Source organism: Psittacula echo (assembly GCF_963264785.1).
Source record: "Psittacula echo genome assembly, chromosome: 14".
Lineage (NCBI taxonomy): Eukaryota > Metazoa > Chordata > Aves > Psittaciformes > Psittacidae > Psittacula > Psittacula echo.
In genome coordinates, this window is record NC_137750.1 from 3,826,514 (window position 1) to 4,403,229 (window position 576,716).

General features: G+C 42.6%; 7 protein-coding genes across 9 annotated transcripts; 3 read left to right on the top strand and 4 right to left on the bottom strand.

The window, feature by feature from the left end:
- Positions 1 to 1,578: 1,578 nt before the first annotated feature.
- On the bottom strand, positions 1,579 to 10,069 carry CACNG1 (calcium voltage-gated channel auxiliary subunit gamma 1; the record flags this gene model as incomplete). The annotated part of the gene is made up of 4 exons (XM_080629542.1): positions 1,579 to 1,805; positions 2,552 to 2,689; positions 4,779 to 4,853; positions 9,829 to 10,069. The coding sequence occupies 4 exons, from the start codon at positions 10,067 to 10,069 to the stop codon at positions 1,579 to 1,581; spliced, it is 681 nt and encodes a 226-aa protein (XP_080485668.1).
- Positions 10,070 to 17,663: 7,594 nt separating this feature from the next.
- On the bottom strand, positions 17,664 to 57,552 carry CACNG4 (calcium voltage-gated channel auxiliary subunit gamma 4; the record flags this gene model as incomplete). The annotated part of the gene is made up of 4 exons (XM_080629579.1): positions 17,664 to 19,102; positions 19,933 to 20,073; positions 24,997 to 25,080; positions 57,330 to 57,552. The coding sequence occupies 4 exons, from the start codon at positions 57,550 to 57,552 to the stop codon at positions 18,564 to 18,566; spliced, it is 987 nt and encodes a 328-aa protein (XP_080485705.1). The 3' UTR covers positions 17,664 to 18,563.
- A 32,392-nt stretch (positions 57,553 to 89,944) lies between these two features.
- Positions 89,945 to 93,047, bottom strand: CACNG5 (calcium voltage-gated channel auxiliary subunit gamma 5; the record flags this gene model as incomplete). Its single annotated transcript, XM_080629091.1, has 5 exons — positions 89,945 to 90,202; positions 90,678 to 90,823; positions 91,247 to 91,387; positions 92,142 to 92,228; positions 92,840 to 93,047. 5 exons carry the CDS (start codon positions 93,045 to 93,047, stop codon positions 89,945 to 89,947), a joined length of 840 nt encoding a protein of 279 aa, XP_080485217.1.
- A 27,431-nt stretch (positions 93,048 to 120,478) lies between these two features.
- PRKCA (protein kinase C alpha) lies at positions 120,479 to 260,460 on the bottom strand (the record flags this gene model as incomplete). 2 transcript variants are annotated; one of them, XM_080629302.1, is made up of 18 exons in its annotated part: positions 120,479 to 120,643; positions 124,561 to 124,701; positions 127,135 to 127,242; positions 128,624 to 128,704; positions 134,542 to 134,680; positions 135,206 to 135,268; positions 136,866 to 136,957; positions 139,808 to 139,981; positions 140,721 to 140,864; positions 151,392 to 151,421; positions 158,654 to 158,750; positions 159,465 to 159,599; positions 159,695 to 159,851; positions 171,258 to 171,386; positions 172,114 to 172,225; positions 202,961 to 203,043; positions 256,733 to 256,764; positions 260,288 to 260,460. In XM_080629302.1, the coding sequence occupies 18 exons, from the start codon at positions 260,458 to 260,460 to the stop codon at positions 120,479 to 120,481; spliced, it is 2,055 nt and encodes a 684-aa protein (XP_080485428.1). The 2 variants fall into 2 exon arrangements, with proteins under 2 accessions (XP_080485428.1, XP_080485429.1); XM_080629303.1 differs by lacking the exon at positions 151,392 to 151,421.
- Positions 260,461 to 274,214: 13,754 nt separating this feature from the next.
- APOH (apolipoprotein H) lies at positions 274,215 to 280,756 on the top strand (the record flags this gene model as incomplete). The annotated part of the gene is made up of 8 exons (XM_080629630.1): positions 274,215 to 274,278; positions 275,437 to 275,613; positions 276,062 to 276,158; positions 277,535 to 277,611; positions 278,163 to 278,351; positions 278,909 to 279,088; positions 279,587 to 279,784; positions 280,686 to 280,756. 8 exons carry the CDS (start codon positions 274,215 to 274,217, stop codon positions 280,754 to 280,756), a joined length of 1,053 nt encoding a protein of 350 aa, XP_080485756.1.
- A 3,288-nt stretch (positions 280,757 to 284,044) lies between these two features.
- CEP112 (centrosomal protein 112) lies at positions 284,045 to 441,686 on the top strand (the record flags this gene model as incomplete). Its single annotated transcript, XM_080629631.1, has 27 exons — positions 284,045 to 284,131; positions 284,897 to 285,017; positions 285,454 to 285,644; positions 286,247 to 286,413; positions 292,408 to 292,504; positions 294,646 to 294,720; positions 303,037 to 303,084; positions 303,220 to 303,288; positions 314,323 to 314,409; positions 316,288 to 316,387; positions 317,570 to 317,688; positions 320,248 to 320,391; positions 323,110 to 323,264; positions 323,506 to 323,635; positions 324,390 to 324,482; positions 325,257 to 325,316; positions 328,522 to 328,601; positions 342,503 to 342,638; positions 345,733 to 345,840; positions 356,832 to 357,014; positions 383,987 to 384,217; positions 398,711 to 398,773; positions 402,807 to 402,956; positions 425,090 to 425,179; positions 438,554 to 438,655; positions 440,979 to 441,043; positions 441,671 to 441,686. The coding sequence occupies exons 2-27, from the start codon at positions 284,918 to 284,920 to the stop codon at positions 441,684 to 441,686; spliced, it is 2,859 nt and encodes a 952-aa protein (XP_080485757.1). The 5' UTR covers positions 284,045 to 284,131; positions 284,897 to 284,917.
- Positions 441,687 to 468,982: 27,296 nt separating this feature from the next.
- AXIN2 (axin 2) lies at positions 468,983 to 490,773 on the top strand (the record flags this gene model as incomplete). Of its 2 annotated transcripts, XM_080629678.1 has the most annotated exons (10): positions 468,983 to 469,806; positions 475,492 to 475,632; positions 480,916 to 481,018; positions 482,886 to 483,026; positions 483,238 to 483,725; positions 483,838 to 484,020; positions 484,305 to 484,523; positions 485,083 to 485,178; positions 486,438 to 486,605; positions 490,647 to 490,773. In XM_080629678.1, the coding sequence occupies 10 exons, from the start codon at positions 468,983 to 468,985 to the stop codon at positions 490,771 to 490,773; spliced, it is 2,490 nt and encodes an 829-aa protein (XP_080485804.1). The 2 variants fall into 2 exon arrangements, with proteins under 2 accessions (XP_080485804.1, XP_080485805.1); XM_080629679.1 differs by lacking the exon at positions 483,838 to 484,020.
- Positions 490,774 to 576,716: the final 85,943 nt, after the last annotated feature.

The following is a 576,716-nucleotide window of genomic DNA, read 5'->3' on the forward strand; positions in this document are numbered from 1 at the left end:
CCTTCTTTCTTGGTAGCTACCTTAAAGGATTTTACCTAAAATGTAGTTTTATGTATGTGTGCACTGAGCAAAGCATGGTAGTCTTAAAAAGCCCATTCACAAGGAGCAAATGAGAGCTCCATGCAGTAAATACCATCCCGAATTACACTGTCATTCTGGACCGAGCAGAACTTGATGGGCCGAGTGATTCATCCATCAGTCATTTTCCCCAAAAATCATGCTACTGGAAGATTATGCTTTTTATTAAAGGAAAATATCACTCTTAGTGTTCAGTACTTCCTGGCTTCGCTATCAAAGTTGAAGCAGAACAAAAACCGTATCTTGCAGGGGTTTTGTGCTTAATTCAAAAGAACGGAACTGCAGGGTGTAAATTGGTAGGAGAAAATTTTATCCCAATGCTAGGCAAAGTTTTTGGTTTGTTTTGGGGTTTTTTCATCCCATATTTTAACAGTTTAATAGAAGAGTGTAAGGATCTCCAAGTTATTCCAGAGTGGTGAGCTCACTCTTCTTTATGCCCAGGTTTATCCCACAGCTGCTAATTTGTCTGAGCAGTTCAACCAGTGACAAAAGCAGAAGAGCATCAGCAAGGAAGCTGCACTATTCTCCGGTTAGGTTTTCTTTTCTGCTGATTAGGTTTACCATAGCTGGTAATGGTATTACATCTGGTACTGTATGTGCAAAACTCAACATGGGAAAGGTACTCCAATTTCTTTTACTACAGTTTGGGGCAAGACAGAGGGATAAAAATGGTTTGTGGCTATCTTATGATGATAAGAATTTCAGTGGAGGTAGTTTTTTACTATGCCACTGCTGCACTGTGAGTAGTATCTTCACATTAGCCTTAACATAGTCCCACTTCTTCACAGTCCCAACTGTCATACCATTAAACATAAATCGTGGCCCCAAGGAGCCCACTTTTCCAGAAAGGATAAGCAATGTACCCTCCATAGCATATCAATCTCCAGCTTGTCCTGAAGACTGTCAATTGTGCTAAATTATGTATAAAATCAATGCAAGGTGCTGTCTACCAGAGATAGGTTGACATTGGCAATTTATTTCTTGGGTGCCATGGTTTAGTGTGAGGTGTCCTGCCCATGACAGGGGGTTGGAACTGGATGAGCTTAAGGTCCTTTCCAACCCAAACTATTCTATGATTCTTAGGGAGGAAGAGGAGTACGGCGTGAACAGGGAAACGGACACCCCATGGAGCTACGATTTCCCACTGTCTATTTCTGACTAAGTGAGGTGTAGAAGCCCAATATTGTTCATGGATCTACACCAAACATCATCTCCCTAAGAAAGCTGTCTTCTCTATGTCTCACACATGGATTTTCTCCCAACTGCATCAGGACAGGGATCCCCAAATGATCACAGAGCAATGCCGTTCACCCACCGCTCACCGCTCTCTTTAAAAAGGAGGGGGAAAGAAGGAAACAAAACAATAATTACATTGACCATGCCTTGGTTCAGTAATGACCTGGTTACTGGAGCCCACATTGCACAGTGAGCCCCGGATACGTTAAAAAATACAAATCTTTTCACAACGCTTTCTGTATTTTCCGATGGGTGCTGGGAGCATCAGTGCTCTGGTTCCGCATCCATGCAGGTCTCCCAGGGGTTCTGAGGGAACCGAGGCAGCGCGATCAGGAGGAGGGCAATGCCACAGATGAAAAGCAGGACGAAGGAGGCACAGGCGCAGGCGAAGGACCAGGAGTAACTGTACTCGATCCAGAGCGTCTCCTCGCTGTCGATCATCCTCTTCACGGATTGCCTCATGACTTCAACAGAGATGATGATGCAGAGACCTGAAGGAAGACAGGAGCACTGGGTTGAAGGACCAGCTGTTGGTTCTGCATCCTTCATTAACCACTTTGTCTGTCTTTTTGCCTACAGGAGCTGCAGTGAGATTCACAGGTGAGGCATTGGCTTCAGTGTTCGAAGGAGCCAATGCTGCCAACCGCTTAGAGCTCTGCTATCACCCAGGCCATCCAAGTCAGCTGGTGACTTGTTGAGTGTGATCTTTAAGGCAGGATTGGGTAGGGATAATCGGTGGTGGAGGAATAACTGCGTTCCCTAGGGAGCTTGTCCAAAGGTTGAGTAAGATTGTTACTGAGGGGACAATTTGCACCTCTGTCTTTCACTCATGGTGACATGTCAGGGTATTGCTAGCTCATGTGAAACGGCAGTCTTCACGGTTTTGGGAGCCAGCTGTGTATTTTGGGCCTGAATAGGCTGTTTCTTTGGCATGAGTCTCAATAAATGAGGTGGAATAGTGAACACCCCTCATTTCGACTGGGGCTGGCACTGAACATGCTAGAAATACCCCTTTTAAAGGTAGCTGGAACAGCTGCTCTGCTGGGTAATGCTTGTTGAGCAGGATGCTTTCAGAGCTCTTCAGCTGGAGCATCACACAGAGACCTGTAGTCTGACTGTGGCTGGGAAGAAAATGCCAGTTTCAGGGTGTTTTAGAAGTGTCTCCATCCTCCCAGGATCTAAATGTCTCTGTCATCCTATGAACCGAGTGCAAGCGTGTGAGCACCGAGCCTCCTACCTGCAAAGGTGTAGAACATGGATGCTGGCTTCAGCAGATAGTCCCTCTTCTTCCTGAAGGACAAGAGGACGCAGATTGTGCCGATGATTGCAAAGCCAACGCTGAAGATGGCAATGGCTGCAGCTGAAATGCTGTACTCTGCCAAAGCAAAACAAACACCAAACAATGCGAATGGATGCAAACTCTGAGCATGCTCCCGTCAGCTGCGGTGGCTGCAGTAGGTCTCTTTGAGGAATACATATACACAGCAAGGTGATCCTGCTGAATTAGGTTCTCCCCTCAAATAAAAGCAGGGGCAAGTATGGGCCATGTATCTGCTGAATGTGAAGGGTACAAAAACAGAGCAGGAGGAGGAATCACTTTGTGAACACTTACTGAAAGAGCAAATGGCACCACAATTGGTCTGAAGAAGCTCTGGGCTGGAGCTGGTTTAGCTGTGCTGCATAGATGTTATTGTTGAAGCCTTTCTGGACCCTGTGCTCTCCCTTCTTCCATCACCCCACACTCTGCTTTCACAGTAAATAGGCAGCCTTATGCTATTTTTACTCCGTGCCTGTACAGCAGAGCCCTAACAAGGCCCCCGCGCATGGTGCTGATGTTGTACAATGCAGGAGGACAGCTGTGTCCTCCATGGGGCTCAAAACCTGAGCTGGCAAAGCAGGCAGGAGGCCAGAGGTGAAGTGTTGGCATGGCACCTCTTCTATTTATCTTTATTTCTCCCTTAAGCCAATGATTTCCAGCTCTGTGGAACCCAGCTTCTTCAGAGCATAGGATTAAACACTCCATAAAGCATCCTGGTTTTTGCTAAGCCAGCTCAGATGTGTGCTGGACACTTCCCCCAGCTGACTTCAGTGCCTGAATGGAGGGGAAGAATTGCTAATTGAATAATTCAGGCCTTCATTTACATCTTGCATTCGTTTTCAGAGGAATTCAATATTTAACACACGCAGCCATGCGTGAGCATCACAGGCCTGGTGATATTTGCCTTTCAAGCTGTTAAAATATAGATCTCCCAGGCAAAATCATGAAGGCTTTGCCTGTTACTAATTAGCTCCCATCAAAACATAGCTATTTTTGCAGGGAGGAACAGCAGATCACTCTTTGTTCTCCCTGGTTTTCATACCACTGTTTTAGTATGATTTCTTTCATGTTTCTCTTTCCTATGTTCTGGAAGTGCCTGAAACTGTTTGTTTCCATATGAAATCTTTTGCTGGGCTTAGGCTTTTCCTTTTGCTTCAAATAAAAGGAGCTTTTCCTGATTCTTTCCCTGACATGACCAAGAAGGCATTGACTGTGTTTTTAGACCAGATGGCTGGATCTGATAATATGTAGAGCAAAAGCAGGTAGTGCCCATATATGCTCTTCTATCCACTTAAACTTCCCATTGCTTCCTGTCTTAGGAAAGCGCTCATTTAGGAAACCCAACTGCAGGGTTTTCCACCATTATAATTTCACTGCAAGAAAAGCAGATTGTTTAATAAGTGTCACGCAATCATCTGCTCGTGTACTCCACTGTCAAACACATTGTGTGGCAAACTAGATTGGAATTTGCCCTTAATGAGAGCACGAGAGAGAAGCGTGTTAGCGATGTGCTCGAAATATTGGCTTTATCAGGGACTTATTAGAAATGTGAAATTTATCCAACTTTTCCAAATCCACGCTCTGAAAGCACTGAATTGTGGGTTTGTAGGATTTCTGCTCCTTCCTTCCATTGATTGCTCTGGTTTTCACGTGGCTTCCATGTAAAATCCATCCGAACCATAAGATTCCTGAGGGTCTTCACAGAGTCTCTGTACTTCTTCTCAGGGTCAGGATGCTGTCTGGGGTATGATTTATTCGTTTAGATTTCATTAATGTTTTCTTCCTTCGATGGCGAAGGCTCAGGGATCGTGGATAATGGCTATGTTCTAACGTCATTTTGATGCTGGAAAGACTTTCTGCAGTTTTCATGCGTATTGACAGTGTTACATGTTTGTGGGACAGCTTTCAGTAAAATCACACTTACGAGTGTGAACGTACATAAAAGCTCTTCCCCTGAAGCTGGCACTTGAACTTGGTCAGAGCATTCTCCACATTTTTCCCAGCTGATGGAATGTGATAGGAATTCCTCTATTGCTTTCAGTGGGACCAGGGTTGAACCCTCATTTTGGGGACCCCTTTACCTTAGGCCTTACGTACACCTCAGCTCATACAACGTTAGGGGAATATTTTTCAGGCTCATTCTTACCTTTCTGAGTGGTTACTTCAAATATCTCTGAGCTCTGTCCTGGAGTGAAATGCTTGAAGTAGGAGCAGTTGTGTTCTGGAAGAGAAAAGGAAATGTAGTTTTGTGTAAACCTTGGATTAAACACAGTAAAACTGAATTTGCTTTTTACCGATGTATCAAACATGCAATGTTTTTAAGGTTCCCCACCCTCAGTGATACCAAGAAACTGGAGTTGGATCTGTTGTGTTCAGGAGCAGATGGGTAGCACACCAAGCCAGGCCACCAGCTCCAGCTTCAACCTCAGCATCTCAATGGGATGCAGGAGGGCCTGGTGAGGACCTGCTGCCTGGAAGCTCTGGCAGCAGCAGGGTTAGATGGTGGAGGTGCTCTCACTATTTATAACCCATTTAACTGAAGGGATGTGGAGCTGGGGGAGCAGTTGCTCGCCAGGAGGTTGGCTGGGAGGTGCAATCGCGCTGAGCGGTGCCAGCTCTGATTGCTCTATTCTGCTGAATGGGGATGGAGAGGACACAGCGCTGGCCCCAGCATCCCTCCTGCACCCCAGGCTGGGCTTCCTCAGCCTGGGAAACCGTGCCAAGGCTGCATGAAATACCCTGCAGCAAGGGCACGCATGGTGAACATCAGCATCTTTGTCCATTGAGTAACAGAGTCAGCACCAATTTCCAGGAGATGCTTTGGGGTCCTCTCCAGCATCCAGGCTGGGTCAGGCTGCACCAGTGCAGGTTGTGGGGTAAATCTGAGCCAGGTCCTGGGTGCAGGACCATGCAGGGTGTGCTACATTTTGCCTGTGGGCACTCTAGTGCGTTTTGGTGGTTATTTACAGCTTTAATTTCTAGTGGCAAGAAGATACCAGTGCATTGTATGTTACCTGGTGGGTTCTGTGCTATTTTTCTGTCATGTAAATGGCGTATGTTGGAGTTACTGATTCAAAGAGGATTTATTTTCTCTCTCCCAGGAGACAGGCAATTGCAAAGCAGCATTTTTGGGCCCGTAAGTGGAAGATTCCTTTGAGATGTTCTTATCTACTTACTTGTATAAGCTGACTTTATTTAATGTGGAGCTTCTTGCTGCAGACTAGGTTAATGTTTAGCCCTGGCATCTTCTGACCTGTTCTTTATTATCCCTGCAAACAACTGGAGGAAATACAGTTGAACTCAGACCTCTATCACTGAAACTGCAGATTCTGAGCCCTAGAGGAAGGTTGTGTGCCTCTGCCAGGGACCAAGTGGTGGCTGAGGCTGAGCATCATGTCTGGTGATCCCAGTTTGTGGATCCTTTGGCTCCTGTGCTAAAGAGGAAGGAATGGGATGAAATGGGGATCCTTTAGTATTATTTGGTTTGTCTTTTGATTAAATCTCTGAAAAGCCTGAACTCAAAGGAGGCCCCATGTGTGTTGATTGTACAAAGCCCAGGGTGAAGCCATCCAGATGCAGTGTGACTGAGGGCACAGCACAACTCTGTGTCCATTGCAAGTGAACCAAACCAGTCCCCTCTTCAGTCTGTGAAGGCTCATCAGAGGGGGACACTCTGCCCATGGTGCCCCTGCCCATGGCAGGGGGGTTGGAACTGGATGATCTTAAGGTCCTTTCCAACCCTAACTATTCTGTGATTCTATAACACACAAACCCTTCTTCTAGAGATGCAGGAAAGTGAGCTGCCTCTGTCTCATGACTTACAGCAAAGCTCTGCCAAGGCACAATCAATAGGGTTATCACAGAAGGGGGTTAGCTCTAGGGGAGGTGGTTTTATGTAAATAACATTTATTGTGGGAAAATACAATTAGATTGTTTTGGGTGAAATGATGTATTGTTTAAAGAGGATTCAGTGCTCTGCTGAGCTGGGAATACCTGTTTCAACAAGGCTGTCTGTTATTCAGGAGAACTGAGGGACTTCAATGCCTCCTTGGTGCCATCATGAATAAGATGAAAGCCCATTTGTGTCACACCACGTTTACATAATGGATAGGACTTAAAATGGGTTTTATAATGGATGAAAACTGTGTGGCAATCTTTGCTTCTCTCCACCCTTAACTGCATTATCTCTGCTAGGAGATCATCTCAGCGTGCTGATGGGAGCAGTCAGTCCGAACTCTGGTTGAACCCTGGGGGTCTGCAAGAAGGAGACCTCATGGGGGAAGAAAGGGCACAAAGGCCACGAGATGTTGGAGCCATGCAGAGTTTCAGGTGGCTGCTGTCCTCCATGAGCAGTGCAGTGACAGGTTGGGAAGGGGCTGGAGACCCTTGCGCTTGAATGTGAGTGGGGTTTGTCGCAGGCTGGATGGGTAAATCCATGTTAAAAACGTGGATTGTAATGGAGGTTTCTACCTGTGTTAAGTTTGGGAGGCAGGACCTGCTGCTGTGACTAGGAGAGGTGTTAAGGTGAGGGCTGAGTGGTGGAGAGGGCCGGACCTCAGGATCTGACCTAGCCAGCAAGCTAGGGGAAGGCCTTTGATACGCACTGAGTTACGGAGATGGTATCTCCACATGGTTTAAACTCATACCAGTTTTGCAGAGTGAATCTCTTGCATGGAGACAGCCCTGCTGAAACCCATCTGCTCAAGCACTTTTCCTCTGCAATTGCCTGAACTGAGGTTACCATGTTTACAAGGACCTATTTAACATGCCAGCAGCGCACGCAGGCTGTAGAGCATCGAATGCACCAGAGCCCGCTTTGTAGGATAGCAGCTACACCAGAGTTACTGACAGGGGTGGTGAACTTGGTTTACAACCAGTAGTAAATTGCCCTGATGCCCACCGGTCACGGTTAAAAATGTCTCAGTGTTAATCTGAATTTGCCTTGTTTTAACAGCATCTCTGCAGCGGGATGCTGAACCCTTTCCAGTTTGTCAACATCCTCAGAAGCGCGCTGTAAAACTTTAAAGCCCTGCCTAAATCACAGCCCTGCTTTGTGGTCTGCGAGCCTGGGCACCCTCCCCATTTCGCACTGTGCTGAGCTCAAACCCTAATAAATAACGTTAATTGTGCCATCCATTTCCTCCTCGGGGAGCGACTGGTGAATGGTTATTAATGCAGTGATAAATTCTTATGTTTCTTTTGCAGTCCTGGCAGTAATGCCTGGTTATGCCTCATGATTTGCAGGAAAACCAGTGCCCACATCGGCTCTTTTACTGCGTGTTGGTTCATTCACATTGTCTCGGCTGCTGCAGGTTTCACGACCCTGGTGTTCCCCTGCTGACATCTCTTCTAGGAAGTGTGAAATCATTCTAACATGAGCAGTGGGGACGCAACATCGTTTAGCAGCCTGGATCCACTGTGGCTGCACTCTCCCCTCCCCTTGCTGTGTTCCCTGCCTGAGTAAAACAGGGATTTATGTATATATTTACATATATATATATAAAAATTATATTATTATATATTATATTCATTTTTTAGATGTTATATTTTAAATGTATTCTATATAAAAAGTATAAATATATAATTATAATCTAGAAATATATATAAATGTGTTATATATATTATATGTATAATATAAATATATTATAAGTGCAAATTTTGCCCTTTGAAACCTCAGATGCCAATTACAGGATATCACCCAAATCCCCAAATATCTTTAAAACCTGGGAAACCACCTCTGCTGTGGGATGGGTGGCTCAGCCCCTTCACTGTTCCCCTGGTTATTCGCTGTGCCCAGCAGAACAGCAGCGCTGGGCTGTGATTCAATGCCTGTGCAAGCACATGCTGATGTCTGTCAAAGATAGTGGCTGCTTTTGTGCTGCCCTGCCCTGTGAATCTGGTTTTTGCAGACAGCTGGCTATTTACGAGGTTTATATTTACCCACGGTTGGGCAATTTCCCTGTTTATCCACCCATTTCTGTTTTTTTTCCCCCATTTGTGGGAGCTTTCCTCCGCACGCGAGGGAAAGACGTACAGTGACAAATGGGTTTCTAGGCACGTAAGTACCTTCGCGTGAGACATTAAGCATATGGATGACACACTCCCAAGTTTGGTTAGAGGCAGATCTGCACGCTGAGGCTGAGCTCCTCTCTTCAGAACATGCAATTTGGCCAAGGAGATAAAGAATTGCAGTGATGCAGCGAGTATACAGCAAGCCCGGGCAGTCAGGTTTTTCACAGGGAATTCTCAACTATGCCTTAACATCTATATTTCATTTCAAGCAGTGAGTCCAACATGAAGGCAATCCTGTTATTTCTGTTCTGGAAAGCATCCAGTACCTGATCAGCCTTCTAAAAAAGCAGTGGAGCTCAGCCACGGAGGCAGTGTATTAGCGCAAGCGGCGCGAATGTTGCTGACTCTGCGATCAGCAAAACCATAATGAGCTCCTTTTACCATGGGAATGGAATGGTCTTCCCGGAAAGCAGCCCTGCCAGGTCCCCCACTGCCCTCCCTATGGATAGCACTGGAAGAACCCGTGGTGATGTGTGGGACCAGCCTGCCAGCGCTGAGGTGAGGAGTTTCTCAGTGAGTTGCTGAGAAACTGCTTTGAAGCCAGCTTATGACTCTTTGTTTCTTTTGGATGCTGGCAAAGCATCCTGCAGGTCCTGCTTCCTCCCTGCCCTGAGCAATGGTTGTTATTAAAATAGCTTAAAGGCACCCTAATGCCCACCATGAACCGGCTGTTCCTTCGGGAAGTTGGATCTTTTGGATTTCCAGGTCTATATATGCATGATGGACCCATAAGTCCTGTTTCTTGCCTGCTGCCATCAGTGTCCCTGGGTGCTGCGGGACCCTTGGCTCGTGTTCAGCAGAATTTCCTCCATCCCATGGGACAATATCCCTCTGTGATTTCCACCATGTCCAATCCTCCTCCCCTTCTCCCTGCTGCACTCATCGTTCACAGAAGGCTCAAATATGGTCACAAGCAGACGTGCAAGGCAACACGACGCACACTTACAGCAAGAGTGATGACAACAAGGTGTGATTGCAGACCAACATGAAAACAGCCCCATGCCAAACTAAGTGCTGCGGGATAGGGACCCCCTTTTCCTTCTGCTATGACCTGCAACCTCCTAAGCAAAGCCTGGTGTGACCTGACGTGCTTTCTCCCATGCGTTGGTGCATTGCTCACGTACCTCCTGGCAGGCTGATTGGCCCGCAGGCCTTCTCTTTGGGGTCTTCATTGTGCATAAAAATCCTCTTTGTACAGAGCCGCCATAGCCCAAAATGAGCCGCTTCGCAGGTGGTGTTGTAGTTCTCCACTTTGGGGCTCAGCACGGCCCAGTGGTCCGTCACTACAGCTGCAAAGAGCAGCGAGATGCCCACCAGGATCACGAAGAACGTCAGCCGGACCTTCAGGGGTTTGCTCTCATCCATCCCGCTCCAGACCGGTGCTCCCAGCGGGTGATTCACGAGGTCTCCCCAAATCCCGGCTCATCCGAGCGTTGGGAAGTGTCAGCAGGGAGAGCGGGATGGCCACCGGCAGCTGCCGGGCTGTGTCAGCTGCGCAGAGAGGAGGCTATTAATGCACATAGGGAGAGCAGCGCCGGCGGAGCTCGGCTTTCTGCCCCGTCCCACCGGGATTGGTTTGGATTCCCACGAGCTGGCGGGGCGGGCGCTCGCTCCCAGTCGCTTCCAGCCGCCGCTCAAAGGCCGTAATCTCTGGACTTGCAGCATGCCCAGAAATAGGCATTAACAGGACCACTGACTTTTGAGCGAGGTTACAGAAACATCTGTGTTTATGTGAGTGCCGGGCCCGAGTTCAGGCTGATCCTGAATAGTTTAATAGCCAGGGAGCCCGCTCGCTGCACACCCGTGCCTTCAGCCTGGGACAGCCTCTGCAAGGAGCCCTGAGCTGGAGGTCCCTCCAGAGCCCAGCACTGCAGTGTAAAGGAAGTGACAAAATAAGCAAATAGCTTTATTTTCAGCTTTAATCTGAGTCCTATATTTTTATTATCACCATTATTACTATTATTATTATTAATATTTGCATTATTTTTATTTTAAATATATTTATTTTTACTAGTTTTCTTATTTTTATTATAATTTTTTTTACTAACTTGCAGTATTCTGAGTAGGTGGGGTTTTTTGTACTTGTTTTTTCGTTTATTCTTACCTTTATTTCCTAATGCAAAACCTTCACAGCACTCACTTTCCCACTGGCCAGGTCGGCCTGCAATGTCTACAGTAACTCCAGCACCCACCCAGCACATCCTTTCCTCCTTTGAGAAGTGACTTCTCTCTCCCTGAACCCAGCCTCTCTCCTTCCCTTTGGTATTTCAGCTGATCACAAAGCTAATCTGATGATAATGTCAGTGCAGAGGCCACTATGGAGGTGATGTTACAATTGCGGTGTCAAACAGAGGAGGGTTACAATACCTCAATGTTAAAGAAATGGCAGTGGAACGCTGCAAATACCATGTTATCGTGTCAAGATAATGTCAAAGCTCCTCCAGTCCTGTTTTATGAACACCCCAGTTTGATGTCAAAATTAAGGTGCAGTGGTGTTAGCTCGAATTAAAGAAGACAATCTGTGAAGCAAGGAGTTAAGATGAAAGGGGAGCGTGGGAGAATAATAGGAAATAAGGAATAAGTTAAGAAAGATTCATCCAAACCAACTGTATTGAAATAGGACTTCAAGGGGTTAACATTGCTGTGTTTGATGTGTGACAGGGTTTGATGTGGACACCCCTGGGGAGCAGGGTGATGTGTCTGGACCCAGTATAGCACCTGGTGCCCCGGTCCTGCTGGGGTTGGGAGCCGTGGGCAGGAGTGAAGGTGTGTGGTGCAAAATGGAGGGGAAAGGGACTGGGCAGGGCACCGGGGCCATGGGGCAAGGCAGGGACCAGAGATCGAGAACATGTCCGAAGGAAAGTGCTCAGAGCCTTGCGCAGGACGGTGATGTGCTGTGTTGGGGCTGGGAGAAAGATTAGAGGCTTGCATTTAAACCAGAACCAAGAGTTCTCATAAAGTGGAAAAGCCCGAAGGGAGCAGCCTTTAAACCAGAAATGGAGCGCATTAAAAATGTAACGCTTTCTCTTTTGAAGTAGCCTTGTTAAATTTCACTAGACATCAGTCGGTCTTAGGAGCTGCATCCTGACTCTGCTTCCTTGCTGCTCCGAAGTGCAGGTCCTCCGCAAGCTGAGCAGAGGAAAGCCAGTGCGTGCTTGCCAATGTGGGCACAAAGCGAGGCTCTGGTTGCTGGGGAAGCAAGTGCTAACGATCACACTTTAGACTCATTACAGCCTGCAAGCACCGCAGGGGTGGGAGCTCACCGATTCGTTTTGTTGGTGCTGGTCTTTGTGTCTCTTCCAGTGTTGGCAAGAATCGTGCTTTTTGTTCTCATTTAGGCCCTTAGATCTGGGTGAGTTCCTCGATTTCACTTCGGGTTTCCTAATAATGTCCAAGAAGCAACTGAAGTGCAATCAGAAGGTAAGAGCTCATCCTCCCCAACCCTGCAGAGCAGAGCTGGTGGTGCAAATGAGCTGTGATGAGCTTCTACCTGAGCAGCAGTGGCTTCCCCCAGGCTGAAAACTCCCATCACGGCAGTGGAGGTGAAACACTGTCCCCAGCCCAAATAAAGCGGCCTGCAGCCACCAGCCCATGGGACAGAAAGTATTGTGTGGGGTTATTGCTCCCCATGGGCTCTGCGGGGTTTGCTACATGGGCTGATGTAGCTGCATCACAGGGATGCTGCTGCCTCCTCTTTCCAGCACAGGCTCCATGTGGTTTGGGGGAATGTTGTAGGTGATTATTGCTTGTGGCCCTTGTAACTGCTGTGGTGAGAGCCAAAATGTTCCTCTGCCCATGGGTTAAGCCTCTGTCCTCAACCTGTGTCCCCAGCCTCTGTCCCTGTGTGGAGATGGAGATGCTCTCCCTGGGGCTGGTGGGCTCTGTGACTCAGGTGGGCATCTGACAAATACAGAAGCAAATCTGATTTCTAGAGGAGCAAAGGACTAAGAGAAACCCCAAAATTCTTCTGCACGTCCAGATCACGATACCTAATCCTCTAGGAATGGTTCCTGCAGCCTCCCTGTGTCAGGTGGCAAGCATTCACATCTGAAAATCAATATCACATGAAATATGAACAGGCTATTAATGAGGACCTGTTGGGAAGCAAGGAGGGGTGTAATTAGTTGCACTTTATCAGCAGTGAGAGACGCAATAATGTTGCTCTGCTGGAGAAAATGTTAAAGGAGGTGTCTCAAGACCACCTATTGTGTTATTTCTTCCCTAGCAGAGGCTCTGCTTCCCAGGATTTGCCCTTTTCTGTGTTTCTTCCAGTCCAGCCTCAGTATTCACCACAACCAGGTTAACCAAATTCTATGGTTCCCTTCTTGCAGAATGATGTTCTGCAGAAGACCCTTCCCAGGTGAGAATAACCCAGAGCAGGTTGCTCCTGATCTGTTCTCAGCTCAAAAGGGTTTACAGCAAACAGCTTGCTTCAAATGGGAGCTCCTTGGCAATGTTTGAGCTCCTGGGCCTGGACTGCTCCAGTGTGCTGAGACCACCATAACTGCAATCGGCTCTGCATAGATGATACCTCAGAGTACCACCAATGGCACCCTCCAAAGGGAGGTGATGCCATCCCTGGAGACATTCAAGGCCAGGCTGGATGTGATTCTGAGCAACCTGATCTAGTTGAAGACGTCCCTGCTCATTGCAAGGGGGTTGGAGTAGATGAACTTTGAAGGTCCCTTCCAACCCAAACTATTCTATGATTCTGAAAGCTCCCTAATCCTGAGGCTGAAATCTTGCTGCCACTGAAGGCAACAGCAAAACGTGTGTGGTTTAGTTGGTATTGTTTTCATTTGTCAATAGACTCCTATGTGCATGAAGAAGAGACACGATCCCGCACCCCTGGGCACAGCCTCTTGGCGTGCCATCCCCACAGCCCATGGAGCACCCCACCACTGCCTGCTCTGTGTCTGATCCACAGTTCTCTTCCAACACGGAGCACCGTGCCCGGCGTGCCGGTTTGGTAAGTGATCCCTTTCACTGCGGAGAAGCTGTAAGATGAGCTGCTTTGCAGACAGGTGCAGAACACTCCTCATTCCCTTTTATTTTCGGCACCTCCCATGTCTGTTAGTTTTCTCATTCCAAGGAAATGCCACATCCTCCTCGCCGGGCTATTTTACCACTTACTGGAGCCTTACATTTTGCTTCCCCCTCAAACAACATGATGCTTTGATACATCCCCATTCACAGCAAGGCAGCCACAGCTCTTGGGTCGCTATTTACCCACAGACTTGCTCAGCAATGTGGGAAAAACCTTTATTTTAGTTCAAGGGAACCAGCTTTGGGCTGGAGCTTTAAATGGCTCCTGGGGTTCACAGGCATTTGGAAAGGTGAATCCCTGCCTCCCTCCAGACATGCTGGTTGATGATATGCATGGGGAGATGCTGATAGACACAGGCAGCGTTCATCTGTAACAATAATCTGGAGGCTTAGGAACTTGGAAGATAAAGTTAAAAGAAGTATTTTAAGAAGAAATCGTGTCTGTGATAGGGATGGTTTGGAATGTCTGGGAGCAGCCAGGAGTTGCTGTACTGCTGGTTTTATGGTGGTGATCAGATAAAGGCTGTTGTGGAGCTTCAGCACACAGGGTTGAGCTTTCTTCAGGCAAAAATGGACAAGATCAGGGAGAGGAGGATGCTTGGAAGTGAATTCATGTGAAAAGGTGGAGGCAAAGCACAGGGTTAGGGCTGGCACTTCAGAAGACACTGGCTTATTTTTCTTGATGGTGGTTTGCAGTGCCTCTGGCCACTATACCATTCCCAAAACAGGCACCGAAACCAGAGTGTGTCTCATATGGGCCAAGTTTAAGCTGGAAATTAGAAGGGTTTTCTTAGTTTCTAACCCAAATACTGTGAAGGTAGCTTATCTTGGTGGTCTGCAGGACCACAAGAGTAGTTTTCTCTAATTTGATATATTGGCTTCTAATAACATTCCCAGCTGCAATCAAAATAGGTAGAAATGTGGAAACAATAAACACAGAAATCTCAGCTCAGAGAATCTGGAAGTTCAAAGTCATATACCTTTCTCCACACAAAAAAAAGAATACATTTAAAATGGTTTATTTAAAAAGTAAGGATTAAGTACATTATACATGGTTGTGATTATACCAGTAGAACTGAAACACAGTGGAAATAACACTTCAGAACTGCAGACAGAAAGGTAACCTCAAGGGACGTGGTATATTAGCCCTTGTGGATATGTGATCCATACAGAAAGAAAAGGAAATATAAAAATAGTTTACTGTTAGATGTACGGGCACATGAAGTGATTTCTCCTTTTACTCCTACTGTGTATGAGAAACTAGGAAGAGAGCTGATGATATACCTGAAACTTTGTTTCCTGGAAAATAGAGCCTGATCCCATAACATTTATTATGTAGGTCTGCTCTGACAGTAGGTACAGAATAATGCCAAAAGGCTGATTTTTGTGTTAATGATGTGATGATATCTGCAGGCCTTGTTGAGAAACAGGGGCTAATTTGTTCGATGCTGTCCAGGGAAACCAGAGAGATGTGGAAGAACAGATGATTTTTATTCTTATCTTTTTTAACTATCACTGAGTGGTTTCAAACTCTGAGCACAATCTTCTGTTCAGACAGATCAGCCATGGAGCAAGACACTGCTCATGGGCGGGAGTGATGTGACTTTTTCAGTTTCGTCAGAATCACAGTTTTCCACTGGAAAAGACTGATCTGGGGGGATTTTGTTTTTCACTGGAATTGTTCAATGAAACAACTTTATTTTTGCTTTGATTAAAATGTTATTATTAGTTAAATGATCATTAAATATTTAATTATTATTACTGAGCTGCAATTTGACATAGATCATGGGTTTTAAATCACAGCCCCCATTCTCCCACAGGGTGAAAGCTCTGGTCCCTGTTATCTCCCTGTGCCTTTGTTCCCTGTCTGTCCCATGAACATCCCATGAATACTTGCTCGCTTCATCTCCATTTTCAAAGGTGCTTTCTGGAGAAGGACTCAGACTGAAGCAGGGCATCGTTCTCAGAGAGCTGCTGAAACCAGCCTTGCTCTGGGGAGGAGCCTGTGGCAAAGAGGAACATCCCAAAACACTCGGTAAGACTCCCTTGTTGACATGGTGTAAAAATACTGCATGTGCCTCTGCAGGTCTGACCCGGGCTGTAGGGAAGCCTTGGGCTTTGGCTGGAATCAGATGGTTGGTTTTAAACACATTCACCGGAGAATGATGATTAAAAGAACAAAACCAACGCGCGAAGCAAACCTCACACTGTCAACTTCCAGTTCAATGGACATGAGCTTAGAAAAACAGCCTATATCTAACTCCTGGTTTTAAAGGGAATGGTTTTATTCTTAATTACAGTAAACACGAATGAGGACTTACTTCTAACTATTAGTTTTATTAACACAGTGGGAAACAAATAGTTCTGGGAAATTGCACTTGAAAAATACATCGACTATAATTAGATGTAAATTAATTAGCACTTAGTATGACACACTAATGAGACAGAAGGTTGGTGTTTTGTTTTCATTGCAAACTTCTACTTCTATCATAGCTAATCAAAGTATTTGAATATTACGAAGTCTCAAAAAGTAGGAAATAATTTATTGTTTGAAAGCATAAAGATTCGTGTAAAAAAAACCTTTCATCAAGAACTTTAATAATTTTAGAACTCTTTTATGTTGTCCTAGCCGAAAAGTAGGTAAAAAAGTTTTCTTGTCTGCCTCTGAATTTTTTCTTTAAAAAGCTTGTGTAACGTCTCTCTCCATCGTGTGTTGATACGGAAAGTAGCTCAACATTTTCTACTTTTCAATTGTTCCCATCCCTCCATTCACTTCAGGTCTCAGAGGTTTGAAAAAGGATCCCAGCAGAGTTTTAACCTGAATGGAAACTCTTAATAAGCAGGGATGAAGGCTCCAACCCACCTCCGCCAAAATAACCATGATACTCTGCCAGGCTGAGGGCAAGGCAGAGCTTAACAGCGACTAGGGGAAGACAGTAGTTTACAATTGAGACTTGTGTCTTGGTTCTTGCAAGGAGAGAGGCTTAAGCAGGGTTTACCTGGAGGGGAGAAGGGGTTCAACTTGCTTTTTGGATTGTTAAGGCAGCTCCTCCGGGATTTCCCTGGAGGACTTGGTTCCACTAGCTGAAAGCCTCATATCCAAAACACCACTTAGTCACTGATGCTGCGGCCATCGCAAGATGAATTAAGACTAAAGAGGTTTTAACAGTTTGGCTGAGATCTCCCACTATCAGTGAGCCGTGTTTTCCAAAATCATGACTTTTTTGTCTTGTCACCACTTCTCTAGTCTTCTGGTAGCAAAGATTTTCTGGCCAAAGACGATGGGTATATAATCTACAGGAATTAGATGCTCCTCTCTCACTGCACCTAATTCATTCAAGGGGAATTGGGCACCTCATTCTCATATGGCTTGGTCGAGCGGTCACTAAAATTAACATGAGTACTATTAAATTAAATTACCTTTGAGTCAGGCCCTCCAGCTTTGAGATTCCAAGCCTATGTGTAAAAAAATGAAAGCAGGAATTTGAAAGAAAAAGAATATTTCAGACTTTTTTAGAAACATACAGAAGCAAAGGGTACAAATTAGTTCCCCCTTAGGTGATGCATAGAGTTGTCTGTGGGCTCTCTGCACATCAGTAGATTCATCATTACAAAATAAATTAAATTAGACCAAACCATCATTTCCATCTAAAAGCAACTATACCTTGCACCATGCGGCACTTATTCATAATAAAAAGAGTTTAATAAATATCTCATAAACGGTGATTATTTTCGTTCTGGTTTAAAAAATACAAAGTTGTCATCCGTTCTGTTAACACTCAGTCCCCATCGCTGCAGGAAGTTTTGCTAGTCCGAACATATTAGCTTCTCATTTTCTCACGCACATTGCTTAGGTATCTTAGTTTCCAGTAGCGTTAGTGTTGCACTTGTGAAGCAGTAAGGAAAACAGGAATGCAGTCGCAGGGAACCGGCCACCCTGGCTCAGCTTTGCTTCTCACTCTTGCTATAAGTAGTCTATAGGGGCTCCTGACAGACAGCACTCAGCACCTTGCCAGATCAGGCACTAGGGCTAGTCAAAATGAGAATTCAAGTTTTCTAAATGTTAGGCAAGAAATGATATTTGCAAATATGCTCAAGTCCCACCTACTTTAATCCTTCCATTTTTAGGTGTTTCAGGATGCACCCACCCTCTTCTCCCCTACCTGCATTGCCCCAAGGGATGACTTACACCAGAAATGGGAGACCCCCCTTACACCCCATCAGGGAGTCTGTAATGCTCAGCATGCGGGTGCTCTGCGGTTTCAGTAGCACAGGTCAGTTTTAGAAAGTGTTGCCTTCAAAAATATTCCCTTTTTTTCTCTTTTTTTTTTTCTTTTTTTTTTTTTTTTGGAAAGAGGCAAAGCTTACGCTGTGTCAAAGGGAAGTGGCCCACTTGAGGAGCAGTTCGTATTCATCCTTGGGCTTGGTTATAAATTACATGTGCAAGTTCGTACTAAGGGATCTCAACATTAGAAAAGAAGAAGTACAACAATTTCTCTGTAATCCTTTAAAACACACTGGTGGCCAGTCCTTTGCAGTTTCTCCATGACTTTGTACACACTACAGAAGTGCAGGAACATGAACCGCCTTCATCTTGTGACACCAAGAACTGAAAGAAACGAACTCCAAATAGCTTCAATAAAAGCTATGAGCGTGTGATATCATTATGTTGGTCCAGAGGATCTCCACTTGCTACCTCAACACATGCCACAATTCGAGAGGTGAGAGGGTATTTTAACATCGCTCCTTCTCTTTCATGACCGATCCATTCTGTTTCGGTATTTCTTCAAAAAGCATGGGAAAGGAAGGTGCTTCAAACAGGCGTTGTTCTCCTGTTGACCATGTTGACATGGAGTCCTTCCTTAAACTCCTTCTGAAGGAAGTTGTGAACCTGCAGAAAACTGGCTTCTTGGTCTGCGTTGTAGCTGGCAGCAGTTGTAACCTTCAAAGGCTCTCTGGAAAGAGTGTACATGGAAATCTCATTCATAGGAATGGTGCTTGCTATCTTCATGCCAACTGGAGAAATGTCTCTAGATGGAGAAGGCTCTGTAGACCGAGAACTGGATCTGGACCTCCTCCTCCTGTACCTGTAACTTGGCATCCTGGCATAAGGAGAACTGGAAGAAGTCTTAAGGAATTCCCTCCTGGTCTTAAACCTCAGCTCTTTGTTCTTCTCAATATAAATGTTCACAGCCAGAACACCTATGGTTTCAGCCACGATGAAAGACAAGGCTCCAAAATAAAAAGACCAGCCATAGTTGTAATGGTTCTTTTTGTCCTCATCTCGCTTGTCACTCGGGTCACCTGTGTTGCTTGATATGTAGACAATGATCCCTATGATATTACTTAGTCCTAGAGACAGAAAAACATAAATCAGCGGTTATGTGCCTGGGAAGATAAAACTCAAGCCATGGTACTTTCTGGACCTGAATAGTTCAAAGAAATTTTATTACATTTATTTACTCTTCCATTTATCTCAAATTTTATTCATTCTTGAAAAACAAAGAACAGATCCACATCTGGGTCACATATGCTTGCACGAATCCCAAAATGCTCATCAGGATTTGTTCCCACCTCTTCATTGCCACCATGGAAAGAAGTAGCATATGGAAGCTCGCTAATATTGTTAGTGGGATTCTAACATTCAGGATAACAATAAGAATATGTTTTGAGCTCAGGGCTACAGCTGTTCACCTTGATCAAGATAAGTTCTCTTCCACCTTGCTGAATTTTCATCTATACGCAGCGTGCTTAATCCCAGCTTCAGGGAAAGCTATTAACAATGTGGCTGACTCTCTGCGATGTTTCTAATGTGAAAAATGGGCTCACCTATCACAGGTGAATATTTTCTGCCACCATAGGAAAGAAAAAGGCCCTGGATGTAAGAGATGCCTGATTCATCTAATGTTTAATACATTTTAAGTAGTGCAAAACCTGCTTGTTACTGAATTTAGCCTCCTTTTGCAGGAAAACTGAAAGCTTTTCTAGAATACAGTTATTCTAGAGCTCCAAAACATGATTTTGTCTTGAGAAATTTGCCCAGTGTGATGTTGTTACTGCTCCCAATCCAGAAAAGGGGTTTATATTTTATATGGCAGGGAGAGAACTGCCAACAAGCTTTTCCACAGTCCTTTTCAGTTTAAAAAGGCAGCACTTAAGGACTCAATTTAAGGGGAACATACCTGCTGCAACAAAGAGAATCCCAGCGCTGAGAATAATGTTGTTTTTGCTGTTGTAAATCCTTCCTGCTCCGACACAGAGACCTCCCAGCAACAGCAATATTGTGCTAAGGATGGGGAACACACTGGAGGCACGGACAATGCCTGGAGGGGAGATAGACAGGGGGAAAACCAAGACAGACAGTAATGATTTCAGATGCCTCCTCGAGTGCAAGTGCAGAGCTTACAAAGTCTCAAAACCTTTCGCTTTTGCTAGAATTAACACTGATTCTGCATTTCTGGGCACATTTTTGGGAGCCAAGGCCATGGGTAGGTGGCCAATGTGGCACAGACACTTTTCACTAAATAGCTTAAATCTCTTTCTCCTAGAACATCCGGAGTTACCACCATTATCAGAAGCCACCATGTACAGAGCATCTCTGACAAGGCATGAGGTAAGTGACAGCATCACGCAGGGAGCAGCAGTGAAAAATTCATGAGCTGGCTACAAACCCTACATCTGGGGATGGCTTCAGCAGACAGATCCGCTCCGTGATACATGCACAAGGTGAGCAAATTACAGCTCTTGAAGTCTGCAGCGTATGAGTTGCCAGCGAGCACAACTAATAACCCCTTTTTCTGTCATTGAGTATTGAGGCTGTTGAAACCTTTCTGATTGTTAAGGGAGAGATTTCAGCAAGTGTGTCTCGGATGTTTGTGTTTAGTTTCCTGACAGCTAAGTAGAGCCATTAAAAATTCTGTGTGCTTCAGTCCATTCACCAGAATGGGCTATAAAATCCCTGGAAAAAAGATTCAAAACACCCCTTCAAGCCAGCTTTCAAAGTCGGGTCACTACAAGGCTAAGCAGCAATCGAAAGGGAACAAAAAGGCTGGGAGAAAAATAAACAAGCACAAGAAGAGCGATGTCTCTATTGTAAAACCAAAGGGGTGAAACCTGGTAGGCGTTCCGGAAAGGCAGAGCGAGGAAATGAATTATATTGTTGTAGAGAGAGAGGATTTTGTTGAAGAACGGGAGATAAGGTGCTGAATACTGCTGTGGAAAACAGGATTGCCCCAAAGCTGGGGACAGTGGAGAGGCAAAGGCGCAGAGGGGAGTCCCATCAGGGTGAGCGGGTGCATGGGCATGGGGTCAGAGGCTGCTGTCACAGGGCTGGGTGCACGGAGAGGAGCAAACCTCCATCTGGCTGGATCTGCTGCTGTGGTGCCATTCCCAGTGTGCGCTTTCCCGGGTGCCATCCATGAGCAGTGCCCGCTTCCCAAGGAGAATCAGCCAGATGTTACGGCTGATGCTTTCTCATTTTACTTTTGATGGCCGTGGTGTTCCCAATTCAGTGAATCGCTTCCTAACGATTCCCCTGGTAACCGGTGGCAAAGCTCCCACTGACTGCAAAAGGGACAGGGCTGGGCATTTAAAGTGCTTTTGTGAATGATGCAAAACCCCTCCGGGAACCCCGGCTACGCTCCCAGCCCTCATTAGGATGGTGCAAACACAAAGCCAAAAGGACAGTCCCTGCCTGGGAAGCTTATGCCTGTATCAATCTGCAACAGTGAGAAAAGTCTGTCTCCTACCAAAACCGGCAATGTCGCTGCACGTGTCCGTTACAGACAGGGCATTTTCTAACCGGATCTAAACCCAATTCAGTCGATGCATTACTATTCAGACAGCATCTTGCAATAATTGGCAAATCCAAGCAATGAGGGTGTAAGGTTTCTAATCAAAGCCTGTTGAGTGGTGAGAGCCTGTTCGGTTGTCCTGGGTGTATTCCCACGTGTGTGGTATGAAGTAATGGTGCTTTGACCTTTGGGTCAGTTTTTAAAGTCAATTATTAGAAACAGATTCAATGTCATCTCTGTGCTGCTGGACATGAAGGCACCCCAAATCACTGTCCTGGCAAAAGGCAGCACGGCTTTAAAATCTACTGTGGCCCACGCTTTCTGGCTGTTGTTTCCTCAATTTTATGGTCATGCTATTTATAATGATTTCAATTAAATCAAAGAGCTTTCCTAAAATGCTTCAGTGATATCATCAGAAGGAACTTGCCAGACATGCCAAATATAGGGAGTGGGCTGTTCTACTTGTAGCAATAATCTCCAGAGATGATTTTTCTACAGTAGAATTAATATGAAGAGAAAGAAAATCAATATGAATTAATTTTATTCATATTTATTTGTAATTAATGAATATGAAGAGAAAGAAAACGCCCAGTGTTCTCTTCTTGTAGAGCTCTACTGTATATTTTTCCCTACAGTGTGTAGCTCTGGTATTTTAAAGGAAGCTCATAGGTACCATGTAGAATTTACATATGGCTCCTGATACTGGTAATAAAACGACAACACACCAAAACCCATTAAGGCAATCTGATTTTTGCTTTCTCCCCTGCTTTCTTTTCCCCTTGTTTACCATCCTGTCTGTTTACATCGGCTGCTCTGCACTGCTATGCCTTGTGACACCTCCTTCAGTGGAGCGCTGCAGCGTGCTGTGCTGCTCCTCCCTATGGGGCTGTGAGCCCCAGTGCTCTGCTCATGCTTTTATTCTCCTCCAAAAGGCAGGAGCCAAGCAAACAGCTTTAAAAAGGGGATTCTATAGCGTGTGGGAAAGAAGTGTAGACATGCCCTGGAAACGGAGTCCCCCTCCTGATGGCTGCGCTTTTGCACCGCAGCAGAGGCTCACACGTGCAGTGAGGATGAGTATGGCTGAAATCTCTTCTTCTGCAAAAGGAGAGGTGCATGTGCTTCATGCAATGCTGGGTTGGAGCAGCTTGGTGTCCATGGGCTGCAGAAATGCAAGAGAGGGAGGAAGCTGGAGCACATGCCTGGGGTTGGGCAATGCTGTCACCAGCCTTGGGGACTGTATGGGCTCTCTGGGCATGGCAATGGTACCCTGCTGCTTGCTGGGGCTCTGCACACACATGTGAAGGGGATTTTTTCACACACCCAGATTGGTGTGTGTTGTCACAAGGAAGGCTCAACAGGAGGGATCTTACGTGAGCTCTTTTGCACATGTTAGTGGTCACTGCGGCTGCTGCCCACTTAGTTTTGCCTGAATGCCAAAAGGCAAAATCTAAACTCCTGCTCCTACCCATACCCTGGACCAAAGTCTCCTAAAATAGGTCTTTTTTCACTGATTTCAATAGGCTTTTGAACCAGTGCTTTATTCTGCTAGCACTATGATGCCTACATTTATCTCAGGCCTCTAATGGAGTGGTCACTGTGGAGCAGGCTGAGACCTCTCATGCTGCTCTTTCAAGAGCCCCAGATGAACACGGCATTGGCACATTTGTCTAAGCCAGACAGGAACAATACGGATTACCCTCACCATGGCCCTCTGAGAAACTTGTGCCAAAAAATGGCTAAAGAACACTGTGAATCATACAGAGACAGAGATTGCAAAGGTGTTGCACAGAGGGCAGAAACAGGACGGAATGTCTCACATCTCCTTTGAAACAGGATGCAAATATCCTCATATCTTAGACAATGATTCGATCCCTATTACATGTACATATGAGCTCATCTCTTCTGGATTTAGATGCATAGCCTTTTAGTAATCTCTGAATCAACTGCATGCATTTTAAGTGGAGCTTCAGTTTTTCTTACAAGAGTTAAGCGAGGAGCCCTGTTACCTGTGCAGATGATGTGAGGATGAGCTCTTCTCTGTGGGGCTCATTTTGCAGCAGACATAAAGGGTTGGACCAACTTGTTTTTACGATCTGTACTTAGTCACTTTGGAAAACAGCTTTTAGGAACACCCGTCACAAGCACACTTACAACCAATTTACCAATCTCATGTCTTACTGCAGAGCTGTAGACTGTTTTTCCCCATTCTCCCTTCTCTCCAAATCAAGAAGGCATAATACGCTTTTATCAAGATGCTACTTAATTCCTCTTTCCTTTACAGGCCTTTTACTAATGATGTTTGCTTCTTAAAGCTGAGTTAGCATTCATTTAACATTAATTCCAAGTCTTTCTATGAAAGATAAATGCAGCTGTGCTCACACTGTGCTACCCTGCCTTCGCCTGAGCACTGAAATCATGTCACCCAAGCGCTATGATTGATCTAAATCAACAAGAGTAAAGAGCAAAAAACTCTGGGTTTTCTGGTAAAGTGTCCTTTTTGGAGATTGATATTTCTGTGTTAGTAACTAGAATTTGTTTCCCAGAAGGGAGCAGAAGGGCAGAGTGGTTCTCTAAGTGGTGTTTCAGGTAATTAATAGCAGTGTAATTGAGAAGTGTTTTGACTTGCTGGGTGTCTCAGCCATCAGCTCATTCATTGCTCCCTGAAGCTTTCCCAACGCCTTGTGAACTTTCTTGGTAAAGGGCATTGCTTTCAGCGTGGTTGGCCAGCTCAAAGGGAACAGTGAGGCTGGGCATCCTCTGGGGAGTGGGAAATCTAACTCAGACTCTGCAGGTTCCAAGACTTCCCATCAGCTGAGCGAGTGGTCATCTGGAGGAGCTGAAATGATTGCCCTTATTTCAAACACCAGGCTGGTGGTTGAAATTACTTCCATAGTAATTCCACGCACAGAGCAGCAATGGCTGGCTGTCCATGCAGGGAAGCCACAGCCCATGCTCATGCTGAGATTTTGCTGTTAACTGCAGAAATTTCAGCTTCCTTCCTACAATGCAGTAATTTCACTGCAGGGGGAGGTGGCTCAGCAGCTGCGAAGGATGAGGCTTGCATAAGGGTTGGGTTTAAGCATTAGGAAATGCTTACCCCACTCCTCAAACTGGTTTTGATACCCTAATCAGATAAATAATCCCTCTGTAAAATGCCCTTACCAGTCTGGGAATGATGGCTTTAGTTTCCATTTGGAAATTTTCCATATATTTAGAGAATGAGCACTACAATTGTAAGCATTCCATTGGTTGAAGGAAACCCTTGAAATGGGGGTCCCCGTTGTTATGGTTGTGTCAGGGGCAGTGTGAACTGGGCATACATCACCACTGCTCTGTACCACCCAGTTTTGGCCAGTCTCTTGCAGTGAATAAGACTTGCTTGGTTCCACTCTACACAATAGAAACCCAGGAACATCTCTCTGCCTTCTGTATTAGGTATTACTTTTCACTTACGGAGAAGGTATTCTGAGCTGTCATGGTCATAGTCATTGTCTTCAGGGAAATGGTTGATTCGGAAGCAATGTCCTTTGTAGATTCCTAAATGGAAAGAAAGCAAATGTAACATGTAAGGAATAGAACCAGGTCAATGCGCTTCTGCCAGCTCTGCTTTGTTCCCTTTTCCTCCCAGGTTGCGTTAGTAAATTTTTCTCCTGTAGGGTTTGTCACAAACCATCTCTCAGGCCATGATTTTTGGGCAGATTGGGCTGAAGCCTGGCTGAAGGAAGGAAGAGCCAGGATTTCTGGGCTCTTCTCTTCAGTCTGCTGCTAATATTGTTCTCTTGAGATTTGAGAACTCTCTGTGCTTTATCAGCACTGTGCTTATCTTAACAAGCACACTGAGTTTGCAAAGCTTCTTTCTGCTCCTAGAGTGACTGTCACTCTGGGTCCCTGCTCTGGGATGGTGGTCCACAGCAAAGCCAAATTCCAGTCTAGCTCCCATCACCTCTCCTTTCTCATCCCCAGTGAAGTGCCGGCTTCCCTTATCAGAACTGGCAATTGTTGAACTGTCTGAGGGCTCTTCAGTCACTCTCTCAGCTTGGAAAACAAGTCCATAAATCTCTTCCTGCTCCAATTTAAACCAGTATGTCCTTCTCAACATTGGCTCAGCTTTTAATGGCATATTTATTTATTTATTTAGTTAACTGGGAGCCTGTGCAGCAAGTCAGGTGTGAGTGTGCACTCCTGATACCTGAAGGAACAATACCAGAGATGGCTGGATGAAGCCCTCGCTCGACTGAACAAGATAAGGTTCAGCACTTTGTCCATCTGGATAAAGCTTCACATTAGTATTTTGTATTATCTTCTATCACAGTTATCCATGGCCACATCCAGTCTTAGCTGCTGATGGGTAGTTGCACTGCAAGCTGCACGGGGACCTCTCCCCAGAGAGCTTATTGCAGGAGCGAAGCCCCAAGGTGTGATTCTGCCTTGGTGCTTTCACTATTCATTAAGCAGCACTTTCATGCTCGGGAACATACATCACCCAAGATGAGTTATCCTCTGCACAGGGGTTTCGGTGCTTACAGCTCGAGCTGGCAGAAGGATTTAAAAACCTTCAGTTAATACTGCTTTAACAGAAGCACAGCTGCAGTCTGAAGGATATAAATGTGGATTTATTTCACTACCTATTACCAATGATTACAAAGATCTCAAAAGAATTACTAATCCGGAGGATTTAAATTGCACCCTGCGAGTGTCAACTGCAGGTTTGCTACTACAGTGCGTTTAATTCTTCCAGTAAAAGATGTATCTACTCTAATTGCGGTAACGGCTCAGGCTTTCTCTGCACAGCACTTCAAAGGCTGTGAACAAGAAGTAAGTGGCTCATGTCACATCTGGAAGAGACACACCTGCCCTGTCTGCCAGGCGGAGGAGAGCCCTTCAGCTGGGACTGCTCCTGCTAAGCATGTTTGTCCGTGCATCCCTGTGCCATCAGCTGGTTTGTCACTCGCTATGGCTCTCCAGCAAGGCAATCCAAAATCCAGATTTTAAAGATGCCACTGCTTATTTTTATGGCGGTTCACGCCATGAAATTATATCACTCCCAGCTTAACAGGGCCTATGAGATTGGATGGTCATTGCTTTGAGCCTCTTCATTATGGTGTACTGATTTAGAGGAAATACATTTAGAGTATGATTCTTATCCTCTTGTATTCATTAAGGAAAAAATAAATCTGAATCGTCTTCTCACCCTGATTTCCTATGAAATAGGCTTTTCAATGACTCTGTGCTTGTGTGTGTCTGGTGGGGCCATCTGTGTGTACTTCTGTGTGTACTTTATATACATACAGTCTGTATGTACTCCTCCAATAACTTTTAAGGTAGTTGGTTGTGTTTATCCACAGCTGATAAAAAAGGAGAAGTATCACAGGTAACTGAGCTCCCACAACAGGATGATACACGAAGAAGAAAGCTCTGTCCATTGAAAGCTGCTTTGTGAACTTGCACTTTCACAGCATGGACAAGGGCGACAGCCCAAATAAATGTTCTACTTCCAGAAACTCGGTTAAGAGACAAGAAGTCTGCAAGACTGAAATATTCCCTAAGCCCCTTCTGTTTGCAGCACTGATGGATTGATGGAGGGTTTTGGTCTCTGTGAAATGGCCTTACATTATTTAACTTCTGGATGAAATGGGCCTCTCAGCAGAAGTTTCTCTTATGCGGAGGCCATGAAGCCATTCCTTCCTCCACAGGACTGAAATGCATCAGCGGGACAGAATGGGCTAGTATTAGCAGTGTCTGGGCTATTCCTCTTTTATGGTTGGAGACCATCGTTTCCTGGTGGTTATATAAGCCTAGCAGAGGTGAACAAAGAGTTCAATTAGCCCCAAGCAGAAAATTCTAGATGAGCTTGAGGTTTCTCTTCTATTTCCAGTTTTTAGGAATGCTGATTAGTTGTTCTGGCCAACTTTATATAGAAATAACAAATTACGGTGAAATTTGGACCTGTACCAAAGCCTGGGAATCCAAAATATTCTTCCCAATATTTTTGCTATTGATCAGGTCATAGACACCGGCTCAGGGTCCTCTTTAGTATCTGTGGTATTTGATGCCTAATAACAGCAGCAGACTGGATACATTTTTCCATAAACTTAACAGGTATCATATAACTCTGCAGCAGCTTATTAAACTTTCAGTGAGGCTTGAAGGTGCTATCATGAACTGTGGTGATCTGAAGGCTATTGAGGGCTTTTTTAATCCATAAAGATTCAGGAACAAAGGCTTGCTGGGAAGTGTAACAGTACCTTTCTTTTTCATCATGATGGATTTCTTGAAACTTAGACTGAAGAAATATTAAAACTAACAGGGTGGAAACTATTGGAGCATGATCAGCTTTAAAAGCACAACAGCAGAGTCTGACTTGTACTTAAACACAACAAATACAACCAAACCAAAACAGATTTAGTGAAATACCTGGCTCTGTGCCCTAGCGTGTAAAGCAACACCAAAGAATAAAAGTCAGGAGATAGAAGAGGTGGAAACACCTCAATTAAATTCAGTAACAACCATTCTGCAGCATCTGCACCAGATCTGAACTCATTGAAGCTCTCCTCAAAGGCTTCACAGAGGCTGCCTCGAGGAAATGGGTAGACAGATGTGGTCACTGGGCCATGCTCACTCAGGCACACATGGGCCATTTCCCACACCAGAATGTGATATGAAGAGAGATGTTCTTTGCTTGAGTACGGGGATACAGTCCCTTATATCCTTTGGAGAGGGAGATGGAATATTTAACTTCTACTGCTGTACCCACTAGAGAGAGATAAATAAACTGCAATCACTGCCTAACAGATACTAAAATATTGAGCAGCACTTCTGGATGCCTCTTGAGAGTAAGATGTAATACCCCACTGAGATGCTGTAAGTATTACTCCTTTCTTTGAATGATTACTGATATGTTTTAATGATGCTTTTAGAAATACAAATATTATAATGCTTATTTTTTCTTATAATAATACTAATAACTTTGTTCTGAATTTTGTGCTAGGAGTTCAGGATCTGAGTTAATGATAATGAAGAGGCAAATTTCCTCTAGTGTTGCTGGTGGTGTAAGAATACTTTTCCACTGGTTGCAGCGTACATAGTTGGCATTTAAAACCTTAAAATTGTTTCTGACTTGGTCTTACTCTGTGTTGAAGGGCTTCTCCAAAAAGGTTAGTACTTTCCAAGCTCACTAAGTGTTGTTCAGATAACAGTAATTAGAGTGTGATGTATTCCAATAATGTGATAAGGGAGGGAATCGTGGTGCTTAAGTGAAGATTTAGCTTTGTTTTGGGGTTTGAGATCTCAAAGTGCAAAGAGTTTTCAACAGTAAATCAAAGTAGTGATCCCAAATTCTGATGACATACTGCCACCTCCTTGCTCTTTCTCAAATAATCCTTCAATAATCTTGCCTGTACCATTGCAGAATGGCTCACTGGGGTTTTATTGTTTGATGACTGACGGTTAATGCTGTAGGATGCAAGTGCTTATTAACTTTGTTTGTGGCCATGTGTTACATGATCACGTTGTTGTTGGCCATACCATCAGCTATGTCTTTGAAACAGCCATTTCCCATGGTTAATATTTATCAATGACAACATTCCCTGATGCCCTGGAAGTGTTTGCACAAATCAGCTCTGGAAGATAGAGCCTTTCAATGTCTGACAATATTTGTCAAGGCAGGCTGTACTTCTGTTTTCTCCCTCCCTTATCCTGAAACCTATATACAACAAGATCTTTCCATAACATTAGTGTTGTGTTCTGATTTAAAATAGGTTTCCACCATGCAAGAAGGTAGCAGCTTTGCAGCAGAGGACCTTGTCTGCAGGGTACTTCTGTCAATAGCAATTTTTGCCTCCTTGCTCTGAGCATGAGCTTACGGGAGGCGATATCTGATAGCAGTGGGAGACACATGAGGATACATGGGTCAAGCTGCTGCCTCTTTATCCATCAACAGCTTCTACAGAGCTGTTGCTGGATTAACTATTTCATCTTCCAACCCTCTCACCTGCCCTTGGTAGTGAATCTATGCAGTAAAACATCAGGTTCAGAACTTGGTTGAGAAACGTTTCTTGTTTTCTCCTGAGACATTTGTAACCTCCTTGGATCAAACTCTCCCCTGCCAACACGCCACGTTCTTGCAATTCTTGAGCAGCTATAGATACTTAGTGAGCACACGTGCACACTATTAATAGAGTTAAGCAGAGTTTTCTCCTGACAGGGGTTATACTGATGGAATGAGGGCTACAAATGTTAGCTGCAGAAGTGGTTGCATGGCTACAACAATTACCTGCAGGCAGGTAAATACACCCCGTAACTGTCCAACCTAACATCCCACTAACCAGTGGATTTCTTTCTGGCAAATGTGGGCCTTCTGGGATGGTTCAAAGATGTGGAATGAAATGATTTTCAAGGTCATTTGACAGGAAGTGCTTGTAAATACAGGGAATGCAAGTTGTAAGGAGCTGACTGTATATTAAGAATAAGGCAATTAGTAAGGATCCATTGGAAATTTGGGCTCAATGGTTCTGCTTCTTGCATCTATCCTGTGATCAAATGCTGTGCTTCAGCTCCAGAGCCAACCGTCAGCCTGATCTACTGCAACAACACTTGAATATCTGAATGTTTAAATGACAAGTTTTCTGACTCTATCAGCACAGAGAAGGCTGCCTGACAGATAACATTGCAGACAGCGAGAAAAACGTGATGCGCAGAGTGGGGCTGTTGTAACAGGAGTTGCCTGAACACGGTGTCCATCCAAGCATGCTGTGTGAGACTGGGTTTCCTGAGTGGCATGGCTTTGCACTTCCCTCAGACAACAGTGGAGAACCTCTATTTATAGTGAGTGAGTGTCAGCACTGGACTCTGCCAGGGGAGAAAAGAGACAGTTATGTATTTTTTCTATAGGAAAGTTTCTTTGCTGACAAGTCCTGAAATCCTCTGCCGCGTGATTTGAGCAATAGTGAGCAAAGGAGATCAGACATGCCAAAATATGTTCCCCTCTGCACAATTTATAGCACGGAGTCTATCTGTGCACTGTGTTCATTTCTTTGATTTCCCACTGGCACAACTGCCCTGTCTCACTGCATTGACACACAACAGTGAATGCAGCTGCCCAGTTAACTTTCTTTTCTCTTCATTCCTCTCATCATAAAATCACTCTTGAAGAGGAATAAGCGATGCACCTCCTTTTGCATTCAGAACCTACTGTTCTAGAACAGTACTGCTCAGAACCTACAGTGGTGCTGCTGCTCAAACAGGTACTATTGTGGTCCTGAGCTCTCCATTCAGGAAACAAGGAACAGCATTGGATGTTTTTCTGTTTCTTGGCACTTAGGTGTTAAATTGTCCCAAGTTTGATTATTTGTCTCCCGCTGTTTGCTGAGAGTTTCACAAGCCTGTCCTTAAGTTACTTGAATGAGCACAGATCCTGTGAGCCTCTGCCAGAGGATGTTTAATGCTGTCATTATAAAAGAAATCATGAAGTATTGATGTAGGTCGTGTGCAAAACACATCCCATGTGAATTTGCCACCCCACATTGCTGCTGTAACGCTGCCTTCATCACCATGGAGGATGGAGCCAGCAGAGAAAGAAGCTTTGGGAAGTTAAACACACATTTATTGGGTGTCTGCCTTTGAGAAAAGTTTGGCTGTTGTGAGAGTCTTGCGAAGCTGGGAACGTTAAAGCATAGGTTTTTGAGACAGATGCTATCTGACACCCTGAGTCCTGCCAGGCCAGGAATTATTTGTCCATATGACAAATATATGTCCATATGATGTATTTTTGTTTCATCCTGAAGGTGAGTTTGATGAGCACTGAAGTACCAGGAGTTATTGTTGTGCTTTTGTCAGGGTAGGTCTTGTTTTCAGAAAATGCTTAGGATCTAAAAGAATCAGAAGTCCATTCCCATAACTGTGGGCTAGCACAGTACCATAAACCAGCTGACCATCACGAGCTTCCATGCGTGCCATGGCTGGGCTAAATCAAATGCAGCTCAGCTGAGTCTTTAAAAGGGATTTATCCTGAACCTTAACCATGTTTCTCTATGGGTGTTGAGACAGTGGAACAATAATCTTTTATTTTTCTTCATTAAAGTCCTTTCTTTCTTTCTGTCTTTCATCAGAATTCATGTTTCTCATTGTAGGGAGCTGAACTGCATACTTAAGGGCCAGATTCTGATTTCAGTGCAGTGGGCTCAAATCTGTCTCCCCTAGTAACAGTGATAGCAGAATCTGGTCTTGTTCCTTTGTTAGCCCCCTTCTACTTCCCAGGCAAAAAAGAAAATGCTTTTAAAATGTTGAAATGTATGAAATTTGCCCCACTTTCTTCCTTAGGAGCTGTCATCTCTAACAAACCCTTTGGGTTCTTCTTTTGATCTATTTTCAATTGTCTGGTGGGCAAAGCAAAACTCCTCCTCAAATCTCTGATTTTCTTAACTTCTGCTGTGACATGAATTTCCCCCTTTTCCAGTCCTCCCCTTCCGCTGCCTACAGACCCTCCGCTGCTCAGAGCTTTCCACCCATGCCCTTGGTGCCACATGAATGACTACCAGTTGCTTTTGCTGTCTGCTCCATCTTGCTCCTCTTTAAGGTTTTTAAATACAAAGCACGTTCCTGGTGTGTTTCACACCTCACAAGGGCTCAGATTGCCCTGGTGGCAGCGATGCTGGAGGAGACAGGCACCGAAGCAGCTTGCAGCTGCTTCTGCCCATGCACTTGCAAATGAGCTGGCATTGGCAGGGGATCATTTCTGCTCTCATCCTGCCCTTTATTCTTAGCACTTGCCATTCCCCTCACCCCTGCCAAAAGCACGTTTTCTCTATGAACAGGTCTCAGTTTATCTTGTCATTTGACATGCTAGTCCCACCATTAACCTCACTTCAATTCTCTTACCTTCATATAGTACTTAATGCTCCCTCCTTTCTCCCTTCTATGAGAGAAGATACTGTCTTATACCACCACTTTCAAGTATTTAGGATGTTATGATCTGCTTTCCCCAACTTGCCAGCACTGTGGCAGTGTCTGATCTGATTGCCTTCTGCTGTCTGCAGCCTCTCCTTGGTGCTCTTCTACAAAGCCCTCTCTGTTGGAAGCAGAGGCAGTTCACAGCTTCTCCTCTCACCATATCCCCGCAGAATGAAGGTTGCGTTGCTCTATTCCTTGCATAGCTTCCTTCTACGGTGGTCTCAAACTGCAGTGGAGCTCACGCGCTGCATTGCAGAGGAGCCATCTCCACTGACCTGAGTGCCAATTTCACAGCCATAAATAGCGACTGCCAAGGTTCCCACTTGGGCATTTTGACCTTCATGTCATAAACCACCCTATTCTCTTCTAACAGTCTTGAGTTTCCTGTGACCCAGATGTGGTGCCTTAGCTGATCTTCCTCCAGGTACCAATGGATGCTCACCGTTACCCAAAGCTAGCCACAGAGGATGAGATGTATCTCCCTTAGGTGGTGAAGAAGTCTGCTGTTGGGTGGTGAGTTCTAGTTTTGGCTTGAACAGTTTTACTCTGAGCAATATTATTTTGGCATGCTGCAATCCAGGATGTAACACCTGAATGCTATTTTGTACAGCTTGGTAAAGCATCTCCAGCTTCTGGATCACCTACACCAGAAGGCACCCAGGGAAACGCCTACAGAGGCTCAGTCAGTTCTAATTCACGTGGGTATATACAGCCTTTACAGCAACCTTCTCTTTTCAGCTGGGCAAATATCATCAAAGATGTTGTACATTTGTATTTCTGTGTAAGAAATGAACACATGCAGAAAAGATGCTTTGCCAAAGATGAATTTAAAATTCTATGACAGCCTTTTGTTCCATTATAAGGTTTTATATGAGACCTTGAGTGATGTTAGAAAATCCATGGCAGCAAAACTCATTTACTGAAGATTCACCTCACCTGCACATCTGGGAGCTAATAAAACACATCACAGTGTCTGGCTGCTGTCCTTTGAATTCTCTTTAGTCATTACAAAACTGCTGCCAGAAGTACTAAGTGTCCTTGTGCTACCACAGTGAATACCAATAGTACTGGGGAAACGCGGGACAGCAGTGAAGTGGGTAAGAGTTGATTGTATGTTAAATATTGTTTTGAGCTACTTAATTTCCATTTTTTTCTAAAGTTCCTCTCATAAATCAGCATTTTGACCATAGAAGTAGTGACTGAGGTTTATTCAGCAATGCTCCTATCACTTTCCCAGCTGCTTTCCTTAGCCAAACGACAGATAAAGTCCCATGCTGCATTATTCCACTGTTCAGGCATCCCCAGTAGCCCCTCCATGTATTGCTGACAGTCTTTCTATTGCCATCTGCAATTTGCTCTTTAGTAACGATGTCCTCTTGTGCTGCTGTTTGGATGGCAAAATGGGGGAAATTTATGGGGGGGTCTGTGGCTTCTTTTAGTCTTTTTTTTGTTCCTCCTTTGTATGGAACTTATTGAGGGAATGACTTTGTGTTTTCTAGGAAGAAACACTCTCATACTTCCAGTTGTGATGTTCAGTTTGCATTTTGTTAATCATCTGCACGGGGAGATAGGTGCAATTCCTCAACCTGGGTACGACATGATGGAGGGGGGGAGCAATGATGGTGATGCTGCTTGAGGAACATTTTAAAGTCAGAGAGAAGTTAGCCCTGCCATGGCAAGCATTCCCATGCCTGGCTCAGTCCCAAGAAGCCGTCAACATTCCTCGTTGTCATGGGGTTGCTAACTCACTTCTCTGTGTCTGCTTTCCTACCTACCACCACGGCCCACGCTTGCTGTGTTCTGCCTTCACACCTCATCTCGTCCTGCGTCTCATGCTGCAGTCCTTTATCCCAGCAGCCCAGAAGTTTGTCTCACCACTCATTTCCATACTTTGCTCTGCTGCTGCTCTGCCAAAGCTGTTCCTGAGTGGGTGATATCATTGTTTTCATCCTTTGAAAATGAATTCGGAGCTTGGATAGAAACCTCCATTGGAGTTATGTAGTTGTCTTTTCTACCTTAGCTAAAACTGGTCTAACACCTGAGGAGTTGGTGTTGGCTTCTTCACCCATCAGAGCTTTTAACTGAAACTTGCTCTCCAATGATTTTCTAGCTCTTTCATACATTCTGGTCTAAAATGCCTTAAATTAAAGAGGTACTTTAGTACCAAGCAGTGCTTTTGGCACAATGTGTTAGACTAACTTTTTATTCGCAACTCTAAATACACAGTGGCCATCATCACTCCAACGCCCCACAGAGCAGTACGAAATAAGCTGTGGTGGCATGTGTGCTAGCCAGGATTCAGGTATATCTTGATTTGGACCAAAATCCACCTTTTCTTCCCCCCAGTATTCTTGACCCTGACATTCACTGGTACAAAGACTGCTCATTCAAGCAGATTGCTGCCAGTCCATCAATCATTATGAGAGGGCTGAAACGCCAAATTGTACCGGATGCAATTTGGAGAACAGACAGTCATTTTGTCTGATGAAGCGTTCGTATGCTGCAAAATGACAAATTATGTTTATTTTCACATTGTCACACTGTGCTTTTTTTCCTGTGTTGGCACAATTGGAATCAAGTTTTCCTTCAGGGATAGCTTGGGTTTTATCCATATGGTTTCCCTTACTTCAGTAAGTCATCAGTTCTCCCTCATTAACATCGTGATCAACCAGGGCTTGATGGTTTCACCTCTTACAGTCACAGCATGTCTATAAAGCCTGTATCATGGCTCATCACTACCTGGGAGAGGAAATGTAAGGAAATGGACATTCACATCTCGTCAAAGTCCCCACTGACTTTATCATTTGAGACAGTCATGGTCACGTTTGGGGAATGAATGCTGCTCTTGAGCTAGATGAAATGTACCCAGTACAACACGTGCTGCTTTGTCCCCTGTATCTTCTGCCACTTCAACTTTCATACATGTGCAGCCTTGAGCTCGTACCTTCTCAGTCTTAATTTCTACTTTTCAACCCTCTTAAATTGCCATTTTTTGAGGTTCCTGAAGCATCATTTCACACCAGGCAAGGTTTGCCGTTGTCATACAGCAGCCTAAAATTTAAGAAACAACTCTCCAGAACGAGGACCTGAGTAATCCTCAAGGACGTCTGGGGTAACATGCACAGGATGGCCCTGGTGTCTTCTGCAATGCAAAAACCCCTCCAGAACAAGTCAGTGGAAAAACAGTTCATATTATTGATGCTCCTTGTGAGAGCTCTTGGTGTAGCTGAAGCAAGGCATCACATAATTACCTCTCTGCATAAAACAAATTACTGTCTGCTCTCATAGCAGCAAAGATCTCTAACCCGACATCTAAAACTGAACTCTTTCTTTACAAACCTCCTTTTGGCTCATTCACGCACCACAAAGTTTTTAGGACCTTGCTAGTTAACTGCTTAGGAACATTTGGACACTCCTGGAATATTGTAATGATTCCGTATCTCTTTAATCCGTGGTGATTCATCTTAAGGTGATGGCAGTTAGAGAAATAGTTGGATATTGAAGAAGCAACTGGGAAATTTCACTCCATAAATCATTTTAATTGAAGGGAATGCTTGCAATATGTCTATCTTCGTAATGCTGTGACCTTGAGTGGGATCTGCATTCATTTTGGAGCATGTCTTCCTCGTTTCCATGCCAGCTTGTTGAGTTATACATAGAAGCTAAACCTCTAGAGATTGATCATGCACAATCAGTGATGTGGGACTGAAACAAGGCAGATGACAATGGGGAATCTAAAGGTTAGGAGAAAGGGGTGTAACTGCCAAACACTGCTGATGGCTGGAATTGGGAAACGCAAGGCAAAGGTTTCAAAAATCATCTGGGTGATGTATTAGTGGAAAAGACATTTCACTAGGGCTGATGTCTAACCTTGGAAACACATGACAGAGCTGCTGGTTACAAAGAATAGGTTCTAGTGTAAAAAATAAAGGAAAGGAACAAATGTATTTTGCAGCTGAAATGTATCCTGGAAGAAAATACAACAGAAATATGAAGGCCTTTAGCTTGAATCCGAGTTATTAGAGGAGGAGAAGATGAGAAGGTGGGCAGTGGGTGGCCGGAGGCAAGGAGAGGGCTTAGGAGGAGAGCAGCAGCTTGGCAGATTGGTGGTGCCTGTGGAGACATGGACCAGATGGCGACCTGGGTCCTCCCTGAGCAGCTCTGCCTGCATCCACAGCCCTGCCCAGCCGAAGAGTCGGTGTCTGTGCTGCTGACAGAAGGCGAGGGGATGCACAGAGCCACTGCCTGATGAAAATAAAGAGCCTGAAACTTATGATTCCCAGGACTGATTTAAATGACTACAGGTAACAAATGACCTAATACATCAAAATGGGATGCCAACTAAACAGATCTCTTTGTATGAACACATGCAGAAGAGATTTCTTTTGGCTCCTGAACTTGAAACATTCTATTTCCTAATGCAAACTGAGCAGTGACAAATAAAAATGAGACTGCAAACGCAGCATGACCTCTTTAAGCTTTAATTATTCATTAGAACTGTTTTCTTCTCTGCTGAGATTCAGAGCAACACATTCAAGCAGGTTCCTCTCAGGTTTATGGAAGATGTAACTTTCTTGTTATACCATCTAATAAATACAACTAAGCACAATGGCCCAACAATATCTGTAGAAACAGGATTTGGGAAAATGTGTTTAATGAATCCGAATTGCTTCAATCTAGTCAGTCTTGCAAAGCAAAGCAGATCATGCAAAATAACAATGCACTAAAGCACGGATGCATTAATATTTTATCATGGAGTTTACTTTCAGTATTTCAGAACTGCATTTTACTGTGAAATGTCTCTACCTGCATGGGGGAAGGATAATGGTGGCGATAGCTTTGAGCAGTCCAATCTCAGATCTCAGAATTGGATTTAAGTGTGTCTTAGAGTCCCAGCCCTTAGTAGCATCAGGCGCCTCTGCCTTTGTAATGGTTACAAATGCTTATTGCTTTTTGTTGTCCTAGGATGACATGGAAATGTCTGTGAAGATTTACAGCTGGGAGAAGAAAACCAATACATTTTCATCCTGCTGGGAAGACTGGACAAAATGCAGGAGCCCCCAGGCCATTGACTCCCTCACAGCCCTCCCTCATCAGTCCTTCATCCTTCCCCCTGCCCTTGTATAACAGCATCTCGGGGACCATATTTCCTCCCAAGCTCTGAAAGCAGGACAGGACCTGAGTTTGTCACCACCTCCTGAAAGGTGTGCAGCTCGGGAGGCAGGCAGCGGCTCCGACCGCCTGGGAATGGTGCCATGCACAGGGGGAGATTTACGGCTCCTTTCCCCTTCAGACACTTCATCTGGTGCGATGCAGAGCTGACAGCTCCTCATTTCCAGGTATTGCAAACTCCTCTTCCTCCACAGGAGCCTGTATGGGCTGTCTGGGGTCCCGCAAGCTGAGTGCCCCCTAAGACAGCATCCCTGCAATGGTCCTGGCAGACAGGCACTGGCAGCCGAAGGGCAGCTTTCCAAAACCCGCTTCTCCTAGCAGGGCCACGCTCTGGTACTTACTCAATCTTTACGACTCAGTGATATGCTGCCAATGTATTTTTGCCAAGGAGACAAAAATACGTCTCTTCTTCCTACTCCCTCAGCCTATGAAAAAACTCAGTTGTGCGCAAAGAGACTCTGTCTGTATACATGTGTATATTTAGGGGAGGGGAAAATAGAGGTTTTGTTCATTTATCTTCCAGCTGAAAGTCTGCCTTGTAGCCAGGGAAGCACTGTTTTCACCATGTATAAATTTGGGCAGAAAAGCCTTACTTTGTGCTCAGCAGAAATGGCAGTGTGTGCAGTGGGAATTGGGAGCAACTCCTTTAACTGCTCCAGGTCCCAGGTTCTCCTTTCTAGGATGGAGGCACGGTGGCTTATACATAATTTGGGGATTTATGGGTCAAAAAGCTATATATTAGCAAAGTCGCCTAATAATGTATGAAGAAGAGAGACATCGTCTTTCTAAGGTGGGGAGCTCTCTGCTTAGGAAGTGCTTCAATTCCCCCAAGGGCCAGAGAGACTTTAGGTATGTCACAAGTTAACTTACTTAACTTTTAATTAAGCAAGACACAGCCCACACAGCCATGGTTTGGGATTCTAGCTATGCTCTCTGAATGGTCTGGGTACTTTAAAAGCACATGGCACAAAGAGGAGGGTTTGGAGGCTTTTTCTAACCTTCACGGCAACTTTGCAAACTACACGCTCCAAAAAGGTGCAATTCTTTTTCCTCCTTCCCCTCTGTTTTCCCCCAGACCTTGCATGACTTCAAGGCATCAAATGTTAATGAAAGTTTGCCAGGCTTCAAGGGCTGTGAAATGGAAGTTAAAACTCCTGCACCATAGGATGGCTCTAAAAATACTCAATCATGTCGAAGTATCAGCGGCTCCAGCAGCTCTCCTGCACACAGCGCTGCTGATGCATCAGGGCTTTCTCCTCTAAATAAGCTCTTGAGAAAGTTTGCATAGTGACTACAAATCACTTATGCTCTATAGACTGGATTCACCAGGTTATGTGCCAGCAAATGCCTACTGGAAAGTGAGTATCTGCCTTGTCATTTAACTCTTAATGGTGCTGCAAGGGAAGCGCCAGCATCCGAGGGAGATGCAGCGATGCATACCTGCTCTGCTCTGCCTCCATCCAGGGACTCATAAATGTGCTGTCTATCCCTCAGGATGAGCACAGCCTGAAACACCAGCCCTGTGGGTTTGCAAAGCTGTCTGATGCCGGCCTGCTCACCATTAGTGTCCAGCTCCTGAGTTCTGCTCTTCAGTGTCATTTCTTGTCCAGGGTGCTGGGGTTGGTAGGCTGAGCTTCTACTTTTTAGGAACTGCAGTACCTAAACCCCTTTGCAGATCTCCTCCTAAGTGCTCTTGAGTAGGAGAGCTGTACCCTCACGAGACATGGATGCTTTTCTGCAGCAGCTCCACATGCCTCAGGCGATCTTAGCTGATGTGTCCTGCTAACCAGCAATACTCTATATGCCAGGTGTGCCTTCACTGCCTTCCGAGGGGCTCCAGCAGAGAGATTATCATTCCCTTGTACTATTAAAGTGGTTTTTGCTGGATTTTCTTCTTTCCTGACAGCACTCTCATGAGTGGGAACCCAGGAGCTCGTTTTCCCACACCACCAACCCCTTCTTCTTCTCCAAGAAGCACAACATACTTTCCTCCCGTGAAGCAAATGAGGAGCTTGAACACAATGATTTGCATCGTGACTTTGAGCACAATGTTGAATACGGTGCCTAAGCCCTTCCCATCACAGGTGAAGCCACAGGAGGCTGTGACTCAGCTACACTCTGAGTCATGCAGCATGATGCTCCCCTGCTCTCGGGGGACAGCACTTCCCCATTAGCCTCTACAGGCAACGAACTCCGGCTGTCTCTCACTGGTTCAGACCTTACTGAGATGCTTGGACCCCGATCTCTGGCCGTTCCCTGCTGATCTGTATCAGGGGAGGGACAAAGAGCATGCTCCCAACCCACAGTGTTGGGGGGTATTTATTTATATGCATATATATATATATATATATACACTCAAGGAGGGGTACTTGGTTCAGGTGTGTGCAGGACATTTTGCATTCCCAGGCATGGGTAGGCTGCCTGGCCATGCTCCAGCCCTGTGTGAGCACATTGCAAGTCAGGCTCAAACTGCTATTTTTGAGCAAGTCACTAGAAATAATTCATGTATGTGCAAGTTAAAATTCTGCTTAAAAATCACTCCCTGCCTCAGAAGCTTAAAACCTGGGAGATCTACAGCAGCGGGTATTGAATTTCATTTTACCATGTTCTTTCCAGCTGTTACGGTAAGCTTAGATCCTCGTCCTGCACTTCTTCACTCTAAGGGTCTTTTCTCATGCAAATAGCTTCAATGCCAACACTGACAGGACCAGCCATATATGTAAGTGTTGTGAAGAATCTGCCCCTTTACCTGGACCAGATGAAAAGTCCTGCACCAACCACTGAGCTGCATGATATTTCTGACGCGAAAGTTCAGGTAATAAACCTTCTTCTTTTAAGGATTTCAAAATCCATTTCTGAATATTGAGTTAATTTATTTGGTGGTATGACCTGAGGTTTTGGAGAGCTGGAAGGTGCAGGTTTGTGTGTGTGTGAACTGTGCGAGCAACAGCACAAAAGGAAAATGCTTTTTCATCCATATGAGCTTCCGTAAATTGTATTCTATTCTTAGGAGAGTAAGCATAACATTAAAAAGAAAATCTAATCATTTAAACCTTGCAGGAAGAGAGGCAGGAGTGAAGGGAACCTCTGAAATGATAAATGTCTGAATTTATTCCACTGCCACTGCTGGCTTTTAAATTAGTTTTATTTTTCTTTCATTTCTTGCTGTTGACAAGTTGGGTTGCATTGCTGTACAGGTCTAATGTCTACAGATAAGGAGTCTTGAAGGTCAAACACTTTATTCTTAGTTATTCTTGTATAAGGTAATCTTGTGTTGGTGACAGTGTGATCTCATGTCGCCATGGGTACCTGAATCACGCCTGTCTAACAGCAACATTCTTCATTCCTATCCCCTCCCATTAAGTTCTTATATAGGAAAAAAAGAGCCACCTACAAGAAAAGCTTTATGTGTGATGCAAATGATGGACCGAAGGAAACACTTTGCTTTAAGAAAGCTCACTGAGCCAGCGGTCTCTCATACTGCACCCATGCACAGTTGAGGTGATGAACTGGTTTGTATTTGACTGTGACCAGTACAAATTTTGCCATAAATGCTCCAAAACACAGACTGAGTGGAATGTGTTATTAGTGTTCATTATAATGCCCACATGTAGACATCAAAACTGCCGACATTCAGATGAGTAACTGTCCCCATAGTGGATGTGTGGCAAACTAGATCCGCATAAGGAAACTGGAAGATTGCTGAAATCCAGATTGCAGGGGAGAAGTCAGACCAGCATCTGCCCACAGCTGATCATAGCAGCGACATGGCAGGGAAGCACAGAAACGTGGTGAAATGAAGGTACGTGAAAAAAGGACAACCTTAATTACGCCTTCCCATGTTCCTGCAGGTTCAGTTCAGCGCTCTAATACCTGCGGGATGCAGCTTTCCTTGACAGTTCTGTAACATCTAAAGGAAAGAAAGGAAAATGAAGAGGAAGCAAAACGTATGGGCCTTGATCGTGACAGGGCTGCAGCTCTTTGAACGTCAGCTTTTCTCCCTGCTACAGCATGAAAGTTTTTGGTCTCTGCTAAACTGCACTTTGAGTCAACGTGGATGGATCATGTACATGAAAGACCAGCAACAAGAGTTTCTAGAGGCTGACAGCATGGCTGTGGATCAAGACTTCTGCCTTTTACTTTATTGATGGGAGGGACAGAAGTCTAAATTTGGGTCTTTGTGCTGAATGTCTTTATGCAATCTTTTTTTAAGGGGAAAAAACCCCATACAACAAGAACAAAAAAGAGCACTTTCCAGGAAGAGAAATCAGTCATTTTTCTTGGTAGCAGGATTTCTGACTTCAGTAGTATGCAGAAGTCAGGTAAATCAGAAACCTCAGCTGGAAGGTTTGGACCTGCAGGTTCTGGCAATGGGATAATACAGTGGAAATCAAATAAACCAGCTTGTACATACCACCTTGCTGTGAATTAGGACTGTCCCTGCGTTTCAGCGTTGTACAATCAATATTCAGGATAAGATCCTTTCTTTTACGTGCTCAGGGGGCTCAATTCAACCCTGGAATAAATGGGCAGCTAACAATGGGCCAAACTCAGCTTGGATGCTGCTGTAGTTAATTAAGAAGAGTAGCATCAGGGATAATTTGGCAAGGAGTGTTTAAGTGACTGCCTTGGGAGGCAGGGAAGAAAAACCCTTGCTTAGCTCACTGCATCCAGCTCTTCAAATGCAAATTAACCTGTCAACATCTGCATGCAGCCACACAGGACAGCTGCAAAAAGGAGCTCCCAGCACCCAGAAGAAGGGCTGGAAATGTTTGGTTCCAAACAGCTATTTTCCAAACTAATTTCTAGTAAATAAGAATACATTTAAAGCGGTAAACTGAGCATCTGCTACATGAAACGAATGGAGGACAGCATGTGAAAAGAAACATATGTCAAGCATGCACTTCAGATGCATTGACTACTTGCCTCCAAAACAGAGTGAATTTAAACATATTTGCAGCAAACACTGAGAAAAAAATTGCCTTTGCAACCCAAAGAAGAGGCTCAAATAACAGCATAATTTAAGCCTGACCATACCTTGCCTTTCCCGCAGAGGAAGAGAGCAGTTCATTGTATTTCAGCTGCTGCCTGGCTTCTTTTAGCGAGGAATACATCAGGAATGCCAAGTTCAGGCAGCATTTGTTTGGAGAGAAAAATGTTCCTTTAACAGTACATTTAAAAACCCAATTAAACCAAGTTACTGCTGGAACCAAACCGTACCAGATTTGGTTCATTGGAGGGAAGATACAAAAATACCCCCGTGCTTCTTACAAACTACCGTATCTGCCAGCATAAGACGGTGACATCCTTCCCGGACTGATTCAGCAATGTGTACAGCAGGAACTGAGCTCCGCTGCTGCAAGGGGATGCTTGTGACTCAATCTCTTTCTTCAATACACTGCAACTCAGGGAAATTGCATGTCAGTATTTTGTTGAGCCCATTATCCTCAGACAAAATCTCTACTGACTTAGCTGAAGCCCTTACTTACAAAACAAGTACAGGATAAGGCTGCTTCAGCAAGCAAAAGAAGGTGAGGTTGGATTTCAGCTCTGAAGGATGCAACTCTTCTTTGCGAAGCAGCGTGCAGGAATATTTTGCTCTTGTTTTCAGTATAACAGAGCACAGAACAAGCTCTGATGTCTCTTTTTGTTTGTCAGAATAATCTCCCTATGAAGCCTGGGACACGTGTGCTGCCTGTCAATCCACTGAGGCTTTTGCTAACTTTTTGGTTATGCAGCTGTGATCTCATGGTGCAGCCTTCTCCTATGGTCCCCTTAGGAGAGAGGGAAACCAGAATGGAAATAAGCCATGAGCAGCTTCTGCAGAAATCATTTTACTATGACAATGCGGTACAATTAAACAAGACTCGTAAATCCCACTGTTATGAAAAGCCATGGCTTGTGCCAACACTTTTACTCATCTGAGTTTTCATATTGGATCAGGGCTGAGGAGATAGTAGAGATCCTTGACTCAGTTAACAGCACTGAGCTTTGCACTGTTCACCTTGGCGTACCGTAGCATCGTGCTAAGTAACATGAAATGGGAAGATAAAAGAGAAAAGCCTCTGGAAAAGCCAGAAACCTGCCTGACACAGCTGTGGTTCCCAGAACAGAGACATCGCATCCTGCCCCCTCACAGCACCTTCACCTCCTTGCTCAGGTTTGCTTCAGTACCTTTTTCCCCCTGATCCCGGGAGCGATGGCTATGGAAAGGAAGAACTGTCATTGTAACAGCAGTGAACTGGCACAGCCCAGCAGCAGAGATAGGGTTTTAATCCCCTTGGCTTGCAGAGCAGCACAGTGTGCTATTGAGTGCGTGTCCACCATGGCAACAGCAGTGGTGCTCCAAGAATTCAATTTCCATGGTGCCCCTGGCCCTTGCCTTGACATCTTCATTGTTCCACAGCAAAATAAATAAATAAAAATCCAAGGGTACTGTAAAAGCAGTGCAAAATATGGAACGCTATAGAACAGGGTTATTTAATGGTTAATTTAGAAAGGAACACGGCATTAAAAACGTATGAAGGTGGCTACATATTGATGCTGTATACATATTTAAAGGGATGCCTCTCGTAAGGGCAGAGTTCCAAGCTACACCTAAAGTAACGTGTGTAAAGGAAAATTAAAAGTATATTTCACCATTTGGACTTGTTTAATCTGCCTCCAAAAGGCTTTTTCAGCCCAGCTCCTAAACATTAGTATGGGAAAGGATATCAGAAAAAACTCCTCAGTTGTGGTGTAATTCTACCAAAGTCAGCAGAGTTAAACTGAGGATGATTTTTCTGGCCTTTTTAAATAGTGTAATTTTCTCCATGGGTAGTTATTAAATGTTATTGAGAGTGATTGCTGCTGCCATTGGACAGGCTTTCTGGAGAGGTCACTCTGTCCCATCTGAATAGCACCAGTGAAAAACCAGAAGGTTTGTAGTTTTTACAACTTGAAGAGTCCCTGGGGGCTCCCGCTACACCACACATCACTGCCTGACCCAAAGCTAAGAGCACATATCTATGCTGAGTTGAGATATCCTGGCTTGACATCCACTCCTACATCACAAGAATTCTGCCTGTAGAAATTGCTTAAAATATTGGGAGAGGGCATTGCAAAAGATATCCATGTGGACATTTGGTCCTATCTCTGTCAGAGAGGACGTATTCCTCAAGTACACTTTCTGAGGCTCAACTGCTCAATGTTGACATTTTGGGGCTGGTGAGGGTTTGTATCCCTTTCACCAGCCATCCTAAGCACTGGCTGAGAAGGGCATTCCCTATCTAAAAGAAGAAGAACTTAAAATAAGGATAAGATTAAAATAATGACTTCAAATAAAAATCAGATTGGGCTCTGACTCCTGCAGCCTTATAAGCACATGGACCAATTTGAAGGGTGCAAAAATGACCAACCAAGCGCCCACTGCATGTCCTCAAGACATGATGGACATCTTCAGGCTGAATAAGTCCTAGACTAAAAGGTTCCTGTATCTTTTGGCATTGGCAAGATTTGTGTGTGGGAAGGTACCGTTGCTGTCAGCAGCTCTCAAAAGGCGCCTTAAGGATCTGGATCCCAAGTGGATGGCATCGCCCATCGCATGCAGCGCTAAGCCAGTGCCCAAACTGCATAGATGGGTAGCAGCCAAGATATAGCAGCACAGCATTGACCTTCCTGCATGTTGACATAGACAGGTCCCCACTTAGCACACACATATCCAGAATTGCTCTTTCAAGGCACCTGGGTTTAATCACTGCCTCCACAAGGAACGCAGCTGCCCGGCCAGGGACCCTGCCCTGTCTTGCAGAAATCAGAACCTCAATTCTTAGGCAATGCAGCATCAAACTTCAAGTGGATCAGGCATAAATCAAGATAAATCTTGGCTTAAATGGGGGCCAAACCCAAAGAATTATTTATCCTTTTTACAAAAAGCCTAACGAGAAAGGCTCTTGGGATGAAAACAGGAACACGAGACCTCATAATTCTCCCACTGGTGAAATTAAAATGCAAAATAGTATCTCTAAACAAAATTATGAAGCTCTGTTCCTTGAGATAGTTAAAAATTAAATGAGCAAAGCATATACCTGAGGATCCATTCTTACCCTTGTAGGACTTTGGGCTAGATAGTAGGTATTTGCTGCCTCTCACGGCTACAATGCTGAGCTCCCGGAAAGGATTTGTCTGTGCAATACAGTGAAGCTCAGCAATAATTACCCATTGTGCTATGTGATGAGGCATCCTTTTGGTTCTTCAGTAACCCATGCACCTGGACTTTAACTAAAAACCAAATAATATGCACAGAAAACATTTTTATGTAAGAGGAGGTGAACATCACTAAAAATCAGAGAGCCTTTGTATGGCATGCCAAACTGCTGAAGCGAAAAAATGTCTTCAGTGAAAGGGCTCAGATGTGAGCATGTTTCAGTGCACAGCTCCAGGAAAAACTCTGATAATAAATGTGAGCTTGTTATCGTTGCTTTTCAGTGGGAAGTAAAGCCGGAAGCAGGGTCATGCTGGCTAATTGAAGCTTACATTTTCATTCAAGCACTGCATTTTAATTATAAACTGGTGACACAAGTGTCACTTAGTTCTTACCCTGTTTTAAGTGTGCATACATATAAAGAAATATTTTCAGTTATTAATTTATTCTTGTGCTCGTACTCATTATCCTACATTATGTCTACCAGGCACGTGCCTAATGACATGTTTGATACGCGCTAATTCTCATGCCTCTTTTAATACAGGGCTTACACACACATTTTAGGCTGAACACCGTGCCAGCTGGCCACCAAAACAGGTACACAATTAAATGCTATAAAATCAGCATTAGGAACTGCGTACCCATATTCTGGCCAGCTGCAACCACTTGCTCAGCCCTCCCAGGGCAAAGTGGTCATGCCAGAAAAAGGGATAACCTGTGAGAGTGGCTGCATCCAGCACTGATGCTTCGAGGTGCCAACAGCAAGGTTCTGGCTGTCTGGGTCTGGCCCTGATCCTGAACCACTTGCCCTTCATCCAGCTTGAGAGTGCTCCTCTGATGCTGCAAAGTTGAGCGTGTTGGCTCTTTGTGTGGTTGAAGCCATGGGTAAGACTTAGAATTCAGGTGGACAATTTCTGGCCTGTTTTTCCTTCTCTATAGGGTTTTGTTGCTGTGTCCAAAGACTGTGGCCAACTAGAATGCTGCCATTTATAAACAGGAATTACAATAAAATGAGGAAAAATGTCATTGGGAATCAACTACTGAGAGACACAAAGTATGTTATTAAAAATCAGACCAGGAGTACAAGCAAAACCAAGGCGAATATCCCTAGAAATCAAGTTGTGAGGGCAAACCTCTTTCAAAGCCATCAGACAGAATGGGATAGCTATGTTTTTCCCCTCTTAATTTTCTACCAAACTATAAAGAGGATCCTATTTTAATAGCACTACCATAGCGGGACATTGCAAATGAATTCTTTGAATGGCTATAATTAGAAGTGATACTGTGAATACAGCCCTAGCATTATTCCTAAATACTGCACATTTTTTTCCAGGTCTTGCAACTTTAAGGATCCCAAAGCATCTCCAAAACTGTCTGCATTTGCCAGTGCTAAAGGCAAGGGCAAGGGTACAGCAAAACATGCCGAGCAAAGGAGAAATGCTTACCAACCTCTGCAGCAAACCTTCTGTCTACTGAGGACAGCCACAGGATGTTAAATCTCATGATTAGCAGATAGTCTTGGGTAAATATTTTTGGAAAACATCTAAGTAACTTAAAAAATAAAATCTTGTTGACTCCCAATGCAACGTTCAAAGACAAAACTTCACTGGAAATATGAGTTCATAAGTCACAGCCTTTGAAACAGCCACTTGTCATCTTAGAGCATCTTTTGTCAACAGACAAAAATGTGTTTTTGCAGCAGGCAGAGCTGGGGGGACGTGGACCAGCTCTGATCCAAATGCAGGGTGGGCAGATCCAAGCAGCGCGAAGCCTGAGCCAAGAAACTCAGCCTCTTGCCAGGTTTATTGGCTCAGGTTCAGCACATGCATAAATACAGAGGGGCTTTTTGGATTGAGGCCATCTGCATCCTACTGGTCCATCAGGAAGAAGTTGGTCTGTCTGCAAAGAGCACACTGGTGAACCCAAAATTGCTGTAATGGCAAATAACTGATGCTCTGCTGCCTGCTGGCAGGAGGGTGAGGATAAGCACCCAACTGGTTACGGTTAGCAACTGTCGGTTTAAGAAGCCATTTCCAAACAGTTACTTAACTTCCTGATTTATTAATTGATATTTTACCATGTCTAGGATAGCTCTGCTTGGTACTGATGTTTTCCAACAGTTCCTCAAATAAAACCTGATTGAAATTGTTAACAATGTTGCTGAGATTTAATTGTACAGAACAAACCACTGCCAGCCAGGTATATGTCAGGTGGCAGAGTGGGATCATGGGACAGTAAACTGAGGAGGAAACAGATGAAGAGTCTGGGGCTCTCCCTCTGCAACCCACCCTGGAAACTGAGTTCCCAAAGTTTTGGCAGTTCATAATTGCTAACAAATAACCTACCCACCATCAGCAGAAGTGTATCTGCAGAGTAACAATGCACTCTGGACTATTTACTCCACTGTCTCAAGTAACTGAGCTCTGTTCAGTGACTCTGAGGGCTTTGACCCTGTTCAAGATCCATGTAGATAAAAATGCGATGCAACATAATGCAACTTGCTGCTTCATCAGCTTGCTAAAAACAAACACACACGCAAAGAAACCAACTCCGGCCAGTTTTGCATTAAAATGTATGCAAGTATTCAAAGGAGAACTGCTATGGTTTACCTGAGTTTAGAAGATCCATCAGACAAACATGATTACAGCCCACTATTGCCATTAGTGAGTCAGATACAAAGGAATATTACTAACTTTCATATCTGGCTACCTTTGAAAACTCAGTCTAAATAGTCACAAGGTATTCCAGCATTAAGAGCTTGCTATTCCATTTGCTTGCAGGCAGCTGAATGCTGGGAGCTGACCTTTAAAGAAAACAACCCAACAGCATGACAGTTCTTACAACAAAATTAGCCCGTGTCTTGCTAATAGGCATCACTGATGCTCAGTGAGCCATGAGCTAGGTGTGCACAGCTCTAAGATAGGTGTATGCAATAAGTTCTATTCTAGATTTGATTATATCTAGGCAATGTAGCTTCGGCAAGATCCTATTTCAAGTCATAATTGCAACATGCCATGGTTCCTTTTTAATGCCTTGCAGCAACAGCAGATAAACTATGCCTGTGGGATGCAAGTAAAACAATAACAATCCTAACATTATTGAAAGCTATATATTTGGACAGGAGAAAATAATCAGTCATCCATATTCTACACAAAATTGAATTATTTGAAATGTATAAATGGGAGAAAATTGATATGAAACCTCCAGTAAAGAATTGGCAGTGACTTAAAAATGCTTATTAACTGAATCTGAAAAAACACCCCTGGCAGCTAAACAAGGGTGGTAATTCCTCACTGAACTGGGTACCTCTCCCACTCAAACAGGGGATGCTCATTGCTTCTCAGTATCTTTGAAATGTTTGGCATTATGAAGCTAATGGGACTGGCTAAATGAGAAGCATTCAAAGGGCATAACTAAGTGGCACAATTCCAAAACAGCAATTAAAAGGCGGAATGCTTGAAAAAGAACAATAAAAGAGGTTAATTAGTATCAGGGCCTGGCAATCTGCACAGGAAATACTGTAATTCCATAATGTGCTCTCCTTTCATCTGTCCCTCTGTATCATGACCATGTTTATAATCTAGCATTCCTTCACATATAACATTTGCAAGAAAATTGAAGAAGAACTTGTAGTGCTACTTGTAATTGAAGCAGGAGCCTGGATAAACCCATGGGAAACAAAGTAAAACAGATAGAGAAAAGAGAACCCAAACTTCATCCCTTTTGACAAGTATATTCATTGGTAGGAGGGCATGGAGATGCTCAAGAGTTAAGAAAAGAAATTAGAAATCTTAAATTTCTCCCTGAGGCAGTATCTACCGGTTTTCTAAAGGAAGACTCTTGCATGGTCATTGAGAAGCTAATATAGAAGGTATCTTTTTAGCAGAAGGCAGGTTACAACATTTCAGCAAGGAACGGCCAAAAGAGAATGAGAGCAAAGATGTTAAGGCCACAGGATGCCACAAGAAGGAGCAGAAGGAGGGGCTGGACTATCTGCTAGGCTAAATCAAGAACTGCTTCAACACTTTTACTGCATCTGACCTGCAGCATGCAACAACTGGCAAAAATGCTCCTGGATTTGAAGGGAAATCTCGCTAAAGTCTGTCTAGGCTGGGCCATCCATCCTGCAGGCAGCTTGCCCTGAGGCTTGCTATTTTGAGGTATCAGAGAGGCTACTTATCATCAATATTATAATAAATTCCAATGCAGAGAAAGCCACCATCTCAAAGGTTGATGTGGTCCCCAGCTCCTCTCTGTACCCCTCAAAACAGCCAAAACAACCACTCTGAAAGAAAAAATACGAGCCAAAGCCCAGGAGAGAGCCACCTTCCACTGTAACATTTTGAAGGTAAAATGAACTGATGTACTTCAGGGGTGGAGGAAAATAACTAAAAGAAACAACTATCCAGGAATAGAAGAGAGAGGACGAAATATACTGTAATTTAACTGAGCAAAATGTATGAAGTGAGAGGCTTAGGTCAAGGCAGAAAACAGCGAGAAGCCCTGCACAGCACTGACAACATCCTTTTGTTCTGAAGTCATAAATGTGTATCAGCCTCTCAGACATATGGGCAGTTGTGTATTTATCCTGTTTATTTTACTGCTCCTGTGCATCCTGCCTTGCCATCTGTTGGTACGAATTTGGATGCTGAACCGTAAGTCTGTGACATAATAAATACCAGTAAACAGAAATTGAAAATGAAGATAAGCACAAAGTAATGTTTGGAAGCAGGACCAGTTTTTCAGTTTGGAAGTATGATTTATTTCCCGAGATGAGTCTTGGCTCAGAAAACAAGGACCAGCAGGAAAAGGTCCAATTGAAGGGACAGATCTACAATTCGTCCTCTTACATTGGCTTCATATTGGCATAACTCCACCACCTTCCTAGAAAGCATTTAAATTTATGTAGGTGGAGAATCAGACCTAATCCTGTTCCTCAAGGAACACATGCTGAAACACAAAATATTGCATGTATAAAACATAAGTTGCACGCAAAATGCTTCAAACCCAGTTAATGTTCCTGCACCTTCCCTGAGCTGGGCAGCCCTATTGCCGTGTCCCAGTTTCTTTGCATCTTCTTTTCCCTTTTATTACTAGTATGAGAGGAAAGTGGGTGGGAAGGAAGCACAGTTCTCCCTTCTACTCAGGGGCAGAAAGAGGAAGTAAATGGCCCCAAATAAGGCAAGAAACCTAGCTAAGCCCAGATCCACAAGCCCATCCATCCTCCTACTCCCTCACCATTCCCAGTTTGGGGATATAGAAATTACTGCTCAGCTCTTTGACACACAAACCACACAGACACCAACTAAATACCTGGGTGCTGAGCGGTATTAATAACAGACTTCATATTACACTCAGTACCTAAGTGCTCTTACCTTCCCGAAAGAGAAAAAATGAGATGAAAGCACTGGCCTCCCCACCTCATATTCTTTCTTTTGTTTGTCTGTAAAGATACACAGTGGTACAGAACAGAGATATAGGATATATTCCCCTTCCCCTCAGCTTTTTAAGGTGATTCATGTGTTTGCACTTGGCAAGACTGACCAAAGCTACAGGTCAACCACAGCACAATCTGGGCTGAAGTAACTCAGAGTGACCCAGGCAATGGGACAGGATTCACCAGGGAAATAATGACTGTGTTGAAATTTTACAGGAGCAAAAAATATACATATTTGCCTGTTTTATCAGTTCACACTGGTGAGGGTTAGCAGAGCTGCCAGAAAGCAGGGCAAGCCCTGATGAGGCACAATGGCCATGAGCTCCTGCCAGTATCTAAGAAGAGTAATAAAGCCCATGGCAGAAGGTCAGTTAAAGGTAATGGCTGTTGGAAGAAGCCCAAAGACTACATTACATTACATTGCAAAGGTTCCCCATGAACCCCAAAATGACTTACTATGGCTCAGGCAGATATTACCACAAATGCCATCTGTCAACCACCTACAATATGCAGTATAATTATACAGAATAAAAACATAACTATAGCACAACACAGCAGCAGGTATTCCGTTTGTACAACCCAACGCCTCCCTGACCCTTCACAAAACATTTCTGAAACCTAGGTAGGATTATTCTCCACATTACATCTTGCACAGATGAAGAAACTTTACAGCTAGATTACAAATGTGCTCTCATTGGTTTACAGCCTTCGGGGAGTATCGCTAATGCACAGAAAGTCTTCAGGTTCTAAGTTTTGCACTGGGATATCTGACATGCCGAAAGCCACGAAGAACAAACCAAAACCTTCGTGTAGCCTGATAGCTCCCTACTGGCTATATAGTAGATCAAGTTCAAGAAAGCAAATTAATTCATTAAAGCAACATATATTCAGTCAATTAGCTTCAGATCCCTGTTTCACAGAGCATCTCAGGAAGAATGGATGTTTTGTTATATCAATACAGTCATCTGAGAACCTCTGTAGCAAATGTTCAAAGAGGTGCATTTAGGAGATCTGTGCTTTTTTTGTTCAAGAACAGATAAAGCCTCAGCCCATCTTCTGCTGACAGTTCCTCCAGCACAAAATTCCTTAGTATTTTAAAATGTTATCCTATGGACAGTGTTTTAAAGGGGTTAACTTTGCACCCCTAAAGATTGCTCCAAATTCAGACACTCTCTCTCTAGCAAATGGAATGCTCTTTCAAAAACTCAACCTAAAAAGGCTGTCAAAAATCACTCCATCAATTGCTGGCAAAACTGCAATGCTTCAAACACTGCTTCAAAGGTGACGTTAGAGCTCTAAGAATTCCTTTTAAAAACAGTGAGCAAAGCACAGGCAATCTTTCAACAGCACGTGTTTTACCAAGGAAACGGAGAAGGTATGAGTAGGATGTACGGAAAGACAGAATGAAAACATGGGCTGAATCTCAGAAAAGTCTCTTTCTAACATGTTTATATTTGTTTTGAAAGATTCGTGGATGCAAATTCACTCTTCAGGACCTATAATACATGTAAAAAATACATACAGATTGTTCTAGAAATAGGCTACAGCATACACAGGGTAAGTTTTTCAATGCATATACACCCACTTGTGCATTCTCCATTTGCAGCTACTTTCTTTCATAATGAAAGACTCACATGCCTACAAAGACTGAGAAGACCAACCAACCACCTCTAAATATGCCTGTGGATATACCCTCCAAGTCAGGTCATGTCTGATGTTAAAGTGATACAACATTTACTCTTTGACAAATAAAACTTTGGCAATTACACGTGAATATAAAGTCTGCATTGTGCTTAGTTCATTACAAACAGCAGTGGTGCTAGGACTTCATAACTTTGCTGTGAGAATACTAAAGAATATTCGTTCTGTTTGGAAAAGCCATGAATTTGCAGTATTGATGGGCAGCAGCCTTCCTTTATTTGCTTGCCTCAAACATTTGTATAAGCATTTTTATTTTGTTTTCCAGAGTATCCATGGAAGCAGCGCATGCGTGTGCTGCAGTTCCCACATCCGTGCGCATTCATCCAAGCTGGAAGACTCGCAAATAATTGTGCAAATGTGCATTTGTGCAAGTTTTCAAGTCATAAATGATTTACTTGCTTCTTCCTCCCGATTATAAATGTTCCAATCACCCAGTCAGGAAGGACATGAGGATTAAATAACCAGTTGCACCACTTGAAAAGTAAATGGCAAACAGGGAATACTAAAAGCAGGAGACACAATGGCTTCAAAGAGATTCATATGCTGAAGTGTTTAATAAAATACTCTTTGAATAAATTTAAATTTAAATTACAAGTACATTACTTGATTTGGTATCTTGATGTCACGAGCACAGCTCCCTGTTGTGAGCTGTCCTATTAACTTCAGCACGATTGTCCACCAAGATAAGCAGTTTCAGTGGATAAAGTGGTGTTTTTTAAATCTTTTTATTTCTTCTAGGCAAATATTTAACAGCACATCCTCCTTGTAAGACTGTGCAAGGCTTACATAGTCTTGCTGCACATTTACCATAGGAATAGGGGCTGCTGGAAAATTATGGTGGTTTAAGCTCCCTTTCATGGGTTAGCTTAACCACAAAAAGATTATTCATAAAATACACAGCACCATAGCACAAGTGTGTACACAGGCCAGAACAGCAGCCATTGAAATGGAGCTTCTATTATTAACTTGTGGGTTGGGATGGAGATTTCAGGTGTGGACAGCCGCATGGGACTTCATCAGAAACTTCTTACTCCAGCGACAGCTTAACTGTAGCTGTCAAAACTGCAGTTATCACAGATGCCGTGTCCCCAGAAAACCAGAAACCGGCTTTGCCAGGGAGCCCCTGGGCCATTTTACTGCAGAAGCTCAGACGAATCGCATCCACTTCTGCTATGCTCACGTTCACACAGTTATTTTAAACGGTTTCCTACTTAAGGCAATTACCTTGGATCAAAATCTTAAAACTCCATGCAGAAATACTGCTATTATTTAAAATCCACTCAATGAGCCTCCTACCTCCACCTCTGACAAACACACTAAGAGAACAAAATTGGGATTATATAGGCAAGAGCTTGACTGATATATCATTAATGCTACTTCTTGAGTGACTAAGCTCCATAGTAGTATCGCCTACTAGTACTGAAACATGATTTCATCCCCAAGACAACTGCAGCTCCAAACAAAGATAATAGGCTGGATCCCTAAACTGTTTCTCTCCAGTTATCATTATGATGTTGATTTGCTGTAAAATGTTGTCTCAAAGAAGAAAACCAGGAAAACATCGAGGAACACCTAACAATTTGATTAGAAGATTATTCTTTTCCATTGTGTTTCAACAATTCTGTTTAAAATCTTGAAACTGGGAATAGAGGTAATTGTTCAAAACCCAGCTTAGAGGTTGTTTTATGGATATAGTTGAGAAACATATCAATGGAAAATTTCAATTGACCTGAATTTACTTGGTGAAATGCTTTATTCATGTCAAAAGCAACTTGGGAGGCCATTGAAGGTATTTTCAGCTTTGCACATTGGTGTCTTTGATTTGTCTTTCGAGATGAGTCAGCTGGTGCTTAAAACCATTAAAAGAAATTAAGCTGTTTTTTATAATTATTAGTTCAAAACACAGAAAGAGTTCTAAAAACAGGTTTGAGGCCAGACCTTTTCATCACATACAAAAATCTATACCTGAAATTATCTCCTTGCTGTGCATCTCCTCAGAGTTGCAGCTGTGATGCTGATTTTATTAAAGACCCATCCACTCTGAACGAGTGATGCTCTGAAGCAGTCAAGGGGGTGTTGTTTCAAACCAGCTTCTAGTTTTATTATTTTATGGAACAAAGGAACCTTTCCACGTGGAAATCAAAGTCCCACGATCTGATTTAAAACATGAATAATGTAACGCGTCTATAGATTTTATCTTACAAAGGCAGAACATACCGAAAATGTAGGAGAGAATATCTGTGAACAGATGACAGCTTTCTCAAATTGTCCATTCTTAGCACATATTTGACAACTTTAAAATTTGTAACTTTGTAATTGCATTATGAGCATTTGAATTTTGAGCAGAACAGCTCAACTGCCGGTGGATAGATGGGGCCCGTGAAATGCTTTTTTCTCCCCTGAGTTGATGAGGATTCGAGGTTCACTTGCACACAACTGCTGTGTGTAATTTTCCAGCAAACACCCTTGGAAATAAAACATGCCCAGGAAGGTAGAGGCACTGCCCCAGGGATGCAATGGGACCACAGACCAGCCAGCGTTACCGGCACTGGTTGCAATGCTGCCCATTTCCCTGACTTCTTTCTTTTGAATAAAGTTTTGACTTAAGCTAAAATCAAGGCAAAAATTCCAGCAGTTTCAGTCAAAGCTGCACTTCATTTCTATGAATGAGATTCCTGGAAGACCATACAGAGATCCTGACTTCGGGAAACCCAGGGATTTCTCCTGAAGATGACAGCCTAGCAGAGCAACTCCCATAAGATGCAAAAAAACCCTTACTTTCCATGGAAAAGGAATACTGAAGACACTAGAACAAGCTCAGAGAAGATGACAAGATTTGGTTCAAGCAGAAGATGCTCAGCATCTCTCAAGAAAACTCAGGAGCTCTCAGATGCAAGCTCTTATTTTCCAGGTGTCACGATAGCCCACGCTGAGAGTTAGATTTCCTTTAGGAGTCATAAAGCCAAGCATTATTATTACCCATAAATCTTTACATTTCAATAATGCTTTTTCTCTTTATTGTCTAAAAATATTTTCTTGTCCTACAGCTATTCTACATATGCATCCTATCACTAGGTAGCAAAGCTGGCAGTTTAAGAGGAAAATTACATTACACTATAGCCTTTAATTGTTAGGAAAAGGAGAAGATGAGAACAGACGTGAGGATGAGGTGCTTCTACCACACCACAGCCTTTCCTGGGGAGAAAAACCACCTCTGAACACAGCTGCTAGACTGAACTATAGCTGGGCTCATCTGGGCTGAGCTGTCAGTCAGAATAAACCACAAAACCAGGCTTATAAAGTTCATGTGTGCTAAGTTGTGCTGATGGAATTGGGCGCACTGCAGCCGCTATGCCAAGCGCATTACTGTGGGAAGAAAGACTCCGGCGTACCCTCTACCCCCATGAGCCACAGAGCAGCTCAGCAAAAGTCAACAGCTTTCCTTCACTCTCTCCCTTTCATCCAGCATCACCGAGGCTCTGGAAGATGTTCACACAGAGGAAACAGACCCAGTAGGTGCGGGGGTTCAGAGCCTCGTGGCCCTGGTCCCACTGCCAGCGCCAGCCCACAGCATGTGTCCCTTTCCGTGGGACGTGCCTATTTCTCACAGTCAGAGCTCCGTGCACATGGCTGACAGATGTTTTTTCCCATCTGGGCTTCCCGATCTGCTGTGCCAAACCCTCGGAACACCCATGTGTTTCTTTGTCCCAGCAGTTACGCGCCGCACCTTCGCTACAACTCCATTTTCAGAAAGGAAGCCCCATGTTTGGCCTCTGCAGGGAGTGGGGTGTCCTGCTACCCATCTCAGACACTAAAACACATACCCTTCTCTTTGTTAATCTTATTCAGCCTGACCCTTGCGCTGTACTAAGTAACCGCGAGTCCACACCAAAGCACTTGAACAGTAGCAACATCATCTTCAACCAGGTTCTCGGTACGTCTATCTGAGGGTAGACGGGGAGGAACTTGGGTTTCCACTGTCCCGCCCGAGAGCTGTGGCCAAGCCCCAGAGTCCCTGAGGCCAAAACCCTGGAGGGTCCCCGGCCCCGAAGCCTGTAAGGCTCTGATGCACCCCAGAGCCCCAAACCCGCCAGGACTCCCTCAAAGCCCTGCAGCCCCGTGGGGGCCGCGAAGCGAGGTCTCTCCCTTGGGCAGTGCTCCCCCGGGCAGAGCTCCGCATCCCGCCGCCCGGTTCCCATGGCAATCTCGGAGATGCCGGTTGCCACGGTAACGCCATCCTCCTCCTCGGCCGTGTCCGAGGCAGCGGCGCGGCTCCGGCTCTGCCCGGCGGCTCCGGGCGCGCAGCCGGTCCCCCCGGGAAGTTGCTCCCCCCTTAACCCTCGGTACCTTCGAGGCAGCAGATCCTCCAGAGCCCCGAGTGCGTGAGATCGCCCCTCGCCCGCCGCGGCGGCCCCTGCGCCTCGTCCGTCGTGATGTTGGTGCCGTTGCAGATGTGAGCGCTGGAGTAGAGCCAGTAATCGGTGCCGATGGCGATGGCCATGAGGCTGAAGGCGGCGAAGGCTCCCACCGTGGTCAGCAGCATCTGGACGCCACGGTCACACCACACCATGGTGCTTCATAGTCCCCGCACGGGCGCGGGGGGCCGCACGACACCGCCCGGCAGCCGCCGCCGCCGCCCGCGGGAGGCAGCCGAGTCACGGGGCGGGGGGCGGAGGCGGCGGCGGGGGCAGAGCGGGGCGGGGGGGAACCGCTCTCCGCCGCCGCGGGGCCGGGCTCCGCCGCCAGCCGCGCCCCGCCCCGCCCCGGGAGGGTGGGAGCGAGGAAGGGGCCGCCCCGCCGCGGAGCACCGGGAGCGGGGAGATGCGCTCGACCCCGCGGTGCTGGGAGAGCCCCGACCCGCGGCCCCGAGCATCGCTTTGTTGTGCGGACCCGGCGCGCTCTGCCGGCGGCCGGACCGCGGTGCCCCGTCTGAAGTGGGAAGTTGGAAGGGGATGGAGGTGCGAGCGGTGCCGGCTCCGCACCCCGCGCACGGCAGAACGTGCCTGGAGATCAGAAAGGTGCTGCCCAGCTGAGGGTGCAAATTTGCTGGCTGTCGGGTCCGCACATCTGCCCCCGCCCTGGGAATCACAGCACGGATGGTGCCAAAAACAGGGCACAAAGTGCCGCAGTCCCAAGGAGGGTGCCTGGGTTGTGGGGAGCCACGGGCAGAGCAAACGGGTGGGTATGTTAGCCATGATCTCCTCCTGCAGCCCCACGCAGCGCAAGGAGGTGGTAGGCAAGTATTTGGGCTGCTGGTTTCCTCCTGTTTGGAAGGGGATGGAGAGAATTCGGCAATTTTCTATTGGAAAACCAAAGGGAGAAATATCCACACCATTTTTTATCATGTTACTCTGCTTCCCACCCCTGACTCTCATCACTGCGAGTTGACAAGTCTGTCCTGCCTCCACCTCATCCAAGTGACAAGCCAGATGAATGGGAAGCCTTCCTGATCAGCTAATGCATTTGTGTGGAGGGAGCGTGGCAGCACACCAGCTTTATGTATATGAATTAGGGAGTGGGAGGACAAGAGCTACAAACCTCGAGAAATACAGCGCTCTTCCCGAGCAGTGCGTGGATGGCTGCAGGTGCTTGTGTGACTCCGCTGCTCAGCATTCCAACGCAGAGATGCTTTTCAGCTGCTTCTCCTTGCCATAAAAACTGGGAAGGCAAAAAGCAAAATGCAGATTAAAAGCTGGTCTTTATTTCACAGAGACCTCAGCAAATTGCTCAGACGTGAAGCCTGTAAGCACAAAAGAGCTGTATATGAGGTGCTTGGTTTAAGCATGTCAATTATGCTTTTCAGCTGTAGTTTGTAGGGCTATCAGTGCCTTTGCAAAATCACCTTCTAAATGAATGGCTCCATTAGGGATGGAAGAATGAAGTCAGGTAAACTCAAAAGCAGGGCTAAGCCTCGTTCAGAAAAACTGGATCGAGCATTTAAGTTTAATGAGGTTCAACAAACTTCTCCTTTAAAATATATGTTTGTACCTCTGGGCTTTGGGGGTTTGGACAGAGTGGGAAAATGAGATACTGAAACAGCGGGAGAGAAGCTATTTCCATAGCTTCTTAAACCCATCGAGCCTTAATTAATATTATTTATTTGTATTACTGCATTGCCTGAGAGAGCTGCTCCTGGCTGCTTCTCCATAGCAAGTAGCAGGGGAAGGGCTGTCATGGGGCAGGACTCCAACATGGCACAGAAATATCCTTCTCAGGTGCTCCCAGTCCAGGCGTGCAGCAAGAAGCAGGATGAATGGTCTGGTGGGTTCCCAGCAGCCTCTGCCAGCAGAAAACAGACACACTGCTTCCATGGGCTCCAAGCCACCAGCCCTGCAGCAACCCTCCCACGTAGTGCTATTGATTGTGCAAGGTAACAGGACATTCACGGAATTCATTAATACAAATCTCTGCTCCTCATCCTCCCCTTGCATTTTGCAAAGAAAGTGCCTGTTTCTACTGCCTTGTGAGAAGTAACTCAGGTTCCTAAAGGGTTACAGAGCAGCATCCAAGGCAGACAATCATTCTCTGCCCAAGCTGTCTTTTTCAGTTTAGAATTTTTCTCTGTTCTTTTGAAATGCATGAAGCAGATCGTGGGAGAGCTAATATTATATTCCACTACTGAAAGCTGGAGTATTTTACATTGATGTCTGGCTTTAGTGATTTTCTAAGGATTTTGAATTCATTAAATCCAACCATTGAATAATCTCCATTTGTGGTAAAAGGAAGGCAAAAATGCTTGAACTCCTCAGTAGCAAAAAACTCATGTAGTCTTTTCTTAAATGCAAAAGCTATCTGACCTGCTATACGTAGTAGACGTTGGCCATCATGCAACTTTTGATTTGCAGACTTTGCTTATGATACAGCCTTATAACCCACTGTTGAATGCAGCAGAAGAGCAGCCTTGGTGGGGTGTTTTGCACTGCAGTGGCATCCTCTGCCCTCAATCAGAATTAAAGACCCAATTGTTCCAAGCTCAGACCAGAGACAAAAGCTCATGACAATGACAAGAGAAAGCCCCACAGCTTCCCCCTCTGATTAAGCCTCAGAGGACACCATGCAAGAGCAAGTGTCCAAACTCAGCAATACTTTTTACATTGGAGAAACAGAAACTTGAAGCAGAATTGTTTTGATTCCTTGATGTCAACGTTCAAAGCTTTAAATGAAATCCCGTGCCTGATCATTTTATTTCTGAACTAAATAACAGTTACTTTGGAGATGAAACTTGAGCTTTAACCGAATTCAGCAAGAGCTGTCACTAATAAAATCCTGCCCCAGAGACACCACTGATAGCTGAAAAACTCAAGATGTTACCATTTAGCACTACTACTTCTGCTGCCAAGTGTCAAACACATTGAAACACATAGACTAATCTGTTAAAGTCAATTTTTCTTTTTTTAATCTATCATCTAGAAAAAAAGCACGAGAATTTCACCAAGAGAAACTTTCTGGGAGTTGCTCAAGAAAAACTCAAGAGAGTGCTTTCTCAGAATGAAAACAATCACTTCAATTAAATAGCCCTTTTGATACAGATACAGTCTAACCATAGCCAAGCCTGGAACTGATACTTCATCTTCCCTTGTCCTTTCTCAGCTTTTAGCTTCATGCATGTGAGAATGAAGTTTAGCATCTAGGAATGTCCTAAAGCTATAAGAACATCTATATAATTAACTATTATCTCCTGTGGGTCTTAATATCTTTCCTATTGATTTCAATGCTAATATTAGTAAAAAAATCCTTAACAATTAAAATTATAATTATAAAAAATTATAATATAAAATAAAAATAAAAAGTATAATATAAAATTATAATTAAAAATTATCTATGTATGAAGAACAGGAGAAAGGCCTCATACATTTTGTACAGTGTCAGATAATCTCCTTTTATACACAGGGCAATGGTGGGATTCGATTCAAGTCACCAGATCAGCAGCAGAGCTTCACAAGCACAAAGATCTCCAGCCTGAACAAAGAACCTTGCAAGAATATGGGATGTGGCAGGAGGTATCAGGTATGTCACAAGTATATGTAAGAGGAATAATATTGAAGTTGTTCATGGAACTATGCTTTCATACACCTTGGATCAGATCTTGCAGAGCAGTGTGACACCTACTGAACTACGCTAGGAGACCTTTGCAGAGATGGATCCAAACGACTTGCCAAGCTCATAAGTTCTATAGCAAAACAAAGGCTGAATTCACTTCTGAGGGCTGATACAGTACCTGACCTACTGATCCCTTCTATTGTCATTCATCATATGTTGGAATGGCATGGCATCTTTCACCTCTGGGGACCCCACACCCTGTGGGAGGGTCGTCTTCTTCCAGCAAGAAGAAGTCACCATCACATTTCAGAGAGTTAAATCTAAAAAAGGGTGAACTTGAATTTTGTTTGAGGAGTTATGAGGCTGAATTTATTCTTTAGTCCTATAACAGGTCATCTGAAGTCAACATGAATAGTTTCAGGTTGTCCCTGAGAGCTGAGGAAATGGTCATCTTAAAGGAAAAATATTGTCGCTCTCTTGCCACTTGGTGGACAGCAGCTTGGCCTCGATTCTATTATTCCTTTTAATGTATTAAATATTCTTTGGCTTAGTCATGGGAAGCGAAGCAACACAACTGCTTTCTAATAAATAAAATGTGCTCAGAAGCAACTCTGAAGCTTTCCAGATAACCGCATTTGGAGTTTGTCAGGAAGCCAGATGCTGCTATTGGAAAAGTAGCTGCTATGGTTTGTCATCTGAGCCTAGAAATTGATACTCAAGAATGATATGATGAGACAGACTCGATGACAGCAATGCTCTTTCTATAAATAATTTGAAGACAACTTTTTTTCATTAAAAAAAGAAATCTCTTTTGCTAGAGACTTGCACAGCAAACCAGAAAATTAATAAGGATAGGCCTGCTGTGTCTGAATAAGGCCATCACAAACCCACGATATACACAATTTATAGCAGCTCCTCACATATTTTACACTACATAGGCTGCATTTTTCCCATAATACCAATAGTTATGAAGCTCATTATCTTTTTGACAAGGGAGAAATGGAATATTATTCCTTTACTTGCTTGATCATATCAAATGTCAAAGCAAATTATAAATGCTGGTCCTTCAAATACTCATCCCTCCTGGTAAGATATTAAATATCAATAGTGTTCACATTCAGCTACAGGATGAACTAATATTGTACACATCTCCCAGATCTAAAGTTCACTGTGCCTGTTATCTGCTTTCATCTCTCAAGTCCTACCTCTTGTCCATGTCCTAACACTTGGGAAATTCATTGCAGTGGTAAATACCACCTTAAAGATTATCTGAAATATGCATTACCTCTGTAAGCGGTGGTTACCCGTGAGTTTAAAGTGTTAAAAAGGGAGTGGGAGAAAGAATGAGGGGTTAATAGTACTAAGCCTTGATTTTGCATAGTGTTTCAAAGATTTAGAGAGGTAATGTTGTGATGAGATGATACTTGTAGCACAAAAGACCTGCTTTATCTTTCTTTATCTTTATCTTTCTCATAGAGGAGTAACAGATGGGCTGACTGAGAATGCATCCAGACAAGGCACTACTGGAATGAGCTGTGTTCATTCTCAGGGCAGCATCGAGAGGGAAATGCAAATTCTCTGTGGGAATACAGTACAACAATGGGGGAAAAGAGGAAAAAAAAATGCCTGTAGGTTTTCCCATTCCAACCTTTATCAGTCAGTTCTAAGAAACAATTATGCACCTGTAAACAGCCCAGCAACAGGCTATTTGTGCTGTACAGACACACACACATGCAGCTACTCCACGCGGACTTCAGACAGACTAAAGATGAAATAGGGAGCTGGATGTCACTGTGATGGATTGCACTTGAGGGCTCTGAAGCCCACATGTGCTTGTGTGCATCCTGCTGATCACTGCCAGGACTCCTGAGCACCAGCTCCTAACTGCTCCACAAAGCAGCATTAATCTCTCTAATATCCTTTAAAAAACCACCAAAACCCAGAACACAATCCTCTTTCAAACAAATATTCCCTCCCAGACCTAAGGGAGAAGGTGCTGTAGCAGAGCAGCACAGTGATGCTCGCTGAAGTCACATGAAGTGTAAAACGAGGCAACCTGTAGGGGAGCTCATTGCTTCTGAAACATTGCATCACCCACACATCCGGAGGATGGAGGAGAATTACCCACAGCCGGAGAAATGGAAATTGCTTGCTGCACTCCGACTGCACTTTAACCTGAAAAGAAGGGTTTCAATGGGGACGTCTTAGGAAGTGAGTGAGCAAAACAGGTTTTTAGGATAAGTCTTAAATACTTAATCATGATAACTAGCCACACGGAATTTATCTCCTAAGCTGCTAAAGTAAATTCCTCAGATCTGGCTGAATCATTTTGAGCTGATAATGTAGCATTCAAGTAGGAAGGCTGCTGCCCAGTGAAGGGATTTTTCTCATTAGAATTTCAGCTGATTATTCACCAGCAAGTTGGTCTTTTGGGAGCACACCCTGGCAGCTCCCTTGGAAAAGTTTCATAAGCACTCAGTCTGCTAAGGAAGGAAATTGAAAGGTAAAATTAAAGCAAGCCTTTACTTCTGATAGGTCGGTGACAGAACAAGCAGCCAAAACAAGGTTTATCTCATCTTCCCTATGCTCTGGTTCTTTTATTTCTACACAAGAGACCAGGAAATCCTTTTAGATCAGCCTCCTGAGATGGTAAATCCTGAAGTCTCTGGTGCTGAGCCCAAGTCACCAAAAACATGCTCTTGATCACGTTTGTAATGCTTAATGGGTCTGAAGAGTTGGTTTTCCATAGAATCATGCTTGGGAGATGGATCTTGAAGCAGATAATCAAAGCTTTACTGGGAGCCTACTAACTCCACTGAGATTATTTAAACTGAGAAGCTTAAACCTGTTTCTGTTAAGATTTCTCATTTCATTGCTTTTTTCCACTTTCAATGCAACCAGTTTTTCAGACAAAGATCAGCAAGCAAGGGAAGATGGTAGGTGAGAAACAGGGAAACCCAAGGTGGAGATCTGCCAAGAGGAGCAGAACTTTAAACCTACTCCCGATTCATAAGCTGGTTTTAGGTGGAATAAATGCTGGAAGTGTCCATGCACCTCTTCCTTATTTAGCAACTGTACATGGAATGGCAGCAACCCCTTTCCACAGACTATTATATGATAGCAGCAATGATGAGGAGAGTAAGAAAAGCTGTGGTAGTAACATCAAAACATCCTGACACAGTGTTTTAAATGAGTTGTAAATAAGGCCAGCAGAATGCCATAAAACCTTGCCATATACAGTGCACTGCAGCTGTAATTTGTGCTATCTCTTTGAAAGCTACACCAGTGTCTCGATGAAGTATTCTGTTTGGGCTGAGCAAATGGTAAATGGTGTATTTATTGATTTTTATCTCTCTTCACACCTCAGATGCTGCCTGTCTGCTCAAGGCCAGGTCACTGCACGCTTACTTATTCAGCAAACACCTACTCCATGGCTGAACCATAAGCTCTTTGGGGAAAAGACAGTATCTTTACTCAGCCTAAGGTACCAAGGGTTTCCTTTCCTTCCCTTCTTCTCCCAAAGAGACCTGCAGGTCATTTTGTAAGAGGTGTTTTGCTAACACAGTCAATCTACTGCAAGTATGAACCAAATCAAAGGCAATGCAAAAGGAAAAAACTCCACTCCCTTACACTTGAAACTGTCAAAAAATAAGTCAGAACCTTCGGAAGAGTAAGATCACCAACCAACACAACCCTTCTGCTCCCGTGAGACCACGCTTGGAGAGCTGTGTGCAGTTCTGGTGTCCTCAACATAAGAAAGACATGGAGCCCCTGGAGCAAGTCCAGAGGGGGTCATGAGGATGATGAGGGGCTGGAGCACCTCCCATATGGAGATAGGCTCAGAAAGCTGGGGCTGTTCAACCTGGAGAAGAGAAGGCTGCGTGGAGACCTCATAGCAGCCTTCCAGTGTCTGAAAGGGGCTACAAGGATGCTGGAGAGGGACTCAGTCTGGGAAGTGCAAGTAGCTAGAATTTACCTGAGGAGCAGCAGAGAGCCATCCCCATGGTGGAGTGGGCAAAACCACATGCTTCCAGGCCCTGAGATCCCCATTTGGTTTCCTCTTCATGGATATACACAAGAGCAATGCCACCACAACTCACGGCACTGTGTTGGGGCCACACTGACACAACACTGCTCTTAGAGAGCATTCAGGAAACAGGAGGCTCTGCCCAAGACAGCACAATGTCTCATCTGCTCAAAAGAAAACCAGCTTTTGGAGAAAGATGTGAAATTGCAGCAGCCAGAGTTGTGAAAAGCCTTGACAAAATATTTAACATGGAGAAAAAGAGAGCGCTTGCCAATTGCTAAAGCCTTCCTAATTCAGGTTATTAGATGGTTACTGCCACTACTATTAAAGAGACACTGTTTTCTGAGTGATCTATGCGAAGAAGGGCTGGAACACACCTACAGGTTTTCCATGTTCTTTTAGCTTTGCTAGTAGAGAAAGAAATTTCCTCTCCTATGAGACTCAAATGAATAACTATTCAATTTGGTTAACAAATAGGTAATGTGTGATTTTGTGCTATATCCAATGAATATATGCCTAGAAAATTCAATAGATAAATCTCTAGGTTTTAGGCTCATCACATGTATATTGAGGCATCCAGATTTTTTTAATCTATCATGGAGAAACTGTTAAAGAATGAGGATGAGGTTGCAAAAACCCTGAAAGGCATTAGCTTTCGACTGGGCTCCGCAAGACAATAGTATTATCTGAGCAATTCTACTACAATTTACGCACTAGAATGAAAAATAACAACAGCTATTCTGGTTGAAATAACCTCTTTTCTCATAGCAGAGACCCATTACAAGGTCAACATCTACTGTCAAACCTCATGATTAGGCTCATTAAAACTTTCCTATTGAATTTGCTTTCAAATGAGAGTTATTTTTGTTCATGTTCTTACATGGGGAACTTGAATATCCAAAATATGAACATCAGATCCTTCCCCATCCTAAGCCCCCTCTGGTCTTTTTATTGCACTATTCAGGTGAACGATTCCAGCAAAAATGTTTTTGCCTTTCTACTGGAAGTTTTACATTTGTCACAGGAAAGCATTGCAATAAGATCTCTATTAATATAATGGTTTCTAGGTAGCAAGTAAAAAACCACCAAACCCACAGCTTCTCTATGGAAAAACCTGGCAGATGTTTGCTTTCTACCCATAACTGTAATGCCTCTATAAAAAGGAGCATTCCAGTCTTACAAGCGTTAAAATGGAAAATAAATAGAAGTGGTGAATATGGCACACCGAAGACTACATGCGAGGGACCAGAAATTCAAATCCCCTCTCAGAAGGGACATTGCAGGGGTAATGAGAAGATGCAGAAGCTTTTCAATCTCCAGAATCAGTCCCTCATGGAACATCACCGAGGCAGACAAACCAAACAGGGCAGCATGGGCGGAAAGGATTACTTAATGAGTATCGGCTGGTGCGAGACACCGACAGACGCCCCAGCCTGCAGCCTTGCAAAGGAAAGTGCCAGAAGCTATTCCCACTTGCAATAAATCAGCTATGTATCAGGGATGTTCTTTTTGTTTAGACAAACCACAACATTTTATTTACAGTTCTTTGCATGTTTGCAGCCCTGTGGACGTGGAAAAGGGTGTAAGGAGTTCCCGGATGGCAGCTGTGGTGCTATGAGATGCTGGAGAGTGCTGTGCAGTACCCACCTTGTCAGAGGGTCTTAAATACAGCAAATAGAAGATTCACCTCATGGGTTTTCAGTAATGAATTAGAACAAGCGGTCCAACACCATTCTCCCAAGATGATATTTTAAAATGAGATGAAATACTGCACACATGCTGGGCTGGGGATGCACAGGCTTTTGCCATACTGAAAGAGCATCCTGGTGCCAGGTGGGGCAGCAGTTGCCACATGGCATGGGACAGGTTGTGGGGACCATAGGGACTCCCTCCCTCCTGAGATGGGCAGGAGCCTAAAGACAGAAGATGTGGTTGCTAAACGTCTAAGCAAATCTGACCAATTATTGTATAGGTATCTGCCTTGCTGAGAATAAGAGAGCAGCTGGGTCCAGGCTGCACGCACACACTCCTATCTTCTCCAGGCTTGTAGCCTGCAGGGTACCTTTTTTCCTTCCCCTCTTTTGTAGCATAGCCAGCTTTTGTTCCCACAATCCCAACCCAGGGCTGAAGAAGAAACAAAGTTGGAGAGGAAAGGTGAAGTGGATTCTACTCAATTGCTAAAAGCTTGGAGTAATCTGCACTGTTGTAATTCCAGCAGCTGAGATAACTAGCCAGAAATATACATTTAATATTTCATTTTTCCTGCCTTTTTTCCCCTCCAAGACATTTTTTCCTCAGTGGGGGAGAGTGCTAACAATGACTTCAATTGCAGAATGAAGTTTAAAGCCCAGAGCTTTCCAATTCCGCTTATTCCTTTAAGCTATTCCAATCCCCTTTATGTTCTTTCTGCATACACACATCTGTCTTCTTCAAAGCCTTAACCATCTCTGACACACCTGACCTTTCCATCCAAGCGCAATGGTGAGATGCAAAGAAAAAACTCTTTACCTACAGCAAGTAACTCTTTGTTTTGCCAGTCCCACGCCTGAAAACGTTGCTGCTGCAGGAAGTAAAACAGTGAGCAACCTTTCCTTCACTTTCGAAAATGGGAACTGTCATCTCTTTGAGAGAAATAAGAGCTTATCTTTATGCTGTCAGACATGACTTAGTTATTAGAGTCGTCGTAAGAAAACGCTACGAGAAGAATTAGGACAGTTGGTGCAGAAATGTCAAGAGTTCAGAAATTAATTTGACAAGATCTGGGAGATCTCGGATGTGAAGCTTTCTGTGACAGTTGTTTTGTAAATACTGGAAACCGTTAAAATAAAAATCAGGTAAAACTAGTCTCCATATTCAATTAATAGATGTTACACCCATTCAACAGCCATTACTCTGATTAGGCCCATTCAATACATGCCAATAAATACAATTTAATCTATTCAGGCACATGGAGTTTATCCATTTTTAACTAAAATAGCTGATAAACTTACTCTTTTAGGCAATACTACTATATTTTTGGCTGGAGTTTATATAAACATCCCTCTCCTCCACTTAGTGAATAAGATCAAACATCGCCATATGATAGAGCACATGCAGCTCTGCTTTTGAAGGTTTTAGAATGATTTCTGTATGAAAACTTATGTCCAAAGATGAAAAGAATTTAGGCTAAGAGGAATTATGGCTAATAGATTCTGACCTCAACAGGCTATAATGCAGACTGGCTTTGCACTCAAGTAATATTTGCATCAAGCCCATACCACATAGCTGTGCTCAACCATACCAATTCATCATTTAAAGAAGCCACTACATCCATTAGTAAATTGTTTCAATAGTTAATTATTAGCAGTATAAAAAGGATGTGATTATCCCCAGCCCAAGTCTCAAGGGGCACTGTCAGCACATGGATTATACTACCGCAACTCCCATCCAAAGTCATCAGCTTAATGAAACATGAGAAACATTTTCGAAACCAAAGATGCTTTCTCTTGTCAGCCAACAGCTGGATATTGGAGCTGCCAGTCTAGGCTTAGGCAGAGGATAAACAGGGCTCAAACATGAAACACGGCCCTGCTACTGCACACCCAGGCAGTCCACATGGCCACCATCATGTGGTAGCTGGGCAGGAGCTGGCACAAGCCCTCCTTCATTTGCCTCTTGTTTCCCAGCGTTACTCTGCCACAAGGTCAGTCTTCTTGGCTGAGGATGGGGAAGCTGCACATCCCCAGGGGTCAGTGCCAATTGGTGTGTGGTTGCTAAGCAAGTTCATCAATGCCAATTAATCCTGGAGGTGACATCTGCACGTGAGCATGGCCAGGAGGTGCACGTGCTGCAGCTGGAGGACGTGATTAATTGCCATAGCTTCAGCAGCTAAGGTGGCCGGTGCTTCCATCAGCGCTGCAAATGGCAGTGGGAAGTCACCAAGCCAGCTTGTTGCTGCCAGAGACAGACTTGCACAGTCATCTTCAAGGGGGGGAATATGAGCTAAATTTAAGGAACACTGCTCAGTATAGAAAGTGGTTTTGTTTGACAGAACAAAAAAAATATCATAAATCAGTTGTTTCCAGTATTTGCTGCAATTCCTCTAACTGATGATTTGTCTTAGCACTGGGGTTGGCTGGGAAGAGCAGCTTTTGCCAGTAAAACTTCTGAAGAAACTCCAATAATTTAATTAAATTCCCTCCCCAAATTGTTTTCTGATGCAAAGACATGAAAAATGATGAGCTGAATTTCCAGTTCATTTTGTTCTTTGATAGTTAAACAATGCTTCTTTTTTCAACTGGCATTTTGTCCCTCTGCACCCTCTGTTGTTCCCACCACCATTTTCTTCCACCTCTTACCCAGGTAAGCTTCACGTTTGGGCTGCTTGGCAGAAAACTGGGGCCTCTGGGGCCAGCAGTCACCTCTGCTCAGGTGGCCAAAGGGGAAACGTGCATCTCTCCAGTAGCATCCCAGCGGAGAAGTGATGCACAGCAACCTCCATCACCAAAAAATCAAGGAGCCTTACCCTGCATGTTCATGCTGAGGGCACAGGACCAATATCTGTAACTAAGTGGAAGGCCAGTAAAATGATCTAAGAAAGAAAATATAGAAAGAAGAGAAAAGACAATTACTTTTTTTTACATTAGTGTGATGGGTTCTTTTGCAAAGGTTTTTCCCAACCATTAAAAAAAGGAAAGCCCAAACCCCCTACCAGTGTGATTTGTTCTGGGGGCAGGATAGGACAACATCAAATCCCACAAGCAATTTGCAGTGCTCTCTTACAAAGCACAGCCTGGCAATCTTAGCTCCCCGCCTCACTTAAAACAGCATCTCTGTTCCTGGATAACCCCCAAACCCATAGCGATTAATGAATACAAAAACAACGGGTTGTTGTTTTACTTCCCATTCCCAACACTCACTCTGCATTAGGCTCCATCATTTCACAACTCACTTGATTTAACACAATGTGGCAGAATGCACCCTGATCCAGAAGTGAACCCTGATGCAATGCAGAATGGATGCCTTGGACTGAAACCGCTCCTTCTTTGCCTTTCCTACCTTTGATCCACATTTTCTGCTTGTGACAGGCTGTTAAACAAACATCAGTGACAAGGCTTGGTATGCATTTGTTTTTCTGCAGCTTGCTTTCTTTTTGTTCAGCATTTCAAGCCGAGCGCCTTGTTGACAAATTATACAAACCCCGTTACTGATTAATGCTTTTAGCCTGGTGTCCTCTCCTCTCTTTACTCCCCAGTGCCGGTTCTACACATTAGCCTGGGTAACATTCAAAGATAATGGTTTTGTTTATTTGTTTGGGGGAGTAGCAGCAATCAGACAGGCAAATCCCACTGCTTACCAAAGCTGCAATTCTGCTTTCAAATGTAGCCCGCTCCGAGGGAAGCTGGAGAAGCATGCACCGCGTTCGCTCAAGGCGAAACCTCACTTTTCTTCTTTCACTCTTAATTTCTTTCTCCTTTCCACAAAAGGACATGTCTCTCAGCACCCAAGGCTTTTGGCAGGCTTTACACACCTAGAGGCAGGGTTTCTGCAGACTCTTGGTTTGTTCCGTTGCTTTTCAAAGCCCACCCTTGTTGCACGCTGCAATAAATTGAAAATGAGAACTCATTCTTGGTAATACACATCACCCCCAGCACATGCCTTTGGTCAGGATCGCACGTATGTGTGCACACGGACCTATTTCAGTGTCTGAAGAAACATTTCATGAATGTTTTCAAAAGTGGTCATTGACTTTGGGTACCTTGATTTCCAACACAGCTGAAGAAGAAGAGTGTTTGAAGGTTGGGTGCTTAGCATCTTTGCAAGCGGGAGACCCATAAATCCTATACCCATAGAAATCAGATAAGTTAATTCCCTGCTAGTCCTCTGTGGAAGAAAGCCCATTTGATTAACACTAACTGCAGGCAGAGGTAGCACGGCTTGAACACATTAACATGACTGCAAAAGGGAGTGAGCAACGGGTAAGCTTAATTCAGCCTCTTTTCTGCTTTCAGAGATGTAAAGCCTTGCTGAACAGCCGTGACCATGCAGCATGTTAACTGAGGAGACATGAGACACAGTTGGCAACACACATTAGCATCTTCCGCTCTGATAATTAGTTTAGTGAGAAATTATTGCATTATCTGTTCAGTTTCACTAGAGACCAATTGCAGTCTTAAAGAAAAAGGAAAGCTCACATTAGGTGCTTTTAATAAGACAATAAACTCTATAGCATTTCCAAACAAGATTTAAAACCCATTCAGCATGTGAGTAATTAGCACAAGTCAGGTTGGAGGCCAAATGCATTATTTAGTAATGGAATTAAATTTGCTTTGAAAGAAAGAAGCCCATTAAAATCCACAAAAACGCCTAAGTGTCAAGGCAAGGTATTTAAACCATACTGCAGCAGAACCAGTTGTAGCATAGTAACAATGCACTGGGATGCAGTTCAGGTTATAGCAAATAGGTACCCAATCTTGTGGTCAGTGATGGAGAGTTTGCTCCAGCTATGCAGGGAGAAATAATCCTACCAGAGCCATATTGCACAGCAGGTGTTCATCTCACAGATGGGTTGAAATCAATTATCAGCACTGACTGCTGTGCCATTGGGCAACAAGTCTGAGATCCTCCACATTACCCTCAGGTTGCCCATATCTGCATCCCAAAGAGCCACTGGAGACAGTTTTCCAGGTACAGAAAGTCCTTCCCATCTTTTTTTTTCCAGGAACATGAGACAAAGCTGCATTTTCTTCCATGCTGTATTTTTAATTCCTTCTTGTAGCATGGGCAAATATACTGATCAGTGCAAAGGATTCAGAAGGAATAGACTATGCTTAGCAACCTCCAGCAAAGCGAGCAGAATGCATTTGACAAAACTTGTGCTCTATAATGAAATTCCTACAAAGCATTTGGTACTTAAACTAGGACAAATTATGCTGTAAGAAGTAGAATATGTAAACGTGGCAAGAAGCTTCATTTTAAATTCTGGCTTCAGAGGGGTTACTTCCAGTTGACAGCAGTGTAAATGAGACCAGAATAAGACCCATGCCCACCAGCAGGAAGGCAAAGCGAGTATTGTATAAGAAAATATTGAAACACCTCTTAACCAGGTCCATGTGTAGGGCTTACTGAGCAAGGAGGTGGATTGTTTGCATCTCTGCCATGAGTACATTCAGACCATCTCTTATATGACAGCTTAAGAAGCAACAACAATTTCTGGAGCCAGACTACCAGCTCAAACATGCTAGTGACTTGCCAGCTCATCCCTGTGGTAATTCCAGAAGCCCAGCGATGCATGTACCACACATCCACAGTACTAACAGGACCATGATGATTTCCATAATAGTCAGCCAGCAGTGACTAATGGAAAACAAGAAAGAGAAGCAAGAAACATGGCAGCTCCCTTGACCCAGAGACTGGTGGCTCTGAGAAGAAGAAAGGATTGCTGCTGACCTCTGGTGTAAGAGTATGAGGTTTCTGAGTCTTGGTGCAGACCCCTCAGCTCTGGGGCTTCTCCCATAATCATACCTCTCCAGGTACCTTCTTGAGGCTCACACTTTCATTGCAAATCAGCAGCAGAACTGGGAATTAGTAGAGATTCCTGCCTCTATTCAGTGGGGCTTACATATTAGCACTTGCTGCAGTGATTTGTGCTTCCAGGATTTGTTCATATTCCTGCCTCCCTGGGGTAGCTGTCTACTTTCAGAACCGATTTCCCTGATGGAGCAGGGATATCCACATCTTGCTTTTCTTCCCGTTGGCTTTCCCTCCCTGTAGAGAGCAGGTGAAGGGACTAGGTGTTACATAGAGCAGAGTAGAGCCATACACCTTGATCCCAGTGGGATCGCTGCCTCCACCAAACACACAAAATGCAGAATGACTCTGGCCTGATACATAATTCAAGCAGCCCAAAGAGCTCAGGCTGTCAGTGTCTTTACTTGCAGCCTCCAGTCAATCTTTTTTACCTCTCCTTCAATTGTGCCAATGGATAACCCAGCACTGCCTGGGACTCCATTCACTATAACCCTTGCCAGACCAAACCCTGGGCAGGGCTGCAGAAATAGGTTTGTGTGTCCATTGCAAGCCCAGCACAAACAGCTTTTGCTCCAAGTTCGCAGCTACACCTGTACACGTGGATCTCTCATTGCAAGGTCTGAATAAAGCTTAAGCACACAACAGCCTGGCAGTCCTGAAAAGAGTCAATGATCTAAGGAAAATGGGTTTATAGGTGATGTAGAGCTCTCACAGTTTCACTGTGAAGCTGCTGAGCCTCTTAACATCTTCAAAACCTATTTTCTCCTCTGGTGTGGCTGTGTTTCAAAAGGTGGCTGTTTCCTAGATGGCAGCTTTGAAAGGTTTAAGACTCCAGGAGAGCTGTGGCATTAGCAAAGGTCCTGCACAACCACTTGTAAAATCAGGAGATTCAGCTTTCATTAGTGCATTCATCCTCCTTTTAGCTGATTGCCCGTGTTTCTGAGCTGGCCACTGCCGGGAGGAGCCATCCCACCAGTGGTGCTGAACTCCATAGGCAGCTTTCATGCTCCAGGTTTTCCATCTTGACCCTTCAGACAACTTCTCCAAAGGCAACATCATCTCAGGGACCTTCTACTAATAATGTCAAGCTGGCAGCTGCTGGACAAGGCAGTGCATGGTGAGATGGGGAGGTCAACACATCCCAGCCAGCACTCCTTTGACTCAGGTCAAAGCCTCATCTTCCATCTCCCTTCTATTCCTGAGAAAAGCTCAGAGATCTGCCCAAGTTGGGGTGGCAAAGCTTCAAGTTTTGGACTAGAAGTCGTTCATTATGGCCTTAAAAGCATTCCACCAGCCTGGCTTTTCTAGCAGCTAACCTTTTAACAAGGGCCTTGGAAATGTGACAAAAGCAACACGTGGCCTGAAAAGCAGCTTTGCATCAAGAACTCACGCACCAAGCAAGAGCCCTTTTCCTGGCAGTTGTTGTAATGAGTTCAGCCACTGCATAGCTAATGACTGTCACACACTGAAACCCAACCAGAATACTTGGCTGGAGAGAAGATGAGACATTCCCATCATCATTGTTATTAAAACAGAGACCTGTGAAGGATTACTTGTATATTAGGGCAAACTTCAATGGAAATTGGCCATTACTTGCCTCATTAGTATTTGAGGTGTGTTTGAATGCATTATGGCAAAAATATATTGCTTGGAAACAAATTCAGGTGGAAGTCAAAAAAACCCCACAAAACAAATTTCCTTCAGTGATGAACACACAGCACATGAAGCCATCCTGAGATTCAGCCCAATAGCATCAAAGATGAAGAATCCTGATGTTCTACTTATTTATAAGGCAAAATTATCTATTCATTTAGGAAAAAGCAATCATGCTCAGTTAGACACACCAGACAAGCATATGAAAAGAAAACTGGCTTTGAAGCTGCTCCTGATGGCAAGCCTAGACAGCTCGAGAAGAAAACTCCGCAAGCCAGGCTGTTTTATTATATTTTAAAGTATACATTAGGAAGTCAATTAAAGAAATGGTGTGAATTGCCAATTTTTTGTTGCATAACATTTTTGAATCCTTAAGAGAACATTAATGCAATTCAGCTCATTTTGCCGGTACCCACGCACCTCAGTGGAAAACAATTCCCAGCTCAAGGTGTTCCTTATAAATTGGACATCAGCTGTGCTGTTCATCTCTAGATGGAGCATGGCCCACCAGTTTTCCAAAGATTCAGGGTAGGAAAGTTATCTTCCATCTGCAAGGTTTGAACTACAGTAACTGCTCTAACATGGGCAGGGAGCACTTGTTACTTACCTCCACAATGCAAAGGCTGAGGGGACTTTGCTGAAGCTAAGGAATTAGTTTCTTGGGACATCCATTTTTTACCACCACTTCTCGTTAAAGCTGCTATTAATGGGTGATGAGAAACAGCAAGCTATAGCCTAATGACTAGGTGAAAACTGCAAATCTCCCCTTTAACATAAGCTTTGCTGCAGTGGAAGATGGATAGAGGAATTAGCAGCATGGTTTATCCCCTCAGGAGTTTACCACCTGATTGCAGCAGTCTCTAGTTGAAGGTTGGAGGAACTCATTAGTATTTTTAATCAAGGTATTCCTCAGCAGGACCATTATTATTTTCACTGGACCATCTCCCTCACCCTGATCCTGCTTAGGGGGCAACACCTTCGATTTTCACCCTCACCTCCCATTTTCACCCTCACATGTATACGTATCAGAAGAGCTTTTATTTTGTGAAGACAGGAACATTAAAAATCACCCTCAAAGCTAACAGACAGAAGCTTTCATTTTGCATAAAGCCCTTTACATCATCAAACACTCTTCCTTCCATTGGGCCCAATACACAGTCCAGCACAGAGAGGTCCTCAGCTACCCAAACAAGCCTGGACCTTGCAGCAGCTGAGACCACGAGACACAGGGTTGCTACCTCAGTTTAAGTTCTTATTTTCTAGGCAGGAAGCTGCTCTGTGGAGGTTCAACCTGCAGCCCCAGCAGGCTCTACAGCACCACTGGGCACAGCAAGAGACCTCTGCTGATGCCTACCTAAGAAAGTCAGGTTTCAGACTGGGATAACTCAGTTGAAACACAGCAATAACGGGTAAGCAGAGAGACCACTTACCTGAGCTCCTCCACCCAGCAAGGCTGGGCTGCTGCAGCTCTACCTGAGCAGAAACCTTCACAGGTGCCTCATTGATCACCGCAGACCTTTTATAGCCCCCCAGTCCCACCTCCCCAGCACACATTAAAGGGGCCAAAACCCACTGGAGCCTGCAAGTAAACTCAGCAGCACAGGGGATCAGCAGAGGTGAGGCCAGCCCATAGCAGGGATAAGCTCAGAGCTGGGAGGATGCAGCAGGCTGAGGCACCCGCCTGTGCTGCCTTTGCTTTGCCTTTTCCTCACTAATGAGACCCACTGCTGCGGGTGCCCCGAGCACAGCCTGCGGCAACCTATGGGGACAAAGCTCTCCATAGGGAAGTGGTGTCTTTTCTTCTGCACTGGGAAAAATTGCTGTCCTGCACACATGCATTGCAAGAAACCCTAAACCCCCAAAAGTAGTTTCCTTCTGCCTGCATTGGAATGCTGCCTCTCGCATGGACTGTGTCAGGATTAGTTCCATCACTGTTCTCACATGTGTATTAGGTGCTGGCTATATGAGCATCTTACAAAAAACCAGCAATCACTGAGAAAAATATCTTAAATTGAAAGGGTTTACTATCCTATTTTCTCAGTAGTTTGCTATGCCTGTAGCTTAAACACTAAAAACTAACAAACAGACTATATATATATATATATATTACAATAAAAATTCACAGCATTTAACAAACACAAGGCTGTTTCCAAGCTTAGCAAGCACATCTATGGGTAAAGTGCAATTTTCCCAGCAGTGCCATAACAGATCCTGTGGCAAGCACCCATAAACCCAAGAGCTCATCCCTCACTGCAGGGCTCAGGGTGTATGCAGCACTGCCATGCCTGCACCGAGAAATTAAATGCCATTAAACTTCGGAGTAATAGCACAGCTACTTGTGCCAGGCACTCAGAGCAACCTCGTCTGCCACCTTCTGTTCCTGAATGGATATAACTTTCATGGAAGAATATATTCCTGTTTTCCTTTGGGCAGGCCTGGTAGGTAGGGAATCAGGGAGAGGAGTTTGTGCAATTAGGGGCTCATTTCTGGCTCCCGCACTCCCAGCACAGGAGCCTGGGGTGCAGCCCAGCACATGGATATGGAAAGCAGAAAAAGCACTTGCACTTCAAGGCTAATTTACAAACAGAAGGAGACAGATAAATGATGGGTGCCAGCGTCGTGGCTTCTAGCACGAGAGGCATTTCCCCCAGGTACCTTTGATGGTGATAGGAATTTCCTTCCAGAGAAAGCCCAGGCTGGGTTTGCACTATGGCAATGCAAAATGACAGCTGGACGTGGCTGCATGGCTAGAAACTCAGCTGCCTTTAGCCATATTGATGAATCACAATGTTTGCTTCCTGATGGACTTACTTAACCAGGCAGGAATAGCCTCAGGTACCCAGGAAAGCTGCGCTACGTTTGTCACTGGGACGTGAGCCGCAGCCTGGAGAGCTGCTCCACATGGCTCCATGTGCCTTCCCAGGAAGGCAAAACCCAAAGTGGCATTTTCTCTGTCCCCAGACTTGTGGCTGAAGGGATAAATGAGAAAAATCAAGAACAATGACAGCCCAACAATGGCAGCGAATTGGGTTGACACTCTCTATGCTTCTCAATTACTCTGTACAACTGCTAATTGGAATAGTTCCTTTCTGAGGCACAGTCAGCACAAATCTTAAAACCCGAGATGGTTTTTCTTTCTCTGCAAGCCATCTGTCATGCTAATGTATCTTATTGCTGAGAGTTGATGCTTGGTTTGTCTTCCTTTAGCACCATTACAAAGACCGAGTGCTATGTCTCTCCTGTATGGATGATGGTCTCTGTACAGAAAAGAGCAGCTTTCCCCATAGCCCAAGACCTGTGTGCTGCACAGGGGTTATTAATACTAAGGGAACTGGGTGCTATCCTGCACCAGGAGCCTATACACCTCAGAGTTGCTCTGAAGATGAGTTACAAATAAGAGCATCAACTGATGCTTCTCTTTCCTGGAGATTGATTCATCCCGATACCTATGACTGCATCTCAAAGTGTATTTAATGATTCATTCCCTTGAATAATGCAAGCTGATATTGAAGAGGTCTTCAGCTTCCTGAGATAGGCTCTTTTAATAACAAAAACCATTTTCATTTGTTTTCTCTTCAAAATAATAACAGGAAAACCCCAGGGGGATTCTTGGTCTCACGCATCCTCAGCTTCTAAGGAATAGTTTGAGTGCTCTCCTCTCAGTGAGCTGCTGGTAGATGTGGGAGGATGCACTCATCTGCCCTTGAACATGATGGACATTTTCTGTCTCATCTTCCCTCCTTTGAATCAGGTCATTTCCCTTCATTCCCCCTGTCCCAGGCTGTCCATGTTTAAACAGAAGCAACTCACCTTTAGCTGCCCAGTGTTGCAGCCTGGCTGATGCAAGGCAGCTTTTATTAGGGCAGTATTTACTGAGGGGTCAATTCTGTCCACACCGAGGCATTCAATTCTTATCAGCAAAAATCCATGTGTGATGTGTAGCTGTATCCCCGAGGTAGTTGCAGAGGCCATGCAAATCAAATCTCAGCTGTCAGAAATCACACCAAAGAGGTGTTTATTGACACATCTCTTTTGCCAGATTAAAACCTGCTCCATTACTAGGTGATAAAGTGCTTGTCCTGGAGCTATGGACCTAGAGGAGGGCAGGATATGGCAAGCTCTTTCACCTTTGGGGCATTTGCTCCCATTCTGCTTTCCCATATCCAACAGTGCAAACATTGAGTATCCTCAATGTCTAAACAAAGGCAGGAGTGTGATAACTTCTTGAATATCACAAAACCAGCATTTCTTCAGAGCAGACAGTGCAGGTACACTGAAGCCTTCAGGAATCACGTGTGACAGCATCTGGCATCTGGAGCCTGACATCAGTGTGTCAGCCTGGGTTTGCTTCCAGACCCGGTCCTCAGAGACACCGAGGGGTGGAAAACACAGCACAAAATCCATTATTCAGCCCCAAGATGCCCTCCACGGTGAGTGGGACAGAAGGGAAGTTGCTGATACCACACATGCAGTGGGTTATCAGGCTTGCAGGAAAGCTTTTACCTGGGTATTCGCTGCTATGCTTTGCTGCTGCTTTCCAGAAAGCTTTGATTCCTCTTTTCTGGCCCTGCCAGCACAGCACTGGTGCTGTCCCTTTCCTCCTACTCCTCTATGCTGGTTTAAATGGCTCCTTTGCGTCTGCACTTTCTGCTTCCTTTTTCCACACTCTTGTTTGGCTTTGTCTGCTCAGAGATCAGAAGGGACCTTAAAGCTCATCCGGTTCCAGCCCCTGCCGTGGGCAGGGACACCTTTCACTAGAGCAGGATGCTCCAAGCCCCGTCCAAGCTGGCCTTGAGATCCTACAGATGGGGATCACGCTGGCACCATCCGTGATCCAACCTTCACTTGGACTTTGCCTTTTCAGTTATGTTAATTCCTTTCTGCTCTCAAACAATATTTTCCATTCATATTTTTTCAGCTGAGCCTACCCCGGCCTTTGATGATTTTTCTTAATATTAAAAATACGTTTGCTCTGGCAAAATCCTAATAGTTTATGAGAACTACATCAGAACGAGGACTTCGGAAAAGGAAAACGCTTTGTGCAGAAGACTTTGACAGCATCACCGCTGTCCTCTAGATGCTTTCTAGAGGAGCATCACTCCTCTCCGGGAGGAGTTTCAGCTGCTTTTTCGACAGCCTCAGTTCACAGGAGCTAACAGCGGGGCTCGGTGTCGCTGAGGAGCCTTTACAGCATCGCTGGAGACGGAAAACGCAGTTCCTGGGATTCGCTGCCAGCCTTCCCAGGCTGCTGTTTCACCAGAGGAGCAGGAGAGGGCGTGCGCAGCCAGCGGCGGGGCCAGACCCCAGGGAGCCCCTTTCTCCTAGGGAAGGGAGGAAGGTTGGAAACTCTCTGTAACAGCGCTTCAGCATCCCAAGGCTGAGCAGTTCAGGGTGGAAACTGCTCCACACCCTCGGTCTGCAATATTCTCAACTCAAAACCCCCAAACCACTCCCCTTCTCCCCAAAATAACTCACCCAAAAAAACCCCAAACCAAACAAAAACCACCCCCTCCCAAACCCAACAAACAGATGAAAGTGTTCAGAAACCCAGTTTAGATCCTCTGGTTTTCAGTGTTTCAGTCTCTGGGATTAACAATAAACTTTACAACCTGTTGTATTTTTCATGAAGGACAAATGGGCGAGGATTCTCCTGTGGCTGTTATTTAATGTATTTCGTCATTCTCAGTCCCTGCCTGGACCAAATGCAAGCACTGGAGCTGGAAATGTTATTCATACCGGTGCCAGGCTGTCTGCTGTTGAGCCTTTTCCCTCTCGTCCCAGCTCTGAGTTGGGCGATTGGCATCCAGGTACCGTGATGCAGTTTCCAAGGGAAAAAACAAATGTAATGAATTTTTGGTGCAGCTGGGCAGGGAGCACAGGATCATGCTGAAACCCTGCTTTGTGCACAGCGCCCAGCTGCTGGCAAGCCCACAGGCAGTGAGATGCATTGAGCAGGGGCAGGCAGGAGACTGTGAGCCCTGAAACCAGAGGAAAGGCTGGTTTTATCCCAGTTTTCACTCCTGCACAGAACCTGCCTGGAGAAAGAAATCCTTTGTGATGTTAGGGGAGGGAGGCCCCAGTGGCTGTTCAGCGATGCTGAGTGCTGTCACACAGCACCACGATAACCCCACTACAGATGACTCAGTGAGCGCTACCCATCACCATTTGGAGCTGCTGAGCTCCTGCAGCTGCGGACGTGAGCACACACACAACCACCGCTGTGGGACTGATCTCCTTGCTGTAGCTACTGGGGAACCATCCTGTCTTAAATATTTCAATCCATGTGGCTTCCCCCAGCCTTGTTATTGAAGATCCCTCACGTCCCTCCAGATGAGCACTTGAGCTGGCCTAGGTCTGATGCTGGCTGTCAGGAGTGTGACCTGCTGCCGAGGCAGTCTGAGGGCTGGGGAGCTCTCTGCTTCCATTTGGATCATGAATATTTGATGCAATGAGCGCTGCAGCTGGGATGCCGCAGAAGCTGCTGATCTTCCCAAGCCGGCTGCTGAGCCTCACTGTGTGCCCAGGACATGGTGAGCAGCCCAAGAGCCTTACTGCCAGCACTGCAGCAGTGCCAAAGCTGAGACCAGGAGCTTCTCTTTAACAGTTGCAAGTTGTGGTTGAATCCTGGCCTGTTCCAGCTTTCTCCAGACCTCCAGGCCTTCTGTGAAGACCCCCATGGGAAGAGTCCTCTTGTGTCCAGCGTCTTCTGTGTTGTGACCCATGGCCTCTGGTGTTTTAAATAGGTGGTGCTTTGCCTCAATTTCATTATGAATAGTGAAAATTGTTACCTTGGGAGTATGAGATAGGAACCATACTTCCTAAGGGTTTCTTACCTTCCACCCTTCCCATGGGTTACCCCACTGATGGAAAGCCATTGCCCCTAGGGTGAGATGTGAGGATGCCCTTCAACACATACGAGTGCTATGAGCAGACAGAGAGAGGTGCCCGCTCCTTCTAAATCCTGAGGAAGAATTTGGAGATGCAGAATGAAATGGCTTTAAATGAAACAGGCTGAAAGAGCTGGGGATGGGAAAACCTCCTCAGCAAGAAGCCCACAATGTCACAGATTAGAGATCAGCCAGAAGGTCATATAGGACAGTTATAGGGTTGGCAGATGGAAACATGATTTGGATTAGCAGCTTCACCTTCAAACATCTCAGTCTGAAGGTCTCTCAGCCTGACTAGGACAGTGAAAGACAAAGTTACACATCATTTATGTGCCAATCTTTTAATTGATTTGCCTAAACAGGCCCTGACCATTCCAAGTTTTAATTGTTCCTCTGAGCTAAATGAAACCTGGTTTATTTTCAAGCATCTTTCCTGACATCTTAAGAACCCGAACAAACAAAACCCAAAGACCCTCAAGCAAATAGGACAGGTTGCCAGATCTATTTTCACAGTGCTTTAAATTACATTTTAATCTTCCTAACCTCTTGTTTCCTATGCAGCTTCAGCACGGAGCAGGAAGACAGTTGTCCCTTGCAGGCTGGAAAAGAATGCTGTGCATGGAAAGGACAATTCTACCCCTAACACAACGAGATATAACCAACTGAACGTCCCAGCTGAATGGCATGACCTGGAATAAGGACAGACCTGGTTAAAGAGAGGAAATAGAGTTTATTCCTACCCGTTAATGACCCACTGATGCCTATAGAGGAGGTGCTGGTCAGATCCCACCTTCGGTGCAGCTTAGGCTGGGTTTGGTGCTGTGAAACCCTCCTTGCACACTCCTCTTCAGGAGCTTAAGCATCACCTTCCAACCTTCCTTCTTAAACAAAGGCCAGCTGGACCTAATCCTATATTTCATCCCTTCTATTACAAATGAAGCACGAGAAAAACAGGAAAATGCAGTAGAAAACCCAATTTTTCCTAGCTCTCTTTTTTTTCCTTCTGTCTGTTTCAAGCTCCTCATTTTTTGGTGGTGCTGGTCCCTAAGGCAGCCCTGACATCCCTCTTAGCAGCAGTTTCTATAAGCAGCTCCAGTTTCGGTTGCAGTGGTAACACACAGCCCCGCAGTGGGGAGGGAGCATCCTGCGAAGAGGAGCTCAATGCTCATCACCATGCAGTGTGAACCAAACATTAAACCTCCAGAAAACCACATTATTAACTATCTGTATGCATACTAAAGGCAAATCGTTTCCTCCAAAGTTCCCAAAGAACCAACGTGCCAATCAAGAATACAGTTTCTCTTTTATAAGTAGGGAAACTGAGCCAGCCAAACTGCGATAGCCGCAGGCTGCGGTCCCACACAAGCAGTGGGTCACTGTGCAGGGTGGTACCTCTCAGCCCCATCAGAAACTGCTCTGATTTACCCCCCAAAAACCAGTCTGGACCAGATGAAAGCCTGGATATTGCTGATTAACACATTCGCACATGCTTTAGGTACACACCAGGAGAGCAGCTAATGGTTTTGCCATTGTACTTCAACACCTCCCCTTGTGCAAGTGATTCCCACCTTGCTCAAGAGCCTTTGGAGAAGGATAATTGGTAGCATAGGCTTGGGAAAATTCAGATATACCAGAGCTGATGGCGGGGGGCAGGAAAGAAAAAGCCCCCAGGAGTGTGGAGGTGGCAGCGTCATAATCTTAGGCTGTCATTGGTTTAATGTTATTAAATAACTTCTTGAAATAGCAGCCATAATTATTCCTATATGGAGCTCAATCTGGAGAGCTGTAAGCATTTTCTTTCACTCCTTTCTTGCTTCACTCTGCTTTCCAGCTCCCAGGCCAACGGCATGGGGCTCTGTGCCCATGGCAGAGGAGCGATGGACCTGGCTGTCCACAGCCAGGCATCAGCCCTAACCCAGTTTCACCAGACTCAGCTCTGTCAACATGAACATGGTCTTTGTTGCATTTTTAATTGTAAAAGTGAATTTACATGAATAAAACACGGCTCAGTTGGGGATATGACCTACTTTTCATGGGATGATAAACCAATAGTAGCTTTGTCTTTTGATTCCATTTATTTCAGCTGTTCTAAGTTAGACAGAGTTGCTGAAGCAGATCAATAGGAAATCCACAACGCTTTTTTCTGTAAATAATCACATTCTGATTGAAGTGATGGGGAGCTGCTACATTTCTATGATGAAGCCTTTAACCTTCAGATCAGTAGAACAGTTTTGGCAGTACATAATTTATGTGGAAATAAATAATTTGATGGGGATTTTACATGTACATGTTCTGCACTAGAGAAACCTTCTCTGTTTATTTAAATTATGAATAATAATACTAAATAATATATAATCCTACTGTCCTGGACAAACATGGATCATTCCAAAGTTCATTAAGCGCAGCAGGAAATGGGGATGCTCTCTCAAGAAACAGATCCGGTAATTCCTGCTAAAATAAATCACAGTTTGGTTTTCAAGGGTGAATAAGAGCTTTTACTCAGATATTTGAACTTGTCTAGTATGAAGCAAGGCAGCTTTCAAAGATGTATTATTTCCATGCAAGATGTTGGCTGAGCGCTGCAGCCTTGGTAATTGCCAGGGATGCCTCACTTATCCCCTCACTTCAGCAGCCTTTGATGAGCTGAGTTGGAGACAGATTAAACCAGCATTAAGGCCCACACAGCACTCAGTTATGCTAAATCTAAATACCATAGATTTACTTATGAAATACAGAGAAATGAGCAGGGTCTGACCTGCGCTGACATGACAGCACGCTGAGACTTGAGACACCGCTGCTCCTTGTCATGTGCATGACACTGACAGCGTCCCCTGGCTTCAGAAACATCCCCACGGAGATGAAATCACCTCCAGAGCAGCTGAGTGACATTTCGGTACTTACCCAAATTAGCTGTTATTAATTAAATAACACCTTTCAGTGTCTCAGCAGCTTTCCCCCTGAAGCTGCAGTGGGAAGCTGGTGTGTGTCAAGATGCCAGGCAGACGTGAGAACCTCGGGGTTAGATTTTTATGGACATGCACCTCATTAAAGGTGTTAGCACGATAGGAAAATAAGAAATGTATGCTTATGTCTCTTTACCATCTCTTTTGTGCCTTCCAGCTCCTCTATCACAGAAACCCACTACCAGGTCCTTTTAAACATCCCCACAAAGACAGACCTGGTTCAGCAGAGCTTCACTTCCCCTTATTTTGGCTCTGGTTTGGATCCTGCTGGGGTCTAAGAGATTCCAACATCTGCCTACACACTTTGTTGATTAGAAACGGAGAGCTGAATCTCAGGTCTGATTTGTCACCCACACATTTACAGGTGCTGGGTGGTAGCTGGGGCTTGTAGTGACAGGGACCTTGTTCCAAAATGAGCAGTTTAAATGGAACCCAAACGTGCTGGCTCTCGCAGCCCTGTAGCAAACTGAGCTGCATCACTGGGAATGGAGAGAGGGGTGGGGCTTGGGGATTTCTGCAATGGTTTGATTGAAAATGCCAGACACCGCCTGAAGAAAACCATGGTACAAACTGCTCAGGGCTTGAAAACATCCAGGTAGAGCCAATGTATTCCTCAAACACAGCCCTTGGGACAGGAGTCTGCAAACACAGAGGAGTGGGACTAAACTTTTGGTTGAAATACTGCTTTTCTGGGTTGTAAATTGTAATAATAATAATGATAATAATAATAATAATAAAGAATCTTTCCCCCACTAAGTTTGCTAGAACACTGAATTGACCAGACTCAGAGGAGAAGAGATGTGAAAATGGGAGGGATGTTGGCACAGTGATGCTACACACTTACCACAGCTGCCATGGTGATGGGCACCAGGCTACAACACAGCAAGGCTGACAGTGTCATCTCCTCTTCATCCATCTCTATTTCCACTAGAATCATCTGTGACACAAGCCAGTGTGACTGACTGCCTACAAGCCCTTCGTGCCTCACCCGCAGGTACATGAGGGCACATCAGTGTATTCAGCACCAGAGTGCCCATAACCAAAATCAATGTGATGACCTGGGCACCCGTTTTGCTAATCCCACATTTTGAAGCCATGTGAAGGGCCTGGTGATGGATAGTCCCACACTATCCAGAGCCACCTCTCCTTTCCTTTCAAGTGTTACATCTGAGGGCCTGGTTTGCAATTAAAGATACACAGGGTAATTGCTGCAGCCATCACCTACTCATTATAACTGCCACAAGCCAGCATCCAAGGTATATAAAACCTTACAAGAAGATAAAGCAAAGAGGCAGCTCTTCCCTTTCTGTAATCTTCTGTATCCATGGGAACAGCAATTTGATATCTACATAGCAATGACAGACAGAAACCCTGCAGTGCATGAAGGACAGGTCAGCCAAGGACCCTCATCATGGCAGGGGCATGTGGGGTGACACACACTGGAGTGCTGTGGACACCCTGCTCCCCCTGCAAGGAGCCACAGCTTTAATGTGTGCAGAATAACCATGGTGCAGCCTATTTGCAGAGAAAATTTAAAGACAAAATGTGGTTCTTAGGGAGAAAGAGCTGGCAAAGCAACCTGGCCCATGCAGCAAGGGGTGCTGCAGCAGGGTGAAGGTGACCCCTAAAAAAGGCCTTAAAATTGGGCAAGAAAAGTGAGGAGGGAAAATGCTGTTTTTTCTAGTTAGGTTTGAAAATTGGCCTTTAGTGGTGGTGAAAAAGAATTGGAAGTAAATAAATAAATCTCATAAAGAAGGAACAAGAAGAGAATAAATATCTCTCAGCTACTTCTCATTAGTGAAAGAGTGTTTACTTGGGTGAACATTTTGTCTTCTCACGCAGCATCCCCACCATGGGCATGCCAGTTCTGCACAGCTAACAAGCTACCAGCAGGTAGGAATAAGGCTGTTTAATTTCTTAGCACACCTTGAATAGCCCATGGGGCTCACTCACATTTGGGAAAATGAATACACAACCCTGACAAATAGTATTAATAATGCAGCACAAGGACTTGCAAGCAGAGCACTGTGTACGAGAAATCCCCAAACTGCACACACTGTTCCTGAGTCAGTTCTTTACGCTGTGATACGTGGCTGAAACCCTTCCTTACAAAATGCCTTTGAGTCTTGCCTGCTCAAAGCTGATGAAAGGGCACAGGTCCTCAGTCCTGTGTCCACGAGAAGCAACACTAAGCTTCATATGGTGCAGTCCCAGCTGTAGGGATGTGCTCTCCCCCTGCCCTCCTGTGCTCCCTGTCATCCTCCTGGCAGAACCAGGTTGTCCCAGAACATCTGCCCAAACCTCAACTCACCACAGCAGCAGCTTCACCAGCAGCCAAAACAGCTCATCAATGCTCTTGTTCTGCATCCCTGCAGGGAATAAGATTTTTATATATATATATATGTGTATATGTATATATATATGATTTATATATATCAAGTGATACTTTTTCTCCAGTGCAAGAAAGTACTTTGGAGCTACAAGCTGCTCCAGCAACAACTGAGAGAAAATATGACCCAGGGCAGCCTTATTATACCTAGCTACTTAATTACTGATCATGATTGGTCTCTAATGAATCTAATGCATCCATACCTCATGATTCAATTAAGGGTTTCAGGACAATCCTAACTAATGAGCAAATGGAGCCTATTCCCACCAGGGTCCCATCACACCTAGGGCCATGGGAATGACAAGGTGTAAGGAAAGCACATCCTGGGGATGGGAGGGAGATGCTGGAAGAGAGGAGCTTTCATATCCTGGCACTTACAGACCACAGAATGCTTCCCTGGGCTTACAGAAAGAGAATTTGATTTAAAAAGCCCCAACCACACGGGGCTGGGGGGGGAGGCTGGCTCCCAAGTGAGTCCCAAGAAGGTCTCAGAATGCTGTCTTCCCAACCAGTGTGGGCTGGTGGCTCACTTACCTCCCATGTGCAGCTTCTTCAGTTACCATCCATCTGTCCTGGTGCTGGGAAACCTATATGGCACCCGGGCTGCAGGATGGATGTTTGCGCTGGGTGGGAGGCTGATGGCAGGGACAGAAAAAGCTTCATCCTGCTGCAATCCTGAGCAGTGAACTGTGCATGGCTCAGGCAGCGCCAGGTTTTTGTTTAAGTCTTAATCCCAGTAATTTGCTCTAACTCTATGGTTCAAGCAGGCGCAGTCACATGCACAAAGAGCCTGGCACCAATTAGTCGTTCATGCAAAGCAAGAGGATTTTGCTTTTAAGCACAACCTATTTTCTGGGAAGTGTCAGATGAGCAATTACCTTCCTACGGATCCATGAGCAGCTTGACTCGGCCCGGTGGGTGAATGTAAGGACTCCAATTTAATTGCTACTTTATCCTCAAACTCTACTTTTTATTTATTGCAATCCAAGCAACAGGCTCAGAAAGAACATAGCAGGAGGCCAGCACTGAGAGGGGTGGGAGACGGGCCAAAGGAGGCAACAGGGAGGTTATTCAAGGGGAGAAGGATGTGGCACAACCTGTGTGAAACCGCAGCAGATGACTACAAGAGGTGTTTAAATAATGAGTAGGGGTCCTAAGGGGGTATTCATTTATTTACTGAGCATTTATTGCTGTAGAGAACATCAGCCACAGTGATGCTCAGGGAAGAAGGACCTCACAGTGTGGCTGGGCTCTGCAGCTTACCCCACTACCTCCCTTACACCACATTCATGTATCCACTCCTCAGAGGCTCTGGAGAAGTTACTCCACAGTCAATGAAGGTGTGATACTTGCAATTAGAGGCCCATAACCATCCATGCTGAGAGCTGATGTCATGCTATAGCACTGTTAGAGGGACAGCAACACCACTGTTGCCTGTGCTTGATAAAGCACCACATTTTCCTGCCCCAAACCAGCACTTACTGAATGAAAAGCAAACGTTTATTTTGACAGTTCTCTGTTGGCAGTCCTGTTCTTACGAAGAATGCAAAGGCAATTGTTCCTGAGCCACCAGAAACCGCTAACATCAAGCCCAACAAACTATATTGGGCTCTGGGAAATGCAAGATCATCACCTGTGAACTTCAGGTCTTTCTTGGAGCCCAATTCATACCAAACTTAGAGATCCCAGTGGAAAACTCATGATTAATCTGGCTGGGGCAAATAGATGAGGAGCAACAAGCTTTGCTGCTGGATGATGTGCCTGGGCTGTGCTTTACTGCTTGAACCTTCCCAGCAGAGAACCTGTTTCATTCGTAAGCACTTACAAACTGGGTTTTAAAATGAGAACACAGAAGCTTGAATGCAATAGGAAAACTAAGGGTAAATACAACTAGGTCTACAAGAAGATGCCCTGTTGTTTAAACTTAACAAATTAGGAGTCAGTGACGCTAAATATGCATTACTTGTTTATCTGAAGCAACTGGAGGGGAAATAATCCTCTTAAAGAGTTGGCTGGATATATGCCTGCAGTGAGGTCCCATGGGATGGGTGTCAGAGTCGATGCAAAGAGTGGTGTTGTGCCAGGGCTTGGACCCTCCTTTGGAGTAGCTTATAAATATTAAATATGAAACATTAAATATTAACAAAGAGGTGCAGTGCTTATTACACAGTGTGCCACAAATGAGGTTAAAAGTGTGTATATTCTATTTGTTTTAATTACAGTGAGATGAAACAAGCTCAAATATACCGAGAATCCCCAAAGGAGGGTTTTCTTTTTCAGAAATGCTTAAAAGAACAAGAATAGAAATAAAGTTGGGACGAAGCTCTTTCTCCTGCAGGTGACAAGCTTATGGCTTGCACAGGAGCACACAAGGGAGCCCAGCCTTTTCCTTCCCTGCCCTTCGTTTTCAATCAGTGATGCTCTCACTCTGCCAGCTATCTGAGACCAAAACGTCAAGGCATCATATGAAATTTACAACTTAAAACCTCAAAATAAGGTTTATACACAGACAGAAAAAGTGGCTAAAATACCATTTTCTTGCCAAAATGAAATATAAGCCAACTACTTTGCACTACTAGTGCCATTAATTTCAGATACATCACTTTACACTGGTTTGGGATCTCTTTCATCAAAATAACTTGCACTTTTGGCTGTAATTTCTCCTAAATCCTCTGCTGCTAATGTTTCCTGTGGGAAGGTTTTCAGTAGTTCTTCGCTCACTGAAATTCTCCCAGTTGCTCTTCAGACCTCCAGACTATGGGATAGTGGAAGAAATGTGGGTGCCTGAGCCACCCCAGGAGCCTGAACACCCTAAGGCTGTAGTGCCTCCAGTCTAACATGGGATATTTAAGCAACAGGTTGCAAGTGGCCATAGAGAAATGACAGCCTGCTCGTGTCAAAGCCTGCTGAGGTATAGTTGGCTATTTCCCATTACAGCCTGGTTAAAAGTGGTGTCTGGCAATGAGAGATTTAATCAGCGAATACTGAATCAATACAAAATCTATATTTTTCTAATGATGGCTATTTCTTGGAGATTTACACCAATCTTTGATGCTTGCTAGCACTTAGGCCACTGAATCTAGAATAAACGATACGGTCAAATGCACAAACTTGTGTCGCTTACCTAAACCAAAAAATAACACTTTTTTCCCCCCTTTAGCTCTACTCTATTTCCTTTTTCTGCTTGAGTCCAGCACTGGATTTATCCCGCGGGCAGAGCTGCTGTTTGCTCAGCAGGATGAGCTGAAGGAAAAGGACTTTGGAAAGATTTTAGTTATGCAGGGAAGAATTAAAACAGAAAAAAAAGCCACAAAACCAAGGGAAAATATCCCAGTTCTCTGGGTTTCCTGGTTGGTTATATAACCAATCTCCTTGGTTATATTTACACTCCTATAAATAAAGAATTGCTCTGAAAGTGTGGCCTAAAAACCAATGACAAACGGAGTCAGCGACCATCGGCGCTTGGGTGGGAGCAGGCGCAGGGCTGGTGGGGCTCAGCACGGGGACGAGGACATCTGGTCATAGTCGGGGCACTTGAGCAGAGCAGGGTAGCTACTGTTCATCTGCAGGGAGGCCTCACTGGAGATATCCGAAGGGCTCCGTCCCCGTGCCCATGCGTCCGGATGCAAGAACTGCCCCGAGTAGTCAGAGCAGTTGCTCAGACGGGGACGGTAGAAGCTGGGGTGAGGTCTGTAGATGTCCTCGGCCATGTATCGCTTCATGAAGAGGTAAACGGACATCACCCCGGCGCTCTGCAGGGATAGACAGACACGGCCTGATGCTCACAGCTGCCTCCCTCACCACCACCAAAACAGGACAAGAATACAAACTGTTCTTTTTTGCACTGCTGACAGTGCACAAGGGCTCCTAAAAACAGTCCCTTCACTGCCCTGTGCCTCACATCCACACAACCACATCTCCTCCTCCTCTGCATTTCATCCTTGGCATCAAATGGTGATCCAATGCCCCATCAGTGCTCCAGGCTTGGAGTCTGACCCTGCTGTACATCTCCTGCCAATATATCTGTATAGTATTTTATATATATAATAATATATATAATGATAATATTACACATAATATATAATACTACTATATATTACCCTTCTGCCTGCACATCCTATCCTTAAACCCTGTCTGAGTCCTCTTTTTGCTAACAGCCTCAGTGCTCCCTTGTCCTAAGAACAGGATATACTGTTTTTTCACAGGAATGTGAGGGCTGCTACATACCTCTGTGAGAAGGAAGGAGATGGCAGAGAAGGCAAATGACCACCCGTATTTGTAATTGAAGAACGTGTCTGAGTCCTTGGTCCTGTTCAGCATCTCGTCGTTAATGCTGGATATGTAGAGGACCAGCCCCACCACCAAGGACAGACCTGAGGAGGAACCAAGGAGAAGGACAGTGGGAAACGCTTCAGGGATAAAGCTGCTGAAGAAATGCCTTCCTTTAAGACCTGACTTGTGGGTGAAAGTGTGAAACTCATAGAGAAGTTTCAGGCCTCTCCTGATGTGAGACTGATGTGCCATGAGAGGCCTCCTCTCCCCCAGCACCTCCTTCTGCATGAGTGCTGGGTGCTTTTCCTTGCACCTCCTCACCCCTGCCTCAAATGAGTTTTAAACCAAGTGATTGCCCACCCTGCAAAGCTCAACCAGGCTGCAGGGCTGAGCCAGGAGCCCCTGTGGGTGATGACTCCAATGAGGAGCCACCACAGTATGTTAGGAGAGCACCAGCACCTATGAAAGCAAACGTGCTCCATGCTCAAGGGTTTTCAGGATTAAACTGGGACAGAAAAACTCACCTGAGAGGATGAAGAATATCCCCGAGACAAAGGCGAGGATGGTCCTGTGAGGCCGAATGTGGCCAATGTTGCTCAGGATGAAGCCAATGAACATGAAGAAGAGGCTGACCAGAGGGAAGGGGGTGGCAGAACGGATCATCTCTGGTGGGAGAGGAGCAGAGCAAAGGGAGAATGGATCAATCCTCCCCACACTGTGAGAAACGGGCTTGGCTGGTGAGGTGGCTCCACCCCTCCTGTTCTCTGACCACCCTGCATCCTTCCTTGCTCTTGGTTAATGTGAGTGCCTCTGCGCTGCTCCCTGGCCCCTGGCAGGGCTTCCCCTCTTTGCTGATGAGCTGAGTAAAGAGGTGACTCTGGCTGCTGTGGGAATGACTGCTAATGTTGGCATTTCAGAGGGTTTGTGTGAAGCCTTACATAGGAAAAAGCCATCAGAACCTGCATTCTTCTCTAGCTTTGCTGTAAAGCTGTTTGCTGAACACTTTTATCTACTAAATAAGAAATGACCACAAAATTCATTGTGAGAGCCGTGACACCCCATCCTTAATTCATCCAACTGTGTAATGTGTGAAATTGACTGCTACAGAATAAGTACAGCTGCAAATTACAGAGACTTATAAAGCCAAACACTTCCATAAACATCAGTCCTGAATAGCCAGTGACAGGAAATTGTACAGCTTAGAGCCTCTGTGAGCATCCTCCCATTAGAAAGTGATGTTCCCAAAAGCTTGGAAACATATTGGGTGATTCATGTAGTTAAAAATGTAATTGCATCCTTGCATGGTAGCACTGCCAAGGAAGTAGGAGCTTGTTCAGCAAGGACACAGAGGATTTCTTGAGGAGATCCCTAGCAACCCTTTGCGGGATGCAACGGATAAGACCCCACTGAACCACTTACTCAGGACATTGACTGTGGACTCAGACGTCAGCTGGATGTTCATGGGCATGATGTATTCAATAGTGAAGCACCGGCCATGCTCTTCACCTGCAGCAACACAGACCATAACTACAGACATCTCTTAACTAGCATCTCTCTTGTGCAGAAGGACTCCTCTTGTACGCAAAACCATGCCAAGGCAGAGGGTTTAAGGTCACACCAGGGGTGTTATCAGAGCTTTTCACTCCCCCAGCTTTTCCAAAGCAGCCATTGAAACTTCATGACATTTCAGGTTGGTCACTTTGAGATTCCCATCCCCTTGGACTTTATTCAGCTCCTGCAGCCAAGTCACTTCATCCAGCTTGGCATGGACGGAGGGAACGGTCCAGCTGACCTGAATCTAAATTTTACAGGGAAAAAGAGGAAAGTTTTGAGCTGCTGCCTGAGGCACTGTGGCATGGAGAGGGATGGCAGTGGGGTCTGGCACGGCAGCAGCAAACTCACCCAAAGCCTTTTTGCAAAGGCACATTTATCCATCTGACTATTAAAGCTGGGCACAGGGCAATGGTGTTACTTGCCAAAGGTTGTGCCTGAGCTTGGAAACAAAGGTGGGCAAAGCCTCCAAAAATCCTGGTTTTTCCCATCCCTTTCCCACAGTATGACCCTGACAGACACCAAACATCACCTTACTGAGGGATGCTTTTGGGAGGAGACCATACCTGCCAGGAAGCAGACCCTCCAGAGCCCCGAGTGCAGTGACAGCTTGATTTCGGCAGTCTGGTTTTGGGGCTGGACGATGCCCTCCTCCAGGTAGAGCCAGTAGTCAGTGCTGACGGAGATGCCCAGGAGGCCAAGGCCACAGACAGCAAACACACTGCTGAGCAGCGTCAGCGCCTTCCTGCTGCAGGCACTCATCCCCAACAGCATAGGGGGCCGAGGCAGCGGCTGCTGGGAGCGGGGATGCAGCCTTCAGCACGAAGCCGTCTACAGCTTTTGGGGGGATGGATGTGCCAAAGCTTTGCCCTCTGCCCTCCGCTCTTATATAGGTCGAGCTGAAAGAAGCCATTAAAACAATCACAGTGAACCCTGACAGATGGAGAGTTTGAACTAAATCCCACCCGACTGCTGCCCCATGCTGGCCCAGGGCTTGTGAATGTGCTCAGTGCTGGATGCCAGCACTGGGAGGGAACAACGTCAGAATAGCTGTCCAGGAGCAGCTCATCGGCTCCCATTTTATTTGCTGCAGGTGAATTCCTGCTGCTCTGGCCAAACCTGGTGCTTGCCTCCCCAAGGATGTAGCCAAACCACAGCATCTGCCATCCTTACAGCCTTGTCCATGAAGGGCGGCAGCATGAGCTCTATCCCTTCGGCACAGGAGCCTGTTGAGACTCATGGACCCATTAATGGGTCAACAAAGATGCTTTCAGCTGCTGGACCAAAACCACCTCCAGTGCAGCTCCAGCCACCAGCAACATTGCCATTTTACCTCTTCCAGTGTAGATTTACCCACTGGGGGATCAAGATCCCTGCTTTGCAAAAACCATACTACATCTATGCATACTGAATGACACCATCAAACACCTCAGAGCAGAGCAGCATGATGTAATCTTGCCTTTTGCTTTTTACTGTGCTTGCGGATCAGTGCTGATGTCGGCTGAAAGCACAGACTGAATTGGTCCAAACTCAGCTTGTGCTTCAAGGGGAGGCAGGGAAACAGAGCCAGAGAGCTGCAGGCAGGCCCTGGGCAAACATTGAAGGAGGAGGCAAAAACTTCCCTCATCCCCATGTTGCTTATGGATGGAATCTTCTTATTTTGTTTCCTTCTATTTTTTGCAAATGTGTGGAGTTTCGCAGTTCTCAGGGTGCCTTGCAGGCTGACAAAACATCACCAGAAACCAGAGCTCCTGATGCAGCAGAGAAAAAGCGCAATTCATATGGGGGGGAAAAAGCCACAGAAATGAAAGACCAGAGGAATAAGAGCAAGAAGGGAAATATACATGAGTGACGGTCTTCTGGGGAGTGGGAAAGAGGCAGATAGCACTATTGACTGCTGCTATAAAAGCAGTATGAATCACAGACAAGTGCAGTGTAATGTGTATTTTCCAAGGCACATTTTGCTGTTGTTTGGCAACGCAAACAATATGGGAAAAAATCAAAAATAATCCAGCTAGATGACAAAATCTGCCCAATTTAACACAGCAGCAGCGGGATGCATCTCCCTGGGGCTCCCTTTGAAACTGCACAAGCTTTGTTTGTGCTGCTTGAAGTTTCAAGGGACAATAAACGGGAGGGAGCTGCGCAGCACAGCTGCATCCCACTGCCTGGGAAGAAGGGCAGCATCCTCCTAAACACATATCTCATTTGAAACACCTATTCCCAAAACAGTGATGGACAAGCAATAGAGCCGGCACAGGTAGGTCATGTATCTCCCCAGGTGTCAGGTTTTGAACCCGCACAGGAATAACTCCACCATGCCTGTATTCACAGCTGGTGCTTGCTGTAGCAGCACATGTTGGTGAACAGGCTCTTTGGAAGAGGACCTCGTTGCTGTTATCACAGCAAAGGTGGTTGGGTTTAGCGATTAAATCCGATGTGGCTGCTTACAGGGCTGGAAGACCACAACTTGCTGTTCTGACACGTCCGGGCAGGCGAGCAGACCAGAGGAGGGCTTTTTTCTTGCACCTCTGATACGAACATATTAATCCTTACTTGCTTCCCATGACTTTCAGAGATGCGGAAAGTCCCTACAGCTTGCACTTTTACACTCAGAAGCCTCCAAAGACAGTGTTCCGCCATAGTTCACTTGTGATTAATAAGAGCAGACAAGGCTGATAGTTATTTCTTGCTGCTGAATGGCTGCTCTCCTGGGAGCTCTCTGCTCTTGCAGTGCTCATCCCCAGCACATCTATAGCACAGTGAACAGCACCAAGCTCCTGACAGCCCGCTCCTGGGCTGATCCTGCAGCAAGTTTCATAACAAGACTGATATGAAGGAAACTTGTAGCTACCATAGACTCCAAATAAGTGCATTTACTGAACAGATGCAATACCCAAAGCCCATCTGCACCTCCAGCTTGCTGCTCCAGGCAGCAATAAGACAGAAAAGCAGCTAATGCTGCTGGAAGAGTTGCAAACTCTTGTGTAAAGAGAAAAAGGGGGAGAGAGACTTTTATTATCACATCCTATCCCGAGTCCAAAGCAGACAAGTACATCTTGGTTGGAAGCAGATGTACTTGCACCCTCAAGCACTGCAGTAGCTCTGATAATTCTCTTCCACACGAAACTGAGGATTTGGCTTTTCCTACGTTCACATTGAGATGTTTCCCAGAAGGTACCAATCTACAGGAAGAGGAACGCTGTCGCTTACAGGCAGCCCAAGCAAATGCTCCAGCTCACAGTACTGCAAGCTTTCCACCTTTGGCTTTGCTAAAAAGCCTCATTTTTAATGTTCTCATTTAATGCTTCCCTCAGCTCAAGAAAAGCAGGATGTGTTCCCAGGAGGAGCATCTCCCTGCTAGGGATGTGAGGAGTGAGATCTATAGAGGAGATGTTCAGGTTTGTTTTCCCTGAGGAATTAGGAGGCAGCAGCTAAAGAAGAAACTGGACGCTATGGGGGAGAGAAGCACATCCTGCAAAGGTAGCCTTGCATCTTGGTTGCCTGAGGACAACCTTGTCAAGGGGAGAGACTAGCACAGAGCTATAGACATTAGGACACCACTGTACTCCTTCAGTAGATGAGAATATGCCATTTCCATCTGTTTATAGATCCCATTTGCTCCAGCAATATAAGCAGGCAAAGCACAGATCATCTGGCTCACCCCTTCTTCTCCCTAACTCAGTCAGAGCTGTATTTTCTAGTTGCTGCCTCAAAATGAGCAGTGGTTACTACAGGGAGTCTCATCCCTCTTGGCAGTTTGGTGCCAAAATGGTAAAAGGAGCTGGAATCTATTCTTGGCTCGTGTATCATCAACAACCATCCTCCCTGCACATTTCTCCTTAATGAGGAGCCAAAAATCAAAGTAGGGAGTATATGGAGGTCTAGATAAAGCCATTTGGAGGGAGATAGCTAAGTATTGCCTATGATTTCTTACCCATCAACACCAGACACTGAAAAATATACCCATTTAACATCATTTACATTGGCCATTGGGGTGATGGCAGCAGCAGGGAGAGGGGTTGGGAGTCAGAGTCACGCCTCTCAATTGCCTCATTTCTTTTCTCTCTCACACTTCAATTTCCATGTAATCACGAATGCATTAGAGACTGATCCCTATTCCTGCCTTGCTGGCACATAAAACTGAGCCGATCTGGTGGGGGACAGGAGGCAGGGATGGTGCAGAGCAGCCGCTTGGATCAAACCTTCCCCATGTCCAGTGCTTGGAGAATTAGCGGGGCTCCCAAGAGAAATAGTTTTCAAGGACACCAGCAGGAGCTGGCTTGATTTTCAGCAGGGATTTAATCCCCAGTAACCTTTACCAGCTGTGTTCTGCTTCCTACAGCTGAAAAGGTGATGCTGGTCGGCTTCCAACAGTAGCTGTACTTTAAATGAAGTGAATATAGCCCCAAAGATTTCCAAGAAATAGGACCTTATAACAGCTCCAGCTCCTTCAATCACACTGTGCCTTCTGGTAGTAGTCCAGGGAACAATACAGGCAGTCTGCAATGTAATCTGCAGTCCTCGTAATGAATTTCTTGTTGTCCTGGAGCCACAGCTTCTGATGGAAACTGCACACAGCCCATGCAGGACTGACACTTTCAGAAAATGAAATGAAATTGGTGGTGTTCCTGAGGCAGTTCACCCAGATCAGGAGTGAGCTGAAGTCCTTACCTAGTGCTCCACAGCCACAGAAACGAAATACTATCCTGGTCCAGATTTCTGAGCCCACTGCTCTATGGCATAACACCAAGCACAAGCCACCACTCTGGGCTATGTGGATGAGCTGAGAAAAATAGATATATCATTGGTCTGGACAGGGTGGGTTGTATCAATAAATCACTACTTCGCATTCAGCAGAAAACAGCAGTCCCTCCTGCCCTGGGTAAAGGTAGAAGGAGCAGGGCCAAGCCAGGCCAAAGAGGCAGTGATTGATTTTTATGTGGCTACAGCATCTTTTCCAATTTCCTGACATTTGTGAAGAGGGGAAGCACTGCCAAGGTTACTGGAGCAGACGGGAGGGAAGGTTTTGTTTGTGGAGGGGTGCTGGTATCCAGGACAAGCCTGGCAACCTGCATTTGTGAAAGCCTGATCCCTGCCAAAGGCAGAGAGAAATCAGAGGTCAAGCCATGGACCTGGAGCAGTGCGAGAAACTGAGCAGAAGATAAAGGAGAGGGAATGAAGCCTGGTGGAAGAGGGGGTAGGAAACCCACTGAGTGAGCGATCGATACGCCAAGAGCATCAGGGACATGGGTAAGAGCTGGCAAATGCAGGAGAGCAAGAGCTGTGATGGAGCTGAGCTGAAAGGACCAGCTCCTACTAAGCTGCAACAAGAAAACTGGGCTGGCTAAAAATAAAGGGCCTTCAAGCAGCACGATCCCTTCCTCAGGACACAACACAGGCCGCAGCCGTGGGCATAAATAAATAGGTCGAGAGCAGTTCTTTCAGAACTAAACTTCCCCGAGCTGGTAGGGCTCATGCAGCAGGACCATGCTGGGGGCTGGCTGAGGCCACTGCCACATTGTCACCCCCTTTAGACAGCACAACATCACCGTGGCTCCCTCATGGGCAAACCCAGAAAAGCCTAATCTGGCCATTAATACCCCCAGTGGAGTAGAAAGGTGGTTGTGAAAGGACTGAGCTTACGGAGCACCCAAAGGTTGCAATCACTTAGGTCCTAAACCAGCATGTGCAAGATGCAGGCTGCATCCTGCTGACTTGATGCTGTCAGTTTACAGAGGGGGTTTTATCAACGTGAGGAGCATGTAGTAAGGTGACTTTGGCCACAGCTAAGTGTATGCAGCTCATCAGAGAGGAGGAAGAGGAGGAGATGGTGCGTGCAGTGCCTGCTGCTCCATCTGAAAACCCAGGAGAAGCAGCTCCACAAGCCTGACCTGGAAAACTTGGTGATTGGGAAAGGGTTCTGGAGTTACTGCGTGGGAAGCAACAGTCTCTCCTGAAGCTTGGAAAAGGTGTACTGCAGGTAGGAGAGAAGCACAAGACTGTTCTGCTTCCATAAACCAGCTGAAGGAGAGCAGGGATGGCTGCAGAGAAAAGCAGTATCTCATGTGCTGGTCCACTTAAAGGGAAATGGTTGAAGGGGATGTGGGATGCTGGTCCATAGGGTTCTCAAGAGCACTGTCCTGGGCTGCTGGCACCCGCCATCTCACGTGGCACATAGGAAGACAGAAATGTACAAGGCAGCTTTATGGAGCTGCATTAGTGTCATATAGAAACATCAGCTCAATTTCTGAGAGAGAAATCATGTATTGGTAAAATTAAGTAGAGAAATAAATCTTTTTGATGTGGAGGAGGTTTAGCCTGATATTATGAAATGAAGCAGTCCATCTCATGAGTGTTTGAATGGCACTAGTAACTGTGACTGAGCCATAAGCTTCAAAAGGATCAATACTGGACTTGAAAGCTTTCCCTTGCACTGCCATTACAGTGGGGTAGAAACAGCAGCATTGACTCCATCGAGCATGCAGGGCTCACAGGCTCTCCAGAGAGGGTTTAAAACAAACCCAGAAGGCTGGTTATGAGTTATTTACACTTAGACTGAGCCACAGCAATGATAAACCTATTGAGTTTTTGCTTGTCATCAGACATAAGGAACACCTGAAAAACAATAGGAAGAAACTCTGTGTGACAGCTACCCGCTGTAATGCTCACCACTCATTTCATGGGATTACTTGGCATTTTTCTCTTATAACTGACTTCCATAATTTTTCTGAGAAACTCCCCTTTTCCCTAGCACTTTCCATACTTCATTTCTTGTCCAAGTTATCTTTTTATGCTCGGTCAAAAATCCTTTCATGGCAGTGCAAGAGTGAAGGAAATGCTACATAGAAAGTACCATATTTTACTGCTCACCCCACTGCCTGCTTAGTGAGCCCTCAAGGCTGACCCTCAGCTGCTCTTCCCTCTCCTTTAACCACACACCAGCCTTTTTGCTGTGGACCGCTTAAAACCTGCCCTTTTAGCCTAGGTCTGGTTTGCAAAGGAGGTTGTTACTGGTTAACTGAGCCCACCTTCAGCTCAGTTCAATATTAAATGATATCCCCAAGGTCAAAGCAGCAGCAATTGAGGTTTATTTCCCCACCCCAGCCCTGGAACCAGACACTTTCCCAAATAGGCCATCTCTGCTGTGCCCGTGCCGAGGCGATGGCTCTGCTCCAGCTCGCTCACGCTAATGGCTTTGAATGATGCCAGTAACATTCAGCAAATCAACTGAGCAGCCCCCTGGTCCCAGCTCACACGCTGCTGGCACAGCCCGTGTGTGTACAGCCAGTGCTTGCTCACAGGGGCTCTCTGCATCCACAAATATCCCTTCCCAAACCTTTTATGGAGCACATCCCATGCGCGCGTCTCCTTTCTCCTTGGTGTTGAAGGCTCTTACCTTGCCTAACCCCAGCTGAAGCAACGCTTTGGCAAGCAGAAAACCTGCGACACTGGTTGTGAAGATGGGAAGCTCAGGCTCCGGAGGGTCCTGGATGGATGCTTCGGCTGCAGGAAGGCTCTAGGAGCAGCTGGGAGCAGTGTGGCTTTAGCGGTGGGCAGAGAAGAGCTCCTGGACCATAGCACAGGGCACAGCCTTGGCTCTCCTTCTCCAGTTGACTCACAGGAGGGCTGCGCGCCGTGGGGACACAATGACAAGGGTACAGCGGTCAGGTCTCTGCATCCATGTGCCAGCAGCTCCTACCCTGTGGTTTTGTAGGAGAGCATTACACAAAGTGTATTTCTCAAGAGGGAAATGGGAGCTAAATCTTGCCCACGCACCCAAGTCCAGTTCTCTAGATCTGAACTATATATATGTACATTCAAGGTTTACACCGGTAACAATAGCTGAGCCCTTCCCAACGCCCTCTCACCTTCCGCCGATCAAAGCTAACGTACAATATTCCCCTACTTGCAGTGTGTCAGAGTGCTTGCAGTCAGGGACATGACTCAAACTGCTGATTTCAATACCCTACAAAGAGCTGTAAAAGCAGAATAAAAGGGGGATATCTGGAGCTGCAAAGCAAAACAGCTGGGGACTTGGCTATAAAAGCTGCAGAAATCTCCTGCTGTGTGCTGCGGAGAGCAGTACTTGCCCATTAATCTCTGCATGCTGCACATTACAAGTTGTATTTTATATCCTAAACATATAAAATCCAGTAACCCAACGATCCAGTGACCCTCTTCTGGCTTCGGTGCAGTGCTTCCCTCTGCTCAACTTGGCTGGCACAGAGGAAGCCTGAGCAAACCCAGCAACAGGGAGGAGTGAAGGCAATGTAACCCTCAGCTGCAGGCATCTGCTTCGCACGGGACCAAGACTGGGCTGGTCTAGTGGAATATTAGATCTTTAACAGTTGGTTCTTGTTCACTTCAACATTTAAGATGCCAGCAAGTCCTGCAATGACCTTGTATATTATAAAGAGGAGAATAAGCTTCTTCCTTGCACAACAATAGCTTTTCTGTATGTCTTCCAGCAGCAAGGCAGGTCACAGCATGACTGAAGATCTCGGGCACCTTTTCCTTGAGACACTGATGCTGTTTGAAAACAGGGTGGGTATGAACACAACCCACAAATGCAGTGCAAGCCTTGCAGGAGCTGTGTGTTTTGAACACCAGCGCATGCGGTCTCTGTGGGCTATAAACTCCTACTGCTACAGAAGGTCTAAGAAAACCCCATTCCCAGCCCAGGTTCCAGGAGGTGAGGCTGCTCCGCAGAGTGTGGCCAACACCCCCGTTTCCTTATTTCCCCTTACCCATCAGTGTATGACAGCCTGAGCTAAATTAAGCATGCTGGGAGCCAAAAAATAGCATCAAGAGCTAATTAAAACTCTTCCACCTCCCCCGTGTCAGCAGTGGGGAGAAGCGAGCCGCAGGTACGCGTGCCATGGAGGCAGGGCAGCCCGCCACGGCTCATCCCTGCCTGCTGCAGCTCTTCTCACCAGCGCTGGCAGCTGGAGCGCTTTTATGAGCACTTTCAGTGTGATAAATGAGGGAAAGCAAGAAATCCCCCGAGCGCCGCCGGCATCTCTGAGCAATGAAGGCTGCAAAGCAGCACGCTGGGGAGGTTGCACGTGGCTGCCAAGACCTCTGTCCCTTTGGTGTGATTAAACATGATTGCTAGCATGAAGCAGAAGCCTTGTTAGACAGGAGACGTGCTTAGGAACCAGCTTTACTACAGAGCCTCTGAGTACCAAAACAATGGCATAAATAAAGTGGAGAAGGGCTGTATCGCCCACATGTCAGGCAAACATCTTAATAACCCAAGTGCCATTGGTGACTGTCATTAAGCCCTGTTACCAAACACAATGGCAGCTCCATCCAGCTTTGCTTGAGCAGTTTGGGACACAGCTCCTCAGATAGCAGAGGTCATCAGACAAAAGCTACCCAGGTCTGATGCTGAGCAGCCACAGAAGTTTTGCCCCATCTTCATGTAGGAAAGGTCTTTACCTTGTGTAACGTGCTGGGTTCAGTAGTCAGGAATATTGAAGTACATAATAAGCATTTTCACATCATGACAGATATGAAACTTTCTATCATCGCCCAGATTTTAGCAAGACCCATTGCTAATTCCAGGGTTTAACAGTAAATGTCTCAGCAGGCAGGGCAGGAAAAGCCACGCAGGACATGGAACATCCTGAGCCAGGCAGAGGCAGCATGAACCGATCAGAGGAGCACAGCTCAGCAGCACAGCCACATCCTCGGTAAGGCTGTAGGAACAGGCAGGGAATAGACTCAGTCTCACTCAGTCTCCATCCTTCCCCCAGGCCAGCACCTATTACCAGGTGAAACTTGGCCTGGCTGGGATACCTGGTCTTCACCAACACCCCTCTCCTATACACACTGTTCCTTGGTATCACCATGTGCTTGCATCTGCAGTATCCCCCCAGCAGTACCTCTCCTGCCACCTATATAATGACCTGATACTTTCTTCTTCATGTGGTCCAGAAGATATTTTACAGTAAGAACTGTAAACCATTTGACAGACATGATGCTAATGTTGCTTTCCTCTCCATACATCTTTTCCTGTACCTTGTACAGAAAAGGGCAGCTTTGTCCCGATTTGCCTGTAGTCACCTTTTCCGTGTTTCAGGAGAGATGTGCTGCTTCCCAAGCAGCAACTCAAGTGTCAGCAGGATTTAACACAACTTCCCAAATTCCTCAGTTTCCTAGCTTGGGTTTGCTGTGTTGCCTCTGACCATCTGCATCCTCCAGGGTCTCCCAGCAGCATGCAGGAGAGGACCCTTTTCTATTGAATACAAGTCAGTGCAGCTCTGAGCATCCTCCCAAGAGACACAAGGGAAGCTGGGGACGGCAACAGAAGAAAGCAGAACCCCAGCTTGGATCAGGTGTTTTGGGAATGTCACAGGCAAAGCTTTCAGTTCCTGTAGACAGCAATGACTTTCACTCAGGTAAGAGGCATGGTGGTAGAATACGAAGGCAGAGCAGTTGCCAGTCCCACACAGCTTCATCCAGATCCTACCACAGTCCTGGGAAGGGCTCTTGGATAACAGGCTTCCAGCTGTGAGACAAGCAGGATGTTCATGGTCCATCCTTCCAATGGAGGATGCTCCGGGGTTTCCCATCTGCCTTGTGCCAGCACCTGCTGCAGGATCCCCATTGGCACCTCTCATCTGCTCCAGTGTCTGACTTGAGCATCACCTCAGGTAAGTACTTTGCAAATAGTTCAATGTTTTTCTTCTGTGATACCTTGCATCTCAGTCCCCAAAATGCTAACCGTTACAAACAAACAGCTCTCCTTTCATTTGGGACATGGCACCCAGGGAGTCCTGACAGAGGAAGGACTGGAAACCTTCCTATCTGCACACATCTAAGCAATGGTTGGAATGTCTCACCTAGGCTTGGCATTATGGTATCAACCTCTGCGGCTGGATTTTTAATAACCAAATGTGTACAGAATCACTCCTCCTGTCTACACCCAACTTTCTGACTGCTGCAAATGCTGAGGTTTCTCCATACCCTGCTCACAGCTCCGCTATCCCCCTGTCCTGCAGGCTGGAGAACATCGGGGGGCACAGATACCTATCAAGGACCTCTCTGTAATCGCACACTAGAGCCACCTCTACCAAACACACCCCTCTGAGCAAGCAGAGCTATTCCTAGCCAGAGCTGTGCAGAGAAAAGGAGCATCTATTGTAACCAAGTGTTTAATGTCTCGTGGGAAGACAGGGCCATGGGGCTGCCCATTTGCAGGGCTTTGAGGGTGAGCGAAGTCCTGCCCAGGCAGACCTGAGCCTCTGCTCCCTGTGGATGTCACCCAGCAGCACTGGATGGGCACCGAGGGGGAAAATGGATTATCTGCAAGTTCTCTTGGGTCAGTGGATGCCATCTGCTGTGCTGCTCAAACAGCCCCTCGGTGCAGCCCTCAGCACCGCTCTAACGAGTTTTCTCACTGATGAGCAGTGATATCTCCCTCATAATAAAGGAAAAACTGCAACTCCCATCTTCCAAAGGGACCAGACATAAACTCCACTCAGCTGTAACAGCCCATTTTCTGAGCCTGATGATGCATTAGTGTCGTCCTGTGACAAATTCCATTCTCCTAGTAAATATTTTCCTACAAATGTTAGAAGTTTGTGGCTAAAAAGAATAAACTGGTATGACTTTGATTCCCAATCCTCTTTCTAGAACACACCTGAAGCTCAACCCCCCTTTAATTTCAATCAGATTAAGGCTCCCAGATAACTTTTGACCTAGACTCCATCACCCAGTTATTTTCAAGATGCCATCTTAAACCCCATCTGACTTACAGAAGCCTCCCAGTGCTGTACCCTCGCATAGCTCGTAGCTTACAGATACTGCTGAAGCCTCCACAGGCTTGTGCATTATTTCCCTTTAGAATTTTATATTCTCTTCCCTCTCCATAAATGAAGCTGAAGCTGCAAATGCTGCGGTATGGATGCTGCCAGGTGGGGATTCATTCAGCTCAATGAATATATTCAACAGCTACAGCAATCCAGCAAGGGATTGGAGCAATAAACACACAGAAGCATTTCTGTCCCCTAGATGCCATGTGGGGCAGCCGCAGGGCTGCTGAGGGGAAGGCATGATGGCAGCGGGATGGGCTGCAGAGAGCCCTTTGGCTTTTTACATGGGTCAGGATGTGACAGAACGAAAGGGTGTCCATGAAATCCAGCAGCAGTTGAGCCTCTGATAGAAGGGAGCCCAAATACACTTGTGAAACCAAAGGGCAGCAGTGATGGAAACACGGGAATGCTCCTTCTGCCCAGGTCACATCACCAGTCCTGCTGCTACTGCACAGAACTCAGTGGAAATGCTCCCTTTGTGCTGAAATGCTCCTTTTCAGTGTTCCTGCTGGAGCAGTGCTGTTTTCAGTGAGTGCAATGCCCTTGCTGCGCTTCCCAAAGGCTCACCTGCACCACGCGGGGCACCTACCAGCTCCGGTGGGGCCTCCTCCTCGTTACTGTCTCCCCTGTGTGGGTTCAGGGGGTGCAAGGGACACGATGGGGATGGCAATGCTGCAGGTCAGAGTCCTCTCTGGTCACCACCAAGGAGCCTCCTGCTGCTTTGCTTGGGAGACCCAACCTAAGAGCTGCAAAAACATCACCTGTCAGAGGCTGATGAAGTTTTACAACATGCCAAGCAATAAATCAACAGCCGAAGGATGTGTCAGAAGCCCTCCCTGCTCACAGCCGTGGTAGTGAAGTACCACATTTCCCATTTCACCACCTTTCATGGGATATGAACAGTGTGTGGAGAAGTGCAGACAGGCTCCACGTCTGTGTTCGCCTGGTCTTATGGTAACACATGAACCAGCTGGTTTGGGTTATTTTCTTCTCTACTTTACTTCACTTAACAACCAGGTCAGGTTTTTCTTAGATGGCCTCACTTGGATTCACACTCCCCTCTCCAAGGGATTTGCAACAGTGAAAAGCACTGGTAGCCCCTGACTTCCAGCAGATTTTACATTCCCTGTGTTGGATGGGAGGCTTGGAGCAAGCTGCTCTAGCGGAAGGTGTCCCTGCCCGTGGCAGAGGGTTGGAACTGGATGAGCTTTAAGGTCCCTTCCAACCCAAACCAGTCTCTATGAAAATACACTTCCTTTCCGAGGCTCAACGTGCCAAAGTCACCGGTGAGGAGAGGGATGCTCACAGCGCCCAAGCGATGGCCTCTGTGTCCGAGCAGCCTGGTGGAGGAAAACCCCTGGGTATAAAACCGGCTCCCGGCGCTCTAAGGTCCGCCCGGAAGGACTCGGGGCTCCGGCAAACCCCGGCTCCCAGTGCCCGGGCGGTGCCGATGGAGCGGGGCCGGAGCAGCCGGGCAGGTACCGAAAACGGCTTCTCCACGGCCACACGGGCACCGGTACCCGGGTCCTGCCCGTGCGCTGGGCACTGCGACCGGCTCCGCGCATCGAAGCCTGAGCGGCTGCTGCTGCCCGGGGCGGTGCCCGCTCTCCCCGGGCGCTACCGAGGGCAGGGCGGGCTCCAGCTCCAAGGGGGAATATGGAACATGTATAAATGGATCCGTTGATCCCTCAGCCCGTGCCCCTCCGAGCCCGGCGGCACCCCCCAGACATCCCTCCCCGCTTTAAACTTCCAGTGCTTCACATCCAATTCGGGATCCCCCCTCTCCGAAGCCGCATCCCAGGCAGTGCCCCCCCGGTCCCGGGAGCAGCCCGGCCCCGACACGAGAAGCGGCACCCGTCTCCCCCCCGCACCGCTCGGTCCCCGGCACCCACCGGCCCCGCGGGCGCTGCTCCGGCGGCGGGACGCGGCCGTCGGCCTCGGGGATGCTCCGCGCCGCGGCGGGGAGGGGAGGGCATCACATGGCGCCGGCGGGGACAGCCCACCTCTCCCTCTCTCCATGCCCCTTTCCCTCCCTCCATCCCTCCTTCCCTTTCTCCGTCCTCCCCTTCTTCCCTCCCCTTCCTTCCCCCCCTTTTTCTCCATCCATCCCTCCTACCTCCCTCTCGCTTATCTTTATCCCTCCTTTCCCCATTCCTCCCTCCCCTTCCACCCTTTTCCCTTTATTCTCCCGCTTTCCCTCTATTCTGTGCTCTTCTCCTCTAATCCCTCCCTTTCCTTCATCCGTCCCCAGTCCCTCAGCTGTAGCTGGTGGCTCCAGTTCACCACGGGGCAGGGGTAGGAGCCAGCACTGTCCCTCTGTACATCCTGCCTTCCAAGCACCCCCCACAGCCCCTCTGCACCCCCTAACCTGGAAAACCATGGTCTCCTCTGGGGTGGCAGCGCTGAGTGTGTGATGCACCCTGGGACACAACACATCTGGGAGCTGGGGAAAGGAAAACCGGCTCTGAGCACCGGGTTAAACACATTCACAGCTAAGGACAGAGCAGAGAATGGGGAGGGCTGAGGGCAGCAAGCCCATATGCTGAAGAAAGCCAGCTTGGCAGGGCTGAGACCAGGGCAGGGAGAAAGCCAGGGCTAAAGGAGAGGGACACAGGGGCAGATGCTGTGGGCTCTGGAAGCCACATTCAGAACGAGTGATTCAGCCAAAACACACAGAATATTAGCAGCAGAGCCAAGAACAAGCAGACAGCTCTATCAGTGTGTCCAGCAACGGGACACTTCACTGGATACAGCGGGAAGGACAAGGGAAGGGTCACACACCATGCGGGTAACTCCTGATACGTGAGCTGCCAGTCCCAGCGGCGGGGCCAAGGGCAGCTCACAGCACCATTGCAGTGCCAGAAGCTCAGATTTGTGCAGTGATTTCTGCAGTGAGAGCTTATTCTGTGCAAGGGCTTTGCATGTGCCAGGGTGGCTCCTGCAGTGGGGAGCTGGGCAGTAGCAGCAGTGGGGCAGCTCTAAGGGAAGGCACCTCTGACATCTCCCAGCAGGAAAGCAACAGAAGCAATCGGTTAATTACAAATCTGATAAATTCAGTTTCTAATAAGCACTTGGGGCACCAATTCCCAGTGCTGTGGCTAAAACGTGCTGCATCTCTGCTGGAGGCATCCTCCGTTAGCAAAACATGACTATCCTAGGTGGAATAACTCAAAGTAAAGTGAGATATGAGATGCAGAGGAGGTGTCGGTTGGATGGCTTGTTTGAAGTCAGTGGAGCCATGTGCTCTGGCTTGTTGAGCTCTGTCTTGATTGATAGAGATAATGGAAAACGATGCAGATGCAAGATTTGATTTCCCCAACGAGAACACAGTGGAGCCCCCAGTGAGATGCAGGCTAGTGGAAACCTGCCTCCCAGTAGGGCCCCAACTGGCAGCCAGGGCATAGTGGTTATTTGATTTGAGAGACTGCACCTCCACGTATGTTCTTTTGCTCAAAATTACAGCAGTACTGAAGTTACAGCGAATTCAGCATGTTTTCCTGGGCTCATCTCTCGGTCCCCTAAGGAAGAACTGGCTGGCCTTGCAAAGATGCGTCTTTCAGCAAATCCTTCCTTGCAGCTGGAGCTCTCAAAACAATCCCCAAAGGTATTTAGTACCTCTCATTCACATTTGAGGAAGAACAGAAGGCAGCAAATCCATCAGGGGATGGACAGTAAGGAGAGCGCGGGGATTTGGTCAGCAGAATGGATTCTGCACTGGAAAATGGAGGGCAAAGAGGTGATGCCCTCTGGTACCCCAGCCCCACGCAGCCCCAGGGAGGAGGCTGCTTCCCTGTGATGGAGCTAATCAGGAGGGAATTACCAATAAAGTCAAGCTACGAGAGGCAGGCTAGACCTGGATGTTCATCATGTTCTGTCAGGGTACATTATTTAATACAGTAATTGGCTGCTCCATCACTTTTCTTTGCTCTATATATTGTTATAAATATATATATATATATATATATATTGTTAAAAAAACCCCAGCAAAACAAAGCAGACCTTCATTTCCTCCAGCCAGGCAATCTGCTGTATTAGCTGCTTGGGCCCTGCGCAGGGTTATTTGAATACAGCATGAATAAAGGCTGCAGCTCATACAGCCAGTGACATAATTAACCATTACAGTGTGAGAGGCCCCCAGCAGCCATGCATATAATCAATTAGAAATACACATTTTGGGCTTCAGTCTCCCCCCTCTTTGCTTCTGTGCAAATGTGCTTGGGCTAAAACACTCAGATGGATTTTCCATTGCTGTTTGTCTCACACAGCAACTTCTGCCATGGCCAAGCACAAGCATGATGCCAGCACTAACACCAGGAGTCTCCCACCAGCATGGCAGGGCCAGGCTGCTGAAGGATACCAGTGATGCCTCCCAGAACTGCAGGAACACAGCTGAGTTTTCCTACCTCATTAGCAGCTATCCATAATTCCTTCCCCATAACACCTACCTGCTACTAACAGCAAAAGACAGTGAATGTGAAATGGAAACCCCTTCTCCTGGCCAGGAGCTTGCTGTGGCTGTTCCAGGCAGGACAATTAACACTTAGCATCTTCTTAGCATCCTCCAAAACTTGAGGAAGAGCTTTGTCACATCCTGCAACAGCTTTTTTGATTGATGTGATACCATCCTATGCTGCATCTCCAAAGCAGCATCACTTCAACCACCCCGCTTTTCACTGTTTCCTGCCTTGCTCTCTCCTCCCCAAGAGGGAGGATCCCTCACCGCAGCTACATGTGAGGCCAGTGAAGCTGAGTGGGACCTTTTCCTCACAGGGTGTTATTCAGTTGTGCCAGCAGGGCTGAGCTTCACCCTTGTGCTGGTGGAGCTGCCTTGAATACCATGTCCAAAACTAGCATGGGTGCATGAAGGTCTAGAGATGCCTGATCAGGCAGCTTTATGATGCACCCAAGGTCAAATCTTATTAAACAAGAGGGATCTGAGCTTCATTAATGGCCCAGACCAGATGCAATCCTTTACAGCAGCTCTCTCTGGCTGTCAGCACTGCTGCGGGGTGTTGACAGCCCATCTCCTCCCAGCCACAAGAGTTTAATTCCTGCAGGTGGCATCTGCAGGGAACCTTTTCCCTGGCCTTCTCCCTTCCCACAGAAGGCACTCAGGACATTACACAATAGAGGGCCTGGTCCTGCCATCCTGGGCTAGACACTGATAGAACCCCTCAGGTTTGCCTCTCAGCCCACTCCCTCCAATTTACACTGAGTTATTCAGACACCAAATCTGCCCAGCAAACCGGCTGGGATGAGGTGCCTACAGGCAGCCACCCCTCAAGCCCACGTGTGGCTCTGGTCTGGCATCAGACAACAGCTATCAACCAACTTTACCTGTACACCTGGCTGTAAAGAAGCATTTTGGACACAGGAAGGGAAAAGCTGCACCAGGCAGAGATTGCAGTGTTTGCCCAGGGAAAGAGGAGAGCAGGTAGATGCAGTGATTCGGCGATGTGATGCTGAAGCTGCTGTGGCTTGTGTGGGAGGTGACGGCTGCTCCATGCCAGCTGCCTTGGTGCTTGCTATTTTTGTCATTTCGTGGGCAGCACGGCTGGAGGGAGGCTTGGGCAGACACTGGAGCACTGCAGAGATGCACAGCAGCCTTGGTGCGAGGCTTGGGGGAACCCACCGCTACCCCGCTGCCATCCCCGTGCAGCTTCCCAAGGTTGGGAACCACTTGTTGGAGACTTCTGAGATTTTCTCTTTCCATGAGAGGGTTTTTGTAGGACAGAGATCACACTGACAGCTAAACTGGCACCAGCAGCCTGGGTTTGGGATCCACAGCAGCAGCACCCATGGCTGCTGCGCAGGTGGGATGCAGCGTTAGGATGGGCAGCTCTAAGCAGGTCTGGTTACAAGGCAGGAGTCAGCATACCCTCATCCAATGCCTGCTTCTTATCTCAGCAGCAACATCATTATTTCCTTAGCTTTCAAACAGCGAAAGTAGGAAAAGAGGGAAAACTCCTGGCACCAAAGAACACCAGGGATTGGTTTTCATATCCTGCTGGCACCATGACTAAATGAAAGGAATTAACCCCTGTGGGCTGCTGCAGCTGAAGCTCCGTTTGCGGTTTCTCCTGCACATCCCTACTCCTGGAGCTGCTGCCTGGGAGGAAGCACAAGGAGAGGTGCAGCTTTATTTTTATCTCCGCACCCACATGCTGTGTGAAAGCCTGAAGAGCAGCGCAGAGCCTTTCGCAGCCAGCATCCCCGAGAGGCTCTGCCTCAGGGGTAACAACGGCGCACGTGTGAGCCAAGCTATACACCTGATCCAAGAAGTAATACCTTCTGTAATCATATGGGTCCAAATGGAGATAATCAAAGCTTAGGATGTGCCAGTTGAGGAGCTTCACCTTGGCAGCTTGGCCGGCAGCATCCTTCAGCCCCTGCGGTGGCCTGGGTCAGCAGGCAGCTTTGAAAGGGCATTAAGTGCCCACATCCCACCACTTCATCCTGCAAGAGGACAGTGCCCTTCAATGAGACAAGCTAGAAGAGATGTGGCAGTAAGTTTGCTCTCACTGCTGGTGTTTTGTTAACTCTCTGCTGAAGGAGTGGATGTCCCAGTAATACAGCCCCTTTTGTGAGTAGTCTCTGGGACTGGGACCCATCTGGGTTCCCCATCAGCTGGAAAACAGGCTGCTTACAGGATGAGGGACGGCTCTGGCCACAGCAATCGAATTGAAATGGTCATCTTTGGGAAGCAGTTTAGATGACATTGATTATTAAAGCCTCATAACACTTGTATTAAGGGTAATAATTTTCCATGTGATTTATAGAGCACTGAAATTCATTACCAATCTCTTAATAATGTTATGGTCAACCAGGCACAAGAATGCTAAATGGCTTATCCCAAAAGGACCAGGAACTGATCCAGATAGCTTTGGGATGCTCTCATCCCTGGCTTGTGCTCTTCCCCTCCTTCTGGAACTTGCACTCATTGCTGGTTCCTTGTATAACCATTTTTGATGGATTTGTCCCAAAATCACACCTAAGCAGTGTCTGAGACATGGTTACACTTGTAGGAGAAGTAAAAGAATCCTGTTAAAAGAAGAGTGTTTCTGGAGGTGTCACTGAAAGTGTTGAAGCTTTAATGAAGTTTTATATGGATTATTGCGGAGTGTTTTATAAGGATTAGGAAGTCTCCCTGTTATGGGCAGTTCCATCAAGCTCTCTGAATAGAGGAGCAGGGTAAGGGGTGATGGATCAAAGGCTCATCTCTGAAAACCAGACTTTGCTGGGCAAACCCAGCAGCTGAAATGCTGCTACAAACAACTGAGTGTCCCAATCCCCTGAGCATCCCCACTCCCCTGGGGGTTTGTAATACACAGCCCTGGAGCTCGCAAGAGCCAAAGGGCTGGGGTGGGGAAAAGCTAATGGGAATGAGGATAAAACCATTGATTTTGGTAGAAACAAGGAGCTTTCCAAGCACTTCTGTGTACTGCAAACTCCTCTGAGCATTGCAAACCGCTCTGAGCAGCTCTGGCTTGGCCTCATGACAAGGTGTCAGAGGTGCATTAACTTTCCTTCAACTACTGCAGGGAACATCAGAGGGTGCACACAGCCTCCCGAAACCCAGCTCCTTTCAAAAACAGTCGAAACAGGAAATTTGCAGTAACCCAAATACTGGTAACTACAGCATGTGCCTCTCATGCTCCTGAGGGGCAGTGTCAGGCCCTTCATTGCATCTGCTGCGACATCCAGGCACATGGGCAACAAACTTCATATAACGTTAAAAGCCCCATCACTAGCAAATGGCCAGACTGCTGTTACCTTACGGAAGCAGCTGAACTCTTGTTCGCAGCTGAGTCCTTGTGCTATGGGGAGGGTCTGAGCCCTCCAAGGAACAGGAAATTCATTCCCAGCACATGAATCACAGCACAGAGCAAAGAGATGGGTGATTTCTGCCAGCATGGTTGGGTGAGAATAAGATCTAAAACACCTCTAAGCAAACTGCCAATGCAGGGTTGTTTTTTTTCTCACCCAGGTATTGTGCTTTGAATTGCTTCTGGAAAGTTTTCCTCTCCTTCATTACACTGTGCGATGACATCTCCTGAGGTAGGATGTTGGGTGCTGACTCAGGGACCAGTAATGAACACTGGAAGTGGCAGCTGGTGTCTGACACTGTCACCCTGGCAGTAAATGCGACAAGTCCTCTGGGAAGGCGACAGCACTGACTCATTCCCCATGAGATCTGCCTCACTTCGTGCTCCTCCTTTGGGAAAAGCAGGAAAAGAAAGCAAAAAAGAAACCCTTCCAGGTAACTCCATGGGTGCAGACTTGCCACTGACTGTTCTCCTGGGTTTTTTCAGCCCAGCAGCGAGAGTTGCCTTTGCCAAAGCAGGTGAGATTGTAATTACCTTGTGGTAATTAATGCAGTCATCAATTTAGCTGCCCTAGCAGTTCTCAGAGGAGATGGTTGCATTTGTGGCTCAGGAACCAGCTCTGTAAAGATGTTCTGATACTTGTAAGTCAAACACCCAAATCTCTAAAGAGAATCTGGGGCTGGGAAAGGCAGCCATGAGCAACTGCTGCGATTTATCTAGAGCTGGGAGCAGATCTGATGGAGGCTGTCATGTATGGGATGTGGTTGGCATGGAGAGATTCCTAAGTCCACCCTGAAGGGCACAACTAGGAATGAAATCCCACCCAGCTCCTGTCTGGACAGCCAAAGTGATGGGAGATGCAGGTCTAGCAGTACTGAGTGCCAAGGAACCCTTTCCTCTTGCCCTGGATGCAGCGACTCTGGCAATGATGCTTTAACTCCTGCTCTGCAGGAAACTCTCAAGGCCTGAGAGGAGACGTGTTTATGGCTTCAGGAGTAGCTGAGCACATTAGATGAAGGCTGAGCAGCATGCAGCAGCCTGGAAACACTGTCTCTGTGAAAAAAGGAAATGAATTTCAACCATTCCTTTGGGCAAACTCAGCCAGGCTTTTCTGCAAATTAAGCTAACCCAATTAATGCATTAGCATGGGATTCAATACATCTGAGATCAGGCAGAAAAAGAAGTCGTTTATCAAGTTGTCACAATATTTGTACATTGTCAGCCTGAATAAGGCAAGTGCTTGGACCGGGGGTGAGTACAGCTGGTGGGGCTGGGAGATGGTGATCCCTTCCTCCAGGAGTGTTAAAACAAGCATTTCATGGCAAAAGTGGGCCTCTGGGCATCCTTAATCACATTAAAACTAAGCCCTCTCCCCAGGAAGTGGCGGAGGGTGGAAGGAACCACCTTGGGCTCACACACACAGGGATGTGGAAAAGAGAAGTTTGAGGTTTCTCAGGGTCTAACTGCTCAGAAGGAGGGCGCATCCCTCCTCCATCACATCGCACATCAAGCTTTGAATCAGATCCTCCGGCCTCAGACCTCGCTTCATCCTAGGGCTGTGTTTCCCTGTGGCATCCACACCCAAAGCAGCTCAATGCTTCTAATAGAGCCCAGCAAACAGGTTAGCCAGGGGCCTGCTGGCCCAAAGAGCTGCTGCTCACCTCTCAGCGCGCAGAAATCCTCTCACAGACACATCTAACCCCAAGTAAAGCCTCTTCTTCCTCTTGTTAACAGGAATTAACAAAGAACCCAGGTTAAAATTCTGTGTATGGATGGAGAATCCAGGTCTGGGTCTGGCCGACCTCTGCGGCTGATCCCACCGTAATCTGTGCATCCTCTGGGCTCCGTGGGGTCCATTTCGAAATGGTATTCCATAAAGGCAGCCCAAACTCTCACAAAAGTAATGATCAGTATTTTTATTCATACACAACTGGCTTTGAAACTACAGTTAATATTTAACAAAAGCATTTCATGCAAACGAGGATTGAAGATATAGCGAACTGAGTAACACCCCGATGCTGTGATTTATACATCGGTCTTGCCCACTGCACTTCCAATGACAGTGATTTTTTAATTACTTTTTGAAAAATGAATGGCCTCTCCAAATCTTCTGGTAGAATCTTGCAGATAAATGATAAGAAATAAAGCTCTCCTCTTTACAGCACAAAATCCGGGTCTGAAAATAACACTAAAAACCATGAATGAGTCCAAGGTGGGATTACTCCTTGTTTAAAAAGGTAGTATTACAGTAACATACAAGCATTTTAAAGGTTTCAGGTGAGTTCTGTGTACTAAACCAAATGTGTGGGAAATGCATGCTTTTAAAAGATACAAAGAGCTATTTCATTGAAATTATTTTCCTTACATTCATTTTAATAGCACAGGAGAGGATAAATGAAAGGCTTTGTGGGGAACTGTCACAGCTTAAATTGGTATTATTACTGCAAGATTGGTTTTTGTCTGCTTTAAGTCAGCAAGTCAGCCCAGTGTGCAAACTCTACTGACTTCTATGGGATGTGAAGCCCAAACGTCTGTGCTCTGCTGAACAACACCGGGCACAAACACTTCCTTAATAGTTTTACTGAATTGGGGTTTATAAGCTCCAGTGTACTGAGCATCGTGTACTCAATGCACTGAGTATGCAGCGAGCTCCAAGCATGTAGTGATTCCACTACAGGGTGCCCTGGAGGGCCAAGACAGGAGCACACAAACCTCCGGGAGGATGAAGCCATCGGCAGTTACTGGTTCAAACAGAAGGGAAATAAATAAATATAATAGATTTCAAATAGTCAGAATCATGGAATGGTTTGGGCTGAAGGGAACTTAAAGCTCATCCAGTTCCAAGTCCCTGCCACGGGCAGCGACACCTTCCACTAGATCAGGTTGTCCCAAGCCCTGTCCAACCTGGCCTTGAACTAGTCCTTAGGAAAAGGTTTATAAAGATCAGAAACATAATTTTCCTTTCTATTAACATATTTCTGTCACCAACTTAGAAGTATAAAATGAATGTAATGTCAGCTTTAGACTTTCCAATGTATCCCATAGTGAGCAATGAGCTTCAACGGAAGCAGGCTGGGGCTGGTTATCAGTGCTGTTGCTCCTCTTACTGCACATCACCGTTTAAAATTATTAATAGACTCCTGATTTTATATCTTTTTTTGGTCAATTGACACTAACGGAAGAAAAAACATTGCTTTTAGGGCAGTTTTCTTTTGAATTTGAATTATGGTGTCACACACAAGCAAAAGAAAAGCATGAAGATACACAACACACGGACTCATTAATATATCAATGTAATCAACCTCTCATGGATGGCCCAGCTGCATGAAGAACATCACTTCTCCTTCAATAGGAGTCAGTATAAACATTACCAGAAAACTGCTGTGCTGCCTTTATTCACCCATAGGGAATCTCACCCTCCAAGAATCAGCTCTGCTAAGACTTCCATCTACATGGAATTTGTCAATTGCACATAGAAATCTCAGTAGCTGGAAAAGAGGCGAATACTGCTGACCCATACCATCAGCAAGCATCACCTCCCACCGCACCCTGACTCCGGTTAACGAAAGCTGGACTCCAGGTTCCCTTAAGAAAGGTACCAGACTGGCTTTTATTTCTTTTCAAACGTTTTCAGCTGAATTACTAAAGTTCTATAAAAAAGTAGAAATAGCATGGTATATCCAGCAATACCACGGGAATAAGCTGATTAAATATTAAAAATTATAATAATACTTACACAACTCTTTTCAGGTTAAAAGTGTATTAGAAACATTACCTAAGAAGTCCTCACAACTCCCTGTGAGATATGTAAGTATTATTATCCCCATTTTACAGATGAGGTAACTGAGGCAGAGAGGTTAATAACTTGCCCTCTCTCTTAGTTTTCTTAGGAACAGAGGGCTGTAGTGCATGATGATTATTCATTATAAGGCTATTTAATTACCAGTCATTACTGGCACAGTTACTGGCTGACAGGAAATCACATATACTTATGGAGTCAGTTCTTTAATTCTTTCAGTGAACTATTTCAGACCCCATTTAAAAGCGTGGAGCTGAGTAAAAAGGTGCTTTAGCTTCTCTGCTTTTCTACTTGGCAATATAGTGCACAGAGGTACCCTCGCCTAGAGCTGACACCCACGTTTGCGAAAAGACAAAACCTATGTACAGTAATTTATGGTACTGACCAAAAGAACTGAAAATCACATTAGATGTTTCCAGAAGTTACATGGCAGGCCCAAAAGCTCACTGTAAACTCAATGCTGTAAATATGTTTCTACTCATATCAAAGCTTTATTATTGGACTACTATTTCCAGTGATGTGTTTTGCTTAATAAGGAAGGTCTTCCCCCTCTGCTTAATTGCATGTGTCTGCTGTGGCATCTAACTGGGATTGCATCTGGATGCACTGGCTGAGAAAAGAGACTTTGAAATTGTACCACTCCATCCCAGTCCCTGAGTATGCCACCCTCCCATCTAGAAGGCAAGTTCCTCTCTCGCTTTACCTTACTAATTTTACAGCATTATTCAAACAAATTCACCCCAAAAGACAGGATGAATATTAAAGGCCAACAGCATAACATGAGTTTCTTTCTTTCTAAACAGCTGATTTCCAGAAAAACTTTCTTCAGTGTGTAAAAGGAAATCCAATGGTATTTCTGGAAAGAATAAAGGATCAGAAAGCTAAATTGCACTTCTCCTCTGAACTGGATTAAGGGGAAGTATTTTGTTATGGGAATGTGCTCTCTCCTCCTCATCTATGCGCAATCCTTGCTAAGAGCACCGAGACTGGCTGGTGACAAAGTGGCTGTGCTGGAAACCCAGCACCCTGCTCAATTGACTCAAAGGTGGATAAGAACATCCAGATCCTTGAATAATGAAGAAATTTACCTAGGAGACAGTTAAATTCTATTTAATCGTTGAAAACAGCTTGGGAGTTTACATTGCAGACCTGTGCTTCCCCCCATCAGCAATGGGGCTGCTTCGGAGCCCCTTGGGATTCAAGTGCATGTGGGATGGAAACACAGCTCCCAAAACTTCCGCCCCAGCTTGAGTGTATTGTAATTCTCAATTTGACTTGCAACGTGTGTTTTCAGATTATGGTTGCTATTGAACACAAGTGAAAGAAAAGCAGTTCTAATGCCTCTCCCCTTGTTGATGCCTGTTCTCTAGAAATCCAAATCTCGCGAAGAACATTATATAAACAAGATCTGTATTTAAAAAGATATGAAAAGGCTGGGTGGATACTTCAGTTTTACTTGCCATTATAAATTCCTGGATGGTAAGAAAGCCACCTGGAGTTCTCATTAAAGATTCCAAGCATTAGCATTCACGAGTGAGGGCATAAGGCAGAGCAGTGAGGAGGAGTACAAATACTCAATCCCTGTTTAATAAAACCCTGTCTTGTTCCTGCAGGAGCCCTGAGTTCACAGTACCTTTCATAAGCATCACAGAAACCTACGGAACGTGACATGAGCCGTTGCAGGGACTTGAAGTCACAATAATAAACAGTAATTCCTGCTTCTACATCAGGAAAATGGGGAACAAATGCCCAAGAAATTGGTTCTGAGAAGTAGCCAAAAAATGAGCAGCTCTGTTCAGACACTGGACCACCTCTTTAATGCCATGTTCTGGTGCGACCAGCACCGACCATCACAGCTGTGCCAGAAACATCTACCACAATGGGGCTTTCCCTGTACAATGCATATTTCACTAGGAAAACCAGAACTGTTTGGGAATGTCTACCCATGCGAATGTCTATCCTGCTTGCTTCTAGCATAGTTCAGTTCTGCCCCTGCAATGCTTTTCCTCCTTCCCAAACCTGGGTGCTGGCATTTCTCCCAGTATTTTCCTTTTTCTTAAGGTCTTTTTCACTTCACATTCTTAAACCACACCTAATGCCGCCTCTCGGCAGACTGACTTTCTTGAGAGCCCCTTCTTCATTCACATCTGAGCCTCAGTAATCTGTTGCATCTATTATCTTCTACAGCTTGATGCTTCTGTATCTTCTAAGCTACAGCAGACTAATAATATTCAGAAAAACATAAATAGCCATGAATGCAGCATTAGTCCACATGCTTTATGGTGAGTACCATATATAACACACAAAGAGGAAAATGAACTCCCAGACCTGGCTGATTACTTCTTTGACACAGAATGGTTTAAAAATTTGACTCCTAAAACGTTTTGAAAATGGTAAGTTCTGTTTATTTAGGCAACAACCTGAGTTCTTGTTAGTTGGTCAATGCCCCTCATTAGCCGTGTGTTTTCCCACGCCTTGGAATGGTTTGGTTCACTCATTAAAGCCTGCTGCTCACTCTTACCCAGGGAGATGCTCCTTGCTTCAAGTTGGGGCTGCAAAAGGACCATGACCAGGCAGAAGTGAGACTCCTGGAGTGTTGTGAATCATGTGTCCTAGGCACCAAGAATACAGCTTCCGAGCGTGCCCCAGGAGCAGAAACACATCAGTGACCATTCAAATCCAGTTGTGTTTCACACACAAACTGTCCCACTCCACCACGGGTCACCCCCGTTAGTCAAACCCATCCACTTGGATACCAATTTGCAGGATTGGATCGCTCTAACAGAATCTTTGGCACAGGTTCCATGTTTTATTGTCATAAAAGATGATTAGAAAGTAGATTCTCCTCCCACCCACCCCCAGTTACATGTTCTAGTATAAATTTAAGTCTTTTATGGCAAATATCTTACTTTTTGAATATGTTTACATGCTGGAAAAACTGTAATCAGTCTGCATGCAGCAACAGAGACATCATGCTTCTGGCATCGTCATGCACATCTGACAGACAAAAAGTGCCTATGGCTGCTAACAGGAACAAGGCAGAAGGGAGAAAAAAAGAAGGAAAATGCACCGACTACTATTTTACATGCTGTAACAAAACCAAAATATGCACAAAAAGTATTCACTGATATCTGAATTAATATCTTCTGGTGAGTTGTAAGAAGATCTATCAAAATTTTTCATCTAAGTGATAAGAGAGGAGAAGATTGCATTAATTACAGTGTTCATCATTGCAAATAAAGTCGATTTCCTTCCCTGTAAGTGATAAGCAGACATAAAATGAAAGCCTAATTGAACCTTGTATAAAACCTGCAGGTAGCCATTATAGTTTAAACGTATTTCTACTTTTAAAAAAAGAGATTATTCCCTAAGCCATTAAGAATATCCAAAACCTAAAGTAAAAATCAAAACAACAGCAATAAAACATTTAGCTAAATCTAAATGATGTCATTCAGAACAAGAAGGTTCACAAATAAAGCACAATTTGTTTTATAAAATCTTTATAATACTCTTTATGCTGGATACGATTATGTCAATATTATAGAGCTGCTTATTATTAACCCTTATTATTAAGAGTTATTACTAAACATGCAAAATACATTGCATGAAGCGTATGTAAAATGTATTAAATTCCATTCTATCAATAAAACAAGTTTTAGGTGCTTCTTTTTTCAGGCTTTATTATTCAACAGCCCAAAGTTTCCTGAATTAAAACTGATTATTTTTATACCTCACTTAATTTTCATGAGTTACTCTGAAGAAATCAGGAAGTCACTTGGGGCTGTATGTGTTGTAAATTTAGGATATGTAACGCTTTCTTCCATTTACTGCCCTATACTGCAGACTACAAATAAACACAAGTAAATAAGTAAATAAACAAGTTTTCTTTTACATTCCAGGTTAACAAATCTCATAGTAAAATACTGGTATTAGAACCGGTTAGCAGTAAACTTGAGGAGTAAATTAAATTAACTGAACAAACAATGGCACCCTGGATCACAGAATAATCTCATGGAGATTAAAATTCACAGAAATATTATTAAAATTATTACTATTATTATCATTATTAAAGACAAAAAAATCACCCTTGAGTTTATCACATGCTACTTAGCAAAGATCCTAGAGATCTGGCCACCGCTGAAGTGTGTTTAAACCTGGAGTTGCTTATAGGATCATAGCCACAAAGGTCTAATTTGATTTTATTCCCCCCCCCCCCCCAACTTGTTTTTGTCCTATTTTCGTAACAACTGCTTTCAATATTTCCTTTGCAATGCCTCTCCCTCTCAGTGATGCCTCCATTCCAGCCTCTTGTGCTGCCCATCTCCCTGAAGTCACCAGCAGGAGCGGTTCCTCGGGAATCAGTGCGTTTGTCTCCCAGCATCTGTACAGAAGGACTCGCGGCGGTTTTATTCTTTCAGACCACATGTTAGATGAATTCTAACACAGCAGAGTGGAAAAGGGAGCAAAAGGACAGTGGGAAGTTACAAAAAGATCAAACGTACCAAAAACTGGGTAAGTTTTGCCAAGTCAGTGGTGCCTTCTAGAAGGGTAAGTGGGCACCGCACACTGATTTATCTCCCGTTAAGACAACACCGCCGTTGCAAAGCCCAAATCCTGAATTAGTGGCCTTTCCCCCCCATCTTACACTTTCTAACCCTACAATTTCCAGGCCCAAATGGAATCAAACAAGGCAAAAGCCTAAACGTTGTAGGGTTAGAGATCATTCCCTGCTGTGGGATTTGTTCCCGTTCTGCTGTTTCATGCTACATTTTGTAAAAGGGGGTGTATGAACTGGGGGTTGACATAAGAGAACCCTTCAAAATCTGTTTGGTCTATGTTAGCAATGACCAGCTGATCCGGAGGCGTTAACACCGGCTGTCCTCGGGTGAAGAACTTGTCAAAGTTTTCGGCACCTTTGCCACACTGCAGAAAAACAAACAGAAAGAGGAAAACGGCTGAAAAAGCATCAGCAATGTATCAGCAGTTCCAGCTTTTTGTGCGTTTTTGAGGACACACGTAAGACTTTCCCTTGTTTCTCCTATGCAGCTAACAGAAAATCTTCTTTTCAGCTATTTTAACAAAAAATCCCAGGTAAACAGAGAAGTTTTTAACAGACAAATTCTGATGAAAAACAGAGTCTGAGAAGTTCCCATCTAAAAGAATGAGGTGACGAGGTAAAGAGGGTTAAATATTCAGAATTACTGGGATATGAAAGGAGAAAGAAAGTATTTTTATGGACATGTATTGGCAAGAGATACTTTATCTGTTAAGTCTTTTCATTCTTCTTAAAGCCTTTACAATGCAGAATTAAATTTTCCTCTTAGTCTCTGTTTCCTTCACAATCTGCAGAAAGCTAAATGTAATTCATCCATATGCTCTGGTTCTCCATTTTACAGCATATAAGCTGATAAATTCATAAACAACAGCAGAGCTTCAGTCGTGGGGACTGCAGGAGGGAGCTGGGGCAGGGAGCGCATCCTGGGATCCTCATCCCAAAATGTGCTATCACAGGTTTCCTGTTTTTTTTGCCTAAGAGAAGAGACACATCATCTCATGAAGCCCAGCTGAGAAGGCGGTTATATATAGCTACACATGAACACAACCCATTCAGAACAGAACACAAAAGAAACCAGGTTTGTAGAAAGGATAGTTTTGAATAATGCAGAGAACACTTGAAAGGCAGGGCAGTATCATTAGAAGCAAGTTAAAAAGGATGAAGGTGGGACCAGAACAAAATTAGCTTGGGTGCAAGAAAAGAATGCATATCTGGGAAAGACTAGGCATTGAATATTGTGGAGAGGTCTAAAGGAAACCGGTAAATCTGTTCATCTCAAAACTATCTACTGTAACAGATATTCAAGCAAAATGTGGTTGTATGATAAAGCACTGAACGTTTCTTCCTGTTGTCCCTGACTCTTCCCTCTCTATCCATCCCTACTGTATATCTATATGTGGATTTAGAGGACATAACATCACACTATTAACTTCAGCCTTAAAGGATAACTTGGAAAGGGTAGAATACCGTTCATAAATAGACCAATATTAAACATTGATTTTTCTGAACTAATGCAACATAGATAAATCTGTGTATTTATAGGAGAAACCAACTCAAGAGGGGTCCATTAAGGGAATTCAAGGGTGAGATGTTTGGCTGTCTAAAAAATAGCTCAGTCACAGTTTGCAGTCTTCTTGCAAAGCACCTGGCACATCCTGGACTGGCACATGCCCTCTGATCTGAGCTGCAAAGAACTTTTGCTGCCTGAGGCACAAGCTGGTTTATACTTCAGATGAAAAAATGCATGCTCAGGTACTGGACGGCAGTGCTCACAGGAGGACACTTGTTCAGTCTTGGAAGGACACAAGCAGAGGGACACTTCAAGAGGTTAAAGGCTAAAAGTAGTCTGCTTTTCCACCCAGGATTCTCACTCACCGAGTAACCTGGTGCTCACTGAAGCCAATGCATTTTGGTACAGAATCTCCGAAGAACAAGAATGGACAGAGCTCAACTTTGACAAGAGCAAATCTCTGCATCAGTGGAATGAAAGTCAATGTATCCCCACACTAACTGTCAAATTTATTTAGAGGCAGTACAGTCAACTCAGAGCAGCAAAGAAGTGCTATTTATACAGGGAAGACTTTATGCTAAGAAGATGTTCTAAAGATACACATCACCCTGCTATAAAATAATGCTTTTTTGTCTTTCATTTTTCTTTTTTCCTTTTCTTTTTTCAGCAAGTGGAAGGTATTCAAACAAACTGCATATTGAAATCAAAATCCCTGACTCCATTAGGTCTCTCACTATTGCTTACATTAGTAGAGGCTAAGAAATAACTCATATGAAATTTGGGTATTTTTTTCTGTATGCAAATATAATAATTTATCAATTATAGTATAAAAATTATATTTTCAATATAATTTACCAATATTAATAATTTTGCATCTTCAATTACGTATCTGTGTTCACATTAAAGATCAGCACTGTGTTAATGCAGTATTAAAGCTGAAAATAAAACTGAAAATAGGGACTCCTACAACTCCTAAACTTACAAACACAAGTAAAATGTCCTTGCCAAATAATCAGTCTATGTCTATAGCCTGTGAAATGTCAGTCTGGAAGGGAACACATTATTTAAACTGACCAACTGCTGACCCAAAATCTGCCGCTCTGTGTTTGAATGGGAACCATTCCTGTGTGCAAAAGCAGCAGGATTATTCCTGCAGCAATGTGCTTCCTAAAGAAGATGCACCTACAAACAAACCCTATAAATACATCCATTATCTTCAAACAGATTAAGGGTTGTGTGATTTTTTGCTTTCTAGAATCAGTATCCATCCCTGGAGGTATTTAAAAGACATGTAGATGTGGCACTGAGGGACACGGTTTAGCGGTGGACTTGGCAGTGCCAAGTTAATGAATGATTCTGTGATTCTAATGCAAATAGAATCAGCAACCACAATAAAAAAGTTATACACAGGGTATGTAAAGATCAGACTTGGATTTCAAGTTCTTTTCATCTGGGAAAGTTAGGCTCTACGTGAGTATGCCTTGGTGTATTTAATAGCAGCCTGTATAAACAAATCAGGTCATGATAACTAGGGAGTTAGAGCACAGCTGCTCTAAACAGGAGCCAGGATCTGCCACAAAGTGTGCTATGATGGAAGCAGACCATACTTCAAGATTTTAGGACCTTCATGCTGGTGTTACTTTTAACTTGAAGGAGGCTCTATGGACTCAGCTCCTGAGCTAATAAAACTTAGAGATGTGAAGGTAGATTTCCTTTACGATTATCTTTGACTCAAGAAGCATGCAATGAATATCTTCCATAAAACGTGCTTTCAAGAGGTGCAGCTCCCCTTCGACAGAGAGCCCTGGGGACCGGCTGGGCAGGCTTGGCAGCACCACACGTCTTCTTTACCTATTTACACCCTTCCCTGTGTGCAAAACCCACAGCGTATGAAAAAGGTGTTTTCCCTGGCACAAACCACTCTTCTCAGCATGCAGCTGTCCTGGTGATGTGGAAAAATCATTTGTAGGTGAATGTATTCTTGTGATACCACACCAGGTGTCTGTATTGGTATATGTACAGAGCAACGGCCCTCTGCCTGCAGTGCTACAGCCAGCTACACATCTCAGTTGAAACAAGGAAAGTGCTGGAGAAGAAAGAGTCAATGTTAGGGCAAAACAGTTTACAGCTGTTCCTGGATGTTTGTACTCTAGCGTTCAATGCTTTTCTTTGCCTGTCAATACAGCCCACAGTGCCCATGAAAGAAATCCTGTATCAACAAATACAGATCTTCAAATTCTATTATGCAAACAGTTCTCATGGTAAGGCCATCTTTCATTTGTTTGGATTTCTAAAATACTCCTGCAGATACATATGTGCAAACCATGTAACAATGCCAATAATAAATCAGGGATCATTCTTGCAAACTCAGATGTCACTCTAGGATGGGGAATCCCAACCCCACGTGCTGTGTACCCCAGTAGTTCAGATATCTTTAATCACTAACTTCATATGTTGTTCAGAGGAGTCAGTTGGGAGCTGCCTTTATTACAGTGGCTGATGTGAATATGCCAATTTTCCCTGTTTTAACTTCTCATGTAGCATGTCCGGACTCAAACCACTGAGAGACTTTATCGCAAGGAACACAGTACACCGGGTTATACCACCGAGTGCCAAAACACGAGCAGATTTTCAGACTGGTCTGCCATAATCAAATTGCCTTATTTTAGCAGTGTCCCAGATCGGCAGTACCATCAAGCCGACATTAATCTCACCCCGCGGGAAGGCATGACTGCAGACACTGTTAGCGAGGGAAGTACTTGGCATCTCACTCACCACTTTAGGTTTGAAAGGTGGCTGAATCTCTCTGTTTTCCAGTTTTTCCCAGTCGATTCTTCTGAAGAAAGCATGTTCCCTGATGTCTCTTTCACCTTCAAGGCCACAGCCAAGGCGTTTTGCCGGGTGTTTAGTCATTAGCTATTAGGAAGAAAACACCAAGTGATTAAACTCAACACACGAATGAACGTGAGATGGGCTTTCCCCAGACTGCAGTGCTCTTGCTCGTCTCCTGAAGATCCAAGTTCCTGATAAAGTTGTTTTGAAAAGCTAATATTCATATTTTGAAGATTACTTTTCTTGTTTGGTCACTGGAGGCAGCACATCAGCAGGAAAATGAAGGCCTGCACTTGAGCAGAGGTTGCTGCTGGAGGTGTGGGGGGCAGGCAGTGCCTGGGGCACATTGCCATCTGGTTCGTTCACAACTCACTCCTGAATTTCCCCTTTGGTCTTCCAGTTCAGTCTTATAAATCTTCAGAACAGCTCCTGCCCTACCTCAACAATCAATTAAACTCAATAAATGCCAACATACTAAAGCTGTACAAAGTACAACTCCCCCTGCTTCATTTTTCTGGGCTTGTTCAAGACATCTCATTACAGAGCCTACAGTTTCTTGGCACTCAGCTGACAATATCTAATCTGCGTTTCCTCCCTTGCATCCTTAATGACATCTTGGTCAATACTATACTCAGTTGCACAGATAAGCAGACATGGGGAAAAAAAAAACAAACAAAAAGCCACCAGCTTTGCGTGCTTGGAAACAATAATGTGCTCCCTTCATTAACAAGCTCCTCAAAATCTTTTCAACGGATATGAACATGAGGAATTGAGCAAGGCAGCCTTCACTTCTCAGTTTCAGTATTGTGGGGACTGTTTGAAGCTCCTTTAGAAATTCTATATGATTGATACATTGCTGGGAGTGATACCTCAACATATCTTTTTAAAACCTCAGCTGTTCTGCTTTAGCCTCCCTCCAAATGTTGAGTTGATCAGAGTCCAATTTTGAACCTAAAATAAAAGTAACTCTAAGCAGACTTTGGGAATTCGGCTGTGCACTGGGCTGGGAATCACATCCTTCTGCAAGCTTCCCATTTCTGTAACCTTTTCTAAACCCCTTAACAGTAGGTGACAGAAGAAAATGTGAAAAGTGGTTCCAGGAGTTCCATTTTTTGCCAAAGTTACTGCGTTTACCAAACCCAACCAACTGAATCAGTGGAATGGATGTCAAGCTGACAATTCAGCTTCAAGAGCACAGCGAGCACATTTGCCTTGCCCAGTGGTGCACGGTCCCAGGATTGCTGAGCTACTGCTGACTACAAGGTTCAGAAGCTTTCTCATATTGACTTGCTAGATCAGGCATAATGCTTACTGAAATCTGGGATTAATTTGTTAGTTTAATACAGATGATGAACATATTAATATCACAGAGACTTGACCTTAAACCTAGGAGGCAATGCAATTTTAGCTTTCTGACCTCCCTAGCAGAACAGCAGCAGGCAGGAGAGCTGAAAACAGGGTAATTAGATCAAGTTCAAACTATGCTGTCTGAATATATGATTTTCATGGGAAGGCATCAATATGCATGTACTTTACAAAAATACCATGTTTCGTTTCTATTGGCCAGCACATCTACACTGGGATGGATTCCACAAGTAGAATGGTTTTTCCTTTTCCTTTGTTTTTCTAAACAGCTTTTCTATTCCTTGATGATTTTTCCTTAAGGGATTAATATCCAGCTCATGTACAATGCTTCATAAATGGTTGTAAAGGAAAGGAAGAAAGTAAATACCAAATTAACTGGCACTAAGTGCGGTGGTATTTTATCAGTGTAAATAAGACATCAGAGAATGCTTTATAGAGGGTGGTTTGAAAAAGCCACTGACAGTACTACAGGGAATCACATGGAGCCAAAGGAAAGTCAAATGAATTCTTCTTTTCCCTGAGCTCATCCGCTGAAGTAAAAAAAAAACCAAAATCCCAAAGCAAATTAAATTACCTAAGACTTTAAGATCAATTTTAGGCCACACAGGTTACCACTGGGTCAGGATTTCCCCATGGTGGGTCAGGATTTCCCCAGGGTTTTGTTGCATTTACACTGAAGACTTTCACATAAGCTCACCTTTACTTACATTTAAAAATTATTCTTATTAACTCTTTAGCTCTGCTGCTGCCATTGGGCACACTGGGCCGAAGACTCGCTGGACTATCTGGTATTCATCCAAGCTTGGATCTCACTGGCAAAACCGGGCTTGTGCTGCAGAGGGCTGAGAGGTGAGGTGGGTGGAGATATTCCAGCTTTGGATTTGGTTTATAAATTCTGCTTTGGATTTGGATTTTGGATTTGGCACCTACTGGTCCTGACATTTGCTCTTACCATAAAAAAGCTGCAACACAGGAAGAGCTCAATACTCACCAGTGACACCAAGCGACTGGCGCTTCATGACAATTTAGCTCAGCACTGCCTGACAGAAGTTGCACTTAAAAATCAGCAGTGCCTTATCAAAGCCAGGCAAATTTAGTTATTCACAAGGATTGCCAAAAAGGAACTGAAAGATAAAAAAGCATCTATCTCACCCCCTTGCAGATGGAGACAGCTTCTTTGGACAGTGACTTTGGATAGGAAACATTGTGCTCCATTATGGACTGGAAAAGCTCATCTTCATCTTCTCCATCAAATGGAGGCTGTTGAAAAAAAATCACAGCAAGTTATTTCCTTTTATTAATAATCCTCCACTTTTTACAAAACGGCATGACAATCCTGGGGCCACACTGGGTCAAACAAGGGTGCATCCAGCCTAGCAACCTGCCTCCTGTCAATCACAGATGCCCAAAGAGATCAGCACACAGCAGTGGTCCTTACCCAGGAATACACACCAAACTCCCCGCTATCTGCAGCTGGGGTATCTTCTGACCCAGAAGTGTTTATCAGTCTCAGGTAGAAATTGAGGAGGAAAGTTCATTTCTGCCCCCACACAGCAGCCAGGTTAATGAAATGTGTGCAGGATTATCTGTGCGTTCATCTTTGATCAGTTTTTAAAGCTATTGTGCACTGAACAGTCAAAATACTTTAAAAGGGTGAAGTCTGGAGACTAACTTTTAATTACCTTGATCCATTCCCCACTTGATTCCAGTTATGCTCCAGTCTGTTTCATAAAACATGCTCTGCTTTTGCGAAAGGGAAACTAATCACAAGAAAGGGCTGCATTTTATGTTTAAATATAGGTGCTGAAGAAAGTGCCCATGGGGGAGAGACCAGGAGCAAGACTCAGCTAATGGTAAATCTCATTTTCTGAAAAGCATTCAGATGCCTAATATTTGCAGTGCGGACTGTAAATGTTAACAACCACAACTGCTACACTTTAGAAACTTTAAAAATGCCAACTGGAATTTAGCAGAGAAACTATTAAAGGCACTTGTTAAAAATGTATGTTTTAAGCTTAGGAAATGCATGCCTCTAGCTAACACCCATTGAAAGCCAACTGCAGAAATGTTTTCCAACTCAAGACTAATAGAATCCTTAAAGTTGGTAGTTATCTGCCATTTACTGCTGTACAGTGTTGCTTTTCTACTTGAGTGACTCAGAGAGCAGCATCTCATTAACTGTGCAGAATAAGGGGTCTGTAGTTGAGCACATTTCAAGTAGCGAGACCCCTACTTTACCACTATTACATACAATACAAAACTGTATTATTGTGACTTAACTGCAATGCAGAGCATGTACACACTCTCATAATGTTTCCCTGTGGTTTCAAACTACTAAATGGCATTTCTTCAATTTGACACGCATTTTTCTGCTCAAGTGTCTCCCATTCAATTTTGAAGATGGCTATTTATAACATTATTACAGTACAAAGAAGCCGTATTCAAAGGCAGTGCTTGATTATGTGGGTGCAATGTAAAACGCTTAAAGCATAAATACATCCTCAGTTCAGTCAGTCAAGAGTAGAAGGATAATGTACGAAATGCCCCAGTCCTGTCCTCTAATGGTCTAGGCTTTTAGGGAGCCTTGAAAGAGAGCAGCCGCAGGAAGAAGTCACAGTGAGCATGGGAGGATAACTCTTACCTGGCCAGCCAACATCTCATAGAGCAGCACTCCATATGCCCACCAATCCACAGACTTCCCATAGGGCTGGTAAGCAATAATCTGTATTATCACAAAAACAAACCAAAGAAAAACCCCTATGTTAACCAACACCCAGTGACATATTAGATAGAGACGTGCAGAGACAAACATATTTCCTTCAAAGGGCCCAGAACACCAATCCTGACATCCTCACTCCGGGTAATCACTGGTTTCAGTCGGAGTTGGATTGTTCTGTAAATCCACCCGCACGTTTTGGTGCTCTGATATCCTGGGAAATGTGGCTCTTGGGAGACCCTGAGATGTGCACTTGAAGGCAAAGGAGGAAGTATAGCAGCACGGTATAGGAGACAAGGCAAAAGTATTATCCATCCATTAGTGTCACAGCTTGAAATCAGGAGACTCACTTAACTTACAGGCTATCAATAATTAAGCCCTTCTTTTCAATATTCATATTTTTGTTCTGCTGTAAAAGGGATCCAAATTTAAGAAAAGAGCAAAGCCCTGAAGAGCTCAGTTACATTTTCCCAAGTTGCATGATTAAAATACTCAGTACAAAGCTAGATACCAGCAACACCAAAAAGAAAGGGGTTTCTGCTGTTCAGCCTAATGGAACTATCAAGTATTTTGCATCCTCTGGGTTCACATCTGCCTCAAATTGAAGCACAAATTGACTTCTGACACACTGAAAAGCTGCGAGTGCCAAGAGCACGCAGGTCCCCTCATGTCATTGTCTTCAGAAGTGAGTGTTGATTTATTTAAGAGATGCACTGGGCATGCTAGAGAGGAGTTCTGAGGTGCAGATTTCTCTTAGCTCTCTTTCTAAACCACTGTGAAGGGATACTGTGAATCATGAAGAGATGCAGGATGTCCTGACCACTGTCCATCCACAATGGACACGGCAGTATCACAGCCTCCAACCCCAGCACCACTGCTCCTCTAGAGTAAGCAGAGGACTGAGGCAGTTGTGACTGCAGATGGGCTTGCATTTATTTCCCTGTTTACATGCTTTTTTATTCTTTATGAAACGAATTGCTAAGACACACATCACATATCCTAGACTTTTTAGTTGTCTGCAAGAGAAGTTAAACTGGCAAGTTCTATAGTTTCTCAGGAAAACAGTGAGTCACCAGTTCAATAAAGCAGGACTGCCGGGCTACTAAATAAAATTACAGTCTCTGGGAGAATATATGTTCTTCCTGGGGAAAACAGCAGCACATGAATTAAAAATTACTGCTATGTTTCTAAGCAAAGCATTTCAAAATCAATTGTACTTTGAAATACATTACACAACCAGAGGTAATAACAAGATTCCCGGGTGGAAGGTCCTACATAAAGGCAATCTTTATTACTTGTCTTTTGGCAGTAATATGGGCTTTAAAATATATATTTGGGACATTCATTTAATATTATTGTGGTTCACATACTTGGTTACTCTCCCTTCAATTTCTATCACCAGTAAGTTCCCAGAGGCCAGCTGGAATCAGTGGTGCTTCTTGAAGGACCAAATACTTTCAAAATCTTATCCAGAAAAAAGACTGGTCTTTATACCCAGAAAATGATAAACCCCATTTTATCCTCAGCCCTTCTCTGACAATCTCTCCAAGCTTTACGGAAATGAGCATTTTATCAAATAAAAGGGATATTTTTCAGAAGGTCATTAATTTATCAAGGCAGAACATTTTGTACCATAAGTGCACTTGGGGAAAGTGGTTTTGATAGGAACAGTTTATTTCAATCAGCAAATGAGAAAAAGATGGACCCACAGCAGTGAGAAAGAAAATGCTGCTACATCACCACAGTTCCCAAGCCAACAGTCGGGTCTGTGCAGGAGCAGTCTGCTCCTCTTCCTACTGTGACAGAGTTTGATGGGATTATTGAGGAGAGGAAATCTTTTAAATATGGCAACACAATGTCGTAACATTGAAGATGTGACAAAGCATGGACTCGGTGTTTGTTTATCCAGCAAGAGGTGAGTCAAGATTAGGCTGTTCTCTGAATAGCATTGTCATCAGCAAATGTAATCTGACCTAATTAAATCTGCCTGTGCGAGAGAATATCAAGCAGAATCATTGAGAGAGACAGAATCAACATGAAAAAGCTCCTACATTTAACCTAACATATGTTCAGAGTCACTAAAATTTGTGTCCTATTTGATGCCACATGTCAACATCAGCTGAAGCATCTAACAAACAGACCAGTGCCTCCTCTGAGCTGGCACACACTTCCCTCGCCTGAACCAGCTGCATGATGAAAGAGTGGGATTGAGAAATAAATACGGACATCAAGGCTGGAAAGGTGCCACTGCAAATGCAATGAAGACAGTTTTGTCACTGAACCTACTGCGGTAGGAAAAGGTGGTACTGTCCATGTCTGCTGCTGTGCACTGGAAGTCTCTTTCCTCTAATCCTAATCAAACACACCCAATTTGAATCACCAGCTTTGTCCTGGCAAGGATATGACACAAGTGAAACACACAAAAGCCATCTGCCATGTTCATTCACCAACCTGCATGTCGTGCATGGGAACTGGTGCTTATTCATAATACTGGGAGCTATTCAAAGTGTTAATTGGAAATGTAAATGAGAGGAAAGAACGCTCACTTCAAGGAAGGAGTTACATGTGGGAGGAAGTAGAGGAGTTTTCAGTACACAGTCAAACATGCACTGGTACAAAGTCAGCAAATTCTAAATGTCACATTTGCAGTAGTTCCCTTCTCCTCATCCAGAAATCATCACGTATTACCTCCCAGCTGCTGCACTCAGAGCCATCACTGGCTTTGCAGCAGCTGCCAAAAGAATCCTATCTTCATGGAATAACTTTGAGACCTGTTAGAACAAATAGGGGTACATGAACATGACCTCCGGTCTCAGCGCAGTGTGCAGAGCAGACCCAGAGCAGTGAGGGAGTTCAGTTGTCTAGAAATGGAGGAGTGGGAAGTTGACAGGATGCTTCCCCTCCTTCTCCATCATTAATTTAAATTACTGCCTTTTTCACCTCCTTTTCCATGTCACACGTCCCACTTTACCTATCTATTAAAGAGCTCTGCCTTCCCAGGATCTGTGGATTTGAGAGCTCAGGAGGAATTGCTTTCATGAAGCCAAACTGGCAGAGGAATGAGGACTGCTTTTTTCCTTTTTATTTTCTGTTTTTCCTCCAAGGAAGGCACAGTTAAGAGCAGGACACAGAGATTAATACCAGCAATTTGTAGGAATGTTTAGATCAATGCAGCTTGCAGCTGGTAGCCAGTTGGGATGAAAAGATTATATCCCAGAGGCAAGAGAATGCCTTGTGTGAACACACCTAATGTCTACTGGGGAAGTTAAAACTCAGTTATTAAAAGAATAAATATTACTAGCACAAGAAACAGTCAAAGGTATGCTCCCCAAACCTTTGTAATACCTATCAGCCTCCCAGCATCCTGGCAAATGCAAGTCAGAGCTTAAGACTTTGGGGCTATGAGATGGAGGAGAAGGGAAACTGGGGTTTTAATTTAAGTTCTTTGTAAAGTCAAAATCAGTGCCCCAGCTGCTGCAGAGATGCTGATGGTTCAGCGCCACACCACAGGCTGTGCTGGCAGAGTCCCTTCCAGCTAATCCTTTTGGCATCCATCTCCTTCTGTCTCTCTTGACTGGTCAAGGAAATACAGAGACTTAATTGATTTCACAGCTATTTTATCACTCCAACCATAAATATTTCAGTTCAGCACGTCAATAAAGAAATAACCACTTTCGGCCTGACAGAAGTGGTCAGACCTGGGATTCCTGCACAGTTTAACGTCTGCACATCTCTCGAATTGCATAGCGTAACAAAACGAATATTAATTCCAGTGTGCCGCACAGATAAGTACCAACAAATGCAAACTTCCCCAGTCATTAAAAAGGAAAATATTATTTTACAGTACTTCAAAGTGTGCAAGTCCACTTTGCTGAATGCAACACCACATTCCTCTGCTTTTCTGTCTGGAGACTGTACATGTGAAGCCAGCTGAGATGCCCCTGTATGGTCCTTCCAGCCACGCTGTCTCTGAACTGTGTCTGTGTATAATTCATATAGAGGCAGCATGAGCTCCTCCAGTCCCTACCGCTGCCACATTATTTCCCAGATACTAATGAAAAGAGCTAATTCTGTACCTCTGAGTGCAACACACTCACAGGACAAGTCTACTTTAGATACCTTCACTGGTTCATTTAGATTTAGCTCATTTATCTCCACTCAGCAGGGAATGGTACCGTGCAAATGCCTCCTCATTATAACCTATTATAAATTTAAGCCCATGGAAACATGCTGAAGTGCTCCTGCAAGCAACACATGAACTCTACTTTTACCACAGACCTAGTTAGCAATTTGTCAGGCACAATAATGTGTTCAGAAATGAAAGAATATCAGCCAACTAAAGAAAAAGAAGTCTATCTGTTTGTAACGTAATAGAAAGACTGATTTCCTCCCAGTTAGTGAATGTTTTGGTCAAAGGTTTATTTCTTTATATGATATTTCCCAACAAAGTGAAATAAATCATTCCAACGCTGACCCATATTGAGCATTTTGGCACAGACAACACATTCTTTGGTATTATCTGGCACAAGACTATTGCCACAGAAAGGACACTTTTTAATTTGTAATATTGGCTTCATTTCTGTTTTGACAGGCGAAAATGAAATAAATGAAATACTGCTTTGGTTGTTCTGATATCCTTATGCAAGCAACAGCAATTTGGGAGAAACGAGGTTTTAGAATACATAATATTTCACTCTGAAAAGCGTAAATAAGCAAGTGGAAAAAACCAAACTATTTTTCATCCCGGTTTCACAGAAATGACAAAATTCACCTTAGATACTAATTTACTTGTCTGTGTATAAATCTTCCATATTCCAACAAACATTCAATTACAGCCAGAAATGTTCCAGCCAGAGCTGCCTCTTGCCCAGCACTCAGTGAAAAAACTGAGTATCTTGGATGAGGATCCAGCCTCTTGCACTGAATTTGCAGCCAAACAAATCAAGACTCTTGAAAGCTCAGTATGGCCAAACACCAGATTTCAATATTCATATATTTGAATCATTTCCAAATCACCACATGTGCTTGTTTTTAATGTTTTATACCTAAACTATTAAAACACAAATCATATCCAGACTCAAAATCTTAACCCTAAGCTCATATTGATCACAGCGCTTGAAATGAGAACTGCGCTTCTCACCATCAGATTTTCACTTCGGACCCATTTCAGTTATGTTCAGGTTTGAATGTGATTTTTAGCGGCTTGAATGCAGCACAAGGATCACCAAGTCACACAAAACTCAAGGCAAATTATGGATTTCTTATGTCAACTCCATTCAAGCCCTGATTTATCTTCTAGCTTTGTTCAGGCTTTCAATGACCGGAGCCTTCCTGAGATCAAGAGCACTAACTCATGATACCTGTGTACCATTTGTAAGACATGGACTGGAAAAGACAAACTAATTTTGCAGGGAGGTCAGTAAAGGCTTCAAGACCTCATGAGTCCCCCTCCCAAAAATGAACAAATAGTTTGTGATGTCCTGAAAATGCCAAACAACCCTTTAAATGAGGGATTTGGGCAGCTGTAGGGAAAAATACATTAAAGAAGCTGTGTTTGCTCCCAATAAAATGTGTGCTGACCTCATCAACAACCTCAGCAACAAAATCTGAAGCTCTGATTTAACAAAAAGTCAGATTTTCAATCAATTAGGTATTTTTTAGAACAGTGAAGTCTTATTGATAATATTAATTCACAAAGTTATTCGATATACCTGCAGAAGTAGAAATGGTACCAGCCACAGAGTGTCCAGAGTTACAGCAACCCGAACTTGGTGGTGTGAAATGCATGTAGGGACAATTTTCATCTGAGAAACTAAAAGGGTCTTGAAATGGTGAATATTTACCTCTGGTGCAATGTAGTCTGGAGTGCCACAGAAGGTCCTGGTTGTTACTCCATCTAACATATGTTCTTTGCACATTCCAAAATCAGCAATTTTAATGTGTCCTTCTGAATCCAACATCACATTATCTAATTTCAGATCTCTATGAAGAATCACAGTAATTTAATGTTAATGTTTAGGATCAACTAGGGCCAACTTATCTGCTTCTGAGTCTAGGTGAGGAACATGTGAGGATCTTCTGAGGGGTGGAGGGAACAGGGGTGCACATGCACAGCAGTCTACAGCCTGGAGGGAGCAGGGCACTGCACTGCACACACATAAGAATGACCATAAGCCCTGAAAATGGAAAATCAATGAAGAGATGGCTGTGTATGACCACGAGCACACTCACACTGAGACTTCTGAGGGTGTGAAACTGTTCAACATCACACATGTTGACACAACATCATGCACAACATAATGTTTTTCATTTTCAAGAGTTTTCATTTGCGTTGGGCAGAGCACAGATGTTGGAAAAGCTCAGGTCAAGCAGTAACACAACAAAAAGAACACTGCAGTGATTCCTTCTTATAAAAAAGGCTTTAAAAATGCACTGAAATGTTAAAGAAACTGATCCTTTCTGTTCAGAAATTCAGCTCGGAAATGATTTATGTCAGATTATACTCACCTATAAATAATCCCTCTGTTATGGAGAAAGAATAACCCAATTGAGATCTCAGCTGCATAGAACCTGTATGAAAAAACCCAACAGATTTCTTATTGCCTCATGATTTCCTTCAGGCAAAATATTCTGGAAATGCATCATGGTCAAGAATGATGGTATAATAGCATATAAAGTATGTAATATACATGCGGTATAGATCTAAAGTATAAAAATACATATTGCAGGCGGATGACATAAAAAATACTTCAATTTGACTTTAACAGAAACATTTTGAGTATTTGATGATAAAATAATGTAGAATTTAGAAAAAAGTATGAAAATATCTCCCCAGACCACAAGAAAATGGTGCAGGAGCACAGCATTTTACTGCTTTGATCTAACTGCCTGCAAAGGTCATCTTTAATCACATATCAAGGCTGAATGCAGGATGCTGCTCAATTTACATCGCAATTCATATGCCCTGAAATAATCTGCAGAAATGGTATTCCTTTATACAGGCTGTTAATAGATTAATTACATAAAGCTAATTAAACTGATTACCATATGAACTATAATTGCTGAATGCAGTTAAAAGATATGTAACATTGATGGATGTTTGAAGCCAGTTGCTGTGGAACCGTGCAAATTATATGCAAGAGGATTATTTAAAGATGAGATTAATTTTTAGGCTAGCATAAGGGAAAGGGAAGCTCAGCTCAAACACTTATCAGAGGTGTTTGTGAACGCGTGTGCTGGAAGATGCTCCACAGGCATAAGCTGTCATAAAGTACCATTAGCTTTCAATGGGTGTTGGCAAGTTACATTAGTTGGGAGTCAAGGAGGATCTGACACCTTCTAGTTTTTATTCAGCAAGTTGTGAAATCTTGTTCTCTATCTCAGATACTTATATTTAGAAGGCCTCTCATTTAAAGAAGCACAGATTACTTAAATCAAAATGAGAAATTATTTCAGCTTAATTCTTGAAACAGTTGGTCACACTTGACTTTAAAGTTTCACTGATAAATGATTTATGAAACACTAATAAATGATGATGAGATGATAGAAGCATGACTAAAATGGTACTGATGGATGTATTCACATCTGATATGCTACAGATCATTATCAGTTGCTCACTGATAAGCCAAATGTACAATTACCTAAAACGGATCATGTCTATAAACAACTTCTAATCATTTATTAGCTCCTCACAAAACTCCTTCCATAATAACATCACAGATATTCTCACAAGCTATACATTGAATTTATCTTGTATAAACTATGATTTATACTGAAGTCCTGAGTCTATTTGTATTGCCTTTCCCTGTAACATTAATTCAGTCTGAAATGTTCTAATCACTTCATTTTTATATTCGCCTTTAAAAACAACACCAGCATAACAAGTAACATCTTTAATTTCCTGATGCCTTGTTTAAATTCTTGTCACTTTTAAAGCAGGCATCGCATGCCTTTGCTCGTGCTCTATTTTTCAATAGAAAGGCACAGCTAACCTTGGTCTATGTGTGCAATTTTTAACATAAACTTCAGCTTTTGGGCCTAAAAAACACAATCCAAAAAGGCCAACCTTGACTTCATACTGAACCTGGAAGGCAGAAGAAACCTAATCCTCTTACAGTGTAGAATTAAGATGATGACACGATTTAAATATATAAACATGAACACTCACACTGCTTGTGGCTCCTTAAATTTTCCTACTTGCTGAATGTGATACATGAGATCACCACCATTCACATACTCCATAACAAAATAGAGACGGTCCTAGGATAAAGTATTAAAGATGCACATAAATACATTACAGAAAATATTAGATATGCATTAATCAGCAAAAAAAAAGTCACTAATATGTCATTCTAACGCTTTATATGATTATTAGGACTGGTTGTACATTCTGGCAAACTTGATAGGTCAGGAAATGGAAGCGGAATGTCTTGTAAAACCAGCAAGAGTATATGGACTGATGAGATCTGTCTTGCTTTGCCAATTTCAGAGATGTACTTTTACATAATACTAGTCTACAGTGGTTCCCATAACTACTCACATGCAGCTCTGTATGAAAAATCTGACTCTCTAAAAATAAATAGATATATAAAAAAAATTAAGGATGGTTGAAAATTCTTGCTTCGAGGCCATTTCTAATCCATCCTAATAAGTTTTCCTTTTGAAGATGGGAGGTATTCAAATATACTTCTTTTATGATTAAAAAGAGGCAAGAAGAAAGTTGTGTAGGGTTTACAGAAGTATCTGGAACCTGTACAAGTGACTCTTATATTAATCTCTTGCAGGCACATATTTCAGCTAGAGGAATATGGCAGTAAAGTATTGAGGAGGGAGACTTTTCTTGCACAGGGAGAGCTTTTAAAGGCTGTATCCAGGTATCTCAAATCAAACACAACCATAACGTATTTGAGTGCACTTCAGTCATATTTTCCCCCAGTGACCTTCAGACAGTAAGATTTCAAGCAGCAGGTCTATTCACCAGCTTTCAGAGGACTAAAACTGAGCTTTTCCAAGTGACTTTGTGAGATTACATTGTTTACAAACATGTGTGATTTAGAGTGGGTGATTCTGACCACCTAACGTTACCCTCTGCAGTTATACCATGATCCTGACAGCAGATGAGATACATTAACAGTCTTCCTCCCACTTATGGAAGACAGATTGTTGGCTTCCTCTCATTTCCCTTCAGCTATTTTGGACAGAATCACTATCCTGAAGTATTTGTAGGAAAGTCTGGATCCAATATTCTGATGGGAAAGAGATTCATTAGTAAGAAGCTTTAGTTCAATCTCTTCCCTTCATTAATTGAAAGTCTCCCATCATCCAGTAACTGGGATTTCAGATGATTAACATACATTTCAAAACTGTGATTTCCTAAGCTGGGTCCAACAGACAAGCCACAGGCAAAGTGTTTCATTGGCTAGATCTGATGGATAAAATGCAGATTTTTGTATGAACTGTGTTATTGCTAAATAGGAGCCTGCATCTACAAGCACTAACCAAAATTATCAATTGTCCTATGACCACAGTTTATGCCTTTTCCTTCACACACAATTTCTCATTTTTACAGCTAATATTAAGCCTCCAGAATATTTCATAACACCAAGTGCGAACTACTCAATGGTTTGGAAAACATGAAGTACATTAGGCAAAGGTGTTAATGATTATGTAGGCCTTATGCAGCCCCACTGCTCTTGTACATGGAAGGCAAAAAATGATACTGTCAATACTAAAACCCCAATTTTTTTCCTCCATTCCCCTTGGCCAGAAAACACCAGACATTTATACTTTTAAGATTTAACGTTTCAAATACAGTTGCTCAAAAGAAAAATGCGACCAAACAAAAGTGATTTTTTCATTTACTGATGCAAATAATAGTAGCTTTTTGGCTACTAATAAGGTTATATATAGAACTAGAGGGAGATATATATAGGTCTATTTCTGACTAGGACTTCTTAGAAGTATCTTCATACTGTAAGTAGAGGCAGGAAAAATAGAAGCAAGCAAGAATTACCAAGTGCAATAGTTCCCACATTCATGTTTTATTGTGATTAATTATGTCTGCAAATCTGCTGCATTCAGGCCATTTTCTGCTCAGAGATTTGTAGACATTAAAGAGAGTTTGAAAATGCCTCTAACAACACAGACAATTATGCTATGAAATGGTGACGGGATGACGTGGCTTGCTTGTGGAACATTACAATGTTATTAATCCAAACTAACTGTCTGTTGCTTTTCCATTTGCTTTTAGATTAAAAACCATCAACAATGTAAGAGGTAAAAGATAAGGAATATTCAAGTGGAAAAACAACATGTGTCCTTCCATCACCCCATCAAGTGACAGCACAGCCCTGAGGCACCAGTTCAACGCCACTGTCATAAGATGGCTACAAGTGAGACAAGAAGAGCCTCGATTTCTTGTGAATAAAGACTTCTATGCAGTCTGGAACATTTGCAGCCAGTTCTCTAGTGGTGGGGTGTGTATCCATGCCCACACCGGAAATCAAAAGCACACTAAATGCCAACTCTCTACCACGCAGCTTTCCATGTCATCCAACAGACCGGCATGGTGCTGCTGGACCCTCACATCCATCCTGCAGTCTGTCCCTGGGAGATGTTTTGCAGTGTGGTGGGGCAATGTCTACTTCAAATATTCATAAAGAAGGAAGGAAAAAACCCCAGTGTTTTCCCTCTGTGCTCATGTGCCTGAAAACTAAATTAAATCCATCAACACTGATTCATGACTATCACCTCATGATATAAAAACAACCACTGAGACTTTTCAAGTTATATCCTCTGATCTTTAGAAGCATTTAGGAACCTTTGGGAATCTGGGCTTAAGGCTCTGCCTTAGCAAAACACACATTATTAACTTATGAATTGTCACACTGGTCTGCTTGAATTACTGTACGAAGAGAAGTAATTAAACCCAGGTTTTGTATTTAACACACAAAGTGTAACTACATGCAGTACCCTCTTTCTTCACCAAATTCTATGTAGAGAATCTATGATATATAGGTTGGATGATAATAAATGTTACTGAACTGATAAAATCTATGGTCACATAGTATGGAAAACATCAGGGTTGCAAGACGGACAGAGCTCACGTACAACTGTTTGGAAACAAGAGTGAAGCTGTGTCAGGAACAGTGGTTTGTCTTGCAACGCCAGGACTCGCTTTTCAACCATTGTACATTCAACATCATCATCCTGAATCACCACATCTTTTTTCAGTATTTTGATTGCATAGAGCTCCTCTGTCCCCTTCCTGTCTGCCAGCATCACCTGCACAAAGAGAGGCAAAAGGGTGAAAATCTTCCCAAGGAGGGAAGGTGACTTATATGCCCAAAGATTTGTATAGACAGCAATCCAGCGTTTCCTTTCACTGGTTTAGTCTAACTTGATCAAAACTCCAAAAATACCATCATTACTCACCCACTGCAATGAGCTGTACCAGTCATTTCAGACAAAGCCTGTGCCAAACCCCTTTGGTTAATCGCAGGCACATTGCCAAAGGGCTGATAAAATGTGAAGTCCCTGGGGATTTCTTTGGTAAAGAGCACTTTATCACAGAAGTGCTTGTTCAAATAGAGAGGAAAACCAGCAGCCCTTTCTCTGGACTACCAGATTTCAAATACATATATGCTATTCCTGGTTTTCCCCCACTCTTCAGCCTTACCAATGTTGATGACTTCCAGAAGTGGCAGTGACCTAGGTGGTAAAGCCAGAAAAGTAGACTTGATTTCATTGAAACTGCCAAGGAGTGAGGATCTAAAAGGATGTTTCTCACATCCTGCCCAACAGTCTGAGTTCTTTTATTTTTATACTGCCAATCATAACTGAAGCCTGCTAGTCCTTAAGGAATCACCCTTTTCCATGTTAAAAAATCCTCCCTCAAAAACGCACATCCTTTTGGCTCTGGATTTTGCTTCTTACAGATCTATAAATTCATCCTTCCTCAAGGACAAAAAGGAAAAAAAGGAGAAGAATGTGATTGGAAGGGTTATCGAGAATTCATTCCTACCTTCCCAAAGCTCCCCTTTCCAAGAACCATGAGAAAGTTGAAGTCTGTCAGCTTCACCCTGTCCAGATTGTTGGATGGCACACTTGAGATCCTGTCTTCTGTTGGAGTAATGACTTTGTTACCAGCTGGCCCAAGTTTGGCTTTCTGAAGAACATACACACACATACACACACAAAAACAGGAAAGTAAGAAGAGCAGCCAGTTTCCTCGGCAGAACAGGTCACCGGGTGAAGGTCAGAACTGAAGATCACTGTATCTGAGGTGGCATTCCCAGGAGAAAGGCTGCATAACAAAAGCTACACAGACACAACCTCAAAGACTCATTCCAACAATACTTTTGACATCACTGAATGAAGTGGGAAACTGTGTTCATGTATAACCAGATAAAGGCAGAGATACTTATCTGGTTAGAAGAGCAAAACCAAAGCAAAAACCAAAGCCAAAGGAAAAAAGAAATCACTCATTTTCATGCCGAACGCAGCCTTATCTGGTGTTTTTGTTTGGAAATACAAAAAATGCTTTTCAAAAATGTCATGCTACGATCTACAGAGGGTATTTTAGGATATAAACAGACTCTGCAAGACATTCTCTTTTAAAATGTAATTCTTCACATCACTGCATAGCAAGAGTTAGGAAATCTTTGACATGCATTAAAAAAATTACCTACATTAGAAAAAAAACCACACATGAGAATTAATGCAGATGAACATGGCCACTTTCAAACCAGCAACACAATCAACTTTGATTTTCAATCAAGTGTTGATCTGGAAAAGGGAGGAAGGGAAATATTACAGACAAAGGCTCTGCCTCAGCAACAGAGTCTGGTTTGTGGAAGGTTACAGCAGTCTCAGTATTTCATATGAGACACCATATCATTGTTCAAGTAAATTGCATTTCAAATCTCAAAGTCAATAGAAGAGGAAAAAGTAAGACTCACCAAAAGCCAATGCAGGCTACAACATAATATCCCTCTTTTTCTCAAAACAATCCCATATACCAGCAGAAGTAAAGCCTTTGGGATAGAAGCATTTTCTCCCCATCTATCTAGTGTGTCTGGTAAATCACTTTTAATATGGTCAATTTACTTTGTGCCATTGATATATGCTCCACGTTTAAGGAGTGCTACTTCCCTCACTGCAGAAGTACAGTATTTGCATATTATCACTATTTTACAGACAAAAAACTCACAGAAATCAAAGTTTATTCAAAGTCATGCAATAAATCATCTTAGAAGCCTGGCCTGGCGTATACCTTTGGCAGCCTCGCTGGAAACTGGAAGATACCAACTTTCCCTTCCACAGACAAGTTTAAAACCATTAAGACTGAAAGGGGAGACTCGATCCATGGACTCCAGTACTTTGCTACTGCAGGCAGTAATACCAAGTAATCCTCTGACAGAACAACCACATGTCACTTGAAAAGCATATTCAAATTGGATGATTCTTCCTTCAACTTTATAAATGCAGAAAGTCTGATACCTGCGATATGAATTTTGGCAATTGTGATCTCTCTTTTTTAAATTGCAATACAGCTTGAAATGAGGAATTTCTTCCATCACCATTATTACTTGCTTGCATGAAAACAGCACAGAAAAAGAAGGAAAACGCCAATATCCTTTATTTGTACAAGATGAAGACATAGTTTAAAGAAAGAGTTTTGCTGGCCATGCCCTTGTGATGCTGTCACATAAGGGATCTCAGAAAAAAGATCCTGCTCCTCAGACAGAAGAAGCAATTTCAATATCCATCTTTTCACTGAAGAACTGAGCTCCAAATCGGGCAATGAATGGAAAAGACCAGCTTTATTTCTTATACTTTAAACCCACTGGGCAGGTTGTTGCCAGCTTGGTCAAAAAATGTGTAATTCAGAACAACATTATTATTAAATTATCAGACCCTTATCAAAGGTCCATATTTCCCTTCAGCCAGGACACTGCTCATGAGCGTGCTGAGAAAAGTTCTTCACATTTAGATGTGAATTCCTGTAACTGCTTTCTGGCTAAAGGTCCTACTGAAAGTATAGTGGGAATTTCAACACTGGCAAGCATGTAACAGGAGGATACAATACAATACAGGATACAATAATGATCCAAATCAAAGCATTTCATAGATGATGCATTAAGAGCTTCCTAAAACACTACAGCAACGTGTTTCAATTATGACTTAGCTTCAGGCATATCACTCTGTCATCTTCTTAGTACTATTTAAAAGAATTTACAGAGCTACTGGAGCAAAATTAGGCTACAGGCATTGAAATAAAGTTAGATAAACATAGGGAAGCCATTACAGATGCTACCTGTGCCACCAAGTCTGTGAGGGGGCAGAAATAAACCCTGAAAGATCTATTACTTATTACCTGTCTTTGAGAATTAGCTGCTGTGTAGATTCCATGTTATTCAACTCACCCTGAAGCACAACCCTAAACCAAAACATCTCTTATGAGCTTCATGGAAGTTTCTATACTCAGCAGAGATGTCACAACTCATCAGTAATAACTGACATTGATGGATATAAGGAAAGCCTTTAACCTTGCCCTTCATTACAGAACTTAATGCAGAATATGAGGCAAGACAAAAGTATGCCAGAAACTCAGCTAATGATGTCTGGTTATGACTAAAGGATCAGGAAAATGTCTTCAAGTATTAAACTTGCTTTACATTAAACCCAGCAAATCTACAACATTTTCTTTACAGAAAACCTACAAAGTGAATGAAAGTTGTGCCTTATACACGCTATACACAGGGTGTTGACTTGCAAACTTTCTTCATACAGAGAAATGTTAATCTCGTCCTATGACCTGCCTGGGAAATAACTTGCTGAGCAGATATTTCCCTCAGGTTTTTGAACACCTCAATAATATCTCTCAACATGGACACTGTCTTTTCACATAAAAAACAACTTAGGTATTTCAGGTACTTCAAAACTACTATTAAAATACAGCCAGGGAGAGGAGCACAAGAAAAATACATATAATAGACAAACATTCCATTACTGATGCATTTTAATTCACATAAATTACATGTAAAAGCACACACCATTACATTTACTGTCACCTCTGCATCCACGACTGCTCATGACGAAGACCTTTGCTGTTTATTAGAAAGCAAAAGAATCTATTTGAGGCTTATGCTCTGTTAAGGCTAACTTAAGCACTAAAAACAGGGCAGATCATGGATAGAAGTGATTTCCAGAGCTCCTGGGAATGCTGTTTCACCAACATGACCAATCACAGAGGGATAAGGAGACCCAGGGGATATTCCAGTTTCTGTGGATCCACAGCCAGCTGCAGTACATGTGTATTCTCATAAGGTCAAGAACAGGAAATGTTTTAACATGCTCTCAGTGAGCTGTACCATGAGTTTGTATCTGATATGCTTTGGATAATGCAGAGAGAAAATGCCATGCAACCAACACACTCTTCCAGATTCCTGGAGCAAAACCAGTCCTGCAGCTACAGAAGGGACGTAAATGCAAACGATTCATAAAAGCGTACTGGAAAAGAGCAATGATATTTTGCCTCTTGTACCATGACTGAAGTTGAAAATAGCAGAATCCTACTTGAATCCACCTTCACTTTTTACGGATATCAAAACTTGCTGATGTTGAAGATGGCATTCCAGGCCCTGGATTAATTTTCCAATTCCAACTGTTTGGTTTAATATACTTGAGAAACCCACAACATTATTACACTGAAGCCAGCTTGCAGCAAACCAACCAGGAAAACTGTATGTTAAAGATAAATTAGCTTGCATGGTAGCAGCAGAGTTAATCTAAGAAGAAAACAAGACATGCACATCATCTTACTTCCGCTGGTATGGACGCACCTTATCCCGGCCAGTTCGTTTACCCTGGAACCACAGGTGAGACACACTTTACATATTAAGCCCAAGTTCACCCCTCCACGGAGTGTTACAAAGGTACAGTGTGTTATGCTGCAGTCTCTCATTTGCTATGTGCTTTTTGGAAATGATACTTCAGGTTGTGCAGTAAAACTGTTTTTTTACTGCACATTTAATTCAAGTGCAGTGATTTTTCTACATACGAGAAGGAAAAAAAGTCTTCTCCAAGACCTAATGAGAAGTGTGGTGCAAAGAAGCAAAAGAAGTGATTTAGGGAATAGTAATTTACTATTGCATCAAATTTTCAACTGCAAATTCTCACTGAGTCTCTTCAAAACTTTCTTTCTGATGTTTTACTGTGAAAACAACCTAACAGGGCAAAACAATAAATCTGCACTTTGGCTCCTCTGCCTTCTGGTTATTATCTCTAGTTCAGAAACTCAAGATTCCAGAATAAAGGACTGAATTGGTCATTTTTCCCATATAAATAAATAAAATTTGTGATGAATTTAAAAACCAGCCTACCCAATCCACATCCCTACTTTCAGTCTTTTTAGGGCAATGAGCTACATATCATAGTGTTAGTGCTTTAACACCCTGTATCGCTCCCCTTCATTATTCCTTATCTCTTGCAGCCAGCTCACTAACACTGGATTTGTTCCCATACGGAAAACCAACGCGGGGTTCAAACAGCCCAGACCTGCTGCCACACACCAGCACCCTCCAAACAGCTCCAGAAAGGAGAAACCCTCATTATTTCCCATGGAAAAATATTTCAGCCAACAAAAGGCCGGGAATCCGCGGTTCACCAAAGGATGCACTTCTCGGTTGTCAAGGCAACTCGCTCTTTGCAAGCCCAAGATGCCCAACGGGGAGATCTCTGGTAACAAATTCTCCAGAGGAGGAAGTGATAAAGAGAAAACATTTAACAACGCGGCTGACTTGCCATCCCGTGTGTGGAGGTACACACACATACAGCACACACAACTTCTACATGGGAACAGCCACATTTCATCCTTACCGATTCACTCCACTGACACCTACTGGGAAAAGAAACGGAAAGCTTTGCTCCCGGCAGCGGAGCCTCTCGGAGACTCACAGCTCTGCTCTGCATCGCACATCAGTATCCCCTCCCCTTCTCTATAGCAGACTCCACCTAGCACTGGCTGCTCTGCCATTCAGCTGTAAATAGCAAATGAAGGATGCGACAACAGGGCAGCACTGGCTTCAGTCTCCATTCCAAACAAATCACAGTTTTGATAGTGTGAGGGTCAGCAGCCTAAGGCCTGACTGGGCAGGTTTTATCTGGGGTCCCAAGATCTGTGTCCCCTTGCCACAATTTAACCAATTCCTCTCCAAAACTGACAAAATCACAGCCTCTCACACTGCAACAAGTTCTCACCAGTTCTTTAATAGACTCCAACACGCTCTTCAGATGTTACTGGCTGATAGAAGAACCCATCTCACAGTAGCCCACATTGCTCCCAACGTTTCTATTCCTAATTCTTATATTAACCCAAAACCGTAACAAAGCTGCAGGCAACACCGTGTACCACCTGAAGAAATGGCAAAATTGGTGCTGAGAAGGAAGGAAAGAGCAGTGTGAACAGCAACATTCCAGTTTCACTACTACAGCCCAGGAGGCTTCGGCTGCAAGTATGAAACCAATGCTCGGTTATGTCTGTCACTACCCGGACTCTACAGCAGAAGCATCACAGCAGCTCAGACCTCAGGTGGACTGTAGATACTGTCACTGCCAGAACTGGCAAAACTCATACCAAGGATGTAAAAAGGAGAAACTGAAATAATTTACCCAAGTCTCAAGCAAGGATGAAAAGCCCTATTCAGGTTTCCAGTCATGAAAGCTCACTGGGGATTTTGATCAACACATCGAGCTATCAGCAAGCCTTTAATAAAGTAAATAAATGCAATAAATTACAAGTCAAATCTGGAGGAAAAAACCTCCCATTCACCAAATGCTCTCCATCATAGTGGCAGCTTGTTTCTTAGATTATTGCATTTTCAATTCCATGTAATTATGGATGCTATGAAGGACTATCAATTTCCTAGTTTATACAACTTAATTATCAGGATGCTGAGAATTTGAAATGAGAAAGCCCATTTCTAAGCCCCAGCAAGATCTAATACTTCACTAGACTGAGTTTTAAGCTTACTACCATAACCTAATGCAAGCTTATAATTCATTAGTGGAGAGTTTTGTAGTCATGGAAACAACAGAAAAGAGAAAGTCAGAGCCTAAGCTCTGGATGATTTAGCAGCCCATCAGCTCGAATGAGGGTGGGGACGGCACAAGCGCTACACCTTGCTCCAGCCTGAGCTGATGTCATTGCTGTTACAAGTCAACAGGGGGAATGAACTTCCTTGGCCATTTTAGCTTTTTCAGTGCAAAACATGTGCTGAGCAATCTGGGGAGATACTTTTGCACCAAATTTCCCATGAAACAGAACAAAAGATGCAGTCTTGGACTCTTCCGCTTCTTTCCTTGGCTTAACAAATGCGCATAAAGAAGACAGCAACATGTGGCTTGTCCCATCCTGCTGTGCACTCTTACCGATTCTTATTTGCTCCCAAATTAACTAATGAACTCAATTACAGGAACCTATTGCACTCAATGTATCCACACATATTTACCTGTATAGAAAGGAGCATGCTTGGATTAGACTGGAGCAGACTGGAATGCCTACACTCAACATTGCGATATAGCAAGACGGACCAGTGCTGGAGTGATGCGCTGGACCACAGGCATTACTGAGGATTCACAAGGTTTACACAGATCATTTTTCAGCCATGTATTCCTTGGTGAAATTACATCCTAGCAAGACTTCCTTGCAGCAAGAAGAACACTGAATATAGGCAAATGAGCAGAATGCTGTTTATATGCACTCATTTACCATTTATTTTCATGACAGCCATGTCACTATGGTGAACTGTGACATAATGCAATATATAAAAATGGAAATGCTTTTTTTACTTCAAAAGCTAAAGTAGTTATTGAAAAAGTAGCTATGAAAAGAGTTCTGATCATTCTCATTGCTAGTAAAAAGGCATAGAGGCAAACAGGATGTTTCACAAAAATATAAACGGGGAGGGTGATAACACTCTACCTGGTAAGTTAAATATGGACTATTTTATGTCTTTAATTTATTTTTTCCTCATTTCCTCTCCTCCTCCCCTTGAACTTGTGCCATATTTACCCTTTTGGTTAATAACAGTAAATTCATGTAAAGGATTTGCTTGAAAAAATTAATTGTGCCATATAAAAACAGGATTAGAAATGCCTTTCTGCAGAAACCATGTGGAAGAACACAGGAAACCCACTCCTGAAGCCCACTCTTGTGCTGAACTGCTTTGCTCATCACATAGGAACGATGAGATCAGAGTGCTCCTGAATTAATTTGGGTTACAGATAACAGAAGTGGTGTGTCAAACAAAGAGTCCTGGGCAATTAGGAAAACAGAGTCATGCTTCCTAATCCTAGCAGGAGCTGGGTACTTGGATCCCATGCCCCTATTAACACCCTGCAGGCTCACAAAACTGATGAGCTTGTTCTACTCAGTGACTCACAGATTTCCACTGAGGTCCATTACCTGCAGATAGCGTATAAAGATGAGCATGACGGAGGCAGAAAGACAGGGAATCATGGAATTCCTACGGCACCTAAAAGTAGAGAGGCAGTGCTCGCCTGTACAGCAGCAAATTACTAAGTACTTTGATTCGTGGAAAAATCATCAGTTTCAGTTAAAAATCTTGAGTAAAGTATGAGAATGCTGCATTTTACCCAAATAGCAGTTTAATTTAACGGGTTTGTGTCTTTCTAAATATATACCTACAATCACTTTGCATGATTTCATTTCTTTATGGACTATTGCTTGCCAGCCTCTTGCTCTGGGAGCTATTCCACGTTCTTTACCGACCCCGTGTGGTTTCTTGCTCCAAGCAGAAATTACTTTCTCAAGCTCAACATGACGTTCAATGGGAGTTCACTTACGATAAAGGCAGTAAGAGACTCCTAAAGGACAATAGTTCAATATGCCATTCAGAGCTGCTTATTCTGGGGGGTTATAACCTCATTCCCTATTCATCTTTTTGTTAAATTTTATTTACTTATGTTGCTGTATAGAAGTTAAAACTGTACTTGAATAGATGATTTCTAAGTGATGCCCAAATCTGCCAGGCTCAAGACGAAGGTAACTATATCTCCTAGAAAAGGTAGACAATGAAGACAAATGACTATGGAAAAGAGTAATACGAAAAGGGATTTATCTACCTTAAGAATAGGATTTTCGGAGGATACTGCCCTGGACAGTGGATGTCTGGCTGTGAGCAGTGAAATGCAGAGAGGGAAGAGCTTCCAGGTTCCCATTTGGCACTGTCAACATGTTTAATCTGTTTAATAATCCTGTGGCCACCTGAGTCTACTTTGTTTTCTGTTTTTATTGCCGAACACGCCATCCCCTCCAACAGAGCAGTGTCTAACGAGATGAAATGTAATTAAAGAGGCTGCCGAGGAATAATATTCAAGAATTCTTTCAGAAATATCCTGCGGTAGCAGTAATAAAAACCCCAGACAACAAATAGGATGCTGCAACAGCAAATCCCTAAGTGACAAAAAGAGAATTGCTTTTATATATGCTCCTTCATTCTTTAATTATGCTAATTACTGGGAAGTTTCAGTAATACAAAAACCTGGAGTGTAGAATTTGCTTTTAAGCACAAAATTCACTTCTATATAGCTAAAAAGAGTAAAAATCTGATATAAAATAATCATTACTGACTTCAGTTCTACCTGAACTTAGTGCAAATCTCTGCCACTGAACACCACAGCCATGAGACGCTGCAGACCAGGACTGACTTTAAAACCTTAGGATTCTGTATCCAATGAAATTATTTGGCACACACAAGCACACACACAAAGATGAAGGTGTTTTCTGCATGATGTTAAGAAAATAATCTGATTCAATATACACTTTGCTGGTGGAACAAAAGCAGCAGAAATGCGTGATGCTTCCCAGTGTCTGGTAATTCCATAAACAAGCATTGCTGCTTTTGGACCTCGTTCACAGCATTCTTACATTTGCCGTGATATTATAAAATCATGTTTGTACATTTAATGGCTTCTAGCTCCAAAGTCTTACATTATCCTCAGGAACACAGCCTGCCTCCTTCCACAGCTCCTGCTGCTTCCTTTCAATTCCAATCTTGGGAACACAACCTCCCCAGATGTCCCACATAAACTGATTACTTACAAAATTATTTCCATAGGCATGCTAACGTCAGTGGTGATTCGCCTGCAGAATGCAGCATGCAGTGATGCTTCTGAGCTCAGGTTAGTGATGCTAAGTCACTGCCAGCAGCAAGCAGAACAGCGATTTGTAATAATGTAAAGACAGACAATAAAGAAGAAGCATTTTATCCCATAGAAGTCTCCTCTTCACATCAGAACAACTTCCTAGCAACACTTCTTTGGTGACAACACAAACTGACCAAGGATCCTGGCAGTTGTATCAGTGCACTTCAAGGTCTGGATTTTACAACAGTGATTAACACCATGTTAGACGTAACTTCACATTTATCCCAGAGGTCTTATTTCAAGGTAGATTTGCTCTGGTTTAAAATACATTTACACAGAGAAACTTGTAACTTCCCTGCATTAAACAAGTTTCATCAATGAAACCACCATGTGATTTTACTTTCAAGTAAGAAGAGGTGTAAAGCATTGAGGGAGGGCAGTCCTCTTCTGTACAGGCTTTTCTGAGATAAAGATACCAGATAAAGAGTCAAGGTTAAGAAAAAATGAGTTACTGATTGCATGGCAAATGATTACTGCATTAGGAAATACTTGGTAATGACAAATACTCTTTGTTTTTCTGGTTCAGCATTAAAGCATTTGGTAAAATCATGCATTAATGATATCAGCAACTCTTCAATAACAAATGTGTCTTGTAAATTAAGTATTTTAAGCTTTGAGCTATAAGATGCCAACTGCTTCAGGTCAACTTAAATTGCAAAACCAGTACTTGAAGACGATAATGGGTTCAATTATTGTCAGATTCTTGAAACAGTTTACACCACAGAACTTCGAATTACATTTAAATTGTAACTAACCAATGTTTGAAACTGAAAGCATGATTTGTGTCAGTAACCTTTTTGCCTTAATAAAGCAAGAGGATTTGTTAGAGATACATGCAACAAAAAGTTCACACATGTATGTTCTCGATGCTGATGTGGGTCTTTTACGGCACTAATTCAGTGATGTGGTGATTAGTGAAAGAAGTAAAATGGGAAGTAAGCAGGTGAATTGGTATTTCAGGTATCAGAGTAACTGTGCATATGGGTTATATGATATAGTATACTCCAACTAAGATATCGCAATATATGTAGTATATTATGTAGTATATTATATCATAAAACATGCATGCTGTATTATGTAAATTTATCTATTTAAATATACAGTGAACATGAGCATTATCTGATTTGTGGAAGCTAAAGTTCCATGAGTGTCTTTGAAATTAAAGATGCACCATTTTCCATTTTCCATGAGAAGGTGGCATTCATTTAACTAATTCCTTCAGAAGGAAAGGCATCTGCTGAGGTTTGAGTAAGAAAAATTTGGATCCAGGGAGTACTTTATGCCAAATCATAAAAGATGCATATTTCAATTTTTTATCCCTTAGAAGAGCTTAAAACTGGGGAAATAACAAGTGCATCCTTAAAATGAGGTGAGAATGAAAGTGAATTTAATAAACTTCAAACACTGGTAAAGAGGATTGTGTGGAGAGGAAGGTGTGGGAGAACACCAAGGAGAAAACTACCTTGAAGAAGTGGATATTTACATGACAGTCCTGGAAGAGACAGGAAAGGGAGAAACACTGCTTGGTTAGTAAAGGGCTTGCAAAGCAAAACAGCAACAATTAGTAGCAGAAGTAAGCAAAATCAAAGCAGCGAGAATACAGAAATGGACACGTCTGCTACACAGAAAAATCACAGAAAAGAAACTATGGTGTTAATACCCTGCCAGTACAGAGCATGATGCAGCACAGTGGTCTGCACGCAGCTGCTCTTCAGTGTGAGCCTTAGTCGTGTACATACATACGCTTCATGCATGGAACACCCTGCAAGGTGTTAAACCACTGCAATGCATACAGCTACATGTATGTACAGATGTGTGCAGTCTGGGCTCTTCACAACTAATGAGCGCTGCAGAAGGGTGACAGCACAAAAGTTAGGTTTGATTATTTTTGGCCTTGTTTTGAGATGCACATTTAACCTTTATGTATGGGATAAAGAAATCCCTGCTGTCAATACGATTTTCTACATTCTTCACCTTAAATCACAACATACAGGCTGAGAAAAGCCTTACAGAAATCACAAGCTGATGCAAACTGAGACCAGAGATGTATGTCATCTGGTTAGGAAATTTCAAGTTCTCTAGTTTCAGATATGATGAGTCAATGGGAAACCTCCAGATAAGTGCATATGGGAATTCCCCGAGCCAAACTATAGCATAGAACAGATGGAGTCATCTAACAGCATCTCTATACTGCTGCAAAGTAGTCTCTAATGATTAAATATGCACGATTTAAAAATAGGAATGAGTGCCATGGCCAAAAAAAGCAGCTCTTCTTTTTCTATCTCTATATACATAATGAGTGTGCATTGATGTGCCAGTGATATTTTGGCTGGTCATGATTTCAGTGCAGCTTAGTGCCTGTTTCCTGAAAAGTAAACTTAATCCTTTTGTTTACAACCTGAAGTGTCAGCAATGTTAATTCTCTTTTCCATGTCACCTTTGCTGAACTGCCTGAAGTTACAGTGATTGCTTCCCAATGGGAATGTTATTGGTTACATATGGACAAAAACATCGCCAGCCTTCAAAGACTTAAAAGAAATGTCTTTCACAGCCCTTGCTAAGACTTTAGACAGAGACCTGAAGAACTTCACTCACACATTAACAAAATCACCAGCTCCTCTACAGGACTGAGTGAAAATACCATATTTAATCAGAAAACTCACTGGGCTCTTCAGAAGCTACTGCAAGAGTCCCTAGAGTCTTCTGCCAAAGCCCTGGCTATGGACCTGCAGCACTTTCACCCAGCCTCCAGCTCAGAACTGAAACTGCTCTAGGATGTCGTAGACATTGATTAAAGGAAGAAAACATCCTTCTGACCTATAACTGTTGTGAATTACCAGAAAAATGCCAGATGAATGAGGAAGTGCTGGCCTTCTCCTTTCTAACAAAGCCGCCAAAAACTGTTTTAAAAGAAATAACACCAAAGGGAGTGTTAAAGATTTAAGAAATGCAGCACCTGCACAGAAACAAACTGAAATGATGCACAGATGTTCAAATGAAAGAGGTTTCTTTAGTGTTAGACTCTAACATTGAAAGTCATCATAAAGCCTTAATTGTGCCTTGAAATCTGTGGCAATTTTCCAGTATCATTTAACACTGGTTGTACTGCCACAAAGAGGGGCCTGATGGTGTAAATACACGTTAGCTTCCTATGCAACAAACTGAGATAGGCTTTATATACAGACTGAGATAAGCTACTTCTTCATGTCTGCACAAGGATTAACACACAAGGTTGGTCGAACAAAATGCTGCCCTGCTTCTGGAAGAGTTTATGGCACATCAGAAGTGGAAATATCTACAGCTCCTGTGTCACTGGAGAAGTTACAGGCATTTATAACTAAGCCTGATGCCCAAGCACGTTACCCCTGTTCTTCTATTTACAATATTAAGGCATTTTAGAAGACATTTTCTTTAGGATCATTATAATAGTTCTGTTTAGAAGCACTGAGATGTCAACCAAATGTCACCACTGACTGTACACTTCCAATTATCAGATGTATCTACCCTGTTAGGATCTCTGTTCCTTCTCTTGTTATGTTTTGATCTGTTTAGTCTGCAGAAGGAAAGTACAGGTCTAGCTTCTGTACAGCTTTCATCAGTGATTTCACTGCACAAAGCCTCTGAAAGCATAACCTGAAAACAGCCAAAGCAAGACTGCGGGGTGTCCAGAAGCACTGCAAAGCTGGGGCAGCAAAATTATCCCATCAGGCAACTGGACAATAATCATAGAATCACAGAATGGTTTGTGTTGGAAAGGACCTTAAAGCTCATCCAATTCCAACCCCTGCCACGGGCAGGGACACCTTCCACTAGAGCAGGTTGCTCCAAGCCCCTGTGTCCAACCTGGCCTTGAACACTGCCAGGGATGGGGCAGCCACAGCTTCTCTGGGCACACTGTGCCAGCGCCTCAGCACCCTCACAGGGAAGAGCTTCTGCCTAATAATAAATAAGAGCTGCTCCTGGATGGTTTATCCAGTAGCTGAATCAATCCCAGAAAGGGGAGACTGGAAATACAGTGTACAAGCAGTATGGCCACTTTCCCTGGATACCCTGCCTGGCCTTCCTATCACACACAGGTTCATAGATCTGGCCCACGATGGCAACTAATAGATGGAAATGGTACCCGATTTTACTAACACTCACTGGTAATTATTTTGCAGAAAACATACTCATCAGAATAATGTCATTGTATTGTGAAGGGATTTCATTGTTATTCATTTAATTAAATGGAATGGTACAAACCTAATTGCCAGGAAAAGCCACCTGCATTTTACATCTCAGCTGGAATCCTAGTCAAGCTAGCAGCCGCAGCTGTAGGTGCGGATGGACGTCCCCAAGAAGCACATCCTGAGGCCCACCAGAATGGTCCCATACGGATCCCCACAGTGGGGACAGCAGTTTGAGCTCTCCCACAGGAACTAAGGGAACGATTTTGTTCTACTGAAACCCACACAGAGAGCTACAGTAAAGGAAATAATTAGAGCAAAGGAGAATGCCTGACATCTTTAGAGTATGTACCAGGAGAACCATTATGCATCTTCCCCATGGAATGCCTTAAGATTATATGAGCACTAACTTATTCCCTCATAACAACGTGCTTGGGTCACTTTAATTACTAAAGCTGACTGAGGCGATTCAGATTGCTCCCATCACTTAATATACCTTGTACTTGGCAAATGTATCCATATGTAAGAATTACAGCTACTCTGCTCTTTTTCTAAGTAAAAAAATCATTGTTATGGACCACAACAGCTGCTTTATTTTTAATAGCATTTTCCATGATGGTGATGAGGAAAGAAGGGGACAGACAGAATAATTAACCAGCCTACTTTTAAACCAGCGTTATTCTATTATTATTCTAAGGTGCTATTTAAGTACCAAGAAGTGCTTTGCTAAGCAGCAAATTACAGGAAACGGGGCTTGGCAAACTAAAAAAAACCTTTTTACAACAGAAGTTTCAGAATTTGCACATTTTCCCAAATAAAATAATGGAATAATGCTTTAAATGGCAAAAATTACTGCTCAAATCAGAGCCAGGTGTGAAAACTACAACAAGGTTGCATTATGTCAATATTCTGCTTTTTTGACCAGTAAAATACTATAAGAAGTATAAAACAAATAGTAGATACTGTGGTTAAAAGATGTGCTGGTTTGAGTCCACGGAGCCACCTGGGAATGTTGGGAGTTCCCATGGCAACCTCAGCATGGACAATTATGGAGCAGCTACAATTATTCTGAATATGCCTGTTGAGAGCAGAGTTTCGTTTTGAGATGGCCACAAATAATGCCATTCTGGAGAGAAAATTCACACCCAAAGGTTGAAACCAAATGAAAAACAGCGACAGATTTTATCCTGCCTCCACTTCCTACAGGAGTATATTTTTATCTCTAACTATTAATAATGGTGCATCATCTATAAATCACTGAAGGCAGATTTGATCGCACTGCTAAATGAGCAGATAATTGATTTGTAGGGCAAGATCCAGAAAATAGATTCATTACAATTTGCTGTAGAGAAAACACTGCACTGCACCTACACATAATGTAACTTCATTTCTATACAGCAGACAACTTCGTATGATAATACATAACAGAGTATATAAAAATCTACTTAGTGAGGTCTCTGTGTGATTCCGTTAATGAAACCACCGTCCCACTTAGTCCTCCTCTTTCTTTTCCAAATTCGGTCCCATTTGTCAGCTAGGATCTCTATCTACTGGGTGCAAGTCAGGTGTTAACTCTTCATCTGGTTTGGAACTGTCGGAATGAGCCATGAGAAAACTTCTCATCACAAATCGTTTTTACTGTTCAATTACAAATGTAATGAAGAGAATGTTTCAATCTCTCATTTATTTCTTATTTATAATCCTGTATAGTTATTTGATGGTAGATTTACACAGAATAAATGACTTAAAGCATCTGTGCCAGAAGGTCCAGTCAGTAAAGGAGCATATCAATGAGATTTGTGTGACTAAAAAGCACATTTAAATAAGATGTCTGGGTTGTTAAAGTGGAGCGAGAGGGATGCAATAGGATTGTGTAAACAGCCTGAAATCAGTGAGAGCTTGAGGGCAAATCTTAAAGATGTCTATTGAACTGCAGACACAGGCAGATACTTTAAATTTGATTTAAATGAGAGGTAGCTCCTAAGAGCTCTTGGAGAGCTACTAAGTAAGTTCCTAAACTTGAGTCACAAGGGCAAAGTCAGTTTTCAGAATGCCTTACGTTTATCTATTTTAAGACCAGAAACTGGTTTCAGAAATTTCACAGCCTGCCCAGGGCAGTGGTTGTGTCACCATCCCTGGGGGGATTTAAAAGAAGTGTAGATGTGGTGCTTAGGGACATGGCTTAGTGGTGGACTTGGCAGTGCTGGGTTAGCGGCTGGACTCTTAAAGGTCTTTACAAACTTAAACAATTCCATGATTAAATCACAAATAGCAGCCTGTTTCTCAGCAGTATCTACTTGTTCCTTAGTACAGGGTACCTAAAATAAAATGACTATTTAAGCCAAGATATATATGATAAGAAAAATAGTGTAAGAGATGATCAGTCAGCACCACTTATGTGCCATACCAGAATAGCTAATAAGTTAAATACCACCATTCAGACATCTGTGATGATTATTTTTACAAGCTATAACAGTAATCCCCCTCGAAACCAAATATGAACATTACTCGGAAGTGCTGCTTCGCCCTCTTCCTTCTTACAGTGGTAAATGTTGAGAGTATGCGGCAGAACCTAAACCCTTTACCATGTAACACTGCATTATACTAGCCTCGGTCTAGTTATAATCGCGTATTTTGTTTGGCTACCAGTATTCCCATAAATCATCACTAAGTTTTAGAACTGTTCATTATGCAACTCTAAATGATACTGCTGGAGACACTGTGTTCACAGAAAACCTATTCCCTTTCCTTGATTAATTCAGACCATTAAAATAGCACCAACGAGGGTACCTGCAGGAGAGGGAAAGCTTCAAATACACAGTGCTGAACTAATTAGACTTTGAGACAGACTAATTATTTCTGGGGCAGAGCTGACCCCATGTGAAGCTGCCATTTCTGGGACCCAGTCCGGTAGCTTTACACACTGTAACCTCTCATGATTTCTACTTCACTTCATTGCAGGACATGGATAAACCCTGACTGTTTATTCTGCAACCACAGTATTTAGAGTAGGCTTAAGAAAATAACCTAAAAGATTGTAAATTCAATATGCAAACATACTGCATATAATAGCTGACATTTTCAAATAGACAATTTTAGTGATTTGTCTTTGTGCTGTGTCTGTCCTGAGAAAAAACTGATTTCTATACTTATATCACCAACATATACATATCCACCCAATTCCAGGCTCTGTATATTGCACAGAGACATGGAAGAGGTGAAAAGAATTACTTTTGAAGCTATTGCTTTTTTGGGAGGCTAAAAAGTAAATATGATCTTGAATAGAAAATGACCTAGTGCAGCAAAATAAAATCACACTGGTCAGATCACAATTGTAAAGAAAAGAAAATGGAATGGAGATTCAAATACTTCTCAAATGTGTAACAAAAATCATAGTTCATGCTGCAGACAAAAATATGGTAGCTGATCCAAATATGTTCAGAAGAAATTGATGCACCTTTTCTTTTTCTTTCTTGAAAGTTGAACATGTGCCGTTTTTCCTCACTTTCTTGGGTTAACCCATCTTTATAATAACAATGTAGAATTCTGCCTGATGGTGAACATAAGAAATTGCCATTTCAGGTTGAAAGGTACAGGCGTGTCTGTTTATGCACAACAGGTACATTAATTGCTTTCTGGATAAACAATTATACCAGAGTTGTAAATGTTCAACCAGAAAAAAGGAAACAATAGTGTAGATCGGAAGACTTCAAATTCAATGCTGTGTATGCAGCTGCAAAGAGCAGTCAAGTCAGTGGAGCTGAATCCAGTACAGCCATTAGCAACACACGTTGCTTCCCAAACCCTACCTTCCCTGTTGCTGGTCTTAATGGCCAGCAAATGTTTTGCTGTAACATTGGCTATAGCTGCCAGAAGAGGCAGAGTTGCTGGCTAAGTCTGTTCATTAAGAAGCAATTCCTTTGCATGGCACAGTGAGACCATGCTTGTGACTACCAACCACTCCAATCTGCACCACAGGAGGCAGGAAGACTGCAGGAAGTATAGCCTTTCTCCAGTGTTTCTTTTCTGTACATAACCAGCAATACTTCCAACCCTTCAAAACTCCATACCCACATAAAAGCTGTCAGAATCTCACCTCTACAAAGGTTTGGAGGCTCCGAATAATCAGTAATTAACACTGTAAATATTTTCTTTAGAAGAAAAAGCATTTAGTGTGAAACGCTCTAAGTATTAAAATACCGTTGTTTCTGATAGTTTAATTTGTCAACTAACAGAGATAAGAGTGATAAGGGCTGGCAGATTTTGCAGCAAGGATTAAAAGACATTGAAATTATTACATATACTTGACAAAAGGGATTTTCAAATACCAACTTTACAAGAGTCAGGGGAGAGAAGCCGAACTGTCAGAAAAAATGATACAACTACTGAACGGCACCATGTGGTCCAATCTCCAAGAAACCCAAAGGCACATAGTGCTGCCATAGGCAACAGAAACAGCAGCACTCTAAAATGTGTCTTGTAATACATGGGGTTTTTTGGTAATAAAGTGCAAAATGTATGTAATATATAGTTGCACCCATTTGTGTTTAATCCTCACCTCAAACTTCTGCCGAAGCTCTGCGTTTCCATCTTCATCGGCATCTGGAATCGGAACATTATAATATTCACCTTCTTCTTGATTCAGCAGCTTGTACCTGTGGAACATTTAAGAAAACAACAGTGACTGCACAGTTTAAGCGCTGTTAGATTTAACATGGGATTTAATTGTATTGAGTGTGGTTTGCATCAATGTCACACATATGTGAAGAACTGCTTTGAAAGATCTAAAGCAAACTCAGAAACAGAAGATATTTAGCCTAACGCTAGAACTTTAATCCAAAACTATCTGCCAAGGCAGTTTAATGGACAAGGAAATTCCACCATCCTGGGGTATGACGGGAGACATCAACCTTGAAGAACCTTTGTCTCCAGTGCTTCCATAGCTGTAGACAATTGACAAAAGGTACTTTTTGAGACAATGTGATGAGTTCTATCCCTAGTTTACACTTGTTAGGAAATAAGATGGCACTTTACAAAATCAGTTCCCATGTACTTTGAATTTGCAGAGCTATATATAACATGATACACTTTGTAATGAATATATCATATTCATGATAAAAATAAAAGTCTTATCACAAAACCATGTACACAGAACTGAGTGTACAGCAGAAGCTTCATGAACATCATCAAAGAAAAGCATTCCTTTTCTTATCCTCCTTTGTTATAAATAATCTGTTTCTTAGGTTTAGTTGCATTTTCAGTGAATTCATAGCCTGAAATACAGCGAAAAACTCCAAACCAGATTGATTATATTGAAGAAAAATACTGGAATGTGTTATATTCTCTCTTCTCTTTTCAGAAACTCTTACCATCCACTGGCCGGCATTTTCATCAGCTCTGACACTCCAAATGAAAGGGATCCCATGAAATCATTTCTGGTTGTTCGATCCCAGTCCCAGACCTCTACTGATAACCGTCGATCTTTGTCTGTAGGTTTTAATTTACTAAAACGGACACAAATAGAGGAATTTTCAATGCAACACTGAAATAAAAGAATCAATCCATACACAGGTACTTCATTAAAAGGCGTTAGACTTACAATGTGAATGATTCATTCCAGTCTGGATTCAGAGTAGAACGGATGGTTTTTGTTTTTTGTTTACTTTCATTCTTAGGATCTGGGATGAGCTTCAGTTTAACATAAGGATCTGAAAGTCCATTTGGATCCATGGGAATTAAGTTTTTTGCTTCTCGCACTGTCAACATAAAACATAGCTGATTTGTATAGGACTACAAATCAACATAAAGAAAGCAGTTATATGTCAAACCAGTTACTGAAACATGCTGGAAAATAAAACAAGCAAGACATGAAACCCATTTGTCAGACTTGGCATGGAAGAAGCTACTTGCTGTAAAATAAGGCAGCACTTAGCGTTATTTATAAGAACGGTAGAGAGAAATGACGGGAGAGAAGAGCAATTCACAAACAAGAAGCACCTTTCAGGCAGCTCTTTTCCTGCAATGGAATGATTAAATGCCCAAATCCATCACTATAAATTTTTAAGTGCAGCTCTTTGTTCTTTTATTTCCTCATCATTCTTAGGTTATTAAAATACAGGACTATCAGCCACATACTATAAAGGTGATATAGCCAGATTATAATAGATTTCAGAAGACTGCTTATTTGCTACAATCCTTCCTTGGAAGGTATCTAACACTAAACGCCCCTCAGATTCCCGGTTTGTTCATTGTCAGATGGAATCACTGTAAGCATTTTATCATGACAGCAACCAAAGTAAAAGTGCAGAGAAGACAAGTTTAAATTCAGCTTCACAAAAAATGCTAATGTAGCTTCTATTTTTGCAATGTCAAAAGAAGGCATGAAGTGAGTTAATATATCTCTTGTTGCTACTGATCCCCAAAGAGAGACAAGAATAGTCAGCAATCTGCAAGGGGTACCATTCCCTGCAAAGCCACATCCCTGGAACAAGGCAGGAATGATGGGTTACAAAATGGCTCTTACTGGGGGCTTGGCAGCTTTTGGGTTTCAGCCTGGCTGGAGCTCCTGCAGCACTTGTGAGGTTCATTAAGCCGCTCAAGAGTCACTGAAGGGGAGTGAAGTATTCCAATGGATGAGCAAAGACAGCACTGCCATCTCCCTCCTGTAGAGGACCAGCATAACACCCACATAACATTTGTACTACAATAAGGTTTTATTCTGCATTAAGAGCATTGAGCCATCAGCTCCTGCTGAACTTCAGCAGAAGAGGTGAGTTTTCCTCATGCTGTGCAAACCCCATCCCACTCTGTTGTGCTGTGAGGAACTGCAGTGGTTGAGTTGGGATGGGGAATTCAGTGCTCACAATAGGGCATCTCAAAACCTACAGGGAGCGGAAATCCCCTGGGCTTGTTTTGGGCAGAAAACAGCTTTCATTCAGGAATTCTTTTGTGAGATTCATAGTTTAAGATTAGAATAGTCCATGGAAGGAAAATAACAAGAAGCTTTGAGGGTGACATGGTTCCTAGGGTATGAAGGAAGATCAGCATTTAGGAGTCACTAAACTTCTACTGTGTCCTCAGCTACCGCTTTCACAGAGTCAACCTCAGGAGGGCTTTTTAAATTTACCCACTTAGCTGAAGAGATCTGAAAGGAAATTTAGGAAAGATCAACCCTTAAGTTACCTAATAGCTCTTGATGGAAAACACTTCCTACAAAAGGTTGAGCCTTAGAGTCACCTAAGAACTCAGAGCAGATCTTCAGCAAAAGATAGCTATGGTTTGCTCGAGGCTCTCTCCTTCTTTTCCCCAGACTTAAATAGCATTTCATATTATGAATGAAAATTACAGACCTTTCCAGGATTTCAACCTGTTATTTCCCAGAATGGAGACTGAACGGCATCCAAGCAACACAGATATTTTATAAAGTCTCATTTTCTCTCATTATTTATAGAGTAAGAGGAGGATACTCTAATGACGAGTAAACCAGCTGAAGTATGTCTTTTCAAAGTCCTTTGTTCTTCCTTTAGAAATAAAGGCAGGGCTGTGGTGGACTGACAACTGTGTGCTACTGAAACAGGAACAGATGGACAACGCATGCACAGCACAGGACAGGTATATATTCACTCGCTGATGTAAGTAGCTCTAGGCTGACAGACTCCTTTTACATGATGGAAAGAGTGTTTCAGCATTGGTAAAGACTGTGTTCTTTCAAATGACATAACTGCTAAGTAATGATTTAGTGCAAATCTACTACTTAGCTGTTGTGTCATTTGATCCAAGCTGTAGAGGGAAAAAACTGGGGGAAAACAACAGCCACTGCCACAGAAAATTAGTAATTTCCAAGCAGTCCAACCTGCTCCATTTAATGAGAGAGGAGCAGATGTGATGGAACAAGCTGGAAGAGAGAAATACCAGATATAACTGGTACCTTATATCCAAAATGGCTGTAGAACGCAGGTAGAGTACAGGAATGCAGGCTACTTATTTGGAACACGCTAGTTTATTTGTCAAGATAATTCTCATGCAGAACAGACACCTTGATGTAGATTAATTATTGAAATTAGATCCTGTCTGGAAAGGAATCACATTAACTTGAACCAACAGTTGATAGTGATTAAGTTTTGTTTCTTAAATCTGTGTTTTTAAAAGGAGGCAGAAAATGTGTATGGGCTAAAATCTGAAGATAAAATGTATTTCTCTTCACTATGCTACTCATGTAATTGTACCAGAAAAAATACACCGTGATTTAAAAGAACAAACCAGAAACATGCATTTTTCTTGCAGTGTTTCATCTGTAGTTTCCCACAATCCCTGTACGAAGCTGACGGTGCTTTGCAATTGGGGAAATGATAGCTTTCAGTCCAAAGAAATTGCCTCCACTCTCATTTTACTCTGAGTTTGCCTTTTGAGGGTCTCTGCATGCAGAGGTCAGCTGGAAAACCTCTTCTGTTCTCAATCCATGCAAAAGAAACCTTCATCCAATATTAAAATTAAGCACACTGAAAGGGATTGTCAAATACTTTTGAGCAATAACATCAAGATTGAATAACTTGCTTCAGCTGAATATTTACAGTCCCAAAGGGACTAAGAACCGTAAGTGAGTGAAGGATGAAGTGACAGCTTTCAATGCAAATTGCTTGCTCTCTCATCTTATATGTGGTTTTATTTTGGGTTTTGGGGGGTTTTTTGTCGTCTTGTACATAGCACTTGGGACTGCACTGCCGGGTTTGGCACATGAACTATGCTTCAAAATCCACCTTTTCATTTTTATTCTCTATTATTATTTCTATACTGTAGTTTGGCATAAGTAAGGAGCAGAACGCTCTACGCGTTCTCCAGCTTCCCAGGAATACACACTAATAAGTTTTGCATTAAAATTCCTTGAACAAAATCGCTTAACACGGTGCCCTCAGGGTTAAATTTTACCTGGAGATGCTCAGTGTGAAACCGAGCAGTTCTGAGAAACTGGCTGGGTGGATGCAGAGCCCTTCTTGAGGCTGTGCTATGGATGGCTCCTGGAGAAAGCCAGTCCTGATTAGCCTTGATCCGTGCCCAGAAACCAGCCCTGACAGCAGGAGGAGGTGGCAGCATGTGTAAGACTACTTCTTCTTTTCACAGCAAGCACATAAAAGGAAAAAAGCCCTCCAAATACCAGAAAAGAAGTTCAGAAATGAACTGGGAAGGAAAGAAGCAACATCTACTAAATACAGGCTGCCAAAGAAGTCATTATCTCACTCCTTGTTTTAAACTATCTGGCCCATTTGCACTTTTGTCTGCATAATTAGTACCCTTAGACATCTTTCTTCAACTGACTTAGCACTTCTTTTCTTGAGGAAACAGCATGATGATACTTGTGCTAAAGAGTGCTTATCAAGAATTAGCATCTAAGTGGTCCACCTCTTTAAGAGCACCCTATTTTTAACAGGATAGGTCAGGTTTCTGCAAGAGGATTGAGGAGAAGAGATTTCCCCTCCCCACCAAAGGCACTACCTCTTGTGTGTGGTTGAAACAGAAAAAGTGAAATGAGAAATAAAGCAATTTATAAAGTGAAATAAAAATAACACCAAGAAAATACATCAACTGACTGTGGCTGGATTCTGCAACAGCTGTTATGATGGCAAGCAATCTCATACTGCTCTATAATTACCAGTTAATTAAACTCAACACTGTGATAGAGATGTCACTCTAATTTGCAGATGGCTGAAGTGAGATACAGTTCAGCATCACTTGGAGTGTAACTTGGGTGAAACTTAAACTACTACTTGACAGTTTTCTGTCACAACTATTAAGTTATAACTATCCATGACTTCTGTACTGAGCAAAGTAGCTGGTGCAAGATACATTTCCCAACATTTTATTCAGATTAGACTCTTAAGAGGGACTGAGAGAAAGCACTCAGATGAAAACACATACAAGAGGTGTGTATGTTGAAGTTTCTAACAAACCCAGCATTGCCCAGGTTTTCCTTCTGAAAACCAGAAATATTTGTCAACTTGTCATAGAGAAAAAATGTGCCATTTTCCTCCTAATGGCTAAAGAAGACAACATCATAACGGTGATTCAGCACAAAATGTAGAATATTTGATGACTGGCCTATGGCTGTTCTTATATATGTGCTACTTATATCCAGCAGTATCCATCCAGAAGCCATGCCTAAAACTGGGACGCCCACTTTTCCAGGAATAGTCTAAAGCCATAAGCAAATACAGAGCTGGTTCTTAGGCATTCATACTTTAAATAAATATCTAAATAAGACAGAGTGGGCTGGTAGAGAACAACTGACATTTTATGTAAAGCGAAGAAATTCAGGCAGCATTTTGAGGAGCTCAGAGAGCAGATGACAAACCCAGAACTTCTTTCATGAGATCTTACAGGTTGCAAGTTGTGAGCCCCATGCAGTTACGGATTTATAACTTCTTGTGATAACAGCAAACAGATTTAGTCATGGGAATGAATAAATAAATGCTATTGTCCTTATAACAAAGCTGAATTATCAACAGCATGAGTTTATTCAGTTCCTTTTCAAGTGAGTCACAGCTACCTTTTTCCTGAATTCCCAAATGTTGACAATAAACCAGTTTACTAATCACAGCAACCATTTCTTGCCAATCTTTAACTCCCTGCAGGCAACTTAGATGAGCAGAAATCTCTCAATCACACATGAATAGCTGCTTTTAAAAGATGATTCAAGTCTCAAATGGTCTCTCTGGCAAACTATCCAGCAAAATGAAAGAAATGGAGACGGCTGTTAGTTCCAGTACATCCTGGAGTTCCTGCCTTCCCACAATAAAGCATTAGTAAAATTATTCCATAATTCTTATTACTTCCGTAAGTACTTTGATACAGATTCCAGTGACCTGCCCACTGTTTGGATTACTTAGGTGGATAACAGTATTCCCAACCAAGGAACTTTCTGCCCAGTACATCACCACACTCCCCTTACACACAGTTTAAAAGATTCACCTGTTACAGAAAATACTTATTCTTCCAATCTGTGTACTTGTACTCTCTCCATGCAAAATCCAAAGCTGCCTCCAAAACTGCTCATCTTTCACTGAAGATTTATCATAAGATTTTATCAAGGTGATCTGATTTTATTCAGACTGAATGCTTGCTTGCTGGAGCTGGTTGTGACTCTTGTACAACGGCTCCAAAACAGATCCTGCTTTTCAGGCAATGTCCAATTCCTACACAGTTCTCATCACTAAGAGACCTTTCAGAGATGAGACTCCTCTGTTCCATAACTACTCCCCTAGCAGCTAAAACGCCTTTTAATATCGCTTCTGAGACCAGCACCTAATGAATGTAGAGGACTGGAACTCCTGCCCTTCACAGGTGATTTACACACACGAGTAGACAATTAATTTCCTTCCTAGAACAAGATGAGAAATGAACCAATGTTACAGGATCCTTCACTCCCCTGTATTTATTCAGATTCCTACTAACAAAATAACGTACCGTCATCTCTAATGGTACTTAATAAGTACTTGGTGTCTGCAAAAGGCTCTCAGGCTTTGATTTCAACTGGAAATCCCATAGAAGCAACTCTATTCTACAAGATTACATTTATAAGAATTACCACCATAAAAAAAAATGTACCACTGGGTAGGCGAGGTACTTAATAAAACATAAGCCTTAACACAAGATACATCTAATCATCTGGAAAGGGATTTGGACTATTAAATTGTAACTCTTATCTGTTTATACTCCTACATAAGTATGTAGCATTTCAGTTAAATTTGTTATATGCATGCAGATGGCCATTTCTGAAACGCTAATCTTGCTTTTAAATGCTACGGACTGCCTATTTCTTTATGGTAAATTAAATTTAATGAATGAAACGGGAAGATTTTAGCTGCTGCTGGGCTTGGCATTTGTAAAAGGCAAAGCTCTTTCTGTAATGAATGCAGCGACCCTGCAGGTTCTGGGAATGCCAGAAAAGAGATCAGATATTGGTGAGATAAAACATGAGATTTGTGCTTTTCAGATGTTAAAAATGCCTCCCCCATGCAAGTCATTATTTGGGATCACTTTATAGGTATTTGGTACTAAAAGATGGTCAGACAGCCAGAATATTCATCTATGTTCCCTTTTAAAGTTGTGGGTATTATGAAATTAATGCTAACAAAGACAGACTAATACTGACCTAGACAATCATAAGCGGAATTACGTCTCTCTGTGTGTGTGTGGTGAGGGATCCTTTAAGGAAACAATTTTTACAAGCATCTAGAAATGTGCCCAAATTCCCCTCAAGTTTGTTTGGGCAGAGGCTCTTCACCCTGCTGCCCGCAGTGACCAGAGTGACAAGACATGAACGTGCAGTGCCATAGGGTGGCTCAGCAGCCAGACAGTCATAAATGATGTGAAAAACGTACGGAGAGGAGTAGAAAACTCCCAGGGAGATGATTGTTGGAGAGCCTGTTCGGTGCTCCCAACCTCTGCCGAGGTCGCTGCCAGGTTTCCTCTTCTTTTAAATAACAGAAGCATCAGTGGAGAATAAAACCAGATCTTCTGTGTTCTTCCAGCTAGGAAAAATACACTTTGAAAACCCTGACAACTCTGGGCTGTGTATATATGTATTTTAATAACATTTATGTAACAGCAGGGTGCATTAGCTGACAGCGAGTCACTAACACCCTGCCTCTAAACCAGTGCCTGTGTCGGGAGGCCAGTTCCTTAGTGTCAGCTCCTGCCAAATCCAACTCCCAGCAGCTCACAGGTCACAGTTTAGGATCCCATCAAGTGGCGGATGGGGTTATTCTCTCACAAAGGTTACTGTTTACTCGCTAAAAAAAGAGAAATCAAAACTGTGATTCAGCCACCTGCCAACTCATTGGAAGAGCTCTAAATTATCAGACGGGTCCAGAAGTAAATGGAAGAGTGACAAAACTTCCACTGCACATCAGGAGGAAGAAAATTCAGTGCAAAAGCATAGATTAAAAATAGCCAAAACTCCTTTACTTTGCCTAAAAGCAAAATCCCCAACTCAGTCCAACCCATGAAAGGGTCACGAATTCAGTGATTTCAGAAAAAAGCAATTCAGGAGTGTTCCTATAAAAAGAGAACTACCATGTTGATTTACTGCAAGTGCAACGAATTATTAATATTCACTGTAACTCTCAAGCTAGTAGCTATAAAATAAACCTCTGCTATTTAAGAACTGCAACACAAATGAGCACTGAATGAGGCATACTGACTAGCCCTGGAATGATGAAGTTTGGCAAAGTGTGCCCATGCAAAATTCCTACTTGTTTGTGAAAAGCATTGCAGTCTCTAACACTCACACAGAAAAGACTGAATGTCTACCTTCAAGCACCCAGATGCGGTATTTGCCCTCGTAAACTGGAAATCATTATGTTTTCACATAGGACTGAATCATTCCCACTATTAGATCAATTCAAATCTTACCAAAATACTTGGTTATTTCAGATCATCTGACTGAACCACTGGCCAGCTCCATTCGGCAGTGCTCCGCTTTGATTTTCCCCTAGTATTCACTAGGAAAATACTCAGTCCTATTTACAATATTTTATCAGTAAACCACTCAGTTTTACTCTGTGTGTGTGTGTGTATTGTGGCCTTTTTGGAAACAAAAGCTGCCACAAAACCCTCAAAGCAATTATGCAGAAGTAAAACCAAATTATGATAGATTAAACAGTGTCCCCTAAATGAGCACATCTTGCAGGCGGTGTTAAGGGTGCAGCATCATTGATGTGTGCCCTGGCTGGGACTGGGATGGTTGAGTTGCCCATCAAAGTGATTTGCAAGACGCCAACCAGAATGGCAGGTCTCCATTTAGCAGCACAAATGTTTTGCATGCAATCAAGGCTGGCTAGGATCGAATCAGCAGGAGCTAATTAACAACCAAAACAGGATGCAGAGCAGAGATATTAAGGAATTCAGCTGAAGGATTTCAACACCTACAGAGTAATTCCTTTGATAAAGATTCAGGCAAAGGCTCAAACTAAACAGCCAATCATCGATTATTTTTCCTGCTGTTCATAAACCTCCTGGGTGTTTAATTCACCTCCTTTCCTAAAGCTAAATGCAGTGGTGTTGTGCTTGGCCGCTCAGGGAACTGCCTATTCTAGCAAAGGTTTTATCAATAAATATGGTAGAAGCAGTGCCATACTAGGAGAAAAGGAGTTCAAATGTTTTGCACAGGAATATGTCCATGAACTACCTGACAACTACTAATTTTCTTTGCTGTTAAACATGCACAAAAGGTATCCAAAACTTCACCCTGTGTGGGTTTAGTCTGTATATATATTTTTTATTGGAGAAGAAGGATCTGCCTTTCAGGGTAACTGTCATTCTTACTTAAAGGTGTTTTCTGAAAGCTTGGAAATGCTGGCAAGCCTCAAGCAAAAGAACTTAAGAGCACTGTAATTGTTATATACACAATAAGGTTACAGTAAATGGTTTTTCTTGTTGTCCAGAAACCTACCTCACTGTAGGATGGAAATGTTTTATTTATAAACACTGAAGTAACAACATTTGCCAAGTCTGGCTGCACCAAAAAGAGCTACAGGAGGAAACCTAGAAAATACCTGTAACAATTTTACCACATTCACATAGAATCATAGAACAGTTTGGGTTGGAAAGGACCTTAAGATCATCCAGTTCCAACCCCCCTGCCATGGGCAGGGACACCTCACACTAAACCATGTCACCCAAGGCTCTGTCCAACCTGGCCTTGAACACCGCCAGGGATGGAGCATTCACAACTTCCCTGGGCAACCCATTCCAGTGCCTCACCACCCTCACAGGAAAGAATTTCTTCCTTAGATCCAATCTAAACTTCCCCTGTTTAAGTTTGAACCCGTTACCCCTTGTCCTGTCACTACAGTCCCTGATGAAGAGTCCCTCCCCAGCATCCTTGTAGGCCCCTTCAGATACTGGAAGCTGCTCTGAGGTCTCCATGCAGCCTTCTCTTCTCCAGGCTGAACAGCCCCAACTTTCTCAGCCTATCTTCATACAGGAGGTGCTCCAGTCCCCTGATCATCCTCGTGGCCTCCTCTGGACTTGTTCCAACAGTTCCATGTCCTTTTTATGTTGAGGACACCAGAACTGCACACAATGCTCCAAGTGAGGCCTCACGAGAGCAGAGTAGAGGGGCAGGATCACCTCCTTCGACCTGCTGGTCACGCTCCTCTTGATGACAAGATCTTCTCTACTAAAACTGTGAACTGAAAGAATACCTGTTTGTGCAATTGCTTTATAGTGCTTTGGTACCACACACTTGTGATGAACATTTTTGCCCCTAAAACGATTATAAACCTGCAGAATCAGAAAATAACTATGTGTTATTTGTCAGATTATGTGCATTAAGGCAGAAAGTTTAAGCCATATTTAAGAACCTTGCTGCAAAGCAGCCTAAAATAATGCAGACACTAAATTTAGTAACTTGGATGAGTTTCGAATTAGTATCTCTCTCATGGTACAATTACTTTTAGAATCTGCATCAGCATCTATGAAATGCCTCGCTACTTCGAGAAACCACCTTTCTGTTAGTGACAGTACCTTGGACAACTTTACCCCTCCTACATCAACAGGAAGCTATCAGAAAAGTTAAGCTACAATTAGGTCTCCCTTGGGATCCACTCTGATCCTTTCTAACTATTGTATTTCTACATTTCACAAGGTCTGGCAGGAGAACGTGGAGCTGTTTGGATTTAGAGACAACTAAGCCATGGATGAATACAGTGACAGGAGTGTGCTAGTTCTGCGAGCTGGGAGAATTCACTGTGATGGTCTGATTTCCTTTCTGCTGGCTACAAGGGGTATGGTTTCTATTGAGACTCATTCCCCACAAAAGAAACGCAGGAGTGGTGCCCTGCTCTTGTTTCAGTGTGGACACTGAATTCAGTCTCTTGCAGTACCAGTTTTGCAGACGTGTCAATGTCCTTGTAGATTTGTTGCCTTCAGTGCTGGTCACACACTAACCAGCACACTCTCTTGAGGTAAAAGCTTTTGATGATTTGTGTTTTATGAGCATCTTTCTAGTCCATTTCCTACATGCGATCACACTTATTTTGGTTCTAGTTACTACAGCACGTATTTTATATTGCGTTAAAATTTTGAGCCATAATAAAATCAGGTTTTTCCTTTAGAATTTAATTTGTTTGGCAGACTTAGCGCTACACTTATAAAAAAAATAACAATGAAGATTTTGTTGTTATTCCCTCCCTTATTTAACTTCTGTCCATCCTAATTCCTGCCCTGTGGCCTCCCTTTGAGTAAATACACTGCACTGTGACTGGCAAAGAAAATTGCTTGCATTATGTGTGTCCAACAGAAAGGCAAAATCAATAATAAAGTTCACTCCCAACTTTACATTTCAGGTATCAGATACATCCATTAGAAGCTGACCCCAGCTGAACAAGAAGGCACACACAGAACAAATGTAACGTGCTGTAAATACAAATTCTCATGCAAGCCCTGAGCAATAAACTCCACTTTGTGATACAGAACAAGGAAGTCCTGTTGGAGTTAAACAACATTTTACATGTCTATTTAGGGGGAGAGAACAATCCTTCATCTCACAAAATACACTTCCCAGAGTTTTCTTCTGGAACTCCAGAGCTGGAATGGGTCACTGGGATGTGCACAACCAAAGCTCACTCCTAAATCCTAGGAGAAATGAACTGCCACCCTCTCTATCCTCCCCTCTCTCCCTCCTTCCCATCTGGGTAACCTTCACCTTACAGAACATGATGATTTCTTTCTTATTTCATAACTCACTGGCAGTAATATTTGGGATTGAATCCAAGTCGCTTTTGTTTATTAAATACTCTGAAATGCAGGAAACAACTCCTCAGCTGATGAAAGTCCAGAGTACTTCTGAAGATGATGGCTGACTTCCTGAACAGCTACAGCTATGCTACTGGGCTGCTCTCTACATGAAAACTGACATCACAGTTACTTTCTAATGAATATTCCTAGGTTTTTAAAGCTATTGCTACAGCTTCCATTTGTCTGTTTCTCTTTGTGAACACCAGTTCATAGCCTCTTGATTCAAGGACACGTCGAATGAAATCCTCACGCTTCTGAAGGGAAATACTCCATCACTGGCTTTACAGTCACAAAGATGCGACAAAGGTGCATAAGCCCACATTGTGTATTACACACTTAAAAATCTGCAACATTCCAAAGTAAGTTACCTGTTACTTCCAGTTTGTCACCATTGACTTCAGCTTTCAGATAAATCCTTCCTCGTTTCTCTGTGTGATCCATGCCACAGAGGCTTGGGACGTTTATTACACATTGCTTATGAACGTTCATATCACAGGCTGTGGATACAAAAGCGGTTCGGACAGTCATGAGAAGCTAATAATATGACTACACTGCAAACACTGAGCGAAGAGGAAGTTAAGATGACAGTGCTTAACTGTTGGCAAGACTTTCAGGTTACAGCTGTGCATTTTCAACTGAACGACATGGCTAGTTTGCATCTTAGGTTTTGTAGACAGTGAATGAAACAGAGAATTACATAATCTACTTCAGAAAACTCAAGGTATCATTAATGAACTGCAAGGGAAACAAGTGAAAACGGAGTAAAGATTTGCTGGGAATATGGTAAAGAAAGCGGAGCACTAGTGCCAGCATTAGCAATGATGGGAATTAGGTTTAAATTGATTATTTGATTTTTCTAGCAGGAGACTTCCAAGAAGAACAAAATACAAGTGAAATATTGGACCTCGGCTACCAACTGAACTGAAATTTCAGTCTTCAACAGCACGTTCGCCCCAACCAGTCTAAAAAGAGGCTATCTCAAAACTGGAACGGCAAAGGCTCTTCAGCCACATCAAACTGAATACACCGTGTTCTCAGTAAGAGAGGTGATTTTCATCAATATATTATTACAGTACTGAAATACCCACTTGAAATGTAACATTACTATAAATAGCTGACATTTGAAATGGTATTTTCCACAGAAAAGAGCTAAGAAGCTGTTACCCAGTGTTTCCACTTACTTTCTAAAGCACCCTTTTGGTAACACAGAAAATCTTCACTTACTGTCACATTTCATCCCTTGGTGCAGAAGCCCATAAAGCAGTGACCCACAATGGTCACAGAAGGTCGGGCTCCCATAGGTGTGGATCTTAAATTTGTGCTTGCTTCTGGGATCCTGTAGGGAAAAAACAGAAAGAGATCCCTTGGCTTTGGTGTTGTAAGAAAGACTATGTCAGAACTATACCAGAGAACACAGGCTTGTTCCTGCGATTCATCTCCACTAAAACTCCCCCATTTACCGACTGGACATTCTGATATTCATCACCATTCTGATATGATGACACCAATTGTACCAGGAGAGGAGGGAGGTAACTGCCAAGGGGCTAATCAGAAATACAGTCAAACGGCTGTAAAATCAGGACCTTGAAGATGGGACCAATCTGAAATGTTGCAATTTATAATCTATATTATTGTAAATGAAAGTGAACAAATTCTAACTTGGCAACTAGTAAATATCTTACAGACTGCTATTCCCATCTGAGTTTTGAAGAGAGCAACTTAAAGTGAGGACATTTTAAGGCCACCAGCAGCTTGGAAATGGTTTCTAATTTAGGACCAGTGAAAGGGAATACACCCAAATCACTTATATGTACCACGTGTCCAAACACATCCGTTTTTTCTCTAGCAATAGAGGTCCCCTTTGGAAAGCTAAAAACATTTATATAAAAGGAAGAAATCACATCTTCAAGATTTTCACCCATGGCAGGCTCATTTCACATATACACAGCCACAGAATTTCACATACACCACATTCCCACAGCCTGTTCCCAACACTTGGAGATGCTCAGTGCACAAACACATGGTGCAACAGCTCTGTCCTCCTGGGCACATCACCTGCACTTTGGTATCCAGTATGACCGATTCCGGCCCCAACTCTATTTTAGTCCAAGCTCTCACTGCACAATCTCACTCAGAAGTTGGGAAGAGCAGTAAGTTTTCTTCATTAGACTATAAGTATTCTTTGTGTGTATTTTCTTGGTAATGATTCTAAGGTTTATGATGAATCTATGACCATTGGTTTTCACTGCACAGTCAGAAATTAGATATACAGTATCGAGGAGAACAAGTAAAGACTTTACATTAAGAATTCAATTTAAGACTATTTCACTAGTACTGTTGGTTATGCAGCTTGAGATATGACATGCAAACTAATAACAACCATATTTATTTTGTAAACACAGTTAACCTAAATGGAATGACATTCAATGCTCAGGAGAACATCTGTTTCATTATTTATTAAAGATACAGCTAATGGGTCTTGTGGTGCAGGTCATGGGAATATTGCTTTGCTGAAGGATTATCTGATGGATTGCCTCGAACTATATGCTTTCTAAACAAATCAGAACCCATTTTCAAAGTTAATTCTTCCTTATATTGTTTTATTTAGAAGACATAAGGGGACTTGTTGCCTTATAAATACAGACACTTAACCAGTATTTGGTGAGCACATCTGCTGCTGAGAAGGACAAACCCCGGCTTCTAAGAGTGATACTGAATAAACAGATTTTGAAAGTTGTGTTTAACATCTGACATAAGCGGTATTTATAAGTATAAAGTAATGACATAGAGGGGAAAGAACATAGAGGGGAAATTATTATAATGAATGTCTACTAAATACATGGAACCTGTATATTATACTGAAATTGTATCAAGCACTCCCAGATAATTCCATTTCAATCAATGGAATATACATGGTAATTAAGTTAAGCAGGGGTGTGTCTGTGGCTTAAAAATGTTGTGACATGTAAGGACAGCTCTACTGCACTCACTACAAAACAGCGAGCAACGGCCCATGTACTCCTGCACTTAGCTCTATGTAACCACAAAACACCAGGAAGAACATTATTCTAAAGCAATGAAGTAAAAGCAGGCACGTGAAGAAATAAATCCTATTTTCTGCTTCAATTCTATGCATTTCTTTGCTTTTGGTAAATTGAAGCACACCAACTATTGTTATTTTGCAAGCAAGTCTGAGAACATACAGAGAAAGATCGGTATACATCCATCAGAGATGTTAAAACCTTTTCACCTTACTCCCTATATTAACACGGGCTATTCACACACTCAGACCTACCCCTGAACCTATAGGTTACACTTTAAGTAACTATATTACTAATAATTACTACATTGCCAGTACTAATTACCTGTATTATTAACAGCAATTAAGTTATTAGCTGTTAATGCAGTTTTAATACTTTCCAGTGTTAAATACGCAATAAGTGACTTACACAGATTATTGAGGAAATAGCTTTGACGTTAGTATTTTTCAGCTAGAGGTAAACTCCTAGGTTAGAGGTAATCTCTTGTAAATTTTCTTCATATATCCCCTTTTAATCAATGTAAACTTTCAATAGTTCCCTCAGCATTACTGGCAGTCACATTTCATAGTAAACACAGGGAGCCAAGCCAGGATATGACAGATGAACTGCCAAATAGTGGCTGCTATTTGCAAGAGAACTGAACTTTGCACTAAACTTGGCATAGATTAATTGTGAAACTCTAAAGGGAAAACCCACTTCTGTTTCCAAAATCCATCAAAATCATGAAGGGAGAAGTGGCAATGGGAAAGCAATGGGGAAGCACTTGTTAAGTGATGAATGATATGTTCTACTTAAATGCATGCTATTTTCATCCTAAAATGTGAATTCTTTGCTATTATTAAGACAACCCCCCATTTTTGTGCGTACAACTGAAGGCAATATAACATTAAATGGGAAAGGAGCAAATCAGTATCATAGACATTTAAATATTTGCCTTTGAAAACCCTTTAAATCGGCAGAAATCTAGACAGTGCTCTGCAATTCGCCTGCAGTACAACAGAGTTTTCAAAGCCTGTAATGACATGCATGGGTGCAGCACCCCTATAAAGATGAATAGTAAATAGTCTTCTAAACCCCATCAGCTCTGGAAAAATCAAAATATTAGTCATTAGTCTCAAAGCTGAGACATGCTCATGTAGAAAGAAGCGGCCACAGAATCGCATGGACCAGATCTGTGTTGCACAGACTTGTGCTATGTGGACCTATAGAAAGAACACTGAAAATGGAGCAGAAAGCTTTAAAACATAAATAAGTGTGTTTGCAGAAGTGACTGGCCCAGTTAATCAGCTCTGCACCTATTAAAAGAGGTTCAGATTAGCTCCAGAGCCTGGCCAGGCGATGGGCAGGAATCCTGCCGCACTCCGGCAGAGGGAAGCAGAAGAACACAGAGGCATCTCACCAGACCCACACGTTTGTCACTTCGTGCCCTGCCATCCAACTCCATCTTGACCCCTGCAGCAGCAGTGCCACCACCCCTGCTTGTTTTCTTTGTTTAGCTAAAATGAATCCATTTCCTTTATTGAGCAGCAACAGAAAGCACCCCCCTGTGAGAAATCATTCCATCATTTTTCTGGCTCAAAGACGGGGGTGTTCAGTAATTGAAAGCGCATGGTTAACCATCAGCACACGTCAAACTGTGCTTTAACACGCTACAGAACAGCTTATGAGTGTTATATTGCTGAATTGCTTCTAAGAGCTCCCTTTTGATTATAATTTTATTCCTCTTGATAGCAACATTGAACTGGCTATAATTTTGCAGGCATTAAATCATCACATTGCTTTGAAGTATAACGTATCCAAAACCCCACTTTCTGTGAGGTTGCATCAGTGGAGATTTGATATACAAAGCAGCATCATATTATGACTTGTTAAAGTCCCATCAATAGTGCGCGACTTGACAGTACCAATAACTGTCACCAGACCCATGTAGCTAAGACCAAATCCTCTGAAACTGTACAGATCTTGTCTTTAATTCAACATCTTCTGGGTGACACAGCCAGAATTGGTGGGGTTTTCAGAAGGGATTTAAATCAACATTGCAAAGCTGATCTGTCAGTGCCAGAGCCCGTGCAAATGATAAAGGTAGGGGAAATAATGACTGTTTTCAGTCATTAATACAACACACATACACTAACAAGGCATTAGGCAGAATATAAGATTGATTTTCTTATTTAACTGCCTATAGTTAGTGAAAGGTGTTTGGGTTTTTTTTCATTTCTGAGCTATTTTGGGGGTCATTAAGAAGCAGAAAATGCAGAAGTGTGAGGGTAAAAATATGCTGGGAGAAACAGAAAATTCTATTTTCCATTACAAAAATAACTCCAAGGAGCTCTGCAGCAGATGACCTGGAAGGTCCAAAGGTTGCACCAGGGCTTACAACAACAAAGAATGATCTTGTGTAAATAAATGCAAATACATCCAGTTTTCCATTTCCTACCTCCATGACAGAACCACAGGATTGTTCTTCATCCCCAACCAAATGCTTACAAATACATTTATTTACCAGTTGAAAAGGTGTAAAGGAGAAATAAAGTGAAAACATCCCAAATTCCTTCACTTAGCAGAAAGAAAAAAGTAATTTCTGGCATAAATTGTGGTACGAACTTTGAATTTCTACTGAAAACAGAAAGAGAGACAACATCTTAAATATATGCAAAAACCATATACAAATTGTTATAAGAGATATGAGATCAACATCCCTCTTTACTAACAGAACAGCTCTGGAAGACTGGCAGGTCTGTTTGCCTCGCGTTAATACACAACCACCTTTAGAATTTCCTACTGTGATGGAAACACTGAATCCTGCATCTTTCTTAGTCCCCCTTCAAATGTCTTTAAAGCATGGATTGTGAGGAGCACTGCTCTAGCAGATCTATGAAACCACTGCAATTTGTACCACATGTATTTTCCTTAGAACAGCTTTAATTTCTCCAAGTGAATACCAAGTTAATAAAACACAGTTAAGAACCTAGCATGTTTTTCTCTGTATGAAGCCAAACCCCACGTTCAACCCACGCTGTCCTCAGGCAAACTTCCATTTCATTTATCAAAGTCTTCAGATTCCACTTCAGACTTTAGCTTTTCTAAACACCTTCCAAACAGTAACTACGATATCTAAGACCCCATGCAGATACCGTCTGTCTGAGCAACTTTCTTCACTTTGCTATTTATTTTCCTATAGAGATAACAAAAATTGGTTGGTAATGTGCATCTTCATTTGAGAAAGCAGCTTCAACCCCCAGGAACCAGATGTTTCTAATGGAAATAACTTCCAGGGCTTAAACTATGGCTTCTATAAGCCCAGAAGTAAGAAACAGCAAAAAGTCATTGTTTAACTGGTCACCAGCTTTGTTCTTCCCTGACTGAATGAGGCTGCATACATGGGAAAGGGAAAGCAAAGAGAATCTGAGACTCTTGGGAATGACTAAGATCATATCACTTTTTATTACAAAATGTACAAATGCTTAAAGTTTGTTTGATGTTTCCTGTCCCGCAGCTGCCAGCGTAGGGAACTTTTATTGCTTTTAGTAAAGCACAATAAAAGGTAAGACTTCTACTGCCTGAGGAATCAAAAACACTCCAGAAGGGCTGGGGCTGGCAGGACCTCTGGAGACCAGCGAGCCCAATGCCTGGCTTAAAGCAGGGCCAACTACTGATGAGCTGCGCTCTGCAGTGACTCATGGGGTTACTCCTCTCCGTCCCAAGACTCCGTTGAGCTCCAAATGTACCTGCCAAGCACTCCAAAAGCCTTCTACATGTTGACATATAGGTGCTAAAAGTGCCTTCCTGCAATTAAGGAGAGGAATGACACAACCCGGCTTTATCACTTGGTGAGAAGTTATAGACTGACTCTTTCCAGGATTCCCACCCTCCAGGCAGGATTTGGAGTTTGACTGTCTGGAGTGACTCTGAGGAACAACTCAGAGAAAGCATTCACCCCACCAGCATCTGCAGGATGGGAAACCACAGGCACATCTTAACATATCAGTAGCTGTTAAGAGTTAAGAGAATGCCACAGAGCTGCATTCAACTCTACAGTAACAAAAGAAGTGGTGAGATAAGAAAACAAAGACTAAGCAAAAATACAGGTAATGAAATGTATGTAAACTAGTCTCTAAGACTGTACAAGGATGCAATGGAGAAGAGACAGGCTCTTTTCATAGTGGATTTCAGTGGTCAGGAGAGCCCTGAGCTGCTGCACAGACACCACAGAGCGCAGCGCTGGGCTGCTTCAGACTCATGCAAGCATAGCGGAAAGCAGCAGCAGAACAGCAAGTTCCAAACACAGCCAATTCATCTGTGGGTTCAAGGGCTGGAACTGCATTCTAAAATGAAGACTGATTCTCCAGTTCTGTAAAAGAAAAGTCCTTCATGACAGTAAATGACACCCCAGCCAAAAGCAACAACAACAATAATCCGTTTTCCCATCGCTGGTACTAAGACCACTTTTATTCTTTATTACTCTGAAGAGAAATAAGAAAGTACACAGACAGAAAAAAATCATGTTTAATATTGACACTTATCAATGAACAGTTTCCTTCTCTATGCTTCTACTGAAGGGGACAACTTGACCACAGCTCACAAATGATTCCAAGGCAGAGTTTTCAGCCCCCTCCCGGAATTCACACTGAATTATCAGTTTTACCTAAACAAAACAGGCGGTCACTGAATCAACTGATTCTCATTGCTGCCTTTTGTTCATGTTCTTGTATAGAAGAGCACTGATTCGAGCTGGCAAATGGAGAAAGGTCTGCATGACTGTAAGAACAGTTAAGTTCCAAAGGGACTCGCTGTTTACCAGCTATTTTTTCTTCATTGTTTTTTAATGAAGAAACTGCAGTGTGATTACAGAAAGTGCATAAAGGAAAGATCCTGTCGGAAACTGATTCATGACTAGGAAAAAATGGAGCAAGATTCTGTTTCAGATACAACTCAACATGATGTTACAGTGAATGAATCATTTCAATGAAGACTGGATCCAGCGATCTGGATTCAAAAGGAGTACTAGAAAGACAGAGGCACAGCTTAAAACCCCCTCAAGTATTAGTTTTATTATTTAGACATTTATTGATTTGGAAGATAGACACTTTACAATGCAGAGTATCCTTTACACCTAGAATACATTTTACAATATATAGTTTAACATTGATCAAATGGAAGTAATTTAAACAAATTCCTGTTGTATAAAAGAGTTTTGCTATTTCCTGATAGGTACAATATGCTGAATTGTAAAGTTACACCGCAGTTTCTGTGCCTTCCAATGGAGCTGAAATGTGGCTGGGTGTAGTGCATCATGAACGTGATAGGGGACTTACCACCACTAGGTAATGTTGCCACTGCGCTACATGACATCAGGTTGCACAATGATTATTTTACATTAATATATTTGTGCATAATAAGATGATAGAATTAAATCTGCTTTCCTATTACCCTCAGCTGAAGCTTACACTATCGCTTCACTCATTAAAAAAAGAAGATGAAATGAGATGAAAGCTGAAAACAAATCTCACCTAAAATGCCCTGGCTTTGCTGTAAAAGCAGGAGAAGGGTACATATTTATCCACGAATACAGGGAAAAATGGCAACGAAAAAAAACCCTTTCAGAAGCTATGGCAGCCGTAAGTCAAGTTCACTGTTAGCATGGTAAGAATTAAGGAAGCATCTTCATGACCCCAAACTTCTTGGCGCTGACAACCGCAAAACCAAAACAAACTCAAGATTTTATTTGGAAAGCCAAACGTGCCCGCAGTTAGTTCTGGCTAACGTGGTTTGAATGAAGGTCTTCGCAACTATTAAGTGACAGATCTGAGCACAGAAAGATAAGTTGATTTGCAAATGTCTCAGAGTAAAGTAGCGGCGGCACTGGGAGCGTAGGTGATGAATGCAGCTTGGAAGCTACTATTCTTGCCTCTAAGCTTCTTCAATATGTGAGGCCCCGGATAATAACTGGTTTCCATTTCCCACTCCTCCTCACATTGCAGAACTCTGCTTTCCCCTCTAAAATGGTGAATGCTACCAGAAGAACCCACTAATTCATGGATGCACACCTTGCACGGTGGCACCAAACCCTTACCCTTATTTACATGGCACCTTGCCTCCTTCTCACCTCCCACTGCTGCATCTGTATGCTTCAGTCTACTTCTAAGTAAAGACATTTGTATGTCTGGATGTACTGCTACCAAACGGAAAATGTAACATCCATATACATCAACATATGCTTCAAAATCTAAGGCCAACCCTACTAACTTCGGTACAGATTTGTTCGACACCAAGAACGGCAGGAGGGTGTTTCCTGAATGGTGAAAAAGAAATCCAAGGAGAAGTTTGTCTGTCCTGGGTTATTACACATCCTAGAGCTGCATCTCTATCTTCACCTTCAGGTTAAGTACTGGCACAGTAAAAGATTCCTCTTGTATGCTCTCTGTCATCCTCTGGAAGAGTTTTCTGTATTCACTATAGAGTTTAAGAGGGATTTAATTGAAATGCTAACATCTGTGTGTCCCTCTCATCCCAGACCCCAAAATCACCAACGCAAAACCAGTTCACACACAGAATACTGCAATCCAGGGCAGTATTCTACGTGCATCTATAAACCTATGGAATATCACTCCAAGAAAGATCATAGAATAGAACCATAGAACAGTTAGGGTTGGAAAAGACCTTAAGATCATCTAGTTCCAACCCCCCTGCCATGGGCAGGGACACCTCACACTAAACCATGTCACCCAAGGCTTCATCCAACCTGGCCTTGAACACTGCCAGGGATGGAGCATTCACAACCTCCTTGGGTAACCCATTCCAGACAGCACAATGAAGCTCAACAGCTGTGGAAAGGCACATACATACAGGAACAAAATCAGAGTCGCAAAGAAGCCTTGCAGCCATGACAAAAGGCACAGTGCAAGAAGTGTACATTTCTCATCGTTTTATTCAGTTCCTTATGCCACAGCTCAAGAGCTCACTTAAATGCCAGGCCAATGGTATACTTGCATTTCTGTAAGTTACAAAGAAGAACCTTTTGTTCCTTTTCTTAACACCTACATTTAAAAAAATCACATACATACTACAAACATATTAATATATTATGCTGCCCATTACAAAATCGGGTATCTGCTTAATTTGCTATAATGCGGGTTGGAACTAGATGATCTTAAGGTCCTTTTCCAAACCTAACTATTCTATGATTCTATGGCAAAACTGTGCTGACGGTGCACAAAACCAGAAAAAGTGATTTTTGAAAAGTCAGAGAAGTTTTGGGTTCAGAATCAGTCAGAATTTCATCACTCAGCAGCTCCCTTGTGCAAGAACTTGCGGGGTGTCCTCCTGCTCCTCATTTGACAACTTTATTAGAGACAGACACGAATCTGAAACACCCAAGCAAATTGTCTTCAAAGTTCCTCACTGAATAATTCATTTTTGCCTGGTATTTTATACAGTGGTTAACCACACACAAAAAAAGAAAGGCAGGCAGGAAGGCAAAAGATGCATAATTTAAACATTCCCTTTCGTTTTTGTTCTCCATCTCAGCTCTGTCTTTCCAGAAGTATGGAAGCTCGTACCTATAAACCAGGCTGTCATTGCAAAACATGGGCAGGGTTTTGTTCTCCAGAGACAAAAATTCCATGAATGGCTGTAGGTATAAATTCTATTAACAACTGAAGGATTTGATTGAATTATGTTTATCTCAAAATCTACACCTCAAGGTGAAGAACGCTGCCTTCAAGAAATCACAGCCAGGATCATATCACAGTAGATACTAATTCACAGAGTCATTGAATGGTCTTTTACATTTACACATAACCCCTGAAACACAATTTATGCCTTGAACAGATGTTTTTCCATATGCCTATATAACCCTTCCATAAAGTAATAACTTTCTATAATAACTATAAAGTAATTCAGACACATTAAATTTTGCAGACCGAGGAATATAGAGACACTGGACTCAGTATTTATAGGGTATTTGGTATCTTTTCTATAGTGAAGTATCTTCTCTTTTGGAAAAGTTACCAATCCTACTCCTCCAAGCAAAGGAAAAACCCCTATAAATAGGCAGCTAAGACTGAATGTGCAAAATGCTCTGACAATAGCTTTTGTGCTCAAATCCTGACCTTACAACGGCAGAGATCACAGCCAAGCTGTCTGATCCATACCACTTTTCCATGGTTGTAATTCATTAGCTGATCAAAAATTCAGAAAACAATAGTGAAACTCAAAGAGAAAGTTAGTGGCACACAATAAACCCCTGAAAGAATGCCAGGCTTTTAGCACTGCCTCCTGATCCTCCAACATTTGGCAGTGCTATTTGTGATTTAAAATGAGAACTACTTGGAGAGAAGGGTGCTTCATTGTGACCACAGCTGAGAGCACGCTTAGGTTAAAAATAAGAACTGACATAAATTCTCTGTCCCTTGGGGAGAATTTGAGCCTTTTGAGGTTTCCTAATCAAAGAATCTGAACGCAGTAAGGACTGTGGGAATCGCAGGAGAAGGGTGAGCTCCAGTGCTCGAAGCCCTGAAAGGAGAATTTCCTCACGGCTGCCACCTCCGCTTTGTCCTAAGGCTGAATGAGTCTCAGCTGCTTTGCAGCATCAGGAAAAGTCCTTACAACACTTAGCAATGGATAATAATAAAATCCATAAATATTTAATATCTGCCAATTAACTCTGCACTGTTCAAATCAAGGAAAAAACACAGAAAGCCCTGACTAAACCCTTCAGTACTATTGCAACACCATCTCCTTGCTAGGTATTTTGAGAATGCCCACCCTGAGACCATTCCATGCACACAAGTTTCAGTAACAAGCAGTTTTCCTTCTCCTTCTTTAATGAGTTTTTTTCCCAAGGCTGTTGATGGCAAAGGAGCTTCCCAGATTACACTGAAGGCTCTTCATTTGGAAGAAAGCCTGCACAGAAGTGTTCTGCTGGCAGAGCACTTCCAACGAAGGGAAGATGAATTCAGACTCCTACTTTTTATTTCTCCAGAATCACTTGTGGGCAAGAACATTCCTTAGTAAAGCCTCCGACTATGAAGATTTCATAGCCATAGAAAGCATTGCTGTCAATACCTGTAATAGACAATGGGAACGCCTGTAAATATTATGTCCTCCTTGTAACTGGTAAATAAACTAACAAACCAAGGCCAAACTTTCAAACAAGCCTACTCTAGGGCACTGATTGTAAGAGTTCTTGAGTTTACAGGTCTCTTCTGCATACATTCCTCTTCCCTCCTTCCTTTGGCATGAAAGCTCCCAGACAGTATAAATTAACGGTATCCTACATGTTGCTAGGCAGGTTCATCCTCTTGAGTAATACTAGCTCCATTTTATACAGAAAATGTGTATCTGAGAATAACAGACAAAAAAGAAAGAGCAAAAAAGAAATAAATAGGGTTTTGCTCATTCTCTTAACAAAGGAATAAAATTTGTACCATTTTGGCTCTATCCTGGTTTTACAAAATGCAGTCAAAATCACGTACTGGCTCTCCCTGCAATGATTACACTGTAATTAATGTGCCACCATGAGGCAAGTCAGGCTGGATCCTTGTCTGCTCGCTGCATCATGTACCACTTAGCCACAGTCTTTAGCCAGGAGCTTTGCAGACTGAGACTGCTAGGGGGGAAATGGAACAATTGGAAAGATCTCCAGTTGTATTCGCAAAAGGTATCACAGTGCTATGTTTAGTCAGGGATTACGAAACAGGCATCTATGAAAACTGCTTGCATGGCAGCAGAATTAGTGCATTTTTCCTCATCGGCAAGTAATGTAATGTTCATAAAGAAAAGAAACTAGTCTTCCTCTGTAATCCCAGTACACATATTAACATAGGCTTTTACTAACACAGGCTGGTAGCTAAGCCTTTGTAAGGCTGCAACAAAAGCCATCATAAAAATTAATCCCAGGAACAAATGGAATTGCACAATATTAATCCTGCTGAAAGATGTGATATGATAAACATGCTGAGGGCTGACACGAGGTGCAAAGAAAGGAAGGAAAAATATATCTCTGAAACCCAGTTTTGCCGGCACTGGTCAAGTGATGGGCCTGTAGAATCACACTAAAATTAATGTTGTCAGTGAGATGCACGTCTTTCCTCTGTTGAGTTCATCTTGGCAATGATTTAGGCATTTGTAGCCGATCAAGAAGAAGCTGAAGAAAATTCAAGGTGTTTTTTTACTTGGAGATAAAACAAAACATGAAATTTAGGAAGAAAAATCCTTCCATAATGGACTACCCCAAGTGCAAAACGTGGAACAACTTAATTGCAAACCAGATATTTATAAATTGGCAGCCAGAAATTACATTACAGCTCCTTAAGAAATCACAGAAAACCTCTCCTCACCATGAAATGCAACAAAGCCAAGACGACAATAACTGATGTCCTCCAGATGAACTTTCGCATTTAAAAGAAAACAAATGGTTTCAGATAATGCTTTTACAATGTCCATAAGCTAAGTTATTAGATGGCAATATAATGCAATTAGCATGAAGTTCCTTAATACGAAAACAAATGCCTCTGCTACACTTTACACTGAGGATTTCAGATGGAAAAAAGATGGAAAAACCATCTTTTGTACTCTGCTCTTCATTGGGCCTTTGATTTTGATAGAAAGCAATTCAGATTTACACTAAGTGCTTTATCTGCAGGAAATCTGTAAACTTCATCAAGTGGAGGGGACAGAATGTATGAAGATATAGGAAAAAGGCTCATATGGCTCCTAAAATCCTAATCTGATTTACAGCACTTCCATCGAATTCATGGAGCAGTTGTGCAAATAAAAAGCACATAGCACAAAAATATATTGCACTTTTTCGGACAAAATAAACATCTTAACTTCTTCCCCATATTCTAGACATTGACGTTAAGACAAGATCCTAACTGAGTGCTAATGCTACTTATATTTTAGTTAGAACACTTTACACTGCCCTTTTATGAGATCAATGCCCAGCTATGATGCCTCGTAACAGTGTGTTGCAATGGGCAATGATGAAGCTATGCCTTAACACTCTCCCCCCATCAACATGCAGCACTGCAATAGGCTTCAACTTAACATTGAACAACTTGCCCCTGGTTACCATGAGCAAGGTGAAATACTCCACAAAAAACCCCAGAGCTGATTATGACTGACTGAATCCAGCACAGAAATCCACAAAAATGCATTATTTAAGAAAAAAAAAAAAGAATTGAAACCCAGAAATATGTCAATTAGAAAAATAAAATCAAATTAGACTTGAAGTAAAATAAAACATGGTTACAAGATAAAAACCTGCAATAATAATGTGTTAAATATTTACAAAATCCTATGATCCTCCCTAAAGTCTCTTAAAATATATGTCTCTATTATCCACTGTTACTGTCACTCCCAAATTCACCCAACGGCTTTAAACTCACGCACTCCTTGCCCAGAGTTTCTGCCACTACCTGTGTGCCCGGCTCGTCAATCACAGTATTAAAGATTGGCACCTCTCTACTTACATTCATCACTTCTCCATTTTCCTGCAGCGCTTAGCATCATTAATTTATCAAGTCTCATTCCGCTCAACTCCCACGGCTCCTTTAAGCATGACAGAGCAAGGTCTTGCTGTATTATTTGTATTTTTTCCATGGCTCATGTCAGGCACAACAAATGAGGCTGCTCTGCAGGAGCAGCACAGCGCTAAAAGGAAAGCTTTTAGCACAGCTTCATACAAATTTAAGCACCCAGAGCAGAAACACAGCTCTATGCTGCATTCGTGTTCTTCCTTACAATGTAGCAGCACCCAAAACAACCAGACCCTTCTCATCCCTGTATTAGATGATCTATTTGTAAAGTTATATTCAAGTATTTAGTGATTTTTATTATCAGAGCAATAATATTTTGCTAAATAGGTTTTTTTGAGATTGAGTAAATTTTGAGCCTGTCGACCAGGTGATGCTCCAAAATCTGTTGTCCTACAGAAAGCAGCACAACTCAGTTCAGCACAATTCAGTTAACTCATTAGCTAATGCCAGACATGGTGCAAACCTTTCTTAGTGTCGTCTGGGCAGCTTCAGAGGTTGCAATAAACCTGGTTTTTGACATGCCACATCTGATTCTCTGAGCACAAGCTTTACCAGCAGTGCCAGGAGTTTGTTTAGGGTTTTTCAAGTAACTGCTGTTCTAGAACCCCCAAAATAAATTTAATAAATGCAAAACCAATGGTTTCCCACTTTGTTTTCCTAATAAATTACAAATTTCATTTGAAAGGCACTGAACTACTGTCCAGAGATTTTATGATATGCAATTGGCAGTCCTGTCCATCAGCAAACTACTAAATACCTACAACTAAGAGAAAGAGAAGAGAAAGAATCACAAGTTTGATCAAGTATGACATTGACCTGTGCAACTAAGCCCATTGAGCTACTGATTTCATAGACTAAATACAGATACTAGATTTTCTCTTCTCTCATTATTACTTTTTGTATTATACTGCTTTTTATATAACACAGAACAAACAACTGAAGTCTCACCCAACAAATCACTGCAACAGCAGCAATTCTCAAGTGCTCCAACAGTAAGATTCAAGCAGTATGCCCAATTGTGAGATATTAACTTGAAGTCCAACAGCCCTGCACTTACTTTTTCCCATTATATACGACCTGGCTACGTTGCTTGCACTTCATCTTCTGGCCAGTGTTTCAGATGTCTCACATTCATCTGTGCTCCTGGCCTATGGACGGTGACAGACTAGTCAAGTATGGATTTAAAACCGCATGAGTGACTTTATCCAATCATTTAGCCTATCATTTTTCCTTTACTACCAGCTACTCTGTCAATATATGTACCACGTCTCATTTCTGCTCTAGATGCAGCCCAACCTTCTTGCTGGCCTGAACATTTATACTTTCTTTTTCAGGGTGCCAATGAATAATAGGTTTCAGACCCAACATGCGCTATCAATACAGATACGTTCTTGTGTCTCCTAAAATGTGAAACATTGCAGGACTGGGTTTTCTTTTTCAAACAATGTCAGGACCCAATCTAATGTATTTATTTGATAGCCTAAATTGGGAAGAGTTTAGAAAGCAGGCTACCTACTGAGCCAGTAACTCATGCAAAGCTCTGATTTCACAGTACAGAGAATAAGCAATCCACGTCCTGTAAAATTATTACCCCCCTGAAGCACAGAGCGAAATACATAAAGTGAATATACCGTGTATTCAGTGAGACATATATTTGTGCACTCCTACTCCTCTAGGACATGTTGTGCTGATTCCCAGAAAAAGCTTCTTTCCCAAAACAAACAGTAGGTAAAAATGACATAACCTCAGGTCCCCGTTGGATTAAAAGACACTGTGCTTGGCATAAAGCTCCAACTTCCACCCTGCAGTTTATAGCAGAAGCCCCCATCTATGCCCTACTTGCACCCATCCATCAGTGACCCAGCCAGCCACCAGACCTCAGTGAAGGAGACACCAGCTTTGCCCTGGGGTCTCCACCAGTGCCATCATCCAACATGCAGAAGAGATCTGAACCAGAAGATGAGGAAGACTGCTTTATGCCCAGCTACTTGCTTTTCTTTGAGATTCACTCAAGTCTTCCCTGAAAAAATTTACATATCATTAATTTAATACAAATAATAGTTTATTTTCAGCCTGCTCCAAGACTGTACTAAGTAAGTATTAAAAACAACAGCATAACATTCTCCCGTCTGTCTAAGCAAAGACACTGCAAATCAGGTACTTTGTAAACCAAAGCCTTCTCTGTTAAATAAAGAAATGTTGGATGCACAGACTGAAGTAATGCCTGAAATATTAATACTGGATGTCTCTTAAGATTACATGTTTAAAACCCTCCTCTCCAGAGGATAATGTATACAATTATAACTCTCTTTACACAAACTGCATGTTAAAAAATGAACAATAACAAAAGCCATGGATGAAAAACACTACAGGAAAGTATTAATTATGCTGGTGTTAATGAACAAGAAACGTTAAATGTTAAATCTTTACCCTAAAGCTTTCTATACCTCTCCTTAATTAAACATGTGTTTGTGTTCAGATATTACCGGTTCCGTTATCATGCCCACAGCATCATGAAGTTAAGAGCTTAGAATAAGAAGTTAATCCAGTAAAATGGTAATTTATTTTTGTAATAAATAAATTATTCTGAAAGAATTCTGTAATTATTTATAATATAAATTATAAATTATTTTGTAATAAATCAATCAATCAATCCCCTGCAGGTTAAAACTGCAGTATCCAATTAAAAACCTAACTCTTCCTTCAAAAAGGGGGTATCTGTATGGAGTCACTGGATGCATTAGAACTGTTAGAGAAAATAGGTGACAAAGGAATAAAGAACAGAAATCAGAGGCAGTAAAATTAAAGCACAAAACCTGGAGATGTCATATTAATGGAACACTCTGAAGAATGGCTTGGGAAGAGCCATTTCTTGAGCTCCTTATACTGTGTGACGGTGGATATGCAATACATCCAAGGAATGCACTGGGCTTGGATCAGGCTCCTGTGTGCAAAGACCAACATTAGATCAGGCAACTACCATTTCTAGTGCACACTGAGCCAGCAGCAGAGCCTGACACAATGATGAGCCTGCAAGTGAACGTTCCATGGATCTTGTGTGACTCCAGGCATATCTCAAAACGATTTCCACTGGTTTTAATGTTTGGAAACAACCTTAACGTACAAAGACTGAGATGCCTGTTATAAATCTAAGAACGGAGCAGTGATTGTGCCAAGCACAAAGAACAAGGTAGAAAACACCCCCACCACCAACCTCCCAATCTCTAAAAACTGTGCTTTAACCAGTGGGAAAAAGAAACTTCTCCTTGAACAAATGGGTGCCACACAAACATGAAATCAGTATGCTGACAATGAGATATTCCCATTGTTGGGGCCTCATGAATCCTGAAGCACAGACATCTGCTTCCCGATCTCTGGGGTTTTGAAGTATTTTTAAACTCTGAACAAAGAACACTTAGTACCACATACTTCCAGTTTCACAGCTGGGTTATTTTAAGTAGGCAAAAAAACCTCATTGGGATATAACTTTCTTATTTTGAAATATTTTAGCTTGAAGTTATTAATCTGTCCCTTGAGAATTCAGAACATCTTAGAACAGTGGTTTTAAATATTCAATATCTGTCGAAGATGCAATCTTCTCACACGGCCTTAAAATAAATGCCTGAAATATCGCACTGTAATAACCCAAATGGAGCTCTTGTTAAAGGAGGGATTCAGTTTCTTGATTACAAAACTCTCCATCTCCAATTCCCTCCCCTCTAAAAGGAAAAATGCCATCCCCATAAACATTTCCTGAAGATGAGAAGCACGTACCATGTATTTTCACAGTGCTTTGGGAAGGCAGAGAGCCACAGACATGCACGCTCTGCAACATGGGGGGTGTGGGATGTATGTAAGGTCAGGAGAACGGGAATTCTGTCCAGTTCACCCCATGATCCAGGCAGCACTCATCTTCCCTGCAGCTAATTATCAATCTGTAAGATCCCTGAGTTAAGATGCCCTTACCCTGCAGAGACACCGAGATGGTTGTGGAGTGCCTGAAGGCTTGTGAGAGGTGCTGTAAGAACACAGAGTGTCAGGCTGACACCCACTCCTCGCTGCGCTGCAGCAGAGCAGGCACACGGTGAAGAGCATCAGGGATGCCTCAGCACAAAATCAGACAACTGAATTCCTAACTGGTGGGGAAACCATCAGGAGGAAGAAGCCATCAGATGAATTAACCCATGGAACGTGCGTTAAGTCACAAAGATTCCAAAGTGTGGTGGGATGGACAAAGTGTCCTGACAAGCAATATACAATTTCCTTATGAAATCAACCTAAAAACTGGGAAAGGATCTGGTGGCAGTAAGAAGCGTGCAGCAAGCTCAGCAGAATCTGTGCTAATATTAAAAGCCTGCTTTCGCATTTGCTACTGTTTCATTACTGACTCGATGATTGTTTCTAGGTTCTTAATGAATTCAAACGCAATTTACTCCCAGTAACATCCAGCTTTAGTAAATTTTCATCTTACATATTGACAATGAAATTAGATTTCCCTCTTTAGTGCAGGATGACGAATTTTGTGGCTAAATCTCGAACTTCAAGTCCAAGCGCTAACAGTAACCCCGGCAGCCTTCCCTGAATGACACAAACAGCCAGCAAGATCAGTTTGCTTGTGACACAGAACAACAGAGAAGACAAAAAGTCATTTTTCTTTTCTGCAAAATAGTAAGATTTCTTTTAAAATGTCATTAAATAAGTTTTAAGGAAAATCGTGGAATCCTATTGCAGAGTCACAGCATCTCAAGATGCATGCACAGAGGATATTCTGGATGCAGCAGGCTTATGCAAGGTCAGGGCAGTGAAATATCCCAAATGAAAACCCAACACAATTAAAGAAGCACAGTTACGAAGCACTTTAGCTTCAAACATGCTGTTAATGAACTGTTTGCTTGAGACAGAGTGTTTTAAGTCTGCTGGACAGTTATTTACAACAGATTAATCTGTAGAGTAAAAACTGGTTCTGTATTTCATTGCCTTTTCCACTTTTACCTCACTCTCCAGCAAAATCTAAGAATCCATTCTCATTGATAAGACCTGTAGCACGCTGCTGAGTTCACCAGTTCTCACTCTTTCAAGGGCAGCTCCAAATGAAATCTAACGGCCACAAAGAAAATCTTAAAGGATGGCAAGACAAAATGATTTTATCATCTCAAGGAAAGGTGGGCAACTGCTCAACACTTCTGCCAGCCAGTTAATGAAGACACTCTGGCAGCATCTTCTGCAGAGACTACTTCCAGCAAGAAATGAAACACCATCTGCACGCATAGAGAAGGGAAAAACAGTGGCTTTGTATTAAAAATGAGTTTCTGATCAGCTGTCCAATATGAGAGGAGACTCAGGGCTCGATAAAGGAATAGAAGGCTAAATTTTTTGTGTCAAAAATGTGATTAATTAATTAATTAAAGATAGCAAACAAACACTGAACTTAAGAAATATACCACTACCAGGCAAGTGGTAGTTTAGTTACCCTTTAATAATAGCAGAATCAAAAATCATAGTTTACCTTATTATAGAGAAAGCAACTATTGCATCTGACTGCCATTGTCATATGACTTGTAAGGTCATAACTTACAAACCTATCAGCAGTTCATATTCTTTACTGATTGTATCTCTTGCTATCTATTCAAGAATAGATGCCCAAAAACCTCTTAAATAGGGCTGAAACTTCAGATATCACCTGAAGCACAGATTTAATGGAATAATTCAATGCTATTAATTATCATTAGAAAAGTTACATAGGAAATGCAAAAACGCTGAAAGATTTTTCATGTCTCCTCATTGTAAGAATTAAGCATGGAACATCTGCCAAGTCATCACACATGAACCAATGCAGCTGGTTCTGTTAGCTAAGTAAAATACTGTATCTATACTAAGAGCACCCCTGCTTATTGTCTGTAGACAACTGGTCCTTTCACACCTGGTACAAGAGACCCTCACTTCCCCAAAGAGCTCTGCAGAAAACCTCCTGAGCATCAGGAAAACATCAGCAGCAGAGAAGATGATCAGGAACTTAGTGCAAACCATGCCAAAAATTCCAGCTCCAATAATGACACCTGAGGATGGGATCTGAGTTGAAAACCACGACAAACTTCCCAGGGGTTTACTCTTGACTTTTAAGTTTCTGTTGTAAGTGGAAAGAGACACATTTTCATCTGATTTTAGTAAAGCAGATTGGCATCTTTTCCTAACTTTTGTCAAGCAGGCAGCAAATGTCTCAAGAAATAAGTTGTCTTAAAGGGACTGTACAGACTAATAACATGCTTTGAAGAGTATTAAGGAGGTCAATCTGCCCAATTCATTTTAATTGAACTAGACACAGATGGTATATGATTTCATTTAATTAGGCTGCAGATAAAGAACATCTCCACATAAGGCATGCCAGTCAAGGATAAATCATTGAATAGCAGCATATACTTGAAAACACTTAAGGCCAAAAAGCTTGCTGCATAACTGAGGACATTGATGCAGTATTGCTTTCCATCAAAGGATCAACAGAAAGAAAATGGAAAATCCCATCAGAAACAGTAAGAAAAAACTACAGAAGGCAATATATAAATGTCTAGTAAATTAAGAAAAGAGAGCATTTTGAGAAAACCATATTTATTACAAAAGTAATGCTAGTTCTTTCATTATAGAGACGTAATACAATAAGGCATAGTGCTCTACCATAAACTATAGTTACAATTAAATAGATTATTCTACCCATCCATTAAGCAGATCTAGTTATGGAATATCATTAGCAAGGACTGAATTCCATTTTTTTCTTTGTTTTTTGATTACTACCTATTAGTTTTCTTCCTTTACTGACAGACTTCACTTTTAAGTTGTTATCTTTTAAGGCAGAATAGCCTTAACAGACTGGCCGTACTTGGATGATTTTGCACAAGGCTGGGGCTATTGCAGAAGAATGCTTTTCCTGGTCTATTTTTCTACATTATTATTCTAGCAAGATTTTGGAACCAACAGTTTTCCTCTCCGTGGCCTTATTTATAGCTCACCTCTTTTTATCACAATGAATAAAATGCATAGAAAAGCTGCAAGGCTTACAAAAAAAGATGGAGGTGACAGTGTAAACGCTATTTCAGGCAAAATACATGGTGTTTATGGGCACATTTACTTCCACAAACTCTGCAGAAGCTGCACAGCCCATCATCGTGACCCTGCACACGGAGAGAGAGACATCCACCTGCAGAAGAAATGCCTCCTGACATTTGAGTCTCCTAGAACAGGAGGACTGCAGGAGTACACCATATAATACCTATGGCATCATTCCTTATTCCATTCTCTACTAAACAGATTCTGCATTTTTTATCTGATTTTATGGGCATCATTCAACATCATTATAATGGCAGCAGAGTGTGTTTATTCCACCATCACTAAAGCCAAAGGTATTTCTGCCTGGGAGTTTGTAGATGCGCTGAACCCCTCCATATAATCAACATTTGCCGCGGCTCTCTGAAGGGAGCAGGGGCAAGGCAGTACACTTTGTGTCGCTTTAGCTTTTATTATAGTTGTAATCTTACACAGTCTTTATTTTTCTGTTAAAGAAACAGTTTAAATACCAAGTTCGTAAATCAAGCACAGTTCATTAAGCACTGAAAAGACTCCCACTGACTTGAATGCAGATTCTGTGCTAAAGTTAGAAATGCCCAGAAACCCACTGTTTCTGAGACCTTTTCCTGAATTTGTCTTCACCATCACAATTTCCAAAGCAGCATTTTGCATTCAGCACATTTTACAGAACTCAACTGTTTGCCCATTCAATTCATTTAAGCTCTCGCTTATGTAGAGAGTTCTTCCTTGAAAAATAAGTGGTTTCTTAAACCCAGTATGCTGAGCCAGTACTACCTGCAGGCCTGAGGGTTTTCTTTCCATCCGGATATCACTGTGATGCTTTTTAAACATGCAAGTACCACAAATACTTTATGATATATGGTGATAACATTTATGCACAAAGAGCCACACAACTGCCTAAAAAAGGCCACTGCAAACAGCATGTATCTGATTATTTTAAACAGATTATTTTAACACACTCACACGCTCCCAGGTTAGGTGTCATGATTTATTAGCCTAATTTTCAAGGCATCAAGTGCCTACTTGCAGCTCCAGTTGACTCTGCTGGTGAACACAGGCAGTAATGAACATGTAGAATGAACACTATCTGTGTCTACATGTCAGACATGTGTCCATGGATGAGGAATTTAATATCCTCTTTAGAGAAGGGCAAATCTTGCCAAAGGCCTTAATTAAAATTAAAACCTAAAAATCTCCTGTTAAACACATATCCAACAATGTGTTCTCAGAAGACAAACATCTTCTACTTATTAAGGAGGACCTTGATTTTTAAATGTGATCATTTTGAACCACAACTTCAGGAAATGTTTAATTTTTGGAAGTCTGTATTGATTAAGATGCATTGGTCTTTTATTGCAGTGACTAACAACCCAAATTCTTGGAGTGATTCCCAACAGTATTGGCAAAACAAGCAGTAATGAACCTGAGAGACTGGACTGCAGCGACAGGAGCAGATAGATTAAAAAAACAGAATGCAGTGCGGTGACAGCTAACGGGAGAAAACCCCATAATGGCACTTTTTTCATCATTTATTTTAGAATTACTTGAAAATAAACTTTTATTATAATAGCCATTTCTGGACTATTATGTCAGTGATTTAATCTAGATATACACCGTATCTCCTCACCAAGGTGCCTGGAGTAGTTCAGGTGCATGTTGTGGCGCAGCAGCAGTCTCCTCATTTGACCCAAGGGCTTTATTGTTACCAAATATAAAGCACTAGGAAACACTTTGATTTGATTTGAGCTTACAAGATCAGTAAACAGCTGCACCTCCACATAGAGGAGCAAAGGATTAGGCTACAATGGTAGGGTAGAACATTTTCTACTCCTCCCATTATACAATGTGCTTCAAGCAAATAATAATAATAATAATGATAAAAAAGGATGTGTATTTCTCTTAATTCTACCTCTGTGTAGCCTGCTTCTAAATTAAGCACATTAAATATAAACCCATTTGTGTTTGATTGAAGTCTTTCATATTGTTTATTGCACCCCCCTTTCTGCAGGAATACTGAACAAAGTCTGTTGATTGCACAGTGCTTTCTCTTCTCATGAATGGTCCAATCACACTCTTGGCACATGAAGCTACAAGTAACAGATGTTAAACAAAACTCTGAGGGATTATACATTTCCCATAAAAGTTACAGGCCTGCTTTCATTTCTACTGTTGGGTTTTTCAATATCCTTCTCTCTCTTTGCTTCTGCTTCTCCAAAAGCATGTTCCTTCTTCTTGCACCCTTTAGAGCCTAGAATCATTTGGGAGCTATCAACAGAGAATGTTCAATTCCCTTATTCTAATTGCCACTATTAATCCAGAGTACTGACTTCATTAAGATTTAGAATCAAACAGATAGAACAAACAGAACAAGATCAACATGACAAAATCAATAACCAACTTGATAACAACTAATAAAGGCCCTGGTTATTAAAATTCTTATTTAATTAAATAAAATAAAAAGCTTTTTAATATTGTAAAAAAAAAAAAAAAAAAAAGTTATTCATGTGTATTGAGGAATAGGATTTTAGGTTTCAGATTCAATACAACATGGCTCATCTACTTGTAAGTGGGTCAATCTGTAGGTACTAATACAGACCTTGGGAAATAAAAGTGGATTTTGACTAAGGAAGGATTTCATAAAGCTATTTGTAAGAAGAGATAGCCAGGTCTTCTTCCTGTTGCATGTAGGTTTATAGGGCTCAAATTGTCTTTAACAAAATGCAAAGAATTTTCTCGGGAAGAAAACTGTAATTTGGGATAATCCCAGTTTGCAGACCAAAGACCAATCATTTCCCACCTCATGATAACGTTCATTAAAGAGAATTAAAACCCTCAGATTCAAAAGATGCTTTTTAAAGAGGGCTTACACAAAAATCACTTTATAAATTATACTGCTTCTGATAAGTTTAGATTTAATGTCTGTGAAGTTAACAATTTGCTATTACTCTACTACTTGTCCAGTGCAATAGGGTCTAACCTAAATAGCTACTATAATAAGTAGGTTTCAAAAAACTCCGAGTTTGGGGCTATATGCATTTTATACGCATTTTATAACTATTTTTATAGAGGGTTTTATCTCCTTTCTGGTCCATTCTTTGCTGGTCTGATGCTCCTGTTGCCATAGAAACAGACCTGAAGGGAGCTTTGTTACGGATCACAATGGTTTTCCCAACACAGAGACATTTCTTTCATACCTTAGTTCAGCAGGTACCTTCTCGGGGGGACAGAAAGAAGAAAGGATAAATCAATCAGTGACTCTTCTCTCTATTAAGTTCTCATTAATGGAATTTATTACATGCTCTTGCTTACAGTTTATGAGCTCTGCCTACGATCACTGGTACTTTAAGGATTAAGTTTCATTAATTACATGGGCCACGCTACGGCTTATTTATTTGCAAAGGAATAATGGAAATCAAATTACAAAAGGAATCCCGATTGCTGTGATGTTACTGCCACAGAAGCATCATGATTTATTTTTTCAGGGCAGGTTTAAGATCTGTGTGCATCCAGTTTCATCAGGTTGTTATAAAAAATCCTAATGTAAAAATGAGAACATATTTGGTGACAATAATATCATCTAATAAGCGTGCCCTGAGATCACTGGATGTTTCATGATAAATCCAATCTTTTCCAAAAGCTGAAGCAATGTCTATGAACTATTTGGATCCCTTAAGAGCATCACCCCAACAACAGCAAGTATTAAGAGGAAACAAACAAGATAACAAAAGCATGTCCAAGAATGAAACCAAACTGTTCCTGTTTAATTAAAGCTACCCAGATGCTTTACCAGGACCAGATAAATGGAACACAAATGGAAAAGGATGACGGCTGCTCTCCTGCCAGACACGATGCGTCTCAAACCTCCCCTCCCTGCTCTTCCTCTCTCTGTCATCTCCCTTTTCCAGGGTCAAAACACCTTGATAAAAGAAACTTGTTCTCTCCTGCAAAGCACAAGTTGTTCTTTTCCCCCCAGCGCCATGGGTGGTTTCCCGGAGTTGGTTGTTTTATATTAAGAAACTGAGGCCGTAGCAGTTTCAGTTGGCCCCAATCAGCACCGTTCTGCCAGCACCCCAAGGAAATAGCTACCAATAACTTACAAAGATGGGTATGCTCTCTGGTGACACATGCGAGAATTATTTGTGGCATATGGGATCTACAGTGCTTTTCAAAAGCAGCCCACTCGTTTTATTCCAAATTGAGATTTCATCTAATTTTGGTGTAAGAGCTGCCACCTCAAAAACCAGCCCGTGCTAAGAGCATGTGGCATTCTGCAAGGTTTTCTCAGTGGTCTGTGTATGTTCCCTTGGGCTACTAAGTTCAGTGTGCCACAATTAGGCTTTTTCTTAAAGAACCCCCACATGATTGTGGGGATGGTACCTGCTAGAAATGCCCATGGTACATTTGACACGTGACATCTCATGCACAAAGAAAGTCTTAAGCACTCTTCCCCCTTAGACCCCAATATCATGTCATCATATTTATAAAGAGTAAATATAAGATGACAGGGAAATAATCAAATTCAACTCAAAGTGCAGAGCTAACAATTGGAAGATAAGGAATAACGTCAACTTCCATTTGGGGAATTACAGAAAGTTTTGATTGTGAAACCAGCACCCAGCAGATTGCTTCATCAGTTGTAGTTACAGCCACTAAAATGCAACCCTACCAACAAGATTGCTTTCTACTATAGGGAATAACTTTGCCTTTATAATATCACTGCCTAATTGTTCTCCAATGCTAACGTATGAAAATCACTGATATTTTTAGAGCCATCATTTATATATATTTCCTAACTCTCTCAGCAGTACTGCCTCTGTTTAGCTATTAGCTCTTACAAGGCTATATGTGTTATACTGTATATTGCACAGCAAAAGCATAGAAACTGAAAATATAAATTCTAGTTTTTATGACGCAGTTATTCTGCATTGTTCCGGATTGGGAAAATAACGCTATTCTTTATAAATAAAAAGCTTTGAAAAGCTATGGACTTTCAAAGCTCACAGACAAGAATAAAAACTAGTTAAACTACATGCCCTGTGTGTCTCAGGTCCAAGCTCCATGAGCTGGAAGATGAAAGGGCTGCAATGGAAGACCTCCGTAGATGTGCCACTGGAGTCACACGCTGTGTGTAGGCAGTCACCCGTCACATATTTCCTACAAGGGGGGGTGTATAAGAGAGGATTCACACAGCTCTTGGCAATACTGCAGTAAAATTATTCCATGTATCTTCTGCAGATGGACAAACTACGAGAGTCAATGCCGGGATTGCGCCGTAGGCAGAGGGAAGGAGTAGGAATTATAAATGGTGATAAAAGTTTGTGAGCCTGCTCCTTTGCAATTTAATTCTGCTTCTTGAGTATCATTCGCTCCGGCTCAAAAGCTGTTTTAGTTGCCACAGAAGTAGCCTGAGCTTTAATTTAGGAAATAGAAGGTACATCTCAGTAAATGATAAAACAAGTTCCAGTACATGAACAGCCTTCAAGCAGACGCTGCTTCCAACTACTTAAGCGAAGGCATTCAGCTGAGCAGTGCAATGAACACCTCTGTACAGCCAGCTAAGAGCAATTAAAACCTGTCTCTGGAGGGCACTGAACAGTTGATCAGTGCATAAGCTGTGCCTGGGTACCAAGTGGTGGTAAAACTCCCACAGGCAGGTGAGCAGCAAAGCTGTGACACGGGCAGTGCCTGCCAACGGGTGATGAACATAAGGTGGAGAGGGTGACATATGGCTGGATTTTATGGTTTGAGATGGGTGGGGAAAATAGCACTTGGATTCTGAAGTATCCGGTAACAGGAGAGGAATGTCAAGGGCCAGAAGATGCTGCTGCAGTTTAAGAGCAATTGAGGGGGGAAACTGAGGCACGTCCTCCCTACCAGACACATGAACCTTCTTCAGATGCCAGCTGAATACGAGCAGAATATCTACTCAATATATACAGAGCCCTTTGTGGCAGATTTCCTTCTGTAATTCTCTCTCTTCCATTAGAAAGAGCCTTACCTCAGGACTGATTCTGTTCAAAGTGAAATTTCACTGTCAATATACTCAACTGCCCACATTGCCTACCGAGCCATTACAGCTGTGCACAGCACCATTTAAGAACTATTTAAAGAAATTATAAAAGTTGTAAAAGCTATTTTTTTCCCCCTGTAGTTAATTTTTAGGGCTTTGAGGTCAAAACCATAAGCATGAAACCTTTATTTCTCCATAAACTACTCTGGACACTCTGCAGAGATACAAAAGTCTGGGTAATAAAAATATCCTTGCTGTTCTGAAATACATGTTTTAAAGTACTGCATCGACTGTGATCTTGTTCATTTTGGGAACCTAGGACTAGGCTTTTGGGAAGAGGGAGTTGTAATATAGTAAGGAATAGAGTATTTTGACAAAAGTATGCTTGCATTGTGATGGTTTTATATTAAGAATATTATCTATCGTCCCCATCTAATAATGCCCATTGTAAACACAGCCAGTGTGATTAATGATCTAATTAGAAAACAGACACACAAACACATTGAGTTGGTATCTCCATTTTTAAATTGAGGGGGCTCTATATTTTCTTTGTTTAGGGTAGACAATGAAAAACGAATGCATTTATTGCATCAGAGCTGTTTAAGGATCGCTTCAAGGAACCCATACAGCTTGTATGAATTCAAGCAAGCATTTATTGCTAATCTGGCAAGCAGTAAACTGTATCTTGCCAGATCTTCCTGCCGTTGTGTATCTTCTGTGAGGAAGTGAGAAGGGTTTTATTTTAATGAAAAAGAAGATACTTCTAGGACGAGACTGCCTGTTATCCAAAATTCAGTTTAGCAATAATATCCCCCCCCCCTTGGTGGTTCACAGTTGAACTTGATCTTAAGGTTCTTCCTAATCTCAATGATTCTATGATTCTATAATACGTATACATAAGATACATCTGTATCTTCTCAATTGATTCTCTTCTAGGTGCTTAAATACTAAGAACTCACTGCAATTTTGAGCAGCAAGGCCAGATTTAACCTCCCTGGACTGTACAGTCACTTCCTCTCATTTAGGTTCTTTTCACTTTTTAAATCAATGGTGATTTTTTCTTTAATTCTATGTGATACGGAATTGGGACCATTTTAACAAATCACATGCAGTTTGAAACACTTCCTGGTCACTACAGTCCATTAACTCTCAATTTTAAAGTATCCTTTCTGAAAGAAACCTGACAAGCTACTCCTTACCATTGAACACATCTTAACAAAGCAGCAGCCAATTTCTGAGGTTGCTCTTAGATTTTTATAGTAATTTCCTCAAGTTTTAAAGTATTTAATCAATGACTTAAAACAGTTTTTTATGAACACCAAGAAATCTCCCAAAAGCAAGCAGCTAAATTAGAGATGACGCTTTGTGCAACTTAAGAGTGTAACAGCAGCAGGAGCTGTTAAATTGTACTCAATAGCATCACCATAAAAGAGTTGGCCATGAAGAGAAGATGAAAAAATCTCTACTCAAACTACAGAGAGACATCAGATAGCAGCAAAATAACACCCTGCCAAGTATAAAGGAAACATAAAGTTTTCTGGTTGTGTGAATCCGTATTTCATCTGAAACAGGATATTGTTCCCCAGACACCATCATTTCAGTGCTAGTCAAGGACGACCACTTTATTTGCAAGTATTATTTTCCTTTTGGCACAAACACAGACCTTTCAACCTCGTATTGCAGCTAATCTGAATAAAGCAAAAACCAAGGTGATTTTAAGCTTTTGTCTCTTTTACACTCACATTTATTAAGGCATTTAATTTTGAAGGAATAAAAATAACAGATTCCCTTTTTACAGCAATAGAACACTGCAGCAAATAAAAATGTTACACGAGGAGACAATACGTGTACACCACTATTTTTAGCATGATACAGACCACAGGACTTCTATACAACTGAGTAGTCAGTTTATTAAACACTTGATATATAGGAACGCCTAGAGAATAAGAAAAGGTCTGTGGTTAGCAGAGCCTGAAACCCCTTTTCTTTCCTGAATTTATATATCTAGTGTATTTATATCTAGTGTATGTTCCTGCGCAGTTATATATCTAGAAGTTAAAAACCAACTTTTGTTATAGATGTTAAAGATATTTAGAGTCTACTGAAGCTGTCAGTGGAGCCCCCCTTTCTGCAGGAGATTGCTGCAGCTAGAAAGCGAGTTTTGAAAGTCAGTGATACAAATCTCTCTGTTCACAATTTGAAGTAGCTCAAATCTCTCTTTCGAAAGAGCATTATTTTAAGGACATACTTTGACCTTGCCCTTCAGCCACAACCACAGCTTTAGCTTTCATGGAAACCAGAATGAAATGTCTAAATATTAAGGTTTTTAAGGGTTTTTTCGCCTTCCCAACCGAATAATAGCCCCACCATAGAGACCTGCCGTGCCCCGGGGCAGGCAGTGTCAGTGCCAGACTATCACGCCTCAAGACACATCTATAAATAAGTCCTTGCCATCGTGTCCCAGATACCTCCGACCTCAGCAGGGAGGACTGGGAACATTCACCTGCAAGAGCTGCCTGCAGGAACGCCTCCCTTAGCTGTGAAAGGCAGTTTGGCTTCCAAGTGGGAAATGCTTTGTCTATTGTTCTGCAGTCTAACCTTGACCATCGCCCATTGCATGGCATCTATCTGACTGCCAGACTTCGGATTCTCCTTAGTAAATACAACAAATTTAAGTGATAACTATTCTAAAGGTGTATTTGTAAGGATTGACTCGTTTATGCTAAACGTGCAGTGCATGCTAATTTAGAATTTTTATAACATGCAATAAATATAACACACAATTATAATTTATGATTATTACTCTGGGAATTTTCATTTTATTAATGACAGTATTACTCTTAAAATTAATGGAAAGGTTACATCAGGCAAAGGCACTGGAGAATGTGAGTATGCAAATTAATTGTGCACCTGCATGAAATAATTTAGAAGAGGACTTTATTATATTTAAAAATCTGCTAAATATTATGATAACCTTTTTTAGCACACTGCATTTCAGAACAAAGCTTCCAGTAACTCAAATAGGGATAAGTTACTGAATTGTGAAAGGGTAGACATTACAGTCCAACATTTCAATGAATTAAAGTATAACATTCTAAAATCCTCTTCGTGCAACAGGACTCACTAATGTAGCAAATTTTAATAAACCATATTTATTTTCTGCTTGCTTTTAATCCTCAAAGTGGTTTTGAGATACTGCCTCTGTGTAAATATTGAGAATGATCATTTGGTAACCCAAATACCAAAAGAAGGCATTAGAATGATTTATTTACTCACCAAGGCCCCGAAAAATAAATCATGAAATGCATTCAGCAATATTAAGGACTATTAACAACCTGCCACACAACACATTCGAGAGCCATGAATTGATTCTCGATAAAATTAAATGGTCTCATTCATAAATGTTCGTTCTCATTTATGAATTTTAGGAAAAAACCCTAAAGAAGTCACTTTTCAAATGAAAAATAATCAAGAACACTTTCAAAAGTCAAACCATCCATAATAGGTGCAGAAGACCTATTCGTGTGTCACCACTACAGGTGTCAATCAGCAATGACAACTGTATTTAAATGTAAAAACAAGACGACTTTTTAACATCCCAAATTTTCCAAAACCCCTTTTGGCTTCTGCCCATGTATTGTTCATTGATCTTACGGCTGGCATATTAAAACAATTCATGAGGAGCTCATTAAAACCTAGCAAGAAAAGTCTTCTGGTGCATTTCGTCAGAGGAGATAATAGCCTACAATCTAGGGCATGAATATGTTGTAAGAAACAAAACAGAGCCATTCAGACAAAGAACTCTTGGAATGCATTGTTCCCATAAGCAGATGTTAAATTACTTCACTGTAAAGCAGTGAAGTATATATAAACCCCAAATGAATGTTATTTTTATGTGAACAAACAAGATTAGTTTATTATTTCAGCAGGGTGACACAATTCTAGCACATGTGTCTCACCATGTAAGCAGATGTGCTCAAAGTAAAAACGTTGTTGACCAAAAATGCTATGGGTATGTAGAAGTATTGACAGAGCAAGATAGACTGAGTGTATCCTGACTGGAATACGAGCTCAAGCATCACTGTAATTGCTTCAAAAACCTATCTCAGGTAAGTCACTTGGATCACGATCAAACTGTTATCTCATTGGAGCTATAGATCAGTGTGCGCAAATGGCAAGGACCAGGGTCAACTCTGAAGATGCACCTTGAGATAACATGGATACAAAGAGTATCAACAAGCTCTTTATGATAGATATTTGTAGTCCAAGTGGTTTTTAAAAGTTCTGAAGTGAATATTTATCATAAAGAGCCTACTGATAGTGCCTACAATTAATTCTTACAGTTAGGTGCAAACAACATAAAACTATGTGCAAACCAACATATTAAATGTTAATGTACTTACATCAGTATCAGGTCCCTTGTCAGCCCCAGGACAAGAAAAGGTAACAAACTCATGGCATCTCTTGTGAACCACAAAGCAGCAAACTAGTAAGAAAAGGGAAACCAACAATTAGAATGGCATATGTTATTTTTTTTCCTATTGTAACAAATACAACCACAGTGGAAATAAAACTTGCAGTCAAATATTTCACCTGTAAGTCAGTGAAAGAAAGCAGAGCCTAATATTAAATAAAGACACACAAGAAAGGCAGACATCAAGTAAACAATATAATTAAAGATGGACGTTAGAAAAATCAAAAGGCTCTACACAACAATGAATATTTAAGAGAGCCCATAGTGTTAAAATACAGTGTGGGATGAACAACTCCATAAAGCCATGTTTCCTGAGTCTAAATCCATATCTGTAACAAGAACTGCCAAAGTGCATGCAGGCAAGAGCAGGAGACATAAATAAGGAACGAAACCCATGCTTGGGTATGGGATGTGTTCACCAGTATGCCTTGGTGAAGAGGTCTATGACATCCAATGTCTTTACTACTTAATTACTTCTGTGAGAAAGCAAAGTCTGGAGACTTTTGTAGAGAACAAAGTGTTCTCATATCACAGAATAGCAGGAGATAATGGGTAAAGAAAATGAGCTCCCGATTACAATATGACTCCCATTTAACATTTATGATCTGAAAGAAATTTTTCTTTCTGAGATAAGGAAAGCTTCTTTTGATTTCATTATCTCATGTGAGCAAGGCTATAGGCTGTCACACAACACAGGTCATGCGTGTCCCCCCAAACCACATAAGAACAATTTGGTTGCTCTTGAGTGTGCTTACTTCCAGAAGCAGGGGGTTTTGCTTTTCACCCTCACTGCAGGTTATTTTTAATATTAAGCTAGTTCAGCTATTCCAGAATTGCTCCACGTTTTAACAAAATGGAACAACTTGGATTTGAGACTGTGCAAACCTTGAAACAAACACACACCAGCAAGCAATGAGTCAGGAGATGAGAATGACATGATTCAAAAGTAATTCACTATTTCTTTACATACAATACATTCCCCAAAGACTTCAAATTTTGCATTTCCAATACATAAAAATACACTATTTCAAAGGATGCTTCTAAAGAATAAAATAGATTTCATTCGAATGGCACTTGCAAACACTGCATTTCCTCAACTTCAGTGGAAACCAAATTAAATTATCTCAGTTTTTCCAAACAACTCATTTCCTGAGCATCTTCAACAGTTCTTTTCTCCCACTTAATATGTATACAAATTTCTTTCACCTAATCAAGAGAGCCGAGAAAGATGTTATCAAGTGCAGCTTCATGTCATTGCAGCACACAATGATGACTCCTCCGTAATGCCAGACTGGCCTCATTTACATCCTTAAGTCAGCCGTCTGGCTTTAAAGAAGTCTAATCACCCTCGTGTCTTTCTCCAGCTGTTTTTCATCCTCATCCCAAGCAGCAATTGTTTCCAACAGTTCTATTTCTGACACGGCATATGCTAATTCTTTGGGCAAATGGAACAAAATGGGCTTTGCTCTACTGATTCCAGATAAGCTCTGCTGCCTTCACATGAGCCAGAGCTCTGGCTCAATGTATGCTGCCCACTTGGTTGTCTAGTTTGTTCATCAATCTCAACCCCAATGAATCCTACAATTATCATTTCCATGGTTTGTTTCTACCAACTGGAAGATCACTAAGTGGCAATTACTATTAATACTACTTGCAGCTGAAAAACGTTTCACTTCCAAATTGTATTTTCGGTTCCAAACCTTCCACTCTTGAAGACAAAAGCCTGAATAAATCACATGCAAAAAAAATAATATCCTCATTACATCCTTCAGGAAACAAAAAAGTTAACTCGTTACTTTTGTAGGCAGTGATCATGGACTGCAAATGACAACGTATGCAAAAGATCTTAGAAACACTTTTGGGAAGTTGTAGGACGGAGCTGCTTTACCAATGCCTGCCTTTCAAATTAGGATCTTAGACTGGCTACTCCAGCTCTGCCTTTATTCAGCAAGAGTCTGGGTTACAAGAACTCCACATTTTTGGGCATCTATTTTGGGCAGTATTTATGAAATAGCATAGTCACATCCCACCTCTGAGCTGACAGCCTCACACAGCCTGTTAAAAAATGCATTTAGCTAGAGAAAATGTCAACCTTGTTTTCAATCTGATATATTCTAAGTGTCAGGATAGATACGTAGGAAAACCAGCGCCACTCTTTGGTACCGCCTCAGACAATGGTTATGAACTTTAGCTCCATGAAAACAATGCTAATCACACTACAATAGAAACTCCAGTTCAGCTGCCAAAACACATAGACCAGACAGCATTTGTCCTTTGGGACTTGGAGCTACACCACAAAAAAGTCATTAAGGTTTCAGTTATCAGTACTGACTACTGAACTTCTAAAAAGTCAGCCAATAGACTGACTGTTGTGTGCACATCGACATGGGCAGTTTCAATTCTTTTGCCTTTATTTCCTATTTCTACCTGTAATGGGTTAACTCTCTCCAAAGAACTTGTTTCTTTAGTGAGCAATTCAAAAGCATCAGACCTATCTCACCTTTTGAGAATACCCAAATAGATTGAACAAAAATAAACAATGGAATGAGCACCTCCCATGGAAGCATAAATCTGCAGGGAAAAGAATAAGGGTGAACTAAAATCTGTTGTTAGCACTCATCATTTGCATGCATAAAATTTAACACCCAAATTCTCATTTTGAAATTCAGCCATTAGAATGCATTTCAGCATTAGTTTTAAAGTTTTCTTACTTTCACAAGGCAATACCAAGCTAGAAAATTCACGTAAAAAATTCTTAATCCATAGAAATGCAAATAAAATGTTATCTGCTTAAAATAAAACACCATTTTTTTCAGGAATAGAGATGAAAAATAACCCCTCACTTGTTACTTGTTTTGAAAAGATGTTAATAGCTTCACATCACTTACTGCAGCTGTTAAGAAGTCACATTATGTTCACCACCTTCTTGTAATGAAAGTTATTACTCTGCTTTGCAGAGACTGCCAGGGAATTTGTTGCTTTACATTTTAACAAGAGAAGTAGAAGTGAGCTGGCGCACATTATACATAGTAGCTCGAGAGCAAGTGGTATCTTGAGGCTGACAGGTACGATGAAAAAGAAAATTATTGAGGTATTTTCATGTTTTGACAGTGTGATTTTGATCTGTGGTATACAGAATATAGTTGCAGACATCCATCCTTTCCAGCTCTGGGCTTGCTAGAGACAAATAATCTCTCAGCAGCCCAGGGAGGGGGCATGAGGTGGAAGGGAGAGAACAAAACAGGCCTTGTGTTGCAAAACCAGAGTAGCTGCTAGCTCTCCACCAGCATGCTGATCCCTTGCCCTCCATCCTCCCAGCAATGCTGCAGAGAGCAGAGAATGCTAAAGGGGTAACATGAAAACAAGGAAGAATGTGGTATAGAGAACTCAGTGCATTCTCAAAGCGAACAAGCAGGAGATGCACTACATGATAGCTGGGATTTATGATATGTAATGGGAGGGTAATTCATTCTATCCAACACTTCTCTGTGCATGCAAAATACTGAGAAAAACATGTTAACAATATATATACTGTCATCAGTCAGAGTTACGAGGTACTGCTGTAAATTTCCAACTGTCTTCTCAATTGTGATGTGCGAAGGTTATCACGATATATATTGTTGGGGGAGAGTTACCTGCTCAAAAAGACTGTTAGTTGTAGCTTTCAGATACGACACGAGACTGATGAGAGAAAGGAAATATTACAATAATAAATAACAGAAGCAATCTTCTCTATTAGATGATCTATAAAGGAGAAAAGCCATTGTGGAGCCCCAGTCACCCACCCACACATCCTTTAGGCATATGTCTGAAGAGCTCCACTACCACAAACATTCCAAAGTGCAGTGGCAAAGCCATCAAGTCAAAAGTCACAGACTTTATAATTTGGAGTTATTAGAAAAGTCCAATAGATACTTTAAAAAAACTAAATATCATTTTTATACTCCCACTGCTGGGAGGGAAACAGCAGGTCAGATGAGCTCTTCCAAACAGACATGAATATTGCTACCACACTACCTATTTATTCAAGTAAAATGAATTAAGCCGCAAACCTAAAGGGCAAAGGGGATTCATTTCTAAGAGTCAAACTGAACTGCCAGTTATTTGCTATAGAGAAATTAGTGAGGTTTTTCCAAGTCATCTTTGAGTTGTTTTTCAATAGGCAAGGGTATTCTCCCAATTTTAATGATGAATTTATAAAACTTTAACTACCATAAAAAGGTATTAGCTTCCTATTTAAACAAACCTTAAAGCTGTGGCTCCACTGTTTACGATACTAGTAGTTCCCAACAACAACAGCTATACATATCCTTGCCTACATCATTTGTTTCTAGTATTGTTTCTTCCCAAGGAAGCAGTAGAAGCAGTCTGGTTGGCCACAAGAGGGAAATAACTCTTGTGTACACTCAATATTTGTCATTGGGTTTTGAGTAAGAATTGATTCTGAACTGGACTAAGGAGTTACAACGTAAGTATAACACACATGAAAATCACTGTCTGCCATTACCCTCAGAGTACACTGGGGAACTTCAAGGGCCTCTACAGTAGCTTGGAGCACTGCGTAATTTTATGTTGCTGTTCCACATACTTTGCATTTCCAGTGAGGCCACAGAATTTCCCCAAGGGGCCCATATTACTGCCTGCCTTGTGTCTTCTGCACAACACCAAGCACTGAATGAATTTGGCACATGGCATGCATTAGTTCATTCTAAGATTAAATACAGCAATTACATTAAACGGAAATAGGGTACTACTTCAAAATAGACAAATCACTTAAATACCAACTACATTTGTTATTTAAATAAGCATTACTGTTTAAATAAATTTACTAGGAATAGATTAAACTCAGGAACTGGAAATATTTTCAGAGCAAGAAGAGTAGCAATTAAGAAACAGGATTTAGTAAAACTTGTCTTTCTCCTTTTCTGAATAGGATTATAACCTGCAAGGAAATAATGGAAATCCCTTTCAAGGCTATAGATTCTAAACCAAACACAAGTCAGAAGGAGCACTACCTTTGACTGCTATCGGCATACTGAATCCACAGGGAATTCTGTTAGAATTCCATTTCTCTAACTTTTTCAACATATATAATTTATAACACATCAGCTAGTTTTTCTGCCAGGGTTTCACCCCATCTAGAAGAGAGTGCTATCTCAAGAGAGTGCCCAGGCTAACACTTACAACTGCTATATGCTATCTTTCCACTTGGCATTTACAACTCTTCTCACTGAAACAGCCTGCAGCACATTCAGAAACAGCCTGTTCCAGGATAACATAGTTAATAAGAAACTGTCTCTCCCCATCACCTTAACCTGTTACTAAGCTGCTTAAAGCTCTTTTGTAACAGCATGAGGCCACACAGCACCTTCATGGCACTCATCTGCATAGTGCTACACGCTGCTTGCTCCATGGGTTATCTTTATTTCCCTTGCTGTTTCTGCAAAACTCAAACTGCCTGCTCAAAGCAGCATCAAACACCTACCCTGAAGTCAAAGTACAGAGACTACATGAAATCAATACTGATAAATTAGAACTGATTCCTCCTTCTAAGCACCAAGTCTAGCACTCAATAATTGGTTTGTGTATCCTCATCCATCTGACCTTGCTGCACAGGTTGTCAATTCTGACAAGTTCAATGGGGGGGGGACGGGACGGACACAAGTAAGATCTCTACTATGTATTTTTAAAAGAGAAAGCAATGGTTAACTGCAACATCATCTTCTTTGTGTGAAAGGATTACACAGATCGTCTGGACAGTCTTAACTACTCAGGTCATTAACTCCTTTACACTAAGCATAAAGCAGATGGATGTTGCCAGTAAGCTGGCTTTGCCAGAGCTACAACAGCGTGCAAATACAGCCTGTATGCCTGGCAGAGAACACACAGATATTTTCATCTACCCAAACAACTTTGGCAGACCTGGTAGTTCTGTGGGATAAAATTATACCTATATACCTGCAGCGAATGTCACACAGTGTCAAACAGGCTGCATTTAGTAAAATAACCAACACATTCAGGTTTGTCTGAATTTATTTTGTCAGATATTATGTGTCTGATATTTATGTATCTGACATATATTCAGATACATACCCCATTTGGCATTTCTGTCTTCCATTACAGGGAAAAGAAGGTTCACAGTACTGGTTTTTCTCCTCGAACTGTAGTGCAATGCTTGCAAAACTGAGGAACAGCTTCAAAGTACTGAAGTATTTAATGAAATATGAAACATTCAACACTATCTACTTGTTAATTACACACTTTTTAAAAGACAGAGATCACCATTTCTATGCAAAGTCCTTGCTAAAATTCCACAAGCTATTAATCTCTCTGCTTTGAGGTGTCCCATTTTACAAATGAATAATAACCCAGAAGTCATCTGTCAAAACCAGTGCTGGAACAGCTATTTCAAGAACTTGTAACAGCAAAAGAGATGACCCACAAGCAGCCTTTTTACATCGCTTCTGGAGGTTGAATTCTCTTTAGTTTAAAAATCTGCTGATTTTAACATGTTCTATGCCAGCAACAAAGACACTCCGGGTGTCTGCTGTAACCTGCTTTGGAGCTGTGTACAAGCATATCAGCAAGGAACAGCACAGCTCTGTCAATTAAAGACCTGCCACAATATGAAAGCCCACAGATGGTTCTTGTGAGCACTGAACATTAGTTCTTGATTTTCCAACTAATTCTGCAGTGACCCTAATTGCAGAACTGGGATGTCTTAAACGAAGCTGCTGCCTCCAGTTTGGTGTATTACCTACTGCAGAAAGAAAGGGCCAAGAGAGGCAGCACCGAGGAGCAGCACAGGCTGTACACATTTAAGACTAGGAAACAATGGGATGCAAGATGAAACCCGTCTCGAGAATGCAGCTGTTGGATTTTGTTTTCTAATACAGCTGGAATCCTGGATGCCAGCGGAAAACAGAGCTTTTGGAAAATCACAGTGACTGCCTCTACCGATGCTACAAGACATGAGCATCACATCTAGCATGGAAAAAGAACGAGGTCCTCAATGAGTAAACCTCCTCCAACACTAAGAGCAATTCACAATGGCTTTGCTTTTACAAGCCCAGCTGCCATCCCAAGCCACATTCTTCCCATTCTGCCTCTTAACCACCAAGCCCAGGGCTGGCTTGAGGGAGCGCTGGCTCTGGAAGCTGCTGTGGGCAGAGCTGCTCCTCGCTGCCAACCAAGCTGAAAACTTGATTGTTCAGTCACGAGGTGCCTAATGCACCAAAGACAAACGTCTGGGAGATTTATGTGATTCCTTACTCTTTCATCTTGCATTAAATCACCTCCATGGCCGATTTAACCCAGCCTGCACCATGCTCCACAGCAAGCATGGAAACCTGATGGAATACAGAAGGCATGCTCATACAGCTGCAAGGTTTTACCATTTTAGAAACAGCTTAGAATATTTTGGTACTAATGTTATAGCTTGTTTTGCTCCGCACTGTACTTCATAATTTAATGATACCAAGCTAGTGAGGGCTGTAAACCAAAACATTTCCTTCCTTCAGTGCGATTTGTATGGACACAATAAATACAACAAGTGAAATGCCAGATCTGAATGCCAAGAGCTGCACATTAGGTATTTTAGTATATTTTGGATTTAAGTCTGGGCTTTCAGTTGTGTTTGAGAAACCTTACACATACTAATGCAACTAATGAGCCTTATTTGCCAGTAAACTCAATCCACGCACTAATTCCACTGTTGCCAAAAGACAGTGTTTATTTTCTTCATGATGGGAAGAAGTGAGGCCAGGATGACACTGAACAAGCTGTCTGAAATACGAACAGAGCCATATCCCAAGTACTAAACTGCAAGAAATAAGCCTCCTATGCTATCTGTTCGGATACAACCCTGGTAAGAGAATCGTTTCACAGTTGCTAATACAACAGGGACAATCACATAATTCTGCATTTACTTACATATGCAAAAGTCACTAAAATGATGATAGAATTCTTTGATACGAACTTTCACACAATCATGATTCCCAATGTGTTTTGCAACTCTTATCTGATTACGTACCTCTTATTAAAGGGCCACCTGCTAGAAACTTCAGTATCACTTTCCTGAGCTCATCACTCACTGAAAGCATAGTTTCTTCCCAAAGTAACTGCAAGTTCCCAGGAAGAAAAACATCAAACAAAAACCAAAGCTCTGCACTACATCCCTAATTAGTTAGAAATTTATTGCCCATGTAAGACAATACACACAGAGAAGCCAAGAGGCAGAAGACGGTTTTTATCTGCAGTATGTTAGAAGGGTACATTGCTTACTCATAACAGGCAGATTAATTTCTAAGGTTTGGCAGATATCAAAATTACATGGTTGAGTGAATAACACAAGTTATAGTAATTCATTCCAAATAGCAAAAGTGGCATTTATAGGAAATACCTGCGGACTCAGAAGTAGGCAGTATGTACATAGCTAAATATGAGACCATGGAAACATGTCATTTAATTACAAATGAGTTATTTACATTTGCAGTACGACATTTAAAGAAGAAAATAGCTGAAACAAAGAAGTAGTTGAGATGGGAGATTTGCAGCAAGAAAACCAGTACGGCAAGAGGCAGTGCAATGTGTCACCATACAGTCACTGCAACTTTTAAAAGTGTGTTTTGAGCATGAATTCAGGAAGATTTAACTAATTGTACCCTCACCAGTCTACTAATTCAGCACCAGGCTTTCACATACAGCCCTTCTTAGCTTACCCATCTTGGTTCCTAGTGCTTTGCCAGCTCAAACATTTTCACTCCCAGGGAAACACCGCATCAGCACGCAGCGCTGACATAGTGATGATTTCCTAAGTCACGGTTAAGTGACGACTTTAATTTGACATATGGCACATTGCTGTCAAAACCACTGGCCCCATCCACTTGCTTCTATGTCTTAACATTTATGCAGTCAATTTTTTTTGGCAAGGCTGGGTTTTAGCTGGACCAATTCCCCGAGCTAGCTCAATGCACAGAGCATGAAAGTTCATAAAGCACAAAAATAGAACTACAAGACCACCACAGTAGCCTAGATTCAAGCTGGATTTATACTAGATAAAGCAGACGGGATAACAACCTATATGAATGTTAAAATGCAATCCATCTAGCATAGTTAAGTCAAAGAACTGAGATTTCTTCAGTTTATCTAGGTGGCTGACAAAGACTTCAACTCATTTTTCAAGTATAGACAACATTCCTAGACTTTAATCTTTATCTCAAAATGCTCCCCAAAATTTAACCTACGTGTGAGTTCTAAGTTCTTAGAATAATTGCTATTCTTGTTGTTAAGTCATATAGAACCTGGACTCTGAAAGTAGCATACAAGCATTTTCCACTGTATGGTCATGACAGATTTGTGCGGTTTTCCCTGGCTCCCTGAAGCAGCAATAGAAGCAGTATTTCTTACTTTCTGTCAGACAGAATGAGTCGTATTCTCATGATGTGGAAAGATAAACACTATTTCCTATCCCATATATTTACTAAAAGCAATACATTAGCTCAAGTGAAAAAATGAGGCAGGGCTGTCAGTGATGTGTTAGCTGAGATTCATCCCAGAATGTTGCTTACAACAGGCCAAGAATTTTCAAGCAGCAATAAGGGAGTGGAATTCAGTAACCCATGACTCAACCCCCCCAGAAAAGCCCTCAGAGACTGCAACTCATTCCTACTCGCCATGGAACATGCATAAAGGGTCTGCAGTCCAGAAGTGAAGCAAATTAATTTCTGTCATTGCTGTCTTTTCAGCCTATTTTTATTCGAGGCTTCACTGTAGGCCATGTTAGCACTTCAGAAGAGATCATAAAGGCCAATGGAAAGAATTAAAGCATTCTGTAATTGCACATCAAATCTATAACTTGTTATGGCAAACAACCACCAAGATTTGAGCTTTCAGTTGACAGGCTTTAAAAGCACAGATTAATAGGTAAAATAAGAAATCTCTTTTTCATGTGTGTTAAAAAATAATACAGCCTTTATGAATATTCCTTGAGAAGAAACCGCTGAAACCACTTTCTTTTGAGCTTTAAAGTTTTTCTGACATAAATAATAACTATTTTCCCTCCCTAACTGTCCCCCTTCTCATACACAGCACAACAAAGCAATTCAGCATTTTTATAATAAGCATTTAACATCATCAGAAACCAGGCTTTTACAAAGTGTGCGCAATGTGCTTATGGCTACCTGGGATGCTGTCTTATTCCAAATCGAGTAGAAGTACAGGTGATCTATCCATTCTAAAAGACAATCTACTGCTAGAGGCGTAGTATAGATCACCCCACCAGGGATATGGATGAGTTAAAACAGACTTATTTTTTCCCCAGGAAGCATTAAGTATAGGCCAGAAATACAATTTATATTATTAATATATTAAATAATATTAATCTGCATAACTGTAACACTCCCAGCACTCCGGCGAGTCAGAGGTGTAGGGGGAAAAGGTAGAAACCCCAACCAACAAGAACCAGACACTCGGTTTGGCATCCAGCCCCAAAGGGACATCTGGGAGCAGTTTGTCACTAGATACATAATGGCTGAAGCACAGATCTGCATTCACTGGGCAGCACGGCAGTTGGTTGACAGTCAGGTTCCTCATTTCCAAACCACACTGGCACAAGAATGGAACCCCATGCATCTATGCCTACAAGCAAAACACAAACGATCAGAGCAAGGAGTGCCACTGAGTGGTTTCCATAAGCCTGTATAGAGATAAGACATAGATACCAAAACCAAAGCACTTCAACAGGACAAGACTTCTTTGTGTGCTATGATGCCCATACAGTGATGATGCAAAAGGTAAGAGCTGAGAACTGGTGACAACACCTCAAGCTTTATTGAGCAGAGTGCATGATCCAGAAAGCCTGTGGCAAGCCACCTCACTTAGTTTCCCCAGTGCTACAATCTATGTTTATGCATCTCTTGCTTCCCAAGTCGCACAATTCAGACATTCAATATTGCCTGCAAGTTCTAATGGATCAACGTCTGCACTTGGCAATGTTTCTCCTTAGGCCTCAGTTTAGTAACAAAAGTTAATCCATAGCTAGGTTGAAGGAAGAAAAAAGCCACTTTTTCCCTTGCAAGATTTGGATTTAAGTCCTTACAATCAATAGGCTGAATAACGCCCTTTTTATATAATGCAGCTCATTCATTGCATCTCACCCACACTCCTTAAATGCTGTTTAATATTTCTGACTGTGAATATTCCATTATTTCAGCCAAAAATAGTCTTTATTTTCAATCATTATATGCCTTGTAATGCTGCACACTGCAGTGTGCTTAAATCCTTCACGAGTTGAGTAAAATAATGCAGTAAAACCGTATGAAAGCAAGTGATTTCTATAAAACTGCATGTTCTCTCTGTAAACAATGTGAAACTATTACAGACGTGAACGCAAAATAACACATCCCAGTGGATTCCAATTGGTATGCAAAGAGATGAGTTCTACATGAGTTACATTGAAGTGTTGTAATACATGTAGAACTAATTTCAGGCTCCAAAGGCTGAAAAAGTGCATCCCACGTACAGAATAGTATCATACATCAACAAACTCTTACATAAGGAATCAAACTTCCATTAGTGCCTGGATGCAACAAGAACTTTCAGTGTGGCAGGAACTTTGCTTTAAAGCTGTCATAATTAATCTGCAAATAGGTCAATCATCAATTCAGTTAAAATGGGACTAAATTGTGTCTTAGGCAAATGGCCAGGGTTGGCCACAAAACACCCCAGCCATAGATTGTTTCTTTGCGAAATGAGTTTTTCCACTAGTCTGAGTAAAAACATCCCTCCAAATTGGAGGGCAAACCTACAACAACTACAGTCTACAGTTTCAGTGCAGCAGGAATCCTCTTGTGACACAGGCTGGCTGTGCTTGATGGGAAGGAAACAAGCTAAACAACCTCAACCTGTCAAATACTTTACGAGAGAAAGGAATATTAGTCTGTAGTTTCCTATCTGCTTCATATAAGCTTAAACCAGCATCACTGCTTAAAGAAACACTTCTGTTACCTGCCTCTCTCCCCAGCTGATTATTCCTGACCTGGATCAGACCCTTCTTTTTACTGGTGGTTGTAGCTGAGTGGGCACATAGGGATTCAGTCAAGGATCCTCTCCTTGGCACATTACTGGTGCTTATATGCTGAAGCAGTGAAAAGCCCTTGGATGGGCTGGTGCACAGACAATCAGTCAGGCAACTGCATGAACTGCATCTCTAGGGCAGGACCGGACTGCTTGCAACTTGGAGCAGCGTACCTGGGTTGTGGAACGGCATCATAGTCATCACTGAGCAAGGCTTAGCATCTTCACAACAGAGATCAGGCAGGAAAACTCCGGTTTTGGGTTTTGTCCGCTATCCCCAGCCATCCACGACTCCTTTATTTTAACATCACATATCTCTAAAGCCAAAGATTGTTCTTCAAAATACTAATTGTTAAATTCTAGGAAAAATATTACAGAGGCTGCAGAGTTACATTGGATGTGATTGGTGAGAATTTCTGCAGCTGGGAAGCCAATGGATGTATTTGTTCTGAAACTCACTGACTGGATAAAACTCACTATGAACAGCTTATGAAAGTGACTCAGAATTTGGAACAAATTGAGGATGAGTAACAAAAAAAAAAGGGGAAGAGAAAAAGATGTGTTCTATCATTGCAAAAATGTGCAGGGCTGACAATGTGCATGGAGGCTGCTGAAGACAGGGCCTCAGGTTCTTTATTTCGGTGCCTTTGTATTTGTTTCCTTCCCTGTGCTGCCTTAAGAGTGCAACTGTAGAATTAAAAGGGGGTTTTAAGGTTTTCTTCTTGGACATACTTCTGCTAAGCAACAGCTAACACTATTACTACTGAAAATAGTAATACCGGGTATTACTATGATCAGGAAGTCCTAGCTAATTTCCCTGCTACATAATGGAACCTCATTCTTATCACAGAACTTCCATACTTCTATAAACCATCTTCCTTTTACAAAATACAATTTCAACTGCTTTAAGCTTTTGTAGAAAAGCCACAAAAATTGTAAACTTTTCTGTTACACTACTTCTACACTGGTATTTCATTCATCTTTATTTGTGAGATAGAACAAAGATGGTATTTAAGTCTTAAAAGTACACAAAGGTTGAGGGTTTAATTTGGATTTTACATCCATTCACAGAGACATTAACACAGTGCGTCTATGAACAAATGCAAGGGGTTTCACGAGTTCAATTGTGCTAATTAGTCATATTTCAGATTTAAATGACTCTCTGCTCGAAAGAAAAAGATTAGGGCTTTGCTTCTTGCTCTATTACCCAACTGGCATTTAAGTCAATCTGCTGAAAGTGTATCTGCTTCAATGGAAGCTCAAAATAACCCATTAAAGGAATATGCAAATCTCTGAGCTTTTATTCCTTTTTTTCCTAATACTTTAATCTAATAAGAACATACTACACTACTAAGAAATTCTGGCTAAATCTGTTACTCAGCCCCTTTTTAGTTCTTTCGTAATTCCACTTGTGTTGTCATGAATAAGACAAAACTAAGCTATTTTCCTGGCAAGATGTTTAGAACAACTTCAAGTTCTTAAGCATTCAGAATGTTTAACAGGGTAAGGAAAGCCTTTCCACAGGACAAGGCACATGCTCAATTGATACTTCAATACAGATGAGAACATGGCCAACAACAGAAAAACCACCACTGCATGGACCTGAGATGCCCCTATATTAGAAGGCTGCCATAGTAAGATACTATCCCCCAAATCCTAACAGGAAAGCTGGATTGCCTTTCAGCCATACTGCTAAACACAGCTGCATCATGAAACTCATTTAGTGTTGTTATTAATAGATTTGATAAATATAAAACATGTTGAACATGAGGAATATGGAAGAATATTGATTAGACCAACAGCCTGCTGAGGAAAGACATTGCCTGCCGTGGTTTTGCTCCCTTTGGAAGAGACAGTGCATCACCGAACCCCATAGAGAGGCAAAACAGGAGGCTGGTATCTACTGATTAGTGACAAATAAGGTACTGTGAATTCACTAGAACAGTTGATAATGAAAAAATGCTTTTCATGGAAAGCGCTAGACCTACACCTTCTAAAAAACCCTCTACGCGGATCAGAATACTGGCTCTTTACATGTAACAGTATTCAGTCATTCAATGTAAATGGAAATGAAACCAAATAAACATAGACTGTTGCAAAGTAACTTTCTAACAGTCTGTGTTTGACATCAACCAGCTCATTTTATTTGGAGTAAGAGGCAACCGAAACCTGACAAACTTCCATTATACTCGTGGTGTTTTGACAGCAGCTGGCACATGCTGTTCTGATTTACAGGGATGCACGTTTGAGCTTTTGTACAACAGAAATGGCTCTGCCATGCTTTATGTTGGCCTCTTCATTTCAAGATGTTACATGTGAGGCTTTGTTAAACAGGTTTAAAAATGGCCTATAGTAAAAGAAGAAAGAAATGAAACCCCATGTCTTTTTTAATGTGGAAAATTATTCCTACTTCAGGGTATCTATTTGATTTCATACAAGAATTACTGAAACCTCAGGATACTCAAAGGAAACTCTCCTTTCAGGCATACTTTGTCCATTTAAATTCTACTTCCAGTAATGCGCTACACGTTTATCATTCTGTTAGAGAGGAATTTACACTAAAGTCTATTTTGCTTTAAGAGGAAAACACATCTATGTACAGATGATGGCTTCTTGTGCCTAGTGCTTACATTCGTGTTAATATATCCATGTTAATGCCCCCCTTGGCTTCCTCCAATCCCGGAGTCAGCAGAGCTCTCCGACCTGTTAAGCTAATGGCCACTGTTGTTAAAACAGAAATCCAGGTCTTCACTTTTGCTGAGTAACACTTGACTTGGTTTCTCTCATTTCCAGCTGACTTTTCTTTGTCAATAAAACTGTTACCCCTCTTCCTGACTGAAGCAGGATGATTCACCCAGTTACAGTAGGAGGGGGGTTGTGTTGGGTTTACCGATGATTACAGATTTATAAATGAACACCAGTGGGATTTATCTCATCCACATGTTTAGACATTTACAGGGATCAGATCTGTTTGAGATCATTGCTTTATAATCAATCACGGGAAGCAGGCATTTCTTTCTTTTAAAAGAAGTGCTTTATCACAATCTGATGTAAATTGCCCACATCATGTGGAAAGGTCCCCTATTAGAAACAATGGATACCACTCTTAACAATGCTTTAGTTTGAGATTAATCACATCTGAGGAGAGCCCATTTCTCTCCATAGGCTATGAAGGGATTCAAGACGTGTTTAAAATTTACGTTGGCATTTAAATGTGAACGGATTAAACTCATCCTATATGTTGGCTAAAGCAAAATAAGGTTTAAATTAATAGGATAATCTGTGTGTGCATTGTGCTTAGAGCCAACTCCTGTAGAAGCTGATGCATCTGCCTCGTTTGGCCAAGCACACTGCCTCAAATAATGAGAATTCCCTGTGCTAGTGAGACCAAAAGAGAACTAATGCATTGCCTCCTGCCTTCTGATTTCCATTAGCAGGACACTTACTGAAGATTTCTTTCCTAGGGATTTCAGGTTAAAAACTGTTTTATCTTCATTCTGGTTTCTAAGTGCTACCCTCCTTCTACCTAGTGAGTGCTTAGGCATTTGATCATGTCAACTTTTCTATCTCATTCCACATACAGAAAGTGCAGCAGAAAGCTCATTTAGGCCCAAGCAGCATGTGCGTAAGGACAGTCAAACCTGTCCCCTATAAATAGAGCACATTGACTTTCATCATTTTCAGTTCATTCCTTCCCTTTTTGGACCAATTTCTGGACATATTATGCAAGCTGGAAGAATAGATGATAATTCCCTGGTGGCTATTAGTGTGTCTAGACTCATTCATTGACCTAGATGATGTCTTAATTGCATCTTTTCTATCTGATGGGGAAAATACACTCTAACTTTTCCTGACTGCAACCTTTGTCATTAAGTTTTCTAACTGAAATCACCAAATTTAATGAAAAGCAGTTATACTCCATGTTCTCTGAAATTGAGTTATGCGGAACACTTAATATGATCCACAGGAAACCTCTGTCCATTTAAATGTCTGTTTTCAGGACTTCAGATTTTTTGGCTCTTGGCTAGTAGACAAGGCAGTGGTGCTACCTCTGAATCTTACCACCTTTTACAACATACGAGGTTAGACTGAATAAGACAAAAAGCTGAATTGACACATATGCTTTTATCAGCACATTGTCATGTTATGGAAAGAAACCATTTCCAGATGTGCTCAACTTTACAAACTGCTCATAAACTTAGAGGTTTCCAAACCAGGCTGTACCCTCACACCACACTCTGCATAGCAATGACAAGATGAGAACAAAATAAAGCTAGAGGCTGCGGTGTAACTTCTGCTATCATTTTTCAAGTGGAGAATTAACATACTTTCCCTTTGCACAGCTCACCAAATGCCCAAGTGCAGCCACTACACAAATTACCAATGCCGCTTTTAGGTTAACTGGTAAATAATTGGAATCTCTAGGTGCAAATCCATGTGCATGTAACAGGTCTTTGTTTGCAGCAAGAAACCTGTCCCTCAAATGAAGCCACGCACTGGGTAGATGCACCATTTCATGATTTAAGATTAGAAGAGCCTAAGAAGCTTTTGGACTGGATGCTGCATCCAATTGACTCTGCTGCGTCAGTGAGCACTAAAAGCCAAAAAGTATTAGTAGATTTAGCAGACTTAAGCGAGGATGCATTTCCTTGATTACTTCCTGCTAATGAAATTTCGTTTTAATCATTTAAACTATTAATGTATCATTTGTATCAAGAACATAATAAAGAGCTATAATGTGCACTGTGTATCAGGTGCTACTTACAGGATACTTTCACGTCTATGGAATTGCCAGTTTGAATAATAGGGTTTTGTACAAAAGCAATCAGTTTCTGATGTTAACCTCTTTGTTCCCAATCCTTTCTCTGTGTAATACGCAACAGGAACAATAATTGGAAACTGCTTTTAAATAGTCTCCCAGGTTTCCAAACTCACGTAAAGCATGAGGACTTTACCATCGCAAAGTCTGGGCAACAGTGGGAAGAAGTACCCTGCGTCATCCAGGATGGACAGCCAGCTCACCTCAATTTAAGGCATAGGAATCCACAGGGGTAAGTTCTCTCCCTTTGTGCTTCCTTTGTAGGAGCAAAGCGCCTTCACTGCCAAAATATTCTTTAGACCTTTGATCCAGCAATGGCATTTTAGGACTTTATGGGCCCGTTCTAGCATATACACGCACACAGATGACGCAATAAAACAACATCCCAAAGCTGTATTATAATAAAAACTGCTTTGTAAAAGGATTTTTTTTCTTCCTTTACTTAATACCTTAACACCCTTTTCCATTCTTTCAACGCCTATTTTTATTCTGCTCAAAACATGACTGTCTTCAGGGACAACATGCTCATTGAAAGCATGAATGTTTCATTCATGGCCTCTGACAGCCCCAAAAGAGAATTTTACTGCAGAATATATAATTGTGTATTTTCCTCCACCCGAGTCCCATCATGAATAACACTCTTTCACACTAGTTTAAGTGATTTCCTGGAAAAATACGATGACTGCAATCCTTTGGCTCTTCATGTTTGTGGTTTTTCCCCTTACCATGTGCTCAAAAAATGTATTCAATGCTAAGGCAGCAAATCTTTTCTTGGTGCGCCTGATCACACTCCTTTCATATCAGTGTATCCAAAGGGATTATACCAGAGCAGGTTCTATATCTATATCTATATCTATATCTATATCTATATCTATATCTATATCTATATCTATTGTTCAGGTAATTTGCTTATCTGTTGAACAGCAGCCGGCTTCCTAAACTGGATACAGAAATGGGTTAGGGATAAACTCTGAACTTAATTTTCTGCCTTAATAATTTAGTCTTAAGAATGTTCCAGGGGAAATCTACACAAACTAAAAGGCTGTAACTGAAACACAAAACGACTTCCTTGTGGTCTCTGAAGGAGTTGGTGCGGCTCATTTTAATGTGCCAGTCTGAATCTTGTCACGCAATACAAGAACGGCTTCTGCTGACAGCTGTACCCTGCCATGGAGCTCTCTGGATGCAGTTTTCATCCACTTTAGTTGAATGCCAGGCAGCAGGAAGTTTGTAGGCAGTAAATGTTACATCCAGATTCTAGGTGCTAGATAGTAAAGGAGTTTTCGAGGGATTCTTGGTTCGGGTCTAACAACCTAAATGCTAAAATACTTCTTTTAAAGTATCTTAACAGCACAATTTTAATGGTAGGTGTTGTGAAGAAATGTATGAAAAACAAAAAAAAATCCTGCATTTTTGCAAAATAAAGTTATAATGAATGATTAATTTTGTCCCCTTTTAACTAGTCTCCAATTTCCACTATAGATTGCTAAATGCACATTGATCATAAGCATGGTACCGTATTTTTCCCAGTGACAAATTTGCTCTAAACATCATTCTAAAGAATCATAGAATCATAGAACAGCTTGGGTTGGAAAGGACCTTAAAGATCATCCAGTTCCAACCCCCTGCCATGGGCAGGGACACCTCACACTAAACCATGGCACCCAAGGCCTCATCCAGCCTGGCCTTGAACACCGCCAGGGATGGAGCATTCAAGAAGTTGCATCACAAACATGAAATGTTTAAAAGTTTCAACAGTTCAATAAGAAAAGGACCTACAAAGAGACCAAAATAACTTCAGGATTTTTTTACGGTGTGATGTCATTCAGCAGTGGGGAGAACAGGCTGAAATGACCGGAGATTTCTCCCCTTTCACTAATACATAAAACGCTTCAGTGATTCATAGGGAACAGTCATTACAAGTTCTACTGAAGGACATTTTAAAGCATTTCCTTACTTCTGGTCACAAAGTCACGGCTTCGCAGAGGCAGTTACTAAAGTATTTCTAAAACCTAAGTGAATTTTGTTAGCTCAGGGGATGAAACCACTGTCATCTCTCCAAATTGTGATTGTCCGTAGCATTGGCAATAGGGGAAAAAAACCCATATAGCTTAACATTTACTCCAGTGCAGAAGACCATGCAGGCAGGTTTCATTTTAAAACAACAAAGAAGCATTTGAAGCAATGGACTTGAAGCAATGGACGTGTCTGCTGAGTCGAGCAGACAGACTCCAGTGGGATGCCATTTTCATTATTAGTTCAGTGCAATATCCCAACTTGCTGAGACAGCTACAACCAGAGAAGACAAACCAAAGCTTCTTGCATTGGAAACTCCTTACGTGAGAACTGCCTTGATGCAAACTGAATGAGTTCAATCAAAATTCTGTCTCATTTTCTTTAGCAATTCAGAGTTTCAAATGTATACTAAGACCACAACAACCTTATGCACAGTATAATACTTTAGAGAAGTAACATTCAAATATACTGAAATATGGACAAATGGACAGAATAGACACATTCACTATGCTTTTAAAAATAATTACTGACAATAATGCCCAAGTGATGGTCATGTCTCATTTTTAAAATGAGCTAGTATTGGTAGAACGCAGCGTGTGCCAGCTCCAGGATAGAGCCTATGCACCATAATAGCTCTCCACATTTTCTCTTTAGCTTTTGACATCCTATGCCCTTTCTTTACTCTTCATGTATTTTACTAAATGTAGGCTGATGTCTGCCAGAACCAGCCTCTAATACATTTTGTAATCTGTTGAATTATAGCACTTGAGTGCTGTGTGGCAAGAAGAAGGACAGTTTCTTTCTGACAGTTGCAGAAAAGCCTGTGTGAGCCTGAAGACGGAGTTAAAATTGGAATCAAACTAATGCAGCTGTTTCTGAAATATGCAACATGGGACAAATATTTAAATTCTTGCTGCAAACTTCTCTAGCTTGGCCTTAAGAAGTTAAACACATATTTGGGGATCAGATTAGCTTAATTCAGGGAAAATCAGGACACGTAAAAAACCATAGTATTATAACATCTGCAAGTTTCCCAAACTACAGTTAGTAGCACAGTAACTTGAAAATGGCTTTAAAAAATAAATCTTAAAATCTTTGGTCCTTACTGGAAATGTGCATTGAAGAATCAATGTATAATTCCAACGGCTTGTTACTGAGTTAGAGCAGCTCACTTCAAGTCTCATAGTTTTGAGGTTTTGCCTTTCTGTGGGCCCTTGTTTTCTTACTGGTTTTGCATTTAGAGATTAATGTTAGAATCAAAGGCCCTTAGAAGTTGCTAGGTGACTGAGCTGGAAAAGTCTAACCAAATAAGAAAAGCCCTTCTTGAAGATGAACGGAAAAGGGAAGCAAACGCTATTTGTTCACCTCACTGCTGCCTCAACCTGAATAAAGGGACCTTCAAACTAAATCAAAGCATTTATTCAAAACATAAATACCTTCTTTCTTTCTTGTCTGGCACAGCCCTTGAACAACCTCATTGAACAGCAAAACACAGCATTAATGAGCTTGAGAACTTACACCTATGTACATTTGCTTCTTATAAAAAGAAAAGTCTAAAATTACATTATTCTGGAGAGCTGTTATGTTGCTGTTACCCTTCCACAGATGTGAGCTCAAGCATACTATTTTTGACATGTTTGGACATTTGCCTTTAATATCCTTATTCAGGCTAAACCGGGTTATTAGGGAAATCAAGACAGTTGCAGAATAGAAACATGAACAGCAAAATAGGGAGCAATACATGAAACTAGTAATTTAAGAAAGAATCCCACTTGAAGAATATTAATGTTGCTCCTGGGCAGGGCATACCCTATGTGCTGCTGTCCTCAACTTCTGTTAGAAGACTCATCGGGACACAGAAGAAGGACCAAAAGGACTAAGACCATCTCCAGAACCGTTTATGAGGTGAAGCACAAACCGTGTCACATATTCTTGGCATGTTTGCAGAATGCTTTTAACCAACAGTTTCAAAGAGAACTTGGATGTCTCACACTAAAAATTACTTTGAGCTGCAGGAAGACCTCGGACACTTTTTGTTCTTAAAAACTGAACATTTCTAAAGCATTGGACATCAAAATGTCACTTTTACATTTTTCAGTTACCGACCTTGATTTCAACCAAAAATGAGGTTCAGACAATTCTTACGCTAGAACTTGAAACTCCAGTCTGAAACAGTATTAGGTAGTTTCCCCACAACAATATGTGTCAAATGTTTGTGAGGTTTAACCTTTCTTCCTGAACTGCTTTTGTTGTCATGCCATCCTTTGTTTCCAAGGCAGCAGGAGCAAACAGGAATGAGTACTGAGCCAATCCTGTGTGTTTTGTATGGACTCACATTATTCCTCTAACTCCGATCTGTTCTTTTGTGCAAAAATACCAGTGTTCCTTTCATATAAAATCAGGATACAAGAGTCTCTTCAAATGGTAAAGGAATTTATTTCAATCATTCCTAGATGGTAGCTAAAAATCCAAGTCAATGCATTAGACAACTAGAACTGAAGTTGACAGAGCTACAGGCTCCAAAGTTACAAAGAACAATACTGTAAAAAGTTCCATATGGGAAAACACACTCTTCAGGTACTTCAGTGGCAACAGCCCTATAAAAATGCAATTCACTGCCTGAATCCCACCAATTCCCCCAATATTCTAAGGCATCTATTGCATCTGAATTCTCCTCACTGGCAGAATATCTGTTGATTCCTGCCAGCTTTGAACAACCAACCCACCATCTCTACATATGACAAAGAAAACTGGGGCAAACATTCAATTTGACAGCTTGTTGGAGAAGGATAGAGGAAATCAATTACAAGAGATAGGCAAATATCTTCTCTTCCTCCTCCTCCATCATTGAGAAGAGCCATGCTACATTGAACATTATGGCAACAGCCCCGTTCAGTCATCTGGCACCAAAAAGCAAGGCTGAAAGGTTATTGCAAATAACACTCCTGACCCTGCCTAGATAGATTGCTTGAAATAAAAACAAAATGTTAGCACAGCACTAATTTGTCTGCCAACAGTGCTCAGTTCCTTTGAGACTGAACTTAGAAAACCTGCTGTAGAGAGGCAGACAAGCAACTGGGCTGCAAGTGCGCAGGAACTCGGTTTTGCTCTGAGGTCATTTCAGAAGTTTAAGTTTTAATTAATCTCATAAAAAGCTTTTAAAACCTCTGCAGAAGGTGAAGAACACAAAGACAGCCCCAAGTATTTCGGTTTTTTTGCCTTTGCACAGACTGGAAACAAAGCAAATCACCACTTCCATTGAGCTTATCAAGAGACTAGAAAGAAAAAGGCACAATCAGGAAAAGGAGGGATGGGGAAGGGAGGGGAAACACGTGCTGATTGCTACACACTACATAGATGAGAAAAGCGTTACCCAATTCTGGCCTCCATATGGAACTACATATGTGGTATATGATACCGTGTAGGAAGTGAGCTTAGTTTCACTTGTTTAACAAATACAATAGTATTTAAACCAAACAGTCATATCTAGTACAACATGTGATGAGTTTCTGGAAACAAAACTCTCATACCAGCAGGTTTATGAGCAGTTGAATGTCTTCTCCATTCCCAGATCCAATTAGGAAGCTGCTCTTCATTACTTCCAAAACTGCTTTTCCCTATTTACCCAACTGGGTTTTCTTTTTTTCCCATTTACACACATCTCTTCTATGACCCCATCTCTCCAACAACACTCTCACTGATGGGAAACAACTGTGCCTCTGAAATTTCCATAGTGAGCTGTCTCATGTTCATTACGCTTTCAAAAAAGAATTTCAAACACTTTTGCCATCTCCTTTTCCCCCCTCCCCCAAATAATTTTATAACTAAGTTGGGGGTTTTTTTCATCATTTTCCTGTGGTATTTTCTTTTCCTGTATTTAACTGAGAAAACAACTTGACATACAGCTAGAAAAACACCACACAAAATTAAGGCATTCTAATGATGCAACTCCTCCAAATTTCAGCAGATGGAAATGTTATTAAAAATAACAAAGTTTTCCACGTATGTTTAGTATTTACCTAATTTCATTTTGGATGTGGTTTCAAAAAGATTGCACAGGCTGAAATGAGAGCCACAGTCCCCATTTAGTTTGTGTTGCCTCAAGAAACAGAACTGCAGTCAACACCCAGACAAAGCAATTCAGCTGGGAGCAGAATACTGATTTTGTCTTTCCACATTAACATGGACAATCCCAACAATACCAACCAGAAAATATTATGTAAGGCTGTTTGAAATATTCAAATGAAGTTTTCTTAAATTTGTATTTAGAGCTAGAACATATGATCAGCTCAGCATCACCAAACTACCTCATTAGCCATCTGCTTCTTGAAATTGGTAAATATGTATTATATACCTCTAACAAAAGAGTATTTTACCAATCCATGTAGTCTTCTCTAAGCGTATTAAAGCACATAACAATGAAGTCTTCTCTGAGCTAATGGGAAACCAGACATCTCAATCTGTAACAACTTCTGGAAAGCCAAGAAGAAATGTCCAACAAACCCAAATTAAACCCAAACTCAACCATTCAGAGTCTTTTTCCTCATTAAAAAGAAAGCCCGTACACCACAGTCTTCACTCCACGATGACACTTAGCTAGTTCCTTAGTTCTTTCAATTCTTCTCTCAAGGCATGAGGACTTGAACACCAAATTACACAACATTTGTATTTCCAGAATTTACTTGTTAAAAGTGTCAAAGAGCAATAGGAAGTTAATTTGCCCATTTCCCAGGGGGGCTCTAAATATCTGAGATCCCTTTTTACAGCTGTAGGACCAAGACTGCAAACAGAAACAAAAACTCTTTTCTGTGCTGGCCCTAATCTCTATGCCAAGCCACAGGGTTGACCAGAAATGGAAACACACACAGTTGTTGAACCAGTCAGAAAGGAATAATAAAGCATTCTGACTAAATTTAGTCAAACAATATAGGTAATAGTAATTTCTTCAACAGCCCCCCTCCTTTTAAGAGCAGCAGTATTCTGAGGAGCAAAGACTCTAAAATCTGAAGTTTCCATTTTGCTGCTTTACTGATCTCTTAACCAGCAAAGGACCATTAGAGCTCAGCTAAACCAGCACAACAATCCTAATGCTATTAAGCAGACAATCCAATTAAGCCATTTCCAAGCAGTGTTTGTCATTAAACAGAGCTGTAAGTGAACAGCAAGCATGTCCGTATCTGAAAATCAGTGATGTGAATATCTTAGAAATAGTTCTGCCAAGGCTTTTAGCTCAATATAACAAGAACCAAGAGGATATAGTTTCAGAATATTCTTATTTTTAATGCTGAGAAGTATTTGTACTCCACAATAAATAACCTTTTTATCAGTTATGCAGATTGGTCACACACAGTAAAATGTGCTGACAAACGTGCAGACAACTTACTTTGCCAAAATTCGACTGCCATGTTTGATGCCAAAGAACATTATCCTCCTGTATGCCTAATTCCAATATTAACTTTAACTACATTTCCAGCAGTCATATTTCCAGTCATCGTTACTCCTGTGAAGTAAATCACTACCGAATCTACTCTGCTTCTGAAGAATTTTCTCTCTGCTTTATATCCTCAAAAGTGAAACCAAAGTATTAACCTGATAGTGGACTCACAGGTTATCACTGCACACAACAGCAGCAGCCCCAGTACCACGTATTCTTAAAAAAAACCCCCAAAATTTATATCTACAGTTGCTTATATGTACTAACATGGAAAGGGTGGAACCAGGAGACATGTACATGTGCAAAGTCAGCTGCTAAGCAAGGGGACAGCCACTTCTTCACTACCAATTAATCCTGCAAAGCTTAGTTTGAACGGACTAAAAGAGAACAAGGAGCAGCAAGCTTTAGCGTTGGCAGACTGATCACAGGATAGCTAATACATTATTGCTAGTTTAATTATTATGAAATTCAATTAAATATTTATAGTAATAAATTAATAAAGACCTCTAATTACCTCCTTATGAATATTTAATATGTAAGTGGATTAATAAGCCAAAATTTCCTGAACTGTACTATACAAACTCCTGCTGGACACTAAACGGAATTATTCCTGCCTGATGCAAGGAGGCAAAACAATTGCTGCTCACATGTAATACATTAAAAGAGAAAGAAAAATAGCTGTGAATGAGAAAGACCATGTCTCTGCACTAAAAATAACACCAGTACTTTAGCTGCAGATACCGACATATAAGCATTGCATACCATGGAAGACAAGAAGGATGGAAATTTCATGCTGCCTTGATTTTAAGGCAGCTCAATAGTTAAGGGCAATTTGGGCACTTCAGAGTCATAGACTGGAAGCCTTCCTGTTCAAGTAAACTTTGAAGAGCTGGGGACAACAGGAGAAAAAGAGTTTCTTCCCCCTAAGGAAAGATTCTGTAGTATATTTATTGAATAAAAATAAATGAACTTTGAATCATAGATTTTAACCATCAAGGCAAAAGAAAACAAATTGTCTGAAGTACCTCCTACCTGGAAAACATGAACAACTGTTTCATTACTTCTAATTCCTACTAATTTCAGCTTCAATGTATCGCTTCAAGTTTGTGTTCAAGAAATGGAAGGAATGTCCGTCTAATTCCATTAAAGAAATGATTTTGCAAATGCAGTCTGTATTGATTCTTTTGGACATCAAAAACCCCAACTGGCACTGTGCAATGGGAAAGTCAGAGCTGAGCTGTAGCAAGGAAACTATTTAGAAAGAGACAGGAGAGATAAGGCAGAACAAATGAATTTATTGAAAACTCGATGCATTTCCAAGAAAAACACAAACAAAAAAATCTGATCAAGTCGCATCTAAAAATTATTCAAGGAAAAGACTGAATAAAGTTTTAATCATAAACCTGTATTTTTAATGGTTGCGCCAAAGAGAGCGCCTCTACGGCGCATTTTGAACCCAAATCCTGAGCCATGAGTCATCTGCCTTCCGAGCAGCCAGCTCCTTTGTCTTCTGCAGCTCGTGCATTGTAAGAGAGAAATCACGATGTTGCACGCAAGGACTTCTGTACTTTAAAATTCAGCACATGAGTAAACAATGAGGAGGGAATATTCCCACAGCGCACTATGAGAAATGCTGCATGTAAAAGCAGCGGCGAGGGATATGGGTGCAGCTGCAAAAGCAGCTTACAGAGCTTACACAGTATTTTTAATGAAACAGCAGCCTCCAGCCCAGCTCCATCCACCCGGTACAGTGTATTTGTTCAACTTCATAGAACACAGTGACAGCTACTGCAAAAAGAAACACTACCACCACACTTCATACATAGAGACCACAGATTTATAGCATATTAAAGTTTTCACATAATGAGATTCTCGAGATAAACCAGGAGTTTGACACATTTATACAAGTTCTGACAATTCCCGGGTTTGCTGACACTAGAAAACTCTCTCATGTATTAAATACATTTCTAGTTACACCCCACTCTTAATTTCTATTAGAAACAAGCGACCAAAGGATATCACGTTCTTCTCAACAACCCAGCAAGACTGAACCACCAAGCCAGCATCAAACCCCCACGAAATCTGAATGTTCCTTGAGATTAATAATGCAACACAAGCTGGGGTGGCGGGGGGGGGGGGGGGGAGCACATGGGACGCGTAACCCAGAATATCAAGTCACATCCCTATTTAAGCTACAAGGAAAGTCACAGCTTGTAGGACACACAAGACGCAGCCAGAAGAGTTTAGAAGCAAATACAACTCTGTTTTATCAAGACCATTCCTGATTTCTGCATTTACAAAGTCACAGAAAGCTACAAAAACCTCATCATTTAGCGCAAGAGAGTAATAAAATAAAAATAACACTTTTATAACAAAAAAAAAAATAAAGCATTAAAAGTAAAGAAAAACATAAAGTAAAGAAAACAGGACATTAGGAATCCAAATGAACTTTTAAATCTGTTAGTGTAGATAAAGCACGACTGGGACTAATATACAGTTCAAAACTGGTTGTTTTTCCTTCCCCAGACACATTGAGGAAGTAATATTGGTTATTTGCCTGACCATATATTCAGGTCTGTAGAAGCGATACAGATCCTAATCACACACCCTGGAGACCTCCTCATGCAAATGATTTCCTCAAGACCAGGCCCTGTATTTTTGCATATCATCCAAGGACCCGGGCAATGCATTACACTGAAAAACATCAACTTTACCCACGGAACGAAACAGAAGCACTGCATCACCCCAGAGCCCAGCCCATGGCATCACCACTAACCCACACCATCAGCCCAGGTTCACTAAATGAGAAGTAGTAGATGAGACTGGGCCAGGGTCTGTCAGCCAAGCAAGTCAACCAGCCTCAGGTGTGCACACCTCGCAACCAGGAAATTCCAACTGGATGATAGGAAAACTGTGTTCATGATGACGGTGGTCAAACACTGCAACAGCGATGCTCTGCCGCCCAGAGAGGCTGAGAAATGTGTCCTTGGGGATATCCCAGCTCCAACCAGACACAACCTTGACCAAACCAGCGAGACTTCAAAGCTGATCTAAGTTAGAGGTTGGCGCTGCTTTGAACAGACCAAATGACTTCAGGAGATCCCTTCCACCTCCGTTTATTCTATTCCGTATCACAGCTTCATGGAAAGTGAGAGGTGGGGGTGAGAGGAACCAGTTTACTCTCAAAATACTCTGCAGCTTTAAAGAGTGATTCAAAAGGTCAGATTATTAGTTGGGGAAAGGAAAGAAATGTCATGTTCTCCTTTCATTACCGCCCACTGTAACTTTACAGTTGAGTGATATTCACAAAGAATATGAAGAGTTAGATAAAAGCTTAATCTTAAGCCAGTAGTAAAGGCAACACTGTCAGCAGGAGCTCATCTATTAACTACAGAAGATGGTAACAGCATAATAACAATCTTAGATCATTCACCATCTCCCTTCTTTTATGTACTCAATATTAAACACATTACCAGTGTGTATCAGGGTTGCCAGTGTTAGTGTCAAAATGTCAGACAAAATTAGTGATAGGATACAGAGAAGAGTTCTTATTGCTGCAGCTGATTTTAATGCAGGATCACAGAAATGCTGTGCTACCTTATCTTAGAGGATAACTGGACTAAGACCTTCAAGCAGCACGGCCTGAGCCCACTAGCAGGGAGCCTGCCTGGCTTTGGGGCAGCAACACTTGACAACTAGCAGGAGAATGCTGTATTTTGTCCTCATTGTTGGCCTCAGTTTTAGCTTTTTAATTTCTATCATTAGTCGAAAGTAGGGCAGCATGTCACCCATAAGCCACAGGCTTAAGCTGCTATAAACCCGTAAGCTGCTATAAAACAGTCACACATTCAGCACTTACAAGAACTGCCAAAGCATAAAGGTAAAAATACCCTCACAGCACCATCAGTCTGGATCAACTCAAAAAGGTGATTTCTTTTGTGAACACTGACAAAAACTTAACTATAGGATGAAGCAATAATGCGGCTACATCAACTGTATGGCAACAGTGAACTGAAGGATTTATTCCTGCTGCACATAGATGTCTATATGCTACAAATTCCATGCACAAAAAGTGCCTTTACACATTCCTTCATGTATTACTGACATTCCAGCCGAGCAGGGCATGGTCTGATGTCATTTGCAAAGGCTGCAAGCAACATAATTGCTTTGTTTGTTTTTGTCCGTGCTTCCTATTACCTTCACCACAACATTTACATTGAAGAGATATTACCAGATGCAAATATATACACAGTTGTAATTCAAGCATAACAAACTGTAAAAACAATCATAAGGCAGTAAAGCTGCCTGAGAGAGCCCGGAGGGGAAAGCACCATGTTCCTGACAACAGAACTACACCAGAAACGACAGCAATTATTTTAAAGCAAATGCAAAACCTGCTTGCAATTAAAAGTACATGCGAGAGCATCCTCCTGGTTCAGTTTCCTGTGCCTATGTCTGCAAAGAAAGGTCTTAATTGTGCTATAAAAACTGTACCAGGGAAAATTAATACATGTAAGGAGTGTAAATGCTACTTTAATAATTAATAATAATTTAATAATTAATACATGTAAGGAGTGTAAATGCTAATTAAATTAATACATGTAAGGAGTGTAATTGATTGTGAGAACCCTGCTACAAAGGAACCTGAACAAAACACACCTTGGCACATACTGAAGTGACTGCAGCTCGCTCAGCCATACCAAATTCACCTTTAAACTGGCATGCTCGGGTAGTAGTATATTTGTTTCTGCTGAAGAGGGTAACTCAGTTTAAGCTGTAAAACCTACTTGAGAGGCTGAATAAGTACTTGGCTGACTCACTCTATGTCACCACAACTTTAGTAGTAGAGGTAGGCTAATCCTTGGGTACTTCTACTATTTGGAGTCACTGCAACATCTAAAGGTCAATGAACACTGCATGTAATCACTTCCACATGTTCCCAATTCTCAACATATGAGGAATTCCAAGCAAGACTGGGACTTCTTATAATCCTGCTGTTAGGCACATGCTAAATCAATTTGCTAGACCCCAGGTACGATGTTCAGGATCTTACAGATCTGAGTTCAGAGCCAGGAATTCAGCAACCCACGAAAAGCTGTGCAAGTTGAATGAAACAAAACCCAGATGCTCTGGAAGTCAACAAGAAGTGAATGTGAAGAGAGACAGGATGGTGTCCCCTGGAAGATTTCTTCCAAGAGAAAGGGTGATATACAATGGAAAACTTCAGGTACATGACCCAATGCACCTGAATGGCTACTTGCCTTACTTAAATGTTCTTACATCAGCAAAACTGCTCCTGTTTTAAGTACTTTTGCTAAGCCAGAAGTATTTTGGATTCTGTTATTTAAGATCCGTTCCAAACATTGAAAAAACAATTACTTCAGAAAAAAATGCTTCCATTTTATCTCAATAGCTTGAAAAGCCAGTCCTAGACTTTTCCAATTAAACAAGTTATAGCAGTAATAAAAAACCCCTGCTGAGTCCAAAGATATGTTAATGTTTCTGAGGAAAGTCAAACAGCAGAAGAGAAATCTCCACCAAGGTTGCATACAATACTGGCTTTAAATAGGCAATGTTACCTTCAACAACTAGAGAATATTCCACTTCTATTAATGAATAAATAATAGCAGAACACTAAAAACTTTTAAGAACTGCTTTTGCTCACTTCAAACTTTCCTGACTCGATTAGCAATTATTTCAGGCTCCAAATGCAACTATGATTACACAGCTACGTGCATAGCCTGAACAATGAACTGAATCCACACCTCTGACCTCCCCATCTCACACTGCACTACCTACAGTTCCTTATTTTAAAGACAGCCTACTCGTTTTTTCCCCAGTCCATTTTTCAAACAGCTAAAGAAATAACAGAAAAAAGGCAGCTCAATCAACATGTTTGTATTCTGTTACCCAGACCTGCAGCTTGGAAACACAAATGGTTCAAAATGTATCAGTTCTCATTTTCTGTTTAACAAATAACGATTTCTTTCTGTATCACTAATGGAGCCTGAAATTAAAATGGATTTTCAGTTGAGCCCCTGCTCATACATTGGTGTCATCATCAATACCAGCCTCGCTCTAGGAACAAGATTTATCTTGGCTACCCATTACACGGAGGCAAACAGCTTACAAAAAGCACATTCCCAGGACTCCCACAAACAGAATCAAACCCCAAGGTTAGTAAAGTTTGAGATTCTCTAGGACTTCACTCATCAGGTTTCTAAACCTAAAATGAGGCCAGCTTTGGCATCAAACTACCTCAGCCACTGAAAGCAATGGCTTAACACTAACTAGAGTTAAAGCCTCATATACCTTGAGTTTCTTTAAAATACCTTAAGCACATGGTAAGCACTCAAACCCACTCACAACAGGGAACTTGAGCATCTTTACCATAACACAAGAGTATTTCTGCTACAAATCACTGCCAAATTCTGCATTGTTTTCAGACACCTTTAGTGCATGTAAGTAAAATACAATAGCTTGCCTGAAGCCAGCTGCACAATTCAGTCAAGGGAAAACAGTCTGTACCAAGATAGCTGCAGTTGCCACTGCCTCAGACCTCGCTGTCAATGTGGGAGAAGACACAGAGTAATTCTATTTCAAATACTGCATAATCTGTGCATTTTAACACCAGCACTGAGTTTTGCTATTGCATCTCTAATGCATCCAATGGATGGGAGCGAAGGCATCTCTCTAAATGCAGACCTCTTTAAAACAATATATATATATATATATATATATATATATATATATATATATATATTCCTTGAAACAAGTTACAGAGGAAATAAGATTGCAGGGAAAAAGCTCTACCAAACTGTTTAAATACTATGTTTTTTTAACAAGAAGACGACTCTTTAGACAACCACTCTCCTCCCTTCCCTAATTCATCATTTAGGAATGATTAGGACAGCACTCCCTTCTTTATACCTAGAGGACATACTCATCTTACTGCTATTTGGCATAAGAAAGGACTGAAAACAATTCAGCAAGACAACATCAAAGCCAAATTAAGGAGCATGCTGTACTCCAATGAATATAAATACCTTTGAATACAGACTTTCAACACCACCTGTACATGGCTTTTACAAGCTCATGACACACATTTAGGCCTAACCTTTTCTTTCTACAAATTAAGGAAGGTATTTATATTGCTTAGAAGACCCAAAAGGAATCAGTAAGGAGATGGATATGCAGCTTTTACCTGTCTTCAAGACTTTCATTCTCTTAAAACCCAATGCAATTGTTCCAGAAAAAGTCTACACAGCAAGACAGCATTGAAAGATGACATGAACAAGACAGGTCTGTCACAAGATAGAACCTGCATAAAGAGTGAACATTCTAAAACCATGCAGATTGTCTGCTATGGTTCCTAATGGCCTGATTTTAAGCATTTAATCCAGGACATACCTCTCTTTCTCCAAGAGAGGTTGATTAGGTTAATGCAAGATAGCTACAGAGCTGTGAAGGGTATATCCTTTGAAAGTATGCTGTAAAATGAGACCGATTTTGAAGGGGTCAACCATTTTACCAACAATGTCTAACATTCTCCATCAAACTAAGCAGTTTATCACAGGATTACAAGAAGATTACTAAAATGCATCATCTAAAAAACCCCTCCAAAACAGATTTTAACACAGTGACAGCCTGCAAGGAGGAAAAATACACGAAATCTGGTAAAAACTTCTGAGCCCTTTTACTCATGCTTGAGTCTTCATCTCATCATAGTTTTCTGTTTTCACTAATACAGCAGCTTCTATACATTACAATAATAGGATTTTAATTTCAATTATTTTTTCCTATATTGCCAGCACTTACCAGCTCGATAAAAACATATTAGCTGAATATAGCAAAATCCTACTTAATTAGAAACAGAGGACTGAAAAGAACCTCCAAGGGTAACTGAATCCAGCTCCTTGCTCCTACCAACAACCATGACACAATTCTTTTCAGAAGGTCATATGAAAATCACTTGGTTTCTTGGTCCGCTAATCTCTTTGGAAAGCTATTCCAAGACAACTGTATTCCAACAGTCAGGAGACCAACGATTCTCATCCTAAACCTCATCTTAACAAGAAATATATGCTTATCTGTCCTTGGATTAACACACAGTCACTGTCACAACAGATGCAAGTACTTCTGAGATGAAAGCATCACTGGCAGCACTGTAGGTGAAAAAGCAAAAAGTACATGATAGAAATTAAAAGCCTATCAGTGCTGAACCAGCCTGCTTTAAATGTACAGCAGCAGCCTTCAAGTACTCAACGAAGAAACATCTTCAGTATCTGTCAACCAATTCCAGCAGTTGCAGAGTACAACAACAACAGAAGCAGTAAACAAGCAGTACAGGATAAAAGTGGTGCTTCCATCACAAAAGTAATTTCTAATTCTAAAAATCGTTGTTGAAGAAAGACCAAAACTGTCAGATCTTTCATTTAAAATAATCAGAGGCCAATAAGCTCGCCATTAACAAAGGGGTTTTCTTTCCTTTTTTAGCATGGCAGAATCTGGTGAAAATCTAGAGCACATCATCTAAGACTTAAGGTTTTGCAACACTGGCAAGGAGACACAGAGCTCAGAATAACCATAGTTACAGGAACCTCTACACTACAGATGCAGACAGCACTATAGAGAGTATTTGGTTGGAAACCTCCCCATTTACAGTGTTTAGTTAATCAACATTTGTTGGCTGAAGTAACTATTGCTTTGACCATGTAGTTCCTACATAAATTACCTAATACAGCAAAACTTACACGCAATGTAAGTGATCAACACAGACACCTTCCCCTCATTTAAATTCATGTTTTTAAATACCAAACCCACTGTCAAGACTTCAGTTTCCCACACGTCAGCCTCCCCTGGTGAAAACTTCCTGTATCAAACACAGGTACTGATTTCTGTTCACATTTAACAGTGAAAACTACAGAGACAATAATTAACTTTTCCAATCTAACACTGCCTTAAGACTTCTTACATCATATATTTAAAGATATTAATAGAGGCCCTAAAAATAAGCATCATCCAGAACAGCCAGGAGAGATACCTAATACTCAACAAAATGCAGTCAAGGGGATGAGCACCCCAGCTATTTTTAGCAAGAATGAAATTTTCTTTTACAGAGGAGTTAAAAGACTAACCCATTTTGTGGGGAAATGGAAAGGTTGAAAACAAAGTACATGGACCACGTAAGAGCTGGCTGGGTCTGGGGGTAACACCTCACTCCCCCAGCACACAGCATCCAGGTCAGACAACGCTATTTTTGGCATCACTCATTTCAAAACTCTCATGCATTTAAACTGTGAAGCGCATCCGTTCCAGGCCAGCCAGCAAAAGCATCGAAAAGGGGGAGAAGATACAGTTACAATTAAAAATACATTTATATCTAAACATAAATCTAGCTACACTCAAACATTCGGCACATACATGTATGAATGCTCCAGAGGGTCAAACCACCAAAATCAAATACAAAGGAAATCTTCACTTAGACACATTTTAAAGGTTTTGGTATTATTTAAAACAAAGAATCAATAAATAAAATTGATAAAATAAATAAATAGACTTAATTCCAAAATACTAAAAACTACAGTATCTGGGGAGAAATGCAGACGTTTCTTCTAATGTGACTCAAGTTTGACTACATCATGATTTCAAATTAGTATTATTTCAGCCTTAAATGCTATAATTACACAATATCTTGAATATAAATAAGCTCCAAACAATTACAAAAGATGAGAGATGACAGCACTTGGTCCAACCAGTTCAACTTTAAAGACAACTGGTGAGTTTGTCCCCTAAATTTGAGCACAGAATGAAAACTTCAACTGCTGACTATTCTTCCTAAACATAGATTAGTATCCAGTATAAATGGCTGTTCCACAGCAAATTTCTGACACATTCTGAGGACAAAATGGGCTTCAGCAATACTTAGCTCTGAGTTTAACTATCTCGCACCTAAACTCATGTAAATGACTAAGAGAAGAGAAAAATAAACCCAGCAGGAACACACCTTGAGAGCTTTTCCACAGAGTGATACCATGACAGAAATAAACCCCAATTTGCTTCATTCACAGCAGTGTGCAAGCACTGAATTTCTTTCCATTACTTAAAATGATTCTCTTGGTAAGTAAAATCTGTTTCCCCAAGCATTCAAGACAAAGCAAGCTTCAGTCCATAGCTTTTGCTACCATCATTATTAAGCTCAGGATAAGAAATCTTCATGAATGTTGTAACAATCAAAGTAACCTACGTACAGGATAACTGGTAAAAAGGAACAAAAGGAAAACATCTCCATGAGAAAAAACCCCAAGCAGTAGCATTCAAACAATACCTCATAGAGAACATATAGTCCAGTAAAATATTTAATGATTCCCAGCAACCAACACCTCCAAGAGTCTTAACAGGAGGGAAACAACATGTTTTAAATCATCTTTCTGATTCCTTTTACAGTTCCATAAATGGAACACGTAACCCTGTAAAACAACCCATTGAAACCTTAACAAGGAGGAAGTACAAGATGACACACACTGTTAATGCTCATTCAGAACTATCTCCACAGCAACAAACATTCCAAGTCCCAAGGAGAGCTTATCTGGTACCAAGATGAGGCTGGCAGCATCAATACTTCTTAGTTAATTATTTCTAAAGACTAAAGAGGGCCGGGGGCAGTGATGCTCAAAGCAGTGCTAAGAATGGATGCTCTCTCATACAGGCCTGGCAGACCCCTTCAGCAAGGACTGAATGCAGGGCAGCTCCTTGGCTTCCCAGGCAGGTTCTGCAGCTTGTGTCAAGCGCTGTGCTGCCAAAGCTACGCTGACACCAATACCTGCACTACCTGATAAGGTCAAACTGCGGCTGTACGAGCTGCAATCCCCATAGGAAATGCAGTGCTTACACATAGATGCCTCTCCCTGCTCTCCATTGCAAAACAGGAAATACTAGAACAGCATTTCATCAGTAGGGCTTGAAAGGATCCATAACTTTGGGGGTTCTTTCATATGACATTAAGCTATTAAGTATCTCAGTTACATCTACTGCCTACAGCACCGTGATACAGCACTAGGATACCCGCAGAATCCCTTCCTCTGATAAACATCCATGTTAAACTCGGACCACATTCCAATACATTAAAATGTGCCATGAGTACCAGATTCTTCCTACACTACACATCATAAAAGTCACTCTTCCTCATAAGATATCCCTCAATAAAACACTGTAATGTCACAATACACAGGGTATATACACAATATACACAACATACAGAACCTGATTATTTTTAGCCCAGGCCAGCTGACTGTTGTAGTTTAGTGTGATTTGTTGAGAGCAGGAACCTGATAGTAAAGAAAAAGACTGAGGCCACAGAATTTCATTATAAATTGATTTCTAATTATAATATTAAATGACTACACAACATTTAAAGAATAAGAAAATTGTTTCAGAATACATTCCTAAACTACTTTTATTTCTGCAAAAATGGATGCTAGTGGCAAAGTAAGGCAATAGAAACCAGAAGATTCTGCCACTTACTAATTGCATTTTTGATGGAAGTGCTATCACAAGGCATTAAGGAGACTTAAAAGCACAAACTGCACTTCACTTATTGCTAATAATAAAACATGCATAAAAAAAAAGGTCTTCTTAAAGGCTTAATAAGAGCTAGAAGGGAATACTTCAAATAAAACCTGAATAATGAAAAAGTGATGAAATATAAAACTGATTTTTTTCAAATACATGCAAAACAACATCCTATGGAAGTTCTAGTTTCTTGGAGAACGTTCCTTCTCTGAGTTTGACATTCAAAGTGCTCTAAAACCATAGGAGGTCTGTACCAAAGCATACCCCAGCTGTGTGCGCACCCCAGGTCCCCAGCTCTCCTAGTTGAGGCATTTGCCTCCTGCCAAGGCTCTTCCTGCTCTTTCTTTTCCCCTCCCTGTTCCTCATTTCCTTCTCCTACGTTTTCACATGAAAAACTACCTCAATGGCACAAAATCAGGGCAGGTAAACTCTTGCCAGGCACAAATCCCTTCATGGCTGGGAGAGAATGAGCCCACACAAGTTCTACTCCAGAAACTGGAACTATTTGAGCTCCAGAGGCAGCTTAGGGCAGGCCAAGGCATTTCAGATCGAACTCTTCTGCCCCACTGCTCCAGGCTCCAGCACAGCCCTGCTGTGCTAAGGTTAGAGTGTGATTTCCACTCTATTTCTGAAATACAGAATCCTCCTTCCAGGCCACGGCACTGATTTTGGGTTGTGATTAACACAGTAGAATTTTATCCAGTCACACTAAGGGAATCAAACTGGCGTGCAAACATTTGCCATCTCCAAGATAAGTTACACACTCTCCTTCCAGCTGCTAAACTAGGAAGAAACTGACTCAAATTGTGGTCAAAGGAGGAGCTGAAAACAAAAGCAGGTGGTCCAGGATAAAAGCAGCGAGCCCATTAAGTGCACTTCCAGAACCAAGAGGGTTTATAGCTGTATTTTTAATACGTCTGTTTCATTCCACCAGCTTCAAATAAGGAAACATCCCAAAGATGGTGATAGCGTGCTGAATTTGTTGCTATCTGCAGAAATTAGTTACTATTTATAGTTTTTCCAGGCTTTTTAAGACACAGCTGTACCAAGTTTCCACCAGAACCAAAATCGCTAAGACATCGATTTACTGCATCATCTATCCACAAAGGTGGTGACAGTCTCCCACCACCAGCCCATTTTATTCTGAAGACTCCCTCATCACACATTTTAATCTTAATTATCTTTAAAGATGGAACACCATCTGCAACAAGCTTTTAAAACGTTTCTTCTCAAGAAACAGAATCCAGTGATGGTAACAAGATTCCCTTAGTCTGACTGGGTGAAATTTTACCATGTTAATCATGACCCAACACCAGTGTCATGGTCTAAAAGGATCCTAAATTTCAGAAGTATAGTAGAAATCACACTCTAACCTTAACATACGTTCACCTCTTCAGCCCTTACACCTAACCTTCAGCTTCAGACAGAGATTTAACACAGCCAGGGTAGTAGGCAACGTTGGTAAGTAGACACTGCTGGTATCCATAATAATCGTGTGAGAGATCTCAGACCCACATGGATTTCCTAAGTTAAATCCTGTAACGGACTAAACCAGAGGAAACAGTACATTGACTTCCCAACTTAAATACATAAAATCTTTTAACTATGAAACCAGAATTTACACCTGTCAAGCTAGTGATAAAATGACAATACCGGAGCAGTGACCAGCTCAGGTCTGGCATGGGCAGGGCTGCTGCAGTTTAAACTCATCATGGAACTGAATTAATGCCAGCTAAATGGATGACCTTAGGAACAGATTACTCAGGAGCAAGCAGCCATTGAGAAAGTTATCCATTATACATTTGTTCTTATTTAAACAACCCATGAGTCATGTAGCATCCCACAGAAAGAAGGCAAAAGAGGTTTAGAAGAGCATACACTCCCCCAGCAGAAAACTAAATGGAAGAGGGTAAGGTAACACAACTCACTCTTCAGGTATAACAAGTTATAAAAATAAGTCCTCAGTGAAAGCCAAAATTAACTGAATCTGCTTCTAGATAACAACCTCCTCAATAATGTTCTGCTTAAAAAAACACCCCACAGCTTCTCACCAGCCAAAAAACCCCACCTTATTCTGCAGAATAAAGGGCGAACACTGGAGATGCTCTGCTCAGGCAACACTATAGAGCACTGTGTCACTGGTCTGAACCACACTGTTCTGTTCTGACTCATCCCTTTAATATTCAAACTCCCTAGGACAAAGATTCTTGTAAAGCATAAATACATCTTTGCACAAGACTTTCTACCACAGTGATGAAAAACACACAGACAAAAGCCCTGTCTTACCCATTCACCTTGTGTCCTTGGTTCTGACACAACCTGTGTAACCTAAGCACTGCTAAATATCACTGTCCTACAGCTGGAGACAAGATCAGTCTAACACAGAAATGAGACTATGCAATTACATTGGTAATGTCTTGGAGAGCCTTAAATCACTGACAGAAATGCAGAGTGTTCCTGTCTAAAGACAAGACTTAGAAAAACCAGAGACCTTTTTAGTTTAGAGTACCATAAGCATGTTATGATCTGCAAGTCATAAAGGGAAAGCCTACGGGTATGTATACACAGGTTAATAAGCAAATCTCGAACATCTGGGTCTGATAAATTTCTGCCTTATAAACATATCAGTAAAAAGTTGTGGTACCAGAAATCTCAGTATTTTCTCAGGAGACAGCATCCAGGGTTTTTTAACCCTACAATAAAACACCACCTTCACAAATGGCTCTCTTCATAAAGCTAATCTGGAGACACAGACACAGTTTTCAAAACCACACTGGTGTAGTGCATTCCTCTAGAGCCAGCCTGGAGTTCCCCTTCAGCACAAAGATCATTCTGGACTCTGCTCCAACTCTGACATTTTACATTGTTCACCAGAATCTCTGTGTAAACTGCTTGCGCATGATAACTTATCAAAGATGACATTCAAAGAGAGGTGTCCACACCCCAAATTGACTTGAAAGCAATTCACATTTAAAACCAGCACTGACTAATTTTAGAACTATTATGCACATACTACATGTGTTAAATAATAACCGGTTTCTACCTCTCCTAAACCCTAAGTCCAAAATACACATTAGCAAAAGGATTTTCTTCTGTTTTCAGTCTGAAATTTGTGAAGGTTTCATTACCAAGAGCACTGAAAGCAACTGACATTTCATCCTGTGCTCCTTCCTAACACAGAACTCATTATCTTCCTTCAGGGCTCCCACTTCAAGAGCCACATCAATGCTCTGCAAAGTCCTGGTGCTGTAATTGCACTACACTTTCAAGAACAGGTAAAGAGGGGCTTGTGGCACTTGTGCAGAGAGGATGTGAAATAGTGAGGAGGGAGAAGGCTGGGAGCACTTCCATCAGGGCTACGTGGTAGGCAACTCCAGAATTAGGACATGCTGTTATAAAACACAGCAGGACATCAGTTTCTAAGAGCAGACATGTGGCCTTGAAAAGCATCCTCATGGCAACATGGATTATGCCATTAAAACAAATTAATAAAATATCAAAGTTGAGGGCTGAGCAAATGGTAAAGGGCTGATTCAAAGTCTTAATGCTTTCCTTTTGAAGGCAGAAACAAAGACAGCATTCTTCCCAAAATAAGCAGGCAATATACTAGTGGAGTTGAAACTAAAGCTGGAATTATTATCCAGGCCAGGCTGGATGGGGCTTGGAGCAACCTGCTCTAGTGGAAGGTGTCCCTGCCCACAGCAGGGGTTGGGAACTGGACGAGCTTTAGGGTCCTTTCCAACACAAGCCACTCCGTGACTCTATGATTATAAGCACCTAAACCCTGCAAGCTTTACCTGTTAGAAAGCCACATTTAGGCCACTGCCCACCAACCTGCACACAGGCGGACTTCAGACAGAGAGAAAACCCCAACAAACCACAGAGTTCACTTACGCAACAGTCAGAGAAACAAAACAGTTGGAGAGAAGCCACATGAACCCAACTCCAACGGGGTCTGCCCGCGCTTCTCAAGAGGGCTCATTCACATGGTCCACACTGTGCTGCTCAGCACAGCCGTTCCTAAGGCCACTCCCCAGTCCAGCAATGTTTTTCCCATCCCATTTCACAAAAGGCATCAACATCTTCCCAACAGATGCGTTTTGTACTCCAGTAATTTAGTGAGATTTCCTGATGACTGCTTAACACAGAAGCTGTAGCTGGTTGATCCAAAGATTGCATCTGTTACCCTGCGTCTCACCATCAGGTCAGAATGGATTTCTCACTGCAGAGAGAGATACCACGCAAGAATAAATTACTCCGGTTTTAAGCCTCAACCCAGGGATAAATGATTTGCCCATGCAATGAGGGATAGAATTCAGGGTTCTGTTTTTTCAAATACACTGTAACGGGGGGGGGGGCGGGGAGAGGTAATCTTAAGCATTTTGTCATCAATATTATAAACAGCACAACAGAAAATACCTCTTGATCCTTTCCTCAAGCAAGGCCATTCTCTTCCTCATCACCCATCCTATTTCTGTCAATTTAATCAATGGTATATAGCAAAATAACCAGGATGGAAGACCCCATCACCCTAAAGCTCTGTAGTAACTACAGACAAAACTTGGCTCAAGGAGCAAGATCCTCCTACCACAGCACTCGTACGCAAACCCATCACTTGAGCTGTCCTTACACACAGCAGCACAACAGGGAAGTTGGGTATTGAGGATTTATCTGCTGAGAAGAAGTTTTAAGTGTACCATGTTCTGCTCCATTGATAACTGTATTTTAAAATAAGGGGGGGGGGTGAAAGCAAAGAATCGTCTCCATAGCATTAAGCCTGGCAGAACTCTATTTGTTGAGAAAAGCAGAGAGTTGGAGGCTTCTCCTAAAAGGATCAACACTGTGTAGCACGGTGAAATCATCCAATTCATTTCACACAGTGTGCTTATGTATTACACATGCAGAGGGGATGAAGCTATTCTCCGAGTTTCCTAGGAAGTATGGGCTGCATCTTCTCACTACTGCATCTTATGGGAGATGTGTGTATAAGGCAACATCTTTTATGCATGGTCCATAAGTTGGCCACTCTCTCCTGATGAGGTATATAGTTATACGCAGTGAATGTTTCAAGTGGTGTTTACAGCTCTGTCCTTACAGCCATAATGGATATAACTCAAATTACATCAACTGTTTATAAGACAGGGTGGGTTTATGTAAATTTAAAGAGATATTATCATGGTACTATTGAAATTTCAATACCAAGCTCAAGCAAATAATTTCCACTGCAAAAACCGTTTGGAAAGTGATAGGATAAGATGTGCATGTATCAGCATGCCTGGCGTCTCCCTAGGTTACTAAACCTTCTGTATCAAGGGCATCTTACTTCACTAAATATTAATGCAGAATTCTGCATAATATGAGGTTACAGTTATTCGGAGGATCTCTGCACTGCAACTAAACCCAAGTATTAAAGTCTATACTATTAACTACAGTTTAAGGTCAGACCCCAACAGTTGTTCCATACAGAACAACGTAACAGGTAGAAATTCACTGCCCGCAATGCTGATCCATTCATACAAAACAGCTTGCAAGATCCAAGCTTTAAAATATTAAGAACATTTATTGGCTCAACATGAATGCAATCCCACGCTCCCACAAAGAGGACCCCTGACTGCACAACTGTGGTTTAGAAGGTCTGGAAATACATCAGTTGTGCTACCTGCTGGCCAAACCAGTTTCAGCTCTCTACACTTCACATTTGATGGTTCTAAAATTAACCCTACTGATTTTACCGCCCATTTCCTTTTTCATTTTGCCATGTTAAATGTCAAATGCTCCATGTCTGATGCTGCCCTTTTAATTATTACAACAGCTTAAAGATGATAGCACACCCATCCCCCTCCTTCAGAGCAAGGCTCAAAGAAACACGGGCAGCGGTAAGAATCCAAAGGTCAATATTTGCATGAGTTGAATGAAAGCCAAGAAAAAGCGAGATTTATTAAAAGTTGAATTTACAGGAAGTTCTACAATCAGTCATCTTTTTGATGTATAGATTTAAATTACAGAATAAGCTCCAGGGACGGTGTTTAGGGCCTCATTAATAATAACTGAGCATATTTATCAATACTTCTTGCAGAAAGCTTGTTATAAATACCTGCACAAACCCGATCAGACCTGCCTAATACATTAATGATATATGATGGAGTCTTTTATTCCCTTCAATCTTCAGCTACATATTTACTTAAATAATCAATACTCCAAATTACAACGTGTCCATAAATTTGTGCCCCTGCATCAATGAATTTGTTCACTCAATACCTTCTAACATGAAGCCTCAGTCACTGTCAGTCACATTAACAGAACAATAAAATGTGGGTGATTGGGTATCAGGATTCAGAAGTACTTAAGATGACAGTAGCACTAAAGCACCTAGAGAGCTTATATGCCCATTATGTCACTTAACAACTGGAGCTGTAGGTGCAGCACATGATTATAAACACACACAAGAACTCAGACCCAGAGAGAAGTTTAAGGCACAGGCAGAAAACAAAAGAATCTAAAGTCAAAGAGCTACAGAATCCAGGAAAGGGATGCAATGGTGACGAAGGTTTGTCCTCCCTCTTCCCACTCTAGAAATGGCTCTATTATCAAGTATTTTACAGTGTCCTCATTCCATTTTCTAATTATAAAGAAAGAAACCTGGACAAGGACAAGGCATATTAAGCAAAAAGTCAAAGTCAGGCATTTCTGCTCCATTATATCTGTCCCAGATACTAAAGCAGTCCCAGGCTGCCAGGGATATCCTGTTTGATGGACATTCAGCAGTATTCTTGAAGCTAGGGGATCGTGTCTTCAGGATACTTGTCAAATATTCAAGCCCATAGAAACTACATAAAGCGTCTGCTGCCAGGAAATGGTGATGCAGCATATACCAAATTATGAATAAAATACAAGCCTAAAACACTTGTACTATGATGTATTTATAGCCTAAAATGAAAGCGACACCTGGCCTTGCACCAGCTTGAATAACATACAACGTAACTCTGGGTTTGCGAAGTGTTTGAAGAAACCCAAGCTCAAGCTCAATTAACTGAACAAACCTGACAACTAAACTGCTCCCCATTATACAGCATCAGCAAGCTGACACGAGGCTTCAGATTTGCAGAAATCATAGAAATAAGCTTTGCTGACTTACACGTCAACAAAGGCAAACCTTGTAGGCTGTGAAACTGATGTCTCTCAGGCACACCTGCATACCTAAGGCAGAACAAAACACTTGAAAGTACTCCTCAGTGAAACAACTGGCAATAGCATACAGCACACCAGAGCGTAAAATCACCTAATGCGATCGCATGCTGTGCAGTTGGCATAATGACTGAACGACCTATTAGGAAACAATACCGCTTCTGTGAATATGTATAAAACATATCCACCACTTGCACTTTAAAACCCTCTCCTCGGCATCCACGCGGGTTTTCAATGCTCCTTTTAGGAGGCAAATCAGGGATATTACTGCAAAGGCAGCTCAGAAACTAACACTGATGAACCTGGATTATTTGTACCAACATATAGGTCAGGTTTTGACAAGCAAAGAGCAACACAAAGAAGCAAATTACCATGGAAAAAACACCACCTTTTTGCCCACTGATATACTGGGACAAGAATGGAATTTTATTAAGCCTTCATATTTAACTAAATACACTTTTATTCCTCAGGATCTTCAGACAGTTGCAACAGTTGTATTTGTCATGGATGTACAATGCAATGGAGACACCGCAAGAAATAGTTTAACCGAGCTACACAACTAGATTTATTGAGCCTTTACTGAGTTGTAAAGACTCACACCTGAGGATCCCCTCAATAACAGCAAAGGAATCCTGAGCAATATCCAAGCATCACAATATTTGAAACAGAATACCCAAAAAAAATCCCTTTTTCTCCCTCTTTTCTTTAATCTTGCAACATTTGTCTCAATTGGCTCATACACATATAGAAGAACTGGAAAATACGCACCCCCAGGAGTGCACCTATTGCTTTCTGCTGTGTTCACATCCACTGGTATTAAAGAGAAATTCCATTTTGCAAAAATACATCCAACAGATGCAATTTGTAAAAGCCGATGACAAGGAAGAAAGATAAAACTGACATCCTTGGAATGCCTTCAAATTTAATTCGTTTCAAGCAAAAGTTAGCAAACAAGGTAAGAGCAATCCAAACTCTGACTCATTTGAGGGCACATCACACATCAGCTAACCCGCCATTAAGGAAAAACTGGGAAAAAATTATATATGCCCTTAAAAAAATCACTTCTGCTGCATTAGTCTATTTCCATATTTATTGGAATGTGATTGGTTTTTAACGCTTCCTCCGAGTCAACCAAGTTCAGGGAATTGTCAGGCTTCATCTATTCATATCATGAAAATCGGAACAAGAGAAGCTCGAGATGCCCAGAACCTGTCAGCACCTTGGTGACATCTGGCAGGATGTCACCTCCAGACACACAGAAAGTCTGCCTGGATCAAAGCTCGTATATAGAAAATGGAAAACTAGTTGAGGTAAGAATGAGGAGAGCAGACACCGCGTCTTCACCCAGAGAATCAGGGATGCCATGGAAATACACACAGCGAGATGCAGAAGCAGAAAGAATGACACTGCAGAGATTGCACATGCAATTACAAGGGGAATCATCCTGCACTTCCCAAAAGTTTGTTTCAGCTTCTCTGCAGAGGGAACTGATAAGAATGCAGATCATGATTACTAACAACAGCGCTTTGGGAAATGAAGAAGCCTTTAAAATCAACCCACTAAAACATTCACATACACAACAGCGTTCCATAAAGAAAGGCTTATTTCAGTACTCTGTGCCACAGCAGAAAGGTTCACCTTTTTCTTAAGATTAATGACCAATTATTTGAGAACAAAACTACTTTGAAGCAGATTCTGGTTGATGTCCTGGTGAGTAAAACAACAAATTAAAACTCAACACAGAATAGGAGTTGAAAGAAGATTAACTATTCTTCCAACTCATCCTCATATATGAGTAATGTTTTGTTTACTGAGGAACTAAAATAGCACATTTAGCACAGAGGTCCAGTTAGAAATGCTATTCATTTTAAATGAGTGAAATACCTGTGCTTTGAAAAGAGAGTTACATTGGGAATAAATCTTAACACTCTTCAAAATGAGAGCATCTATCTTCAGTCTGTACCTTGTAACATGTACGTTTCCACATTTAATGGTAAAATAAGGAAGGACAGTACCTAATCCACTTTTGAGTCACTAATCTTTTCTTTTTTAACAATTACAAGCTTCATTTATCTATACGCAAATGCTTGAACGTACACAATATTATTAGCTTTGTATTCCTTTGATTGAAGCTAAAGAAACAAAAGGGGCAATTGCTGCAATTCTAGTTAAAAATTACAATTTTGGCTTCCAAATATGGGCCATTTCCTTAGCGAAAAGCAAAAAGAAAACAACTTGTCAATTATTACACAAGGTAATAAAGCCTTGAATGTGTCATCCGAGCTATTTGTATAGCTCATTTTCCAGTCATAGACACTCCTGACAGTGTCAAAACCTACTTATGTGGCTTTAAACAAAAAGCAAATATTCTTCTAAATCTTGATTGGCCATCATATAAAGACAAGCGTTAATCAGAATTTCTTAGCTTCCTTTTAAAAACTAACAAATTCAGAGTAATAATTAGTAAATAATTAAGTAATTAATTATTCATTAAGTAATTATTAATTTATTGTAATAATTGTAATTATTAATAATTAATTTATTAATAATAAATAAATTTATTATAATAAATAGTAAATTTATTATTAATACTTAAGTAAGTAATAATTAGTAAATAATTAGGTCGTTTCCAACCCTAACTATTCTATGATTCTAATAATGACCAAAATTGTATTTTTCGTTCAAAAAGCGCTGTTTCTGTATCAGTCTATGGAAATTTAAAACAAAAACTTTTCTAAGCAAGAGGAGACAGACAACAATAATAATTCCAGTAAGCTTTTACATTCCCAGGGACACATCCCAGCCTTCTAATAAAGCTCATTTGATGGAAAGGTTTTTATTACTAAAAACAGCAATGCCATTTCAAAACCTGCATGAAGTCACTAGAAGATAACCTGAAAAAAAGGGCGGTGCGTCTGCAGCATCTTACAGTCCAACTTACATAAACTGGAGAAAGGAACCCAAAAACTTCACTTAAGTCAAATTATAACCATGAGATCAGGGTAAGTGGCAATGAAACCCACAGAAGGATACATACACATGGGTTTGGTTGCCTGACTTACAAGGTAACTATTGAGGAATGCATTTATGGCAGGCAGTGCTCATACACAGCTGCAACTGGAAAATTAACAGTGGAAAACCAACTCCCCAGCACTCCCAACCTCCAGCCTCCAACAAGCACTGCTGAAATCAGTTCGAATTATAATGTTCAGCATCTACAAGAACTTAAAAACACTTAAAGGGTAATTCCTGTTATTAATTATACACAAGAGACTCCTTCGCTCTTAGACTTTCATGTTTTCTACCGCAGATGTAAAAGCTGAGGAAATGAACCCAAAATATTTAAGCAACTTATTTTTTTTTTACCTTCCACCCTAAAGAGAAACAAGCCACAAAGACAAGCATAAAAGAAATAATGATCAGTGCATCCCAGCAGAGAAATCTGTGCCCTTTATCTTTCTGCAACTTTCTTTCCAACATTTCATTAAATTCCACTCATGGCATAAATCACATCCATGAAAATCTTGTATAAAATTAACACCATATGTGCCTGCATATCAGCAGCATTACACCAAAACAGAGGGGGAAAATAAAGAATATGCCAAACTTTATCTTGCCCAGGACTCACACTGGTTTATCTGTCAACTCGGAATGTGCTGTCACTCCCACATGTTTAATTAGAAGCTGAAAAGCTTCACAGAACTACATCCAGGGCACTGGAACAGTCAGTTTCTTTTAACTGGAACACGCTGCTGGGATGTCTGACTGACTTCCAGTAAACAAGACAAAACTTAACATGTTCTAAGTGTGGGAAGGGTGAAGATGGTTTTGTCCTTGAAACTGAATACAAGAAAAAGCCAACAAACTTTTGCTGCAAGATAAGATTTATTTACATTCCAGCTTTGATAAGCACAATATCAACCAGGAAATCTTCTAGAGCAACAGAAGCGCAACGGCATATTCCTCTATTGTACTGTCATGTTCTACATTGAGTGAATTGGGTATTGTGCATCCAGAATCACGGAATCATTTAGGTTGGAAAAGACCTTTAAGATCACTGAGCCCAACTGAACCCAGCACTGCCAAGCCCACCACTAAACCATGTCCCTAAGCACCCCACCTAATAAGTCTTAAATACCTCCAGGGGTGGTGACTCATCCCTGTCTCATGTATGGAATTTTTTTGTGATGCACATCATCGTAGTAACAGAAAATCCTCACCAACAATCTTCCCTCTTCCAACAAGGATGTCCTTTTGTCCTTTCTATATGCAATGATGTCAGAAACAAAATATCCCCTCCCCTGCACAGAAGACAATTATTGACAGCATAACTTGAATGTCCACATTATCAAGGAATGCTCCAACAGAACAGTTGTGTAAAGAAAGACAGTGTTAAGAACCCATACAGTCCACATTTCAGGGGCTTTCTGTTTGATGAGCTGCAGCGTGATCCCTGAACCAAAGATCACTGCGCTGATCTAACTCAGCTCTGCCTGGTACAAGCCAAAGGAATCCACTATGCATGTTCCACAACCACCCAGCAATACAAACCAAAGCACTATGAAAGCAGGGATGACTGGGACACACATTCCAAAGGGCTTTCCTGGTCTGAACCAATAACTAAATTTGCACTCATTAAGACTCAGGAGTTTCATCTGTATCAGTGCTGTTCTCAGTACAAACTTGGTAATTTTTCCAAGATCTCCGAGTTCAACTGCAGGGATAGGAACAGAATCTCAACTTACGGTATCAGGCAATTAACAGGACCATATTTCCTCGCACTATGGGACATATGTTGCAAAGGGAACGAAAGGGACAGCCGAAGGAGGGGAGGAACAAATAAACAAAAGCTGACAAGACAAACACACAACAAGCGTCTTATCTGCATGGGTTTAATCTGCACATCAGATTAGCTGCAGATCATTAAAAGTTCCTTTGAGGAGCAGTCCACAGATACAGAGTTCACAGATTAGGCTGAGGGAGAAAGGCTGATGGGGAGGATAAAAGCTGGCTAGAGGAACCATGGAAACTGTCTGTGTACAGGTAGAATATATGATCCCAGATGGGTTTTTGTTTTCTTTCTAGTACAGATACCCACAACTCATATGCAAGAAGATCTATTAATGAGTCAGCTGCTTTAAGTATATCCATACAAAGATTCCATTTCAAAAGCTGATGGTTCAGTTACATAGGAAGCACCAAGAGTCACAGACAGTGACTTCCAAGGAATTCATTTCTCAGGCTTTTAGAAACATTAATGTAAACTGTAGCCCATGACTAAGAAGTAATATAAAAAGCACACAGAAAAATGCATACATTGTTCAAACTGTGGTCTGTAATATCCGATCTCGCCACAAAAATTATAATGATGCAAGAGAGGCAGCTCTGGCACGGCGAGGGGATCTCACTTTCTATCTTATCCACCCTTTGGCAATAACATCTCCAACAAAGGGAGACAGAAAAGCTTTTTATGAGAAGCAACACAGCAATGTAATGCATTTTTCTTTATTAGTTTTTTGGGGGGTACAAAGGAGGATGAAGATAGGAAAATGAACAGGAAGCTGTTGATATAGGAAGCAACTATCAGGATGGAAAACCAAGAATTAAGCCTTGATCCATACACAAGAACAGATTAATTGTGCTGCTGCTTCTATAAACATGTTAGAACTGGGGGTTAATAAAAACTGCACGTGTCAAGCAGGCCACAAGTGTTCAGAGGGTTCACTGGTTCAAATCTTCAGATCACAGATACAGCAAAACAAATTAGGTGTTTGACCACCTCCTTACAGAGAACTTCAATACAGCATTTTTAATGAAAATATGTGATTTAAAAAGGCAGCAGCATCAGTGGTTCTTCGGTCTTTTCACTGTAGAACACGGGTTAAGACCTAGCCGATAAAAGATAACACTGAGGAAACGAAGTGATGGAGTGCCGGTTTATTGTGCCATTGTTACGATATCTGCAACCATGGTATAAAGCAATAAAACCCACCCATTCCCAGTTTTAGTGAAGGGGTTACTGGAGATGCCCAGCTAGCACAGAACCAGCAGCAGCAGGAAGTGCCACTGGAGTGACACAAGCTATTCCAAAAAGCTCACCTTGTTGACCTAAGATAAAATTCAACACACAGCAAAAAGCAGCCTGAAAAGAAATTGAGGGAAGATAGACAGGGGAAAAGGGGAAAGAGGAATAGGTGCACAGATTAACTGAAATCTGCTTTAATTGATGTTTTGGTTTTATTTATGTTAAGTAGAAAACAAAGGTGAAACACTTCCCTAGCTCATTCTTATCCTTAAGCCAAGGATCTCCTTTGTCCACTTCAGCAGATCCTGCAGAAACCATGGGAAAGAGGGAAAACTTGCAGCTAACTACAAACTGTGACCATTTGGGAGAGAACAAACACTCCAGGTTAAGGGCCTGGAGTTGATCACGTTTATGCTACTGTACCTAAAAATATGTTCACCTCGAGGAACTTAGGGAGCCTTCAGTGCTGAACTTAAAACAACCCCTAAACATACGTAAATACACATTCTTCAATGTACATGCTTCACGTCTTGGCTGTGCTCTGTTCACCAGAAAAGCTTTGCTCACAAAGCAAAGAAAGAAACAAATACAGGGAATACTTGGAGTATTAAGAAATGGTATCAAAAGAATGATGAAGCCAAAATTGAACTGAAAAACTTCCTTAATTTAAAGTCTGCTTTCTTAAAAGAGGAGCTTTCATACTGTGGCAGATTGAAAATGTTTCAAGTTATTCCATTTCTCACATTCCTCTTGCAGTATTTCAGGTGCACATCAGAGAAAAGCTTTCAGCACTGCAGCCAGCCTGCTGTCCTGCTTGACAACGTAAGAAAACAAGACAAAGCTGTAGCTCCCTTAACTAATTTTACCATCATGTTTTCACTACCACAAAGAGAGTCAACAGAAAACAGCAAAACCAGAACTCCTGCTTCAAAGCACTGTGTTTTAGCACGGTTCATGTCTGCGTAACTCAACAGTAAAACACAAATATCCAACAGCTACACGCAGGAGGCAGTAAAAAATAGAATCATAGAATAGTTAGGGTTTGGAAAGGACCTGAAGATCATCCAGTTCCAACCCCCTGCCATGGGCAGGGACACCTCACACTAAACCATGCCACCCAAGGACTCATCCAACCTGGCCTTGAACACCGCCAAAGATTCACAACTTCCCTGGGCAACCCATTCCAGTGCCTCACCACCCTTACAGTAAAGAATTTCTTCCTTATCTCCAATCTAAACTTCCCCTGTTTAAGTTTGAACCCATTACCCCTTGTCCTATCACTACAGTCCCTAATGAAGAGTCCCTCCCCAGCATCCTTGCAGGCCCCCTTCAGATAGGAGAAAGTTAATGCAGCTGAACTCTTCCAAGTTCATTTTCAAATTCATATATTACTGAAGACCGGCCCAGACTTCTCCCTCTGCTAGATTTTAACCCCAAGCCCTCTCTCTGAAAAACTCGTTTCTGATAATGCAGCAGAATTCTGCAGCCTCTCCATCAAATAATGTATCACAACTCACACTTGGAAACCTAAGTTGCCATTCTGAGTAACTATATGGTAGTATATACAGTAGGTAGCCACTTTACGACACATGCATTAAGAGTCACAGACTACTTAGGATGTGGACTGTCTCTTGCTAAGCATTTGCACAGTAATAATGCAATTGCACTCTGAACCTCTGCTGCATCAAGGGCATTTAAAGTCATACTAAAATTGAATTTGTCTTTTGCAAATTCATAGGGATCCCATAAAAATAAGGGGAGGGAATTTTGCAAAGCTTTTTTAACAAACTAAATGAAAATATTTCTCTTCAATTCTGAATGAGATTATTTCTGAACTCATTGAAATGAGTTATTTCAACTAGAAATAACTCATTTAAATGGGTTTATGCTACGCTGAAGCTGAACAGCAGAAACACAGGCATCAAAATCATAAGACAAAAATGATTACAGGCAACCGAAAACATGTTCCAAAGCTCAAAGCAAGTCCAATGAGAAAAGGTATTAATGGTCAAAAGAAGATCATTACAACACAGCATTAAGCTTTAATTTTAAAAGAATTTAAACATAAAATAATGCCTTTCCTTTGAGGGCATCTCTTAAAAATAAAACTAGAACTGCATTTTGTGTGACACTTTTAAAGGAAGCTTTAAAAATACAGAGAACACTGTGCAGGCTGCAGCGCTGAATAGTGCAGAAACACTCAGGACTCCTGTTTAACTGAAGAATTACTAACACAAAGATTCACAGAATAATTGCAGTTGCTTAGCGTAGAAGCATCATTTGAGTTTGATGCATTACTATTACGGACCTTTCCTCTTCCCTTTGGTAACAAAGGCCAGAGGAATTTAAAACAACTTTGGGAATAATAAACCCACCCCACTCTGAAACCTGCCTGACATCAAGTTTCTGCCTAGCAGGAGATTTTACAACACCTTGAAAACAGAGCTAAAACAGCTTCTTATAATGGAAATTCTGACAGACCAAGAGCTATAGTAAGAGCTGAGACTGTAATAGTCTTTCCTTCCCTTCAGGTCATACTGAAATCTTCAGTTGTCATTCTTCTCTGTAAAGATAGTTACTTAATTACAGAAACTAGAGGTTTTGCAACCTACCTCCTAGTTTCACACTTGAATTCTTCCTGTTCTCACTAACTCTGATCACTAATTTGTCTTTTCCAGACTTCTTAGATGGAAACTTCACAAAGCTGAGCTGCAAAAAATGTGATTCTGCTGCTTAACTTTATCACAGCAGTTTCATTTTTCAAAGCTACTGTCCCAGGAGTATGAACTCTGATTTTGATCACAATCAAATCTAATGAACGATGGCAACAATCCCACTACTTCCACTTCTCAGTGCACTAACTCGCTACAAACCACCTAAAATTTGAGTATTGCTTAAGAGATTTTTGCCTGTGTAAGGAAACAGGCAAGAACAAGTCTTCGGCAAAGAGGAACAGCAGAATCTTGGTCTGATGCAGACAAAAGTCAGGTTTGAACACATTTGGATTCCTAGAAAGTTATCACTTCCGAAGGACTTAAAAATAAATCAAGCTGTTCTACTGCTTTTACTGTGGGTTATGTTCATGCACGGCTTTTGGAGAGAAAATGAGACTGAACTCCAATTTTTAGCTACCTTTATAAAGGTCAGTCCTTATCAGACAAAACTATTTGTGGCTAACGAGAATGACAATGGTAGAAGGGATTCTGTCCACAGAATCCAAAATACTGGAACTGAACTGGAATACCGAATCTGGATCCCATCCAATCTGACGCTCTAGCTGCCTGCCTGGAAGACAGTAGAAAGCCAACACTGTGAGAACTGCAAGACTTGAGATAGATAATGTATAATTTAAAATTATTTTCTTTATACCAATGGAAATCTGTAATAAACATCTAAATAACTTCTGAAGTCAGAACCTCTGAGCTAGCCTGAATGGGATTTAGGAAATGCCATTTCATTAGCAACCAAGGACTAAAACCCTGGTTGCATGCTTACCTTCACAAGGTGTGCAATGTTTTCACTAGATGTGTGTGCCTGCAAGTTTCTACTTGCAGAAAGACAGACATTTATTGCAACACCTTTAAAAGACAACATTCTTTTACATTCAGTTTCTCAGCGGTTTAATTGCAAGAAGAACCAACTAACATCAATTTTCACAAGAATACCACAGAATCCATCATTTCTTTAAGTAAAAGCAACATTCAGGATAGTCAAATATGCTCTGAAGCACTAGCAAATAACCATTAAGAATGTAATGAACTAAACAACCAAAAGGCTTGCTAATGAGTGCACAAGGTACATCTGCAGGTGAAATGAGAGGAAAGAAAGTGGGGGAAGAGAACAAAAAGCCTCATCCTTTAGTAAGCATATGACATAGGAAAATAACAATAGGTGGGTGTGGTGATTAGATGCTAAATAACAGTAAGAATTTACTGAAAGTACAGGGTATGTGAGAATGCAGCACATCACGCTCTGCCTTTCATGCACACAGTTATCCTCCTCTACAGCAGCTTTCAATTTCCCAAGGTTAGCAGAATGTATTAAACTGGTGATTCTGTACAAGTGGATTTTTTTTGTAATTGAGTATTGCGTAAGGCAGAAAAATGCTCCTTGTCCTAAAGCGGGAGTTCAAACCAAAGGTCCTCCTAAACATACAGCGTATGAGCATTAAAAACAGGGAGTCTGGGCTTTGAAAAGAAGCCATATGACTAAAAAGTGAATCCATTTTCCAAGACGCCCACACAGACAAGAGCTTCTGATGTGAAAAATGGTCTCTGCAAAAGCTCAATTGCACAGATTATTTTCAGGAGGAGACAGAATCTGCACCACATGCAGATTATATGACATTTACTGTGACGAGGTTTAAAAACCCCACATTACTCTGTGTTATTACAGTATGAACAATGACTTGATCAACGTATACGAGATAAATACCAATTGTTGTTTAACTCAATAATCATCTTCCTTTCACATTTACACAGCAGAGATGCTTGCCTGATTTTTCCAGGCTAGTTTCGTCTACCTTCAAAACAAGGTACAACAGTGTGTGCTAGACAGCAATGAGTTTATGGCTTACCTTGGCACTGAAATCCTTGCTTCCCAAATCCCCTGTATAAAAAAAGGAAAACAGAAAAGTCTTAGTATGTTTAGTTACGATTTCTTCTCAATGATCTGTAACAATATGAAAATAGCTTCATATTCAATCACTTCACATTTTGCTAAGACAGCAACAGATCTGAAAACCTCAAACACAGAGCAGCCCACCCATTTCAGAGCACAGAACAATAGCTGTCACCAGCTCTGCAATTTCAGCTGCTGGCAACTATGTTTTTATTATTATTATTTTACAAGCTATTTTGGATCTACAATTATAATCATCTGCGATTGCTGCATAATATTTCAACTCGTTTCATGCCACACGTATACTTAACAGCAATGTAAAACACTCCAAGTTCTAGGAAAGGCATATACAACAAAGCAGACTTAGTTTTGCAGCCAGATTTGGGGACTGCAAGCCAACGGTGTTATGTGCCTCAGCGAGACACCAGTTGTCTGTTGTGTGGCAAGGTTTTGCTTGTTTCAATATAAACGAGGAGACACAGGCCCAGCGGTTTCACACTGATTATTCTTCCAGCTTTCTTGTTTCATTTCCATAACAAAATACAAACGTGCATGTGATCCTATACCCATGAAGCCAGTGACACACAAGCCTTGTATGTGGTTGCCAGAGTTCCAACACGAATTATACCTCTGGCAAGTTGCACTGTTGTTGGGTTTATTTATTTATCCTTAACCATTCAGCATTCTCTTTCCACAAGAATAAATATTTTGAGTAGCCTCCCTATTCAACATTTCTCTGCATTTTCCCCTCCTTGCGGGATGTTTTTCACCTGGAGAGATGGAACTGCTTAAACTCAAAGGCAAATGAACAAGAGGCATAGACTGGGAGAGCCAGCCAGTAGGCTTTATGCAATTAACAGCATGAAGTTTAATTATCAACTGTGGAAATCACTTTTAAAAAGATTATCTTGATGATTTTCCCACTTTTTGTTTATTTACTTCAGGCGAAAGCTGAAATTACACAGGTTTGAGCACCTCCATCAATTTCTACACAAAAGTCTCTATGTGCTAGAAGTAAGCCTAATCATTGAATGATCTGGGTTCGAAAGGACCTTAAAGCTCACCCAGTTCCAACCCCTGCCACGGGCAGGGACACCTTCCACTAGAGCAGCTTGCTCCAAGCCCCTGTGTCCAACCTGGCCTTGAACACTGCCAGGGATGGGGCAGCCACAGCTTCTCTGGGCACCCTGTGCCAGCGCCTCAGCACCCTCACAGGGAAGAGCTTCTGCCTTAGATCTAACGTAAATCCATTCCCCCTTGTTCTATCCCTGCATGCCCTTATAAAAAACCCTACCTAGAAAAGCCCTAATCTAACAAAACCAGAAGAAATGTAGATTAGTTTTGTTTACTTGGCAGCACCCATGACTGTACCATACTGCCGCTCTGCTGCTGCTATCTCTTGTCTTCACAAAAGTAAGCAGCACGCATTGGAAGTGTGCAAACGTAACTGCAGGGGAGCTGACAGCAGGACCAAGAACATGAAACAGACTTCAGATAAATGTTCATCCTTTTAAACAGACTTATTTGTAAAGAACATCCCTGTATTATCTGCTCTGCAAGCTGAGCCATCCTTCAGGGTTTGAGCTGAATTCATATGCGAACCAGCTGCAGTCCACCCCCTGACCACTTACAGTGTATTTTAAGGAAGAGGTCTTTATAAAATATCAACATTTCAGGAACAAAGAGAAAAGGTGTTTAAGGAGATAAGGAGGAACTGAACTATTTTGGCAAATCTCACCCAGTCTAATGTAATCTAAGAAAGAGACTCTATTTGCACAGTTCACTGAAAGGCTGTATTTACTATTCTTTATACCTTAAAGCATATGTTAATTGCCACATGTCATGCTGGAAATAGATGAAGCACTTTTTATGGTGTATGATGCTTATTCAGGAGTTGCGCATCTCCAAATGCGGAAATGAAACAGAAGTTTGAGTTGTCAGATGCTGATCTGATGAATGCCAAGAGCTTCCTCAGACTCACCAGCAAGACAGGACAGAAGGGCAGAGCCACTCTGCCCACCACCAGTGACACGACACCCTCTCACCTCCAAATCCATCCCATCACCTCAGGATTCCACTTCATTTTTTGATTGTGCTACTTCTGTGCACAAACGCAGCCTGACAATAAGCCTGCAGCAGGTTCACACCTCTCAGTTCATCCTGGTTTAGATTAACTTTGATGCAGTTTCTAAAGGTCTCTCACTTTAACAATACCAAACTTTGGTGGTTTGTTTTTCTTTTTAAAATAGGAAAAAATAATTAAAGAGAAACCAGAAGTTGTCTTGTTTCTTCTTGTTCCCTACCATCTCATTTTCCTCCCTGGCTCTGCAGATAGATTTCAATCACTTCTGGAGTAATCACGGTCTTTCCTTCAGCATGCAAAACGAGGGAAACTCAATGAGGAAGGCAAAGGTCTGTGTCCAGACACATTAACACATGTGAGAAGGGCAAGACATCTGCGACAGGCACAGAGCCTGCTCCGTGCAGACCCCTCTAGAGCCTTCACAACTTTGTCTGAAATAAATCACAGCCCGTTTTCAGCTCAGAAACCTGCAGCGAGAGCTTCAGCAGCACAGCAGGGCTGGGGCTGAGCCACAGCTCGGGTAAAGGTGAGGAAGCCCGGGCTGTTTATGTTGCACACCCGCTGAATGTACCAACACCCATCTAAACACAAGAGCACACGCCCGCTCCTCCTGCCCCACGGCCGGGGAGGGCGGCTCGGCCTGCTCCGGGGCCGCAGTCCTGCCCAGAGAGGGCACGGCACCAACCGAGAGCCGCGTTTGTTCCCGAACAGCTTAGTAATAAGGGTGTTGGTAGGAAGTTTTCCTCCCTTTCTGCCGTCTTCTAAAACAAAACCCCCTCCCTTTACTAAACATGTAATGTAGCAACAGTACCCCTGTGCATTCCCGATCTCCCTGCCCTCACCTCTGCAGCAGGAGGAAATAAAGCCGGTACTGATCTCAAAGTTAAAGGCAGGGCTGCAGAAGTTGTGCTACACAGTAACACCCACACCCTGAAACAGAAAACCCTCCGAGGCCACCGCGGCAGCTGTAGCGCTCGCGGGGCTCCCCTCCGCTAGCGGGAGGCGGGCACCGGGACGGGGCTCCGCGGGGGAAGTCGAACAGAACGCGGGTCCGGAGGGTGGGACACAACAGGCACAGCAATACCCGCATGGGCTGCTTGGGGAGCGATGTCCCCAGCGCGGGTCCTCACACCCCGCTGATCCCTGCGGCACCAGCGCTGCCCTCCGCGAGGTCAGGGGCTCCCTGAACCCGGGGTGGCCCCTCGAAGGATGCGATAGAGCCGGGGGCAGCGAGGCGATAGGGGCTGTGCCAAGCCAGGGCTCACCTGCCCGCCCCGGGGGGGAGAGCGGCGGCAGCGGGAGAGGAGCGGAGGGACAGGCGGTCACCGGGACCGGGGCACAGCGGCTGCTCCCGGAGGGGGAATCCGCTAGAGCTGCGCGGGCCCGGGCGGAGGAGCGGGGAGGGGAAGCGCCGCCGGGGTCGCTCACCAGATGAAGTCGGTGCAGTGGCTGCAGAACGTGGGCTGCTTGAAGAAGCGCGCGATGAATTTGTGCTCCTTCACCTCGTGCACGTTCTTCTGCCTCAGGGCTCCCTTGCGAGCGAAGCGCCGCGCCGCGTCCGGGGCCGCGCCGGGCTCGGAGCCCGGGAACACGTCGGCCATAGCGCCCTCCTCTCCTCCACCGCCGCCACCCCCCCTTCTCCTGCCGGCAGCCGGGAGTCACCGCCCCGAACAGTCCGCCCCGTCCGGCGGCCGCCGAGTCTCTGGCAAACGGCGGCGCTGGGCGCTGCCTCCGGCTCCCGCGCCTGACGTCGGAGCGGCGCGTAGGGAGCGGGAGGAGGACCCCGGCCCCGGGCCCGCACCAGCTGCTCCGCCCGCGGGGTGAGCGAGCCCCCGGCCGCCGGCGGGGCGGAGCGGAGCGGCCCGGCTCCGGGCCCGCCCCTGGAGCTTAGGGAGAGGAGGGGGGGCGTCAGCACCTGCCGCCTCCCGTCAGCGGCCCCCGCCCCGCTGCATGGGCTCACCGGGGTCGCCGGGCTGCACGCAGCGCCCCGGGTCTCCGCACACAGGGGTTACTCGCACGCATTCACCCGGACCGGCTCCGTTCCGTGTCTCGCTCGCAGGCAGCAGCTGCCTCCCTTCGCACACACCCCCCGCACAGGCACAGTTTCCCGAGCTCCGGCCATGGAAACTGACACCGCGGCCCTCGGCAGCCGCCGGCCCGGTGCCCCTCGCCGCTGCAGCACCGCCTCCTGTCGCCTTCCCTGTGCAGCTGCTGCAGCGGGCCCCAAGCACCCCGCCTGCCACCGCGAGGAGCGCGGCTTCCTGCACCCACCGTCGGGCGGGTTGTTGCACCACAACAGGCAGCGATGCAGCCCAGGCGCGCTCCTCCTCAAACCTTTCCACTTCCTGCACCTCGCAAACCCAAAAGCACGCGTGCAGACGGTGTCCGGGGCCGCTCTGAACAGCCAGCCGTACATCACACACCACCACCAGGCGGTCCAGGGAAGAGTGGCCTCACCCTCACACCCCATTACCTTTAATTTACCGCGGTACAAATATCCTCAACAAATATCCTCAATTAAAATGTGTAGGAAACACAGCAAGACTTTCTCACTAATTCATCCATCCAACACAAGCACAAAAGGCCTTTACTGTGTTTTTATGCATCACACCAACAATGTAATAAAGTATTCTATAAGATAATAGATCATGAGATCTATTATTCATCTTTGTCTATTCACATTACACATGAAATGGTCACAAGTCCCTGGAGACAGAAACATTATCTGCCTGCGGCACACCTACATCCTCATACAGCAATCGCTAGAGGATCTCTGTACGTTCAGAAAAACACCACATAAAACATGACTGTATTAACATAAAACCACAATATCTGCCTTAAATAAAGAAAACAAGGGCTAATCATATATTTTTACCATATTTTTAATAAGTGTTATTCCCATGGCTACAAGTTTTCACCTATGGGAAACATTCACATTAAAAGCTTCTCTACCCCCATATATCATGGCAATAGACTAACAAGTCTGTCTAATTAAGTCAAATCAAGTCTTTTTTTGCTGATGGTACAAGTGCACATGGATATTTACCACAGAACAGAAACAACTCGTTACATGTTATCTTACTCTTACTTTTAAAACCTAGGTGCCAGCCCGGCAGAACAGGCATGTCCATGGCATTTCATCAAATAACTGATGACAAGGATAACCCCTTTAAGCTTTATTCTTAACCTATAGAATCAAAGCAGGTGCCCTATAAACTGTTTCCATATGCCTGTGCTTCATGGACTATTATTTTACAAGCAACTGCTTTTAAATTTGATCTGAAATTCAACAAAACAGAAACATTTTTGATTTGGTTTCTACCTATTCTACACACTTCAAATCTCTTATTCCTCTTCTGAGGAAATGGATTCGTCTTGCCTTAATTAACTTATGCCAAAGCATGAAGAGCACTAAGAAACATTTTGTTCTCTCATTAAGTGTTCTATCAAGAAATATGGAATGTATTTAGTTCTATTCCTTTAGTGCTGGATTACAAACAGCTATAGAAACTGGAGATTCTGAACCACACGCAACTCGCATTACGTCAGATTTGGGGTAATCTGTATGTTTGGTTGTTCCTTAAAATCTCACAAACCTGCTGAATCATCTTGGATTCCAGTTTCTTTCCTGAGAGTGACCCCGCTCAAGATTCATCCGCTGAAACGTAGTCGAGTTGTTAGCTCCAGGCTCTTAGTTCCAGCACCAGTAAATTGTTAGGCCCTGGGGAAGAGCCAGACAACAGCAGTCGTGACATAACACAATCACATTAGGATCACTTTGCCTCTGTAAAGCAACCATTTTATCTCAAACCTAATGATTATTTGTGCATTGTGATTATACACATCAGCCAAGAGAAAAAATCTGTTATGTCTGCATCAATGCTCTGACGAGCACGTAAACTACTACCACACAATCATCCCTGACAGTATGTAACTCCTCTTACTGCTGTGTTTTGAATACGCACCACTTACACAGTGCTTTTTTGTAGGTGTATATATATTAATCTTGTCTTATATCCTTATATTCAAACGTCAAGAATTGTCACGGTGACCAGGATACTACAAGGAGATATTGTGTTGCATTCACCAGGCCCTTCTGGTACATGCTATTGTAATATTAGCATCCTCTTGCTGGGAGGCTTTTAATTGCTTAGCCACCCATTTTTCCTACTCTGCACTCAGGTCCTGTGGGTGATGCTGATCCTTCCTCCGCACATTACTAGAGGAAAGACGTCTGCCACCTCTTCCTGAGCGCACACATTCCTACCAGCAGCCCATGACTTGTTCTTTAGCTTAGGGTAGTGTTTGCAATTTGTTTCTGATTTAGGCCATGTGGACAAGGAGTCAGCATGATCGTTGTTTGTGTTCAGGTTATTAAATCAGAGCACCAGCTTTTCCAATCTCCTGGCAAGCAGCTTCAGTATTCCTGACTCCAAAGTGCCATTTACAGAGTCATCTGATGATAAGTTTACTCCTATATGAATATTTGTATAATATCCTAGAGAGTTCTTCCCCCACAGAAATTCCCATTGGATGGCTAATGAGTTTTTTTCTCTGAAGAATCTGATTACTGCTGTGACAAGCATAACTTCTCAAGCCCTTTCTATATTTGCATCAATACCATGCCAGGTCTGTAAGTGCAAGCTTCTGTGTTCATTCTGAAAGAGGTTTCTCAGTCATTCTGCTGCCTGTGAAATGCCTTCTCTTTTTAGTCATCTGCTGGATCAGCATGTTACTGCTTGTATCATTTTTGTATCAAAAAGCAATAAAGAAGTGTCTACTTCCTAAAGGAAAAGTGTCTGGATTGTTCTGCCCCTATTCACATGTGCTGCACTGCATCAACTCAAAGGCAAAGCCAAGGAGAACACCTTTATCAAGTTCTTTGGCAGTTGTGGCCCTCTTTTATTATTTCCTGCTTGTGAGAAATACTCAACCAACAGGAGTCACTTCCTGCTTGAGACCTATAAGGAAGTCCACAACCTAATTTCTCCTCACATTTCAAAGCAAATTACAACCACTTCCTTTTCTAGAGAGTTATCAGAGCAAATAGCTATTTTCCAAATCCCCTTTAGGAAGGATAACGTGATCATTGCAAACCTGCTGCCTGAAAATGGTTACCTTCACTCAGTCTCATTTTCCAAAGGAATTTCCACACAGTCAGGTTATGAGGCATTTCTACCAGGAACTACTGTGGAATAATGACTTGCCATAATGAAGTCAAAAGCAGTTATCAGCTTCCGCTAACAGAAGGACTTCAGAGTAAGAATTCAGAAGCCAGGTTTTCCTGATGTCTTTGTCCACGCAGCACATACTTTGTTTGAAATCACCTATAGAGTTCAGCACTGAAGCTCCCATTCCTAAGTTTGTCATGTTTTGACCAGTAATTATGGGATAATGTCCACTACTCCTATGGGTTTTCCTGGTCCTACCACACTTTATTAACCACACTGTTTATTGTTTTCACCCAGACACTTTGGCAACAAGGTTTCCTAAATGTTTCCCTCAGAAAAAAGTAGGATGTCCTAATTATATGTATATTATAATACATATATAATATAAATATATACATTTGTGTGAGTATTTGCATGTCTGTTATCCCAGTGGTGAGAAGGAGGTAGAAATGTTTTGTCTCTGTGTATCAACACCAGTTTCTGCATCTTTTTGTGTCTTTCTGCATCTGTGCACTTACAGTCTGCACAACCCTACCTGTGTCTCTGTATTCACACCGAGTCTCTGCCCTTTTCCCCTCAAAGTTACTCAGATTGCATGTTGGGAAATACTGGGTCATTAGATTTGATTAGCAAATTATCCCGCAGATAGCTTGCTTACACACCCTAGTGCTAATGTGAAAGCCTGAATGTATGTATTAAAATATGGTCAAAAAGAAGACTAAGTGCAGAAGAAAAGTCCTATGAGAAATGAAATATCACAGAAAAAAATATTTCTGACAAAATCTGCTGGAAAAACTGGCATCTTATAATAACTAATAGCTAATACCATAATAACGAATCGCCTAATAATAACTAATCATTTTCCAGGGATGAAATTGCAGATCATTGAGACGCTGTAATCAGAAAAATCCTGTCTCCCTGTGCAACATGTAAACGATGCCATTATTCCAGCTCGAGTTTCCTGGAAAGTGGTGCCAACCCCATTCCTCCTGCAGACAGCTTGGAGCTGCCTGTGAGTTATCCTCGCAGCAGCTCTCCATAGAATTGGAAATAAATGGCTGATGATATACAGAACGTTGCGTGTAAATGCATCTTTTTTCAGTATCAGTGTTCTCATCAGAATAGTGAGTGACAGCCTATTGCTTTCTTTTCTCAGGTGCATTGGGAGCATGGTGAAATATTTCCTAGTTATAGAGCTGAATCAGAGCTTGGATGCTGTTCTGCACTGAAATGCGATGAGGGTCCTTTGGGATGTTTCATGAGGTTTTGTCTCTTTCTAGATTGTATAAATAAACATCTCTGCTTCAGCTGGAGGATTTGCTATCGTTGTTTTGCAGCTTTTGTCCTTCCCACCAGCAATCACTCTGGAAACTTTTGAACATCTCTACCAAAAAGCAATTCACATTCTTTTGAGTGCATCAGAACAATTCTCTTGTGTAGGCAAATTTTCAGTCTTTAACTGTATATGGAAAAAAAGCAGACTCAAACTTTGAAACACAAACGAAGCACTCAAAGGACGCAGCAGAAAGAACAAACCTCTCTTGTACCAACTGAACAAGGGAGCCTTTATTATTTATTTAGAGAAACATGGCACACAGATTTGTAAGAAACAAAGTAGGTGGGTTTTGCCAGGGACAATTGAATCCCAGGAGACCCAAACACAGGAAACCAGTGCTGGTGCAGGACGGTTCCACTGGCTCAAGGCAGCGAGGCGGCCTGGGAGAGACCAACGCTGGGTGTTACTAACCACAGACCACAGACAGTGCTCAGAAAGTGAGAGATTCTTAGGAGGAAGTATCATATCTGCTTGCCCTCTTCTCACTTCTTAGGTGTGTGCCTGTGGTCCCTGTTACAGACAAACGGGTTAGATGGGCCCTGCCTGAACCAGAACCAGCACAGATGTGGCCTTCCTTTTTTTCTTTAACTAAAAAAATATATGTGATGTATCACTGCCAGTTGATGAAAAGTTACCCTCCAAACACTATTTTCCCAGTCTTTTTGCATTAAAAGCATAAGCTAAACATGGGGGGTTTAATTCTGCAGGTCAAAGGAACTGCATAAGCATGTCTATAGGCGATCCCCTGAAGAATAAAATACGTCCATCAAAAACTGGTTGGGATAGCGGAGTCGCTATGTCATTCCTGATAACCTGATGGATTTTCCAGTGGGCTTTTCTGGCACTAAACTGACAAAGAGTAAATTACTTTATACTGCTTGTTAGCTGGAAAACATCCAGTTTGGAATATCATCATGTCTAGCACTGATAGCTCCTGGCATAAGCAGGACAACACATACAGTTTCCTTTTGCTAGTCCTGGGCCATGTCATCCCACTGGCACTGAAGTCAAAGTGGAATTTCCCACCACTGCAATACGAACAGAAAGGGGTATATTTTATTTACCATATTCCCACATATCTTCTATTGAAAGGGATGATAATTTTGCAAGAGTAAGCAGAGTGGAATTTTGCCATGCGAAGCTGAAGTGTAAATAGGTATTATATATATTGTACTTGAAATTACTACTTTTGGCAGTTGAATACCATTTACTACAGATACAAGAAATAGTAACTTTCATGTTGCATTTGAATTATTCTAGAGAATAAATAAGAGAGGCAAACAAAATCATATCAGCTGGAATATACAGGATATTCACACCTCCTTCTGTGCCACCATTATATTATGACATGTTGATGCAGAGAAAGCAGAGCACCATTTTCAATGGTCTGATTTCCAATTACACCACGTCCGTCTGTGCTCTACACAAGTGTTTACACTTATGGAAACACTAATAACTGAAATGACAAGAGTTTGGCTGGACAAATACAGCTTTAAAATGTTTGTTTGCTTTAGAACTGAGAAGAGAAAACACTGACGCACAAACCAAGCTGACATTAATTTCACAAACACCATTTCAAAACCCCAAAGTGGCAGTTAACTGAAAGATGAAGCTTGGAAAGCCTCTCCGCCACACAGACGTAACAAGAGGAAGGATTCTGTTTCTTAGCATTTAAGTCATTCAACTCCCCACTGGAATTTTCATTTTCCCAAAATCCCACGAATCTGTCCTTTAATGACAGTAGTGACTATTTTTGGTCCTTTAATCCAGTATTGTGGATTAAAGACTGGAAAGATTAGCAGACTAATACATATCATAACAAGGGAACATCTCCTTAGGTTGCACTAAGAAGTCTCATGTTCCCATTCCATTTCACAAGGCACGATGACCTTAATAGCCCAAACTGCTATTTGTATGTGAATAAAATGCTACAGATGCTTAAAATGCTTTTATTCCAGGAAACATAATTTTAACACTCAGACATTTCCCCTACAATGCTGCTAAGGAAAAAAACCTGGGGCAACATTTGGCATGTGCAAGTGCCAATGGAATTTGCTCCAGATGCATTGTGTCTAAAACTGAAAGAGGAGAGCTTTAGATTAGATATAAGGAAGATATATGTCTCGTCCCTGTGAGGGTGCTGAGGCGCTGGCACAGGGTGCCCAGAGAAGCTGTGGCTGCCCCATCCCTGGCAGTGTTCAAGGCCAGGTTGGACACAGGGGCTTGGAGCAAGCTGCTCCTGCCCATGGCAGGGGGCTGGAACTGGATGAGCTTTAAGGTCCCTTTCAACAGAAACCAGTCTGGGATTCCTTGACTGTGTCACGTCTGTGAGACAAGAGCTAGGCAGCTTGCTTTCTGCACATTTTCAGCTTGTACCATAAATATTTTGCACTTTGTAGAGTACTTGGGATCTGTTCTTCCCAAAACATCTGGGCTTCTCTTTTCAAAACTTAGATTTATGAGAATGTCACTGATATCAGTTCTGGCAATGCTTGAATGGTTGCAATCCTATTTCATTCTGTTGCCAAAATGCTGGCAGCATCTTTGTGTCTCCCTGCGCAGTGAAAAATCTCCATGTGCCATGAGGAAAGGGACCTGTGACATTTATTTTTGCTATTTTTACATAAAACTACGAAATAAATACAAAACTCCAACAAAAACCTGGCTGGATCATGATGCCGATTACAACACTAGAATCACAACTTTCAGAGGTACACACACATGTGGAGATGGTCAAAGCAGCTGAGTGGCCTTCTGGAAACCGAAAGAAAGAGCTGCATTTTCCAAAGAACCCAATATACCAAAAATGTAGTTTAATAAAGTGAGTACTTTGGAAAGCATGTTCTTCATTTAGTGGTCTAAATAGAATTTGAGCCCTTCTGAAAATCTGATTCCAGTTATTGATAGTGGCCCCTTCAAAATCTGTTTCTTCTTAGAAAGGCTTCGCCCTGGATTTATTGCTAGAGATTAGAGGCTGTCACAAAGGGAAATCAGTTTACTGAGATCTTCCTCCTCTCTAATGGTCCCCACTGTAAAAGTACCATATTCTGTGGTACAGTAGGAGTCTATTAACAGCATCCAGATGCAGAATAATGCAATGTCATGAGCATCAGCCATAGGCCACCTCGGCAGAGGTGTATGAGGAGCTTCAGCAGCAGTGTGATTTTTCTAGCTAAATCACTCAAGACGAACTGATCTTTCCTATTGCATTAGCCCTAAACTCATCCACTTCTGTTTAAATACTCAAGAACACTCCTAAAAATCAGCCTGTAAAAGTCAATGGCCTTCCTTCTGGGTCCAACATTTTGTGACAGTTTTAGTTCTGAGGCTACATTTTTAGCTTTTTCAGACTCGTCAATCAACAGTGAAGTGAGGAATTCCCCTTGTTGGAGTACACTTGCTAAGAACAGCAGATTAAAAATACATGAGGAAAAGTTAGAATCAACTCTTTGTGTTGAGTAATAAAGATTGGGGAAAAATCCTAATCCTCTAATTTTGTTAATTGCATATAAATGGATTCAAATCATGTATAAAAACATTGATAAAGTCCCATTTAAAAAAGCCCCAAATGAAGCCAGTGACAATACTTGCGCCGGCTTGGGAAGGTTTTGGGTTAGACCGTAAGGGAGATCAGTATCTACTGTTTGGTTACACTGTACAGGAGCTGAATCACAAAGAAGGTAAATTTATTCATCTGGAACACTCTGGACTTCTGCCCGGAAAGAATTTAACAGATGATATCCATGGGTTAATAGAGATCATAGGACCTATCTAAATCGACGCTATTTGTTAGATGATCCCAATGGATGCCTCTGACACAGTCAAATACATCAATTCTAAGCTGATTTTAGACATATACACATTTCAATGAAGTTTTTAACGTGAATGAATATACCAAACGCTTTCTTGATTGTTAATCCTCTTATCCGTCACTTGGGAAAACCGAAGAAGGCAGTGAATAAATCTGGTGGTAGCTGGGCTTTCTGACAGCATCATGGGCACATGCCAACGGAGGCACAGGCAAGTGAAGAGTGTGCTCATTTTCCCTGAGAAATCCTTTATTGTGAGGGATGGAGTCATTCTAGGATGACAGCTAGCAAGTATTGCTCGGCTGGCTCACACAGTGGTAAAATGCCAATGACAGTTCTGATGTGCTGAAAGTGTAAAGTACATTCCTGCAGCACACGCTTTCCTTGGAGAGCCTGCATCAGATTCTGACCAGCTCTGAACCCTCCCCAGCTTGTAAACAAGATGACAACCTGAGGCAATACATACACATACATAGAAATTAAAAACCCCAAGGCCAGATGCTGCTTTCAGAGCATGTGGCATTTCGTCTAACAGAAAGCAGAAGAATAATAACGAAGATAATCCTGAAAAGTTTGTTTCAAGCTTGATGAGAAAAGGAACAGTTTGGCTTGAGCCTGGAGAGCACCCTGTCTTTTCTGACCTTGCCATTATGCTGGCTGGCTGCTTCCTTGAGTGCAGTTGTTTATCTCTACATCTCTGCTGAGGGAAAAGGCAAAAAGGTGGGACAAGGCAAAAAAGGCTGAGAAGGTCTGTGTCCTTACTCTGCTTTTATGTCGGCATCTCAAAAGTTGTCCCTTGCAGATCCGTTCACTGCGGACTGAAACTCTCAGAGAGAATAATTTTCCCTCAAGGCTTCATAATTTAACATTCCCCACGAAGAAATTTAACAGAGGATTTTTTAGGCAGGGTTTTGATAAATTTATCAGAGGAACAGACTGTTTCACAATATTTAGGTCGCAGTAGGACTGTGAGAGAGATTCTCCGGATTTTCTGTGCAGGAAATGAGAAGGCGGAGAGGGGGAAGTAGCTTTCAAGTGCTCTCTGGTTTTGTACACTGTGAGTTTAATGTGTGTGAAAACCAGAACACCTTCATGCCTCTTTCTGTGAGAGAATATAGGCCTGCTATCACCCAGAGAATCTGTTAATGCCAGCCCTCTGATATCTCAGATTAATGCAGGATTGGGTATTTTCATACTACGCTTCCTGTAAACTGGTGGGTGCTTAAAAGTGATTAAAGTCTAGGACTAAAATGATAATTATTTTACTAACTTCAGATAAGACATCCTGAAACATCAGTGCCAACAAGCACTGCAGTTTGCCCCTAGAATATGTTCCTAATTGAAAATAATCTTTACTTATGTCACCAAGACATAAGGTTCTTTCAGGTCACTGTCTTGTTACTGTGTGTTTACTTCCAACATCTCCAAACACATGAAATAGAAACCTTCACTGGAAAATACTACACTGCAAATGGATCTTGGCTTCTGGCTGGCTATTACTATTTTGCTAATAATAATATACCTACAAACTATCTATGCATTAAACATGAAAAGCAAGTGATATAAAACAAGTCAGAATGGTCTCAACTTGTCCAGAACCAAAAGCAGTTCTTTATATTGGAGGTTAAAAATGACTCAGTTTACTTTCTTACTTTTTGTTATCTCTTTGGCGCAATGGAGCACTCACTTCAATATTGGATGTGTTGAGTAGAGGTGATAAAAATGTTTGTGCAGTGCATAAATGAACTTTGAACAAATATTAATAGAACTATCTTGGCAACATGAAGGCTAATGATTGGACCCATGACTTAACACCTGCTCCCACGGAGGAACATGGATACGTCCGTTCGCCATCTGGCTATCACCTCTTCATACTCCCGAAGAGAAATGGGTGTACACATGAAAACCCAGCAGCTGACATGTGAAACAAAAGGCACAAAAGGAATCTGAATATCTTATCTTTGCAGTAAAAAGACATGATTGTTGGTCGAAGTCCCAAAGCCAGCTTTCATGTCAGAAAGAGTGCCTCAGCAAGCAGGTGGTGGCACATAAGGGAGAAATGCATTCAGGCCTTTCTTCAATATTCTACCTCAGTGTCCCTTATTAATACATTACCATGGATCTGAGAAACACCTGCATCTTAAACTGCCTGTGTCGTACATTTTCTGGTTGGAAAACAGCCACAGAATCTTGAGAATGGCGAGTAATGAAGCCTTGACCCTTGTTTTTGGAAGGACGGGCTGCAGAAAGCCTGTGGCAGAATCGGAGGTGTGACCTACCCTATGCTATCAGGAAAATTACAGCATCAACTGGAGGAGCAGAAAAACAGATTAGAGGAAGGACATAAGGTCTGGCTCATTAGCTGAGGAACTGTTACCTCGCACTGACCTTCAGGCTGTCTAGTTCTTGCACACTTTTTGCATAATATCTCCTGGAGAGACCAATTCCTGTCTGAAAGTCTTTGTCTACCTTATTATTTTGTGTCCTGATTATTCAATGTCTTTTCCTATTGCCATGACAGCTCCAGTTGACCCCAGTGTCAATGAATGCTGCTGCTGAATAGACTGGTTTTCATCATAACTTTTCTTTCAGCATCCCTTTTCCTTCTTCTCCTCTATATGACACTTTCACTTCACTTTTAAGGCCTTTGCTGGCTTAACCTCTTCCTCTCTCTTATTCCTTAGTGAAACCACGCTGATTGGCCAGGGATGCTGGTCTTCATCATTTAATTGCTATCTTTGCAAACACACTCTCCTGGTCTCTGCTATGCTGCCCTTTGTATTTTTGTCTGGGCAGGACCACTTCTGCAAAGCCAGTTTGTTCACATCCCTCCTGCATATTCTCCTTTCAGGTGATGCTAGCACAAACCCAGGTAACAACTAGACTGCTGTGATACTGATACTCTGCGTATTGCCCTAGCTGACATCATCTCAGGGTGTTCTCACACTATGGGCTCTGCTTATGGCTACCATTTCTTGTGATAGTATTTATGTGTTCACTAATGAAACAAAATTTGCTTCATGATTTGGTTTTATAGGAGCTATAATACTAAATAGCACATGTGCTAAAGGAGTGGGTTGGATTTGATGGAAAATTAGATGATATATATAATTGCATATTATCACCAAATACAGAAAGAACTGGGTTGGTTTGCTCGTGCTTTGCCAGGGTGATGCCATACAATAATAATTATGTCTTCTCCAGTTAATGGAAAAGACACAGTTATTTGTAATATACACTCTCATATTTGCATTGCAGAGAAATACATTTGCAGAAAGAATCACAATATTGGCAGTTATTATGCAGTTATGTGAAATGCGTACTTAAATATTCATTCCTCTCAAATCCACATGCAATTATTCAGTTTTAGTTCCAATTTTAACAGCAGTAAAGTTATCACACACAAAATCTATGGAAAAAATTCATGTGTATGTAATTTAACCCTTTTTTCCCTCCTCTCCTTAAAGTACAAAGGAAAACTTTTCAGCTCACGTTTATACCTGTATGGTATAGGTAGAGTACGTTCTGCCATCTGCTGAGCACAGTGAGAAATGCTCGTATGGTCAATGCTGAAATGGATAAAATTGTTGCCATTTATTCCTGGGCTATTTTAAACACAGAAAAGAATGTAATCAAAGTAGCAGGCGGGTTTGAGGAAGGATTTAAACCAGAGGCAAGAAAGTTTATTACAGAACTGCAGTCCATTGGGAAGGGAAAAGACAGCAGTGAAATTTTGTAGAGAAAGAGAAGAAGCAGCAGCAGGCTGGGACAAATGGGAAAATAATCAGATGTAGATAGAGAAAATGAAATCGAGGCTTTTTTTCTGCTGATTTAGCAGTGGAACTCTGCCCTTTGGCACTCTGTATTTGGTAAATAGTCTGAGCAGGACACTTGCAGCATTTACTTTCAGAGAAGAATAGCGTGTTCCTGACTGCTTAATAATGTTCCTAAAAATTGTGGTTTAAGTGGAAACAGAGAAACTTTCTGAAACAAAAATAAACAAACTATTTCAGATCACAGCAGTAAGAGTTTGACATAACCTAACTGCTCGTTAGAGCTTCAAATGTCCCTCACTCCCCCTCACAGGCTGTGAGTCAGCAGGGGAGGAGGATACTGAGATTAGAAACACCAAACTGTGGAACAATGATTACACAAATGTTATTTTGGTTGCACTTCAGATGCTCCTGCAGTTAAAATCTGCTAAATTAGGAGAACTGCAGTGATCAGAACCTCAGCTGGTATCTGTGGAGTTTTGACTCCATGACCCCAAATTGCAGCGCCAAACCTAATACCCAAAAATATGATTGAAGTCTGACTCCCTTGTCACACATATGCACTGTCCAGAATCCTTACTTCACTTTTGCTGCAGCGCTGGTGTTGCAAGCACTGTCTGCTGTTTTTAGCTATCTGCTAGATGAAACATGCTCATTGATGATGTAAGTCTGTTCAAACAGGCCCCTGAAGCCTGAAATTTCAGGCCAGATCTAATGTAGTGTAAACTGGCATGAAGTGGGTATCATCAGTTATGATGAGGCATATGACAATACAAGTGTCACTCCAACAATGATCATTCTGCCTTAAATAGATTTTGTTAAAACTCTCAGGAATCATAGAAATACATGCTCAACTGGTAAAACAAGAGTTTCTTGGTGACAGTTCTATCTGATCCAACGTCATATTCCAAATATCCTCATTCTCTAAAGATATTGGGAAGATAACACTGTTTTTTTCAAAACCATCAGGTTTTGAAAACAGGAGATGCTCTGCAGTCCCAACAGGAGATGCTCTGTAGAAACAACCGGAGAGGAGACTTTCAGCAGTGATGGGTATTTGAATCCCTGCATTATCTACCAATGCAACATGTGATGGTTGTTTCATCCTTAATTACAAGCAATACAAAGAACCTTTTATCTTCTGTTTACCAGGATGGGAATAAATACAAAGAGTTAATATGTAACCATGCTTTTGTGGGTGCCTTTATTTTTAAGGGAAGAAACACTGGCCCGAGGGTCATTTGGAATGCTTGTGGGCCAGCAGCAATGTACTCCCTGGCACTGGTTGTGTGCACCATGGCTCTGAGCCACTGTTCTCTTGCAGTGAAAGGTAAGAGTCTTCCACTTTCTAAGGGCAATGCTATTCTCAAGGGTGAATGAGGGAAGCTGGAGGAAGCAACAGGATTTAAAAGCTGGCTTTAGACAGTTCTGGTCAACTGGTTTGAATGGGAATTTTCTCTGAAAGCTGTAACCTCCGGGTTTGTTTTCCCCTCCTTTCCATTCCTTCCTCCATCTCTTCCTATGGTGAGGTGAGATGCTGTATACAAAAGAATAAAATGGAGGAAAACAAAGAAGTATTGACGCAAGTTGTGGAAACCAGGCTGCTTGCAGGCTGAGGGGCATTGTGTGTGCCAGGAGTTAATCCTTGCCCTGTTCCTATGCCCAGCTCACCCTGTTTTCCCCTTCACTACAGGGGTGGCCTTGCACAGCTCCTGTCTTGCTTTTCTCCTTCTTCCCCCACACCAAAGGCTCTGGGCACTGTTTCATGTTCTCTCTCCCTCTCTTTGCCATTCATTTCTACAGCACGAGCTTTGTGTCCCTCTGTTCTCTCCCCACAATCTCAGCAGGAACATCTCTCCATGTCCTCTGCAGAAGCACAGTCTGCTCCCTTCATTCCTCCCTCGCGGCTCCCCTCTTGTTCTCACTCTCTGGGTGATGAGTTGTTCATGCTGTCAACATGTGAAAGCTGTTTTGGAATCAGAACTGTCTAACGTAACCGAGTGCCCCAAGAACAGAAAACTCAGGGGAACCAGAGAAAAAGAAATCTAATTAAGAAAAAAAAAATCTCATTTTGGGCTGACCCCACCAAACTAAGTTAGATAAGAAATGAAATGTATTCGTTTGTTCTAAGTCCCTCTCACCTTCTTTTACCCATTATAATTTACCATAACTGACTCACTTTGCAGAGTACCTTCAGAAATTCAATTTGAAGCAAAAGTAAAATTCAGTGCAAAAAAAGTGACACAAAATCTCACTGGGGCCATTGATAGAGCTACTGAGGAGAAGAGGAAGAACACACTTTTTTCTGGCTAAATGCTTACAGCAGCCATGAGCCACATCAAAATGTTATATACCTATTGATTACAGAAGGACAGTATAGCTCAGTGCAGGAACATATTATAGCACAGAAACCTGTGCTTCCAGTTGAGAAATAAAACCAACACCAATTTTCTGCCCAATTTCTTTTAAAGTGTATCCTTTCCTCCAGTCTGTTCCAGACCACCACAAGTGCTATTTGCCACCATTGATGTAGATAAAAGCGTGTATGAAGTGGGTGAGGAAGTAGAATATACCTGTAGGCCTGGGTTCATCCCCAACAATGGCCAGAGGAAGTACACCTGCCTCCCGACTGGCAAGTGGCCTCTCAACACACTGCTGTGCCTACGTAAGTAAAACCAAATCAACCCTACAAGCAACAGGGGAAGGCTCTTCCCATGCATGTCCCACGCTGTCCCTTACGCCTCTGCTCCCTAATGATGAAGGTTGGACTTGGACAAGGTGAACCTTGATCTGACTCAGCCCAGCAGTTCTTATACTCTAATGACATATAGCAGTTGATAACACCTGCATTTACTGTATCCCCCACTGTTCCTTTTTATCATTTCATTGCACAGAATTTATTTTCCTCAATCAAATGCTAAAAATTATTTAATCACAAAAACTTTGAGCCTGCTGTATTTTGACAGAAATGTACAACAACTGGACTTATGAAACGCAGTACACAGAAGTGGAGAAATGTGAAATACACCAGGACCCCTTTATTATTGTCTTGTTTTCATTATCCTCACACCTCATGAAATAATACTATCCTTTTTTTCATCTTCAATTAACAGCAAAGACATGTCCCACTGTTGGACCCTTGCCTCATGGAAAAATTGATTTTGTAGACCTCCACTATCAGAGATCTATAAATTTTTCATGTGAACCAGGGTAAGAGTTCCCTTCCTCATGCTGTTAAATAAATAGCCTAAATCACAGTATTACATTCTAGTATCACCTGCTGCAGTACTACGAACCAGGGAACTTGGAGAACTGCACATAAAACCCCATCTCACTTCACATGTTAAAAAACGAAGCATATCTGGTGACCCTCCTCTGTTTGGTCTTGGCTGTAACATCCTGAAGCTTTGCTACTCCAAAGCAGTGTCTTACAGATGTGGAAAACACTAAAATAGCAGAGTTTTTAGGCAAAGATTTATTCTGGACTGCTTTCCCTGCTTTTGAAAACCTCTTACATCATGAGATGAAATCCTACAGCAGAGAGAAGATAATCTCCATCTAAATTGTTATGCTGTTAGGCTCTGGAGACTGAGAATTTTATTTCCATGCCTTTCTGAGCTCAATATATGAAAACATGAGGTTAATCCTACTTCAGTCCCTGGAGCAATTGCACTTGTACTCAAGGCTACTTGTCAGCTTTAGAAATGAGGATGCATTTAAAGAAAAACAGTTCTGGTAAATGCAGGGACATATTTGATAGTAGCATGCAGTGCATTTTACTTGGGTAATGCATGAATAAACAGTGCTTACCTGCGAAGGCCATAGGTGAGACATAGCATAGAGTTCACTGAACAGTATCAACAGCCTCAACTGCCTCCTTCTCCTGCAAAAGATGAGCAAGGTAAGGAATAAATAAATTCAAATAAATAATAAATTCAAATATAAACACCAAATATAGCAATGGGACTTGATTCAACTTTGCTAATTGTAATTCACGGGTTTTCTGCTGTGTGATATTGAAATGGTAGATTCACGATGCACATTTAAAACTCAGAATGAGTGCGAATAATGTAAGTACAGAGGATGAGAGAGAAGCATTCAGAGTGCATATGGAAATTAAATGGGGCTATCTGGCATTAAAATTAAATAAAGCACTTCAGTGACTTTAGTTCTTAAGAGTGCTTAGGTCTTTGCAATAGCTTGATCTGAATTGCCATAATTAGCTAGGAATTCCTCTCAAGAAACCATGCAATACCATACAAAACCATACAATAGCAATCACAGATCAACGTTCACTGCTTACATATATCCACAGTACCAATCCATTGTAGAAATTAATATACAAGGTGGAATACATAGTTCAAATAGCAAAACATCTTGTATCAAGCCTTTTGTCTGGATACTTGAATACTAACAATTTTGAATCTGAACTTCCTTTGAGGTCTGTAAGTGCCAGAACTAGAGAAGGATTTCAGAACCGACTCTTAGGTTTGTTTATGAGAAAAGGTAATGTTTCTTGCAAAGAACAACTTGACTCCTCTCTGTAGTCATTAAGCTTTCTGATACTCAGTTCTTCTTGTTTTCAGTTACAACCTTGTCGGGACAAGAATGAGCCAATGCATGGCAGATGGAACGTGGAGTGGAAGTCTTCCACAGTGTCAACGTACGTGTTTAAATACTAAAGAACTTCTCTATCATTACAGAAAGATTCCTTTATGTTGCTAAGAATGACATATACTCTTATTTAGAGGCCTCCTATAGAGCCATGCAAAAAATGATTAGGAAAAATCAAGAACTCTGTGTGTTTGGTTTCAGATGTGTGGATTCTAGTTTTAGAGAAATAGGGTTTAAAGGTTTGTACAAAAGGCAGGATCAGGGATGCTATTTACAGCCAAGGGTAAGATGCTTATCCACTCAAATTCATTCTCCCAGTGTATAAAAAGAGGATATTGTCATGACTTTCCAACTGTTACAAGTGGTTTTGCTAGAACCTGTCCTGCATAAAGACTTCACTGAAAAAGCAATATACTGCATAATATTGTCTGAAAAAATATAGCAAAAATAATGAATTGCATCCTTTGAGACTTTAAATCTGATATTTTCATAGCCACACTTCCACAATGGGCAGTGTGTGTTAGTTTGGTTATAAGCATGTTGCTTCTGTTACTCCAGTAATAATTTGATCTTTAAACTTTTATGACTGTGCTTTTCCAGCGGTGACTTGTGCACCTCCCTCACTGCCTGAATTTTCAGTCCTTTCTTACCGTCGCTCAAAACCTGGAAACGTTTCTCATTTCCTGGACACAATCACTTTCGAATGTGTACCTCCTCTTGCACTTATTGGGAATGAGACAGCCACCTGCATGGCCAATGGGAACTGGAGCAGCATTCCAGAGTGCAAGGGTAAGTGATGTACTTTTATCAACACCTAACAATATTCCCATATATAAAACTGTGTGATTTTTGTTTTACAATTGTGACTGCAAACATGGAATTATTCTCCAAGTCAGACTCATGCATGCAAGGTGATTGCTAGCGAGATTACATGCAATGTGGGATTGACAAAATATTTGCTGCAGGTATAAAGGTTATATAAACAAGACCTGCTAAATGTAGTCCACAGGGGAACAGGAGCCTGGCTACAGAGCACAGGGAATGTTTTATTCTATGAAGTGGAATTAATGTAAGAAACAAAAAACCTCACCCTTAGTCCTAAGAACTGCTTTCAGTGAAGCTGAAGTTTTGGATATACATAGTTTTTGGATATAACCACAGATTGCAATAATGTGTATTTAAAACAAGTATTTATTTATGATGGGGTTTAAACTATCTTCCTCTGGCTGTGTTTTCCTGTGCAAGAGGCTGAAGTGAACCACCATGACAGTTTTATGTAGTTTTTGAAGTATATAGTGTGTCTTTTGGAACCGCAGCACTGATATAGCTTTGTTTTTGTGCCCCAGTTGTCACATGCCCCACTCCAACAGGAATAGAAAATGGATTCTTGGAGTTTGTTGTTCGTAGAACATACCACTATAATGAAAGCGTCAGCTTCGGCTGCCAGCCCAGCTACGTGCTGGAAGGACCTAAGCATTCCCGGTGTGAAAATACTGGAAACTGGTCCACAAAGCCAACCTGTAAAGGTAAACACATGCTATGTTAGAAACCACCATAAAACTACTTGAATACATACACAAGACCACTAAAAACACCACTCTGATGGTTAGTGAGCTACTGCAAGAGCTGCCCTCAAAAGAAAACTGAGATAGTAATTTCAAGGCCCTGGTAATGTAAGACCACTGCTGATATTGAATGTTGTATGACATGATGTATATGAATTGACTTCAACAACCAGCCATGTAACTTGATTTTATCTGAGTGTTTCCTCTCCTTTTCCTACTTAGTATAATTAGAAATTTTGCTGAGGCTGGGTTTTCTCTGGATACTTTTGACCATATACTTGAGTGTGTGAATTTCTCTAGAATTGTAATACCAGCAGAAGTACTAGCTATGTGTGAAATGTTATTTTTTCATTCCCAAATGTCACTTGTACAGATTTCTGATGGGATCTAATCTACACACTTTTCAAAACGGAGTTCTAATTATCCTTACATGTTGCTTATATCTGGATTGTTTTACAGGACCATGTAAAATACCAGTGAAGAAAGCTGTAGTATTATACAATGGTGAGAAGAAAAGAGTTCAGAATGACCTTAAGGATGGCGTTCAGCACGGTGAAACTGTATCCTTCTTCTGCAAGAATAAAGAAAAATCCTGTGCCTACACCGTACCAGTCCCATGTGTGGATGGCAACCTTACTCTCCCTGCCTGTTTCAAAGGTATGAGCTAGGCTCATCACAGAACAGCTTCTGTTGGTGGAATAACAAGTACTTCAGTATGGGAGGCAATGTCATGATTCGTCCTCAAGCCCTATTTGGCTAATTCATCTGCCTTGTACTAGAGCTATTGGGTATTTTGGAAGAAGTGGCTCGAGTGAAGGAGAGAATGCAGAGCAAGACTTCTTTTGGATACATCAGAGCCCTGCTTTAATTCCTGTTCTGTTCTCAGAAGGTCTTATATTTGGACGTCTATACTTTAGGGCCTATATTTTAGGTCTAGCCCAAAGAAAAGGCCATATGTAAAGTATTATGGGTTTTCATGAAGCCTTGGATCAACAACTTCTCTAGGGGTAAAGAGCCTGAACACTGCTGCCGCCTTAAGAACCTGCCATATTCACTCCTATTCTGGTGACATATGATTATGTGCTTAATTCCCACATTATGCTGATTGGTAACGCACTGGGCTGACTCTGAATCAAGAGTGTTACGAAGCGGCTAAGAGCTGTAGTGAGGAATTGCTGCTGGAGGAACTGATTCAGGGGCATGCAGGTGTTTAGAATAAATAAACAGACTAAATAGTGAAGTTTGTAAACAAGAGGAAATGCTTGGCATTTGTTTTATCAATACTCCTGGCATAGAATAGCCCTTGTAAGTTTTATTTTCATTTTAAAGTGAAGGAGAAGCACAGCCTCTGCATGATGAAAACATCTCACATTTGGCATGGCTTCTGGTGGAGGTAGCTTAGCTTTCATGAAAATAGAAACTAAAATAGTATACTTATTCTAGTGGTTTTACTTGGATGCAAAGGTTGATTGCCCACCTAGTATGGTTCATGAGACCTATTGTTTTCAGCTATCACATTTCAAGAATATAACCCAAGTTTTTAACTTGTTTTCAACAGAACGTGGCTTTTTTTCAACTCTTGTGAAGAAGGACCCATCAGACATGAAACCATGTGAAGATCAAGAATGAATCTCAGAGAAGCAATACAGTATGAATTTTCTGCCTTACTGAGACAAAACATTATATATAAGAGAGGAAAACTTAGGTCCTGTGAGTGTAAATTATCAAGTGAACTCCAGACTCTTTGCCAATGCATGCTCAGCTGTTTTCCCTACCACCATCTCTACCAGCCTCTCTCACAAGCTATGCCACACGATTTCAGCCATTAATTCTCATTCTCTTCTCTCTGCCTTCCTCAAAACCCCTGCAGTGCTGCTTCTGTTTCCACACTTCCAACATTTATGTAACTGTAAATGACTTTCTCAATAGCAGTCCCTTTACAATAAAGTAATTTTCAGCCAATAGTGTGTACTTTTTTAACACTAACTAATCATCAATCAAATCCTTTAGCTCTTAGCTGCTTTATACAGAAGGGCCTTCATCATTAGTTATTAGCTGGGCTCCGATTCCATTACTGCTCCCCTGTGATAGGGAGCGGACCTTTAATTATAGATGGACAGAGGGTCATCAGCCAAGGATTTTCCAGAATTTACCCAAGTAGAAAGACTGAGATTTCCAAATGTATCCAACTGTGGTTTAAATGTCAATAGCATCAGATAAAGGCTTCTTTTACACTTAAAATATACCCCTATTTTGTTAAAAAACCTAAAAAGATTATTTATGCTTTTGAGATTTTAACTCGAATCTCCAAAGCATAACTTGAATCTATTCATGCTTTTGAGATTCTAACCTGAAACCAGTGATTTAAACAGCTGTTAATTTTTACCACCGTTTCAATATTACACAAGGTAACTGACTCCTTTAAAAAAAAAAAGATAACTGTACACCATTGAGCAATAGTAATGATCTCGTCATTAAGTAGCTTTGAAGTAAGCAGCACTTCTAATTTCATTTATGGCAGATCATTGGTATGACCCAGTCTGGCAAGTTTTCTGCTTATGTCTCTATTTCCATTGCATTTCCATGGTATTTCCATTGCATTTCCATGGTATTTCCATTGTATTACATTGTATGAAAGTAATTCCATTCAGAAAAAAAAACATAGTTATGATTTCTACATACTAGAAAGTGATAGAGAAATATTAACTGTGCACTTAATAAGTTGTGTAGGTGATAATAAATTGTGTATGTAGTTCCCAGCAGCAGTAAGCTATACAGTAAGCAAGCTACTGTTGAACTTTCCAAAATGACCACTTACCATTAAGATTAAACTACCTGTAAGATGCTACAGTTACTCTGAACATACTCAAATTACTTTACCATTGAAGGCTGCACATGCATATTTTATTAGTATAGTAGTAGTGGAAGTTTAGTAGTATAGTAGTAGTTTAGTAGAAGTCTTATGCTTCCTAATTTTAAGGAGCGATTAAGGGAGCTTTTATTAAGTATTTCATACTTTGTCCTCATCAGCAACTTAATTCTCTAATGCACAGACAGACAAATTCATGCCGGCAGCTGAAGAAGGTGTTTTGTTGGTAGCATGTGCGCTGTGTTTTGGTTCCTAACATGTTTAAGTGGGATCCTTGAATGCCGTTTGACTTACAGGCCAAGATATTCATAACTACGTAACTAAATCAGCTGGCAGGAGCCTATCTGTGTGGACATCTAGTCTAAATGTTGTGTGGGTACATCGCTGGATCGGGATGTTCAGGACGGAGCTCAGATACCCAACACAGTTTAATATTAACTTGTCTTTCACAGCAGAACACTGGGAAGTTGCTGTAAGTGAAGTTAGCATGAAACACTGCAGAAATGCTATTTTTCCCCGGAAATGACCTGTATTTTGCACAAAACCACTTCCCTCAGGAACTTTCAGATTTTTCCAAGCAAATTTCCTCAGTTTTTCTGACCTGTGCAGCAGGATAACAACTGATGGCGTCAGCTGGCTCTGCTTCCTAGCTGGATATGCAGTATTTGAATACTTGAAAGAATCACCCTTAGGAGCCAGTGTTCTTATGTTGAATTTATTATTTAGTCTCCTGCAGCAAGAAGAGGGAGGGAAAATAAATCTGTGACCTGCTAAGTCTTTGAAGCAGGGAGGTGTTTGTGAATCAGAACTTTACAGACATGAAAGGTTTGCTTCCAAGGTCTAAAAAGTAATGTCTCGCAAGTAGAGGTGTTCCAAAGGCTGGTACAAGTGAGTGAAATCTGCCAAAAAGATGTTTGAAAGAATGCCTTAAGCTGCGCTCACGTTACTTGTGGCAACCTGCTGGGACAGTTACAGAGATAAGAGAACATGGTAAAATGAGATGAAAACAGAAAAGTATTGAACGTGCTTTGCTTATATGAACATCTTTTTACAATTCAAATTGGGAACTTGATCTGTATTCTGGTTGGGACATCTATGTGCTCTATAGTGGTGTGTCTACAGGGATTTCCTCAGGAGGGCCAGTGCACATCAGAACTCAGCATGTCCTGGCTGCAGCGCTGGCTGGGGACAAGACCTCAGCTATTTCTTGACTCTTTGGTTTTTCTTTCTCTTTCAGACAGAAGCTATGCAATTGTTAAATCAATGCACGTAGGCTTCAACCTCTCTGGCCACCCTGTTCTGCATTAGTAAACAGCGCCAGAAACTGGATCTATTCCCTCAGGAAACGTCTCCTGGAATACTGGTCCCCGTTTTTGCTCTGCCTCTTGTTCTTTTTCACCATAGAGCTGATACTCAACCAGTAGCAATTCAGCCAAAGAAACACATCCCTAGGAACCCAGAGTTACCTCCCACTGCTTCTGCACCCTCACTTTTCTAGCCCAGGCTCTCCTGCAGCGCTGAACACTGAGTTTGTCCCTGTATAAAGGACCTAAATCAATTTAATTACATTTCTGGCACCTCCCATTTTCCCTTGGTGCTCCCTCAGGCTCCCTCCTCAGGGTTTTAATGTGTGTGAATAACTGAGTGTATAAATATTTAGTTCTATACACATATGTATATTTGGGGGAAGCGCTGGGTGATGATCGCATCCTTCAGTGTGCTGGGCCCGGCTGGGACAGCCGCAGCTGACTCTGTGCGAGGTCAGTATCAATCACTTCAGGCTGTAACGAACAAGCACAGGCTGTGATTGTTTTCCTCCTGCAACAACCGCCTTCAACCCGGTTTCCTCTCTCAAACACAAGGGGTTGTTTCCGTACCGGCTTCTGGGCTCATACTCAGCCCCCCAGAGCTCCTCATAGCGGTGCCAGGGTAACCGCTCGCCTCCGGCCTCCCGCCTGGGGCCCGGCCCCGTCTCCTGGCAACCCGCGGGCGGCCGCGGAAGCGGAAACGCGCTGTGCCTGCGGGGGCTGCCGGGAGCGGGGGTGCGGCCGGTTTGAACTGCCGGCCGGGCGGCTCTGCCTTCCCTCGCCGAGGGGAGCCGGGGCCCGCCGGCCCTGTGCGTTGCGGAGAGCGAGGTGAAGGGGGCGGCGCGTCCCGGAGGCAGTGCGGGGCCGGGGTGCGGGACCTGGGGGTGGTTTGTGGCTCGCAGCATCGTTTCGAGGGAAGGGAACTTGGAACGCGGTTGCTTTCCCCCTGCTGAAGCTCAGAGGACCCTGGGGCTCGGCAGGGAAGCGGGACCGGGGTGTGGCGGGGTTGTGTGCCCCAAGGGAAGAGCCGCAGCGGTTGGTGCGCTCGGCTGAGATTGACGAGGAAATGTGCCAGCTGCGCGCTGAAACGTACAGAGAGATGCATTCTACAGCGGGGAAAGCAGTGCCGTGCGCTCGGGTCAGGAGCTCTCGGTGGTCAGTTTCAGCGCTCCTTCGTTAATAAACCGGTTCTGACAGCGTTTGTTGCTTCTGTTGCTTTTAACCCAAAGGTTTGTCACTGGGTTTCGTTCCCAAAGCCAACAACCCCCAAACGAGTTCTAGGAAGGAAAAACTTATCAATGTGGCTATGACACAAATGCCTGTAGGTGTTTTACGCAAACTGTGTGTAATTGAGTGCGGTTTTGTGTGGTTGAGTACTCTCTTTCCAATCTAAACTAACACGCTCTTGTAAATTTAATTCAATTTCCTCCGTTTGCAATTAATCACTCTTATTTCTGTGCTTGTTTAAACCTAATAAAGTATTTAGGTTTATTTTCCTTATAGTTAAAAACACATCTTTGCATGGGCTAAGATACAGAGACTGACGTGTAGTGGTGTTTGATCTTTCCTACTCCAGTGTGAATACTTTTGCAGGTTACTTTGTGCTCTTTCAAAATGAATGGTGAAGAGGAAGTATGGGGAAAACTCGATGCAGAATTTGATCACTGTGTTGTGGATATGAAGCCTCATGTTCTAAAACTACAGCATAGGTCAGGTAAATGTGGTAAAATGTGTGTAAATAAAGACTTCTAGAATGGATGAAGATTTATTGTGTATTTAAAATAGAAGCTCTCATGTAAGTTGTGTGTGGTAGGTAATGGGGGCTCTCGCAGTGAGTTCGCAGCTCCTGGTGACTTGTGTGTTCTGTGCTTACTAGAGGTTGATTCTGAACATGCTGTTTGTAGAAGTCATAAACCTCTGGTAAACGTGATTTATAGAAAATGTGGATGGTTTAAATTTCAACTATTGTTAGAGACTTTAATCGAGGTATTTAACATCTTTTGCCTTTGGTTCGGTCATTTGGGGGTGGTTTGTTTTGCATTAGAAGGGAAACAGCTACAAAATAGGTGGCTGGTAGTGGCTTCTGTTTTTCCTATGTGTTTGATTTGCTCTGGAAGTGTGCAGTGATTTGTGTGTATTTATATTCCTAGAGCGACAAAGATGTGCACTGTGGATTAAAAAACTATGTGAACCCTCTGGAGCGGGCACAGGAGTAGCGGGCAGGAAGAATCGGAACCTATATGCAAAACTCCTGCTCCACATGCTAAAGCGGGGTGTGCTGGAAGGTCCTTTTGCACATAAACCAGAACCAGGAATGCTGAAAACTTTACCTTCATACATGGTGAGTGTGGTTTAAGCTTGCTTAAATATATTCTGTAAATGCTTTTGAGTCTTTGCTTTGGCATAAATGTGAAAACTAGTCCTGAATGAATGTAGGCATTTACATTGCAGATCTTGTAACTGGTGTTGGTAAAATCTTTCAATATGCAAAATCTTTCATTTTGAAGAACCTTCTTAAAGCTTCAGGTTCTAAAAAGGCAATTAAAAATAGCTGTTCCGAAGGAACAGAAGAGTAATTTGTGTCTAATTTGAAAAGATGGAATAAATGACTCAAGGCTGTATTTTGTCTTAATCAGCAGATAGTTCTTGTGAAAGGAAAAATATGCTTAAATGAGGTGACTAGTAGTCATCTTTAGTGAGATAACAGTCCTAATCTATGCTAAAATTGCTCATACTGAAAGAAGTACTGGAAAACCCTGAAACCATTGCCTGTTGTACTGATTTCCATGGGTTGGGAAGGTGATACATGCAGGCCTCACTGTCTGCAGTGGGAAAAGAATTTTTATACTGCAGATATTCTTGCAAGTATTGACCTTAGCAGTGTAAAGAATATATTTCTGTAAATATAGTTTGGTGTTAATCTTGCATTTATTTTAATTGTAGTCAATTTATTTTGATGAACCCAATTCAAGAAGCGTTCGGAGTAGTAGCCCAGACTGCTTACCTGACTGGGTAATGGGAGAACTGGGAAACAATGACTCTAAGCATGAGGTGTCATGGAGTGTATCTTCTAAAGAGGAATTTTCTTTAGCAACGCCACCTACATATGGGTAAGATTTCTGTATTTGCTTTATTCAATATTTGATTCATGTTTAATAGATGTTTATGGTGATTTGGACTGATGGTTACCGTGGAGTGCCAGTGACTTGTGAAAAGAGCCTGTTTGCTCACATAGAAAACAGTTCTGCTTTTTTGCACCATTATCTTTCTTCATGTTAATACTTTCTGTAAACTGGTAACATACTCTGTAGACTTCAGAAGTAGATAACAGCTGCTGTTCTGACATGCTAAATGTCTATCAAATAAGCTACTACTCTGGTTATGCTTCTTATATTACCTTGGATATTACGGTGGCAAAGCATAGTCAAAAGGAAAGAGAATTCATACAGAATTACTTTAATTGGAGAGGGAAGCACAGACAAATGTGGATAGGCAGTAAGAAGTGATGTGGTTAAAGGCTGTATAGATGCAGAAGACTCAGGCTAGATTTTTTCTTCCAATAGGTCAAAACAGTTGCTGTCTTTGGAGTTGTTGTACAGTCCTGTTTTCTACGTGCTGATGTATGGAAACTGGAAAGTGGTATTAATTAAGGAAGCTGAGGTGCATTAATCTTCACTGTTTCTGTGCAGTTCAAAATATAAGGAATGTACAGTAAGCAATTGACCAAAAATGTGGGGAGAGTAAATGTATAACATTAAAACGCAATTGTAGTCTGAAGTCATAATGCTGAAAGGAGCATTTACATCGAAGTTTTTAAATGGCTCTTTTCTGTAGGGAATAGAAATGTAAACAAGCATGCAGGGGGTAGCTTTAAAGGAAGTTCTGTTGTTGCCCACAGGTTTTATAGAGGAAACAAAATAGAGGCTCTCTGCAGATTAGCAAGTGTTGCTGTTCTGTGACAGGAAGAAAAGTTAGATGCATGCAAAGAAAGGGATTTGATCCATCTTTTTGTGAGCAAGTTAGTTTGTATTAAACACCTGTTTGTCTTATTTTTCATCATGGCTTCATTATGAAATAGCAAGATTTCTTTATATTTCCCATAAGCTTCATGGATCTTGGATTGCAGAAGGTCAGACTGGACCAGCTCTACTTATTAAAACTTAGGATGCTAAAAATCAGAGCTGCTGCCTGTGAGGTACTCAGCCATGTTTTGTTCTCTTGTGTGTGGATGATTGTTTGCATTGACTTCATCCTTGTCTGATCAATCTCCGAGTTTGATTTCAAATGTTCTCATTTATGTCATGCTGTCTGCCCCACATACATGTGCTTTGTTGGTGACTGGCACCCTCTATGCCTAGATCCTGCATATTTGTCATTAGGGTAACACAAAAATTTCAGTACTGCTTATTTGCAGCTGTACAGCAGAGCCCTGAATGCCTGTAGCTGCCCCTTGGTATGGTAATCCATCAGATAGTCTCATTTTGTTGGTTTGCAGGAGCCAGTAAGTTTAAGCTGCATCCTTAGTTCCAATGAGTTGCCTATAGAGCTGTTCACAGAGCAGGTAAAGAGATGATGTGTATCAGGCTTCTCTTTCTGGTGGCTAAGAAAAATATCCCTGCAGTATTGAAGTTGTGTCAAGCTGGCTGGTTGGATGCTGTTGGAAATCACAGGCTTTTTTCTGCCCTATTTTGCATGAATCTGAAGTAAATTTTAGTTCAATCTACATTCTGTTCTTAAATCTTGACTTTCTAGTTATTCCTATGCGGTGTAACTTTGTGCTGATTATCAAGACCTCTGTTGCATTTTTTTATGTGGTTGCATTTTGGGTGTGGATGGAGCTGCCTCTTGCTTGCTCATTTTGAGGTTTAGTTAATGTTGAAACACTCTGAAATCCTTGGAGAAAAAAGCACTCTTAGAGGTAGAGTGTGACTATTACTTGAAACTCGGTGCTGTGCAAGAGGAAGTGTTTGCTCTACTTCTACATGAAACTCCTGGTTTGGTTTCATTGCATTATAAATATGCTCCCAGGTTTTGTTTCAAAAGTCTAATGATATTTTAAGTGTTCACTTATATTTTTCATAAGTGGTTGTTGCTTGCTGTTCTTCCTAGTTTTTAGGCACACTCATGTTTATGCTATGTATCACAGTGCAGTCTCTTGCATTTCTTAGTTATTCAGCTGTGATTTGGGTAGACGACAAACAGGCACTCTTGCAAGTTACATTGTGCTGATAATGAGCATCGTGAAACTTTTCCTTTTGTGTATCCATTAACAATGTAATTCTAACAGTCATTTAAGAAGTTGCTCTAAGGACTGATGCATCTCCTCTTTCTGAGTCCTACTGTCTATACTATGGGGTCGTCTGGTTGCTTGCACTCAAATGCTCTGACATGAACCTGTGATTTTGATAGGAGGCTTGTGGTTTAAGACAAAGGTGGAGAACAGAGAAACTCCCAGCTGTGTTACCCTATTGCTGCTTTAGGGTTGATGATATAAAGAACTGTTAGGAAGAGCTGTTCAAATATTCTCAATTAAAAAAAAAATAGGTTTAACCTTATGAAAAAGAGCAATGTGTTATGCTTTAGAAATGCTTTTAGAGGCCTCAGCTATATCTGTGTTAGATAGCATTGTGCCATGTAAAGATAGCTGGCATAGATCCGATGAGATTGTCTTGGTCGCTGGGAGTAGTGCCGCCATGATGCAGTATCAGTTTAGATATTAGGAGCAATAAAGCAATATCAGCACAACTCTCCTATCTAGAGGTAGGAGATAGTAGATATAGAGAATATTGGAAATCTGATCCTTTTACCACTTAGCTGAACCTAAGATTCAGCTCAGTCTTGCAAAGTTCCCAAAATCATGGGCACGGTGGTGAAGGTTTATTTGATTTATTTCATTTACTTTTCCTTTTTTTGTCCTGTGGGACTGTAGCAATCCCTCCATTGGTGATGGGCAGATAGTTCCCAAGGCTCTGGTGAGGTCTTTGGAGACCCGTGTTACATATTATTTCATGTCAGGAGAAGCAAGTAAATGTCATGGAGTCAGTTATGGGTTTAAAGAAATCTGGAAGTGAAACTTAGCTGTGTAGGCAGCTAGTAGTAGTTGTACCCATGTAGGGTTAGGGTTACTAATGGGTACTCACATCAGGAGTGGAGCTGTGTCTAAGGAAATCTGAGTTTGTGTTGGCAACTAGAAATTTTGGTAGCTTTGCCGATTACACAAATTAATCCTTATAGCAATGAGAAACTTAGGTTAAATGTGACTTATGCGGAAGAATTACGGAAGGTAAATGTTTCAGCTGCTATGTTTTGTGGAAATAGCTTATTTAAGAAACATCCACATGCGTTTATGTTAAGACGTTCACCATACTCAACATACAGATCCCGTCTTTCTTTGTATTTACAGTTTGGAATGGGCTGTTCATGCGATGTGAAGTGTTAGATGTTTCTGGGCTCTGCAGTTTGTAAAGAGAGCCAGCAGATGGTGATCTTGTTACATTACACTTGTGTGTCTACTCATCACTTGGATCAAGACAGCTGTCTCCATAGGCGTGTAATCTGTGTAGTTGGATGAAAATTCTGCATTCCAGCCGTGTCTCTGTTCTTACAGATAGAGCACAACGTTTTCTCAAGGCGAAATAGATAATGTCAGGGAGAAATATTTGAGTAATTTTTTGATGTTTGTTTATCTCAAGATTCCCTCCTTTAAAAGAAGCAAACAAATGGAGAACTTCTTTTCATAGTCATTCTTATCTTGCAATACATATACTTCTATGTGTGAAGATTCTGGCTTTTCTATACCGAGTTGTTTATCTGACTAAAGAAGAAGCAGATAGACAAACCTTGCTTGCAGGGTGTAAATGAGTAAGACCAAGCCAGCTGGAGCTAGAAAGGTGCATCTTTATTTTGAAACATGAGAGAATTGGCTTCAGCAACATGTAGCTTGGTTTGAAGAGAAACCTGGGCTTTCTGACCCCATAGGAAATAAATATATGTATGTTTATAGATCATGTCTGGAAAACATTGTTCAAGGTTAGTGCTGTATACCAGGAGGAACCAGGGAGTTTCCCTTACTTTGTTCCTAGTAGCAAGTTATTTACTGATCTCCTTTATTAGAAGCAAATTGCTTCCTTCTCCCATGCTAGCTCACTGTTTTGGCTGAAGCAGGAGGTCACAGGGCTGGTGTCAAGACCATTCTCTACTCACCTGCCATGGGAGGAAAAAGAAATAGTCTTGTGATTTCTGGAGCCTGACCCATATTAGCAGAAGGCTGGAAAAGGGAGTGAACGGGGAGCGTATGGTTGATAGAAGCAAACTTGCAGTCCATCCTTAAGGATCTCTTCAAATTCAGTTTATAGAATCAATTAAAGCAACATTCTTTTCCGTTCTTCTTCAAAATAGCAAATAAAGGACCGAGAATGTATCTGACGTCTCGTCCCCATTTTGTCAGTTTAAAATACTGCAGGTAACTTGGGTTGGTTTGTGTATTTATTGATATTCGTTAATCTCTTAATGACAGGGGCATGAAATCTGTTTTCTCTCATTTCAAACAACTGGGACTGTATTGAGTTGTTAAGTAACCTGAATACTGTTGAGAAAAGAAGCCTGATAAAAGTGCACATCTACTGACAGGCAAAGCTTTGTCTCCTTTTAATGATTGATAATTTTGTGTCAAATGAAATCTGGGTAAGAAATGCATGATTTGGAACATGCTGAAGACAGTCATTGTATTCTTATATTTCTTTTGGGGGTTTTTGCCTCTAATACTGTGCTTATCTAAACTATTTACAGCTTTCAATAGTTACTTTGCATCCCTACCCATTGTTGGTATTTAGTGGTGCTGGAAGGGAAGGTATGCTCCCAGTTGTTCTGTCTCACTGTTCCCTGCTGTTTTGTTGAAAGCTGGGGCTGTGCTTCGTGAGAAGTTCCTCTGGGTTTGTCTTCCTAGAAGTGACTAGTTTATATTGTACATGCAACAGTTGTCTTTCAGTTCACAAACACTTAATTTGTCTGTGTTTTTTTGGCATCACTTACTGTATAATTTGCTGCCAGATGGAAAGAAAGGTATTTTAATGGTCTGATTTGATTTTAATATAATACAGTTAGTTCATTTCACCTTCCTGTGACTTAACAGGAGTTTTTAATTACATTAAGACGTGTGGATTTGACAGTAGAGTATATGCTGAAGGGTGTTTCACTACTGTTTTGGACCTTTTGCTCTATCAGCCTATCTAATAAACTCTTATAACTTTCATTTTATTTTTGTCCTAGGCAGTTCTTTTCTTTCATTGTTCTATGGTTGAGAAGTATCTGTTGCCTGGGTACATCAGTGAAGGTTATCAGCACCTATCTGCTGTTCTTAATTTCCTGTTGCTTATGACTAAACAATAGGACTTTGACTAAAGCTTTTCCAGAAAATCCCTGTCCACTTTAGTGCAACCAAACCACTTGAATCGATAAAAATAGAAATGCAACAAATACAATCTTTAGGACTTTTCTTTGCTATGTTGCTCTCCACTTACAAGGCATCGCCTTCCTGTTGAGCTCTGTGTAGTGCTTGCCCTTGTCTTCAGGTGTGTATGTCCTATGAAACATACCTTGATCTAACCTCACGTATTTTTGGTCTTAAAAGTCTTCTCTCCTTTGGTGCAGCCAACCATCACCTTGATCCCTTTGTCTTCTCCGAGATGCTGGACTTTATCCTGCACAGTCTCAGATGCTCAGTGATTTTGTTTAAAAAACATTCTTCTGGATCAGCCTTCTCAGTTAGCTTGGATTTAGTCTAAAAATCTGTTGGCAGATGCTGGATCCTTCAGTAACAGAAATGCAGGGAACACCTTTTAATATACTGTGATGTACATGATATTTCTGGTGGTTTAATTGGTGTGGGGGGGGTTGGGTGTTGTGTTTTTAATGGAATGCTGAAGGCTTTCATTTGCCTTTAATAAGAAACTTTCCCTTTTTTTTGTTCTCCTATTTTTGATCTTTGCATCTGGACAATTATTTTGTATATTTTAGAAGATTTTATTTTAAGATTAACTTCCTTTGTGTGCCACAAGTTGCTGAAAATGAATTCTCCCTCTGCTTACTCTTTTTGTTAATAATAGTGAAAGATTCAAGTACAATGAGAAGCCAGCATTAAGATCACATTCTATGAGCCCTCCTCACCGGACTGCTGAAGACAACCCAGCCACACCACAGTCTGTAAGATGCTTCTCCTTTTGGTCATAAAACTTGCTCTAGTTTCAATGTATTATTTCTGTGTATCCCCATAAAGCTGTTATTTCTAATTGCATGAAGCATGATCCCTGTGTACAAGTGCAGACATTTGGAAAGGAGTGATAGAAAGGACTAACGCTCGTCAAAATGTGCCCTCTGCAAGTGCAGGGGAAAAGAACTTCTTGCAGGATGCTCTCTGTTAATCCTAACAGTTTACCTCTGTTTAGTGTAGTGTGATTAATGTCTGCTGCATTGTTTTCCCTAGGCTTGGCAAGCTGACTGTATTGACATCATTTTGTATTTTGCAATAGCAGATTAAAGAAAGCTGCATAGACGTCTTTGGCTCTCTTTAGTGATGGTTGACCTCTGAAAGAGTAAATTTTGGACAGTTTGTTTTATCAGGCTTTCCACAGGCAGCATTGTGGCTGATAGAAGGACACTAAACAGACTTCACGTGAAACCCTTTTAGTCCAAAATATTTAATGATATTGTATGTATAATTGCAAGCATTTAAACTGAAAATTACTCCTGACAACTACATGTTATCAACAAGCATCGTGAATGTACTCCGTAGCCTTTCAGTGTCCAGTCTTTATTACTGGAGAGGTCTGTCCGACACGGTTCCTTTGCCATAGCCAGTGCTTCTATGATAGCTTTCATTCCTCCATGAAACACTGAATTTGCTGTATGTATATTGTGGGCTTGCCCACTGTTACTGTTTTGATTGTATCAGAGGAACAGTTTAGAGGGCGTGCAGCTGAAAGTGGGCTGTTGATACCCAAGCAATTCATACAGACTGTTCTTACCCTCCTTTACTGGGCTTATGATGACGTGACGTGTGAGTGGGATAAACTAGCAGCTTGCTTCTGAGGTCTTTGTGAGGAAATTTGTGTTCTGATACGTGTTTGGAATAGAGGACTAGCAAGGGATGCTTTACCATGGCAGGCTACAAGTGGTCTGTGGGCAAAAAATGAGTATCTGCTCTATGCTCTGGTTGGTATGAATGCACTTATGTGCTAATTGTATATATACAAGTGCGATTTAAGAAAGAAATGACATGATAAAAAATAAAAACAGATGCTAGATTTATTAAATTTCTCCTCATTCGTTTCCTGTTTATTTTACTTGACTTAAAGAAATAGCTTTTATGGAACAGTTCTTGTAAAGAAAAGGGTTTCCTTCAGTTAAAACCTGGATCTGGGGCTTTAAAGCTTCTGGTTTTTGTTGTTTTGTTTATTCTTTTTGTTCTTGGCTCTGCCACAGGCTTCTAGGGCAATGTTAGACAAGTCGGTGCACGTCATTGTTCTTCAGCTCCATATATTGGATTCTACTGTGATTACAGCTTTAAAAGGGCCTTTTAAATGAAATTATTCTCTCTTGCGTTGCCAAACAGTTTGATGAACGTTTGGCTGGCTGGAACAAATAGTATCTTGTTCTGTTGTCAGTGATGCACAGATGTTCTGGCATAATTCAGGCCCAGGTAGAGGAACAGGGAGTCTTTTAAGAAACATTAAGAACTGCCTCAACCAAGTGTTGATTAACTGAAGTCAAAGCTCCATTCACTGTATGTTTATAATGAATGAGCAAATTTAAGAAAGATTTGCCTGCACGCCAATATGCAAACCTCTTGCTAACAAAACTTAATGTGACAGAGTAATCCAGGCTTCAACGTTCTGATTTCCTAGCTGTATCTTCCCACTATAACTATCCCTGCCTTGCTGTGGTTTCCTTTAATTACTATTACTTTTCATTTATTTGGAGGCTGATAGGGTGATTTCTGGATTAGCCACGAAGAAGCTCCTGTGGAGATGGATCGTTTCTAGCATGTTGCCTGAAGAACAGAGTAGTTTGAGTTTTGTTTAGTAAACTCACCCTTTGTAAAGGAGGCTGTTGCTTTGGAAATAAGTAAAATAAAGAACAACATTAAAGTGAGGAGACAGCTAATTTATCCTTTGAATTCCTTTCTTAGTACAGTATCCTACTGGTAATGGAGCTATTTAGATTAAAGCTGCCAGAGGTGTTGGGAAGCACAGTGTAGGCATAGCCAAGTCGATGAGTAGCTTCTTTTCTTGACTATGTATCTGCCAGCTCTTCTGATATGTTGTTTGGCTTTTTCTATGTTCCAGGACCATCGTCATAAAAAACCCAGTTCTTTGGATGACAGCGACCTTGAAGCACGCCTCAATAGTTGGAATCTCGGGGTAAAATAAACAGAGTACTTTACTTTAGTGACTTGAAACAAAAACTCCTTAGTGATGTAGTTTGCATCTGGGAATGTAGCCAACAAAACTTGACATAGGAATCAGGCTTTTAGACAGGAATTGGTAAACTTGGGAAGGTTAATTATGAATGCATCTCATCTTGAGAAGAAAATGGTAAAAATGCCTTATTTTAAAGCAATAATAATCTTATTGTATTTAATATTCTTCCTGATAAATTAAGCAGAATAATGCTACCTGCTGGTCAAGACCAAGTGTCTTACCCTGGAAAAAACTCAGACTGTTTCTTATAACTTGATAATGTTATTTTAAATCTGTGCTTGTATATATGAAAGAAGAGTTTGGCTTTTTGTATTACTGTTTTTTTCTAAGGAATAGAGTTTGCAAGCCATTAATGCAACTTAAGGTTTTTTTTGTCAGAGTTTCTTCTCTTTGGTAGTGTCCAAGGTGCTTTTCAGTGTGTTAAACTCTTTCCTCTCCTTTTAACAACTAGAAACTTTAGACCAATGCTGTGGCTCTGATTCCTGGAAAGAATAGTGTGTCTTTATCGAGGGAAGAGTCTGAGATACATTTAAATTTTAATTTAAGCCTACTGTTATAATAAGACTTTATTCCCTTGGTTGTATTTTCTGTTTTATTAGCCCACAACAACTCTAAGATCACAGTGTAAGTGCCTTCTCTCTGTAGCTGTATCCCGCTATTCTGTTGTTGTGTTTTGTCTCTTAAAACTTTTCACCTGTACCTCCAAATCTTTAACCTATTTAATTAGGATTGATGTCCTCATAACAACTTAGTTTTATTGAGATCACTTTTAATAAAGAGGGTTGTTTTTTTCTCTGTCATTTTCTGCTTATTCTCATAGGTTCAAAGCTCAGTTGTTTTTGGGAGAGAGGTGAAGTTAGAAGGGATGAGTTTCTAATGAAATATTTCAGCTTTGGTTTTTTTAATGGTTACGTATTTTCCTGTTGTCATTTTCATCAGCTGCCAAATAATCCTTGTTCTTCCTACACTGCTGTCAGTCCAGAGGGATATGACAGCATTTAAAAATCTTGCCTATTACACTCAGTGTTTTGCATTGATGGTTAAGTTCTCAGTTGAAAACATTAATGATGAGAGAATGTTAACTTTTTGGTGTCCTTCTTGGTGTTTCTGGTGCTGCTGTGGTGCCTCTTAGCATTCTGAATGCAAGTTGCTTGCTTTACTTGTGAGGGAGAAGGAAGTCTTGGCCTTGAGATGCTCCAGAAGCTACCCAGCCACTTTCTCTGAACTAAAGGTTGAGATTACTGAAGATGTTAGTCTGCGTGCATGGTGTTGCTCCTTGTATTTGATAGAGTAATACGAGAACCATTGCTAACGCTTCCTGATTTAGATGAATGTATTTTTGGGGCATTGTAGTTCTGTTCTGGAGATCCACTCTCTGCACTAAAAGCTTTTCAATAGCAGCCAACTCTGGTTTGCAAAAGCTCTGCACAGGTGTCTGAAACAAACGTGCAAGCAGTCACTTGCAGGTTTTGGGATATTTGGACTGTATAAATACCTGGATTATATGAGCAGATAGTTGTAATACCTTGAGCTTTTAAAGCTGATGTAAAAAGGAAACTTGCTTATGGCCATATTGCAAATTGTTCCAGTTGATGTTGACAAAGAATCTCTTTATATCCAGCATTTTTATATCAGTGTTGATCTGCCTGCTTGCTGATGTCTTTAGTTTTATTTGGGGTTTGTTTCTTTTTTCTAATTGAAATTCCAGTTTGCAATCATGTTGTGTTGATAATGGATGGTTATTAAACTGGGATGATCCTCCACTGATATAGGAGCAATCTTGGATAACAAATTGGCTACCGTGACACATAAATCAGTTTTTCAAGTCTTCTCTCCAGGGATGGTAATTAAACAAGTCACTAGTGAGAGACTTGGATTGCTTGATAAGACTTGTTGGGAGTTAGGATTTGGGGTTGTAAAAGGGAGGTCTGTAAGTGGTTGTTCTTGAACAGTGGTCCCCTGCTGTGGATCATGGCCTGCAGTGGGCTCTTAAAGGGTCAAGGTGTTTTAAGTAAGAAGAATATTTGATTATTAAAGACGAAAACGTAATAAATGATGGCAGCACTTCGGATTCTGTAAGGTTTGAGTCCAAGATGTGACTGCTATTACTTGTAAGCATTTATATCATCATAGGAGCACCTAGCTATCTTTTGACAGCTAGCCACATGTGCAGACCGTTTGAGAAGCTTAATTTACAAGCGATGCCACCTCAGATACAGGAGACCTTTGTCTCAAAAGGATACTTCAGTACTGGGGGAAAGTTAGAGGAGGAAATACAGAATGGCTTTTGCTTTGGATGGCCTAATATAAATCCAGTTGTTTTAAAAAAAGCTTTCAGGAGTTCCTTGGGGTTTGGTTTTGAGTTTTACTTGTGTCTCAAGGAATAGATGGTGAATCAGGGTTGCTAATCTGGCAAAGGATGTGTGCTGCTGTATGTTCTTCTTGCAATGATGGGGGCAGAGCTAATCCTGGGGATTTTGGACAAGTCTTTATACAAGGATTTTTCTCAGTAAGAGTCCTTGAAATTTTAGGAAGCTGTTCTTATTTCAGGCAAATGTAGATTTTGGTTAAGAATCCGCAAACATCTAGGTAGGTGCTGTACATAAAGGTGAGAAAAACCTTAGCATCTTCCAGCTGTGAGTTCCTGCTAGGCCTTCACTGTCCTACTACAGGCTTGTCTGGATTATAATGACCAGTTATACACTGTTAATTTATTTTTACTGTTATCTCTTGGGCTTTGACTTTGATATATCCTAGATTTCCTCTTCTTCAAAGGTGGTGCATTTTTAAGGTTACATACTGAATGTGTTTCCACTTTTTATGATATGCTTACAGCAGTGGCTGAGATACTGTTATTACTATTATTATTATTACTATTACTACTATTAAAAGTATTGTGAAATGTTTGGGTAAATAATTTTATGGTGTCTCTCCTAAGCAGGGAGGTCAGAGCTTAATAGAGAGTAATATGGAGGCTTCAGATACTTGTTGCTACTGGTAATAACTTTTGCTACACAAGAAGTAAGACTTTGCAAATATTGTTGCTTCTCATGAGTAATAAAATAACTTTTCCAGTTGCCTTGCAGCATTCCTGATTATCTCTCAAACATTTTAGTGTTCAAGTTCTTTAGATTCTAGTCATGCATGAGTAAATGTTTAAAAGAAAAAAAACAAAAGCTAAGTTTTGGTTGTGGTAAATTTGCCTTTTATACATGGAATACTAATTTTAAATACATTATAACAATGTGCGTTTTTTAGCCCTTATTGACTCTTATCTAAACTGATGTGGGGACTATCCTTTATTAAATATTCATGCCTGGAGGTTGCATTTGCAGTGTAGAAAAGACATCCTTCTGTATTGCCATTTGAAGGGGAAAGTTTCAGAGCCAGGAGTTTAGACAGGTACAAGTCAGCTTTAGTTGTGTTGTTGCTTTCCCCTTTTTGTCATGATTTAGCTATTTCAGGACATAATACAACTCAGCTAGCTGATTTTATTAACAGCTGTCCATAGACTTGTGTATGTTGTTGCAGCTTTAGTACATTTCATTAATGGGACATCCTCACCTTTCCTTTTGTTATGTTTCAAGAAACAAATGCTGCAGTATCAGGAAAAGAAGTTACTGGATAATGGAATTAAACTGGCTTTTTTTTCTTCCTTTTCCTTCTTTCCTCTTGTTATTAAGCTTTTTGGACTGTAGACAAACACAGTTTTGGGGTAGAAAATTAAAGTAATGTAAAGGAACATCAAAGAATTTAATCCCTGCATATTCTTACCAGACCTGCCTATATATATACTTTGTCATGATGCTTCCAATACATTTTCACTTGTCACTGAATTGTAGCCTATTTGAGGTGTGACGAAGCAACAAGTTTAAACATCCCAGGGAATTCAGCACTTCATTTTAGGTTGAAAGCATACAATGAGATTGTACCCTCAGAAACAGCAAAGGGGTTTTTAATCAGTGAGAGCACAGTTTTTCATCACTGGAATTCAGCCAGGACAAGAATTAACTCTTTCAGTTTTACCAGAGGCAATGGGGGATCTTCAGCACAAAGAACTGAGACACTCATCTCTTAATATGGGAAATATTATTGCCTAATAAAGGTTTAAGAGGACTTAGACCAAAGTCTAAGACCAAAGAATTGCCGTGGTCAGTGGCTTACATTGCATTCTTCTTTTTGAAGTCATCTATCACACAGGGTTAATGTAGATGTGAGCACAGAGGATTCCTGGGTGGCTACAGCAGCAGTGTACCTTGTGCCTGTTTTGTGTACTTGGCTCACATCTGCCTGTGTCTTTCCAGTCTAGTTAAGCTCACCCATTTCTGTACAAGCCATCTGATTATCTTTTGTTTGGTTTCTTAGTCTCTCTGCTTACAGTAAACATACCTACTGTATATGTTGTGGCCTCGGAGGGCAGCAGCGCTGTAAAAACTTTCCCACAGTGAACTCCAAGTGGTGATGTGACTTCAAAAACTCAATTCAACTTCCATGCTGACAAACAATCTTCATGTGCTTTAATGTCCCTCCACTAAGACTGCAGAAGCAGCATTAAAGTGAGCTTCCCTACGAATTATGATGTTAGATAAGAATGTCCTTACTCAAATTTCCTGAAGCTACTCAGCAGTTATTTCTGTAGGGGACATGCTGGCTGGCTGGGTTTGTTAGATTAAAGTAAGAATTTAGGGCAAGGTTCAGTTTAGTTGTTTACCATTTCAAAATCTTAAGTGTTCTTAACTCTTTCATGTGTGTTTTTTCCATGCTTGTTTTGAAAACAATCACATTTTGTCTTTGAAGACACTTACGGGAGAATTTGCTACAAGCCTGATGATCCAATTGTGTTGGTTTGGGTTTTTTTTCCCCACTGAATCTTAATATAGTCCACTCACCTTCTGACTCTGTTATTGAGCTGTAATAAGCTACAGTCATGCATTATTAAAGATAAATATATCTTGATAAATATACCTTGATAAATATCTTCCAAAGAATGAAATGTGACTTTGGAAGCATTAATGTCGTCTTCGTGGTGTTTACTGCGTCCAAAGAGCAGAAGCTTTGGTCTAAGTTTCCGGGCTATGACAGATAGAAAGCCTGTACGGTATTTCCAGCCCAAGGGGTGAAATGTAGTTGGTGCCCTAAGGATGAGTCTTGCAGAAGTACTTAGTGCTCAAAATCGTGCTCTTTCTGTGCTGTCATTGCTTTGGGGGAGACCGTTTGAGCTCAGTTTGTTTCTGTCAGTGCTGTACTCGTTGCTTGTGCTGGTAGCTCGAAAATGTTTGCTTCAGAAATGCTTAGTTTTGACTGCTTCAGGTGTTGTTACAATAAATAGGAATTGAAAATACTAAAGTTAAAGATTATGGCTAATTTCCCTCAAATTCCATTTTGGAATATGTTGGGTTTTTATGCAGGTTTCTGCCATTCCTCTTTCAATTTAAGGAGAATGGGTTTATTTTGAGAAAGTAGATTATTTCTGTGCAGTAATGGGGATCTGATCATCCAAAGCCTTCTCAACTCCGGTTTATGAGGACTCAAGTACGACAAGGTGACCGTGCCAGTCCCCACAAATTGCGACATGGTCTGTTGTCTCTTTAACTGCCTAACAGAACAGGAGGATCCAAAAGCTTTCCTACAAAGAAACTCAAAATGCCATTTTTGTTAAGAAGTGGTATTTACAAATTAGAGTTCAATTCTAGTTCAAATAAAGATGTCTTTCATGATGACATTTATTTGGTTCGTACTCTTAAAAAAGCATGTGATTTACTGTTCTTCTCATGGCAGCCCTTCAGTTTCATGCATATGTATTTTGGTTTGTCTTTGACCTTTTGGTTATTATTTTTAAATTTGCATGTTTCTCATAAATACAAGCTGCTTTTTTTCTTTTTTGGGGCATTCTTTATTGTGATACTCCCTCTTTAATGTGGTAGAATTCTGAGAACAAGAAGTTTTGCAGAAGACCAGCATGAAAAGAATGAATGTTGAGGCATTAAATGTTTACAGATCAGTTTAAGTGGATATAATCCACAACAAGTAACAAAGTGGGAACATTTAACTTCAAAGCACATGTGGCTGCTGTTACCAAATCAAAAAATGCAAGACTTGGGCCGTACAAAGTATTAGAGATGTGTTTTCTTTCTTGTAAGCGAGTAGTATATACCTTAGCGTTTTAGCTTGGTTTTGAAATGAAGACTGTAAACGGCTTAACTTCATGGTCAGATAAAGAATTGGAATTAGCAGTAAATATTTACAATCATTTTCAGCTTTAAAAAAGCAAAAGTGAATGATTATGTTATTTTAGCTGAGAGAGAGGGCTTCTGGAAAATGCCTTTGAAATTTGGTTGGGGAAGGCTTTCAGGGGTATTGGCTGCTCAGTGTTCAGAGAGTCGGATCAGGGTTTGCCTTGAGCTTCTGGCTTCAGGCCTTTGGTCCTGGGTATCTGTACAGGTGGTGATTAGAGGTGTGGGATGGATGGGGAGGCTGGTGAAATAAGCTGGAAGGAAGAGTATAATACCAGTAAAATTAGAGAACTTTTAGAGAGAAAATACTCTTGCACGTACAAATGTGTACAACAAAGAAAGCCCTCTAAATCTTTTCTGGCTCAGAATTTCTGTGCTTCTTATTTCTATCTCTTTATTATTGTTATTTTTTAATTGCTGTTATCTGTCTGCTGTCCTTAATGCCCCGTGATGTTCTCACTCCTGTATTCCTCTCCTCACCAATCTTCTGTGTCTAAAATCATTGAGTTTGGCTTTGCAGTAGATGCGTGTATGATTCCTTTATTGACTGCTGTCTGCCCATGTGTTTTACATGCGCAAAACCCCGAAATAAAACCAACCCAGGATGCTTTATATGAAAGAAAGTGTAATGTATCTGTTTTGATAAACTCATTGACAGTATAGAGAATATATTGTTAAAGTATTGGTTTTCTTATACTTTCAATTACAGCATTAAAGTATTAGATAATATGAAATAGAATGGTATGTTAAATGTGAATATCTACAACTACTTCTGGGGGAAATAGGACGACTCTTCAACACCATATAGAAATCCTACATAACCTTTCAGGATAGGAAACGGATAATACTATATCAAATTGAAATTTCAGAGGGATTAAGCCTTCCTTTCACTGATAAATCCAATTCAAAACTTTATTTAATAGTACTGGAGAAAGTGCAAGCATTTGATACATTTATCATGCCTCAGAATCAATTGAATCTTAAATAAAATACAACATTTCAGTGCATTTTAGTTTAAGATGTGCATGGCAATCACATTCACATTCCAGATCTTACTGCCACGTTTTGCAAGATTATACCCTTGAAAGCTTTTCTTGGGTGTTACGCATTCTCTGTGATGTGATGTTTGAGCCTCATTGTCGGAGTAAATTAAAAAGATAGAGCCGTCTGATAGAGGAAGTGGGTTGTGAACAATGTTTTGTATTCAGTTCTTAAAAATAGTGATTAAAGGAGCTGCTTTAATTATACAGTGGTGTTAATGAATTATTTCCTTATGTTTTGCCTCTATGGCTTACATGTGTGGGTATAGTTTCAATGCACTCGGCTGTAATTTCTCAACAACACTAGATGAAAATCATTGTAATCCGTAAATTTATTCTAATTTTAGTGATTTAAATGCAAGTTTATCCAATAAAGTTGGAATCTTTTGCATAAGCCAGGTATTCAGCTGCCAGATTCCTTTAAAACATGCATTGATGGAATTTTTACAACCACAGGGGGTTGGGGGAGAAAAATAAAGTGCAATTTTTGAACCATTTCCATTAGGAAACACTGAAATTTTAAAACTTGCTGAGTTGGTCATGTCCCGCAGAATGATCCCTTATGAAGATTTCCTATTTCTGTAACTTGTAAAAGATGGACGTTTGCATTCCATGGAGTTCATTTGTTAGGGATCTTTGGAGTGTTCTGAAGGAGAAAGAATTATGCACAGGAAAACTAATTTATGTGTTACTTCTAGGTTATAGCCGTGTGTCTAGAGACATGCTGATTTGCAGATAAGCTGTGTTTTAATAGATAATCAAATCTTAGTGGGAAGCAGTTCTTGAACCAAAGGCATGCTTAAATCTGTTCACTTTTTGTTCTTAGAGTGATGGAGTTACTGGGTTAAGTATTCTCCCCCTTGGTACAGATTGATAGAAGCTGTCATTGCAAACTGCACTGAGCATTTGGAGATGTTTCTTATTTTATAGAAGAAATAATAAGACATTGCTGACGATTACTTTCTCTCTAACTTGTTTTTCAGTTAGAAAATCCAAGATACTTGCGAGAAAAACCAATGCCAGTGTCTTTGGTATGTATCTATATTCCCACAGTATTTTATAAGGGGGAGCAATGTGCTTGGTATTCTTCATTTCTGGTTAGGATGGATTTTATTTGGAGTTACTGCTTTGAATTAAGTTGTTTTGAACCCTTTCGCATTCAACAGATGACACCCAAAATGGGCCAAGGAAGAAGCAGCCCTGTATGTGATGAGCAGGCGCTGTTTCGAAGAGAGGTAAGATCCTTTTTAGTCTTTTGGGAAAAAGAAAAGTTACACCCAAATTAGTAAATTAGGACATTTTCTTGGGAAATCGGGTATTTGCAGACCAGTTTGTTGTGGCATTAGATCTCATGGAAGAGAACTTTTGCTGAAGTGCCAGGATTTCTCATTAAATACGGAATGTATTTCCCAATTACTTAGAGAATAAAGAAGACTTTTGGAACATATTTAGTTTTCCTTTGAAGGAATTCTCAATGTAGAACAGTTTGAATTCTAGGAATTTTCCAAACTACCTTTTAACAGAAGCAATGGAAGCCTTGATTTAGTGACAGTTTTTGTTAACTTTCTATATACCTTTAAAAATCTACAAATCTAAGCTTTATTTCCATTAGGTAGGAGTTACAAAGGAAGTGACATCATTTCTAAACCATTAAATTATCCCTCCTCTTACATGGTATCTTGTAAGGACGCTTGAATTGTAACCTTCCTAAGGTTACTTTCAAGACACTTTAGAATATGTCTTTAACTGAGATGCAGAGGAAGATAAATTTGTTTTGCAGATAGTTCCATTGTTAATAAAGTTATCATAGAAACCCAGACTAGTTTGGGTTGGAAGGGTCCTTAAAGCTCATCCAGTTCCAACCCCCTGCCAAGGGCAGGGATGCCTTCCACTCGACCAGCTTTCTCCAAGCCGTATCCAACCTGGCCTTTGCAGTGTATATGAAAGTCAGCTTTGTGTTGCTAGCTGTTGATCTAATTCAACACTTACCCAAGCAGCTTGCTGTGGCACTTGCATAATACATGTGCCTTTCACTTTCTCTGGTAATATTGGCTGTTCTTTTGTATTAACAATATTGAAACCACCATTGCCTTGGGATGAGGCAAGGTTTCATAAGATGTGAAAATAGAGCAAAAAATAAAGTAAATTGAAAGCACAATGCTGTCATGTAAGTACTGTTTTCAAATTAAACAAACAGGAATGCATGCCAAGCAGCTACATAAAATACAGCAAATACTTTGCTGGTTCAGTGGAAAAATCCTCAAAACCACACAGTAAAAAATCCTGTCCTTTTTGCTAATGGTACTTGACTGTGGGCTAGTTTAAACTGGAAAGGTTATAGACAGTATTTCACAATTGCCATGTGTGTGCTGTTAAGTAGAAAACTTCAATGTGTTTTCGTCTTGTTTGGTTTGTGAAGCTCAATTAAGAATAAAGCCTTTTCACTTATAGAATGTCAATGTATTAACAGAAAAATAGCGCTGTACCAAAGGTTTGGGTAAACCTTTAACTGTTTTCAACCTCTTTGTAGTAGAACTGGAGAACATAAAATAGGATAACTGTGGGTTTTTTGCTTTTAACCTTTAGACCTTTGTTCATAAACCATTCCTGCACCTGTTTTGACTCTGTAATGCTGAACACATGGCCATTTTCAATGATAACCACATCACAGATTTATGAAAATGGGAATATCATCAGGCAGTGGGGTTTAGTCATATTTTCCCCAAATCCTTCTGACATGGCTTAAACCATTTGGGAAACTTGTCGTTACTGAAAAATCCTTTGCTCAAACGAGGAAGATGCAGGAAAACAGGAATATATTGGCTTTCAGCAGTACAGCGAACCAGAACAGATGGCCTGACTGCCTTATCTAGATAAATAGGAAGAAGCGTCTCTTTGAACTTCACCTTTGGTCATCCTGAATGCCATCCGATACTGCACAGAGCAGAGGAGGGGAGAGAAAAAGTTCTTAGTTGTGATTGTTCGGAACAACAGAACGTAACTGTTGCTCCAGTATGGGCTTGACATTGTTCTGGAATTAAAGCCCAGATTTGTCTATATTAATAAAACATGATGGTTAAACAAGCTCATGTATCCTTTAAAGGAGTTTGGGGGTTTCTTTGTAAAGTTCTCTTCATTTTTCATTTTGTCAGCCTTAATTTTTATTTCCATTTTTCTCCATTTCCTTCTGTTTTCTTTCTGTAAGCAAAGATATTTATCTGTGTAGACTCAGCAAAAGGAACATGAACAAACCTGAGGCAAGAACATTGGAAATAATTTTCTCTTTTTATCCTTTTAAATTAAAGGTTGTAATTAATACCAGGAGTACGTTTGTACTGAGCTGCATAGCAGCTCCTAAATCATGTTGCTTTAGACAAATGCCAAGCTTGATGCTTTGTGCAGTAACTCTATTACAAAGTTTCATCTATTAACTGAGAACATGGAGTATTTACAACGAGTTTGTTGACTTTATCTCTGCTCCTGTCACTTCTCTGTTTTGCTTTTTGGAAATCCAGTGATAAAGTCTTTGGACACTGAAGCAGCGGCTGCTTTTCCAGGTTCTTGTGTCCTAAAGCAGTCAGGCAGAAACGGCTGATTTCCTAATGTCAGCTGGAGTAGTTAGTGCAGTGCAACTGGAGGGAGGAACGATTCTGGGGGAGGCAATGGGTAACTTTGCAAGAAGATGCAGAATACCTGCAGGATAACTTTGCACTGCTTTGTTATGTGGAGTGAGGACTGTGAAAAGGGAACATGTGCCCAGGGAAAAGGAGAGATGAGCTGGATAGTGAATGGTAACTTAGAGTGTAGGGAATGGGAAAAAGACCTCTTTTTTTTTTTCCCCCCGAAAATGCATTTTCATGGATCAAGGGCCAGAAATAAGATGAAAAGGAAGAGCTTTTAGTTGATTTTTATTATGTAGTCAAGAATTGTATCTTTAAGGTGCAGCCTTTTAAAAAAGGCTATCTAGAACCTTTATCTTTGTAATCATTATTTATGTTTTTCTCCTTTTTTTCTGGTGAATGAGCACTCCATTTATTGCATCACACAGATTTTCTTTGTAAAAACCATCAAGCCATGTATATAGTATTACTGCACCAAAAGTGTTGGGATCTAGCAATGCGTTTATGTAAGATAAAATCAGCACACTGCAGTGATGATGTTATGGTTAAGTCTTGGTCTGGCTCAAAGTGTTATGAATTTAAGGTGTTGAAAGCAGCAGATTTACTGTGCTTCTCATTTATCTGGCAAGAGATGATGACTTGAAATGGGGAGAATTGCATAAGGGCTGCAATACAGATTTTCCCCAAAAGGGACTATGCATAGGATATAAAGGAAAGAATGCAGGGAGGAAAGAAAGTGGGAAGGAGGGTGAGTAACACTTGCAGGTGTTATTATGGGAAAGAGATGGGGTTTTTGGAGAAGGAAAAACACACTTGAAGATAAGAACGTGTTTCCTTGCAGTTGGAGATGGTGTGCAGTGAGCACTGTCCTTTTGGTTTTGATTTCTTCCTCTTAATTGCTCTGTTCTGTAGCAAAGTATTTAAATACATGAATTAAACATTTACTGCAAGCTAAATTAAAAGCAATAAATAAGAATAGTATGGAGACAGTATCCTGAAAGAAGGATTCTTGTAATTAAACTGAGCTTTTACCAAGGTAAAAATAACATTATTGTGGTTTGAGCTACATTGTGGATTTGATGTTTTTTCCTCATTGAAAACAGATATTTGGTAACAAAATCTATCAGTCTTGTTCTCTTGTATATTATAATGAAATAAAAGTGTTTGTGTGCTCATGCGTATGTATGTTGTGTATCTGCTTGGTGGATGGCTACAGATAAGTATGTGTATGGAACTGGGAGAGATGAATACTACAGCTAAAGGAACCTATGTAGGCATGTAATGGTTTATTCCCCTTAAACATATTCCAAGCAGTGCGTATTGTGACTTCAAATAGTCTCTGGCTCATTTGAACATTCTTTTATCCCCAGACCTGATGTCTATTTCGAATGCAGTGTCTGATTTATATTGACAATTCACTTGTAAACTGATTCTCACCACCAAGTAACCATTCCGAATAGTGATCTGCTGGTTCGTGTTTAAAAACACAGCAATCCTGACTTCTGTTAACATGATTCCTGCCTGATTAATGTCCTCTTCCTAAAAACATATGCAAGTTGTCCATTGTCTTCCGTGTGAGGAAATCACATCCTGCCTTGCTTTGATAACTCTTCGGAGTGTAATATCATAAACCCCAAACCTTATTGTCCTGCTAGCCTGGTGTGAGACATACAGTGTGTGTCAGGATGAGACATGCTTCCATAAACTTACTTGTGATTTATAATTCCTGATGCTAATTGGTCTGGTCATGCAGCTCTATATGGACGTGTACAGTTCCTTATTTTTTTTCCTCAGTAGTTTGTGAACTGTGTCTTTAATTATTGCACATATGTGCTGGAGACATTGGGAAAGATCAAAGAGGTAGGTTAGCAATTCAAACTAGTGTTTTAACCAGTAGAATGTCCAGATGGTTGCCAAGCAGCTGGGAATTAATCTTTTCCTGCATGATTAATCTCTGCCTCAAAGTGTGTCTCTCTTAGTAAAAAATGAAGAAAGTTTGATTATTTTTCTTTGTCACATGTATGGATTCTGTTTTTTAAGAGAGAAAAGCCATTGACTAGGAAAAGTAGGTACTACAGCCTCTTGTTTGCTACATATTGCACTTGTGAAATGAAGGTAGGAGCACAGTTTTAAGAACTGTTTTAGGAGTTCCTGAAATGAGTGTAAAAAGTCCAGCAGCTGCTGAAATATGGCGTATTAAAAATGAAAAGGAATAACACTGGGAGTAAAAAGTGTTGCTGACTCTGTACAGAGCCTCATTTACTTCACTGGACTTGGTACTGTGCACAATTAAAGGAAGCTATCTCCTATTATACCCAGCTTTTACTAACTCCCTTTGAAATCGGTGTGATTTCTGCATGTTCACAGGGTTCAGCTGGGTTCAGTTTTCAGTGCTGGCAATTGAAGATACGGTTTGTTGCGATTTTGAGCTGTCACTTATGAAACTGCATCGAAGAAGTTATTACCATGCATAAGCTTTCACAATTTCCAAACATTCTAAGCTTTTTTGGTACTCCTGATGTCAGAGGCACTACTACTAGTGGCAGGCGCATTTGTTACGTATCGAAGTGGGACACTTGCCACTCCAAATAAAGCTGTTCAGTAAGTTGACGTGATGTGGTGCTAATATGCATGTTTTGTTTATTAGTTATATAAAACATCCTTTAGAGTAAAAGTACCATTTCAAGTTATTGTAGCTGTTGGGATAAAAAGCTGTATGGTTTTCTCCCTGTTTCCACCATTCCCAACTTGGAAATCTGTGGCAAAATACATTGTTCTCTCCTTCAAGAGACTGATGACATTTACATATGAATAAGAACAATTGTCCAATTATTTTTCTGTATACAGCAAATGTGTATTAATGTTCAGTGTCATTTAAAAGCTGCTGTGATTTAATTTAGGACAAAGCCTGTAATTTTTAGTGGCTGTAAAAATGGGGCAATGTCAGATGAATTTTTTCCTTTAGTGAATATCCAGTTTCTGTTCGCAGTACTCTGTAAAACTGATTCGAACTGGAAGTAGCAGCTGTAGTGGTTTTAAAGAGCAAAGATACAAAGAAGGTTAGATTTGTGGAGAGAAGCGTAAGTGTTTGTTAGGTCAAATAATATAGTCCAGATCATAAACATAGACTTTTGTGGAGGAGCCTTTGAATCTGGGCAAAATGCCATGTTTATAAAGGGTCTTTTTACATTCCAGTTTCTGCCTTGTGGGTTTCACTTGTTTGATGCTACAAATCGTTTTGTGCTTTTAAGACCTGTGGTCGTATTTGATACTTTGGTCATGATGTGCACATTTCACTTTACTGTAGACACAGCACATCGGTGAGTCTTCTCTCCTAATGCAGCTTGCTTGGTTTAATTGTGAAGGTTTTCCAGCTCTTGGCAATCATGAGAAGGGAATATGATCCCTCATGGCTGAAAGCTGGGGTGTGTGTCAATGTGCATCTTACATATTTGACCCTTCCCACTTTCTTTTCATACTATAATGCGTGTCCCTCTTCCCTTAAAACCACTTCAAGAGCAGATATTGATCTGCAGAATTGCTTAAACAAGTAAGTAGAAGCTGCTCATTAAACGTAGGATACGATACTGAGTTATTCATCATGTGACAAACGTGCTGGTTACAGCCATCTGAATGCAGTGAAGTTGGAAGTGGAGAGTGTTTTTCTGCATACTGTAAACTCAGTGCAAGCTTTTCAGCAGTTCAGTTTTGAAACTGGAAGATTAGACCAATATGGTTTAAACTTTATATGTATTGTAGAAGTTTCTATTAAAAATCAGTTGTTATAAAGGAGGAATTTGCTTCCTTTTTTTTTTTCCACGACAGTGATGTAAGTATTTAGGTGGTTATTCTGACTCTTCACTTGCTCTAAATGTTTAAAATATTAATACACTTCAAAGCTAATCTTAAATATTTTTGTGGATGCAATATAAGCTATAGAAATAACACTGAGAGAATATAGCTTGTTAATTATGACATGAAATCCATTGTCCCAAATCACTTTTGTCTGAAGTCAGCGTGTCTTTATGTGTAATACATCTTAACTGCTTTGCAAGGACAGCATCTCCCGCCTCGGTCTGCCTGTATAGTTTAAACCTCTGTATAAATTATCAGTATTTATTTTTATAACCCTGCATGTGAAAATGGAGTGAACGGAACTCAGTAGCAAGTCGTGGGTGTTTGTTGGTTTTGTTGCTGTTTGCTTAAGAAACCTTTTTCTTCTATGGAAATATCAAAGCTTTGTGTTGTGCGCTGATTTCTTTTAGCAGCTGCGTGTAACACCAAGACAAATAAGTTTTGTCCTATACTGTAAGATACACAAGCCATTGTTCCACATTGTTAGTTCTTACTTTGAAGTTCTCATTTATTGTTTACATCCTTCTCCCCTTTCCTCGCTTCCTCCCTCCCTCCCCCATGTATTCATAGGCTTGGAAAAAGCCCTGGCAAGCCACAAGTACTGTGTTGTCAAATAGCCAGAGAAGATCTGTGATGGATGTTAAACCTTCAGGATGCCACCTCTGGCCTGAGGGCATTCCCTGTAACAGGAACAAGTGAACAGTGAGGAGTAGTTCAAAGCTATCTCAGATTAATACTGTAAATCTAATGATTGACTTAGTTTCGAATTGGGTATTTTAAGTATTTCTACAGGTTTTTGTAACTGGTGACAAGGTGAATGTTTCTCTTCTGCCATGAAAAGCTGAGATATCACCGTCCCCCCCAAGGATTTATGACAGTTGCAGATCAGACTGTATCGGTTTGACAGTTGTTACTTACTTTTTCATAGCACCTAACCTGTGCTATGAAATGCAGGACAGTGATATGATGAAACCCCGTTTTCGGTAACTATTTACTGCTTTTGGTGGTGTTCTGTTGTTTTAAATTGGGAAGAAAGTGTGACTAGGCACTTAAAAGCAGTTCTGTTGATACCACCCTCCATGGCTTTAAATAACAGGGACAGCACAGATGTTTGACATCAGTGTTGTTTACATGGCCTTAGGGTTTAATTGCCTCATACTCTTTGTAAGGAGAATAAACAATGACAGAAATCCGAAGGAATGATGTGCAGGCAACAGCAATGGCTGCATTTCATACATAGTTGCAAACTCCTGGACTATAGCTAAATATTCTTGTTTTAGTTTTGTTTTGGGTTTTTGTCTGAATGGTACCATGCCAGAAACTTAATGTTCTCTGCTGCCTCTTAACTAGTAATAAAAGCTGTTAAACCTGATGAGCATGAGCATAGTCAACTGCTTCTAACAAGGTGAATGACTTTACTAAGTCATTTTTGTCTATTTTCTCTAAAACTCACAAAGGTTTTTGATGCTGTTGTAGGTTGTTTTGTTTCTCAGTATGTGTTTAGTAAATAAAATACAGCTGAAGTGCAAAGAGTGCAGTGTAGAAGAGTAGCACGTAAAGTTACAGGGCACTGTTGCACAGGACATTGAGACTAACTTAGCAGATGAGGTTTGGCATTTGGTAACTACAGATACATGGTATGGTTTTCATTTGAAAGATAACTCCTTTATTGAAATCAGCATTTAATAACGTGCTTAAACTTCGGAATGGAAGGGGAGAAGCTTCGCTCCCGGTTGTGATGAGTCCATCTGCTTCATCCCCAGCCTTCATGAGATCACTGTGACAAATGTGTTTACATGAGTCAATTTTTTTATCTCCTTATGTGGTGAGGTTGGAATTCCATCTTATGCAAAGGGTGGGTCAAAAAGCAGATTTTGACATGAAACCAGTACTCCAGGCTTTGCTGTAGGACGCTGCTTTGTTGTATGGATGTTTCTGGCTTTTCCTGCAGTTTTCCACAGAGAATATTTTAAGTGTAGGGGTTTTAAACCGATATATCTTTATTTTGACAGCACACGCTCAAATGAACACTTCCAAAAGTTGATATGTGAAGATACGTGTGTGTCGTGGAGCTATGGGCCATTATAAACTTGAAAGGATGTTGGGAGAGTCTCCTATTTTATTCTGGTTTTTTACCAGTTACTCATTACAAATAGAAGTTTCCTCTTAAGACTGGGAAACTGTGTGCACCTCAACTCCTCAGTTTCAAATACAGAAGTAAACATGAGGAGTCCCCTCAAGGGACAAAATCATGGAAGTTGTGGATGAAGCAAACAGGGCAGTAAAAAGGGAGTGCTGAAACTTCAGGATTTCCTCCAGTTTATAGAAGTTGAGGAGCAGGGTGCTTTTGAAGGTGTCACCTTCTGAGCCCTCAGCTGGTGAGGGGTTGATCTTTGGGATTTGTCAAGAGAAGAGAGAGATTTCTTTTTTTCATCTTATTTTTAATATTTAAAGAAGTAATTGTTCTGCTATTACAGCGTTTGCCTTCATTAAGAGCTGACTTGCGCAGCTTGGACACATCTTGCACATTGTTTGGTTGCAACTACCTCTCCTTTTTGGAAAGTAGTCCCAAATCCTAGGGTTAAGGCTTGGCTGTTCTGCTGGGAGCAGTGGGATGAATGAATTAAAATTGATGAGAACAAGTGCAAGTGCAAGACTGGTGCCAAGTGGGAGGTTAATGACCAGGAGTGGGAGCCAACTTCAAATGCAGGGATTTCTGCTGTCAACCCGTGGCAAAACAGCCACGTGGCCGAGACCAGTCACCATCGCTTGAAAATCTATGTCCATATTTAATGCAAGGCAAATTTTAGCTTTTGATTGATCTTTATGTTCTTTCAACCTGTAGAATAATAATATGTGGACCAGATTTCAGCTGGTGCAAAGCACTGAGGACCAATTTACATCAGCCAAAACCTCATCACTTTATTAATGAGTTTTAAGTGTAATGTGTTTGTGCGGATTTAATAGCTATGTGAGTACAATAGCTATACATCAGTAATTCATAATTCATAATGTAATTCAAGTAGATTGGAGGCTCTTTCATGTTTAGTTTCTAGTATTTGTGTTTTTACAACACCTTCATATTTATTTATGGGATGTTCACAAACTGTCTATGTGGAAGTGGATTGCTGTGCTCTTCTTTAAAATCAGCATTTATTTATCAGCTGGTACTAAGATTTTCTTCTATAATGTCACTTTGTTAGGGAGATATATGCATATATTTCTTTTCATATATACATATGAGTCTATTTCATGAATAGAACATGCATTTTATTGTGATGCTTATTTCTGGATGATAAAAGAGGTGGCTGACAGCTCAGAATATGATCTGTTTTCTTTGGATTAATTGTCAAGCTAATGTCTTCCCCCCTGGTAATTTGCATAAGACTGTGTACCTATTTAGTCTGGGAAGAGAGGTGGCCTCTTTGTATGCAGTGTGATAAGCAGTTGTATACTTTGGGCATCAGTGGATGTAAAGTCTGGAAATGGAAAGAATTTGCTGCTCTTCCTGCTTCTGTTCTCAGTTCTCAAGGAATATCCTATAATTACTGCACGGCATTTTGTGTTTCCAAGTTGACTTGGATTTCTGTAGCTCACTTCCAAGTCACAACAAACAAACATAACACAAAGTGATCATATGGAAGAACTTAGTAACTTGCAGGGTGTTTATTGTTTGTACGTGTTAGATAAAGATTTGTTCTTGAATGGCTACTTTTGAGAAGTCAAAGGAATAAAAATTAAGTCAGAATGAGTAATGCTTTCTGTGGATATAAGGAAGAAATTCTTTACTGAGAGGGTGGTGAGGCACTGGAATGGGTTGCCCAGGGAAGTTGTGAATGCTCCATCCTTGGTGGTGTTCAAGGCCAGGTTGGATGAGGCCTTGGGTGCCATGGTTTAGTGTGAGGTGTCCCTGCCCATGGCAGGGGGTTGGAACTGGATGATCCTTTCCAACCCTAACTGTTCTATGATTCTATGGTAAAGCAAGGGAGGTTGTTGGGTTTGGTCACTGAGGAGGCTTTTCTGTCCACTTTGCTTTGGGAACAGAAGCAGTAATTAAATGTAGAAGAGGAATAGCCTGAATCTGAACTTGAGGTGTCGCTTGGGTTTTCTAGAAGACAGAAACACAAAATACCTGTCATGTCTGCAGTCCTGAGGACAGACATAGTGAAAATATGCAGCAGATTTAACAATGCCTTAAAGATGAAAACTGGGTCTCTAAGAAGTGGAAGTGTGTTATTGTGTCGGAGGGTTCAAGTACTCTGCTTTGAACAAACACAAGCAAAAGCAGGAAATGCATGTTAGCAATCAAATCCAGCAGTGATATCCTTAATTCCATTGCAAATACCCTTGAAAAGGAAATGTGTTGATGTTGTGGATGACTAATAGAAAACAAACACAAATAAACACGCATCTGGGCTAAAGGGCATTCTTTGTATAAATGTGACACCTGCCTCTAGAATAAAAGCAAGTTTACCGTACTTGGTGTATTAACAGAAGTATTAAAAGCTTCATTCTGAAGTGTTTATTTAAATAAAGGACAATAGCTTTTTCTGGGCAGTGGCAGTTGGTTTTATTGCCAACTAAAACATCTACGTTTAGGTTGACATCTTTCCTAACACTCTTAGCAAATAAATGTGAAAATACCAAGAAACTGAATATAAAGTTTCTCATAGCAGGTCTGTGTTAGTGACTTCCTGTTCCCTTCTCAATACGTACATGCAAAATTCAGAAGCTCATTAGTGTAGTTTGCACTTTATTTCAATGAAGTTATACATCTCTCTTTTGCTTTTAAAGCTGGACATTAAAATGAAAATAGCAGAAGGTAAATTTCATGAAGAAAAACTTAAATTACAGCAGAAGCACGATGCTGATGTTCAAAAGGTAAGAAATGCCGGTATCTTGATAGATAATGGAGAATGATGGATTGATAGATAATGGAGAATCTGACTATAATAAAGAACTAGCACTTGTAGTTTAGCTTCTTCCCAGTTGCAGTTAATGTTCCTTGGAAGGTTGTAGGTAACAGTTTCATAAGCTGCTAGGAATGCCGAATACTCTATGATAACATAAACTTAGGAAAAGAGACACACGTGCAGAAAGCAGATGAAAATACAAGGTGATTTGTTTATTTGTTTGAACAAGACAACCTATTCTACCAGCCTAACAGCTTCTGTGGATTCCTGTGCTGATGAAATGTAAGCCCCTGATTTCTCTTCTAGCGCTCGTATTATAGTAAAAATGGGAACAAAACCACTTAATTAAATTTTTATGGACAGAATGCAAAAAATAACAGTAGGAAAATCCACAAGTGTATCCCATGTGTTCCTGTTAATACAGAGTAGGGCTTGTTCTTATGTCTCCATTTTGACACTGTATCTTAAAGCATGGGCTGGTCAATAAACAGTTCGTTATTTATGTTATTGCATTGTAAAAGCTCTATGTGGCTTTTAATTCTTCACAGCAATAAAGTGACACCAGATACACTTCCTTTGGGTTAAGTTGGATTTGTCTTTATTGTGTTGGGTAGCACCACTTTGGGGAAGATTATAGAAAGCCTCTCCAAGACCATACTGTTGCTTTTAGTGCCATGTTTTATACATGTGGGATAAAATTCAGCAAGGTCCTAAGCACCTCCTGAGCACTCAGATCCCTGTTAAATGCTCAGCATCAGGGCTGTGGTGACTGATCCTGCTGTAAGCTTTGCATTACCAAGTACCTCTTGTGTTGTTTCTTAAGGCTGAGTCACAGACTTGGAGGAAGTCAGTTGACACAACACTAGGACACATCAAAGCCTCCTGAAAGGATGTTGATATTTGGTCAGGTGCATATTTGGCTCATCTGGTCTCAAAGTCTGCAAGCACAACTGGCTAGCAAAGCCGAGAGCCTGAAGGAAACGGCTTTTTGAGAATAAGAAAGAGTTTGAAATGCTTTCTCATCCCTGGAGTTGTCAGCCTTTCCTTAACTGATGTTAGAATTCAGTCTTTTGAAGTTGTTTAATAACGTTGGATATTTTAGAAGAGGTTAAATAGTGTCATATTAATCTTGAAAGACACAAAACATTTAATGCAGATGGGGTAATATTGCTTTAAGATGAAAGCTTCTGCTGATGGGAGATTTGGGGCACTGTTACAAAATTTCTGACTTTAACGTTTATCTTAAACACGAAGTTCAAATTAAAATACTACCTCAAAGTGGGCAAATATTCAAGCGGTTTTTATCCCCCAAAATCAGCGTGTACAGAACAGTGGATGCAGTTACACCTCATCTACTTGCTGTATTCCTGGTCATTGTTTCATGGAATACACGCAAAGAATTAATTGCACTTGGTGAGTGTAATGCAGTTCACCAATTACTTATTTCTGTTAATTAGTTAAATAGTAATGTTATATAGTAATAGGTGTTAAATAGTATTAGGCAATGTAAGAATGGAAAAGGAAACCAATCCTTTGTATTTGCAGTAGTAGCACCATGAAACTTCCAAACCCAACAAAAGTAACATTGGATTTGCCCAAATTTAAAAGAAAACAAAAAATACCAACCTAAAACATGGGTCTCCTTTTTAATCAACATTGCTGCCTACATTCATCTAAGTCAATCCTTTGTTTAGGAGTTGGCAGACTTAGCTCTGAAGATCTAATCACCTCGTCCTGCTTGATCTAAGCACTCCATTGACAGAGATCAGTGTCTGTTATTTGTGTGCTCATTGTAGTTATGGAGTGTTTTGGATTTCTTTTAAAGTATTATGAATTTTCCCTACAGATTTTGGATAGAAAGAATGACGAAATAGAAGCCTTGAAGTCCCTCTACAAAACCAAACAAAGTGAAGCTGAGGAGACCATTAGAAAACTGGAGACCAAAGGTGCTTTTTATCTTCATGGTGGTGGTTTTCTGCATGGTGGTATTGTGCTGCATCCTTCTTGTGGCTATGGGCTTACGTGTTCCTTCTAGGTGCAGATGTCCCTTTCCTCTTCATTTGCAGGTTTTGACCTCTTTCCTTTACATATTTAGAGGTTTGCCTGGTTGTCTTTGCTGTCCAGTTTCCAAACCATATTTTCCAAGAGACAGCGTGATGCTGTTCTATTTCATACTCACAGGTTTCATGAGCATCACCAGAAAAAGTTTCTTTGATGATTCACAAGTATTTTGACCACTTATTTCAAACCTTCTGGAGTCTCCGGCTCAAGGTTAATTTATTTATACATTCAGTACATTTTAATCAAACCACAACATATTGTTTATTTAGGAGTGTTACAGCAAATGTCCAAACACGAGCAGTCGCCCTGAACATGTCATAAGCACAGACTTGGCCTGAGTGCGGCTTGTCAGCAGTTTTCGAGTGTTATTTTCTTTTAGAATTCCTTGGAGTCCATTTACACTATGGACTAAACCGCAGTGTAAAATAATCCACAAGTTTGGCAATCTACGTACTAAAAGCAAGTGAATTCCATGTATATTGTTTCCTGCTCCTTGTCAAAGTAAATTGTCCAAAAGGGATCTGGTGCTTCTGTTGGTTGCGCTCAGCTATAACGGGTTGTGTTCAAGTCGCCTACACTCATGTCAGAGAGTGAAAATAATCAGTGACTTTTGAAAAGCGAGTATGTACCTGCTTTGTTTTCCATAGAATTTGTCAGACTCTGAATTCTTGATGCAAGCATTTGTAATTTAAATTGGGGAACTTAATTTCCTTGTATATCTTGGGCATTCAGCCTTCACAAGAACCTTCTCTCTTAAGGATGCACGTAAACTCAGGGTAGAAATGCCTGTTTTCTTTAGGTTATACAGGATTTTGATGTATATTTACTGCTTCAGTAAGGAAAATTCGCTATGAAACATTTTGTATATAGAGAAGGGGAACACAGAATCCAAGTGCTACATTTTCCAGAAGCAAGTGCATTAAGGATTTTTAAGAGCGAAAAAACCATCAGAAATCCAGGTCAATTGGAAAACTGATATAATCCTGTTGTGTTGGCATCTGTTGCCAACACTGGCAAATCCCAAAGGTGTGTCTTGAATGGTTGTTTTATTTTCCCATTTTTGACAGTTCAGACCCTTCTTCGTGAGTCACAAGTCATCAGAGAAGCGAAAGAGAAGCAGATTGTGGAGTTAAAGAAGATGTGTGAGCAAAGCAATGAGTCTTTGAACAATGAGTGGGAGAAAAGGGTAAGGAATAACTTGCTTTCTTTGAAAGATTCCTACAGTGTATATGTGGGAAAACGCATTTTGCAAGAAATACTTACTTTTAGGGCTATTTACTTCTGCTGATCTTATTTTTGTTGCTGGAGTAATGTTGCCAGACTCTTCGCTGATGCTCCCACCCCTGCACCCCACAGCTAGGCACTCTGTTCCTGGGGTTCATCTGGCCCTCTTGGCAAGTCCCGGGATGTATTAGGGAGCTGTTTGTTTCTGGTTGACCTGACATGGAATTTTAATCCTGGTAAACCTGCTGCTACCTGCTGCCACAGTGCTTCCTTTGAACTCTTCCTTTTGCAATGGGTCATGAATTCTTCAATGTGTTATTTATTGTTACACTCAAGCCAGCAGCAGCGCAGAGGGAAAAGCATCTTTATGGTGAGACAGCTTCACCTTTCTCCTGATTACTGCTGGTATTTTCTTCCTTGCCCCTCTCAGGAGAGGAAGGGTCACAAAAAGGGTAAAACCACCTCCCTCATAGATGGAGTTTTGCAGCTCTGTGTGTGGGAGTGATGTTGGTTTTAATTCTTGTCTTGTAAGAGCTAAGTCATGAATCTTGTCCTTTGTGCTTAAGTCCTTGAGGCTTCAGCATTAGGTGGGGTTTTCTTGTTTTAGAGGAGCACTACTTTCAGCCTGAGGTCACTCCCCTTTTTGCAGTTACCTGGCAAGTGCTGTTCCTCCAGCTGTAGCTGTCATCAATGATGCCAGTGTGCAAACAAGAAGGCAGATTGAAATGCTAATACTAACTTCATGGAATTATAGAAGTGAAATCAGAGCATGTATCTAATGGAAAAAAGTGGATATAATGGGAATTATGGTGGAAATAAAGTAAAAGCTTTAACTTTTACAGTAACGATACGATATTTTAATAGCTTTATAATTACTTCCTTCTGTATATAGATGCAAGCTGTTTGAATAGATGTTGCTGACAACAATGCAAATATTATTGTAGTCTGGTGTACAGGAGGTAGAGACATTCCCAGGATTTTGGGGTTTGTTTATAGCTCATGCACCTGGAGATGAAATGTTGATTTATTTGTTTTCCTTGATTGTTTTTGAAAGGATCTGGAATTCAACAGGTCTTCTGAACCCCAAAGTATATGCATGGTATTTACCATAATTTATTAGCATTCTTCTCTTTTGGGTGAATCACAGGATCATACAATTGTAGAATAGAAACACCTCACGAGTTTCTGGATGAAAGCTTCTATGTTAAGTTCACTCTGTTGAAGTCTGTTAAATCATGGTCCAGATTCACAGACATCTCCTGAATTTTACATGATAAAAATCCTTTGCTCTGGCAGTAGGCAGGGTAATGAGTAACTTTCTGCTTCTCTATATGTTGGAGAGAAACCTCTGTATTTGTACAAATTAACCTGGCTTTAGCAGTGCATTTAGCAAGATGCTTTTATAGTCTACATTGCAGTTTTTTCCTTCAACTCTGAAATGGGTTTGTTAGAAACTTGAGAAATGCACAGTAGCTGTTACACAACCAATGCCCCAGACGAGTTTTGTATGCTAATTTCACATGACATATTCTTTACTATTGTTTAGACAGAAAACTTAGATTTAAGGCTGCTTAACTAGAAAGAGAGGCCACTGGTGTTTAGAATATAAATCAAGCGTTAGCAATGACACAAATAATCCTTTTATTAGACAAGTAGATAGCCAGGGCTCTCCAGCTTCTTACAAATTGAGAGGCAGATAAACCACCAATGTAAGTAAGTGGAGAGAGTATTAGTGTTTCTGTAATAGAAAGTCATTAATTTTGCACAACACCTGTTGGTGTTCAGTTTAAAATATGCAAGCAAATAGTGGATCAGAGTGGCAAAAATGTGTTTTAGCATTCTGTATGGATTAAGTTATGCATTTGAAAATTACTTACACGTTTAAATGACATTCAAGGCCAGGCTGGATGTGGTTCTGAGCAACCTAATCTAGCGGAAGATGTCCCTACTTATAGCAGGGGGTATGGACTGGGTAACCTTTGAAGGTCCCTTCCAACCCAGACTATTCTATGATTGTATGACTTGCTCATACTCCTAAGTAACTGCTTTATAGAGTCATAGTAGACCTATTTAATGAGACAATGATCTAGTTTTGTTGTAGAGGTTGGAAATGTGGCCTCTGCTTCTCACTTATTCTATTTATATACTATAATAATATGATATTTATGAATGCTGGGTTTATATATACAAGGATGCTGGGGATGGACTCTTCATCAGGGACTGTAGTGATAGGATAAGGGGTAATGGGTTAAAACTTAAACAGGGGAAGTTTAGATTGGATATAAGGAAGAAATTCTTTACTGTGAGGGTGGTGAGGCACTGGAATGGGTTGCTCAGGGAAGTTGTGAATGCTTCATCCTTGGCGGTGTTCAAGGCCAGGTTGCACGGAGCCTAGGGTAACACAGTCTAGTGTGAGGTGTCCCTGCCCATGGCAAGGGGGTTGGAACTGGATGATCTGAAGGTCCTTTCCAACCCTAACTATTCTATATACCACTTATTTCCTAACACTTTTGTGATGCAGCTTCACAATGCAGTGGCTGACATGGAAAAGGAGAAGTTCAATATCCGGAAGAAGCACACAGAAGATATGCAGGAGCTGCTGGAGGACACCAACACTCGTCTTGACAAGATGGAGGAAGATTACTTGGAACAGATAAAGTCAACTGTAAGTTACTTGTGAATATGTCACAATAGCAAGTGTCTTGTGCAATGTTCACACTTCATGCACTTGTGTATGTAAGTACTGTTGGGCTGAGAAGTGTTTTTGGTAGTGGAATGCAGTTGTTCTCTGTTGGGAGAGAACAGTGGCCTGGAAGCCAGTCCAACCAAGATAAAACTCATTGTAGTACAGCCCTTCAGTGAATGTTGCTCAGATATGTTTGTGCTGAAGGACTAGCATTTCTCATTGGCTTTGATTCCAGTTATAAGTAAGGATGTATATAGTACATCTGTTTTCATAGGTACATGTGACTTCTTACTTATCACCTCTTCCTTGAGTGATCAAATGCTTCTGGTAGATTAAAGAGCAAATAAACCATATTTTAATAATTATTGCATTATTCCAATTTATTGCATTTCTTTCCTAGAATAATTAGAAACATGTAAGCAGGATTTTGTGCCTGCTCTATAAGTGATGTAAAAAGGCAAAAAATTAACAGGTATCCTCAAGAAAGCATCCTGTACTTTTTATCAGGATGAGGTAGGAAGAAAATGGGATGAGGGGAAAGACAATGTGAAACAAAATTTATTCCTTTATTAATGAATGTTGTATTTTAAAATTAGCATTCAGATCATGGCACAGGTAACAGTAAATACAGAGGGAAAATGGACGCAGTCTGTCAGCAAGATTGAATTTAAGAACCATCAAAAGTAGACAGATCTTGCTGAGCAGCTTCTGATTTAATAATTAAACAAGGTAGAGTTCAAGGCAGGGCTTAAGATGAAAGACGAGTCTGTCACTGGAAATTAGTTTTCTTTTTTCTCTCTTCTCTTTCTTTCTCTCCCCTGATTTTTGGTGGTTTTGTTGGTATTTCAGAGTTCCCTTGTTCAGAATTTCACATTGTCAAGAATGCCCGTGCTGTTAGCAACTGAAATTGGCTGAACTATTTAATACCGTAGAACTGATAAGCAGGGGTTTGTGCGTTGAACAAGTATTAACTTCCTTGAGGGCTGGGGGCTGGGAAGGAATTGTGATGTTTGGTAATGTGTTAGCTGTAACTTTTCTTTCCCGCTTGCTTTTTTTTATCTGTTCTAAAAAAAAGACAAACCCAAACCCCACCCCCAAAATAAACAAAAAACCCAAAACCCAAACCACAAAAAAGTCCCAACCAAACCTCCACCATGCAGCCGGCTTTGCAGTGATGGAAAACTTTGCTGCGCTGTTTCTGAAGTATCTTAAGCCAGTTGGTAAGGTTCAGGTGACCGTTCTGGCTGCGTGAGGTTCTTGCATTAGCCCAGGCTCATTTAACAGTCCTGTGCTTACTGGGGGTTGGAACTGGATGATCTCAAGGTCCTTTCCAATCCAAACCATTCTCTGACTCTATGTGACAATTGAGGCACTGGCTCGAGATGGCAGATGTTTGAGTTTTGATTCTACTTTAACAGAGGATGAAAACACTGCTCCACTTCCCTTTGGACCTTTGTTGATATAAAAATAACTATGATACATCCTGGAAGGGCAGCTGCATCTTAGTCTTTGACTCCAGCTCTGGAGTTCTCTCACTTCCATGCTTATTAACATAAATTTAGGGAAGAATGGGAAGCATAACCTCATGCTACCTGCCTGTCCTCGTTCTGCTCATGTTGAAATTGAATGTTGAAGTTCTGGAGAAAAAATGCACACTTTAACAGATGTCTGTAAATTATCATAAGGAAATCACTGTAATTAAACAAATGATGGGGAGAAGTAGCTTAGGGAAAGGTAAACCAGCAGACACTTGAGGAAGGCACTCTCTCTCCTGATACAGATTATGCACAGCATCTCCCTTCTCTGCATGCCATTTTCTTGTAATGAAATGGAGACAGTACACTTACCTTACAAGATGATCAGCGGATATAGTTAATATTTGTTAATTGATTTCAAACACAGCTAGGGAGCATTTGCACTGTTAATGCAGCATTTGTATTGCAACCTTCTTATATCCTCCAAATCCATAGCAGGTATTACTTTTAGTTTACATCCTTGGATGTGGTTTTTCCAAAGCGAGCACATAAAAGGCAGTTGTTTGAAATCTATCATTCTTTAGCAACCTGAGTGCATTGCTCCTTGGTTTAGTTCAGAAATTTAATATATATATATGTGTATGTCTGTAAACATATGATGGTTGTAGGAGTACTCTGAAGAATATTTCAGCATGGAAGAGCTACGGATTTCACTGACTGCTATACAGTTTAATATGTTTCTAGCTGACTTTCATAGCTGCTCAGCACCATAATGATCAGTAAAATCTTATATGTATATATATATATATTTTTCCTCAAATACTCCTTCCCACATGCAGGTTGTGCTAGGGTGTGCTAGTGATAACACACTCTTTGGTTCGTGTGAGGTCTAAAAATGCTTTATGTGCATCCGTTGCAGTTTTCCTTAGAAATGTCCGTTGTGTCTCCCATCCTAAAAGAGTAGGAATGTAGAAATCAATTGCACATATTCTTTTGCTTAGGGAGGAAGATTTGTTACTTTGCAGGGGGGAATAGACTTCCATAATTTGAAGATTTATATATTTATATACAACATAGAATATACGGTCGTGATTGATGACACTTCTGCTGTTATAACTCTTGTGTCTCTGGACCACCAAAGAACGTTGTTGCTTTAGGCTACTGAATAACAACAAGAGCATCCCCTAATTTATGCTGGTGTTTTCTCAACCTGTTCTTTCAGAACCAGACTGCCAAAGAACTGGAGGCTCGTGTCCAGCAGTTGACTGTGGAGGCTGAAAATAGTAATATACAGCGTCAAAAGTTATCTCAAGAAAAGGCTGATGCAGAACAGCGTTACCAGGTGCTGTGCTCTGAACTTCAGGAGGCGAAAGCAAGGTAATTCATTGGCTGCTGCTGGTTTTAACATTGCGTTAATTGATGTAAAACTCCTTTGGGAACTGACCCAAGTGACCACTGGAAGGAGGATGTTATCCCTCCATTATTTCTAAGTGTTTCATTCTGCTACAACAAGCACGTGGTGCAGGCAGACTCGCATACTCTGTAGAATTGATACTGAGCAGGTAAAATGCCAAAATATGAAAGCGATTTCCATATTCTGTTTGCTTACTACTTGTAGGCACAGCTCCCTTCAGAAAGACAAGGACCATATTATACAGGAATACGAGAAGAACATTCAGCAACTACAAAGTAAATATGATGTTGATATAAATTTTATAAAGCAGGAACATGCTTTCTCTGCAGCTAAGGTATGCTTCCACATGTAACAGGCATTAAAATGTTGTTGAAGTGGTCTCTTCAATAGAAATGTAATGCTTATGAATAAATCCAAGGAACTCTTCAATTCCCAAAGTTATTCATGGGCATAAGTTTAAAAAACAAATTGTGATTTACTTTTTCATTCCCAAATTTGACTGAAAATCATCTGAGGTTGTCTGATAATTCTGGTGTGTGTATAAGGTGCATACAGGTGGTATTTCCATAGCTGATTCAGATAAGGGACAGTTAATGCGCTGGTTTTGTTTGTGTGCTTCTTTAGAAAGTCCAGATATCTACCAATATGCACAGGTAGATATATAGTATATATTTAATGCAATTTTCAAGGTAAATGCTTGTAGAAAAGGCTCGTGTTTTAAATCTGCCAGTCCTCAGAGCCATAGGGCAGATGGGGCCTTTTGCATTTATTTGCTGGAATTCTGGGAGCTTTGATGCTACTTTACTCCATGTAATTTCCAAGGTATTTTTCTTTCTTTCAGTTGTTAGTGCCAAGGGTTTTGATTATTGTCTATTTTTAGTGGTTTTGTTCCCATTTCTAAGTTAACCAGGTGGACACAAGTGGCATATCCAGAGTTGTAAACTCATACATATGTGTTTTTCCCCAATTTGAGGTTTTTTTTCCAGTTCCCAGGCACCTTTGAGAACTAAATATAAACTCATTAAAGATGTATCTGTGGGGCTAATGAGGAATGCAACACAAATTCCTGGTTTGTTAAATCCCTGCAGGCATCCGATGCAATTGAAGAATTACAGCATAGTGTGGCTCTGTTAAAACAACAGCTACAAGATTCAGAGCATCAAAGACAGCAGCAGCTGAGGGTGAGTCCTGAATTTCTTCCTCAAGAATGACCAGCTCTTTTCACTTGTCCCAGTGATTTGAATGTTTAGATGGCCTTACTAAAATGTACTTATATATAACATGCATCTTTATGTATTTAGTTCAAAGAAATAGATAAAGTGTCATCTCATGCTTTAAAGTTGATATAAAAAGTATCACTAAGACATCACTCTGTGGGTAAACGCAGAGAACTTTTTGACTACTTGTAATTCACAATAAATTAATATGAAGGTGTATAGAGATTATAGAGAAGCATATCAAAGAGTTGCATATATCTTTTTTTTCCTAAACTTTAAATGTTTTTAAAGTAAGTCTCAAAATAGTTTAAATTTGTATTGCTATTTAACAATTCACTTCAATATTCCTTCTTCCTATAGACATTTAAATGAATTCTTCTATCTCAGAATAATGAGCTCCACATCCGTATCATGTATCCATGCTGTTTGAGTTTGGCATCTACTTTTCCTCCTATGCCTTTCATTTCACAGTTGATGTAGTACAGAATGGCATTTTAATAGCTCAGGAGAGCAAGTTGCTGTTTGTCTTTAGAAAACATGAATCCTGGCTTTCAAGATAGCTTTGTTACATGTGGATATTTTTGCTGTTGTTTTAATTTGTATGTCAAAAGTCTTTAATGATATAAATTTTTATGGACTGTTCTACACAATAGCAAATGTGTGTGTGTTTAATGACTACTTTGAAATGAAAGGGAAATGTGTATTCTAAATAACCGAATCATATCTCTTCCCTTGCAGGATCAAGAATACAAGCTTCAACAGGAGAAACTTCACTTGGAGCGTGTGTATGAAAAACAGGTAGTGTTATCAGGAAAATACACCATCTTAGCCATATTTCCAATTTTTTTTGGTATACAAAGGCTAAAGGTTGAAATTCTGAAATGCCTCAAGAAGTAAATTTTGGAATCGAAACATTTGACATGGGTTGGAAAAATAGTTGGAGAAATTCAAGGAGGATTTTAAGTACAGGTCTTTAAGTACAGAGATATCACCTCTGAGGTTGGGAGTCTGCTGTCAAGCACTGGAGGCTGGGAGAATGTTACCAAAGATGTGCCACTGTGAGCCTGGCCTGTTTGTACACACTTCTGTTGGCTGCTGATGTTAACTGCTGCTAGAGGAAAGATAATGAACTACATTGAACTTAGCCTGACCTGCTGTGGGTGTTCCTATGTTCTTCCATGCTTCTTTTTCTACATATATCTTTATTCCATACTTCTCGATGATTTGAATGTGGTGTCTATGTATTGTCAGCATTCATTGTTTTAACATCAGAAGCTGAAACTAAGAAATGTACTTTTCATCAGACCCACTTCATCTTAATGCACTTTGCAAATACTGTCTACTCTTTTAGACTTTAAACATCAATAGGTTTCAAATTAAACTTCCATTTTAGTGACATTGAACCTGTGCATAAGAGGGTGCATTAGATGCCTGTTTAATTGAAAGGATGTCATTCAAACATGTCATTGCCAAATGTGTATTTATAATATAAAGTAACGAATTGTGACCATTACTCATCATTTGGTAATAGCATTTGCAGCATGAATTGTGAGATTTTGGTTTGAGTTAGTGCCTTCTGCTTACTTGAATTCAAATACTTTTTCATTCCAAGATACGTTTTGGTTCGTTCTTAGTCTTCATTTGTCTTTTTAGACAAGTCATGTTTTTTATGAGTTGGCCTCACTAAAAGCCTAGGATTGGAATAATATTGCAGGTCAAAATAAAGATATAGTAGTGTAATTTTGGTATCTTCTAGCTATTGTAGTTTCGTGGACGTTGGTTTATTGCAATGCATCACTTCCACTGCAGATAAGTACAGATTAAAAGTGACTGGTAATATTTGCAGGCACCAAGTCCAGATGCTATCAGATTGCTCACATGGCAAAGAACACCGCCAGGGATGGGTTGGGCAAAGAAGAGTTTCAGAGCAGCCCTGCAGAGAAGGACTTGGGGGCATTGGTTGATGAGAAAATGAACATGAGCCAGCTTCAGTGTGCGCTCGCAGCCCAGAAAGCAACCGTATCCTGGGCTGCATCAAGAGGAGCGTGACCAGCAGGTCGAAGGGGGTGATCCTGCCCTTTACTCTGCTCTCGTGAGACCTCACTTGGAGCATTGTGTGCAGTTCTGGTGTCCTCAACATAAAAAGGACATGGAACTGTTGGAACAAGTCCAGAGGAGGCCACGAGGATGATCAGGGGACTGGAGCACCTCCTGTATGAAGATAGGTTGAGAGGAGACCTCATAGCAGCCTTCCAGTATCTGAAGGAGGCCTACAAGGATGCTGGGGATGGACTCTTCATGAGGGACTGTAGTGACAGGACAAGGGGTAACGGGTTCAAACTTAAACAGGGGAAGTTTAGATTGGATCTAAGGAAGAAATTCTTTACTGTGATGGTGGTGAGGCACTGGAATGGGTTGCCCAGGGAAGTTGCGAATGTTCCATCGCTGGTGGTGTTCAAGGCCAGGTTAGACAAAGCCTTGGGTGGCATGGTTTAGTGTGAGGTGTCCCGGCCCACTGCAGGGGGTTGGAACTGGATGATCTGAAGGTCCTTTCCAACCCTAACTGTTCTATGATTCTATGATTCTACATCTAGACTATTAAACTTCACAGTTCTGGGCAGTGAGGTGGATGCATCCATGCTACCTGCTGCAGTGCTGCCTGTCCTGTGTGGATCTTGAATGAGATTTGAGGATCATTTGGGAGGATGGTACATAGCATGGGCTAAGAGCATATCAGTGATCCTTCTACACCAGTAAGGACAGGTACTGAGTTGTAACTGTGATGTAACTGTGTTTTCTAAAGCAAATCTTTGAGAAAGGAGGAGAAAAAATACATGGGAAGAATCTAGAGATATAAATCCATAAAATTATATGGATTGGCCCATAAAATACTAAAACAAGCCTGCCCTCAAGTAAAGGAGAAGTGAAGTCTCTGGTACAATCTATTCACTTAAGAACCTACCCATTATCTAATAATCTTTATTAGTCTACAGTGGCTATTGCCTGCTAGGATGTTTAAACATCAAACAAATACTAGGTAGTAACACTAAATGTCACTGTTTGATTCAGTGTCCTTATCTGCTGAATCAGGAACCAGTTAAACTAAATGGTTTTACAAGCCAAGGAAACACCTGCTTTTTATAAATAATCTACCACTTGTTTTCCAAACACTGAGCTAAGGATAAGAGCAGGGACACGTTACTCCTGAGAGCCCTTCTCGAGCCAGCTGTTGAATATATAGGATTATACCAGGTTTGGCAGTACCTTCTTTACTCTGATAGGCAGCCCATCGGTCTGAAAGCTCTTTGAAACCAACTGAGTATTCAGGCTTCTGGGTAGGAAACACCTACAGGGAGCTGCTCACAGCAGAGCATCTCTACATTTGGTTTTGCATTGGATGACTGTACTCTTACACTTCTGACTACACAGAATTAAAAGCTTTATATAATGATTCCAGCACCCTGGTTTGATTTCAGTGGGGCAGGAGTTCATTAGTAGTAAACCACTTTTCCTCAAAGTGTTATTTTTCTTAGAGTATCTACCCTCAGATAGTTAATGCTTGGGTATGTAGTACTGTAAAGTTAATTACTGTCACTATGTTTGGTACTCTTATGTGGAAACAATGGATAAAAAGTGCTTTGCTTTGGGTATTCCCAAATTGGTAGGTAGGAACTCTGCACCGTAAGGAATACATGTCATTATTTTAGGCATTTTTCTATGTGCTTTCCTGTATTTATCTATTTTATGCCATTACTGATATTTCTTTATTGTAAAGGATAGTACTCACTATGAGAAGAAAAATAATTGTATTTGCTGTAATTTCATACTTCATCTCTGTTAATCCTTATTCTTGCATTTGATGTTAGGAATATATACACGATTGTCTGCATCCATGCAAAAGAAATATCAAAAATAAACAGGTTTTTATAATTTAAAATAACTTCATTTTCAGATCTGACTGTGTTTCAGCTAATATATGGGGTTTTTTTCCTTTCAATGGTAGATTCATGGCATCCGGAATGATCTTGATAAAGAAAGAGGGGATGCTCAGAAGAAAATTCGCAAACTGGAAGAGGCTTTGAAGTAAGTGAATATGGAATAAATGTGGAACCATCCCCAACTTTTTAATCACATTTATTAACTAAACTTGTGCTCTGTCTCATCTAACTGCCTTCCTGTGTTTTGTCTCGGTTATCGTCCCATCGTAAAGCTGCATCTTCAGGGTTCTAGTCAGCCATAAAAATTAACAGAGTAAAGCAAGGACCGAGGCACCCAGATTTATGGACTTTCAAGTGGTAGGAGTAAAACAGAATGGAAGTCGGTGGTGTCAGTGGATCTTGCCTTGTCAGATAAATGAAGCCAGCTTCAATTGAGAGTAGACAGAGAGTAGGCAAAGAATCCAAACTAAAGGCTTGGTGCTTTGGATGACTTTAGAGGAACGGAAAATTTAAAGAGGTATTTATTTAAGTTATATTTTAATTTGGTTTAGTATATTATGTTTGTGGGGGTTGGTTTTTATATCCATCAATTAGACCTTTAATGTAGATTTTTCCTCCTTGATATCCCACCTTATGTGTGAAAACTTGTGTTTCTAATGCAGCTCAGGCTCAAAAACGTTCTGCAGCAAACAGAAGACACTTTGCATTAAGTGACTTGGAACAGCTCTTTTGCTGACCTTGTACATTAAAAATCACAACAAGCCTGATGTTTTCTGAGCGGAGGAGTGGTTTACATACAGCAGATGCACTTAACAACAAGATCCACTCTTGTTATGCTGCTTCCATTCTCGGTTATGTGAAATATTATTTCCATATGTTCGGCCAGTTTTAATTCAAAGTTACAGAAATAATTTTTAGGGAAAACAGATTATTCTGAAAGGAACCAGAAGTGATTTGCTAGAACTATTCAGTTGAGTATTAGGCTGTATCTTATCTAGGCTGATAGAGGCATTGTGAAGATACTTTTATTCAATAAAAGTCACAGGGCTGAAGTCTGTATTCCTTTATTTCTATAATCTCTTAGGTATTCGGCATAAATAGAGACAATCTTAAATCACTGCAGACATTAATAAAATCTCTACCTTTTAATCTGTAAATTCTTTACACTGACAATTGTTTATAATTTTAGGGAAATTGAATCGTTATCAGCTGAACTTAATCTTTCAGTATTTTAATGTCTGATTCGTTGATAATAGTCACATAAATTACCTTCCACATCTTTCAAATAACATGTCAGTTTGCACTTAAGTTAATACAATAAGTCTGACTTTACAGTCATTGGCTGCTCAGAATTTATTCCTTATGTGGGTGCTCTCAGTGCAGAGTGAACATGGTTCTCTACTCCTCACCAGTCAAGTAGTTGTGAAGCGGGTTAGTGCGCTGTGGATTTGAACTTAGTTTTAATCACCAGCACTGCACTGAGAAGCTGTTGTAGGCAGCGGAGGAAGTCCACATGCATTTCAGATACTCCCGAGATGTAAATAAGCTTAGGTTTAATGTATGGGTTAGAGTAAGGATTTGAAAGACTCAAGTTTCAAGAGCCCAGTTTCCTGGTGGATGCTTCAGGGACCACATATGAAGATGATCTTGGCAGAGGCTGGCCCTTGTGCTTGGTGTGAGTGGGTCCTTTGGCCAAAACTGGGGATGAGGCTTCGTGACGGGCTAAAGCTGTGTCTAGAATGGTTCCTGCAGCAAGTGATTAATGTGTATTCCCAGTTTTCAAAGTGTCTTCTAATATGAGCTACTTCTACTCATATTGTAGAGTACTTCCCCATCTCTGCTTCCATGTCCTGTGGCACTCTTGTGCTTACTTTATTTTACTGATTCAAGGTGTTGGAAATATTGTAGTGATTTCTGATATTAAGTGATATATTACTCTCCTAATTAAAAATGGCAAATGTTTTAATTTTGGAGATACTTGTTAATAATGAATCTATATTACTGTTCTTTTGGTTGTTTTTCTAGCAGTGATTTGGGGTTAATTTTAAGATTAATGCTGGAATTAGTAATGCTAATAAGTAATTATTTTGTAATTGAATAGATAAAAAATAGCTTTTGAATAGATAAAAAATGTGTTTTTGTCTGGATGGAGACAGAAGTTGGCAGAATCATCAGGATGGATTCGCGTTCCTGAAGATGAAGAATACTGTATTGATAGAGGTGTAGTGCCCTAGTCTAAGCCCAGCACATATTCAGCTGGCTGGTTCTTTTGCATTTCAACTCTGGTGCAGAACCCCTGGGGTCTTGCATCTGTACAGTTCTGAGCTGTCAGTGCACAGGACTTAAGAAGAGGCTCATGTGCCCAGTACAGGGGAGCTGTTAATCGTGCAAGGCAGACTTTCTGGAAACCAAGTCATTAATTTAGTACCAAGAGTTCTGGACAATATTAAGATTTTATATATGCTTATGTAGGATGTATGTAATAGATAACAAGCAGTGATATTTTTGTGTCAGAAATGGGTGACTTCCTTATGGCTTCTTTTTTCCCATTACTACAAAATTAGTCCTTTAACAATCTCTTGCTATGAATATGAATTCATAAGATCTAATGTTTTATGTGAAAATGCTTTGTTTCGCCTTGTTTCTTTCCCTGTTTGTGGAATGGAATTAAGTAATTACAAGCTGAGGCAGACACCGTAAACCTTTAGAAAACAACCTTGTCTTCCTTGACATGGGTGAAAATAAAACAACCTTTTCTTCCTTGATGTGGGTGAAAATATGGTTCCCCATCTTCAATAGAAATGATGCCTTGTGGAATTGCAGCTCAGAACCCAGTAGGTGCATCAGTGATTTCTCATAAACCACTTTGATCTGAATGCACTTTGATTCTGAAATGGCCACAGGATTCTATCTTGAGCAGCCAGTCAGCTGCAAGCACATAGAAAGGGAAGTGGCAGGTATTTTAGTGGGGTTTTTTTTTGTTATTATCATTATTTTCCAGTGGTGTGACAGCAAACAGTGCTGTTGCAGTTTCAAACATCTCCACACAGATGCATAATGAAAGTGATATGAGACATTGTGTGGAATAGTAAAATCCCTATTTCTGAAAGTATCTTTCACTTCAGAAACCCCCCAGTGTTGCCAGAGTTTCAATACGGAATAGTGGTTTCCAGAGTTTATGGAAGGGTTTTTTTTCTTCTTCTGAAGTTTATGGTAGAAATAGCTGTCAAAAACACATCTTTTGTGAAAGAACTGCTCTAATCCTCATGACTGTTGGGGGTGACTTATGGATATGCATTGCTCAACTAAACAGGAAATTTATGTCATAGGCAGTGCCTAATAGCACAAGTTACTGGAAGTGCTGCAAGGATTTTTCTACAATGTCATTTAAACTGCATTTATGTACTAACAAAGTGTTCCTAAAAAGTTTCTGTGTAATTATTTGAGGGGGGGAAGGTTGTTTCTCTGATCCCTCTAGTTTGGTTGCATAAAATGTGCAATGAGAGTTTTAATGTGGGTTGCAAATAGGCTACATCTCTGTGGTTCTTCTCTCTTCTACTTTAAGTTAGGGGTGTAGGAAATGAAGAGGTGTAGTTGCATTACAATGTGTGAGATTCATTGTAATTGTGCAGACTGGGTTGAATACAACAGGAAAAGACAATAAGAGAAAGAAACTCTGTACCCATTTGTTGCTGAAGAAATTGCATGGAAGAGGAAGAAAAGCCCTAGTTGACGTTATACACCACTGGTACCCGGAGTAGCTCTCGGTGTGATCTGTTGTGTCTTGCTCTGTGAAATTTGGACACCTATTTATTAAATATATTTACTTTGCCTCTGCTCATATTTTTGATATCTGATTTTTCATAACTCAATTTACTGGGCTGTAGGGAAATGTTTCCCATTTTATGGAAGAATTGAAGTGTAGACGCTTAGAGACTTGTGGCTATATTTAAGGTACTGGAAATAGGTATGGTCTTGATGTGGTTTAAAAATAAGGCAAGGACATGTATGTTAAAGGCTCTTTAGTGATTTTTACTCGTTTCCATTTCAGTGATCTTCTTCGAAGCAACTTTACTTACCTGATCCGAACTTGAGTAATGTTCCCAATAGTTGTGTTGCAGGCAGAAGATTTATGCAGTTTTCCTAAAGACCTGACAAATGGCTGCTTTTGACAATAAAGAATTGTGTTAAGAATAAAAATCAGGTTAGACTGTAGTGTTTATAACTTAGCAACGATTCTATCAAGCTTAAAATGTCTCAATGGGTAAGCTCCCTTCAGTTTAGACCTGATTTGCCCATTCTCTGGCTAGCAAGACAACTGCTGTGTCTAAAAGTAGCAGGTTTTAGTAAATACCTGTCTTGATTACTAAGCAAAAGTGGCATTTAACTGGTTGTCATAAAAAGATGCAAACGTTCTGAGCTGTTAATGCCTTATTCAGTTTGATGTTGATCACAATATTAAATATCTCTCTTCAGCAGATGTTGCATTAAAAGCTGACCTTTGTTGCTATTAGCCTTCAAAATATAGAAGATGAACTCTAACCCTCTGACTATAGAATGGTTTGAAGGCATATTGAAGGTTCTGTTTTCATGAGAATAATACCTTTCCTTTTTTAACTGTTTCTTTGGGTTCCAAAATAGCATTGTAAGGCACAGAGAACAGTCTTCTAGCCATTGTGAAAACATAGCAGTAGTTTTGTGGAACACCAGTGATAGTACATGTTCAGTAAGTATCCTGGAGATTAAGTCTCTATTACATTCACAATTTAAACATCCATAAATTAATGTTGGGATGGTGTTCACAGCAATGATCCCAAAGCTTCCCATGGAAGTATCAGACTTCTCTGGCATTATTTGCAGGCAGCAGAAGTGGGTGTACTTTAAGGCTGGCCTCCTTTATTTGCTGATTAACAGAGAGACTTAGAACATTGTTGCTTAAGATCAGAGGTAAAAATCTCTTTTACGATCCCAAGAAAGAGCAGACTGGCCGTGTACATTATTAGCATTTATATACACCATCAGTGTTCGAGGTATAGCTGCCAGCCTGACCTACAGCAGGGAGAGTATCGGGTGTACAGGAGGAAACATTTGGTTTACAGCAGTTAGTTTGAAGTCCATTTATATGTTATTAGTAATAATATATAAAAAACCAGAGATGAAACAGTAAAGAGGGGAGGATTTGATTGTAGAAATAAATAGGTTTTGAAGTGTTAATACAGCATGTATTTAGACCACCTCAGTTGTAATGTGGTTTAGTTTTGCCCCTTCCATTCTGGAGTCCATAATACCTTTATGACTGCATAGAAGTATAAAGTTTGCCCATCTTGAGATGGAGATTTTGGACTAAATTATAACCATATGTAAGAGTTGAGGCTCTTATCTGTCACCTGCAGGGAAGTGCAGACCTTGCTGCTGCTGCTGGTTGCTCAGGATAATGGTTGTGATGGTTCTAACATGCTGGGAATTAACGATGGGATCTGATTTAATGCTTTTTGGTTTGCATGTGTTGTAATGAAGTATTCATTCATGTATGCTACTGAAATACAGCTCTCCTGAGTTCTTACACCTCTATTCCGTAGTGTGATTGAAGGAAAAACCTTTTCAAAAAGCCATGTTAGGAGAAATGAAATGAAATGCTACATCTGCAGGTGCAGATGTTGTAGTGGAACACTGAAGCATCGAGGAGCGTGTGCGCACTATCTACAGTTAAATACTTCACAGCCTTCTTCCTCTCAGTCTTTGCCTTTTAAACCTACCCATGGAGCCAACTCTGAGCCCTTTGCCAATGGTGATGAGACAGAGCAAATGTTTAGCAGCTGCTTTATCGAAAGTCACTTAATAAAATTGTTTGTTTACATAAGAAGCTGGCAGCACCTCTTCTTTTTCCCATTGCTCCTCATCTGAACTTGTTTCAAACTCTTCTGGGGAAGGAAGAGGGGTGAAACTTCCCAGAAACCAGCAAAGCTGCTCCTGTCTAGTACCAGATTGGTATTTCTACAGCAGTTCCTAAAAATACAGCTTTCACAGCACTGGTGAGGCCGCACCTCGAATCCTGTGTTCAGCTCTGGGCCCCTCACTATAAGAGAAACATTGAGATGCTGGAGCGGGGCCAGAGAAGGGCACCGGAGCTGGTGCAGGGCCTGGAGCACAGTGTGATGGGGAAGGGCTGAGGGACCTGGGGGGTTCAGTCTGGAGAAGAGAAGGCTCAGGGGGGACCTTGTCGCTCCCTACAACTGCCTGACAGGAGGATGGAGCCAGGGAGGGGGTCTGTATCTTCTCCCAACTAACAAGTGAGAGGACAATAGGAAGCGATCTCAAGTTGCACCACGGGAGGTTTAGAACATAAAAGGGGCAATTTAAAACAAGTGAAGGTATGTGAATTCGAGAGAAATAAATGGTGCATATGATGCTTCTGAGCTAATAAAGATGGAAACAGATGAAGGCAAGGATAAAGTGTGAAGATAGATGGCAGAAGGAGATAGAATAAGTAGAATGAATAAAACTTCATTTTGTTTTGCAGTTTAGAGCTGCATAATTGTTGGATCCCAACATTTTTAATAAGGTGAAATTTGGACTTTTCAGAATACACAGAAGTTGTATTTTTGAAGCCCTGAGATTTACAGTGCACCTGGGTATTTGGTTATACCAAACCCTTTGAGAGCTTTATTTTTAAACAGCTGCTTCTTCAGAATCCTGTTGCATGGATTGTATCGTATTGACTTCTTGTAGTGGCATATGTCATAAAGGCAGTGCACAGTGAAAAATACAACTGCGTGATGATCATCAATACAACAATAAATAACTAAATGGAGTCATAGCTTGAACCACAAGCTAATTTATTAATGTCATTTTTCCTTCCTTGTTCCTCGAAGCTGCATCCGGATTCTGAAGAATTGCTGTTGTTAATATTTTTAGGATAATTGCCCAAGCGGAGCTGTTTTTTCCTGTAGTTAATTCCATTTTTCCTTGGAAATGAAGTATTTGTGTGTGGAGGAGATCTTGTAGGAATGGAAAAGCTATTACTATTTAAAGCCGGAAATACTTAAAGAAATATGAGAAGGCATTGTCTTTAATTCCAAATGTTGCAATAAAGAACACTGTTAAGAGCTTATGCTCATATTCATTGCGTTCATCCTTCTCTTTCAGTGAAACGTTCAGTGTTGTCTCATTAGAACAGTTGCAGCACGATGAAGAAGGCAAACTTTGTGATTTGAAACCAGGGGTAACGTTAAGTGGCTGAGGAATTTGGATGTAGTTTTACTCTTTAAAGCAGGGTTGTGTGGTTTTGGTTGGGTTTTCTTTCTCCCTCCTGTAAGAATCAGTGGAAAAACACCCAGCTGCTCTCCACTTGGTGCTCAGCTCCAGCATCTGAAACCTTTTAGGGCAAAACCAGTCAAAGTTTCCAGCATATTGTAAACATTCCTTGAGCAGTGGTGACCATGCTGACATAACCCTCGCTCCAGGGGGCACGACGTAAAGCATGAACAGAGGACCGAAAAATGCGGTAGCTTTATTTAATAGTCTCACTTAAAAGAACAAATAAAGTGTTCTATTAACTATTTACAGCCTTTCATTTTCTTTCACCAGTTTCTCTGGAGACCTCCTGGCAATAATGAAATATGTATTCAAAGGAAAGCCCCAGCGGTACCAAGAAAAGTAACAGTTGATTTTTTAATCCATGTCTATGGGATCGTTAAGTCCCTCAAGATGGTTATAGAGATGTCATTTGACATCTTCTTAATGATAGCAAGTAGTAAAATGGTTCGATGGAATGTATAGCTGCATGAAATGAAAAGTACTGCCTTGTGAGATGAACAGCAGCAGTGTATCATGCTGTAAAACTTAGGTTAACTGCTGTAAATTTCTATCCTAATAATTAATGTAGTTAGGGGCTTCAGTTAATCGGAATTGTTCCCTCATTGCTCCAAAAGGCTTCCCTTTCACATTACAGTATCTTTTCGCTTCAGTGCAGTATATTTCAAGACCATGCCAGCCTCCTTGAAAGAGGTGGTAAGCTCAGTAGTTATGCATCATTCCTCAGCACTGAGTTACTATATTGTCCATTACAATTTAGATATTATTATTCTGAATCCTGAACTATAACAGTACAATTATTTTAGCCATAAAAATAGTTACCTTAAATAGATAGATTGACAGAATGAAGACTGTAGCCTTGTACCTCCTTAACAATCTTACTAGTCTTATTTCATCCTCTTTGATTTGCAGCTGCTGTTGGCTCTGTCAGTCATCTTGGGCTGGTTTTTGTTAGTGTGAAGTGATTCTTTTTGCCTGGCTCTCTTCTGCCTGGTGATATCTCCCATAGTTCATGCTTCGGATGGTTTATTTTAGTTGCCCTCCAGCTTTCTGTGCCAGGGCACTGCTCTCTGATCCCTGTCTTTTCTTTCTTTGCACATGAATCTACTCAGTAAATGTGCTGCTGACTTTCTGATCCACCTTTTAATTACCATCTTGCCGCCTTCTTTCTGAGCCATCGTCTCTCTCCCCCCATGTTCTCCTTGTTGTGATTTAGCTCTTCTCATCATGTGAAAGCCATGACTATTAATCTCTGTTCTAATCCTCCTCTCTTGATAACTGAGTCTCTGTGGCCTTTCATATATGTGGTATATCTAAATCTTGGAGACAGTTTCTGCAGCACTGAGCAAAATCATAACGTTTTCCTTTCCAGCCACATTTACATCACTCGCCCAGGCTTTTAACCCACATCTCATTCATCATTTTGCAGTTGCTGGTTTTATTCTGTTTGCATAGCACCTAGCACAGCAGTACCCTGTCATTATTATAATGAGAAATAGTTATAATAATTATTAGTGTGTTTAACCAATGTCTAGTTAATTTGCCAGCCATTAATTTTGAATGCAGTGCATTATTCTTCTTACTTCACAGAAGTGTGAAACTACACACGTGGAATATTATTTACTCTATATTCATTAACGGCTTTAGGTAGTGGTTTCATTAATGTTATCTCATGATTTATTTCAAACATAAGTATATAGTTTAATAATTGCATTGTAAATATCATTATACCTTACTGGAAAGAATGCAGACCAGCTTTTTGATGTCAAATTATGCAAACTGTAAACTGTGGATTTGTGTTTTTTCCCATAGAGACGAGCTCATCTTATACTTAAAATCAGGGTATGAAGGATAAAATTGTTCTCTACTTCATGTATTTGCCTTTATTTCTTTGAAATGATGAAACAAGTTAGAATGCTTTCTAACAACTTTGAAATATTAAAGGCCCAACCAGGATAGGGCTGATGTTTTGAAGGCAATAAATATTTCAGCTTCACATTTCAGTCTTTCTTCTTCGTTCCTTTGATCTGGCTTTGGTTTAGTTATCATTCCGCTTGAATGACTTCACACTGTCTTTCTTCCTCTCCACACCAAAAAGAAGCGTTGTGCACATATTCCATATGTTTGGGTGCTTGTGTTTTAGGAGAGCCCTCGTTGTTCCTCATTGCTTGCTGGCAATAACTGCTTCTGTAGTAAGATACTCTAACCACAGCTAAGATGGGTACGTTTAGGCACAATATGTAATTTACATGTGAAGCTGTTCCTTAACTGTCACCATTTTGCTTTTGCATCAGAAGAGTGTGTATGTTTGGATGAAGGTTGTGTTTTTAGCTACTCAAATTGCTGCATATGATGTTGTATATCAAGTTGTATTCTCCCTTGGGAACACATGCCTATATAGTTTTGTGTTCTTTTAAATCTAAGTGGACTACATTAATGGTGATAACTGATTTTGTTTCAACATAGATTAGTAAAAAAGCCAATTTTTCATTTCTTGTGTCAACAAATGAAGCAAGATTCTCCTTCAGCTGCCTCCCAGCAAGTGAATAGTTTGCAGTTTGGTGGGTAGTGAGCAATTTTCCCTCAGGAATATTAATATGTGGAAAGGAGAGGAGGGAATGGGCAAAGGCGTATGTTACTGCAGCAAATCTAAATGCATAGGATCACTGCATATACGTAATGCGGGATCATCAGGGTACTCTGCAGGGGAGCCTGGCCTTTCGAAGCAGATCACTGTTTGGAGATCTCCACTTCATCAGTGAGGCTGAAGGCTCAGCCATTTCTTTGCCTATAATTCAACCTTATAGAGCAAGATTAATTGTTATCTACAGGGATAAACCCAGAGTCATCCTAACCTGTGACGAATGAGAGCTGAATCCTCTTGCTCATGTAGTGTCCATCAGAACACAAGTTCCAGAAGCTTCTTCAGTGGCAAAATGTATCCTTACCTTAGAAATTATCCTTATCCTCACCAGAAAAGCTTTGCTTTTGTGCTGCAATACAAACAACAGTCTGCTTGGACATGAGTGGGCTTTCACTGCTGCCAGCAGCACTGGAAAACCTGGCAAAGAATTTACATATTCATGAGTTAAAGCCTGGTATGATTTGTACAAGGAAACCTCAGGAGTTTCACAATTAGTTGTTTTTAATATCAGTCAAAAGCTCTTTAAACTACACACAGGGAGCTGGAGTGTGCATTTGCTAATGGGATGTGGAACTCTGTCCACAGAAGTTGGCCACATGTAGCTCGCGGAGGTACACGTTTTATGCATGTGTGTGCTTCCGTGCAACCTAAAGTGTTTTAACTTGTTGAAAGAGACTGAGACCAAGGCAGGTGCATCCCCTGCTCTTGTGTTGGTGAACCCTTGCTTTCATAGTGGGAGCAGTGAGAACCCTGTGAGTAGCAATGCTGGTTCATACTACATTTGCTGCGACATCTTGAGTTTGTTTAACCTCTCCTGTAAATCACTGCGCTGCCCTGCATTTCATTAACTTGACTCGCAGTGCTGTAATGTCTTACTGTGTTTAGTTGTTATCTCTTGGAAGACATTTTATGAAGCAAGGAAAATATTTATGATTAAGCATGAAGAGGAAGTATGTAAGATGTTTATATTTTCCATTTATCAGTACACTTCAGAGTGGTGCTCTCTGAAATTGCAATTCTGGACTTCACAGCCAACTTCCACTGCAATGGTTTGTGCTGTGTAAGATTGCTCATTCTGTTGCCATATCCTTTATACACTGAAACAAAGGGAATTTGCTGCTTTTTAAATTGGGGCCAAAGAGTAAATTCACCCTATTTTTATATTCAAGCCGGCTCAGCTTGAGGGGATTTGAGTGATGTAATTGTATTGTATTCAGCCCCACAACTAGTCCAACTGAAAAAAAATAATCTTCAAAGTGAATATTTTAGTGCTTCATGCAAGGCACATTGCTGAGTGTCTTGGGGAAAAAAAGTAAAGCTTTTCTTACGTTTGTGAGCTGGGGTCCATTGTTGTACATGGTTTCTAAGCTTCTGTACAAATCTTGACTGCACAGAAAGTAGAGCTCCCACATCCTTAAAAAGTGAAGTTTTATTCCTGGTTATAATGAGATGTTGCATTTATTCATGGGATTAAGTCCTTAAAGGAAGGTGCATAAAACCAGATTCCTAAAGGTTTGCATCATAATATTTCCAAATAAAAATGTGTTCCTAAGGAAGAAGATGCATAAATTCGGAGGCTCCCTAACAGCATGAGGACTGACAGATTGTCCTTTTACATTTAGATTTGTTGCATTTCCATCTGACTCAACCAAACATGTTGTTCCAAGGTCTCTTGACACCAGCGTGGATATTCTTGAACAAGCTTCAGGTTTTAGGTTTTGTTTCCAGTGTGGAGTTGGAAGGATTAGCTGTAGTTTGTGGGGAGGGAGATTTGTTGCCTGTTGCCCATAACTGAATTAAGGATGTTGGAGAGGAGAGGCTGAAGTTTTCCCCTCTCTGTGTTCCCTCCAAGGTAACATGTGTGGACAGTGCTCCGCAGGTGAACCTGATCCCATCTTCTCTTTCAGGATGTTGAGCTGTACATAGGTCTTATAAGAAGCTGAACCAGTTTCTGTATTCTTTCCTGTGGTAGATTTTGTTGGAGATGGGAATGATGTGCTCGGTGTAATTCAGTATCAAACCTAAACATGTCTGTGTTCAGCAGCTCCCAGGTACATGGGTTTCAGGGAGATAATTGGGCCAGACACCTTTGCAGCTGGAGCTGCTGCATAACTAACTCACCAAATAGTTCATCTCATTTTTAGCTCTGGAGGCATTGTTGGTGTGCCCATGCTGAGAAATGTCTAAGGATTTTTATATGTGCAATTTTGATCTTTCAGGGACTTTATAGTAGAAATTTAAACCCTAAATGGTCTTTTATCCAGTTGAATTTAGATGGGGGGAAAAAAAATGTTGATTTTAGTGGTGTTGGATTTTTGCTGTGTAATTTTTACTGGCTCGTAAATGAGTGGGGAATATGGTAAATTAATGTACAGATATGCTTCCCCCTCAACGGAGTTTAGAAAATAGCATTGCTGAGGCAGTAGAAGTAAAGCATTTCTGTATAGGAGTGATGGATGCCACATTTGAAGAAAATTTGTTCATGGTGTTCTATGAATACAAACCCCAAACCCCGGAACAATTATCACCAAAAATGTGGTGCAGGATTTTGTTCTGTTTTGCCCCAGTTTCTGCTGAGTAAGAAAGGTATTTCCCTTTTTCTATAAGGAAAACAGCAGTCTGCTCCTATCTCGGTTATTCCGTCAGCTGTGAGTAAGGTACCAAAATCAAGTATTTTTTTCAAGTACACATGATGAAAAAGCTCTAAAACTAAACAGTAATATCCTTACTCAGGGCTTGTGGCATCTCTTTGATCTCTTTGCTAACAGAATTGCCCTGCTTTCCTACACTGCAAGCAGATGCCTTGTGAAGATGGAGGATTATGTTCTTTGTCCCATTGTCCAAGTCTAGTATGAAAACCACAGAAGAGGATGTGAATGCTGTAACTTTGGGCTTGGCAGCTTCCTGACCTTTATAAAAGGCTTGCTCGGTGCTGAAATAGCTAGTTCAGTGCTGGCAAGGTGACAGACTAGATGAATTAACAGGTCTTTTCCATCTCTTGTGTGTCAGATTCTTTGTTTTATATGGAAATAATTTCAGTCAAAATGGGAAATTCAGCATGAGGTACTTCCTCTGCCTGTAAAATGGAAATGTCAACCACAGGTCTGCTTGCGTGTGTCTTCTGTACCAAACCAGCATTGTCCATGGATACCACCATTGGGTTCCCCTGTGTTTTGACTCAGTCAGGCAACTTCACTGACCTACATAGAAACGTGTGATAGAAAGTTAATATTGCTGCCTGATTGTTTTCTATGTGAGGAATCACAATGGGATTCCTTAAGTATTTACAGGCTATCAGGATTTTTGTCTGTGATGTCCCGATGTGGTGATTGTGTCTGTATTTCAGATGTATGTATATATATGTCTCTATAGGTGTTGTAGATATCTATGTGCATGTACATAAAATGTTATACATGCATTACTATTGATAAACTGGATGTCTTAAGAAACCCAAACTGATGTCTCAAGTCTAATATGTCAGATAGTATAGGCTGTTAATATGAAATATCATTGCATAAAGATTTAACATCTGTCATTACTTTAAAGGCTGAATAGGCATTACAGCATTATGAGTTTCTAATAGATTAAGAAGGTACCATATGTCGCACGTTACCCTGCTTAGCATTTTGATATACGTCAAGCAGTGAATAATCCCCCATCTTGTCTGAGCAAAGATGGCACTGGGATAATTTTGTGCTTGTTTTTAATGGGAAATGATGATAATGCTAAAAGGAATTAATTTAAATGGGGGGGGGCAATGCACTTTTAAAGGTGAGCTTAAAAAAGGGGGTTATCCAGCGGGCACTGAACCATTCAAGTCAACGCAGGCTTTGAAGCTGGAGGTATTGTCGTAAGCCCCAAACGCGGTGTTTAGGTGTGCGAAATTCAATCAGAGAAAGCGAAAATAACTCCAGCCTTCTATTCCCTTCTTCAAAGTCTTGCAAAGGGAAGTTTGGCAGAAGCTGGGACAGGAAATTGAAATCTGAATACTATTTTAAACTGATCGGGTTAAAGGCCTCTCTTTTACACTCGCACACTTGTTCTTTTATTTGATACTTGAACTCTGAAAATTTTCTGTGACTTTCTAGGGAGAAGGAGGAGCAGCTGACTCGGGTGACAGAGGTACAGAGGCTGCAGGCCCAGCAGGCAGATGCTGCCCTGGAGGAGTTTAAGCGGCAGGTGGAGCTGAAGTCAGAAAAAGTCTATGCTGAAATGAAACAGCAGGTGAGGAGGTCACAATGCCAGCCTTTCTGAAACTCTGTCTCAGTAGGATAGCATATTCTGATCTTATAATGCCAGAAACATGCTTCACTTGAGAGTGCGACATCAAAATCTTTCACAATGTAGTGTCTTTGCTAGCAAGTCAGAAAGGGATGTTAGCGGATGTTTCATCTTTCTAACAAAGCCAGAATTGTCATTGTTATAAAGATAGCTGCGGTTATGATACTGATTAGGGATTTTTCAGGAGTGAGAGTATAAAGTGTTAGTTTATACACCCCTATGGAACAACCGTTGTAATTTTCCACTTAAATGCGTGTCTCTTCCTACTCTTTTTGGAAGGACTCTGTCTTCCGTTAATGAGCTCTTGTAATCAGTTTGAGCCTAAACAGGGGCAGAGCCATTGTGGCTGCTGGCAGTCCTGTGCACAGGGCAGAAAAATCCAATTTTCTGGTCCTGAGAATTAGTAGCAGGAATTTCTATATAAAGATTTTAGTGTTTTAAGTTACTGATGGAATAATAATTGTTAAACTGTTGTTCCTGGGATATTGCAAATGCAGCGCAATGAGTGAAATAAAGAAGAAGCCACAGGTGATCAAAAAGAAGGGAAAAGAAGGGAATATTCCCTGAGCTTACTCAGATGATCAAAATCTCAGTGCATAACTCAACCTTGTAACTCTTCCTGACCATGTACTCAGTTCTCCAATCTCACCTATAGCAACCAAACCTCACTGTTGACAGTAGGATGCTGGAGTCTGATGCTGTAATGGATTTCTAACGATGTTGGCTTATAATTTAACAATTCTCGTTCTCATGAAGTTTTTTCTTCCTGAAAATCTTCAACAGAAGTGAGACATTGAATGAGACATTGCTAATATTTTTAAGATCTGTGCAGACAGCAAGTAATAGCATTTGGAAATAAAAAACAAGCAAGAACAAATTTATAAACCCGAGGTTTGTTCTGCAGACTAGATCCATGGGCAACTCAACAAATCCTACAGTTCTCATCTGACATTTTCTGTGCTGAGACTCTCCTCCAAGTTCTTTACGATGACTTAAAATAATGTCTTTCTTCTGCTCCGAAAGAGATATAGTCTAATTTTAGAAAGACTAATAATAGTTTATTCACTTTAAAAAAGGGCCAGCCAATAAAACCAGTCCAAACCACAAAGATGTGCAAAAGAATTTGGAAAACTTGAAGTCAATTCTTATTTAAAAATGAGTGCAAATTTCTTTTAGAATATTGCTGTGTTCTGGGAAGTTTTGAAAGCAAATTTTCTTGTGCTACATGAATCAGCCAGGGCTTTATTCTCTCCCTGCTTGAATGCTAAAATCTAGAAGCAGTCAATGATGTTGTATGATTGAGCAGTTCTGTTCTACAGGAACTGAGGTTCAAGGAAGTACATCAAAGAAACACTGCTGAAGCTGTCTTCATAGCTTTGTCCTTTCTCATTCTTCTGCACACACATCCTGTTTAGATAAATCATCCATTAGACTGTAATGTAGTGGCAAATTCTGTTTTCTTTTTTTTGTTAGGTGCAATGTATTACTCATAATGCAGAAGCTGTGGTAGCTATAGCAACACTGCTTTTAACTACTCTAGAAATACTGGGCCTCTAAAACAATGTTTTGGCGTGTGGTAAAGTTAATAACGGAGATAAGAAGGATGGGGCCTGGCATTTTCAGTTCTCGTAATCGATATTTGATTCATTAGTTTAGCTCTGGTATTTTTTTTGCCATCTGCTTCCTATTTTGTCAAGCTGAAATTATTACGAGTCACTTGATGCCCATTGATAGGTGAGTGGTACATTATAAACTCCAAAATGTGCTTTTTTTTCTAGTAATAATTAGACAAAAGAAAGGCAATGACTGTGTCATGGGACTTTAGGTCTAGTATTTCCTGGATTTCTTTCTTTATTGATCTCAGTAAAATATGGCCATGGCCATGCAGTTTGAGTAAGTTTGGGTGCAGAAGAAATAAGTCATAAAATGTTCATTGAAGTCCCTTTTCTTATTAGTACATAGTAGCAGTGAGGTTCGGGAGCTACTGGAAGGATAACTTGTTCCTTTCTGTTCTATTTTTCAGCTTTCTATCTGGCCAACTATTCCTTGTCCTGTAGCTTTCTCTTGCTGCAGTGTTTTCCAATATAATGCTTTTCCTGTTCCAAGTACTGCCTTTTCTTCTCTTTCCCTGGCTTGGAAGTGATGTCCAGGCCGATTGGCAAACACATCTGTGGAAGACTGAGCACTCCCTTAGGCCAAACAGGCTTTTGGCTCATGGTTCAGGAATTTGGGCTTTTATTCTTTTGGTACAGCAGATGGACTTGTGGCTGCACTGGTCCTCCTGACAGCTACACCCCTTCGCTCCCATTTTTAGGGAGATGGGTTATTTGCTGCTTGCCTTAGGACCTTGATCTAAAAGTCATTGATGAGTATGCACGACAGCATAGTACCTTCTGTGTGCATATATATATTTATATATAGATATATGTATTTTCCTCTGGAACCATGCCTGATGTGCATCTATAGTTGTGCTTTTGATACAAAAGCCTTTGTTAATTGAGTTATGAAATTGCTTCCTTGATGCTGTGTGCTGGAATCGGTGGGACTCATTATTCACAGGCGATGACTATCTTCAGAGAACTTTATTTGCAGCCAAATAATTCTCTTTTAAGTTATTTTACTGATTTAATGTAAACTTACTTTAAATGTGGAGTTTGTTCACTGACTCACATATGATTTGCCTTGAATTTCCACAGGCAATGTATTTTTGAGTGAAATACATTTGAGTCTTAAATATGACTAGAAAAAACATTCACTTAATTTTGATGGGATGTTCCCCACTGTTGAGTGAAAAACAGAGCCAGTATTTTATAATCAGGGAGTGGCATTGTATAGGTGGTCACTGTGTCCCTAAATAACTAATAACCCTGTAGTAACTGAATATTCATTTCCACTACTCACAAATAGTGTCATTATCATTCTCAGCAAGTTATATACTGCTTTGATGGTCTGCGAACAACTGTAGAAACATCAAAACGTTTCAAGCTATGCCTTTTTAAAACAAAAAATTAAATATTCCCTTTCTTTTACCATGTAGATGGAAAAGGTTGAAGCAGATCTAAGCAGATCAAAATCGCTTCGGGAAAAGCAATCCAAAGAATTCTCCTGGCAATTGGAGGAGCTCAAGCAGAGATACGAGCAACAGGTCAGTCGGTTTCCTCCTTCAGGTGGAGGGGAGGAGGGGCACCTTCTCACACAGATGTAGGTTAGATCCTGTTCTTGCTGCGCATTGCTGTGCTTTGTATAAAGACACAATTTGTAGTGGGCACAGTTCATGTGATGGGGAATGGAAGGGGAGAAGTCTACATAGAAAATATTTTTGTTTCCCTGTTGTGATCCTGTGTACCTCTGCCTCTTTCAAATCGTTTCCCAGGCTTACAGGTGGCAACACCTATTTTCATAGTGACCAGACGAAATTATTTAATGCTTTATCTGTTTTACTTCTTGTCAAGAAACAGTGTTTTATTCTTTTTATCATCTTTTAACATGGGAAGTGTTCATACGAATGCTTGTTTTGGCCCACTGATAGTGAGTTTTCTTTATTATAACATAATTTCAGGGTTGGGAAATATTCAGGAAACATTTGGGTGGAGGCAAGACAGTTGAATTCAGTACTGTTGTGAAGTGGAAATGGAAAAACAGAAAGAGAAGTAGACAAATTATTGTGTGATACAGGCTTGGGTGCTATGCAGCTGGAACAGCCCATCAAACACTTGCATAAGGAGGGTACTTGATCATGGAACTGGCGTGACATCAGTTTGAGTAACGCCTGTTAAAGGATTGAATTTGTAATTTATAGCAGTGATATGTTCAGTCTTAAGCTTAAAGTTCTCTTATCAATGTTTTTGTGTGGACTTACATTTCCGCCAGGTTCTTTTTGTATTGTCATTTCTGCAGCACAAAGCTCCTTCAGCCCACCTACAAAGCGGTATGAGCTCAGTTCTTCCGCTCTTAATATTTCCTTTCAGTAGTTCCAACTTCTGTTTCTCTGTATCAGTCTCTATTTATGCTTCGGAACTTCTAAACCATTTTTAAAGCAAACTTTTCCTTGCCTTGTTTTACTGCATTTTTCTTTGGTTGTTTCTTGGGGAGGAGTAGGCTGATTTAAACTGTTTAAATAGAGCAGTAAGTTGGAACTGGTGGTACATTTCAGCAGGGCTCCAGCAGACATCCAGTTCTGCAATATACACCCAACCAAAACAAAGAATACTTTAGCTACCTGAGAAATGTAGTAATTGCTTTGAGATGTTCTGCTTCGAGTACCTGAATCTAATTATCAAATGGAATTGACACACAAAGGAAAGGAAAATTGACCTTCAGATATATTTTGTGTAGGTTGGTGTGGTGAGTGGCAGAAGTGGCACTCACAGCATACTGAACAATTCAGTTGCCTGTAAATTAAATCAAGTTGGTAATGAAGAACCAAATTAACTAATGTGTTACCAATCTGAGAAGCATCTTGAAAGTGTGGGAACTTGAGAGCTGCATCATATGAATGGTTGCCTCTGCTTCACAGGACTTTCCTTGAATGCTGATTTCAGAGATAATACCAGTGTGGACATTGACTGTTGGTTATGGGGCTGAAAGATTGCTCTGCCTGCAGATGAGGCATACTGATATATATCCATAATCACAGAATAGTTAGGGTTGGAAAGGACCTTAAGATCATCTAGTTCCAACCCCCCCCGCCGTTGATCTTCATCTGATATTTAGAACAATATATATTGATATATGTATGTTTTATCTATTTTCCTGGTAAAATAATTAGGAAAAAGGCCATACAAACCATGGCAGTCAATATTTTGTCAACATTTCAAACGCATCGGAATCTGTTCGTAAAGCGAAGCAGAGATTGAGGATCTCGCACTACTTGGTTTCAGCTGTCACGTTGTCACTCCTGGTTCCAGCTTCATCTGATTCAGTGCCACTTCCTTTTGAAGTATCCACTGAGAACACTCTTAGAGAGAGACCGGTGGCTTTTTTCTTCTTTAAATATCCTTTAGCTCAACTTTGTTCTTCTCGCAGCTGCTAGATTTGAAAGTATGTTTTGAAGGGAAAAAAAATAACTCCAGCAGCACCACAGTTCCTATCTGCTGGGAGCAGCTGCTCTCGGCACTTCAAAGCCAGTGGACACCACAGCGAAGGCCTCAGCCTTTCCTGCCTTTGAAATGGTTGCAGTAGCTGTAGTGGGGCTTTATGGCACCGTCAGCACAGGAAAAAACCCTGTTTGGTTTGTTGCACCCCCTCCCTTTTTTTTCTTTTTTCCTTTTTTTTTTTGCCTACTTTTTAATTGCATCCTCAGTTTGGCTCAAAATACCTGGGAAGTGTTTCTGCTGAAATCCTTTTCCACAAGCCCACATGTTTGCAAGAACACATGCCCAAACTTTAAAGTAATGGGTTTTAGACAAGCAAATTTGACTGAAAAGTGAATGAATTTGCTCAGTTTTCCCACATCCACATCAGTTGGGCACTTTTGAAAGCACATCTCTTATGGTACTGGTGGGAGCTCGTAGTGGAACAGGGCTTCGCTCGGGGACGTATCACAGTAGATTTATGGATGTCAGTGAGCTTTTGGAAATCTTGATGTTTAAATGGCATTAGGCTGCCTGTTTTTCAATAAAAAACTACAGTAATACACCACTATTGCACCCACTTTTTTGCTATGAATAGTTGCTGAAGAGCTATGACAGAGTGTGAAAAAATTGCGATACGAGATGAGCAAGAAAGACAAAGTCTATGAAAGTTCATTTTCCCAGCGGGTAAAATGCACTACAAAACACTTGATGACTTACTGTGATAGCAGGATGGTGTTACTTTGCTGAGGTATGGACATCATTCCCGAGATAGATGCCAAGCTGAATGTATAAATAAGCCTTTTGTTTTGGTTCATCTTTAACTGTTTATTCCATTTTAAAACAATAATTCTTCATGCTGCCATGGCAAAGTGGAAAGCTGATACGTGATAGACGGGGGAGATTCTTCAGCTATCTCAGGAAATCCTTTTGTGAGACATTTATTGTTGGGTTCCGACTTCTGTAAAACTTGTGAAGGAATAATTAGAGTTGTCTTGCCCTATTTTTATCAAGAAACGGGACACCTTCAGAAACATTTCACTGGGTATTTAACAAAATCACTTTGAAATCACGTTAAAGATGAGAAAATAGTCTACGCTTTTAAGTTGGGAGCAAGGCAGAGGTCTGGTTGAGCTTAAATATGCCTTTTGTATTAAAGAAGGAGAAGTAAAGAAGTGCAGAATCAGCTGGTTGAAAGAGAAGAAAGCATGTCTGTAATCTTACCTGCCGACAGCAAGGACAAGTGTCTGAGGTAGTGCTGGGAAATGTCGTACTTTAGCAGGGTGCTGGAGCAGAGGAAAATACTATTGAGAGGAGAGGAAGAATATTCTTTAGATCTTTCTATGTGTTTTATAACTTTTTAATGGGGTTAATTTAAAGAAAAGAGTGAAGTTCTCTCAAGTAAAATATGAAAAATATGAATGTTGTAATCACAACCATTGTTTTTATGCTGACTTATTATTTAAAACCAAACATCTCTCGCAGTGCTAGCGGCACCTTTTAATATTAAGGGTCCAAGCACAATCTCATGTGCTGAAGTGTTATTTAGATTAACATTTAATGGTTGGGCATCTCTCCTAACTTTTAGCTGTTTAGCTTCGTGCCAAGAGATGTCTCCCGTGTTTGGATGATCAAGTCTGTGATGATGTTTTGCTATTGGTTATGACTGAGGTGATGGTTCCATGAAATGCTGGAGGTGTTAACGGCATTTTTGACCCGGGTATTATTTGCCTTGAGGATTTACTCAAGGGTATTTAGGTAACAAATAGTGTTTAATTCAGATGTACAGGAGTTCAGCAGCTGAGTGTTCTGAAGAGCCTCACTGGGACCGGAACGGGAGCCACAGCAGTCAGTATATGTGCCCCCCCCCCCACGGGGGTGGTATTTACCCCCTCATCTGACGGCCGCCATTTTGTTGCCCCCTCAGGCGCCATTTCTGCGCCCCTCACGACAAGAGAGACATCGAGGTGCTGGAGTGGGGCCGGAGAAGGTAGTGGAGCTGGTGCCGGGCCTGGAGCACAGTGTGATGGGGAATGGCTGAAGGACCTAGGGGGCTCAGTCTGGAGAAGGGAAGGCTCAGGGGAGACCTTGTCGCTCCCTACAACTGCCTGACAGGAGGATGCAGTGAGGCGGGGTCAGTCTTGTCTCCTAGTGAACAAGTGATAGGACAATCGGAACCGGCCTCAAGCTGCACCAGGGCAGGTTTAGATGGAGCTGAGGAACAATTCCTTCCCCAAAGGGTGCTCAGGCATTGGAACAGGCTGCCCAGGGCAGGGCTGGAGTCATCGTCCCTGCAAGTGTTCACACACCTTGGAGACGGCCTCAGTGCCATGGGTCAGTGGTGGCCTCGGCAGTGCTGAAGAGCGGTTGGACTGGATGAGCTTGAAGGGTTTTTCCAACCTGGTTGATTCTGTGATTCTACGAGAGAGTGGTGAGCCTGTGACCTGGTGGGAAAACGGGGGAAATAACAACATATGTGGGGATTAAGTGTTAAAAACCAAGAAACTGCTGTGACTGGGGATGGGACCTGGAAAGGAAGCTCCTAAGGGAAAAATAAGTTCTGTTCATGTAAAGAATTTGAGAAGCTGTGAAAAGCCATTGCAGTGGAGCCTGGAGCTATTTAGGCTGGAAATATCATTTGGGCTCATGGATCAGGAGCACTGGAGAGGCAAGTCTTGCAGAAGGGATCAGTCAGAGGCTTGGTGTGGGCTGAAGGGTCCATTGAGCATGAGCTTGGCTTCTCGGGAGCCAGAGTTCCTCAGTACCTCCTGCTTTAACCAAGGCCACTCTGCCTTTCTAAGGAAGGATGAAATGATACTTCTACACTGGACATGGTGAGTTTATAGTCCTGTTGTTATTTGGTATATTACCTTATATATTATCCATTTTTAATACGCTAGTTTGGTTCTAAGGAGAGTCTTTGTCGAAAGCATTGTTCCTCTCCTCTTTGCCTATAGTCTAATTGAAATCCAGCCTGCTCTTGCATGGAGGCCAAATGAGCACGTTAGCAGAGGCTCTAAATTTTTCATGTCATCAGCAACAAGCTGCATAAATTTCACTTAATAAATTAATCTAGGGTGCATAAATGTTTCCTTTGAACCATCCTAGCATGCAGATGAATGCCATTCGTGCTGAATATCTGAGGAATAGTTTCTCCAGTCACCAATATCAACTTTTCCCTTGATGATAGAGGTAAAACTCACAAATGGGAAAAGGATATGAATTTAACCTGCAAGTAAAGAGTGGGTGCAAATCGCTCTGTACCATTGCTGTTTACAGAATCGTTAACGAGACAGACGGGTATTTACACTGTCTCCTGCAGGCATCTAACATGTGTGTGATTCAGAGTTAAAAGCCTGAGCTCCCTGTATAGTCAACAGAATCAACTTTGGGGGGGAGGAGAGAGAGGAGAAGATGATTCCAGGAACATAAATTGGTGCCTGCAGTAAATGGCAAGTCAGGCTGCTAGCACCTCTGAAGTCGGTTCTCAGTGTTTGAAGGAGGTCCTTGGATAAACTCTGAATCCCTAAACAAAGACTGTGTACAGTAAATTGTGTACCCGAGCCTGCTACAAACAGGGATTTGCAGTGACTCAAAATATATTAGTTTGAAAGAAATATTTCTGTTTGCAGGGCACATTGGGTTTACTGGAGCATGGCTGGGGAGGGAGGGGAGTGGGACCTGCTGATGGTGATCATGGTGCTAAGCATGATTTAATCACCCAGATGCAGCTTCATTTCCAATACACTGTTGATTTAAACACGAATTTACTCCTGGCAGGAAGATAGGAGGACTGAGGTGAGGTTTGTGCTGCCCATGCTTTAAAAACATTACAGTTCTGAAATGCTTTTCTAAGTAAAAATGTACAGCTCAGGTATATCATTTTATATGTGCAAGGAGACCATGCAGGTATGTTGTAGTAGAAGGGAGAATAAATCAGGCTGCGGTTTGGTTAAAGACCAGCTCATCTCTTTTGGAGAATTTCTTGCAGTTCTTACTTTGCAGTTGAAATAGAGTTATTAGTGGTTGATTATAAGGTGAAGTATAACAGGAAACACAGTCATGCCCGTTAAATTATTGCAGCCTGCAATGAGGTAGAAAGTAAAATGCATTTGCTATGCATGTACATTACCCTAGATGTATTTGCTACTTCAGTTGTAATATGTGGTTCTGCATTGATATATTTTCCACTGTCCCATTTGCCCTCAGCTTATTACAACCCTTGTATCTTGGGAGTACTTTGAGTTCCAAATTATAGCAAAATCTCAAAAGAAGTGTACTTTTAAAATCCATTTAATTTTTCTGCTGCAAAATAGTTCTGGTACACTCCCTGCTTGCAGTGAAGATTCCTCTTTTCTGCCCAAAGTTATGCTAAGCCAGAGCCCAGCATGATTAATACTCGATCCTCCAGCCTGTTATATCAGATTACTTCTAGAAGCAGTGTATTTGTGGAGATGGGTAATCCCCATATCCTCATGAAACATGCACATTTATTTATAGGCTTAGGAGACAGAAAATGCTAGATTTTACCAGAGTTGTTGTGTGGGGATAGCTCATGTGTTGTGTGCTGTGCTGGGCAGAGGTTAGGGCTGGTTTTGAACAGAGTAATGATAATGAAGACACCTGATTTACGCTCTTAAATGCTTGTAAAGTAGAATCACTGAAAAATAGATGTGCTGTACTGAGTGTGTTCAGTTAAAGAACTGACATGTATAACTTTCTGGTGGCTTCTCCTGCCCTCAGAAGTTCACTCATGCCAAAATAGCGCGCATAAAATCATCCTGCCATGCAAACCCATATTTTATATAGGTGTTACTTACAATATTTCTGGAATTGGGGACATAAATTTACATGAATTTTCATACTTTGGTGTCAAATATTTTTTGTAGCAGTTACATTTTTCAAAGAGGCAGTGAGCTGACTAATTTCCTTTCCCTCCTTTGGGGACTATAAAAGGAATTTCAAAGGCATGCTTATTCTTAAGAACAAGTCAAAATTGTTCTAAAATTGAAAAGCCTAAAATTAATGTGTGATGTAAAAGCGCAAACTGGGTAGTAGAAGGTCTTGTCTGTATGAGGGACTTTAAAAAGGCTTTTGCTGATGTTGATTATATTACAAGTATTTGGCTTCTGAAAATATCTTCTGCAACCAGCAGGCTATTTACTGTAGAGCTTTGCTCTTCTGATGTACAAAGTGAACAAGCACTAACAGCAGCTTGATTTTGCTTTAGTTCTTTATTAGGTTGTCCCTTGTGTTAACAAGTTGTGCTAAAGCATCTCCACATTTGGGTGCCATTAGGTCTGCCAGCATTAGAAGCCCATCATTCATCAACAGCTGTGGATGTTGGTGTCCTGTGTAAGATGGGCATGAACCACACTGCCAGATCTTTTTGGCAGTTTGTGCGTATTTATGTGAGTGAATAGCAGAAGACTGTCATGAATTAATATTTTTTGGCCTTTTTTGTGACAAATTTTGTAATCTTTTAAAGTTCTGGGGTTTTTTTCCTCTGCAAGAGTAAGGAAATATTGCTACATTTCAGTCAAAAGCAGAAATGTAAAACTAAATGGTGTAGTTCTGGTGGTGGCTTAGTAAATGGGCTGTTGACTGTTGCCTTGAATAAGGTTTTATCATGCTGGTGCAGAAAGAATTAAAAAATGAAGAATTCATGTAAGAGGTGATCATATTTTTAAAATATCGTGTTACTTGGTAATAAGTGTTCCAGGGTAAGAACAGATATGTCAGCTCAGTCCTGCTTGTTTTAGCGCCCAGGCCATGACAGGAGATAGGAACAGATGCACAGAGAAGAGAATAAGAGATTTTCATCTTTGGGAGGGCAAAACGAGGGAACATCTAAGCCACAAGGAAGATGATCTGATTGTGGTAATGGGGCACACACTATTATTTAATGAATGTTTCTTTTCAGCATCACCTCTAATTCCCATTGTGAATATTGTGTTGCTTGCATGGCTGCAATGTATAGCACCTAAAACTGTCTGCCTTCTAGATGCTTATATGCTGGAGTTGAGCAGACATTTTAATGTCACTTGATGAAGTGTTAAGTGCCTAAGGGTAGATGCAGAAAGATCTCAACCCGAAGGACATGGTTTTGTTATCTCATTCATAAAGACACTATCTATCCCAAATTGGAGACAGAACCCATAATGATTTATGAAGAATTAGTATAATTTCCATGCAGCTTCCTGTTGCTGAAAACCATCATGGGTTTATTATTTCCTTTTGTTAGTATACATTAATTTTTTCCTTTAAAAAATACACCACCAACAATACAAGAATGAGAGAGGGAGTGGAAGAGAAACCATAGAGCTTGGCAGCAGTTCTGTGGAGAACAGGAGGTTCAGTGGGTGCTCACCAGTGCAGTCCAACAGCTACTCAGTCACTTCAAGTTATTTTTACAGGAAAGGATGTTTTGTTGGTTGCAAATGTGGAGTACTTGTTAATACTCATTAGCAAAGATGGGTTTTCTAGTCTTTGAGGGAAGAAAATGCTGTGGTCTCCATCCTTCTCTCCATCTCTATTCCCTGTCTGTAACATCTAAAACCAACATGGGGAGTACTTTGCATCAAGTGATAAGGGGTTTTATCCTTCAACTGATTTTCCTGTTATAAAACGCCCTTCACACCACCATCCTTTCTCTTCCCATGGGGCAGACTGGGAGACACGCTGCCTGCATGCAGAAGGACCAGTCCCTTTTAGCTCTTTCCACCTCTTAACTTCAGAAATGTTGTCTCTATAATATAAATACTGTGAAGAGTTTATCAAAAAAACCTGTAACCTCTTTGGTTGGGTAAACTGATGGTAGTTGCGTCCAGTGCAACTGGTTGAAGAGTAAGTTCTCTCCCTTCCTCCGTTTGGGCATGTGTTCCCTGCCTGCTGCTGTTTCTTGTCTTCAGTTTAAAAAGTGGAAACCTCAAAAACTGGAGTTCCCACAACAAAGTGTCTTACCCCAGACCTTATAGGGCACAACCAGCTGAAAATACAGTAATTAAGTAAGCTTTGAACAGAAAGACCTCCCTTCTTGTTGAATCTTCTTTAACGAGGTCTGATTTATGAAAAAACACTAGACATTTTGTCGCGGAATGGACTCAGTTGGAGATCAATGTGATCAGACAAAGCCATTTATTATAGAAAACTAACTCTTTATATACTATTTCTTAAAGTTGTTTGCACTAACTTGGCCCATTATGATTGGATACGTATCTTTGAGGCCCTTAACAACTAACATATAATTGGTTAAGCACAGGTGTGAGAACCTGACCTTCAAAGTTTTCCAACAGTCCTCAATTTAGCAACTCAGTAAATTCCAGCTCCTTCTTATCTTGCTGGGATTCTCACTTCCAGTGCCTCGCTCCCATCCTCCTTTACCTTTTGTTGTTCCTTGGTTCTTGTTGAACTCCACTTGCTGATCTGGGTACATGGCCGTTCTTTGCCAGAAAGTCATCCACAACATTTTTTCCTGTAACTCAGGCAAAGCCTATACAATTATTTTAGGGGTAAGAAGCCTTTCATTTAGGCGCACTAAGGACACTGCTGGCATCTGAAAAGAAACCAGTTTTGTATTGGTTTGTACACCAACTTTGGGCAAAACCTTTGACATAAAGAACTTCTTGTAAGGATTCCAGGCCCAGCATAGATAATGTGTGCCTCCTGGGGGGCTGACGCCTTTGGGGACTTCAGACATCTGTTGATGAGCTCTTTAGTAATATTAAATAATGTAGATACGTTAAACCGTAGAATATTACATCTGTTCTACTCGCTCCGTCCTTGGAAGATGCTCCCAGCCACAGCATGGGTGATATATTTTACTTTTAAACCCTGAATATGCTCATCTGTAGTTTGAGAAAATGCATTTATCTTTTTTTTGTTTCATTTGGCTTTCAGGTTTAAGGTTTGAAACCACACAAACAGCTAATATTATCCCAGAATTGAATGCTACAGCTTTAAGATAAGGTGCCGGGGCGCTCTCGGCGCGCACACAGCCGCCTCCTCCCATTCCCTTTTTTTTTTTTCTCATGCTGAAAGTACCCCACCATATTCATGATAACAGCGTTTATTTTTTTTTATACTTCCCCCCCTTTCTGAAATCCACCAAAACTGAAGAAAAATCCAAGTGACTGTTCTTAGCAGCTGTGTGGCCCGGAGTTCAGTGGGGAAGCGGCTTCCTGCCGTCCCTATTCATCACCTGCTTCAAAGGCAGCCTGGCTGCTCCAGTGTGCAGGCCAGGTAGGGTGCCATTGTGCGCAGGCGGGGAGGATTAGTATCAAAGCTGCGGCAACCAGGCCCTTGGTCTCGGGCTGCCATTCAGTCTAGCGGGGAGAGGCTAAGACTGGCCAAGGTCACAGCATCCAGTGTGGTGCGGACTGGGAAAGGATCCTGAGAATAGAGGGACTTCTTATGAAATCATGGCGCAAGCTTGCGGCACAGCAGGTGCCCTTCTGGAACACATACATCTGTTTATGTTGGGATAGCGTAGCTGACAACGGGATAATAGAGCTTTGTTTTTTATAATTTTCCCCTTCTTTATTATTTATTTATTTTAAAGAACTACAACTCTATATACGACAGCGTTGAGTATTGACGGGAAGAGCGCTGGCTTTGGAAATCATAAAGAAATCTTTAAAAGGTTTAATTGCTGGGGTGGGGGGTTGTGTGTGTATACTTAAGCGAAGGGGAGAGCAGGCTGCCTATTAACCATTTAGGACCCTCAGCTCTGCTGATGAGCAGCAGGATCCGGGGGGACTGTGCACAGAAAGCGACAATGCCATTTTTTTTTTCCCCCCCTATCTTTTCTCTTTTTGTCCGCTCCGACATTTGTACTAACACATTGGTTAAAGGATGCGCTGGATTTGCTCGGTTGTCTCCATTGTTGGGATTGTCTGGAGGAATCCTGTCACGCTAGCGGTGGCTTTTTAAAAGGTGAGGTAATAGTGACGTAAAAATAAAATTGCCAACTTGATGAAATTAAGGGGGAAATTAAGCTGTAGACGAGTTGTCATGACGACAAGGATGTTCTATTGATGAACTGTACTCCTCACTGTCCAATCAGATAGTGGAGCTGAAGCTGGAGCATGAACAGGAGAAGACGCACCTATTCCAGCAGCACAACGCAGAGAAGGACTGCCTGGTCCGAGACCACGAACGGGAAATCGAGAAACTGGAGAAGCAGCTTCGCGCTGCCATGGCAGAGCACGAGAGTAAAACTCAAGAATGCAGGAAGCGAGACGGGCAGGTAATGATCAATAATGCTTGAAAGGCGGCCGCTTATTAGGAAATGCTGATAATTAGTGGTTCCCGTTGGCAGCATTGTTGGTGCTGCACCCTGGGTGAGCATTTGCGAAACTGGCACATAGATGTGGTTTAGTTTTTTTCTTTTTCCTTCTTTTTTTTTTTTTTCCGCTTTCCCCCCTCCTTTCCCACTGCTGAATAGGGGCTTTAACTGCAAAAACCACAGGTAGCCAGATTAAAAATCCCATGGTGCGCTATAACTCGGCCTATTTATAATCTTGTCTCATTTTCTTTCATGATGGATTTGTTTAAGAAAAAAAGGTATCTGTTCTTCTCCCCCCCCAGCCCTCACACTCACCCCCTCCTTTTCTCCTTCGTGGACAAATCCATGTGAATTATATCTGCTTCATTCGGATGCTTTTTTTTTGTTTTGATATCTCTGCAGGTAACTCACAAATGCCTTTATTTCATTTTGTTCATGTCCTTTTGTTTCAGTTTGGTATTCTAGATTTGCATTGTGTGTTTGGCTCCGTGTGTCGGGTGTTTGATAAGATGATGTGGCTTTGGGCTTGCTCACCATCACGTTTATTTTCCTACACACACACGCACCCCTCCCATCCTCCATCTCTGGTCACTGTTGGAAGCCATTTGGCAGAATAACCCCCAGCTGGGGTAGCATTTGACTCTTCAAACTTCTGGATGAAATGCACACTGTCAGCATGGAAAATGATCTTTATGAGTTTTCAGTTCAAAACCCATCTGATAGCATTTTTTTCAACGTATTTTGTGAAGACGGCATGGTGTATTTTCCTGAGTCTATATAAAAAAGGCCTGCAATGGCAATGTTTAAAAAAAATGGAGGTGATTTTGTAGTTGAAAGAGTATTCAGAAAATAATCTTTACTAATCAGCATTAGAATTACTTATCATGCACGGATTATTTTATCCCAAAACTGGACATTTTGGGAAGGCGTCTTTAACGATGTATGTTTTCCGCGCACCACCGCCTTCCCTATGAGATATATGACTCTGACATTGAGGCGTTTTCACTTTGCTTTCCTGTAGACTAGCGGGCTGTGTCTTTCACTGGCAACTTTAATGTAGCTTAATGAAATTGAATATTAACTTTAATTTTTTCTTTTACCTTTGGATAACTCAGACTATCGAAGTGTGGCTTAAGTAAGTCTATTGGAAAACAAATGGCTGGTTGGGGGAGGATGAGGGATACATTGCAGAGCGGGGACTTATTTCTCCGTTTCCACCATTATGGTTTTCCAAGGAAAATGAGAGATACTTCTGTGAGAATGCTTTCGAAGAAGATATTCAGGTGGCTTCTGAAAAAGTGAACCTTGCCCTTTATTCTCCACTTTATTGTAAGAGTGAACAAAGACTGAAATTGATAAAGGGTTTTATCTTGCATTTTCTGCTTTGGCCCATAGATAGATGCATCTTAACTATAGAGCTCTTTGAGAGTGCCTTGTCAAAGTTGTATCATCCTCTCGCCCACATTCCTGATGTTGTGTTTGCATGGCACTCAAGTTAAAAAAAACCCTGGTTTAAAATGATACAGAATTATTCTGTCTACACGCCAGCATTCTGCATATTGCTCTGCATAACACTGAATACAAAGGTAAAGAGACTATCTTAAGCAAATACAGAGAATCTGGGAGGTGTCTTGTAAGTGTATCTATTTCATTCTGTTGGGGGTCATTTCTGGCAAAAGTTGGAGCCCAAAGTTTGATTGTGCTTTCTCTTTGCAATGGGATGTATAATGCTACTACAGGTGCTACATACAAAGCTGGAAACTATTGCAGCTATTAGGGGAACCCTAATAGTCTTAATAGCAAAAAACTTTGGCCTTTTTACAGGGCTTTTCTTTGAATATCCCTGTACAGTCACTTGAACATTGCTGCCATGAGAATGTCATGTAAATCAGGGAGGGAAGCGCGGTTGTCTTTGATTAGAAGAGCTGTTTATTTAAATTCTAGTAAGAATTTATCAGCTTTCAAGGATGCAGATTTTTTTCCGTTTGGGGAAATAAGTTGTTCTTCGTTCCTTCCTCTAGTCTTTGTATTAGGATTCACTTTGTCCTTGCAGTGAGCTCAACAGACCATACTGGTGTTCGTTATGGAATTATGGCACGTATTTTTAATAATTTTTTTAAATATTTGCATATATTCTCTAAGAAGCATTTTTGGCCATCAAATGTGCTAATGGCCAATGTCCTTTATGAAACATTTGGCAGTCTCTAACAAAGCTTTCAGTGATTTAATGAGTTTATGTAAACACGGCTTTGAAAAACCTGTTAATTTTGAACCATGTTTGGCAGCAATATTCTTTAGGACTGCTCTATGTGACAGTCGAGGTGCGATGAAATAGGAGAAGAGGCCATTTTGCTTTGCTGAATGAAAAGTAGATTTGCTGGGCTTTTAAAAAAATTTAAATAGTAATTAGAGTTAATCACATAGAGCAGCTTGTTTTGAAGGACCTATTTGTTCAATGTTTAGTGAAGGATGTGAAAGCACCGTTATTAAAGGTATTCATTCTTTCTTAAATCCTTTTGCATATGAAAGAGTAGCGAATGTTTAGATTACATATTTCTTAGTATATTCCTGAAGACAGCTGTGATTGAGTATTGCAGAACAATTTATTACACTGTTACTGAAAAGATTAATTTATTCTTATGTTGCCTATCCAAGGTCTCTACTTGCACATAGATCTTCAGCTACTGTAAAAGATAGTATACAAAACGGGTAGATTTTATTCAAATATGAATATATTAATGCTTTAATCACAGCTAAAGTATAAAAATTAGGATTTCAGTGCATTGCCAGATTTTAATGAAATATAAAATAATGTTACTGCTTCTTTGAAATACAATAATATATTTCCAGGAAAGGAACTTGATTTGAGTCACCTTTTGTTTTGCTGGTGAATTTCTGGGTAACAATTTCATTCCACTTTAGCTCTTGGATTTCTCCATTTCTTGGAGGCTTGCTTAGATTTTTTCCACCTAGGGTTATAATGCTTGGGGAGGAGTAAATTGACATGTAGGTCAATAAAAGTCAAAGCAGTACAAAAGCTTTTATACCATGCTGTGTTCTTGTAGTCTTTTAAATGCTCTACGTTTTCTATGAACTGCCATAATATTGTTATTCTTGAAAAAGTAGCTAATACATTAGCTAATTCTTTTTCTTTTGAAGGGTAGCTTTGAATTACTACTTCTATTTAATTTAGATTTTTATGTTACCTGGATTTTCTTTAGGAGCAGTTTGGTTGCTCATTCATTCCCCACATCCCTAAATAATTTCAGTTTATACGTTAATTCACAAAGCAGGGAACTCCTTGGATAACAGAGATCTTCTTTTGTTTTAATAAAACCAGCCTGGCTAGTGAATTGGTGTTTTTTCTGAAGCAAGACTTATGATTACATAGAGTAACACATCTAATTTGCTTCTATGAAATGAGATAGCGAGGTTAGGAAATCCTAATAACCAATGCCAGGTGGGCTGTGGTACCAGTTGTGCCCTTACATTGTCTTTGTCATGTGAATGTCGTTGTCTCTCCAGCATCTGACATGTGCCCTCAACCAGCTCAAAGATTTTCATGTTCCAGCTGCTGTACGGATTTGGATCATTTTTGTGCTTGTTCTTTGACGTTGACCTTCCGGCAAGAAGAAGGGGAAAAAATACACCCCTGCAACTTCAAATGTGGCACTTGGCACTACAGCAAGAGGAGAAAAGTTTCCGTGAGGAAGCTGAATTCCCTTTCCAGGTTCTCTTGTGAGATAATTGGCAAGTCCAATGTTTTCATCCATTTGTAATTGGGTCAAGAGTAGCGCAAACGCTGAGGCACGTTTTGCCAGAATATGTCACTGATGTCTGATCTGGGAAATGAGGCTTCTTGAAGAGAAGATCGCTGCTCTTTGGGGGTGTCTTAGGGCTTTTGATAAACCATTATTCATGGGGAAAGGAGAACCTTGAGCAGTTCTGAACTCAGGCGAACACACACATTGAGAATGGAGGTTGTTACAAAAAGAAGCAGGCTGGAAGTGGTGAGAAGAGTTAATGAGGTATTTTTCCATGGCTGAAGTATCTGTTTCCTTTTTCCTCTTTTGCTTTTTGGATTTCCCCTAATCCTCTTGGCCTTTACCGTCCCAGTTTGCTTTACCTTCTCAGAACTCAGTCGCTCTTCCCCTGATGTCCAATGTACAGGCAATTCTTTGACTTCTTTCTGTCTTCTCTTTGAAAATTTCCTTCTTCCCACTTGTAAATGGTGATCTTTCCGCAACTAGTGTTCTGCACCTGGTTTTGTCTGAATTAATTCTGAGCTCTTTGAGCCTGTTAACAATAAAAACCCAACCCAGTAATGGTCTTTAATTTCATCCCAGCAATGATAGTTATTTTCATTCCAACAAATCCTTGGTATATGTTTATAGTTATGTAGAGAGAATTACTGTATCTACAGAGTGGGGGGAACAGATTTATCTACCTTCCTGTACATAGTCAGCCTGAAGTGTTAGCTGATATGTTTGATGGAGAGATGGAGAGCTTTATGAACTATTGACAAAATACAGAAAAAATCAATAGAAACACTATATGGTTTCTCAATGATAACTAAACCCCAACACATGTGTCTGTGTGTAAATATTGCTGTAGCAGTTAACTTTTCAGTATTATAATACTAATACAGAAGGATTTGGGGAGCATTTCTTCCACAATAGGAGACTTTCTCAAACTTTCATCTCAAAGATCCTATTGTTACCATACAGATAAATCACTGATGAACTCTTCTGCTTCATGTAATTGTTCTGTATCTCCAAACACCAGTTTCCACAGGGTTGTTATTCTGGTGTCAGTGGAAGCAGTTCGCCTAATCATGTCTGGAGGGTACAGATAGATGTAGCTTGTGAAACATTCAAATGTTGGTGGTGCTACCGAAGTCACTTCTGTATACAATCCTGAGTAAATAGATTCTATGACTCACTTTTTTTCCTTTGACTCCTTTTTCTTTTCTTAGTGAAAAATGTCTTTGGCATGAGAAGAAATGTATTGTTAGCTATACAGCCTTGCTCTGCAGACAATTTTAATCATGGACTTGCAATCTAAATATTTGTTTGTTATATTTTACTTGGAAAGTGGCTGTTGGGCTGACAGTCAGGCTTCTGTAGACACACAGCCGTTCCCTTTTAGCTTTTCCTAAACAAAAGCTTTTGTCTATATTGCAGCATGTTTAAATTGCCACTAATCAACCCAGGAAAATGAACATTGACTGTTGATGTAAAATATTTAAAGTACCAAATATTTGTTGCAACACTTCCGTGGTTTTCCTTGGTTGTTATTTGTATTCTGCTGACTCAGGGTTGGGATGGATTCTTCTGATGGTGAAGCTGTACTAAAATCAAGGATCTCATGATGGGTCTTATACAAATGTTCAAACTGGGCTTTAACTAATAGTGTTGCTGTATGGCTGAGTGTTCAATAAAAGGGCCAAATGCACCAGTCTCCTGGGGAAGTATTCAGATACTATCCTGTGCTGGGCTCAAGTAGTTAACATAGCTGGTTTAAGCTGTACTTGTGTAAATGCAGAGGAGCTGTGGGAAGAATCTGGGCTGCAGCACAAATAATCTTTGAGATTAGAGGAAAAAGTGAACTTTTGCTCTAAAGCTGAAGCACACATTTGAGGCTCAGAAGCACCCCCACCAAGGCAAGAGTCTGGGCCTTGTGTGCACCTTCCCCTTCCCACCCTGACGAAGCCACCTTGCCATGTTTGTAGTTTCACATCAACCACTCTGCTTCTGGTCCCCAACTTCTAAGCTGTTGCTTCTGTTTGAGCTGCCTTTCAAAAGACTTGAACAAGCTATAAACATCTGCCACTTCCTTGCTTAATGGAACCATCAAAGTGCTTTTGTGCTGTACTGGCTGATCATCTGTGATCTCTTCCACGTTTTTCCTTGACTCTTGCTTTTTACGGTAGGACTGAAATTAGTGAGGAATTAGGTGCAGGAGGTGGCACTTTACTTGCTACTCTGTCCTTTTATATTTCAGGCTGCTCAGCATTTGAAATATTTACTAAAGATGTTTTTGGAAGCCATACATAATGGTGCATAAATTATCATTTGCTGATTAAAAATGTTAAGTTAGCTTGGGAAAGAATTGACATTTTGTGCCGTCTACAGTGTAGGTAAAAGAGAAGGCAGTTGCCATAGAAACTGGCTCATCACAGAACAGGAGCTCTGATTCTGAGATGGAGTTCTTTTCAGCAAAATGGACTTTCTGTTTGTATAATATGAAATTGAATATATGGTAATTATTATTGCATTGTAATCAACACTTTTCTATTATTACTTGTTTTAATTTTAAATATTGGCAGCTGAAAAGGTGGAATACATTATTTCACTTGTGCAGGGACAGGGCGTATATCATATGGCAGTAATTTTCTTTTATGCCAGTACTCCCTGTTTAGGAAAAAATGATTATTTCTTGAATAGAATAAATATAGAATAATTTCTCTGAGAGAAAAAAAATGAGATCAGTCTTGTTCATCAGCAGGGTAAAGGAGCTTTATGCCAGTGTTTAAACATATGCACTAGGTGTGGCTTTGCAGATAGGGTTTGTGTGTGATGGCTGCAATGGATGATTAGCACTAACAGACAGTAAGCTATACATGGTGTGAAATTATTTTTAAAATCAAAATGATATAAAGGAATAATGAAGTAATAAATGATCAAGTACATCAGTAAACACAAACTAGGTGATAGTAACTGTGGATTTGAGATGGGGTAACATAATTCCTTAGGCAGAGAGGCAGAAATACTGTGTTACTCTGTAGAAATGGTCAACTTACAATATAAGCTCTTGTGTGTGAAGTTCAATGTGGCAAAGCCAGACTCTGAAGTTGTTTGTTGATATAACTTCCAGGTGTAAGAGTCTAAATCTTTGCTTTTGAATGAGTTTCTTTCATATTAGATTGTTCCAAATGTTACAACTAAACTTGTTTGGTAAATGTCTGCTGTACAGAGAAGGGAATGCTTCCTCACAACATTATTAATGGGTTTTAGTTCTTTTGTGAATAAGATAGTGTCATATTGTAGTGTGCTTGAAAGAGTTGTTGAGTAGAAGGAAGTTGACTTCTCTTAGTCCATAGAACAAATACAGCAATTTAGAAAACAGCAGTGATATCTATTTCAGATATTCCACTGGATGGCTGAAGGGATATCCTCTAATGGGAGATCAGGATTCATACTGAAGATTTTTCACAGCATCATAAAATGTTTTGGGTTGGAAGGACCTCTGGAGGTCACAGTGTCCAACCTCCTGCTCAGAGCAGGTCTAACTTCAAAACAACATCATGCTGCTCAGGGCCAAGTCCAAATGAGTTCTGAAATCTGCAATGATGGAGATTTCACAACCTCCCTGAGCAACCTACTGCAGGGCTTTACTAATCCATTGTGAAACTTCTTTTCCTTTATTTCCAGTTGGAACATCTGTTGTTACTATTTGGATCTGTAGCTTCTCATCCTTTCACTGCCACCTTCAAGAAAAGTCTGCCTCTGTCTTCTCTACAATTCCTTTACACTTGGCTGAAGACAGCAAGTGGGTTTTTCCTTATTTTTCTGTTCTCCAGGCTGAATAAACTGAGTTTGAGCTTCTTGAAGGTCCTATCAAGTGACAAATGCCATAAAAATCTGTATCAAAAGCCTTGCCAAAATAAAGATGAAAGTTGTTGACAGTTCCCTTTCCACAGAGTCATTCATTTCACTGTAGAAGACCGTCAGTTTGATCAAGCATGATTTGCCCATGGTATATCCAGGTTAGCCGTTGCCAGTGACCCTTTTATTCCTCATGTGCCTGGAAATTAATTTCATGGAGTTTTGCTCCATCATTTTTCCAGGGATGGAGATTAGGATATCCTGTCTGTGACTACCTACTAACGTGCTATGTATTGCAGATTAAATAGTTAAATTTTTTAGAGTGTGCTTTTTCTCTTGTCCCTTTTCTAGAGAAAGATGATCCAAAATCAATTTAGTCTCTCTTCCTTAGGTTAGCAGATGTTAGTTCCATTCACTCACTGCCACCATAAATCAGGATTTGAACAGTAGTCTAGCTGTTAAATGATTTATCTGATGGGAGAGATTTTACGATCCATTCAGTTCCTCAATTCAGAGGTATTATAAATACCAAATGAAAGAATGAAACACTGGACGAGAAATTATGACAATCTGTAGTTTGGAATGTTAACACCACTTGTTTTGGCAGCATGACTGGTCTTAAAACAATAAGATCCATATGGATGCTAATTTTCGCAATTTTAGGTAATAAATACAACCTCTTTATGGTTTCAGTAATGATGTTACTCAATACCACTGCAGGGTCCAGTAGACGATTTCATGATGAGGTAATAAATAGCAATTTTGGAGAGCTAATTTATTTGTATTTTTCTTTTATGTGGTTTGTGATGGGGGAAGAAGAAATCACAAAGCCAGTGCAGAGCTTTGCCCTCTCCTGTAGCTGACATGCTTTGGCTGAAGATATGTCAGTTGAGAAATATGAGACCATCCATAAAGCTCTGCATGCTCCCACATTAAAGTATTATAGAGAAACCTTCAAGTGGAAAACCAGTAACAAATTGCAGCTGAGATGGTTATGTTGTGCTGCACTGTCCTGGGTACCCCACCACGAACTGCTTCCGCCTCCGTATGTTGCTTTAGTCAGGAAGAAAACCGGAAAGCTTCTCTGGTTTTGCTTTTCATAGACAAGAGCTATGAAACGAAAAAAACCACACACCCCCTGATGGGTTCTCTGTGGATCTGAAGATGATGTTACTGGCACAGACACTGGGCTGAGTGCTTCACTGTTAAACATCTCTGCAGCTGTTTCCCCACTGGCCCAGCCCTGGTGTCTGTAGCAACTCTTCGAGGTCTCATTTTCTGCCTCAGATGTTAGGAATTTGCTAACCCATCAGCTGGAGAGGTAGCCAAGTGTTCTATGCTCTTCTCTTTCAGCACCGCTCCTCACACTGCTGTGCTTGGTGTGTGCTCCCAACTCTCTCCCCGTGCTTTGGCTTGGAGGCAGTTCCAGATCCACCCCTTCCATGCTGCTTGGTCTCCTTCCCTATCAAAGCACCAACTCTCGGCATGCCATACACAGTTTAGGCTGGGTTTTGTCTCCTGCCAGTTCTGGGCAGTGAGTAACAGCTATGTGCCAGTGAAGCAACCCTGACTGAGCTCGGTGGGATATGCAAACCAAAGAAATGGGAGAACTCGGCTCAGTGCAAGGAATACTGTTGGACCTGGGTGGTGGAGCCTGTTGGTCTGGTCAGCCCTGCTGTGCTCCAGCTACTCCAGAGAGTCAGCTCAGAGAGACCATCGCCTATGTCCTCTCTTCAGAACTGGGCTCTGTTTGGTTCTCAGGCAGCACTGGCTGCCCTGCAGAGCCTTGGAGAGTCCACGTGGTCATCTGCATTTCCCATCCTGATTCACTATCTGCTTGTCTTTTCTGCTGCCATTTTGTGTTCCTGTTTTCCGTCACACCCAGATAACAGCAGGGATTTTAGGTTCTGCATTTGAGGAAATTCCAGGTAGAGAGATCATCATGTATCCCCAGCTCTAGGCTTTGGACATGTGCTACCCTCATACATTTAAGCTTACAGATCCATATATACCTTTTTTTGCAATTTGTCTTTTTTTCTGCTTGGAAAACTTTTTAAAAGAAACAAATTAGAAAGAAAATACATTGTTTTTATACAGTGAGTCTTTTCAATATGAAGTCAGGCAGCAGAGCTGCTCTTTGGTCCAGTCACCTTTGAAGAAATGATTGTCATCTCACTTGAACAAATACTGTTTCTTCATTCTGAAGGAGTGGCACAGCCTCTGACAGTGATGCAAGGTCTTTAGTGTGGATTTCATGTGAAGAAGTATTTTTCACAGTATGACTTTAAAGTCGACTTTTTTCCCCCAATTACTTTACATGTTGGCAGCAAATTAGCTTTGAGAGAATATTGTGCACATCACAGTTCTCTATTGATGTATCGGGGAGTCAGTTTTGGATCTTTTAGCTCAGTCAGACCAATGACTGACATTGTTCCTGTCTCCGTTTCTGTAGATTTGAAAGACTTTCTTTTGACAAGGAAGGTGATGTGGAAAAAAAGAAGCCAAAGTATAAGGAATGATTGGCAAAGTGATGATATAATCAAATGTTCAAAGCCTTTGCAAATTGAAGCTTATTAGGCTGACATTTTGTCTTCTATTCAGCACTAATTGGAGTCATGCCTGGGTGCATGATGTGGAAGGTACTTAGTACCGAATGTTTATCATGACAAAATGACAGAAATCGATGTCAAGGATGCTGTAGATTTCTGTTTAATGGAGAAAAACAATATCTTTCAAACTGCAATTACGTATCTAACAATAATTTATATTCATATGTATGAAAGTCCTTCTGAACTATTGCAACTATTCTGAACTATTCAGCCCCTAAACTTTTGGCCTGATTGTGAATATTCCATTTTTTAGGTTTAAAAGTTGCTCTTCAGAGTTCATAAAAACAGCACGGATGTAGTTTGAAAAAGAAAATAAAGAATGAGAGAGACAAAAACCCCTGACACAGTGTTTTTACTTGAAACGGATCTGACAAATCCCACGAAGAGTGAACTCCCATCTCTCGCATGGGTGATACAATTCTTCTTAAGTTGTCTCTGACAGCTTGAATTCTTTTGTAGTCTGTGCTTTCTGCTGTATTGGCATCTGTAAAATGAGTTTAGAAAAGAGAAGTAGCGAGGAAAGTGGGTTTTGGAAAGGCAGCTGCTGCAAACACAGAGGAGGCTGTAATATTGGAAAATATCTGTGTTTTGTCTTGCTGTGCTTGGTATCATTGGGGATGTCTGAGCTTGAGGTGCTTCCCCCTGTCCTGGGCACGTGCATGCTGTCTGGGTAGCACACATGGCCACTGTGTTGTCCTACATCTTCATCTTGGAACTTACGAGGTTGAATTCAGATCTCGATTAAACCTCTAGTATAACATATATATTTATTCAACAGTCAATGCAAGCTACTAGTTGTTAGTTGAAATCATCACCTGAATGATTTCTAATGAAATACAGATTGAGCATTGCAAGTAATGTATTTAAAATTAAAAATAAGTAAGTAAATAAACCCCCAGCACAAATCAGTGTAGTCTGGGTGCTGATAGGAATTACTGGTCATTATGGCACTGATACAGCTGCCTGTGTATTACTGTGGACTCCAACAATCCTGTAACTAATAAGATGTTGACAAGCAGTAGTTTAGGAGCTGATAGTAATTATTTGTATTGCTGGAATTCTTTCAGGGGTTTGAGTCTACACTGAGTTAGTGAAAATATGGAGTAACATGTAGTTCCTATCCCATAACATAAGCTCATAACATAAATGTGTTTACAGGCTATTAGAAGCGGGGGCAGCAAACAGGAGGTTGAGGACCTGTGGTACACAATGAGGTTTTATCAGTAGGTTGACATGGTTTGAGCAAGCAAGCAGAAAATGCAGCACATGAGGTGGTTTCCTCAAGTGGCTCTACTAATGACACAGGGAAAATGCCTTTCCATGGTTTGTCTGTAGCATTAACAGGAATCTAAAGTATATTGGATATGTGCCATGTCTGCAGTTGCTGCTGTTATCAGAGGTTTCTTATGTGACTGAGTAGAAAAGGAAGAGTGTTTGACTTTAGGAGGGAGATCATCACGGGAAGAACATTTTTGTCTGTTCAAAGTTTGGGAACCCTATAATGATTTACATGCTTATATAAATGCTGGTTGTTCCATCTATTCAACCTACGCTTAATAACAACTAACTTTAAGCTTTCCAAAACTATATTTTTTATTGATTTCCTTGTAGAAAAGCAAATTTAAAGAACAATTTGTTACTGTACCATTTGATCTGATGGATACTGTTGTTGGTGAGTGGAGGGGAAGAGAATGAAACAGGACCCAAGTTGTCTATATACCACTGGTAATATTAAAGAAAAGATACTTGTTTTCCTGCTAAAGTCAGTGTGTGTTTATGTGTATATATGTATGAACATGTGTGTGTATGTATTGTTGCCCTCTAATGGATAGAACCTGAATGGCTCAGCTTCACATGCTTATATGGGGTTTCCGCAGCAAAACATTATTTTCAGTGTCTGATATTTTAGAAGAATCTTGCACTCTTTATTCATGTCTGATGCATCTTTTGTGCGTAATGTGCCTTAAGTTTGTAACGTGAACTTGAAATGCAGTAGCAAGTCCTGCAGTTTAGAGTCCCACAAGCTTTTCTTTGTTCCCTGCCGTTTTATTTCAGCTAAATTAGAACTGCTTAAAATTTTATTTTCCTATTTTACCATAGTGCTAAAATAACTGAATATCAGCAGAAAGCACTAGATCTCTGTGCAACAGCAGCAGCAACATTTTTGTGTCAATTTTTTCTCTTCGGAAACAATTTGAAAAGAAGTAGATGGGCAGAGCTTGCTCCCCTTGCTTTATTTCATCCAAAGCTTACCCCTGTCTCAACACTCCCGCTGAGAACTCCACATAACCAGGATCTTTCAAGCTCCTGCAATGCGGTTGGAAGAGGGTGAGCTCTTCATCTCGCTTCTTTGTTTGACACCCTGACTGTAGTGGTTGTTCCTTGCAGCCACTTCCACCCCATCCTGCTGAGCAGCTTCCTGGCTGCTCACACGCATGGTTTGTTTTCCAGGAAAAGTGGTGAGAGTGGGTAATGGAGCATTCATAGACTAAGGTTCAAGTCTTCATGAGATATGTGATAAAATCAAGTGTTCTAGTGATGAATGGTAGAATAGCTTTATAAATATAGCTATCTTTGAAGTTAACTTCAGAATAACCTGGCAAGGAAAGCTGCAGGTTAGTTGTAAACTGGATTTACAACTGTTTGTACTGAAAGTACTCCACTTCTACATGTTTGTTATAGTGAAATCCTAACATGGTTGTATTTTTTCCTAGCAGGATTCCCTTTCCATTCAATAAATACCTTTGGGAGAATTGGATTTCAGAATTATATTTCTTTTCTCTGCAGCTATAGACTGTTCCTTTTCAAAATTTACAGTGCCTGCGTTTGCAGTTGGGTAACTATACAGTGCTGCGAACGCATAGCAGGACATCTGTTGCTAACAGCTTTCTTCATCTCCAGCAGTAGATGCATGCAATTTCAGAGCAGTAGTGAGCATGCAACAGTTATCTTCCTTCCCTCGAGGAGGTTCATGATGGTGGTGGTAGGCAGCATGGTTATTACATGGGAATATGGTTCCTGATAGATATAGATTGCAACAAACCAAGTATTCATAATTATGAAATCATATAAATGAGCTAGGGAAACCAGCAACTGATTTCACAGAGCTTTGTGTTAAGGTATCTCCAATCTCTGCATGTTAAGTTATAGCCAGGACCATCATATTTCCGTTTATCATGCAATTAACAAGCTGACTCTAGGTTGGAAGAGCAGAAAGAACAGTACATTAATGAAATTCCCTTGTAATGACTGTGTGTTTGTATGAATGACTTCTCCAAGGTGTGGTGCAGCACAAGGGATGCAGTGCTTGCTTCTCATGTCCCTCCCAGGGCTGGGCTGCTTCCCTGTGCTCTACCTGCTCAGCTTGACAACCACTTTCAAAAAGACTATTGTAGTGATCTGAGAGCTTACTCCTGGGAGCAAAGAGATTGTCTCAGGGTTTGGGGATGCTACAATTTCCATTCATGGTGAAAATAGAAAAAATTTGCATTTAACAGAGTGATGATGGGAACTTCCTTTGCATTTATAAATATTGGTGGTTTTTACTTCAAAACATGATGTTTCCTAGCAATATGTTGGGGTTTTTTTTTCTGAGAAGTGTTATTTTCCTCTTACAATACATTGGCCACCATTGTTTGTATTGTTTAGGATCAGTTGAGGAATTTTTCTAACTATTATTTTGATGTGATGACCTTGTTCCTCAGTGGATTATGAAAGCTCTGATTGTTTAGGGCACAGGAAGGGTACAATACATTACTGGGTCACATGCTCCCTTAATGCATGCACATTGTGATGGCAGTAGTAATAGCACCATTAAAGAACAAAAGGTAGCAAGCATAGTAGCTCTGTATCTGGCCAGTCCCCTCAAATTACCATAAATATTTGAGCAATCTGAATAGTTTTGGACTCTAGTAAAGCTTTCCTGTGTTTATCTGGCACTGAAGGAATATGGAGTAAAGTATTCATTTAACAAAGTATAAAAATATGTATGCTATGCAGTTATAATCATGTGTCATTAATCAGAAAATACTGCAGAAACTCTGACAAATTAAAAACACAAGGATGTGTCTGCAAGGGCTTTTTCAGTCATTAAAAAGCTGCTTCACCTCTCAGGCAAACTATTTAATGGCAACTTCTTGCTCAGTGTACTGACATCTTCAAAGGCTCTGACATCTGTCGGCCTTTGAACTACCATTAAAAAATATTATCCCATTTCCATTCTTTTATGCCCATTTTTTTAATTATAGCCCTTCTTTCAAGTTGGGAACATGGTTGGTTTAAATGATGCTGTCCTTTCGTTTTCAGCCACCCAGCTGCGGTTTGAATAAATTGATGTAGAATCAAAGGCGGGACTTTAAAGGGAAAAGGTTTGATGGACTTGGACTCCGAACCAGATGAGGTTTTATGATGAAAAGGGTTTAATCCCAGCACAGGCATCGCTTCTATCAGTCGAGCAGTACAAAGCGATTCATATATATAGGTTCACGAGAAATGATCTATTTTTTTTTTTTTAAACAGCACAGATCTCTTCAGGACTTGCAAATGTGGCATTAGCTAATATTCAGAGAGCTGATTTCCTTTCATCCACCAGAAGCTTATGATTATAGTACAGTTCTCGAATTGGAAATGAGAGCTGCAACACAGGTTTAAAGCTCTGCTGTCTGATTTGTATTCAATATACATGTCACTGCGGGACAAGCTAGTCTAGGCCGAGCTGGTTCAATAAAGGGAAAAACAGTTTCAGCATCTGAAATTCGGAGGGGGGTGGGAGAAGGTACCAATTAATTCTTACCTGTGCTACCCAAGTATTGCGGTGGATACTTAGTAGATTGCTATCATTTCTAAAGCTCTGCAAACAAACCCTTGTGATAACATTTCCTTGGCATCTTTTTCATCTGAGACTGAGAGAAAATGCACAGCATTAATCAATAATGGCTTCTAATGCAGTCATTTATATGGAAGGCAATGTTTGTTTTTCAGTGCATGAGTTTCAAGGAGGTTTAGCAGAGACTGCCTTTCGATTCCTTTATAACAATAGCTTTCGTTACTGTTGTAATTAGGCATGCAGAGGGAGAAAGCTGAAGTCTGCCTCAAAAAGGCATCAGATGCCATTTGTCAAAAATGCCGCCTCACGGTATGCAAGAAATAATCTAATAGTTCCATGATCTTTGTGATTCATGTTAGTAGAAATGTGGTACACAGTCATGAGTCCTTACTTCTACACAGTAAGATTGTGTCCTTCAAAACAGTAATGCTTGCCACAGAAGTAAAAGCAGTAGATTTCAAACTTTGTGTCCTATAATTTATGTCCTCTGAAAAGACTGTGCTTCATTGTTGTACAGAAAGGAGACTGCTCCACTTGGTGTTCTGCCTCTAGTCAACAGTTTCTCCTTCAAACCTTTCCCACAACTGTTGTTCCTTGCCAGAGTATTCAGTTTAGGGATAAGACATTGCTCTTAATCTCCAAATGCATTTTCTGGGGGGGAGTTTGTTTGTTTGTTTGTTTGTTTTGGCAGGATGTGATTAGTAAATGTAAACCCGGACCCCTATAAATGGATATAATGAGTTATTTTATTTTACTCTTATTTCATCAAATTTGCATGTTTAGTGTGCTTAGATTTTACATTTAAACTATATATTAATATTTATTCAAAGTACACAGTAGATTCAAAACAGTTGCATAAATCTGAAGAAATTCCTGCCCCAGGATGCAGTGGCCTATTTGTCGTTCAGAAAATGAAGTGGCATCAACTGCATTCAAGGACAAACCCAAGAAGGATGAAAAGGACAGAGATCAATGTAAAGGTACCAGAGGAATATACTGAGCCAAAAAAAAAACCCTCTCTATTCCAAGAAAAGAAATGTTATGCACACAGTTTTCATATATTTTGTACAGATCATCCTCTGATTGATCTTGTCTTTTTAAACTAGCAGCTGTGGAGCTTGATGCTTCCAAAAGGTCTCTGAACTTGGAAGAGCCACTGTCAAGATGATGGGAATAGTGCAACCAGCACTGGAGGATGAAGGTGCAGAAAGGGAGACTAGAAGTGGTGTCAGCTCTATGTGTGTGACAATAGGTGCCATAATCTGATGCCTTTGCTTCCAACCTAACACCTAGGTTAGGCTAAAGGCTTCCTTCTGTAGGATTTTCATCCTTGGATGGAGGTGACTAATTTATCTGGTTTGATATAGGGATTGATACTAAAGGTAGTCAAACAGAATATGCTTCTTCCAATTAGGAGTTGATTTCAAAAAGGAGAAAGTCAAAAGTTGCATGTCTGTGTAATTCTGCATCTTCTTTGTGTAAGCAGCTAATGTACATATAGCAATGTACCTCAACTAATTTATTAACAGAAATACTGCAACCATGGTTCCTGCCTTGCAGAAATGAGGCTTCTTTTGAAAGTTAGGAAGTGATTATTTCTTTAAAGTCTAAACCTGCAAATGACACCATTTTTATTTCTGAACCTGCTGGATTTCAGGATTTCTGCTCACACATGTGCCATTCATGAGACCGGGAATGAGGACTTCGTGTTTGGTTAAAAACTGTCATCTTTGAAGTAGCAGCATGATGTCAGTAATGAGAGAGTTTCCTAGTGTATTAGGTTCTTTAGTAGAGCAGAACAGTACACACACGCTAATGCATTTAAGTCATCTTTAGTCATCAGCAGAGAGAATAACAGCATCAGATGCCTTAGTTCGCTTCCTGTGGTTATCTGGAGTTCTGAAAAATTCTCTCTATTTCACCTTGATTAACAGTCAGGGCAGAGCTGGAGCAGTATCATGAACTTCGGTCTTCCTTAAGTCCCTCAACTGTCTATTGAGGAGATACTCATGGCAGATGACTTGATCAGGAGTCATTTGGATGCATTAAACAAATGCATCCAAAAATGAAGTGTGTGATGCTTTTTTGGGTGGTTTTCTGGTGCAGTTGTTTTAGCAATTCTACTTACAGTGAAGACTTTTCATTAGTTGACAGGCAAAGACATTTCTCATAGACAATACAGCCTGTACCTCTTCTGGGGACAAATTAGGAATTATAAAACATTTAATTTTGCTGCCTCATAGAGATGAATGTCTGTAGTAATCCTTAAATCTGTAATACATCATGTCTGTATTTAAATCGGTATTACATGTTGTTCAGGAAATGTTAATGCTTTTAAATTTGATACATGGAAAATTTAAATGCAAATGTTTTTTAAAAGCTTTGATTTAGGGGTGCTGGACACAGAAATGCTCTCAGATTGTTGGGTATTTCTTCCCAGTCCACTGCAGAGACTTTTAGCCTCCATTTCTGTAATCCATTGCAGGAAAGTCCTTCCTTAAATAGCAGTAGCTTTTCTTCACTTTCAGAACAAGCTTTGGTCCAGTGTTATTTCAGAACTGAATGTATCTTAACATTCATCCGAAAGGAATATTTTCATTTCATATCCTGAAATACAGAAAATAAAGGTAAATTTTCATAAAGGAAAGCAGGGAAGACTAAACATGTATTCATTGCAATTTTCATCAATCATCATTTAGGGATAGGTTGTTACGGTTTTATGATACAGTAAACCTGGTTTTGGATATAGATTATTATTTCTTTTTATTTAGCCACTCCATATTTTATTTGTATTCTGCTTTCAAAAGTCACTGTATTAAGCAGGCATTTATGGGTGATTTTGTCTTATCTCCATCGTATTTAAGTTCCATTAATGCAGTTATGTAGATTGTTATTAATGCAGTTATCTGGATTGTTAGGTGCCAGTTGAATGTCTCCATTGAATTTCTTAGTGGAAAGACAGAAGGAAATGTCTCCTCCCCCTAGTCCTTTCCAGGTAGGTTTCTTAGCATTCTAATTCAAATCACTTTGTTTGTACAAAGAAAACTACAGCTGTAAACATCTCTTTCATCAGATAGAGAGAAGGAAGGCTGGATGGTTTAATTTTTGACTCACTAATCTATTTCAAAGCAAATACAGTAAATCAGGTAATAAGAAACTGCTCTGGATCTGTCTTCCAGGCAAGAGGGCCAAGTCTTTTACAGGTCTTAGAACTGTTAAATGGAAAATGTATTTACATTTATCTCCATTTCAACTTGGCAAGTCATCCTTTCACTCTCCAGTGCACTGTATTGTTTAGTTACACATGTAAGCTTGAGGTTCTTCTGTCTGACTAAAAGTCATCTTATTAGGAAGGCCGTGACAATAACCAACCTATATGAAGTTCTGCTTTCTAGCTGGTGTTAACTAAATTGGAATCAAATGGACTTATGTAAATTAAGAAATCAAAATAAGCTCTGTTAATTTGAAGTTCTTTGTGGAGCTGTTCACATGGATGTCTGATTTTCTTTCTCCCCCTCTCTCCTCCCCTTCATTTTTTTAAAGCCCAGTTTGTAGCTTAAGTGCCTTTTACATTAACTGGGATTTAAGCAGCTAACTGGCTGCTTTGAAAGTCTGGATCTCTTTTGGTGCACTTCTTGTGGAAAAAAATGGTCAAAATTTCTGTTTTCCTTAATGGTACTGCACACCATGAAAATTTGCTAACCCTTTCTGGCATGTAGACATAGATATAGGAACAAGGATGTGCCAGTTTTTTCTGTGTAACTTGCATTTTGATACCTGTGTATTGTGTGTTTCTTTTCAGCCTTCAGAAATACATATGGCAAAGTTAGTGTGTGTAGCAGTACGAAAGAATTCCTAAACTTGCTGTTATTCCCTGCCCATGGCAGGGGTGTTTGGAATTAGACTATCTTTAAGATCCCTTCCAACCCAAACCATACCATGATTCTAGTATGCTACAGCTTGATTTATAAACTCTGAACATTTGATTTATGCATGTATTACTAACTTCATCCCATCACTGCAGTGTAGTTATGTAGAGGATAAAGATCTGTTCTAGTTCAGAAGTTGTGTATTACCACCAATGTTAGGGACAGAATTTTTTCCCTCAAGAATAGGAACATTTAACTATGGACAAAATATTGCATAAGCATACAATAAAATGCATCTCTGAGTATTGAAGTTTCAGCTTTGCTGATATTTAAGTGTTTCTAGTAGGTACTAGACTACTGATCAGAATTACTTATAATTATGGCGGTGCTAGCAGAGCTTCTGCACTTCCATGATTTCCTTTGGAAGAGCCTGCACAGCCCTGTGCTTTTTGGAAGGGCTCTGAGGAGGTGAGACCAACCTGTTGGTCCTTGAACTGTTGCTCATTTTCACTTCATTTCACACCATTTAATTTATCTGCTCCCTTAATTACCATATTTATGGACCTATGTGTTCTTACCCAAAAGGCATTTAAATTTGACAGTGTAATGTATGGTGCTGTGAGAGCTAAATAGCTGTTTATTACTTATCCCTGTTGAGTTGTGCTCTGCCACATCATTACCCATGTGATAGTGTGTGTGACATTTGTAGAAGTTTGCATTGCAAATCAAATCTATCTTTTCAAGGATTCATAATATCAACAAATTGCTGATTTTACCAGCAATTGGATTCTAAATTCTTAACATATTTTAATTGAAATTAATATGGTATAGCAAATATTTTTAGTATAGTTGGTTAAAATGGTCATAATAAAGTTAATTACAAAGCTTTATTTAAAGATGACAAGAAACTTGAGCTGTTAAATTTCAGTGACTCTTGCTAATTCATAAATCTTTTAAAGTGTTGGTTGAGGTGTGATATCTCTTCAGGTTTAGGTTGTAGCTTAAACAGAAAGATTTCTCTTTCAGTACTGCTGTGTGTCCTTTTTATCTTCGTCATGTTAAAATGGAGCTACAAATAGAGCTGCCAGTGGGCTGAACTGGCCAGTTGAAATTCATCTGGCAAGGAGAAAACAGGTATACTGGGCCCAGTGAGTCCAACTGGGTAGGATACTTTGTGAACAAAAGTATCTGAAAGCACTTAGGACTCTGCCTGGCCCTTGGTCCTGTGCTTGGTTGCCTGACTCTTATGTTTTAAGGGTAAAAATCACTGTGATAGTTCCCTAAGACCACAATGAGATCAAGCGCCAGACCGATTGTTGTGACTTGCCAAATCTGCAGTAGTAAGATTTATTAATATAAACCAATTTTGTTTTAAACAGAAATCAGTATTACACATCTTTGAAGTTCTTACAGCTGTATTTTTTTCTAAGCATTGAGTTGCAAACAAATAATATTTGTTTACTTTTTAGGACTCATTGCTTATTTTTGTGATGGTAGGGAAACTTGTATTATCTGTTTCTCAGCACTTGATAAAGCTTTGTTTATTAGTAAGTAAGCTAAAGTAGTTCAGATTCCCACTTTCAACAGATAATCCCTTCTGAGATATTTTACAGTACATGTGCCACCAGTTGCTTTGTGACTGGGATGGGATATTCATCCACCTCTTCTGGGACATTGCACTGATCATGGGTTAAAAGGGAGTCATTGTCACCACTGGATCACTGGGTGCTTCTACTTTGTTCCTTATTTTCCTTTTAATTCTCTATCATCAAAGCAAGGTTTGTTTTTACTCCAGACTTCCTTTCCCTTGACTGGACTGATCTCCTTTCAAAAATAATCCACTACCCAGTAACAAATGTTATGTGTACCTCATCCATCTCTGTCACATCACGGCAGCATAACAAGACACAAAGGAACAAATCTCCCTTTCAGAAGGGTTCAGCTGATGGTTTCACATTGTGCTGTCTTCAAATGCATGCACTGATTTTAATGCTCTTCCAGTTGAGAAAACACTGAGATGAGTATTGGCACAGAGAGGCAGATGCCAGGTATCGGTGGTTCAAATGTGGCTGTTACTTACAGGCTAATATTTTAGGTTATTATCCTAGAAAGTATCATTATGATCATCTGAACCCAATAGTTCATGTCTGAGTGAAGTCCATGGAATTGCTCAGAGGCTTTGGGTGGCTTTGTTGGGTGTTTTAAATGTTACATGCAAGCAAAATTAAACACAGCAAATTGAGACTTACACAGTCATCTCCAACTGCAGCCAAGTCAGCCCAACATGGAAAACTTTTGAAACTGTTTGAAGGGTTGTCATGATCCACTTGAGCAATGCAGTGGTCTTTAAAGTAATGCCCTGTTTCAGCAGCCTGAGTACACTCAGCAGTGAAGGGTTATTGCAACTTCATCTGCTGGAAGATGTTAGTCACTGTACAAACTGCTGAAGCAACACCTAAATGACTCTAGATCTGAGCCTCAGGGAATAAGTTGAGTGGATTTTATCTTAACTCTGCATTGCTTGTTTTTGTGACTTTGAAATGCCCTCAACACTGAAGCTGAATGCCATGATGGGGTGGATGTGGTTTGGTGTGTAATACACTGAGACAGTGGAGTCCATGTATTCCACCACTGTGGGTCTAAAAGATGCAGTCATGCTCCAGCCTCTTCCTTAGAAACTGATCCAAGTAAATGCTTCATTGAGGTGAAGTAGGAGCTCCTGAAAAATAAAGGGAATATGTATTTTTATTGGTTTTAATTAGACTGTACTCACTGGGTCCTTTTCTCATCTCTGTTGCCTGTAACTGCAGCAAAGCTTCAGCCATCAGCACCAGATTTTAGTTGAAACTTTTTGCCAACTTTATATTTTCTTATGCAATTTACTTTTTAAAATTAAGAGCACATGTTTTCCTTCCAAATAACATGCAGTACATTTATTGGCATTTTAAATAGGCCAAAGTGAGTGAGAAACCTTCTTTTTTTCTTTCAAGTCTATTTTTTCCCTACAGGCAAATTGCTGTGGGCTTATGACCCACCCTTTTTATGACACTATTTCAGCACAGATATTCTTAGTTAGAATTCTGAGTTATTCCTTTGAAACAGAAATAGAAATCACCATATCAGCTAGCAGTTTCTTCACCCGTGGGGTTGTCATATGTGCACACACAGACATACAAGTATGCCATATAAATTCATATGCAACACTACCCTGTCACACAGTTTACATATTTGTATTTTTGTTTCATTTAGGATACACTGTGAATTAGTGTTTTCTTTCTATTTGTTTTCCTGTATGTGGATTAAGAGTCATTTTACAAGATGATTTCTTGTTTGGGGTATGCTGCCTTGGCACAGAATCATAGAATCATAGAACAGTTAGGGTTGGAAAGGACCTTAAGGTCATCCAGTTCCAGCCCCCCTGCCATGGGCAGGGACACCTCACACTAAACCATGCCACCCAAGGCTCTGTCCAACCTGGCCTTGAACACCACCAGGGATGGAGCATTCACAACTTCCTTGAGCAACCCATTCCAGTGCCTCACCACCCTTACAGTAAAGAATTTCTTCCTTATATCCAATCTAAACTTCCCCTGTTTCAGTTTGAACCCGTTACCCCTTGTCCTGTCACTACAGTCCCTAATGAAGAGTCCCTCCCCAGCATCCTTGTAGGCCCCCTTCAGATACTGGAAGGCTGCTATGAGGTCTCCACGCAGCCTTCTCTTCTCCAGGCTGAACAGCCCCAACTTTCTCAGCCTATCTTCATACAGGAGGTGCTCCAGTCCCCTGATCATCCTCGTGGCCCTCCTCTGGACTTGTTCCAACAGTTCCATGTCCTTTCTATGTTGAGGACACCAGAACTGCACACAATGCTCCAAGTGAGGTCTCACGAGAGCAGAGTAGAGGGGCAGGATCACCTCCTTCAACCTGCTGGTCACGCTCCTCTTGATGCAGCCCAGGATACGGTTGCTTTCTGGGCTGCGAGCGCACACTGAAGCCGGCTCATGTTTGTTTTCTCATTGACCAACACCCCCAAGTCCTTCTCTGCAGGGCTGCTCTGAATCTCTTCTCTGCCCAACCTGTAGCTGTGCCTGGGATTGCTCCGACCCAGGTGTAGGACCTTGCACTTGGCATGGTTAAACTTCATAAGGTTGGCATCAGCCCACCTCACAAGCGTGTCCAGGTCCCTCTGGATGGCATCCCTTCCCTCCAGCGTATCAACCAAACCACACAGCTTGGTGTCATCGGCAAACTTGCTGAGGGCGCACTCAATCCCACTGTCCATGTCACCGACAAAGATGTTGAACAAGACCGGTCCCAACACCGATCCCTTCATTTGCCAGCTCTTTCAGGACCCGTGAATGGGTTTCATCAGGTCCCATGGACTTGTGCACGTTCAGGTTCTTAAGATGGTCTCGAACCAGATCCTCTCCTAAATGGCCGTGCCATGGAATTGCTGTGAACTTCTGCATTCTTGGTAAAAAAGATACAGATCTCTTTTATTTCATTTACTTTTATCTATACAACCAAAATGAAGATTATAACATTTTGATCCCTAAAAAGCAGTGAGTAACAATAATGTTTTGGATCTATTGTACATTATGAAGTCTTCATTTCTTACGCTTAAGCCTTATGTTTAGCACAAGAATGAGTTGCTCTGGTGAAGTGTTAAAGATGTATATTTCTCAAACCAGCTTTTGTACTCAGTTTATTGTTTGGACCGTGCAAACAATTTGGGAGGCCTGGTTCACAAACATAGAGCTCAGCAGCCAGGAAAAGACTTTAAGAAACCAATAGTGAGAAGGAAAACTCAGTTTTACAAAGAAACCAAGCAAGCATCATGCCTTCAGATCTCAAGCATGAGAAGTGAGATTTTGTAATTGCTTCTTTTGTTTTTCCATGGAATCATTAGGAACAGACAGCTGCTCCCAAGTGTTATATTTCATGGATTTTTCACAACTGAGGATTATGTCATCTTGGGTTGTTTTTTTTCCTAGTAATACTAATTTGCCTACATTTAAGTCTAATAATAGTTTATTAAACCTGGCATGTGGCAAAGCAGAATCTTAGTGATGGAAATTTTGGGATTCATTTCCATTAGCAGTTTGAAGATATCCATGTCATACAAAGTTGTCTTATGCAGCAAGTTGTTCGGTTGTAAGCTGCTTCTGCCAGAGACTTTGTTTATGGGAAGAAGTAATCTGGCTGTGAGAACTAGACTTATTTCAAAGTAATGGACAAGAACTATGTCTCTGATCCCCAATATAAGCTTTTTCCAGTCACTTTGGAGAGATTAGATGTCTCTTAACATCATCTTACTAGCAGTGAAGTTGCTCCAAAAGAACTCCTTTAATCATATTAGTTTCACTGCCATCACCCTGTCTTCAGATTCTTTCTTCTTTCCTAATAGAACCAAATCTCCTTTTGCCATCTATAAGGTCCAACATTAATACTCCTTTGCATATTAATTACTGTTACTTTACCCTACTTCAGCCCACTAGCTATTTACTCCCATTTTGAATCCAAAGACTTGGAGCTGTTATTTTTCCACGTGGCAATAGAAAACACTATAGTGTGCTATTTGACTTTTCTAACAGCTTTGTATAAGAGTTATTGATTATAGAACAAAGTAAAGGAGAAAGATGGAACAGTTAAGTTAAGAATTCACGTCTCTATGGCTTGTAATATGATTTATAAATGAATTTTCCGTGTATTATAAGAAGTTAGTCTTAGCTGCATATATTTAATCAAACTTTTTAGGGAAAAAATACCTCAGTTTAACTTACATAGGGAGAAACAAAGTTTAAGAAGTTTTTTGTTTTACAAAAGAAGGAATGAAAACCAAAGGAAAGCAGTGGTGGAGGGGGAATGAGCTCTCCAAAAGAGCACTTTCAGATGAAAAGATAGTTGTTACTGTTCCAGGCAGGCCTTGAGTTGGAACAGTTATTAAAAAAGCCAAAGTCTATGTATGTCAGGTTAGAACTTGGACTGTATCATCCGATAGAAACTGGAGTTATTAACTCTATTGACTTAGCATTGCTTAGGTTTAGTAAAAACCAATTAGGCTGTCCTTTTATGCTCCTGAGGTTAAATCATTTTCTGAAAGAATTACAAAAGTACATTGTAGATTATAATTGCAAACTAAAATGCACTTTACATTTTTAGTCTGTATACCAATTTAATAAAACAATTAAACATATGTAGAGGAAAAAATAGGAAAGGAAGGAAAGGATCTAGTGCAGATTACACTATATGAAACATATGTTTGAGATAATGCTGATAGAGCTGAAATATGTGGCCTGTGTTATACTTCTGTATACAAACGATGTGCTCATTCCATCTCCACGCATGCACACACACAATTTTACCTTTGACTTAGTAGGGAATAATGCCAGTGAGTAATTAGGAAAGCATGGAAGCAAAAGTCAGTCCTGCGCTAAGTTTCTGAGATGGTTGATATTATTTAATGCATATTACAGCTGTGATAGTTGAAGGACACTGCTGAAGGTTTGAGGGGAATCAACATGTCTTTTATTACACCATAGAGTTCAAATAGCTGGAAAAAAACAGGCAGACTTTCAAGCCTCTATTTTTCTCTCAGATCACAGTATTTATAACAATCTGTCTTTGGATATTAATGTACAAAGCAATATATCTGATAGTCATTCACTTCCCAACTTTGGTCAGAAATGAATGTTTCTTTTTCAAAGCTTTGTAGTAATGTGGTTCTCAGAGACTGCAAATAGGTGGTTTAGCTGGATGCAGGCAGTATATTAAAAATGTCTGAAGAAGAAAAATAGTTGGAGAGATCAGGGCTCTAGAATCAGTAACTGACATTCCAGGGCAATGGGATCTTTAAATATACAGTAATTTTCATCAGACTTTCTTGTGAAACCTTTAATAAACTGAAGCTGACTCACCTACATTTGTTTGCTAGAGCATCAGTTTCTCATCTCTATATTGTCACATTCTTTAGGAAAGAATTCCAGGGAGCTGCAAAGTTACTTGTGAAGCAGGGAGGGAAAGGGGAGAATGCTGTGTGAGGATTTTAGGGAAGATGCTCATTTTCCAAATTTATGAATGAAAACATATATGTGCTTGCAACATCACACATTCCACTTAGCTGTAAGGACATCTGCAACATCCAGATGTGATGCTCTTATACTGCATTTGAGAAGCTACAGAAGACATACACTTAGAAAAGTGACCAGTAAGAGTTACTTGGAAGTGTAAATCCAAAGTAATAAATGTACACTCTACTACTACTGCACAGCAGCAATGTGTATTCTATATGATCTGGAAGTAACACAGCTTTACTGGAGATAGATTTCGTTCCTTGCCCTCATGAGGTCCCCCACTGAAGGCAGGCAGTGAGATGCTGTTCTGCTGCCACTCCACAGCTCCACCTTCTGCATCCCACTTCATAGTTTGCTCCCAAGAACTGAAGGGTAATGTAAAAGAGAGTTGTAGATTCTGAGGTCTGTCTCTTGCATTTTGAAGGTCACGTATCTATATTGTGTTTGCAGAGATTGAACGGTTCCGTGCACTGGTCCATGTCATCCTCTCTCAGCGTGTTCTGGTTCCCCACCCAGAGGAGAACGTTCTTTGATACAATCCTGGTGTACATTATGATGAAATACAGTCTATAATCTGTAGCAATGATTGATGATACGCTGGTATCTTAGTAGAAGGCAGCAGGTCATTTCTTAAGGGAAAAAACCCCATGGTTAGGGTTAGGACATTATGAACATTACATAATGGACATTATATGTAGCGATTATATGCCACAAACTATGGGGCACCACCTCCAAAAAGGTAAATCTTGCTCTATCTATGCTTTAGGCAGGGAGGATCTGTATTCATCTGCATGTATGAAGAGAAGGGGAAAAGCAGTAAGAGAAGCCAAGAAAAGGGATAGAGAATCCTTTGAGTCTGCTCCCTACCCCAGCTGACAGCCTGAGAAAATCAAGTGGGTTTTGTTTTGTAGATGTGGGGATTTTTTCACTTTCTTTGTTCTTTGTTTCAGGTTATCTGTGATATGGAGAACCAAATCCACAAACTGAAGGAAGAGCTTATTCAGGTAAACACTCAGCGGAAGCAGCAGCTGCTGGAGCTGGGCCATCAGTGGGAAGAGGAGAAGCAGAGGGCAGCTCGAGACCATGAGGTGGCACTGAACAAGCTGAAAGTGGAGGCAGAAAAAAAGATGTTAGACTTGAAAAGGATGCATACAGCAGAAACGGAGAAGGCTTTAGATAAGGTAAGAGGTTCTCATAGCTTTGCTTCTTGTGGTCTGGCCAAAGGGGAGGAATCACCCCAAAAGCCAGAGAAGTGAAGTTTCACTGAGGAAAACTGTTTAGTGGTCACTTGAGTTGGAAGAACAGACGTGTACTTTAGATCTGATATTGGGTGCCACAAGCATGGCTTCTCCCTGCCTGTGAAGGGCAGCAGTGGCTGCTGTAGCTCTTCTCACTGTGAGGAGAGCCGGAGCAGCACCTTCAAGCCATGGGGAGTGCAGAACAGGAATGACCGCAGCACTCGGGAGCTGATGGGATTGAAAAATACCCATGATTTCAAAGGCAAAGTCAGCCAGGGACTAGGCTGGTCACTTTTCCTTTGCTGGAATAGATGGAGTAGAAAGGGCAGTTCCATCTAACAAGCTTTTTCATCCCTTAAAAAGAAGGAAAGTTCTTAAGGAGGAAAAATTTCAGGCAAGGAAATTGGGAGTTGGTAACAATGATTGGTCTGCTTCTGCCTGTGTACATGGGGTGAGCAACGCCTCTGTGAAAGGCTTGAGAATAGAGATTAATGTTACATCAGACAACAGATATACAAGGCTTCCCTGTTCACTGGGGTCGCTGACTGCGCATCCCCTTGTACTGGGGTCTGAATTCAAGTATTTCCCTACATTCATTCAGGATGATATGAGCTAAACCATGTGAGTTTTCTTTCAAAAGCTAAACTAAAAAAACCGCTTACTTAATATTTATGGTAGACACTGTGTATATGTAAGCAGATGGTTGTTGAGGTATCTTTTATATGCATTAATGTAATAAATAATACATTTTGTTGCAAAGCGATGTACAGTGGCACAAATTAACAATCCGCATAGAGTGTTTGAACAGCCTTTGTGAAAGTGACATTTCATTTACCTGCGTCAGGTTCTTGGTCTGTAATTTTAAGCAGCATTTGGAGGATTATGTTGGAAATCAGCCAGCCTGAAGCCATTAAAATGGCTGTGATCAACAATTCACAATCTTTTCTGAATGTAAGGAAAGCTCCGCTTGGCATAATTATTTAAAGCCAAGGTCACAGAAAGTATTTAAACCTTTGAAATTCATCATTAAAGGATTAATTTTAACTCAGGAAGACATTGTCATTTTTGCTTAAAAATGAAATTTGAATCTCAATTCTTTTCTTTCTTTGATCTTTTTTTACATGTGTAGTATAGCAAAAGAAAAGTTAACTTCTTTACATCCTCAAATTAAAGTTACAAATAATCCTTCATAGGGCAATATCTTTAATAGTCTTGAATTGTCAGTTCTGTCAGAAATACTATTTTTTTTAATTTGGTGGATTTTTTCCTATTTTTCCAAAGAAATTGCTAATTTGAAGCTATATTAGCTGCTATTGAATTATTTTTTATTATTTAGCCTACTTCCCTATTTTTACTTCTAATAAGAAGAGCACATGTTGGGAAAAGAGAGGAGGAGGGGAGAAAGGTATCTCTGATGGAAAGTCTCTCACAAACACGTGAAAATACCCTGCAGTACCTTCAAATCTTCATTTGAAGTTTCTGTCTTCCATATGTAGAGCTGTGGAAATTGGCTACAAAGTCCAAAAGTCAAAGTAGCTTAGAGAGCAAGCTCCATTTACAGCTCAAAAGTTACAGTTTCAGCTAACCTAGTTCAAATCTTGATCCTATTAAAGTCCACAGCACTTGGATAAAATCTCCTTCATCAAAGGAGAGGGGAAAAAAAGCATTTTATTTGCAGCATTAGTCTTGTTTTTAAAAGTCCTTTTATTTTTCTAGCAAATCCTGTTGTCCTGAAATTTAAGATAATCTGGGAGAAAAAATTCTCCTCTGAATTTACTTTTTTCCCCTGCCAATTCTTTCAAGATTGCTTAAAAATCCAAGGGGAAGCTGAATTTCACTGTTAGGCTTGGAACATCTGTCTGTCCGTATTTTCTGAAGGTCAGGCCATTCCCAAGTGAAGGTTCTCATCCTTGTGGTCTGTTTTGTGAGTTAGAACAGTGATTTCTGTGTGGATTGCTTTGTGTAATTGTGCACTGTTGTTCACATGAACATGATTAAATACAAATGAAATGGCTGGCGCTTAAGTGAAAGGTAAAAATGGGTAGAAGGAGATACAGAATTCCGATGGCGTTGCCCTCCCCATATCCCTGTTCCAGTGGGGATGTGAAGGGGGAGAGGGGAGCAGAAATAGAGGAACAGTTTTCATTGCAAGCACACGGGACACTTAGATAGTTGTTGGTATTTGTAGATAGCTTTTCAATCTTAGGGACACATAATTTACTGAGGTCTTTAGTTTTCTCTTGCTTAAAAATCTCAGCTTTAAAGGTAGTACATTGTTTATTGTAGTGTATATTTGATTTTGTTAGTGATTCCAGCATATAATGCTAGAAAGTTGCTCAATAAACATACTACAGTAATGTTTTTGAACCTGTGATTTTAAAAGCAAGTATCTTTTGACAGTTACTGCATTTCCCAGTCCCTAGGGAAAGTTAGGTGGGAAGAATGTAGAGAAATCAGGAGTGAAGTTATGCCAAAAAAAAATATCCCGGACAAAACCAGGCTACCTGAAAAGAAGGGAGGGTTGAAGGAAGGTGTTTTAAGATTTGGTTTCATCCCTCACTATCCTGCTGATTTGATTGGTAATAAGTTAAACTGATTTCCACAAGTCTGGTTTGCTTGTGACACCCTTGGTAGCTTCTCTGCTCTTGCTGGGGCAGGGCAGGAATTCATCTTTAGCCTTGATTTTTGCTGGATCAGGTGCTGCAGCCCAGTCACATGTAATCACCTTATTGCTAACCTTTTGAGATGTAACATGGTAGTTATATTAGAACACATACCCACCTTCTCGGGTAAGGATAACAAATGTTAATGCCCTTAAGGTCGGGTAAGCCATGCTGGACATTAATGAGACAAAGCTGATAGCATGGAGAAATTGAAACTGCACTTTTCATGTTCTGAGGACTTCAGTACTTCCATAATATCTGTTATCAGTCTCTAATATAAAAATGACTTCAGAATAGCTCCAATTTATTTCTTGACTATTAGGTCAGAAATCTTAAATATCATTTCAGAAGCAGACTTGTATTCAAGCATAATGATTTTGATTTACATTTAAAGAATAGATTTAATTCATTTGCATTTCATGATATCAAGTGATTATCACATTTTCTGATGTGATGGTAATTTTATTTCTTTTATTTGAATCTATATCTCATTATAATGAAAGAAAACATACACTGTTTAAGAAATAAACATGTTAGAGAATTAGAGTACTGTAGTTGGATTCCACTAATGACTGATTTCAGCAGGAGGCAGGTGTGTTGTACGTTGCATCAGCAGCACTTATGGCACAAATACGAATCAGCCAGGTGTAATGGACTGCACAGGGCTCATGAGCGTTTTCAGATTTGCCAGAAATTGCTAAAAGCAAGAGACAAACTGCATTTCTAAGTGTGTGCAGATGTGAGGCTTGGCTAACGCCACTGTTCATAACGTTCAACTGTGGTATTTTCTTGGCAAAGATGAGTGTTCAGAAAGCACAACCTGAGCAGATCAGTAGACATGCTAATGATGCTCAAAGGAAGCAAACTTGGAACAATGAAAGTATCCCATAGAAGAGCTCTTTGAGCAGCACACATGAGTAAATTGGAGTGGGACAAAAAGGTGTGGTGAGGTTTTTTTCTTCTCTAAATAATTTTCAACATTTAGCTTTTTATTGACTTCTTTTCTGTGTTTAAATAGATATTTTGAGTCATCATGTTAAATCTTCATGTAGGTTCCAGGAACATCTAATTCTCTTCCAGTGCTGCTTTTCTTGTGGAGAAATAATTTACATTTTTGTGTATTGACTGTACTAAACACAGATGAGATTTGATTACAGGATGAAGCTGTAGTCAAAAAAGTCAAACACTTTAGTTTCTGGGCTGCAGCTCTTCTGATTTTAGGACAGTTGTGACATAGTTCATTCTGGAGAGACAGGACTTCAAAATGGCAGTGCAACCTGGCCAGAGCCAGGCAAGTCATGCTTGAAGACTTTAATGATGGAGCGGTTAATTGTAGTCTGAGATTTCTATTATTTTAAGTAAATACGGACATTTACAATGTTTTCTAGTCTATACCTGTTGTAATCATTCCACCGACATCTGGTGGGAAGTCAACATAAAACTGAAATGGTGAGGGAATTCAAAGATCACTGTGTAAGTGACCACTTTCCTAATTAAGAGTAAGTATTCTATTTAATAGTTGTGGTTTAATATCATGGTTTTGTAACAGGGCCTTTTTCAAAGATTGGAAGACAGTGGCCTATAATTGGAAGCTGCTTCATTTTTGAGCAGCTTCTACTTGCATGCAGTTGGCAAATAAGGTACTAATAATGTGTTCCAGAGAGCAAGTTAGTCCTTCCTTTAGCATCAAGCTTTGTGATGCTGGATTAATTAACTAGTACAGCCCTAGGATGGGGTCCAGTTGGACATATTCATTGGGCATATTTTCATACTGCGTATGTAGGAATACCTTTAATTCACAGTATCTGTTCTGGCACTGTACTCATATAGATGATGTCACACTCTTCAGCACTGGCAAAGAAACAGAAGATGAAGGGAAAGAATATGACATCGTCAGAGATTAAAGAGATACTCCAAGAGATACTCTATTAAAAGTATTGAGTTTCCCCTAAGCGATTAAGTTACTTCTGCTTATAAAGAATAAGCATTGCATGCTTTCCATTAGATTACATTGTTCAATACTGTCTCTGTAGATCATGTTCTTCTCTGCCAACTCTTCATTTCATTAACTACCAAAAATGATTTCATCTTTGTATTAAGACCTTCTGGGAAGGGGACCATCTCTGCAGCAATTCCATAGGTTCCTGTGTAGACTTCTGAGCATAATGGAGCCTTTGATCTGAGTGACACCTTTCACTTCATTAACTTGAATAATAATAGCCATAGGACAGACAGCTTCATCTGTGTGAGCATCCAGATGAACTATTTCCACACTCATTGTAGTGATACCCTAGTTATTTACATGGGGGCAAATAGGTCAACCATAAAATGTGGACACATATTCTTCCTGAGTATAATGATACCATTAAGCTGGTATCTAATTATAATGTAGATGTATGTTTTTCTCCTTGCTGAATGCATCTAGGATCTCTACCAGTTGTTGCATATGTGCCATTTTTTTTTTACTAAAATTCTCCAAAGTTAGTTTGAATTTATTACATAGATTCTTTTTCTTGAGCCTTAGCTATGGATAAGCTAAAGAGCCTTTAATTCTTACCAAGAAGAATTAGCACAAGAAGTGTAGATTGTTTAATCTATAGCAAATTGAAGCCCAATTGAATCATTACCTCATTCTCTCCTTTCTTTTTCACCATACTATGTTTTGGAGAAGGCTGATTGCATGTAGGTGCAGTTTTCTCTAATTCACCAATTTTACTTATCTTTACATCCCAGGGTATGCTATAACACTGGCTATTTTCCAGTAATTCCAGCTGATTGTAATGCGAGATTACTTTTTATTTATTTTTATTTTTTAACAACTTGGCCAATTCATTCTTAGATTCTTTGAGAACTGTTGAATGAGCACCATCTGCTCTGAGTGCCCAGCCAGGGGCGAGAGGACAGATCCTACACTGATGCCCTAGTGCTGGATCCTGGTACCTGCAGCAATCACTGCTGACTTTAGTAGGGCTGGTTCATGCTTATGTTTGTGCAAACAACAGTAGCTGGTGTTTGTTACCTGGAGTCAGTAAGTACTAAGTGGAAATTTCCCCCAAACCTGAGTCAGCACAAGCCAAAGCAAAAGCTGCCCCATGGAACGTGTCCATCACATCCCTGCTTAGGTCGGTATTTGGGTATCTGAATTTTTTACTATAGCTTTATCTAGAAAAAGTGCTCAATTATCAAGACCAAACTAATAGATTGCAAACTAATATAAAACATCTTTACTGCATGTTTGAGTTCTGGCACAATTTGAAAACATTGTTTATACTTATTTGCTCTTTCTTCATATCTTTATAATAGAGAAAAGATGCAGGTGGCTTTCCCTCCCCCCCTTTTTTGAAGGGGAAGGAGTGTTTGGGAAATAGGAAGGGGTAAAATGATATTATTAGTCCTTCAGAGTCTTTAATGTGAAGAAACAAAAGTGTTCCAAAATGACTGGCTTACAGCTGCAGAACATGTCACGGAGTAAAACCCACCTTCATTAACTGAGTGAGAAAGAATTCTAATTGTCTTGAAGTTCTATGATCAGGCTGCGAATGCTTCATTGTAATGTGATACTAAAATGCCTCAATTATGATTTGTATATTTTGGTGCCAGAAGGTTTTTTTCTTATGCTGAATTATTAAGTTCTGTCAGCTGCTGGGCTGTCATATAGAGATACAGTAAATCACATTATATTTTGTCATGGATTACACAGAGCAATAAATTTGGGAACAGAGATCAAAGTAGTTTCACAATCACATCTGAGTGTAGGAGGGGTGTTTAACTTGTAGAAAATCTGATTTAGGTGAAACTGTTGCAGTTCTTGTGTGAATTTAAAATGAATTTGAGTGTTTGCTTGAAAATGAGTAAGGTACAAATCCCCACAAGAGTTCTCCTGTATTTAGTTCGGAGGAGTTAATTCTGACCTACAGCTTCGGGATGGAGAATGGATAAATAATTAAACATTGGGAATGTTAAGATTCTCACAGTGTCTTATTTATGGTTTTAAATGCTTTCATGATTGAGCAATATATTCCATTCTCTTTTTAATTGGGACTGTGCTGGACTTGTGCACAGTTAGTCATCGGGATGGTAATGCCTTCTGGCTCCGTGAAAGTTGTCATTCTTTTGGGGAAGCTTTGTTGTATTTAAAACTACAAAAAGTAATACAGCATAATCTTGCTAAGGAACACTGATTGCTTTAGATCAGAGATTTGTTAGGGGATTTTGTTGTATTTTCAGTGTTTGTCTTTCCAACTGTCAAAGCTTAACTTCTGTTTGGCTCTCATCTAATGATGTAACTTAGTAATGCCGACTTAACTTAGTAATGCTGAGTCTGTCCTTTCATTTCCAGTTTTCCTTCTATCTACAAAAAATGGTTCTATCTCAAAATGATACATATGTAGGATTTTTTCCTAGTCATTATCTTCTTAACACTTGCTTGTTATTGCCATGAAATTCAACTTAAAACAGCAATGGAGAATCTAAAGAATAAAAATCACATTTTTATCCTTTTACAGTCCTTTCAGGAGCTTTACAGTCTCTCCTTGGCAAAAATCAAGGCATATAAACTTAGCTGGTATAATGATAAAGTGCATGGGTCTCAGAAATCTCTGATTCCTGAAAGAATCATGTATTGTAAAGCTTGTACTTACTAGTCTTTAACTGGGACTACTCAAGTCCTGGATCAGTGTCACATCTTGGTACCATTGCCTTCTATTTGGGGAGGAAACTTTAGCTTTGACTTGCATCTTCAAAGATGTTTAATAGCCTTTCCCTTTGTGATTCTACTGGGTGTCAGCTGTTTGGGTACCAAAACCATCTGGGCCTGAGTGATACAAGCTATTCTGTAAACTTCTTTGTGTTAAAGTGGGAGAGAAGGACAGAGTGCACATGAACAAGTGAGGTGCCCAGTATTGCTGATGAATAAAGGCAGCTTGTAAAAGCTCAGATAATTCTCCTTGGGTGCATATTTTACTTATTAAGGCTCTGAAAAGGAAAATGCCACCACTTGTGATATAATATCTTAAGCCCACTTTAAATAACCATCTTAATTTAGTTGGAAAGAACAGGAGAAAACCAGGAAATACTAAAAATTGTAATCCAGAAATGTGTTCGTGCTGTACCAGATTGAGGCGTGTAGCAATGGGAAAACTGGGTTTTAGTACTCTGATGTGGAGAGTGTTGCAGTCTCAACATCTTCACTAGGTTCACTCAGTTCATCTTATTTGAGTGTTGAGCAAAAGGAGGAATTGTGCCATAATGTAAAAGCCACCTGCCTCTGAACTGACAAAAAAGTTAGTATCAATGGGAAGTTAACAAGAAATCCCAGGCAAAACTGTCTGGCGTGATAGATGGTAGATGAGGAACAGTTACATATATTATGATAGAGTACGTTGATAATTGGAATCTTTTCATTTTAGGAATCTCTGTCATCACAAAATACAACATTGATTTCCCTGATAGTCAGTTCTCAGATGATTGATGAGAATAAAACAAAGGGAAACTGGCCTGCTTTGCTCTTGCAGCCCAAGATCCCCCAGCCTGATGCTTATCAAATGAAGCAATCTTTTGGCAGAATGTCACAGTACATCTTCAGGTTAATCTATAGTTCCCTGTCTGTCGTTTAAATGCCTGGTGCTTGCATCAGTGCTATCTTGTATGAAGTATAGTTAAGGCATTGAACAATTTCATGTCGCAAAACCGCACTATTAGCCTGGTTTTGAAACCTTGTATTGTAGACAAGGCTTGTGTTTTAGGCCAAATTTTGTAGCTGGTGTTATATAAGGTGCCTAGCTCACTACAGTATTGAATAAAAATCAGTATTGATGATGCTGGGAAATATTTAGGTGCTCAGTAGATCCATTTAGATGAAGTGAGTAATTATATATGAGGATAAGGATGGTGGAACTGTCATCAGACACCATGCAGTTCAGTCTCATAGAAAACAAATGTCTATATTTAATTTCTCTACAGAATTTGAGGATAATTAGAAATGCACTGTTGGTTTAAATGGAAAGACTGGAAATCAGAGATTTCCTAAGGCACAAATTGTAGAAGCAGCTCTTCAGTAGGCCCCCATTAAACAGAGAATTGCAATACACTGCAGAAAGGCAATTCTCCATACAGGTAGAGTGTCAAATTCATTTCTATTCATTCTTGTTCTTTTCCCAGTGAGAAGTACTCAGCACATGAATGACAGGGTTTTTTTTCTCCTAAAGATATATGTTTAAAGGAAAAAAGAGAAAAGAAAGATTTATAGCCCTATGAAAGTGACATGGAAAATAGAATATTAATAGGATTTTGGGATTTCTATCATTCATTTTCAAAACCCTTGAAGTCGTTTAGTACTTGGCTAATTATTCTGTTAACATCATTTTGGATATTGAACTATTTTTAATGGTCTTTTGGGTGGCTCAAATTACATATTTGAACTGGTATGCTATTTCCTCTGTTACTGAGAGATTCAGCTTTCCTTTTGGTATCTGGTTGGTGGGGACAGCAGTAGAAAGAGCAAGATATTGGCATAGGGAGTCTCCCACTGTTGGTATTAGAGGTACATGAGGAAAATACATGTTTCAGGCTTTGAGGTCGAAATGAAATTTCTGTGTACAATCAGATGAACTTGAAAGGTGCTCTGCTAATCTCTGAAGTTTAAACAGATAGTGTACAGAGCCATTTAACATGCTTAATAACAAAAATTGCTCCAGTTCACCATCCTGAAGGTCATTTTCATTTGACATCTGTCAAATTACACAATCTTGAATTTTAGTACAAAGCATAATACTGTCAAACTTAAACAGAAATATTCCAGAATGTGGAGTGGTGTGTTGTTTTTTAAGGTAAATGGGCCCCATTTACATTAGTTCTTTGATGTTAAATTCTTTGCTGCACATCAGAGAACAGTTGCTTCTTCCCTGGAGCAAGTTTTCTTTCTTCTCCTTCCCCCACCCTTTGATTTTTTTCCTTCTTCTTTTTTTTTCCCCCCAGTTTGCTTACACTTTTATCTAACTAATTATGGAGGATCAGCCTCTGTATGGCCATCATTTAGCTAGTTGCAGGCATTTTGAAAGAATTACTCTTTCATAACTAGTACCCGAAACAGATTTCTTAAAGCTGCTTTTCTATTAGTGAATATGAGTGTTTGTATATATATGTATATAACCCTCTAGTTTATGAGAGTTATGTTTGTGAGGGTTTTATGTACTGGGAGATTGAAATCAAACTGAAACACCACTGAACCAGTCACAAACTGTAATTCATAGATAGATGAACAGGATTTCCCTGTGCATCCTTAACTCCTCCAGATCTATGTGCATTTGTGTTGCAGGAATTAGTTTTCCTATTAATTTTGTGCATAGTTGCAGTCTAACTTTCCAGCCAAAAATCCCCATTCCAAAGCTGGAAGATAGAGAGTCATGGAATCGTTTAGGTTGGAAAAGACCTTTAAGATCCTTGAGTCCAACTGTAAACCGGACACTGCCAAGTCCCACTAAACCATGTCCCTGTGCACAGATTTGGGCTGTTCCAGAAAATTCTCAACAGCTGCATTTTTGATAATCATTCAAGACGTCTTCAACGCCTTCATGGATGTTGGTGAAGGATGAAGTTGTCCGTGTGCCTGCCAACCCCATAGTGCAGCCAGAGCTACTACTGATGCTGCTGGTGAGCAGCCCCTGGGGCTGTTCAGGGCATGCAATCCATCAAGTAGAACTAGAAAAGTCCCCTTTAATACATCATATACCTTAAAAATAGCATACAGAAACTTTGCAATTCGGGTAGGACATGGTATGCTTTCATGGTGTGGTCCCACCATAGATCCTTTGCTCTTTCATTCTTAGCACTGCTGTTCTGTTTCATGAAAGGAAACACTGATGCTCAGCTTGTGTTAGAATAGCAGACACTAATTCAGATATCACGTCTCCAGTGCTGAAACCAGCTTTAATATTCATGTGAAATGTTTTGTTGAACACAAGAGGTTCCACTTAAACTTGAGAAGAAACTTCTTCTCAGTGAGGGTGACAGAACACTGGAACAGGCTGCCCAGGGAGGTTGTGGAGTCTCCTTCTCTGGAGACATTCAAAACCCGCCTGGACACATTCCTGTGTAACCTTATCTAGGTGTTCCTGCTCTGGCAGGGGGATTGGACTAGATGATCTTTTGAGGTCCCTTCCAATCTCTAACATACTGTGATACTGTGATACTGTGGTGCAGTTCTGCTCAGCAACCACAATATGATGCTTTGAGGCTTGTTGTAGAATTATAGTTGGTTTTTAAACCCAATTAACTGTAACAAGGACATAATCTTTTTAATGCAAAAGACCTCACTCTGTAATATAGAATAACTGCATGTAAAATTGTCCTAATCAGATAATTCAGCTAAAATATGTATTAACTGTGTGAAACTAAACAGAAGTTAATTTTTGAATTGGTGGAATTCCTCTATGGCTTATCCAATTGAAACCTTTTTATTCTAAGAATGGATATTACAATTGATATTTCTGACAAGTTTTTGCCAAGTGTGAATTCCAACAGCTGCCTCTCGCACACAGAAAACTAGTTTAAGACCATTAACTGTATTTGCAGCGCTGCCCATCTCTATAAAAAGAGTTAGACTTTAATGAATACTGGCTGACCCTCCAAATGTTCACCTTCCAGTTGGATTCTTATTCATTATGTTTCTGAAATAGCATGTAACCTGCAAGTGAGGGAATGCCCTTAAAATAATACAGAAGCAGCTTGTGCTTCATACAATGCATGAGCAGAGCAGCCTTTTATAAAAGGAAACTGCTGCTTGTGTACACCAGGCCATTTTGAACCTGCTCACTTGTCAAGATAAATGTAATATAAATCCCCTGTGATGTTCACAGTATGCAGCTATGTGTATTTACTTTGCTGTAAGTCATCCCTTCAAAAAAAAAGAAGGTAAAAAGGTGCTTTTTTGTATGTAGCAGTGCTGTGCCCCAGGGGAGGAGGTTTATGCCTCCCTAGGCTGCAAAGCAACAGCCTATAGGCGAGAGGTATTAAATTAGTTTAGTTGCAGGCTTTAAAAAGGGAAAAGTTTTGTATGTCTGCAGTAAAAGAAGATGAGGGAAAAGAGTGTTCCTGTGCATTGCTATGAGTTAGATCTTCTCAGCTGACCAGTGTGCTGTAACTTATGGTAACTGCTTCTGCAGAGCTTCGCTGGTGCTACCTGTGCAGTTTGTGATGATGCAAGACCTGTGCGGTCTTACAGATCCAACAGAAAAGCTGAAGTCAGCATGAGGCAGTAGTTGTTAGTGCCACAGGGTCAGGATACAGCCAGTTTTAGACAGCTAGAGCTGCTCTAAATGTGTTGTCACCATCTCCAGTGGCAGCTTTGGTAGCTCAGTACTTCTGAAAATCAGACCCCTCAAATAAAGATGTCTGGAACTGCAGTGAATGCACTAATTTGTGGTTGTTTGATGACTGGGAGACAACTTCCATATATATTTTGCTAATTGGTATTTGTTAAAGGCATTATAAAATAAAATGTCATAATTGCCTTTAAATAAACTGGTAGGATGTGCTTTCTTTGCCTTCAGTTAGGACTAAAGCACAGAAATTCGGCGTATCTTTCTTTTGGCTGACCTCTGTCATGTCTATCAGAGGTCATCCTGGTTCTACTCAGTGTGCGCAAACCATTTCCAATTTGTTTATGGAACTTATGAGTGGTTTTTTATTATTTATTGGGATTTCTTCTATGGGTTCAGGAGGTTATAAAGCTGCTTCTATGAAAGATGAAGACTTTTACCCCAGGCAAGTTGAGTGAGAGCAGCTGTAATGTGATCTTCTCTGCGGTGCTTGCTGACTGGTATCTCTCTGGGAGTAACAGCAATTTATATTATTACTGTAATTTATATTTTCACTTTCTTTCCCTAAAGATAAACTGGCAGATTCAGGCACTTGATGATATGCAGTGGTGGTAAAACATAATCTGAACCTAGACAATAGTGGAAGGAGTGTTAACATGGGTCAGCCTGAATACAAGGGGAAATGTAACACGCACAGAGCTCTCTAGCATAACTCCTTCTGTGTTGCTGCTCTCTTTCCATTTATGCAACCCCACAATATGCCCTTGCAGTGTTTGTGGCACACTTCAGATGGTAAATGTAGAAGAAGTGGAATTGCATTTGGTTGGTGCTCCAGAATTCTTGTATATGCTGTTTTAAAACAATAAGTAGTGCCATTATCTCTATTTATAACAAAAAACAACCAAGAACATGTGTTCTCAAAAATCACAAGTAGACAGTTTTGATTGGGTTTGATTAACTGGCTTTGATAAGAATTGGGTTTGATTCTTTGTAGATTTCTTAGTACCAACAAACAGATGACATATGGACCTCAAAGAGCTTCATAATCTCAGAATTTGAAGGGATTCAGAATCTTAAATTGTAGTATCATGTACAGCTTTAAGATTATTTTTAACTGGCTGTAATATACTTATCTTAAGCTGCACCATACAGAACTGCCTGGATTGCATAGGATGATTTGAGCCCTATCAACCCTGGTGGTGATTCGCAAACACTCTCTGCAACTTTAAGCTCCTAAATTTATAGTCCAGTAAAATCAATAAGAGTGTTTGCTTGACTGAAATCCCTGGTGTTTGCAGACATGGAGTTTCAGTCCTGCAGCTGGATCCACGCAGGGTTCAGAGGCTTTGGGGTAGTGGTCTCCTTGGCTTCTGTGGTCCCCCAAAACACACACTGGCACATGGGCAGCTGATAGAGCATGTGCTTGTGTGCTGGATGCTGCACCATAAAACTAAGGATGACAGATTAAAGATTTGAATGTGAGGTCAGATAGATTTGGAAAACTTAATCAGCTTAAATTTGCTTCAGGACTTGGCTTTGTAATATCCTGCCCCCCTCAGAAAATAGTTCTCTTAGACACCTGTCCTCAAACTTTAGAGCCAAGAACATGAGAGTGTTCAGCAGTTCATCCGAGGACAGTGTTTTGAGGCTGCTCTATCAATATAATGCCATGGCATTTTGCAGGAAAAATAAAAATCAAAGTTGTGCCCTGAAATGAAATTGAATTTGTTTTAAATTGTTAGTATTATTGAATTATTTTTGAAATTAAATTATGTGAGAAAAAAGAATTAAGAGCTGTTTTCCCCAGAGTTATAGAAATATTTGCTCATTGGGTTCCAATATGACAAAACCGCCTTGTTTTCAGTTTGTTCTATTCTTTATCTTCAAGTTGTGAAAAAAATGCTAGGAGCAGGAAAGAACTGGGTGTCCAGGAGCTCCCAGTTGGTTCAGCTGTGCATCGGGTCAATTTTCAGTGCAATCACCACCTTTAAACAGGAAGGGACGTGCAATGGGACAAAAGGCAGTTGCAGGCACCAGGCTGAGACATGAAGCTGCGTCCTCCATGTCCCCGTGCCTGGGACTTTCTCCTTCCCTTTTCCCTGCATTCAGAAATGAAGTCACCCCAATAAACTCCTGTGTGCCTTGCCTCCTGCCCCCCACACTCACTCACTCACTCACTCTCTGGTTTTTAATCTGCAAAAGTCTTTATGTTTTCCTAATAATTGGCAGCAGAGGTACAATTTCTCCCCTCTTTCAAGTGATGAATAGTTGGCCCGAGATCAAAGACAAGCCCTCGCGGTTTTTTGGCTGCCACAAAAGGGCGTTGGAGTTGGCGCGGGTCCCAGCCGCTCCGCGATAGGCATGTGGATGAGGTGCCAAGCGGAGGGGTCGGTGGCAAAGTGTCTGTACACGTTCTTCATCTGAGCTAATCTGGTTGCCTTTTGTGTGTGTTTCAGGCAAACTGCCGGCTAAAGCAGGCTGAAAAGGAGTACAGTCAGAAGCTGGCTAAATCCTCGCAGGTAGGTAGCGAGAAGACAGGAACCTCAGGTGAATGCATTTGATTTGGAAACTTGATGAGAAGTGTAATTATTTCTGTTCTGAAATGTAGGTCTTGACGATAACGAGAAGCCATAATCATTTCCCAATCCAGTGTCTGTCTTGCAGATTTTAACCTTTCAAATAACAAAGAGCATTAAAGCTGACTAAAAAATATGGGTGGCGTTTTTTTGAGTTCAAAATTTTATAGAATCCCAGCCTGGTTTGTGTTGGAAGGGACCTTAAAGCTCACCCAGTTCCAACCCCCTGCCATGGGCAGCGACACCTTCCACTAGACCAGGTTGCACCAAGCCCAACATGGCCTTGAAAACTGCCGAGGATGGGGCAGCCACAGCTTCTCTGGGCACCCTGTGCCAGCGCCTCAGCACCCTCACAGGGAAGAGCTTCTGCCTAAGAGCTCATCTCAATCTCCCCTCTGGCAGGTTAAAGCCATTCCCCTTGGCCTGTCCCTACAGGCCCTTGTCCAAAGCCCCTCTCAAGGTTTTCTCTCACCTCTTTAGGCACTGGAAACTGCTCTAAGGTCTCCCTGGAGCCTCTCTTCTCCAGGCTGAACAGGCCCAGCTCTCTCAGCCTGTCTTCACAGGAGAGGTGCTCCAGCCACCTACTTTTTCATCTCCTGAGCACTCAAGAGGTCTGAATCCTCCCCCAGTCAGTGGGAAGGGAAGGTGAGGTGCCGTGTTAAGCAGCTCATCTCATAAAATCAGGAATATTCACACAACCAGGGCTTGCATTTAGCGTTACAAGGTGATGGTTGCCAGTGCAGCCAATGGCAGAATGGTATTCCCAGTTCTGCCATCTCCGTGTTCATCATTGCTCCTAGGCCCTTCAGCATTTCTGCCCAGAATAGCACTTTGAAGAGTGTCTGTGTCCTGAAAGCAAAGTGGGTTTGACGTGAGTTGTTGTTCTTCAGAGTAGTCCTTTGAACATGGAAGAGGAAGATGGGTGTTGAATTTACATATATACTTAAAAATGAGAAGATAGGATGATTTTTAAATATTCCAGCTTTCAGTTTGATTGACAGGTAAAACTGAAGTGTGAAAACTGATGGAGATGCAACCAGAAGTTAAGCTTCTAATAGTAAGAAAATTGCCACGAGGTTTTATGTGAAGGTGTCATTCTTCTCATTCCTCCCAACCACTGCAGAATGCCTGCACTTGCAAAGTGTGTTTTCAGCAATAGTAGCGATAGTCTAATAATGCTCTTTAAAAATCAATAAAAACACTGCAAAGAATGGTTGAGAGGCCTCTAAACTGGGCAGAAGTGATCAGTGAGATAATAATAAGAAACTTCAAACTTTACTGGTTTACCAACATTTATTAAAACACAATTGGCTACCTTTGAGTTTCTGTAGCACTTGTCCAAATTGTGACTTTAGTTGTTTCACTGAAGTTTATTAGGCTATCACTGTTACACGCTACATTTTTTTCTCTGCATTTATCAGAATCATTGGTAAATAAGTTTTTACATTATATTTCTAAAACCTAATTTATATTTTCTGCACATGTATTTGCATACAGAGAGATTGTGAAGTCTCCATCCTTGGAGACACTCGAAACCTGACTGAGCTCTGGTGACCCTTCTACTCTCACCAGTTCCATGATTCGGTGATACATCAGAGAAGATGCTCTCCTAAATGTCTTTTAATAATTTGTTGAGGGCCTTATTTAGAAAGAAAGAAACAAACAAAACCCAACACCCCCCATTTTTTTATCTTGCCACCTGGATAGCGGAAAAATGATAAAGCTCAAAAAGTAACATTTATTGCATGCCAGACCTGAAGGAAGAGATCCCTTTCATTGCTGATTCTGTTTTACCTCTTGTAATTTTTATGCTGTTGTCATGCCTAGTGAGTGTAATCAGTCAGCCTCTCTGTGCCAGACATAGTTTACTGTCAATACAAAAATGGGTCTTGGTCCATTTGTTAAAGAGAGATGGAATAGAAGCATTTAATAATTTAAGCTTTCTGAATGTTTTAAACAAGAGCTGAGGGAAATTGCTGTAATTGTTAGAGTGGGAACACCTAGGTGCAAGGTAATGACTATTTAACCTCAATGTCATAATGAATTTTGTCAGACTGAAATTGTTTGGCCTGTAGAATAGTCTCAAAAGGAAAAATGTTGAGACTTTCTTTTTTCTTTAAACTAGGCATTGCTGTAGCTAACACACTCTTCTCTTACTGGGGAGAGATGGGCTCAGTGACCAGAACTGGCATCCCTCTGAACTTTCAGTGGCAGACACAACACATACATCATGTATCAGGGCTATTTGGCACAATAAAGGAGTTTCACCCTGGTGGCTGAATGTCTTTGCTTTGGTGGGCTTGAATCAAACCCCGAAGTTACTTGAACATTAGGGGGGTTTGTAGCTCAGTATTAATAATAGGTCAGTTGCAACTTTTCTTGTGGTCGTGTTGCTGACAACATCTGTCTAATCTTACTCTCTGTGGCCTCTTGGAACATTCACTTTTAACACCCACACAGAGGAGAGATTTCAAGACATTTCCTCTGAAGTTTATACAAAGTAAACAGATATTTTTTTCCTCTGAAAAGCACTGCACAAAGCACATCTTTCTCCATCAATTCATGCTGAAATTCCCTCACGTGCATTTCAGAACTCCTGTGCGAGCCCAGGGACTTAACCCAGTCAAAGCTTTAAATCTCATTTTTGTGTTATATGAAAGGGTTTGTTACAGGTTTGCATGGCTTCAAGTTCTTATCTTAATATTTCATATGGTTTTTTATGATCCATATAAGTGGTTACATACCCAAAAAGCCAAATTTATGCAAATTGTGGCAGCTGCATGATGACCAGAATTGCAAACCCAGAGACACTGCTTAATTCTTCCTAAAGAGTTACACCTACCCAGATAATCTCTAAACTTTGGCACACTGATCTTATTAATAGCCTTGTTTCTGATCAGTGTATCGTATTAGTTTTTAGGAAAGAAATACAGGAATATCCATGTAGGTTTTACTCTGTGTTACTCTCTTAGGTTTTAAGGTCGTAAAACAGAGAATTAAGTTTTCTGTAGAGTTTCAGTCACTTCTGTTTCCCTTCCTCTGTGGTTTTAGTACCTTCATTTGTAGCATCTTTCTTATTCTGTTAGTCCTGTCCTAGTAGTAGTTTTTAAAAGCATTTTTTTTCCTAAAGAACTGTGTCCTTAATATATCTTAATGTTTCTCTACCAAAGAGGAGGCCTTGCAAACACACAGGTCCGAGCACTGACCTGCCTGTGTGCTGAAGTGCTCTTAGAATTAGACTATATTATGCTGCAGCAGCTTAACCTTAAGCTTGCATGTATACGTTGAAGTCAGTGACTCTCCCATATGTTTAAGTGCTTTGGTGAGTGATGACATGTCAGCATAAAATTCTGTAAATATGCCGAAAGGATCAGGTTTAGTTATGACTTTTCCCAGTGATAAAAAAGGTGAAACAAGTACATTTCAACAAATCATGGGCGAATCATGTAAAAGGTCTGGTTTAAGGGTCCTGGACATTGAATCAGGTCCCCACTGTATTGCTAAGCAGAATATGCTCCTTTCAGCAGCTCAGAAGTTTTCACTATCAAGTTTAAATTTCACTCCAGTATGTAAATGTGGGTGTTTTTCTTCCCTGCAGTATCAAGTCTCAAGCTAGAAAGTATCCAAACACCACAACCACCATGTGAATTTGCACTGCTGGTTTCAGTGCAGTGGCAGGCTGGAAGCATGCTCTGTTTTGAAGATCACAGATGTGCTTTGTTCTCATGAGTAAATATTTTGGAATGTCATAGTGGAAAACCCTTCCAAATATTTTGTGTTCAGCAGTTTTTGTCATTTGCAGCTTTATTCCTTTTCTCTGCATGGAATTTCATGCTTGCTAGTGTGTCATATGTTAATTTAAACTATTTAGCTTGCGCAGCAGAGTTTGCCAGTGCCATGCTTGTAGCGAGCATAAAGACATGCAAAATACATGCCTTTAACTGAAGAGAGATTTAGCATGCTGTTTTCTTTTTAGATCATAGCTGAACTTAAGACAACCATTTCCTCTCTGTCAGAGGAGAGCAGCCGGCAGCAGCTTGCCGCAGAGCAGCGGCTCCAGGAAGTTGTACAAAAGTTTGAAGATAAGAAGCAGCAGCTGATTACAGATAATGACAGAGCAATCAAGGTAATCTGGGGATTTTAGTCACTGATGCTACTGGCTGTTTGAGTATAATTAAAAGTTCTGCAGTGGGCAGATGAATGCAGGTATCATTCCTGTTCACACAGCGCACACTAATTCCATTCACTGGACCTTGACTTTGATGTATCTGATGACTCAGGCTCGCTTTCCTCTAGCTGATCATACGCCTGCATAAAACCTTTGGGTTTGGCGAGTCTAATCCATCCACTTCAGTCAAATACTTCAGACTTTCCTGTTCTCTTTCTTCTAATATTGACTCAGATATTTTAACATATTTTCAGCACCTTTATACGAGTGCTTTTAGTACTTGGAAAAAAAGGTGAAAATAGGAGAGCCCACATGGGCACAGGCCTTAGCTTGGTTTTCACAACACTTTCTTAACTTTCACATTTAAGGCTACAATGAAAGAAAGTATGTTCTTAGGTTCCATTGAAAACTATGCAAAATCTGTGCTAGATATGAATGCAATAAAGTATTTGTCATGTACAACTTTTTTATCATTAGATTTCTGATTGCATCAGAGTTGCATTCTCTGGCCTTTGCCAAAGAAGCTTTAAGAGACTATGTGTTCTGAATATATGGAGTCTGCTCCTTGCTGCTTTGACATCTTGACTCAAAGTGACTGCAGAGAATCCCACCCGCAGAAGCAAGCAGAATCAGTTTTTAAACACTTTTCCTTTCAGACTAGTAAAGAGCAATGGAAAAAGTTATAACTATGCAATCTGCAAGGGCTGACAACAAAAACACTTCATTAAAAGTTGTATAGAAGAAGGAAATTCCTTCTTTTTAATTTGTAAAGACGTGTGCCAAACAATGAATGATGTTGTTAAATCCAGAAACTCATGGTTTCTGCACAGGGTTTCTGAGCAGTGTCTCAGCGCAGGTGCTGCAAGTATGTTTTGTCAGATTTGGTCAGCTTGGGGAAGAAGTTGGAAGAAATGTTATCCTTGGAGTTCTTGAACTTTGTTTAGTGTCACTACTATTGTACTGCTAAAAAATATTCCTTTGAAACCACTGATTCAATGGAATTTACTGAAAGCTAGATACCCAAACAGAAAACTCTTAGGAAGGTAAACTGCTGGGTATACTTCTGGAAACAGAAAGAGGTGGTTTTAATACTCAATCACTTTGTATTTTTAAGAACCACACACACTTCTGGATGAGCATGTGTACAAATACTTTGCTTTTATTAGCTTGGGGCAAAAAACACTGGTTTTCATGGAAGCAGAATCCTAGATGTGCTGGAGATGGGGAACAGCATCTATCCTAGGGCAAGCTGAAGACTTTGAGGGGTGATTAAAGACATTCTAAAAAACAAAGTAACTTTTAACATAGCATAAGCCTTTGAGAAGACTTAATATAGTAGAACCTATTAAAAAGACTACGGTTAAAATACGGGCATTTGCTAAATATAACATTGATTTAAACTAACATTGAGGAACACATTGCAATTTCCTTTCTATGGTATTGAGTGACTTCCTGTAAGACCTTCCAATTATTATTTCCTTTCAAAGGGAGAAATCCACTTTTACATAACCCCAGTAGCTCTCCAAGAAATTTTGGATGTAGTCAGGAAAGTGATATCCAGATGTGGATGCCATAACACATGATGTCGATGTTAATTCATATTTCTGACTTGCTTTGCTAGTTAGATTTTTACATTGATATTTCACAGTTGTATCTAGCTCCTTAATGTTGATTATTTTTTAAAATAATATCTTAAACATTAGTGAAAAAAGAATAAATGAAACTTTTAAGATAGTTTGGCCACTTTTGACAACCTAAAAACCCCAATCTGAGCAACGTTTTTTGATTTCAGATGGCCTCATTTTGGGTCAGTTTGAGGCAACTGCTTGGAGTACTTGCCATTCTGTATTACATGGTGATTTATCTGGCCTAAAGGCAAGTCAGACTTTGTGCTGTCAGAGTCATAAAATCTTGGCTCACTGCATTCCTTTCTTGTGGGTTATAAGGTAACCAGTTTGGATGCCATGGAGTTGTGATGTCTAATAATGAAGAGCTGAGCAGCAGTGGTCTGACACAGTGCTGAGCAACTGATGGACTCCTGTCATTGCCTTTTCTCTGCTGTTGAGTTTGAGCTTGTTGGGATTACAACACTGTTGGCACAGAATAATCCCAAAAGTACAGCTCACCCTTCAGTAGATATCTTTGGTTTGAACTTACCAGGACTTGTATTCTTTGGAGCAGAATACAAGGACACTGGAATTGGCCTGGCATGGGGCAAATCCAGCAAAGCTCACCTGGTCTCTGTGCCATGCCTCTCCTGTGATGTGCTTACACTTCAAAGATCAGGAACCATTGGTTTAGACCATAGGATTAGTTGAGAGCACAATTATATTAATGCCCTGCAGATGCTTGGAAAAGCTGCTTAAATTGCCATGTCTATTAACCCGTTTGTGATGCTTCAAACTGAGGTTTCAGAAGGCACCTTCCAGTCAGGTTTTGGGTGCTGAACTCCTCTGAATGCAGTGCAGGAGCTATGCTGGTCATTGAGGTGTAATATAAACTTATTAAGGTTAAATTTAAGAGTGTTCTGGCATCCCAGTAGCAATCCAGCCACAACAACCCCAAGCTTAACACAGACAAATGGTCAGAGCATTTACCTGACTGCTGCTGCTTTGGGCAGTGGTTGCTGGCTGGACCTGGCACTAGCATAAGGCTGATTGAATTGTAGAGATACCTTGAGGTTGTTTATGAAATCCCAGCCTTAGGATTTTTATTTTATTTATGAAATCCTTTTGGATTCTGGGATTTAAAGTGCAAAACAGTTCCTGGGATTGGAACTGGAAAACATGTTCAGAGCATTTTAATGAAGAAGTTGATGGCCAAGTGGGGACTCCACATCAAAAAGTAGATTCTGGAAAGCAGTGGATGATGGAGAGCATGCAGTGACAAACCCACAACAGAAAAGGGAAAAAATGATGCTTTTTTGCCAGAGGAACCACATTTGTTGCTTGGCTCTCATTCCAGATTCTAGGATTCTGTTATATCCCCTGAATTAACACCAAAATTTCATTAGCAAAGCATGGTTTGAAGATGACATATTTCAACACTTTGTGTGTCAGCCAGCTTATGATCAGACTAATTCTGTTAATAAATAAGACTTAAAAGATTTCTAGGAAAGAATGTCATATAATAATGTTCCACTTTGTGTGAACAATTTTCAAACAGTTGTTTTTCTTTGTCGTGTTTAAACATGTTGAGAGGGGAGAAAAAAGTCAGAAGTGGGTTTTATAACCAGAGCAGAACAAAGGAGAAAACTTCTGGTTTTAAGTTGTCTGGGCTTATGTGGGCATTGAGTGTTCTCAGCATCATCATGTATTGTTAGATGCTGTTGTATCTTGCAGCAAAATGATCATTTCCTCTGTGGAAGGGTTGGCTGGAGATTTTAGCAACACAGTGAGATTTCTTGATGTGACTATAACAAAATCCTTACCCTGCTGTAGTTGTGCTTAGGTCAGTCCTTGTATGGGGTCTCTATTTTTTTTTATTCTGGAATACTGTTTCCACCGGGGGGGGGGGGGGGCGGGTTATGCTGATGTTCCTCTATTCTTCTCTAAAGAGAGAAGGTGGTGTCTTGGGCTTTTTGATTGCAGCACCTGCCTGCCACCCAGCCCACCTCTCCAGTGTGCCCATGTCCTGCTGTGCCAGGGCCACATGCCTGGCCATGTGTCCTTCTTTTATGGTTTGCATTATCCTCCTCCCTTTGTGTTTGGTTCCTGCTAGAAGTAAAACAAATTATTTTAAACCTTGGGATACTTTAAGGCATTCAGAACATTTCTTTAAGGGCACCTCATATTTTTGTTTCCAGAAAGTAGTTGTCAAAATATACTGATGGTATTTACAGACGTCTCTAAAATACAGTGAAAAAGCTAAGTTTGTGTGTAGTTACATTTTGCTATCAGCCATGTTTATTAGCAAATTCCATTTGTAATTGCAAATAATACTTTGTATTAAAAGAACAAGCATGTCAGAGCTATGAGAACATTAACTAAATGGCTAGAGTCCTGCAGAAGTATTTAGTCTATTATCCTCAAAATACCTTTTGGAACACCACCATCATACTCTGCAATAGCCAATGTCGGGTTTAGTAGGAACTTAATAATTTTAATTTGTTGGGTTTTGGAGTCAATCAGTAACAAAACTGTGCAGTGCTGGGTGGTTGGAGTGATTCTAGAGGTGAGATTGCCCAGTGTTAAAGCCGTGTCTGACAAGTGCATTTGTGGTCTCATCAGACCCTTTGGAGGAAGCTGGGCAGGTTCACTTCTTTACCTGGTTGGGAAGGCTGCTGACAAGTTTCTAAGCCATGGCAAGTAAAGGGGGAACAATTTACATATTGAGTGTTTTCTCTGTATTTAAAGCACAAAGACTGTAATGGTTGTTTGGAAGGCGATGACCATGTGTAACTGAGAGCACTGAGGACATTCGTTAGGGAAAAAAACCCTGAAATCTTAGTGTAAGCTGAAAATTATAATCTAAACTGTAGGGTAAAGGGAAGACACATGTTATGTCAAGGACATTTTAAGTGAGTCTTGACTTGCTCTCTTCTCCAGCATACATTGATTCAGTAGGGTTAGCTGTTATAATCTAGACTACTGTTGAATAGCTGCACAATAGACTTTTGTTAATAAGACCCACATTATTTATAAGCTTTTTTAATATTTTATGATATTTTTTATTTTAACTTGGCTGAAGATGGGGTGGGTTTTTTTAGCTAACAGTGCCTGTAAAAAGGAGGTCAGCATTTCACTGCTGAAGCTGACACTTAAGTCTTACAGGACATCTGGTTAGAACATGTATTGCTGTTTGTGATGGTTCAATGGCGACAGACATGCAGGATTCTGTCAGTCACTGAAGATCTTCAGAGCTGTGTGTGTCACACAGTTCTCCAGAGGGATCTCAAATCCATCTAATTGCCTTTGTCACTGAACATTACCATGATAAGCCATTTGGCATGGTGAAGTAAAGAGTTTTAAGGGACCGTCTTGATGTAAAATACATGGAGTCATTTTTCATGGATCTCTTTCTTTGTCGCTGACTTTAGTCTATAATAATACTAATAACTCTGCAGTGTCTTTTATTAATGGGGAATTACAAGGCACCAACATTTGTACCTTAGCATTGTAAAGCAGGCATTAAAATTTACCAGGCAAATAACATTATCTTGCTCCTAATTTGCTATATTCTGTTTGATCAGCAAAGGAACTAATGTCTTCCAGAAGAATAGGTAAATGAAATCTACAGGTCTTTTCTGGTTTTCTTTCTCTTTTACATGGGGTCCAAACTCTGAGGCACCTGTTTTTCATGGTCTTTGTTTATATGAATACTAGCTTCACCCAAATTCTGTCTGTTAGAGAGATGAGGATTTAGCCCCAAGCTTTTCAGCTGTGCTCATGCTCTGTCTCTTGATTCCATTATGTGGTTATCTTTAAAAAGCTCTATTGGCACATTCATTATAAATGATCATGGAAATAGGATGATTTCCCTGTTCAGGTTAGATAAATGTTGATCACAACTGAAAATTTGGGTTTAAAAAGCCCTCTCTCCCTTTCAAAATCATATCTCTCTTTTTCTGTTGCCACAGAAATTATTTCATTGTCTGCAGCATAGTACCTTCTCGTCAGAATTACAGGGTTTCAGATGTTTGGCCAATCAGGCAATCCAAGTGGCTGAGCATCTGTAAGTACTTTATAATATCTTTGACATGCTTTGTGAGACAAAGAATTGAGTCATCTTTCTTTTTCCTGCAGCAAGCTTTGCACTCTGGCATTTTTCTTGACTTTTCATGTCTCAACACATTGAAGAACTTACCATGGCCAACAGCAAAATCATGCTTACAAGTTTTATAAAAGACTAGAACTAGTGCTCGCCTAGTCCTCTGAACTGCAGGCCAGATTTATCTGGCAGGTTTTTAGAGTTTGTATTTTCACTTTTTCCCACATTGTCATTGTTTTCCTCAGTGTTTTGCGTTCCCTCCACAAGGCACTTTGCTGTGTAACAAAATCTCAAGTCTTCTAGAGCTAAGCTATGAGTTTGTTTTAATGAGTGGACTACACTGATTTTGCACTGGAAAAATGGTGAAAAAGGGTTCAAAACAAGCCATAAAATTCACTGCTTTTAACTGACAAGACAGGAGTAATAACACTGAGTGGGGTCCAAAGTGATGCGAAAAGTACAGAGAAAACTCTCTTAGTAGTAACTTTAAGTAATGCAGACGTAAGCCTACACAGCCAATAAAGAAGGGCAGACAATGTTTATAACGATGATAGAAGAAAATGAAAATTGGCCTTTTTAAGGCTGCTGTGATGGTTACAGTTTACTGTTGCATTTCAAAGGCATTTTACTCTCCAAAGAGCACGGGGACTTTTATGTGGAGGAGAAAGTGGTGCTTAGAAAGGCAGAGCTGAGGAGATACCCAGGAGCTATGAGGCAGACTGCCTGGGAGGAAGAGCCTGTGCTCCAAAGTCTGGGACTTTACTGGAGAGGGGAAAAAAAAAGATGAAGATAAAACCAAGTTTCTAATGTCCTCCAAACACAGGGCATCTGTAAAACAGTCTGTGCATAGGACTGTGTAGACTTTCCAAGGGCTGTTCTTTGTTCCAGTTCCAGTGAGTTCCTGGAACACAGCCTCCTTCCCTGCTCCTGGAACAGCCTTGACTGCAGGGCTTCTCCAGCCGTGTAGGTGGAAACACAATATGTGTGAACTATATATTCGACCAACAAAAGATTGCTGGAGAAAATGACATCTTCAAAGCAAACCTTCCTTAGTCCACAAACATTTATTACTCTGTAGTAAAGATTTTTAAAGCCTGGCACAGTAACACAAGTGCTGGGTTTGGCAAATAGAGATGTAGGGATGTGGACCTGGTCTACTTCTCAACATGTATTTCCTTTAGATACCTATCTTATCGCATGGCTCATCCCAAATAGCATCAGATCGCTCATGCCCACACAATTTCCAGTATTTGTGTAAAACTTTTATTTGCAAAACTATACGTTCTAATACAGGTTTGCTTTTGATTTTGTACTGTTCATGGTGCTGGCTGCTCCAGGGCTATCAGCAGGAGAGAGTCACTGAGGATTTCAGCTTTATGCATTAAAATGCTTTTGCCAAGCTGACTGTTGACTTTAGAAATCTTCAGATTCCATTTAGAATTTTCGGCTGGCTCTCCTGCTTTCTGTGTAACTGAAACTCAAGCAGATCAAATATCAGAGTGTTTTTTACAAAACGACTGGCTAACACTTTCTGAATGGCAGATCACAGTGAAATAGAAATATCTTTGTTAAACTTCCCATTTTCATCATAGTTGGGTTTTTCTTCAGTGTAACAAGAGAAACCTGGTGAATCCAATAGCTGTACAGGCTAACTACCAATATTTAAAGGCAGGGTAGCAGTAGAATCAAGTGGTCAGTAGCACTCTCAGTTTTTAGAAGGCATTGCCTTATTTTCTCTAATTAGAGTGGGTTTTTTCCATGCAAAATGAAAATACCAATTGTTTCATTAGCATTAAAAATTAGTTACAAAGAGCTACTAAAGGAAAGCAGCCAAAGCTGCCATATTTCTGCCACTTTCTTGCATCAGTGGAGTTGAGAAGAAAGGAACTTTCCAAGTTCCAGTACTGTACTTGAAAAGGAAAAAAGTATGCGGTGACTTTTATCTGTGTATTCAGTAGATCAGATGGCAAACTCCCCCAGACAGCCTAGCAGGGGAGCAGCTTCTGCTTTTCTCAGTAAGTCCCGAGTGGTGTGAAGCAGCACCAAGTACAACATCAAAAGCTACAAATATGCATCGAGTGTAAAGTTTGGGGGTTTCAAAACCTCTGTCTAATTAGCACAACTCGTATATTTGTGAGTTCTAGCTCTGACTTTCTCACACTTGCATGCTCAGCAGAAGTGGCTTTTTCATCACACAACTTTGTATAAGCAGTTAAACCTACAGTATTTGTCACAAACCTGACCCTTCGGCTACTTGGTACAGCCCTATCCTGTTTCCTTCTAGCATCAGTCACTGCATTGTGCCCAGCTAGAAAATGTGAGGTGTAGCTCTTAGCCAAATTTTTTCTAGAAGAACAAGATCATTTTAATTGAATGTTATTATCAGCCAGTTCTTGTGGTTTGATGTGGATTCCAGATGAAGCAGTTTGTCTGCTTGGAGAATGCATAGGCACTAATATCATAACCTCAGTCAGTCTTCGGATGCTTCCATCCTAAGCTAAGTTGGTTTGACTTGCCCTTCATTGGAAATTTAGTGTCCTGTTGGCAGCCAAAATAGCACTAGAGACCAGAAACAGAAAAAATGCTATTCTTGTATCTCATGCTTTGCTCCTTTTCCCATTAAATCTGTGTTGTAAACATTTTCCATTAGGCCCTGTACACCTTGCTGCTGTGCAGTTCAAGGGAACCACCTCTATGTGTTCATACAGTACATGTGTACATAAGAAGGTGAAAACCTAGGTGAGTTTTATTGAAAATATACATTCTTCTTTGAGCCTTTTGCACGTGCATACTATGCGCACTCCATCTTGCACTGGAGTTTGGGATGCCTTCCCTAAGAATGTTTGTTGTTGCTTATTCGTGCAGCATCTATACTGTGCTGATTCTTATCATTGATGAACAGGATTTGATACAGTAAATATTTTATTTGTTTACCCTTGAGAACATGCATGAAGAAGACGGAGGACTTGAAGCTGAAGCTCATAGGGAAGACTGGGAGCCTCAAGGCTGAAGCTTTTTCTTAAGCTCTTCTGCACAGAAGTTTTGTATCTTTGGCCTCTTCAGAAAGCCTGAGATTCTCCAGTGAGGAAATTATTTTATGGAGCAAAAAGAGTTCTGTTTTCTTCTTTAGGGGTCTGTCTGTGCAATTTGTTCTCAGGAAACTGGAGTAAGTGTTGCCTACAGGATAAAATTCAGGACTCTAAATGAACTTCTTGGCAGCATCCCCTTCAGAACTGCCAGATAACAGAGGACTGGAAGAGCAGTAAAGCAGAGATTAGTCAAGCACAACAAAAACCTTACTCCTCTGACACAACCGCTTTTTAACTTCTGTTACTAAAACTGTCTCTGCTTATTTTTAGTTCAAGCTTTCACAGCCCTGAAGTCAATAACTTCAGTTAAGTCAATATGTTAATGATTATGAAACCAAATCCTTCAGCACTGATGCATGCTCATGGGTGAATTTGATCTCTGATAGAACAGTTATCTGCAGCGTGGTGAAGATGCCTGTTGAAACTGCCTTCCCCAACTTGGCCAGCCAACCAGGAGACCCAACATTTACACTTTTAATGTTGAATATTTCTCCTGCATTTGGCACCTAAAGAGCAGTATATCCTCAGTGAAAGCCCCAGATTGCCAGTTATGAAGAATTCATTAAGATCTGCTGAAGTTCAAAGCAAAAAGGCCAGTTCCTCACAGGTCAGGGCAGCTCTTTTAATGGTTCCTGCTTTGCCTCCAGCAGCAGCTCATCTCCAGAACCTGTTTATTTTTCTGCCAGGCCTGTTGGCAGGTGAATAGAGTCACATCAGATCACCCCATGAGTATTTTTATGCTGGAAACCTATGCCCTGAATATGCCATTTTCCTGGCACAGCATGACATGAGATCATGGGTTTCACACCTGTCCATGTTGGCCTTAGAAGACAAAACATGCAATGCACCATTCACTTCCCTTTTTGGGACCTGTGGTGAAGTCACAGCTCAGTTTTGCTTTGGGGTTTGCTCTCTTACAGTTTAGACCATCATGAAGGATTAATGCTTGCTGTGTGGGGAGGAAGGAGAGCATCCCTTGATCATGTCTTGAAAACAAATCAGATCCTTTATGAAACAAAAATGACTGAATGCAAGTTCTTCTAGAAAGAGATCAGAGGAAAACAAAACAGACAGTTTTCCTGGGAAATAATTAGTTAGGACATGTCAGCACCATATCTGGATACACAGTGCATCCGGATACACAGTGCATCCAGATACACTGTGGTTTAGGACAGCACAGCGTTTGTGCTCTTGCCAGATGGGCAGAAGTGCTAATCCAGAATTCATTTGGGCTCCTGAGAGTCTCTGTCTCAGGAGTGCAACATTTTAATTCTAGTAGAAGGTTGCACTAGCTCTGCCTGAGAGCTGCTGAAAAGTGGTTAAATCCTGAAGTGCTCTAATGCTTTCCTTTGTATTTTCTACTGCCCTGGGGCTGTCAGGGCTACCCATGTGTGGCACCATGGTCCAGCTTGGCCTCTTTATTCCTGCTGCCAGCGTGACTCCCTTCTCACCCATCATCCACCCTTACTAGCAGGATCTAACCCGGAGGAGCTATGGGAAGAGGATGTGCTTATCCAGGGAAGGATGGTGCCTGCTGGCGAGTGCCTGACCCGTCACACCCGTGCCGGGAGCCTTGGGCGCTCTCCACACTGCTGCTTTTCCAAGTTTATTATGTAAGAGGGTGAAAGTACAAACCAGAGAAAACTAAACATGAAAAGTGAGTTTGTTTGCTTCCCGAGGAGCTGGGGAGTGGCAGCATGAAACTGCATAAATAAATATTGAGGCTACCAAAGGTTAGATACCTGCAGGAACACCTGCACAATGGGACCAAGCCAGAACTCTGCAGGCAGCTCGAAGGAGAAAGCTGATGTGTGTTGGCTCTCTCTGGCTTCAGAAAACAAGCATTGCTTTTCTCAATATGGCTACATTTAAATTCCTTATATTTTTGTTCCTAATGTTAATATAATTCGTATCCTTTACAGTTTTGCACTTGTTATTTGGCAAAGTAAACCAGCAATTACTGAAGGCTATATAACAGTTTGAATCATATCAGTGGGTTTTATTTGTCTGCATACCTGGAAACACCTTTGACCACAGCTGTGCTCTAAGCTCCGAGGAGCAGCTAATACCTGATGTCTTGTTTTCTTCCTCCTACCAGAATAACACATCACTTCTACTTATGTTTGTGTCAGTCTGACAAGTGAGGACACAGGAAAATGTAGAGTGATGGTGTCTTGGTTTTAAGCCAGCCAGCAGTTGAGCCCCACACTTGCTCAACCCTCCTCCCAGTGCAATGGGGGAGAGAATCAGAGGGGTTAAAGTGAGAAAACTTGTGGGTTGAGATAAAGACAGTTTAATAGAGAAAGCAAAAGCCTTGCACATGAGCAAAGCAAAACAGGGAATCCACCCAATACTGCCCATTGGCAGGCAGGTGTTCAGCCATCCTCAGGCAAGCAGGGCTCCATCACATGTGACAGTGACTTGGGAAGACAAACACCATCACACTGAACACCCTTCCTTCCTCTTCTCCCAGCTTTATATGCCAAGCATGACATCATGTGGTGTGGAACATCCCTGGGATCAGCTGTCCTGGCTGTATCTCCTTCCAACTTCTCATGCACCCCCAGCCTCCCCACGGGTGGGGTGAGTAGCAGAAAGGCCTTGACTCTGTGTAAGCTGCTCAGCAGTAACTAAAACATCCCTGTGTTATCAACACTGTTTCCAGCACAAATCCAAAACACAGCCCCACACCAGCTACTGTGAAGAAAGTTAACTCTATCCCAGTCAAAACCAGCAGAATCGATGGGCAAAGGATACAGTGAGGTCTTTGCTGTCCCTGTTAACATTCATACATGCCTTAAGTGTTAAATGCTGCTTTTTCCTTTCAGCTGTCCTTTCCCAGGTCTCCCCTCTGTCCTGAATCATATGGAAATATGCATTTGCAAGTCGAGTTTGGCATTGCTGTGGACTCATTTGCTAGCACCTACCTTTAATAATCCAGCCTCCGCGGTGTATGTCAGAAGGCTTCTGTCCCTTCTCCTCTCTAACTTGCTGTTTGCGAAACCTGCCTCTACAGAGGACAAGTTTATTTGTGCTGCCTTATCAGATCCTGAAACTGGATTGAGATTTATGTGACTTTAACAATACCGGAATTCTTAGTTCTTTCCCCTGCACCATGTATTGTTTTTCCTCCAGTTTGTGTCTTGTTTTGTGATAACGAAAAGTTTTGGAGTGTGCCTAAGTAGCTGGAAAGCTCTGCTCTGTGCTGCACAGGTCTAATGAGAGACGTTCAGATGTAGCTGCACAAATGAGAAACCGGTGGCGCTTCAGAACTCGATCTGTTTTCTGTTATTTTTAATGCTCTTGCATTTAAAAATGTCATTCATGGAAGAATATTTGGAACTACTTACATATAAAAAAACATAAGAGAAAATGAAAGGAGCCTGCCTTCCTTTTAGACGTGCCAAGCAGGTTTGGCAGTCTTTCGCTTAGCACTGATCAAGAGTTCCTCAGCCAGTCGAACTCTTGTAGCATTTTCTACCTGTGCAGAACCATTCTCACCAAGCATTTCTGAAACCAGAAGACACCAATTGCGTTATTTTTTTTGTTCAGAGCATTTGGGATGGTAACAGACGTGTTTTGTGGATATCGAGATTTGACACTGGTCATTCAGAAGCCTGACTGTCCTCTGGAAGATAAACTGCAAAGCTTATTTTGGCTTGGTTTGGCTCAAGGAGAATAGAAGTAGCTGTGCTGGGTCAAACTGGAGTCCATCTGTCTGTCTTCTGGGACATGGTGTCTGTCATAACAGCATACGATTAACTAGATCAGAAACATTCTGGGATGTTCTCATCAGTTATGTTAATGTGTCTTTTAAAAAGTATAAAGCCAACGCTCTATAAAATAGATACTTGAAAAACAGTTTTGGTTTTCGTCAAGATAGTGAGATTAGAGTTTCGTAATCTGTTTGACCAGCTGCAGAGGATGGTCTGTTTCATTTTGTCTTTTTAAGTAAATGAGTTTCATCTCAACATGATTAGAACAAAAAAAGAATCCAGCTTCAAAAATGCTCAGTTTTCACACATACTTTTAGATAGGAGCAATGGCATTGTCGTGTCTCTTACAAATGTAATTGGATTGGAGGTCATTAAAGACTTTGAATGAAAAAATTTCCAAGTTTCCAAGTGAGCATCCCCCTCTGTTGAGAATCATCCCACTTTTGGCTTGCAGACATAGCGTTAGAAGATATTTCTTTGCTTCTCTCACATCTCACATGTATTGAGTGTGCAGGCACTGTAGAGTCAAGCTCGCTGTTGTGCAGTTCAAAAAGCAGTGGTTTCCCTTGCGAGTTAATATTGATGATTAAGGTTACTTTGAAAGGTATAAAGACATTACTAGGATTCTTTTTGATTGCATATGTGTAAGAGAATGTGTGTTCTTTTATGTAACAGGAGAATTCCAGAAATATTGGGCAGTCTGCTAGTTCATTGCACAAAATAAATAGCTTTTCTCTTGTTCTTACTGGGAATCAGATTAGCCTATTGATTAGAAATATCTGAGCCGTTCATATTTGCTTTTAAAAGAGCATAGCAAAATAAGATACCTTGTAAAGCCTGTTAGAAATGTTTAGTTTTCCAGGTCTTCATGCATCTGTGACAAGGAATGCATTTTAAGGAGACGTTTGTAGAACACCAGGGGTCTGCTGGAACCTCTGCTCTGCCTCCAGGTGTAAAGTTTCCGAACACCCACTTAAAGTGGCAGTTTGGTGATAAACTTAGTTGGGAATGGAGCCCCGGGCCATGCGAAGCCTGCCTTGTTCAGCAAGTGATTGATAAATATGCTTTATCATGAGTCAGGAGTTCTCTAGGTCATTGCAGGAAATTCTGCTCGAGCCCTTGATGTTTGTTTTTGCAGAGCTGTTGGTATAGAATAGAGCAAGCAGCAAAACCAGATGTTTTACGAGTTAATTTGTATTCACAATAGCAATTTTTCACTAGCACAGCGCAGCCATTGACGTGATGGTGTAGATATGCTTACAACATAGCATCAAAAATTCAAGGAGTTGTCTGAAAATGTTGAAGCCAACATCAGGTCTTCACAGGAAACCTGCTCTGAGAGTGGCAGACTCCGTGCTGTTCCCTTTGATTGCAAAGTGTTTAATAAAAAGCAAATTAGGAAATGAAAATAGTCTCGTGGATCAATCAGGTGCTGCAGCTACGCCTGTTCTGCATTATCTGTCAGACATTAACCTGATTGGGAATGGTTTACTTCGTGTAAGAGCCTCAAAATCAAACTGAAGAGTTGACTTAAAAAATACCTGATGTATTTTGTGTGTGCTCTGAGGCTGATAACGAACTCTGCATTTCAAGTTTTAATAACTAGGGGGGAGCTAAGAAACTTCAAAAGGCTTCTGATAAATGTTTTTGACAATGCGTCAGCTGAACATTAGGCAGAATCTTGGTAAATCCTCTCATAAGTGGTTTAAAATGGAGTTTTGAACTTTTCCTTCATAAGTGTACGCTTAAGATGTCAGGGTATCTTTAGGTTTAAAAGACTCGGTTTATCTGGTGTATGTGAGCCATTGGTGTTTCTGTCTACACCTCCAAGAGTGAAAGGGGGAAAAAGTTCAGCAGTTTTCTCCTTTGGGCAACCTCTGCCCTTGCTCTTGACCATGAAACTCATGCAGGAAAAAGGAAAAGCCAGTTTCAAAGCATACTAAAAGATACTCCAGGTAAATAACACAGTAAATCTTCCGAGCTGACAAGCTTTCCGAATGACTTCATTGCAACAACGCTAAAACGTCCTGCTCATAGCCAAAGCAGTGCTTGCACATGGCAACTGCTTGTTGGGTTTTGTGGTTCATTGAGAAAAGCAGATGAAAGCAAGTTTATTACTGCTCTTTGAACCTTGCCTCCCTCCCCCTCTCCTATCACCTGAGCCACTAAAAACAAAGCAAAACCAATTCCTTCTTTGGCTCCCCTTGAAGAAAGAGCCTGACTTTACAATTCCTGCTGCTGTTTTCTTTGAATTTTTATCTTTGCAGGACTTGCTCTGCCTCATGACATCCTTTATGTTTCACAAGGATGGAGTTTACAGTGTCATGCAGTGAAGCCCTGACTCAGCAAAATGCCTAGGCCCTTGCCTAATTTTAAGCCTATGAATAGCTCTGCTGGTGCTATCAAGGTTTTAGGGATATATAGCTAAAGACTTTGCAGAAAAATAGTATTACAGAAAGTGGTGAAAACACACCAGTATTTTATAGGAACAAAGCAGGAAAAAATATGCATGTTGACAACCCTAACAGTGCTCAAGGAATCTCCGAAAGACACCCACCCAGATGAAGTCTGAAAGTGTTAAGAAACTGCTTAGGAATTATTGCTGATGATCCACTCCAGAGCCAGAGTATATAATATATTGTCAGTCTCTTGCCTGTGAGTTGTGAAAAATGAAACTAGTGTAGCATTAGAGCCTACCACGATGGGAAAATGTTTGCATATATGTTTCTTTTATGGTAAGTTACCTACTTTAAATTTTTTCACTACTACTAAAGAGGCTTGATTTTGTTCTTAGGCTCAAATTATTCCCTTCCTTCCCAAACCCCTTTCTTTCTTCCCAAAGTCCCTCAAGAGAAGAATTTGTTGTACTTCAACAATGGCGTCTCCTATTGGCAAATCTCAGAAGCAATACGGGATGGTGCAGAAAGGAGCTGCTTGACTTGCGTGGTGGTGCTTTGTGTGATCTCCACTCACATTCTGAGATGTCAGCAAAGTGGGCCAGACTTCCGAGTGTGCCCAGTATATGGGAGTTCACATTATTCCATGTGGGAGGTGATGAATTCTGTGCCTTTGGAAATTAGCCCTTTTATCTCATTCCTAACCAAAAAAACCCTTTTTCTTCATAATGATAGGGGAAGATGGGCAACCAGCTCTTTTAGGGGTGCATTTTAAAAGGTATTACCATTTGCATTTTCATTCTGTGTTGTAATTTATGTTCACTCTTCATGAAATAGTGGTTAGTGGTTAAAATTATGTATTAGGCATGAAGTCCCAGATTTGCTGTACTGTCATTGCATGCTAGGACACTGTGCAGATGGGTCTTTGCAGGACTTCTCTTTTCCCCCATCCATACGTAGTTGTTAGCAACTTCACTCAGGTAATGAAGTTGAACTGATTGTAAAAGGCAAGGAGGTCAGTGGACGTAAAATGTTAGGGACGTACAATATCTCTTAAGGTGGTTTAATTTCTGTTCCTGAGGAGCAATAAAGCATAAATTCTCTGTACAGTCATAATAGTAATTGTAATGTTACCTATAGGCTGGAAGAATAATGTGTATTATTAAGCACCATAACTATTTTCAATATAAAAGAATGGATTTCTTTTTGGCTGCAGTAATGTTGGCCCCTGTCTATAGGTTATGGAAAACTTTGTTTGCAAAAACAAAGCTATTGTTTTAACAAAAACCACAGAAATCTTGCCTTTCATATTGAATCAGTAGCGTAATGAGTAGTGGAGCAATAGTTCAACATCAAAGGAGACTTCTTGGATATATAGTGTGTTGCAACAACAGCGAAAAAGTTCCCACCAGAAAGGAATTTTGCCATATGTGAGCAGCAAACACATGTATTAGGTTAAAACCATAAGATTTCCTTTGCTTTACACCAAAAACAAGAGGCAACTTGACTACAAACATTTTCAAACAGTCGTGCGCTGGAATGTGCATAGAGAACAAGCAGTATCTGAGGGCTGGAGCAGTGACGGTGGACTGAAGCTCTATGAAAACCCCAAAAGCATTGAGGATGCACCAGCAATTTGGCTCAAACATCAGTATTTCACTTTCCAAAGACACTTGTTTTGCTCTGACTCATGGCATTGCATCAGTGATCTTCATAGATATGTCTTCCCAATTTATTTACAGTAATAATAATAAGGAGGTTCTGCCTGGATAGCCCATACTTCCAGCTTCATGGACTCAGGACTGAGCATTTTAAGGGCAAAATTTTAAAGTATCTCCACATATATTCCTGGAACAAAGTTAGCTTTAATTTTTGTTAACGTCTGCATGGACTTTCTTTAAAGTTCCAGAGCTGAGTTTTCTTCTCATGACCAGGGAGAGAAAACACATCAATGGATGTAATTTGAATTTAGAAGACATTTAAAGAGGGGCCTGTATTCAGAATTATTGTTGGCACATGTTTTGAGGATGTGAAGTGGAAGCCGCCTTCTGTGGGCATTAGTAAGGAGATAATTAAAACTACCGTAGGTAATTATGGTGGCTTTTATTGCTGCATCTTTCATTAACTAATTATCTTAATTTGGTAATGTTTGAAAAATTCTTTGAAGATGAAAAGTGCCAACTATTACTACCTTTAGTTACAGTATTACTCTACACTGGTCATAAATATTGAGGTCTTTTCTTGATACAGAATTCCAGCTGTATTCCGGTACAGCTAATAAGAATTACATATGTGTATCACAAAAAGACTCTGCCATGATCTGGCATAATTTGATCAGGATGAGCAGTGACTTCCCTGCTGGCGCTTTGTGTTTCAAATTACATTGTTATTTAACATTTTTAGATTATTTTCTTTCTAATTGTCATTTTATTTATTCAATGCTTGGTATTGGAGAGACAAATCATTGTGATCCCAAACTTGCCATTGGTGGGGTGGGAGCAGGAATCAAGCCGTCTGCTCTCAGGAACACAGCGAAAGTAGGAAGTTATTTCAGGTTGAGGAAGCAAAACATCCCACCTTTGTAAATACAGTATCTCCATAGTAATAATCCATTCAAAATAATAATTACTTGTTTACGCAATTCTCCCAGAAATTAATTTTATTTCAGGAAATCCAGCACTTCTTTTTTAAAATATCCTGTGGTCAAAGGATAATCAAATCAGTTTTCATATATTAAAGACTAAATCCTTCGTATATTCCCATATCATACTTGCTTATGGGATTCCTAGGACTCTTCTTCTCTGCTAGCTTTTAGTTGATTTAGATTAAAGCCCTGAAAGTAATGCCAAAAATTTATTCTGCCTTGAAAAAGGACTGTGTGATGCTGGCAGCGTTCCTTTGTGTCTCTCTGTGGTTCCTTGTCAAAACTATGTTTTACAGGTTGTTCTGTTTTTAAAGACCCCTCTTCTGCAGCTTCAGCCTGGCACCCACAAGTCAGGCTGAATTCCTCTGCTCTCATGCGTCAACCCAGCACCTCTGCGAGCCGCTCAGGCCAAACCCTGCACTAACTCCCTGTGTGCTGCTCTCATCTCCAAAAGTTCTCTGCGTCCCCATGAGCATAGTTGGGATTGAAATAAACTTCATTCAACATTTTCCTGGTGATAATGAAGCCACAATAGAATAATAGGAAAAAAGAAGTGCCTACCTAGAAACGTGGTTCAGATGTTCCTTTCTCCTTTCATATCAGCTGATACCCAAACGTTTCCTGTTTCATGGTGACAATGACGGGCTCGTCCACCAGCTCCACTTGAAGTCCCAAAATCTGACCATAATATTTCAGTGGCGTATTCTCAAAGCCATTACTTTTCTCTTCCGTCCTTCTCGTGCCTCTGAATGTTGTATGCGACTAAATCGTTTACAATATGAATTTATTTTAGGATCCTTTCAGTTTTTATAAATAAATGAACTGAATGTTCCTTTTATATGGCTGTAATTCAACCACATTGTTGCAGTCGAGCTTATTATCTCATTTACATTTTTAAGTGCTTTTCAAAGTGTAGGATATCTGGGCTGGAAAGCAAAACATTTCATTTCTTTGTTCTCAGGCCAACACAAAGCACTTCCAAGGTCAGGTATGGTGTAGACATTCAACAGCAAACATGTTTACATGGCATTTGAAAGCCAGTTGAACTGAAAAATACTGTCTCTATAACAGTGATGCAAGTCAGCTCAGCAAAGCCAAGGGACGGGGATTAAATCTGTACCTGGAAAAATTTAACTAAAGCAGTTAGGCTTTGTTTTCCTTTCAGGGGAAAAAAGCTTCCGACACTTACAAATTGTCCTGGTTTTTTTGTATTTTTAAGGCCCTTTTCTTCATCTCTACAGTTCTTAAACATAAATTCTGTTTTCTTTGGGCAAAATCTGACACTTTGAAGCTGTAAAATAAAAACTGCATTTCTAAACAAAACCAAACCCATTCATTTTACCGAAGACATGTTCTCTGTGTACCTGGGGTAAGTTATCTCCTGGTTTTAGAGTATTCTATGTGACAACAGCTTCTCTGTTAGATACAGAAAAAGATTTGAGGGTACTGGATAGCTTCAGAAGCAGCTATCAGTGTTCAGGCTCTGGCCACTGCATATGAAGCTTTTTGACAAGAGAGAGAAATTTCGGTGTGATCTTCAAAAGAGCTCTTTATTCATGACATTCCTCATGATTCCTCCTAGGAAATGAAAATCATGGGCAACAAACTTGCTTACTTCTAATTAGTATTTTCAGAGCTAATTGTATGCAGGAATCTACAGCAACCATGAGATTTTGATGTCACTTTTTCTTTTGTCATGAATTCAGTCAAATCCTGATGTTTTACTCTTTTGTCCTTGTACTCATAGGAAAGCTGAAATACCCAAATTAGTATTAATTACTCGTGGAACATCCTTTAAAAGCAAAACTAGATTCTACAGAGTGACCAGTGGGAGAGCTGGTATGCACACAGCAACAGGCCAAAAACGGTCAAGTGAGAGGAATTCATGACTGATCAGAGGAGTCAGTCTTTTTTTCTGCCATCCCAATACAAAACACACCAACAACCAGTTAGGATGTAAGTGGAAAAGTCTCTAAACTCATTCAGTGTGTGCTGGTTTGGACAATTGGTGAATGGATAATTATAAGACTTTGATATGCTGGCAAACACTATCTGGAGTAGGTGGACTTAACAAAAACTCTCTTATCTGGCTTTCACAAATTCAGTTACTTTAACATTTAAAGGAACCTCTCATTTTATGGTCTGTATATATTTTTCTGTTGTAAATAAGGAATGTAAAATAGAGAAATTAAGGGAGGAAACGGCAGCGTCCCAGTTGTCTTCTTTACCGCCATGTGGTTGCTTTCTTTACCAAGAACAATTTGAGATCCTGTTTTGTATTCAGTAGTTGCAGGTTTGTGTGGTGGAGCATGATATAAATCTGTTCTCTGAGCAAAGTTTGTACATACATACACACATATGCATTCATACATACATGTGCTACCTCTTGACCAGCTTCGAAGTCCTGTGAAATAGTGAAGCTTGCTTTTGAACACAACGAGGGAGTCCGAGTAGGATGACTGATGTGTAGTGAGGTTTCCTCCCTCCTTATTTTTCACTATGCCAAGGTATTTGGACTGATCATGTGGAACCAGCAGGAGAAGACGGGTCACACGTTGCAGTTCATCCAAAATGTGCTCTCTGAATGTTCCTGTGAGTTGTCCAGTACTCATTATGTCTGGAGTCATGGCAGGACTTGTGTCAGACTAATTGGGTCTTTGGTGATCTCCGTGATACGTGGAACATCCCTGATCTGTATTCCATTCCTACATTGCATGACCTGATCATTTTAGGTTTTAAATCAAAGCATGCTTGAGTTTTCCCTTACAAAATTAGATGTACAAAAAGAAAACAAAAAGCCTACAATTCTCACATATATTTCATTATATTAATGCAAATTCCTAGTACTTCAAGAGTTGTTGACTATTGAAGACCGGTTACATATTCAAAGCCTGGATTTCAACATTTCTCAGAAGCAGTGATAGCATGAAAGTCCCTGGGCAGATTTGAAGTTCATGCTTGGGTCTGGTTACATTTTTTGGCATGAGAACATGTAATAGTCTTATAGCTACAAGACTTTAAAGTTAATGCCTGGCATCACTTCAAAACAATGTGCAAGATCTATCATAAGTAGTCCTCTTATCTTATCTCAATAGCAATTTTATCCTGTAAATTATTTGAGAGTACAGTATTTCAGTGCTGTGGAAAAGAGCAAAGGGGTGTTTTTTTCAGTTAAAACTTTGCACTGTGAGTACTTTTAATGATCCTGGTTTATGTATAGGTATTCTACTTGGAGGAAGCAAATGCAAACAGTATCGCATGTTCTGTGAAGTGCACTGAGCTCATGGGCTCACTGGGCTCCTTTCAGGGGTGCTCTGCAGAAGGTCTCTGTGCAGTTCAGGCAACACTGGAGGCATCTTCAATGTCATTTATAGCATATCTCCAGGCAAGTCCCTTCCCAGGTCCTGCCCTGCACCGTGCTTTCCAGCTGATGGGTAGCAGTGCCCTGGTTTCCTGGCATACAAAAGATAACTCAAAATATTCCCTTTCTGCTGCCACAGCTGCCTCTGTGTCGATGTCAATCTCACATCCACATTGTGCACTTTGCTTCGAGTCAGCACTTGCAGTTAACAATGCCTTTATTCACGCTGACAACAGAACTAAGCTTTTAGTAAACGTGTAAGTAAATGTTAAGTGTGTATTCAAACATTAACAATGAGGAGGAAACTTGAAAAAAGAAATCTTTGAAACTTTGTATTGTTTGTTTGGTGTCTATCTGTTAGAAATAACATAGACTATCAGTTCCTTGGGGCATGACTGTTCTTTTGTTAAGGATATAACAAAAAGATCAAGGCTCTGAGGGCCTGCCGTAATAAAAATAAATATATAAGAAGAACAATAATGACAAAAGAAATTTGTCAGTGCATTTTATGAGCTTGGTTTTAGAAGTGATTATTTCTGAACTAAATAAAGACTGGATAGTTGTGGTAAAGTGACATGATCATAATATTCCTTTTATTTATTGCCATTTATACTTCATTTGTAGATCACATGCTCGACTTTATATGAGCGGGAGGGGAGCCCCTCATCCCACAAACATCCCGTTTCAATAATATAGAATACATTTTCACTGCAAATTCCAGACATGGTTTTCCAGAGAGAGGATTATTCTTCTGGCTTAAAGGAAAAGTTATTGGTACACTGCAAAAGTGTTCCTAGGAATCCTGGATTGTACAAATAAAAAGATAAGAAAACTCAGAGGCATTTGCAAGTGCAACATTTCCATTTCCCTTTCAAGCTTTGAGGGTATTTATTACATTTTTAGTGTGAATACCTGTGGCCTGTAATGACATAGAACTACTAAGATTTCACTCCTGTTCGATGGTTCTACCTGTGCAGAATAGCTTTACTCAACAAGGGTAAACTGCGTCTGTCACATCTCAGCAGCTACCGCTTACAGCTGGAAGCAACAGCAGCTAAAGAGCTGCACTGATTCTGCACTGGTTTCTTAATCAGCTCATTGAAAGGCATTACCTACAAGTTTTTCTGCCATCCCATGTTTCTCATGTGTGTTCTGCATCTCTTGGTATTGTTTCAGGCCTTACAAGATGAAGTGGAAAGTTACCACAGTCTGGCACGGGCTGCAGAGAAGAAGCTGCAACGCAGGGAGCTGGAGACCCATGAGCAGGTACCCGGTGCTGTCCCCCCATCCTCTTCCCTTGGGCAAGGAGTCCAATGTTTAAAAACAATATCTTGCTTCAAAGCAAAACCACTGGTTTTTTATATAATAAACCAGAATTAAATTGTCTGAACCCTGCAGGCAAATACTTATGCTCTGTTTCAAGTTGGTATTTCAACTATTCTAGCTGTTAAATGATGCATTTATTCTGAACCGTCTATACTGTTTTAATAGAGGTTTCTGAGAGTATCCTAACCTGTTGTTTAATGGCTTTTATGAAGAGAATTATAATTGGATGATAACTGAGCTAGAATAATCTTTATTCCTGATCTTATGCACTCATTGTCCCAGCATGTTGTCTGTAAACAGTTCCATATGATTAATAGTGCTAAAATTATTCTGGATGCTTTCAGTGGAATCAGAGATTTAGTGTGTTCTAAGTGACATAGTGTATGTAGTTTACAGACTCGTGTTGAAACTGAAAATCAATGATCTGCATTCAAAACAGATTGATTTGAAGCATTCTGGAAAATATACAGGGGGCGGCTGTCTGAATCACGTATGAATTCCAAATTTGTAATATAAGTCAGTTTGTGCAGCATTTGAGAACTTATTTGGTGCTGAGTAAACAGTATCTGTAACTTACGTCCTATATAAAGCATTTCTAAACCTATACCTGCAGGCATAGTAAGTTGGGGTGGTTTTAGAAGAGTAATAATCATTAGTTTCAAGTATTTTTTCCCCAGTTGTTGTCATCCCACTTGCCCATGGGAACCCTCATTCACCCTTGGTGTTTATGTTCATCTATTTCCTCTCAGGAGAGTTGGTGATTCTGCTCTCCTCCCCCTCTGCCTCCCAAATCCAGATGTTGGGCCAGGTTCACCCTTAGCTGCAGTGCTTGCAGGATTGAAGGAATTTGGTGTAATGAGTGAACTGGCCCACAAGCATTGCATTTGGCTTCAAAGAGTGTCCTGGAAAAGAAGAAGGAAAATAAGCTATTTGGGGCATGGTCGTCCCTCCCGGGGAGCAGCCCTGGCCTGCACACTAGGAGGATCCTCTTCCAAATCTCTGGTTTTCTTTCATCTTTGCTACTGCCATGTTGCGAAAATATCCAGAAGAAGCGAAAAATGGGTTGTGAAATACAGAAGTAGAAGGTTGGACATGCAGGATGGTCCCTGCTTTCTGCCTTGAAGGTTTTCTCTTAGCACATGGTCCAAAACAACCTGCAGGATTATCCTGTCCACACCAAATTACTGAAGGACTGGCTCAGCTGGTCCATTCCCCGGTATAAATACAACAGAAATGTTATTTAAATGACACTGCACAGTCCAGCTTAGAGCTTTCCCTGCAGGTGGATATTTAGCAGACTTACCGTAAGGCTCATATCTATGTTTGTCGACAGTCTTGTCTCTGCCATTCATCTGTTGGGACTTTCTGAAGCTGGAGCCATTGAGGATGTTTTTGTTTAGGGGGCTTTGGTCTATTTTGCAGACAAATACATTGCAGTTTGTTTGTGTGTCTTCTCTGGGCCTGGTTAATTCATCAGTTATGCTTATCTCTCCAGAAGAAAAATGGGAAAATGACAGCTCTGACATATTTCCAGTTGTTATGTCTTGGCCAGGCTACCTGTAAACATGTTCATCAAGTATTAACAGTAGCTAACGACTTGTCAGCCCATCAGGGAGCTGAAATATTTAAGGCTGTGACTGAGAACTTGCTTTCTGTTTCTACCAAATATTGCCTGGATCAGAATTGCATGGAACATCCAAATCTGTGCTGGGGCTATTACAAAGGCCACTTCTCTGAGCTTTTCCGTGTCTATAAATAAGGAGGAGAGAGGGTTAAACGGTTTCTGGTTTTCATTAAAAGGAAAAATCTTGTGTTTTGATTCTGTAACAACAACAAACAAATGAATGAGACATGAAAAAACATTTTGTTGTGCTTTTAATTTAAAGTAAGAAGCTGTTTCTCGTTATGGCTTGTTGGGTGGTATCTTAGTGCTCCACGTTTGTCTTTTTTTCGGTGCAATGTCCTTATAAGTCTTGAGTCTCAAAGAGTGACTGACAGATCCACGAAGCTTAACTCTTTGTTACAATAACTCCCTAGTGATTGCACAGAGTTAACCTTTCTTTAGTATAATTATCCAGAGAGACAAGCTATGCTGTAAAGAAGAGGGGAGATATATGTTAGAAGGAGTCTGATGGCAAGCCCTGAGCTGTCTAGAGGCGAGTGTGGCGCTGTTGTTTTTATGGAGCTTTTTCATTCCAGTACTTCATGTTCTTGCATGAGCTTGTGTTTACTCCTCTTTACTCTCTCGGTCCTCTTTACAGTGTGAGTACATGCAATCATGTTCTATCTGTGTTGTTTTATCAGTCTGGCAACGTTACTTGAATGATGAGTTCCAATCCAAATGAATGTACATTTGTCAAAAGTGTCTGCGAACTTCTCCCACTTTGACTGACCTTAAATAATGTTATCTTTTCCATAAAGGTTGTCCTGTCTCTGCTAAATGTGGTTGTTCAGGACAATGGTCCATGTGTTCAGTAATGCTACGCTTCTAGATTGGAGTCTGAGAACTGTATCATTTTCCTTCATGTCTAAATGCTGGATGTTTCGTTCAAAATTAGATGTCCACCTTCTTGAGATATAAGTAATGATAGTCATGGAAAGTGACAAACTAGCAGTAAATTCAGTGTAACTCACACTTAATATATAGAGGTTTATATATAGGGTTTATATATATATATATATATATATATATATATATAGCCCCATGACAGTAAAAGCAGTCTGGGAAGGTTCTTAGGAAATTCGAGTGTGTCCAAACCTTTCCTTGCAAAGCAATGCTTGAAGTTTCTTATATCTCAGTATTTTGTAACTCTGGGAACCACCTTCTTGTCAACCATTTAGGTTCTGTTCGTGTATCATTATACTCTTGTACTGTATCACTTGCTTGTCTCTGATACGTGCCTAGATCAAAGACAAGATTTCTGATAGAAAGTGCTTTCGGTGTACTGAAACCATTTCTCTTTCTTGAGTCATGTGGCTTTGTGCAGTTGTCAGTCATAGGTAAAAAATCTGCATTGCTCCTGCAGCAGACTGTACATCCTGTGAAGGTGCAATTAAAAATGACGCACATCACCGAGTGCTTAAGCATGTGCCCTAATGAATGCAGGAACTGAGGCATGGGCAACAAATTCTGCTGAACTGGGGCCTCTATAAAACTTCGTGGTAGTGATCTTTTTGCTTGATTACCTCGATTTCTTTAGAATACCTCATTTTATTTCAGATTCCTTTCGTAAGGGTAGTCACCCCAACGCTGTCCCCTGAAAAGCTCCAGGAATCTCTCTGTAGAGAATTACACACAAGAAGTTTTTCAGAAGAAGACCCTGTGCTTTTCCTTCCTTGTTCTAATGTTTTTAACTATAGAGGTGGATTGAGTATGGTGTAAGATTTCTAATGGGGATTAATAGAGGAGAAAAAGATCCGGTGTTCGCACACGACTGAAGTAGCAACCCCATAGATACTCATACCATAGGAATACTCCTCCAAGCAGTCAAGTCACAAATAGAGTCTTAAAGGAGAGAGATTCTCTGAAGACAGAAAATCAATTCGGTTCAATCCATGAATATTACCGTGGAAATGAAGGAGAATACCAATGTGGATTTCCAACCCTTTAATTTCTTCTTTTCCATAAATAGAGAGGGAGTTATCAGAATATAAGCGAGTTATCTCCCTTGTAAAAAAGGGAGAAAGGAGTGATCTGAATAAGGATGTTGTAGAGCTGTTTGGGATAAAATGGAGCAGCTTAGTTTGTTAAGTGGCTTTCACTCATGTTCAAATTCAAACGGGAGTGATAATTGTAAAAGAGCTGTGATTCAAAAGCCTTCAGCGAGTTTGTGTGCTTAATGTTTATTATTCTAACTTGCTCAATTTTTTATGACTGCTGGATATTTACCACATCCAGCCTAACTTACTGTTTCCATGCCAACTAAATATATTTGTTCTCAGACGAGCGCTGTGATGCATCGTTCTGAAATTTCAGTTGCTGTGCAGCACAGAGAACTTCTAACAGTTGCCACACCTTCTGCTCAATGGGAAGAGTGCCACTGCCTGCAGATCTGTGAAGCTCTGAGCAAGGCTTCGTGAGACAGAGATGAGCAACCAATGCCTGTGTCCAGGGTGTGGGTTCCAAGTAGTTCTTAATACAACAATGGCTGGAAGGCTTGAGTAATATTATCCCTTTACTTTGGGGGTTTTGGTCCAAGGGGGAAGAGCTTTAAACTGAAAGAGGGTAGATTTAGGTTAGATATAAGGAAAACAATTACTGTGAGGATGGAGAGTCACTGTCACAGGTGCCCAGAGAAGCTGTGGCTGCCCCATCCCTGGCAGTGTTCAAGACCAGGTTGGACAAGGCTTGGAGCAACCTGCTCTAGTGGAAGGTGTCCCTGCCTGTAGCAGGGTCTTGGAACTGAGTGAGCTTTAAGGCCCCTTCCAACCCAAACCAGTCTGGGGTTCTATTATTCTATGATTCTGTATTTCTTTTCAGATTAATTTTTAAAGGTATCAGAGTTTTAAATGCAATCAAATAAAATCACAGAAAACCTTTGCCCTCACTTCCATCACCCTCTCCTGCTATATATATCCTCTGGAAAAATCATGTGGAAGCAGTTGAATTTCACATGAGCAAGTATTTGGTACAAACCCAGCCTCCCTCCTGTTCCAGGACTTTTAGCTCAGGTGCCCCAGCTGATTGCAAGAGCCAGGCAGTGCCTTGAATTCCCAGGCTTTCTCAAAGGGTTGTCTTTCTCAGAACATGTTAAAGTTCTCCAAAATCAGGCTAATAAGCTCTAGATTAGGTTTTTACAAATGGAAGTTGGCTTTATGGCCAGCTGCAGGTGAGGAGGATTTAGGCAGCCTTTGTTTTGCAGAGCTGAGGAACACTTAGACTGAGAAACAAACAGCATGCGCTGGAGTTAGTGGTGAAATTCTGCCATTTGCTCTGGTTGTTTCAGCCCACATCACTGAAACGCTTCCAAAAGTCTCCCCCCAGAGACCCATTCCTGCTCCCACAGAAATGGGAAGCTTAGTCTAGATTTGAATGATCTTAACCACAGAAGTGATTCACAGAGAGCAGCCTCTGCACTGTCACTGCCTGCAGAGCCGGCGATTAACCCCTTGGGCAGCCTGTGCTGGCACCAGGGCTCAGCAGTCTCTGCTGCCGTGGGGGACTGAGAAGCTGGAATAAGTTTCCACTGGGACTTTAGAGAACAGCCAGGAGACCAGTGACCAGCACAGGAGAGGATGTATTGGAAGAGCGTCGGTTTGCCGCAGTTCTGCATGGCCAAGGAGGGTCCTTCTGTCCATCCAGCCCTCTGCTGACACCCCAAGCAGTGGGTATTGCACACTTCAGCTGTTTTCCTCCCAGAAACCATTTCATATATACATATATATTGTGCAGAATGTAGGAGACAAGCAGCCAGGCATAACTCCCCACAAGCTGGCACCTGAAAATCTGCTGCTTCCATGGCTGCAGGCAGCACAATAAAAGATTTCTTTCAGAATACTTGTGGTGAACACATTTCAAGTTGAAAATATTTTTATTGAGAAGAAGATGGTGAAGAGCCACGGAGAAGCAGTGAAGAATGTGATGTGAGTGGCAGCATGCTGGTTGGGCTGTGCAGCGTCCACAGCATCCGCTTCTTAGTGTGTTATTCTCTTTTCAGACTTCCCGATAGAGGCTGATGGGGAAGAATCAGACTGATTCTGGTTCTTTCATGGACAGAGATGCCCATGTAGGTGTATGGCAGTGTTGACTTCAGTACCATAAAATGACTACTGACATCATTTGGAAACCGCTTTTTTTTTGTTATTTTCCCACTTTTACATTGGTTAGTGTCTACCATCCATGCAATTCTATTGATATATCAATTAATTACCCCTCCAATTTTTAATTAAGGCTGAGATAGACTACATCATAACTTTGCATTTGACATTTTACAGTTGGACAGCATTTTCTTTAACAGCCTGCTATGGAAGGACTGCAGAATTAAATCGAAGATAGTAAATTATACTGTCTAACATGAAGTTTCAGATTAGCAGAAGGAGACAGAAGCTGAGATTCAAGCACAGAAAAAACAGATTTGCAGGTGGGATTTGAAAGGAGCTGGAAATCAATGGAGTTGAAAGTTCTCAGGAGCTCCATATGGCAGGAACTGCAGGAGTGAAGGCTCTCACCAACTGTGCAACTGTCAAAGGGAAAAGAGGTAGATGGTGCTGATGTACGTGTGGAAGTCAGTGATCAAATGTTAGCTTTGGTAATCAGACACAACTGGAAAATACACGAATATATACCTACTTCATAGGACGGAATGAATTAGTGGAACGAAGTGGCCAGCTGGAGAAAGACACTAAACCAGAAACTACAGGATAAATAGTTAAAAGGAAAAAGAATTTTTAACAAAAAAAGACTAGAAGCATACGCTGGCATGCAGGAATTAGAGAGTATTGTAAAATGTCCGTTTCTAGCTCTTTGTCTTAGTAGTGAATGAGAAAGAGATCTTTCAAGAGACCAGTACATCACTGTAGAGCGTCTGTGGTTTGCTGCATATCATCTATTAAGGGAATTTTGTTCTTTCAGAAGTGTTTAAAGCAGGACTGCGAGGGACAGCAATGCTGGTGTTTAATGCAAGGAATTAAAAAACGAGAAGAGACGGGAATGCAGGGAGGAGCCATTCAGATGACAGCAGAGAAGAGCAGAGACATCTAATCTCCAGTGTGGGCTCTCAGCAATGCAGGCTCAATTAGGAAACTGTCCCATTCATTTTTTTCTAGGGGATGAGGTGCTTGGATGGAGCTAAAAAGACTGAAAAAAGACCAACTTTGTGTGATCTTTAACATCATTTCAATTCTGAAGTGTTACTTTGTTTGCAATTTCATCAGCACCAAACGCCATCCATCAGAAGTCCATCCAGGAAGCACAGCCATGGCTGTCTCCTGCACCTCATCCTCACCTATGTCCAAAGGAGAGCAGACTCTTATCAACTGCAAGGCTTTCTCATCCTGGCAGCTTGTTTCCCAGTTGAGATGCTGATTAGGTTTTTGTTCTTGAAAGAGGGGAAATGATGATAGTAAAAGCAGCTTCTGATTATTATCTACAAAGATTTGCTTGTTCACACAGTCAGTGTGAAAATGCTGAGCCTAATCCTGCGTGCTGCTGAGCCTTGTCAGCTCTCACTGCCGTTAGCGAGCTCTCAGCACCTTTGTGTATCACACGCTGGAACCTTGACTTGCTGAACCTCCCCAGGATGGAAAGGATTATATAGAAGGTAACACATGCTGGAATGTAAAACTGAAATGCAGAAATACATTCCAGTGGTGGTGTCAGAGATGCTTATAGCTTTATTTCAGGCTTAATTATCTTGATAGTGTTTTAGGAATCAACAGAGCCAGAAATGAGCACCATGTGTTTTCAGCTTTGGCCCAGCAGTGCTGGTTAGTGGTGGGGCTGGTTTAGGTTTCATTTCTCCAGGTCAGGGGTGTGAGCTGTGTCTCCAAGCCCCCTTCGCCCTGTGGAGCAGAGGATCCTCATGGTGCAGCAATGACCTCTCCAACTGATGAAAGGACAACACTGACGAACTGAAGGACATAGTGCTTGGGGACAAAGATGGCATCTGCGATGAGTCATTTGGAAGGAGAGGAAAAGAAGTCAGGGATCCTCCAAATCCTAGCTGGAACAATGGCAGAGCCCTGGAGAGGGGGAGGTTGAGAGAACAGCGTGAATTTCTAGCCACAGCATTCCTGGTTGTTCTATGGTGTTGACAGTGAAAGCTTTTATTCCTCTCCAACTCATGTAATCCCAAGAATGCTGTTCTTGCCATATGCAGTCCACTGGTGTTTTTATTCTTTGCCTGCCTTCCCTTCCTTTGCAGCTATGAATGATACAGACTCAGAATTCTTAACTACAAACAGAGCGTTTTCCAGGTGGTAGATCTTGGTAGAGAAAAGAAAGATATCGAAATACAAGCCATTGAAGCAATATGGCCTTTTGGATGCAGGTTTGAGGGAAGAAAACAACTTAGAGCGGAAAGCTCAGTGTGCAGCGAGCAGCTCTGTGTAACTGGAGGTCCCTGTGGGTTAGTCAAACAACAAGGCAAAAATGTTTTGGATGCTCAAATGCTTTACTAGCTAAAGACAGAGAAACAAAGAGGGCAGCTATGTCACTAATTTATGTTTTACTGAAACTGTCAGAACAGGGGAGGTTCTCCAGCAGTATTTTCTCAGTGGAGAGCAACATGGTGTACACTTGACAAAATAACTCACTCAGCTGATCTTGCTCCATTGCTCGATCCAAATTCATGCAATTTATGACGTTCATTACTTTTCTTATGAACTTGAGAACATTTGTATCAAGTTGCATTCTGTTTCTCTAAATCTGGCAGAACCATATTTCAACCTACATTGCACAGCCAGAACAGAAATTCCCACTGCCTGAAATAAGAGAGGACCGAAAAGCAGTGGATATTCCTATTTGATTATATCAGGAAAAAACAAGTGTTCATATCCTGTTCTTCATTGAGAAAATGGATACATCAGTTGATTCTTCATGAGGAAAAGTTGCTTCAGAAGATTTCAAGCTCCAATTAACAACAGAAACCTGAGAGAGACGTAATTTAAGGAAATTCAGATTTCAATGGATTTGATTCCTTGGTTATAGACCAAGTGTCTATAACCGGGTGTCCCCTGGGCTGATGGAGGAAGAGGCCCATAGAGACTCAGAGCAGTTTTGTGGGATTAGAGCTATGCTCACTTGGACGTTAAGAGTGCTGAGAAGCAAAGGAGGAATCACTGCAAAGGAGAACACAAGCAAACAGTGATTAATCACTGACATTCTTCGGGTTGTTGTTTGGGGTTTTGGGTTTTGTTAATTGGGGTTTTCTAATTGGAGTGACACTGCAGTAATTTGTCCTTCGCTTGCCCTTTCCAAAGTGCGCTCAGAAAACTGCTTCAGCAGTCTTCACACCACCTGAATGAAGTTGACCTACGCAATGTTATTGTTATTATCCTCATTTAGAAGGCTGAGACTTTAGTCTGAGATTAAATGATTTGCCTAAGGCTGAAGGAGTTATTTTTACCTTTTTGGTACCGTAACCTGTCTTCAGATTTATTACAGCAGATCTTTCATGTCTGCTTTCAGAGATGCATATTGCAGAACAGATGCATAACCTTTTAAAAGAGATTTCTCTTTTAAACAGCTTTATAACACCATTGTTTACAGGAAGGGATTTGAGAGAGTCAGAATATTACTTATCTCACTCCCCCTGAAACATGGAGAAATTTTGATAGCAATTAAATGATCCTAATTATGGTTTTTGGTCACTATCCTCGTATTTCCTGGCACACATGAAATTATTATCCTTCATACATATCATAAACAGGCAGAAATTAAGATACCAAAAAACCACAACACCTTTTGATTCTTATCTGACATAAAATGTTAACTTCATGCCCTTCAAGATGAGATTTATGTTTTCTAAAGGAACTCGAACAACTCCTCTGTGGTCCCTTCATTTGCTTTGGCAATGGATACTTCAGAGTTACTTTTGCATTTTCCTGTGGTTCAAATAAAGTAAATTACAGTTGGGAGAGCTGGAGAAGATTGCATTTGTTTAGTTGGATGATAAACTCAGCATCACAGACCTCTCAGAAGTAAGAAGGGGAGAGCTGGCTATTGGGAAACTGAAAAAGATACGGTGTGGTTGTGACTATAGCAAAGCACAGAAGAGAAGCAGAGTATCCTCTGCCTTGAAGGCTGTTCTCAACACATGGATTAAAATGCATCTGGTCGTCTTGAAGATACTGTATTTCTTCTGGATGTGTTTAAGTTATTTCTTTCAAAAACGAAGGAGAGTGATTACAGTGCAGCTAGATGCCAATGGGACTTGTTCCATCAGTCCTGTGCTCCCATCTGCTTCAAACTCAACCCAGCAACATTCCTCTTTTAGGATAAAGAGCTGCGAAACTGAATTGTGCCACCTGAAGACTCCTTGAAGTAGTAAAGAAACCCATCATGCACTATTGAGAAGCAGCAAGCCAGGCCTGATTGCTTGGTTTGGAAAGCTCAGGTTTGGATATTTCTCTTCTGGGCATCAAAAACCAACTTTTACCTCTTTCAAGAATGGTCAGTGCTCAACTATGACAAGTTCTCATTGTAGCCTGTGGAACTGAAACCTCCCTTTCCGCATCACTTTGTATAATTGTGTGAATATTTGTCTCTTCTTGTTTTCTCTAATCCATCGTGTGACCAAGCACACATGAGCTATGTGCTGCAGCCTCAGCTTTCAGTTGTTTCTACTGACACCAAAGATGATTGATGGTAAAACTTTAAACCTCATATGTTAGCCACCAACCTGAATAAACAAAGAGCAGTGTGGCAGCTTAATATTAAAAGCTATAAAAAACCTTCCTGGGGGTTCCTGGATTAAATCAACTCACCAAAATGGATTTTCAAATAAAAAAAGAAGCTTTCTCAGAACTAAAGCAAAAAGACCGCAACAGTAAATGAAATAGAGCTATTCCCATCCAGCAGGCTAAAGCCCTCCTGAGGGCTGAAGAATGGCAATTTTCAACGTCTCTCAAGAGTGCAAGAGGAGACACACTATTTGTGGATCCTAGGGAGGCAGCTTGAGGCTATAAAAGAACAAAAAAGCCTTTAAGGCACCAAAAAAGTAGAGAGAAATCCCTGCAGACCCAGCTTTCATTGGTCAAAAATAAGTGTTAAAAACTCCCCATTCAAGTTAGTACACATTAGCCCCCTACGTATTATTTTTCAGTTAGAAGAAGTGATTTAGGGTTTTGCCATGCACTAGTTTAGTCTTGTGGGTCAATAAACCTTGGTGAGTAACTTCAGCCAGAAACACCAGCATGTTGTTTATCATAATGTGACAGGAAACAGCTGGGATCTTATTTTCATCTTATTGTGATCCAATGATTAGTGAGCACAGTGGAAAGTAACGTGGTTTGTCTTAGCAAACAAACAAATTGCACTTGTATCCCAAAGTGCATGTCTTCTCCATGAAATAGAGGAAGAAATCAGCTCCAAGCAACACTTCAGCTACCAGGGCTTGTTTCTCATTCTCTTCCTCCATTGTCAGCCGACCCCATAACATACTTTAAAGCACAGTAATTATTTCTTCCTGCCTTTCCAAGAAATACCTTTATCAAATGGGAACAACCCCCTTGCTGCTTTGCGGAGTTAATAGCGAACGTGGTCATGGAAGCGTGAGTTTAGAGGACACCTGCAGATTAAACTGTTAAAACCAGTGACCTGGTTGAAAAAAAGACTGTTGCACAATTAGAACTGTATTATTTCAGTCACAGAGCTGTAGCAAAATTTGTGCTGCATATACTTAGAATGAAACTTGCTTGACTTTCCTCTAGGTAAAATTGGAGTAAGGGGCTCTTGCTGTGTGCCTGGCACCTGAGGAAGCTGGCATCGGTCCCCGATGCTCTGTAGGCATGGCTAGGTTATGGTGTAGGGAGATATATTGGAGTCCAGGCTCAGCTCCTGACATCCACGTCGCTTGAGTGCAAGTGAGGTGGAGTTTCTGTGCTGGTTGGGTCACCCCAACGTACGCCAAAGTCATCATCCAGATTCTCTTGCTCATGAAATAGATCTTTATTATTCAAAATGTAGGAAATAGAGGCATTTTGCTTTTCTAGCTGCCTCTTTCTGCTCCCATCTCACCAAGAGCAAATGTAACGTGTTGAATTAACTGAAATATACGTTTCTACTCTATCAAGGTCCCCACCCAAATGAGCTGTTGGCTCAGAAAATATTTATCCTGGCAAAGCACCTATGCATAACTTTGTAAGCCTTTATAGAAATGGTAGCGTGAATTTATTGGAGTAACTTTCAAAACCATAAATTCTGATCACAAGCTTCTATACAGGCAGAGTTCAAACAAGGTTTCCTGTCTCACCATCTTTTTTTTTTCTATAGATTTACATAGTGGCAACACTCACTTGCAGTTCACAAGGAAAGCCTCTAATTGCCTATTTGCATAGAGATGTGGAGATTTGTGCTGCCTGTCGGAATGACTCATAGAACTTTCCTAAAGTTTCATCAGATTGTGCTATTCCTTTTGTATTGATAATTGTGTTATGCATAATGCAGATTTTGGCACAACCTGCTTTTTACCATGAGCCGGTACTTGGCACGTCTCACGCTGAACTTGCTGTGCGGTTCTCACGTGTCTCAGTGCGTGCGCTCCTTGCGAGCCGGGAGCTGGAAGCTGGAACTCGTGGCTTCTTCAGCTGAAGGGCTGAGGTTTTGATGTGTGGTTGCAATGGTAGATTTAAGCAATTTGGTAACTAAAACAAAATTAGCAGAAAATGGCGTTGGTGTGTAAACCATTGGAAAAAGAGGTTCAGTTTGAAAGTTTAAAGATAGTTTATAAGTTAATCTGATTGAATCTCTTTTATCCTTTATTTACATGTTCAGCTGCTGAGCCAGAAAAACACCTGAGTACTTGCTTAATTTGAATTAAGAGGTTAATCCTGTTGGAAGTTAAGTAGAGATGGGAGGCACTGATTCAACCAAGTAATAAAGCTTTTCCTGGGTCAAGGTTCAGCAAATACAACCACACGGGAGAGACACAAAGCACAATCCTTCCAGCTAATCTCTCCTCATATACCTTTGCTTTGTAACTGTACTGTTTACTCAGCATCTGTTGAATAGTTGTAGACTAAAATGTCCTCCTTTAGATGTAACCATTTTGGTGTGAACATCTGATATTGTGACATGTCTCAAACCTAGTTGTTAAAGTCCTGTAGCCTCAGTGAAGTTGAGAAAGGCACAACATGCAATGAAAAATAGTTGCATGAGGAATAAAAAATCCTTAAAAGCACCTACAAGATGAGAAATGTTGTAAACAGATCTTGGGAAACAATAATTCACCTTGTCTGAGGGAGTAAGGGGCAAATACTGCTCTAGTGACCTGGTTCAGATGCCACCAAAGACAAAAAGAAAACTGATTATCAATTGCAAAGTATATGTCTGTATAAATGCTCTATTGAGATAGATTTAGGAATGATTATTGCTTCTTCTGCCCGTGTCCCAGCAAATGCCTTACTGCTTCCTTTTCATTATTTCTTCCTCCTTTCCATATATTCTTTCCTCTTAAAGTTTTCTTTTTCCCTTCTTCTTTTTAACCTCATTTGCTCTTTACAGGTTTTTGCTGATCTTTCTTCTCCTTCCTTTTCCCTTGCTACCACAGTTCTGTGTTTATTTGGACCCCAATTTGGGCAAAAGAAGCAAAAACTTTACTCTGCAGCTTCCAATAGTAGCCATCTATATATAAATGTATTTTTGTTCTGTTACAGATGACCCATATACGACAAGAATATGAAGCCACACTCAAAGGCCTGATGCCAGCAACTTTGAGACAGGAACTTGAAGACACCATTGTATCTTTGAAATCTCAGGTAAATTCTTATTATTCATCTTTAACTTTTTGAACTGGATAAAAGCCATCTTGTCTAGACAAGAAATTCTGACTGTCTAAAATTTAGCCAAAAATACTGAATAAGTCTCAAACCCAAATCATGGCAGCACTCACATGCTTCTCAGTCATCTCTCACAAGGCTTTTCTCCTCCACTCTCCTCACCTTGACAGCTACCACATTGTATCTTTTGATCCCAGATTTTGCTTCAGTTGGCAGTTGAAAGTAGGAATTATGCTGTATTCAGTATTAGGATTTTTTCTCAACCTTTCAAATACAGCACACAGTTATCTCTCATCTTCCTTACCCTGTTTCTCCTGAAGGAATCATTTAAAGGTTGCATGTAAAGGGTGTACAAGAGAATTGGAAATAATTTTCTTTTCTTTCCAGCCTATATAATAAAGAAAATGGGATATAGCATTTAAGATACTAGTCCAGATGATCAGTGTGTTATTTCTACATTTTCCTATATAAAGAGGCTCTAATAACCTTCTGTAATGCTTTGTCTTTAATATTTAAAACACTAGCTCATCTAGAATAATGCAGAATCAATATTATTTCTATGAAACAGACTTTTAAATTGGCTTATAGAAATACCAATATGTCATTGTGAACAGGGAGCTACTAATGAACTGGGTGTTTTTCTTGTTCATGGTTCCTGCAGAAGTTATTTGATGCTTTCCTATTCTGTATATTAGGAGTTGGAAGAAAACAAAATGTCATCGTTGCCTGAACTCACATGAGGAAGGGTAAATAGCTACAAAGAGAGGTGATCATCGGTGTGGAATAACAGTAATCCAGAGAAAGCAGTGTCAGTGTTCGCATATGGCCGAGGGCAAGACTGTGCATTTAAATGTGCTGGGAAGGACTGGGATCTGTCCTGGGCTGGAGGGAAGAAGTGAGAGGAAGACAGGGCAGTGCTGATGACTCAGAGCTGCCCATGAGCGCTGGGAAGAGAGAAAGCCCTGAGGACACAGGATAGGTACCAGCACATGCCTTATACCAACTGTCAGAACCATTCTTCAACAAATTATGCATTCACAAACTCCATTTCTCTTTCTTACGCAATCTCTCTCCATGGAGATGGTTGGGAATTTATTGTATTTGGGAGTTTTCCCCCTATAATTTTTCTTTACAACACATAAGGGTTATTCTGTAGGGGTTTTTTTTGTATCCATGGGACACTTCCCCTGTGCCTTTAATAGAAGTAGGAAATATTCATAGGGGAAACGTCCATATCCCTGTGTGCTGGTAGTGACCCAACTTCAACACTGTGGTTGTAAACCCTCTGCTTACATATCAAGGGATCCCATTCTCATTTAAATAGTTGTGGGAAATAAGGAGTTAAAGATCTACTGGAGAAATCTATTTCCAGTTGATAGTAAAAAGCTATTTTTAAATTGTGGTTGTCTATTAGCACTGTCTGGTAGGAAGCGTTACTCCGGAGCCAATGCAAGAATACCACACCTTTTAATGAGCTAGAAAGAAAAAACAGGAGAATCTGATACCCACCTGCAGGGCTTCTGTAAGCAGGAGCAGCATTTCAAAAGAGTAAAAGTAACTACACACATGAAAACCTGGGTGCTATCCCAGAAACACATTGCTGCTGGCTGTATTTCCAGTGGGATGCTGTCGGCGCGGACCACTCAGTGAGCAGGGCTTGTACTGAAGCACAGGTGTCCCGGTCTTTGAAAATAGTTGGAATTCCAGTTTGAAAACAGCAGACAAGAAAGGCAGTGGAATCTCTGCACCTGTCAAGATTATTTATTGTTGGAGGAGGATGAAGAGGATAGGCTGGGTGAAAACACTGAGCAGTGATAAAAATAAAGAAGAAAATACCTGTGGCTTGGGCAAAGTTTTCTAACATCATTGCTAAATATAAAGCACACTGCCCAATTGTCTGCTCCAGGTGAGTCCTCCAAAGGGGTCACAGTGTATTAATAAACATTCATTCCCATACACTTGAAGTCCAGGTGAGCACCTTCATCACAAGAGCAAAAGCACAGGGATCAGAGCGCAGGCATCACATGCGAGTTGACAGTAGAAGTGGAGCTCCCAAACCCTTGCATAACACATATGGTACCACCAGCTGAGTTTAAAAACTGTTTTGCCTCTGTTTCTAAAGGAGTAGGTAGCGTGCAGCTGGAGCAGGGCCAGGGAAGCCATACTAACAGTCTTCTACCAAGCATGAATTCTAGTTTGTGGCTGAATTGCTTTTTATTTAGGCAGGAGAGACCAGAAAAACGCTTTTTATGAAATGAGCCCAGATTTTGTCCATCATTTTCATGGGGGTTGTATTTTACAGGTAAATATTCTGCAGAAAAGAGTCTGTGTCCTCCAGGAAGAGCTGAACATCTACCAGGCCAGGAGGTACATGATTATCTTTGGTCAATTTGTACCATTTCACACCTGTGGGTCCCAGTTATTGAAGTTTTACGGCTTAATTAAAACACTCAAATACAGTTGCAGTTTTAAAAGATCCTTATTTTCAGTAAACAAGCGTCTAAGACCTTTCCCAGTGCTTAGTCAGTACTATTAGAGCAAGATTAGAGAACTTGCAGGTGCATTACAAGTCTGGGCTTTGCCTCAACATTCATGATGAGACAGTGCCTTAGTGCACAGCTGCAGCTCTGCGGTGATGCCACCTCCTTTCAAGATAGAAAACAATGATGCAATGCATAATATTACAGATCACATCTTCAAAGTACCGGATCTTCATGAGCCTGAGCTTTTTTTCAGCCGTTTACACCCTCCAATATAAATTATGGTGAGTGCTGCAGCAATAAAAAGCCTGGCTGTGCCTTTAGAGTAAGTGATTCACATGGAGAGGTGAGTAAAAGGAAACTTCCTAGGAAAGCCACTCCATCTTTTTTATATTTATAAGACTTTGATGAGCCTTTCATAGCACACAAGGGTTTCTTGCAAAGAAGAATGTGTGCTTGTAAAACTAGTGTAAGGATTTGTAAGATGTTTAAACCTTTGTAAAAATTTTGGCAGTGTGAAAGTTGTCTGAAAGTATTAATCCTGAACTATTTGTTAATGAGAATTAGCTAAAGCTAATTAGAAACTGAAAATATCAGAGATTCTTGGCAAAATGTCCAGTGTAGGTAACTTTGTCAGATAAATCTGTAGCTGTAATGCATCTCTAGGCTCTTTCCTTCAGCATCAGCAGCATTACCAAGGGATGCGTTTTGTCTTAAGTTTATTCTGAATCAGTGTCTTCTCAGTTAGGAAAATAGCTGTTTAAAAAGGTGAATAATCATGTAACATTAGAGCAGGCCAGGCCACAATGTCCTGGTGGAGGGGAAGCAGGGATGGAGCCAGCACGGCACTCAGCAGCTCCTCTCCCAGTGGGGCTGTTGCGACGTTTGCTCCGAGACTTGAAGAAGCTTTTGTGATGCTTCTGGTCACAAAAATCACCTTCCTGACCGGATCTCTTCTCCAAGTCTGCATTCATATTACATTCTGTGTTACCATTTACTTGACTCTCACTCACTGAAGAGCTGCTTTTTGCTGCTTTAACACATATGCATGCCTGTGGCTGCGGATTTGATGCAGCTCCCTGCGTGCTCCTGAACACCCGACAGCAGCGGGGCCACATGCAGCCCCACTGCTGGACCAAACCCTGTTGTGTTTTTATAGTTAAAATAGTAAGATATAACTAATGAGAATCTCTTGGTTTTCAGGTAGCTGCTGGAGCTGTTGGATTTCTTCAATTGCCAAATGGACTGCTTTGAATAGGTTTGAAGATTTGGCTCTTGTAAATTCAAATGCAAAGATCAGTCAGTGGCTATTTTGTTAGCACATAAAATGAAGTTCATGAAAACACATTCATTGCTCGTGCCAGCCTGTTTTTAGTTGTATCTTCCTTCCATTATTTTTATCATTATCTCATTACAGACGTATGCTTTTGATGTACTGTGTGTTTGACTCCATGCTGAGCTTGCTTACTGAGCCCTTAGACTTTCCTTTACTAATAGTTTTGCTATTACTTCCCAGTACCATTCTTTTCACTTTTATACATGAAGAAAATCCCATTTTCTGTTATTATTGTCCCAGATACTTTAACATATTTTGACATTGTTTTGTGTCCATGTGTTTACATAATATTAAAATATTATTATTTTGTACTATTTTGGTTTGACATTATTGTCCTGCTTGGGCATCTCACTCACCTCAGTAGCCACAGTGCCCATGAGGGGTTTTTATGGCTTTGTGAACTGGGGAGATGTTTTTATGCTGTGTTTCAAGGAAAAGTATTGGATTGAGAATGAAAACACCACGATGACAAATGCAGCCACCATTGCCAGTTATATCTCTGGCTGGGGTTGCACATGCTGGTCACGGAGAAAGTCTTTTGTCATTTACTGATAACACAGTTATGGGCTGTTATTGAAAAAGAGTCGTAACTGATTCAGCCTTGATTCTGCAGGCTCTCTCTTGGATGATCCTGGTAAATGTAAGCAGATTTGGTTTGCAGGGATGAGCTTTGAGCAGCAGTGGAAAGCTGAAGGATCCGGACAAGGAATCATCCTCATAGCTGGCTCTGCCTCCCAGGCATAGGAAGGCTTCCTTATCTCTTGGCCATCCAAGGTACACCAGGGTGTACATTAGTACATTTGTAATCTGTAAATTTAGATATGCCGAATACAATAATAGCTTTTTTCTTCCCTAGGCACCATCGTGCCGGCACAGTTAATGGTCTGAGTGCTTGTGAGAGGCCAGAAATTCCTGTCTTCCAAGTCCAGCCATGGCCCTGAGACCCAGAGGGTCTCACTGCTGATGGGAACAGCCACCTCTCCTCCCTTGCCCCAGTGGCACAGTGATCCCCACAGGATTCGGAGGGTCCTGGCGTGCCTGTGGCTGGATGTGGCTGTTCCGAGTCCCAGCTCTCCAGCTGTGCTCCTATCCCACTTGGCGTGGAGATCAATGAGGAGAGGCTTTGGCAGGCTGAGCTCCATGCACCCCTTCACCTGACAGTGCTGGCAGGGAGCTCCTTGCCAAACACAGGCTTCAGCTTTGCTGATTGTCAGCCTGGTCTGAGCCTGGGCAGGTCTTCCACCTTCCTGGAATCAACAAGTGATTCTTCTCATTATAGATAAGGGGTTGTCATGGCTCTGATAAGAGAGGAGGTGCTGTGGCAGGTGCAGCAAAGCCTCGCCTGGAGCAACGGGGAGTTTTGGTAGGAGGAAATTGTCAGGATGCATTTAGTTCATTGTGATCAGTAAAATGAAATGGATTTGACTGGTTGTACAAAGACCATAAGCTTCTTCACTCACTTGTGTCTATAGTAGTTCTAAAACATTAAACTTATGCAGCATTGAGGGTTATATGATGATGAAAAATGAGGAGAATGACAAGAGTCTGATTCTCTTATTGCAGATTGCCTCAGTATCCATTCTTTTGACTTTCAACAAAAGCACCAAGGCCAGGTTGGACGGGGCTTGAAGCAACCTGGTGTAGTGGGAGGTGCTCCTGTCCATGGCAGGGGCTTGGAACTAGATAAGTTGTAAGGTCCCTTCCAAGCCAAACCATTCAATGGTTCTAGGATTCTACTCAGATATGTGAAGGAAAGTGATGGCTGGGCTCTTTGGGAAGAGCACCAAGAGTTCATGCTGGGATTTACCCACTGGTTATTGCCTGTGTCCTAATAGACATGAGAACAGTGAAATATCTCTTCTCATGCATGAGGCATTTTTTGATTCTGCTGTTCTGCTTGTGTGTTTGCGTGATCTCCAGGTGGTTATGGTGCTTTCAAAAGTGGTAAGGGGGGGGACCCTCTTCTAGCTACTTGAATTCAGGCCTGAACTTCTTTATTTTTGATGGAATTGGTTGTTGGTCAATCAGTTTTTAAACTGGGAAACTCTCCTACATCAAATACAGCATGAGAACCATTTTGAAGGTGCTTGTAAACCTGGTAAGAACTTAGACTCAAGGTTGGTTGGAATTCCCTTGTAGTTACTAACATTTCTTTGATCATTTTTGTACCAAGTAGTGTCCAAATGGCAGGATTAGAAATGTTTTCGTACATATTATCTGCTCTTTATCTCTCTTTTCCCCTGCTAGGTAAGGAATTGCCAGTGGCTAGTAGCTGGCTTCACTGTCCACAACACAAGCTCTGGTGAAAACAGCTTGAGTATGGTTACAGCTTTATGTGTACGTTTTATTTACTTATTTTACTGATTTTGCTTTGTTTCACTCTATATAAAACCCCCTAAGAAAAAGGCATCATCAGAACATTTTTCACCGTGGCCACGGGAGGTGACCCTTAGCAAGGTAACACATTATTTTAGTGCCACTCACAGTTCTTGTGTTACACGTAACAAATATGCTTGTTTCTGGTGCACTTGGAAGAAAAGGGATACAACCTCCCTCCTCCTGCCAGCCCTCTGCTTTCTGCTGCAACAGTGCTTTAATTGTGCTGGTGACAGTAGATACTCCTGGTACTTGCCCAAATCTCTGCTGATGGTGCTTTCAAACCAAGAAATGATTTTGCTGCAGAGGAAGAGATTTTATTGTCACCAGAAGAAAATATTTACAATCACTAGAATATCTTGCAGCGTTTTATTGAATTTCCTGAAAACCATCACAGCTTTGATTCTAGTGATGAGCAGTCTTGATGGAGACTGTACATGGGATCTGATTTATTTCCTTTAATTATCTCAATGCACTGCAAGTCCTTCCCAAATCACAGAATGTACTGGAGGCACCACGCTACTAAATTATACTCGGTCTTGTTCTGAGGGTACAAAGGAAAAAGCGTCAGATATTGCATGAAAAAGTTTCAGAACACAAGGTCACTTTAATCCAGACTTTTTTTTCCAAGGAACTATCTTTTCTAAGCTTTGATATTTCGTTCAGAAAGGTCATTTCTTTTAAGCCTTTGTCATTAAAGAAGACTTGTTCTTTAAAGCATGCTATCAAAGGGTGCAGAAATTGCGAGTTACTGAAACTAAAACGCATGATCAATTTTAAGTCTGCCAACTACAGCCCACTTAAAGTTCGATGTGCTCTGGGACTGGTGGCTCCTTTGATGGAGCCAGTGGAAGATGTGCAGTTGGTCAACTCAAACCAAAAAAAGATAATTAAATAACACTTTTCTTCCCTAAATTAGAAATCGTTTTGTGTGAAAAAGCATTGAAAGGACTGAATAAGCATCTGATCCTGCAAAAACGAGTCGTGTGAGAGAAGGACAGGGAGTGCGCTGCGTTTGGGAGCAGCTTGTACCACTTTGCCATAGGAATTATGCAGCTCCCGTTTGTGTTATCTGACATTTGTAATAATGTAAATAAGGCAAGTTCCTGGACAAAATATCACTTATTTACCATTTGCTACCACAAGACGATGTCTCCTTCACTGACAGACAAACATGGGAAAGAAAAGAGTGAAGACCTTGTGTCGTGCCCTTGTTTGCAGCCCTTGATCCTGACCTCTGCTGATGCAGCCTTTATCCCATGAACCTGTATTATGTCAGCACATGGATCACACTTAGTCTCAGCACTTAGGATTGAAAACAAGGAAATGTGTATTTGTAGAGGGAGCAAAGTAAAGCAATACCTTGTATCTCAGCTGGGCAGTTAAGTTACAACACAATACTTCCAACTTCATAACATCTATTCACCAGATTTATACTTTGGGAATCTTGTTCTTCTCCCTTTTGAAACCTGGTATCAAAATTTAATGCTGGACAGATTTGTCCATCATTTCAAAAGAAGGTTGTGGGTCCTAATTCGGTTGGTGTTCTTATTTAAGCTAAACTAATGCTAAAGTTCACTTTGTCCAGTTTTGCCCGGAAAGGCTTCAAGCATTTATTAAAATTCTAGGCCTAGAATCCATAAGAAATCTGTCTTTCAGAGTGATCCTGAGCTGAAATCGAGGATTCGATAACACCATCTTTGTCTCTTCACAGAGATCAATGCTGAGAATTCCTGGAAGGTGCAGGTCATGTTTGATGAGGTTTAGCTGACAATCCATGTCTCCTGAGAGGTAGCACCTACCCGGTAAGACTCAATACTGATACAGACCTCCACCATTAGCTGTAGAACAGACTCAGCTGTTAACATGATTAACTTGAGGGAGTTTGTCTGCAGTGGCCTGTGGTTTCACAGGTGACTTCCAGAACAAGCATTTTTAGAAGGGAATTCCTCAGAAATGGCACTTTCTCTTTAAATTCAGAGCCCACCTATATCTCAGTGAGTTCTTACACAGTCAGGCTCTCATTCTGCATCTAAGGGTGGTGGAGAAAGAGACCTAAGAAGGCAAATGACTCCATATGGGTTTTATGAACAGTCAGAGCCTGGATGTTTGTAAGGCTGTGTTTAATTGTGCTCAGGAATAATGTTACATCTCCTGAGACTTACCAACACTTACTTGTCATCTTCTTGTTTGTTCATCCCTGTTGGATGAGCTCATTGGTGACTAATTTCAGTATAGATTTGAATCTTACAATGAAAACTCTGATTCTAATCAGCTCTTCCTCCCCTCTTCCTCATCTTCCCTGGGCTGTAGCAGATGGAATGTCACTTGTCCCAGGTTCCTGGTGAAGGAGAGCGCAGTAGTCAGTGAAGGGATGGAGAATTGGCACTGGGAGGCAGGAGCTGCATACCATGGCACAGGACTGGTAACACTGGGTATAACATAAAGCCCCTTGGGCATTCAAATACCTGAAACATACTGTAAATTCCAGGCTGGCACTGTATGAAATTCAAATCCTTCTCCATAGTCTGTAGCTGAGTATTGCAGCAAAATGCTTACTCTAGGGTGCTCTGGGCACTAAAAAGGATGAGTTCCCCAAGCACTTGTTTATGGAGCCAATGGTGCATTTATGGCACCCATGGTGCATTTATGGCACCAGGAACCTGTTTAGCACATGATTTGGCCACTGGGCATCCAGGCCTCATCCAAGTCCAGAGCAAACATTCAACAACTCCATTTACTGTTAATTGCTGCTTCTAATAGAGCTGAATATTACAGCTGAAATTGTCAGTGACTTCTGCTGAGGAGCTCATGGTGTGTTGGCTTGTCCCCCTCTTACAGAGCAGTGTGAGCACTACAGTCAAAGGTGGTTATGGAAACATTTCTGGAAGTCCTCAGAGCAGGTTGTGTGAATTTATCCACACTTGTGTTATTTCAACTCTAAGTGGAAATAACACAAAATCAAGTGGTTTGCGCTTGAAATAATTTGAGAAACATCTTCCATTTTTAATGCTGTTTGTGGCAGCATCGGAACAAGTGCAAAACAATAAGGACCTACCAGATTGTAGACAAAAAGCAGGAAGACAAACCAGTCAGTTCCCTGCAGGGCACATCCCACCTGAAGCTTTGACCCTACTTCAATAAAGCACATGTGCAAACAGTTAACCTTAACCCTGCACTTAACTCCAAGCCTATCCCCATGCCTGGGTGTGCTAATAAACCTTCTACGGGTTTCAGGCTCACAGCTGGGTTTGATGAGTAGCTTCTGCCTTTAGTGCAGTTTATACCTGAGCTGGTTTGTGCTGCCACATATCTTCCTCAGAGCTAAGGCAGTCTTTCTCTAAAGGGCTGAATTCTGCATATAGGATTATTTAGGTTGGCAAAGATCTTTAAAATTATTGAGTCCAGCCACATCTTTACCTTCAGTACTCCGTGAGTGTTGCATCCAGCCTTCTGCATCAGCATCTTCAGCTTTGCTGTAAAAAGGATCATGTAAGCATAAGCATCTTGTCTGCACAGGACAATGGAACATCTTACACTGCAGTAAGTTGATGGGGTTTTATAATGGTAGAGGTAGCATTCTGTGTGGAGTGGGTTTGTGTTTCAGTAGGACCTGGTGATGTGCTGGTGGAGTTAACTCATTTAACCTTTCTGATGGATCTAGTAAGGGCTGTAGACTATGTTCCTTCCTATATATCTAGTGGGAGTTGGTTATTTCTCTCCTGGCAATGCTGAACTATATCGATTTGCTTCATTCTATCTTTGCAGAGGAATTGTCTCTGCAGTGTACATGTGGGTTTTTCGAAATGGTGGCTGTGGTTATGTTAAACCTGTAGAGCAGCATGGGAGGTGCTTGGTGGAGGAGGGACTGATAGTCTTTTGCCTGCAAGTGCTGTTGTTAGAGAAGATGCTGGGTTTTGGCCAGGTAGTCACTGTAAGGTACATTGTTGTTGTAAGGAAGAGAGTGAGAAATGCTAAGCTTAAACTGAAATAGTGTTTCTAAATTCATGTGACTGCTTAGAAGCTTTCTGATCGATATGTGCAGATCTCTGAATCTACAGACCTTTATTTCTCTTTTTCATATGGTGACCATTTCTGAGTAAGCTTACACATACTCATATGAGTGGTAAGCTGTGAAATAGCTGCATGGGTGCTTAGAAACTTGCATTTAGAGATCTAAAGACCAAAAGGGGCTTTGGAGTGGCCCAAGGCCACCACTCCTAAAACTTCCCTGAATTCATTTTCTGCTTCAAATCCAGTGGGTTTGGCTGAAATAAACCATCTCTACTTGAAAAAGAACTACTTCCCAATGTTATTGAATCCTCTTCTATGTCCTTACTGACTGTGATCAGATCCCTGCTGATTAAATTTTTTTAAGCAGAACAGACCAAGTTCCCTCAATCTCACAGTTGCAACAGGTTGTGATTAACTGGTTTCACTCATCATAATTGTCTCTGAGGTCTCATGAAAATAGTACCCAGTTAATTCAATAAGACATTATTAAATAGACTGGCATTAATTCTATGGTTCTAATTATAACACATTCTCTTAAATCTTTATTGAACATCAGTCTTTTATCCCATTTGGAATTAAACTTGGGGCATAGGTCAGTAATTGTGTATATTTACCTTCTCTGTTTAATTTGTGATTATTATGATTTTAATTCTACTTTTTGCTGCTTTCACTCCCTCTTTGCACACTTTACTTGCCTGCAGTACTGTTCCGTTGCTATAAGAGCATAATTACATGGTATGCATTGGTTTGGTCTGTTCAGAGGTTGCAGTTATCAATCATATTTTATTGACAAAGTTGACTTTTCTTCTGATTGTTTCTAAACTGGTGAAAAATGACTCTGTAAAATGCATCCCATGCAAGCGTAGGCTCAGATCTACACTGAATGGGCACAAAAGACTAGACTTGGGAGAGCAACAGAGCAAATACAGTGGAGGAAACATCTCCCTCGCTTGCCTGTGGTGTGATGGCTACTGCCAGTGTTGGGGTGAAGGCTATGGTTAAAGGTGCCTGAAATCACCCTCTTATTTGTCCTGGGAGTCCCTGGAGGCTCCTGCAGATGTTTGTACCCCTGAGGTCACAGCCTTTGCCTTTGCTTTGTGGTGAGGAGCCCTTCCAGGGCGTGTTATTTACTGGGCAGGCAGGTTAAAGCCTTTCCCCTTCTCAGTGTGCGTTTGAAGCTGTGTTTTCAAAACAGCTCTGGGGTTTGATGCTTGCCTTGATTTGAATGCCCTAAGGGCTCTTTGATTGAGACTCTTCACAACCTGATGTTCTCCAAGAAACCCAAACACCCTCAGTAATTAACGATGTGCAATTATGGATGCTTTTATTTGTACCCTGACCTGGGATACAGGGCTGTATTTATGCTGTTGGAAGACTAGAGGCGATTGGGCTTGGGAGTCAGTCTGGGTCCTCCTTTGGGATGGGACTTTTGGGGGGCTCAGGCCACAGCTGAGCTTTGGGAAGGGATAGAGCAGTGGCATTGCGCCCCAGCCAAGTTCACCTTTTACATCTGCAGTCACCTTTGGTTTTAGCCTGTTCTTGCCTATGGAGAGACAAAGGCCACATCCTGGTGGGGTGTCTCTTAGTGTCTGTTATTTGTTCTCCCAAGGCAGGGAGGTATCAGGGTTTACACTGAGCAGCTGTAGCTCCAGAGAACACAGTGATGAGACAGAGCATTGCAGGGAGGACGTGAAGGCTGATATATTTACAGCAACGCTGCTTCCTCGATGTTCCTAAGGCACAGATGAAAGTAAAACTGGCAGCCGCTCCCCGCGATGCAAATCGTGCGCAGAGGTAATGCCATGTTCAGCCGTGGTTATGCAAGACACTGCTGCCAAACCATGTTTTCCTCTGTATGTGGCTTGACAGAACGTTGTGTTTAACCTCAGACTATATGGGATAAAACACGGTTCTCTGTCAGGACTACAAATTCATGTGTCTGTCTGCACCTATAGTCTATCTCCCACTTCTAACTGTGGCTATTGCCATTGTGTAGACAGGTGGAATACTTCCAAGGGGACATAAGATCCTGAAATCTTGATCTTTTCAATCTGAATTAGGCTCCTAAGTCAAGTGACAGCTTTGAATTTATGCTCCTAAACCATTTAGAAAAATGCCTTCAGTCCCTAAGGAATGCCCTGCAGCGGTTTGCTCGTCAGCTCAGCCCACATCTGCTCATACCCAGATGTTGCCCCAGCTAAAAGCAGGCTCTATTTACTACCAAGTGTTACATACATGTTCAAAACATTTCATAGAGCCCTGCATGGGGGTTAATGTGTAACAGGGCTCTCGGCTCAGCATCTGTGAAAGATGTCCAAGGCAAGCCCATCCCCAGTGCAGAGCTTTCCCATATGGAGAAGGAGAATGGGGACCCAGCTCTGTCCCGTGCAGTCCATGTATGGAAAAGCTTGACTGCTGATGGTCTATAGCTCCCCAATATAACGGTGTAATAATTAACAACAGCCTCCATGGTTACATGGCACCTTCTATCCGAGAGGCTCACAGCGCTTTACAAGCCTGTTTCCCTCAGACTCGCGATGCTGGGTCCAAGAGCCCCATCTTGATAGATGATCTCCTCGGGGTGGATTTGTGGCAGGGAAGATTTGTTGCTCAGGCTTTGACATGTCTGTTTGGGAAATCAGATCCGTGCTTCCACTGGGTGCCAAGAGGCAGGAGCTGCTGAGAGGGCTGCAGCAGATCTTGCACTGCATGGGCCAAGGCTTGAGCAACCCTTTGTCGGCATCTCTTTATTGTCAACTCTAAATCTGGCCCTGCTCAGCCACTGCAGGAAAGAGCCCATGATAGATAACACCATTTATCTGCTCTGAGCCTGGTGAGTAACCAGACATTGGCACATGGAGCCAAGCGTGATGCCTTCTCAACACAGCCTTCTTGAGGTTGTTTCATTTCAGTGCTCCTCCAGGACAGTGCAGAGCAGCCCCCGAGCATCCTCACAAGCCCCCTAATGAGCTTTGTTTGGGGACTGCAAGCACAGCTGCTGTGGGGACAGCTGGGAGACGCTCAGAGCTCCTGAGCCCTCTATATGGATGCTCTTGACCTCTGAGGCCTCTGAAACTCCATGTGGCTGCTGAGGACACTGGAAAGGGTCAAGCCCCTCTCTGCACCCCCAACAAAAGGAGAGGTTTGGTAGATGCAGCCAGGACCAGGCAGTGAAGAGGTCTTAGAGGGAAAAGAGGAGGAAAAAACCTTGATTTTCAAGGGGCATGGATTTGCAGCACAGCAAAACTTGCTTGAAAATGCAAGTTGGGAAAAGCCAGCTACCACATCAGCCACCTTCAGTGGATACCCAGTAAATGGGGCCAGACATGTCGAACGAGGCTCGGATCCAGCCACTGCTGTCCCAGCAAAGGCTCTCGCGGCTCTCCCGGGCAGCACAGGGCAACTTTGAACCCCCTCCCCATCCCCATCGGCTTTGTTATCCCAGCTATTGTGGGGCTGGCGGAGCCAATCCCTGCCAGCCCTGATTCAAAGTCCAGGTGCCAACCAACTTGAACTCTCCAGCATCCCCGCTGTGAAGCAATTATTCCCTCAGACACATTCATTGTTCTCATTACACCATAAATTGTGAATGAATTAAACATGCACTTACCACTATGCACCACAGCTGTCAAGGAAAATAACACACAAATATCACATGGGGCTGGATCCTGCTCCCACTCCTCCCCCAGGAAGGTTTGCTGCTTTCAGGGAAGGAGACAACAGACAAACTTGGTGGAGCTGGTATTTTCTTTATGGTGAGACCAAATTGCTGTTCTTAGTTACAGCAGTGCAGGGCTGTCTCCTTTGGATTTGAGGATTTAATAGATGTTTTTTTCCTTATGGCCACACTTATATCACTGCTGCGCAGAGGGAAAACAGGCCCCTGAGCTTTCAGAGGCCCCAGTTCGCTTATGTCTTATGGGGCACAAAATCCTGGCATGGGTATAGGAGGACAAAACAGGTATCACTGTGAGCATCCTAGCCCACACTGGGGATTTCCTTGGATGTGACTGATAGCTGTAAAAGAAAGGTAATTCGAAGTGCCCAACATCATCTTGCAGGGCTATATGTGCTATATATATATACATGCATGTACTTTCCCAGTGAGAAGGAAGGATGTTTGTTTGTTTTCTAATCTCTACTCCATGTCCATGGAGTTACAGAGCTGGGAACAACCTCCTAGCAGATGAATTCCCTGCCCCAAAGAGGGGACCTGGAACTGGCGGTTACCTTGAGGTTGAGGTACAATGTCGGGATTCACCAGACAGGATTACAGAGGGGGCTTTTCTTCCGAGCGCGGGAGCTGGAAGTTTGTCTGCATTTCTCTTCTTGCACTGCATCTCCAAGGAGGTTTTCACTTTCTAAGAAGGATGTTACCCACTGAGCTATTCATAGCAGTTAAATGAGAAAAGGGGTTAATAAAATACATGCTAGAAGAAAGAAAATAAGATTAGAAGGGCTGATGTTTTGGCTGTGAGGCCTTCTGTGGGCTGCGGGGAGAGGAGGGGGGGAAAAAGGAACAAGATTATTATTTTCTTTTCTCTAGCTCAAAGAACTTCATGGCCAGAATGGCACCGCTAATCCAATTTTCTTTCTAACAAGTATTTTATCAACGCCTCTTTCTTTTCCCCCCTTCTCTTCTCCTTCCCCCAGTCTCTACACTGACATATCATTAGTTGTATTAAAACTAGAGTTTCAGCTCGTGGTGCTTCTGCTCTGCAGAAGCTTTAGGGGGAGCTTGCAGGACCCCCAAGACTCTGTGCACATCTCCCCCTGCACACGCAGTCACTGCACTTTTGGGCACCTGGTTTTCCCTCGCCAACCACAGAGAAGTATCTTTTACAGGCGCTCAGTGCTGTTTGGCAGAGGATCAGATAGCAGCTCCACTGAAAGCAAACAGCCGCCTTTCCGAGGGAGTAAATATTTCGCAATGTGTTACTTCAGTGTTATTTATTATGAACATATTTTCCCTTTTATCCGGGCATTTGCCAGCTCTTTGGAGTCACAAAACCTCACCGCGGCCTTGCAAAGGGCAGCTGCACCTCTCCTCCCCTCTGCCGTGTGAAGGGGGACCCAGTGAGGTTTTACTCAGCCCCAGCTCCCCTCTGGAGAGGAGGATGTTCGGCAGGAGCCTGGGGTCACCCCCTGCTCTTTTAAAGGCAAGGGACACCTGAGATAGAATCATGGAATAGTTTGACTTGAAGGGATCCTAAAGCTCATCCAGCTCCAACCCCTGCCATGGGCAAGGACATCTTCCACTGGAGCAGCTTGCTCCAAGCCCTGTCCAACCTGGCCTTGAACACTGCCAGGAATGGGGCAGCCACAGCTTCTCTGGGCACCCTGTGCCAGCGCCTCAGCACCCTCACAGGGAAGAGCTTCTGCCTAATATTCCATAAAGATGGAGATTTGTTTTTCACAGTGGGTCATGTATCAAAGTGAGAAGTTGCAGTAGGACCAGTCTGCTCCAGTACATACATGGTATGGTGTCTGAGGGGGCCTTTTGTGACAATAGAGTAAGGAATAAATCATGGGGAGGGGAGTTGCTTTCTCTTATTATCTGCCTTCTCTCTTATATCTGATGCATGGAGTAAAAGGGAGGTGTGATGGGACTGTGATGGAGAGAGGTCCTGAGGCCCCTCGGAATATGTGGTGGCACAATCTGTGGCACTGTTTTGTCCCTTTGTCAAGGATTAAGGAAGCTGGTCCTCTTCCTGCAAGGCTTGCCTGGGTCTGGGGCAGGACCTGAGATAGGACTTGTCCCCCCAAGCAGCTCTTTGGGTGCAGGCACTGGTGCAGCTTTTGCCCAGGTCAGTCACAGCCCCCTGGGCTGTGATCTTCTCTATGGTATTTGACTCTGTTCCTTGATATAATGAGCTTGGGGGGGTGAAATTAAGTAATAATCATAGTGCAAGTGGGTACATCGCTGCAGCCAGCCCTATCCTATGGGATGGGGCTCAGCCTTCCATGGGATGAGCCCGTGCTCCCCGCAACACAGCCGCTGGGATTTCCAGCAGCAAAGAATGCTCCCAAGAGCCAGGCTGTGCCCTGACTGTCTCCGGGCAGGCTGACTAGCAGTGTTATTACAGGAGCACAAGAACTTGAAAGTGTTCTTTTCTTCCTTCATTACCTCCCTTTGCCTGAGTATCCAGGTGCTGATAATTGGCCAAACATCAGAGCAGTTGGAGCAGGAGCCAGTGGCTCAGCCACACTTTGGGATTTCTGCTTTGCCAGGAATCAGCCAGGACAAGATTCCCTTTGGTCCTCCTGGGTTTGTGCATGTGGGGCTCTGGAGGTGGAGGAGCAATGGCCCACAGTGGCTCGGTGTATGAGGAGCCATCTCGGGGTGTTCTCATTTGTTTCTAATCCTTCTTGGCACTTGTCTTCATTAGAAAACTGGGCTGTGTTGCAACATGACTTTGCCTCAGCATATTAATTACTGGATGATGAAGATAGGTCAGCAGTTAAGCATAGACAGGCATGGTCATGCCCAATGTAACATCAGGTGCTGGGAGTTAATTCTGCGATTCCAATCAAATTCACTGAGGACCAGATGGTGTGATTCCAACCCATTGACTTTTTTCAGTCAAATCTGGATTTTGGTGGGAAATCTGGTTTTCTACAAACAGAGGAGTTTCTAATTCATGCTTTTTTTTCGCTCCATGGAAAAGCTGAAATTTTGGCCAATTTTAGCCAAAACCCAGAATGCAAATCCAGAAATGCAGCAGTGATTCACAGTGGTTGCCACCCATAGGGATGCCTTGTGCTGCCATTTCCCAGCCACACACGTCCCTCGTCCAAGCACAAAGCTCAGCCTTTTGTGGGAAATGCATCTAAGTCTATGCAACAGCACAGAGTGTGAGACAAACTACAGCTCCCACTTGTATTGTAGTTAAAAAGCAGCTATTTGGTTGCAATATGGGGTTTATCAGGATTTATTTTTTAAGTCAGCATAGTTTTCTTTAGAAATCCCTTCCTGCCAATCCTTTTTGAACCGATTTGATGCGCAAAGACCAGCAGGATCCCACTTAACTAGCAAACAACCATCCAGTCCAGGCTGCAGCAGCACAAGCATCCTCCTGGGTGCCACAGCATTCAGCCATTCCCCTCCTGTCCCTGCAAGCCTCGGCATCCCCCATCTCACTGCACTGCTCTTGGAGGTTTCCTTATCCCCAGCGTGGCATTTGATGTCCCTGGCTGGTGTCACCTCTTTCGCTAGGCCTTCTGGTGTGGACCCATGGTGCCAGCCCGCTCCATGGCCACCCCTCACAGGGCAAGGCTCCCGCGGGCGTGCTCCTTTGCATGGGGCAGAGCCTGTCATTAGTGTTTCTCAATCAGTGCCTTCTTGTTAGTGACTGGGGCCAGTGGGAGCTTTAGGTGAAGGTGGAGCCAAGCCAGGAACAGATCCTCTCCTGAAAAGTTATAATGAAAGCAATAATGGGTGGGTCCTTGAGCAATGCCTGCCTATGACAATCGTTGTCTGGAGGCTACCTTAATTACGAAACAGTGTTCTCAGCCTCAGGCTTCATGGTCTCGGTGCCTTTATTCTCTCTTGAGCAATATTTTATTGCTATTGTCCTCCACCTATTTCATATGAAGTCCAGAGTATCTGAAAGTTATATGCAATATATGTTTGTTTTCTATTCTATTGGCACAAATTTCTTGTATTGTGTTTTGGGTTTTTTTTTTTTTATCAGTATCTGAAAGCCTAAAGCTGGGATTATCTAAAGGATTATAAGAGAATTAGGCACCCAAAGCCAATTGATTTTTCACTGTGAATTAGCCAAGTGCATTTGGAGGGCTGGAGACTTTAGTCTGCGCTCATGGTTTCAGGTCCACCTTGTACCTTGTTGGTAAAGAGACCTCAGCACCACTTATATGGTGCCAAAGCAGGAGCAGTCAGTAAGAAACTGCAGGTACAAGGAGGTGGATGTGGCCTTGAGACTTAAAACTGCCTTTGAAAAACCTCCTTCTGACTCCCTTAGGCTCTTTTGAAAACGCCACTCCGAGTTACCATCAATTTTGATAATTAAGCACTGATTTAATTTTAGAGTAACAATAATTGTCAACATTTTCCAGCCCAAGCACCTTAAATTAGACACGCAGATCCAAAAGTTGGCACTGCATCAAAGCGGCGCGCAGTGATTTTTCGGAGATGCTGAGCGCACGCGGCTCTCGCTCGGTGGTGATGGAGGCTGTGCTCAGGACTTCAGAAAGCCCAGGCCGTTTGGACTTGATCCCCTGCCAAGCTCTGCGTGCTCAACATGCATTTCAACACCTTGCTTTAGGCACCTCGGATTAGAAAAGAAATAATAATAAAAAAGAAATTGGCCAGGAGTATTACAGCAATTTTTCCCCTGACAGAGTGAAAGTGGAGGGAGGTTGGATGCTTTGCATGGGGTAGTGCTGGGACACACGCTGGAGTCTTCGTAGGGTGTGATGAGGGATTTCGCCAGCATCCTCGGTGACAGAGAATGGGTAAGACCAAGACAGGTCATTCTTTAGCCCCTTTCTCTGGGCCTGCCTTCCTCCAAGCAGGGACTCCTGTGTCCCATGGTTGAGGTGGGTTTGGGGACCTTCTAGGTGGCAGAGCTCATAGAACCAAGACTGGTTTGGATTGAAAGGACCTTAAAGGTCATCCGGTTCCAACCCCCTGCCACGGGCAGGGACACCTTCCATTAGAGCAGGTTGTTCAAATGCTGATGCATCCTATGTGGGCTGGGGAGGAATCGCACATCTGGTGCCAACGCTTGGCACAGGGACCCCTTGCTTTGGGATGAGGGGCATTGCAGGGGACACATCTGGCTCCCTGCTGGGCTCGGCAGGGTGAGGTGCCCTGACAGACATCAAAGCCATGATTAAGCCAATACTTTAATCGTATCTCCGTGCCTCATTACTCGTCCTGCGCCTTTGATGAGGGCTTCACCTCTCGGTGCTCTCCCCACACCCAGCCGCACCCTGAATTAGTGCTTTTGCTTTATTTTTAGCAGTGATTTGGAAATTGCTGGGGCTCCTTTTTTCTTTCTTTTGTTCCCCCCTTTTTCCCCTCTTTCTTTCCTTTGTTTTTTATCATTTTCCTTTTGTTTGTTGGGGTGTTTTTAAGGCTCCTGTCAGAGCTCCTTGTCCCTCCAAACCTCCAGCCAGCCGTTAAGGGAACATTCACACCTATTTTCCCTGCCTTGTCTCCCCTTTATTCTTATGAAGCTCTCATTGATTATTGCCCTTAAATTCCTCAGTCCGGTCATAGATAAAAGGATAACCACTTCAAAGCAAAGTGTTAAGAGTTTAACCTCGAGCTAAAAGAGTGGACAACAAGGTAATTGAGGGTAATAACTGATCACAGACCTACTTTCAAAGGCACATGCAAGCCTCACTTTCAGATGGCTTTAATTTTATTAACATTTGTAGCAGCTCTAGATGCTTTTGAATCATTACAAACTTCAAAGCTTGAGGTAACACTCCAAATGGAGAACCTGACACCAGGATTTTTGTTCAGACCCACATCATATTGATAGTCTCTGTTGCAGGCATGTAACATCTCTTCTCAAACTATAAAAACCTAGATGAAATAAATATTGCCAATAGAGAAGATCAAAGCCTGAACCTCCCTTTGAATGATCCCAAAGAAGTCAAAACAGAAAACAACATGGGGAAAAAAAATAATGCATCTATATTATTCCAAGTATCTTTATCCATATTTAAACTTGTCTGCAGAAGCGGATGAACATGGATAATTCTTGAGTTTTATGAAGCTGTTTGGCCAATCATTTGTTTCTTTTTGGGCTTTTGGAGCTTAGCCCTTTTGCTCTCTGTGTATGAGATATTTAGACCCAAGAATGCGGGAGCAGCACCTAAAGGAGCAGTCCTGACTCAGCTGGGAGCGGAGCCATGTGAGGTCAACATGAAAAGTACATTTAGGAACTGAACACGCATGGACTGAAATCAGGATTATAAGAACACCCAGAGCCCTCCCATCTCCAACCCCTGGCAGTTGTAAGAGAACAGTCACCTGTAGCTGTTGAGCTGTTTCACAGGTCAGTGGTGTCATCCCCTTGTGTCAGTGGGCTGTGCCCCACCCTGGATGGGTTTGCCTTGGGGCTCCTTATGCCTTGCCCCAGTGCAACCCTTCCTGGGGCCGCAGGGTGAATCAGCCCCAGGAATTGATCCAGGGTATAAATAGCCTCTTTCTTTGTCTATTTTTTGTGCAGGGGAGGGTTATTTTTAACTGGGTGAGTTCCTTGAGCTAATGCATGAAGCATTCACAATGAAGGGGTGGCCCAAGGAAACAGGCTATCCCTGCTGCCAAAACACACATCCCAGTGCCCCTCTGCAGAGGGGTTGCTGCCACTTGAGGCTGGTATCAAGGCTCCATGGGCCTCCAAGTAGTCCTGGAGAACATCCCCAGTTGCTTCAGCCTCTTTAAAGTCATAAAAGGAAGAAAAATCATTTGTTAGGTTTTATTTCTCACTGGTTTACGGTGGTGTGCAGCAGGTTTTATACCGGTGACATCCTTTCCTCCTGTGTAATAGCAGAAATAAGTGTTGGGCAGGTTATTTTTCAGTGCACTCCAGGACAAAGGGCTGGGTTTGAGTCCAGGGTATTTAACAGTGTCTCAGTTGCTCCAGTTGTTCTCCCTTGCTCCAAACTCTCGGGCTTGGGAATGCAAAGCCAAACCATAAGGGGCCCTGAAGCACGGTGGCTTTATTACAACTGTTGAAGGCAAAGGCTCGGTGTTGATTAACCCCAGGTATCTGGCCCACAGGTTTTTGTCATTTGACTTGCAGCCAGGCAGGGCAGATCAGCATTTCCAGTGTTGTTGGTGTCAGGTGTATCACGTAAGAGTCTCATTGTCTGTGTTCTCTTCAATAGCAGATGTCAGTGAGTATGGGCTTATGGAAACTGCATACTTTTAACTGCATTAACTTCAGTTTTAGCCTGCACTGATATTACATTCTCTATGGACTGAAATCAATTTAGTATAAGCTGTTCTCTCTGTTTGCATGCTAGGTATGTGCCTGTGTAATGAAAGGACAATGGTATGTTGGTTATATCAAAGGAATTTATGTTATTGTCTAAAGTTATGGCTAGAATAATGAGCAGTTATTTCAGCACTTCTGTTGTGCTTTTAATGAGTCTATTATCAGTTGCACAGACGGGGTGGGTAAATGGGACCCAGCACTAAAACATATGTTCCAAATGCCCAAGGCAAGCCCTGACCTGCAGATCTGGATCTGCACAAAATGTGTTCAGAAACTGCTGCTTCTGGTGCCAGTTTGTGTCTGCTGCCCATGCTGTGCTATCCTGGTGATGGGCATCCCACTGAGCATCCTCCATGCCTGGTGGGAGTGCGGAGCAGCAAGTGCCCTGTTTTCCTGGGAGATGACTATCATTCCCAACTCACTTCTGTGGGAGACATGGATTATGGCCATGTTCTCATTTAATTTAACCAACAAGGCATAGGAACAGGGATCATAGTCAGTTCCACTGATAGAAGCTCTATTCCATAATGCCATTTCCAAGCAAAACCCTTCATGCATGACTAAGATGATAGGAATGCTCTCCTTTCAGTGTGCAGAGGAGGGAAAAAAAGGCAGCTTATTGGAGCCATGTTGGGAAGAGAGGGAGGAGGCCTTCATCTGAGGCCTCAGTGGGCAATGTGGGGATGATGCTTTCTCCATGCAAAGTCTCCTTTCTCCAGGCTGTATTTCACACCTGCAAATACAGGTATCCTTAAATACATAAACATATATATATATATATAATTTCTTTTATGGTCTCAGTACTGGTCCAGTTTATGAGAGGCAGAACGGAGGCATCATCCTGCTCCTGACAGCACCGCAAAGGCTGGAGCCTCATACCCTTCACCATTCCCCTTGATACTGAGAATTGAATGGACAGGCAGAAACAAACCAAAACAGGTACAATTTAAGGGTACTCAGCTTTTGACAGTGCACTTAAAAATAACTGTGCATAAAGGGTTTGGGTTTTTTATCCCCTGGATATGAAAAGTTTTGACTTTGAGATCCAGAAGTTTTCCACTAGTCAGGAAGGCCTGTTCACTCGTAAGCGTTGTCTCTCCTCCTGCTTTTTCCATTATCATCATCCTTGCAGTGCTGTGTGGATCAGGATACTCAGGGTCCTGCTCTATGTGTGGGATGCCCAGTAGCAGGCAGGGGTCAGATGCACTGTGCCAGCCGAGCAGGCACCCTGCTGCATAGGAAGGGTTAAATTCCATGCTTGCAGCTGCAAAGCCCAATCTCTTTATTTCCTGTTAATGACATTATTGCCTACATAAAACCATTGAAACATGTTTCTTTCATTTGTTTAATTTCAAATTCTGAGCACACTAGCTGGAAACTATGTTTAATAGTTAAACTCAAAACATTTGGATTTCCTTTCCTCGCTGAGATTTGCAGTGAGTACACTTCATACTTAGTTGGGTTTTTAAGTAACCATTTTTACACAGCTATAGAAGCCAGCCAGAAAACAAAAAGGATTATATTGCAGAGTCAAATCACATCAGTTAAGGCTAGTAACACATCATATATTTCACTTCCTCCACTCTTGTGCCAAGATACCATCAGGCCCAACTCGTTACCAGGCTGGCCACATTCTCTTCCAGGAGCATCCAGCCTCTGCAGAAGCAGAGCCAGCACACCCAGAGCCAGCAGAAAAAGGACTTCCCTGAGCAGGCATGGAAAAAAAATTCCCGTTTCCATGAAAAAGCAGGATGGAATCTGGCCTTGCTCGCACTGATGCTCCCATCACCTCCCCTACGTCCTCCTGCTGAACCTCACGTGCCAGGTTCTTGCTGCTAAACGCTCTCTGGGCAAGGGAGAAGGCAGGGAGCGCAGGGTAGGCAGGATGAGTGCACGTGTAGATGGATCTGAACCATCTCAAAGTTAAAAGGAAGTCCTTAAATCTGAACCCATTCAGCAGCTGCCAGAGATGTGTTATCTGTTGATGATTTTAGTGAACTGCCACAACCTCTGCAAGGAGCGGGGGGGGGGGGGGGTTGGCCTTCTCAGGGTGATGGACACCTACAAGCAGTTGTGTCAAGTTTGACTTCTTGCATGGTGGAGCGTCTAACAGTCACTTCATAAACACTCATGGGATTAGTGGATGAGAACCCCAATGAAAACCGGGCATTAAACGGCTTTAGAGTCAGATTCTCCTTGGCAGTTGTATACTGTGCACAAAGCATGCCCAGAATCAGTATTATCCCTAGCAGAAGCAATGAGCAGAGATGGAGCAAGGAGGAGTGTGAACCTGAATGGGACTCTCTTAGTAGTTACCACTTGATCCTGACAAGAGGACCATGCTCAGTGCCTCTGCCATAGCATCATGCATATGTCCCCAGCAGCCACTGCTGTGCTTGATTTTTCCATCCAAAAAATCCATATTTGACTAAAAAAAATCAGTAGGACTTAAATGTTACTTTCAATGCTGAAATCTGGGCTCTGTGTTGCCTGTGAAGAGCTCAGCTGCTGGGACTAGAGAGCATGTAGCATGGCTGCGTAGCATGGCTGTAGTATCTGTACCCCTTCCTCCCATCCCAGTGTCTTATAGACTTGGTTTCTTACCGGTTGCTTAAACAAGAAGCCAGCAGACAGAGCAATGTCTCCTTCATGCGTAGTGAGGAGGGGGCTGTGGAAGAAATAAGTGGTGGGAAGTTGGTCATAAATATCCTCATCTGCCTCTTTTGCCCCCACCCTCTTTTCAGTCTCTGTTCCATGCAGGTGAAGGAAGCAGTTCAGAAATGTTAACAGATAGCAAAGTGCTCATGTGAGTTTTATCAGCCCTCATAGAACAGTTAATGCTGATACAGTGCCCCTTTTAAGTCTCAAAAATGTGGCCAAGCGTGTGCAGATAGCAGGGAGTGCGCTGAACAAAACATCAAGGCAAAAAAGTCTGTAGGGGGGAATGGAAATGTTAAAAGGATTATAGGAAGAGAAAATGGATCGGACTTATCTGGCAATGCTGGGGAACAAAAGTATGTCGGTTTATGAAATGAACTTCAAATCCCATGAAACTAATTGTGTGTTTTCTTGTCTTATTTTTGAGTATCTCTGGCAGTGCTTTTTCTTTTTCCCTTCCACTGCAAAAGCATGTCTGCATGCAGATAATACTCCGTGCTTGTATATATAGAGATTACACAGCCGATCGGGTTTGTAGCTCTTAAACTAATGATGTTAAACTAGTTTATATTAAGAAGAAGAAGCAGCAAACTTCAAAGGTTCACATGTGGGTTGCAAACCTCTCATGTCTTCTGTATACAAGGGCCTTCCTCTTATTTTGATCAAGACTGTTCCCAGCACTCCCGTTGAAATCCTTGCAAGCCTTTGATCTTGTTATCAACATGACCACCAGTGTGAGCACTGCTGCTTGCTGTGTGTGACAGAGCAGGGGATGGCAGCCCCCGACTGACACCGCTTTGGGGTTCGGGTCCTACTGTTGAGTGGGTCCTCCTTGGGATGTGCTTATCCCTGAGGAGTCTTCCTGCTGGGATAATGATCTAGACCCTGAGACCTCAGCCCACCACAGCTTTGCATTTCAAGGTGGGAAGAGTAAAGAGCGCTGCTTGCCCTCCTCTTGCTTGGTCAGGGAAGGGGAGGCAAAGGGATGGAGCAGGGAGAGGCTGGAGAGGTTTGGGGGCTGGTGAGAGGTGTGCATGGAGAGGAAGGAGCTCAGCATGCTCGTTTCATCTTTCCTTTTATTTTCCATCCATGACCTTGCGTTTTATGTTAGTTTTTGAGGTGCATCAGTAAAATCAGTGTCAGGCAGCAGCAGCAGACTCTGGCCTGAGCAGGGGCTGCCCAGGGTTTGGTGGTATCTCTTGGCTTCATCGCCACTTTGGTGTTGTCCATCAGGAAGGCGCTTCCCTGGTCTTTGTCTCCCTGTGCATAGTGAAGGACACCAGCTTTGATCTCTGGTATAGGACTTGTAATTCATGAACAGCACAAGCTGTTTAGGCATGACTGTTATTTGCTGAGGCTGTTAGATCTGATTGTGCTCCTTGTGCCGCTGTCATCTCCTCAAGGCCACATATAGGAATGAACAGAACAGCCCTGGTGTGGTCCTTAGAGCCTTAACTGGTGTTTGACCCAGTTTTCTGCAAGACAGCAACAACCTGGAGACATCTCTTTTGGTGCAAGACACCAGCAAAATACCTGCCCTGTGGGCAGAGGAGGCAGTGATGGAGCCAGGTCTGTTGTGTGCAGTTAGGACAAGATGGGGTGTTGCATTATGAGCCCAATGAGTGTGGACTGGCACATCTGTCACCGAGAGCGATGCTCTTAGGCTGGCACTCGACCCCTTAATAGCTCCCCTGGATTTTTCTTTCCTATTTTTTTTTACTACCTGCTCTAAAAAAACAACAACAAAACCCATTTCTCTTTGTTATGTACCTTCACTGCAAACTGGCTCTTTTCATCTAAAATTATTCCTTTTTGGTGCCACAATCTGACTTCAAGGTTCTTTGCGCTGCCTGTGAACATGATGCAGAACAGCAGCAGTGAGGAGAGGATGCTCTTGGCCTTTGCAGTGGTGCCGTGAGGGCACGCAGCTGGGTGACAGCACTTTGTACAGCTTTTTGCAGTCATTTTCTCACCCATTTACTGGTATTTTCATCTAAAATGCAGAAGCGCCAGCAAACAAAACATAAATAGTGAATTTTCCTTCTGTTCAGCCTGGGAATTCAGATTCAAGTTTAGACTGGAAAATCAGAAGGAAATTCAAAGATCCTCTGCTTTCTTGATGACTGCAGCCGCTACCTGAACACAGAGATTCCCTGTAGATCTATGAACAAGGACTTCCAGAAACTGATAAAGATGAAGAAAACTCTGGAAGACCTTCTTGTCCCTGCCACCGCCTGCCTAGTTCATCGGAATGCTTTCAAATCTCAGGCACTACGTGACTCTTCCCTGTTGGCAGGAGGAGAAAACAGACTCCCTGACTGGACACATAGAAGATGAACAGAGCTACTGTGGCTTTGGGAGGACATGCTGCTCTGTGGGCACTTCCACACAAAGCCATGTCCCCAGGGGCTTGCCCTCCTCTCATTTTGTTCCCAAATTATCCCTTTCTGGTGATGGTCATGAAGAGGATGGTGTGGGTTAGACAGGTCTGTGGGAGGGCTGCTCCTCTGCACGTCTGATCCCAAATAATGCAGTAAATTAAGTATGGGGATGAGACTTAATGCATGTATTTAATACAAGTACTTCTTGCATGGTGCACTCCCAGGGCATCAGTGCAGGGCAGTGTTATTTATTGCACAACTTGGAGAAAACCAGTTGGTTAAATGACATTTTTATGAAATAGAATGAATGACATTTAATGAGATTTACTTCCATAGTGGAGAAGTCCAAGGTTTTCAGCCTCCATTATAATGGCTTTGCTTTCCGTGCTGTAGTAGTGAATGGGACTCAACTTTCTATGCCAGTATTGTTCCAAAGCACCTTCAAGATGTAAGAGGCAGGAGGTGATCCACCAGCTTCTGGTGGCTGGAGGTATACTCACGGTCACCATCACAAGGGGTCCAGGGGACTCTGGCCATGCATTTTCCCAGGGAAGGATCATTTTATATGGCTCTGGCATAGTGGCGTGTTGGTACTTGGCATCATCAGCAGCAAATATATTAGTAATGCTAATAGTTCCTAACTGCTTGTTGTGCCTAAAAATGGCTTTTACTGCTCTGCTCGTGGGGTTGGCAGCACGTTTGCTCTCTATGCCCAACGGTAGCCGTTCCCAGGCCTGAAAAATGTGTAATTGGGCAGCAACAACAGATTCACCCACATTATTTCATATGATTAGCCCAGGTTGTCCAGTCCAGGCACCCAGTAATATGCGTGGCTGCCTTCTTACTGCTGTACATGGTGCTCAGATGGATTCATCCATCCTGGAGCTGATGAAATCGCAGCTTCAAAGGCTGCCACATCCAGGGCCACTGCGACATGCGGTGTTTTGCTGTCATCTTGGTGGAGACAGTGGTTTGAGCAGGGCCTGGAGGAGAGGAAGAAGTGGGGAGCTCTTCATCGCAGGGTGAAGCTGAGCACTGTGTTTAGTGATGTTGCAAACCAGTTGCTTTTCCAATGGCTTGGGTAGGAAGAGAAAAGGATGGGTTTATGGCTGTCATTCTGGTTTTGCTGCTCCTGTTCAGGATCAGGTTGAGCCCCTGAGACCCTAATTGGGGTTCCCCTGATGTACTGGTTGCAGGGGTCCCTTTAGGCTTTACTGTAGGGTCCCTCCTCATTGTGGAGACACAGGAGGGTGGCAGGAAGGAGGGAGCTGATGGAGATGAACCTCAGTGGTGGGAGCGGGCTCTGTCTCACTTCCATTTCTTGGATCTAGAGGTGTTTTTGGGCTGGCATGGGCAGCTCTGACTCAGTGCTGGGGGGACAGGGCAGTGCGTGTGCCCCTGCAGGGTGCGTGCATGAGGAATAGGGTTTTTTCCTAGGAAAAGGGGGATCATGGAATGCTGAGCCCACCTGCAAGCCTGGGTGCAGGGAGACATGGGTCTCCTTAGGTGGTGGTGCCCACGGTGGTCCCTGCCCAGGGGCTTGAGGAGCAGGGGTTGGCACATGGGATCTTCTGTTTTTATATAGAAGTGCTTTCAAGAGTGGGGCTTGATCCCAAAGTCTTTACTCAGGGATATATGAGAAAGAATTCATTTGGGGCCTCTACAGCACGGTGGGCATTAATAATGGTTATCATGATAAAAATAAAGCAGGGTTTCAGAAGCTCACCTTTACCCCTGCTGTAGCATTACCCTCCATCCTGCCCTGCAACCCTGCATGAGGCTGTGCTCTGGGAGGAAGGGATTGGAGCTGCAGGGCTGGGGTGGGCAGTGGGCAGGTGGAGCAGGGCATTGCCAAGGCCACAGTGGGCTCCACCAGGCAGCAGGGAACCTCTGAGCCTTGTGTCCAGCCTCGGAGCAGGATGGGGAGGAGGGCAGGAGCCTCCTTGGATCTGGAGGACAGGTTTGGGGGCCAACCCCTAATTAAAACCTTTTGTACGAAGTTAAAAACCCTCCATTCCGTGCCTGTTAAATATTAAACAGATGGAGGGGAGATGTGAGCACAACTGCAGATGGAGATGTGCTGGTGTGCCAGTTCTATGGCAATCACGTATTGTTTAATTAGGGCAAACCCCATGCTTTGGATTATTCATTAAGAATTAATAATAACCGCGGACCCGCCCCGTTTTCTCTCTCCGATCAGAACTTTTCGGTAAGTTTTCACGCCTGGCACTGTCCTCCCTCCCCGCAGCCCTAAGGTTGGCCGGGGGCCGAGGCAGCGCGGTGCCGCCGCGGTGCGCGGCAGGGCGCGGAGCGGCGCGGAAAGGTGCGTCTGTCCCTTTAAGGCGTGGGGGGGGCGGTGGAGCGGCGGCTGCCGATCGCTTCCCTTTGATAAGGTCCTGGCAACTCCGTAACCGCTCCGGGATGGCGAGAAAAAGGGGTAAAAACACCCCAAAAAATAAACCCAAGGCCGGAAAATACAGTTATTTTTCCTCACGAATAATGACCCCCTCTTCACCCCCCCGGTAGCGCTTCCCCCTGAGCACACCTCGCACTGAGGATAACCCGGGGCGGCATCACCGGGCGCGGCGGTGTGTTTGGGGGGGGAGAGGGGATGTTTCACCTCCCGTTTCTCCTTCTTCATTTCTTTCTTATCTTTATTTTTTGGGGCCTGTTTTAACTCTTTTTGTGTGCGTGCGAGCGGCGCGGAGCAGCGCTACCGCCCTTACAGGACCGCTCCGCCGGCCTCCGCTTTGATGCGGGGAGAGCCCGGGGGGGCGGAGGGAGGAGGAGGAGGAGGAGGGAGGAGGAGGAAGGGGGGGGGAGGGACCATCGCTTTTGTATTTAAAATAAATAAAATAAATAGGCAGGGGCGGGAGGCGCGGATCGCAGTGGGCTCCTTCCCTCGCCGCTCCCCCCATCGCCCCCCCCTCTTCCCGATGCTCTCCGATGCGGTTGCACCGCCGGGGAGGAGAGGAGGAGGAGGAGGAAGGACAGCGAGGGGCGCGGGGGGAGCGGGGCCAGCCTGCGCGCTGCTGCTGCCGGCGGAGAGCGGCGGGGCCGCGGGCGCGCAGCGAGCTCCGGCTCCGCGGTGAGTGGTGATGGGGGGGGGGGGAGCGATGTTTTGCTGTAAAACACGCGGGTTTTCATTAATTCTATCTATTTTGGGGGGTTGTTGCGCGCTCTGCGGAGCCTCCGCGGGCGCGGCTGTTGCACAGGGCTCGCAGGATCCAAGTCGCTCCGGACTTTTTCCCTCCTTCCCTCCCTCCTTTCCCCCCCCACCAGCTTCGGCCCCGACCTCCCTCCTCCGCGCCCGTCGCCATTTCTGGAGCAGGTCTTTTTGATCATTATTAGTGTTTTGCCGCCCGGTTGGGCTCGGGGCCGCCCCTCCGGCCCCTCTCCATTTATTTCCCTCCAACGGGGCCGGGTGTGATGGCTCCGGCCGCGGGATGCCCCGCAGCGCGCAGGTACGGACCCCGCGCCTCACCCTCGGTGAGGTTTTGGGGAGGGGGGTCCCGGTTCCAGCTTCTGTCTCCGCATAGAAGCGCCCCAAAAGCCCTCCCGTTGGGGGGGTGAGCGGGGGGGAGCAGCGCGGTACTGCTTGGGCGCGCAACATGCGCGCAGGAGGAGGGCGAAGGGAGCGCGGGTTTGGGGGTGCGGAATGGAAACCAGATGCCGGGGCAGGGCCGGGCTGTGCTGCTGGAGGGGGGGCTGCGCTGAGCAAACCTCCCCGCTCAAAGTGCGCCAGGAGTTCAGCGGAGCGGATCCGATAGTCGCGATCGGGCTGGCGATGGAGCCGCGCTCGCGCTGCCCTGCTTTTCTCCTCTTCTCCCTTCCTCTTTTTTTTTTGCCTGTGAAGAGTTGAAAAGCCTGTTTACTTTTTGTCTTTGATGTTGGGAGGATCTGGTTTTGATTAGATCAATACTCCTTTTTTCTCCCCCCCCCCCCCTCCTCCTTTCTTTCCCCCTCCCTGCCTTTGCAGAGAGGAGGCTCAGAGGATCCCCTGCTGACTCCAGGCAGAGGCAGGCAGAGGGGCAGGCAGCTCCAGGAGGAACTGGGAGCCCCACTCCCGGCCGGGCTGCGGAGCCATGAGCAGCGCCGTGCTCCTCGCCCACCTCCCCGACCCCAGCACCAGCTTCAGGGAAGACGCCCCCCGACCCCCTGTCCCGGGGGAGGAAGGAGAAGCACCATGCCCGCATCTCGCCAGCTCGTTCCTCCCCAAAAGCCAAAGCTTCAAGGCCATGCCGGTGCCTCCTGCCCCGCGGAGGAATGAGAATGGACTCGGGGAGCCGGAAGGCAGCGCATCTCCAGACTCCCCTTTGGCCAGATGGACCAAATCCTTGCATTCCTTGTTGGGAGATCAAGATGGTGCCTATCTTTTTCGGACCTTCCTGGAAAGGGAAAAATGTGTGGATACCTTAGACTTCTGGTTTGCCTGCAATGGCTTCAGGCAGATGGACCTTAAGGATACCAAAACTTTAAGAGTAGCCAAAGCTATATACAAAAGGTACATCGAGAACAACAGCATCGTCTCCAAGCAGCTCAAGCCTGCTACCAAGACCTACATAAGGGATAGCATCAAGAAGCAGCAGATAGATTCTATCATGTTTGATCAGGCACAGACTGAGATTCAGACTGTGATGGAGGAAAATGCTTACCAGATGTTTTTAACTTCTGATATATACCTCGAATATGTAAGGAGTGGAGGAGAGAATCCTGCTTACATGAACAGCAATGGACTGGGGAGCTTAAAAGTGGTCTGTGGCTATCTCCCGACCTTGAATGAAGAAGAGGAATGGAGCTGTGCAGACTTTAAAAACAAAATCTTGCCTTCGGTAGTGGGACTATCCAGCAAGACACTGAGGGTTACGGCGAATGTCAGAGCCACGGAAACCATCGAGAACGGATACAGGTAAGGGAACCCTTGGGAATGCTGCTGTGTTTTAACTTTAAGGACTTCTGAGAGTGTTGGGATGGAGCGCTGGGGAGCCAGAAGGGAGGCTGGGAGCTTCCCCGCGCCTCCAAACGCTGGAATTTGGGGGGTGTTGGCTGGGTTTGAAGGTATCTGTACAGAGGAAAGCAAGAGCCTGTGCTCTTAAGCCCCATTGGCTCTTTCAGTTCTCTTATAGATCAAAAACTTCATAGCAACTATGTCCTCCGGACATACGTTAATTATTGGTTCAACTTTCAAACGTATTAAGAGCAGTAGTAGAGTGGATCATATAGACGCATGAATAATATAACCTACTAGTTCCTCAACTCCACCATCAACCAGTGTTTAACTACGTTGGTTATGTGGGAAGCAATTGTGCGGTCATGGAGGAGGAAATGTGTGCACTTTGTGCAAGTTGCAGAGTTTGATGCACTAAAACTGCTCTTATTTTGTGTATGTGATGTACAGCCTCTCCCATCGCGTTGGGTGTTGGTATCATGTCAAAGGCAGTCAGGGTGGCGTCGAGCCAATGCATAAAGGAGGATACTTAAAATTGAGTACTAATAGAGGCATTCCAGGTATAGAGTAATAGTAGATCATTGGTGCTCTCCTGTTGGCCGTGTGCTCAAAGTTAAGCTCATTAAAATGTGGTTGTGTCTAATGGCAGCTTGTGGAGAGCGTTGTGTGGTGGCAGGGTTTTCTGCCCTTGTCTCGGGGTGCATCTGTGATGCTGAACCCATCTCTTTTGTTGGAGATATTGATGGCACAGCAGTGTGAGGATGAAGAACGTAAGAACCATCTTCACTTCATGGGGGGATGGGAAAGAGAGACTGATGAGCAAATGATGAGTTGTATAATCCTCTGAAAATGTATTCTTTCCTCTCCCCACCCTTGCCATAAATGTGGATTGTTGAATCAGGGCTGAGGGGAGAGGGCTCTGCTGGCAGATGTGCGCTCTCCTCTGCTGGCCCAGGAGCCTGGGCTTTGCTATGGTGAGTGTTTGACATCTCGTTTACAGGAATTGTGAGAGCGTGTCTGTGATTCACGGACATCAAAGGGCATCAGGCTTTTCCTGGGAAGGCTTTGCTGGAGTGAACCCTCCTCTCCTGCCCTGCGGAGAGCTTCCAGCTGTGCCGGGCTTCCCAGTGCCGAGACACCCGAAGCTGGGAGGCTCCTATTGCCTGTGAGGGAGCTCCGGAGGCAGAGGCCTCTTTGGTCCTGTCCCGGAGGCGTGGGTGCAGACCAGAGGGAGGGATGGAGAGATGGATGGATGGATGTGTGTCATCCTGACATGGCCTTTGGACCTCTCCTGCTGTGGGGCTATGCGGGGGGGGCAGTCGCTGGCAGCTGGTGTGTGGAGGGCTTGGGGTTTGGGATCTGCATCTCGTGCCTGAGTGTTACTGTCTGAGCATCTGCTGCTCTCCAGAACTTGGTTTGAACTGCTGCCCTTCGCTTGCTTTCCAGGAGGGGGATGTTTGATGCTTTTATCTCTCAGCCTTTGTTGGTATTCAGTGCTGGAAGGGCTTGGCTGTAATGTTCTACCAGAGCTGCAGGCCCTGCTAAAAAACCCACATGTGCCTTGTCCAGGGGAGTGCTGGCAGAATGGTGGCTGCTTGCCTGATTAGTGCTGGGATTTTTCCCTTTTCTTTATTCCCTTCCTTTTCTTTTTTTGTCCAGGGATTAATGCAGCTTGCTCCTCACATGTCAGAGCTACCCTCCTAGGACATTAGGTAGTGCCTTTTGCTTTGATCACCTTCTGTTGAATTTCCAGGAGCTTTTGCTCTCCATGGGGCCAAGAGATCTCAATGCAAAGAGAGGAAGGTCAAGCTGAGATGCTTCTCAGTTCCTCCCTGAGCTATCCATTTGTGAAGCCACTTGTGTGTGCATGTGCTAGAAGCTGATGAGCGTATGGATGGGTTATCTCTCATCACCCAGGGCTTAGGATTGCGTTCAGGATGGGAGCTGAAGCTTGCACAAAGTCTTTCGTGGTGAGTGGCCAAACCACACCTCCCTCCTCGTGTGTGTGATGGAATTAAAGCGTTCTGCTGGGTGTTATGGTTTAGAAGCACAGTGCAGGCTCTTGCCACTCACTTTGGTGGGTTTCCATGTGATTAGAGGAGCAAAACCCTGTGCTGAGCATACCTGATGGTGGGAGCAGAGCGATCTGGGGCTAGCCTGGTATTTGAATGGGAGACCACCTGGGAATCCCCGGGCAAGGAGTCCTAGCCAAAAACACAGCAAACAGGAGACCGCAGGATCTGTACGAGTTGAAAGACTTTGGCCCCAGCATCATTGATGGACAGGAACAGGAGAAGTCAAGTGAAAACATGGTGTATGCAGGCAAACTGCTTCCCGAGACAGGGAATGTTTTACATGCAGAACCTCCCTCTTGTCCTTCAAAGCGACTCCCCTCCCCTGGAGGTTGTGGTGTGGTTAAAAGTGGCCTCCCCACACGCTGTGCTGGACCTGGCCCCATGCTCCAGGAATTCCAGCTATTATTTATATGTGCTTCTATATTTATCAGGCACGACTTCGTGTACACAGAGAGGGCTCTTCCTTTGCTGTGCCGCCGCGTAACGGGGCTTCGTGCCTTCCAAGGTGGACTCATCTGCCTCCCATTAAACTCTAACATCAGTGGGGCTGGCCTTGCTTGGGGAAGGCTGAGGCTTGCAGATGGCCTTCTGCCGGCTCCCAGTGCTTCCTGGCCTTTGAAAGGACCCGCCGGTGCAGCTCCTTGTGTGTGAAGTTATTGGAACCAAGTTTGGCTTCAATTATCAAAGTAAATGATGCCATTGTAAAGCTATGCTCCAAGCACGGTTCTACAGTTAGAGCATGCAAGCTGTGATTAACATAGTTTTGTTCAAATATACCTTTTTTTTTTCCCCTCTCTCAGGTTTGTGCATGTGTGTTTTTCCGTTTCTTTTTAATCCCATCATTGCCCAGTGCTGTTTGTCTCAAGAAGATCCTTAATGAGATTCTATTTTACCTCAAAATGCTTCTTGTAGATATTCTCTTCTCTCTGTATAATGTGGTTTGAACGCCAGAGTGCTCTTATTTCTAAGGAGCAGTGTCTGACAATAAAAATCCCTTCCACGCTCTGAAATTGCACCCTCATAACAGGGGATACAACCAGGAGCCCCTGAAATTTTCATGGCATTATAATACCTCTGATATGCCCATTGCCTAACATAGCATAGAGAGAGGGTTCCATGCTGTGTGTCATCGCATCAAGATAAGAATAGGCTGAGAAACATCAGACATTCTCCTTGAAGCTCCAGAGCAACTGCTACCTGACAGCTGAAAACACTTTGCATATTGAGTTTGGAGCTGGGGAGTGTGTGTTTGTGATTGCAGCATCTGTGGCAGGAGACCACCGCTTTCCCCTGGAATTCAGAACCCTCCCAGGCAACTCCATGCATCTGGGTGCAATTAGTGTAGTAAGGTGGTCAGATTAAACGCAGCAAACCAGCCCCCACTGGTGTTTGTAAAGGGTTTTCTTTGGGGCAGTGTGTTGGAAGTGGACTGTAGGGGTTTACTTTGCAAATGCACCAGCTTTAGGGTTGATGTGAGGTCTTGGTGGGTGAATCGGTGCTGATGGGAATGCGAGTTCGTTCTGGCCACTTTCTGTGATTGTACCTTCCCAAACACTGTGTTTGGACACACCTCCTCCCTGTGCTATGACCGTGCTGCCTCCGCCCCCATCCCAGCATCTCCATCCATCCATGGCAAACCAGCCCCTTGGTGTACCCAGGGGTGACACAGGCACCTCCCAGCAGGATGGTGGTGCTGTGCAGGGAGCATCCCACAGCCTTATGGTCCTCTGGTTGCTCTCAAGCTCTGAGATGGTTTCAAATCAAGTAGTCATGAGATGTGCAACCCTTACACTGTTGACCCTAAACCCCACCAGGATCTAGGGAGGGTTGCTTGGGCTGCACATCCCCTTGAATTAGAATAGAAGACTGCATGGATTTTAGAGGGACTTTTTGTAGTGGTAGTAGGATAACTTTGCTTTCACCCACATGTGGAATTAATTTATCTTTGAAGATTTAACTCCTTTCCTGTGGCATTCCCAACTATCTCTTTCTTTTTCTTTTTTTTTTTTCCTTCTTCCCAGGTACATATATATTAATTTTTTTAACATCTTGATCTCCCCATCAGAAATGCCTTGGCCTCCTTCGGAAAGGAATGCAGCCCCGGCTGGGCTGAATACCTGCCTGCAGCCAGCCCCGCGCCTCTCATACCAGAGAGGCCCATCTTCCCCATTCCCCACCATGCTTCTACCTCCTGGGTTTTTTTTTATCCCCCTTTGTTTTATTATTATTATTTTTAACTTAAGCCTTTGTGGCTCCTGTTTTCGGTGTTGGAGGAGCAGGAATGCGCAGGGTGCCTGGTTAAAGGATGGAGAGCAGGATGATGGAAGGATATTGCTGCTCACTTTAACCCAGCTGGTCCCCTCCAGCCCCCCATGGGGGCAGGGAGGTGGAAAGCCCATTAAAGAAACCTGCTGAGCCTGCTGGCACATTCCTTAGGCCCCCAAGTCCTGGGGAAGTGGCCCTCATTATTAAAATCAGCAGTCCTTATCAGATGACAAGGCCTTTTGCTTTGATATACAAAGGCTGAAGCTTAACAACCCCATCTTCCCCTGGAAGAGGAACAAAATGTGCACCTTAACATGCGGCTTCCAAACCTCCCTGCATAATCCCCTTATCGCCTGCTGGAGATATGTGTATTGATCCTGGCTGGGAAGTTGGTGTGAGGGGAGGTAGAGGGCAGGGGGATGCTCAGGTTCCCCCCTGCCATGGTGACCCTGCCATGCTCCATCACAGCCTGTGTCCCTCTGCCCGTGAATTTTTCATGCAGCCATTCTTGGGTGCTCAATTCAAACATCCAGACTGGGCTCTGCGTTTGCTTCTCCAAGCAAAGATGAAGGTGTTGGTATCAGTAACCCACGTGCCTGTTAATACAACTTGTCCTCACATCCCCATCCTCTTCTTCCTCACCCAACTCCACACTAAAGAACAAGTTGAACGTGTAGTAGGTTCTCCTAAAAGCTGGGCTTTTTTATAATGCCAGGAAGATGGCACCCATCCCTGGGAGGCCAAGCCCAAGGCAAGAGGTTTCAGCCCTATCCATGCCTCTGGCACATGGTGGTCCTGCTCCAGTGGTTTCAGGCAGTTCTCCTGGTGCAGGCAATGTAGGTACTGTAATTTGTGTTCCCAAAGGGGCCCTAACCCCTTTATTCTGAGTAGTCTCAAGCATTTATTAGCTGGTTCCTCAACGGCTTTCAGTGGGACTTGAGCTATGAACTTCTCGATCTTTTACCTGCTGATGCCAACAGCAAAGCTCCTGTTGACCTCAGCAGTGCAGCATCAAGCTTTAAGGACAAACTCTTTGAAGGTATCAGAGTACTTAGAGGTGCTTCCTGGGATTTTATAAAGTGCACTTCCAATGCTAAAAGCAACATCTTTGAAGTTGGACTTTGGCTGTGTTTGGACAGAGCGTGCCTTGGCTGCTGCTGGTCTGAGCAATGGATGGTTGGTTGCTTCTGAAGAGGTTGCGCAGCCGTTGTGCATGGTTCCCATAAGGAGAGTGCTGCTGTGAAGCTTGTCTGCTTTTCCCAAGCCCAAGACTGGCTGGTAACGAGATTCCTGCTCTTGTCCCTAGGTGCTTCAAGAGGAATGATCCCGTTAACCCATACCATGTGAACTCTGGCTATGTTTTTGCCCCAGCAACCAGCGCCAACGATAGTGAGATATCTAGTGATGCCCTGACGGACGACTCCATGTCAATGACTGACAGCAGTGTGTAAGTAGCTTGTGTCCTTTTGGGATGTCCATCTGTGAACCTGATGCACCATGGGGGCTTGTGCAAGTGATCGCTCTGCTTCTGCTCCCTGTTGAATGGGGGCTGCCAAAACTGAGGTGTGCACCCAAACTGGGAGGTGTAGCAGGGCATGGTGGCCTTGCTCTTCATGCAGTCGCCGGAGGTATCAGATGGAGTAAAATAATTAATCCCTCTATTGCTGTTTTGCAACTGCAGCTGAGCAAACATGTTTTGCCCTATGGTAATGGTGCTGCCTGACTAATCCAAGGACCATATCTCCCTGAGCCTTTGTCTTAAGGCCAGGCTTCCTTAACTAGTTATCAGTCATCAAAGAGGAGGAGATTACTTCCTGTAGGAAGTACTTTCTGTAATTAGCGTTCATCATTAATGTCAGAATGTGCATTAATAGGGCCACTGACCTGAAGGGGCAAATAGCTGCTCATCTAGTGTGGCTGGGGCAGTCTTCAAAGAGCCATTTGAATTGGAGCTGCATGGAATCCGGCCTGGGTGTTTCAGGAGTGCTGGGATGAGAGATGATGCTGTGGCTGAGCCCAGGAGTTGCAGGATCTGGCTTTTCCTCCTGACTGTTGACTGTGCAACTGGGAGCAAGTCATTTGACTTTCTCCCTCTGTTTGCTGTCCCCAGTGGTGTTTAGTGTCTGTAGAGGAGACACTGAGACTCACTTAGTGCTCTTAAGGACCATCTTCTTGCACTGAGCAGAAAGCAGATGTTGCTCTTTGTGTGTTGCGATCTTCACTTATGTACAAGTGCTGTAGAAAAGCCCACCTTAAAACAGAGTGCTGCATTCCTGGTCTTCATCTCAGAGATGAAACTTCTCCAGTGTCTCTGTGAGAGATGCCCAGTGGTTACTGTGTACTCCTCAGAGGGGCTGGCATGCTGGGTTTTGAAAGCCAATGTGTGTGATGATGCACAACAGAAACCAGGATTTACCCAAACCCCTTGATGCGTAAACCAAGGCTTTATTTTTTTAATGCACATGTGTGTTTTGAACTGATATTACGGAAAAAAATAGTTTGTTGTCCCACCAGATTCCCTTATTGGACAATATTGGCATTAAATAAAAGAGCTGAATCATAGGGTGACTTCTTTATTTCTTCTTACTGGCTCTGGTTGTATGTGATCATGTGTCAACAGAGCATTCATTGGGTTAGTCATTTCTGGACCAGTGTAGGGTCACTTGGGATTCACAGGGCTAGGATTATACCCTCTCTTCACAGCAATGCCAATTGTAGGCCTTATACAGATGAGAGCACTGAGTGAGAAATAAAGTGCATGGTGGATGAAAGGCTTAACTGAATCGCTTTCAGGCCATTGTTAGTCCAGGGGAGCTTAGCGGGGATGAGAGGGCAGCAGCCCGCTTTGAAATTTGCTTGAACAAGTGAATAGGAGCTCCCCATAAAGCAGGGCTGAAAGGAGCCTGCCTGTTTTTTCCTGCTGTAACAATAGCCCGTGCAGGCTGTGAGAGTTTGGGGAAGCTTGGCTGATTAAACTGCCCCCAGCTCCAGGCTGGGGGGCGGCAGGAGGGCTGGGGGGGAGCGCGGAGGATGCTAAAAGGAGTATTTCCTGCTGCAGAACCGGTCCCGCTGGGCATCCCCGGAGCTGCTGGGAGCAGGCAGGGATGCTGGGTGCTTTTGGAAGTGGGAGAGGTAAATTGGCACTTCTGGAAGTTGGGCTTCAAGTTAAGGCTGATGTAAAACTTCCTCTGCAGAGGCGAAGGGGCCGCTGCCAGGATCGCAGGGAGACGTGTGGGATTCGCGGGCTCTTCCTGGCACTTGGCTGGAGAGATGCTGCAGACGTGTTTGGGGCACAGAGGCGCTGCGCTTTCACATGCTGAGCCCAGGTGCTCCTCTGCCTGCAAGGTTTTGCCCCCTCGAACAGAGGACCCGGGGTTTTTCTGTCAGTGGGGATGCAGATCAGTTCTTTTGGCTGATGTTGGTATCAACTGAAGAGGAAAAACTTGTTCTGGAAAAGTCTGTCAGTAAAGTGAGGGGTTTTTCTTTTTAAGTACATCTCAATCTGAACTGGAATTAGGACTCCAAATCATGCACAATCTGCCTTTTTAATTGTATCATAGATAACCAGGGATCAGGCTGTCCATATATATTTTGTAATAGCCACAAAGCATCATGCAAATTTCTGTTTCCATTTCTTGATTGGGGAGGGGGGAGAGGAAAGGGGATTTTTTTTAATTTGCTTATATCTTATTTATGGATTTACTTTGGACACAGGGGAATGCTGCTGAGCAAACTTCAAATATTACCTTATCTTACAAACCAGGCTTTTGATGTTGGCAAGATCAGAGGCTTGTTTCAGAGCCGTTGCCAAATGAAGATGGGAGTGAATGCATATGCGCATGAGTCTGATATTTCAAAGCAGCAGTAAAACTACATTCAGGTTAGGTCAGGCACATCTGAGTCAAAAGGCTAAGATAATTGGCTCAGCTTAAATGGCAGCTGACTGGGTAGAAGACTTCAAACTAGTGTTTCCCCCAGAAACAGATTGGCTTCGCCCCAGCCTGGTTAGCTGAAATGTTTATAATTAAACTCTACTATTTAGTGCCTAAACTCTGCAGCTCTTCAGCCCGCAGCTTTTAGGAGCCAAGAAAGTGAGTGCAGATGTTTGCTGCTGGAGCAAGCAGAGAGGTGGCACCTGGAGAGCTGGGGTTAACCCTTGTGCTGCCCCAGACCCCCTGCTTTTCATTTCAAAGGTGCTTTCTCCTGGTCGGAGGGTGTCTGCTTCAGCATCAGGGTACCCCTGGCCCCCATATCTCTTGTACTGAGCTTGGCTGCAGCTCCAGTTACCTGTCCCTTCCTCACCCATTGGTCACCCCTTCAGCCCTGGCCTTGACCATTTCCCCCTAGGTTTAGACAGCACCCATCAAAGGGGCTGTAAAAGTCCCTCCCCATTCCCAGGCTGCCTTTTCTGAGCCACTCCACAGCTTTCCCATCCAATGCAATACCTCTTTTTATTAAAAATAAACCTTTTCTCTCATTCTGCATGTTGTTACAAGTTGGGAAACTCTTCTGAAAGGCAGGGCTGCAGAAGCAGGGAGCCGGAGGTTTGATGTGGGGCTCTCTGGTGCAACCAGAGGAGTTTTAGGAGGAAGGAGCAGCTTTTGTACTGACTTGAATGAGGGCAAATCTTAACTAAAGTGAGGAGCTGTGCTGTTGGGTCAGTGTTGGTTTTCCTCTTCCTTTTCAAGCCTGGGAATGGCGTGAATCCCTGCTCCTGCTCCATAGCCTGTCCTAGGACCTTCCCTTTTGGCAGAGATGGGAGCTTGGGGATACATTGGGAGATGAGCTCCCAGCTTGGTGGCCGCAGCAAAGGGGTTGGGGACATCTCATGCTTGCAAACTTGGAGGGATGTGGGGAGCACAGGGGGGCTGCAAGGCTCCCCTTGTCCCTTGGTTGTGTCCTTGGGTATCTCTTGTTGAGCACAAAGCCCTTCAGCTGCTCTTCCCCATGTGGCCTCTTGGACTGCCATTTGCAGAGGACACCTCCTCTTCCATTGCATATGGTAATGGGATTAGTCTTGTATGGATGGGTGCAGGTAACATGCTCTTGCTGGTGTTTTTACTTACCTTTACAGTGCCTGTTCTGCTGGTCATTCCCTATATTGAAGGTCTTCCCTAAGAGACCCATATCTCAGTAAGCCTCAGTTAGCAAATGCTTCTCTGAAGATACAGATGACTTGGTTTTCACCTTAGACTGGTGTTTCCCCCATCTTCTCCCAAAGCTAAGGCATGTCATGTACCTGTTGTCCTATGGGTTCATGGAGCAGAAATGCTTGGTGGCCATCAATGGCTGTGGTCAGTGGCCATGGCCAGCTGTATAGGCCAGTATGTGCTGGATTCTTCCCCAGAAAGTGCATTTTTGGGGACATTAGGGCAATCAACTCCTTTCACTTGTAATGTAACGTGAGTTCATGGATTGTGTCTAGAGGATGCTAATGTTCATCCTGTAGCATCAAGGCCTTTCTCTGCAGTCCTGGCATGCTCTCTTTTATGATAAAGGTTTTCCCCAAGTTTATTAAGGTGGAATTGTACTGATCTTTCACTGCAGGCTTTGCAGCTTCACCTTGCTCATTAAAAGAATTTAATGGCAACTGAACGCTTTGGCCAAGGCCTTCAATAGCGTGCTTCAAACCTTGAGCATGGAGCGATGGCATCTCATCATCTTCCTCCTCAAGAGAAGGGACCTGGTGTCTTCAGGAAGGCATTCACTTGTGCCATGTCTCTGTCTATGTATCCAAAGCATGTTGGTGTGTCTCTGCCATCACTGTGGCTATAGGAGGTGGCACACAGAGATGCTGTGCTGTGTTGGTTCCTCTGGCAGCAGCGTGGGGCCACTGCTGCCTGCTCGGCCGCTGCTCCTCCTTGGGCAGGAGCTGTTTGCTGTGCTCAGGAGATGAGTCAGGTGTGGGGGCAGGTGAATGGAAGGGCTGGGACTGGAGATCAAGGTTGTTCACCTGGGCTCAGGGAAGAGGAGGACTCAGACATTCAGGATCTCCAGGCACGCTCTTCCGGCTGTCCCTGCTGTCTGTGGAAGTCCCTTTAATCCTCACTGCAGGAGTTCTTTGCGTGGCTGGATGAAAACACCCTGTGTTGCCTCGAGCGGGATGTGCAGGGGCTGTTCCCACCATGGCTTCCTAGCCAGGGGCTGGTGTGGTCAAAGGGAGCAGCGTTGTGCCTGGAGGGTACAGCCCAGCTTTGTTCATGCCTCGTGGTGTCCTGTCTGTGCTGGCCAGCCCCAGGGCAGGAGAAGCATCTCTGGTCTAGAGATGGGGACCAGCCTTTTGATGGCCATCCGTCTTCAGTCCCTTCTTGTTCCCAGCATTCCTTGGGGTGTTTCAGAGCATGATGAAAGTTGTGGTCTTAGAGAGCATAATTCAGGGGTGAAAAAGCAACCAAAATAAAGGGCAGAAGCAGAAACCAGGCACTGGAAGGGCCTTTTCCTAAGATGCCTCGGAAGTGAAGCTGATGGGTTCTTCGGGTGTCTTCCCATGCGGAGTTGCCTTCATCTTGCTTTTCAGCTTTTGCTTCATTACTGCACATCCATGTAGATGGTGACATGGGCAGTTCCCAAGCTTCCAGATGTTTGAGGCTTCAGGTGCCATCCACAGGGCTCAGCACCTCTGGGAACATGGGCCTATGGATGCCTGGGTGGTTTCAGAAGTGAAGGAGAAGCATCTTGCTTAGAGTGTAGGGAGAGCCGCGACTGATGGTGACCTCTCTTCCGTGTGCAGAGATGGGATCCCCCCGTACAGAATTGGGAGCAAGAAGCAGCTCCAGCGGGAAATGCATCGGAGCGTCAAGGCCAACGGTCAAGTTTCTCTACCTCATTTTCCGGTAAGTTCAGGTGGGAGCCACAGGGAATTGGTTGGCCATGGGGAAGTGTTGGGATTGGGAACTAGCACACGTGGAGGGAAGAAGCAGGGGAGGAGAGTGTTTCCATCCCTACGTCATGCCACAGAGGAGATGCCGCTTGGTGTTGGGCAGGAGCCACGTGTTTTCAGCATCCTTGCAAAACCCTGCTCGTGTACAGTCTGTACAGCCCCGGTTTGGTCCTTCCTTGACACCCAGGTGCTAATTAGGGCTCTTCAGTGGAGCTTAATTTGTCCTCCTGGGCTAAATCCAAGCAGAGATGGCCAGGTTGGGTCTGGTGAGAGCCTTGGCTTTGGCCACCACCCTCACACCTCCACTGGTGCTGGGGCTTGGCCTCCACTGCATCGCTGGTGGCCTTGGAGAGCATCCGCATCTCCTGTGAGTGATGGGAAGCAGGAGCTCCCAAAAGAGGTGTTTGCAGTGGATACAGGCCTGGCTCTGGGGGGCTCCGTGCTCTCCAGAATTACCTCTCTGACTTGCTAATTCAGTTGACTCGCAGGCTCCCGATTCCTGCAGCGAATAAACTGTTTACACAGACAAGTACAAACTTATCTTGTCTTGAGATTAATGTGCTAAAACTCCTCTTTCTGCTGTGTTAAGCAGCAAGAAACCATAGATGAGATTTCTGGGGTGTGTGCGGGGGGTGGTTTGTGTGGTTTTTTTCTTTTTGGTATCTTTTTTTCCTCCCTTCCCCTTCCTCCCTAAAGAAAGTTCTATTGCCTGAGCTTGTAAATTAGATTATTTTGTCCCAGGGCGTGCAAATCGACTTTCTCTGTAAGGCAGTGCTTTGATCAGGGACTGAATAGAGCCAGCTTGTGTAAGAGTGACAATTTCCAGCAGAGTGGCCTTTTTCTACCCTCACATCATTTCTGGAGCTAAGTGGTTGCCGGAGAGAGGCCCCACCTCATCTGGTGGGTAGTGTGTGAAAGAGTTGGCAGTTCAGCTTTGGGGGGGGGGAAAGAAGGAAAAGGGGTGCATGGGGTGGCGGGCGGGAGGGCACAGGCTGGTGGGTGGTTTCTTTTTCCTCCTTTTCCTTGGTTTTCCCTCCCCTTTTCCTGCCATGTTTGCTTCTCTTGGCAGAAATCCGCGGGTTTGCCTCTTTATATTCTGCACTTGATTTGGAGATGTTCCCTTTTTCCCTTGATAGATCTGCTTGAGGCAGCCAAGCTCAGCAGTGTAGCACCACTAGCCTGCAGCAGCTTTCTTCATTTTCTGTACAAAGAGATGGGAAGGGGAGGGGGGGGAAGAGATCTAGGACACTGTTGAGACAACACTACCTCAAAGGTGCCCAGTGTGTAGCCAGGAAATAAATTACCAGCACTTCTCTGATCTGCAACCGTTTGACTTCTTCTTTTTTTTTTTTTCCCCCTTTTTTCTTCTCCTTTCCCTTTTTCTCCCCCATCTTATTTTTTCTAATTTCCAACTCCTTTCTGTTTATCCTCACTTTATTCCTTGAGTTAAAGCCTCCCCCTCCCACCTCAGAGGCGGGTTTTGGGGGTTTTTTTTCCTCTTTTCCCTCTATTTTTTTGATGTTTGACAACAGTCTTTGAAGATTTTCTACTTCAGAGTAGCTACTGATGGGCTGGTTGTACTACAGAGAGAACAAGCGGGGTTCCTCAGAGTGCGACCAACTGCTCCTGCCGAAGGCAAACGCTGGTGGGGAGGATGTCACTCCATGAGGCCACAGCACTAGCTCATAAAAATCCAGAGCAGACCATGCCTTGTTGCGGTCGTCTTTTCATCCAAACATGGAGACACAACAAGCGTAGCGGGGCCAGCGATGCCGCTCCGGCTAAACATGCCTTGTGCCTTCTGTCCCCGCTCCTTGTAGAGGACCCACCGCCTTCCCAAGGAGATGACCCCGGTGGAGCCAGCTGCCTTCGCCGCAGAGCTCATTTCCCGCCTGGAGAAGCTGAAGCAGGAGCAGGAAGCCATGGACAGTCTGGAGGAGAGGCTGCAGCAAATCAAGGAGGTAGGAGGATTAACCCTGCCGGGGCTGGGCACAGCTCGCTGCATGCTGCCCTGCTTGGCTTGGGATGGGAGGGGGCCGTGTCCTGCCCAAGGGGAGGAATGTGTTTCGGTGGCACTGCATTCCATGAGCCCGTGGGGGGGGCCATCCCGGCGCACGCCTCGCCGGCTCCCCATGCTCTTGCATTGATTCCTCGCCATCGCTTGGCCGGCAGGACGAGGAGAAGGAGGGCTCGGAGCTCCCCGCCAGCCTGCAGAGCAGTCGGGAGATGGTGAACCCGCAGCACCCGCTCTCGCTCCTGCCCTCCAGCAGCTACGAGGAGGACCCCCAGGCCATCCTGGACGAGCACCTCTCCCGCGTGCTGAAGACCCCCGGTTGCCAGTCACCGGGCATGGCCCGGCACAGTCCCCGTGCCCGCTCCCCCGACCGCCTGCCCATGGGCAAGCTGCCGCCCGGCGCGGCCTCACTGGCGGCGTGCACCTTGCTGGGCAAGGGCTTCATCACCAAGCAGACCACCAAGCACGTGCACCACCACTACATCCACCACCACACCGTGCCCAAGACGAAGGAGCAGATCGAAGCAGAGGCGGCTCAGCGGGTGCAGTGCTGCTGCCCAGCGGGCAGCGACTTCTACTGCTACCCCAAGTGCAAGGGACACCCCAAAAACACCGACCCGCCTCTCCCTCCTCTGGAGCCTTTTGGGTAAGTCGTGAGCATCTCCCCATTGCCTCCGCCCCAAACCATCACACCCCTGCCGTGGGGATGATCAGCACAGGGAGCTAATGGTGGGCTCCTGTCTCCTTTTTGCCATCAGCAGGACGGGGACGCTGCTGAAGAGGCCGGGCAGAGGAGTGGATAGTGTGGCCCTGCCATCCGGTGATGGGGGGCTGCCTGGTCCCGGTGGGGTGCAGCTACCAGGGGGCGAAGCAGACCGGGCACAGAACGTCTGGCAGTGGATGCTGGAGAGCGAGAGACAAAACAAGCACAAGCCCCATAGGTAAATACGCAGCTGTCTGCAGCAATATCGCTCCCGGTAAATATTTATATATTACATGGCCTGTCTATTTTTACAATCGCTAAAAACAAATGAGACTCTTTGCTCCTCCGGTTTAATATAAAAGCTGTTCCGCAGAACCAGAAAAACCACAAAAATGTCATGTTTTTGGCAATAAACCTCCTTTCATGTTATGACAGACTTTTGAGAGGGAGCGAGCAGAATAGGAGCTGCTATTAAAGTCATATTTTCCAGCTTTTCTAACCCGACTTCTTCCCCTCCCCAAGCACACAAAGCACAAAGAAGGCCTACAGCTCCGACTTCGCCAAAGGGGCCCCCGGCCGGCACCACCCGTGGGGGACCAGCAGCCACCCGCGTGGGGCGCAGCCTGCCCACCCCTTCATCCAGGACCCCGCCATGCCGCCGCTCACCCCCCCCAACACCCTGGCGCAGCTGGAGGAAGCGTGCCGCCGCCTCGCCGAGGTCTCCAAGCCGCAGAAGCAACGGTAACGGTGCTGGGAGGGATGGACCTGGTCCTGCGGTAGGGGCTGGGGAGGTTTGATGGGTGCTGGTTGGGCTCATCTTCAGCCAACACCCAGGTGGGATGGGGCAAGGAGGTGGCTGCGCATCCCTGGTGGGCGATGTGGACATCGTCCTCCCCACCTAAGTAAAGGGTTGTCCATGGCCAGGCTCGTAGCCTGAGCCTCCTTATTCCAACCCCACCCTACATGGGCACACATAGTTAGAATCCCAGACGATTACTTCCACTCTTTTGCTGGCTGTAATTTGCCCATTTTTCCTCTGGGATGGACTCCAGCTACATACCAAGTGGGGAATTGGCCTGGTTATCATTCATTTGGGTATGGAAGGATGAATTAGCCCACAGCATTTTTAATTCTTCCTTTGATTGTTTACAACATGTGAGGCTTGATACAAAGAGCGAACTTAATGACCCACAGGAGACTTCAATTAGAAGGAGGTTGTATTTCAACTATCGTTTATTAAAGTTTGGGTTTTTTTTTCCTCTCCTCCTTCCCCCCTTGCCCTCCCCTCTGCCCATTTCAGATGTTCAACCTCAAATCAGCAGAGGGATCGAAACCACTCTGCTGCCGGGCCAGGGGGAAACACCCCTTTCTGCAATGCAAGTCTAACAACGGAAGAGTGAGTATTGCACACACACAGAAGGATTAGGAAATATATATTTATAATAATTCTGTTTTCATTAACTGGCTCGTGCTTTGAGGACATTTTTCTATCTGAAATTTTGTCTTTCAAACGTTCTTCTTAAAGAAAGAACAAAACATTTTCCAATCTTGTCTGTGGCTCTTTTAAACTGGCATTCCTGTAAAGTGGACAAAGATTGGATTAGTCTAATTACAGGATGGTTCTTTTAACAAGAAATCTGCTACAGAGAGGTCTAAAATGGCCTAAATAATTAAAGTTTTCTTTCTTAGCCTCTTCATCTTAAGCAATGAGTAATGTTTGAAGTCCAGGCTGAGCCACCTGACTAGAGCCTTTCATTTTTAATTGGTTGACCTTAAGTCCACCAGCTGTCTTTGCTAGCAGCTTTTTTTCTGAAGCCACTCTACAAAGACTTAGAACAAATTAGGAAGACTAAATTACTGCGGACTAACACTTTGTGACCTTTTGACATGCCAAGTGTACATTGCCTCAGCAGCAGTTGTAGATCGGCCTGCACCGTATTCACCAGAGCGTTGCCATTTGGCTGGGTAATATTGGTTTAATTATTCTTGAAGAAGGGTTTCTTGGTGCACATGGCAAGATCCAGTTAATTTTACCCTCGCTGGGCAAAAAACAAGGTTATTTGTGTAGTGCACGTGATGGGGCTGGCGCTGGTTTTTGCTCTGTGAGCTGGTGCTTGCAGGTGGTTTTGTGCATGAGAAGCAAGTCCGGGCGATGTGTTGTATGGAGGCAAATGAAACAAGCCTTTTAAAATCAGAGATGTGCAAAGGGCTTGGGACTGGATGATCTTAAGGCCCTTTCCAACCCAAGCTATTCCGTGAATACTGGGGCTCACTGGCTAGGGGTTAGCCCATGGTGAGCCCTATGCTGGCCCGTGGTCCTGCTCTGATGCTTCCAGCAAGCACCTGACCTCCATCCCTCCATTCTCCCATCCATAAACTGGTAGGAGGTCTCTGCTGCCCAGAGCTGGGTGCCTGTAGTGCCACAGTTCCCATCCCCACAGCGAGCAGGAGCTGTTGTTGGAGCCCAGCAAAGGGCTGTGCAAACGCAGCGTGACAAATGCACAGCGAGGACAGGAACATCTGAGTGCTCAGGTCACACCCAGGGTATTTCTGACCGGCGTTCCCTGTGGCAGGAACATTGCTGCATGGAGTGCGGTGAAGCGGTCTGGTCCTAAATGGAAAAATAGAGGGTTTTGTGTGTTTGCTGTTTTTCAGTCACAAAGAGCCAAAGAAAGTGCCGGTCGTTCACACCTCTCAGTCCAGTGAGCTGGTTGTCACCTATTTTTTTTGCGGAGAAGAAATTCCCTACAGGAGGATGTTAAAGGCCCAGAGCCTGACACTTGGGCTCTTTAAAGAACAGCTGAGCAAAAAGGGAAATTACAGGTAAGAATCTGTGATCTGTTTGTTCTTTAGTGTATTGCAGTAAATAAGTAAGCTGATACGTCGCAGGTCTGCCCACAGTGACACAAAGGCTGCAGCTCTTCTTACTCTCTTCCCACTCAAACCAAGAGCATCTTTGTGAGGCCAGCTCCCCTCCATCTCCTCCCCTCAGAAGCATTAGGATGCAGGATGGCTGCACTCATGCTCCAAACCTTGTCCACAAAGCCTGAATACCAGGGAGGGCCTTGTGGCAAAGGCATGGAGCAGTGGTGTTAGGTTTCCAAACCGGGCTCTTTCACCTTGCTGTGGCCTCCTTGCTTGCCTACTCATTGAATTTCTTAATGTTTTGCAATGGTGTGGCCATAAATGGGGTCAGGGAAAGGTTGGGATGCTGCATGTGAGTGGACACGGAGCTGCGATGCAGCCAGCTTGCTCTTCATTAGGGGAAAAAGAAACCTTTGCCCTGCAGGGAGAGCTCCACCAGTGATACCCAGTTCCTCCTCAGGATTGCCCGGGATCCCTGCCTGTCTGCTCTCCAGGGCCCAGCTCCCAGTTTGAACAGTTTGCCCTTCCCATGGCAGTAGCTTCACATTGGCCATTTTTGCAGTACTCTCCCTAGGGATCATTTCCTGGCACTTCTGCAGGGTGAGCAGGAGAGGGAAGTTCTGACCTTAAGTTCTGAATTCGGTGGTGTTTCAAAGAGCAGAAGGTTTGTCCTCTCACCGGCAGCCTCTGCTTTGACCTCCAAATGGTCCCTTGGGCTTGGTAAGAGGAGTTCCCAGCTGCTGCTCCATCACTGGCCTGGCCCTAGCTTTGGGAAGTCTGCCCATGCAGATCAGAACGGGGTCACCCAAGGATGCTGTCAAGCTTAGAGTCTGTCTGTGGCTGTTGTCAAGTGGGGCTGGGGCTGAAATCCTGCCAATCCTTGCCCAAAACCACCTTTGCAGCCACCCAGCTGCCATCAGATGGCAGCAACCTGCAAGTACACCCAACCTGGACAACCTGCGGGAGAGGTCCCTGTGCTTCCTGCACCCTTGTGCCAGTTCCCAGCCCCTAAAGCCTTTCCTATCCTGCTGTGCTCCTCCTCCAGCTGCCGGAGCTTCATGTCCCGGTTTTCCTGACCTCCCCCCTGCTCTACTACTGCTCCAATGGCCGTGTAGTCCCACCCCCAGAAACATCCCTTTTTGTGCTGCGTGTTGTTCTGTGACATGTTCAGTGTGATGCCCAGTGCAGGAATAGGCCACTAAAACCTCTGTGGCCCAAAAGCCCCTCCAGGTGCAATTATTTGTGCCTTGTCAGCCTGTAATTACTTTAGGAACTGTTTTAAAGTGACTGACAAGGATGAAACACTGTTTTGCTCAGATCTCACCCCTTTACACCTGGGTAAAGACAATACCGAAATGTATAAAAGGAACTTGGGTACGTGCCCAGTATTTTATCTTGCACAGACGCAAGGTGAAACTAATTACACAAATGTGTGCACCTCCAGGGAATCAGTTTGATCTAAGCTTTGACTTTTGGCTGGACTTTGAGTGAAACTGCAGGTGACCTTCAGGGGGAAGAGGTCCGCAGTGCCCTGAGTAGCGTGTGTGTTACGGGGAGGCACTAACTAGGCTGCTTTGGTCACATCTGGCATTGATTTCTTTTTAAGGCACATTTAATAAGCATGGCTTTGAAGCCGTTGCCTTTCATTTAATGCACAAAGACACGCAGAAATGCTCCGCTCTCCAAATTCTTTATTGATTGGATCAGTTTGCGAGGCGGGTACCTCGGGCTCCCGCGATGCCAGAGCCGTGGGGCAGCCGCCGGGAAAGCGCTGCTTTGCTTCCCTTCCTCCCCCCCCACTCCAGAAGGAGGAGGAATTAAGCAGTGATTTAATACTGATGGCGTTAACAAAAAACAAACATCCACGCACAAAAAAGCTGGGTGGTGTCGGGTAATGTGAAGATGGCAGCGGTTCAGAACAGCGCTGAAGGGCCCGGCCCGCGCGCCTCGATTGGTGCCAGATGTCCCAGAAAATAAAGGAAAATAGAAAGGAAAAAAGCAAAAGAGCAAAGCTTGCCACATAAAATAGGCTTCAATGGAAAGCCCATTGCTGAGCAAATAAGAGCAGAGTGACTTGTTTGAAGATGTGGGGGGGAGGATAACTTTTTTTCCCTTGCTTTGCCTCCTCTTTCTCTTGTTTTTTCCCCCCTTTTCTGTGTGAAATAAGGTTGTAATTATGGAAAAGGTCAGAGCCTGTTTTCCCAAATCCAAACTCAGTAAACACAGCCAGGGCTTGGGGTGGTGGAGGAAGTGATGGGGAAGAGCGGCTCTTATCGGGAGAGGGGTGGAGAAGGGGAAAGGGAAGAGAAAGTTCTTTGTAATTCATTCAAACTTGCCTTGGGTTTTGCTGGGTTTGGTTCAAGGCTGCTGGCCTGGGGAATTGCGGCCTTGACCTGCAGCATCAAAGGTGGTGGGAGCTGGGCCATTGACTTCAATGAGGGCAGGCTCTGAAGGGCTTAAAGAAGATGTTTTTTTTCCTTGCTGAGCCATTAAAGATGCAACATGTGTCAGTGCAGCTTGGCGTGACTGTACAGAAATAAACCTCCCTGTACCTGGACTACATGGGGCTGGTTTCATCTCTTTTGACTGAAAGGGCAGCTTTTATCTCCCTACCAAAATAATTCTACCCTAAAAATACACAGGTTTGCAGGGTGTTGGTACTGGGTAGTTTAAAAGGGTGGAACAGAACAGTCACTAGAAAAGAAATCAAACAAATTCTAAACCCCTTCTGTAGCTCTTCAGGTTTTAATAGTAAAAAGGAGCTTAATTGATCTCCTTTCCCATCCTACTAAAAGAGGAATTGCAAAACCCTTTCCCCTGACAAACATCTGCCAGCCCCAGTTGTCTGGAAACTCCAGGGGAGGGGTTAATTTTTATACATACATACATATATATATCTATATATATATAGATATATATATGTTTTATTCTTTGTAATCCATCTGATGAAGGTTTTTCCATCCCTGGCGATCAGATGGCAAAGCCCTTTTCCAAGGGAGCAGGCATGTCCGAGGAGGTGTGCGGCGGCAGACGGACAGGCTCCCTAAATGCTACCCCTCTGAATGGAAGCCCTTCATTTGTGCATATGCAATTAAGCAGCCTTAGAAGGAAGAAAGCTCCAAACGGGATAAAAGGAACCTTTAATCAAGAAGCTGAACGGTCTAATTCAGGATAATAGAGGGGTCCTTACTGTTTGACACAGGAGGGGTGGGGGTGCTTTTTTGTCTCTGGGAGCGTTGGCTTCATGATCTAACGACCCGGAGCAAAAGAGCAGGAATGTGGGACACTGCTACTTGACCTCCCCGTGTCACATCCCGCAGGCTGGACCAGGGCTGCTCCGTGCCTCCCGACTGCTAGGAAGCATCAGGAAACAAGGGCAGGAGTTTCTGTCACTTAAAATGGATCCATGAATTAGGCACTTGGTTGTTTCGAATGCGAGGCTCCTGAGGTGTTTTCTGTCAGTAGGAGGACTGCAGAGTTTCAGCTTCTGCATTGCAGGAAGCTGGGATGGTTTTCTTTTAATCCATCCCTCTGCCTAAAAAGCCTCTCCTTTTAATAACAGTTGCTAATTTTAATGTTGGGCTTCAGCTTTGAAACAAGAAAACACATGAAAGAAAGAAGGTGGGGAGAGAGGGGAGCCTTTAGAATGCATTGCTTTGAAATGCTATTTATTTATGTTTTAAATAAGATATTTGACCAGAAATCACCGTGCTTTCTAATTTTCTTTACGGCTGAGGATATCCACTGCCAACATGTACAATTTACTCACTGTAGAAGAGGTTGTCGCTGCTCCCTCCATCCCATCTCCATCCCTGCAGCTCTGGGGATGCTTTCATGTTGCAGGGCCTCGGTAGCCCTGAGGTTTTCCTGGCCACGCCGGGTGCTGGAGCAGCATCCTAGGAGAGAGAGATTGGGGAGTTGTGGTTAAAAGAGCTGCCGGAGCATCCTTTGCTTTTCCCTTTTGATTTTTAACTGTGTTTTAATTCTCCTTCACCACAGATACTACTTCAAAAAAGCAAGCGACGAGTTTGACTGCGGCGCCGTGTTTGAAGAGATTTGGGAAGACGAAACCATCCTGCCCATGTACGAAGGGAGGATTCTTGGGAAAGTCGAAAGGATTGATTGATGGCATCTGCGTTTCGTAAGGGAAGTTAAGCTAGAATGGGCTTTGGACACACACAGCAGTAGTGATGAGAAGGAAAGGAGGAAAACAGAAACCAAACTCTGAAGGAAAGTTTTGAACCAATGAAGAAAACAAGTGAGGTCTGGGAAGACTTTGCTGAATTAGCCTTAGAGGAGAAAAAAAATGGCATTTATTATTCATGAGTTGGGTACTGAGATGATAAAACCCCTGAACTATTTATTAGAAACATGACCACTGTTGGCTATTGGAGATGCAGACCCTGTTTGAGAGACTTCCATGCATAATATATGACTTCCTGGGGATCTGAAATCTATGGACTAAGAGAAACTGTGTATAGCTTACCTTAACAGTAATCCTTATTGATATTTATTGAACAGTCTGTTTTCCCTTAAGTCCAGTTTTTGGATATGCTGCTTTAACAATGGAGAAGAGGGGCTGGGAAGTGGGGTGATGGGAGGAAGGATTATTCTATTTTTCTATATTGTTCCCACTATCTAAAATTGGGGAGTTTGGCTGTGAGCACGTTCATGCTTCAGTTTTGGTTGGAGGGGGAGGAGGGAAGGAGTCATGGTGTGCCCAGTCTCTCTCCTGAGTGAAATGAGAGATAAGAACAATAATAAAAGGCAAAATCAAGACACTGTCCTGCCATTCACCTGGAGACCGGTGCATCCTGATCTATGCTGCTCTAATTGGAAATAAAGGTCTTAAGCATTAATGTATCTTAGATGCAATAGAAGAACAGCAACATTGTGATTTCTGTCCATGGATTTCGGGGGTGTGAGGTGTTTGCTTTGCTGCTGTCAGGGGTGAGGGTACCGCGTGGTGGCCAGTGCCTCTTGGTGGAGGCAAGGTAGAGCAGAACCCTGAGCCTGGGAGAGCTGTAGAAGCCATGCAGTTCCCATTCCCATGCTTAGCGCACCAAAAGGACACGTTGCAAAAGCCAGGTTAAAAAGTATGTATTCCACATAGCTAGCTAATTTCTTTAGCCATTCTACTTCAATGTTAGCACTACTTGTATTTCAGCCACGTGTATCTAGGATGGGGCACGACTTCAGGCCGGTGTGGAGCGCGTGAATCGTTGTGTGGTGGTTCCTGGTTGGGGTTTTGGTTGGGTTTGTTGGTTGGTTGGGGGTATTTTTTGCCTTCCCTTCACAACCCCCATGTGAGCCCGTGGGAGACGAGGGGGAAGGCTCTCTGCATCCCTTTGGCAGAGCTTCCTGTGTGCATGTGCGTGGATGTCAGGGGCAGAGCGGCCCTTTCCCGATGAGAAGACCTTGCATTTCTACAGTTGGGTTTTGTGTTGATTAAGTTAATCTGTGCATTCTGTTTGCCATTGCTACTTCGTGTAAGTCTGTATATATTGTAGACAACGTATGGTGAAAATATTAATACACTATCTCTAGTGTTTCTAAAATTGAATCAGTACAGTACCTGTGCCTGCATGGTGTTACGAGGCCATGCGTCGCCCTATATTCAGGGTTCAAGCTTTCCCTTGTTTGTTTAAGGGGTTTATGTATAAATCTATTTTATGCCTTTTATTACAAGTCCTGTACTCATGACTTTTGCCATGGCATTTTGTTCTACTTATACTGTAAATTATGCATTATAAAGAGTTTCATTTAAAAAAAATTACTTGGTACAATAATTATTGTAATTAAGAGATGTAGCCTTTATTAAAATTTTATATTTTTCAAATTAATATTGTCTGACTTTTTTTCCCCCTTAATGCCTTAAATGGTTCTTTCTCATGTAAGGTAGCAGCTGAGCTCTGCCCTGCCCTTTCCCTCTCCTACCCCTGGCAGGGGCTATTCCCATTGGGAGGCTCAAGTAAGGCAAGGTAAAGGCTGGGGCTGCACTTCAGTGCAACGATTAAATCATTTACAGCTCCTTCAGGTAACAGCTACCAGTTTAACGTGACCTTATTGCAACACTGAGCCTACCTGATGGAGAGAACAGGCTGAGGGAGGAGTGAGGACTTCCTCTTGCTCTGTAAGTGGGTTCATGAAGCCAGGGTGTGATGTTCAGAGGGATGTAGTGGTCCAGGAGCTCTCCTCCAGGGCCATGGCACATCAGAGGGTCTTCATCATCAGGTGATGGAGGGTGGTCATGGCCTTACCCAGGTGGAGTAGTGCTCACCTGCATCACCTGCCAGAGCTAAACACACCTTTGTCAAGTCACAGAACTAGAGAGGGGTTTGGGTTGGAAGGGATCTTAAAGACCGGCCAGTTCCATGGGCAGGGACATGTTCCACTGGACCAGGATGCTCAAAGCCCCATCCAACCTGGCTCACAGTTGGCCAAGTCCTGGCTGATGCGGCTGCGTCAGCCAAGGTGAAGCGGGCAGAGATGTGATGGAAGGTGCTGAGCAGGACAAACACAGAGGAGCTCTCACTCCTGGCCTCCCCCCACTGGTATTTATGGCCCAAACCCTATTTTATAGCTGAACGAGCTTAATTTGTTCCTGAGGGAAGCTGCCCATTCCAGGCATGGATTTGTCTCCCAGCTGTCGCCCAGACCTTCCCCGGCTCAAGCGAGTAACCCTGGGAAAGCAATTGTGGCAATGCTTTTGGTCTGTCCTGTTGGTAACCAAAGCCAGCCTCTTTTCTGCTGCTGCACCAATGGCACCAACCAGGGCTTTTTTCCCCCCCTTCTCTCTCCACCCTATTTTTTTCTATGAGGTTTTAAATGATCTGGGTTATTTTGTGTGTATGAGAAGACTTCATTTAAAACATCAGTAAAACTTCTATCAAAGGGCTCTGCTTCACACCGAGTACACAGAGCTCAGGACTGGATCCTGCAGTTCAAGGGAGCTGCAGGCACTTTTACACATTTAAATGGATGATGCCTTGTTTTAGAAAAGCCATCTGAAGTTCATGGGGTTCATCTTAATTGATAAGCTGGACATAACGGATGGGTGTAGGGAGACTTCAACAACATAAGGGAAGAAAGAGGGTTTTTTTCCCCCTTCTCTTTTTTGAGTCTCCCATCAAAGGTTGGGAACTTAGCACTACACCGTAGTATTATTTTTCTTCTGCTATTAAAATGAATCACACTGTGCCTAATTCTTCTTGGGAAGATGAATGTGTTTGAGGCAGCTTGAAGCCATTCGGCACCTCGCAAGCCTTTGCATCTTTCTATCAATGTTCCAAAATACCTCTGTTTTTTGGATGTCTGTAGAAACAAAATAGAAAATGGCTTCAAATACATGGCAGGCTGTTTAGTGCAGATGAAAGGGTATTTGAATAGTCTTTTAAAATGAATGAAAAGTGAATCCTCTCTTCTGTTTCAATTATAAGTGGGACATGGAGCTCGTTAGACACCACCTTAATGTGTGACACTGAAAACGTTCACCTACCTTCAGCGCCTCGGAAACAGTTGTTTTGCCGCTCGCCTCGGGCTGGAGATGGTGATGGCAGCTCTGCCTTGCCAGCTGCTGAATGGAGAGGCAGCGTGGGAAAGTTCTGCTGGAACAGCCTGGAAAGTGCAGCATCCAACCCGGGTTTAAGTGGAACAGGAGGAGGGGAGGGAGCAAGAACCTTATTTTGACCCAAGCGTCGGGTTTCTTTAGTTCAGGTTGGGTTGATCAGGTTAAATGACAACTGTGTCAACTCGTCCTGAAAACAGTGCCCACAGAGCCCCTTGCAGTGCTATGGTACTTACCAAAACGTCCTGGTTTGCTGCTTCCAGAGGAGGGACATCAATAGCAAGCACCCTGCACTGCAGAAAGGATGATGTGAGTGGGACCAAAGCACTCCATACACTTAAATCACACTAATACTTAACACTTAGAGCATCTTTCATGCTGGAAACATCCATTAAGCCTCACAACACCCATGGAGGAAGGTAACCTGCCTGCGTTAGACCATAGCATAGTGGAGAATTGGCATGGATGGGCCCAGGTGAGCTTCAAAGCCTCGTGCGTGCTCTGTGTTTGTGTCACTGTCCAACACAAACACCAGCCCTGGTGTCTGCACAGTTAAAACACATGGATGGACCTTTAATGGTCCTCAGGAGCTTTTAGGGCACAGAGCCTGGAGGTAGCAGTGGGCTGGGAATCACCCAGAGGCTTCTCTGGGGAGAAAAAACCCGACTTTCCCAAGTGTTCCACAGCTGGAAGTTGCTGGAGGGGCAATGGCTTGCTCAGTCCCAAGTAAAGGCTTGAAGCAGTGGGGAACAGGGCTGGGGAGGGCGCAGCCATGGGGTCCATTCTCCCTGTGATAAGTGGGGACAAGCACCCTGGAAATGTGCCTTTTGCTTCCCTCAGCATAAAAATAGGCTGTGTTTGGATGCAAAAAGCATCCCAGCCCTTGCTCGCAGGCCTCTCCGCTGTGACACAGTGGATAGGAGGGACAGGTTTGTGTTCTCCTCTCTCTGCCCTCGATGTTTGACATTGCCTGGCTCAAAGAGTGCAGGTCTGAGTCAGTGCCCATAAACACACCTGAGCCTGCCCCCCCGATCAGGAGCTTACAATAAAATGATGTTGTTACAACCCGCTCAAGTCCTAACTCCCATCTCTGCTCAATTCCAGTCTGCAGTGAGAGCAGGAGGTGGTGACAGTGCCAGCACGCACCGAGGGCACTGACTCACAAGCACTGGCACATCCTCATTGGAAGGGGTTTGTGCCTTGGGAAGAGGAGCCCCAGCCCCATGGCAGGGTGGGGACACATCCCTGATAGAGGTGCCTACATCCAATGGTGTTCTCAGTTGGTAAAACCAGCTCAAACCCCCAAAATTCCTGGAAACGGGAAGCGCTGAGGGCCAGCGGTGGATGCAGGAACTTGGGAATCCGTTCTCCATAAAACCAATGCACAGACTGAGTGAGCTGCCACCATCCCGCAGCCCCTCTGCACCATCAGAGGGGATGGGAGGCTCCCTCCGTTCACAACACCCCATTTACAGCGTCCCGAGGCGCATCACCTCTGCCCATACCCTTCCCGAGCCCTTCTGCAAACCCAGTTCTTCAGCAGTAAAACAAAGGCCCCAAAACAGTGACAAAATCCCCCCTCCCTTTATAAGCAAAGGGATTGCGGGCTCTGTGTTATTTTTACCAGTGTCAGTATTGGGGAGGGTGCTTTGAGCTGAAGTCCTATGAAAACTCCCCCCTTTTCCCAGGTGCTGGAATCAGTTCCCCCCCAGCCTTTCCCAAGTCTCCCTGAGGTTTTTCTCTCCCCTTCACCTATGGATTTTATTCCCTCTAATCCCATAAATCAGTTGTGCACTGGCTGGGCTGGAGCATCTGCTGGTTCACATCAGCAACATCGTTCCCTTTCTCTTTCACCTTCCATTAACCTCCTATTTCTCAAACACCTTCCTCCAAGCACTGCACTCCTGCAGCAACCTCAGATTAATTAAAGAGGAAAAAACGAAAGGAACACTGGGGCTTTAAACGAGGCTCCTATCCCATCGCTTCCAAACGCTCCCTCTTAATCAGAGAGCCCAGAAAACACCCACACAGAGGAGGATGGAGAATTATTTAAGGCAAATCATCTGCCTTCCCCTCTGAAAAGGGGACCAGGCTCGCTCCGGATGCTGAAAGCAGCTCTGGTTCAGCTCCTTCCCATTCTTCCCAGCGACATCCCCGGTTCCTGCCCGCAGCCTTGCCCAGCCATGCACACACACACACACACACACACACACACAGACACACTCCTTCCCCCTTGCCTTCATTAGCACATTACTAATCACGATGAAGAGTCCCAGGCTGAGTCTTTCTAACACTTAAGCCCTGCCATGCCATACGTTTTAGCCTCTCTTCTCAATTAAATGAGTGTTGTGATGCATTTAATCTTCAGGGAGCGTTGAACCCACGCAGCAAGAGGGGAGGCTAATTTTGGACATCAGATCTAGGCAATAGCATTATTTCAGCCAATTTTGGCTGACCTCCCCGGGCAATGCCCTTCATCTCTTTCATGAGGAGGAGCTATTTTTAGAAGAGAAAGCCCATTAAGTCTTGGCTCCCTTAATTCAGCACTTCACTTGATGAGGTTTGACAGGTAGATCTTGCCTTATTGTTATTATTTTGGGTTAAAAAAATAAATAAAAAGGAAACAGAAAGACCCTGTGGGAATTCTGCCTTTCAACATTTGCCTTGGGCCCTGCAGGAGTCTGGAACATCTCTGAACCCTACAGCTCATCCTGCTTTGAAACAGCCGCCTCGTCAGTCCTGGTGCGCGTCGCCAGCGCTGCCTCCTCATCTGCAGTCACAGCGCTCCCTGCTCCCGCTCCCACCAGCATCGCAGCTCTCCTCACCTCCCCTTCTTCTGCTGAGCTGCCTCAAAGTGAGCTTTTATTCCCCCCCAGGTCCTTCAAAAGACCCAGGATAAGCAGGAAGCATGGCCAGGATGCTCCTACTTCGGCTCTTCCCTTTGCTCTCGCTTGCAGAGCTGAAACTTCAGCATCATCCCTATGAAGGAGCTCAGTTGACACTGAAGGTCTCATCCAGCCCTAAAATATGAACCAGCAAAACCCCTCCACCCCTTTGAAGTACTTGCAGGAGGCTGCAGCAGCCAAGAGCAAAAGGTTTGTGCCTTTTCCAAAGCTCCTGTTACCCAAACCCCATCCATCTCTAAAGGTTTTCCAGCACAAGCACAGCGTCCTCTCCAGACATTTCACAGTGAGCTGTTAACCAGAAAGTCTCTCATCTACAAGTACAAACATAAAGGATTACACAGCAGGTGATGGGTCTTCGCCTTCAGACACCAACCAACCAACCTCCCACCAGCCTCAGCAGGGCAGAGGCGAAGGACAGGGTTTGGGGACCAGACACGGCTCCTGGGGCAGATGCTGTAAATCCAGCTGGTATCCAAAGATGATTTGGGAATAACAAGGGGGCAGCTGATGGCACATGCAGGTGGGGAATGGCTGGGCAGGGGTTAAACCCTGCCCTGTGCTGCTGCCATGCAAAAACCAGTCAAAGCACTGGAGTTTTGCATTGAGATTCAAATGCCCAGATCAAAGCAGAGCTCCAGGAAGGAAGGGCCAATTTAGGTTGGAACCAGAGAAAACTTTCTCAGCTAGCTTCTGGGAAGTGAAACAACCATGTCTCAGAAAGCTTCCATCAAAAGGGTACCTTGAAGGGAGATGAGTTTCCGCAGGAGCATCCTGCAGGGAATTATTACTGGATCACAGCACACCCCATCACAAACCTGCCCTGCTCTTTTGAACCTGTCACCAAAATGCCCTTGTTCTTCCAGAATAGGATGAGCTCGAGTCCTGCCAAGCACAGCCCGGTGCTGATGTCCCTGCACCACCCAGCACGGTGGCATTCCCATCCCAACATTCCCAAGAGCCACTGCCCTACACCGAGCCAAACGCCCAAAGCCTTCAGAGACAACTCGTGTCCAAATTGGGCTCCATGGCCTTTCGGGATGGCGGCTGGCCCGTAACTCAGCATTTGATGAAGCAGCCAAAAGACTATTTCCGACTTTTTCTTCCTCGCTGTTTATTCCAAAGCAAACAAACAAATGGAGAGAAAAAAGGAAAAGTTTGAGAGTTCAACGTTGTTAATTTATGGCTCTGTCCTTTCTCCTTTGGGATTCGCTGCCCTGACCTTGGTTGAGCCGGGAAGAGGAGGGCTCGCTCTTACCTTGCCTGTGCAACAGGTTGCCAAAGTAGGGAGAAAGTGTCTACTCCCTCGCTCTAGTAGCATGCAGTGCTTTTGTGTTTCGAGTCTTTGTAGCTCTGAAATGCCTTTAGAACCCCCTTGCCCCTGTCCAACGTGGGGTGTTTAATTACCAGGTAAAAGAAGTTTTGTAGACTCCATTTAATTATTTGATTGCACAGTAACCAAAGGGTGTAAGAGGGCTGTAGCCAGAAGGCACTTCAAAGCGCTGCCTTGATGTTCCTTAGTGGGCATTAATGGTTTCTGAAGGCAGGAGATTGTTTCAAAAACCCCTATATTAAAACCCTCCTCATGATCCCGCCAGCAATCTCCCAAAAATGCATAAACACTGGAATCCTCTGCCAGGGAGGAAAAAAGAGTTCAAAGGGATCCGAGAGTTTTCATGTAAAGTTTAGAGTTTAAGGCGTGACTGTTGGCTACGGAGCCCCACTGTTTGAACTCTTGTTTATTAAAAACAGTTTCCCAGCGTTGCACAGGGTTCAGAAAGACAACAGTAAAGTGCAGCCTCTTTCACAGCGCCCTGTTTAAAGGCTCCATTGATTTCTACCTACGTGTTTTATCTTTTCTCTCTTTTTTTTGTGATCAAATGCTGAAGTTTAGCACAATATCCAAGAGAAAAGCAGAGCTGGGGCTGCCGAGGAGAGAACAGCTCGGGAATAAGGCTTTGACTTGCTTTTTCAGAAGGCTTTGTGACAGTTCACTCCAGACTCCTCAGTGCCCCAGAAGGCTGGGTGACGGCAGCAGCAGCATTAGGAAATGACAACTTGGCTGGCCCCAAGCTCCAACTGCCTGTTTGATATCATCACCAACCCTCCAGCCTTTATCTGAGCCTGAGCACTCAATCCACGTCCAGCCAAACAATCGGCCACTGGGGAAAGGAAAGTCTCTTCTTTTATTATTCTCAGGGTGGGAGATAATCCCGCAGCCTGTCCTGTCTGGGCATGCATCTTATTGCTGATGAGCCCACCACCACCGCACCAAGAGGTCTCGTTCTTCCCTGTGCTTACACATCTCTTCCCTGTGCCTTCAGCCAGCCTCAGTCGCTAAAAAAAACTCCTGCTTTTTAAAATCAAGGGGTTTTAACCAGGAATTAAGTGAAAGGGAACCTGCAGCATGTAGCAGCCATTGGCCAAGCCTGGGTAGGAGATGGGCTTTGAAGGGGCAGCATCTGGAGCCGCTGTATGTCCCGCAGTGAGATGCAGTGATTCCCGCAGGGAGAGGAGCACACAGACATGCAGGAGCACTGGGAAAATCCTGTGCTGTCCTGGGAAAAAAGCTCACAGAGCAATGTTTTTGCAAGTTCTTAAGTCTCGCTGGAGAGATCTGAAGATAACACAGCTCAGAGCTGCCCGAGCTTTGCCTTAACAACAGAGGCTATCATCCACCCAGTGCAGGTCTACGAGTATTGCCAGAAGACATTATAAAAGGCATATTAGGAGCAGAATTAAAGTAAACATGAACCCAAACAAACAGAAACATCTGCTGAGCAGGTAGCCTGACAATAAACTCCTTGTTAAAGCTGTTCCCCAGGCTCAATCCTCAGCTCCAAGTCACCAGGGCGCTGCCAGGTGACACCAGCAGAGGTTCTGACGCAGGAGAGAAAGAGCTAATAATAGTGTCATGTCAAAGCCTGACTTTGCCTTGCACAAACGCAGCAGAGGGAAGGGAAAATGGGATGGGGAAGGGAAAATAGGAAACAGTTTTGTTTGAGCCTTGGGGCTCAGTCCTGCTCGGCAAATGGGGCTGGGAGCTAATGAGAGACCACTCAGAATGAGAATGGACTGGGTTGGAAGGGAACTTAAAGCTCACCTGCCCTGCCACGGACAGGGACACCTTCCACTAGACCAGGGTGCTCCAAGCCCCATCCAACCTGGCCTTGAATTCATGCTTGACCAGTGATCCTACAGAGAAAGTCTCTGCTGGAGCAGGATGGGGTAAGACAGAGAGAGGTTTCCTAGCGCTCCCTCAAGAGAAATGGGGTGTGCAGTGGAATGAGGCAAACTGAGGTGAGATCAGACCCTGAGCATTGAGATCACACTCAGGACTTTGCACCAGAGGAGACACATTCAAACCTGAGGACAAGAAACGCCATCCTCTTGAATGAGGAGATGCTGGCTATGAGGGACAGCATGTGAAAACGTCTCGTGTGCTTTATAGTTATGGAGATAAACTCAGATTTTAAATGCTGTTGGGGAAAGAAACTGAAGGAAAACCCCACAAAAAGCAGTCTAAAAGGAAGAAGCACCTTGTTTCTGCTCTAAGCAGCCGATGGCAAAGCACTGCTCCAAAGATTTCCTTTCCCTGCCTCTCTCCGACCATCCACCCAGCACAATGATAGCAGAGAGCTGAGGTTATTCTCCTGCCATCCCCACTCACAGGAAAAATCTCCTCCTTCCAAACTCCAGGGACTGATGGAAAATATGAACTTAATTTTGGGTTCTGTTTTCCTTAAATCGGCGCAGTTCCAGTAAAATCAGATTAAAATACCTCCAGTTCCTGATGTTTGGGGATATTTAAAGTCAGATCAAAGCACTTCTAACCAGTCCTTTTGGTAGCACGTTTGATGAGAAACACAGGTGCACTAATATATGAAGCTAGCAGCCGGGCTGATTTAAATGCTGCCTTGCAATCCTGCTTCTGATCCCCTTCACCATCAGCTGGGGGAGGGAGAAGGAAGGGATGGATGATGTTTTAATAGAAGGCTCTTTCTTTTTTTTGCTGGATGCAATTTGAGCTGCTTCATTTTCTGCATGAAAACTTTGTCTCTTTTTATTCCCTTATTTCTTTTCCTTCTCATAATTACAAGGAGAAGGAGACTGTCAGGCAATGGAGACCCATGGAAAGGTGGAGGGGAAAGTGATTTACTCGTTCAAGTGCAAGGTGTTGGCTTGTGCTTGCATGGAACCAAGCACAGGCTGCACATCTCATGCATAGAGCCCAACCACTGCATCACCATGGGGCTGAATCCTGCTGCATGGGTCTGGGCAGGGAGAACTAGGATCAGGGTGGGCTCAGCACCTCGGCTGTGCTCCCCTACTGGATGGGGAATGCTCTCCAAACCCCACAGAGCTTCACAGGGGAGTTTTATAGGGATTTCCCTGGAGGCATTTAGCTGGGAATTTTGGGGTTTGGAGAACAGAGAACAGAACCAACCCCAACTGTACTCAGTGAGTATGAATGGGGTTTAGACAATTTTCTGCAGAGTTAACCCAAACCCAAGCAGTGCAGGGGGTGGGATGTAAAGCGGAGCTGTTCCAGGGGCATGGATCCTCCCCTGGTGTTTTGGATACCAGACAGGGATTCTGAGATGCCACATTTCACCCAAGAAGACTTGGTCCTCATGGGTTTTCCTTGTCCTGCCTCCAAACAACACCTGCTCCCTTCAAAACACACCCCAAATGAAGGCAGGTTAAATGGAACCCTTTGACGACCCCAATTAGAAGTTGCTGCTGTTATACTTGAGGGAAATCAGAGTGTTTCCTACAAAGGGTTCAGCCCTGTTTGTTGACAAACGACATGACCCCACCAATTCGTCCCCACTGGGACAGGATGGGAAGTGCTATAGGATTTTCTCTGCTGGGAGCTTTCAAGTTTTATTGTGTGCAATTAAAATGCAGATGAATAACACAGTAAAATAATAAAAATGCTGCTCATAAAAGTGCCCCAGTGAAACAAAACTGTCAAAACACAGAGGAAAAAAACCCCAACCAACAAAAGAGCAAACATCGCTTCCTCTCGAAAAATCAGGGAAGTTTAAACAAACTCATTGTTATCAGGAGATGGCAAAGGCAGTGGTTTGGTTACAGCTTCCCCCCGCTCATCTACAGCTCTTCAAGAAGGGAGTCAGAGCTTGAAGTGATGCCCTGCAGAAGACGGGTCCCCATGCAGGCCCCCAGCCCTACGTTGCCCCTAGGACATCCCAGTCACGTCACAAGCCCTGCCACACTCCGCTGTCCCCACCTTCACACCCAGAAGCACAAAGACACCATTCTGCCCCCCACCAAGAGCCTGCTTGGGCCAAGTGCTTTTGCTGTGTGCAATGATGAACAGTCCCTAAGATGGAGTTGGGAACTTTGTGCATTTTCCATGTGATTTTGCTGCAAAAGGGAGAACTGGAATGCTGCTGGCACTACATGGTTAGGAAACTGCTGCATGTGTGCAAGAGAGATTATTTTAACCTAGCTAATGTCCAGTTATTTACTAAAAGGCATAGAAAAAGCCAGGCTTAGACTGTCAACTCAAGTGCTGGCAAGTCAGAAGATGGCCCTGATCCCTTCCCCAGCAGATCCAGTCCTGCAGATCTACCCATCATTCCCCCAGCATCCACCTGGACTTCCACGTGAACAGGTTTCACCCTGTTTAAAGCACAGCAAGACCCTAATAATAATAAAAAAGAGCTATGTTTCTTTTGTGATAAATTACAGGGCTGAACAGAAAACAAGGCCAATAACAGAGAAGTAAGCAAAGACATACAGCCTGGACATCGAGAATCAGATATTAAACTGAGTGGCAGCAGCTGCTTCGCAGTGCTTTGAGCACTGCTCCAACAAACCCACGCAAACCAAGGTACAGTTTGCAGTTCAGGTACATGATCCAGCAGTGAAGAACAAGAGAAAGGGAAGGAGGAACCTACTTCTGCATGGCACAGGAGATACCAAGTGATGGAAGTTGTTCCTCTTCCCTCTGTCCCTCCCAAATACTGCAAAGATGTTTAAATCATCTTCAGCAGGTTGTTCTACCCCATAATAAAGTCCATAGAGGCCTTTCCCGTTATCAGAGAAGTGTCTCTATGTTGCATTGACCCTGGCTGCATCGCTCAGCAGACAGATGCTGTGGTGGGGCCAGACTTAGTCCTAAATTCAGCCCCTCTCATCTCTCCCAGAATGTGCTCATCCCATGGACCACTTACGCAGCATCTCACATTGAGCAGCTGGTACCCAAACCTCATTGAGCAGCCTGTGTGTGAGCTCTCTTGCTGCTGCACAGGCAGCTCATGTTCAGCACTGCAGAGCTCCTGGCTGACCAAGCTGGGCTCTGAGTTTTGTCCATGACACAGGAATAGATTTGTATTTATTTCTCCCTTTACAGCATTGAGCAATACCCCAGCATGTGCACATCAGGACTTGTGCAAAACACCGCCTCATGCCAACGTTCAGGGATGGAAACCCAGGATGCTGACATGTTTCATCCTGATTTCCAGGCCTTAGCAATGCTTTAACCCCTGCCCAAGCTGCAGCTTGCTCAGCCCCTCACCCTGCCTCCTGCTGAGAGCTCTCTGCAGATGCTGCTGCACTGAAATGCCCAAACAGGGGCCACATGAACAGGCTCCAGGGAGGTTTTCCTCCCTGCGCAGCCCAAGAGGGATGAGGTGATGCCCATCCAGGTTACTGCTTTAGTCTAAATCCATCCTTTCACTGCTCTGATTGCTTCAGGCAGAGCCTTCTCTGGGGTCCAGGATCTCTTTCTTGCTTTTTATGATTTTTTTGCCTAATTATGGAATCTCTTTCAATCTAGACCTGCTTTGATCATGGCTGGCCCCAGAGAGGAGTCATCTCGTCTGGATCGACTGAGGAAAGAAAAGAGATGATAGGCAGAAGTGACCTGCCCAGATGACTAAGAAAATAAGCAGCAAAGCAAAGATCTGAACACAAGCTTTAGAGAAACCTTCCTCCTTATGATCAATCACCACTTCCTTCCAGGCAAACCACATTCAAATGGGAGCTAGGGGCAAGCCACCACTTAGCACTTTCTATGGCTATTCTGCTCATCTTGGTACGGGTGGGATGAGGATGGACCATCCCTGGTGCAATCTGAGCACCCAAAGGAGATTTCTGAGCCAGGACATGTTACTGGTGCAGGATGAAGCCATCCCAGTTCACCAGTGCAGAGGAGACCCTGCTCTGATTCAGCTGACAGATCACAAAGGGCTTCCCATCAAACCCAGTTAAATGAGATCTCTCCAGAACAGGGCTATTTTCAGTGCCACTCAGATTATCTGCCCTCTGTTGTCTTCCATAAAGGATACTGTGAAGTTAATGATCCAGCCGTGGAATTTTAAATAGCTGCTTCATGACTAACAACATGTGCTCTGGATCAGCTCGAGCCTGTATTTACATATTTCCCATGATAAGTCAACATATGGTTCTTGTTTGTAACATGGGCTTGCTCTCTTCATATTATTACCATTTTTTTTTAACTTCTTTTCACAATTACAGCGGGAAAAAACACTTTTCTTATAATTATTGCTAGAAGAAACACTGTACAAATGAGAAGCTATTAGGGGATCTAGAAGCCTGCTAATTGCTCTAATTTGATTCCCACTCCATCCCAAGCTGGTTTGTTACACAGGGGCTGATCCATGAGCGCTGTTGGACGCAGGAGGTCAGCTCCCTCCCCATCATGCCACGGGATGGGGTTTCACAACCCTTCCTGACAGCTTGGCAGTGGCACTCTTTGGGAATCTTGCACTAAGGGGTTGAATTTCTTCCCTTTGGAATTTGCAGCTCTAAGGACGTAGATAATTTGTACACTTGTTGTTGTTTCTCTTCTCCCCCCCCCATTTCCCTCCCCGCATCAAAGCATCGGTTAATGGCTGGATATAAACATCCCAACTGCTCTAATGGCACGGATGGAATCACAGGAATTGGCTTTTTCCAAACTCCCAGTGTCATTCTCCCTGGTGCTTTGCTCCCCCAACTCCTCTCAATGCAAGTCCTGAGGTTTCACCTCTTTCCTTTGGGAGATTATTCCACATGGAAACAGGCTCTAACCATGAAGAATTTTTTCCTTCAACCCAGCCACAAATATTATTTCCTTTATTTAATCTTATTACTCCCACTTCAACCAGGCTAAATAATTCCCATCCTCCCTGGGTATTTACACCCCTCTCATACTTGCAGACAGATACTGCATCCCTCCCTTAGCCATCATTTTGCCAAGCTAAACATATGTAACTCTTTTAATCCTTCCCCATAAATCAGGCCAGCCCTTTCATCATTTTTATTGCTCTTCTCTGAATCCCATCCAATTTGCTGACATTGTTCTGCTCTTTAGGTGCTCGGAGGATGAATATCTGATAACCTGCTCTGGTGGAAGGTGTCCCTTCTAACCCAAACCTTTCCATGATTCTATGATATTCCAGGTGAAATTTCACTGGTTACACATTACAAGGTTAATTAACACAACTTTCCTATCTGAACACAGTTCACAGATCTAAGGCTTGATGCTGCAACCTCAACTGATAGGAAGAAGGACCCACTGATATCACTCAGGTTCATGAACAAGTGATCCTGGGATGAAGCCCCTGTAAACCCCAGAGCTTTGTCCCCCTTCCCCATGCAGACCTTGCTGGAGGGTGCCCCCTTCCCAATCTCACATACTCATCCCCTTGGAGTTCATGCCTCTTGCCCCCCAAAACTGCTCTATGGGGTAGGAAAGGGCTTGTGCAGAGAGGGGACAAAGCACCCTCCACCACAGCGCTTCCCAGGGCAGGCTTTGCTCTCTGCTAAGTTATGAACATCCAGCCTATCCAAAGGCAAATGCGGCCGGTGCTGCTTTTACTGAGGGTTGGGATGAGCTGAAAGGAGGTGGTGCCTCTGTGTGAAACCCTGTGTGAAACCAGGGAAGAGGGAAAAATCAGTTCACAGGCGGTGGCTCAGACACTGTTATTTTAAAAGGGTCCATGCATTGCTTGGCACTGAACCTGATTTACAGCCGCGTGTGGGGCTCAGGCAGAGGGACATCACCAGGAGCCTCATCCCACTGCTGCACCCTCAGGATGTGCCACCTTGCTCAATTTACGGTTCCATTCCCTTTCACCCCCCAGTGAGGGTCTGTGTCCATCACCCTTCATGGTGCAAAGCCCCAAGGCTTTGTGCTGTAAAGCTAACCCCCTTCAGCACAAAGTTAATTCTCCTTGCTTCTCAATGGTGCCACCATTCATAACAAATAGTCTATGATAATAAATACCTCAGCAAGATCAAAAGATCCTTAAACAGCCTTAATAAAGTCAAAAAAAAATGAGGGAAGTGCAATTGGGTTCTGTTCTCCACCACTTTTCTTCTCTCCTCTTTGCGGAAGGCAGCAGCTACGTAACTTTTGCATTTCAAAGACCCACATCCCATTGTATGGAGAGGCAGGCTGAGCGCTTTGTGTTGTCCTTAGTTTTGTCCAGCGGTTGTCCCACTAACCAGCCTCCTGCCAAGGGAAAGGGATTTCTCCCTTCGCCTGCTGACAGCCTTTTTGCTTTGAAAGCGAGAGTTGACTGCTTCTTAATTAGTGCTGTCATGAGCTGGTCACCGAGGGCCGGGAGTCTCGCACAGGAGCTCAGCTATTCACTCCTGGTGTGTCCTGGGGATGCGAATCCAGCCCAGCCTCAGCTGCTACTGCCGGGAGCTCCCGGGGATTCTCCTAATGGCCCGGTTTCAACCATGAAACACGGCTCAGAAGCCTTGCAAATAAACGCAGTGCACTTTAGAAAGAGCGCTGAGATTGATATGGTATAAAAGAGAGGTTCCTTTCAGACCCCAGGTATCCCGAGGTGCTTTACAAACTAATGTTAGGGGCCTGCCAGCACGGATTTTGCCATTGTGATTCTGCTTGCAAAGCCCAAATACTGCTCAACCACACACACAAAAAGCATTAAGCTCTGAAGAATATAGATCACCTATTTGCAGAGGAACAAGGGAAGTTATTACCATCACTAGTATTTGTGTTTGTTACAAAAGCACCTAAGAAATGAGTCCCTGGCCACACTACCCTGAGCAAATGAAGGGTCTCTGATATGACAGCAGTGTCGCATCCAGCCCTGTGCTCCATCACTGTCCTCTTTCACCCATAGAATGCAATAAAAGCAATCCCACCATAAGTGGATGCACTTACTGCTTCATAAAATTCCTACTTGTTTTTTTCCTCAAACAACATTTTACCTGAAAAGTATTAGCAGCAAATAAAGATAGGGACTTTCTGACCAGAAAAGGTTGCAACCAACACTTCTCCATCTCCCATAGCACAGATTCCCATCTGATTGCTGGGCTTACAAACATGCGTATTTTTCCTTTGTGTGTTGATTTGAATCCACACAAAATACAGGATAAATTTCCTTTGAAGAAAGTGGGAAAGCAGAATGGCAACAAGCCCGGGTAGGTATTGAGTTACTTTCTGTAATTCATATTTTCTCTAATGAGAAGCTTGCAAGAAAGATACTCCTCTGCTCGCTCTTCAAGTCAGACAGGTACAACAAGTAACCAGACAGGTATATGTACTCTAGAGGTGGCTTTGAACCAGCTCCCAGGATACGAGCACTCCTGAACTTTAAAAGTATTTAGATCCAGATCTGGATCGGTGCTTTGTGGTTGACCATTTATCCCACTCCCCCACCACAATATGGATATAAGTATTTATTTTTCTCAACAATGACCCAGATCAAACAGGAGATACGAACAGCTTCTGGCATCTCAGTTTCCAGGCTTACATTTGTGAAAAGGAGAGGGCTTGCGCAGATGTGCCTAGCGTGTGACTTGCAGCATTTGCCTGACAATGTCACTCCATTTCGCATATGAGTCCAGCTCAGAACAGTTAGAAAATAGATAAAACACAGGAATGCAGCAGGAACACGTGTAGCTTTGTGGTGACCCCTGTGCCAGAGCACTTTGTCACATCCCTTTTTCTTGTTAGGATCAGCACAGTAACTTCCTAGTGCTGAGACCACCTCCAATATGAGACTGGAAACGAGATAAAGATCCTGAACAAATACAAGATTCCCTGACATCAACTTGGTACCTTCCTGGGAAAATCTGAAGTTCCATGAATTTATCCAGAGGTTTTCAGCCCAGGAGGGAAGGTTACAAAAATAGAGAGCTCAGGCCCAAGCAGCTCCCTAAATGCAGCCCAGTGAAATGCAGATCTTGGATGAGAACCCTTCTTTTAACATCATTTCAAGTTTATCGCTCCCCAGAGTGACGCGGGTACTTCGAGAAGGTTCTGCCTGTGCAGCTCCACCTGCCTGCCCCAGCCACACCATGGCCTTCTGCTCCTTGGCTGAATAAGCCTGCAAATATCCCGCCCTGCACATTGCTATGCATTCAAACAATCAGTTCCCATGCACTCAACTTTGAAGCTTTCCCTTTGTGAGCACTGGGGGCATTTAGAGTCATTTGTTGCAGCGGCTGCAGGAAAGGAGGTGGGATTTGGAGGGGTAAGGACAGCCAAGGAGGAAAGGTGTCATCTGGAAACCTGATAATCAGCTTAGAAGAAAGCATCCCACAGGATTCTGTGGCATCACTTGTGAAGTTTCACAGTGGGTTTGTATTACAAGAGTGGACAGTGGGATCGCTAAAAATCTTCTAGGTCTTTTATCTCTACAATCACATTTTCAATGGGCTTTAAAAAATACACGACCTTTCATTAATATTCTCTTTCAATGGGAGAAGCACCCATGAAACCACCAGCTAAATGTGGGCCTTGAGCTAAATTCAGGCCTTGAGCTAAATTCAGTGGCTCTCACAACCTTGGCTGTGCTAACAGGGAAAAAGACATACTTGGAAGAGGAACTTTGCCTTCTTTTGAAGTCAGAATGGATTTGCAAGGGTCTTATATGATGAGGGGACAGTTTTAAGTAGAGGGGATATATGTGTATAATTTTAACCATGTAAATAGTCCTTTGCAGCCTGGGAATCTTCAGACTTTTTCAAGGCTTTAAGAAGTTGGCCCTGCATACTTGTTAAAATCAGTTTAACCACTCGCCAAGAGGTTTAAAGGAAGATGACACCTATTTTGCATGAATAGTAATATTACTCTGATGAATTTAGTTATACTAATGGCAGAGCATAAAGAATATGCTCTTGCCTATGATGGATTTTTTTTTTTAAGGCAAATAATAAGGTTCTGGAGGGTGTAACCTAAAACAGACATTTCATAAAAGATCCATCCTTGAACAGAAATGGCATGAAAGCATGAAATGAAAACTAGACGACAATCAGAACTCCTCTTCAAGTGCTTTGTAGTAATTATTTTAAAAAGGCCCCACAAAGCCTCTATTCAGTTGCAGAATAGCAAAGTGAGGGCTCCGTGGTTCAAGGCCAAATAATTTCTGCAATGGAAAAAACAGCTTCAGTTCTTCAGTTCTGATGGAAGGTATTTTAAATGGGCACGAGGCTTCAATTATTGCTTTCTTTTCCCCAGCTTCTGTGGGACACGAATTGCTCACAGATAAACCCCCCTGCTCTGCAAAGTGATGACCAACATCATTTGCAGCTCAAGTGCTCCCAATTCCACAGGGACACCGAGTATCACAGCCTTCAGATAAGGGTCAGGACTTGTAGCACCACATGTGGGGCTCAAGATCCCTTTCTGCCAGTTCCCAGCTGGTCCAGTCATGCTGATGGATGAAGCCTGCTCCTGAGTGACTTGAAGCAGACAGGTTGGGAAGATTGGACCCTTTCCTCTCTGCCCTCCTTGTGTCCTTCTTGCACCCCAAAACCAACTCTTTGCTCTTCCAAAAATATGCTGGAAGGTGAGAGAGAGCCATGGAGCCATGGAAATGCTGCACTCCCAGCCCTTATCCTCCTCACTGCTGCAGGGAGGAGACCATGAAAGCAGCATCTCCCAGCTCTGTCATGGAGAGACCAGCACAGAGTCATGCACAGATAAATCCTGGTGTCTAGCCATCTAACAGCCGGGATCAGATGCATATTTAGCGGCAACACTACTGATGCCATCTTTAGATACCACCTTAACTTACTACTATGATGGAAGCTCATCACCACCACTGTGGTGACAGATCTGCTCTAGATGAAGACATTTGCCTATGAAGGAGTTGCACTTTTAAGTCATTCAAACTCTAAATACAGTCTGGAAAGTGTCAGCAACTGGAGAATCATCCAGGTTTCATCCAATATCAAATAAACACTGCTGATACATACCACCATGAGGCAGGTACACATTGCTTTCCTAACTCAGGCCTTAGTGTTGGCCCAAGTGGAACTGGTGGGAGCACTATGTGTATGAGAGCCCTCCAGTGTCTCCAAAAGCCCAACTGCCAGCTGAGCCTGCAGTGATTCCCCTTGGAAACGGGCCCATTCCTGCCTGTTATGGCTTTTTGTAGCAATGCCCAAGCAGCACAACCAGGTGAGAACCAGCCAGCAGCCCTGAGCACTCCCCAGTGCTTCAACATGCAGGGTCCTGCTCAGCAGGGAGCGATGGAGAAGGGCACAGCAAGCCAGCTTTGGCTGCTGCCATCTCTTCCCCCATCCTCCCCTCTCACCCAGGGCTGTTTCACACTGTCTGAGCTCACCACGCTTTCATCTCTTTATTTTCCCTTCTCATGTCTCATGCAGGAAAAAGCATTTCCCAATCTGCCAAAGCCCAGCCTTGCTCCAGTGCTGGATGAGAGCTGATACAAGCACAGACCTCGGGCACAGCCATGATTTCCCAGGTTCTCAGCAGGGAAGAGCTGCTTGTGCATCCACAGCACAACCAGTCCCCAGACCTGCTCCCACTGTCCTTTCCCCCAGCATCCTTGCCCATCTCTCTCCTTGTTTATGCTGTTTTCCCTTTGGCAGTTCTAACTTTGCACTGAAAATCCTTCTGATCCTTCTTAAACTGAGGGCTGACCCACCTCCAGGACTGGGGTGTTTGAAGCAGAGCCTATTCCCCACCAGAAGACTGTAATTCTAAGCCAAGTGCTGCGCTGTGATTCCAAATGCTTTATTTAAAATTGCTTCAATGTGTAGCTTTTCCAAAAAAATATTCCCCCTTTTCCAAGGCTTTTCTGAGGCTTTTGGGTTTTTTCCTCCTGATTTTTAGGACTTCTCTTTCTTCGTTTCTGAGGAAACACATCCCCTGAACCAGTTCTCCTGCAAACCGCCTCTGGACTTTCCCGTAGATGAATAACCTCTCTGTGCCTCAGTTTACATAGGTCTAGGAACCCAGGGAGCATAATTTCCCTGCCTCAAAGAAGTAAGGCGAAACTTAAATAACTAATGCCTAGAAAGGGATCCCGTATCCTCAGGTGGACAATCTGCACGGAAAAAGCACTTCTAAGAGAGTGCTATAAGCACTTCAAGATGAAGCTATAACAACAGGAGATCACAGGGACTTGGCTGCACTCCTTCGCCTCCAGCAACAGCACGGTCTGTGCATCTGTTCCTCTGGAGGGATCTTGGTCAGACCCTGCAGAGGGAGAGCTCCAAGGGGAGCCTGTCCTTGCCCATTGGGATGCTCTTTGGCTGGGGATATGGGACCAAGCAGGGGTGGCAGTGCCAGTGTGCAAGGTTTGTGCTGACTTTGGTGGATCTGGTGGGCACAAACCCAGATTCTGGGTCTCCCCTTTCTCTGCGACCTTGGAAGTGGATGAAATGCAGCTCTCCTGGGATGTGACAGCAAGAGGAGCTTATGATCAAAGGAGGAGCAAGAGCAGTGAAAGTGGCTGGTGCTCAGCATGTGTTTAACACAGCTCCTATTCCGAGGCGGCAAGGGGAGCATGAGATGGAGCAAGTCCTGGAGAGGGACTGGGGACTGTGCTGGAGGCTGAACCCTGTGAGCTTCAGGGGAGGAAGAGGTGACCCAACTGGCTGCTGCTAGTGGGCAGGGTGTGTGGTATGAGCATTGCCTGGGGCTGTGCTGCACCCGTACCCCAGCACCCATGGGAGACACTGCACCTCCGCCAGAGGTGCAGCCACGGGTGCCTTGATCTGCACCAAGCATCACGCAGCATAGACACACACACAGAGAGCTGGGTTTCTGTAGGTTTGCTCCTTCCCTTTGCCATGGGTTTTGGAGAAGCCTCTTGTGCCTTGCTCTTGTTGGGTACCACCGCCCTCCTCCTGAGCATCAGGAGCTCTTCCCAGGGGAAGTTAACTACGTCAAGATATACAAACACAACCCAAAAGCAAACAAAAAAGGATACATTTTCCCAGGCACACCACCAGACCTGCCCCTCTCCTCTAAGCAAACCTACTGCTGCCTACGTGATACACGCAAACCCCTGGCTCTTTGTAAGTACAAGGAAATGCATATTTCATTACACCGACATTCCAGCCACCTACAACAAAAATAATTAATGACTGCTTAATGGCCCCAATGAGGGGTTTTTTTGAAGCATATGAATAGATTAAACTTTATTGCCAGTGAAAAGGAAAAGCTATAGATCATTTTGAGCCAGAACAAATAGATGTTATATTAGTCACTGTTATGCATTTATCTAAGTCAGTTATTTCTGAATGACTGAAATAACAACTGCCTACAAGTAGGAGTAACAAAACCAGTGCAAAACACTGCACAAGCAGCTACAGACTGACCAAAATAAATGCAGGAATAGGAGCATCCCTGTGTCCAGCACCCCTCGTGCTTTTCTCCCTCTCCAATCCAAGCGCCCACCACAACCCAGTGAGGATGCGACACAGCAAAGCCAAACAGCGCAAGCTGTTGAAGGGGGAGCAGCAGGACCACTGCCACATGTGAGCACTCAGGAAACCACTGCCAGACAAAAAGGATTGCTTTGTACAGAGCCTGAAGGAGTTCAATTAATTTCCTGGGTTCAGAAACCTTGTGTTTCCTATGCTGGAGCTTTACTCTGCCACAGCACCCTCTGGTCAACACTCCCCACTGTCCCCCAAGTGACAGCAAAACCCCTTAGTGCCACTGGCCTCCCTTGCTGGCTTCTTGGAAGCACCAACAGCAGTTTTCCCACATCCTTCGGACACTGATGCTTTCTTCCCTAATTTCCCAGTCCACCCAATCTGATTGAAGCAAGATCTGGGCCAGCCTCATGGAACAGCTTGGGAAATCCCTTCACCCCTGTGCCAGGTGAGCATGTCCCTGGTGACTGGGGATCACGGGTAGTTAGAAATACCTGAGGTGCACCAATTATTGTCACGCGCTGCGGGTTTAGTGCTGAGCATTGCTGCAGTATTTATGAAGTGGTTTCAGTTCCTGTGCTACACTGACACGTCCTGAGCAGTCATAAACCAGCCATCTTTTCAAGTGGAATTTAAAGTTGTTTCGCAGTGTTGTGTTCTCTAACAACCCCATCACTTGTAAGGCAGAAACCTTCAAAGTTCAAGTCCTGCAAATGCATTTACTGTTTTGTTACTACCATTAGCAGCAGTGTTACTCAGCTAGAGAACAGATCTAGATCCTATCTCACCACTGGTAGTACATCCATCCAGCCTCTTCAAACTCTGGTTTAGAACTAGGCTTAGGTTAGCTCCAAATACAAGATGAGCCTCATGGAAAGTTAAAGCTAGCAAGAAGCTCTTAAGAGGCATTTAAAAAGTAAAATACAAACTTCAGACAGACACCATGGGGATAAAAGTGACAGCTTAAACTGTCAAACATTAACATATAATACTATTTATTGCCTTCCATTGGCTCCCTTCTGCACATCACCCATCATGCTAATGGCTGTCCTGTTATTAACCATGGATTTCATGGTCATTAACTTGAGTTCAGCAAGTCACAGATGACTTTATTAGGCATGACGTTGATATTCACCGTCTTAATTGCACAAGCTGTCCTCTATACCCACCCTGAACACAAGCTATGTTCAAGTTGAGGCAACATTACCCTCTCCATTGGGCAGCGCAGTGAGCCATCCCCCAGGCTGCTTTGCCAGCTAAAGAAACTAAAGGAAATAGTTTGGGGTAAGAGCTTCCCATTTTCTGTGCTGCTCTGAGGGACAAGTAGGCAGAAGTGAGGCCACAAGAACCACATTGTGCTCAAGGTTTTGATAAGAAGGCTAATGGAGAAGGGAGGGGAGATGGGGCTCAGTCTTCAGACTGGATCAGGTTTGTGATCACCAAGCCCAACAGCCAACAACAGAGAACAAACCTGCTTCAAAACCACAGAAAATAAGCTTTTTAAGCAGATGGTTGGGCCTTCCCTATAGCCGTAGCACAAGCAGGCTGACCAGGAGCAAACACCACATTGACATTGCTAAAGCATAAACTGTCCTGCTGCAAGTTTCCCCCTCCTTGCACCAGTACAGACCCCTGAGCCGTTGTGTCCAAGATGAGCAAATCAACCCTCTTGGCTGGGTCTGATAGGAGAGAAGCAATCTTCTCTTTCAAACAGAATGTGATTTAAAACTAAAACCAAAGTGAGAGCTGTGCTGGTCATGCACTAGCCCATTAGCTTTGAAGCAGGCCTGTGCCCAAGTGCAAAGCACCATCTCCTTGTTATCATTGTTAATGGAGCACAGCTGATCCCATTGCTCAACCTCTCAGGGTAAAAGCTTCCCTCCCCCTTGCCCCATCAGCTCTTTGCATGGAAACCCAGGTCTGTAGGGTTGGTGTTTGAGTAGGTCACCTGTGGCAAAGGCACCTCCCAGCACCCTGCCCTCTTCTTTGCACTGGAGACAGCATGACTTGTTTCAGATACCAGGATTACAGACCCCAAAAATCCACTCCCAAACCCGAAATTTAAACAAACAAATCCACCCCCAAACAGAACAGAAAAACACAGTTCTGAAAGTTGATATTGCTCGTATTGCACTGTAACCAGCTGACAGGATTTTAGTGAAACGTCAGATTTCAAAGCATAAGAAAAAGCGGATGAGTATCCCCCAAACTGGATTCCACACTGAGCTCAGCTGTACGACTGGCAGGGACAAATTCATTTCTGCACGAGCAGCACTAAAGCACATTCACACCCTCAGGGCATGCAAATGTGAGGTTACCATGACACAAGCCCTCATATAATCCTCAGCTCTCAAACCCCCCTCCAAAAAATCCCCCCCCCCAACTAAAGCACAGCCTTCCCTGATCAACAGAGTTTTCCACAGGCACAGGAAGTCTTCATGGATACGCTACAGGACCGCAGCCTCAGATCTCCTGCTCAATCACAGATGTGGCACTTCTCCATTTTACATAGACCCTTCCTGATAACTTTTATTGCGCAGTTTAAAACCATAATGTAGCAAGTGATAAATGATCGTGTTAGCTCTGCGTACATGAATGGCTTTAACTTGCAGCTTATACTTAGTAATGAATGTCAGAGTATGTGTTAATAAAAAATTAAATCACCAGAGCGTGGTGTCAGGATGCATACTTTGGTAACCTAATGCTGCTAAGTCTTCATGTCATGTGAACTGTAATATACAGTAGCAAGGAACAGGCTTTCCTATTCCCTTTGGATTGTACAGATGTTTTGCACTCCCAGATATTATTCTGAAGAGGGACATATGCTTTCAGTATGTATCTATTATAACATTATTAGCCACACTCCTAATTAATCTTTAGGAATTCCAGGCATTTTTCATTTAGTTCTTAGCAAACGAAAGGGGAGGGGGGGGAAAAAAGGTGCCTTAACAACTATTTGCATCGTAGAGTTCATAAATGAGCCCATCACCCTATACCAGAACTGCTATAATTTTATCGGAATGAAAACCATTCTCTTTGATCTCCTCCAGTTCTTAAATCCAGCAGTTGTGTATTCAAACATCAATGGAAATGTGGTTTCAAGCTTCCTCTTTCATTATCTTGCTCAAAGATAAAAAAGAGCAAAAGGAAAAAAAAAGTTCTGAGCTTTAGAGATGAGGCAATATTTTTACAGTAATTTCTTTATCTGATTTCATCCTGTTTACAGAAGCTGCTGTTTGGAAGATGCCCTCCCCCCCCCCCCCCCCCTTTTGAGATGGCTTTTCTTTAAATAAACGTATATTAAAAAATAGAACAGACAACAGAGGCAGCTTCCTGCTTGCTCTTTATTGTAAAGGAGATAAGGTTGCTAAATGCTGTGCTATCTGACTTTGGTTCAGTGCGTGACCTACATGGATCAAGATGGAGATTTAATGATTAAACTTAACTCCTTTATCTTCAGCAAAGAGGGAAGGGGGGGAGGAAAGAGTACCCAAACAAACTACTTATGTTCTGGCATGATAGAATTACAGTTCAACACAATAATTAACTATCTGACACATTCCTGCGAGGCTGCAGATGTCATTAATAGCTCCGAAATGCCCCCTCTCTGTTGTCATAACCCAGAGCTCTTCTCAGCAGCCAAAACAAGCACATACTCTAAAGAGCATCACAGTTGGCAAAATGCATTTCGTCCCTCCTCAGCTGATTCAGACAGACGCAGGTGTGTTTCATGGTTCATGTGCCACTGATACACAAATCCAGGAGCAAATGCAATTAAAACAAACCAGATCCTTAATCGACCAAACTTGTAAAAGTATTATAATCTCTTCCATCCAAGGCCTTGGACTCCAATCTTCCTACTAGCTTCTTTACAGCTCTTGAAACGTATCTTGATCTCTCAAATCCACATAACACAGTCATTTCACTGTTACACATCCAGCATCCCTGAACAAACTAAAAGACATAAGCTTCTAGAATGTTCCCAGGCTGCTCCTCCTGCACCCTATCAAGCCCACTGCAAGTAGATCCTAACAATACAGACTTCAAAAGGTCTGGCACTTCAGTTCCGATGGGTTGTAAAAGCTGCACGTACTTATGCATGCAACCCTTGTGCAAAAGCAAACCCAAAAGGGACTGGCAATCCATCCCAAGAAACCAAGCAAGCTCCAACCTGGGTTCACCACAGGGGCCTCCTGAGCTTTGGAAGCACCCAGATCAAACTGCGGATACTTTCATTTTGCATGAAAGCCACATGACATGCAACAGGTTTAATGAAGTTCGTTCTTTGTGTTGTTTCAACCCTCCAGGGCTGCCTTCACCCACGTGGATCAAAACAGCAGCACCTATTTGCATCAACTCCCACTGGAAACAAAATGCAGCAGCCACCATCTTCTGCAACATCCAGAACAGCAACAAGCACCCTGTACCTTCCATACCATAAAGACACGGATTACATCAAGAGCAGAACTCACTCTCCACCTTGGAGCACCAAAGTTCATTAAAGGAAAGAATGAATTTAGGATCTTACCTTGCAAACCATCCCTGCCGAGCTGCAAGACCAGCCTCAGTGCCAGAGGAGCTTCCCTGCCAGGAGTCCCAAGGCAGCCCCAGCAGCACTCTCTACCCACTCAGCTGGAAGCATTTACCTTAATTAACAAACCCACATGCAGCTGAGAGCAGCACTTCTGCCCCCTCCTCCTCCCAAGGGCTTAGCAGAAAAACCTGGTTGCCCCCAAACAGGAGGGGTTGATTGGTATTAACAGGTTCATAGCAAAACTGGTTTTGCCCTGCTGCTTCCTCCTGTTCTGGATGGGGTGGAAGAGCACTTGTCCTTGTGCTCTTCCGTTTTCTGATAAGCAGCTTGGATAAAGACTGAAATTATTTGGTCACTTCCCAGAGCTCTTTTCTCCCATCTTTCAAGGCCTTCCTATGTTCCCCACCTCCCTTTGCCCACACAACAGCATAACATCCCAAAACCAAGTGCCAGCTTCATCCCATAGACCAATCCTGTCTAAAAGTGCTGGAAGGAAGCAGCCTGCAAATGCAACGCTTGCCCCTCATCAGGGAAGAGGAATTTCATCCCGGAATGTCATGAATGCCATCACAGCCAGAAACTGAGCTGCTTCCAGAAGATGCTCTTTAGGACAAGGGGAGATGCTGCCACAGCAACCTTCAGGCAGCTCTGCAGTTAGTGATGTTGGCCTCTGCATCGCCTGGTATTAGATCATTGTCTTTCTTGTCAGCACTGGAAAGTTTGTAGCTTTAGATTCCTATGGACAACCACCACAGCGTGACATTTTAGTGCTACGGAATCAATTAGCAAGGGATAGGAAACCAGATTTTGGTGTAAAAAAGAATAGAGAGGACAACCCTCACTTGATTAGCCCTATTGCTCCCACGTTTCCCTAAAGAAGTGTGGAAAAAAGAGTGGATTTAGGGAGATAGCCTGGATGGAGAGGTGCTGTAATGAGCTAAAGCTGTCTAGGCCTCAGGGATGGGAAGCTGAGAGGACGCCCAAGTCAAACTTCAGGGACTAGTTCTGGAGTCATATATGGAGTAGTGAACATGAACTGCGCTGGTATTTGGGGACATCTGGTCTCGAAGCTGATTCAATTTCTAAACTTTGTCATAAAGCTTCTTAAAAACATGAGGCATTTGGCAGGGCAGAGCCAGAAGATGGTGGATTTTTCCAGCCTTGCGGAAAGAGTCAGAAACGCTTCCATGTGCCACATGGACCAGATCAGGGACATTGCATGGAGTAAAGTGGAAAACAATGCGAAGGCACGTGAGTGCAGGAGGGGGGAGGCTTGCTTTGCAGGATTTGCATCAACATTGCCTTTGGCTTCGATCCAGGCAGCTCTGCACCCCTTTGAGTCGCTTAAACAAACCCGACTTTGAAAGCAAAACTTTGTCAGGACCTCTGAGTCCCCCCCGGCCTCACATTTGCACCAGGGGAATGGTAAATCGCATGTGAGGTGGTCGCAAGGGCCATGGGTCTGCTCTGAAGGTCTCTGCTCTTTTCACACACATGAGAAGATATTCATAGGGGTCTTCATGAGGGTTTTAAGCTTTGTGATAAAGATTGAACACAGCCCTGTGCTAATGCCAAGTGTTCTGCACAGGGCTGTAATGGAGCAATAAAGCTCAGCTCCACCCTCAGTTTTTGCTAGGTTTAAAGGAGATGATCAGATTGGGGATTGGCTCAGCACGCTCCAGAAGGGTGTAGGGGGATCTAATGCTGGATCCAGATGTACCCTGATGCTGAGCAGTCGATGGATGACCGAGGGCATCACTTCAGGTCACCAGTGACACGAGTTTTGGTGCATGATAATAAACAGCCCAGTGCATATCACAGAACAGCCATAGGTTTGTTCCAGCCAATAGTTAGGATTTGTCCATTTTATGGCGAGGTTTGCAAGGGCAGAGGAAAGTTTCTGTTCTGTAGAGCTGGGAGCAAGCTGCTGGCTGGGGCTAATATCAATATTTGGGGCCTTGTGATTATTTTATTTAGAGCTTTTTTGCAATTAACCTCGGCCCTAAAAGTCTTTCTGTTTTGATGAGGTTATTTACATATGGCACAAGTTGAAAGGGGGCTGAGACAGCCCCACGTATGTATTATAATCGTATTTGAGCCATTTTTGTTCCTCATCTGTTTAATGTCATCTGTGCTGCCAAAGCAGCTAAGCTCCTTCAGGGCGAAACTGCGTAATGGGAAGTGACTTCCCTGATTTACTGTCCCTGTATGCAGCTATGGAAGTGAGGCATTGCTGGATCAGTCTGAGCTCCTCTATCCTCATTACTCAATTACCGTTACTTTTACAAGTGGATGTTAACCTCCCGATAACCATTAACTCTTCTCAGTTGTTGCACGTATACAGCAGTCTCAGCAACTAAATTGGAATTTGAATTAAAGTGCAGGCTTGGATTTACCCAGCACTTCGGAAGAACTACAAGGCCACAAGCAGGGTTTAATCTGGTAAGTAATTGGGGTGAGGAAGAGTTTGCATGGAGGCAGGTCCTCTTGGACTCAGATCGTTCCCTGGCATAAGGAGGCAGACACTGTTCTCATACTGCTGCTGCTGCAACCTGAAGTTTTCAAGCCTGGATCCCTTTCACACATATGTGATCAAGCTGTGGATGTGGAGTCAGCTCCAGCCTCCTGGAAAAGAAGCATGGTGGGGTGTGTGGAGGAGAGTTTGCATCTGCTTTAGACTCTGCCTTCAGAAGTGCCTATGCCCCAAAGTCCCAAGTGACAGAGAACAAGAGTTGTGGGATGTTGGGGAATGGAGACAGATGGGTCTCTTCTTGCTGTCCTGCCCCATGAAGCCATCCTGAAGCTTCCTTCATCCTGAAGATGTTGGGGCGGGGAAAAATTCTGGAGAGGGAAGGGGCAGTGTTTAATTTTACCCCTGACCTGTGCAGAAGCTGCATTCACCCCTACCAGCACTGCACGCTCCTTTCCCGTCACCTCTGCATTCCTCTTGCCCCCTTTGCTGCTAAGGGAGTAGTGACCATGTGCTGTCATGCTTCAAAAACATGTCACATAGATTCATTTCTCTGGTCCTTCTCACTTTCCTTCATGTTCCCCGAGTACACACAGACATTTAACAACCTAGAACTGTAATTGAAGCAATTACACGAACACAGAGGCAAACACAGGTTCTAGCACCCTTCCAGAGAGGCTCTTTGTGCATTTGCTTAATGCTTTTAATTACAGTTGTTAATATGACAGATTGCTACGACGTTTGACTGCTTCTGTTTAGGTTGGGATGTTCTGGTACTCAGCAAATGCTCCCGAGATGCTTGGGAGCAGCAGCCTGCACAGGAAGCAGTGTTACCGAGTCAAAACCATATCCCAGGGCATTGCAGCAAATTCAAGTGATTATTTTTCCTCTTCTCTTTTCAATAGGGAGTTTTCCCTCCTTCACCTCCCGGTGTGAATGTGGATGGATGAGCAATGAACAGCAATGAGAAAGGAAATGCAGAGAAACCACACAACGATTTACTGGGGCTTTAACAAAATATTATCATTCTTCATGTTTGTCGGCATGTGGCACTTTGCTTTGAACCAGGGATGGTTTAAATTCCTTCTTGCTTTGAAGACTTAATTTTCTCCCATAGAGATTATGGGGACTGTCTTGGATAATTTTAGGACTTAGGCTCACTATTTGCTGAGCTCAGGCATGCTTTTGCACCATGTCTATTTTATTTGCCACCTGCCAGCTAGTATCCACATTTTCCCAAAGTCTAGAGGTCATGGGCACATCCCGAGCAAAGCCTTTTGCTATGGCTCACACCCTGTATTGGATGTGCATGGCCCGAGCACTCAGCACACACACACAGACACAGCTCAGCACCACTCACTAAATAGCATTTCACTTGTTAAATAACATTTCCAGGCGTGGTGAAAGTCTCAACCTTGCACACAGTGACTTTGCAGACAGACAGACCAGACATACGCATGACAAGGTGTTTTGGTGCTGATGCAGAACCTCTCCAAGCTCAGTGAGTCAGGGTTAGTAGGCAAGTGAGGTATGAACCTAAAGCAGTGTCTCAGTTACCCTGAACAGAGCTGGGCCAGGACTTTGCTCATTCTCTGATGTGGCCAATGCAGAACGGACAAGGAACATTTGGAGGTGACATGAGAAACCACCGTGTCTCAGGCCTAGGGACTGTTGCCAAGCAGAAGATGGGGATAAGGCTTGAAGAAAGCATGTCAGTGTAAAATATACAGCAGTTTGGTCAGGAGGGGAGCACACTGAAAAGGTCTAATAGATGAAACCCGAGACAAATTCAAAATGAAGCTTGTAGACACAGCAGTCATTGTCAAGTACTTCTGAATGACTCTTGTGCCCCTGTTTTGTGTCTGTAGATAGTAAAGTAGAAAGAGATTGTTGTCTTTACTCACACACATTCCCTCGCCCTGAGTTAACTTCCTTGGGTAGAAGAGTGCCCAGAAATAAACTGTCATAGCCACCAAGTTAAACTGCCAAGGGGTGGTGAAGTGTCCAGCCCCAATGCCTTCAGTCGAGACCAGTTTCCTTCTTTGAAGATATGCTTTTGCCAAGCACAAGTTGTACCTCAGTCAGGCCCCAGTTACTGGACTTGATATGGCCGAAACCTAATGGCCCATGAAATAAAGGTCAGCAGAAAGGAAAAAGATTATTGAATGGTTTCTTCTGGCTTCAAGTGTCTGAATCTGCAAAAGGTTGGCAACTCATACCCACCGTCATGGTGCTTTTCATGGTATCTTTTGATAACGGGATTAGGAAGTACCAATATCAGTTCAAAAAAGCTGCTGAAACATCGCTGACATTTGGTCATTACCAGCCTTCAGTCACTATTGATCCGTGTCTGTACCGGAGCTGGTAATCCAGCACGGGGAGGGCTCCACAGCAGCTGCAGACACGTTGGAGATCGATACTGAGCCTGGCCAAAGAGATGCTGCTTGGCACTGCTCTCTCCAGCGCTCGTGATGGGAGCCTGAAGCTTGCTGTGGGTGTTCAAATAAGCTACTGTTGGGTTTTGTGCTGTAGCAGATTATTCTGCCAAGCAGTCTGGCAGCATCCTCACTTCTCAGAACAGAAGAATCACCATTTCACTTCTCCCAAAGCATTCACTATCAGCAGCGGCCACCCTGCATGGAACAGTGTTCCTGAAGCATGAATATTTCATGGGACTGGTTTTGGGGACTTTACTTCTGGTTGAGTTTTCATGGCCAAGAACAAGATTTTTGTGCCTATCAGCACTTCTTTGTTAATTTAAAAATAACTTGAAAAGAAACAGAAGCAAACCAAGGCTGCACGGGTACAACCAAGGTCTGACAAATACCACGATAAAAGTATATTGGTTCATAAGAATACTTTGAAATATTTAAGAGAGCATCAGCAGGAAATACATCCACATGTATATGTATAAAACTAGCATTACATGAAGTGTGCAGGAAGGAGCACATTTGGGAGTCAGCACATTTCTCACCAACTCTGTTAAGTGCACCCAAGGGTGAATTCTTTGTTTAGTTGCATTTTTCTTTAGAGCTACCCCCTGTGAATTTCTGGACATGGAAAATAACAACAAGCTTTACAAACATAAAGTCACAAACCCATCTTTGACATGAAGAAGGTGCTGAGCCTGCCCAGCCCCTGCTTGAGTGGTTGCCTTTCCTCTACACACACTGGGGGAAGCTGGTCCCAAAGACCTGAGATCTCTCCTCAAAACTGTCAGACCTTCCTGGACCTGATGGTTGGGATGGTTGGAGGCTTTTTCTGCTGCCTCCATGAGCTGTCCCACCATATCTCCCCCATTATCCATCTCCAGCAAGAGATATTTATATCTGAATTTTCAAGTTCCTATATAATGGGAGACAGTATCTTTGTGTGAAAATGATTCTGAAACACCCTCGGACTTGAGTGGTGCAGAAAGCTTTGACAAAATATTTGGACCATGTTTAGTTCTTTGGATACCTCAGTCTTGCCAGAAATGTAATGATTTTTATAAGCTCTTATTTGGAGACGTTTCTCAGCTCCCCCTTTGCTTCCCAAACAGAATAATTAATAAACCAGGAATACAGAAAACTACACCAGCATCCCAAACAAGCACTCTCCCTTGCTTCTCTCAGTCACTCCTGTTACAGTCACAGCATCACAGAATCGTTTGGGTTGGAAGGGACCTTAAGGATCACCTAGTTCTAAGCCCCTGCCATGGATTATTCCACTTTCAGAAATCATCCAAAGGTCATTTTTTCAGGACCTTGAATCAGACCTGGCCTAAAAGCACAATCAAGGGATCAGTCACAAAACAAGGGGGGTTTTGTCCTAGGGTAGGACAGTCAGATTCCAGTTTTCCCTCTTTCTCATCCGTGTACCATGGTGCATGGAGCTACTCCTGGTGGCCAACGATGAGAAGTGTCACGAAAAGAGCCGGTCTGGCTTCCTCTGCCTTGCCTCCGCAAGAAGCCAAGATCATGATACCGTTTATTTCCCTCTGCCTCTCACTTCCAGGGTATTTTGCCTTCACATTAACTAGTCAGTGGCCTGCCTGATCTTGGCCGGGTTTGTCTCCCCTCGTCGCATCCTGTCTGGGATGGGCACCCGTGCCTAGACATCATGGTCCACTGAGAGCCTGCAGAAGTGACCCTGAGATCTTCCTGACCCTTGCTGCATTTGCTCATTTCCTCCTCAGCTCCCTTTCTATTGCTTTTCAAATTAAGGTGCACAGGAAACCACAGCAGTTTCTGATCTCTCCTCCACCTAAAAAATTAGAACATCAAAACCAGTTTTACCAGCAATAAACGAAGCTACTTTGAAAAGGGAGGCAAAGGGATCTATCTGGAGTCAGTAAGACATTGTTAGGATCTCTTTGATCGGGAGCTTTAAATGAAAATTATCAAATGGAGCTTTAAAACATACACCCTTTTGTTTGATTAGCCTGCTGCAGATAACCTTTATTAAACCTGATCTAAAATTACAGCCATGCACTGGTGGTTCTTTGATGCCTTGGCTGTTTCATTTCCTGTTTATACTATGATACACGTTGCACTAGGAGATAAAGCACTTCTGAAGGATATTAAGACATGAAAGTCCCTTGGCTATTTGCTGGCACTGTTTTGATGTTTTCTTGCTCTCTAGAAATTAGCATATCCTTTTCAAAGCCTGCCTCTGATGAGAGTAATCCTTTGCCATGATGTATTTGCTAAAAGTCATAAATGATAGTATATTGTGTAAAGAAATGACACATAAAAGGGACGATGCTAGATTATTGATAATGAGGCAACTTGTGCAACTCTGCTTTTGGCTTTTATAAACCACATTTTTGACACCATAAATACATTGAGCTTCTATTAATAAGGATTTAATACTTCTGAGATTTTAGAAACTTGCTCAGAACAACTTTTCAAAAGAAGGTTTTTTGGGGGAAGTTTCATGTTCTCACTAATTTGGGTAAGATGGTCTGTTAAGCACGTTTTGCTGCCTTCATTGTGAGGGATGATGGAAAGGTTTTTAACACGGCTTTGGCAGAATTAAACTGTGCTGGAATATTTATTTCCTTGATTTGTGTAGTGTCTATTGCCATAGAAACGAGGGGGCTTCATTAGAGACATTTGCAACAAAATGTTACCTTTCAGGGAAAAAAACAGGACTTTGACACACATAAAAGCGAGACATAAGGATCTGATATCTGAAGGTGTAAATAAGTATTGCTCCATTGAAGCTTTGAAGTGACATTGATTTACATCACCAAAAGATCTGTCTCCTGTTGTCTCTAACAAATGACCTGAGCGTTTTCACAGAAGAGAAAGACAGGCCTGGATGACCTAGAAAACCAGGACCAGGGTGTTGGGATGAGTGGGATGAGGATGAACGAAAAGGGCTTGGAAATCTTAACCAGTCTTTTTTCAAAGGCACTTTTTTAGGACTTTTCAAGGTGCTTTGGATGACATATGGACTATAAAATTCCTATAACTGTATGATAACCATCATATCTACTGAGTTTTGTTTGCACACTCTGCCGTCACTCTCTCTAGTTGGACAGTGATAGCACAAGAAGGTCTGGACTCTGAGAGAGGTGATGTGGGTCAGGCACAATGGCACTTTGGTGGAGTGTGATAAAGATTTACACTTTGCTTTACATGAAGTGCTTTCTGTAGGTGGATACAGAGAGCTGGATTTGGTATTTTTCACACTGGGTGACCCAGGTTACACCTGAGGCTCTGTGTAACACACCTGAGGATGAGGACTTTGGTACCTAAATTAGTCAACAGAATTTGCAGCCACTCTGAATACCTGAACTCACCCTTCTAAAATTCCAGTCCCTTATCTATACGCCTTTATGTGGAGCTGAGCCCTCACCTGAGATATCCTGGGTTGATAATCCTGCCCTCAGGAACCGAAGATCTCACCTGATATCCACTGAAATCAATGGAACAATTGACTGTGGGTGGCTGCTCCAAGGAGCCCTGGAGGGAATAAAGGTCACAGCCAGCCTTGCAATGGGGAGGTTCAGCTCTGCTGTCACCAGTCCCTTTCCAGCACGGACCATTGAGAGTCGCAATCATGCTGATCAGCACAGGGCACTACCCTTCATCTCTCTAGCTTGGGGCAGGAGCTGAAGTTTTATTAGTTCAGGTAGACTGCAGCGGGAGATGAGAGGAAGGGAGGAAGGAGCAATTGGAAAGGCAGAGACAAATTATACCTCCAGTGATGAAAGCCACCTTGACTGCAGCGAGGCTAAGACATTGCCAAGATGATTGCCAGTTAAGCATGTATTAAGCAAATATCTCTCCTTCCTTCCAGCTAGGCCTCCAGTGGGATTGCCTTCTCCTACAATTTACTGGATTGAAAGTGCATAGAGTGACAAAATTACCTTTTTTAATGGCTGAAAAAACCCCAAAATCACAACCAGATGACAATTCAAGAGAAAAAGGCTTGTAAAAAATTGATAGTGTTTTTTCTGTATCCTTGTCAGAAAGCCTTTCAACTCCCCTCTTGGAAAGCAAAGACACAAAGAAGGTGCTGGGAAAAGAATTTCTGCATGGGCACCTGCTGTTCTTACTGCAAGCTGTGACAGGGAGCAAAGGCATTTAGGATTAGTCCCTAAAAAATGGTGATTATCAAGTCTCCTTTCTGCAGGACCTTTGCTCATTGGCCTATGTGCTGCCCAGTAACAGGATTTGCATGACTCCAGCCGGATGCTTGGAGAATATGTGTCATTCTAGTGCTGTACCATATGCCATACAGGACTGAGGGCAGTGAGCATGACTCACAAGATCAGCTTTATATAAGGTTGTCTGCAAATTTGGGGTGATTTAACTACAAGTAACACATGCAATATGATGCTGAGCTCATATTCTAACCAGAATACAAAGGGGTGGAGAAAGGCGACTGTGAGAAAGCATCCAACGTCCCCAAAGCCAAAGGACTGTCTTGGAGGTTCTTGGCAGACTCCTGCTGTTGTCCTCTGATCCATCCACAGGTCTCCATGTGTCCAAGCCAGAGGCACCAGGCGCTGCTCTGGAATCCATCCCTGCCCTGCTCAGCCGGCCCCAAAGGCAGCTGTGATTGAGGCCGGACACTCCCTGCAATAACGGCTCCTTCCAAGAGCCTCCAGCCCCGCCAGCACGCGAGAGGCGGCCAAGTGCCTTCTGCTGCCAGGATGTCACAAGACTGGTGAGTCACGGGAGGATCACAAAGTGTTCTCATAATGGAGCTTAATAATAGCCAGTGTCAAGGGAAAAGCACCTGTAAACGGGATGGTGCATGGCTTTACAGCCTTGCAATAACACTGCTGGGCAGCTCCAGCTCACAGTCCCTGCACTGCTTCACCCATGCTTGGTCTCACTCTCTGCAGCAGATTCAGGGCTGTGTCACTGCCACAGTGGTCATCTGCAGCACAGTGCTGCCTGGACTCTGATATCCAGGCAGACAACACACTCCCTGCTCTCCTTGAAGGGCAGAGTGGGCCAGCAAATGCTGCCAGTGAGGATGCACAGCTTTTCTGCCCAGACCATCAGCAGAGCAATGATGTGTCCACAGGGTCTGGAATCCATGGTCCAAATGGAGATGAGCTACATGGCAGCTCTGAATGGGAGGAGACCTCTGTGCACCCTGACATGCTGTGCTTGGCGGGGTGAGGAAGAAAAGGCAGCTTGTACTGCAGTCACCGCTGGTCCCCTTGCCAGCCGTTAAACAGTGGTGACTCCAAAATGTCACATACTGCTTTCCCAGGCCTCCAGCACTTCTCCAGTTACTCTCCCAGGCTGCTGCTTTCACTCCAGAGCCCATGCAGGGTGTCCCCCCCGCAGCTGCACTTCCACACAGCATAACTCCTCCTTCCCTCCATCAGCACATCCCTCTGTCCTCCCCATCCAACTGCTTTAAACTTCAGGGAAATCCCCCTTCTCTTTCCTGACACACAAGTAACTCCCGTAAGAGCTGCCACTTTTACCTCAACCCTGTTAGACAGGCAGGAGATCCATAAACAGCAACAAGACCTCACCAAATAACACCATCAGCTCTGAACCTGCCCCTTCAAGTGCCTGGGGGAGGATATCTGCTCACCTGCAGGTTTTCCTGCCCCTTTGCTGCAGCTGAGGATGCCTTTCACTCCTCAGCATCCTCAAGGCTGCATCCCAGGCATCTGAACACTGCCCATGAGATTCAGCCCAAAAGGTGACCTTTGCCTTCGGAGCTCCTCTGAAAACACATCCAGCATCCACCCTCTCCTTTTGCTTGTCTCCTGAGCATCGTTACGGTTTGATAATGATCTCAGAGGTGCTAAGCTGATAATCATCTACCTCAGCTACTCCGCACACTTTGTCAGGCACGCTGGTAATGAAAACATAGAGTGTTAAGATATCCCTTTCCCAAGGTAATGGAAAACTTGAGTGGAGATTGACATTACAAACAAGATAGGCAGACGGAGAAGCCAAGTAGAAAGGAGTAACATCTGGTTCCGTTTTTCTTTGTGAAATTATCTCACACTGACCAAGCAGTGCCTTCTCTGAAGTATATAAATGTTGAAGACACACACACATGGTTGTTATCAAATGGTATTGTGCAAAATTAAATTGGCTACTTTATGGTGAAATGGAGAAGGAAAGCAGGCATTTCAAACACATGCGTGTCTCTCAGCGAGGTCTGGAAGCGATCACGATGCAAGGATGGCTACTTTAAAATATCTACAAATAGTTAGGGCCATTCTGTGAGATGAATAAGCTGGGGCTGAATTTAATAAAGTTATCAAGGCCATAATAACACAGGGGCCAGTGCCTGAAACTAATAAGTGGTTTGGTGAGCATGAGATAGTTCATATGTGCAAAGCATTCCTCCGGCACTGCTTGCAGAGGTAAAACACCATGCCAAGTGCCTCTAACCTCACCAAGATGAGCTGAACCCTTTGGCCAGGCTTAGCCAGCCCAGCTGAAGGGGACATGCAGCACATTGTCTAAGAGGTAGTCACAAGCTTGGCATGTCCTTCACTGCACATAGCTGGTAGGTCCCCTACTGCAGGCATGTGTCAGCCCTTAGCACAAGTGCTCTCAATGCCAGTCTGTAGCCTGTTTGTGGTTTAAGAAGAGAATCAGAAAAACCTTTACCAGAAACAATCTATTACATCAAATTCTTATTTAATGTTTCACCAGTAGCTTCAGAGCAGGTTCCTCCAGACCTCGCTGGTCCCGCACTGCTCCTTGGAGCTGGGCAGGACACAGGGCAGAACACAGGGATGCTGCACTGGCAGCTGAACATGGGTGAGGAGGAATGTTCTCTGTGTTCTCCAAAAATGAAATTTTCCATTTGTGGAAAATTCCACATCTCTGATTTTATTTTATTTTTCCCAATACAGAGGAATATTTTAGATATGAGAAATTTTCCCTGGACTGGAAATTCCCGTTGCTGCACATGCCGAGAGGAAAGTGTTCAGTTTTTCCAGTAGACCGGTGGCAGAGCAGGAAAAAGGGCTTGATTTCCCTGAATTCCACCCCAGAGCTCTGTTCATGGAGCCACAGAGCCACTGCAGGCCTTCTGTTTGGATAAACCCTGCCTTTCCCACAGAGCTGCAAACCTGGGCGAAGGGGGAAGTAACAGCCCTACTTGTTTTATCCTTTTCTTTTTCATTTGAGCTTCAGAAGCAGAGACCCAAGAGCAGTGTCGGGGCTGGCTTCAGGGAATGCAATTCCCATTCCTTTGAAAATTCTCGTTCTGCCGGTTGGGAGTTGTGCTCAGCATTTCCCTTCCCAGTTGGAACTGTGGGGCTGAACTTTCTCAAGGTGTTGGCTGTGTGGAAAGAAGAATAAAGGAGGGCCAATTTCATCTAGCTTGGATTTACCCAGTGAGTGATTGTCTTCCAGAGATCCTAATCTGAAACCACTTCTTCCCGCTCACTCCCCCTGACGTAGGCAGGGATGGACTGGGAATCTGTTAGCACCAATGGAACTGGTGAAGTACTCAGGGAAGGGACAAGACTGGCATTTTGGCTCATGATATTAAGTTTATTACAGCAGTGGCTGTGCCTCAGTGCTGTGCTGGGCACTGCACTCTGCCCTGACAATCACAGCATTCATGTAAGACACCAGTTAGGCAGAATTTACTCATCAATCACCAGTTTTGCCAGGGTAGAGGAGTCCAGCTTCTGGACATCCGCTGGAGCTGGTTCTGTTGCAGTTAACTTTAAAATCCCCTCAACCAGCTCCCTGGAAAGGTAGGAGAGGAGCTGCAGACATGTCCTTTGGTGGGGAACTGTTACTGAGGAGACTTTCAAACTGCCTTGGGAAACATAACTTTGAGCCCCAAGATTCAATGGAAAAGCAGCAAAGAAAACCTCAAAAAGCAAACTACAAGCTCCTCTCCCAGATTTCCTTTTCCTTTCATGGTGCAAATTAGAGAATACAAACTTAGTGGAATTGCAAGCATCTAAGAATAGCTTTGATTTTCCTAAACATTTACAATTCTGTTTTATGTACATCATCAGAAAAAGAGCAAGGAAATACAAAATGTAAATCTTTAAATGAACCTGAATACCAAGGAGATTTTACATATCTGCTTGTAACAAATGGGATGCTGCAGCTAAATCTCAACAAGGGGAATCAGAGAGTTTCAATAGCCGTGGATGCATGGAGTATAATCAGACACGGGATGTCTTGTGTAAGGTCCTTCCTTCCATCCCTCCCCTCCCTTGCAGGTTAAGAAAACTATTGTGACTTGCTATAGCTTTTGCTGCCTGCCATTCAGTTTGGTTTCACGGCTCCCAGAGTCAGAATCCAATCTCCATTTCAGAGAGCTAAGCTGGACATCAAAGTCCTCCCTCGCAAAGGGGCTGAGGGGTCCCCCTCACCGCCCCAGGATGCGCCATGGATAGTGTCCCTACTAAGCGAGTAGTGTGCCAGGTCTAGTGAACCCAGCAGCTGTGGATCTGAAACCACCTCCAGACATGGAAGATTTGCAGGAATTCTGGAGAGCCTGTTTGATAAAAAGTCACATTTACAACAGGAATACTGCTCTAGGTTGTACTGCAATGCTGAGAGAAAAGTTGACTGTGGGAGAAGACATTAGCCCTTTCCTCAGCAGGACAGCCCTGATAGAGCAGAAAGCATTAAGAAAGCAATTTAAAAGCCATAATGCTCAGGAAGCACCTAATTTTACTACCAGCTGGGTGTTAAATTAATTGTGTGCAAGCTGAACGTGGCACGAGATGGAAAAGTCAGGCTTTAAAGTGTGTGTGTGCTGCTCTATTTCTTGGTTGAAAGCAAGGAGCGTATCTCACGGAAAGCATCAAGTGATCAGCAGGATGATATCATGATGGATTAGCCCAGCACATACTTGCCTGCTCAGAGGTCAGGAGCAGGTTATAACTCTCTCCAACACTGAGCTATGAGCGTGTGTTACCGTCGGTGTGTAGGGAGAAGTTGATGTTGGGAGTGGGAAGGATGAGCCTGAGGATGGGCAGAGCGATGATTCACTTGTCTCAGCAGACACAATATGAGTGAAGCCTTGGATGCCGCAGAGGCTGGGTAAGTGTTACCACTCCCATTTTCTCACTAGGTAAACTGAGGTCAGAGATGCTTTTTGACTTGCCCAAGGTCATGCATGAATTAGTGGCAGAGCCAGAAACAAGACCTAAAAGACCCCGCTTCCTTTCATTGCCGCAGTGTTTTCAATTGCAGATGCAGAAGCATTGCAGGACTGTTGTTCAAAAAGAACCCATTACCATCTGCAGGGCTTGTATCAACCTCAAGAGAGATCAAATAGCCCCGTGGTGAAAAGGCATCCAAGAACAGCTGCCTGCCTGCTAACTGGTTTTTAGGCTGTGATTTCTTCAGTAGCAGTGGTTCCCACTGAACACCCTTAATTTAGACTGATGGAACCACTCTGCAAAGCAAGAAACTTTCACTTACAGATACGCAACTCCTAAACTTGATCAAAACAGCCAGAAATGTTATTTATACCAAATTTAAAGCTGACGGCTGTTAAAGCCCCTCCCTGCCTGCTCCTTCCATCTCTTTTCTTTTGTTTTTTTTTTAATGTTTCTGGTCAGGATCTTGTTTTGGAAATACCCCAAATTGTAATAGTTTTACTTATACTGAATGACTTGGCTTTGTTCATCTACTGATGAAGTGCCAGCTCCAACGGACTGCCAGATGCAAGTTGGCATCTTAAAGCACTGAAGGGAACTTTCCTGACGTTACTTATGAGTCCAGACTCCATGTGAGTGTTCTGAGCTAACAGCAGGCCTCTGCCTAAGTGAGCTTACAGTGGGAAGGGGCACAGAAGGGCTGATACATGGCGCCCATCAGAACCCAGGGAGGAGGCTGCAGCCTCAGGTGGACCTGGCCAAGTGATGAGCAAAGGAGCAGCAGCAAAATTTCAGGGGAACCCAACTCCTTCATGGAATCATAGAATGATAGAATAATTAGGGTTGAAAAGGATCTTAAGATCATCCTGTTTATGGCTTACATTTGGGGTGATTTGGGTCCTCAAGCAAGTCTGTCCACCATGTAAAGTAGCAACGCAGCCTGGGGATGGGGGAAAATCCAACCACCATCTACTCAGCACTTCATCCTGCTCCAGACAGGCTGGTTTGAAGCCCAAACTCGGGTTAGTTCAATTCTCAGGCTGAGATTTCACTGCAAAGATCTGAGTCTTGATAAGCCTTGATGAATGTTTTAACTAGCTTGGCCCAAACTCCAGGTTCATAAGAGAACACAGATCCAGGCACTTTCATGTGGTCTGAGGTTTTGTACAGAAAGGTTCATCCAGCTCTTGAGTTGACGCTGGGTTTGGCTGTGCCTCCTGGGTCACTCCAGCCTGTGAAGGCTGATGTGGGCTGAGTTGTCATTGTCACAGCTGGGGAGAGACCAGTCACTGCAAAGTGTAGAGAAGCAAGAAAATAGCGGGCTACCAATATGATTAATGCTTTGCATGGCAATCTGCTGCAAGTCCTGCCAGAAATATAATCCTGTGATGGCCTCCTACAAACAAACCACATCTGTACAACAACAGGATTTAAACAAGCAGATCGTTTGCTTGGTTTCAAATGATTTTAACAGTCTAACTCGCATCTTAATACCACTATGATCTATTCAATTATTACTTCAAAATCTAAACACCACTGTTTTCTCTCACTGTTTTCCCCTGCACAGATTTCAGGGTGTAGGTGCAATATCTTAGCAAAGGAGAAGGAATTCTTTTCCTGGATAAACATGACGGACAGAAGTAAAAGAGAACTGGTGAGGGAAATCCTTTGGGTACTGTGCATGTCACTATACTGGCACACCAGCTTGGCCAAAGTCTGGCTCAGCAGATCAAACTACAAAGGGCTGTGTTTTTGAGGGACTTCTTTCTTGCGAGAATATAGAAGAAGCCTTTCTAGGAGCGATCACTTAACTCCCGTAATCTCACACAGTAGACCTATAAAGTAGATTAAGAAAAAGTAATAAGCTAAAGTTTAAAAACCCAGTGCTTTGGCTCATTTATTTTATATATTAAGGGTAACGCTGACCTTCAAGATCTCTTTTTTTTCCCTAGTATTCATGCTGATGAATAGAATGTATTCTGACTTCGTGCTTTGAAAAGACAGAAAATTAGCAACATATGGACCCAAGGACCTGAAGAGATGAGAAAAAAGGAAGGGAAAGAACATGACTGAAGGAAAGTTTCAGATGCTGCTGTGATCCTGCAGCAGTTTATCCTACTGCTGTTAGGGGAGGTCAGGCCCCCTTTGGACATCCCCTTTGCATCACACATGAGGAGGCCTTTCTGTGTGCAGCGCAGGGCAGGAATCACCCTCCACTGCAAATGGTCCTTGCCCACCCAGACCAGCGGACGACATAGAGGAAAAGGACAGCAGGATCTTACAAACAGGGTGATTTTTCTCCTCCCTATCCCCTCACTGCTGTGAACCAGAGATGCTCTGTAGTGTAAGATACAGTCTTCCCTGCCAGACTCCCAGGCAGCCTTGTAGTCCTTTGATTTCAGTCCCTGGTCCTTACCCTCAGGTAAGCGTCACTTGGCAGGACTCAGACACAAGCAGACCATCACCAGCAATGTTCACAGTTGCTTTTTCCACCTCCTTGTGTGCTCTACCCTGTCCACCACACACCTGCAATCTGCACCAGAGACAGGGCTTTCATTGGCCTTACCATTGCACTGACACTGCATGTTCTTCTTTGTATGAAATAAAATCAATCACAACAAACCCATCATGTTGCCATTTATATTGCTATCATAACTTTTCCTTGGGTTTGTTTTTTTTTTTTGGGGGGGGGAATTTCCTTGTTTTTCTCTAAAGCATGCCTGAAATGTTCTATTTCTAAAGGAGAAGGGAGTGCACTTAGTAAGGGGTGAGTGGTTAAAAATAGCTTATGCAAACATTAATTACCTGAGTCTTTTTGATGGCTGGGAATCTTCATCAAATCAGGAATAAGCTAAAGCAGGGGTCAAATATCAAACTGTTCACAGCAAACTCTGTGTAATCATTTAAGTGTCTTATTAATTGAGTCAATGTTCTTAATTAGATCTTAAGACTCCCATTTTAATTAAGGTCTGCTGCAAGCCAACCAGAGAGAACTTGGAGTTAAGGCTTTCAGATTCACCCCTAACTTGTATAGCAACAGGACATGGGGTGATGGGTTCAGACTGAAGCAGGGGAAGTTCAGGCTGGATATAAGGAAGAAGTTCTTTACTGTGGGGGTGCTGAGGCACTGGCACAGGGTGTCCAGAGAAGTGGCAAATGCCCCATCCTTGGCAGTGTTCAAGGCCGGGTTGGACAGAGCCTTGGGTGACATGGTCTAGGGTGAGGTGTCCCTGCCCATGGCAGGGGGTTGGAACTGGATGATCTTAAGGTCCTTTCCAACCCAAACCATTCTATGATTCTATATGTGTTTAGAGAGCCACGTGCTAATATATCTCCAGTGGAGGGGGAATTAGAGCAAAGCTGACCTGGCCATGTCTGTCAGTTCAGTGACATGGGGAAGTGCCACATTTATGCATTATGCAGACAGCTCTGAGAGACAAAGTGATGGTTTTTTCCCAAGTGAAACCAAATCTGGGTAAAATTAACATTCTATCCCGCTAGTACATTTAGTCCAGATCCAAGTCTGCTTAGTTTTTCCATTCTGTCTCTGCCATTTTAGCTCATTTGTCTCTCAGCCGAAAAAAAGAAGGGAAGAAAAAGCACTCTGCTGTTGCACAAAACCCGTTCTGTGCTCCCCATAAATCTGTGTATCCTCTGCACACCCTATAATATATATTACATGGCCATACTTAGGTATTTGCACAGACCTGCTATCACTTTGCTTTACTCCCCTCATAGTTTGGAGCGTCTAGTGAAAAATTCCTTTGGGCTTTGCTTCTCCTCTTGGCCATTGAGAGACTTGGCTTTTGCATGGGATGCACAAATAGTTCTCAAAAAGCTTTCATACAAATGCTGCTGCTTCTTTCCAGAGCTTAAATCAGCTGAGTGTTAAAAGCAATAAAGTAAATAGGAGGCTTGTGACTGAAATATTCTATCCAACAGCTCTTGCAGTAATAACGTAAACCCCTTTTGGCATTAGCCATGGCCTGCTTTGGGGAAAGACAGGAGAGAAATTAAGCCCCTATGGGCTCTGGCTTCTCGGCTAGGTTTGCTTGCTAAGGTGCCACTTTGTGTGGGGTTGTTGATGGTTCATGGATTATGGAAATCCTTCCGGAAATGGGCTCTCTGAGCAGCCTCACGTCTCTGGCATTATTCAAAGAGGAAGTCAAAGTCCTACAATGGGGCTTGAAATGACAGATGCCAGGGCCAGTCAAACACAAACTCCTCCACACTTCGGTGGGACAGATCATGGTTTGAACATCACTGGCTCTTATAGAATGAGAACTTATTTATCAGTGGTTTACCTGGACAAAACTACAGCTACCTCCACCTGCCTCCCAGTGCATGGGAAGAAAGACCATCCCAGCTCCTTATCCAGACTTCCCTGGATGTCCATGCTTGGGATAGAAAGAGTGAAGGAAACAGTTCCCAGAGATCACATTTTGCCCTCAGACCAGCACCATCCAGGGTGAAGGCTCAGTGCTCCTGATCCCAGCAGGTTCAGCAGGAATATACCTGCAGCTTGAGGACATCAGGCCAGAAACCTGACCACAAAACAGAATCCTGAGCCTTGTGCTGTCCTCTCCTCCTGTCTCAGCAATGGTGACCTTCAAGCCTCTCCCAGGCTGCCTTTGTGAGACTCATTCACAGGCAGCCTGAGACGTTAATGGTCTGTCAACTCATCCCACAGTCCAGTTTAAGTAGCCTCATACAGCAGAACTGCAGGTGATGGCCATGATGTTCCTATATATATCCTATATGTGAGTATATATATATATTTATATATGTAACCAGAGCACTGTTCTTTGCACTCTACCTGTTCCTCACCAGTTTCTCCTCTGCCTGTTAGGTCTTTCCTTGTGGGCCAGCATGGCTTAGGGAGGGCAAGCACCCAAGCCCAATGGTGCCCTCAGCTGGCTGAGGCTCCCGTGCCATAAATACCCCCTGCAGACACTCATCTCCACACCAGGCTTTCCCAGCTTCCCCCCCAGCCTCTCCGCTCCATGCTGTGCAGCACATGGAGCATGTAGCCCTAAGAGCAAAGTCCTCAGGTAATGATTTTTAGGGTCAGATAAATGCTGCCCTTTGCTTTCCCAGCGGGCATCAAGGGGAGCCCCACTGCCGATAGCCGGACCAACGTGCACCGAGCACCAGCCAGCATGTGCCAGCCATGGATTTGAAGTGACATCATGAGTTCCTGTGGGTTTTCTTCTAAATGGATCTTTCCAAATTCACTCTTGTGGTTCCTTCCACTGATTTTGCTTGAAGAGATAAGGCTGGGTTTGGCGAGCAGCCAGCTCAACTGTTGACGGAGCTGTACAGTTCAGCTCCGAGCTGCGGGACTCTTCCTCCAGAATAAAGGGTCCTTTTCAGCTTAGAGACACAAATACATGAATAAAGGCATATTTCATGCGTGATGTCTAAGTACATCAATCAGATAACTGGAACTGGTGTGCGTGTGGAGAGATTTCTGACGTAATACAACTTGTACAAAGAAGAAAGGCGCTTTCATTAATCCGGTGCTTGGAATGTCACTTGTGCACCAACAAGTGATTCAGTAAGAACTTGGAAAAACAAATGAAGCCATCATTTTCAAATATGCAGGAGCCTCCCAAATTACAAAAGGGAGTGCGCACACAGGATTCACAAACGGAGACTCCCACGTCCCACTGGGGTCTAGAGAAATAAGGGGCAAATGCAGAGCAGGTATGCATGAATTACGCTGATGGGTCTGACACAAAATCAGCCCACAGTGTTGTCTCTTTCTGGGGGGGAAGGAGGAAGTCACTGCAACAAATAAGAGCCTGAGGATTGGAGTTTGCAGCAAGCTTCATGCAAATTGTCTTTTGTAGTGTGAGTACAGAAAGCACTTGCTGACTCCTGCCAAGATTCAGAGTCTCCTCCATTCAGGTCCAGTGTCCTGTTGAGATTTCCAGCTCATGTGCTATGTGAAGATGGACGTGTCCATCGTGTCCTTGTAGCCTCTAGAACAAACAATAACCAAAATTCATTGTGACAAACACAAATCCTAGCCATGGATTCACACTGCAAAATTCAGTCCTGGGTGTAGCTTTAAATACCCCAAAGTCTGGTAAGTTTGGATTTGCTAAAAAGCATTAAAATTAAATGAAAGGTTTTATTTGACCCAAAGAAAGGAAAAGAAATTTAGGCGGAAATTCCATCATCAAAAATTCCTGCACCGTGTCTCAGGGTTTGGCACTTCCAGAATGGCAAATATAGTTCTGTGTTCTTTGGACGTTTCCACTGCATCTTAAGCACCTTTTGTGTAGGCACAACGTGATGGGTTAATAGTGTTACTTCTCCTTTAACTGAGAAACATTTTCTTGTCTTTGAAAATAAAACACAGGCTCTTGAGATTTCTTCCATGTCTGTTTTCCTTATTTATCACAGGTATTTGTAAGGTGCCTTTCACATGGGCATCCAAGTGCCAGGTTTTTTCTCATGGTAAGTTCTTTTTATTTCTTTCTTTACAAAAAACCATAATTTCACACCAAGAAAATGAAGTTTTCATTCTAAAAAGTATCAAAAGAATTGTTATAAAACAGGAGGAAACATCTCTCCAGGGATAACACAAAAACTGCATCTCCTTTACAGCTCTTATGGCCCATTCCAGCAATCCCTTATATGTGGTCTTGCACCATTGATGGTCCATAGCATATTTGCTGGAGCTCCACAGAGACCTTGGCTTTCTTCTTTGTTTTCGGCTCTTAAACTCTATAAAGAGACAGCTTAAAGCTACACATTATTCTTTCCTTACACAGCTTTCCCACTCTGGCAGCTGCTGCCCTTGACAGAGGGAAGCCCGTTAGACAGAGGGAAGACAGAGGGAAGTGGGGCAGGAAGGCAGTAAGAAAACTAGAGCTTTAAATCTAAGGAGGTAACTGGGAGTAATGGAAGATCCCTCCCCTCCTCGGACAGGCCGCTGACCACGCAGATGGATGCTGTTATCATGTTGGAGCCTGGTACCATCAGCTCTTGCAAGCGTCCATGCCAGCCTGATGAAGTGAACACAACAGGCACATAGGAGATGAGCTCAGTGAACTGTCCCATTGAAATGTGGCATTGTCACACAAGCTGCAGAAGAAACTTTTGGGCTCCTTTTCTGTTTTGCCCAGTAGAGTCAGAAAATGTGTCTCCAACCAGTCAAAACATCCTGGATCCTCTTAGTGCTGGATCACACTTGCATATGCAGCAGCAGCAACAAATGCAAGTATCAAGATAAAAGAGGGCAGTTAGTAAAGGGTTAATTTCCCAAACACCAGCATAAAAGATAATAGCTCTGTGTTAATGACAGTGCTACGATAGCAACTGATAACAGTGAAACCAGTGATCAAAAAACATGCCAGTGCTTTGGGGTGAATAAACTGATTTTAGTGATTGCATTTCACATGTTGATAATGTTTCAGTGAACTTTTATGCCATTAAAAGAGGAGCAGAGGAAAGTGGAGCATGCATCTTTATTGCAGCCTTTTCACAGGGCGGACAGGAGGTGTCAAGTCTGGCCATGGCCGGAACTGGAACTCACTATCACCAGCCACCAGTGCCTGTGCACATGGGGTTGGGTGGTGATGGAGGAGCAGCTTTGGGGCCATCCAACCTCACATCTCCCTCCACCTCTGGTTTTGATCAGCTCCTCCTTAAAGCACCATGTTTCCAGCCAAGATACTCATATATGATGCTTTAGCTCAAACCCTGTATGGTATTTATATGGCTTTTATAAACAACTTTATGCAGTCCTGGAAGCAGGCTCTCCGCCAGCTGTAAGGTGACAGGCCTCCAACAGCTGGGAATCACTGCACTGCCACCACTTGGGTCATCTCCATTTAGGAGGGGATGCTTTCTAGCTGCTGGGTGGGGAGGTGGCGGCGGGGGAGATCACACAGCCTGCCAGTGCGAACACACAGACAGAAGCCAGGGACCGGCCCAGCATCCCTCACACATGCTATCCCAGTCACGCCATTCCTCCTGCTGCTGCAGAGCAGAGCAGCGTCATCAGAAAGAACTCTGCCCACTTCAAAGGGGAAGGTTAGCAATTATGCCGAGCTAATTGTATCCCGATAAGAACCTCAGCTTCATTATTCCACCCTGGTTCGCATTTTCATCTCCGAGTTCTGTTTATTTTAAGTAAACACCCTCAATTTAGACTTTCTTAAACATACAAGAACCTCACCATTTTATTTCCAGGGATACATGTTCATTAGAGATAAAGTGATTTAGAGAAAAATATCATTTTATACTCCTACTTGTAAGCAGAAAAAAATAAGCTCCCTATGAATAATGCACCACACAGGCCTACAATGCTGGAAGTTCAATAATTGCTTTTCTGATATAAAAATAACAGTAAGTTGAAAACATTTTAACTAGAGATCTCAGCGTTCAGACAATGGGCTGGGAACCCGCATTCCCTGCATGGTTTAGACAAATAACACACTCCCGATGGAAAGCAATGGGAGAAATCACTCCTGCCCTGTGGGTATTATATTTTTTAATCTACCACTAAGTTGGCTTTTTTCTTTCATTTTTCAGTTTTACATCAAGCAATTCCAAACTGTAAGCCACGACTGACCTAACTACTTATTAAAAATGCTAATATGCTTTTGTGCTTTGATGTCTGGTGAACAATAAAAGGGAGAGAGTTACTCTGGGACACTGTAATCCTTTATTTGTCACTAAGTTATGACACCCAGCAGAGCTGTGTGACAGTCCAAATCAATCATCCCCCGTGCACTGCAGGCCTTCTCTGCCTCCTGCAGAGCCTATGCAGTTTAATTAGCTTTTTTTCACACTAGCATAATGTACATCTGCAGCTTCAGCAAGAAAAAGAAATGGAGGATAGTTCACTGGGATACGGTGCCTTAAAAAAAGTTCATATAAAAAAAAGTCTGAAAGAAGAAACATCACAACCCTTTGTAGTTTACTTCAGAGGAGTTTGCGGTGGAAATCTACAGGACTGGGTACTCTATATTGTTAAATGTAGATTTTTTTTTTTCTTTAACCTAATAAAGGCCTTTTCAGCTAAAATCTCAGATGGCATTTAAAGCCTTGTTCTTTTCTAATGGTCTCTATCTTTTATACCTTCTTCTCGCGGTTGATCATGCAGCAGCTCATTATCTGCTCCTCTTCCCCTCCCCACGGTGGGTTGGTACAATGGAGTCTTCGAACCCATATTTGCTGGTTAGAAATCACTGGTTAGAAATTCCCACCGATGGCAGTGCCCCAGGGGTAAAGCCATGCTCCCTCACACCAGCATCGAGCCCATGGCCAGAGCATGCTTTACGTGGTGGATCCGTAGCAAATAAGTGTATTCTACATTTAGCCAAATACAAGCCTTCAGGAACACGGGTTGAGATGAGCATAGCCAAGCTGGCATCCCCTCAGCTGCCCTGCTGGAGAGCAGACAAAGTCACTGGACAGGAGACCTTTGGATAAGTGGGATTGTTTCATCCCAATAAAATAGTTCTGGCCCTATTAGGCTAGTGGTTGGATCGGGTGGTATATCAAGCAAATAATGACTCGGGCACTGTGTCACTTCAGAAAGGGCAATATCCCTTTCCAGCCATTCCAGCTGATGTGATAGAGCTTGCTAACTTGATGGTGCAAGCTAATACTGTTTGGCTTTTATTTATCTTCTCTACCCTTTGTGCACCATGATGAAGTTTAAAGGCGTGCGAGATCATTCCTTACACTATTCCTCCGAGCATGACCACAAAGGAGTCACCTGCAGAACACAGCAGTTGCTTTATTCAAATGATAGCTTACATTACTAGAGGCTTGTCACTCTTAATAACCTCCCAACAGAGAAATGCATTTGAGGAGATGACGGGTTGGGTTCAAACGGGAACGTTCAGCAAGAGCAAGCACTTTCCACTCCCTGGTTTGGAGATGTGCTGCGGTGCAAGTGCTTTACAAAGGCTGTGGCTGCAGATAGAAAAGGTCCAACAGGTCACAGTGGTGGAGACCATCACAAAGGCTGGAAAGCAAAGACTTTTATCAGCCCCTTGATTTTCAAGCAGAACTCCATCTTCAAGTAACACAGCTCTTTGCTTAAGATATGCCAGGACTACTTACATTCACCTCCATCGCCTTCACTCTCAAAACAGAGACATGATCCACCAATTCTGGGCACTAATGAAAGTGCAGGAGCAGAAGCCAGACCTACTGTCAAGGTCCCTTTTAGAACTGTACCTTAAATTGTCTTTTGAACAGCACCTCTCTAATCCTTCAGTGCAAAAATAGTTTATCCTCTTGTGGGAATTATACATATTTCCCAGTTCAAAGAGGTATAAAATATAAATGTACTTCTGTACAATTCAGCATTAAGAAGAGTAAATAGTGTACAGTGCCTTTTCATCTTGAGATTTCAAGTTGCTTAAGCATTTAGAGACTACAGTTGGCATTTCTTGCTGTGCTTCTTCTTGGTCTAATGCTATTATTGAAAATACTTTTATCCTGGGCCTTGGCTGGGGTAATTCCTTTGAAAAATCTTATTCCACACTTACGCCAGCAATTCTTCACTGTTTCCCCTTTTGAAACAGATAATTCATTAGGAGCATAATGTGAAATTTCAACATACTTCCAAGTCTCGTGTTTAACAGAGAGTTCCAGTTTCGGGTCTGGTGGACATAAGCAGTGGGATTTCTGGTTCAGAAGTGAAACATATTGAAATCACAAGAATAAACTAGCTGAGCTTCCCTTTATGAAGATGGAAGAGCAGCAATGCTCCATGTGAGTCCCTGAGAGGGATCCCACTTCTCACACCACAGCCCTCTCCTGGGCATTTCAATGCAAGCGTCCATTTCCGTCCCAAAGTACCCCAAAGCTAGGAAGACTGGATCTTCAAGGATTTGGAGAAAGACAAGCAGAGGAGGAACACATCTCTCATCAGCTATGCTCTCAGGAATGCAGCCCACATCAGTCTCCTAAGGAACACAACCAGAAAGTGATGCACACTCTTCTCCTGCCCTTTATCCATACACCAAATGACGTGCAAGGACATTTCATTACCCAACACCTTTCTCCTGGCCTGTATGCCCAAACCACTGCACTCCCAGTTCCTCTTCCTGGCAGAGCCTGAGGGGTTTTCTTTTCCTTTCCACCCCTTTCCTTCTTGGCCAGAGGACAACCCGCACCCTGAAACAGGCTCCAAGACAGGTACTGCAGGGTGCTGAGGAGTGTCACTTGATTAGAGGAAAGGATGAAAAGTGAGATGAAGCCTCACTCCTTCCTGTTCCTTAAGCCCTGTTAGTGGAAATCTTTTGGGGATGAGTTAAAATGAGAGCTTTAAATCTCCTCTGTAAGAGAGAATTTAGACCAGAAAGTAGCTTTTCCTTGTAATTCAGCAGGTCATTAAAGTGAAAGGTGCTCGATCAAATAATGTGTGAGGCATCTGATACCCTGCCTGGTATGGGGAAAGCATTGCGTTGGTGAAGTACTGCCTGAGGAAGAGGAGAGGGTGAAGTGACAGGTTCTCTTCTTGAGAAAGTCAGAGGAGAAGGTGGTCGAAAGCATTGTGCTTCCACTGGAAGATGCCACAATGGCACAGTGAAAACAAGCCTTAGCATTTACTCTTGTTTGCCACACCATCGTTTCCCTTGGGGAGATCTTTGCACATTAGGGCTCCAGCAGGCAAGATCTGCAAAAGCTTTTGGTGCTGTTACTGCCCTATTATCTCCCTACCCTGCCCCTGCAGAAGGTTTCTGCACCTGCAGCACAGGGAATCAAAGACTTTGCCCTGCAGAGTCTGGTACAAAACCCTCCCTTCCTCACCCAGCTCAAAGCCAGTGGGTTTCCCCTTGAGTGCTCATGGTGTTTCGCTCTGCCAGCTGCACAAGGGAGTGGTGAGCAGAGGGTAGGACAGGTAGAAGGGAAGTGGAGGTGTGATAACATCTCCAACCACCCCAGCCACCAGATCTGCTAGAATTCACCTGCCAGACCCCTTAGTCAGGCAAAAAAAGGTCAGTCAGACCCACCGGTAGGTTTGGGGGTAGCCTCCAGCAAACCCAAGACCTGCTGTTCCAGTGAGGGAGCATCAGAGGGATCCCACCCCTCTCCTGATTTTGTAGCTTCCAGTTTGCTGACACTGGAAAGGCATCAGAGGAGATAGGAGGATACTTATGCAAAGACTTCTATCAATGGGGAGGCCCATCTTCAAAGCTTTGATTTTACCAGGTGCTGGCATCCCTTCTGAGAGCTGTTCTTGCTTGGGGGGATTCCATCTCAAAGTCTTCACATCACAGGAAGGGGAGTCCTGCTTTGAAGAGTCTCACCAGCAATGGGCCAAACCTCCCATTTGCATTTCATTTTTGGCTGCATGAAGCTTGCTCACTGGCACCAAACAAGCATTTGGCAACCCTTTTAAAGCAACAAGGCACAGGGTTTGCTGACGCAGCTCAACACCAGGACATGTACATGTGCATCCAACTGAGAAAGTCACCAGCAGTTTAGGCAGGTGTGGATGAGTGAATTAGAGTTAGAACAAAGCAGTGGTGCATTTGGAGTATGTCTATCAAGTTGCAACAAGCAAAAGTTAACGTTAAATTAAAGGATCCACCTCCAGTGTTTGCACTTGGCAGCTGCTTTGATTCCTAAAGTGAAACCATGAAGAGAATTTAAGGCTGAATGTCTTTTCAGGCTGCTTTGAGTTGCTTTGGGGATGGTCCTGGGAATGTGTGTCACATTGGCCTCCAGCCGGATTTCTGCTGGATCCTCAGCATTGCCAGTGGGACCTGCCTGGTCAGGAAGCAGCATCCTGCAATGTTTCAGAAGGACAAAAGGCATCACCAAAGGCCACTCAATCTTGTTTTTAACTTCAGCTTTGTCCAACTCAGTTTCTTTAATTTCCTAAAGGTTCTTAGAATATAGGGCAGCGCTGACATAATCAAAGCAGCCGAATCTCCTGGCTCAGACACTGTCTTTGACCTTTCAGTGGCTCATTTTCCCCTCTGTTACTTACTTTTCAGTGGAACTGCAGAGCTTCACCCTCTAGTGTCTGAGGAGGAGTTTTGGAAGGCATTTAAGAAATGAAGGTCATTAGACATTACCTTTCCTGTTGCAAGCCCTTGCATGATGCACAGAGGATTATTATGCCATTGCCCTTTGGTGTAAACAAACCTTAGAGATGTTCTTTGCTTGTAACCAGAACAAAGCCCTTTGCGTTGTTAAACCTCTAACATAAGAGAGACTCAAGGAAAGCCTATTTACCATGCATAACACAAGAAAGGTTCCTGTATAATCCAAGACAAAAGGCCTATGCTGGGAAAGTACAGAGGTGGGACTGCTGGTTTCCCTTTCATGAGGATCCCCAGATTCCCCAGTTCTCCACATGGGTGCTACAAAGAGCCTGGAGCTGCTGGTCCTCCCTGCTTGCTCTCTGTCCATAGAGGACTTCAAGGAGATGCAACAAGTTTCATGCCAGGTTCAGAAGTACCTTGTGCATCAGGTGACCTCAGTGCCTGGGGACAGGTTGATAGAAAAGGGGGTTCCCAGGAGGCAGAGCTTTATACTGAACACAAAGAAACCACTTTGAACTGTGTGTGACTTGGGTTCTGCTCAACAGATTCTTTTGGTTGGGCTGAGCCTGAAGGCAAAGACTTAGTTCAGTTCAGCATCGCTGAGGGGGTGAGAGCCAGCTCAGCTCCCCATGGAGTACCAACACCATGGTGGTTGTTCCAGCAGGCTTTTAGAAACTTTCTAGCCCCACTGGGGAACCCTGTGTCCATCTCACAACCCCTTTCATGCACACTGCAGCACAGAGGTACAAAACAGAGCTCATTTTGCCGTGCTTCCCATTTTATTCCCCTTGAACCTCCAAGCACAGATCTGCTGTAGGAGACCACTCTTGCCCCTTGTTGACAGGTATGGGACCGGTCTCCAGTGGGATGCAGCTGGCAGGTAGTTTTCCAAGCACGCTGCTTCCCCCATCACACATGTGGCAATCAAAGCTCCTCACACAAAGGCCCAGAGCTCAGCTGAGGCTTTACCCAGTGGGTCTGAAAGGGCAGGTCTCCTGCTTCTTTGTTTAAATGCTGGCCCATTTGTTGACTTGGAGGCACCCACTCCTTAGTGGCGGCAGCAGCAGCGAAATCATATATCACTCTAATGAGCGTCCCTTCAATAACCATTGCCCTGATTTTTGATACCTGGAGAGAAGATGCACCAGCAAGGGAAGGCTTTATCAAAAACACGCCACTGACTAGACATCAGAGAGAACCTCAAAGGGACAGTGAACTAGAACAAAGAACAAAAACATTTACAGAAGTGCTACGCCGAAAAAAAGGGAAAGGAAAAAACTGTACTAACAACAGTAACAAGGTCAGCTATAAAACCAGAATTAAAAGGCACTGCCGGGGAAAAGAAGGCGACTCAAAAAAGCACCGAGAACTAAGAACACAGCTTGCCAATCAGATCTACACAGATTCCCCTTGATATCTTCCCACTAACAGGCTTTCCTGCAGGACAAGTAAAAAGTTTAAGCGAGTGGCTCTGGGAAGGTGGGCTAGGAGCAGGAGAGCAGCATTCACAGCTTTTAACACAGAGCCTCAGGTCCTGCATCAATGGGATGGCTCAAAGGTGCTGGGGCTTGGTGAGCGGAGCTGTGCAGCAGCCGGGGCTGGGAGCAGCTCCAATAAGGTGCTGCAGGAAAGGCCATTTAGGCCAGTTTGTAATCTGAATAATTATTAATGAAGGCTCAATGAGCACCTGAACAGACTGGCTGGTGCCCCCAGCACGTGCTTCCTTTGCCACTCCTGTTGCTCGCAGCCAAGGGGAGGCACTGATTTAAATCAGGGCAAATAAAGGTCCAGCCCCGACCTTCTTCACCAAAGTGGTGCTAAAATAAGCATTGGTTGAGATCTTGCAGAGAGCCTTTCCTACCCAAATGGAAGTTTTCTACTCCACAACAAAAGGATTTACTGTTTTGTGGGAATATAAAAGTTTTCAGCATTCCACTAAAATATTGAAGGGCATTTCTACACAGAAAGGTCATTACACGCAGCTCTGCCTCCTGCATTGATCCTACCTTCTGTGCATCCATCCAAAGGGGAAGCATTTTCCTCCCTCCCTTAGCACGTTATGACAACATCCATGCAACAGATAAGCTCTGCTTACCTATGGTTGTCAAAACCTGGTACGCCCCATATGAAAAACTAGTGGAAGAAAATCACCTTGAGATCTTAATCCTGAGTTTTAAGGCAGCTTCAGAGCTTGGACCTGTACCTTGGGCTCCTCATTTCTGCCTACAGAAACTCCAGGAAAACCAAATGAACTTCCCCCAGAAGCAAGAGCTTTTTCATCTTTCAAGCCCTGATGCAACCCCATCACATGGGCCTGAGGTACAAAAGTGCCCACACTTAGGTCACTGGACTGCTCACAGAGGAGCCTGAAATACCTTCCAAAACAACAGGCACACTGCATGAACAAGGGAGCTGGTTACCCCAGCTTATCAATGGAAATGGACAGGTACATCCAGAGCAGGATGAGCTCAGGAACCAACCTCCACTGTTCTGAGCTGCTCCCAAAGGAGCCCTACTCTCACTGGCAGCTCTGAACACCAAGCCCAAACATGAGGCAGCATCAACAGCCTGTAATCATCTGCCTCCCACCAATCTCTCTCTCAAATCAGGACAACTTCCATGAGCTAATATCGCAGGGCTGGGTACTGATATTTCATTTGTAAAGCAGGTCCTGCTTGCTTTTTCCCCCTGGTCCCTTCCCCACGATGCTGTGCTTGTTAGTGAAACTGAAGAGACTTTTGATTTCTAAAGCCAATGTTAGAATGAGCATTTCCCCGTGAGAGCACCTGGTTCTTGTGTTTAATGAGTAAACACAAGGAAACAGAGGCTTGAAGAATGATTGTTCCCAACATCATTACTTCTGAACCCGACATTAAAGCGAAGGCAAAGACAACAGCACAGCAGTTCTTTGTTTTTCCACCGCTCTCCCTAAAAAACGCCTTTAATGAGACGCATTTGAAGTGTAACACGGGGCCGTTCTCCTAGATTATAATTGATAAATCTTCCAAATTGGTGTGGGGAGAGCATTGTGTAATAATTACTAGTTTCTTTTGAGGAAATAAATAAAATATGAAAACTCTAATTACTAACCAGCAAAATGCAGCGAGCGGGTTTCCCACCGCTCCGACGACCGGAGTCGGGATTTCAAGCCTCTCCGTGTGCAGCATGACACAAACCGATGTTGTTGCTGCTCGTGTTTGTTTTCCAACTGCCAACTTTTCCAGTTGGACTCACTGGTTCATTTGAAGTCCCCACGTTTACTCCTCTCCCACAATTAATTCCTCTTAGAGAAGGAACAAATTGCTCTTCTTGTCGGGAGGGTGGGTGGGAGCTGATGCTTTCAGAGCAGCAACGAGGGTTCTCCCAGCAGTTATGGAGGATGGATGCAGTTATGGATGGGGTTGGCACACTAGAATTCCTTGGGCAGATGGAGGTGATGGAGATCTGTCCCATCGCCATGGTGGGAGGTGGGATATTCACTGTGTGTGTTTTCCCTGCATCCTTGCTCCATTCCCTGTGTTCCAATAGGTGTTTATTTCCAAGTTTCCTGATAAAACTATGCTGTGGTTTCACCTAGCACCATCTCCAGTCTGGGCAGCTGCTCATCTCTGTCTACGCTGCGGGTTTACAGCACTGATCCTGCCTTGGGAGAACACTCCACTTAGGCACACGCATCCCAAAAGCCCCCAAGAGTAGCGTAACCCTATGGTTATGGGGTCCTTTATCAGGTCCTTAGTGTCTGTGCATCTCCATGATGCAGCAGGGACCTGCTGGCCTTGGAGTTGCCAGGTTTACCACCTCTGGCTGCTCACTCTGGAGCATCATTCTTGCTCTGGGTGTTTTAAAGAGGCAAAGTTTATTGCAAAGTTGCCTGAAGACACTTGGACTGAGAAGCTTGCTGTTTCTGATGAGATGCAAAACTTCTTCCTGCACTTTCCACAACTGTTCCATAGAGCAGCCTTGTCTCAGGACTGGGCTGTACCCAGTATCTACTGGGAACAAATACCTTCTCTGTGTAACATGGAAAGCTCATGCATCATTAATTGTTCAGTTTTCTCAGCCTAACCCACAAATAAAACTTTTGTTGAGCCCTAAACTCATTCAAGCACCAGTTTCTGATCCTCAGATAAAGCTGTCAAATACATATCCGAATCTCTATATATTCATACCCTGTAGATCTTTTCCTTTTGTTGCCTTTTTAACCACTGCTTTGAACAACATGCAAATTTAATGGCTTTAGCAGACTTCAAGCCAATTCTCCCCTTCCTAATTTTGTAAAATGTTATCATAAATGTTTTATGGTGTTTCTTTAAAAAAAAATAAATCTTTCCTTAAAGTAACAATTTGAATTTTTCATGCACAATGAAGACCTTTATCTTATTCACAGTTGTCATTTTCCGTTCAGCATCATAACACAATGCTAATAAAGATGCAATTGGATTGCCTGAAGCAGTTTTGGTGATTTTAATGTGTGGTACAGCTTTGTTCGTGTTATTCCTCTCTATAGAGCATCCTCAGATCTTTGTTCTCCAAGAACATCATTTATTGGCTTTTAGAGAGGGCAGGTTACCTACAGAGTATGTCTCCCCTACAAAAAAAAGGGTGACTTTGATTCAAAGAGTGTGTGGTAAAACTCTAGCAAAGACAAAGATGAGCAAATTGTAGTAGTTTTCTGAATCTGAATCAGTCCATTTGGTCCTTGCCCTACAAACTCCCATCTGGTTAATACCCAGGAGCAATTTCCAGCGTAGTAATATAAAGTATTCCACTATTAAACCACAGACACACCACAGTGTGCATTTCCGATGTGCTGTCAAACAAAGCAAAACTTCCTAGGTTGAGGTTCCTCCTCACCCATTGCTCAAGAAGAGCATTTGTCTGTGAATAAGGTTTAAAGGCCCTGAAAACTCCTCCTCTAAAGCTAAGCTGCAGGTGAACTGATCCTGGAGGGACCTGAATACAGGGCAGATCATGCAGCCCGACTGCAGGTGTCTGGGAATGGTCTGTGCAGCAGCAAATCCCCTGGGACAGAGGCTGTTCCCTGCAGTGCTGAGAGGAGAAATGCAGCTGATGGGTCCCCACTGAATAGATTTGCAGGCTCTGGGTTTAAAAGTCCTAATTTTCAAGCTCCCAAGCAGCATATTCTCTCTCCATCTTTTGCTTTTGAGAATTCTAGGAGCATCTTCCATTAAGTACAAAGATGTTTAGCCTTTTAACCCTCTAAACATGATACCACAGGCTCTAGTGATCTACTGTCAGCTAAATTCAGCCTCTACACTCCCTACTACAGCCTCTCTTGTATTTTCCTCCCTGCTGTGTGCACTTATCCCTGCATTGAAAACATGCTTTTAAACCAACACACACTATTGGTTATTTTTAGGTATCAAAGACATTTTCCTCAAGATCTTTCTTCATTAATTCACTAATTCACTTTTTTTGTCTTGATCCCATTTGCCCCATGTTCTTTATTGTCTCTTAACCCTGGTGCTCAAAAGACATCAACACAGATTAACAGGGAGTCTGATAGCTTCTGGAGAGCAGCATTTTATATTCTCCTGCGTCCTTTTAATCAGGCCACTCTCGTGGCCTTCTCCTTACATTCAGTTTGAAAATAGCCAGCAATCCTCAAATGAAAGCCCAAATAAAACATATCAGCATCCCTTTTTTCTGTTTTGACACACATTCCAGATAAGCAGCAATGCAGTAAGAGGCAGAAAAGAAAAACATCATAATGGGAAAGCCTTGCCCTTGCTATTAGTTCTGTAATTAATTATGCTTGAGTTGGTTAATAAGAAGGGAGGAATCATAATGGCATGGTAGAGAAAACCCTCCTGTCTCTTTTCCTGCATGGCAAAGTATTGAGGGCAAGAGATAAGCGTTGCAGAAGATGTGCCATAGACCTTGGACAGACATCTCTGGAAATCCCAAACCTCAAACTCAAATGCTTCTCCACTCAAGGGTTTTCAGTATTCAGTCCTAGCAGTGCCTCTGAATTTACAGCTTGAGTCTATCTCAAATCACAGCCCAGCCCTAAATAATACATTATTGTAAAAATCATAACTATCCCCTATAGGCTGCCTGCCCCAGTAATAGCTTCTTATTCCCAATTGCTTTTCCCACGCCAGAACGAGCAAAGGCTGAGCTAGCAGTTAAGGCAAGGGATTGAGAACTGGGGGTCTGGGGTCTAATCCCAGCTCAGTTCCTTATATAGTTTTGGGAAAACACTTTCCTTTTCTGCCCTGAAAAATAAGGTGGCACTTCTTCATGCTGAGACTTCACGAGAGCTTGCAAATGGCTTTGAAGTGCCTAACTGAAAAGTACTGGAAAAGGTCAGAGTATAATTATAAAACAGCTAATAACCTCTTCTTATTTTCTATTGCTGGGCCTAGCTTAAGAAAAATGAATCAGACTAAAACCTCAGGAATGTTAAAAGACTCATGAAAAACCTGAACTGGCACAAGCCCTTGCTGTATGGGTGCTCTAGTGATTGAGTTGGATGGCAGCAGCCCTGAAATTGTTGTTATCTCCTTTGGGAGTTTCAGGATGTTTCTCAAGCCAGAGAGACTCAAGAGGCTGGAAGTGATGTGAAGTTGCTCTGCCTTTAGGGAAGTGGCCAGCAGTGGCAGAGCTGTACAGCACTGGGAAGAGAGGACAAATTCAAAGGGTACTTCTGCCATTATTTCATGGTTTGAGCAATGCCTTGGCAGTGATTGGGATAGAACAGACTGAAAGAGCTCAGCATGAAGGATTCATATAAGCCCAGGGTCCCCATCTAGCATGCAGAGCTGCCACACCAGTGCAGCATGGAAAACATGTCCTCAGAAAGCACCAGCAGCTCTCTCAAGAGACCAAAAAACTTCCTCCTCAAGCCTAAGAGTGAGCACTTTGGGAAGACCACATTAACATGGAGCAAGTGAAGCAAAGGATTGCTGCAGCCCTGCCATCCTCCACTGAGCTGCTGGTTTGGAGTGCACGCATTATGTTTTCTGTTGGTATCCAAAAGAGGGAAGTAAAAGTCAGTTTATGCTAAGCAGCACGTCCTCGTCACCCCACCTCTGCCAATCACCACATAAAAGGAGTCATTATTTTAAGACCCCTGCAGATGTCTGTCTGTCTTTTGTAATGAACTCATGAGCAACAGTGGCACTGTTAATTGGAGCACCCACCGAGCCGGCTTCTGAAAGGCTGCTGTTTGTGTCACACGAGTGATTCTTCCTCCAGCAGGTTTGGTTTGCAGACAGACACACACATCTGCATGTACCTGCATCCTGGTGGCTCCAGAAAGCCAGGCCAGGCTCCTTTAGGAGATTTCTTAGTGCAGTGTCCTCCAGCAACCTGCCCTGTGTCTCCTCCCAGGGCTGAGCAGGAGGCTGGGGTTGACCAGGCATCCCATTAGCTTTATGGAAACCAGTGGGACTGGCCACCCAAGCACTTTAGCTTCTGACTAGCTTCCACCTGCAGCAATAAGCTCAATCAGGTAATTAATACCAGGCTTCAGTACCTGCACTGTTAGAACTGCTACAGAGAAGACAGTTTTGTTATGATTTTTAAGAGCTTTCATGTGGTTACTGGTGTTTATGGAAAAAGCCCTCACCCTCAATAGCCGTCTGTACAACTTGCTTTGTGTTTCCCTCCTCCACACACCGCCTTCCATGACTTTCAGGCTTTCAAGTCATGTAACATTCCGACACGGCACAAGGAGAACAGGGGAAGAGCAGAACCATCACACAGATGTTTGAAACCCCAACACCACACTGCAGCAGTGGGGCTGGGTTAGTTAGCAGGCTTATTTACCAGAGAAAACTCAGCTCCAAGATGCTGCAGCTGGTATTCCAGTGAGAATGTTCCAGCAAACTTCTTTTTTCCAAGAAGGAAGGAAAGAAAAAAGCCCAAACCTGGGGTTCTCCAGAGGGAGCTTAATACAACATCTGGCCCAAGTTACGTGTCTAGTCAGTGACTGAGCCCTACATGAGAAAAACAACACATTTCTTCACCCCAGTCCCATCACTGCTACGCCTCTTCTTCCGTTCATCTCAATCTCTGGGCCATCCCATGCTTCACTTGCAGTACAACAAGGCCAGAATCTAAAGATTTCAGTTCTGTTTAAACTACTTAAACTACTGTTTTCTATCAGCCACCTTGACACCCTCAGATGCATCTAATATATAACTGCTAGCTCAGGGGCTTGGGTGACCTTAAAAAGATCTAACCAGGACTCGAGACTGTCTATGCAGAAGATCAGGTCTGAACCAGCACCCTGGAACTTTGAACTTCAGCTTAAAGTAGTTTTCCCTACAGAAATACTCAGGCCAGTGAGTATTGTACCTCCACAGTGGTTGTGGAGGTACTTCATCCCAAGTGATGCACACATCCCATAAACTACCACAACATCAACTCCATCAGCTTGGTGGATACATCCCACTGTGGGAATGAGCAGACTTGACTTCAACTTTGAGAAATATTCAGTCCTTATTTGAAGGCTTTAAGTGATAGAAAATCTACCATAGATCTGAGCAGGATGTTGTGATGAATAATTATGCTCTGTGCAAAAGCTTCTCAGCTTATTTCTGCTTTGACCTTTGGTAACTCCAGTTTACTGGATCTGGCTATTCTTTTGTCTGTAAGTTTAAAGGACCCTCCAACTAGAATTGATTACTGTGAATAAAGGGACCTTCTGCCACCTCTGCTACTTCAAAATGAGAACAAGGTGATTTCTCAGCACTATAATCAAGGGGAACCAGATGTGACTAGTTGCCATTCTGCAAGAGGATCACAGCTGGATTTCAAAACACACCTGCTGATGGAGCACAGCTTTCACAAGCATCCATATGGGCATGAAACCATGAACGGAGGAAAGAGGAGCTGCATTTAGCCACTGCCTTTGGTTTTACAGTGTCTGAATTTCATGCAGGGTGCTGGTGATGCATTCCCTTTCCAGCTTTCAAGAAAGGAGCAGCTCCTCTCCCGGCCTGAGGTGAGATGGCAGGAGTTCAGGAGGAGTGAGGAAATCAGTGCTGCAGCTCTGAAGTGATCAGACAGCCACAAATTGCAGCTCAAGAAGGGATGTCTGGACCTGAGCACACAAGGGGTTTGCTTCTTTGTGTTTTTCCTTGTTGTTATTTTGGGCTTTTTTATGAACTAGCACAAAGTTGCCTCCTTTCTGAAACCACACTTAGCAGCAGAGGGACTTGATGAAAGCTGGAGGTCAAGGCTGACAGTGCCTCTTCCTAGGTTTTTACAGACAGAAATATGTAGATTCTATACAGGGAACAGGAGAGTTATTGTAGCCTACACATCCCAAGGTAAAACTGGATCAGACCATGCTGCCTTTCCCCTTACCTTCAAGGGGAAGTACTACAAGGCAGAATGGTATGGCAGAGGCCTTGGTGGGAAGGAAGCATCTCTCACAAGCAGCAGTGGGAAAGGTTTTCTTTTCAATTCTTATGAATAAAGCATGTATTTTGAAATGAAACTTTGTTATTTCCTGAGGGTCACGTTAAGATCAAATGGATTAAATATCCATCAGGCAAATCTGACCTTACTTTGAGCGCACGTTCAGGCACACATTCTTCTGAAGTGTTTAAATGAATACGTGAGACATCAGATTTGCCACATGTCTGCCTTATCTAAACTAAATCCCATTTATTCCTTGGAACCAAAGAACCTTTCTACAAATCCTGCAAGGCGCCTTCTGATTGTTTAGGCACACAAATACCTTTAGAAATGCAGGCCGGCAGCTGGGATCCATCCTGCCACATCGAGTCAGGTGTATGGTCTTAGCCAGTCACATCAGCAGCTCCTGTAATCAGTGGAGAGAGTGGACATGACCATGGGGCATCTCAAACATCCCTTGGACATCAATAAGGACTGCAGCACTCTCCCTTTGGGCCATATCTCTGTCTATTCATTGCAGAGAGCACCAATGTCTGATTTCATCTGCTTAAAAGTCAGGTTTTTAAGTTAAATGAGACAGATCCCACCTCCCACAAGTGCATTGTAGACAGAAGTCATGCTGGAATTCTAATGCAAGCCTTTTACTTAATTGGCAAACAGGGAAGTGTGATGGCACACAAGGTGCCTTGGGTTGTGCTCTGCAGGAATGCTCAGTTTACCAGCAGGCAGGCTCTCCAGTAATGAAGCTTGGAGTTTAAACCCTTGAACATTACCCAAAAGCAAATCTCAGATCAAGTATTTCAACTATTTTGTTAGTCAATCACATAAGTCATTCAGGAGGAAAGGGAAACGATACCATACAAGAGAGGTAATTTACCAGTGCTGAAAGATGTTCAACTCTTTCAGATTAACCAGACAGAAGAAATAAGGCACAAAAACATGTGCAAATAATTTGGAATACTAAGTAGAAGTGGTATTCTCTATAACTGACCACATGGAGCTATGTTGCCTCTGCTGAGGCATTCTGGTAAGCTCTTTGCTTCAAGAAAAAAGTTCAGCTTCTTTTCCTTACACATCAGCATCAAAAACATCAGCTGCATCCTCAGAGCAACCAGTTTGACTGAGAAGTGAAAGCAGTGGGGAATTGTGGCTCACTCTGAAGCAACAGAGCAGCAGAGGATCACCTCAAGGAATATGCCAGCCCGTTAGGAACACACCCCAGAAAAGGCCATTCTAGCACCACCCCTTCATCCATCACACCCTCCCGAGGATAGCTTTACAGCCATCAAGAACCAGACTGGTAATTACAACACAGAAGTATAGCACACAAAGTATTCCAAGACCAAACGGCACAGGGAAGGGAAGCAGCAGCCTGCAGGCAGGCATTTGCATTTCCATCTTCAACACAAGCAGGTCCTGCTCTCGCGCTGGCCTAGCTCTAGAGCTGTTCTGTGGAAGTTAGTGCAGCTACACTTACTACAAGGGGCAAAATGCAGGCTTGGAAAGCCTATTCACTAAACACATTAAATACACAGCGCTGTGACTTGCTGTGCCATATGGAAACAGCTCCCCAACACCTGGATGGGAGCAAAGTGTCACTCTGCGCTGGAGGCAGTGTGGCGGGATGGATGCGAGGACCTCTCCCTCACCCTGCAACAGTAAACACACACCAGGCCAGGAAAAACAACTGGAAACACTCTGCTGTTAGCTCTGCTGCTGGCTACGCTTGTTTGTACCCAATGCACTGCTTGAGCAGTGGCTTTAAATCCAGTCTCTGGATCCCGGTACTGGGATCTTCCACCATGTGCAGGGATCGACAGCCTATGACAATACTTACATCTTGAATTGGAAGATCCCCATTAATTACAACTTTGTAGACAGGTTACCAATTGGAAAGAATACACAGACCCAAGAGCTGTATCTTATGCCATCCCCTTCTTTTAGGCTTCAAAGATAGCGTCATATGCTACCAGGTCATTTGGCCTATCAGTTTCTGATTAGTCCCAAAGCCGTTGGCTCTTTCTGCACAAAAGCTAGAGTTAAATTCTCCCTGGAAAGGTAACAGAGCATGGATCCAGACATGAAAATAGCCAAGAACGCAGGATGTTTGCAGTCTGTGAGAAAGGCCTGAGACCCTGCATGTCAATGTTTAGAAGTCTGTCCAAACTCCCAAGTTCTAACCTTAGCTCCAAATATAGCACTTCCAGCTCTGAATCTGTTTTGTCTCTGGCAATAGACACGTCCTGCAAATTCTAGTATTTATTCATCTCATTTGTTTTCCTTGGTCAGCCTGGACACAGGATGGGAATTATTTTCAGACAAGATTCTGGGTAGCTGTAATTAGTCTTGTATCCTTACAGGAAAAGTGTGCTCTGCAAAAGGGAGATTGGGAAAGATAAAATGCGAGATTTGGAAAGATGGAGGCTTCCCAAAGTTCCACTGGCACCCAGCACGGTGAGAGCCAATGCAAACAGCAGCTCCTCAGTGCGAAGGGATGGAACTGTAGCACTGCAGAGATTTCCATGGTGAGACTGGCTTTGCAGAGCCCACCAGCTCTGAGACCAGGTCCTTCACACCAGTGCACAACATGAGTGTAGAGAGATGGATGCTAAGCAGAGCACAGAGGATATACTTTACTTCCCTAACATGCATTTCTTACAGTAACTGTCATGTTCTCATTGGTTTTCATCAGGATTTCTAAGTGAATGTAACATTAATTGCAGCTTCAGTATTCGTGACTTGCCTATTTTGGCAAGATCGCGGCTTATCCCATGGGCTTAATCACTGCAAGGATCTGCCCGACATACTGATGACTTCCAGGGTGGTTGGGAAGCACAGTAATCCTTGTCAAATACCAGCTAAGGACATCACTTCCATTCCCAGTTCTCATTTGATTTTTCCAGTACCAGAATCAAGAACACTTTGCCTCCTCAGAGCAAAAGCATAACCTTAAAGGTCCGCAAAGCTTCCCAAATGGATTCAGGGCTGCTTGAAATGCTTGTTGGAGAAAGGGCAAGAACTTGCAATAAGTGTTGGTGGCAGCTTGCCCAGGTCCATCAGGAGGAGCCCCAGGCTGGGCAGATGCGTGGCTCAGGGGTGTGCTGGAATTACAGCAGTGACTACACCAGGCAGACAAAACCTAAAGCAGATGAGGAAAAGTAATCTGGGTTCTGGCTGGCCAAGAAAACAAATGGAGATCCCAGGACACAGCCTTAATGCAGACACTAAAGCAAAGCCCACACTGTCTGCAAGCCTGGCACAGCACGAAGAAGCCAAAAGCACGAGCAGCATCTTCCTCTTCCCAAACCTGGCACTAGCATCCACAGGCTCAACAGCCGGCCAAGCTCTCACCCCGCTCCCAACAGGAATACTGGCAACTTGTCTTTTCCCAAGCCTTTGGTACAAGTGGAGCAACTGCTTCATTTTATTGCTCCCAAGATATCACTAGTTAATTGTAACCAGCAAAATCCTCCTTGCTCTGCCTCCAAGGGCTGAAGCTGGCTCTGGGCAGGGAGGACGCTCGTCTCTTGGCTCCACGTTAGCCAATGTGCCTCTGGAACTGTTTGCATTTCCAAACTCCTGCCTCTTTTTCTAGCAATGGGATCAGTTGACAGACACCCTGGTCCAAGGCAGAGAGGGGAAGGAAGTCTTGGCATGGTCACAAACCAGAAATCTGCATTCAGCGTGCTCAAAACTACCCAGATCCAGACTGAGGGACAAATGAAAGCATCAACATATATCTATAGCAGGCATAAGCTTGCATACAGCATATAGAACTAATGAGATCTATTCAACGGTTACACATTCAGCATGAGAAGAAGTTGCCCTTTGAAGGTGTGGATTACATCTCCATCACCCAGGGAACAAAACAAAGGGCATCCACTTTACCACTGTCCTGTTGGATTGCAAGGAGAGCTCACCCAACCCATGCTTTGGTTGCCTCAGCTGTGCAAGAGGGAATGGCTACAACAGACAGGAGAAGGTTATTGTATTAATATTTATACTTCCTTTGAGAGTCTCAGATCACAAGTGCCACTAGAGGAGGGCAAAGCATTCTATCAGTAAGAGCCAGTTGTTATCCTCCTCTCTTGAGATCTCTCACAGGTCACGTCTGAACACTGCACCATGTATGGGCTGCTCCTGATGCTCAGGATTTTAATGTCTTTTGCATTTATCCTAAGTGAAACCTGGAAGGTGGAAATGCCAAGTGTCTGTGTTCAGAGGGATCTGCTTTCTTGCTGAGCAGAGGCAGGCCAGATCTGCCCCTGTATCTCTTATCGGTGAACTGAACCTACTTTAATATAGGCACAAGAAAGGGAAGAGGCTTGAGCTGGAACATGGGTTCAGTCCAGCTCTTAGATCCTGAGAATGGAAAACTCACAGTCCCTGAAGAGGAGAGAGGCTGGATTGTGGTTTCTAGAGGGAGAAACTTAATATAGGCTTGTAGAGTAAATAAACTGCAATTTCATCCCTACGTCTAGCGTGTGAGAACCTACAGCCCCGGGCAGCAAGGAACAAATCCTGTCTTTAATGGGTGCTGGGGTGAGGTGCAAAGAGAAACCAGAGGCAAGGGCAGGATTAGCCCAACCAGGCTGGTGATGGGCTCAGCATGCAGCTCCTGTGGGCTCTGCTGCTCCTTCAGAAGGATGTGGCTGGGGCAGCCATGGGCTCCCAGGATGGGGATGAGGATGCTGCCTCCTGCATCGTCCCCCACACCAAGCAGGACCTGGCCCCAGCACTCATGGTGGGTGGGGTAAGATCCAGGGACAGGAAGCTTGCCCAAATCCTCTTTAATCCCTAGGGACACTCACATGTCACAGAGCGAGAATCAGCCTGTGGAGCATCATTGTTAGCTTAAAAAATACCCACCACAAACTTCCCCTGCTATAAAAAGCCTGAGCTGAAACCATCCCAGAAGACAGCGTTTTAAATCAGTGGCCAGCTCTGTAAACTGTTGGTCCTGGGTTTTAATTTCCTGAAGTGTCTCATTTCTCTCCCTCGCAAAAGGGAGCCAGAAAAATCCCTTTTTCCCTTTTTCTTTCTCTCCTTTCTCACAGTTCCTCTTTGAGCAAGGCCGTACCTAACAATTATTCAAGGAAACATTATGTTGACATTACTGTTTAGAAAAGAAAGCAAGGTTTTTAAAGCTAGAGAGTCACATCGTGACCATACCGCACTAGTGAATGATTAAAAATTTAGATGACTGCCTTTGAAACAATAAAAAGCTTTCGAAGCTTCTTAATGAGCAGCTATCAGAAATAAAGCATTTAAAACTTCACAAAGTGCCTCTGTGGAAATTTCATTGTCTTTGATGCTGTAAAATAACTGCAGGGTGGATTCATTTCAAGTTCTTTTTAGCATACTGGTCGTTTAGAAATATTGGGAGATATCTTTCTTAGCAATATGTGGGGAAAACAATGTCTTGGTCGCTTTCATTTATCTGCAATTTGACAGGAGTGCAGTTTATTAACTTGAAAAGAGACAGATACATTATCTGAAACACAGAGAGTATAGTGGGTATTGCCTCCTTTTTATACCAGTGGGAGTCCATGACACTTTGAACTTGCTCACCATTAAACGCCTTCCTGAGTTGTTGAAGAGGCCTTTAAAAAGGGAGCCTGTGCATTTATGATGTAAATTCGTTATTTTGACAGTCTTTGAAATCTGTCATATTCACATCCAATTTAACGCACCGCAAAAATCCTTTTCTTTTAAAATACTTTGCTTTTAAGATTTCAAAGCCATTTTCATGTAGAAAACTATTGTTATACCTAATATATCCTGAAAGTGTTTTAGCAAAGGAACTTATATGATTCTGTTTTAAGTCATGTCAGGTTTTAAAACATGTCATTTCTTCAAATAAGCTTTGACCACGCTATCTTCTTTTTTTTTTCATTAGTTAAAGTGCACTTGATTTCCATGGATACAATTAGTCAGAATGTATGCTATAGGATCATCATCAGATCAAATAGGGCTCTTTCAGGCTGTATTCAGTGAAGCAATTGCCCACATATCTGAGAGCAATCCAGAGCAGCACACAGATAGAGAGATGCAGAGAGATGAGGGCTGGTTGGGAAAGTGGAGAATTGGACTGAAGCATTGAACAAGAACCTGGACCAGTGGGAAAATTAAACTGCTCCTTTTAAAAGGGTGAGCTCTGAGTATTTACTCTAAGCATGGAGTGGGGTGAGGAGGAGCAGGACTGGAGGGGGCCATGCAGCATCTGATGAAATCCAAGTTCAGTTTAATTCTGGTCCAATCCAAGCCTCACATATTTCAACTCCATCTTCAATCCATACAAACCTCCTTCGGCTCGCTAATCCTTATTACACAGTGGATTTTAGCTGTACCTGCACTTCTTTATCAGTTTGCAAGATATTTCCAGCCAGCACAGAGGTCTTCATGCAGCTCTGCTTCAAAGCAGTGTACAGAGGAGGTTCTGTACAGAGTTTCAGAGAGTGTTTACAGATGCCTTATCACTTTGGGAGAGGAGGTTGGTGGGCAGGGGGACACATTCCTCCAAAGCAGCAAAGAATCATCCTAATCTAGAGAAACGATCAAATAAGAGTTTCAAAGATCTCCTGCTACAAAGGAAGGCATTAAGCTCACTCATTGCTTGCCCAGACTCTAGGGCTGTTTTGGAAGACATGGAAATATGTCTGTCATATAAAGGAACCTTCCACTGATGGTTTAAGCACCATTTCTCATGTCCCCAGTGGATGGGGTTTAGATGCAGTGTATCATGAGAGAGATAAACCAGGAGAATCATTACTTCAGTGGTGTTTAACCTTGTAATTGGGAGGGTTTTTTCAGCACTGATTTTATAAGGTCACCCTGTTATTTCCTTTGCTGGCTGGCTTGTGATGGTGCTCTCACATGTTACTACTCTCTTCCATCACAAGGAATGATATTTTGGGACTGAAAGGGCAAAAGATTTGTAAGGAGTGTCCTTTTCCACACTGTGATTGTCTGAAAGCTTCAAATAGTCAAAGGCTGAGTGTAAACGTGTTTGAGATGATGTCTCTGGGGCAGAAATCCCACCTGGTCTAGGGGTAGGAAAGAACTGACACCATCTGATCATCTTATAGTCAGATTCTCTTGTCCTTCTACAAAGGCAGAATATACTTTCCTGATAGATCTTGTATCAGATATTAAACCAATACTACACTTGATCTCAGCAAAAAGGCCATTAAATCTCACAACTTGAAAAAGGCATCGCGATCCTTGAAGCAGGGAATCCTGCAGCGCCTGCTGCCTGCTAACCCGATGGCTTGGCTGTGCTCACTCACACAATTCATCTCTGCTATCATTTCCCCGAGTTACGGATTTCGTTGGCACGAGCAAAACCTTGGGCTGCATGAGAAAAGCCTTTGAAACGGTGCCTAATTGACTTGGGCCTGGTTCAGTATATAGTACGCCACATAAACCACCATAACATCCATCAGAGGGAGAAAGGATGTCCCCATGTTTGGCTTAAACTACAGGGTATTTCCTTTGCCCGAAGCATTTTAATCATACTTAAGTATAGGCTTGCTGTGGCAAAAAAGAACGACCCATTCCTGTCCTTGATTTTTCCCACAGAAAGGAAACTTGTGTAAGGCAGGAACGTCCCAGGGTTTGTTGCACCAACTGCATTGCCTTCAACAGCCTTATCCTATCTCTCCTCTTTCTAGCTTTGCGCTCCCACAGTAAAAGGCACGTTTCTGTGGTCTTCAACAGTATTATTTCCAGCCAAGTTTGATGGTATTAAACTTAGTCTCTGGGATCTATGCTTCCCTCTCTTCTTCCTGGGTTTTACACCCTTTTCCCTCACCTCCCCATCTCCAGGTAGTGCTAGTTTGCCTCCCTGGTAGAGGAGAAGCAGGAGCCAGTTGTTGTGAATGTAAAATCTGTTATTTCAAGGTGTTATTTACTGAAGACAAACAAAATCTGTGATTCTCTTGGGCATGTGCACCCTGCACAACAGAGCCCATCTGCACCCCAAATCCTGGCATCTTCATGCCTCAACATTCAAACTAATCATTTGATTACTATTATTGTCAAACCCAAGTGTTGGTTTTAAATATCTCAGGTTTTGGTCATGAAATTGTCAGGCATTTTCAGCAAGGTTTGAGTAACCTCTGTGAAAATGAGGGCCCCGAATCTAAGGATTCAAACCCACATTTGGGAATCCACACCAATAGCTGATGTTACAAACTAACCAAGGGCCTGAGCCTGCTGTTCTATTAACAGCTCAGTGACAACACCACCTGGTTTTGAGCTGATTCTAGAGGAACTGAAGCTGTAAACTATGCTATTAGTGTACGTTGCCATAGCTGGAATCACTAAGAAATCAAAGTCATGTCTGAGCATGCAGAGAGCAATCATTAATAGCTGTTTCAGTCATCATCTCTGTTGCACAATGCATACAAGAACCTCACTTTATCTTTCACTTCCCATGAAACAGGAGTGATTTGCTTACGAATATCAGCAACAGAGAGGAGGAAAAAGGGGGAAGAAATACATGTTCAGGCACTCTAATAAATCAGACATACAGCAGGAGAAAGCATGAGAACTGTGAATGAGAATAAAAGCACTGTTCTCCAAGAAAGCCATATGAAATCCCCATCATCTTACGGCATGCTGTAGATCATTCTCACACACTTGTGTGCAGACAGCAGCACAAACACATAAATGACAATGCATCCCAGCTGACACCAGCCTCAATTTCTAACCTCTTGAGATACCACCTCTGGGAATAATCATGAAGTCAGAGTTCTATTGGAATGAGGCTTCAGTGATAATTCCAGCTGGACAGAGCTAGTTAATGAATCATGCACATTCATGTCAGAAAGTACGGAAAGCCATCCCCAAGCAGCTTTAGCCATCAATTCCTCCTCTGCCTCACACAAGAAGGGCTGTTAGCTCACATATATTTGCCCTGTGGCTGCCACCACATTATCCACAACAACAGGAGCTGTTTCACACGTGCCCGGGTCCAGACTGGCTTGGATTGAGGCGTTAAACACACTGCCTTTAACCTCACATGAGAACTGACTGCAAGTGCAGAACTCTCTTGAGAGTAATGGATTTTGGCAAGAAACCCCACGTAATGGGCAGGCTACCGACTCCTGCACTCCCTGCAGTTTCTAAATGGCTTTCAGGCCCAGCCAATGTCCTGCCCTAAGGGGAAAACCAGCTGTTTCCAGGGAAAAACACACAAGGAACAAATATTATCCTGCAGCACTATGTCCCAGACTTGAAGCCATGTGCCCAGGTCCAACGTCCTGTACTTCACTTCTGGGACTGGAAGAAACAACCACTCACATTCATTTAGGAAAGAACTGTTCATCTTGATGCAAATATTACCCAATCATGTGAAAGGGCTCAGTGCATTAGACACATGGATGCAATTCAGGAAAGAATCCAAACAAAGCAAGATCAAGGAGTCTTGATCTATTGTGCAATGTCAGGCGAAGAACAAATACAAAGAGTCACTCAGGAACATCATGGCATTGGGAGATAAGCCAAGACATCCTGACATAGAAGCTTAACCATGCCTAAGGGCAACTGTGAAAGAGAGAATACTGTGGCACAGAACAACCCCAAACACATTTCTCACAGCTTCATGCTCCTTTGCTTGCTTATCTTCCCACAGTGTTGCTTTTGGTTCGGGCACGCTCCCCCAACACACAATTTTTGCTAATACTCACTTGATATCATTGCTGTTTACCATCTGATCTTTCTTTTTCCCCTGTCCCCTGAAGCAGGCTGCAAATGCAAATCCCACTGTTCGGATTGTTGACAACAATAAGAATTAAACCACACAAAAATCAGAAGGAAAACATGAAACTGAGACACAACCAAATCTCTCCCAGACGGAAAGGGAAAAAGTAAAACTGCAACAGTGGGTTGCAAAAGCAGAATCCACTGAACTCCACAATCCTAGCAACACATCCCTTTGTTTCTGAGCCATCTGAAGCAAGTTTCACCCTGCAAACTCCATGGGGATCCTTGATATCTCTAGCCAAATTAACTAATTTTCCTAACTCGCATTAAAGTCTGGTCATTTGATCTGTCACTCAAAGCCTTTCCTCCATGTAAATCAAAACACCCCACAGTTTCAGTTCTACAGAAGACCATAGAAAGAATGACAGTGTCCTAAAGCAAACAGGGCTGTGCATGTTCTATCCGCGCACCTCTGTGCAGTGCCTTTTATCCAGGAGGAGCACTAAGAGCCCACCTTCAGCAGGAAAAGCTCTTGAAAATGATTGAGAGGAAACCATTTTTAGCTCTGGCACAGATATAGGACATTATATCCTTATACAATATAAAGTGATTGTCACACAAAGTCTCAAGCAGGCTGAGAGGGAGACAGGGTGACCTCAAGGTGCCTTCACCTTGGAACCCCCCCCTTTGCATCCAGAAACCTGCCCCCAGGCATTGAGTAACTTCAGCTACAGCTGGAAAAACCAGACACCCTGTTAATACAGGCTATAGCAGGGATATGGAGCAAAAGCTGGCCATAAACATAATGGAATGACCCCAGTGGTTATGCATCTGATGCAGACCATCCGAACTAGCCCATGCAGTCAGCACTGGCGCAGGACTGCTATGGGAAGGACAGTCACCATCATTTGCCCCTTTGTTTCACAGCATTTTATACCTAACAATCTTCCAAATGCTCTGCCTGAGCACCTGGCACATTTAACTGACCAGGGGTAGGCAAACCCAAAAGGAGAAACCTTGTGCTATCCCCGTTCCACAGACACAGAGTGTTCCTCATCCAGCTCCCTCATGGAGAGACATGGACTTTGTGTCCCCTCATTCACAGGCAGGATCCCATGAGCGCCTTTTGAATTGAGAATTTCAACACACATTTGACACCCAGTTGATAGACTTCACCCCTCTGCTTTAGAAATAAGGGTAAAAAAACTGGAGAAAGAAGAAATGATGCTTAGAGCAACCGGATGCAGTACAATAACTTAGTGACATGAAAATTACAGTCCAATTCGTATTTTATAAGCTATAAAATCCAACAGGTTCAGAGCTGCTTTCCCATCTTCACACGAGACTCCAACAGCTTTGAAGCCACTGTTGGGGTTGTTGTCTTTCTCTAAGAAAGCTTTTGTCCACCAGGACCAGATGGAGATCTCAGACCTCATTTGCAGTGAAGCTAATGTACCAGACATGACACAAAGCAATAACCAAAATGGAAATGCTGATGCTACCTTCAGCTTTAAATATTCACAATATCCCGGCTGTCATTTCAGCATCAAAATGGTAAGCCCAGGTAGCCAGATGCACAGTACACAGAGCTGTAAAGGAATCTGGCACTTTTTCTAATTTCCATGTTTTTATAGCAGTATTTGATCTGTTTCCCCAGCTACTAAGGTATGACTAACTACAGAGAGGCTTGACATAAGTAGTGTATCGTATCTGAAATTCATGCCATGTAGGTAAGTGTGACTGAGCACTTCAATCCACAAACATGCTCCTACCAAGTGAGTGACTCAGTGCCAGGCTCTCAGTGCCTGTAGATGGACACGATTCTCCTCCAGACGTTGTTCCAAATGATCCATTTACTGAGTCAGTCCTGCAGATAGGGCCATGACAGTAGTATTTGCAGGTGAAAAGCAAAGGGGAGCAGAGAAGATGGTTTAGGCATATGAGGGGTAGACAGGGGCATGTTGCATTCACCCAGGGCCAGGTTGGACAGGGCTTGGAGCAACCTGCTCCTAGTGGAGGTGTCCCTGCCCATGGTAGGGGGCTGGAACTGGATGAGCTTTAAGGTCTCTTCCAACACAACCCATTCCATGATCTCTGAGAGATAAGTGCAACACCATGCCCATGGAACCCTAGCAATGCAGTGCATTTCTGCCCTGTCACACATCCTTTGCTCCTTAGCCTCAGAAGCCTGTACCAGTGCAAAGCCCCATTGCTGTCCCCAGCTTTTCCTGTGCTGGCCATGCTCATGCTCCTCCCTCCTATGGGAACAGACTATCAAGTTTTATAGCAGTAATGCAGGTAGGCAGCAAGAAAAGGGAAGTTGAGCAGTTTCTCTGTGCAAGCTCTCCCTCATCCTGCCTTTGCCAGGAGCCGTGGAAGGCTCTGCTGATATTCAGCCTCTTTGAGTTTTACTTGGGGACGGGGGGAGCGAAGCACTTGTTTCCCAGTTCCAGATTTTCTCCTGTACTTACATGTTTGTCCATGAAAAAATAACCTCCTCTATTGTAAAACTTGTCAAATGAGACCACCCAAGCGGCTGCAGGGAGGGAATGGGGATAGAGGAAGAAATGCCTTGAAAACCATTTTCTTTTTGATGGTTTAGAAAGGGAATTGAATGTTATTGTCTCATTTTATGTTCTTTACGAGGAGGTCATGGAGCAGGCACATCATTTTCTAATTACAACCACGCAGATAACATGGAAACAAAATATATGGAGGGTTTCCAAAACAGAGGATGCATTTGCAAGCAATACAGTGTACAGTTCAGCTTCCAAGTCTCAAAGAGCTCTACTGCAAAGGAACTAGATACAGTTGTAAGCTGTTAATAGCTTCCTTTTACCCACTGTTTTATTGTCAATGGGAAACCTAAACTCAGTCACTGGATAATAACTGGAAAACATTGTCTGGGCTTTGATGGAGTTTTCTCAGGATGTGCTGGTGCTGCCCATGGAAACAGCCTCACTAAAGCCACTTACAGGAAAGGAGGGATTCAGACCCACTGTAACACCACTAAGAGTTTTCCCAGCACAACTTGCTCACTGCAAACTGTGCATGAAGGGAATTGCATGATCAAATCCCATTAAACTGACAGGAAATGAGGCTTAAGTGAAAACCAGTGCTCATTTTTAAACACCTCAGCCAGCACTGTGGAGCAAAGAGGGGACCTGGGGCTTTGTTTCCACATGGAGATAGTGGATGAGTGATGGAGCCCCTCTGATGCTCCCACTCACACCACAGTCACAAGAGCATGCACTGCTGCATGCCAACGTCTTCACTGGGGCTTCAGGACCCTCCTGCTTGGCACTAGCAAAAGCAGGCTTCTCCCTTGGATGCTGTGAGTTCTACCCTTAGCTTGGAATGATGCAAAACCCAGCATCTTCCCAGCTGGCAGATGAAATGAGGCATGGATAAGGAGGGATACTTGCAGGGAAACCTGCACGCTGTGTGGCAGCGAATGAGGTCAGGTGCAATTTCAGGATGGAGGGGACAAAGCAGAACTGGTGGGACTGATTTTCCCCGTAGTCTCTCTGGTGCTCCATCTCCCAACACAAGTTTACTGGATAGGAGCAAGGTTTCCACACACCCTGGGACACCTGAAGGGTCACATCCATGGGGCTGGCTGCAGAGTTAGGTGTGGGACAGGACCCATTAGTGCATGGGCGCATTGCAATGCCAGTCTCTCCACAGAGATTGAAAGCAGTGGGAAAGGGCTGGGAAAGTGTCCTCAGGATGCCCTTCTTGGTCTGTCCCACCTGCTGAGGTCAGAGGAGGGGATGCATTTGGGTATGAAATGGGGTCATAAATTATCTCTGCAGTTCTATCCCTCCCCAGATTTACCTCCACTAGAAAAAGCATCCCATGAGCTGCAGTACTGACACTGATTTTGTGCAAAGCATCATCTCTGCCCTGAACAGGGAGAGGTCACATCAGAAGCAGCAGGATGGAACGGGACAACTGCCAACCGGTCCAGGGTTTCAATAGGAATAACCTCCACAAGAGATGGCACCATGACTGTGTTTGTTCACAGCTCTCCAATAGGCATTTTCCCAGCAGACAAACCTTCAAGTGTCACTCTGGCTCCATCCAGCTGGATTTAACCATAATGAGTGATCCGGGTTTCCAAAGAGGGTAATTTAAATGTGTTTACACTGCCACTAACCCCCCTGCTTTGTTTGTCTAAGATGCTCAGGATAAAGGGATGTGTCTCTGGTCTCTTTGTATGTGAAGTAACACAGTAGCATGTAATTGAGTGGATCACGTTTAGGCTAAACTGTTCTGGTTACAATCCCATATAATAAATTATAGTGGAGTGAAAGGGAAGATGAGGGGCTGGATTCGGAACTCTGAAAGCCTGATTTGGGAGAACCCAAAGATGCCTTTGGGGTTTCTTTACTCACAGCCCTCCCTGTAAGCAGTAAACCCCATCCTCCTCCTCCACAACATCTGTTCCTGATGCTCAGGACTGCAAACCCAATACAACAGATTACGCAGTTGGGAGCTTCTGACCACATACAAAATAACCCTTTATGGCCTGAAGTAACCCATCTACCTGGTGCAACCAATACACCTACTGCTTTTGCTGGTTCCAGTTACAACCTTGAGTAAAGCTCAAAGCAACCTGAATTTCCTTCTGGCCTTTTCTTCAGCAATTCAAACCAGGAATACAATTTAATAGATTTGCTCCAGGATGAAAAAAAAGAAGGAAAAAGCATTGAATTAAGCAAAAGGAACCCACATTGATTAAGGAAATCAAAAGAGCAGCAAAGGAGGGAAAGGGAAGGCAGGAACACACACTACAGGCAGAGTAAACTGCTCTTTTGTTTAACTGTTTTCTGTCCAAGCCTGCCCAGCATGAAAAGCCCCCTTTGAAAAGGGGACAGAGCTGGAATTCACACCTGTAAGCTGGACCTGCCGCTCCTGGCATCGGCATGGCCACAAAGACCCGAGTCAGCTTGGATCAGTGTCAGTGCAGCGGGTGCATAAAGGGAGCTGAGCTCTTCCCTTTACACTGGATTACTCCAGAAGAAAGCTGCATTTGTTGGAGGTGAGCTGAATAGGCTTTGGGATTTGGGGAGGGGGGGGGGTTGTTTGGGGTTTTTTTGCAGTTTGGTTTTGTTTGGGGTATTTTGGGGGTTTTTTGTTGGTGCTTAAAGTGTTCACTTTGTATCTGTTCCTATCCCCAAACAGGAGAGGGGTTCTGCACATCCACACTAAAGCTTCCTTTGACAGCAGTGAGGAGGATGTGCTGTCAGTGGGCTCATTCTCCTCGTGCAGGAGCACAACCTGCCTCAACGCTCCAGCAAACCACCATCCTCAAGAACCAGCTTTAACAGATCCCAGCAGATCAGCTCGATCCCAAGCTCCACTCACTGATCTCACAGAAATCTCTTCACTACAAACAATTTCTATCATTTCCAGAAATGCTGCTGCTTTCCCAACATTTCACTGACCCTTTTGGGCTTGATCCCCATCTCACCTTGGCAGTGTAAGTTCAGACCTGGCACAAAGCAAACATATATGCATTTAATTCCACATGATAATGACGGGAGGAAAGCAGCAATGCTGCAGTGCTGCACTGCTCTTCTACAACACCTCTGACGAGAGCAGGGGTCCACAACAGGGACTGATCAGCCCATGTGTCACCCTGGCTCTGGGGAACAGGGTTTGAGCAGCTGCTGTGATTGCAAAGTCTGCATTTAGGAACGGATCCTGGCTGTCCTTGTAGCCAGAACCCATGAGAGCAGCAGTCCTCACACAGCCCCTGATGCTCACATTGGGAAGAGGCTTTTCTCCTCCTGGCACTCACCCACTGTGGGAAGGTGGATGATCCTAACACAGCTCTGTGGAAGCACTCAGGAGAAGCCATGTCAAAGCATTCATTGTCTTAACTGCACATCTTTGTGGATTTTCACTGTCACAGGACTGCCAGGTACCTGCAAGGCCAGGTTGGACACAGGGGCTTGGAGCAAGCTGCTCCAGTGGAAGGTGCCTCTGCCCGTGGCAGGGGTTGGAGCTGGATGAGCTTTAAGGTCCCTTTCAATACAAACCAGTCTGGGATTCTATAAAGTCTGGAACCCCTCAAGGCCAATTCATCACTTGTACCCCACACATGCACAAGCAGGAGGGCTGGGCTTATCCTCTGCTACCTCAGCCTCCCACCCAAAGCCATGATACATCTCAGCATGCATTGCTTCTTTTGGATGCTTTACAGAAAACAGCTAGACTTCCCCAAATCACACTCAAAGGCACTGTGAGTAGCATCACTTCTCTCAGTCCCAATAAATTGCACCAGGAATTAACAGCCAACCAATGCTGTGATTTCAGTTCTTAGCTTTGGACAATTCAAATCCCAGCATCTCCCTCACTCTGCACACTTCTTTCACCAGGCAATTTTAATGAGGTCAACATTATTTTCCTCCTTTTGCTCTAATCTCCTCAAAGAACACAAAGAAGTATGGAAACACAATATTTATTGTAAATCAGTGACTTCTGCATTAACATGATCAAAGTGCGTTTGCTGCACACTTGAAGTTCAGATGCAAAGGGATTTCCAACTTAAATAAATAAAAGATTGTTTTTCTGTAATGCAAATTGAGAAGGAGAGATCCACACAAAGTAGTCAGACATGCGCTGCAGAAGGACTGTCCCACTCCTCTACCCCACATCCTCTGCATGGCTGATGCCCTTAATCTGTTCAAAAGCAGCACCACTCCACCAGGGCATGCTAATGCGTGCCAAGGGGACGAAGTGGACTCCACTTGATGTATTTACAATATGCAGCTTAATCATCTAATTTCTCAGTTCAGATATTGATCCTTGGGAGGGAAGCAGTGCTGGGAATAGAGCGAAGCAGGGGGTGGAGAAATATCTGCCGCCTGTTTTCTCATCTAACAACTCCCTAAGGAGGCAGAGCTTTATCCATCCCACATAGCCAGGCGTGACAGGAGATCAGAACTCGCTGGGGACACGCAGCTCTGCCTCTCAGGTAAGTTATACTATTATTAATGATCATAAAAGAAGCTATCAAGGTATTTTACATTCCTTTCATCTGGCAGGCCTGTGAGCACATGTATTAATTGGGGAAGCCCCACTTTACTGCAAGGTGTGTTTATAGTTTCCTTTCTATAACCAGGAGGCCAAGGCATAGGGAACACACTGCTTACAGCCCAGCCCTGAGCCCAGCACTATCACAGTGCAGCATCACAATCATGAAGTGGGAAACAGGGTGACTGCCCCAAATTGCAGGCAATACACTGCAGTCTGCACCCAAAGCTCAGGCATAAGAACAGCCAATATACTGAGTTCCAGCACACCAGCATCATTTGTTTTCCAAGGAAACTTCTCCCTCATGGCAGTGGCATCTCAGTAAATGGGATGTTTTCTCCTTTCATGTGTTTTTGAAGGTTGTTCTGGTTAACCCCATGACCACCACAGCTACTACCCTCTCGTGTGTCTCATTCATCTCAATGAGACATATGGAACCTGGAATCACTGGAAAAAATCCCCACTGTAGATTAGGGACGTGCTCATGTTGATACATCCAAAGGGCAGGAAGGGGATTAGTGCATCAAAGTGACTCATTAGGGTAGTGGTTGCTGAAACAAGACCAGCTCCAACGTGAAGTGGAAGTTGAACCTGGAATATTTGTGGCAGGCTCTTGGGTCTGTGAAAACCAGTACATGTGTTTAACTGGATATAAGTGAGTACTGCCATTAAGTGTGTGAAGCAAAACATGTGCTTAAGTGTTTGCAGAGTTCAGGACTAAATCTAAAGCTGATGGGTAATAGGGGATCAAAAATTGAGGAGAATAAGTTCACTCACCCTCAACAGCTTTAAGCAAACCATTTCTCAAGATCCACTAAGAAAGAGCGAAGTTTAACCACAACACAACCCAAGCTACTTGTACAAGTCCCAACTCTGTCAAAAGCACACTAAGTTCTTACAGATTTCCACTTGGCCCTGGCCAAGGATCCTGCTGCAGAGCTTGGATTCAGACCAAACCCCCTCCAAAGCTCAGGAATCTTCTGTCCTCCATGTACACACATCCTTGTACAGACCTTGCTCAACCCAAGGACAGTCCCCAACAGTGTTATGGGACATGCTCACCCTGTAGGTGACCACCACCACCAAGAGCTGAGCACGGACACATTTAAGTCAGCTACAGCATCATCTGCAGTATTCCAGCTGGCAGGAGCAGTGATGGACTCAGCTCAGCAGGATGCTGTTTGTTTAGCTGGAAGTCTGGAAGATGTCTTTTACTTATGCATCTGGGTGAATTCAAATAGAATGAAAATAGGCACTCACATAAATGTGACATTTCTCTGTGGATATGGTGCACCCCATCATTAGCAGGTATAGTCACTCTTTAGTTTAAAAAAGTTGTTATGCTAAATAGAAGGATTTTTGCTTAATTACAGACAAATCCTATTTCCTCAGAACACGTGGTATTTCCTTATCTCCCAAAATGGCAAAGGCACACTGGAATGAAGTATGTTTGTGTGTTATCCTATGACATACAAAATCACAGGGGGATCTCTATCTTCTACAGTGCTGGAAAACAGCAAGGCAAGCTCTAATGCATTACAGCTCAGGGAGCAAAGGAGGCACCTTGGTTTGGCCAGTCCTTGCTCGAGTCTCATGACTCTACCTTGCACCCTCTTCAAAGCCTCCTATGTGACACTAACCATCAGCAAGGCTGGGGATGATGACTCCTAACTTAGATGCTTTGTTTGTTATTCGAACAGTTGATGCATGGGCCCTCCTGCAGTAAAACCTCAATCTCTATTGCTAAGAAGGGGACAAAAGATTTCAGGAGAAGAAATAAGCTGAGGACCATGCACTGCTGCAGCAGCAGACACCAGGAGAGCATCCCTCATCCCAGTGCTCACTGCAGCCTCACATCAGCTACCCACAGTTGACATCTTTGGTGCCATGTCCAGCCATGGATGGGGAGGTTGAGCAGCTTAGTAGGCTTTTCACAGACATCAGGACATCTTATATCTTGCAGCAAAGCACTGGCTGCATTTGAAGGAGGGGCTGGTTAAATGAGACATCCTATGTAATGTCCCAAGGAACCGACAATTGTAACTAAACCTGACAAAGTCTTTCAGCTATAAGAGTTATCCTGCCAAATTATAGATAAGAAACCCCAAGGTCCGGAGAAGCAAGGCAGCAAACCTCGTGTTGCATCCTGAACACAACACCCAGGCGCCTTCCTCTAACCACCGGCCTCAGTGGCTTTTGTGTTTCTCCTTTCCATTATGCATCCCCTTCCTTTTCCCCTTAATGATTTAGTGATGTTTGTTCCCTCACACTGCGCGCAGACCTCGCAGATCAAAATAGCCAGTCATCTAAAAAAAATCCCTCCTCCTTTGTTCTTCAAAGAAACCAAATCATCTCAATCCTTTGAGAGAACTCAAAGGGTGAAGGCAAAGCATCAGGACTGATGAGAACAATAGCGGTGTATCCCCCAATGAACGCGCATCTCCAGTGCTGTGTGGTTATTAAAAATACTCCTTGTAGTGAAAATTCTTGGGTCAATTACTTGTTGCCACAGGGAGATTTCCGAGGAGTTTGATTGTTATTGTCACTATGCAATGATTCTGTGTAGCAACACAAAGGTGAATTTTTATGTGAAGAGATGCAATGTTTGGTAAACCTTAAGCAACAAAGTAGGAGGAGGTGGAGTGATACGGGATCAAAGTCCTTGTGATTCCTGGGTTTGGAGCCAATGCTAATCATTTACTGCTGCTTTCAGGGGTCTGAAGGACCTTTCCCCACTTTGGAAGGTTAAATAGTGTGACAATAACAACAAGCCATATAACCACAATATTTCTCACTTCTTGAGGTGGCAAAGGAACACCCTTCAGCTCCCACGAGACAAAAACCCTAAGCCATAGCTTTCCAAAGCACACCCCATATTGCCATTCTGAGGAGACAAACCTCTCTGGACTGAGGATACAGTTGCTAACCATCACCTGGCCTCTGGCTTGATTTTTGCCCATTGCATTTTGGAGTGCTTCACACTCTAGTAACAGCAGCAATGGAGAGGCTGGGTCCATGCCTTGGACCACAGAGCCAGCTCCAACCCACACCAGCTACACTCAAAGGGAAGCTGGACAATGCTCCTAATGGATCCCCTCTCAACAGAAAGCACCTTTTGGATTCAAACACAAGTCATCTATAAATCCCTTTCTAATATATGTTTGCACACATGAAGCACTTTCCTTGCAGCAACATCCTCCAGGATGTGACAGGGCAAACACCAGTTTGCCTTTTTTTTCTGGCTAAAGGCAAAAGGAAGCATTGGAGAGGGCAGAGGCTGAAGCGTTTCCCCACACACTGTGGGCTGGTGTCTCCCTTCGGAAAAGTAAGAAGTACATTAGTTTTCTTTTCAAAATGAAAAACAGAGTTTTTTCACCCTCTGGTGTGAATTTCTGTGCATTTTCCAACCAGGTACAACAGAAATGCTCCAATCCACACTGGAATTTGCATGGAGAGCAAAGCTTTGATTCAAAGCTCACACTCCCCACACAGCACCACCAAAGGATTCACAGCTAACAACCCCTCTGGCATAGGGACAGCCAAGCACCGACTCAAACATGCAGCATCTGTCTGCATGAGCCCTTTGGCAGGGCAGTGGGCTGCTCCCCAGCCCCACACTACCACACAGGGATGGGATGGATGTTTACCCCATCCTATTTTCCACATGGCAGGAGATCAGGATTTTGCTCTGTTCACGCTGCCGCAGCACAGGACCAATGCTTTTCCCAGTAACTTGATCCTAATCCCCCCCCGCTCCTGCTCAGAACCAGATTTGCACATCTGAATCACATCCCAGGGGACCTGGGGGTGCCTGCAGTTACTCACAGGAGCAAAGGTACTCGCCATCACAAGGCTGGAAGAAGCAGGGCCAGGAGAAGGAATGGCTCCCATTTAACACATTGCCTGAAAAGAATTCATCAAGTAAACGCGTGCTCTGAAAGAGTTGGATGTGAGGGCTGATATGAAACACTGACTGGGTATCAAATAGGAAGCTGAAATGTGTCTATCAAGACAGCACCCTTTGATCATCAGAAGTCACTCGTCATTTACACATCACAGGAGGATGCTCAACTCCAGAAGGCACAGTCAGCCAAAAAGGAAGAAGGATCAGCTGAGTATTTGTGTCTTAAAGATGTGCAGCCATTAAATAAATACCCCAAACCCCTCTGCTCAACCTCCCAAGGGCACTGGCATCTGACACTCAATTTATGCACATTTTACACAGCTATTAACTGCCCTGCTCACCTAAGAGTTAAGAGGTGTTTTCATTCCTAATGTCACAGAGTAATCGCACTTCCGATTCCTCTTACAAAGTCATCCCGCAGGATCTCTCTGCATTATTTACAGCCTCTCAAGAGCTGCACTGTGGCTGAATGGCAGGACAATGCTTCAGAAAGCACATTTTGTGTCTAGGGGCCCTATTCTCATCATTCAGCCCATGCTTCAGAAGCACAGCTGCCTGTAGCTCATGGGCCAGCAGAACACTGGTGCCAGGCTGGCATCACCACACACAAACCAAGCTGGGGGCTCCAGACAAAAGCTGCCTTGCACCTCCTCAGCATCAGGAAAGCCAGGAAGAGGGCAGAAACACAGACCTGCTTTGCTTACGCTATCAAAAGTGAGGGCCATGCAAGGGATTTTTAGACTATATGGTTAAAATCACCCTCAGGCCAACATCTTTCAAGGTTAAATAAAGCAGCAGGTAACTCAGAGGCACAAAGAGTCCTCAGCCTGCTCTCAGACAGTTACCAGGACACCACACACACTCTGTACATGGCAGGGACCAGGCTCTCCCTGTGCTCCCATGGCTGTGAGTAGGCACCAGATCAGACACAAAATCCCTCATCCACAATCACACACCTCCACACACGCAGCTCACCTACATGGCCATAGCGCTGCTTTTAGTCTGATATCAAACATCCACTGGTCCCCATCATCCTTCGGCTTCATAGAGAGTGCTCATCAGAGCAGTGACAGCACAGGACTCTCTACCACCACCATCACAGTTGAGCAGTTAGCTAGAAAGCCATAATAGGGGATTCTCAACCCCCCATATCCCAAGGAAAGAGCTAGGCCATGCTGCATCTGCTCTTAAAAGCAGGGTCAGTGGGAAAGGCTGGGAAGATGCTCACAGCCCCATCAAGGTAAAACAAGAGGCACCTGCATTGCACTTCCCTCCTCTCTTAATGTGCCCACCTGAGCTGCATTGCCCTCACAAAGGGGAATGCTCTAAGGGAAGGACATCCCTACCCACACCAGCCCTCTCACCCTCAACTGGGCATAAATTAGCTCCAAGTGCCTCTTCGTTAGCAGCACATCTCTGGGACACATTGAGTCCAAGCCTCCACACTCCCTTGATTTGTTGCAAGTCCAGTATTTGGATGAGCTTTACCCAAAGCCTTTTGCTCAAGTTTGCAAACCTCTTCAGCAAACCTGGTCTCAATTTCAAGCCGGTTTGAACTCAATTGGAGCTGATTTATAGTTTGGCATTAAAAAACAACAACAACAACAAGGACTGCTCTTTAAAATGGCAATTTTGACCATAATTTATGTGAGGCCAGATGGAACTTGGTGCTTTCAATTAAAATTCAGCTGGATTTTGTAATTTTAGGGTGTTTGTTCAGAGAGTTAGAGCAAAACAGGGAAGAAAGGATGGGAAGCACAATTAATTCACATAAAACTTAATGTGAGGGTAGGTATATAAAAGTCTTGCAACAGAGTGCAAGAGTCCTTCCACATACATCCAGCTGCAAGAGAAAGACAATGGTGTAACCATTGCTTTGAGCTTGTCCCTGTACTGCTTGGCCAGGATTCCTTTCCACACACTAGACCTGACTGTAGCCCCCCTTTGGATCAAGTGTTCCATACACAACACTGGTCTGAGCCATTCTGACACTGTCTTACAGCTACTTTCCTTAAGACCCCAGTATTTTAATAGCTGGGATCAGATCACAGTAAAAGCTGCACCTTTGACATTTCATCCTAGCAAGTAACTCACAAATTGATGCTAATACTTGCCTGTGCTCAGTGGAGCACAGATCAACACTTACAGAATCCCCTCTTCCCGAGGTACCCAGGATGAGTATTTTGGGTTGGTTTTTTTTTTACAGCGGAATATCTAGAACCTTTTAATGGATTAAAAATAAGTTGCAGTTGATCATTTGTTTGCGAGGCAGAAAAGGCTTCAAAGATACACAAGCGGATT